Source organism: Mesoplodon mirus (genome assembly GCF_964341445.2).
Source record: "Mesoplodon mirus genome assembly, chromosome: 9".
NCBI classification, from domain to species: domain Eukaryota; kingdom Metazoa; phylum Chordata; class Mammalia; order Artiodactyla; family Ziphiidae; genus Mesoplodon; species Mesoplodon mirus.
The window spans coordinates 34,960,691-35,537,406 of NC_138985.1; the positions used below are offsets into that span (position 1 = coordinate 34,960,691).

At 35.9% G+C, this 576,716-nt stretch overlaps 1 protein-coding gene across 1 annotated transcript; it reads right to left on the bottom strand.

Annotated features, from left to right (window-relative positions):
- Nucleotides 1-21,382: 21,382 nt before the first annotated feature.
- On the bottom strand, nucleotides 21,383-409,101 carry PCLO (piccolo presynaptic cytomatrix protein). Its single transcript, XM_082632322.1, has 25 exons — nucleotides 408,829-409,101; nucleotides 401,495-403,019; nucleotides 381,983-383,377; nucleotides 225,649-226,365; nucleotides 210,257-215,324; nucleotides 207,876-209,893; nucleotides 185,795-187,982; nucleotides 180,246-180,382; nucleotides 174,369-174,459; nucleotides 151,074-151,199; nucleotides 121,999-122,107; nucleotides 121,394-121,461; nucleotides 120,108-120,322; nucleotides 114,064-114,114; nucleotides 110,861-110,985; nucleotides 96,583-96,676; nucleotides 95,283-95,354; nucleotides 93,534-93,714; nucleotides 91,744-91,938; nucleotides 90,381-90,563; nucleotides 74,987-75,128; nucleotides 70,888-70,961; nucleotides 24,384-24,518; nucleotides 23,824-23,969; nucleotides 21,383-21,871 (listed from the first exon to the last, which is right to left on the bottom strand). Exons 1-25 carry the CDS (start codon nucleotides 409,080-409,082, stop codon nucleotides 21,731-21,733), a joined length of 15,450 nt encoding a protein of 5,149 aa, XP_082488448.1. The 5' UTR covers nucleotides 409,083-409,101; the 3' UTR covers nucleotides 21,383-21,730.
- Nucleotides 409,102-576,716: the final 167,615 nt, after the last annotated feature.

Here is a 576,716-nt window from a genome sequence, read left to right on the forward strand (position 1 = left end):
AGGAGGCTGGCCCTCCTTGGTAAGAGCTAATGCTTCTCCAGACAGGAATAGGCTGCAAGACACCAAGCAGGTGCCCTTCTCAACAGTTGCCTCTCCCTGCATCCTGGCTACTAGGCTGATGACTATGATTAAATTCTAGCATCATTTAATGAGAGAAATAATGGGCCTGATAAGGGAGGAATGAGGTTATACACTGAAGAAGCTACAAGTGGTACCCAAGGGACTACCACTGGGATTAGGTTTTGAGGCTGTTTGATCAAGGGGGCCAGAATTAAAAACTGAACAAGAGCAATATATTGACTCGGCAGCATCTTCTTGGAATGTTTGATTTTATACCTGGGTAAGGACCCCAGAAAATGGAACACTCACCGCTAAGAGTGGCTCTTAGAAGCTAAGAATAAGATGGGTCACACTGAGCAAAGTGCAAATGCCTTTGTTGCCTGGCAGGTTGTAGAGGAAAAAGAAGAAGACTCAGGAATGTGGGCCCAGTGGAACTGATGTTGTGTGAGGTCAGAAGACCCATTAGAGGATGCCAGCATTCAGGGGAATCCAGCATTCAGCAGGGCAGTCAGGAATGCATTGGTAGGGGTACCAGCATCCATAAGTTCAGTGACAACTCATCTCGGAGTGACAGGGAAGTCATTAGAAGAAGTGCTCATAGAGCTGGTCTGATCACTATCCATGAGGGTGACAAGCCCTGAAGTAATTGAGTCTAAGTGGCAGTGATTAACTGCCAGAAACAAGGGGCCCATAGGATCGGAGTAGTAGCCAAAGGGGGCTGGACTTGCAGGGAGTTACAGAGATTGTTAATAGAACATGACACCACCACACACAAAATAGACAGGTAGCCACTGAGTGTGCTGTTTGACTTCTACAATCAGAAGCAGCCTAGAATGGAAGAGCAGGAAGCTAAGGGCTATTCTCTCAATAAAAACTCACAATTGTTTGCTCAGTTCTCAAACCTAAAACAGAATTCATGGACTGAAGAGATGACCATGTATCCAGGAGGAGCAAGTCTGTAACACCACAGCAAGTATATGCTGTACTGATTCCCCAGGTCCTTCCCCAAAGAGACTTACAGCCATTTTCTCATGTGACTATATACTGGTGAGAGGGAAATACCCAGAGGATTATTAGACACAGAGTCTGACCTGACAGTGATGCTTGTAGATTTAGTGTATCATCATGACCCCCTAGTTACTCTGGGGATTACAGGAGCCATGGAATAAATGGAATCCTGCTAAAATCTGGCTTAGAGTGGATCCACTGTGTCAATAGATATAACTGATAGTCATTTCTTGGTCTCCAAATACACAATTGGCATGTCACTTGGAAGTTGGGGTATTCCCCATGTAGAGTCCTTGAATTTATTGGAAAGACCAAGTGGAAGACTCCAAAATTATTTCCTCTACTCTCCTCACAGCCAAGATAGTAAATCAAAGCATCTCTGGGGGACAGGAAGGAATATAGAAATTAGCACCACCATTACAGACTTAAAGGATGCATGGCCCTAATGTTCATCATTCTGGCCCTCAGAGAAGATGAATGGATTGTGGAGAGTGACCACTATAAGCTCAGTCAAGTAACGGCTCTGGTCGTAGTTGCTATGTTATATGCAGTATTGCTGCTAAATCTTACTAATAAGGCTTCAAGTGCATGGTATACAGACATGGGTTTTGCGAATGCACTTTTAAAAAATATTTGATCACAAGATCAGGAAAAAGTTGCATTTCTGTGGAATGGACAACAACATTTACTTATGGCTTTCCCCCAGGACTATATTAACTCTCTCACTCCTCTGACATAATTCAGATTTCTTCTGAATATATTATCTGGACAGATTATCACATTATTACACTGATGACATTACATTGATGCTAAGTTAGGCACTATGAAAAACTGGTGGCTATTAAATTGGAGGCCTTGCTAAGACATTTCAGAGAACTGCTATTTCAGTAAAGTTTTTAGGGGTCCAGTGGCCAGGGACATTTGCAATATCCCCTGAAAGGTAAAAGACAAATTGATGTGTCTTACAATTCCTATAATAGGAAAGAAACCACAACACATGGTAGAACATTTGGGGTTCTGGCCAGAACACATTGTGCACATAGAAATGTTATGATGCTTAAGTACAATGATATGGAAGGTTACCAGATTTGAGTAAAATCCCAGAGTAGAAAAGGGTTCTGAAGCTGGTCCAGGCTATGGTACAAGTGGTCCTGCTACTCAGGCCACATAATCTTGTAGGTTCTATATTGTTAGAAGTTTCAGTTGTGGGAAAAGATGGAATCCAAGTTTATGGCAAACCTTAGTGAGAGAATCCTAATGTGTGCTACTGGGCTTCTGAAACAAGGCCATGCCATCTGCAGTGGAGAATTCTACTTCATCAGAGAATCATCTCCTGGCATGATACTTGACAAAGGGGCACCAAGTGACCATGTGTCTGGAACTGCCCATAATGGGTTGAATACTCTTAGGCCCACAACCTCAGAAAGCAGAAGGCTGAGCAGCAGTCCATCATAAGTTAGAAATAGTGCATTTGGGATCAAGTCTAAATGACAACAGAGGGTATAGGCAAGCTGCATGAAAAGGTGGCCCAGACCCCATGTCATTCACAATTGTTGTACTAGAGCCCCTTTGTGGGTAAATTCCCTATGACCAGCTGAAGAAAGAGGAAAAGGCCTAAGCTTAATTTCTAGATGGGTATAAGAATGCAAACTGAAATTGGATAACAGTGGAGAGCAGTATTTCTTGATAATAGTGAAGAGAGAAAACCTTCCCAATGGGTAGAAGTCCAAACGGGGAATCTGATCACCCACTCTTTGTGGAAGGAGAAGTGACCTAAGGGGAGAACATATGTACATTTCTGGACATTTGCTAATGGCCTAGTAGACCGGTCAGGAGCAGGGAAGGAAAAGATTGGAAAATCAGAGACGAGAAGGTCTGGGATAGCTGTGGATGGATATGTGGGAGTTGGCACTGAGTATAATTTTTGAATCATATATTAATGCCTAACAGAAAGTATCCACCAAAGAAGAGGCACTGAACAATGAAGTAGACAAAATGATTTGGCTCAGTTTACATTAGCCACTTTTGTCATTGTCCAGTCTAGAACTGGCATTAGGGACAAATGAATGGAATGACCAGTCACACTACGGGTATTTCTTGATCATGGGCAAAGATTTTTTTTTTTTTATGGGCAAAGGTTAAATGATGTTTATGCTTACTGCTTTGTCTTTTAATTGTCCCCATACGTTTCTATTGTGTTTAAAATCTAGAACCAAGAATTATGATAATTATATAAACAAGTCATGAGGTTTAGAAGAAAATTATCAATACCAGAATTATGTAGCAAGACAGTATTCAACCAGAAGCACAGTAAGTTCCACAGATAGTGAGCCTTACTTTATTTGTTTGTTTGTTTATTTATTTATTTATTGCGGTACATGGGCCTCTCACTGTTGTGGCCTCTCCCTTTGCGGAGCACAGGCTACGGACGCGCAAGCTCAGCGGCCATGGCTCATGGGCCCAGCCACTCCGCGGCTTGTGGGATCTTCCCAGACTGGGGCACGAACCTGTCTCCCCTGCATCGGCAGGTGGACTCTCAACCACTGCACCACCAGGGAAGCCCGAGCCTTACTTTATTGATAACTTATTTAGATTCAGATTTTGACTCAGACTTTGTAGAAAAATCTTGTTTTAAAACATGGCTACTTATAGTGATTTGGTGGTGGGGGGGGAGAAATTACATAAAATGGGAGCAAATGAGTCAGCAGAAAGGTTTTGTTTCAGGAATGCAATTGCATTCTCAATTTTGTTAGATTTGTGGGGTACCATGCGGATTATGTAGTTCAACTCTTTAGTCTGGGGAAATCAGGCCTTGAGAAGGGAGACAGTGTCATAGCACTAATTAGTGGTAAAACTATTGTTAGAATCCAGCTATTCTGACAGTCTATTATTTTTCCACTATGTCATATAGTCTATTGTACTTAGAATAATGTTATTTGAAAATACTGTCATTACCTACATGAAATTCATATTCCTTGAAATAACTGATCTCTTAATTTGTCTTAATGGTGGCCCTGAATAAATCCTGCATTTGCTTTGTTCAAAAGAATTAAAAATGCAATTTGAGGAAATGGTGATAATGCTGAAAAGTATGAAAATTGATAACAGGTAACTTTCTAAATTATGAATTTATACCAGCTGTTTTCTCACATATTTAATAGTGCCATTTTTTAGAAAATGTTAATCAACATATTCTACACCTGGACACTATTCTTTGATTACCATGTACCTTCTTGAGATGAGGTTATAGATTATCCATCCTCAACTCTAAGATTTCATTTAAAATTTAAATTTGCTTTTTATCAGTTTAACGACAATAGCTCACTTTCAGGGTTTTTCCCATTTCCGATTCTAAACTTCAGATTATTTCTGTAGCACTAGCTAATCAGCATTTCACACCGATTTTCTTGAAATTTTTTTTTTCTTTCTCAGGTTCCTCATCAGTGCAAGTATTTTCATCACTCAGGTGATGATTCTGAGATCATAAGGTGACAAAAATTTATCTGAGAATAATTTTCTCCTTCTTCTCTATATATTTTATATATTCAATAGCCTTTTACTGTGAAATATTTGTTATTATGTAAAATGTATTTTGTATGAACACCTTATATTAAATTCATTGACAAAAATATTGAATGACAAGAAATATTCTATTAGAAATTGTAAGAAAAAAGGTCCACTTGTCTAAGATTTGACTGAATGCTAGAATCAGAAAGGAAATAACATAAGGCCAAGAAAGTTTAAGTGATTTTTCCACTCTCCTATTCTCTAAAGTATTGAAACTCGTGAAAATCTTTTACTGTTATACCAACACCATTCTGGCCTCAAAGTCCTTTTTCCCCTTCTCCCTTTCCACACCACACTTTCTGACAAGCCATTACCTTCCTCCTAACCTCACTCCTTATAAAGGCTAAGACGGATGTAACTCTCTGTTCTATCAGTGTTTCTCCTGACTTTCATCCCACCTGGTATTTATTCTTTTTCTTTCAAGAGAAAAGGAAAAGTGTCTGTGTGTATGTAGTATGCATGTGTATGTATGTGTGTGTGTGTGTGTGTGTGTCTGTGTGTATGTTAAGATGGGAGGTGAGTGAGAAATAGGTTAGTGACCAAAATGGCCTTAACATTTCATTCAGCTTTGTCAAACTTTAGACAGGTTTCTTTCTGCCTCTAGACCCCTGACTTCTGTTTCCTTAGAGCTTACTTTAATTTTAATTTCTTAATATAATCTTGATATACAAAAGATATATATTTAATGGATAAGATTCAATGAGTTTGGACATATACAAATGTGGAAACGATCACCACAATCAAGTTAGTAAACATATTCATAGCCTCCAAAACTTTCCTAATGTCTCCCTTTTTAGTGATAAGAACACCTAACATGAGATTTACCCACTTACATTTTTAAGTGCACAATTCAGTATTGTTAACCCTAGGCACTACATTGTACAGCAGATCTCTAGAATTTACTCATCTTGCACAACTGAAACTTTATACCCATGGAAAAACAACTCCCCATGCAAGTGGGTGAACCAAACAAGAAGCATTTGCAATAGTTCAATTGTGAGAGAGAATTAGAAAAACAGAAGGATGCAGTTTTTTTTAATGGCTTGAATTTGAGGGGGAGAGTATAAGAGAAGAAGGTGTCAAGGATGTTGTCCAGTTTCTTGGTATGGTTTGGCCATAGGAACCACTATGAAGTTTTAGAAGGGACATGTTATGGTCAGATATGGATTTTAGATAAGTCACAGGGGATGCATTTGAAGGAGAGGAGGTGGCAAAGCCATTAAGAAGCTACTGTAGAAATCCAAGTAGGAGTTGATAGAGTCTGAATGAGGCATAACTGAATCAAATATTCTAGGCAGCTGTAATTTATTTACTCTGCAAGTCCTAACTACTGTTAAAAGGAAGTAATTCAATAGTGTATGACTTTCTTTTCAAGGTCTAGAGCAGATTTGAGTACTCCCTTTCAAGGGAATATGGGAAGCATTCAAAAGCTCTAATCAGGGCTTCCCTGGTGGCACAGTGGTTGAGAGTCCCCCTGCCGATGCAGGGGACACGGGTTCATGCCCCGGTCTGGGAAGATCCCACATGCCACGGAGCGGCTGGGCCCATGGGCCATGGCCGCTGAGCCTGCGTGTCCAGAGCCTGTGCTCCGCAACGGGAGAGGCCACAACAGTGAGAGGCCCGTGTACCGCAAAAATACAAACAAACAAACAAACAAAAAACCTCTCATCAATAGACAAAAATAGTTCCTTGAATTTAACAGGTAGAACAGAAAATTAAATTCTCCAGCTCAACAGAATAAAGCTGGCTCCCACATTAGAAACTTTTCTTCATTGAAAGCAGAAATGTCATCTGATGAAGGAAAATTGGTCAGTTTTGCTAATAATCGGTTATTGTCTCTGGTTCAGCTATATTTTTTCAAACTTTTAGGTGCAATACTATATATTTTGAAGAAAGTGGTAATCTCTTATTTGTTTTGGAAACATTCTTTGAAGAATAGAGACTAAAATACATTTAGAAATATATTATTTGCAAAATTTTCAATTGATAAGTAAAAGGTAGAATCAGATATTGCCCCACTGGAATCATAACACTTATTTTATAGCAATACCATTATTACCAAAAATCAGAATTTATGACAGTTTATGCAATCTGATCCTGATACTTTATAAACCTCTCTTTTTAGGTCTTCTTTACCATTGTAAGCTTGGGAAATACAGTTTCTCAGTATTTTTGAAATAAGCAATGCATTTTTACAACACTTGTTTACAACATTCCCTTAGCCTAATTCTTAGTCTCTGGTTTCAACTGGTAAATTCTAGTCCCCTTCTAAGACTTTACTCATAGTTCCCTAAAATTTCCCTGATTTTCCCAGGAGGAATTAATTATTCCATCTTACTTAATTTTTTATATTATTCTTTTACCCAATCCAATCGTCATTCACTTTCTTTACTTCCCTCCTTAACAGTTATACCAGGACTTCCCAGGTGGTCCAGTGGTAAAGACTCCACCTTCCAATGCAGGGGACATGGGTGGGCTTGATCCCTGGTCGGGGAACTAAGATCCCGCATGCAGTGGTGCAACTAAGCCCTCGTGCCACAACTACTGAGCTCGTGTGCCTCAACAAGAGGGCCCACTTGCCACAATGAAAGATCCTGTATGCCTCAACAAAGATCCCTCTGCCACAACTAAGACCTGATGCAGCCAAAAAAAAAAAAAAAAAACCAAAACAGTTATACCTTCTATGGTCTGGCAGTGTAAAGGTCCTGAGACCTGTGCTCCCTTGCACATCTGTCTTTTTGTCTAATTCATTTAATTAAAATTTACAGTGTCTGTTCTCTGCTCCTAGAAATAAACCAAGTCAAGGCGGGGGAAAGCCATATGGAAGGAAGATTGGTGTGACTATGTGCTGTCACTAAGCTCCAAAGAGCCTTCAATACAGCACAGAATCCTTCTCTTCCTGTCTACTTGCCCTCCCACTCATTTCCAGGACTATTTTAAACCTTCTTTACTCTTCAAATATCTAACTTTTATTCATTTCCTCTTCACTCAAAGCAAATGACCTCATAGCTCACTGAGAAAAATATAGCCATCAGAAGGAAAGACTCTTAACCTCTTCCTATCAAACTTACAATGTCTACTTCTGTGCTAATGATCTCCCTTTCTTTTTTTGTTTCATTAGGGTAGTAATTTTAAACCTTGGTTCCACATTGATAGTAGCACCTGGGGAGCTTTCAAAAAATACTTCTGCCTGGGCTCAAACACCAGCAATGCTGGTTTAAATAGTTTGGGTTGGAGTTTGGGTATCCATGTTTTTAAAAGCTCCTCATATGATTCTAATGTGTAGTCAAGGCTGGGAATCAAACCTTAGAAAAATTGTTCTTTCTCCTCTTAAAGAGGAGTTGCTGAACAAGTATTAACATTCCATCTTCTCATATCATACACTCAAAATATTTGTTTGTTCTTTATATATAGAGGGAGTGTAGAGAATCACTCCCTCTCAAATTTGTTTTTTCCATTGACACTGCATTTACTCAATCTTCTCTCGTATTAAAAACCAAACCAAAGTGAGGACCTTCAAGATGGCGGAGGAGAAAGACGTGGAGATCACCTTACTCCCCACAAATACATCAAAAATACATCTACATGTGGAACAACTCCTACAGAACACCTACTGAACGCCGGCAGAAGACATCAGACTTCCCAAAGGCAAGAAACTTCCCATGTAACTGGGTAGGGCAAAAGTAAAAAGGCGAAACAGAGACAAAAGAGTAAGGACAGGACCTGCACCTCTGGGAGGGAGCTGTGAAGGAGGAAAGGTTTCCACACTCTAGGAAGCCCCTTCATGGGTGGAGACTGTGGGGGGCAGAGGGGGGAAGTTTCGGAGCCATGGAGGAGAGCACAGCCACAGGGGTGTGGAGGGCAAAGCAGGCAGATTCCCGCACAGAGGATCGGTGCCAACCGGCACTCACCAGCCCGAGAAGCTTGTCTGCTCACCTATCGGGGCGGGTTGGGGCTGGGAGCTGAGGCTCAGGCTTTGGAGGTCAGATCCCAGGGAGAGGACTGGGGTTGGCTGTGTGAACACAGCCTGAAGGGGGCTAGTGCACCACAGCTAGCCAGGAGGGAGTCCAGGAAAAAGTCTGGATCTGCCAAAGAGGCAAGAGACCATTGTTATGGGGTGCACGAGGAGCGGGGATTCAGAGCACCACCTAAATGAGCTCCAGAGATGACGTGAGCCGTGGCTATCAGCACGGACACCAAAGATGGGCATGAAATGCTAAGGCTTCTGCTGCAGCCACCAAGAAATCTGTGTGCAAGCACAGGTCACTATCCCCACCTCCCCTCCCGAGAGCCTGTGCAGGGTCCCGTGATCCAGGGACAACTTCCCCAGGAGAACACACGGCATGCCTCAGGCTGTTGCAATGTCATGCTAGGCTCTGCTGCCACAGGCTTACCCACATTCTGTACCCCTCCCTCTCCCTGGCCCTGAGTGAGCCAGAGCCCCCTAATCAGCTGCTACTTTAAACCCATCCTGCCTGGGTGGGGAACAGATGTTCTCAGGCGACCTACATGCAGAGGTGGGGCCAAATCGAAAGCTGAACCCCAGGAGCTGTGTGAAAAAAGAAGAGAAAGGGAAATCTCTCCCAGCAGCCTCAGGAGCAGCAGATTAAATCTTCACAATCAACTTGATGTACTCTGCACCTGTGGAATACCTGAATAGACAATGAATCATCCCAAAACTGAGGTGGTGGACTTTGGGAGCAACTCTAGGCTTGGGGTTTGTTTTCTGCATCTAATTTGTTCCTAGTTTTATGTTTACCTTAGTTTAGTATTTAGAGCTTATTATCATTGGTAGATTTGTTTATTGATTTGGTTGCATTCTCTCTCTCTCTCTCTCCCTCTCTCTCTCTCTCTCTCTCTCTCTCTCTATATATATATATATATATATATATATATATATATACATATATTTTTTTTTATTCCTTTTTCTCTCTTTGAGAGTGTGTATGTGTATGCTTCTTTGTACGATTTTGTCTGTATAGCTTTGTTTTTACCATTTGTCCTAGGGTTCTGTCTGCCCATTTTTTTATTATAGTTTTTAGCACTTGTTATAATTGGATTTCTTTATTGATTTGGTTGCTCTCTCTCTCTCTCTCTCTTTCACTCTCTCTCTCTATATATGTATATATAGAGAGACAGCTCAAAACAATGAAGAAAATGGTAATAGGAAAATACATATAGATAATTACCTTAAATGAAATGGATCAAATGCTCCAACCAAAAGACATGGACTGGCTGAATGGACACAAAAACAAGACCTGTATATATGCTGTCTAAAAGAGACCCACTTCAGACCTAGGGACACATACAGACTGAAAGTGTGTTGATGGAAAAACATGTTCCATGCAAATGGAAATCAAAAGAAAGTTGAAGTAGCTATTCTCATAACAGACAAAATAGACTTTAAAATAAAGACTACTACAAGAAACAAAGAAGGACACTACATAATGATGAAGGGATCAATCCAAGAAGAAGATATAACAATTGTAAATATTTATGCACCCAAAATAGGAACACCTCAATACATAAGGCAAATGCTAACAGCCACAAAAGGGGAAATTGACAGTAACACAATCATAGTGGGGGACTTTAACACCCCACTCTCAACAATAGAGAGATCATCCAAAAGGAAAATAAATAAGGAAACACAAGCTTTAAATGATACATTAAACAAGATTGACTTAATTGATATTTAAAGGACATTCCATCCCAAAACAACAGAACACACTTTCTTCTCAAGTGCTCATGGAACATTCTCCAGGATAGATCTTATCTTGTGTCACAAATCAAGCCTTGGTAAATTTAAGAAAACTGAAATCATATCAAGTATCTTTTCCTACCAGAATGCTATAAGACCAGATATCAATTACAAGAAAAAAACTGTAAAAAATACAAACACAGGAAGGCTAAGCAATACACTCCTAAATAACCAAGAGATCACTGAAGAAATGTAAGAGGAAAGAAAAAATACCTAGAAACAACTGACAATGAAAACACAATGACCCAAAATCTAAGGAATGCAACAAAAGCAGTTCTAAGAGGGAAGTTTATAGCAATACAATCCTACCTCAAGAAAAAAAAAATCCCAAATAAACGACCTAACCTTACACCTAAAGCAATTAAAGAAAGAGTAATAATAAAAAAAAAAGTTAGCAGAAGGAAAGAAATCATAAAGATGAAATCAGAAATAAATGAAAAAGAAATGAAGGAACTGTAGCAAAGGTCAATAAAATTAAAAGCTGGTTCTTTGAGAAGATAAACAAAATTGATACACCATTAGCCAGACTCATTAAGAAAAAAAGGGAGAAGACTCAAAACAATAGAATTAGAAATGAAAAAGGAGAAGTAACTGACACTGCAGAAATACAAAGGATCATGAAAGATAACTACAAGCAACTATATGCCAATAAAATGGACAACCTCGAAGAAATAGACAAATTCTTAGAAATGCACAAACTTCCAAGACTGAACCAGGAAGAAATAGAAAATATAAACAGACCAATCAGAAGCACTGAAATTGATAGTGTGATTGAAAATTTTCCAACAAAGGAAAGCCCAGGACCAGATGGCTTCACAGGCGAATTCTGTCAAACATTTAGAGAAGAACTAACACCTATCCTTCTCAAAATCTTCCAAAATATAGCAGAGAGTGGAATACTCCCAAACTCATTCTACGAGGCCACAATTACCCTGATACCAAAACCAGACAAAGATGTCACAAAAAAAGAAAACTACAGGCCAATATCTCTGAGGAACAAAGATGCAAAAATCCTCAACAAAATACTATCAAACAAAATCCAACAGCACATTAAAAGGGTCATACACTATGATCAAGTGGGGTTCATCCCAGGAATGCAATGATTCTTCAATATACACAAATCAATCAATGTGATATTAACCAACTGAAGGATAAAAACCATATGATCATCTCAACAGATGCAAAAAAGCTTTTGACAAGATTCAGCACTCACTTATGATAAAAACCCTCCAGAAAGTAGGTATAGAGGGAAATTACTTCAACATAATAAAGGCCATATATGACAAACCCACAGCCAACAACGTTCTCAGTGGTGAAAAACTAAAACCATTTCCTCTAAGATCAGGAACATGACAAGGTTTCCAACTCTCACCACTATAATTCAACATAGTTTTGGAAGTTTTAGCCACAGGAATCCGAGAAGGAAAAGAAATAAAAGGAATTCAAATCAGAAAAGAAGAAGTAAAGCTGTCACTGTTTGCAGATGACATGATACTATACATAGAGAATCTTAAAGATGCTACCAGAAAACTACTAGAGCTAATCAATGAATCTGGTAAAGTAGCAGGATAGAAAATTAATGCACAGAAATCTCTGGCATTCCTATACACTAATGATGAAAAATCTGAAAGAGAAATTAAAGAAACTCTCCCATTTAGCATTGCAACAAAAAGAATAAAATATCTAGGAATAAACCTACCTAAGGAGACAAAAGACCTGTATGCAGAAAACTATGAGACACTGATGAAAGAAAGATGATACAAACGAATGGACAGATATACCATGTTCTTGGATTGGAAGAATCAGCATTGTGAAAATAACTATACTACCAAAAGCAATCTACAGATTCAATGCAATCCCTATCAAACTACCAATGGCATTTTACAAAGAACTAGAACAAAAGATTTCACAATTTGTATGGAAACACAAAAGACCCCGAATAGCTAAAAAAATGTTGAGAAAGAAAAATGGAGCTGGAGGAATCAGGCTCCCAGACTTCAGACTCTATTACAAAGCTACAGCAATCAAGACACTATGGTACTGGCACAAAAACAGAAAGATAGATCAATGGAACAGGATAGAAAGCCAAGAGATAAACCCTCGCACATATGGTCACCTTATCTTTGATAAAGGAGGCAAGAATATACAATGGAGAAAAGACAGCCTCTTCAATAAGTGGTGCTGGGAAAACTGGACAGATACATATAAAAGAATGAAATTAGAACACTCCCTCACTCCATACACAAAAATACACTCGAAATGGATTGAAGACCTAAATGTAAGGCCAGACACTGTAAAACCCTTAGAGGAAAACATAGGCAGAACACTCTATGACATCAATCACAGCAAGATCCTTTTTGACCCACCTCCTAGAGAAATGGAAATAAAAAGAACAATAAACAAATGTGACCTAATGAAACTTAAAAGCATTTGCACAGCAAAGGAAACCATAAACAAGACAAAGAGACAACCCTCAGAATGGGAGAAAATATTTGCAAATGAAGCAACTGACAAAGGATTAATCTCCAAAATTTACAAGCAGCTCATGCAGCTGAATATGAAAACGAACAACCCAATCCAAAAATGGTCAGAAGACCTAAATAGACATTTCTCCAAAGAAGATATACAGATTGCCAACAAACACATGAAAGCATGCTCAACATCATTAATCATTAGCGAAATGCAAATCAAAACTACAATGAGATATCACCTCACACCATTCAGAATGGACATCATCAAAATCTACAAACAACAAATGCTGGAGAGGGTGTGGAGAAAATGGAACCCTCTTGCACTGTTGGTGGGAATGTAAATTAATACAGCCACTGTGGAGAACAGTATGGAGGTTCCTTCAAAAACTAAAAATAGAACTACCATATGACCCAGCAATTCCACTACTGGGCATATACCCTGAGAAACCCATAATTCAAAAAGAGTCATGTACCAAAATGTTCATTGCAGCTCTATTCACAATAGCCAGGACATGGAAGCAACTGAAGTGTCCATCAACAGATGAATGGATAAAGAAGATGTGGCACATATATACAATGGAATATTACTCAGCCATAAAAAGGAACAAAACTGAGTTATTTGTATTGAGGTGGATGAACCTAGAGTCTGTCATGCAGAGTGAAGTAAGTCAGAGAGAAAAACAAATACCATATGCTAATACATATATATGGAATCTTAAAAAAAAAAAAAAGGTCATGAAGAACCTAGGGGCAAGATGGGAATAAAGACGCAGACCTCCTAAAGAAGGTACTTGAGGACACGGGGAGGGGAAAGGGTAAGCTGGGACGAAGTGAGAGAGTGGCATGTACATATATGCAGTATCAAATGTAAAACTGATAGCTAGTGGGAAGCAGCCACATAGCACAGGGAGATCAGCTCGGTGATTTGTGACCAGCTAGAAGGGTGGGATAGGAAAGGTGGGAGGGAGACGCAAGAGGGAGGGGATATGGGGATATACGTATGCATATGGCCAGGAAATCATTATAAAAATTGTTATTGGCCTTAAAATACTAAAAATAGAACCAGCATATGACCCAGCAATTCCAGTACTGGGCATATACCCTGAGAAAACCATAATTCAAAAAGAGTCATGTACCAAAATGTTCATTGCAGCTCTATTTACAAAGCCATGGAAGCAACCTAAGTGTCCATCAACAGATGAATGGATAAAGAGGATGTGGCACATATATACAATGGAATATTACTAAGCCATAAAAAGGAACAAAGTGAGTTATTTGTAGTGAGGTGGATGGACCTAGAGTCTGTTATTCAGAGTGAAGTAAGTCAGAAAGAGAAAAACAAATACCGTATGCTAACACATATATATGGACTCTAAAAAAAAAAAATGTCATGAAGAAGCTAGCGGAAGGATGGGAATAAAGACGCAGACCTACTAAAGAAGGGACTTGAGGACATGGGGAGGGGAAAGGGTAAGCTGGGACGAAGTGAGAGAGTGGCATGGACATATATACACTACCAAATGTAAAACCGATAGCTAGTGGGAAGCAGCCGCATAGCACAGGAAGATCAGCTCGGTGCTTTGTGACCACCTAGAGGGGTGTGATAGCGAAGGTGGGAGGGAAGGAGACGCAAGAAGGAAGAGATATCGGGATATATGTATATGTATAGCTGATTCACTTTGTTATAAAGCAGAAACTAACACACCATTGTAAAGCAATTATACTCCAATAAAGATGTAAAAAAAAAAAAAAAGACAACCCTCAGAATGGGAGAAAATATTTGCAAACGAAGCAAGTGACAAAGGATTAATCTCCAAAATTTACAAGCAGCTCATGCAGCTCAATATCAAAAAAACAAACAACCCAATCCAAAAATGGGCAGAAGACCTAAATAGACATTTCTCCAAAGAAGATATACAGATTGCCAACAAACACATGAAAGGATGCTCAACATCACTAATCATTAGAGAAATGCAAATCAGATTTACGAGGTATCACCTCACACCGGTCAGAATGGCCATCATCAAAAAATCTACAAACAATAAATGCAGGAGAGGGTGTGGAGTAAAGGGAATGCTCCCACACTGTTGGTGGGAATGTAAATTGGTACAGCCACTATGGGGAACAGTACGGAGCTTCCTTAAAAAGCTAAAAATAGAACTACCATATGACCCAGCAATCCCACCACTGGTCATATAACCTGAGAAAACCATAAGTCAAAAAGAGTCATGTACCACAGTGTTCATTGCAGCTCTATTTACAATAGCCAGGACATGGAATCAAACTAAGTTTCCATCGACAGATGAATGGATAAAGATGTGGCATATATATACAATGGAATATTTCTCAGCCATAAAAAGAAATGAAATTGAGATATTTGTAATGAGGTGGAAAGACCTAGAGTCTGTCATACAGAGTGAAGTAAGTCAGAAAGAGAAAAACAAATACCGTAAGCTAACACACATATATGGAATCTTAAAAAAAAAAAAAAAAGGTTCTGCAGAACCTAAGGCAGGACAGGAATAAAGACACAGACGTAGAGAATGGACTTGAGGACACGGGTAGGGGGACGGGTAAGCTGGGACGAAGTGAGAGAGTGGTATGAACTTATATATACTACCAAATGTAAAACAGATAGCTAGTGGGAAACAGTTGCATAGCCCAGGCAGATCAGCTCGGTGCTTTGTGACCACCTAGAGGGGTGGGATAGGGAGGGTGGGAGGGAAACGGAAGAGGGAGGAGATATTGGGATATATGTGTATGTATGGCTGATTCACTTTGTTATAAAGCAGAAACTAACACTCTATTGTAAAGCAATTACACTCTAATAAAGATGTTAAGAAAATTAAAAATTAAAAAAATCCCCACAGAGGCGTTAAAAACAAACTAACAGAAGAACAAACCAAACCAATCTACCAGCGAACGAACCAATCAACCAACCAAAACAGAAAACTTTAGATTTCTCCATCCTACCTGTGGTGAGCAGTTTTCTGTATCAGCTTGGCTAGGCTGTAGCACCCAGTTATTCATCCAAACACGACTGGAGGCATTGCTGGAATGGCCTTTTGTAGAGATATTTAACGTCTCTAAACAGCTGACTTTAAGTAAGTTGATAATCCTCAATGATCTGCGTGGGTGTGGCTGATCTCATCAGCTGAAAGTCCTAAAAACCTTTCAAAAGCTTAGGTTCCAAAATGAAGAAATTCTACCTGTGGACTGCAGGTCCACTTCTGTCCAAGAGTTTTCAGTCTACCCTTGATACAATCCGAAGGTCTAAAAAGAATTAAATATTTGTTGAGTCCATTAAAAAAAAACTGGTTCTGTCCCCATCATTCCACTCAAAACAGGCTACACATGTTCTAATTAACCTTATTTTGCTTAACACTTTTTTCAAGTGGCTACCCAACTGACCCGTGCTTAGAAAGTTCATGCTTTTTTGCAGCTCTGCTTTATCTCCTCTGTTAGATATGGTGTCCATTCCTGTGTGAGTCGGCTGGTCTCACTATTTTATTCAGTTGTTCAATTTATAGATATAAATAGATGTTGGATTTTATCAAATGTTTTCCACCACCTTATGATTTTTATACTTTAATATATTAATGTACTGGATTTCATTAATTCATTTTCCAATATTGAAATAATCTTGTGTAACTGGGATAATTCAACATGGCCATGAGTCTACCACTTTTATACACTGTTCGATTGGGTTTGTTAAATTTTGGCTCTTGGTATTGGCATCTATGTTACACTTGATCTAGCAAAACATTGAGAAGGGATAGCACATTAGATAAAAGTTGCTCAATCAGTTCAATGCATTCCTAAATTTAATTATTTTATAGAGATAAATAGAAAGAAAAATAAAAGTAAAAATTCAAGTTAAGTAGATTTCCTATACAGTTTCAAGGTTAAAGAAATGATATATAACATTCTTGCCACAGAGAGAAAGTTATTGAATAAACTAAGATACATGTAAGTCCACTCGACGATGTACCCACTGGTCCAAGAGGGTAAATTTGAGGATTAATAAGAATAACAATTTCAATGAATTAAAATTTATCAAATATGTTAAAGTTCAATTTCTTGATCTGGGTAGTGGTTATAAGAATGTCTGATATAATAATTTATTAAGTTATACATTTGTTTAATTCTGTTTCTGTAACCGTGCTGTTTAAAACATACTTTTTAAACTGGGTGAGTGAATGTATCCATCATATAATTTCAGAGAAAATGTTCCAGAAAGTTCCATGTCTATATTAAGTATCAATCTATCAAGTTGATAAACACAAGAAGTCGAAGTTGATATTTTCAATATTTATTAGTAAGGCTGAGGCCACAGCCTTTATACAGCACAATTTGCATAAGTTATGAAGATACTTCTTGTATACAATCACAAAACCAAGACATATTTTTACACAGAGTAAAACTCAAGACAGATTTACAAGCATTTTTTATACAAATCTCATGTATTTCAGTTCAATTTATACAACCTTTAGCCCAAGAATTTTTATTGTTCATTAGATTTTCCAGAGAGATTTGGGTAGAACAGAAAAAAGGGCACATTAGCAAATCACCAACACAGCATGCAACATACAGTTAGAAACAAGACATATCTCCAAGTACTCTATTTTTTATCTTGAAATCAATTTTATTAGGTTTTTATTTTTTCAGACAAGAAATTTATTTCCTTTAACATCAGATGTGTTTTTGTTAGGATATCAGCACACACATTAATTGGTAGTGGGAGCACCTGAGCACATCACCAACAAATATACAGACACAATCAAACAAGAATCATATTCACATGCTGAATGCCACAAGGATTTAATATTTCAACTTCGTCTAGGTTACCAAATGTATAGTTATGTACAGGGTAACGAATTAAGAAAATGCTGTCAATCTACGTATCAGATAAGGAATCATTTGATTAAATGCTTTTGATTTAAAGGGTATATCTTTAATAATAACACCATGGAACATACAGAAAACATCAATTGTCATATTCAATGAGATTATCTGTTTCACTCATTCATTCTTGTGTTACATCAAAGGCAAGTTATTATTAAAGAGACAGCTCATAATTATTCATTGAGCTTTCTTTTACTTCCAGCTCCAAGCTCAAAAAGAGGGAAAATCACTCTGTCACACATAGAGTTATAAACACATATATAGCTGTAGTTGGCTGCTTTTGGAATATTAGACATCGTAGCAATGAAAATAAGTTTTTAAAAATATTGTTAGTTATGATTTAAATAATAAAGTAAAAAAATACTATAAACATCTTTATGATATCTTAATGAAATGAAACACTGATCAAATCATTTCTAATAAATTGGGCACAATATAGTATATTATTTCATTTTATTTCACACACCACCAACCTAGCTCACTACCTCTATCACCACGATCATCACAACCATTCCTATAATAAGAATCAATATCAGCTGGTTACCAGCTATAATATTCCCACAATATGACTATCTTAATGTGTGTGATCCACAAAATTAAATCCACTGATATGCTGAAAATACTCATTTACTAGTGTGATTAATTACAGTATGGGCAACATTAAGGAGCAAAGACAATCACTACCCCTTAGTCTTGGATACTCTTCCTTTAAACTGAAGTGATAAATAAAGAGTTCAGAGTCACCAAAAATCTCCTTAACCTTAAGTAAAACAGGGAAACACCAACTTCTTGCTCCTAGTGTTGTCTGTGTCTGTCACGACCATTCTAGATATCCCTGTCTTTTGTAAAAATTCACTCTGTGCTTTTGCTTCACAGCTAAAGGTTTCTTGAGGACCGAATTTTAAACCAAGAAGCAACTTCCGTCTCTGATGACTCAATGAAGTTGTAGGAAAAATTAAGATCCTTTTCAAGGTATAAGTGCTATAGTCGGACTAATCACGTGTTATTTAGAGATTACAAACTTTGTCTCTATTAGGATAAAAAAAGCTAATTCTGGTAAAATAAATGAAATAAAAAGTGGAAAATCATGTGCTGTGATATATACAAGAAGTAAAAAGTAAAAAACACCAAGAGCCCTATTTGCAATTAAAAAAGAAATAGTTTTGTTGTAAGAAGGGTAATCAATATCATTCAGAAGAAATGCATTTGTAGAAGGATCAGTGTTGCATAGAATAATTCCAGTACAACCTAGGTGTTTGGTCAGCTGCAAACTTGGCACACTTATGCTCTCTGAAGGGGGATGCTGGTGCACAAAACGAAGCCCTGTCACTTAACTCTCTGGATTGGCCTGGCCCCATCACCAGTTGTTGGAACAGAGGGGCACCTGTAATGGTAAGACTCCTACTTCTTCAGGTCAAATAGCTACCAAGGTATGACCTTTGTTTTGGTGGCACCTCCTTTTGTGTATCCTAAAAGAAACTGCAGCTGCAATGAAGTAAACTAACTGGTCATAAACCTCTCATCCACACTTGTGGATGTAAGTGGCTGCAGAAGAGGATCCATGGGAGCCAGAGTTTCCTTTTAAGGACAAACAGCAGAGCCTTTTGATGTCAGAAAGAGATCTTCCTGAACCCTTCCCTTCCCCAGTTATAAGTGATGATTATAAGCTTCCTAAAGTGCTAAATTCTGCTGGAAATATCCATAGCAACCATCAGCAGATCTAGTTGTCTCTAAAAATAAAATCCTAGCAATATCAAATCTTTAGCGATCCCCTTGCCACACGTTCATTTTACAGCAATATCAACGATAAATGACATTGCATTTTCGGGGGAGAGGGTCTTAAAAAATAGAGGGAAGAAAAGTGACTTATCTTTCTTAGATTGGCAAGGAGTGAATTTGTATTTCTTTATGAATATAATAAAGATATGTAACTTGGTATTTATTATAAGTTATTTTTAATATCTTAAATTTAATCAATTCCTTTCAGATTTCAAGTATGTTTTTCTTTAAAAATGAGAAGATTCAATATCTGAGCAATATATTTGGAGATGATTTCTCTAATCCCACTAAAACCTCACCTTTGAATAAAGAATCAGTTCTTAAGCTCAGAATTCACAGAGAAGCAATTTAATTAATTTATTTTTGTGGATATGGGAATAGGATAAGATCAGCATAATTTATTTAATTTATGATAACCTGATTTGCAAATCATTTTCATTGAATTTTCTCCCTTTTTTAGGTTAAACAAAAGTTTATATTTTAAAGGAAAAATTAGTTTTGGAGCCAATATACTGCTTTTATCCATGTCAGTGCTTGCTATTGGTTTGGAAGATGCTTTTTCACATATAAAAATTGGGAAATAAAAAACTGCATAATACTTATTCCTCACTTATGTGTATAAAACTATATTTGGAAATGTGCTTTCATCTTCTCTCATAGATCACTTAGTTTGATCATCCCAACATCCCATTAGGAAGGTTAGGAATATATAATTATATTTTCCCACAAATAAGAAAACTGAGGAAAATTAAGTTTAAGTGACACGTGCGAGGTGACACAGTTCGTCAGTGGCAGAACAAAGACCAGAAGCCAGGCTTTTAATCCTAGCCGAGTGCATCTCCTATAAGTCCACGTTACCTCCTTTGTTCACGTTGTTGGTTGATGGGGAAGAGGATGCTTCATTTTAATGACTTAGACGTCATTAAAATGGTCTTTTTATTCCACATTATTAAAATAGCTCAAAGGATATTTTCACCTTAATATAATGTTGATTTTTCACATATTTTCCCAACATTGATGAACTTGATCTCTGTGATACTGTCACTAAAGTAGGAAAATAGAGCACTAAAGAGAACTTGAATTTAGGGTCAGGGTTTTCATTTTACAAGATAATGTACTAAGGGGAAAAAAAGACCATTGTGGAAGAGCAGGAAATGACACCAATTTAATCAATGTCACAGATTAATACGATTTGTTTGCCAGAGGAAGAATTTTCTCTCTGTCCATGTATCATTCAAGAGAAAGAAAATATATGAGATAATACATTTATTTGAAATTCCACAAAGAACACGTTATCATGCTTCCTAGAACATACCAATTTAATCTAGGTCCTTTGCTAATGTAGACTGAAAATGTCTTGGATTAAGGGTAAATTATGGAGGTTTTGATGTTTCAACCAAGGTTCCAAAAGTTTGTGGGGCAATATTCTTTTTTGTTAGCCAGTCATGGCTTTATTTCTAGATAAATGTAATTTCATTTCTACTTAGTATTGTCTTAACTATACTTTATTTCAAGTTTTACTAGTGTGCTTTTACAACATGAATTCTAAAACTGGTGGTGTTCACCCTTGTAACATTTAGACACAGAGAAAACCTGTACAACATGATCTAAAAGCTATAATTTCTACATCCCTGGTTCCCTTTTCCCTGTAAACACAAGCTCCTTACTTCTACTCTGGACACATATTGTAGGTGTATCCTATGTCAGAATCTCAAAACAGTTAGTTGTCTGAGAAGATAAGACGAAGAAGAGACTTTTGAAAACTGAGATTTGTTCCATTAGTTTTTTCCTTTCAACCAAGTTCTTTTGCATAAAGGATTACTTTTGCCTGCATTAGAAAACATTAATCTTTGAGTCTCAGCCTTTAGATAGCTGTAGCTCAACTCTACTCAAAAATTTTTGCATTAAGCAAACAAAATTTCTCTCACTGTTTCTTGACAGCCACAAGAAATCCAAGGTTTGAGAACTTTTTTTCTTGTCTTCAATATATGAACTTTTTCATTTGAGGTTTTTTTTCTATGTTCCACAACAATACTTTTGCAAGCCTTTGAGTTTCTTTTTGCCTTTTGTTCCTCTTCTTATGGTTACCCCTGAAAACATAGCTTAGAACAATAGTATTCGACTATAGTCTTGATTTAAGACTGTTTAAAGGACTTTCTATACCCTGAGCAGACACATTTCTTCAGTGGGCTTGAGTAGGACTGACCAAAAGTTTGTGCCAGTTGACTATTCTTTTTCTGAGATCCACTTTGTCTAGCCAGATACAGGCTTCACCAATCAAGGTCTTTTTCATAAACTTCCCTCCATTGGAAAAAAGTAAAATCTAGAAAAAATAGCCAAAATTATATATATTTGTGTGTATATTTTCAACCTCTTTTATGGACATTTGCTCATCAAAGAAGTAACAGAGACAAGAAAGGGTGAGGGTGAGAGAAATAGCAGGCATACTTGTAGGAGAACTAATAACTAACATGTCCTCAAAAGATCTGCATAATATTAATTAATTTACCTCAGCATTTCCCAAAGGCAAAGACATATCTTGAAGGACAGGAGAATTCTAGATAATATTAGCTAGCTATATAAACCTAGCTAATTCTAACTAGGTTTTTGATTAAACCAATTGAAAGTTTCAAAAAAGAAATTTGCTAGGTGCATGTTTTATTACTTAATGAAATATTAACTCAAATACAGAATTATTTGGGTGGTGAGTACATAAATACGAGTTTACAAGGCAGATAGAACACAACATTGACTTTAAATGCCATTTAATTTACTGGGAATTTTATTATAGGAAGCACTTCCAAAGTGGCTTCTTGTCATATGTAGAGCTTACACTAGTTGAAATTCCACGGGATCTCATACTCAAGAAATTTTTTTCTTTTAGGGATCAGTTGAAAGAAAAGTAGAGAAATTGAGATGGAGATAACCATTAATCTTTGACAATTCTTCTCTCATGCTCTCTCTTTCTTTTCGGAATCTCCTTCAGATAATTCATCTTTATTCCTGACTAAAATTTACTGTTATGTTTCTGACTTCAAAATCTACTTTTCTGTCTCTTTTAGCCTCTGGTTTGGGGATTTCAAATGGCACATTATATGTTTTACTTGGACCCTGCCTTCCTGTTAAGTTTACCACATTTCAGACAAACTCATGTTCTTTCTCCCTATCCATCCCTTCTGTAACTATTCAATCTCTGTGACTGACACATTTGTTCACACAGATTTCAGAGTATCCTTTAACTTTTTTATTCCCTTCAACTCTAATGTCAATTAATCCTCTCAGTGTAGTTTTTGCTTTGCAATATCTCTTACATAGGTCTCTAGTACAGGCCTCTAAGTGCCAGTACCATGGTCTTCTCTTCCCACATTTTTTCATCTCTTCCCTCCCTCCTCCTTTTTCCTCTTTCATTCCATATCTCTATATCTACTAAAGATATACTATGTACAAGCATTGTGCTAGGCTACAAAACAAAGAACAATGAAAATCAAGCCTTGCACTAGAGAAGCTGATAGTATAGAAGCAGTGAGAGGTAAGTACACAAATTGTTGTACAAGACTGCGATTAATGGCCTAATGAGATAAGCAAAACATTATGTGAATAAGGTGTGATAAATTACACCCAGGGTCATTATTAAAGAGCTGAGTTTACATTGAAAGATATGGAAAATTGTGATAGATGGAGAGAGATGGATAAGGGAGTATTGAAGGAGAGGAAAAATATGTGCAAAGACTTAGAGGTTTAACCTGATTTCAAGATTCTGGTGTGACTGGGGTCAAGAGTGAGTGGAAATGTATACAAGGAGATGAAATTAAGTCAATACAATTAGAACTCACCTTAGAGGACTCTGAATGAGTCAGGATAATGATGAATCACTGGAGGGTTTCAATGTAACCTAGCCATTGTTTTTAAAAGATACCTCTGCCAGCAGTGTGATAAAATGAATTAAAGGGTAAGATATTGATGGCAAGTAGGCCAGGTATATTGCTGAGATGACTTGCATAACAAAGATGAGGACCCAAAGAGGATTAGTGTGGCAGTGAGCATGGAAAAAAATCTATGTAAAAGAAACTGAGTAGGTAGAAGAGAGGCAACTTGGTAGCTAAATGGATGGGATGAGTGGGTTGAGGAATTTTAAAGGGCCCCTGGGAAGTTACCTCTAAAAATTAACTTATAAAATATCACATAGTGTATGACTGGCATTTAAATATTGAATAATTAAATGGGAAATAAATACAGTATAAATGAAAATCTAAAAATCAGAACTGTATGAGTTACCTGAAGAGAATGTCCAGCAGGACTTAGGCTGAATCTAAAAGTTTCATTGAATGAAGGCTCTCGATCATGTCTACATACTCTTGTTTTTTTCTTGATCACCTTTTTTTGGGTAGAAACGTTCATCACATATAGTTTCACATATAAATCTGAAAATAAGAATTCAGCTTGTTAAGTGTCCATTAATAATACAATTTTCTGTTGAAAGAGTTATAATCGTATATGGAGAGTTCTCCTACATTTTACACAAAGCCAGTAGCCTGTGAACAATTTGTTTCAGACAACATAGAGTAATTAAAATATACACCAATTTTCTTAGCAACTTAAATGTTTTCTTGTTGTATAATAAATACATCACTCTACATTTGTGTTGAAAAAATCTAATTTTTAACTAGTAAAATATCAACTTGCTCTATATAAGAGAAATTCATTCTTATTTCATATTTTTCAGATATATTTGGTACACAGCCCAAATTTTAATTAGCATTTTCTAGGCTATTTAGGACATTCTCCTAAAGAGTTCCTAGATACATTATATTGTTCATTATCATAAAATTAGATACCTGGTAAGTGATCAGGAGATTTAAATTTGTAGGTGATATTTCTGCATTGGAGGATTTCAACTATGAGTTGTTCCCCATCTGTCTTCATTTCTTTCTTCAGTGCAATCTTGATTTCTCCCATTACCTGAGTTTTAACTGGAACAATTTAATTAAAAAGTTAAGGAATATGTCATGCCATTAATTAAGTGGTTAGTTCAATAATTTACTCATATTTTCATTTATTGAGTGTTTATAAAGTGCTAAACACCTTATCACATCCTGTGGATACACAGATGAATAAAATACAGTCCCAACCCTTAAGGAGAGGAAGGTCTCATGGGGAGACTGATAAATTATACGCTTACAATAAAGTATGTTAAGTATAATGATAAGCAAGTAACAAAAGGGGTATGGAATAAATTCAAGTAGGTAAGTATTACTCAACTGTAGATTTTTAGGCCAAAAGAGGTAATAGATGAGACTACAGGGGACTATAGGAAGACAGTCATACATAAAAATAATAGAATTCTAACATAATATATAGGAAGTATTAAGTCAAGTGAAATGCAAGAAGTTGTTTGCTGACAATTGCTCACTACTTACCAGGCTTGCAAAAGAACATTTGCTAATACAACTAAATGTCATTGTATATTGTATCTACTTCCATTCTACTTTTCTTGTAAAACAAGTAGGCAATAAGAGCATATGGTAATAACATTACACAAGGGAAAATATGAGTGACTGAAATGAATTCAATGTATTTCTTTCTAGTGTTTATCTTGGATCTTTACATTACTGAAGAAGCTATTCATACTAGGTCAAATTCTTTATTGTTTCATCCTTTTCTCTATCGACACATATATTTACCCACTTACCATTCACCAACAAATATTTTATTTTCCACCCTACTCTGTGATAAGCACTCTGTTAGGAAGAATGGATACAATGATAAGCCAACATACACATGCTTATTGGTTTTATGTTTTTTCTGTCTATTGGGAAGAAATCCATCAATGAAATATTTTCGTCAATAAGTGTACAATTAGAAAGAGAGGAAAGGTTCTGAAGTACAAGAGCATGGTTACAAGAAAGCCTAGGAAAGGGCTTCATGAGCTGAAACCAGAAGAATAAGAAAGAATTAACTAGGTGACATGGGCGGGGAAGAACATTATAAATAGAAGGAACAGTGTGTTCACAAAAGGCAACATCATGGGACTGAGGAACTAGATAAATATTCGTGTGATTATAAGATATTGTTAAGTGGTACTATGTTAAGAATTTGAGTTTTACCTTTAGAACAATAGGAATCTATTAAAGGTCTTTAACACGGATGTAGATCATTTGTTCTCAAATGTTTCTGTCTCAGGATTTCTTTATACTCTTAAAAAAATGGTGGTACTCAAAGAACATTAACATTTCTAATTAAAAAGTAGAATTGGATATTTAAAAATTTATTTATTGATTCAGTTAAAATGACAATAATATACATATAAATAAGTATTTTAATGAAAAATAACTGTATTTTCCAAAGCAAAAAAAAAATAGTGAGGAGTGACATTTTATATTTTTCAAATTTCATTAGTGCTTGGCTTAATAGAGGACAGCTGGATTCTCATACCTGTTTCCACATTAAATCCAGGTCAATATGCTGTTTTATTTGAAATATATGACAGTCTCACACAGATATACATATAGTTGGAAAAGGAAGGAGTATTTTAATATCCTTTCAGACAACTGTGGGCCATCTTTGATACTACATTAACAATTGAAAAGTGGTAGTTTCTTTAAGATTAGTGTAAATGTGAAATCTGAAACCATATCAATGAACCTTTGGACTGTTACTTTAAAATATAATTGTCTATCTTGCACCTTGAATGGACCAGTTAACTATGCCTGAATTGGTAACATACTATATTGTTCGTTTTGGAAAATACTGGTTTACTGAGTTATGCAGGTCTTCAAAACATTGACACAATTCATACAATATTAAAGCACATTTGTTAATATCACCATTGACATAAAAAAAGTCTGACTATTGAAAAGCTGACAAGCTCAGGGAGGCAGGTATAAGTTTTGGAAAATTTTATTTTTACTTAAAAGTTGATTTTTATTATTGACAACAACTACTGCCAATTGTTTTTCTCAAAGTGAAAAACTCACTTTGTTAATTTTTGAGAAAATGGCAGCTGAATACAGTCAGCCTTCTGCACCCATGGTTTCTGCATCCATGGATCCAACCAACCGAAGATCAAAATATCAAAAAAAATTTTTCCACAAAGTTCAAAAAAGCGAAGCTTGAATTTGCCACATGCAGGCAACTATTTACATAACATTTACATTGTATTAGGTATTATAAGTAATCTAGAGATGATTTAAAGTATATGGGAGGGGGCTTCCCTGGTGGCGCAGTGGTTGAGAGTCCGCCTGCTGATGCAGGGGATACGGGTTCATGCCCCGGTCCGGGAAGATCCCACATGCCATGGAGTGGCTAGGCCCATGAGCCATGGCTGCTGAGCCTGCATGTCCGGAGCCTGTGCTCTGCAACGGGAGAGGCCACAACAGTGAGAGGCCCGTGTACCGCAAAAAAATAAATAAATAAATAAATAAAATAAAGTATATGGGAGGATGTGCATAGGTTATATGCAAATATTACATCATTTTATATAAGGGACTTTAGTGTAAGCAGATTTTGGTATTTGTGGAGGTTCTTGAGGCTCCTGGAAACAATCTCCCATGGATACCAAGGGCTAACTCTACCAAAGTTGGAATAGGCAGAGTTTATCTGTCAGTCTTCTTTCAAGTAAAAATGATATTTCTTGTAAAAAAAAAAAGGCTGGCTCAGCTTGCAACTCAAAAAAATTGCACTAACATGTTTTCTCAAGTCAACGTTCATATTTTGGTATGCAGCAAAAGTGCTTTGTGTGTAGTTCCCATTTTATCACACAGAATATTCTAGAACATAGACTATTAGAAACACATGTACTTAAGGGTCTAGGTTTAATAACAAGCATTTTAATTTCTTTGTCAAGGATATTAAGTGAAACAGGCAAGTTTTTCATATAAGTGCATGGTGGTAAAAAATAAATAAATACAGTCACTATTAGTACACTTTGGTGCTGCTGCCCTGATTTATGCTAAGTCACCAGCAGTTTTCTGCAGCATTGCTTTTGCATTATCAATGTAAATATCAACATGGTAAAATGGTAAATAATATCTTAGTATACTTAAAAAATAATTTTGACCTGGATGCACTTCAACAGTCTTGGGGACCCATGGGGATTTCTGAACCATGCTTTGAGAATGACTGTTAAAGAATATAGTTGAGTAATCTCCTTGGAAATTAAAGTAACAAAAACATCATGTACAAAATCTATTAGATTGTAGTTATTTAATCATTTCGATTTAATTTTATCACACTTTTGGATATGGGTTTTTAGAATGCATTTCTTCCCTGCATTAATTTTTGCTTTAATTAACTTATATTTTCATGTCTAAATGTACCCTAACATGAGGAAAAATATCTACCAATACCATACTTTGGCCTGCTCTCTTCCTTCTTTCAAAACACTAAGTTCCCCAAATAGGCAAAGTTGTCCTCCATATGTTTGATAAACTGAAACACAGATCTTCTAGACATAGTTAAATCGTGATAATTCAGCAGCCAATGATCACAGATACTTCACAGTAGCTGGGTGTTAGCTTTACCCTTGAGAAATTCAAGAAAATAAAGTGCAAGCCAAAGATTTTTAATACAGCTAAAGTGTCTTTCAAGCAGCAAGCCCATAAGTTTAAGCATAAGGAATTCAAGAATACCATAGAAAAGTTCACTCTCAAGAAATATATGAGAGGATAAATTTCATCACATCAAAGAGATAACTAGAGAGACTTCAGCCAAAGGAGTGATGGTGAATATTTAATACATTTAATTGTAGAACTGAGACTAAAATAAGAGTCAGAATGTAGGCGGGTAGAAGGGCAGCATGTAATTGTCATGTATTCTGATAGAGTATAAAGGATGAAACTGAAAGAGATGGATGACAAAGGGAGAGAAAGGGACAAGTAGAATGAGATTGTTGATTTTTGTATAGGTAAATGGTAGGTGACACAAGTTATACTATTTAAAATTGGCAAGACAGATGGTAAGTGGTAAGTAAGAAGAGCAAACATAATAAAAGATATAAAAAAAGACAATCATTGGAACAAAGATACAAAGCTTTCTTAATTACAAAAGAAATTTTAAAAAAATTAAAGACACCAAACGGAGGAAGAAACACAACAAATCTAACATCATATACACAATAGTTATAAAACAAAATGCAGAGTTATGATCAAACATATCTGTCATATCAATAAACATGAACAGGCTCATTGAGCATATTTTTAAAAAGATATTCAGATTGGCCCATAAAGCAAAGCTTATGAGCTATGCTATGCTAAAACTTAGTTTCGTTTCAAATATTCAGAAATACATAAATTGTAAGCATGCCAGATGTATAGAAACAATAGGAGAGTAGGGGTTGATATCTTATTGTGAGGCTAAATAGAAATAATTCAGTTCAAAATGTAGTAAACAAGACAAAAAAAAGGACATGTTATAAAGTTAAACATCCATAAATCATAATGAAGACACAACAATTATGAATATCTATGCACCACTAAAATAGGTTGAAACTAGAAAATAAGGTGTAAAGATGTAGGAGATGAAAGCCAGAATAAAGAGAATAATAATAAAATACTTTAACACAGTATTTTCAGTACAAGACAGGTGAAGTAGACTAAAATACGTAAAGACAGAATACTGAGACACCATAACCAATACAGCAGATCTCAGGATGTATATATTAAACACTACACACTGATAAGAGAGAAAATATATTTTCCTCAATTAAATATGGAACATGGATCATATTGATTGATTATGTATTGACTTACAAAGTAGACAATGGTAAGTTCTATAAAATGAAGCTAATACATTGTCTGATAACACACACACACACACACACAAAAGCTTTAACGAAACAATTCTTGGCTGAACAGCAAAATACAATGAGAAAATACAGAAGTTCTGAAAAACAATGATAATGAAAACCCTGTCAGAATCGATGAGAATTAAAATAATGATCAGAGGAAAATCACCAGTCTTAAACACCTATATCATTTAAAGCAGTGATCAGAAGAAAGTGCATATATGCATTAATATTCCATCAACAAAATTTTAAAAAATACAATTGATTTAACCTTCCAATTCCAAAAGCTAGAAAAAGAACAACAAAGTAATATAAAAGAAAGTACAAGAAAATAAATAATAAAAATATACAGAGAAATTAATGAGGCAGCATATAGAAAAAATAGAAAAATAGTAGATAAAATTAATGAATCAAAATTCTGGTACTTTGACTAGCATCAATAAAATAGAAAAACCAATAATGAATTTAGTCAATAACATGGGGCCTTAATATTATGATTTACAAATGGCATGTGGCCTTTTAACTATGACACTACTCTCCTCTCAGTGATTTGGTGTAAACATTTTAGTGTCCTGGATATACCCTAATACTATTAGCTCACATTCTGTTTACACATTCTTGACGGGCAGAAACAGCAAACATGTCTAATACATTTATTTGAACTTGTGAGGGACCAGCTAGCTCAGGTTACTGAAAGATTTTAAATAAGTATAAACAAGCCCATTCAAATCAATCTGTTTTATTTTAAAGAGCTTTGCAGGAAAATGAAGAATTTTCCATATAAAAATGAGAAAACAAGACAGATGTTAGAATCTCCTTTCTTTAATACCTATAAAAACTAGGGGAAAAAGTAAAATTTAGGAAAGTATTAGCCAGTAGCAACTAACCAAAGAATAGTCTCCTACCAGAAAATGATGAGTGGTGTGTAGGAATGGAAAGGCAGATTCTGGGAAGGCTCAGCTTAGCAGCATCCCCAACCATACCACGTATCACAAAATTCTGCCAGGAAAAGAGAGATGAATTGCCAAAACCCTGAGAATTATCAAGTCCCCAGCACAGAGAAGTGGATGAACAATGAGCTTAGGCAGCCCCAGAAATGTCATACTAAACCCTTGAGAGTGGCAGCTTTGGCCCATGGCTAGGAAGATCTGAGGGTTTCACTGAAAATAGGAAAAACAACAAGTGCTCCCCATTTACTGGGGATCCAAGGTTAAGGAGGAGCAAAATCCAAATCTGAGAGAGTCTTTTCATTGGAGTAAGACATACCTGGGCTTAGTTAAGTGAATGCTGGCAAAACAAAAGCAAAAACAAAACCAAAAAACATTTAAATCAAATCTCAAGAGAGAGCAAAACGTATTCAATCAGGGAAGCAGATCTATCTGTGAAACAGCTCTATTTCTTTCCTCCAAAGGCATAGAAAATTGGATAGAACTACTACTGCTCCATCTCTCAGACAGTAACTGGGATGGAGGGGAAAAAAGAGTATTCTACCTGATAAGGAGGGAGTCAAGGAAAATACTCCCACTATTTGGAGCCAATAGGAGTTGTGGACAGAATTGATCACACCACTGAACATGATGAAATGAAACAGCAAGACAATTTTTTTCTGGGAAAAATTCACTGTTATGGGTCATATTCCTCTAAAACTCCAACATGCCAAGCATATAAAATTTATTGTTGCTGTTTACCACTTTCTCACTTCAGGAGAAATGTAGAATTAAACACTTGCTAACTAAAGTTCTCAAAGCATCACACTGCCTATTTTTTTTATTGGAAGGTTAAATTCACATGCTTCACAGTGTGATACTTGTGAAGTTCTTGTTAAGTTTTTCCTACTCCAGATTGTTCTTTATTGTTTCTACTAAAGGAGGAGAGGAACATACCTACTGAGGTGGTCTCAAAGGATGCTTGCATTAATTATGAGTTGTTACTATCAATCGTGCTTGCTCTTTCACTGGTTCAGAGTACCCTTGTCATTGGAAACAGATGCATATGGATGGTGACAAAAACCTCTGTTTTCACTCTCTCCACAGGGTGAGGGAGAGTGGTGTGTAGGGGGGTCAGCAACTATAGATCTGCTTGGGCCTCTGAACTGAAGAAGACAATGCACACACAGAGGCCATGTGTGGGTGTTTTGTCATTGTGTTTGGAGTAGAGAGTAAATGGGCAATAAAAATTGCTTTGACCAGCCTCCAGGTCTCTTGGTGTCCCAAAATTTATGTTTTGGTTGTATTAAAATAATAAAAATTAATCCTACTCTAGAGAAGATATTTATCTTACAACATGATACATAGCTATGATTAAGAGTAGAAAGAAGACTGTCTTTTCTCTATTGTATATTCTTGTCCCTTTGTCCAAGATTAATTGACCGTAGGTGTGTGGGTTTATTGCTAGGCTCTCTATTCTGTTGCATTGATCCATATGTCTGTTTCTGTGCCAGTACCAAGCTGTTTTGATTACTGTAACTTTGTAGTATTGTCTGAAGTCTGGGAGGGTTATGTCTCCATCTTTGTTCTTTTTCCTCAGGATTGTTTTGGAATTCTGGGTCTTTTATGGTTCCATGTAAAATTTCAGATTATTTGCTCTAGTTCTGTGAAAAATGTCATGGGTAATTTGATACAGATAGCATTAAATCTGTAGATTGCTTTGGGTAGTACTGCCATTTTAACAATATTAATTCTTCCAATCCACGAGCATGGGATATTTTTCCATTTCCTTAAATCATCTTCAATTTCCTTTATTAATGTTTTAGAGTTCTCAGCATGTAAGTCTTTTGCCTCCTTAGGTTTATTCCTAAGCATTTTTTCTTTTGGATGCAATTTTATTTAATAATTTTTTATTTTTATTTATTTTATTTTTGGCTGTGTTGGGTCTTTGTTGCTGCGTGCAGGTTTTCTCTAGTTGCGGTGAGCAGGGGATACTCTTTGCTGTGGTGCACAAGCTTCTCATTGCGGTGGCTTCTCTTGTTGTGGAGAACAGGATCTAGGTGCACGGACTTCAGTAGTGGTGACACGTGGGCTCAGTAGCTGTGGTGCATGGGCTTAGTTGCTCCACGGCATATGGGATCTTCCTGGACCAGGGCTCGAACCCATGTCCCCTGCATTAGCAGGAGGATTTTTAACTACTGTGCCACCAGGGAAGCCCTTGATGCAATTTTAAAAGGGAGTGTGTTTTTACTTTCTCTTTCTGATATTTCATTGTTACTGTAAAGAAATGCAACAGATTTCTGTATGTTAATCTTGTATCCTGCTACCTTGCTGAATTCATTTATCAGTTCTAGTAGTTTTTGTGTGGAGTGGTGTAGGGAAAGCTTGATAGTCTCATGTAAATCAATGAAGTTAGAACACACCCTCACATCATACACAAAAATAAACTCAAAATGGCTTAAACACTTAAATATAAGACATGACACCATAAATCTACTACAAGAGAACATAGGCAGAACATTCTCTGGCATAAGTAACACCAATGTTTTCTTAGGTCAGTCTCCCAAGGCAAGAGAAATAAAAGCAAAAATAAGCAAATGGGACCTAATCAAACTTACAAGCTTTTGCACAGCAAAGGAAACCATAAACAAAATGAAAAGGCAACCTATGGACTGGGAGAAAATATTTGCAAACAATGTGACCCACATGGGCTTAACTTCCAAAATAAACAAACAACTCATACAACTCAGTAACAACAACAAAACCTCCCAGTCGAAAAATGGGCAGAAGACCTAAGTAGACATTTCTCCAAAGAAGACATACAGATGGCCAATAGGCATATGAAAAGGTGCTCAACATCACTAATTATTTGAGAAATGCAAATCAAAACTACACCAGTCAGACTGGCCATCGTTAAAAAGTCTACAAATAACAAATGCTGGAGAGTGTGTGAAGAAAAGGGAACCTTTCTACACTGTTGGTTGGAGTGTAAATTGGTGCAGCCACTATGGAAAACAGTATGGAATTTCCTCAAAAAACCAAAAATAGAGTTGCCACATGATCCAGCAATACCACTCCTGGACATATATCTGGACAAAGCTATAATTCAAAAAGATACATACACCCCAATGTTCATAGCAGCACTATTTACAATAGCAAAGACATGGAAACAACTTAAATGTCCATCAACAGAAGAATAAAGAAGATGTGATCAATATATGTATATATAACGGAATACTACTCAGCTATAAAAAAGAATGAAATAATGACATTTGCAGCAACGTGGATGGACCTAGAGATTATCATACTAAATGAAGTAAGTCAGAAAGAGAAAGACAAATACCATATGATATCACTTATATGTGGAATCTAAAATATGACACAAATGAACTTATTTATGAAACAGAAACAGACTCACAGACATAGAGAAGAGAATTTTGGTTGCCAGGGAGGGAGAGGGGTGGGAGAGGGGTGCAAACTATTATATATATAAAGGATAAACAATAAGGTCCTACTGTATAGCAAAAGGAACTATATTCAATATCCTGTAGTAAACCATAATGGAAAAGAATACCAAAAAGAATATATGTATGTACAAATATATACATATATATACATATATATTATATATATATATATATACATATATATTATATATATATATAATATATATGTATATATATAATATATATATAACTGAATCACTTTTCTGTACACCGGAAACTAACACAACATTGTATATCAACTATACAATTTAAAAAAAAAAGAATAGAAAGAAGAGGAAGAGATGATGGATATATAGAAGGCATAGTTCAAAAATGAGATGACAAAATAATAGGTGGGGTGAAAATGGGGATAACAGAGCTAAAACACAAATAATCCCACTTGAAAGCTGTTAATGAATTAGAAACATCTGGGAACAAAATTAAATAAGATGGAAATCAGTATTATTGACATAGAGGGAAGAAGGCTTAGGATGATACAGAGAGAAAAATAAAGAAGTTACAGAACAATGACAGATATATTAGAACTGAAAAATATGATCCAATATAACTTATTGCTCAGAAAAAGTAAATTCAAGAGAATAGAAAATAACATCTATTTAAAATGTAAAGATATTTCTCTGAAATAACAGGAGAGTGAATCTCTGGACCAAAAGATCATCCTATACTCACTGAAGTGATAAGTTGGTACACTGATATATCCAGCTTAAGCTACTTCAAGGATACAGAAAACATTCTTTAAAAATCCAGGGGGGGGGGAAGTCCTCTGAAAGAGTACATTTGTGTATAAAAGAAACAGCCTTCCTAAAATGTTTAAAAGACTAACTCAAGGACATAGAGGCTATAGTAATGAGGGAAAGAAAAAGAGAGGAGAGAGAGGGGGAGAGAGGGAGGGAAGAGGGAATGAAGGGAAAATCTGAAGATGAAATCCAGGCCACCAATAAAACAATGGAAGAGGAAAGTGGAAGAAAGTGGAAGAGTGTTGATTTCCTTTAAGCAGAGAGTTAATCAATAAAATTTAAATTTGAAATAGCGCATTAAAAAACATAATTACTCAACCTCTTAATATTTTCAATTTTGTTTCTTAAACTTGGTGAGATCTTTCATAAACTATGGCTGAAATATTTTACATGACTAAAATTGAAATTAAGTTATTCCTTTATTTTTACAACGTTATATTCTTTTTTTGTTAAATTTAAAAACAATATAATTATGTTTTGACAAAGAACAGGACTAATTTAATTCCATTTTAACAAAATTGTGTGTGTCCCTCTCTTTAGCTAGCTGAAGTGCTCCAAGTAAGTGGAACTGTAAAACTGGCTTACTTTTATCTTGCACAGCTTTCTTTTTTCACACTCTCCAGTGCTTTATTCTCCATTAAGATATGCAGTGTTCTTTCCACTTATTTGTTTTCTTAAAAAAGAGTTTACATATATTTTATCTTTGAAAAAATGTGTATGTTGTATCTGTAAGCAACATTTATACACATACCTATATCTATATCTCCAACTACTTTATATTTTTAGTAAAATATATTTTAAGAAAATATTGCAATTACTAGAACACTATCATTATTTCACAAGAAATAAAGTTGGTAAAATCCCCATTTTACAGATGAGAAAATAGTGGCTTGCATGTTTTAAGTAACTTGCCAAATTGTTAAGCATCCTAGGCAGAACTTTACTCTAGATCTTCTTATTTTAAGCACAGGGATCTGTTCTCTCATGAACACTTTATATTTTCTTATGAATAATATTTGTAGAACACTGGCTCATTCATGGAAATATTAATTTAAAAATATTTTTTTAAAATATTATCAGAATGAAAGGATTTTTCAGGGGCGATTTTGCTATTTTATTTTACCCAGACATAGGACTTTAGAAAGCAGGGAAGGCATAGCAAACAATTATTTTAGTTGGTTAAACAACAGGTAGAAGTTATTGTCTACCTTTGTACACTAGATTGATTATATAGGATATTTATATTAAAGAACAAAAAACAGCAATAAACACTTTCTAAAATATTCATAATTATATAAGAGTCTATATGGAATTGAATAGACACACAAAGTAAAAGAAGTGTCTATTGATTAAGAAAAAAAATTTTTGTATTGGTATTTTTAAGACTTAACTGGATGGAGTACAAATTGAGGTTTACGTTTTCCCAAAATTGTAAGCATTATATTGCAACTTGAGCAGCTTTTGCCAATGCAAGACCATTTCCAGCAAAAATCTCTTTAGAGGCAATGTTTAATGAGCTGGAAGTGAATAAAATGTGGAAAAGTAAAGAAGCAAAGAATGTTACTTTATAAAGGAAAGTCTGTGTAAGGAAAAAAAGAGAGCGAATAAAATTCTCAACACTTAGATTTCTTTGCATTTGCCAATTTTCGTTAATAAATACTACATAGCAATGTTGCAGGTCACTGGTGCTAATACAGTCTGAACTGGTTTTAGGTAAGACGCATATTTAGCTCTGACAGTCTATCACCTCATAATTTGTTACCTAGCTCCTATCACTCATTCCAAGTCTAAGAAAAGTCCAATATAGAATTAAGATGGATTAAAAACCAGGAATTCTGGCTTCTAGCCCTGTGAGATGTCAGGCTTGTCATTACATATCTGTTTTCTATTTCCTCATATTGTAAAGTGAAAATATGTAATATGATTATTTATAGACCATTTATAATATCTTTCAACTTTATAGAATAATAAATTTTTAGACATTTTCTGATATTATCTAAATACTATTTAGTCCCGACCCTCTACTAGGCATCTTCTATCCTAGATAATTTTGTCTGTTTACTCAGGTATTCTAAACCTTCTCATTATAGAAAGTCTTAATAATGTGCTAATACCTGTTAATAGCCAAAGTAGTGATGTATATTTCCTCATGTATAGTTGTATTTTCCTTCATTTCAATTATTTTTACTCTATCAGTTTTAGTCTAAGTGATGATTCTCTAAAAAAAAAGCTAACACAACAATGGCAAATTGTTAGCGGAATGTCTAAAATGGTAATTATTCAATAAGCATTCATTCTTTTTTATGTCTCAACATTTGATGCAATGGAAGATCAGTTCTAGAAGTAATTGACAGTTTACACCTAGCAAGCGTATCTATACCATTAGGTCAATTGCTCAATCTATTCAAAGTAAACAAACAAAACGAAAAAATGTCTTGATATATCCATATAAATCAAGACTTTTTAAATAGAAATTTCTTTAATAAAAGGTATTCTTCTACTTCACTGAGCCTTTCAGAGAAAGGAAGTGAGCTAACTATAGCTTATTCTATTCAACAGTCTCTCTATAATTTGCAACCATGTGTATCAACCCTACCCTACAGCCTATAATAAATTTTACCTTCCATGCTGAAATTCTCTCTCTCTCTTCCAAAAGTTCAAAGTGGTACTCACTAATTTGATGGTGGTACTGAATAATTACCTAAAATTGGTACTTCCTTTTTCTTTACACCATGTCCTTGAGTAGCAGGGAAAGCTAGTAGATCTTTTAACAAGTCTGGTAATCTTATCTGTATTGAATTTCATCTCCTAGTATATTGTTGTTTTCTAGCAGCTGTATTCAAGTCATTGATATGTTTTAAACTTGGTTCTCAGAAACATGTTTTCTGGACAAAGGTTCTTACTTTATATGCAGGACTGAATAGAAGGAGTGAAGAATTAGTTTTTAAAGGTTTATCCTAGTAATTTAATGTTTGAAAGGAGGAAGCAAAAATGAAACTAATTTCTTCATTCTATATTGTATTAAATTCTATTCCAAGTACTCTCACTGTAAGATCTCCTGAAGTTGACTCTCCATAAATCAGCTTGCTCATACAATGAGAATGACCCCATGCAGCCAACTCCATTATCTGACTTCTTTGCTACCTTTGTATATAACAGATGACTGTAAATTCTTGGTCCAGCACTTTTTACTAAAACATACCATTAATAAAGTGTTAGAGAATTCCCAAGACAGGATGTGTGAAATGCTTTGTGATTACATATAAATAATTGCTTTATAGGACAATTCAATATATTTGGTTTTCAAAATAAATGAATCCTCATCACAAATATATTTCACAAAATATAATTTTCCACTCTCTAACAGTTTAAGTATATATTCATCTGTAACCAAGTGAATAAATATTACTATAATATTATGGATAAAGAATACAGATTAAATAAAATTTAAAATAACGTATGTATAGCACAGAGAACTGTATATAATATCCTATGGTAAACCATAATGGAAAAGAATATATAAAAAGAAAGTGTATATGTATACACATTATAACTGAGTTATATATCTATATCTATATCTATATCTATATATATATATATAGATATATCTATATATATATATATATGTATAACTGAGTTACTTTGCTTTACAGCAGAAATTAACACAACATGGCAAATAAACAATACTTCAATTAAAAAACAAACAAAAAATAAAATAACATGTAAACGTCAGTCATATCATCTCAATTTTTCCTAAACCATTTGAAATAGACAGAGATATGACTAACTTCACTTTCAAGAAAAGAGACTCTGAAGTTCAGGTTGATTAATCTGCCAAAAGTCACATAGCTAGATTAGATGCTTCCAGCAAGACACACCAAGGTTATTGCCAAAATTTTGATTATCTATTATGTAACAGTGATTATGTGCCAAATTCATGTATATGCTTGTGAGCGTGCCTATGTTGGGGGGAGTAAAGTTCAGGTTTTGTGGGGAAGTTGTGCTGGAAAGACCAGGTACAGACAGGAGCAAATGCTCACCCATTCCCTTTCCAAAGCACTAGTTTGTGATCATATACTTCTTGATTTTCTGCATGTAGGGAATTACAATATACTTGAATGGTATTCACAATGCATTCAATTTCTTAAACAACTCACCTATTCCAGGCACATTATGTATGTAGACTACTACAGCCTTTAAAGAGTAAAGACTGTTCCTTATTTATCCTGGTCTTTTTAGCCCACAGAAAAGACACCTAGAATATATTAGATGTTTAATGAATGAATCTGTAAAACTTTCTCTAATATGTACAGCAAACCTACAAATGAGGTATCGTTTTCATTTAGCTCTTAAGAAAGTGATTGATAAAGCTTGACTTAAAAGCCCATGCTCTTCCCATTAAACTAAGCTGAGACCATAGATCTGGAGATGTTTTGGAATCTTTTTTCAAACCTATGGTTTTCACCCCAAATAAATGCTTTTTGTCAGTTTATTAATTGCATTCTCTGTTTACGTGCATATACAAGCCTCTATTATTCAAAGCCATGGGGAGACATCCTAGTACATGGTCATGTCTCAGGGCTGAATGGAGCCGAAGGAGGAGGCATTTTGTTATGTTTTCATTAAGTTTTTTTTGCAAGGCAGAAGAGTTCTATAAGCTTTCATTAAGGCCCTTATTTGAAATAACCCAGATTCAAGGAGATATTTTATACAATAAGGCAGGCATTTGGGTCTAATATGATTTAAGAGTTTTGTGAAAGTAGGCCAGGCCTGAACATTCTCTCTCTCTTCTTACATAAAGAAAGCCTTTCTTTCTGAGACAAAGCCAGAAACAACATCATTTTAGAAGGAAAAAAATAGATTTTTCTGATTGATCTTCAGTGTTTTGGGAATCTTTTGTCCTTTTGGTACATGATTCTTAGCATTCATGTTGCTGTGACTGAAAATAACCAGAGCTCTTTAAAAAAAAAAAACTTTTAATTAAAGCCTCCCATCCATTATCTTGTATGAGACCTAAAAAAAAAAAAGAACCCCAAACCCCCAAATCCTCCCCAAAACAAAACAACAACCGCTGTTAGAGAATAAAAATTGAAAACCTAAAAGGATCTTACATTTTAAATATTTGCAGTTATGAAATACCCCTCAGATGTCAGGAAAACAAATCCTAAAATGAGTGAAATGGGAGAGCTGGTATGATATAACAAGAGGGCAGTAATGTTCTTTTCCAGAGAAGCGTCAAGTTTAAAAAGACAAGCCTAGCTTCCTGAGTTCACAAGGCATTGACTAGACCTCCCATCTAAACTTCTTGATCTAAAACCAGGAAGATTACCCACCCAGGAGAAGTGATGGGTCTACACATATTCTCTTTTTACAGAGAAACCTTAACATCATCAGGTAATGATTTTAGAAAATAAAATCAGGTAATAGTATAATGTTAGGGAAACTAGAATTTCTTGTGAAAAAATAAAAAAGTTTGTCTCTGTAAGAGTGAAGCTCCCGATCCACTGTAGAATAATCCCCAGTTTCTTACAGGAGCGGATGGTGATCAGGCAGTCAGGCAACCTCTGAATAAACCTGAGAAAACCACCCAAATGAGGGTTAAATAGATTATGAGAGTCATATGTTTCCATTGGACCACTAGGTTACTTATATCATTTTGCTTTCTTTGTGCTTAGATTAATTCTACCACTCTTAACATACAGTACTTTTGATCCTCCTCAGTTTTAACCAATTCTCCAGTTTTTCACTTACTACTAATGCAATATTTGTTCCATTCTATAAAACCATTCCTAAATTCCTCAATACAATTTTTTTTAATTTAACAAATTTAATCAGTTATACATATACATATGTTCCCATATCCCCTCCCTTTTGCATCTCCCTCCCGCCCTCCCTATCCCACCCCTCCAGGCGGCCACAAAGCACCGAGCTGATCTCCCTGTGCTATGCGGCGGCTGGTTCCCACTAGCTATCTACCTTACATTTGGTAGTGTATATATGTCCATGCCGCTCTTTCGCTTTGTCACAGCTTACCCTTCCCCCTCCCCATATCCTCAAGTCCATTCTCTAGTAGGTCTGTGTCTTTATTCCTGTCTTACCCCTATGTTCTTCATGACATTTATTTCTTAAATTCCATATATATGTGTCAGCATACAGTATTTGTCTTTCTCTTTCTGACTTACTTCACTCTGTATGACAGACTCTAGGTCCATCCACCTCATTACAAATAGCCCAATTTCGTTTCTTTTTATGGCTGAGTAATATTCCATTGTATATATGTGCCACATCTTCTTTATCCATTCATCCGATGATGGACACTTAGGTTGTTTCCATCTCCGGGCTATTGTAAATAGGGCTGCTATGAACATTTTGGTACATGACTCTTTTTGAATTATGGTTTTCTCAGGGTATATGCCCAGTAGTGGGATTGCTGGGTCATATGGTAGTTCTATTTGTAGTTTTTTAAGGAACCTCCATACCGTTCTCCATAGTGGCTGTACCAATTCACATTCCCACCAGCAGTGCAAGAGTGTTCCCTTTTCTCCATACCCTCTCCAGCATTTATTGTTTCTAGATTTTTTGATGATGGCCATTCTGACTGGTGTGAGATGATATCTCATTGTAGTTTTGATTTGCATTTCTCTAATGAGTAAGGATGTTGAGCATCCTTTCATGTGTTTGTTAGCAGTCTGTATATCTTCTGTGGAGAAATGTCTATTTAGGTCTTCTGCCCATTTTTGGATTGGGTTGTTTCCTTTTTTGTTATTGAGCTGCATGAGCTGCTTATAAATTTTGGAGATTAATCCTTTGTCACTTGCTTCGTTTGCAAATATTTTCTCCCATTCTGAGGGTTGTCTTTTGGTCTTGTTTATGGTTTCCTTTGCTGTGCAAAAACTTTGAAGTTTCATTAGGTCCCATTTCTTTATCTTTGTTTTTATTTCCATTTCTCTAGGAGGTGGGTCCAAAAGGATCTTGCTGTGATTTATGTCATAGAGTGTTCTGCCTGTTTTCCTCTAAGAGTTTGATAGTTTCTGGCCTTACATTTAGGTCTTTAATACATTTTGAGCTTATTTGTGTGTATGGTGTTAGGGAATGATCTAATCTCATACTTTTACATGTCCCTATCCAGTTTTCCCAGCACCACTTATTGAAGAGGCTGTCCTTTCTCCACTGTACATTCCTGCCTCCTTTATCAAAGATAAGTTGACCATATATGCATGGGTTTATCTCTGGGCATTCTATCCGGTTCCATAGATGTATCTTTCTGTTTTTGTGCCAGTACCACACTGTCTGGATTACTGTAGCTTTGTAGTATAGTCTGAAGTCAGGGAGCCTGATTCCTCCAGCTCCGTTTTTCGTTCTCAAGATTGCTTTGTCTATATGGGGTCTTTTGTGTTTCCATACAAATTGTGAAATTTTTTGTTCTAGTTCTGTGAAAAATGCCAGTGGTAGTTTGATAGGGATTGCATTGAATCTGTAGATTGCTTTGGGTAGTAGAGTCATTTTCATAATGTTGATTCTTCCAATCCAAGAACATGGTACATCTCTCCATCTATTTGTATCATCTTTAATTTCTTTCATCAGTGTCTTATAATTTTCTGCATACAGGTCTTTTGTCTCCTTAGGTAGGTTTATTCCTAGATATTTTATTCTTTTTGTTGCAAAGGTAAATGGGAGTGTTTCCTTGATTTCACTTGCAGATTCTTCATCATTAGTATATAGGAATGCCAGAGATTTCTGTGCATTAATTTTGTATCCTGCTACTTTATCAAATTCATTGATTAGCTCTAGTAGTTTTCTGGTAGCATCTTTAGGATTCTCTATGTATAGTATCATGTCATCTGCAAACAGTGACAGCTTTACTTCTTCTTTTCCAATTTGGATTCCTTTTATTTCCTTTTCTTCTCTGATTGCTGTGGCTAAAACTTCCAAAACTATGTTGAATAAGAGTGGTGAGAGTGGGCAACCTTGTCTTGTTCCTGATCTTAGTGGAAATGGTTTCAGTTTTTCACCATTGAGGACGATGCTGGCTGTGGGTTTGTCATATATGGCCTTTACTATGTTGAGGAAAGTTCCCTCTATGCCTACTATCTGCAGGTTTTTTTCATAAATGGGTGTTGAATTTTGTCAAAAGCTTTCTCTGCATCTGTTGAGATGATCATATGGTTTTTCTCCTTCAATTTGTTAATATGGTGTATCACGATTGATTTGCGTATATTGAAGAATCCTTGCATTCCTGGAATAAACCCCACTTGATCATGGTGTATGATCCTTTTAATGTGCTGTTGGATTCTGTTTGATAGTATTCTGTTGAGGATTTTTGCATCTATGTTCATCAGTGATATTGGCCTGTAGTTTTCTTTCTTTGTGACATCCTTGTCTGGTTTTGGTATCAAGGTGATGGTGGCCTCATAGAATGAGTTTGGGAGTGTTCCTCCCTCTGCCATATTTTGGAAGACTTTGAGAAGGATAGGTGTTAGCTCTTCTCTAAATGCTTGATAGAATTCGCCTGTGAAGCCATCTGGTCCTGGGCTTTTGTTTGTTGGAAGATTTTTTATCACAGTTTCAATTTCAGTGCCTGTGATTGGTCTGTTTATATTTTCTATTTCTTGGCAGGTTGTGCATTTCTAAGAATTTGTCCATTTCTTCCAGGTTGTCCATTTTATTGGCATAGAGTTGCTTGTAGTAATCTCTCATGATCTTTTGTATTTCTGAAGCATCAGTTGATACTTCTCCTTTTTCATTTCTAATTCTATTGATTTGAGTCTTCTCCCTTTTTTTCTTTATGAGTCGGGCTAATGGTTTATCAATTTTGTTTATCTTCTCAAAGAACCAGCTTTTAGTTTTATTGATCTTTGCTATCATTTCCTTCATTTCTTTTTCATTTATTTCCGATCTGATTTTTATGATTTATTTCTTTCTGCTAACTTTGGGATGTTTTTGTTCTTCTTTCTCTAATTGCTTTAGGTGCAAGGTTAGGTTGTTTATTCAAGATGTTTCCTGTTTCTTAAGGTAGGATTGTATTGCTATAAACTTCCCTCTTAGAACTGCTTTTGCTTCATCCCATAAGTTTTGGGTCGTCGTGTCTCCATTGTCATTTGTTTCTAGGTTTTTTTAAATTTCCTTTTTGAATTCTTCAGTGATCACTTCGTTATTAAGTAGTGTATTGTTTAGCCTCCATGTGTTTGTATTTTTTTACAGCTCTTTTCCTGTAATTGATATCTAGTCTCATAGTATTGTGGTCAGAAAAGATACTTGATACAATTTCAATTTTCTTAAATTTACCAAGGCTTGATTTGTGACCCAAGGTATGATCTATTCTGGAGAATGTTCCATGAGCACTTGAGAAAAATGTGTATTCTGTTGTTTTTGGATGGAATGTCCTGTAAATATCAATTAAGTCCATCTTGTTTAATGTATCATTTAAAGCTTGTGTTTCCTTATTTATTTTCATTTTGGATGATCTGTCCATTGGTGAAAGTGGGGTGTTAAAGTCCCCTACTATGATTGTGTTACTGTCGATTTCTCCTTTTATGGCTGTTAGTATTTGCCTTATGTATTGAGGTGCTCCTATGTTGGGTGCATAAATATTTACAATTGTTATATCTTCTTCTTGAATCGATCCCTTGATCATTATGTAGTGTCCTTCTTTGTCTCTTCTAATAGTCTTTATTTTAAAGTCTATTTTGTCTGATATAAGAATTGCTACTCCAGCTTTCTTTTGGTTTCCATTTGCATGGAATATCTTTTTCCATCCCCTTACTTGCAGTCTGTATATGTCTCTAGGTCTGAGGTGGGTCTCTTGTAGACAGCATATATATGGGTCTTGTTTTTGTATCCATTCAGCCAATCTGTGTCTTTTGGTGGGAGCATGTAGTCCATTTACATTTAAGGTAATTATTGATATGTATGTTCCTATTCCCATTTTCTTAATTGTTTTGGGTTCCTTATTGTAGGTATTTTCCTTCTGTTGTGTTTCTTGCCTAGAGAAGTTCTTTTAGCATTTGTTGTTAAGCTGGTTTTGTGGTGCTGAACTCTCTCAGCTTTTGCTTGTCTGTAAAGGTTTTAATTTCTCCATCAAATCTGAATGAGATCCTTGCTGGGTAGAGTAATCTTGGTTGCAGGTTTTTCTCCTTCATCACTTTAATTATGTCCTGCCACTCCCTTCTGGCTTGTAGAGTTTCTGCTGAGAGATCAGCTGTTATCCTGATGGGGATTCCCTTGTGTGTTATTTGTTGTTTTTCCCTTGCTGTTTTTAATATGATCTCTTTGTGTTTAATTTTTGACAGTTTGATTAATATGTGTCTTGGCGTATTTCTCCTTGGATTTATCCTGTATGGGACTCTCTGTGCCTCCTGGACTTGATTAACTATTTGCTTTCCCATATTACGGAAGTTTTCAACTATAAGCTCTTCAAATATTTTCTCAGTCCCTTTCTTTTTCTCTTCTTCTGGAACCCCTATAATTCGAATGTTGGTGCGTTTAATGTTGTCCCAGAGGTCTCTGAGACTGTCCTCTGTTCTTTTCATTCTTTTTTCTTTATTTTGCCCTGCATCAGTTATTTCCACTATTTTATCTTCCACCTCACTTATCCGTTCTTCTGCCTCAGTTATTCTGCTACTGATCCCATCTACAGTATTTTTCATTTCATTTATTGTGTTTTTAATCGATGCTTGATTCATCTTTAGTTCTTCTAGGTCCTGGTTAAATGTTTCTTGCATTTTGTCTATTCTATTTCCAAGATTTTGGATCTTGGAAATAGAATCTTGGATCATCTTTACTATCATTATTCTGAATTCTTTTTCAGGTAGACTGCCTATTTCCTCTTCATTTGTTAGGTCTGGTGGGTTTCTGTCTTGCTCCTTCTCCTGCTGTGTGTTTTTCTGTCTTCTCATTTTGCTTATCTTACTGTGTTTGGGGTCTCCTATTTGCAGGCTGCAGATTCGTAGTTCCTGTTGTTTTTGGTGTCTGTCCCTAGTGGCTAAGGTTGGTTTAGTGGGTTGTGTAGGCTTCCTGGTGGAGGGGACTAGTGCCTGTGTTCTGGTGGATGAGGCTGGATCTTGTCTTTCTGGTGGGCAGGTCCACGTCTGGTGGTGTGTTTTGGGGTGTCTGTGGACTTTTTATGATTTTAGGCAGCCTCTCTGCTAATGGGTGGCGTTGTGTTCCTGTCTTGCTAGTTGCTTGGCATTGGGTGTCCAGCACTGTAGCTTGCTGGTCGTTGAGTGAAGCTGGGTGCTGGTGTTGAGATGGAGATCTCTGGAAGATTTTTGCCGTTTGATATTATGTGGAGCTGGGAGGTCTCTTGTGGACCAGTGTCCTGAAGTTGGCTCTCCCACCTCAGAGGCACAGCACTGACTCCTGGCTCCTCAATTTGGGATGATTTGTTGTCTATTCATGTTTTCCACAGATGCAGGGTACATCAAGTTGATTGTGGAGCTTTAATCCGCTGCTTCTGAGGCTGCTGGGAGAGATTTCCCTTTCTCTTCTTTGTTCCCACAGCTCCTGGGTCTCAGCTTTGGATTTGGCCCCACCTCTGCGTGTAGGTCGCCAGAGGGCGTCTGTTCTTCGCTCAGACAGGACAGGGTTAAAGGAGCAGCCGCTTCGGGGACTCTGGCTCACTCAGGCCAGGTGGGTGGGAGGGGCATGGAGTGCGGGGCGAGCCCGCAGTGGCAGAGGCCGGCGTGACGTTGCACCAGCCCGAGGTGCGCCGTGCGTTCTCCCAGGGAAGCCGTCCCTGGATCCCGGGACCCCGGCATTGACGGGCTGCACAGGCTCCCGGTAGGGCGGCATGGACAGTGACCTGCACTCGCACACAGGCCTCTTGGCGGTGGCAGCAGCAGCCCCAGCATCCCACGCCCGTCTCTGGGCTCTGCGCTTTCAGCCGCAGCTTGCGCCCTTCTGTGGGGCTCCTTTAAGCAGGGCTCTTAATCCCCTCTCCTCGCACACCAGGAAACCAAGAGGGAAGAAATAGTCTCTTGTCTCTTCGGCAGCTCCAGAGTTTTCCCGGACTCCCTCCCGGCTAGCTGTGGCGCATTAGCCCCCTTCAGGCTGAGTTCTCGCCGCCAGCCCCAGTCCCCTCCCTGCACTCTGACCGAAGCCCGAGCCTCAGCTTCCAGCGCCGACTGCCCCGGCAGGTGAGCAGACAAGCCTCTCGGGCTGGTGAGTGCCGGTCGGCACTGATCCTCTGCGTGGGAATCTCTCCGCTTTGACCTTCCCAGGTACGTGGGGAGTTTCTTGCCTTTTGGGAGGTCTGAGGTCTTCTGCCAGCGTTCAGTAGGTGTTCTGTAGGAGTTGTTCCACGTGTAGCTATATTTCTGCTGTATCTGTGAGGAGGAAGGTGATCTCCGTGTCTTACTCTTCTGCCATCTTCCCCGGAAGCGAACCAGAAGATTCTTTTTGTTTCCTTTTCCTCTGTCCTTAGTTGCACTGGCTCACAGGGTGCTGCAAGACGGGGCCCAGCACCTGACGCGAAACGACAGCCTCTCAGTACAATTTTTGCAGCAATCACTTTGTCTTCTTTGTCCTTAATTGCCATGCTAGATAAAAGAGCACACTATAATTCTACCTCAGTTTTGTATTCTCAGCCCACTTGGACTGTATGTGTATATATTTGCCGCTCCAGTTCCCGTCTTCATCAGTCTTACCTGCTTTGCCCCAAGAAGAACACTTGCTTGCACTTCATCACCTGTGTCTCCTTACCTTATATGACTTCTGTGGGGTTTTAGAAATGAAAAACCAGCAGGAGATGTAAGGGTAGGAGGAGAGAGGCTGGGCTATTTTTTGTCTTCTTTGACTCCATCCTCTCTGTCAGCTAGTTTTGCAGTGGCTGTGCCTTGTTACAAAGGCTACCACTCCTGTCTGCGATCTCCTGTACTGTGGCTGTATATCTTGCTGGGTTCTGGAAATAGTTTCCCTCCCCATGCTTCATTAGACCCAGGGTAGGAATGGCTTTTTGTTGTGGCTGGTCCTTAATACGCATCACCTTTCCTTGTTAGTTCCTTTAACCTTCACCACCTTGTAATGGTCATTAAATTCTTTTAAACTACCCCTTTGAATGTGTTATCTGCTTCCCACTAGGGTTTCATGGGACATCCCCTGTTGCATATAAAGTCAGACAGTAATCCAGGGTTGGTTTTGTTTTGTTTGTTTGCTTTTTCTCTATAGGGAGACATTCTCCCAATTCCATCTATGAAACAGTCCCCTTTGATTTGTGGTGCCACTTTGAGTTCCCATATATTCCTGGGTCTATCTCTATGCTTTGTAATCTATGTCATTGTTCCTTTCATCTTGCACAAGTACCAGACTCTTTTGTCTTTATGTTTTAACACCTTGCAGGGTAACCTCACCCTTGTTTCAGTCAGGACAGATTAGATTCTGCTGTAGTAAGAAACACTACCAAAAGAGATTATCATACTAAGTAAAGTAAGTCAGAGGAAGACAAATATCATATAATATCACTTACATGTGGAATCTAAAATATATATATATATATATATATATATATATATATATATATATATATATATACACAAATGAACTTATTTACAAAACAGAAAAAGACTCACAGACATAGAAAACAAACTTATGGTTACCAAAGAGGAAAGGGGTAGGGGAAGGGATAAATTAGGAGTTTGGGATTAACAGATACACACTACTATATATAAAATAGATAACCAACAAGGATGTACTGTATAGCACAGGGAACTATATTCAATATCTTGTGATAACCTATCATGGAAAAAATATGAAAAAGCATATATATATATATATATATATATATATATATATATATATATATATATGTACATATATTCAATTTGCTGTACACCTGAAACTAAAACACTGTAAATCAATACATCAATAAAAAAAGTTAATTAAAAAAAAATGAAGGATTTTATTATCTCACTGTACATATCCAATAAAGGTTGGCAGGGTCTCTGCTCTTTTTAGTCACACCATCTCAGGCTGATGGGTAGTCACAATTTTCCCCCTTGCTGACTGCCATGTCTGGAGGAAAAGAGAACTCTACAAGTCTCACACCAGTAGTTAAATGTTCAGTTCAAAAATGGCACACACCTTGACCATCAATGACTCATTGGCTAGAACTAGTCAAAGGGTCAACTGTGTCACAAAGGAGCCAAACAGTCTGGGAGTCAGAGAAACAAATAATTAGTGAGCAACACTAATGAACACCAAAACTTTCTTTGCTCCTTTTCAAAGTTGACTTGGATGTTGAAAGTTCTCTATTATTTCATATGAATGTTCGAATAATTATATTGAGTTCCTCAAAAATATCTAGCTGGTAATTTCATCAGAATTTTATTAGATTTATATTTTTATATTTAAATTGTTTCACTACAAAGCATGGAATGATTCTACATTTATTCAGATTTCCTTTTATGCCCTTTAATAGAGTCTAAAAGTTGCCATGGATATCTTGGTTATTTTACAAGTTAAACCTAAGATACTGTTTAGTTGTTTTTTTGGGGGTTTTTTTTGGTTTTTTTTGGCGGTACGTGGGCCTCTCACTGTTGTGGCCTCTCCCGTTGTGGAGCACAGGCTCCGGACACGCAGGCTCAGCAGCCATGGCTCATGGGCCCAGCCGCTCCGCGGCATGTGGGATCTTCCCAGACTGGGGCACGAACCCATGTCCCCTGCATCGGCAAGCGGACTCTCAACCACTGTGCCACCAGGGAAGCCCACTGCTTAGTTTTGATATTATGAGTGATGTTATTATTTTTGTTGCTTTGTTGCTATTGTGTATTTATGATTAATTATTGGTGATCTAGAGTAATTCTTATTAGTTCTAACATTTATCTGTTGATTCCATCAGATTTTCTGCATACATACTCAAATTGTATACAAATAATTTGTTTTATTCTTTCCCTTCCAATCACTGTACCTCTTACTCAATTTTCTTTCCCTATATATTAACCGAGACCAATGCTATGTCAAATATTAATAGTAGACATCCTTGTCAATCCTGATCTTAAAATGCATGTGCCAAAATTTCACCTATAAGTAAAATAATTTTTAATATAATCTTTACAAAATTAAGGAAAGGCCCTACCTTTCCTAATTTGCTAGGAACTGTCATCAAAAACAGATGTTTAATGTAAATCAAATGATTTTTCTTCATCCATGTAGTTTAATTTATTATATTAGTGAATATATTAAAATTATGTATTAATCTGTCATAAATATAGTTTTCCAATTTACATTATTACAAACAAAACTAAAATAAACATTTTTTACACAACTCTTCACACATAGATAAAATAATTTAGCTAGAATATAGTAGAATATTTAGGATATGTTGGAATCATTAGCCAATGGTTAATCAAACATAATGCAAAATTTCAAATTTAGTTGTTACTGTCAAATTAGTCTCGAAACAGTTTATACTAACATTTTATGTACTGCTTTTCTATCAGCAGTATAATAATTTTGTCACACTTCTAAAAATTCCGAATTTTTTAAGGACTTTTAGAAAAATCATATATACATATATACATACACACACATACTGAATCCTGATCCATTTCTTTTATATGCATAACAAATATCTACTTTCAGTCTTCATATTGTTTTTGTTTACGTTATAATTTTTGGAACAAAAGTTTTATTTTAATTGCAATGTGGTCAAATTTGTTAGTCTTTTACACTACAGTTTTAGTTTTGTGTTTAAATAGTTTTGTTTTTTTGTTTGTTTGTTTGTTTTTTAACAGTTCTTTCATATTTTGCCATTGGGAAGAAAATCTCTATTTTCTTCTAAAAGTTTTTCACTTTAGATACTCAAAACATCCTCAGTTACTCTTTATTGCTTTTTTACAGTGTGAGGTAGTAGGAATTTATTTTTCTTTGTAGGCAGCCAAATTTCCTTTAATCATTTCTTTATTTGCAATGCAATTTTTGTTATAAATTAAGGTTTCATATACAGGAAAATATTTTCTGGTCCATCTGCTCTGTTTCATTGTTCTACTAGATAATACATGTGTTGTACCACAGTATTTTGTATACTATAACTCTAATTAATCTTGATAATTAGGAATGACCCTACTTTATCATTTTTATTCAAAATTTCTTAGTCTTTAGTTCCTTTACATAAATTTCATGGTCAGCTTTCAAAATTCCACTACAAACTTTTAGTTATTTAATTGAGCTTTCATGGTATTCCCATATTAAGTGGGAAACAATTGCAACCTTTATGATATTAATCTTTATGACATGCTCTATATGCCTATTCATTCAAGCCTTCTTTCTGGAATTTCAACATTATTTTGCAATTTTCTCATAAAAGTGTGAGTATTTTGTTAGATTTATCTCCTGGAATCTTAGACTTTATCTCTACTGTGAATAGTTTCTCTTTTTAAATAATGTTTTTGAAGTGGTCATTATAGGTGACATAAGAAGGCTATTATTTCCTACCTTGATTTTTCTATTTTTTCTGACTCTGATACCATTTCACCAGCTTTATTTTAAATAGTAATTGTGTGATGTATATATTTCCACTTCTTTTTTTTTCAACTCATCTCTGAGACTTTTACTTTAGGTAGATTTTCTGTAAATAGCAGGCAGCTAGATGTGTTTAACTACTTGGATGAAATTTCTCTTTCATTAGGTGATTTTAACACATCAACAAGTTAGAAGTAATTTGGAATTAATTTTACTTTCTGTTTAACTCCTTTTTTAAAAAACTGCACTTTTCTCAATTGTTTTCCTTCTGCCTCCTTAAGGAATGCTTTCATCTGTAAGTAACAGAAAAACTTACTTAGAATGATTAAACAAATAGGGATTCATTTCTTAATATAAAAGAAATCCAGAGATAGGCACAGGTTTGTCATTTCAGTAGTAAGGCAGGCACCCAAGTTCTTTCTTTCTTTCTACTGTGTCATTTTTAGTACTTGTTTTTTTGTCCTTTTTGTCTAATGGTTACAAGATGCATGCTACATATCCAGGCATCACGTCTACCTTCCAGACACAATAATATGGGTGAGAGAAAAGGATTTTACACCACAGGGTTCTCGCAAAAATCAAATGAGCTAACACAGTGCTCAGCATATTTAAACTCTTGACAGATTTAAATTATTTACATTTCCTCTTTACTATAATAGAAATCATTTCTTATTATCCAATTTTTATAAACCCCAAATCATTTTGATCCCCAAGTCCAGGCAGTATATTGTACCCTATCCTTCTGGCAGGAACTTCACACTGATAGCTCCAGAGTGTACCAATCGCTAATTGGCTTAGGTGAACAGTGCCTCCTGGAACTGGGCTTTGCTCATTTTACATACATGAGCAGCACTGACCTCAGGCTTCCTAGTAAATGAAGCATGCAAGATCATTGATACTCCTGATAAATACAAAACACAATTACTATTAAAGTTGAAATTATTAAGTAGAGAATTTAGTAACCTACCTTCAAAGAACAAAAAATAGAATGTTCTATGGACTAATTGCTACTGCTTGCCACCAATTTTGAAAACCTGCTACCAATTTTACTATTTCTGATTGACTGAAGCTAAGCCCTTTTCTAATCAAAAATAGCTATCATTTCCCCAAGTGGTTCAACAGCAAAATAAAAGCCTCCTATATTCTCTCTATACTCAGTTTACACAGTGATACTCTGAATGAGTAGTTAATATTAGATCTCTTTTAAGTCCTCATAAGTCAATCATTTCCCTCAAATGACAAAGATAGTATCTGGTACAAAAGCACTTGGCATTATCGTCCCCCAAATTAGTAAATCAGACTTTCTTTGGTTTCTTTTTTAAAGGTTGAAATTATAGGAAATGGATGAACCATAATTTTAGATTGGCCAAAGTATATTGAGAATATACTAGGCATTGCAAATATCAGCATGTCACTTTAGCTCACAGTAAAATAATCCTTGAAATCAGACTCACATAAAAATGCTTCATCAATAGTGGATTGACATGAGTGAGTTTTCTGATAAAGAAGAGTAAGTTCTTTTTAAATAATCAAAACACCAATAAATATTTTAAAAATTAAATAATCAGCGCTTTTGAAAAGAAAGGCAATGACCTGATTTTTTTTTTTTTTTTTTTGCGGTACGCGGGCCTCTCACCGCCATGGCCTCTCCCGTAGCAGAGCACAGGCTCCGGATGTGCAGGCTCAGCAGCCATGGCTCACGGGCCCAGCCGCCCTGTGGCATGTGGGATCTTCCCGGACCGGGGCACGAACCCGTGTCCCCTGCATTGGCAGGCAGACTCTCAGCCACTGCGCCACCAGGGAAGCCCCTGATAAATCTTTAATTGAAATTTACCCAAATAATATTATCTTTTTAAAAATAAATTTAGTTATTTTATTTTTATTTATTTTTGGCTGCATTGGGTCTTCGTTGCTGCATGCAGGTTTTCTCTAGTTGCGGTGAGTGGGGGCTACTTTTTGTTGCAGTGTGCGGGCTTCTTATTGCGGTGGCTTCTCTTGTTGTGGAGCATGGCTTCAGTAGTTGTGGCACGTGGGCTCAGTAGTTGCAGCTCACGGGCTCTAGAGCACAGGCTCAGTAGTTGTGGCGCACGAGCTTAGTTGCTCCGTGGCATGTGGGATCTCCCCAGACCAGCTCTCGAACCCATGTCACCTGCATTGGCAGGCGGATTCTTAACCACTGCACCACCAGGGAAGCCCTATGTCAGTTTTAAGAGGACTGATAATGCAGTGCATCCAAGATTGTAAATCTATTGTGGTGATATATGTTTAGCCAGAAGAAGCCAAAATAAAAAAGAGAGTAAAATGTTGAATTTCTGGAAATAGTCCCCATGCCACATTTGAAAATGATACACTAAATGAATTATCCATTAATACTTGATGAGCTTTGAAACATTTTTCATGTTATTATAGATATCAAAACACATTTCAGAAATTTATTCTAGCCCTCTGTTCTGTATTTCATTCCAAGCAAAACTCTTCTACTGTTTCTATGTAATAAGTAGTTACAATACTTATTGTTATTATTATTCTTATTAGTTACATTCTTTACCTATTTAAAAAAATTCCCTTTAATACTTAGTAGAAAGTTTTCTAGCATCTATTTAAGAGTTTTTTTTTGTGTGTGTGTGTGTGTGTTCGTTTTGCCACATCCCTGACTGCTCCATTTAGATTCATGGATTTCAGTACATTTTTTAAAGTATACGCAGACATATTCTGACATAAATCTCTTATTTTACCTTTCCATTATCCCTTGTGTTCTTCTACCACTACACTGGGAAGGTCTGCCCCCAAATCCAAATGGGTCTGTTAGGTTGAAAACCACCATATTTCATTTTCTTTGCCACAGTGATTGTTCCAGAGGTGGGCATCTGAGCCACGTAGGAAAAAGCAGAGTCCTTCACTGAGGATATTTGAGACATATTCTCTCTTTCCTTTCAGTCAAGAGCTTAAAAGTGGGTCCCAGAACAGCTGGGAGCTCTGTCCCCAGCCTCATGGAACAGCCTGAGTACAAGGTTAACTTGCAGGGAAAATTGAGAAAAGAGTTGAGAATCTAGAACAGGCTGGAGGCTGGTATTTCCTGAGGCTATTTCCAGCTATGAACTTCTCAGTTATAGCAACCTATAAACATTCTTTTCTTTAAGTTAGTTTGTGTTGTTATCTGTCTTTCAACAGTGAAAGATACTGCCTTATATAGGTATAGTTGAGGAAATATGTTAAAAAAATGCACCCTAGATGTAATGAACAAATAAATGTCAAAATTACTCAATATTGTTTCCTAAAAATTTAAAATACTTTAGGTAGGTTTAATGGAGTATAAATAATATGTAGTAAGCACTCATGTAATGACAGGTCAGCTTAAGAAATAAAACATAAATTCAGATGAAGCCAATTATGGAACCCTTCCCCAACTGCATCCTTCTCCCACATCCCCAAAGTAATCATTATTAGTTTGATGATTATATTTTAATACTATTACTATGTATATATGTATCACCTAAGCACTTCTCACTACACTGGACCCTAAACCTGGTCTGAGACATCATCATCTGTTCCCTGGATAAGTGCAATAAATACCCATCAGTTCTTCCTTCTTCTGTTTTTCTTCCCTGCAGAATAGTCTCAAAAGAGTAGTTGGGATGAACCTTTTAAAACTGAAGTCAGACTGTTGCATTCCTTGGCTCAAAACCCTCCAACAATGTCCCACACCACTTTAAATAGGAGGCAAAGTTCATGCTGTGTTCTCCTAGGCTCCTGTCCCTCCTCTGACCTTCTCACCTCTGCTCTTCCTTGCCACACTAGCCCCCTTTTCATTGGATGTGTGGGGCTCATTTCTCCTTAAAAACATTTTGTTCTGCCTGGACAATTTTCCCCCCAGGTATCCACATGGCTCTCTTTCATCTCCTCCAGTGTTGTCACAACTGTCTCTCAGTGAAGCTTTCCCAGAAAACACTATTCCCAACTTTTTTTTTAACTGCAGGTGCCCAGAATTGAGCTGCTCACACTCCTCAATTCATAGCCCACAAACACTCAATCAGCATTGTCTCTGCCCGGATCCTTCTTTGTTTAGTATTTAATTATCTTTATAGTTTTCCCTTTCATCCCAATAACTTCAACTCATCACCTTCCCAACCACAGCCACCCAATCTTGGTATTTACTACAATCCTTTCAATCCAACTTCCATATATTTGTTCACATGAATATTTACATAATGATGTAGCTATAAAAAATCTAGTATTACTTTGTGTTCATTTATTTTTAATGGAAATAATATTGTGCTATAAATCTCTTTCTTGATTATGACAAATTATATGCCAACAAATTTGACAACCTAGAAGAAATGGACAAGTTTCTAGAAACATACAGCCTAGAAGAGAAATAGAATCTGTAATTAAAAAACTCCCTACAAGCAAAAGTCCAGGACGAGAGGGCTTCACAGGTGAATTCTACCAAACAAGCAAAGTAGAAGTTATATTGATCCTTCTCAAACTCTTCCAAAAAACTGAAGAGGAGGGAACACTCTCAAAGACATTCTATGAAGTCACGATCACCTTGATACCAAAACCAAAGACACCACCAAAAAAGAAAATCATGGACCAATATCTTTAATGAATATAGATGCAAAAATTCTCAACAAAATATTAGCAAACCGAATTGAACAATACATTAAAAAAATCATACACCATGACCAAGTGAGATTCATCTTAAGTTCACAAGGATGGCTAAACATACACAAATCAATGTGATACACCACATAAACAAAAGGAAAGCCAAAAACCACATGATTCTCTCAGTAGATGCAGAAAAAGCATTTGACAAAATTCAACATCCATTCGTGATAAAAACTCTTACCAAAGTGGGTATGGAGGGAACATATCTCAAGATAATAAAAGCTGTTTATGACAAACTCACAGCCAATATAATATTCAACTGTGAAAAGCTGAAAGCCTTCCCACTAAAATCTGGAACAAGACAAGGATGTCCACTCTCATCTCTTCTACTCAACATAGTATTGGAAGTCCTAGCCACAGCGATCAGACAAGAAAAAGAAATAAAATGTATTCAAATTGGAAGGGAACAGGTAAAATTGTCATTTTATGCAGATGATATGATACTATATAAAGAAAACCCTAAAGACTCCACACAAAAACTACCACAACTTGGGCTTCCCTGGTGGTGCAGTGGTTGAGAGTCCGCCTGCCGATGCAGGGGACACGGGTTCATACCCCAGTCCAGGAAGATCCCACATGCTGCGAAGCAGCTGGGCCCGTGAGCCATGGCCGCTGAGCCTGCGAGTCCAGAGCCTGTGCTCCACAACGGGAGAGGCCACAACAGTGAGAGGCCCACATACCACAAAAAAAAACCCCCAAAAAACCAACCAAACAAACAAAAAAAACTACCACAACTTGTAAATGAATTCAGCAAGGTAGCAGGACACAAGATTAACATACAGAAATCAGTTGCATTTCTTTACACCAACAATGAAATATCAGAAAGGGAATGTAAAAAAATAATGCCTTTGAACTTCCCAGGTGGTGCTGTGGTTAAGAATCCGCCTGCCAACACAGGGGACATGGGTTCGAACCCTGGTCCGGGGAAGATCCCACATGTCATGGAGCAACTAAGCCCGCATGCTGCAACTACTGAGCCCATGTGCTGAAACTACTGAAGCCTGCTCGCCTAGAGCCCATGCTCTGCAACAAGAGAAGCCACCACAATGAGAAGCCCATGCACTACAACAAAGACTAGCCCCTGCTTGCTGCAACTAGAGAAAGCCTGCATGCAGCAACAAAGACCCAACGCAGCAAAAGTAAAATATAAATAAATAAGTAAAATTTTTAAAATGCCTTTTAAAATCAGACCCCCTAAAATAAAATACTTAGGAATAAATTTTCTGACATAAGTAATATCAATGTTTTCTTAGGTCAGTCTCCTAAGGCAATATACATAAAAACAAAAGTAAACAAGTGGAACCTAATCAAACTTACAAGCTTTTGCACAGCAAAGGAAACCACAAACAAAATGAAAAGACAACCTACAGAATGGGAGAAAATATTTGCAAATGATGAGACTGACAAGGTCTTAATTTCCAAAATATGCAAACACCCCATACAACTCAACAACAAAAGAACAAACAATCCAATTGAAAAGTGGGCAGAAGAACTAAAGAGACATTTCTCCAAAGAAGAAATACAGATGGCCAACAGGCACATGAAAAGATGCTCAACATCGTTAATTATTAGAGAAATGTAAATCAAAACTACAATAAGGTACCATTTCACATCAGTCAGAATGGCCATCATTAAAAAGTTTACAGGGCTTCCCTGGTGGTGCAGTGGTTGACAGTCCGCCTGCCGATGCAGGGGACACGGGTTCGTGCCCCAATCCCGGAAGATCCCACATGCCGCGGAGCGGCTGGGCCTGTGAGCCATGGCCGCTGGGCCTGCACATCTGGAGCCTGTGCTCCGCAACAGGAGAGGCCACAGCAGTGAGAGGCCTGCATACTGAAACAACAACAACAACAAAAAAGTCTACAAATAACAAATGCTGGAGAGGCTGTGGAGAAAAGGGAACCCTCCTACACTGCTGGTGGGAATGTAAGTTGGTGCAGTCCCTGTGGAAAACAGTACGGAGGTTCCTCAGAAAACTAATGATCCGGCATTTTGGTTTCCATCCTCAGAAAACCATATGATCCAGCAATTCTACTCCTGGGTATATATCCAGATGAAACTCTAACTCAAAAAGAGACATGCACCCCTATGTTCATAGCAGCACTATTCACAATATCCAAGGTATGGAAACAACTTAAATGTACATCAACAGATGAATGGATAGATGTGGTACATATATACAATGGAATACGACTCAGCCATAAAAAAGAATGAAATAATGCCATTTGCAGCAACAAGGATACAACTGGAGATCTGGAGATTATCATACTAAGTGAAGTAAGTCAGAAAGAGAAAAACAAATACCATATGATATCACTTACATGTGGAATCTAAAATATGACATAAATGAACCTATCTATGAAACAGAAACTGAATCACAGACATAGAGAACAGACTAGTGGCTGCCAAGAGGGAGAGGTTTGGTGAAGAGATGGAGTGGGAGGTTGGGGTTAGCAGCTGTAAGCATTTATATATAGAATGGATAAACAACAAGGTCCTACTGTATAGCACAGAGAACTATATTCAGTATCCTATGACAAACCATAATGGAAAAGAATATAAAAAAAAGTAGAATGTATATATAGGTATAACAATCACTTTGCTGTACAGCAGTAATTAGCACAACATTGTAAATCAACTATACTTCAATAAAAAAATCTCTTGTTACTCATTTCCTTCCCACTCAAAGTTATGTTTTTGAAATCTACTGATTTTCTTATATGTAAATCTAAGTCATTTTTTTCTGACAGCTGCATAGTATTCCTTTACCTGCATCTCATGTGATTTATTTATGCATTCTTCAGCAATGGACACATATATTGACTCCAACTTTTCACAGCCCCCCCCCCCCACACACACACAACACACAAACTGTAAAGCATTACTTTACTAATGCCTTTGTAAGTCTTTACATACCAAATAACTTATGTTTCACCAGCAGTATTTAAAGTTTTATTTTTGCCTTTAGCTTAAGAAAGCAATTATTCTTAATTGTCCTTGAGGAAAAAAAAACCTTCAATGATATAAGCTAAGGAATGCTTCCTTGTATCTGTCTAATCCTTCATCTCTTCACCTCAGTCATTTCAGCTCACAGTCTGGTGAGGAGATAGAACTTAACAAGATCATTACAATGCAATGTGGTTAATGCGATGATAGAGGTGCTGAGGGTAAAAAGAGAAGACTTCCTTAACAGAGCCAGTGGGAGTGCTTGCCACAGATAGCTTCTTGGAAGAGGTAAGGTGAGCAGTGGCCTCAAAGGATGAATAGATGTCTTCTGAGATAAAGCCATTTGAGAAGTGGTGATCATATTAAGTAAAGAAAACAGCATGAGCAAACAGCAAACAGCATAAGCAGTTTTGATATAACAGGATATAGAGTGGGAGAGGGAACATGCCAGGAGATAAACTGGAGAAGTAGAAGGAGGGGCTTGTTGTATTAGAACCTTGCTAGAGTCAGGTAGCCAATAGGGGTTCCCAGAAATGTTTTATACAAAGCCAGATTAAACAGTGCCATCAAAGATGATTTTGAAGATGATGATACTATAGGTGAAGAGAACAATTAGGAAACTAGGAAGTTCTCTGGGTGAGCTGTGATGAAAACTTAAAATGGACATGTTTAATATCAGATAGAACAAGATTTCAAATGGTTTTATAAGCTACATATACCTATAATGTAATTGATATTAATCTTAGTTAACGGGCCATAATCATCAACAATGTTAGTTTTCTTTCGAATAGTTGCAGCTACTTTTATAAATTTATTTTTCATGCAATAGCACTGAAACCATTAATGTTAAAAAATCTTGGAAAGTACAATAGGCAAGAGTCAGTTGATATTAGATTATATATCTGTAAATTTTAACCCACACTGTTTAATTAGTTGACTCTGGGTGAATGGTGTCATTGTTCTACGTCTCTGTTTCCATAACTTTAAAATCGAAATAATTATTCTATGTTTATATCCCCTACTGTTTTGTGACAATGAACCGGATAATGTAAAGGCATTTAGAACAAAGTAAAACTATATATCTGTAATATTTATATATCTGTAATATTTTTATGTGTTGTTTTGTTAATTTTCTACAACTATGCTAAGAGAATATTCTTAGTTTATATTCATTCACTACCCTTTGCTATGTTTTAATGTCCTTATCTTGATTCAAAATCCTCTCTCCCATAAATAAATCAGAGCACCAACTCCCAAAGCAAGCAGTTTGGGGACTTCTAGGCAAAGGAGACATTTTCAAACAATATTAAAAACTGCCATTAGAGATATGAATCCCTGAAAGTCTAAAATATTCTGGGCTTAAATTTAGCACCTGCCGATTCTTTGATGTGTGCTTAAGGCTAAGAAACAGTCAAGATCTATTCCAGAAATTTAATTCATTTAATTCATTTTTAGTGGTCAATTAATAACCTCCAATAACCTCCAGTGATGAACTTATCTCACAGTAAAGACCCAGAATTATTTTTTGTTTCAATAATAGACAATTTTTAGGATATGCTTTCAATGTTAAATTCCCAGTGAGTAATCTAGGACTAGAAATCAGTAGCACTGAATTTTAAACTCAGGTCATTTAGTAAAGCATAATAAGGTCTAGAAAAGACATCCTTCATAGAGGGGAGGCATTACTATACAAGGGATCACATCAGATTTATTCTGGAAAGAAGAGTAGTTTGAAATACTGTAATAAATATATGTATCATCTTTTCAAAACAAACTGGAAAATGTAGGACTTGAAAACATCTTTTCTGGTGGAATGCCAAAGGCAGAAAAATAAACCATTTTAGAAAACATGAGTTTAAAAGTCTTGGGGAAAATCAGGTCAGAAGTATTCACTTACATGATATAGGCAATGACTAGGACAATGACCGCTAGCATTTATTGACTCTGTGCCAGCCACAGTGCCAAGCACATTACACTTGTTTTTTCCATCAATCCTTGCAACACACTGATAAGGTAAATACTACTGTTATTCTTACGTTTGTAGACTAGGAATCAGAGACTTAGAGAAATTGAGTAACTTGTCTAATATCATACATATAAACATTATAATGTGCACACTGGCGTATAAAGATACACCATGTCCATGAATAAGAAAATATTTGATGTAATGATGTCAATTCCCTCAAAATTATATTAGAATTTTAATATAATTTCAAGAAATATTCATGTGGAACTTCCTTTGCTTCTCAACAAAGAGAGTTTTAAAGTTTTAAAAAATTATTTATTTTTTAACATCTTCAGTGGAGTATAATTGCTTTACAATGGTGTGTTAGTTTATGCTGTATAACAAAGTGAATCAGCTATACATAAACATATATCCCCATATCTCTTCCCTCTTGCATCTCCCTCCCACCCTCCCTATCCCACCCCTCTAGGTGGTCACAAAGCACCGATCTGATCTCCCTGTGCTATGCGGCTGCTTCCCACTAGCTATTTTACATTTGGTAGTGTATATATGTCCATGCCACTTTCTCACTTCATCCCAGCTTACCCTTCCCCCTCCCTGTGTCCTCAAAGTCCATTCTCTATGTCTGCGTCTTTATTCCTGTCCTGCCCCTAGGTTCTTCAGAAACATTTTTTTGTTTGTTTTTAGATTTCATATATATGTGTTAGCATATGGTATTTATTTTTCTCTTTCTGACTTACTTCACTCTTTATGATAGCCTCTAGGTCTATCCACCTCATTACAAATAACTTAATTTCATTTCTTTTTATGGCTGAATAATATTCCATTGCATATATATACCACATCTTCTTTATCCATTCATCTGTCAATGTCAAGCTGCTTCCATGTACTGGCTATTGTAAATAGAGCTGAAATGAACATTGTGGTACATGACCCTTTTTAAATTATGGTTTTCTCAGGGTATATGCCCAGTAGTGGGATTGCTGGGTCGTTTGGTAGTTCTATTTTTAGTTTTTTAGTTTGTTTGTTTGTTTGTTTTTTGCGGTACACAGGCCTCTCACTCTTATGGCCTCTCCCGCTGTGGAGCACAGGCTCCGGACACGCAGCCTCAACGGCCATGGCTCACGGGCCCAGCTGCTCTGCGGCATGTGGGATCTTCCCGGACTGGGGCATGAACCCGTGTCCCCTGCATTGGCAGGCAGACTCTCAACCACTGCGCCACCAGGGAAGCCCTATTTTTAGTTTTTTGAGTAACCTCCATACTGTTTTCCATAGTGGCTGTTATTAATTTACATTCCCACCAACAGTGCAAGAGGGTTCCCTTTTCTCCATACCCTCTCCAGCATTTATTGCTTGTAGATTTTTGATGATGTCCGCTCTGACTGGTGTGAGATGATATCTCATTGTAGTTTTGATTTACATTTCTCTAATGATTAGCGATGTTGAGCATTCTTTCATGTGTTTGTTGGCAATCTGTGTATCTTCTTTGGAGAAATGTCTCTTTAGATCTTCTGCCCATTTTTGGATTGGGTTGTTTGTTTTTTTGATATTGAGCTGCATGAGCTGCTTGTAAATTTTGAAGAGTAATCCTTTGTCAGTTGCTTCATTTGCAAATATTTTCTCCCATTCTGAGGGCTGTCTTTTCATGTTGTTTATGGTTTCCTTTGCTGTGCAAAAGCTTTTAAGTTTTATTAGGTCCCATTTGTTTGTTTTTGTTTTTATTTCCATTTCTCTATGAGGTGGGTCAAAAACGATCTTGCTGTGATTTATGTCATAGAGTGTTCTGCCTATGTTTTCCTCTAAGAGTTTTATAGTGTCTGGCCTTACTAAAGTTTTTTTTTAATATTAAAAAAATAAATGGGTAACAACAGTCTAATTTAGAAAAAACTGAAAATAAAGTCAGAATAACAATGAGACTGGCACTGACAGACACAAATAGACTGAAATGTCAACAAAATATCCCATAAAGTTCATTACCAGCCATGAATATTCTTGAAAATTTTGAGTATAATTGATACGGTATTTCATATTAGTGAGGAAAGGAAAGCTTATTCAACAAATGTTTCCAGGAAAATTTCTTGACTATTACCTTATCACATGGAATAAGCAAAATTTATTTAAATAATTCGATATTACCTTTCACAGCACAGAAGAGCTAGAAGAAAATAGAAATAATTATGTACCTAATATCTTCTGTGTGTGTAAAGAATATCTAAACAAATGATTAAAGGAGAAATGATAAATAAAGTTACTTATCAATTTGATCCCTCATATTTTTGTATTTAAGTTTAGGGATAAAAGTCAGGGATTTAATTTGTCATTTTAAAAGGACTGGATGCAACCCTTTGTTCACATGTTATGTTACTCACACCCTGGACTGAACAACCGCCCTCTGCACTGTTCATTCTTCTCAGTAACCTCAACAACTTCTAATTCCTAGTAGGCAGCAATGTGCTGGTTAAAAATATGGACTTTAGTATCAGACACAACTGGGTTTGTGTCTTGACTTTGCCCCTAATGACACTAAAATCCTCTGATTTTCAATCTCCCTGTATGACTTGCAGGGAGGAAAAAGTCTATTAGATGTTACTGAGATTTTTCTTGTATTGGTCGTTGGAGCTTGGAAGAGATAATGCTCCTCTTTGCTCCTGGTTCATGTTAAGTGCTCCACAAATGTTACTACCTCACGACTCTGCATAATTGAGACCTATATCCTGAACTCTAGATTCACAGTCCAACTATATAATATGCATTGTTTCTACTTGGATAGCCTATATTTACTTCAATCCTTGAAAAGTCCTAAGAGGGGATTTGAATAAAAAAGAGGCCTACCTTGGCTCTTCCATAGAAAATTCAATACTGTTCAGTATTGATACTGTCTAAATTCCTCACTATCATTTAATAGCTTCGCACTTTCACAGAAGCATTGAAGTCCTTTGTCTGATCTAACTTTGTACAAGTTAGATCCAATTTCTCTACTCTCCCTGGCACGCTTTGCTCCAGTTGCATTGAATTACCTTTCCCCTACATACCCCTAATCCTTTCTTCCATTTGTATCTTTTCTCAGATTGTTCCCTCAGTCTGGAATTTGCCTCTCCCATTGCCACATGTTTAGAGCTTGTCCACCCTCCAAAGCAGTTACCACCTGTTACATCTCTCACAAAAGCATGCCCCCGACTCCTACAGATATAGCAATGCTTTCAAATCCCAAAGCACATAATTTGCTCTCTCACTTATGAATTTTCATCCTAATTCTTCCTTGCATTGTTGTTATTAAAGGTGATAAAATAGTTAACAAGGGATATGGCACAGTCTCCAAGCAATGCCGTTGCTCAATGACTGTACACACTGGTTAAGCATGCATGCCTATTGGTTGATGATGAGACAGGACCACACTAGATAGTAAGCTCCCTCAGATCTGCATATATATTAAAGTGACCTCTGTAGCATCCAATTTTTTAACACAATGTCTTGCACATAATAGACATACTCATATTGATCATTACGCAACTTAAAAAATATAGAAAAGAAAATGATGTATCAGTCAAATTAGGGCAACAAGTTCACAAACAACTAAACATATTCAGTCGACAGAAAACAATTTTACAATATAATGTGCATGGTGGTTGGTTTTTAAAGACAATATGTGTAGGACAAGTAATCAAATGACACAAAAGAATCCACTAATCACATTGTTTTGGACAATATCCTGACCTCAAAATTGAGGTAAAAATCAGATAACATCACAATTCCTTGTTAATTTTAACAACACATCTACAATATAAATAGGTTGTCAATAAATTTTATCTATTGTTAGCTTTAGTAAAACGGAACAAAATACACATACTTTTTAATTTAAAAATTAACTCCTTGAAAGATCATTCTTGACCTCGGTAAAATGAAGAGGATTAGGAAACTACCAAAATGATAAAAGGGGAAGTGATAGAAGACAGAAAAAAGGCATTATGTATTTAATTTGAAAGTTCCTTGGTTTAATTAGAAACAGAGCCTGAAGAAATGGGAATGTCTGGAGTCATCATGAATTTTTCTTCAGGAACAAGAGTGTTAACTATCATCTGAGTTGTGAGAACTCTGCTGGGAGCTCCTGGAGGCCAAGGATTATGCCACATTCCAAACTGCATCCCCAGTGCTAATCCTAGTTCCGTTAGCCACAGCATTTGCTGAGGGACTCTCTGGATGCCCTAGTAACAGTTGCTATTCTGTTCTAATTGGGGGGTCTTCCAGAATGGTTTTGTATTTTTGCCTTTGCAAGCTAATTTTTAAACAACTCAGTTGGACAGGGAAATGAGGAAATTAAATGAGCATTTTACATACAGCACTTGGATATTCCAATCTACAACCCCATAGAGAGATAACTATCATTTACTCCATTTTCTTTTCCCTATTTAAAAAGAGAAAATACTTGGAGAAAAAACTTTTAAAAACCTGTTTTTGTGTATTTATCAAAACAAGACAACAAGATAGAGGACTCCAATCCTGGGGCCTAGATTTTTCTTGGTTTAATTCAGGAAGTCATTTCTGTTGTACACTTGCTTCATGGACTTTGCAAAATATGTCCATTCACATAACAAGGATTCAAACTAATCACTGTTAGAGCTATGTATGAAATATATACCTATATAAAATAGACTTGAGATGCCAGTTAAAATGAGATTGTTGTGGTTATTACAGATTTCCATTATTTCTGCATAAATTGTTACGCCTTTTAAAAAAACAAAACCAAACCATTTCCAATAATATATTAAATCAAATCTTGTTCTCTACCCTAAACCCCTCCGCATCACATCCTCAGGTGATGTGCTTTCACACACTCAAGTATCTGAACACATGTGTGAGTAGACCTTAGCATATTTCTACAGTAGTAGAGGTCTATTTGTTCTGGCCCACTGAAAATTGAAATTGAGTAATTAAATTCAGGCTTCCAAAGATACTTAAGAGAATAAATGATGTATTAGTGTTATTTGTTCTTTAAATGCACGCAGCCAGGCAAATTATGCTTCATACAAAATCACAATCCTAATGCCTGCTGCTAAAGCTTGTGAACACCTGGTTTAGAAGAAAAAATGGGTCAAGTCAGTCACTGTATGTAATATACATGGATATCCACCAGCAAAGAATAACACAATTAGAAACTTTAAAAATGTGGGGAAGAACCAGATCGTCTATTTTGAGGGTATTCAAAGTTTTTAAGGTAAACTGGGAAAACACTTGTCAGATTTGGAAAGTCTAATGGATTTGATCTAAATCTTTAAAGGAAGTGGTCTAGCTCTTCCAAGAAGTGCATATTTCGTCTTGACTAATATCACTCTTTTGGATGGGATTCAAATGGCTCTCTCTTATATCCACTTCTCATTTAATAATAGCTACAATTTAAAGAACGTTAATCACACATCACACATGGTCCTTACTCGCTCTTTACATTGTGCACTTACTTAAACTGTGGGCGTTCAACCATTCATTAGTAGAGATAGCCCACAAGACTATTACTATTTTCCACTACAACTTAGGTCAGAATTCCAGAACTTTTGATTGATCTTATATTCTGACCCACTGAATTAATCTCATGCTAGGATTAAAATTTATGTCACTGCTGTACAGAAGATGTATCATTGTTAGAGAAAATGATTAAGAGGATAGTAGATTTTTAAAAATCAGAACCCAGAAGAAGTAGACTTGCTCAATAAGTAGAATAAGGACACAGCTATTTAGCATTTAAAAAAAAACTCAACGTGCTCAACACAAAATTTCAGTCCCATAAAACATTACTTTTTGCATTCTGTACACAATAATTCCAAAACAAGAATAAAAATTTTATGAAAACAGACTGTCTAAAGATGACTACTTAAAATCTATGATAAAATAAAATCTGGTTTAAAGTATGACCATCCTAGGGCATATCACTGTAGATCAATTTCACTTAGAGTGGACCGAGGTATTCACAAAACAAAGTGCTTAAATGACTAATATGAAAGGTTCAAGATGAAGTGGAACATTGCCATATTTACAATTTCAAGAAAACTGTACTAATCTACAAAGAGACACTATTTTTCTGATGCTATGGAGAAGAATTAAAAAGAGGAAAATTCTGGTCAGAAGAGTATATATTATGTTTAAAAACAAATTGAACTAACTGTTTTGTCTGTTCTTTGTTTTCCCAGGCTGTTTATGTTGACTGACAACAAAGGGAAGTGAAAGCAATCCTCTGGATCACTCAAAACAGATAAAATTTACATCATACATATACCTCAAGTCCAACACAAGGATGAGTCCATATTTCTATGGGGACAAAACAAAATCTTACACTTTAAATTGGTATCTTCTTCTTATCTGCTTAGAACAAATAAATTTCTGTCTGATTCAATAATTTTCTCCCGAACCTCTGCCTATATATTCTTCTTAATGTAAAATTGTTCGTAAAGGATTTTTTAAAAAATATCTTTATTGGAGTATAATTGCTTTACAATGGTGTGTTAGTTTCTGCTGTACAACAAAGTGAATCAGCTATATGTATACATATATCCACATATCCCCTCCCTCGTGAGCCTCCCTCCCACCCTCCTTATCCCACCCCTCTAGGTGGACACAAAGCACTGAGCTGATCTCCCTGTGCTATGTAGCAGCTTCCCACTAGCCATCCATTTTAAATCTGGTAGTGTATATCTGTCAGTGCTACTCTCTCACTTCATCCCAGCTTCCCTCCCCCCACCCCCGTGTCCTCAAGTCTGTCCTCTATGTCTGTGTCTTTATTCCTGCCCTGCCACTAGGTTCATCAGTACCGTTTTTTTAGATTCCATATATATGCGTTAGCATATGGTATTTGTTTTTCTCTTTCTTACTTCACTCTATATGACAGACTCTAGGTCCATCCACCTCATTACAAATAACTCAGTTTTGTTCCTTTTTATGGCTGAGTAATATTCCATTGTATATATGTGCCATATCTTCTTTATCACACTTGTAATAAATGTTTAACATTTACTCTTCTCGCTAGATTGTAAGTTCCATAAGGGCAGTCTGTCTTAATCATTGTATGTAGCACAGTACTTGGCACATAGTATTTGCTCAGTAAATATTTTTGTCTGACCATAGTTTAAAAGAAAACTATGTTGAAATATTATTTTAGATTTCTTTTTAAAATTTGCTAATGATATGAAAATTTTATTACATGAAGAGCATAGTGAAAATGTCTTAATGAAATGATTTATAAAATGAATCTATACCAAGTGTTTTGTCTCCTTATTTAGCTATTTCCTTTGATATGCTCAGTACCAATTTGTTTTGTGTTTTTGTTATACTATTTCAAAGAGGGGACTTTCTAGTGCATTAATTGTAAGTGTGCACACTACATCCTGTGAAACATAATACAGAAAAGCAAAGAAAGGTGAAAATGAAAAAGAATTTTTTCATAGATTTTGAAGACTCAACTAAATAAAAGGAGAAATTTTGTGTTCCATTTTAAAGCTCCTACAAGTATAATGTATATTTACTTGGTATCTAAGTAAAATTTCTTCACTTGGGACTTTAATCATCACAGTACTTCACATAGTACTTCTTTGTTTGTTGTTAGACATGGATGCTTTCTGACTCTGGCACGTGGCTAGGCCTAACTGAGATACCCCTCTCTGTGGTATTCTACTGTTCACAAAGGGGCAGGGACGCTGCTGCAGCCAGGGCACTGCTAGCCCACTGGCAGCCTCTCTGAGGCCAGAATATCCCTGTAGCTGGTCCAGGGTATACCTGATGGATTTTGAAGTATAACTTTCCTAAAAGATTTAATATTTATTGTAGTTTTCTTTTTCATATTATTAGCAATCTCTTAAGTATCTCTTATAGAACTACTCATAACTTCACATAAATGTGTTACTTGTAGATTTGCTTATTGTCAAAATGTCATAAGTAACTCAGTCAAAAATAATTTGTCCAAAATATTGCTGCCAAAAGGGCATGACTCACATTACATTACATATTCCATATGATTCCCATCCACAACTCCCACCCCTCTGCTCAGTAACTAATCTGAGATTAACTGTTGATAAGGGTCAGTTCACTAAAATATAAACACATTGACTCATAAGTTTAAATAAAATATAAAGTAGCCTACGACTGGCTTCTTCTTGGAAAACAAGCATGTTTTGTGTGGGACTGATAGGAAATAAGAAGGCGGCATTAGGATAAACAATTTCTATTCTTTTCAAATGTTAACATCGATACTAAAATAATTTTATTTATAAACTTTAAGGTTAAGAGAAAGATGAAGTTAAGTAGCTAAACTTTTGGGGAAAAGCGCCCATGAATTGCTTCTCTGTATACATGAAGTATAGAATCAGATGAAGATCAATGGCTATTACTTGAATATAAGATTATATTGTTTATTCATTCACTTAAACATTCTTGAAGCAACTTTATGGGCAAGGCTTTCTGCTAAGTGCTGGGACACCAAGATGAATAAATCATAGCTCTGGTCTGAGAGTTGTTCAGCCTTATGAAGGAGACAGGCATAGAAATGGGTAAATTTAAGTCAAAGAACAATGATAACACAAGATGAAAATTATGGTATAAATAGGCACAGATTTTGTGAGTGATAGACAAGTACAGGAGGAGAAAGAGGAAAACCTGAATTCAGGGCATATGTAGTTTGATGCATCTATGGAATTTCCAGGTAAAGTATTGTACCAGCCCTATGCCTGTGTGCCCTTGGACGCATCTTTGGTCTTTCTCGGCCCTGCTTTCAGAAGAGCTGCTCCCTAGCATGTTTTCCAGCCTCCCCTGTTAGTTGGCTTCCAGCTGATTTGATCAGGCCCTGGCAGAGATTGGAGAAGGGGAGGAAGGGAGAAACTGGGATATTTCTCCCCATCCTTGTCTATCTCAATATATATTTCTATCTTTTGTTGTGTCTCTTCCTTACCTCCTGACCTCGGAAGACAGGCTTATCTTGGTTTCAGCTCTCCCTGTCCTCCAGCCTTTAGGGACAGTAGCTTTCTTCTGCTGCCTCCCTACCCCCTGCTGGGTTTATCAGCATCTTCCATGCATATATAATAACTGCCAGCCATAAATGTCCTATTTTTAAAATATGTAAATTTTTAATATGGTTTCTATTTTCTTGGTTGGGCACAAATGCCTGGTGGACATCTGAGTCTGAATTCCACTGAGCTTGGATGGCAATCAACATATAGACAAGAGTTGATGAGTTTATGCAGAAGGACGATGGGTAAAAGGAATGGTGGATTGAGGATGGGACCGTGGGACCATGGCAACAAGTAGAGGAAGCACAGTCTTTGAATGAGTTCAAATAAAAATTTTTAGTAGAACCAGAAATATGTGATGCCTACGTAAGTCCACTAGGAAACTTAAGCATCACTTAGACCCAGCATTTTTCAGATCAGGTTTCTAAAGATAGAAAGATCAGGTCACCAGTCAAGACAAGATTTGAACCTTAAATCTGGGTTTCCTATTTCCCCATCGAATGTCCATGTGGTACCATGCCATTAACCATTCTTTTTAATAGCGTGTGATTTGGCATCATTTTCCTGGATTCAATCACTTGCTCTTACCTTGTGTGATGTTTGCACTTCAGTTTCTTTTCATGTAAAACCAGGTACATTCATAGGTAATTGTACGAATTAAATGAGATAATATGTGAAAAGTACTTAGAATAGTGTTAAGTACTTAGAATAGTTAAATTCTTGAGAGTGTAAGTCATGATGGATACCAGTGTTATCAGATCTGATCAAAACATTAGGAAAAAAAATTTTTAAACGAAGGATAAGTCATTGTGCACCTTAGAGATACTGATTATGTGTGGAAGAAAAGGATTTTTTTTTTGCACTTTGTAATACATTTATAACAGTATTTAATAAAACAAAGTTTAATTTCAAATAAAGTTTTCACTTTAGAAGTTAGTTCAGTCATTATTTTTTTCTGTAAAAAGATTTTTACACCATTAGTTTCTTCTTAGTTCCACATTTTTAAGGCTTGCCATTGTCTTAAATGAGGTTTCATGATTTTCTATTTGTATAGTGTTTTAAACAAAAACATTTTTTTAAATTTCAAGATATTTTTTCCGAGAAAGTCTTCAAGTTTCGTTCTGTAATCCTCACTCTTCTTTTCCTTTAAAATTTATTGTACCCCAAAGTGCTTAAATGTTAAATATGAATGTTAAATGAAGTGACAAAGTCATTCTAATTTAATAGATCATACGGATAATGGTGACTTATTTCCTAGTGCTTTTGGTATTAGTACTTAGAAATTAACATTCATATTAAAACAAAAACAAAGCAAACAGTATAGCATACAGATACAACCAAAATCCAGTGTATTGTAAACTGTAACTTACCTTCAGTGTCTGCTAGTCCTACGCCTACTCCTGGCTGTTTTATAGTCTCTTGCCCATTCTGCCCCATCTTTCCTCTGTTTAAAAAGGAAATAAAAGTTTATATATTCAATTATAATCCTAAATGCAAATGAGGAGTCCAAGTTTGAAAAAATAGAATGACATCATATATTCAGACCTGCAACAAATTACTTGAATGGCAAATGTTGTATGAACACAATAAATCACTCTATATCATGTTAATTTTAAAGTGAAAATTTGTTTATCATTCCTATTTAGTCCAAACATAGAACCTCAAAATTCAGTGTCCTATTCATGGATCATTTATCAAAGACATGACCATCATGAAATCTTCAAATTTTGTTTTAGAATTGTTTTTTTTTCTGCCATTTTTAACTCAAGAAGGAGAAGGGTTTTTTATATCTTCACACTTTGTTATGATGAGTTATATAGATCCTTTGGTGAGAAGGGATATGTTGAATTGAATAATTTATAAATATAATATTGTAATTACATGGATTATTATTTCTTACAGAACTTTCCTGTATTTTAAGCTGTGTGTAGCACATTGGCTTTTGAAGTCATACAGCTTGGTTTCTACTTCTGGCTTTGCTGCTTTATGCTATACATCATGTAAGGTAAATCTTTCAATCTGGTGAAGACTATTTCTTCTTTTGTAATTTAAGGATAGTAACAGGAGCTACCATTTGATTATGGGAAAAACACATGGAAAATGTACGTAAGTGCTTAGCATAGTGTCTGAAACATCATAATATTCAATAAAGTACTAATAGGTAGATATGTACATAACAGCTTTAGAATTCAGCCAAAGGCTGAAAATCATTTTTAATTTCAGCCTTAAACTTCTTGGAAGGCCAAACAGATGAAGAATTCATTATACTCTGAGCACTGTAGGTTCAGAATATTGATAACGTAAGAGCCACACGATTATAGGTCACTTCTTATTTCTTCAGAGAAAAAGCTACATGGCGTACAAAAGATTTGGAAATTGCCTTTATATGTAGTTATATAAGATGTTCTAAAAAGATGGAATAAAAATGCTTAAGTGTTAAAAATGGTGCTTGAACAAAGGAATGTCTTGATACTAGACTTTCTAGACAATAATTCAAACATAGCAGTATTTACTAACAATTCATTCTTACTCTCACAAAAATATTTAGTTTGCGTTACCAGCTGAAAATGTAACCATACTTATTTCTTAAGACTCCAATTAGATCTTACTTGAAAACTGCTCTAAAGATCCTCTCATCATTCTACTGAAATGGTTCTGCACATAATGAAAGAGGAACTGATGTAAATTCAAAATCATTTTATCTTGAAAGCCATTACATTGTTCCAAGACGACAATTCTAGGTCAAAGTTTTAAACACAAATTTTTATTAAGTGATTATGTGAAGGATAATGTGCATGAAGAAATGTTATAAATTATATATATAATTATATATAGTTTGCATCTGTATACAAAAAAGTCTTGATTAAGCAATGCACAAAACTTCAATTTGTGTAATTACTTCAATGAGATTCGAGACAAACAGCTATGATAAATTAAAAAAAATTAACTTTGTCTGCCAGGATTAGACATGGAGAAAGCTTAATAACTTAGTAGCAATCTCACCTTTAGCAGTATACTATACAAGCAGAGTGGGCCAAAACACATCTTGTTACTGAGCCAAACTCAACTGAAAGTGAGGATCGTTTTAGTAGTGCTAATCGAGTAGATGAGAGTACTGAAAAATTACTATTCTATACTTTGCCAAACTTTAACAAAAGAAGTATAGTTTTTAGTAATGGTAATAAAAAATTTTTTTGATAATTTTTATTTGATCTTGAGGGCTATATTTCATATTTTAATGATGCTATTCCACTGCAGTATTTGTTTCTAGTGAAAACTGATTTTAACATTTGGTATTTAGCCAAAATGTGTATTAGGTGCATTTCTAAGATTATACAGAAAACTTGCAGCACTGTGAAGCTAAATGAAGTACAAAGGAAATGTAACTGTGGGTCTTAAAGGATGCAATTTTTCTGAATTCCCAATAAATAATCTTCATCTCAGGACATTCTGACTGCACAGGTTATAATTTATCTTTGTTAAACAATCACCAAATAGTTATTGAACACTTATGCTAGCCCAAGCAAAACTGTGTTAGATACAAAGAGAGACAGAAAAGAACCACCAAATACTGTTTTTTACTTATATCCTGTAATGCTTTAGAAAAGAGAATTTTCTTTGTGCTCATATGGCAAAAACAATAGCCTCCTACGCAGTTTTAAAAGCTTTTGATTTACAAGAGAAACAGGAAAATGGGAAAAAGCAAAACTGAAATGTGGTTTGTGTGTAAAAAAAACCCAATCTACTTCCACTTCAGACATTCAGATATTGAGGAAATAATGTATTTTACGCTCTGAAAGTTGTAACTTTATCATCAGTGTTAGATTATACATTTTGAAAGGTACAGATAAATTGGAAGGATAGTAAGTGATGTGTGGTGCAAAACCTTTACAAATTTATATGATATTCACAGCTTGGAGAGAGAGGAATGTAATGAATTTGTAGAAATTCTCTTCAGTTAAATTGGATCATCAGAGTCTGCGGACTAATGAGATCACACTCCTTTTAGAAATAACTGTCAATAAAAAAAGAACTGATTAAATACAAATAACTCCATTGAATCCACAGCCTAGGTCTCAAAAAAAAAAATAGACAGATAATCGAATAATTAGTCAATTTAAGTAGGAAAAATGTAACCCGAAAATCACAAAATAAACATTTTCACTTTACAAATCCCTTTTCCCCATTATTTTGCTTTTATAAACTTGAGCCATTATCTAAATATTAGAACTATTCTGGGGATCAAAAGGAAAGATTCATAAAAAACCGTGATAGTAAAACAAAGAGAAACAGAAATTCCGCTCCCAGAGATGGTTTCACTTAACGGAGAAAATGAAAAAGACCCCCTAACAAGGGCCCAGACTAGGGATCTTCAAACTCACTTTGCAAAGGGCCAGACAGTGAATGATCTGAATAGTCCCGGTTGTAATTATACAAGTCTGCCCCTAGAGCACAGACAACATTAGACAACACATAAGCAAACTGGTGTGGTCGTGTTCCAATAAAAGTTAATACATGGACACTGAAATTTCAAATTCATGTAATTATCATGTGTCACAAAATGCTATTCTTCTGGGTTTTTGGGAAACATTTAAAAATGCAAAAGCCATTTTTAGTTCTTCACAGACCTTACAAAACCAGGCAGCAGGCTGGACTCACCCTGGGCTAGATCCTGGAGCTCCATGGCCCAATGGTGTTTTTGAAAACTTAGAAAACTAGTTACTGGAGAAAGTCAGGAAGTTTAGATTTTGATATTGGAATAGAGATAACATATTTATCTTGGATTTATCTTGGATGCTGCTAGATTTTGCCACCCATATGACTAAACCCATTCTAACACATTTAAAATACAGTCTGCTTTAGTTTTGCATTTTATTTGCAATATGATTTTCTCGAGGCTTAACGTATTATAAATTAACTTTATTCCAAGAGTATCTATTTGGGGACCTATGCCCTGCTTGTTATTTGTTCTAGAAAATATGGATCCACTTCAAAATCTTCCATTTTAATGGTAGAGGAATTTATAGTTGAAAAGTCTACATGAGTGGCCCAATGTGCTATTTCAAATGTGATATATGAGTTCTTTAAATATGTTTAAATATCTCCTGATTCAAAATCAATTAATCTATGCATTATGCAATTAAAGCATCCATATATTACTGCTGCTGAACTTGATTCAGGCATAGCTAAGTTATTATTATTTTAGCAGTTTTTCTATTAAATACAGAATGCACTGATTAAGTAGTCCTGATGGTGACCAGCATTCATGCTTAGAATTCATTAAGTTAATCCAATCTTTCCTGAACAGTCTATTTTTTACATAGGCATAAACAGTTGAAGTGCTTCAGGGACACTGACTCAGACTTGGATAATTATCTAGTTATTTCCTTTTCAATGTTAAGAAAAGCTTACTCATGAGGCTGTTAACTTTCCAGTGGGGGGGAAAAAAACAAACAAACCACCACTTACATCCTTGGAATAGGAAATAGATTAGTGTCCCCTGCAGTGCTGCTGCTTCCTTCACTGTCCACGCTATACCCACTGCCAAAGCTGCTGCCCGAGGAGCCAGTGGACACGGAGCTTTCTGCAGGCCGGTGATTGGTGGGCTTGGCTGCATGGTGTGGGAAGAGTCAACACCACAGTCAATCAATGAACCTCCCATTGATCTCCGAATGCATACTTATATGTTTTCTTCATTTACGTGTGTAAAGAAACAGCTCTAGCAAGAACTCCACATCTCTTAACCTGCCTTTCATTTTCTTTTCCTTAACCAGTAACTCTCAGTGGCAACAATAAAGCCCTTGATTGTTTTTGTTGGATATAAAAGAAAAAAAATTAACTTCTAGGAATCAACCATCACATTTTTAGACTGAGTTAAATAGTATTATTATTACTTGTGATTTCTTTATAGAGTATTGCAATAACGATATGGCAAACAAATAAGAATTGTGGCTATTTCATGGAGAAAGGAATTTAGGAAAACTTGGGTAGACAGAAATGACAGAATATGTGAAAATTGCTTACTTACTTCCCATATTAATAACGAGTAATTTGTTTTTCTCCTGAGAAGTGAAGATGCAAAATAGAAGACATAATTTCAGGAAATGACTGAAAATCCTGGACTTGTTTGTATGTAGCTCTACCAACTACCTCCAGCAGGTTTTTAAATTTGAAGATATTTGTTTCCCCTTAGGCATGTCCTAGTTTATGACTGGGAATTGTTTTAAATAACCCATAAGTTTGATTTTTTGTATATAAGAATCCATATTCCCATAGAAGAGTTATGAATTTGTGTTATAAATTATGCAGTAAGAGAATGGTAATGTTGTTAGCAGAGTTCTAGATTAGAGATTTGGGAGGAAATTCTGATGCAAAAGGAATGAAAAGAAGGCAAGTGTAGGCGATTGGGATTGACATGTATACACTGATGTGTATAAAATTGATGACTAATGAGAATCTGCAGTATAAAAAAACAAACAAAAAACAACTAATACTAAACTTTCTTTGGGTTATTTGTATGGAAATATGTTCATATAAATGTTTCAGACATTACATAAAATTTCTAAAAATCTTATATGTTCTGGTGTAATGTTATAAATAATAATTCTAGTTATTACTTTAAAATGTATATCTCAGAAATAACTAAAAAAAAAAAGAAGGCAAGTTTTTCCTCTTTTTTTATGGGGGTGGAGATTCTCTAGGCAAATTTTTGAAATTGTCATTTGTCTTCTGCCACGTGGTCAGAGTTTAAGAGCATGAGCTCTGATCACACGGATCTGGTTTTGAATCCCAACTCCTGCTGAAGTTAACTCTAGGTGGTCTCCGTTTCCTCATTTGAAAATAATGGGGTCAGTAAAGCCCCCCTCATAAGACTGTGATTATGAGGAGTGAGATAAAACAGGAACTCACTCTTCTTTGTCTTGTGATTTAATTTGCTGTACCCCCAAGCTCTTCTTCAGGGCTTTATGGTCAATGGCTGTTCTCCACTGAACAGTGCACCTGGTCCCAGACAATGAATTCACCTCGATTCTCTTCTAATTTTAGATGTATTCTAGGCTGCAAAAGTACTTAAGAGTCTCTCTCCTCCATAAATACTCTCCTCCTGTTCACTCAGGAGTTTCTCAAGCAGTTGGACAGATCCACACTGGGTAAAGAGTTGATAATCATTTAATGATCCTAAATGACCAACATTTTTCTTAAGGAAATGTATAAAAACACAATGACAATCCGGTGGAGTTTTAACCAATATACCCAAATAAAGTGAAAAGCATAGATACTGTGAGGGAAATCATCTGAGGGCAGGAAACTCTCCATCAGATTAGCCAGGATCAAGTCTTGCAAAGGCTTTAGCTTTTCCTAATTTCTTCCCTTCTATTTCTGAACTAACAGTTTCTCTAAAGCCACCAGAAATTTTCATACTATCTATTCCAGTGATAGTAGGATTCCTTTCCCAGAATAGAGAAGGAAGAAATGTTTGATAATTAGTCAGTTATATATCAGGTATCTATAAATTGGGAATAGCTAGTTAGAAAAGGGTCTGAATCCTGTTAAATAGCCAGTCACCAGTGAATTAAGAGTAACTCACAGGACTAGATTTCCAGGAAAAGAATAATAGTCATAATATTTGTTTAATATTTTCTTCAACTTATGTAGAAGAAAACCAGCTGACGTATTTAGTGTTAAAGACCTTTTAAAAGGATAAGTTAAAAAATGTAAAGGTAATATGACTGATATAAAATTATGAACATTATAAAGAATATTAAACTGTATAACCAACCACATAATGAGTCAGATAAGTCAACTGATTGTAAACAAGGAAAAGCTATCATACCTTTTGATTGTCATTATATAATACAACCTACTAGATTGTTAATAATTTTTAGTATGATATTGAATGTAAAAATTTAATTTCATCAACTGGAAAATCTCAATATAGCATTTTCAAAGACAAACCTTAATTAATAGACATTAATATTAAAATCAATTTATCTTTACTAATTTAAAACTTTTTTTATTCCAGAGCAATCTCACAATATATAAAAATATCCACATTATAGAAATGATGTCTTCTTATTTACATATCAAAATATCCAATCTTTTCTTTTGCAAACTTTGATTTTACCTGATGCAATTTCTAGTTCTATTCCTCTTCTGGGAAATTTGAGAAATGTGAACAGAATGTAAAACAATATAATAATAGAAAAGGAACAAGGATAGAAATAAATTTAAGGAAAGCCAGTTTTGTCATACTGCCTAGGTGAATAGAAATTTCATTTGGAAAACCTGTGTAAGTGTTGTCAATATTTTAAACGCAAACAAGTAATAGTTTATAAGAAATATTACAAGAAAGAAAAATATAGGGAACATATACATATTTCAGAATAAGTCTAAGTCTACCTTAACATCTTTGCAAAACAAAATTACATGTAATGTTGAATCTAAAGAAATTTTAGGCGGTTAGGTGAATAATTCAAATGAGTCTAGATATTTGGCATTATCTCAAAACATCTGGTGCATGACTGAATTTTTTTTATACTTAACCTGGTATGTAAGCATAGAGATAGATAGCCTGACATTTAGTTAGTTTTTGAAAATGACTTAAACTAAAATGCAGAGTGGATCTTCCCTGTACAGGGCTATATATACATAGCATAAAATGAGATTAAAAATACAGAAATGGTGAGGTTTTGATAAGCTGGTGCTAAGAGTCCAAATATTTTAAAAGTTCTTTTTCAGTTACTTGAAACAACACGTCTATTTGCTAATTTCTTTTAATTGAATCAGCCCCACATAAGAAACCATCAACTCAATTAAACTGAACTGTATTTCTGCAAACTTCTTAGTGAATAAAGTGCTTTTAGGATTTAATGTTGGAGGCCAGATCGTATGCAATTTCAAGACATCTCACGATTTCAGTCAAGTTCTTTAGTTTGCCTCTCGAAGTCCTTTATCATCTGCTTCTTTCCATATGTACCTCCCATAATTTTCCTTTGTATACCCTTCACTGAAGCCCATTCAGACCACTCACTCTGAATCCCTATGGTTTGGCTTTTTTTCTCCTGAGCTCTAGCCAAGCCTCTTCTTTCCAGTTTTGTTATACCCTCCTCTGACCCTGTCACTTTCTCATATCTAAATTATACTCATCCGGAAAGGCTCAGCTCAGATAGAACCTGCTTCATACATTTTCCTCATCTTTACAATCAGAAGTGAACTTCTATACCTAGACTCTCATAGCACATAATTTTTTTCTTTTATGGCAACTGTCACTTTCTATCTTTAATTGTAGTTTTTACATTCATGTGGCTATTGGAAACAGAACCTACCTATGTTTGCTCCATGGTAGCATTCTTAAAAGCTTAATCCTGGGACTATACTTAAGCAATATTTAATAAATTGATAGTAAAATTATAATGATAACATATTAATAATTATTTCCTTTAACCAAACAACTTAAAACATCTGAGTGATTTAGTAAGATTTTTCATTTTTAATCCAGTTCTGTTGATACAAATCAAAAAAATCTCATCAAAGATACCACAATATAGGTTTTTTTTTAATCCCACTTTCTTTGTCAATGCAATTTTGGGTAACCTAGCTTTTTTGGTAGCTTTTAAAATCAGAGATTCAACTTTAATCTGTCATACTGTATATAAAAATGTGATCACTCAACCAGTTGTTCTATTATCGCAATTCCCTCAAAACTGGTTTGACTGAAAGAAATATTTAATGATAATACATGAAACATGGGAGAGCATATACTTGTGAATTCAAAAAATTCTTAACAGACCATGAATATTATATATATATATTTCTAAATTGAAGTGACAAAATAATTTGTATGGTAACATTCCATGGGAGGCACTAGATGGTGCTAATACAGACACTAGTACTTAGGCTGATTGCACCTTTTGGTATACAGACAGGTGGTGAGCTCCGGTTTATATTTCAGTGTAATGTCTCTCTTTCTATGTTCTTGTAGAAAATATTATTTTAAAACATTAAAAATAAATATGACTTTCCATAATTTTATGATTTCAAAATTAACAATTTAAAAATATTGCTTTATTTTTCCAAATCTTGAAATCAGAATTTCAGAAATCATGTATTATGCACCTGTGTATTACATATGAAAATATTTATTTTACATTAGAATTGAGATTTATTTAATAATGAAAAACATTTTTGGAGCCATTTTCTTAAAGAGTTACATTTTGGGGGACCTTCTTTCTTTTTGAATTTTTATTTGTACTATTTACCAACTAGAAAAAAGAATGTATCATATAAATATGTGATGGAAGAAGTCCACTCCTACAAAGAGGGTCCCTATACACTAGAAGAATAAATACTAGCGTGTTGAAGAATTTTGTGACTCAGTTATTGAGGGGGCATTTCAGGTAAACGTATTTATTTTCTGTGAGGCAATTCAATCTGTTTTAAATTATTCATTGACCTCTTCATTTTCTGCGGCTTCTAGGTGGTTAGAAAACATTTTATTACTCCTCTGTGGCTAACCTTAATTAAACCTGGTAGTGTCTCTTTGACTGAACATCTGTCTTCAATTAGTTTGCTCTGTTGATTTTTCCCCTCTACTATATATACATACTTAAAAAATGCAGAACTATCACTGTGCCTATCACACGATGGCAGCACCATGCGCAAAGTCTCAGATCAGAATTGTAGACGATTTTATAATTGTGGAATCATGGAAATTAAAAGCTGGTAAGGACTCTAAAGATAACCTGTTCCAGAACCATCATCTTGCTTATAGAAAAACTAAGCCCTGGAAAGTTTAAGTGACTTGTTCCAGTTCACAAAGCAAAACTGAAAAGTGCTCATCTACTTTTCTATCACATTGAATTGTCTCAAATTAAGAGAGGTTGCCTACCTTAGAATTCAGTGCTTGGAATGTATGAAGCCTCACTTCCATTGGTTTTTTATCTTTGGTCTAGTTCAAAGGTATTTCCAAATATTTCAGGAGTAATTTATTATGTAGGTAACCTGTAATTTCCCAAATTACTTGGTTGATGCAGTATTAATATTATCTTCATAGATACAATGTATAGGATTTTAGGATCAACTGCTTGAAATTAAGAGAAATCAATCAATAATCCTTTTGCTTATTCCAATAGTATAATGATGGAACTGAAATAACTACCTGGCTATTTTAGAAATTATATACTTATAGCATGCTTTTTTTTTTTTTTGGTTCTTTAGCTAGTTTAACTTTAATTTAGCTGGTATTAACTTTAGTGACGTTTTCTACTTTATCTCCTTTACCTTTCACTCTTTCTATTTATCTATCTACCTATTATTTTTGCTGTTGTTTTAGTTGTTATATTTACTAAAGGGATTTTGCAGTTTTATCTCATTTGTTGATTGGATTTGGATGTAGCCCTGAAAAATGTCAACTTTTAGTTTCCACTGTTACCAGCACTGTTGGTAGGTTTCCCCTCGAATTATGTGCAATAACATTTTTAGGTTTTCTACTATCATCCAGGGGTATTAAGAAGGGGTGTTGCATCTTACAAGGACTTTAGAAATTTAGTATACTTTTTTCTGAATTTAATTCAGTATATTCGTTATCCAATTTGGAAAAATTTTAAAGAAGACACTAGAAAAATGGCATAGGTAGCTTCAATACAACTATTTGTAGGAATGTTCACATACCTCCAAATTACAAGTTTTCACAAATAAAAGTATTTAAAATAGACAACTCTGATTTCTACAATATATCAGTCATTTGTAAACCCTTGGGTGGGGTCAGTGAAAGGAAGGATGTCACTGAAATATTTTTTAAATGAAAAATTATTGGTGATTATATTACCTCTCTCCCACGGTCGTTGAGGATGAAATTAACACTAACACTCGGCTTGGTCACTCAGAAAAACTAATTATATATATCAGAAAGTTACAACAAACTTATAAAAATCAAAATATGTCCCTCAAGATATTCCATATTATTCACATAGTAGCTTCTTTCAGAGAGGGAGAGGAAGATGCGATGCTTCTATTTTCTATGTCCTGGGAAATGTGGTAAAGCTTTAAATCATGTCCGCACTCTTCCCTCTCCATCCACATTGGCCTTACAACTGACTTTTTCAAGACGTTTTAATAATCAGTTCAATCTTTTTTGATCTAATGTATCACCATTTTGCAGGTGTCTCCCATTCACTCCCTAGCTTTATGGATAATAGGATCAATGATCACTTTAGGGAACAAAAGTAATAGCATATAACTTCAATACAACACGTATTGGAAATGAGAGTAAAATTAGCTTAATAACATGGTAGAGGATTTTTTTCTTACATAAATACAATATGTGATGGCTCAGTGTACTATAGTTCTTGCATTTATGCTATAATGTTGCCTTTTAAGTGTGTCTTCCTTTCTAAAGGTGTTTTTGGTTCAGAACTTATTTTGGAAGAAGACACTTAAAATAAATACAGTTTAAGTGGGGACCAAAATTTCAGAGTAAATAATGGATAAAAGTTTAATTAAGACATCATAAAGAAAGTAAATTCATTTTATCTTTAATAAGTTTAGTTTATAATTCTCGCTATGTCCAAATAAATAGAATGAACAAAGAGTTTATCAAGGAGACCAAGTTTTGGTTTTGTGCTAAAAAAATGCTAACACAATTAAGATCTTTACCTTTAGCTAACACAATAAAGATCTTTACCTTTAAAAGATTAAGAGTAAGGAGAATTATATTTGAAAGAAAAAAATCTTCAAGATCTACATCAATTTTCAAGGGCAACTCAATTTTTCAATATTTATTTCATTCTCCTTTGAAACTGAAATATTCTCTCTCACAGTTTGCTTGCAAAACAAGTGGTCCTGTTTGAGTGAAAGTAATTATAAAAATAGTTTTGAAAAATGTTCTTACATAATCCTGAAACTGATCACCTAGATCATGAATACTAAGATAATAAGGATGTTATCTTTAAACGGAATCCAAATAATTTGATTTATATAAAAATCCTGTCCAAAGGAGACATTTCCAGTGCAAATACAAATTAATAATAGCATACTGATTTACATGGCTAATGCTACAACAAACACTGGGTATTATTTTTCATATCATTCAAATGTAGTCAGTGGCCATAAAGAGGAATTTAGACAATTATTTGGTAAACATATGTCCAGTCCCATGGAATCCATCTCTAATTAATTTCATTAATATTCCTACCTTCTCCAAATAGATCATTTTCAAACACTTTCTCTCCTCCTATACTTGGTTATATCCCAGTGAACTGTAAAGATTACAAGAGAGAACCAGACCAGAATAACAAAATAATTCTACTTTCAGATATTTCTAAACATGATGGTGTCTGTGCATATAAACTTAAGTCAATGACTAATTGCAACGTTCTACTTCAATTTCAGTTGAAGATAGACAAAACTCATGCTTTTGTCATTCTTCAAATTTTTTCCACATACCTTTAATCGGTTATTTGATAAATATTACTAGGATGGGATATTTATGGGGACAGTGATTTTTGTCTATTGTGTCCACTGCAGAATCATTAACACTTTGAAGAGTTCCTGAAACATACTTACTATTCATTAAAAAAATGTGTGTATGAATGTGAATAAATGATGAGCAACTAATATGGGTAATTCAGATAATATTTTCTGTAAATGATAAATAACATTTTCAGAATTCCCTTTTTAGCTTTAATTATTTAAAAACACAATAAATTATATGTTTGAAATTAAGGATCAAGGATTAGGTAAGAGGTAAGAAACTTAACATTTCCTCAAATTTGAATCAAAGTGATGATCTTCAGTGTTTCTACTGTTATTTATGCCAACAATGAATTTGCAAAGTATAGGACCACTAATATAGATAATCCAATAGAAGATTAAAAAAACAAATAATTTATAAATGTTTCTCCAATAAATTTTATCATCAAAATAAGGACACACAAAAAATGTATTCTATCTTTAAAATACTCCCTTTCATTCTACCTTAGGCTAGGAACAACTTGATTAAAGTTGACAACTTACCAGACAAACTGCAAATGTAAATAATGAATATGGGCATATAATCATAATGTAACGTAAATCATGCCCAATAAAATATTTAAAATAAGAATATAAAATGAAAAATCATGTCAATCTTAAATTATAAATTAACATTAAATAAGAAAAGAAAGTAGGGGTTCCAAAATGCAATCAATACAAGATATAAAAAGCATAGAAAATTTAGAGGCAAATATGATAATTATCTCTTGTAAGAAATTTCTATTTATCCAACCTCATTGACTATTGGAAAAATTATGATTGTACCCAGGTATAGATCAGTGGCTTTTAAATATTTTGGTCTCAAGACCCCTTTTCCAGTCTTAAATATTGTTGAATTTCTTAAAGAACTTCGCTTTATGTGAATTATATCTATCAATATTTATCATATTCAAAATTAAGAAAAAGTTAACATAAGCAGTTGACAAATACATATTCCATTAGCCATCAAAGCAATGATGTCACAACATCTCATGGAAATGTAGGAAAAGTCCACTGCACACTAAGGAAGGAATGAGAGTAAAAAAGACAAATTACATCTTAAGAGTCTTAAGAATTTTTTGACCTTGTAGAGTCCTGAAAAGGTCTCTGGGACACCTAGGGATCAATGGACACACTTTGAGAATCACTGGTCTACATCTACAGTGATGAAAATGAAGTATGAACTGTGAAAATGAAAAAAACAAAACAAAACAATTAGCACCAGCTTTTTTTGACAATCATCTTAAACCAGTATATACATGACAATCATTCTATGGTGTCTTTTATTTTTTATTTTCTGCAGTAAAAAAATCAAGTTCTAATGCCTTACTTGAAAAGATTTATTATTATTATCATCACCCTTTTAATTTCTCTAAGGTTCTTCAGAATTTGTTTCACCCAGAACTTCACAACTCTAGAATTATAAGGTCTGAGTTAAATATTATATGTATCATAAAAATTTGCTTGTCTGTTCTATTTTTGCCTAAAAAAACACACAAAAAACTTTATTACACAGAAATCCAGAGTAAGTAATGAAGTTTAGCAGGCATAAAACAATGCAAATTCTTCCCAAAACGGCTTTTCTCTACACTGTCTCTTCAATTTTCTTGTACATTAATAGTTGGATGGAGCCAAAGTAGTTATTTACTTTAAAAATGTCAGTAGCAATGAGAATGCTTTACAGCAAACTAAAAGTATATATAGAAAGTATATATATATCCATATAGAAAGAAATTTGAATTGTGTAGTATAAAAATTGCATTTTCTCTCTCTTTAGATTCCGACCTCATTTTACCTAAAGAGTCAGATAAAAATATAATGTGACCTGTATGTATAACTGAATCACTTCGCTGTATACCAGAAACTAACACAACATTGTAAATCAACTATACTTCAAAAAAATTTTTTAATAAAAATAAAAGCTATAAGATCTTTGAAAAAAAAATAATGTGACCTATAGAACTTAAAATAATGTGGTTTTTAATTTCAAATGTCTTAATGAGGAAAAGTAGATTTTGCTTCTGTGTTCTTTTAAGAACAAATAAAGTAGAAGTAGAAATTTTATTCCATTGTCTTTCTTATGTTTAAAAATAGGGACCTACCTCCTGACTTTTTCTCTAATTTTTTTTTACTTTTTTTTTTTTTTTTTTGGCCACACTTTGAGGCTTGTGGGATCTTAGTTTCCCAACCAGGGATTGAACCCAGGCCCTTGGCAGTTGAGAGTGTGGAGTCATAACTACTGGACCACCAGGGAATTCCTACCTCCTGATTTTCATCAAGCATTTTCTTCTTAAAATCTTATCTGTTCTTGTTTGATTTGTAATATTAATATTTTGATTAGTTTCTGTTCAAATGATCACTTAATTAATTTTATCTTTCAGTATTTTAAAACACATTGAGGTATAAAGCTATGGTTCTATCTACATTATTTCTCTTTATACATCTGAAAACTGTAATACCCCAATCAAAATATTGCTGAAATGTTTTCATTTGAAATCCGTAAGTTTTTTTTGTCACCTCAATGATTAAAATATATATTTACAGACTCAACAAAGTAATAAAATAAAAAAGGCTATTTTTCACAGTCTGACTCGTTATACATAAAGATTCCTTTCATCCTATCCCATCCCCCTATGTCCCCCTCCCTCCCAAAGATTATCTTGCACAACAGAGAATGGGTGAAATATCATGGTTTTACATAATGTAGTACATTCGGATGAAAAGTGGGAAAAAAATCAAGTAATTCATGGATAGATATCTGCAATTAGGCAATGTTGTTAAGCAGCTACCTATTAGCCTTTGGCATTCTTCCACCTCTCCCCAGGTGGCACTTCACCCAGTTCCAGGATCCTTCCTACCCAGGCGATAACGTTCCCAGCCCCAAGCTCAGATTGTACCCTCTGTCCGTGGTCCCGCACTGTGTCCCCATCAGCCTTCTCATGCTCCACGCTTCTCATTTCTTTCCTCCATCAGCATTTCCTTGCCTGTCTCATTTGCTCTGGGTCCTGCTCTCTGCTGGTAATTTGGTAAATTAACTTTTAAAAAAAAATTTGTTTAAACCTAAAATAAAATAATTTGCAATCAAAAAATAAGTTTAACATTGTTAAAGACATGTCATAAATAGCATTTAAGGGACTTTGACATGTTAAAAATTAGGCCTTTCTCTTCTAGGATCATGTATTAATAGTCCTGCTCAATCACATAGGCCCATAGTCAGATCACGTGACAAAGGCACAGCAATACTGAAGCCAAGTTTGATACTTAGATAGGCCAGCTGGTCTTGCTATTCATATCAGATGAAATGAACATAGAAGTCCTCAGTATGAACCAGTAATTCCTTACGTGGATGGCTTGACACTCATGGCTACTACTAGAAAAGAACAAAAGTATCCATTCATGATACGTCAGTGAATTCACCTTTGGGAAGGAAGGTGCATAAACAAGAGACAGTGTCATATGTTCAGAGCTATATATTTACTGTCTGTGCCTCTGCATGTGCAGCAGAGATATTTCTGGCAATGAACGTTAAATGACTATAGGAAGATTTGAAAATGCATAACCAATCTAAGAAAATATGGAAACTCTTAAAAACCCAAAACTTTAGAAGAACACTTTGATTTTCAGAGACAACAAAGAAATACAACCCTTGCCCCCAGAGAAATAGGCAGAAAACTTTGAAAGCTGAAATCCAATTTGATTCTCTCAGATTTTTGCTGGCTATTTGCTGTGTTCACATCATTACACTTTGTTTTCTTTTTATTTTAAACTATCCAAAGTTTCCTTTTAAAAGCTTTTCTCTGCTGCCTTTCTTTGCACAAACACATTGAAATGAGGAATGTTGTCTGTTTTTATTAACCTCTTACACACATTCCAGAAGACTTCATCTCCAAATGATCTCATTCTGATTTCTTTCCCTTTTGAACCCTCTCCTTTCCAGAAACAGAGAACGCCAAATTCCTTCTGATCAAAAGTGACCATCTGCTTCCGGTCAGAAGAGAATGGACCACTGATCAGCTACTGCCTTTGTAACCAACACTTCTCTCCACTCCCAGTGCCCGCCCTGTTTCCCAACCAGCCACCCATACCACTTGCCCAAGACAGCAGCTCTCACAGAGACATGGCTTAGTCAGAGTTCACCACGGCAATATGGATAGGAAACTCTTCTTTGACAGGTGCCACAAAGGAGCCTTACGGAAAGTGGAGTTTCCAACAGCGGTCTGTGGAAGTAGTTTCAGGACCTTCTCCTACGATTCGGCCACAACAAGGGACCTTCAGTCATAGCTCCTCACATAACTCAGTCAAAGATTCATCTTCTTACTAACCTCTCCAAGCTCTCATCTTACTGCCCAGGGTGGAGGGATACTTCTATCCATCCTATATGAGTGTTTCTAAACTTAAAGCTTACCTAAAATCTCAGCATCAAACAAAAACAGCTCAGGAATTTTAAAATGCCCTTAATATATATATATATATATATATATATATATATATATATATATATATATATATATATATATATATATATATAATGTAATATATTCCATAGCAACTAAATTCATTTTCACGGTTGTAAAAATACTTCAATTTGTTTTAGTTTGGGTATAGATTTAAAAAACAACCTATCTTGAAACTCTTTTCCCTGGTTGGCGTTACCTTCTAAAATAGCCGGGCCTGTAATTCCACCAAACCAACTGGCTTGGAAAAAAACATTTCCAGGGATTTCTAAATACAAATGTAGAGTTGTTTAGGTATCAGGATGATCTAGCACAATCTGTTTAAATCCTGTCCTTCAGGTTCCCTAGCATGCAACTAAACCCTGGAGGGAGAGAAAAAGTTCTTCCTTTCTTACTCCATAATTCTTACCTGACCCATATTTTCTGCTACTTCAAGCAGAAATCTGCTGAAAAGCTCACCAAAATATATATATATATATTCATATATATATATTCATATATATATATATATGAAAAGCTCTTTAGGGGCAATTTCGTCACCCTTGATAGCAATGACTGCAGATGTACACACAGTTTCCTCTACAGAACCTGATTACTGCTGCACTCTGCTTGTGCAGTGGGAGGGTTTTACTTCCCTGGTTTGTGGCAGCTTAATTATCAGCCTTCAGAAAAGAGGATCAAGTAGGTAGACCAAGTCTAAATTGTATTCCGCCATAATTTCTAGCAACCTCTAATCATTTGTAAGGACTGGAGTGTAAACAGCAAATAAGTAAATGACAATTGTTTTTAGTGAAATCAGGAGAGTTTGATTTCAAAGGAGCCAATGTATTTAAAAAACAAAGCCTTATTAGGCACAGTCATAAACAAGGTTTAGATTGCCGATTCTGACAATTTCCAGGTATGCGTTCTTCATCAGTCATGCTGCCACACACACACCCCGACTCTCTGATGGCTCACTCAGAAAACAGAAACGAAAATATCTGCAACGAATCCCTCATCCAAAATGAGAAAATGGGAGATGAAACACTTTGCACAATGTGAAGAACTATTCTAAATGTATGAGAATATCCATTAGAGCATTATTCAAAGAAAGGGAGTTAAATGCATTTTGCTGCAAATTTTAAGACCCACATCTAGGAAAACTAGGACAAAGTATCATAGGAATACTTAAATCATGATAATTAAAAAGAGAGTGAAATAAGAGAAGCATTTGACTACTGTGACATTTACAATTATGAAATATTTGCGGTAAGAAAATAAAGTAAGAAATCAACTGAACTTATTTGATGGAAAAAAGGGTGAGAGGTGGAATTTTAAGTACTGTTGGACAGTACTAGTAAGGCTAACTAGAAAAGGGAAACTGCTTTGGTGATAGTCTATAAACTGGGCTGAGTAAATGCATATTCACAATTATCTTAATATTTAAGCTGTTTCCTTAATTGTCTGCTAATTCAAGGAACACCACAGTGGTTTGGCCTTTGTACTGCCACATCATACATCCTCCGTTGCTCCTAAATATCTGATTAGTTGGGACAAAAGCATATTAAATTTAAAAAATTTCTGAGAATACAGAGAAATGCAATAGGAAAGTACAAGTCTTAATTTTAGTTTGTGGAAAGTACAGAATCATAGAATCAAGTGTTTTAGGGCTGGAAGGGACTTAAGGGGGCAAACACTGCTATCATTTTTTTTAATCCTTTCTTTGATATATGTTTTTCTATTAAAATTAAATTTAAATTTGAATTACAATGAAGATAATTTTATAATCACCCTGGTTTGAGCCCTGTCACTGGCAGTGAGTGGCATTCTTTCTTGGGGAAAATTCCACAAATTGTTGGTGTCAAGTTAGGGACAGATATTAACTTGCTTTCCTTCCTAACAAAGCCATAGAATCAAGTCTAGGTGCCTGTCCAGAGCAAGACTCGTTGGATTTGTCTTCCTCTATCCAGAAAGCTGAGAAGATTGTGAAGTAGATCAGATGTGCAAGAAAGGAAGAGTGGAAGCATTGCCTAGATTAGCCCAAACCCGTTATTTATTTGCATGTTTATGTAAGCTCTGGTACTTTTATTTGGTAATAATTCCCCATCTATCTTATGTTTCCGACATGAAACTTTGTCCTGCAACTCAATATTCTATCATTATAGCTCGCATTAGCAACGAAGCAGTAACTTTAAATTCTCTACTGCAAGGAATCAAATGAGAAAGCAAAAACTGACACACTCATTTTAAGCTGCATCATATAACAATGGCTCAGAACCCAATGGTTTATGAATGAAATAAAGATACTTTATTTAGTACACAGGCACTTGGATATTCACATGCCCAACACATCTGATACACTTGACAACTACGGAAACATGAGTGGAAAAAATGTGTTCGTAGGATCAAGAAAGAACTTTCACCATGTAAAGGTGAATGAGTGCATTAACAATTTTTTCCTTTACTTTCCTCTAAGAATTTCCAAAATCCACTGAATTTTTTAAAAAGTTACACTTGAAATAATATTCAACAAAAACTGATCTACATTCCAACTGGTATGCTAACTCGAATTGTGAGCAGTTTAAACTTTTATCACAGTGCAACATATTTATAGTCATGCTTGAACAGATTATGTTAGTAGCATGCGTTCCATTCTGCAATATGAATACTGTTAATCTATTTCCCAACAAAAGTTAAAAGATGCCCAGTGCATAGAAAAATACAAATCACTGTAGTCAATATATTATGGGACTGATCTTGGGACTTACACAGTGATGATGAAGTCCTGAAATGCCATGCCCACAAAAGCACATTAAAAAGTGGATAAACATACTTTATCAGACAATCTCTAAAAATTAAAAGATGAGGGCTTTAAATTTGGGGATGTTCTTGCTGTGTGCTTTGAATAGCGTCTTTCTGCTCACCTCCTTCTGGCTTGACTGGTCCATCAGACATCACCTTCCTGAGGGCTAGCTGGCTTTGGTCTTGGTTGCCATTAGCTGGTGGAGGCAGATTATCAGACTGAGTTCTTTGAATGGGGAGGACTCCTGCTATGCTGTGTCTGTGCTGCTTCCTGGCATGATAAGACTGACCGCTTTTATGTGCTGCTGTGGTAGTGTGGGTGAAATGGAAACCCAGAGTATATATCCTCAGATGGAACCAGCTTGAATGTTATTCATGCAAACAGAAGTGATCTTTTGCTCTATCGAAGTAAGTTGTGTTTTCAAATGCCAAAATGACACCACATGCACAGCACTAAAGGGGGTTAAAACTGGCTGTTTCTTTGGAAATGATGACTTTGGGAGATGGGGAGAACATTCATCTATCTCCGTTGTTTGGCTGATGCCTCTTGGAATTAACAGTGCCCCTACATTTTTAAAGTCTCTGTACTCACTAAGTTCTTATATAATTCTATCAATTGAAATTACAGCAGTTAAGATGGGTGAATTGTTATGCTTTAATTGATATCTTGGCTTCCAAAGGATTTCCAATGGTTAGAAAAAAGAATAACCCTATAAATTCTCTTGTATCATATACAAAGTGTGATCCAACACAATGGACCCAACTGTGTTTCTTAATGAGATAACATGGCCTCATCGAATATGCTTAGACATACATTAATACTACATACTTTTTTGAGAATATAGGAAACATTATTTTCTTTATAGATTTTTTTTCCCAAAAGACTACAAAGTTTCTCACGTGGAAAGCCTCATTATTTCACATGCACAATTTATTAAAAATTTTAAGCGTAAAATGGTTTTTCCATTTCCCCTAGGTTCTAGAACTTGACTGTTGGTTACATGACTCTTCTGCCTAAAATTTTTTAGCGTTTTTCAGAGGTGAGACTCTCATTGCTAATCTGCTCAAAATGCTTATGTGTGTGCCTTTTATTGGTGTAATGCCTGGAAAACTGGCAGCCACTTGTGCTTATAATTCTTGTATTCTAAAGGATATTTAAGTGCACACAAAAAGGACACACAACATAGTTTTGCCTGCACACATCACAGACACAGCTACCAAATACTATGAGCCAGGTTGGATGGATGGTGGAGACAAAGGAGAAACAGCCAGTTTTTTTTTCGTTCTATGTAAATTAAAACAAAAAAGAACTAAATGAGAGAGAGCATATTTATGTATCGATACTGTTCCTACACAGACAAAGGGACAGAGAACAGAGGGAGCAGGGAATGGACAAAACAAAGCAAATGAGGAAGGACAGCAGGAAAGAAAGGCAACAGATGAACATTAAGCTGCCATGCTGAGGAATTTATTTGCGTCTTTTACTTGGTTGAAGGCGGAGTTGTTGCACGGCGGCTTCGGCAGCGGCTATAGCAGCCCCTGCATCTTCCAAGTGGGTCTGAGTGACGCTGGTTTTGCTTTGACTGCGAGATGGTCCATGAGAGCGGAGATGGCCTTCGGATGAGGATTTCGAGCTACCGGGACTACTATGGGATTTCTCAATGGTGGGAACCTGCATGTCTGGTTACAAAAGGGTAAAACATGAGTTAAATTTGCTTCAGCGTTCCTCCTGTCAAGCTGGGTCTCACACAGTTTGAAACCGTCTAAGATTTAAGTTAATCCTGTTTCTTTTTATGCAACTGCTTACCATACAGCGATGTGATTCAACACTTGGGAGACAATGTTTGGGAGGAAAGGCAAGAGGATGATAATCTTGAGAAGAGAGGTTTGAGAAGAGGAATGAATACATTCTAAGTGGTCTCATATAAATGAATATATTAACTTACAGTTTCACCAAGCAACTCTGCTAATTCTAGTAGGGACCAGGTAAGGAACAATAGGCTGACACTGCCAGCGGAGGAGTTTTTAAGTAAAATTCCTGGAGAAAGGTGTGTGAGTCACTGGGATACATGGAAGTGGGGACTGTATTATATCATCATCTCAGGTGGTTTTAGAGAATGTATATATAAGATCACACATTTACTGTGGTAGTCATAGAGAGAGAGGACTTTATACCAATCATCTTCCAGAATGTTAATTAGTGCAGAGCTGATCTGGCTAAGTGGAATCCAGCAATGATCTATACAACTCATAAGTAATCTATAGCACTTATTGTAGTCAGTGGTTTATTGTATCAACTCAGTGGCCTCCTGGACGTGACCTCAGTTTTTCATCTCCTAGAACACTTGCATTTCCAATCCAAATTGCAAAGAACCACTTTTCAATTTGCTGTACTTCCTGAGAAGAGGGGAAAAGGAAGGAATACTCAGATCCAATATAAAAATTTTTATTTAATATTTATAAATATCTCAGCATATCCTGGAAAGATACTACATGGTTCTCTCATACAGGCAGTTAACTCATTTTATGATGAAGATTACTGTTGTGTTGTAGGATAAGTGGTTAATGAACCTCCCAAAGGAAAAGCTCATTCCAATGGGAAAGCTGTGCATATTGCCAAACCCAATGTATGATGCTGCAATTAAAAAATAATAACAGTAGTTAAAAAAATCATAGAATTAGTTTGAATGCACCACTTAGGAAAGGTTTAAGTAATTTTCAGCACACCAATTGTTTTGATGACATGAGGAAAATGTTTTTGATATAATTAAAAAGCAGAATGCAAAACTGTTTATGTTCATATATTACATATATGATTTATGAGTAAGAATATACATATGAAAAAATAGGGATTTAAACAGAAGAAACATTCATAAATGGTAATGATGATTATGTCTAGTCAATGAACTGTTGAGGATTTTTATGTTTTCTTTATGAAATACCCCAACGTATTTTATAAAGTCATATTAACGTAGATTTGGGGAGCTGAAAAAGACCCAATAGCTCATATAACCCAACCTCCTCTATTTTATAGGTTGAAAAACAGAGAACCAGAGAGGTGAAGATCACAAAGGCATCAACCTAATTATGGGCTGATCTGAGACTAAAGCCCCTTTCTCCTGATTCCATATCCATTACTCTTTGCATGATATTATATTAAATATTTCCCAATATAATACCTTTCAAAAGATATTAAATATACAGGCACTCAAATTCAAGAAGATACTGAGTAAACAAACAGACAAAAGCTTTTTTCTACTTGAAATATCTCCTACCCTTGGATGGGTCAGGGAAGATACCATGGCTTCTGCTTTTGATGACAGACGGCTTTGGGGACTGCTGGCTGCTTTGACTGGAATGGGACTTGCCATGATCAATGCTTTCAGTCTGTTCTTTGAGAGGATACCACCTAGGCGTGTTATCGAGGTGAGATGTGCTAGATAAATCAATCAATACCTGAAAAAAAGTGCAATAAGTGAATAAAATTTATGGATTAAGCTGTAATTCATTTGTTGTTTTTTTTCTGTGATCTGAAACTTATTTAAGGACATAAGTCAAAGGATATAGTATAACCTTTAGGATGATGAGGTCTTCCTCATTTTTCTTCACCCATGATACTGAGAATGTCTTATGCATACCAGATGCTGTATAAACGTTTGGTTAAATCGAACTGTATGACATCTCTGACTATTAATTAAATTATTTGGAGATGATGCAAAAAGGTAGAGTCACAAGTCAATCTCTTTATGAAATAAAGTCTTCTTTTGTTAAATGGACACATGATATTCTTAAACTGGGCTAGTGTTTTTTTGCAGATTGTTTTATTTTAGTTACAAGAGGGACAAAATGAAAAAGAATGGCTAATTTTCGATTACTAACTTATTCCCTCTATTTTAAAACATACTTTACTTCACATTTGAAACAGAGATATTACCAACAGTTTACAATAAGAAAGCGCTGTGTCATGGTTTAATTGGCAACATTTTTTCTTTCTTAGTGGTACATAAACAATGGTGCATTTTACAGTAGTTGGCATCTTATATTTGAGCAGATATTAAAAAATAAAACCACACAATTGATATATGCTTTAGGTTCATGTAAACGAAAAATTATAAGGACTTCAATAAATCAGCTTTTTGAAATAGGACAATAAATCAGATATAACTGTACTCTAGAGTAGTCCTGTCTAAGACCAACATTAGTCCAAGTGGCTATACCACATGGAGCCTGCAGGTGAAGTTCAAATGATCTAGTTTTGATGGGAAAGAGGTACACAGTGTAGGAGCCAAACAAGACCTCATGTCACCTAGACTACTCAACTGTTTTCTATTGCCTCTATAAAAATGATATTGTATTTTCTAAGGTGTTATATATTTTCAGAGATTTATTTTTTTAACATTAATTCATAACTTCTGCTTTAAGCAAAGATAACTAAACAAAATATGTATTTTTGGAATATGACGGATGAAAAATATCACAGAATCTGACCATCTTGCCACATTTCATAATTAGGTTACATTCCTTGTGAATTTATAAAAATTGTTTTTACTGTTTTCTCCTATTTCTAGTTTTGCTTCTTAAAATATTTTGAGATGTTTTGTGGGACACTTAAAAGAAATATGCAAAATGTCACATCAAGTCATTCATACGTGCAATGAGGAATAGCAATTAAATAAACTGAAAATGCATTTGAAAAAAAATCCAGCTCATTTTATAATACAATAAATTTATCTCAAATCTTTTATATAATCATTTGGATTCACAGCATGATTATATAACTTTCTATCAAAACAATTAATATTTCATCTTGCAAATTAATTATAAAGTACATCAAGTGGTAAAGTGAAAATTATTTCTCCAGTTGCTATTCATCTATTCAAAGAGTCATTTGTAAATAAATTCTATCCACCAAAGAATTTTATCCAGAAACAGTTATCTTATACACTTAAGAAATATGCTTTCTATAAAGATTTAATTGATGGTTTATAATGAAGCAAATAAAAAAAAGGAAACCATAGGCTCACCTCACCAAGAAAATCATTGGAAGAAAATCTATCATAATCCCAGACTGTCACCTCCAGTGTTTTCTTCTTGAGCTACAGTTCAAATCAAAATGTCATTAACCTAATTTCTCATCATAAATTTTCATTATATTCATATAATAGACTCATTTATATTTCCATTCCTTGAACTCTTTCCGCTTAGGTAAAAATACTTTAAGTTTATATAAAACTGTATATTTACATTCAATATTATGTAAGCTGTCAATCATTTTGTGGTCCAACCAACTATTTGATCATAAGATACCTCACTATTTTGCAAAAAAAAGGGTGATTTTTACTTATTTCCTGTTATTCTACCCCTGCCCATTATTAAAAGTACCAAGTAGAATCTATATATACTCTTTAAATACATGAAATTCATAGGTTGCAAAAATGTCTAGGTTATTCAAAGTAGTTGGGTTATAGGTTTTTTGTTTCAGTAAATTGCCATAACACATTAGTAGCACTGTCTTATTTCTGCAGGGGAACTTAACTTATTTTAAATTCAAGAACCCAGATTATAATTTATATCCAGCTTCAATTTCATAGTCAAATTAGAAATCTTCCAAAGGATAAATCAGAAACCTCATTTTGAAAGACAACTCATTTGTAAATTGTTTTCATGGATGTCTCCTTCCTATTCTATTTGTATTCTTTTCTCTCTGAATTCATCTTTATAAACCATCAGTTATTTTCTATTATTGATACAACGTTATGACATGAAGATTTTCAGAAACACATTGATGCAATTTTGCTTAGAGTCATCTATTTGTTGTGATAATCCTTTACACTAGTCTTCTTCACACTTTCTTCTGTACAGTTTAGTTGCACAATGCCAGATCCGTAGGAAGCCTCAATTTAGAAAAGAGATGATCCCTAAATTGTTGCCAGGAGGGGTAATTCATTTCAGTGCATCTGAATCTTATTTTTTCTTTGTTTATGAAAGTCAAAATACAGCTAGCTAGAAAACATTTTCCCTCAAAATATGATAGAGCCCACTCTACTGAAATATTTAATTTTGAAATAATCAGTGGAAAATGTCCCACTAGTCTTATTCATTTTGCTTATTTTTTAGCTGTTTTGTCAAAATGTGCACATTTTTTTCACTGTATCTTCGAACTGCACCCAGTTCCTTTGACTGGCTATATTTCTTGCATGTATTTTACTTATTTTTTTTGTTTGTATGGAAAAATGGATATGAATCACAATCTTTCAATAATTCTATAATCACTATTTTTTATATTAGCCTGAATCTGTCATATAGAAAATAATCATTGCATACCTGTTCCATGGAGATACTTTTATAAATTACTGTTTGATTCCACTCAGGATTAAGACTTTTCTGAACATATTTAGTCCTTCTCTTGTACTCAGCACTGAATTGGAAAAAGAGAAAGAATTACCCTGATTATTTACCTTGACCGGTGACTTCATAGTCAACCTGAAGGTCATGCAGACATTTAAAGGTATTTTGTTTTGAATCACTATGTAATCGTCTCATCATCCTCATGTCTTAAACTGTATTTTAAGTTGAATGCACAATGACAATTTAAAAATATTTTGGATGCCTTTAGTTTTATTTTCCCTAAGGTATTTTTTTTTAAAGAAAAGCTTTCAGGTGTTCTAACTAGAATACAATTTTAGAAATCAACCTCTCCTGAATGTGTGAGATAATTACATGAACTATACAGTAACATCAATATCTTCTTGTCCTATAAATAATAATTTGATATTTAACTTTCCAACAGTTTTGCAACTGATCATGTCAGCAAAGCCAAATGGTCTTTCAATTCATTTTTTTCTGTAAAAAGCTGAAATAACTGTACTGACTGAGGAAAGGATGAAAAATGGCTGTTGCTATAGCTGAGATTCCATGAACATTTGTTACCTTATATTTATAGTAGATTTTGGCACTCTTGGTAAAGTAGAATACTTAATCTAGTTATGAAACAATCTTAATTAAATATAAATTCTTGGTTTATGTCAATAGCTTATGTTACAAATGATGAACCAAATCAAAACTTTTCCTCATTCATTATAACTTGGGGCATTTCAGTTTATCCTTGACTCTTCCATACCCTCTGATCACCAGTTAGAAGCTTATATCTTACACGTTTAAGCATAACTTATTTTCAAAATCTATTCTAATTAAGTTTGACAAAACATTTATAACTGGCATCAACCAGTTAATGGGGTTGGAATTATTGCTATTTGCTATGAGCCAATGGTGCCCACATAGACAAAGCGTTTCTCTAACACTCACTGGCTTTTTCTAAATTTTCTGCCTAGAAAAAAAACCTATTTGTTTGGGGTCCATTCACGTGTCTGGACTTCATAAACTGCCTTACCCTAAAGGTACTGCATCCTGACCCTGGATCTGTATTTCTATTCCCAACTGTCGGCAGACTAACTCTTGTTATATTCCTGGTCTCAAGCATTGCCAAATTCTGGAATACCTACTATTGTTCCCCAGATGCTAATTTACTTATTCATTCTAGATAAAACTATTAAGAATCAAGCTCCATTTCACCACTCACTTTTAGAGATGGGTCTACAGCCAAGTATCTTTTTTTCTCCCTCTGGCTTTATTCTCTTTCTTATCAGACATACACAAGGGCAATAGTTTCCAACATTGACTGCATATTAGGATCACTTTGGGATCTGAGTTCCCAGGGTGGTAGGTGGGGCAACTAGCACGGCACCCACATCCCCCTGCCCTTCACCCCCAAGGAGAGTCTTATTTAACAGATCTGGGGTGAGGCTTGAGCATCAGAATTTTAAAAATGATCTAGGTAAATCTAAAGTATTGCCAAGATTGAGAACCACTGAGAACCACTGAGCTCATGTCTCCTAAGACCTCACATTTCAGCCACTGTGAACTGAATCCAATTTAAGAAATGAAGCAGCACTATTCTCATTTGTAACCAACCTATCTGAAAGTACAAAAAAAGACAGTAGGATTTGACAATTTTGTCATTCAGCACAAAGTGCAAATAATTCTGGGGAAATGTATAGGCAATGATTCAAAGACACAGGAACTTTCATAGACTGTGAACAGAAAGTATACATTTGTACATATACTTTTTAGGTAAATTTGTCTATGTCTAGTTAAGTTTATGCACTCAAGTACCCAGAAAATTCCACTTTGACTTAATTCCACTTCTACTTTAGAGAAATTCTCCCACATGTACAAAAGGAATTTGTTAAAGTTCATTGCAACATTGTTTCTAATAGTGTGTTAATAATATAATAAATAAGTACATTATGATGTATTTATTTAATGAAATTTAAGCAGCAGTTAAATTAAATGAAATATACCTTCATTTATCAAGATACATAAATCTTAAAAAAAATCTTGAGCAAATAATTCGCAGAAGAAAACCTATGGTAAGTTATCATGATATAAAGTTAAAATTACATGAAATAATACTGTAAATTATTTATGTCGACTTGTATATATGTATGACAAACATTAATATCATAAGACAGCTTGGGAATTATAGATGTTAAACTCTATTTTGTGGTTATCTCAGGAGGAGAGGGGGATGGTTTCAGAGGACTTCAGGGGTACTTAAAATATATTTTTTATTTTAAAAAATCTGAAGCCAATATAGCAAAATGTTACGATTTGATAAAATTGGATAGCAAGAACACAGGTATTTGTGACAGTATTTTCTATAATTTTCAGTAAGTTTAAAATATTTTATAACAAAATTCAAAACTATTTTAGCAAATTATGTCCCTTTATACTTTATGATTTTCATTCTTTAAATTAATGACATAAGAAGAATGAATATGGGGCCTCCCTGGTGGCGCAGTGGTTGAGAGTCCGCCTGCCGATGCAGGGGACACGGGTTCGTGCCCTGGTCTGGGAGGATCCCACATGCCGCGGAGCGGCTGGGCCCGTGAGCCATGGCCGCTGAGCCTGCGCGTCCGGAGCCTGTGCTCCGCAGCGGGAGGGGCCACAACAGTGAGAGGCCCGTGTAACGCAAAAAAAAAAAAAAAAAGAAGAATGAATATGACCACTTTTAAGTTAATAGCCAACTCTGGTTGCTACTTTAGAATTCATGGCTGTTCCTGTAGTAGGTATACTAAGAAAAAAACACATTGTGTAGTATGAGCTTTAAAGTTTCTGTCTGTTTTAGACTTAATTATCCAAGTGGTGAGACCATGGGAAAAACATATTAGGGATTAAGATTCATAATACAGTGAACAGTGGTAAAATTGTTACTTTTTCAAATTCTGAAAAATTGAATGCACAAAATTTTAAAATAAGATTGAAGATGGAAATTATAATGTCAAATGCAAACTCATGTATTTTTACTAAAATTCTAGATATGTCAGTGTATATTAAAATAGCCTGAACTATTGAAATGTCTTCAAAAAGATGTATTAGTCAACATATTTTAATTTATAATATTAATAATTATATTTCACATACATACTTTAGTCATTTTTTCACCCATATGTAGCAAAATTATTGAATGTCAACTCTGCACCAGGAATTATGCTCTATCAAAATGTATAACTGCAAAACTCTTAATTGTACTGACATACCATTATGTCATGAGAAGCACTTTATAAAGTAAGCACATTGAAATAATAGCAGCTAACATTTATGAAATGCTACTTTTTCACAGGCAGAGTTCTAAGTGCTTTTCATGTGTTACATTATTTAATCCTCAAAGCAACTCTATGTGTCCAGTATTATTTATTATCCTATTTTATAGCTGATAAGAACTGAAGCTCAGAGGAATTTAGGCATGTTGGCAAGGTTGCATAGTTATTAATTCATAGGACCAGGTTTCAAACACAGGGAAACTAATTTCTTGCTCTGAAACATGAGCTATATGAACTCAATTGATTAGGTCCATCATAAAATTTCTTAATTGCATATTTTATTAGCTGAAGTGTCTAGTTTGTCTTCTTTATTTTACAGTCAAAAACTGTACATTTCAAATTAAATGTTTTATATATATAACATAAATTATTTATAGTGTGTGTATATATACACATATCGAAAATGAGGACAGCTTTAGAGTTGCCTAGGGAAATATTGAATGGTATATCCTAAGACTAAGAGAGTGCTGTGGAACAACTAGGGATAATTATTATTAAAATTTACTTTTGCTCATATACACTCACATATAACCCCAATTAGTCCGGAAAAATCTAGATGTTCACTTTACTAGGTTATCTTAATCTTACTAATAAGTTTGAATCTCTAGTTCTCTCAAGACTCAAGGTCTGTGTCCTTTAGGGTTAACGAGGGTAAACACACCTTTCTCCTGATCCTGCCTCTACCAGCACTGGTTGACCTGTGTAAATACCAATGAGATCCCTTTGCAATCTTTTCACACTTGGATTTCCTGACACGCGAGATGGCCACATAAAGCTCTTCCTTCAAGAACCCTAGTTTGATAGCTACCATGTACTGACCATCTTGGGCATGATGTCAATGGGCTGTGTTCCCACTTTACACAATTGAAAACTCCACAGTTCTCATCTCCATATCAAAACCTGTGGATTTACAAGTTGAAGGTGGCCAGGTAAGCAGAGGGATTCTTGAATGTGAGCAGAAATCCAGGCTGAGAAATAAGTGGAGTTCCTTTCCCTTTCTTACCATGTTTGTTAAACACACTGCAGTCCCTCATGGGAAGACTGCAATAATGACATTATTTTAGGACAATTAAGCCATATGTAATAATCAGAGAAGTTTTTTAATAAGGGAAAATAAAAAGTCAATTAATCAAGATGGAACATGGTGCTTATCAAACAAAAATCTAGGGACTTCCTTGGTGGTCCAGTGGTTAAGAATTTGCCTTCCAATGCAGGAGGCAAGGGTTCGATCCCTGGTCGGGGAACTAAGATCCCACATGCCGTGGGGTGCGGCCAAAAACTTAAAAAAAAAAACCTAAACCTTTATTTCCTTAAAGTTTTGACTAATTTCTTTTTTCTTTTTCATTATTGGACAATCATTTTCTCATAGGTAGATATGATTTTAAGGCTGGCAGAAAAAGGTATTTAAAATTCAATTACCCTCTTCTAAACCAGAAGAAAAAAAAGTTCTCTGAGTTTCTCTGTAAAAAAAAAAATTGAGAAAGAAGAATGGAATATAATGGCTTGTTTGTTCTTAACTTTCACAGAATTATCTAAAGTACTGAAGGTCTTCATTTCTTTTGTTTTTTCTTGATTGGAAAAAATACATATAAATTTCTTTATTGAAAAAATATATAATGAGTCCAATAAAGATATGTGTGTGTGTGTGTGTGTGTAGTTTCTTCAAAATTACTCCTCTGAGGATGTTGCCTTTAATTTAGAAAGAAGCACAGAGCATATCCCATTTTATAAGCTCTGTTTCTCTGTGTGCAATAGTGCATTTATGGGCTGTCACTTGATTGTCCTCTGTGCTCCCTGAAGTCTGACACTATGGCTGTGTTCTCAATTCCATCAGAGTCTGGAGCAGTCTGTGCTAAATAAATGGTCTTTGGATGGATCTTTAAAACATGTTTGTACTTCTCTTTTTCCTTTAAAATCTATTTAAATAAAATGGTTTGGCCTTCAAATTGTAAATACGATACCTGAATCTGCTTTACATTCTTTCCAGAAGAAATAGTTTGAGATGCTAACAAAGGTGTTTAGAGAAAGTCCAGCCAGGAATTAGGCTTCCAGCTATCATGATAGTAAAAATCAGCTTCAGTCATGGCAAAATCTCATTAGTGGGAAAAAAATCTGTACTTTGTCCAACAGTGTAATGAGAGAAAACCACAACGAAAGCCTTCAGATATACTCATTTCCATTTCTTAATTATCCGGGGACAAGTTTTGAGTTCATGGACTCCTCAGGCTATTTCCTTGTCTTTCTTTCACCTCATCTCGGCTGACATTTGGGCTGTCAGAGCTTATGAGTATCTTGATTAAAGGATGGCAAGAGGAAATGAAAGGAGACAAGAAAACTGGACCAGTGAAATTCTTTTAGTTAACAGGACATTTAAAAAAAATTTTAAGAATGAAGGATGTATTACACTTATTATTGAAGAAAAGTTGTTTGATTTTCTATATAGTGTTGTTAAATAATTTGGTCTAATGCAGTAGCCCAAGCATTCTGCATTTCCTTTTTGTAGGGATAACAGACCATTGGCTACATGAAGTTTATTATACATATTTCTAGCAATAATAGCAACTGCCATTTATTGAGAGCTTATTACGTGCCAGACATTATGCTTATCATTTTTGGTGCATTCTCCTTGTGTTTCACAAAAACACTGGGAGGGGGGCTATTATGATTCCTAGGTGGAAGAGGAAATAGTTTTAGAGAAACCTCACAACTTCTAAGTGGCAGGGCTGAAATTCAAATCCAAGTTCTTAAGGACTTCGCTCATTGGCCTCGTCAGCCTAACTTACAATGTCAGTACCTCATCAGTATAATTCCTTTCCACATTGACAATTCTCGAAGAGATGATGAAAGTGATTTCAAGATGAAAGATATGATGAGAAAGTGACTCTAGATCTTCTAAATTGTACTCTAATACATCACAGATTATTTCGATCATTATTTACATTTACAGAAAACATATTCTCTTCTAAGTTAAATATAGACAATCATTGTCATTCTGACAATTTCCCCCTGGTTTCTCTGGACAAAAGAGAGGAAGCTTCTGAATAAAGTGACTGACAATGTTTGTTCTAAAATGACACTATCTCTTTGAAACAAAACTCATTTCGCGTATCAGTCTGAGAGATCTGAAGATGAGAGAGCCAGTCATAACAAGCAGCCTTTCTCAGTATCAAATTTTACTGGTTGCCATAATTATGTGATTGCAAAGAAACAGGAAGTTTCCGGGCACCAGAAAGGTTGTAGTGACTAACACTATTCTTTGAGATATTTAAATATTTAAGCCTTTACAAATCAGAAACTGCCTCTTTTGGGCAACAGCTTGTCAGGTTTAGTAAAGATGCTGAATTTTAATGTCACAGACCAAAATCCTGTACCACCAATATTCTGCGTGGGACTAAAATTCCCATCACCCTGTTGCTACAGATGGTACAAGATTCACCTCCCCAATTAAATAACACATTTAATTTATAATGCAATAAGATGTACAAAAAAATGCTTTTGGCTATGTGTTAAGAAATATCCTTAGCTGACAATGTAATGATGCAACATGCTCTAGCAGAAAACAGACAAACCAAGGAGGTTGCTCTTATGCTGTTGCTAACACCCTAGAGCAGGCAGATTATGGCATCCTATATTACACAGCAATAATTTTGTGGTACAGAAGGTATAAAGGCATGAAAATGTTTCAATATCACGTCTAAGTGAGGGTAAAAGACCAGACAGCTATCATCTTTAAGATGACATACACACCTAGTACTGGCCATCCAGAAGATCAGTTAATTCCTTTTGAAAAATGACTAGATTTTTTTGTTTGGTTGTCATAGAAGACTCAGAAGAATCTGAGCCATAATTTTTGCAAGAGAAGCTAAATGAATTTTAGCAGACAAATTATAAATGAAAACTTTAGTTATATCTAATTTCAAAGTGACAGTTCCTTATTCATACCTTTCTATGTTTTTACTCTTTTCTACTTTTCTAGGCTCCAAGGCACATACCTGCTACACATATTTAGTAATGTTGTGGTCAGAATAGTCTGCTATTAGCCTAATTCAACTGATACCAACATGTAGAAAAATAAAAATTATAGCCGAAGTTGAACTGCAGGTGAATGTACTTAAAAGGCAAACAAGAGAACTCTAGACATTTCATTGAAGTGTGACACTGAAAGAGAACCAACTCTACCTTGCATTCTGGACAACCATGACTTGACTGCATTGATTCCAAGAGCGAGAATGAAGGATACAGCAGGAAAGTAGGAAAGACAGGAAGAAAAAAGTTAGGAACAGAAATAAGGAAGAAAATGTGAGAATAAAATCTAGAGGGGCTATGCCATAATATATTAACAACATGAGGCAGAAAATAATCTTAGAACTAAAGTGAAAATAATACCTCACAAGTGTAGTAAATTCCAAGGTCTTGGAATAATAATAATTAGGAGTAATTTAATGAAAGGGCTAGGAATTGAATACGAGTAGCACATTAGCCTGCTTTTTGGTCAAATCCCACCCAAAAGGCATGTTTTGTTTGACAAATGGCATGGGGATAGCTTTAGGTGGGACCTCACTCTTCATTTCACTATAGTTGCGACCCTTTCTCTGTTACCTACTCCAGAATGGACTGACATATTCATGCCACCTGCCTGACCTTTCCAGTTATTCAAGTTTGCAATAGTCTAATTGAAACATATCCTGTAACAAATAAAGGATAACCACTCTCTTATAGTATAAAAGGTGATACTCCAGGATATTAAAGAAGATAGAAAATAAAAGACAGTGCTTTAATTTCATTCATTCATTAGCAAATGCTGATTGGAGATATACCCTTGGCAGTCATTTCCTCTTGTCCCATAATACTGTCATTAAATAACACTGAAGGTCTAATGACCCAAATCAAAGGCAGAATGAAGTTGTCAGTTTGTTATATTCATGTTAAAAAAAATAGTGGTGGGATGAGGGATAAATAAGGAGTTTGAGATTAGTAGATACAAACTACTACATATAAAATAGATAAACAAGGTCATACTGTGTAGCACAGGAAACTATATTCAATATCTTGTAATAAACTATAATGGAAAAGAATATGAAAAAGTATATACATATATATGTATAACTGAATCACTTTGCTGTATACTACAAACTAATGCAACATTATAAATCAACTATACTTCAAAAAAGTAGACAAATTACAGTTATAACTATTACATAAAGATATAAACTAACATAAAATAAAAGCTTCCCTTTCCTGTTCTATATGGCTAGTTGGTAATGTCTGAATTAAATTCATTTCAGCCTGCAGAATTCTCTTTAATATTTCTCGAAGGGCAACTCAGCTGGGAGAAAAACTGTTTCTCAGATTTGTTTTTCTGGCAATGTCTTATTTATTTATTTAACATCTTTACTGGAGTATAATTGCTTTACATTGTTGTGTTAGCTTCTGCTGTATGACAAAGTGAATCAGCTATAGGCATATTTCTATCCCCATATCCCCTCCCACTCGTATCTCCCTCCCACCCTCCCTATCCCACCCCTGTAGCTGGTCACAAGCACCAAGCTGATCTCCCTGGGCTATATGGCTGCTTCCCCTTAGCTATCTATTTTACATTTGGTAGTGTATATACTACTCTCTCACTTCGTCCCAACTTACCCTTCCCCCTCCCCGTGTCCTTAAGTCCATTCTCTACATCTGTGTCTTTATTCCTGTCCTGCCCCTAGGTTCTTCAGACTCATTTTTTTTTTTAGATTCCATATATATGTGTTAGCATACAGTATTTGTTTTCGTCTTTCTGACTTACTTCACTCTGTATGACAGACTCTAAGTCCATCCACCTCACTACAAATAACTCAATCTAGTTTCTTTTTATGGCTGAGTAATATTCCATTGTATACATATGCCACATATTCTTTATCCATTCATCTGTCTATGGACACTTAGGTTGCTTCCATGTCCTGGCTCTTGTAAATGGTGCTGCAATGAATCTTGTGGTGTATGACTCTTTTTGAGTTATGGCTTTCTCAGGGTATATGCCCAGGAGTGGGATTGATGGGTCATATGGTAGTTCTATTTTTAGTTTTTTAAGGAAAGTCCACACCGTTCTCCATGGTAGCTGTATCAATTTGCATTCCCCCGAACAGTGTAGGAGGGTTCCCTTTTCTCCATGCCCCCTCCAGCATTTACTGTTTGTAGATTTTTTGATGATGGCCATTCTGACCAGTGTGAGGTGATACCTCATTGTAGTTTTGATTTGCATTTCTCTAATGATTAGTGATGTTGAGCATTCTTTCATGTGTTTGTTAGCAATCTGTATATCTTCTTTGGAGAAATGTCTACTTAGGTCTTCTGTCCATTTTTGGTTTGGGTTGTTGTTGTTTTTTTTTTTTTTATATTGAGCTGCATGAGCTGCTTGTATCATTTGGAGATTAATCCGTTGTCAGCTGCTTCGTTTGAAAATATTTTCTCCCATTCTGAGGGTTGTCTTTTCATCTTGTTTATGGTTTCCTTTGCTGTGCAAAAGGTTTTAAGTTTCATTAGGCCCCACTTGTTTATTTTTGTTTTTATTTCCATTTCTCTAGGAGGTGGGTCAAAAGGATCTTGCTGTGATTTATGTCACAGAGTGTTCTGCCTATGTTTTCCTCTAAGAGTTTTATAGTGTCTGGCCTTATATTTAGGTCTTTAATCCATTTTGAGTTTATTTTTGTATATGGTTTTAGGGAATGTTCTAATTTTATTCTTTTACATGTAGCTGTCCAGTTTTGCCAGCACCACTTATTGAAGAGGCTGTCTTTTTTCCATTGTATATTCTTGCCTCCTTATCAAAGATAATGTGACAATATGTGCGTGGGTTTATCTCTGGGCTTTCTGTCCTGTTCCATTGAACAATATTTCTGTTTTTGTGACAGAAATATATTGTCTTGATGACTGTAGCTTTGTAGTATAGTCTGAAGTCAGTGACCCTGATTCCACCAGCTCCGTTTTTCTTTCTCAAGATTGCTTTGCCTATTCGGGGTCTTTTGTGTTTCCATACAAATTGTGAAATATTTTGTTCTAGTTCTGTGAAAAATGCCATTGGTAGTTTGACAGGGATTGCACTGAATCTGTAGATTGCTTCGGGTACAACAGTCATTTTCACAATGTTGATTCTTCCAATCCAAGAACATGGTATATCTCTCCATCTGTTTGTATCATCTTTAATTTCTTTCATCAGTGTCTTTTAGTTTTCTGACTACAGGTCTTTTGTCTCCTTAGGTAGGTTTATTCCTAGATATTTAATTTTTTTTGCTGCAGTGGTAAATAGGAGTGTTTCCTTAAATTCTCTTTCATATTTTTCATCATTAGTGTATAGGATTGCAAGAGTTTTCTGTGCATTAACTTTGTATCCTGCAACTTTACCAAATTCACTGGTTAGCTCTAGTAGTTTTCTGGTAGTATCTTTAGGATTCTCTATGTATAGTATCATGTCATCTGCAAACAGTGACAGTTTTACTTCTTCTTTTCCGATTTGGATTCCTTTTATTTCTTTTTCTTCTCTGATTGCTGTGGCTAAAAATTCCAAAACTATGTTGAATAATAGTGGTGAGAGTGGGCAACCTTGCCTTGTTCCTGATCTTAGAGGAAATGGTTTCAATTTTTCACCACTGAGAACAATGTTGGCTGTGGGTTTGTCATATATGGCCTTTATTATGTTGAGGTATTTTCCTCTCTGCCTACTTTCTGGCGAGTTTTTGTCATAAATTTGTGTTGAATTTTGTCAAAAGCTTTTTCTGCATCTATTGAGATTATCATATGTTTTTTTTTTTCCTACAACTGGTTAATATGGTGTATCACATTGACTGATTTGCATATATTGAAGCATCCTTGCATTCCTGGGATAAACCCCACTTGATCATGGTGTACGATCCTTTTAATGTGCTGTTGGATTCTGTTTGATAGTATTTTGTTGAGGATTTTTGAATCTATATTCATCAGTGATATTGGCCTATAGTTTTCTTTTTCTGTGCCATCTTTGTCTGGTTTTGGTATCAGGGTGATGTTGGCCTCATAGAATGAGTTTGGGAGTGTTCCTACCTCTGCTATATTTTGGAAGAGTTTGAGAAGGATAGGTGTTAGCTCTTCTGTAAATGTTTGATAGAATTCGCCTGTGAAGCCATCTGGTCCTGGGCTTTTGTTTGTTGGAAGATTTTTAATCACAGTTTCAATTTCAGTCCTTGTGATTGGTCTGTTCATATTTTCTACTTCTTCCTGGTTCAGACTCAGAAGGCTGTGCTTTTCTAAGAATTTGTCCATCTCTTCCAGGTTGTCCATTTTATTGACATATAGTTGCTTGTAGTAATCTCACATAATCCTTTGTATTTTTGCAGTGTGAGTTGTTACTTCTCCTTTTTCATTTCTAATTCTGTGGATTTGAGTCTTCTCCCTTTTTTTCTTGATGAGTTTGGCTAAAGGTTTCTTAATTTCTTTTATCTTCTCAACGAGCCAGCTTTTAGTTTTACTGATCCTTGCTATTGTTTCCTTCATTTCTTTTTCATTTATTTCTGATTTCATCTTTATGATTTCTTTTCTTCTGCTAACTTTGGCAGCTTTTTGTTCTTCTTTCTCTAATTGCTTTAGGTGTAAGGTTAGGCGGTTTATTTTAGATGTTTCTTGAGGTAGGATTGTATTACTATGAACTTCCCTCTTAGAACTGCTTTTGCTGCATCCCATAGGTTTTGGGTCATCGTGTTTTCATTGTCATTTGTTTCTAGGCATTTTTGGACTTCCTCTTTGATTTCTTCAGTGATCTCTTGGTTATTCAGTAGCATACTGCATAGCCTCCATATGTTTGTATTTTTTTAGTTTTTTCCCTGTAATAGATTTCTAGTTTCATAGCGTTGTGGTCAGAAAAGATACTTGCTATGATTTCAATTTTCTTAAATTTACCAAAGCTTGTTTTATGACCCAAGATACGATCTATCCTGGAGAATGTTCCATGAGCACTAGAGAACAAAGTGTATTCTGTTGTTTCTGGATGGAATGTCCTATAAATATCAATTAAATCCATCTTTTTTAATGTGTCATTTAAAGCTTGTGTTTCCTTATTCATTTTCCTTTTGGATGATCTCTCCATTGGTGAAAGTGGGGTGTTAAAGTCTCCTACTATTGTTGTGTTACTGTCGATTTCCCCTTTTAAGGCTGTTAGCATTTGCCTTATGTACTGAGGTGCTCCTATGTTGGGTGCATAAATATAAATAAGTAAATAAAAGGGAGAAAAAAAGAAAGAAAATAAATAAAATTATTAAAATAAAAAAATAAATACATAATAAAAAAAGAAGAGAGCAACCAAACCAATAAACAAATCCACCAATGATAACAAGCACTAATAACTAAACTAAGATAAACATAAAAATCAGAAACTGGTCAGTTGCATACAGCAAACCCCAAGTCTACAGTTGCTCCCAAAGTCCACTGCCTCAACTTTGGGATGACTCATTGTCTATTCAGGTATTCCACAGATGCCAGGTACATCAAGTTGACTGTGGAGATTTAATTCGCTCCTCCTGAGGCTGCGTGGAGACATTTCCCTTTTTCTTCTCTGTTTGCACAGCTCCTGGTGTTCTGCTTTGGATTTGGCCCCGTCTCTGCATGTAGGTCTCCCTCTGGAGCCTGTTCTTTTGGGAAGTCTGAAGTCTTCTGCCAGCATTCAGTAGGTGTTCTGTAGGAGTTGTTCCACATGTAGATGTATTTTTGATGTACCTGTGGGGAGGAAGGTGATCTCCACATCTTACTTCTCTAGCATCTTGAAGGTCCTCTCCAATGTCTTATTTATTAAAAAAAAGTCTTTATTTTTGAAGGACAGTTTTGCTGGATACAGAATTCTTGTGGACCATCTTTTTCCTTTAGTACACTGACTATGTCATCTCCCTACCTTCTGGGCTCCATGGTTTCTGACTGGCAATGAGTTTTTAATCTTATAGAGGATCTCTTGGATATGATAAGCCACTTCTCTTGCTTCTTTCAAGATGCTCTCTGTGGATTTTGATAGTATGATTACGAAGAGACCTAGTATAAATTTTTTCTTTTTATCCTGATTGGATTTTGTTAAGCTTCTTGGCTGTGCAGATATCTTCCAACAAGTGTGAGAAATCTTTTGCCATTATTTCTTCAGAAATGTTTTCTGCCCTTTCCTCTTTCTCTCCTCTTGGAACTGCCTCTCTGTGTATGTTCGTATATTTTATGATATCCCAGGTTTCTAAAGCATTGTTCCTTTTTCTTCATTCTTTTTTCTTTCTGTACCTTAAAGTAAACAATCTCAATTGACCTGTCTTCATGATTGCTAATTGTGTCTTCTGACTAAATATATTGTTTATCTCATTATGAAGACAGTAGATCCTAAGACTTCTCACCATAAGGAAATTTTTTTTCCTGTCATTTTATTTTACCTGTATGAGGTGATAGATGCTAACTAAAGCTTTATTTTATAATTTTAAAACACCCATTTGAAAATATGCAAATGAATAATAATATATCAAGACAGTTAATGAACATTTAACGTATTGAATAATACACATGTCATATAAAAGAGTAACTGATGAGTCCCTGAACACTGGTTTCACAAATATATTTTGAAAAGTAAACTAATTCTTTAAATCTTCCACAAATAATTCCTGAAATGATTTTACTGTCGACCTGATTGGTCATAGCACAAGTGCTTTCCCGAATTGAAATACTGATGTGTTCTCATCCAGGTATGTTTTGCTACTATCATGGCTCTCCTAAAACCCATTAAGGCTTAATTACAAATTTTTAATTCCACCTTACTTACTAATTGGAAATAAATAAATATGACATGTAGATAAAACTAAGGAAAAGATATTAAACTCTTTAAATTAGAGACCAGAAGACACTATCACTATTTTTTAAACCATAGGGCAATATTTACAATACTAAGAATATAGTACTTGTTTACTTACCCTCGCCCTGGAAGAAGGTACACTTTAACAAAGGGGTCTGAGTAACCATTGTTGTCTCGAGCGACAAGGTTTCTTGCTTGGAGAATATGTATTATGAGATTTCCAAGATCATAGTTGATTTGAAGCTTAAAGGGACAGCAAATATTCCATGAACATTATCTTTTTTGTTTTAAAAAACATATAATACATTATTATTCAGCATTTTACCAGTATTTTAAAAAAGTTCTCATAAGAAGCATCAACTGCTACTTTCATTTTATTTGAAACTGAACAGACCAGTTAATGTCTAATTTAATTGGGAACTCCCAGGCACACATTAATTACTAGTAAATGTGCTGCTCATTCTTTCCACGGTGAAAGTCCTGGCCTGTCAAAAATTCATTTAGGATAATCACACAGTGAATGCTGGCTCCATTTTTAAACTAAATTTCTACTCTTAGGAAAATCAGAAATGTTAACATTCATAAATACAATTGCCAGAATTTTGAAAATAAATTAATTGATGAATTTATTAGAAAATATCTTTTGCATTTCATCAAGTAATTAGCAGTGGGTGGAATCATTATTTAAAGACAAAGATGTTAGTACTGAATTGTAAGAATATTTAAGAATGTGTAGATTTTATCCCTTCCTATATTAAATTATCTGATAAACCTATAGCTATTCTTTCTGTGTGTGCTTTCTTAATAGTGAGGCTAAGATAATGAAATATTGTTCTTTAATTTTAGAAGCTGAAGAGAAAAGAAGAGGCAATGTCTCATAGACGCTTAATGGCTGTTGTAAAATTGTCATTGAATAGTAAAAGACTTATAGTTCAAATTAATATTTGAGAAGCCTGCACAATTCAAAATAATCAAATTAACTAATTTTTCACCGTCAAAAATGAAAGATTCTTTTGGCATCATTTAGAATAAGACAATTCTGTTTGTTGCTGTTTCTGTTTATCAAATAACAGAAGGGAAGGGATCTATATTTTGAAAAAGAAAATCCATAAATAAAAAATGAATGTATTTTTTATAATCATACAAAACAGATATGCTGTTGACAATGGAATAATTTAGATGAGATAGTCTTCATGTTAATAATTAAAATAATTTCCTAATTTCAGAATAATTTTGATCTGGTTCTGTTTTGTGGCAGAAAATGAATCTTTGCTTTCCTCAGTACAGAAAGGCCCAGAGTCTCTCTGACCATCATGGAAGCAATATGAAAAATGAAACAAAGGGCCGTGAAGGAAGAGGAGAAATGAAAAGTTTAGAACTGCAGTAACTGTGCTCTAATGGAGTACTGAAATAGAAGAATTACTCTGCAATTAATTTCACTGAGGTTTATAATGGCTTCCAAATCTTTAAGGAGAAATTCTTCTCCATTTTCTCCTTTCTCTGCTAGCCTGAAAGTCCACTTTTAACTTGTAAGGCAGTAAAATCATTTCTTATTGAAACTGAGATTTGCAGGCTACCCTAAGAGAGTGCTTTCCAAAATGTACTCTGTAAACTTGGTGCCTTAGAGAACACTTAGAGTTGCTTGGAGGTTACATCTGAGAGAGAATGAGATGCCCCCAGTAACCCTCAACCAGAGATATGCCATGCTGGCAATTCACTGTTTGGGTGTTTACATAAGGTTTCATTAAAAGACAAAAGATAAAATGTAAAAAATTGAAATCACTGTCATAAGAAAATATCCAAAAAAAAAAGGAAAAGAAAAGAAAATAACCTGGGTGTTAAGAAGGAAAATTATTAGAGTAAATTTCCACTATTGAATTAAATATTACTACTGAAGGGAAAGGAAAATAAAATAAGGACAAAAAAACCCAACAAGCCAAAAAGAAACAGCATATATTGGCCCATGGGCAAGAAGTTTAAAAAAATGAGCAGAAAGGAGATATTATGAATGAGAACACCTAGCATTTTCTGTGCTGCATGTGAAATGAAGAAAGATCAGGTCTGTTTTTCTAGAAGTGGGAAATAGCAGCGATACAGCAAGATCAAGAACACACAGGTGATCCCGACTCCATCCTGCTGGGTCCTTCTTAGTAAGGTGCCCATGTTCTGCACTCTTTCTCCATTTCCACTCTCATACTGCACTTCTGCTTGAATCAGGGTGTACCTAGGTTAACACTTAATTGATTTCTTTGTCTTTGTGTCCTACCCTTCATAATACTTTCTAGAGGCCAAGGCTCTATGAATTTTCTATCACATATTGCTTTGAATTAGCCTCTCCCTCACTCAAAAATATTTATTTCCTGATCACTCTATTATGTCGTGGCTAACATCCCTTGGCTTCTGTTCAAGGTTCTTTTAATTTAGTCTCAACTTACCTCTATAGTAACATTTTCCTGCAGCAAAGCAGATCTGTTCCTTTCACTACCCTCTGGCAGAAGAATCTTTCCTTGTACCATTTCTTCCAGGAAAACACTCCCCCTTTCTCTATGCTTACCCTCAAATTAGTTCAAATCTGTTACACTTTGTGAAAATGTACTGTAGATGCAACTAAGACTCACTGTTCTCTTTCCCTTATCTGAAATGTACTATCTTCAAATAGTTATTATTTGGTATTGTGTTAATTCTTTCCTCATGATATTTATTATCTACACTAAATTACTTTTTGGTACCATCTAAAGTACAGTTTTTCTAACATTTTTGACTTTGTCCATGTACAATGCAATATAAACACAGAAACACACATACAGAACTAAAAAAGATAGTGATTTATACTATTTTCTTCTATTTTCCTGGTCAAAATCCTCTAAATTGATTTGATAAATTACAGATTGGTTATGACCCCCAGTATGAAAAACACTGCTCTAAAAGAATTGGTCAGCATTTATTTGACAATTATTGATTAGAGGAAGAAAAGAGGACAGCATTAGACTCATGAAACTTAAAGAGGAAGCTTCAAATTTCCAGGAGAATCTGTCATGTTTGAAACATTTTCAACATGTATAAAGTAACCGAGGCATACTACATTGATACTGTTAAGGTATCAGGCAGACTTTGAACTATAGAATTCCGCAGATATCATTAGATTTAATAAAACATGTATTTGTATTAAAATACTTTTCTGTAAAATTGTATTTTTTCATTATACATCTATATACGTTATAAAACAGGAAAGGTTCTAACAATGCTTACAATTTCAATAGACCAGTGGGAAAAAGAGCCACAAAAGATGGTATAGCAATGATCTTTTAAAAACTTTCATACCTGAATTTCCCCCGTAATTGGATGAGAGACAACCTTTGTTGCATCAGTAGGCTGCAATATCAAAACATAGATTAATGGATAAAGCTTTCATAGGATTTACCATTTCAACTTCCTTCTGAATTAATTTCTGTTTGTCAGAGCACCCTGCCTGGAGAACACATTTCATCCATTTGGCTGCTTCAGATTAGGGTGTCTACTTACACTTCTCAATACATGTTTAATTTTATAAATACATAAATCCCTTTTTCATTTTGTGAAGCCTGTTTTGAGGCTATAATTTTATACCTGCAGTAATCTACGTTCAATTCCCTAAGAAATGGAACAATTTTGGTTGAAAGTATTCAATTTAAATATGAACAGATTTTAAATATCTATAAGAGAATGAAAAAGGTTTTGTTTTTATTCAACTGCCTAGGAGCCCAGAAGTTATAAACGTCCATCCTTAAATTCCTTTGTTGGGTTCTCAGCCTATTCCTACTCTCTTCTAGAGTGGAACAGCCAGGCAATCACTTCTTAGTATTTCATACTCCTTTAATTAAAATTCCATCCCAGTCTATATAAGTTCTCATCTCCTTAATAATTTCCTTATGTCAGTAAAGCCTTAAAAACTGTTAGGACTGTGATCTGGTAAAGTGATTCATTCTGCTGATTAAGTGGCTAATTGCTGAATTGTTACATTTCAATAGAATGTACAAATTTGTACCAAAAAAGAGATGCTGTCCCTGACTCTAGATCTATAATGGAATTTCAGGCAACGTGGCATCACTATAGGGAAATATTTACTAAAATGGAGGCAAGCTTGCTACCCTACAAATAAGGTCCTGTCTCCCTATATATACATAATATTGGTTTTATTTTAATAATTAACCAGAAAAGGAGAAATTCATAATACTTAGGTATATATACTTGTTCTGCTACCTTTTCTTTTATAAATTTATGCTAGAAATCAGAGCAATCAAAGAAGACAGCTATATTCCAGGTCTTGTTCTGTGAAATAAGAATAAAAATAATGTAATCATTTTTAAAGTTATAGAGTAAGGGTTAAATTTTCTAAGCCATATATCCTTTATTAGTTCAGCTCTTTTATAAGAAACTACACCCTAGCTGCAAAGGATAAACTGCTAGGTAATGAACCATTATATTTACTTAATAATTATTTTACTGTTTAAATTTTAAGAAAAAGAAACTGAATCTAGAAAAAGGACCACACAACTTCCTGAAACTATTTCTATCTCAATTAACGATGGGGAGTTTCCTAAAACCAGATATCCTTGCATCTCAGTTAGGAACGTTGGGGAATAACTAGAGATAAAAAGTCAAAAATAAGACCAGAAAAAAAAAAAAAGAATAATGATAATGTATTTTGTTTTGATTTATTTTTGACAGTTGTAACTCATTTGACATATGATCGTGCAAACATAACTAGATTCAATACAGAGAATAAATGTATGGACCATCTTTAAATGTTCTGGGGTATGTCAGTGAACTCATAAGAGCACAGAAGGATATTGTAATATCTGTTGTACAGTGGGCAAACTACCAGCTCCAGATAATTACAGTTTAAGATTAGAGACAAGTATTTCTTTTCGATGTTATACTTTTGTGAGGCTGGTTTGTGATGACTGTGGTGCTAAAAAAAAATGTACTGCAAGAAAATCAGTGAGATCAGTGTGGAACAGGAAATGAGAGTGTCAGTGTCCAAACCAATTCCACCATTTGAATAGCTGTGCAGTGCCCATCAGGCACATACCCCACTGATATATAATTTGAATTATTAACAATGAAATAAGTATATTTTAATTTCATTTTATGGGTATTATTTTTTCCAATGGTTACTAAGATGTTAGGGTATAAATACTAGTTGAATTGTTAGGACCTAACTACATAATAAATGAAATTGTTTTAGGTATTTCTTTGGGCGTAAGGGCATCATGAAAAAATTACTGAGATGTTGTATGCCATGACACAAAAGTTTGGGAAAGCAAGAACCTATTTCATTAGAACGCTTAAAACTAGTAAGCACTTAGTACAATTATTTATTTATACCATGACTTGGAAGAAATTATTCAGATTTTAAAGATAAAATGAAGAAAGTCTGATTAGATTTCAGAAATAAAAGACCTTGAGGCAGTAAACTAAAAATTTTGAAGACAAAAATTCATATTGAATTAGTAAGCAAAATAATAAAAATAGTCTTATATACATGACATATAACTTAAACATATATCTAAATAGATGCATATTTTAGTTACATTTACTCAGAAGTAATCACTTAAACTAGAGTATTAATAGATTAATAATTACTTATGAATAATCATTCAAAATGTTTAATAGATGGTGCTCTAAATATCTAAATGTATAATTATGCTATGATTTAAATTTTTAGTTTTAATACATTCCATTACATTAATGTTTTATAATTTAATATATAGTTAGCCTCATACCTAATAAAAATGAAAGAATGTTAAAACTATAATTTTCTAAATTAACTGAAGAACATATACTACATTTGGAAATATTATATTACCTGACTCAGGAACATGTAAGTTTTAGACAACTGCTCAATATTCCTCTAATCTCTCAATATCAATTTTCTTAACTTTGCAGAATTTGGAGAACAAATAAAAGTATTGCTTACTACATGCTGACTGGCCAAGAAATATCATTAAATTTATTCATTCATTCAGCAAAAATGTTTTAAGAAATTCAGTACCAGCTAAATGTTGATGATAAACCCCCCCAAAAGATGAATAGGTAGCAGTACCTTTCTTCAAGAGTGTTAACATCTATTGACTATACATTTCTATATATATATATAAAACTTCAAAAATAACCAGATTTGATTATCATTATTACTACTACTAAGAGTTAAAAAGGAATCTCTATACCATCACTGTCCAGTGGAATATAATGTGAGCCACACAGGTTATTTGAAATATTCTAGTAGTAACATTAAAAATATAAAAATAAATGGGTGAAATTAATTTTTACTGCCATATTTTATTTGATCCAAATCATTGAAAATATTATCATTTCATGATGAAATCAATATAAAAGTTGTAATGAGCTATTTTACATTCTTTTTTTATACTAAGTCTTTGAAATTTGCTGTGTAATTCACTTATACAGCATATCTCAATTAGGACTAGCCACATTTCAGGTGCTCAGCTGTCACACGTGGCTAGCAGCTACTGTCATGGACAGTGCAGCTCTATAACTCTTTATCTTAGCAAAACTTCTATAAAAACTACATAGGCCACATTCCTGGCATAGAAAAGAATGACCACATATCAAAACCTGTTCATATTATTTCCTTGATGTTTGTCCTACAATACCTGTTTTCATCTTCTACTCATTACCAAAAAGTTAACATATTACAAAACAATTAGATTTTCTACCCCCATAATATTACAGAGACTCACAGGTGCCACTGACATTTTAATCTAATTTTAATTTATTCTGTTACGGTCTATGCAAGCTACTCTACCATGTTCTTAGGGAGCTAGAAGAAATAAGAAATGGTTCTTGGTGCTCAATGAGTTTGCAGCCCATTTGGGAGGATAAAATAAGGAGACAAGTAACTATAATCAAGATACAAATTGTCCTAAGAGGTACATAAAGCATCTGGCACTTTGGATGGAGGGAAGGAGGAAGGAAGGCTAACTTCTGACTTAAGGAAGGATGAGAATATGGAAAGACGTTGTGGAGGAAGGCTTCCTGTTATTTTATTTTCACTTATCACTGGCTCTTTATTTTCCACAGATTGTAAAAGTCATGCATGGCATGTAATGTCTTCCAGTTTACAATCATCTAGGCTTCTCCTCTATTTCTTACCCCTATATCCTTTGTACACCTATGTCCTAAGCATACAATTTTCTGTTTCTGAGATTTTCTTCATGTTGCATTCTCTTCTTTGGATGTTGGTTCCTTTCTCCCCTTTACCAAATCAGTTCATTAGCTAAATGCCAGCTTTTCTAACCCCACTCTCCTAAGAGTGCTCTGTGTACTTCTTAATGACCACCAACATTACAGCTTTACTAAATTTGTTTATATATCCTCTTCATCTATACATAGATCAGCACTTTTCAAATTACAAGGGGCACCACACTCACTTGGAGAACTTATTAAAACCCAGGTTGCTTGGTCCCATCCCTGGGGTCTCTGATTCAGAAGGCCTAGGGTGGGATCAACAGTCTGCATTTTTAACAAGTTCCTAGATGATGCTGGTGCTGTTAGACTGGGAGCCTGCTTTAAGAACCACTCATCTACATAGGATACAGGGAAGGATTTTATCCCTCTTTGTATCTTGGGTACCAATTACGACCCGTGACACTGAGGTGGCATCCAAAAATGTCTGTGGAAAGTAGGAATGAGTTTAAAAACCTAATAAATAGAGTACTTATTAGCAAGGCTATTGTAAAGATCTGACAACATTAAGCTGATGGTGATAATCTTCTAAGGAAAACCATTGACCAGGCTCTCTTAGAATGAGCAGGACAGGGTCTTAGACAGAGGTAGGGAAGCTGACATTCCAGGGAGCAGGGCTTCATCTTCGCCAGAATAGTGATTCAATCAGAACATGGTGTCACAGATCAGATAGTTGTAGGGTAGTTTAAGAGGAAGGAAAAGAGACTGGTGAGTGGAGTGACCAGTAGTGAGTGCAATACTGTTGGCCAAAAAAAATAATGCTTAGCTAAAGAAGCTGGCAAGTTCAGAGAACCTAAAAAATGATTAAAGACTTATTAAAAATTTAAAATTCACAGGATTAAGATTCAGGGAATGAAGATAAAAGAAGAGGCAATGGTGCTTTTACATTTGTACTTAATTTTCTGGGAGGATGGTGATGTCAAATGCTGAAATAAAAAATATCTGGATGACAGACGTATAGAACTACAATGTGCTTGGTGTGAAAACTTTGCTAGTCAAGTCTGTCATGTCTTTAGTTCTACTGTGTGGAGATACTGAGAAAGGAATCAGTAATGGTATCAGTGTGTAACTCCAGAGACAGGGGGCCTCCATGAGGTAATTCTTCAAAATTAACACATGTGGTAAATATAGTTGTGTTAAAATTTATTTTGAAATTGAGTCTATCCTTGAACTTATTCCTCATAAAACCGTACTATATTTAGTTTGAAACAAGTCATTTTATGATGCAATGATTAAGATCATCCTACCATTCTTTTTTGCTTCTGAATAAAAGGGTTTTTTAGTGACATCTGCTGCGTTTTTACACTTAGTAGAAAAAACTTTATTTTCCGAAGTCTAGTCAACTTATCCAACCATAGCCTGTCCTTCCTATATATCTCACCACATAAAGAAAAAATCTTATTTGTGGTTAAACAAACAAACAAAAAACCTTTTTAAATGTATTTATCAACCATGAAGAGAGTTTCTCTATTAATAATCAAATCTATGGGGGAAAATCACAAATTGTCTATATTATCATCTGATTTTATAAAGTTAAAAAATTAATTCATGTTTTTTTAAATTCCCCAGTAACTCTAAAATAATAATGTTAGAAACATTGGTTCTAAATGAAGAGCTGCATCAAGAGAAAATTTATTAGTATGGAATTCGGGATAAATTTCAAAATGGCAATACTATATTACTGGCTTTCCTTCTTTCTTGTTGTCCTAAATTATCCTCATTTCTTTGTCCTTTTTACCTTCTACTTAAGTTACAAAATCTACTGTAATGCATATCTTGTGTTTCCAAAAAGATACAAAGATATATTTGATATACAGAGGCTCAGATTTGTGTAACAACAAAGAAAAAGAACATGAAGCATTAGATACATTTTTCAAGTTCCCCATAATAATAACTGCTACAGTATTTTAAGAGATGTAGAAATACATCATTTTGATACATCTTGATCAGTTATAAACTCAGAAATGGAAACATTTTTTGTTTGTTTCAGTAGATCATTAGGAAAGGAGAAATCACATGAAAAACACCTTAGGAAATAATATTGTATTTCCTACCTCCTAGTCTGAATAAGGAGCTAGAAAATAAGTAACTTGGAGGTTGCATTGGACACTTCTCACCTTGCTGCTGCTGTGTTTCTTTTTGCTCACTGAGGGTGACCCTGGTTGCCCAGGGCTGGGAACAGAACTGGATCCTGCTGATGTAGGACCTGAATGAACGTGAGATCCTTTTTCAACGATGGACGACAGAACCAGTGGTGACTGCTGTAGCGAGACCTTCTGGAGCTCTGCAGCCAACTGCTTAGGATCAACCCCTGGGGATTTCGCTTTATCCACTACAACAAAATGAAATGGCTTCACACAGTCTCAGTTTCATAGGTACTTAATACCATGGAACTTACCTAAGTTCTAGATAACAAAGTCATTCAGAACTTAAAAAAGTTTTATAGTTACTTATAAAACAAGCTCAATTAAAAAAATACATGCAATTGTACCTTTATGAATCTATTATTAAAGAAGTCTGGAAGGCTCAGAGAAAAATGAAAGAATACTATATTACAGAGGAAAATGGAGGTTCCTATTATATTTTCATAAAAATGTTTTTAAATGTTTTATATAGAGAATTCTATGCATGATAAAATATTGTTTTACTCACTGGAATTTAATTTGTATGACTGGCTGTTTTTCCTTCTTGAAATCTATTATATCTATTTCTCTAAGTGAGAAATTTCAAAGAACATATTTACATTTACAGATGTATGAAAATTTCTATAGGCCTTGGCCTGTTCTGTTCAGTGCAGTGACCCAGCATCTTAGAAATGCTGACTACAACATAGGAAGTGCCCAATAAATATTTGTTGAACAAAGCTATAGTGATACTTTTAGTCTTATAAGTGATTTAGATTTATAGACTGTATTTGTTATCTAAGAGATAAATCTACTTCATCGTGTAGTTATGAAATTATATGTTGAATTTTATTTATCATAAAAAGCAACCAAAAGGTTTAGGAGTAAGTGTTCCAAAACCAACTGCTAAAAAAGAACCAGTATCATCTAAAAATTATATAGGACCTCAAACAAATGGCTCCATGGATTACTTTCATATAATGAATTTTATTTTAAAGAATTAAAAATATCAACTCTCACAGTAAGAATTTCATATGAATTTCTTTAATGGGTCAAACATGTAAATATGTGTTTTCCTAGAACACTAAAAGTGTAGTTACAATGCTTTTGATTTTCTTTATGATTACATAAATATATAAACATCTGTCTATAAATTTATTTTTGTCTATATCTATGTATATGTCTATATCTGCCTCTACAGCTACATCTGCCTCTACAATTACTCCTCCATTTAAATCTACATCTTTACCCACAGTTGGAAGCAGACTGTTTTCACCTACCAGCTTTTGGTGGTTCATGAAGTTCTAGGTGCTGGGGATTTTCAGAATCTGATAGCATACTGAGGTCCCTAAAAATTAAAACAACAAAAAAAAATTAAGAAAGCAACTGAGGAAGTCTGAGACAAAAGGCCTTTTTCCCCAACTATGCTGAATATATTTTTTCAGTAGGTAAATGAGAAGTGGTTAATGATATAAAGCAATTTCAAAGCATGCTCACCCTTCTAACCAAATCTATATTTGCAATGCTGTTAAAAGTCAGCTGATAAAAATGATTATTTAAGGTGAAATCTTTATGGATTAAATATAAGTTCATTTTGAAATACTGTACACATCCATAAAATCTAAATGGGTTTAGGCTTTCATTTAAATGATGCATGTTTCAATAAAAGCATGAAAGGGGACATAATCAGAAACAAAATTAGCTGGATTCTTTCTATGCTTTAGACTTTGATTCTGAACACAAGAAATCTATAAAACTTGTATTCACTTCATGATCTAATTACAGGAAATCTTGCTGACTGGCAAAGGTTCCACCTTAACAATTTTAAATTAAAAGAGCCATGAATAGCCAAAAAATGGAAACAGAAAGATGGGGAAAAACTCACAGTCTTACACATATTTCTGCTTCCCCACTTTGCTGACTAATGATACTCTGTACTTCTTCATATGTTTTAGAAGTTAAAGGAACTCCATTCCATTCCAATACTTGCATGCCTACAAAGACAAATTCAAGTATAAAATTAAAAAGGTGTGCTGTCTCATCTGGGTCCACAAGGCACAGAACACATTGCTTTGCATTTAAAAACCAACTCAACACACCATTTCAGAGAACATCAGTTCCAAGTTCTCTGGAACATTAATATCAAAATCATATGAAGTTTGATTTCATCAACTTACCTGAACATATAAAATATGTCAAACAGAACATGCAAAATGTTGCTCTTGAAAATCTATTAAATAGTATCAAACACATGCATTTTGTTCACACTGCTTTAAAGAAAATATTCTTGACTGTATGTTGCTTAAACCAATTTTGTGTGGGAAAAAAATAATTGCAACCACCAATATAATTTTTCCACGGGCAACGAGCAGCTAGAAGAGTGTAAACTTCCATTCTATTGTGGAATAGGAGTGGTAGAAAAAAGTCATTAGGATTTTGTTGCGAAGCTCCCTTTAAGAAATTGTTACAGCTTCAACTTTGATCAGATGAAAAAGATTTCCATGGTGTGTGTTTTTCTTCGCTGCATGCAAGACAATCCTGAGTAGAAGCAGCAGAAATGTTATACAGAGGGCAGCGTCATGGATGTGTGTGTGGCCTGTGCAATAGTATGCCCTGTGCTCAGAAGGGCCCCATGCTTGGTTTAATGCTTTGCTACTGCCATCTTGAAATTCTTAACACTGTTTGAACAAAGAGTCCTATATTTTTATTTTGCACTGGGTCCCATAAATCATGTTGCTGGACTGGTTACAGAGCATTTCATATTTCCTCTCTTCCTAGAAAGGTAATTTTCATACAAAAAAGTAGTAACATAATTAATATTTCAATATTTTACACTTGTTTTTTTGTCCATATTATATGAGCTGCCAAATAATTTTGGGAACGTATTTGGCACAAATCACATGGTCCTAATATGTAGCTAAGTGGGCTAGATATAAATTCGATGAAACCATCCTGACTTATAGTGCCCAGATATTTGTGAATGCTACCAGCTTTACCTGAGAAAAAAATACCTGTATGCCATGACTAGGTTATAATTTAAATAAAAAGAAATGCTTGTTGAACAATTAGGTTTTCAATGAGCTTCACAGATGCCAATGTGAAATTCCCTATTACTCACTATTGGCTTCCATGGGAAATTTTCAACATGGCATGACTGAGTCTTTAAAAGTTTTAATGATTTTGATATAAATTGGAAAGCATATTACCAGTTGCAAACAAGTAAGGGAAGTTCTTTTACTATTGGGAAATGGCAAAAGAAGTCCTTAAAAGTGCCCACAATAACACAAACAAGAATGACTTTTCTATAACTTACTCCAAGAAAACTTTACCTTCAGATGGGCCTTAGGTTTATTTCAACAATCCCAGGCTGTTGTACACATAAAATGAGAAAATTACATAAAAGACAGTGATAATACCACTAAAGAAAAATTTAGAGCTGAAAGAGGAAAAGCACACTGAAAAACACACTTTTTCTTAGTCACAAGAAAGAGTACATTTATGAACAGATGATTCTGAATTGAAACAAATTAATAGTGGTATAATTCAGAAATTTCATTGTCACTTTTCTGTAGGAGCAAATTCTATGAAAGGCAATAGCTGCATAATCTTCATGCTTCTTCTGTTGAATTTACCCATTCATTTTTCACATCTTAAAGGGGCAAATTTATAAAACATATTTATCCAGTGAAATGAAAAAATGCTTCTAGTTGTAAACAGGAAAACTATTTAGACACATTAATAAAACTGATGAAAAATACAGATAACTAGGATCTTAACCTAGATATATACCTGAGATTATGAACTACATGATTTGCTCTGTCCTAAGATATACCAGCTGAACTTCTTTTCCCCTTACTCAGTTTCCCACTAGCACTGGGGCAGTACTGCAGTTCAAAAAATTTTGCCAGTTCTTTTATCCTTTTATTTTTGGTTTCAATGGTGAGTATGCGATCTATAGGGAATGTGATTACTTGAACACAGTTCCCTTTCCTCTGCCTCTCCAACTTCCTACAAATCCTACAAGAACCACAGTAAAATAACCAAGTGAATATACAAACTACTTTTAAATTCATAAGATGGTTTTAGTCATTGTGAGAATTAAGTACTGTTAGGTATGTGTCTTCAAATATGATATTTTTGAAAATACTTTAATTGTAAAATCCTATGAACTATTTTAAAATGCATGCAGAAATTGTCTGATCACACTACACAGAAACCAAAGTAGTATTTTATCATTTCAACGATTTGAATGTAAGCATATTCAATCTTAAGGAAACTTTTGACTTTGACTTTGGTTTAGAAATAATTCCCAGAACACAGTGAACACATGAATGGTTTTATCTAATATTTAGCATTATGAGCAAACACATTTTCTTTATGTTTAAATTATATCAACATGTATGTTAACCAGTTGTTCAAGTTTGAGATTGCATAGATGATACTTCAATTATATCCCTAGAAAGTGCCTCTTCTAATAACTTTTAATAGGAAAACTAAGATAATCTGAATTTTTTTGAATGTGCAACAGTCATGATAGAATTTGCTGCTCAAAGTCTTACATCTAATAGGTTAGTAAACACTGAAAAAAGACAACAATCAGGTAATTTTTGAATTCTAAAAACATCAATCACTACAAAACATTCTGAAATGTGTGTTTTTATAACTTCTGGGATTACTGAATTTTGTATGTTTCTCAAATTGGCAAAAGCTATTCTTATCTTTACAATTCAGAATTTCATGTTGTTATTTCTCTGTCTATAATATTTACCATTACTGCAAAAACATCTTCTGTATTAAAATTACTGCATTAACAGTCAAAATCTTATACGTTAATGTATATCCAAACATATATCACACAAAAGCTCATGACTTTTACTGATTTATTCCACAAATATTTATGTGGCAGGCACTACACAATTCATCACCTTTGTGATGATCACCACCTTTGTATCTACTATTTTATGCTGTTATAAAAATTAATAAAAAAGATACTCTACTAGAAAAAGCAGAAGTATTTTGGCAATTAGTAAAATGAAGATTCACAGAGAAGGAAATTCAAAAGTGGTTTAAGTATATGAAGAAAAGCCCAGACTCATTAGAGATTAGAAACTACAAATCAAAGCAGTAATGATGTATTACTTAATGCTCATCATATTGAGGAAAGTTTGAAAGCCAGAAAATACAGCGTGTTGACCAGGATATGGGATTTAGGGGACCTTGACTTCAAGAGAGATTATAATTGCTAGGAGGTTTTTTAGCTTTATCCCCACTCTATGATGTGAGAATACTAAAACTGCTAGGATGAAAAAAACCAACTGCTCATTTACAATTTATAAACATGTAATTATTTTAATGGGAATGCAGACAAATGCAACCACTCTGGAGTGCAATGTGGCAGAATGTCATTAAATTAAGCATATGTACACCCTAGGACCCAGAAATCTTCTTGACTTTCTATTTGTGGGGAGGTGGAAGTATCAGGAAAAATGGACAATGAGAGCTTATTAAATACTCATGATGGAAACACTTAGCAGTTTTAGGAAAGAGACCATACCAGGTGTTAACACCAAAGGGCAGATCCATCTTAAAATCGTCTGCCAAGGGGCTTCCCTGGTAGCTCAGTGGTTGAGAGTCCGCCTGCCGATGCAGGGGACACGGGTTCGTGCCCCGGTTCGGGAAGATCCCACATGCCGCAGAGCGGCTGGGCCCTTGAGCCATGGCCGCTGAGCCTGCGCATCCGGAGCCTGTGCCCCACAACGGGAGAGGCCACAGCAGTGAGAGGCCCGCGTACCACAAAAAAAAAAAAAAAATCATCTGCCAAGTAAAAACAAGTGAGAAACAGGATCGGATCTATAGGGCAATGACATTTATGTTCATTAAAATGATATTCACACAAACTAACATTATATATCATACAAATAAACAACAGACCATTACATAACTTATCATGGTTTTTCATGGAGGGAAGAACAGATAGGAAGAGAAAGTGAGATAAAAGGAAAGAAATGAGTTAATAAATGAATGAATAAACAAGCAAGCAAACAGTCCCCCCTCATACACACACAGAGGAGGGGACCTTATGTGAACCAACCAGGCTGGTGTGCTGTGAAATGAGAATTGGATGCAGCTGGGATAAAAAAAACCCCACAAAACAATTTAAAAATATGCATATAATAAATTATTTATAATTTATTATTTTATCCTTTTTTCCACTGATATTATTAACTATGACTCTAGATTAATTTTCTAAATTTGGACATCCGCTCCCAAGAACCCTCTATAAACTAGCAGCAGTAGGAAAAACTCAGCTGAACTGGTTATCTGCCCTGGCTTTCTAAATAGCAAACAAACCCTGCAAGTGATTTTCAGGAGTCCAATACATTGTCCCCAACAGTTATACTACTTACTCATTCATTTTCAAGTTAGGCAATGTTAATATAAGAGAAATGCATAGGTAGATGGATTTTATTATTTTTCAGAACTACATTTTAAAATATTTTACAATTTTAGCCTATTTATACATTAATATAAAAGAAAGAAGGGTGGAAAAAAAGGGGGAAAAAAAGGAAAGGAAAAAAGAATGGAGGGAGGTAAAGTTAAAAAAAATAGTATTTGGGCTCCCCTGGTGGCACAGTGGTTGAGAGTCTGCCTGCCGATGCAGGGGACACGGGTTTGTGCCCTGGTCCAGGAAGATCCCACATGCCGCAGAGCGGCTGGGCCCGTGAGCCATGGCCACTGAGCCTGCGCGTCCGGAGCCTGTGCTCCGCAACGGGAGAGGCCACAACAGTGAGAGGCCCACGTGCCGCAAAAAAAAAAAAAAAAAAAAAAGTATTTGAATAGTGTCTTGATTATTTACAGATCAAAGGAGATGTCCTCAATTATGATAAGATGTTTAATACTGTACACCTGAAACACTTTAAAAATCAGCAAAGTATGGCTTGCATATATAAATGCTCAAATGAAATTAATTTACATATTACACAATTATCACATTTTGAACATAAAAAATTATCTAGGAAATATCAAAGACTACTGTTGAACTGTCTGAGCTTACCCACAGTTTTTTTTTTTTTTTTCTAGGTCTGAGTCTACTGAAATATTTAGAATTAATGACTTCCACACTTCCAGATGTAAAACAGATATGCCTCCATTCATTAAAAAAATTGTAAAGAAAATAGATTATCACATATTAATGGTCAATAATAAAAGGGTCATTGAAGGAGGATTACATGAATGAAATGTCTTACAAAGGCATGTCAACTAATTCAGAGGCTCATTATAAAGTAAGCAAGATCTGTGTAGAGGTGCTAGTTTTAGTCTTTTGTACAACATACTAGAGAAGTGAAACATGAGGTGACATGACTTTTCTAACATCACACAGTTAGTTGATGGTAATGCAGAAATATGAAGTCCATTTAACTGTCTTTCAGGCCAATGCTAGTGTCAGTAAAGAGGAAAACTCATTCAAATTATGCTAACCAAAACTACATCGTAGCCCACCTGAATATAAACAATGTTCAAATATGTAAAACCTAGCACAAAGAACACATATGTTATCTATAATGACATATTTAACCACAATAAAGAAAGATAATTTAGAAATTATTTCATTATCTATATGACAATATTATTTGAAGATTTGGGCATGCAAAAATTGAAGATCTTATTAAACAAACAGAAAGTTGTTGTGGGATATATCATTTTATGGTGCGTAAACAGTGACCACTAGGAAAGCTGATTGGCTTTCTCATCTCTTTTCTCCACTTCACTCCCAGAAGGGAAACCAATTTCACATTTCTACAGGCACAATGATGGGAAATTATGCTGAGCCCCGCTGGAAGGGAAAATAATGTAGGAAGGATTGTTCAATATCACTAATCATCAGGGAAATGCAAATCAAAAGCACAATGAGACATCATCTCACACCTGTTAGGATGGCTATTATTTAAAAAAAACCCAAACAAACAAACAAAACCCCACAAAAGACAATAAAAGTATTGGTAAGGAAGTGAAGAAATTGGAACTAGTGTACTCTGGTGGTTGCAATGCAAAATGGTGCAACCACTATGGAAAACAGTATGAAGCTTCCTAAAAATTAAAAGTAGAATTATCACATGATCTAGCAATCCCACTTCTGGGTATTTATCCAAAAGAACTGAAATCAGGATCTTAAAGAGATACCAGCGCTCCTATGTTCTCTGCAGTGCTACACACAAGAGCCAAAATGTGGAAATAACCTAAATATACATTAACAGATAAATGGATAAAGAAAATATGGTTTACAAATATTAAGGAATATTATTCAGCCTTTATTGCTCGGGATTCAGGAAATCCTGTAATAGGAGGCATGAATGGACCTTGAAAATATTATGCTAAGTGGAATAAACCAATCACAGGAGGACAAATACTGCTTGATTCCATCTATATGAGGTATCTAAGATAGTCAAACTCATAGAAGCAAAGAATAGAATGGTGGTTGCCAGGGCCCAGGGGAGGGGGAAATGGGGAATTTCTTATTAACTTGTATAAAAGTTCAGTTATACAGGACAAATAAGCTTTAGATATCTGATAAATAACATTGTGCTTTTAATTAACAATAATGTATCTTACACTTAAAAACCTACGAAGAGGGTAGATCTCAATGTTAAAAGTACTAAACAGAATTTTAAAAAGAAAAAAAGAAGAATGTAGGATGAATGAGGGGAAGGGGAGGTAGAGAGTTCTAGGGAGATCTCTCCCAACAATGGTGGCTGGAGGTTGCCAGGGCAGTAGAGAGCAGCATCCTGCTGGCTTATATTACCCAGGGAAGACGGCATTACCTCAAAGAAAAATTTCTGTGCGGTGCCATTAGAAAAGCTGACCGTAGATTTGGTGGCTCAACCTAGGCAGAATTACTCTCGTGAAAATTTGGTCACAGTTTAAAGGAGCCACCCACTGTCAAGGAAGCATGCAGGCTTGGACACTGCTCTCAATGCGGTGTGGGTCAAGGTAAAGAGGCCCAACCCCCAGTGTTCTAGAATGTGTAAGAGCCTCACTGGGAATTTCCTCAGTGCTCATGGGGCAGGCAACATCAAAAAATTGAAGGGTTTCAACTTCTCACCAGTAGATGAAGGGAAGATTGGAACTGATTACATTTGATTTACAGAAAAAGTCATATGTTTGTTACACTCCAGTATAGGTGTTGCAAATTCATGCTTTTTAAACAGAGTTAAAGGTAAATAGGGGAATATATCCATGATTTGTGGGTCCAATTTGAAGAAGATTATTGTGATAGGATTTTGTTTCTAATCACTCCGACCACTGAAATAATCTATTATTCCAGTTCAATATTTCCTGGAAGGATTGGTACAGATACCAAAGTCACACTATGGCTACAGTTTATGGTGTTTAGAATTAGATACGTTATTTGAAACAGGCTACAATAGAATGTGGCTGAATAAGGCAGGAAAGGGGTTATGGGTAGATTAGTAAAATTTTATTGATCCCCCGAAAATAATATAACACGTGGAGATATCCAATGATAGGTTTGTGATGCTATCACCTCATTTAAAATAGGGTGCAGTTCATAAATTTATAAACTTTTCTCAGTTTAATTTCCCTATTTATTTTGTTAAAGTACTCAGAATGGATGTTTTCTATTGACTTTCTAATTAAATGGCATGAACAGATTAATATCATCAAATCTAAAGGATATCATGACCAGCTAACAGTAACAGATTAATCCAAAATGCACTCATGATTATATAGAGATACAGAGTTGGGTTAAATGGACATAGGAAGCTAGGGCAAATGACACAATTGTGCATGAGAAATGCTTGTCTTAACTGGTGCCTCCTCTGCTTTAAGTATCCCTAGCGAACCAGCAAGGATTTTAACTTTAATTATGTTCTTAACCTTTTTTGATACTCATGTGTTCTGTACTATTCCCTTTATAAAGTTATTTAAATGTATCCCACTACTCAGACAATGGAGTTTAACATAAAATATCATCAATTTATACTAGGAAAAGTGTTTCTTAATAAATACAGGAGACATTTGAACCAGTGGCAAAATCATCGTCATCATCATCATCATCTCCACTGATCATATATATAGAAGATACAAATTCCATTTCATAACATTATTTGACAGGCAAAATGCGCAGAGCTTTGCTTTGACTTCTGAGTTGTAACTTTAAATCATGTGCAAAATTGGACAAAAAGGAAACTATGTTTTGAAAAGTAAAGTTATAAAAAGAAATCTCCCAATCAAAATTTAAGAGCAAAAAATTCCAATATACTATTCTAGAGTATAAGAAAATACATGTTTTTTTACAAAGAAGGAGATTTTTTTTAATCATAACCTAAGTACTCATCACTAGAAATATTACAACATGGTCAATTTCTGTGCATAAAAATGTTGTTTTTATATTTTGCTTATTTTCAGCCAGACACTATATAATTATTATGAATGGTATAATCAAAACTAAAAGAGTGAACTTTAAATACATAAATTCTTTCATCATCTGAAGAGTTAATGGATAGAAATAAAACAGAGAAGTCATTTCAAACAATAAAAAAATCAATAACCATTTTATCACCCTAAGAGAAACTTTACAAAAATAAAATGAATTATGTGTTTAGCTACTTCATAAGAAGTGCCAGTATTCTATTAACATCATGAAGAAGAACTAGCAAATAATTCACTTTGGCTGGATAGATGTTCAACACATGACAAATGTTATTTGATGGTAGAATTCTATTCAAAAAGTTCTCACAGTAAACAGAATGTAATTTCAATCTATATATATATATATATATATATATATACACAACATATTACAATTGTTGATTTTTCCATTAATAAACTAGAGTTGTTTAAGAAGACACCTTAACAGCAATATTTGCCAAATAATAGAGAAAAAACTCAGTTATTTTCCCTCCAGCTCTTTAAAATTCACGTAGAGAAATTATTTCCTCTAATTCAGAAGCAAACATGATTAACAGCCACAAAAAATAATGGTAACATATTTTGATGAATTACACAAAACTTTCAGATGTATACCATCTAATTAGAAGAAGTCTTTTTGATTAAAATGAATAAAATTAGATCTATTTCACTTATGTTAATCGTACAAACATGGGACTTCGTTGTTTTTTTTTTTACAAAGTTATTTTGACCACGTTTTCTCATTTTATCTTTACAGCACTTCAGTAAAATAGGTAGGGTAAATGTAACTATTACTGTGTTTACAGATCTGAAATCTGTTTTAGAAATTATACTGAGTGGTAGTTCAAAGAGCCAGGACTCCTGATTCCTCATCTACGTTCAAGAATATTAGCATTCTGAGGGCTTCATTTCTGTTTAGGTTGTATGACTTCTATTAAAGAATGTATATTTATTGTATTAATTAAAATAAGATTTAAGACTTGAATGTTAAATGCTCTGTAGGTTTGTTATATGATGTAGAGATTGAAGTTTTTTAAAAAAATGGTGGAGTACATTTTGGCCTACTAAATTTGAATACTGTGTACAGGAACAAATGAATGAACATATTGAGGTCATTTTCACTGAGCTGAAATGTAATACACATGTTATATTAGTATTTATAGATATATGATATAATATCATTTATCTCCACATCCCCTGTTCCCACCTTGGTCTGAACAGCCACATTTCATGCCTGGATCATTTCTATAGCATCCTAACTGCTCTCCTTCCTATTCTTTACTCCTTCAAACTATTCTCCTTATAGCAGTCAGAGTGATTTTATTTAAACGTCATTCAGCTTGTGTTGGCCCAGTGCCTTCTCATTTGACATTAATAGAAGCTGAAGTCCTCACACTGACCTAGAAGATGTTACCTCTGTTACTTCTGTTACTCTGTTACATCCGTTACTTCTCTGCCGGAAGTTCCTGCTTTCTTCTCTCTCACTCACATCCTCACTCAGTGCCAGCCACGCTGGCCTCCCTGCGGTCTTATTATTCCTGGCACACACCAGGCAGGCTCTTGCTCTGGGCCTGTGCCCTTTTCATTCCTCTGCCTATAATACCAATAACTCCAAGCTCACTCCTTCCTCTCCTTGGAGGCTTTCCTCATTTTTTGCCTTCTTGGTGAGGTCTTCCCTGACATCCCATCTAAAATTTCAACCCTACTCTCCTATTTGGCATATCCACCCTCCTTGTTATCTTTTTCTCCTTAGTACTTATTACCACTTATTATGTGATACTTATAAGTAGGTTTTACTTTCTGTCTCACCTACTGAAATGTATGGTCCATGTTTTCTTCATTCATGTCCCACAGGACCAAGAAAGGTTGCTCTATAGAGCATGTACTTACACACACACACACACACACACACACACGCTAGAACTTAAAAATCTCAAGTACCATATCTGACAGTGACGGGGATCTAGTAAAAACTAGAGAGTAAAAGAAAACAAAAGTAGCCTAACAGGAAAAAAAGCAAATTTATTTTCTTCCACCACTCTCAGTGTAACTTAGTATATATATGAAAAACCTTTAATTTAGTCTGATATGAAAATCTGCCTTCCCACAGAATATTCTTTCTGCTGCAGTCTCATCACTATACCTGGAACATGGCTGTACTCCAATACTATAAATAAGTAAAATATGAACTATGTAAAAAATTAACCAATGAAAGAGATAAAAACCTAAAAAGATCTGTTTCAGTTCCTGGAGAGTTCTTTGCCCTCAGGAGCTTACAGTCTGTTCTTAGACATTACCTGAAAGTTACCTGGGGAGGGGAAGAGGCATATCTGTAACCCACATTTAGCTATGGTACTGGTTCTGACAGAAGCCTGCAGAATCAACCAATGTATTCTGCATTTCTATATTTCTCTTACTGAAAGTAGAAGAAAATATACATTGTCAAAAAAGTTATTAAATAATGGGTTTTCTTTCTGTAAATACATCTTTCTCCTAGTTCTTCAGGTTTATTTTATATTTTTGTTCATTCAGACCCTGACCAAACTTTTCCTCCACAGTGAATATCCTCTATCCACTGCGCTTGTAGGCTGTAACCATCTTGAAAGCAAGGTGGAATTATAGAATGATAGAATTCTAGGATATACCTGTAGAGTAGTTACTGAAATAAACGTCTTGACCTATTTGCATTCTTTATTATTTCCCATATTCCTGATATTCTCTCCTTTACTCCTTCCTAAAACCTTCTTTCTGAACTCCCTTTTTATCACCTCCATCTACCTTGTCAGCATATTACTGCTGCACACCAACAGGTTCTTACAGTTCTGCAGTAAGCACCTCAGTGTTCTCCCCCAATAAGAAACAACATCTCATGCAGGGATGAATTCAAGTATTGTAAGGCCTGAAGCTTATGCAATTTTAAGAAAGTAGAGAAAATTATGAATACAAAATGGATACAAGTGAATATTTTGTTAAAAGGACAAAATAAATCACAACAAATTACAAAAGTTATAAAGTTGACAAATGTCACAAATATCACATATATTTTTTAACTTCCTGGAGCCTTGGAAGGGGCCTGTATAGGTGAGGAAGGAGCCCTGAGACTTTAGGGTCATGATTTATCCATTCTGATTTCATTCCTTCTTTCATCCTATGTAATTAGTCTCACATTCTTAATTCTAGGGCTCACATTTCCATTTTATGTAACATACACAACTTACCATAGCACACATACTACTGTTTTGCTTCCTCTTTCCACACCTTAGACTGTATGATTCTTCTCAAGGTTCAATTTCTCCCCCGCATCCCTTCAATAGTAAAGTGTCTCAAAAGTATGCATTACAGAAGGGTCTTGTGGAGGGCCCCTTACACTTAATGCTGAACACCCAGTGAGTTTCTGTGATTTGTCAACAGCCATAAAAAGGAGTTGATGAGAAAGATCAGTCCACACACTGGGTGCCAGACACCTGACATCTGACACCTACACCACGATTCTATTCACTAACAAGATATGCTTTCAGTGACTTACAGAGCATGAGAGTTACATAAGCAGATATTAATTGTATGTATGTCCATAGACTTTAATCAGAGATGAGATTAACAAACTGTTGATAAGAAGAAAAACTTAGAAGGCTTTTTATAAGACTAGCCCAAAGTATGGTTTTACGGTTAGGAGGTGATATATTTACATGGGACATGACTTAATCACTTCAGGTTTTAAATTTTTAAAAAATTTAGTCAGGCCTAATAAATACCTAAAATGATATTCCATTATAGCAGAATATCTCTAGCAGATCAATGCTCCCTTACAGGAAGACTGAACTTTGTGAGTTAACTGTCATCTATGAAAATAATTTCGTCTATCCTTAAGAAAATAGTTTCTTTAGTTAATCTAGTTCTTTATAGTTAACTACGCATGAAAAATACATCAGCTCCTTTCATACTCACAGTTAACCCCATGAGATAGGTCTTGAAACCTCCTAACTGACACATCAACCCATCCAGGTGAGATAAAAGGAGACTCAGAGAACATAAACAACTTGCCTAACATCATGAGGATGACATTAATTCAGTGTCTTCTGACTTCAAATCTGTGATTTTTCCATTAGGAATATTCCAAATCCCTGCAGTTCAGAGCTCAGAACTGACCATGGGCAATTATCTACGCATGTTCAGATAGAGGGTACGGACTTCAAGCTTAAGTAGCACATACTATTCTTATCATCAAAGATCTCCAAAGTAAGTACCATCTTTTCACTACTCCTGTGAAATACTATATCAAACACTATACTAAATGTTTCTGACACATTATTTGTAAACCTGATAACAATTTTGCAGCCACTATTATTATCCCGATTTCCCAAATGAGAACACCAAAAGTTAAACAACTTATCCAGGCAAAAAGCACCCGAGCTCAATCTAAATCCTGATGTGTCTGACTCTAAAAACATTCTCTTTATATAATGAAGACCTTGAAGCATTGGCTGTTTGAAGATTTGTTGTATCTATTAAAGACAGTTCAGCATCCTTGCTTCCAAAATAACAACTCCAAGTTCATATACACCAAAATGTAGCCTGTTATGGCATACTGATTAGACAAATCCAGAAATTTAAAAACAGAAACAACTGTTAATTATTAATCAGTATCACTTGAACATACATATATATTTTAAGGTATACCACTCTGATAAAAGCAATCAAATTAGGATATGGAGTATTATACATACTAAAAAATGCGTTAAAAAAGGGCAATTATTTCATTTTCTTGATGTCCCTATCAGAAATACTGACTCAAACATAATTTCCTCTGATTAATTTCAAAATAAATGGATAAAGAAGAGAAACATCTTTCTTTGTCCTGGCAATACAGCTAATCATTAATATGTAAGTATGATATCACTGCATCTTAAAAATAGTATATTACAACCTACCAGTCCAGGTACCCACAATTTATATTCTTTCTCTCCAGAAGATAGTTTCCTAAATGTTTTTTAGAAAAATCCTTGTATCAACAAGAAATATGATCTTGTGCCGTGTGTACCTGACACACTATATTGCAGGAATTCTGAGAAATCTCATGCTAATGACCAATCCATACCTGGTAATCCCCCTGGAACAAGAATAAGGAAGCTCACTCATCTGTGTGGTGTGTTTCCTGGTCTCCAGCTTTGATCACTGCCATGCCATCTGTAACATATGCCAAAAAAGCATAAGCAGAAATAGAGACTTTCTTGCCTCGGAACATTATCCTTTAAGTCACACAGGAGTGTGTCCTCTACTGGAATTAGCTCTTCTACCACAGACTTCTTCAGGACAGGGAATTCCAGAGGCGAACTTCTAAAATCAAAACCACCATGCCAAAAACACCTAACCTCACCTCCACTCCAATCACTGATTCTCAAACATAAATCCAACAACATTTTCTTGCCTGAAACCCTGTCAGTTCATCTTTAAGAGGAGCTAACTAGCCCAATCAATATCCCCTACACTGAGACAACTAGAAAGTGAGAATTTGGAAACATCCGTGAACTAGAATTTATGTCACAGGTACATTTCCTCACAGAATAGCATATAGACAAACTACGATAAACTAATTTCTTTACAGGCCTACCTACTGGCCTGGGAGAAGGTAATTTTCCACATAGCTCGGCTAAATCCATAAGCAAACATTGTATATCATTGGTTTTAACTTTTTGCTCTCCTAGTCTATGTTCCTACTGATTCATTAAGAAGCTTATTGAAGCTACATTCAGAGCTTAACACTATATTCCTATCTTAGCTCCAAACAAATATGATTTTATTATCAATAATAAAGACAATTTATCTTCAAAATACTTCAACTAAATTGATTTTCAGCTGGAAAACCTAACAATATAAACAAATACCTGTTTTTGGTTCAATGGCTAAAATGTGTTTAGTTCTTATGGATTCACTGTTCTCTTATGAAAACTGTTGAAATATGAAAGGTATCATGCAGGTAATATATTTCTCAATTATGATGTTACGATACACAATACTAGGGGAAAAACCATTTGGAGAATAAATTCAGAAGTCCAGCGATTAAATAAAGCTTAGAACCAGTGATATGCACATAAAGGATTAGGTTTGGTCCATTATACTTCCTAAACAAACTTTTATTTTATTTATATTTTCTACTCTTCCTTTTCTGGAGATATAAAATTGTTGTAAGTTGATATAAAATGATACAACTTGTTAATAAGTTTAACAATTGCTATGTGTTAATTTTTTTAATGTCCTAATGTACTTTATTGTATTGATTCAAAATACAATGATTAAATCTCTAAGAAGAACAAAGGTCCAGCATTGTGAACCTATGGAAGACTCAAATAGATAAGACGCAATATAAACAAAATTTTTTTCTAAGTTAATCTATCCCTTCAATATAATCACTACCAAATTTCAACAGAGATTTTCCTAAAAACTGACAAGCCGGTTCTAGAATGTATATGCAAGACCAAAGGGTCAAGAATTGTCCCAAGAGGATTTTGAAGAACAGCAGTATCGCAGATTACCTACCATATGTCAGGACTTAAAGTCATCATAATTACAACAGTGTGACACTGATGTAGGGATAGACAAATAGACAAGTAAGCTAGAACAAACATCTCATAAAAGACCCATACATGTACAAAAAAATCAATATATGACAGATGGGGCACTGTAGATCAGTGGGAGCAATGATACACTCTTCAATAAATGGTGCACAGGCAACTGATTATCCATACTGGTGGGGGAGAAAACTAAAATTTCTAGTCAGAGCATGATAGACTAAAAATAACAATTCTATGTCTATAAGGACATTATATAAAGAGTACAATTTCACAATTTTTAGAAGGAAATATAGGCTAATATTTGAAGACTTCAGGGCAAGGAGAATTTCCTAAATAATATAGAACATTTACAAAACTTAATAGAAACAAAATAAGCCAACTATGTTAAAATTTCAACTTAAAAAAAAAAGACACTAAAGAAACAAGCCACATACTGGGAGAAGATATTTACAGCCTACATACTTGACAAACGATTATAACCAGAATACATCAAGATTTTCTAAAATTCAATTTAAAATACACAAACAATCCAAATAAAGAATAAGCAAAAGAACAGGCAAATCACAGATGAGGAAAACCCAAGTGCTAACAAGATTAGTAACATATTATCATACTCAACATTACTGAAAGTAAGGTGAACGAAGAAAACAATGGCCTATCATTTCACATTATACTTGAAAAAGAAAATGTTGAGAAAGAGGAACAAGGATATAAAGGAATAAGAACACTAATTTACTACGGATGAATGTAAAAATAGCGTAACACTTTGGAGAGCAACTTGGAAAAATCAACTACTGTTGAAGAAACCACACAACATTCTCTTATATTGTTTAATAAGATAGTCACTATAACCCAGAAATTGAACTTTTTCTAAATTTTTTTGAACTTTTTTTTTTTTTTTTTCGGTACGAGGGCCTCTCACTGCTGTGGTCTCTCCCGTTGCGGAGCACAGGCTCCGGATGCGCAGGCTCAGCGGCCATGGCTCACGGGCCTAGCCGCTCCGCGGCATGTGGGATCCTCCCGGACTGGGGCACGAACCCGTGTCCCCTGCATCGGCAGGCGGGCTCTCAACCACTGCGCCACCAGGGAAGCCCAATTTTTTTGAACTTTTATTGTAGAAGAAACTTCTGTACATGTGCAAAAGGAGACTAATTCAAAAAATTAATTACAGCATTGTTGGAAATAGTAAAAAAAAAAACTCATATATAACCGAAATAACCAGAGAATGTTTAAATTAAACTGTAGTAGAGACATACAGTAATAGAATTCTGCCCTGACGTGAAAATAAATAACTAGAACTACATGTGTGTATATGTAGCTATGTATACCACTTTAGATAAAACTCATAAACTCTGGAACTAAAAAAAGTGGCAAAAATACATGTACAGTAAACTATCATTTATATAAAATTTCATAACCAAGCAAAATGAATCCTTATAAAGTTTATGAATACATACATAAAACTGTAAAGAAAAGCAAGTGAAGGGTAGTCTCAGATTAAGTCTGGTGGTTTATTTTGGGCGAGTAAGAGAGGTTTGGGAGAGGAGAGGTGACTACAGGAGGCTTTAATTGATTTTTAGGTACTTATCTCTCCTAAAAATATGAAACAAATAGGCAAGATGTTAAGACTTAAAACAATATGGTGAGTACATGGTTGTTTGCCATATTATTCTCTACAGCTTTTTTGTACACTCAAACACTTGTAATGAAAATTACAGGTCAGTGACCAATTAAGTGTTAAACTGCATACATCAAACCATGAATACTGAGACGCTCCCCCTGCCCCACTCCCATCGGGGAAGGCAGAACAGAGATGTGTGATGTTGAGCTGCGCATCCCAATAGATGAGAAACCTTATAAGGCCAATCTTTTAAGGCAGTTTTCCTGATTGTGGAGAAGGCCCAGACCAAGGAAAATCACATCCACTTTCAACAAATTAGCAAACATCAAACCCTGACTTCCTGTGTTTACCGTGTAACGGAGAAGTGCAACCACTGAGTTGCTTCAGTAAAATTTTCCAAGATTGAGAGCAAAACCCACTCACCATTAAAGTGCAAATGAATCAGAAAGAGACGTGTCAGGCAGCAAACATTTCCAGGTAAGACTTGTTATTTTAAGTTTAGATTTTAATTTCTAATTTAAAACTCATCTGTTTTGTGCCTTTCACCCTCTCTCAACCAGACAGCCAACACAAAGATTGGGAGATTCTGGACTGGTGAAGAACCCAGTAGACAACTGTAGATTCTGGGTTCTACTGGCAAAACCAGGATCTAAAAATTGACAGTCAAGATAGCATCGTGAGTCTAACAGAAATACTACCAAGAGTTGTATTAAAGATTTATGTTTTAAGATAAAGTAAATCTGGAAATCATAAATAACGAATTATAGGTGTGAGTTATGTAACAACTGGACTCTAATAATCAGAGGATCTATAGTCATAGAGAGGCCTGGCTTAGCACTTGGCAAAACTTTGGGAGAATTAATAAATAATACAATTAATAAAAGTAAAATCTTAAGTCACATGCACATAGCTTTCAATGATTTCCCACTTTTCGCAATGAAACAAACTGCAAAACTATTATTTCCAAAAAAGATGACGACTTTAATGGCAGTCTCTGAGTTTATAAAATCACAGGTGTAATTTTAGGTTCATTTCAGTTTCCTTTCTTGAATGAGTTTGTATTATATCTATTATTTATTTAGGTGCATGAACTTAAAAATGGCCACATAGATAGGGGGACCGGAGGAAGATGGCGGAAGAGTAAGACGCGGAGATCACCTTCCTCCCCACAGATACATCAGAAATTCATCTACACGTGGAACAACTCCTACAGAACACCTACAGAACGCTGACAGAAGACCTCAGACCCCGCAAAAGGCAAGAAACTCCCCACATACCTGGGTAGGACAAAAGAAACAAGAATAAACGGAGACAAAAGGATAGGGACGGGACCTGCACCAGTGGGAGGGAGCCGTGAAGGAGGAAAGGTTTCCACACACTAGAAGCCCCTTCCCGGGCGGAGACTGCAGGTGGCGGAGGGGGAAAGCTTCGGAGTAGCGGAGGAGAGCACAGTAACAGGGGTGTGGAGGGCAAAGCGGAGAGATTCCGGTACAGAGGATCGGTGCCCTCAGGCACACACCAGCCCGAGAGGCTTGTCTGCTCGGCCCCCGGGGTGGACAGGGCTGGGAGCTGAGGCTCGGGTATATGGTTTCAGTCGGAGCGCAGGGAGAGGACTGGGGCTGGCGGCAGGAAGAGAGCCTGAAGGGGTTAGTGCACCACGGCTAGCCCGGAGGGAGTCCGGGGAAAAAGTCTGGAGCTGCCGAAGAGGCAAGAGACTTTTTCTTCCCTTTTGTTTCCTGGTGCGCGAGGAGAGGGCATTAAGAGAGCTGCTTAAAGAAGCTCCAGAGACGGGCGCGAGCCACGGCTAAAGGCGCGGACCCCGGAGACGGGAGTGGGACGCTGGGGCTGCTGCTGCCGCCGCCACAAGGCCTGTGTGCGAGCGCAGGTCACTGTCCACGCCCCCTTCCGGGGAGCCTGTGCAGCCCGCCACTGCCGGGGTCCCGGGACCCAGGGACGGCTTCCCCGGGAAAGCGCACGGAGCGCCTCGGGCTGGTGCAACGTCACGCTGGCCTCTGCCGCCGCAGGCCCGCCCCGCACTGCGTGCCCCTCCCCCACCATCTGCCTGAGTGAGCCAGAGCCCCCGAATCTGCGGCTCCTTTATACCCGTTCTGTCTGAGCGAAGAACGGACGCCCTCCGGCGACCTACACGCAGAGGCTGGGCTAGGTCCAAGGCTGAGACCCGGGAGCTGTGAGAGCAGAGAAGAGACAGGGAAATCTCTCTGTGCAGCCTCGGAGGCAGCGGATTAAAGCTCCACGGTCCACTTGATGAGCCCTGCGTCTGTGGAGTGCATGAATGGACAGCGAATCATCCTAAATTGAGGCGGTGGACTTTGAGGACAAGATTTAAGACTTTTCCCCCTTTTCCTCTTTTTACAACGAATTCTCCCAAATTAAGGAGGTGGACTTTGAGAGCAAGATTTCAGACTTTTTCCCCTATTCCTCTTTTTACAACGAATTATCCCAAATTGAGGAGGTGGACTTGGAGAGCAAGATTTTCGATTTTTCCCCCTGCTCTCTTTTTGTGAATGTGTATGTGTATGCTTCTGTGTGAGATTTTCTCTGTATAGATTTGCTTCCACCATATGTCCCAGGGTTCTATCTGTCTGTTTTTTTTAATAATTACTTTTTAATTTTAATAACACTACTATATTTTATACTTTATTCTATTTTACTTTACCTGCTCTTTCTTTTTTTCCTACATTCCCTTCCTCCCTCCCTCCCTCCGCCCCTTTCATTCTCTTTCTTTCCTCCTTCCTCCCTCCCTCCTGTCTTTCTTTCCTTCTCTTTTTCTTTCTTTCTTCCTTTCTTTCTTTCCTTCCTCCCTCCCTCCCTTCTTCCTTTCACTCTTTCTTTTTCTTTCCTTCCTCCCTCCCTTCTTCCTTTCACTCTTTCTTTTTCTTTCCTTCCTGCCTCCCTCCCTCCTTTCTTTCTTTCTTTCCATCCTTCCTCCCTCCCTCCCTCCTTTCTTTCTTTCTTCCTTTCTTTCTCTCTCTCTTTCTTTCTTCTACTAATTCTTTCTCCCTACTTTTTCTCCCTTTTATTCTGAGCCGGGTAGATGAAAGGCTCTTGGGGCTGCAGCCAGGAGTCAGTGCTGTGCCTCTGAAGTGGGAGAGCCAACTTCAGGACACGGGTCCACAAGAGACCTCCCAGCTCCACATAATATCAAGCGGCGAAAATCTCCCAGAGACCTCCATCTCAACACCAGCACCCAGCTTCAGTCAACGACCAGCAAGCTACAGTGCTGGTCACCCTATGCCAAGCAACTAGCAAGACAGGAACACAACCCCAACCATTAATAGAGAGGCTGCCTAAAAACATAATAAGGCCACAGGCACCCCGAAACACACCACCAGACGTGGACCTGTCCAGCAGAAAGACAAGATCGAGCCTCAACCACCAGAACACAGGAACTAGTCCCCCCACCAGGAAGCCTACACAGCCTACTGAAAAAACCTTAGCCACTGGGGACAGACACCAAAAACAACGGGAACTACGAATCTGAAGCCTGCAAAAAGGAGACCCCAAACACAGTAAGATAAGCAAAATGAGAAGACAGAAAAACACACAGCAGGTGAAGGAGCAAGATAAAAACCTACCAGACCTAACAAATGAAGAGGTAATAGGCAGTCTACCTGAAAAAGAATTCAGAATAATGATAGTAAAGATGATCCAAGATTCTATTTCCAAGATCCAAAATCTTGGAAATAGAATAGACAAAATGCAAGAAACAGTTAACAAGGACACAGAAGAACTAAAGATGAATCAAGCATCGATTAAAAACACAATAAATGAAATAAAAAATACCCTAGATGGGATCAGTAGCAGAATAACTGAGGCAGAAGACCGGATAAGTGAGGTGGAAGATAAAATAGTGGAAATAACTGCTGCAGAGCAAAATAAAGAAAAAAGAATGAAAAGAACAGAGGACAGTCTCAGAGACCTCTGGGACAACATTAAATGCACCAACATTCGAATTATAGGGGTTCCAGAAGAAGAGAAAAAGAAAGGGACTGAGAAAATATTTGAAGAGATTATAGTTGAAAACCTCCCTAATATGGGAAAGGAAATAGTTAATCAAGTCCAGGAGGCACAGAGAGTCCCATACAGGATAAATCCAAGGAGAAATACGCCAAGACACATATTAATCAAACTGTCAAAAATTAAACACAAAGAAATCATATTAAAAGCAGCAAGGCAAAAACAACAAATAACACACAAGGGAATCCCCATCAGGTTAACAGCTTATCTCTCATCAGAAACTCTACAAGCCAGAAGGGAGTGGCAGGACATAATTAAACTGATGAAGGAGAAAAACCTGCAACCAAGATTACTCTAACCAGCAAGGATCTCATTCAGATTTGATGGAGAAATTAAAACCTTTACAGACAAGCAAAAGCTGAGAGAGTTCAGCACCACCAAACCAGCTTTACAACAAATGCTAAAGGAACTTCTCTAGGAAAGAAACACAGCAGAAGGAATATACCTACAATAACGAACCCAAAGCAATTAAGGAAATGGGAATAGGAACATACATATCAATAATTACCTTAAAAGTAAATGGACTAAATGCTCCCACCAAAAGACACAGATTGGCTGAATGGATACAAAAACAAGACCCATATATATGCTGTCTACAAGAGACCCACCTCAGACCTAGAGAAACATACAGATTGAAAGTAAGGGGATGGAAAAAGATATTCCATGCAAATGGAAACCAAAAGATAGCTGGAGTAGCAATTCTCATATCAGACAAAATAGACTTTAAAATAAAGACTATTAGAAGAGACAAAGAAGGACACTACATAATGATCAAGGGATCGATTCAAGAAAAGATATAACAATTGTAAATATTTATGCACCCAACATAGGAGCACTTCAATACATAAGGCAAATACTAACAGCCATAAAAGGGGAAATCGACAGTAACACAATCATAGTAGGGGACTTTAACACCCCACTTTCACCAATGGACAGATCATCCAAAATGAAAATAAATAAGGAAACACAAGCTTTAAATGATACATTAAACAAGATGGACTTAATTGATATTTACAGTGCATTCCATCCAAAAACAACAGAATACACATTTTTCTCAAGTGCTCATGGAACATTCTCCAGGATAGATCATATCTTGGGTCACAAATCAAGCCTTGGTAAATTTAAGAAAACTGAAATTGTATCAAGTATCTTTTCCGACCACAATGCTATGAGACTAGACATCAATTACAGGAAAAGATCTGTAAAAAATACAAATACATGGAGGCTAAACAATACACTACTCAAAAACGAAGTGATCACTGAAGAAATCAAAGAGGAAATAAAAAAATACCTAGGAACAAATGACAATGGAGACGTGACGACCCAAAACCTATGGGATGAAGCAAAAGCAGTTCTAAGGGGGAAGTTTATAGCAATACAATCCCACCTTAAGAAACAGGAAACATCTCGAGCAAACAACCTGACTCTGCACCTAAAGCAATTAGAGAAAGAAGAACAAAAAACCCCCAAAGGTAGCAGAAGGAAAGAAATCATAAAGATCAGGTCATAAATAAATGAAAAAGAAATGAAGGAAACGATAGCAAAGATCAATAAAACTAAAAGCTGGTTCTTTGAGAAGATAAACAAAATTGACAAACCATTAGCCAGACTCATCAAGAAAAAAAGGGAGAAGACTCAAATCAATAGAATTAGAAAGGAAAAAGGAGAAGTAACAACTGACACTGCAGAAATACAAAAGATCATGAGAGATTACTACAAGAAACTCTATGCCAATAAAATGGACAACCTGGAAGAAATGGACAAATTCTTAGAAATGCACAACCTGCCAAGACTGAATCAGGAAGAAATAGAAAATATGAATAGACCAATCACAAGCACTGAAATTGAAACTGTGATTAAAAATCTTCCAACAAACAAAAGCCCAGGACCAGATGGCTTCACAGGTGAATTCTATCAAACATTTAGAGAAGAGCTAACACCTATCCTTCTCAAACTCTTCCAAAATATAGCAGAGGGAGGAGCACTCCCAAACTCATTCTACGAGGCCACCATCACCTTGATACCAAAACCAGGCAAGGATGTCACAAAGAAAGAAAACTACAGGCCATTATCACTGATGAACATAGATGCAAAAATCCTCAACAAAATACTAGCAAACAGAATCCAACAGCACATTAAAAGGATCATACACCATGATCAAGTGGGGTTTATTCCAGGAATGCAAGGATTCTTCAATATATGCAAATCAATCAATGTGATACACCATATTAACAAATTGAAGGAGAAAAACCATATGATCATCTCAATAGATGCAGAGAAAGCTTTCGACAAAATTCAACACCCATTTATGATAAAAACCCTGCAGAAAGTAGGCATAGAGGGAACTTTCCTCAACATAATAAAGGCCATATACGACAAACCCACAGCCAACATCGTCCTCAATGGTGAAAAACTGAAAGCATTTCCACTAAGATCAGGAACAAGACAAGGCTGCCCACTCTCACCACTCTTATTCAACTTAGTTTTGGAAGTTTTAGCCACAGCAATCAGAGAAGAAAAGGAAATAAAAGGAATCCAAATTGGAAAAGAAGAAGTAAAGCTGTCACTGTTTGCAGATGACATGATACTATACACAGAGAATCCTAAAGATGCTACCAGAACACTACTAGAGCTTATCAATGAATTTGGTAAAGTAGCAGGATACAAAATTAATGCACAGAAATCTCTGGCATTCCTGTACACTAATGATGAAGAATCTGCAAGTGAAATCAAGGAAACACTCCCATTTACCTTTGCAACAAAAAGAATAAAATATCTAGGAATAAACCTACCTAAGGAGACAAAAGACCTGTATGCAGAAAATTATAAGACACTGATGAAAGAAATTAAAGATGATACAAATAGATGGAGAGATGTACCATGTTCTTGGATTGGAAGAATCAACATTATGAAAATGACTCTACTACCCAAAGCAATCTACAGATTCAATGCAATCCCTATCAAACTACCACTGGCATTTTTCACAGAACTAGAACAAAAAATTTCACAATTTGTATGGAAACACAAAAGACCCCATATAGACAAAGCAATCTTGAGAACGAAAAACGGAGCTGGAGGAATCAGGCTCCCTGACTTCAGACTATACTACAAAGCTACAGTAATCCAGACAGTGTGGTACTGGCACAAAAACAGAAAGATACATCTATGGAACCGGATAGAAAGCCCAGAGATAAACCCATGCATATATGGTCAACTTATCTTTGATAAAGGAGGCAGGAATGTACAGTGGAGAAAGGACAGCCTCTTCAATAAGTGGTGCTGGGAAAACTGGATAGGGACATGTAAAAGTATGAGATTAGATCATTCCCTAACACCATACACACAAATAAGCTCAAAATGTATTAAAGACCTAAATGTAAGGCCAGAAACTATCAAACTCTTAGAGGAAAACAGGCAGAACACTCTATGACATAAATCACAGCAAGATCCTTTTGGACCCACCTCCTAGAGAAATGGAAATAAAAACAAAGATAAAGAAATGGGACCTAATGAAACTTCAAAGTTTTTGCACAGCAAAGGAAACCATAAACAAGACCAAAAGACAACCCTCAGAATGGGAGAAAATATTTGCAAACGAAGCAAGTGACAAAGGATTAATCTCCAAAATTTATAAGCAGCTCATGCAGCTCAATAACAAAAAAGGAAACAACCCAATCCAAAAATGGGCAGAAGACCTAAATAGACATTTCTCCACAGAAGATATACAGACTGCTAACAAACACATGAAAGGATGCTCAACATCCTTACTCATTAGAGAAATGCAAATCAAAACTACAATGAGATAGCATCTCACACCAGTCAGAATGGCCATCATCAAGAAATCTAGAAACAATAAATGCTGGAGAGGGTGTGGAGAAAAGGGAACACTCTTGCACTGCTGGTGGGAATGTGAATTGGTACAGCCATTATGGAGAACAGTATGGAGGTTCCTTAAAAAACTAAAAATAGAACTACCATATGACCCAGCAATCCCACTACTAGGCATATACCCTGAGAAAACCATAATTCAAAAAGAGACATGTACCAAAATGTTCATTGCAGCTCTATTCACAATAGCCCGGAGCTGGAAACAACCTAAGTGTCCATCATCGGATGAATGGATAAAGAAGATGTGGCACATATATACAATGGAATATTACTCAGCCATAAAAAGAAACGAAACTGAGCTATTTGTAATGAGGTGGATAGATCTAGAGTCTGTCATACAGAGTGAAGTAAGTCAGAAAGAGAAAGACAAATACCGTATGCTAACACATATATATGGAATTTTTTAAAAAATGTCATGAAGAACCTAGGGGTAAAACAGGAATAAAGACACAGACCTAATTGAGAATGGACTTGAGGATATGGGGAGGGGGAAGGGTAAGCTGTGACAAAGTGAAAGAGAGGCATGGACATATATACACTACCAAACGTAAGGTAGATAGATAGTGGGAAGCAGCCGCAGAGCACAGGGATATTCAGCTCGGTGCTTTGTGACCGCCTGGAGGGGTGGGATGGGGAGGGTGGGAGGGAGGGAGATGCATGAGGGAAGGGATGAGGGAACAGATGTATATGTATGACTGATTCACTTTGTTATAAAGCAGAAACTAATAAAAAAATTACTAACACACACACACACAAAAAAAAGACTTACTATAAAGTTACAATAATGAAGACAGTAGGTTATTGGTGAAAGAATAGACAAACAGACTAATGGAACATAATAAAAGCCCGGATAGTCCCATATAAATATAGTCAACTGATTTTTAAGAAAGGAGCAAAGACAATACAATGGAGAAAAGATAATCTTTTCAACAAATAGTACTAGAACAACTGGGCACCCACACGTGAAAAAATGCATCTAGACACAGACCTTACACACTTCACAAAAATTAACTCAAAATGGATCACATCTAAATGTAAAATACAAATATATAAAACTCCTAGAAGATAACATAGGAGAAAAATCTAGATTATTTTGGGTTTGGTGATGATTTTTTAAAAACAATCCATGAAAGAAAGAATTGATAAGCTGGACTTCATTAAAATTAAAAATTTCTGCTGGGCAGAAGATGCTTTCAAAAGAATGAAAATACAAGCTTCAGACTGAGAAGAAATATTTGCAAAAGACATATCTGATAATGGACTGTCCTCTAAAATATATAAAGAACTCTTATAACTCAACAAGAAAATACACAACTCTTTTAAAAAATGGGCCAAAACCTCAACAGACACCTCACCAATTAAAATATACAGATGGCAAATAAGCATATGAAAGGAAAATTTAAGGGAAATGGAAATGAAATAACAATGAGATACTACTATGTACCTATTAGAATAGCCAAACCCCAAACACTGACAACATCAAAAGCTGGTGAGAATATGGAGCTGCAGGAGCACTCATTCATAGCTGGTGGGGATGTAAAATGGTACAGCCACTTTGCAAGATAGTTTAGTAGTTTCTTACAAAACTAAGCACACTTTTATCATACAATCCAGCAATTGTGTTCCTTGGTACTATCCAAATTAGTTGAAAACTTATGCTCACATAAAAACCTGCAAACATACTGTTTGAGGGAATGTAAAATGGTACAGCTACCATGAAAAAACAGTATGACAGTTCCTCAAGAACTTAAACATAGAATTACCATATAATACAGCAATTCCACTCTGGGTGTATAATCAAAGAATTGAAATTAGGGTCTTGAAGAGATATTTGTACATCCATGTTCACAGCAGCATGATAATAGCTAAAATGTGGAAGCAATCCAAGTGTCCATCAATGAATGAATGGATAAGCAAAATGTGGTATATACATATAATGGAATATTACAGCAGTCAGCCTTAAAAAGGAAGGAAATTCGCAATATACTATACCATGGATGAATCTTGAAGACATTATGCTAAATGAAATAAGCCAGTCACAAAAGGACAAATGCTGTATGATTATACTTATATAAGATACTTCGAGTGGTCAAAATCATAGAGACAGAAAGTAGGATGGTGATTACCAGGAGCTGAGGGGAGGGGAAAAAGGACAGTTATTGTTTAATGGGTAGTTTTGGTTTTACAAGATGAAAAGCATTCTGGAGATGAACGGTGGTAATGGCTGCAAAATATTATGAACGTATTAAATACTGAACTGTACACTTGAAAATGGTTAAGGTGGTAAATTCTATGTTAACTGTATTTTACTACAATAAAAAAATTGGGAAAAAAACCCTAAAAAAAAAAAAGGCCACATAAGCTACCAAATGCAAAGAGCATCACTTCATCACAGAGTGCTTCACTGAAATTGTACATAAAAATCATCCTGATTTGTAGCATTTGCTGATTTTCATGGTGTAAGGACAAAGAAGGGTATGAAATTTTATCTTTAAATTATTCAAGTATCTTTGTCAACTATATCAGGCAAAGTTACTGTTGTAAATTCTATCTTAAAATAAAAATAGCATATTCATTTCTTTCTGAAGTATGCTTTCAGAAAGCAATCGTATCACTCCCATTCTTACAAATAGGCCTCAATTCCTGTATCTTAACTAGACTGCAATACCAACAGAGTAGCATTAGGCATGATAGGATTATAGTCATAGAAAATTCAGAGACCCAGTGTTTGCTCATAATGGTTATTTCTTGATTCATATAGTCTTTTCCTTCATTTAGCTATGTGGCTAAACCTCCAGTTTTCCCTGTTGTGAATATATATATATATATATATATATATATTTTTTGTGTGTGTGGTACGCGGGCCTCTCACTGTTGTGGCCTCTCCCGTTTCAGAGCACAGGCTCTGGACACGCAGGCTCAGCGGCCATGGCTCATGGGCCCAGCTGCTCCGCGGCATGTGGGATCTTCCTGGACGGGGGCATGAACCTGCGTCCCCTGCATCGGCAGGCGGACTCTCAACCACTGCGCCACCAGGGAAGCCCTTTTTTTTTTTTTTTTTTTTTTTTGGAGAATATTTTTAATAATATGCTTTCAGTTATATATGTGGTGATGTCCTGGTAAACTGGCATTCTGAAAATCAACAGGCAAATAAATGGACAAAAAAGGTCTGATTTATAGCATTTGCCTATTTTCATGTTGTAAATACTGTCACCATGGCCAATTCAAGCTAACAACGTGATGGTCCTGAGTGTGAAGTTGGAAAGAGATATTCAAAACATCTCTTAGTGAGTCGGGCAAGCTGCTTCCAGCAGAACACTGTGATGAATAAATATTGCCTCAAATTTGTGTTTATTCGAATTGTCTATCAAAATATCTAGGGATTTTTTTCAGTAGGTTCCAATATATTTAAGACAATGACAGGGAATAATCTTAACATAATTGAGTTTCAAACAATAACAGGCAACATTTTATTAAACGATGAAACGACAGAAAAATGCTTTCTAAATAACATTTAATTTAGGATAAAAATAAAAGGATAGACTGAGGCTGCTTTATGATAAAAATATTCATGTTAAGCAATCTAACTGAAAACTTGTAAACTATATCTATGTTAGGTTTTGGAAATTGCAAATGACCACATCGTCTAATTAATGAGTGAAAATTATCATTGTATATCTTGAGAATCAAGCTGTAACCTTTTACTGAAAGAAACATCATTTTATGGCCCATAAGACACATGTGTAAAGTTCACTACTTTAAAATACTTTATGATGTAATGAGGTAAATAGAATAGTACCTAGCACAGGAGTTGGCAATTTTTTTTCTCGAAAGAGTCAGAGAGAATATATATATTTTAGGCTCTGTAGACCATACAGTCTCTGTTGTGAATGCAGTTCTGCTATTGTAGTGGGAAAACACCCATGTTCAATATGTAAATTAATAATCCTGGCTGTGTTCTAATGAAACAATGTTCACAGAAACAGGCAGCAGATGGATTTGGCTTGTGGGTCATCCATAGTTTGCTGACCTGACTTTAGCATGTACTGAATCATGTGATGTTTTTATGGCTCTGATTTCAATATAATTTTTCCTGGTGTTTATGAAACACTAACCCTTTTAATCAAAGTGTTTTTTTAAATATAATATTGCCCCAGTCAGTAAAAAATCTTGACTAATTACTGTTTCTTAAACAAGATATTCCCATAGCAATCCAACTGCCAAAAGGACAATGCAATTGAATATAAAATGAATATAGCTGTGGACATATCTTCCTTTATATTACTCTACCAAAATATCATAATTAACCATAAGTAGAGTTTTTCCTAGACAGTAAAAGAAAACTTTCATATCAAATTAAGATATATTTAATATGAGCACATTCATTTTAATTTACTCTGAAATCCTTATTCTTACCTTCTACAAGTTTCCCTGTCTGTTCTGCACTTCCCCCAGGAAGAATGTTGGCGATATAAGCTCCAATTTCTCCGCTATGTCCAGGGATTTCTTTACCACCCACAATTCTAATTCCTAATCCATTACCTGTATTGAAAAATTAGCAAATTATTAGAAATAAGTTAAGAAGAAACAACAGCTATCACAAGTTATAAGGTGCACAAAAAATGGGTTCTGGTATCTAGAAGTTAACTACAATATGAATATTGGAACTGGATACCAATATCAAAAGAACAATATTCTGATTTCAATAATAGTTGATAGGAAAGAGAACTTTCTGAGATCTTGGTCAGATCTATAATGATTAATCTGATATTAACAAATAATTTTTATTTTAGCCATATTCATTAATATAATAAAGCTCTGTCCATTCTGATCAGATATTTTATAAAAATTTTGAATGAGGATGTTCCCAGTATAAGAAATTCCACAGCATATAATTCATTTATGAAATCAAGGAGCATTTAACTTACTAAAAGATAGTAACAGCTATCATAAATTGAGAAGACGCAATCTAAACATATAAATGACTGCAACTGATAAAGTAAAAACACGATCATAACTTATGAATTATTATTCACATTTCAGCCTTAACTCATAAACTAATACTGTTTGTGCATTAATATGGCACTTAGTACAGGGACAATAAAAGCATTCTTGATTGATGAGCAACTGAGTAAACTGTTCCTTATTCCACAGAACAGATTTTTCTGTAATTAGCCACATGGAAGCAAGATGGAGAATGATTATTGTGAGAAATCTGAGACAGAAATAAACTGTTGATATTTTATCTTTTTAAAAAATAATCTAAAAATTAGCTAGTGTTTACAGCACCAGATATATTTTTGTTACAAATGTCAAGATTTTTAAATGAAAGCACTAAAAGAAAGCAGAATTCTCCTTTACTGAAGACACAATTATCACTTTAAAATAAACCATTCCATTCAGTGATTGAAGTGCCATTTTCAACTCTTTCAAAATCTCCAAAATTAAAAGCCAGCTCTTTTCCAAATCCTGTTCCCTTCCTACTTAACTCTTCAAAAACCATCCCTGTAGTCAGCATCAACACAGTCCAAACATTCAACAAGTAGTAGCTGAATTATGGAACCCTTCTTCATTTATCTAGTAGGGATATATTTTGGTAAAATACTGTTTCTTATTTCTAGGTGATGTGATACTTCCAAATGAATTTCATCTTTCCTTTTCTTCCTCCCCCCTCCTTCCCTTCCATCTTTCTATCCTTGTTTTTCTCCTTTTCTCCCTCTCTTTCCCTAGTACCCCCACCTCCACCCTTACCCCCCAGGCCTACTTTTACAACAGAGCAAGTGTTCTGAAAAATGATTTAGCCTCAAAACAAAAACAAAAACAAAACCGAAACAAATTAACTGTGTTCTTCTACAAGGGGTTGTCAAGGGTCAGAGTTAAGTAAGATACTAGCTCTCTCTGGCCCCACTTGTGGAGCTTTTCTGTCACAAGTTTCTTGGTTCAGTGTTACTGTTCTTTGTAGAGATTAATTGATGATACAAGCTGAACATAACTGGGTGAATGAAGACTATCATCTACTATATGATTTTTAGTTTCAACTAAGCCTGGATAGAGACAGTTGATTTCTTAGACATTAGTCTTTAAAGACTCACCAGGACTGATTGTACAGTAAGACAATAGATAGATACTAATAAAGGGTAGAAGATGAAGAAAAGTTATTAGCCACTCTTCATTCAATTAGGCTAGCCTAGTTTTTTTTTTAGTGTACTAAGACACTTTAGAAATTACAAAATGAGGACTTAAAAATAGCTGGTCATATTTAAAGGGTTATTCCATGGAATTTATCCAAAACAATAAAACTAGATTCTTAATGTAAGGTTTGGTTTCACTTTCCATGGTTGAATCACTCACAAGTTGTAGTTCATCACTTATTAAAGATTTCATAAAACCCACACAGATACTGAATTTCTAAGTAGTCAGTATAACCATATCAATTTTAAGACATGGTCAGTCTGAGATCCCAAAAAATTATTCATGAGATTTCCTTAGTGTAAAGCCATAGTTTCAAGACCTTGCCTTATATCAAAATCTATCATAATTTATGCTAGACTATAGTGGAGTATATAGAGTGCTTGTGGCATGGGTCCTACTTTTTTTTTAATTTTTAAATTTTACTTATTTTATTTATTTGGTTTTGCCAGGTCTTAGTTGCGGCAGGCGGGCTCCTTAGTTGCGGCTTGCCAGCTCCTTAGTTGTGGCACATGGGCTCCTTAGCTGCAGCAGGGGGGCTTCTTAGTTGCCGCTCAAGAGCTCCTTAGTTGTGGCTTGCCAGCTCCTTCATTGCAGCTAGTGGGCTCCTTATTTGCGGCTCACCAGCTCCTTAGTTGTGGCATGCGAACTCTTAGTTGCAGCATTCATGTGGGATCTAGTTCTCTGAGCAGGGCTCGAACCTTGGCCCCCTGCATTGGGAGCGCAGTCTTAACCACTGTGCCACCAGGAAAGTCCCACTTATTTCTTTTTAAGCTTAAAAATTAGAATATAAATGTAACTCATAAAAATAATTTCAGCACTATATAATATATGGTGCAGCCATATGCTTAGAATCTACAAAGAGAATTGTTATACCTTGTAAAGGTATAGCTAAAAAGTAGAACTTCAAAATCTATTAATTAACATGTGACTATTTTAAAAAATTTGATTATAGTTCCATTCTGTAGATGACATTGTCTTGAGGATTAAGTAGTTGGGTCCTTCGTGTCATTTGATTTTTAGTGACTGAGTACATTCTAAAACCCTGTAGTAAAGGAGGTGTGATAGGAAATTACAATCATATCTATCTTAATAAAGTAGCATGACACAGTAATTATTTAATTTTGTAAAATACAGTTTCATGCTAGTGAATTCAAAACTTTCTAAATATACTTTATAAGCTTCAGTGTCTTTGGTAAAATGGGAGTAATACATAGCCATGAAAATACTATGAGAAATGATATTTGATATACAGTTGACCATTGAACAACATGGGGATTAGGGGTGCTGACCCTCTGTGCAGACAAAAATCCTCATATAACTTATAGAAGCCTTCCGTAGACAAGGTTTGTCTGTATACTCGGTTCCATATCCCTGGATTCAGCCAACCATGGATTGGGTAGTACCGCAGTATTTACTATTGAAAAAATCTGCATATAAGTGGACCCATGCAGTTCAAACTCTTGTTGTTCAAGGGTCAACTGTATATAGAAACTACTCAGGCATATAGTAAATTTTCAAAAATTACTTTTCCTATTGTTGACGTTGCTATGGTGGCTCCCACTGTTTTTCACGTATACAATAAAGTAGCACAGAAATATTAAAAATCTGTGAAAGAAAAAGCAAGGTAGAAAATAACAACCCAGGAAAGATAACATTTTTTGCTTATTTTACAATAGTTGCTTGTATCCTACTTTAGATGTCACAAGTACGAGTTTAATTTACACAATTTCTAAGAATTTAAATCTGGACATTTTGATTTAACGCTTCTATAGTTGTACTTTTTTTTTTTTTTTTTTTTTTTTGCGGTACGTGGGCCTCTCACTGTTGTGGCCTCTCCCGTTGTGGAGCACAGGCTCCGGACGTGCAGGCTCAGCGGCCATGGCTCACGGGCCCAGCCGCTCCGTGGCATGTGGGATCCTCCCGGACCGGGGCACGAAACCGCGTCCCCTGCAACGGCAGGCGGACTCTCAACCACTGCGCCACCAGGGAAGCCCTATAGTTGTACTTTGATATTTTATGTATTGAATGCAGATAAAATGAACAAAGACACTTCTATAAAGATAAAACACCTCAGCTCAAATCTAAAAAGCAGAATGCCAATAAAAGAGTTGATAAACTCAAGAAGCAACATTAATTTTTAACTGAAATGCTTAAATCTAAATGGTCCTTGATAACTGGTATTTATATTAACAGTTTTCAACCTTTACAAATTTTTATCAACATAAACTTATTTTCTTCTCTGCTTCTATTCCATCTAGAAACATTGTTAAAATGCTTCCTCAGTTAGATGCCATGAAAATGCACTGGTCTTGCTCTTGAGTTCACAGTATGGCAGAGTAGAGAGGCCAACAGTTACTATAATGAACATAGGGGCTTTAGGAAAAGAGGTCACAAAGTTAGAGTAATTTCACACCATATAAGCATAAATGTGGTTAAGGAAGTCTCATAGGGAAATCTGAATTTCTGAAATCCATTAAAATATATAGAAAATATTTATAAAAAAGGAGAAGTTCGATCATAAAAGTAACAAAATCACTAAGAAAAAGTATTACTGTATCTTGATAACCTTAGGATGAACCTTAGGATTTAAATGCATTAGTGACCTTTTTTTTTCCTCTTAGAGTCCATATATATGTGTTAGCATATGGTATTTGTTTTTCTCTTTCTGACTTACCTACTAGGGACAAGATGGGAATAAAGACACAGACCTACTAGAGAATGGACTTGAGGACATGGGGAGGGGGAAGGGTAAGCTGTGACAAAGTGAGAGAGTGGCATGGACATATATACACTATCAAACGTAAAATAGATAGCCAGTGGGAAGCTGCCGCATACCACAGGGAGATCAGCTCCGTGCTTTGTGACCACCTAGAGGGGTGGGATAGGGAGGGTGGGAGGGAGGGAGACACAAGAGGGAAGAGATATGGGAACATATGTATATATATAACTGATTCACTTTGTTATAAAGCAGAAACTAACACATCATTGTAAAGCAATTATACTCCAATAAAGATGTTTAATAAATAAATAAATAAATAAATAAATAAATAAATGCATTGGTGTTTTCAAGTGTATGTATTTTATAATTATGGGATCAATATACTATTATGTAGTCACTTCTAAAGTTCTGGTCCAAGATGGCAACTGAACTCACCCTGTCTCATGGATACATTGAAATATACAACTATACATGGAGCAATTCCCACTGGAAAAAATCCAGAAACTAGCTGAGCAACTCCTACACGTGGGGTGAATGAGAAAATACCCACATCAAAACAGGTCCTGGCATACCCTCAACTACTGGGGCTGTTAAGAACAAAGAAGGCAGCTTGTACAATCACAAAGGTTTGATAGACAATCAAGAGTTTGGGCTAGGCGGAATGATAATGTTTATCTCCTACACGAGACCACTCCATCAAGATTGGGAGAGGTGGCTGTTTTATCCAGTGTGCAGAAACCAACACAGAGAGTCAAGGAAAATGAAGAAACAGAGGAATATGTTCCAAATAAAGGAACAAGATAAAAGTCTAGAAACAGACCTTAATGAAATAGAGATAGGTTATTTACTTATAAAAAGTTTAAAATAATGGTCATATAGATTGCTCACCATCTTTATGGTAGGAGAACAATGCATGAAGAAAGCATAAATTTCAACAAACAAAATATAAGGACATACTAAACAGAAATTACAGAGCTGAAGAATACAGTAACTGAACTGCAAAATTCATAGGCCAGTTCAACAGCAGACTAGAGAAGTGAAAGAAAGGATCAGTGAACTTGACAGGGCAGTGAAATCCATCGAAGTAGAGGAGTAAAAAGAAAAAAGCATGAAAAAGAATGAAGGTAGATTAAGGGTCTTAAAGGACACCATCAAAATGAAAAGGCAACCTTTGGAATAGGAGAAAATATTTGCAAATATATTTCTGATAAGGTGTTGATATGAAAGTATATATTAATATATAGAGAATTCATATAACTCAATAACAACAACAACAACAAATAAACAGTCTGATTGAAAAAATGGGCAGAAGAAATGTATAGACATTTTTCCAAAGAAGACATACAAATGGCCAACAGGTACACGAAAAGGTGTTCAAAATCACTATCAGGGAAATACAAATCAAAACCACAGTGAGATGTGACTACACACCTGTTAGAATGGCTTTTACCAAGAAAAAACAACAAGCATTGGTGAGGATGTGGAGAAAAGTGAACGCTTGTGCATCGTTAGTGGGAATGTAAATTGGTAGAGCCACTATGAAAAACAGTACGGTAGTTTCTCAAAAAATTTAAAAAAGAACTACCAAATGATCCACGTATCCCACTTCTAGGTATATATCTGAAGGAAATGAAAACAGGATACTGAAGAGATATCTGTACTCCCATGTTCACTACAGCAATACTCACAGTAGCCAAGAAATGGAAACAATATAAGTATCCATTGATGGATGATTGGAAAAAGATGTGGTACATATATACAATAGAATACCATTCAGCCATGCGAAAGGAAATCCTGCCATTTGGGACAACATGCATGGACCTTGAGGGCATTATGCTCAGGGATATAAGCCAGACAGAGAAGGACAAATACTGCACGGTATCACTTATATATGGGGAAAAAAAGTCAAACTCATAGAAAGAGAGTGGTTGCCAGAGGTTGGGGATGGGGGAAATAGGGAGAAATTGGTAAAAGCGTATACAGTTTTAGCTATAAGTTGGAAAAGGTCGGACTGGTGACTATAGTTGCTAACAGTGTATTTTATTTATTTTTTATTTTTATTTATTTATTTATTTTTTGGCCACACCGTGCAGCACACGGGATCTTAGTTCCCTGACCAGGGATTGAACCCACGCCCCCTGCAGTGAAAGCATGGAATCTTAAATCTGCCAAGAACGTAGAACTTAGTCTCATACACAATGTATTCATAAATCAAATCACCACGATGTACACTTTAAATATCTTATAATTTTATAAGTCCATTATATCTTGACAAAGCTGAAATAAAAAAATTTAAAAATAAGCTGTGCATAAAATAAACATGAGCATACTAAGGAAAAATCTTCACATTTGCATTTAAATTTGCAGTTTAAATCTACTTTAACTTTACATATTTATTAACATGTTACATTAAAAGCTCTGATATTTTAAAGCCTTACAAAAATGTCATTTCTATTATTGAAATAACATGAAAATATTATGATGTTATAATTAGAGCATTAAGTGTTGACAAAACTAAAATACTTGTCTCATTTCAACACTATCATGTTCTACATCTAAGCATCAAGGAAAAGCAAAATTTTTATCAGTGAACATACTCTCTTATGAATAGTAGTCTTTAAATCAATAGAGTTGATTATTCATAATAAAGTTATTACAGGAAGAAGATACACTGTATAGTTTAGTCATGTCATTAGTTGGGCTGAAGAAGAAGAAAGATTGTCTCTATACATATTAATGCTAATGAAGTACTAAGGATAATGAAAAAGTCTCCAAAGGATAGTTCAATTAAATCTATTTTTATAGTTCTCGTTAATTATATTCCTGCATAAGGCTGTGAAAATTTATTTTTACACTCTTGCACTGACTAGTGTTATCAATTATCCAAGTAAATATTTAGGAAAATAAACCAAATTATACTAGAAGTCCATAATCATTTCCTTTGCATGTCTTATCAAATGGTACATTAATTCATTAATACTTGAATATGAAGACCTAAAGAATATTTCACTATTTTTTTTAACTTTACTTACTTTTGCTCATTATAAGAAAATCATTTCTACAAATACAACAAAGTATATCAATTGCCTTATTAGCAATCCATACTTGACTGTTTCCAGAAACATCAAAATGGCAACACCACATTCATGCCAAATACAATCCAACTCTAAGTCTGGGTATGCAAATTACAAACTCATCTATTCCCATTAGCTTTTTCTAATCCAGCCAACTGCTGTATAACATCCTTTTTCCTAGTCTTAAATATGTAAACATACATGAAGAATTTGACGTGAACATCGTATTTCACATTTCCATGAACAAAAGTTCACCACTTGTCTTTTCTATTGTAGTTTGAATAATATTAAGGCAAAAATGTTTCATGGGATTCATAGCATGTATAAAATGCTATTCACACTTACATCATACTGGATGAGATGGGTCCAAATTGGCCTGCCATAAGACTGAAATGGCCATTGGCATGGGAAATAAGGAAGATAAATCATGGATATACATCAAAAGACACTGGTATATTGGATTTGTTGAGCAACACCTTTCAAATGGCAGATGATGTATGTACTGATAAAGTATTTTTACTAAAAGGGCATAGGATTTCCTCTTCCTGAAATGCTTCAGAAATAATTCTCATGAAGAGTAGTTCTCAGGACTTCCACATCATAAATGCACATTTCATTCACACAATAAGATAAGGATTTTTTCTTGGGCCTCCCTGGTGGCGCAGTGGTTGAGAGTCCGCCTGCCGATGCAGGGGATACGGGTTCGTGCCCCGGTCTGGGAGGATCCCATATGCCGCGGAGCGGCTGGGCCCGTGAGCCGTGGCCGCTGGGCCTGCGCATCCGGAGCCTGTGCTCCGCAACGGGAGAGGCCACAACAGTGAGAGGCCCGCATACAGCAAAAAAAAAAAAAGAAAAAAAAAAAAAAGATAAGGATTTTTTCTTTATTTTAGCTTATATAAGTCAATTGCAAAGCTACAAGCATAAAGACAAAATCTGAGGGGTTTGCACGATACTCCTATAAAAGGCAATTAAAATAAATGTATTCCCTGGAAACATCATGCTAATTTTCAAGCAATATTACAAAGCTATAGTAATTGAAACAGTATGGCATTGGCATAAGAACAGACATAAACTAATGGAACAGAAGAGAGAGCCCAGAAATAAACCCAAACATGGTGAATTACAACAAAGGAGCCAAGAATACACAATGGGGAAAGGACAGGCTCTTCAGTGAATGGTGTTGGGGAAGCTGGACAGCTACACACAAAAGAATGAAATTGGACCATTACCTTACACCATACATAAAAATTAACTCAAAATGGATCAGAGAGTTGAATGAAACCACAAAATTCTTGGAAGAAAACTCATGTGGTAAGCTTCTTGATACTGACCTTGGCGATGATTTTTTGGACTGACACCAAAAGCAAAAGGCAACCAAAATCAAAAATAAATAAGTGGGACTACATCAGACTAAAAGGCATCTGTACAACAAAGGAAACCATCAATGAAATGAAAAAGCAACCTACTGAATGGGAGAAAATATTTGCAAATCATATAGTTGATAAGGGGTTAATATCCAAAATATATAAAGAATGCATACAACTCAATAACAAAAATAAAAACAATCTGATTGAAAAATGGGCAGAAGACCTGAATAGACATTTTTCCAAAGAGGACATACAGATGGTCAACAGGTACATGAAAAGGTGCTCAAAATCACTAATCATAAGGGAAATGTAAATCACAATGAGATTTCACCTCACACCTGTTACACTGGCTATCATCAAAGACAAGAAATAACAAGTGCTGGTGAGGGTGTGGAGAAAAGGGAACTCTTGTGCACAGTTGGTGGAAATGTAAATTGGTGCACCATCATGGAAAACAGTACAGAGGTTCCTCATAAAATTAAAAATTAATAAATTAAACATGATACAGCAACGCCATTTCTGGGTATTTATCTGAAGAAAATGAAAACATTAACTTGAATAGATACATGCACCCCCGTGTTCACTTCAGCATTATTTACAATAGCCAAGATATGGAAGCAAACTATATCTTGTCTATTTATAGATGAATGGATAAAGAATGTGTTATATATACACAATGGAATATTATTTAGCCATAAGAAAGAAGGAAATCTTGCCATTTGCGACAACATGGATGGACCTAGAGGGCACTGTACTAAGTGAAGTAAGTCGGACAGAGAAAGACAAATACTACATAGCATTACTTATATGTGGAATCTTAAAAGAAAACAAACAGAAAACCAAAAAAACAAAACAATCAAACTCAGGGATACAGAAAACAGATGGCAGTTGCCAGAGGCAGGGGGTGGGAGGGCATGCAAAATGAGTGAAGGGGGTTAAAGGTACAAATATGCAGCTATAAAATAAATTAAGTCATTGGGATGTAATGTACAGCATGGTGACTATATTAATAACACAATATTACATGTTTGAAAGTTGCTGAGAGAGTAGATCTTAAAAGTTTTTATCACAAGAAAAAAAATTTGTAACTGCATTTGGTGATGGATGTTAATAGAATCAGCGTGATGATTATTTCCCAATATATACAAATACTGAATCATTATGAGGTATACCTGAAAGTAATATAATATTATGTCAACTATATCTAAATAAAAAATTATTCCATTTAGCAGTACTTAGGGTCCAAAATGAACTGATTCTTTGATATGAAAGTGGATGCTATGAAGTGAGAAAATAGGGTCAATTTATAGATATGGCTTTAATACTGACTTGTTAAGATACTGATCTCATTGATGGCAGGCCAGGACTTGGGGTAGGGTCATCTACTACATGTGCTAAAGAAAAACGTTGTACTGGGAGATGCTTATGTAATCCTATGATGTCACTGGAAAGAAAATAGTTTACACTTATTTTACGGTAAAGCTATGATGTGCTTTCCCAAATGATAGTTTTACTTAAAAGATTGTAGGAAGAAAAATAATATCCTAATTCAAAATAGAGTATTAAGTGTTCCTTTTGTACTTCTGAACATAATAGAGATTGTGCAGACATACACTATTGACTCGCAGTGAATTATTTCTGTATAAACCACACCCTTTGAGTCCATGTACCTGTGACTTGTTTCTAACCAATAGGACCTGACAAAGGTGATGTGATAGTCACCACCATGATTATATTATGTAAGATTCCATCTCAGCAGACTAGAATGAATCTTCTGCTAGCCTTGAAAAAGTAAACTGGGATGTGTGAGGGGGACTGAGTGGGCCCCACAGATGCTGAGAGTGGTCCCCAGCTGACAGCCTGCCAGAAAATGGGGAATTTAGTGCCACAACTTGGAGGAACTGAATTCTGCCAACAACCTCGTGACCCTGGAAGAAGATCCCCAAGCTCTAGAACAAAACACAGACTGGCCAACAAACAGATTGCAGCTTTGTGAGATCCTTACCAGGGCACCCAGTCCATGCTTAATTTCTTGAACCATGAAAACTGTGAGATACTAAATGTGTGCTGTTTTAAGCCATTAAACTTGTGGTAACTTGTTATGCATCAATAGAAAATTAATACAAAGATGAAAGCTGTATTCTGAGTCTTCTCTGCACAGAATATACAGGGACCTTATCTTGGTAGCAAAACCTGTGGAACATTTTATGTTTATAGTAGCTACCACAGTGATTTAGCAGCTACAGAGGGTAGGAGATAAAGGGAAAATAGGCCATGAAGAGATAACGTTTTGCCCTTCATAAATGAAGAGGAAGAGATTTGTGTTATCAGTTCTGCAGTGGTGGGGTTACGGTATAATATATGTAGCAAGTGCATGGCATCTAGGCTGCACTAAATATATAACTGAATGAATTATGAATGGATGAAAATTGAAATGCCTAATTTTCCCCAAGCGGGACTGATGCATCAGTGACCGTGATGTTAAAAATAATAGATTCGTATTGTATTCTGTTCTTAGAAAATGTCTATAGAAGTATATTAACTCAATGAATCTTGAAAGAACAAACAAGAAACCCTCTATTTTACAGAAATAAAGTTTTGTGAGGTTACGTGCTCAAGACAACACCTAATATATGGCAATGCTAGAGCGGAGCCCAAACTCTTAGTCCAAATAAATAAGTGGCTTAGTGATGAGTCTCCTGTTGGGTTAGGGCCAGGGAACCTGGTTTGGAATCAGAAAGGGTGGGTTTGGGAGCAGCATATCCACCCCTTCCCTTTCTCATTCAGTTGCAGAGGGGAGAGTGATGAGAGACATCACAATCAGGCCATTAAAAGGAGAAACTACCAAGATATAAAAAATGTTGGGGAGTCAGTATCTCTCAGTCAGTAATGACAAGAGGAAACATTTCTGGCTTAGGCAGTTTGCAGATTATACTGTACCATTTAATCTGAAGCTGTAACTGATTAGTTGGGACAGATTGTGCTCATTTTATCAATATAATTTCCATTTTTCTATTGATGCATAAATGTCTATGACTTGTTTATATCTTTATCAGACATTACAAAGATGAAAGTGTTACTTTTTAAGTATTACAGATTTTATCATTTTTGTATTTTACCATTTGTGTTAAAAAGATGAATGGCATATACATATCTGTTAAATGAATAAGTAGTTAATACTTACATATCTTAGTATACAAATCTACATAGAAGAAAGTATATACAGGCCTGGTACCATAATAATATTATAATTACCACTATTTGGGGGAGTAGTTGAGAAACTGATTTGGAGAGAAAAGTTCTGAATTTGCTGAGTCACTTTAGGGATACTATAAATAAAATCCAGGTGCCCGTATTATTTTTGTGCTACAGGCTAAACCTGTCATCGAAATCAATTTGCTCTTGGTGAAGGAGGTATTCAGTGAAGTTCAACAGCTTCTACTGTCCAGTATATATCAGGGAATATTTTTCACTAAAGAGTTATTTTATAAAATTATTTCGGTTATATTCGTTACTCTATTTAAAAAACTGTTACTACTATCTGTAATGGAGAAGAAACGTTATATGTTGTTAGGTGACCAGGCTAAGAATAAACATTCCACTGAAATTGTGCTTTAAACAAAAAGTGAGCTGCTTTTATTTATTTTCATCTAGTTTTTTACTACATCAGATTTATTGAACTTTTAGTTGTCAGATGCCTCAAAATATATGACTTTGAACCAATGAATTCTATTTGGTGACTCTACTTTGTGCCAATATTATTTTATATTTAATATATTATTTGTTCCTAATCTCTTTGGTATCATCTTCAGGGATAGAAGGAAAAAGAAAGTAACATCTCTAGAGTTTCTCCTATTTGTCTTATACTATTTTTTGTGTTTTTTAATCATCTCTATAACTTTTCATGTTAGTTACTATCTATACCATTTCAGGACAAAGCAGCTGAGACTAAGGAAGGTTAGAAACCTGCCTAGGTTGGCTAGCAAGTAAAAAAGCTAATATTAGAGCCCATTTTCTTCTTGAGTCCCACGTCCTTGTTCTTTCTATATAACTTTGCTCATCGCTCTAATTGTCAAGAAAATATTCTAGAAGATCAGTATAAATCCTTTCTCCTTCAACTGAATCTCATTTCTTATTACCTACTTTCCATGGCCCATTCATATACATTTTTCATTTATATCCTTATATTTAACATTAGCATCACCAATTTATCCTCCTTAACCTGTAGGTTAAACATCTTGAATGTCTTCACCGTGTCCTCACAGAATCAATTATTAATTCCTTTAATTTTGCTTTATTAAGAAAAACAGAAAAATATGTTCATCTATCTCCAGTTAGAAGCATAGCCTATAATGTCACTTCCTTAGCAGGAACACACTTCTACAAGCAATATTTATCTTGATAGATGTCAGGAAAAGTGATGATGTGAATGAGGAACTAGTCCTAACAGTAGATACTTCCTTTGTCACTAAGGAAGTGCACACAAGCTTTCACTAAAATGTACCAGGAAGAAACTGTGATTTTAGAAGAGATTCAGTCCAAATAGTATTTTATTTCTATAGTTGTATAATTTGTTTATTCCTAAAAATAATTTGAGAGGCTTGCAAAAAATTATGTCATACATAATTTGGACTGTTGCTAAGAATGAAAGAGAAAAAGCCATCCTGAATGGGGAGGGAGAAATTTGGGGGTCAAGGCACCTTCACAGAATCTGCTCAGTTTCCTAGAACTTGCAGCAGTTACGATGGAACACACATGTTCCCAAATGGACTGTGACACTTCTTCGTGTTCCACGAGAAACAGAAAATATGACAAAATTGTTTTAACTTTCTAAGACTTGGCCTTAAAAAAAAAAGTTTTCTCACGAAGTGTTCATGTAAATAACATTGGAGGCATGTTAGCGCATGTCAGGTATAATTTATATCAACGGCATGAAGCAGAGTTCACCACATTTTTGCCTCAGTTCCCTTTTATTTTATATACCACATGTGAGGACAGCAGTGCGTTCTCAAATAAAAGTGATCAAACATTTTTATTTGATCACCTGGTGCACCTTATTTGATTATGGTTAAGCTTCTTTCAGAATTCAGCTTTGAAGCAAACAAGACAAAACCATGCTTCAATGATTTCAATGATACCCATACCACCTATCAAATTAAATTCAGATTCTTTACTTGTCTGGTCCACCATGATCTGGCCCTAACTTTGGTTCCTTTTATGTACTCTGTGTTCTATCAAAACAAAACGGAAAAAAAGAAAAAAAAGAAAAACCCAAACAAAAATAATCTGTCTTCCTGCAGTGACAAAGTCATTGAAAAGAAAAAAACAGCACTAATTATGGTCTAAGGTCTAAAATTAAGACTCAGTATTATGTGCTGCCTCATGAACTGGTCAAATTAGCAGGGTCTTAAATGGTCTAACCATAAGATCCCCTCCCTACTCTGGTGGATATAAGGACCCCTAGCCAAACAGCCCTCCTTATCAAGGGGATCAAGTACAATTTCTGCTTATCCCTGAGCAGCTGAGCTTCAGTTTCCTCCAAGTCTAGGAAATTATTCAACCAAGTCAATCATATCTTCCTTCAAGAACCAGGGGCAGTCCAACCTTTTGATACTAAAATGTTGGCCTTCCACAGCTGGTTGTTTACTCTTTTCCTAAGTAAAACCCCCATGTGGCCTATATATTTTAAGGAAATAATGAATATCATGGCTGCAGTTTTTCACTGTAGTATTGTGGTATTGTTTATAATACTGAAAAGGGGAAGACAACACAAATGTCCAACAATTGAGGAATGGTTGATGTAGATGATTAAATATCTACAAACATGATAAAAACAAGTAACTAAATTTATGTTTATGAAGAACTCTTGACGTAACAGGAAAATGTCTTTGTTAGGCAATTTACACTATATTAAAAATATGTATGTAAACTACTTTACAATATACTCCTAACTTTTACTGTGTGTGTACATGGGTATAAACAAGATAAAAAGGAAAGAGAATATAAATTGTCAAATTACGATGGCTTTTATTTTCATCTTTATATTTTTCACTACTACCATAATTTACTGAGGATTGATCAGTCTGTCTATCCATCCATTTGTCCATCCAGCTATCTACACATACATATACCCACACACACACACTCATTTTACGTATACATACAAAGAAGAGAGTTGAAAATGATATATGCATTTAGCCATTTAGCTACTGGTAGCTGAAAGCCAGATGGGAGGTTTGCCTTTTAGATCTCTAAAAGAGGAAAAAGAAACGAAAATCTTCATGAGAAAATGGGGAAAGATGTGTTCTCTATATCCCATTGATAAAATTCTTCGAGCAAATGAAGATATGCAGTACAAAAATTGTACGTGTACAAACATGTACCCGTGGTTTGTGCCATATTTTAATTTTCATTAGACAGTCTCATGTATTCATTGCTTCCTATGTATTAGCTCCACTTCTTCAAGTGGCTTGCAAATTCTTGGAAGCAGAGTGGTCGCCACAGGCTTTTCCTGTATCTGCCTCATAGCTAGGTTAAGGTTGAATCTATATTCAATATGAACTATTTATTTTTTTATAGTGGGCAACTGAAAGATAGGCCTTTGTTTATTGTAACTGTACTTTCTGTAATCCTATATTATTTGAAAAATTTTCAAGTAAATTTAACAGTTAAAAAAGGTGGCTAAATTTTTGTTTCAGTATTTTTATTGACTATGGAACATATTCTATGGAACATGGGGTATTTTTTAAAACTAATTTGCTGATCATATCTTTGAGAAATACTGGGTAAGATATATAGAACTATTCTTACCATCTAGAAGGTTCCATCTAAAGTCTGAATACACATATCTATCTAAGTCACCTCTAAGTTTGTGGATTTTCTCTGTAAACACACATAAATAAGAAAAAAAGGAGGAGAATGATATCAGTATTTGGTGGAAATGGTTATACTTTCAAATTATTTCAGAAGCGAATAGAAAATATGCAAGTACAAAGTAAACAGTATAATTATTTTCATATCTTTTTAACATATTTAAGATTTTCATTTGCTTTCTTAGGATTTTGCATACATAATTTCTTTGGTTGCATACTGGGACAATATAATGACTGACCAAACTATGTAAATAAGGCAATTATCACAAATGTAATCATTTCCATTAAAAAATTATTGAAATATAAACCATAGTGAGTATGAGGGTTTATTTGCTGTGTATATATGTATGCATGTATGTAAACTCCCTATCCTCTTCCAAATACGAAAACATAATTCACTCAATGCCTATTCATTTTGCCAGTGTTTGAGATCTCCATTGATTAACAGGAGGAAGTAGAAAGTCTGACTAGCTATTGTTTGCTTTTAAAGCTATTCTTAAATACTTCTGCTCAGATTTTTAAAATTTTAGGCCAATAAAACTCCTTCCAGTGATTAGTATTAAATGGGAAGAGAGGAAGAAATTCTATAGCAGATGGTACAGTTCCTGCAGTGTTGTCACAACTAGTCACTAATGTTCTTTATGAACAAAGCTGGGATGTCTACTCTCACTGCTCTGTTCCGTATTGTACCACACTTTTAGCAATTGCAATAAGGACAAAAATGAAACTTATCCCCATTGGAATGGAACAAGTAAAACTGTCTTTACTTGCAGATAACATAATCTTGCATGTAGAAAATCCTAAGAACTCCACAAAAAAAACTATTAGAACTAAAAACACTAGCAAGATTATAAGCCAAAAGGTCAATATACAAAAATCAAATATTTCTATAAAAGGGCAATGAATAGTCCAAAATTGAAATTAAGAAAACAACTGCATTCTCAATAGCATCAAGAAGAATAAAATAATTTGGGAGACATTTAGCAAATGAAATGCTAGTTTTGTACACTGAAAACTATAAAACTTTACTGAAAAAAATGAAAGGATATCTCAGTAAATGAAGAGGTATTACATGTTCATGAATTAGAAGATTCAATGTTGGTAAGAGAGCAATTCTCTCCAAATTGATCTATAATTTCAATGCAACCTGTATCATAATCCCAGTAAGTTGATACTAAAAAAATATGGAAGTTAAAAGGATCAAGAATAGCCAAAACTATCTGGAAAAAAAAAAGTTGGAGGACTTCCACTACCAGATTTCAAAACGTAATATAAAGCTATATAGTAAGCAAAAGAGTGTAACAGGCGTGTAGTCAAACAGTACAGAATTGAGAATCTAGAAATAAATTCTTGTATTAATGGTAGATTGATTTTTGACAAAGATACCAAGGCAATTCAATGGGGAACATATTTTTTTAACAAAAGGTGCTTGTACAATTAGATATCCATTAGTGCTTCAAAAAAATGAACCTGGATCTCAGCCTCATACCATACACAAAAACCAGCACAAAATAGGTCATTGACCCGAATGTTTAAAGCTTCTGGTATAAAACAGAAATAATAAGAAAATCGTTTTGACCTTGGGATAGTTCTTAATACATTATCAAGAGCAGCATGGTTCACAAACAAAAAAAATCAATAAACTGAGTTCCATTAAAATGTTAAAACTTTTCTTTAAAACACACCTTTAAGAAAATAAAAAGACAACACACAGATTAGAAGGAAATTTATGCATGCCATGTATCTTATAAAAGACACATCCAAATATATAAAGAACTCTCACAACTCAGTATGAGGACAAACAACCCAAATAAATACGGGCAAAATTTCTTAATAAATACTTCACCAAAGAATACGTATGCTTTGCTTATAAACCTGAAAATATGCTCATTATCATAGGTCATGAGGAAAATTCAAGCTAAAAATAACAATGAGATATCATCCACACTCACCCCAAAAGACAGACATTACCAAGTGTTGACAATGACATGGAGAAAGTGGAATCCTTACACACTGCTGGCGAGAATGCAATATGGTACCTTCATCTTGGAAAATTATTTGGCAGTTTCTTAAATAGTTAAGAAACTTACCATGTAACTCAGCAGTTCCTCTTCTAGGATGCCATACAGAAATATCATATGTCCAAACTAAAACGTGTATGCAAGTATTAAGAAAAGCCAGGCAAAATCCAATGGATAAACAAATATACACAATCTAAACAATGGAATACTTCTTAAGAATAAAAATAGCAAACTTCTGATACATGTTACAAAATGGATAAACCTAAAAAATACGGGAAAGGGAAAGGAGCCAGACACCAAAACTGTAAACTGTGTGATTTAACGTATGTGAAGTGCCCAGAAAGGGTAAACTCAGAGACATAAAGTAAATTTCCTGCCTGTGGCTGGGAGAGGAGTGTTGGAAGTGGCTATTGCTATCAGACCCAAGGGAACTTTTTTGCAATGATCAAAATGTTCTAAAATTGTGGTGATGGTCACACAACTCCATAAATTTATAAAAGTCATTGATTTGCACACATACAACGTGCATATTTATGATATGTAAAGTTGTTGAAATAATAATTTAAAAAGGGCTATCCACAATGGTATTCCTACCAACTCAGATCCAATGAGATCTGTTATATTTATCTCCTGTTTCTAAAAGCTCATGAAGATGGTGGACTAAAGAGGAATAGAAAATGAGCCGCTATTTCCATAGAAGACACTGCTGTCTTTTGAACCTAAACATTTTTAATGCTCTTCACTACTGCACTTCCTAATTAGTCTTTCTAGCCTTGCAGATGGAGCCAGTCTATTGCAGAACTATACATAAGCAAATATCTTTTTTAAAATCAGAAGAATTTCTTTGACTTGTTTCAAACAGCTGTGTTTCTGGAGCCATAAGACGAGTTCTAAATAAAAAAGAGACTCATTTCTTGAGCATTTCATTTCATCTTTTTTTCTGATAATTTCTGTCTAAGAGAAGGGGAAATAACATTTGTTGAGTGTATAGTAAGTATAACATTTTGGGCTAGGTGCACTTGCAATTATGTGAGATAGAGAGAGCTGGTCTTATTTTATGGTTGAGCAAACTTATTCTCAAAATTTAAATAAGTGATAGAGCTGGACTCCAACTCAGGTCTTTCTAATTCTAAAACTCATGACCTGTTTTCTTCATTTTGCTGCCTTCTACTTGTTTGAATAAAGATTTTCAAAACCACTGTATAGTTGTTGATCAACACCTATAAGAGTATCTTTGAAGTTTACGGTAAAAAGTTAAGTATCTATTTCCTTAAAATTATGGGCTACTTAATAGAAGACTATATGCATGTATTTTCCTCTGCATACATCATAAAATACTATAAATAATGGTACATATGTATATGTGTGTACACACTTATACATATATACATACGTCTATGAAAAATAAAGTTTTATAAATTCCCTGGCTTTGTCTCAGTTGTTCCTAAAATTTTACTATAATAATTACTCACATTTAATATTCTCCTACTAAAGTATGAGTAATTTGTAGATCAAGGTCTTTGTTGGATTCATTCTAGTAATACAGCAACCAACACAATGTAAATCACACCATGGGTGTTCTGTCAATAACTATTAATGAATAAAAAAATTTTAATGAATTCAATATAAGTTTAAAAGCAGTTATAAAATATACTTTATTTGTGTAAGTTTTTTATAGGAAGAAATAAAAACTTATTTAGAATTTTTTAAACTTTCTCTATAAAGATCCTTAGAGAAGTATTTCTCAAACATTTTGGTTCCAAGGAGCCATTTATATTTTTTAATATTATTAGGGACCTCAAAAAGCTTTTGTTTATATGGGTTATAATTATGTGTATTCTCTGTATTATAAACTAAAACTGAGAATTTAAAGTATTTATTAATGAATTTAAAGTATTAATAAACTCATTCTATGTTAAAATAAATCACATTTTTAATAAAAATATATTTTAAAACCAAAACATTTATGAGAAAGGTGGCATTGTTTTATATTATTGCAAATCTGCTTGATATTAAGTTAAATAGAAGACAGCTGAATTCTCTTATCTGTTATATACAGTCTATTGTGATGTCACACATCACCTAGAGTCTGTCATACAGAGTGAAGTAAGTCAGAAAGAGAAAGACAAATACCGTATGCTAACACATATATACGGAATTTAAAAAAAAAATGTCATGAAGAACCTAAGGGTAAAACAGGAATAAAGACACAGACCTACTTGAGAATGGACTTGAGGATATGGGGAGGGGGAAGGGTAAGCTGTGACAAAGCGAAAGAGAGGCATGGACATATATACAGTACCAAACGTAAGGTAGATAGATAGTGGGAAGCAGCCGCAGAGCACAGGGAGATCAGCTCGGTGCTTTGTGACCGCCCGGAGGGGTGGGATGGGGAGGGTGGGAGGGAGGGAGATGCATGAGGGAAGGGATGTGGGAACAAATGTATATGTATGACTGATTCACTTTGTTATAAAGCAGAAACTAATTAAAAAAAAAAAAGAAAAAAAATCAATTAATCTCTGAGAAACTCTACTGTATATTCACAGGAAAATAAGAGTGCAAAAGGCAAATGCTACCTTAGTATTACTATGAAAATAATTTTGACCTTGAAAACCCCCTGAAAGAGTCTTGGGTACCATGAGGGTTCCAGGCTCATACTATGACAACCACATAGTAGAAAGAATTATGAAAAAAAACACAACTTTCTAATCCTGTCTACTATTTTGAAATTACTTTTGCTTCCAATAAATAGAAATATATTTTTTCCTTTTCTGTGAGGTATGCTGGTTTCATATAATTCTTATAAAATATTTTAATGCTAGACCCATTTAGAATGGTCTATTAAAATACTAAAAAAGATATATTTTATTTCTACTTTCGATGGGTTTATATAACTAAAATGAAAATTTACTAACGACAATTTCCCCCTCTGTTTAGGAGAGCAGAAATACTACATTTTATTCTTCTCTTCTTCCTTGATTACATCCTTATCTTTTTGACAAAGGCAGTTAAATTATTAGCTTAGATAGCTTTTTCACTATTGATGAAGCTATTGGACACTGCTGTTTTTCTCTAAATGTGAGAGACAAACAGGAATTTAATTTTTTTATTATGAAAAATTTCATACATATAAAAAAGTAGTGACAAGACCGTAATAAACCCCAGTATGGTTGATCTTCCAGCTCCAACAATTAATCAAATCATGGTTAGTTTTGTTCCATCTATTTCTTTACCACTCTCTACACAGATAATTGTGAAGCAAATTCCACACAAGACACTGTTTCCTCTGTAAATATTTTAGTATGCATCTCTAAAAGATATATTCCATTTTTAATGAAAACATTAACATAAAAATGACACTGATAGCTACGAATAACTTTACTGTCACCAAATATTTAGTCACTCAAACTAAGCTTTTGGTAGACCAGCAAATAACAGAGATTAGCCAGGAGTGTAAACGCTCTATGCCAGGGTTTGCCTATTAACCTCAAATTTCTGGAGGCTGTTCGCTAAAAATTGCCGTTTCTGGTTCTAGTCTTGCACATACATGCATTTAAATCCCTTTCAGGTACTTAAGACTTATCTGAAGACAATACAAGTTGCTTCAAAACGTTTACTTTAGAATGAGATCGTGCTACCGGATACATGGAAAATATATTCAGTAGTAACGCAGGGTAAATACAACAAGGAAAATATTTTTATTATTATTTTAGGCAAATATCAAAATAAAAAGGAGCTTGCAGAGAGATAATATAATACACTAGTAAATTTACCGTTCAAAACTATAATCCTCTTTTCTCATTTTGCGAAATCTATATACAGAGGAAACTGAATTTAGTTTTCAGACTAGAATATATATAACAAGAAATCAATAGCTCTTATTTCTGTTATTCTTATATTTTAAAATAAGAATTATTTTTTCTTAATTGTAGTAAAAGAAAAGAAATTAAAAAATTTTCCTAATTGTAGTAAAAGAAAAATTAAAATAAACTGCAAAAGAAAAATGATAAGGTTGAAGGGATAATTACTTTGACATAGTATATTAATAGTAATACAACTAAAAAATAGACATATTGATATAGAGTCCTGATGATTTAGTAAAAATACTTTGAAGATTTTTGTTGTACTCCCTGAAAAAAATAATTTTGGTATTGCTAGAAAGTATTATGTTGTTTTGCTTTATGAGCTGGAGGGAACTGAAATAGTTTGTAGCAGGTAGTTATTTCTACAAAAAGAGTCCCTGCATTTTAAGGCTCACCCCTGGAATGTTCATCAGTACTTAAAATACAGTCTGTATACAATAAAATCTTGAAAGTTTGAATTATCTATCTCTGGCAGAAGAAAAATTACCCAATCTTAAAAGAAAAACAACAATATTAGGCTCTAAATCGATTCATTCTCTATGAAAATAAAGAGAGGACAATTGCTCAAAACAAAACCTGTTCCACATCTACATTCTCTAGGGTCTAAAATCTGCAAGGAACAACAGGAATAACACTGAAGAAATACCTCTTTTTTATTCTCTATCAGTCCTTAAAAAGAAAAACCCTCCAACACATAGGCCATGTTAGATATACCACCTATACATATATCCATATATATTCATGAATATTTTCTGTTGATGTACGTTGTCTATGAAACAAAGAGTGAGAATATAGGGAAATACTTGAGTGAGAATATACGTAATTTTCATATTTTAAAAATTTATTAACTATGAGAAAATTTATACTTCCATCTCACAAATATGAGGACTTTTTGTTTGTAAACTAAATTCAACTTGAGATCTGGATTAGATTCTGAACCAGAAAAAAAAAATTAGCGGGGATACTCAAAATCTGGATAAGGCTTGTAGATATGTCAGTACTATCATATTAATGTTAATTTCTTGTTTTGATCATTTTTTGTGGTTAGATAGATGTTAACATTAGTGAAACTGGGTAAAGGGTGGGCAAAAGAACTGTGTTATTTTCTGGGAGTCCAAAGTATTTCAAAATAACAAGGTTAAAATTTCTGTCATAAGTTTGGTTTACAGAAGAACACAAACAAATAAAAATCAGCAAAATTGATAAACTTCAAATTGATAAGTATAGGGGAATCTATTCTTTAGAAAAATTCAAGTTAGTTTTCTACTTTCTGTGCAAGAATGTTTTATGGTCCTATGACCATATTACTGAACAGTGCAATAATTATGGAGCATTGTAATGTCATGCACATTTTTAAAAATGAAGATAACAGAATGATCTAAATATATATGCCATTTAGTAATGTATCATACTAATGATTATGCCATTATTGTCTTTTATATTTAAATGCACAACCTGCTTATTTTTTGAAATTTTCCAATACACAACTTTTGACATAAAAAGTGCTCTTTTCTAAAGTTTAATGAGTCATCTAAACTGAAATTCAAATACATATCTCAGTGCGACATTAATGAAAAGAACTAGATTATTTGATTTCCTTTACCTGAGACTGTGTGATCCTTGGAGTCTCTTGTTATTTTTATTCTTGCATGAGGAAAGATGTAGTGCACAGTTTTCCCGTTCATCTGTATAATCTAAGACGTACATGTGATAAGGTGAAAAAGCAATGTTAAAGAGACTTAAAAGGCAATTTACAGAATTCACTTTTTTTTCAAAGCACATTGATTCAATCAATGAAAATATATTAGAAGACTCTCAAATGATGACAATTTTAAGCATTTAATACTACACAATGACATTATTGGTTTCCGAGTTTATTATAGTCTTTATGTTTACAACCAGTTTCTCTTGCAAACTGATTTGTTGTGTTTGGAAAATCAATGAGCACATGTAACACCTAAAGGATGCCTGTTACTATGGTAGTGCATAGTAGTGATGACAGTGGATAGAGGAAGTATATGGAAAATTGATATCTGCTGATTTTGTTTTGGACAGCCTAGAAATAGGCACTGTCAATTTTCAGCAATCAAGTGATCCTAAGGGAGAAAAGCCACAGAAGATCCTCATACTCTGCATCTCTATCACTCTACTAGGAATGCATATTTATGTTATTTTGATTTCATTGTGGAATTTTGCTTCTGCTGAGCACATCTACCAGCAGTTTCAATGTATACCTGATGTTGAGACTAATTCTGTATAAATAAATCAAATCTTTGCTCATTCTAATATTTTCTGAAGCCTTCTTTGTATGAAAAGGTGTTACTTCTCATTTACTTCTGATGTTCCTTCGGGTAGAAGAAACAACACTCAAAGTTCCTGTTACAAGTCTGTGATTTCAATTCTCATTACTGAGACTTGAACACGAGAATACTATAGACTGCATTATTGCTGTTTCCACCTGGAAAAATGAGATTTCTGAAACAAAAGTAAATTAGCAAATCCAAACTTATGCTTTATATTTTATGGAATTTGGCTTTCAAAAGAGATTTGTGAAATAATGAAAGAAATAGTAAAATATTTCTATATCTATAATAATAGGATTTTATTCGGATAGAATCTTGTATTTATCACCTCAGGAGAATTTCTGACTATAATTCAAATGAAATAATAGTAAAGAGACATTCAATACTACCAATTTCAGAATACGTTTAAAAAGTGTTTGGGACTACCAAAACAAAATATGAAACAGAATTTAGAACTAAAGGGATCTACATTTTGTGAAGGAAGATTCCTTGTAATACTCTTGTGATATTAATGTGTCTTTGAAAATCCATCAATAAAACTGCTAGACTTCTGGATTTTAAAAGGAAAATGTACTAAAAAAATACAAACTTAAATTATTGCCTTTAGCTTTTATTCTCTTTGGCAAAGAATAAGCTTAATCAGGCCTCTGATGGATATAAAACACTCCCCAGTCAACAGCAGAATCCTGTCTAGTCCAAGAATATTATATGAATTCTGCAAAGTAAAGCTAAAGTATTGTTTGCAAGACTGTAAAAACATTATGGTCAGTATAATCAGTCAATCTTGATAATTTATACTGATGCTAATTTTGTATACTACTGAAAACCTTGTATATATTCATAACAAAAGAGTGTGCATTTCCCTCTTTTCTTCCATACTCTTGCCTCCCATTCTGTCTCTTTCTCTTTCTTACTTTCTTTCCTGGCCTCACTTTCCCTCCCTTCGTCTTTTCTCCTTCATCTACTTTCCTTCTTCCGCTCCTCCTCTCCTTCCTCCCTCCCCTAATCTGTGTTTAAAGATATTTATTTTTTTACTAAAAATCAAACCATGTGCATTGAAAATCCTACAACTATTAGATATAACTCAACTTTACTTTGTTACTGTAGATAATTCATTAAAATTATGGATATTATTTCATTTTACTTCAAATGTCTTCTAATTTCACTTGGCCAAAAATAAACTAAGAAAACACTATTTTGCCTTTTGTTATTCTTTCTAATTCTCCAGTCTAGGGAGAAGTTGATATAATCTGATAGTCCCCCTACTGCCTAGTCTAGAAGAGTAATCAGGTTTCCCAAATGTTTCATCAGTTTTATCAACTAGTCCCTACTGCCTTTCAATATGTATCTATGATGATATTAAGTAGAAGGGATGTTAAGCATCTTCATTTCCATGAATATTGCTTTCAGAGCATCTCATAGGATCTCCTGTAATTTCAGCTTCATGAATTCATTTAATCAATTAAAAACATTAAACTGCCTCAATTTTTGATCAATGTGACCAAGAGTCTGAGGAAAGCAGAAGTATCCATCTCCCACATTTGCACTAGCTGGATATTGGCTTTTTTCTAGCCAACGCAGGCAATTGTTGAGAGAGTTCTCTAGCAGATGAAGTCTAAGGGCAGGTGTTGCTTCTGCCAACTAAGAGTAGGAACAAGGCCAGAGGGCGGGACTGATGTCAAGTAGTGCCTCATACCTCTCCCCAAGAGCCAGGTTTCTGATAGCATAGTCTTTTGATGATTCTGCATTGACAGAACTATCACCTGTATGCCACCCAGAAAAAGGGTTCTTCCTCTTCCCTACCTACAAATATTTCAAGAGAAATTATGTTCACGAACTGGCCCTTCATACTTATGAAGTAACAACTCTTGTGTTAATATATCTTTTATTTATACAGACATTCATGCTTTCTCTCACCTAAATACCTTGTATGACAGATGCAGGGGACAGAGTGCCCTTCTGGGGATCCAAGCCCTGTGTTAGGCACTGCACATATACCATGGTGGATGGAAGAGAGAGCACTTGCTCTCTAAAAGCCCGTAGACCAAGACACAATGCGTGGAGTGCTACTGGAGCACAAAGGAAGAACACCTGTGGGGAGGTGGTGGTGGTAGTGTCAGAGAAGGCTCCTTGCAAGATGAGGCATGTACATGGAGACCTCAGTGATGAATAGGGTTAGCCAAGCGAAGAGAGGAGGGGGAATGTTCAGGAAGAGGAAACAAGACATTCAAAAGCCCAGAAGAAAGAGAAAGAGTGGCTCTTCCAGAGGAGCTCAATGTACCGCAATATAGCAGTTGCATGGGAATTGCACAAGGCATGGGCATTACTGCAGAGTGAAGGCATTTTGTACTAGTAGAGAAATGTTGACCTTTCTAACAACCCTGTGAAGGGTATTAGTCCTATTTATAGATGAAGAGACTGAAAAAAATTTAAAAAAAAAATAAAGAGAAAGGAGTCAGGTGATCTGTTCAATTCACAAAGCAGAGTTGAATTTCTACTGAACAGTGCAGAGGTTAAACATAAATATATATATTTGAAAGGAAACAAATACAGTTTTGCAGATTGGGTTTATTTTTATGGTTTATATGATTTTGACTCTAACTTCAGAAATACTCTTCAATTTCTCTAATGTATGTTTACATTAAATATTTTTAAAGCAGACAAATTAGTGCTTGCATTAGTCAATTTGGTTTTATTACTTCTGCCTCCAGAGCATTTTATGAACATAAATTCTTATTATGCATAAGTTTTCAAATAAAAGCAGCTGGACTTATTGGTACCAAGAGTTCAATATTACCTTTTTTGTGATTAAATATGCAAAGAAGTGACTGAAACAAGAATGCTATTTTGCAATCCTTCTATACCAAAATATAGTTTTGATGAGTTAATGAGGAAGACAGTATTTGAAGATAAATATTAATGCAAAAAAGCATGAATTTTGAACTTTATATAAATGTAATTAAAGCATATGTTGTCTTCAATAAAGCTTTTATTTAGAGAAATCTATAAAGCAAAACAAAGAAATTATTGTCACAAAAGTCAGTATATTTGCTACTTGTTTGGGAGAGGTTGAAAATTACAATCTGCAAAGGGCACTTGGAGGTTTCAGTGGGCAGAAAATCCTCGCTTTTTTGTTTGTGTGGTGGTTATATGGCTGTTCACTTTATAACTAGTTTATAATTCTACATATTTTCAGTTTTGAGTATTGCAGTTTTTTTTTGTTTGTATGTTATATAACAAAATGCAAATGTAAAAAATAACTTTTAGCAAGACAATACACATTATTACATTTACCAGTATATAATTCTAACAAGGACCCTTACATTTTCTATGTTATCAAACATAGAGAGAAATTAATTAAATGATTCTCAAATATAGCCACTCTAATTTTGGTATTATATTGCTCTATAATTATATATTTAAAGATGATGTGCTATGGCTTCAGTGAACCAAAATCATAAATCTGTAGATGTAACAGAAAATTATGAACAAAAAAGTCATTAGGAATATTTATGTTTAATCTACATACAATAAAATAAATTTTAGAAAATATTTTTGGGGATGGGCAGATTATTTTAAAATTATCCTGTATAATATTAGTTGGATAAATTAGTTGGACAAGACTATTCTGATTGGATCCTCAGAAGTTTTGGGAAATAATTGTATGGAAGTTATTATTTTTTTTAGTTCTTCAGTTTTTATAGTTCATCTTATTAGGATTTCTTTAAAGGATCTGTGTTTTCATTAACTTGATCTAGGTTTGTCAGAAATAGTAAACTTCAGAGAAGCAAACAAGATGGGTAAGATATAACAAGTAAGTCATTACAGAGAGATTCCTGTAATAAAAAAAAATTGACAAATTGATTGTTTTAGTAATTGTAGATAACAGGTAAACTGAAATTTTTAAACATGTTCAGAATGATTTTAATCCTTTAACTTTCCCACTTCTGAGCTAGATCTATTCTAGATCTACAATACTTACAATATACAGAGAAGAACAGATTTCTATAAAATATGATAGCATCTAGAAAAACAAAATAAAATTCTGAGAAAACATTCAGAACAATTCTGAAAAATTTAGAACAAAATTCTGAGAAAAGAAAATTCTAATCAGCTGGAAATTTGTCTATGAAAACTGAAACTGGTTAGGAAAAAATCAAATCTAAGACCATAGATAATATCTTTTAGACAGTACTTATACATGTAAAAGTCTTGTTTTCTTTTACACCTTAATGTGACAAACACTGAATTATAGTAAATTCATATGGTTCTTCTGTGTTGTTCAAAATATAGCTGTCATTTACATCAGTGAATCGTTAATCAGACAGGGATGATTTAGGAGTTAATGTACATGATATAAGTAACTATCTCTTTGTGAGTATTTTAATGATCATAATGAATATACAGCCTGCAAAGATCTGATCTGTTAAGGCAACTGATTTAAGGCCACATGGCTTACCAGAGGAATCTCCCTCAGGTTATCCAACTGTTAATCTAGTAAGATCTATCAAAATTCAATTCAAACATCACCACATTTTTTCTAAAGTGAATAAGATAATGAATTATGATATTATATTTATGTAATAGTGAATAGCACCTCTAAGTTTAAGTTTTTCACCTACAAATAGGTATTAATAAAACATACTTTACGAAAGTTGTTCTGAAGATAAAATCCAAAAATGAATGTAAAACAAAAAAACACTTCCACATAATAGACCCTAAAACATCATCCCTTCACCCCCAACTGACGCCTTCCCTGTCCCCAGGTGACTTGGTTTGGTCATCCTCTTATTTGCTTGACACCTGAACATACTGTTATTGGAGAACACTGAAATTACCCAAATCTATTTCACCCAATATTCTGTAAGCTCTTTAGGAGTTTCATGTATTCTCTGTGTATGGCAGTGTTGGGTATGTTGTACAAACTTAATTATCTGTTAGAGGTAAAAAATCGCTTAAATTGCCTTGGTAGAAGCATCATGGTTATGCTGCGATGTCAGTCATGGCTGATGAAGAAAGGTTACTTAGTACTTTAAGATACTGAAAAGAAAAATCATTTGTGAACTGGATTGACAAAAGTCCCATTCATTGCAGGATAAGTGAGACCATTTTAGGATGAAATGAATCTTTTTTTTAAAAAAATAAATCTGAAAGAGATTGCTCAATATAGCACTTACTTGCTCTTGATGTTGACTGAGTGGTCTAGAGTGGACCAACCTTTCTGGCAGTTTTCGATCCAGACCATGTCCATTTTCCAAACGAGACTCCCTGGGTTTGTCAAACCAATCTGTTTCCTCACGACGCAGGTGATAGGCTTTGAAGACCAAGGAAACATCAAACATTGCAACTCTAACAAATACAGATGACAGAGGGCAGCAGATGTTCTGAAGTAGCAACATGCTCCAGGCTTATTAATCATTCATGCATTTCAAGCACAATTCCCAACAGGATCAGAAAAATCATTTCCAATATTATGTTAAAAATTTTGTACCATGGAATAACCTAGAAAAAATAATGTACCACCTGTGAAACTTTTCAAAGCAAAATAAAATTTAAATTTAGATTAGGTGAAAGAAGAAATTTAGACAGTGATTGAATAAATAAATGAACAATGAATATTTCTCAAAGGTCATTCTATTCAACCTCAGTCCATCAGTTCTACCTCCTCACCTCTCCCCACTACCCATCACCAAAATCCAAGGAAAATATATTCCTTGAATACAGAAGATTCTGTTATTTTCCCACTCTCATATCAACCCAGTACCACTATGGCTTTGGACATCAAGTGAGCATTTTTTGAAAACATGACATTTCTATGACATCCATAAATTAACAAAAGCATTTATTTTTAGGAGAATCCCAGGTATCATTGCTAGGAACATGTGTGCCATAATCACCTGGTAGCCTAATACTAAAAATATATCTATTAGCATTTTTCATTAAAAATTAATTATTTTCTGTGGGCTCACATATTTAGGAATTAAAGAGTTGGTTAACTGCTTTTTGTACTTAAAATGTGCCAAAACTTGACATCTTAAAATACTTTTTTGAAAATACAACCATATTTCAGTATATAAATATTATTTAAAAAATTTCATCCCATTCAGTTCTTAGTACTTCCAAGGTCTTTTTCTTATTTAGTGCCCCCAAATCACTGTTTACCTAATATACAGAATTTGACTTTATATAACTTTATTCTTTGTAAAAGGATCCCTAATTAATAGTCTCTGGAAATACATTATTGCTTCCTAAAATGGCAGATGGAGTACCCCTTCTCAGGTGCTCATCCTGAAAGATCTGTTGATGATGCTATCAACCTATGCCTTCTTGAAACTCTAGCTTCTACAATGCCGTACTACTGAGTGTTCCTCTCTAACTCATTACAGTTCTCTTTCTGTCTACATCACTGACTTCTCTTCTATTACTTTCTCCCAAGACTTTTTCCCAGGCAATTTCCATTAGTTCTTTACTGGCAGGGCTGGTAAACCCATAGCATATACAGCATTACTCACCTCTACACCTCCCGTGATCGTGGTCAACGCCACTGATTAACCACAGCACTTTTCCCGAATAAACACAGAATGATAGATGATGTGTCATAATTTAGTCAGTCTTAGATTTGAGGAAATACGATACATACCTGGTTTGTGGTTGCATATGTACTTATCTGATCTCCCCTATTAGACTCTAAGCTGCTTGAGGGTAAGGCTCATGTCTTCTTTTGTTGTTGTTTTTTTTTCTCCCTCAATACTAAAAACAATGCCTTGCAAATGCCGTAATATTCATTAAATATTCAGGAAATGAATGAAACATAGGAAAATTAGTCATCAACTAAAGAAAGCTAAATATCCTAAATTATGATAAGCACATGTTAAAATAAATATTAATTTGTCCCTTGAGTCTCATTAATAGTTACACTATCTTTTCTCACAATCTACTCAATATTTATTATGGTTTTTCATAGTTTTAATTTGACACCAAGTGACTAAATTTATGAAAGAAATATTTAATATAAACTTGATAAGTAAATAGAAAATCTGTTATTTAATCTCTAAAACTTATTAGATTATCAACAAACACACTAACATCATTTTATAGTAATTTTTGTATATCTCTATTACTTATTTCTCATAAAAAATAGTCTATACTGATTTTAATAAATGACTATCTTAGATAATGCACTACATGATTTCACTTGAATATACAACTTTGCTTAATGCATTTAAAATAACAACCCTTTAAAATGTTTCCTTGGTTGTGTCTATACAGATAAGGCTGAATCTCAACCTGATATAAATTTTGTCAATTTATTTCTGATTCTGATGACATACTTTGATTGTCTGTTATGTCTTATAATGACTCTATACATAACCAAGTTAGGATGGCTAGCATGCTTTGCATAGGAATTTATAGATCAATGAAGAAAAACCAGATTAAATAAATATGCTCTATATTGGATTCTGTCTTCATCATTTACAGCAAGTTGGACATAAATGCTAATTGTTTATAACTACAATTGTCTGATCTGCCATGGTAGATCCGAACTTTAAAAACTAAATTTTATAATAATAATAATATTTTCCAAATTAAAGAATTTTGCTGGAGATTAACATCCCCTCGTTTTAAGCCATTGATATTTTCTTTTCTTAAATGTAAAATGCAAGAAAGCTACTTTGGGGTCTAGCATTATTCACATTATTGACTGTAACAATAGTTATACAAACAGCTTACTTCTATTCTGTATGAAATATTCATTGGAAAGTTTTTAAAAGACTGTATATACCGATGCTTTTTTCTTTTTTTACATGGAGTATATTTTGAAAGAACGTTTTCAACAAAATATTTGCGGTTGTAGAAATACAACTTGACTGTTTCTAGTTTAGTTTTTCTCTTAACCATGAATGGATATTAAGTTGTAGACTTCAAGCTGATGGTCATAAATAGTAAGCAATATAAATTACCTACCTATAAATTACCTACCTAGATTATACCTCAAATGAGATTTTTCAAAATTAATTGGAGTTATATAGAATACATCTGAAAAACATCCTGTTGTCTATAACCTAGAGTTTGAGTTCAGAGAAAGCGCAAAAATTTGAAATCAGTTAAATTTGCTTTGTTTACATGCTACTAAATAGCCTGTTGGAATGTTATACTTTTCAAAGTTGTTTTAGTATCATTCAAACACAGATATAGTATATATTTGGTTAATTTTTATTTTAAAAATCCCTAATATTTCATGAGTTTATAATGTCATGAGTTATGTAATTGGGAAGAATATTTTCTATTTTTCTTAATTACCCAAGGAATCCAAGATTTCAAAAGAAAAGCAGACCACTGTTCACCAGAAGAAAAGTGATATGCTTATGAGATATAAACTCAAAGAAAATAGATAACATTTTTAAACATACATCTTTTAAAGATAATCACTACAATTCACACACATAATATTACATATGTAATTCAGTTTGTTATAGTTTTTGTTTGTAGAATTCTATATCAACATGATTTTTATGACTAAATTTCTTGTCTGCTTAATTTAAAAATACATTTTAACTCAATTTGATTTTGTGTAAATTTCATTGTAATTGTTTACTTCTCTGGTGTCATCGTTACATATTTCATAATTTTGTATGCTGCATGATGTCTCATCCAAATTAGTTTAAATAATTTTCTGGAGATTAACATGTTTTTAAGCTGATGATATTTCCAAATACTTGCCAAATTGTATTTGATAAGTATTCTTTGATGTGTCTTGATATTTTATCAAAACAAGTTTTCATAGTCTTTGATGACTATGAGTACACATCATCCAAACATATAAATGAGAAATAAAAATTTGGTTATTTTTACATGGTTGTACGTAAATGACTGCTGTATTTTGGAATATCTAGAAACATCTGTATGGCTGGAACCATGTTGGCAAAACATCTGTGATGAATAAATCAATTTGTCAAATTCTCTCCAGGTATATGTTCATCATGCACACACAGATTTTACGTATTTAGTTATGTGACTGACCTGTTAGTTTTTGTTTTATTTTGCTATTATATGGATACAATTATTGAAGAGCCTTTTTATTCTTCTGCAGCAGCCATTGTATATATATACTTATATACACATATAATGTGTGTTAAATGTGGATTGTGAAAAAATAAAAAAAATAAATGTTTCTGCATTATATAACTTACTTAACTACGTAGATTGATTCAAACAATCGGCTAAATAAAAAAAAACACACAGAGTGTTTTATTTAATTGGCTGGTTATCAATAAAAAATGGTTAATCCAATAGCCTGTAGAGAATAAAACAAATCAGGAAGTGACTAGTCTCTTGGAATTTCACTAGAAAAAGCAGTCTCTCCTCCTTCAGATCCAGTGATTACCTTAGTCCTGATCAAACCTACATTTGAACTTCTAAAATCATATTGGTGTCTAGCTATAGAAGAAAGAAAATCCTTTTCATGAAAACATATTTCCTGTAAGTCCTCAGGGAAAATGTTAGATTTAAAATAAGAGATGTTCATGTTAACTTAGTGCTTTGCAATCTCTAAAGCCATGAAGTAATACATTTTTATGTGACGAGAAGTATTTTATTTTTAGGACTCAAACCACACCTACATTCAAATGTATTCCACAGAGGGGGGAAAAAAAAAGAACCAAGTGTCATGGGTCCTCTTGGCATGGGCAAGACTTCACATCTCTGTACCTGTCCAAACTTGTCTTCTAATTTAGACTTGGTCTAAGTCATTTTCTAAAATCCTTATGCTTCTATATGATTAAACAAAGAAAATTACCATAAACCAGTTTTTAGTTAAGTATGTACTTGCCATAAATCTCTTGTTCAATATGAAAAACTAGTAATGACAATTTAGGGCAAAAAAAATGGAATAATGCAAAAAGCAAAGCCATGGAAAAGGCTAACTGAACACACAAGGAAGGCTTCAGCTCAAATAGCTAAATTCACAAAAGCAGTGTACAAATTTCCAATTTTAAAATCTAAACAATGCTTCATACATATTGACAAGCATGTGGATAATACTGTTATTTACTGTCAAAACCATATTTAGTACTAAGCTTTCTAGTATGTAATGCAAAATGTACAAGCTTGTCAATTATTACATTCATAATGAGAGAGATTAAAATACAAACCTTTTATTTAAGTAGAATTATAAAACTCTACATTATGTTAACATTAGGGACTTATTTGAAAGTTCTCAAAAGGAGAAGATTCTCTGAATTAACGAACACCAATCTCACAAAATGATATAAATAATTTTCTATTACAGAGTCTAGCAGAATAGTACTTAATGGCTCAAAACCTTATTCATTTCACAAACTGAAAGAAACTAATAACTTTAAAAATGCCTTTTAAAAAAATAAAAGAAACATACAATGAAAATATTTCCAACTATAGATTTAAAGGATGACCATATTTTATTGACACAATTGTTTGGTAATGGTTTTGGAAAAGTGGACACCAAACAAATCAAGCAGACAACCAAGAAACAACAGTAAAAGAATAAACTAAAAAGAAATAAAGAAGAGCATGCTACAAAATCTACACACAAGATAAAATTTCCATTTACAAGAAATAAAATTGAAGTAAACATGCAAAAGACGCACCAAGAAAAGTAGAATACGTCCTTGGAGAAGGAAAATTAAACATGCAGAAACACAAGAGTTTGAGTTTTGAGAGTAACAAGGTAGTTTGAGGCCCAATTTACCTTCACTGTCTGACATGGCATGTTGGAAGTCATCCATGATGAAAGCTATGTCACGATCGTAACCTCGTGTCCGTGATTCTTCTCTCATGTGTTGTTGAACTTCAGGCAATGAGTGACTTGATCCAAACTGATCCCTGGTGTCTGCAGATATTGGTGGCAGGGGTCCAGCTGCAGCCCTGGCCATTCCCATTGGCTGGCCAACAGGACTGAGTGGACTTTCCTCTTCAGAATTCTGGGCCACAATTGGTATTCTTCCTCTACTCTGGCTAATCGGCAAACTGGTAGGCTTAGTTCTGCCAGAGGGTGATGCATGACTAAAGGAAACATCTAGAGCTTCCACCTCTTGAGCTTTCAGTCTTAGAGAAGAGCTGGAAGAATCTCTTTTAATTGATAAATCAAGCCCGTAGACAGAGGAAGGTCTGGAAGAAGGTCTGGACCTGCTGCCACTGCTGTATGGCTTATCTGCTTCATCCTGCAGAGCTGACCGTATGGTATTTCCTAATGTGCCCAGCCCTGTGCCAAGAGATGATCCCAAAAATTTGTGTTGGTCTGTAATATTTTTTCTGAGGCCAAAAGTGATATCATCTTGAAGAAGCCTTGCCCTGGAAGAAATGCCACCAATAGATGAACTGCTAGAAGTCATATAGCTCGAATAATCAGGTTCAAGGTCTCTACTTTCTTGAATAGGTGAAAACTTGGACATTTTAGGATCAATTAGTGATTTCTTATGCTTTGACTGCTTTTGATAAAGTATGGCTGCTGGTAGTTGTTTTGCTGCTTGTTTTTCAAGTGTGAGTCTACTAATGCTATACTTTTCAGATTTTGGAAAATGTCTATAGCTAGTATCGGCATGGTAATAATGGGAAAGACCAGCGAGGTGATCTAAGCTCTCTGCCCCTCTACGGAATTCTTGTTTAATCTGATGTTTCAGAAGCTTTAACTCATAAGGATCCTCCATTGGGTCTTCCTCTGCTTTCACATAACTATGCAATCTGGAAGAAGTCTGCAGAGGTGCTAGGAAATCTGTCACTTCTTGAGACCTACGTGTCTCAGTGGTTCGAAGGAGACGGTCTGCTTTTGACAGATCTTTTTCATGAAGGCTAAATGCAGTGCTTAAAGCAGCTGTTCCTTTTGTAATATCTCCAATGTCATCAATTAAGACATAATTTCGTGGAGTATGATGGTCAATATCTGCATAGAAAGAGTCTGCCGATATGCTTGATATTGGGCTGCTTGCCATGCTACTTCTTTCCTCCAATCCTATTCTCAAGTCTAAGCTGTTGTACTTACTACCAAGGTGGGAAACAGCGTATGTATTATCAGTAGAAACAGGCGCTATCATCAGGGGTTGGTTGCGAATCACCTCATAGTTTGAAGTTATCTTGGGCTCCAAATATAACGCAGTTTGCCGGGGCTTTTGTTGTATCACCATCATCTGTGATGGTAACTGATAAGCAGGTTGTGGTGTTGGGGTAGGTTGAGCTTGAGGTGTGAAGGACATCGTTGCCACAGCTTGGAAGGTTGGCTGAGTCTGATAAGGTGAAACTTCCTGATGGTACAGAGTCTGTTGCTGAAAGTGGGATTGTTGGGTGTATGGGGTGGGTGCTTGGGTAGGAAGAGCAGGGGAAGAGTATTGGTATTGGGTATAAGGACTTGTAGGAGGAACTAGCTGAGATTCTGTTTGGGTTTGTGGTGGTATAAACTGGCTGAACTCAGTTTGGGGAGCAGTTCTCGGTCGCTCTATGCCATGCTGACTTTCGATTCGGGTTGGTCTGGTGCTGCTGACCTCACTGTCAGACATGTAATCACGATCCTCAGCTACTCCCTGGAGGTAGGCTCGCTCTCTCTTTTCTCTCTCCTTTAACAACGCCTCTTTCCTCCTGTTAATCCCCATTTCCAGGTACCGTAACTTGGCATCAATCTCCTTCTCTTCCTCATCAAGTTCTGCTTGTTTCTTTCTAAGCTTTGCAGATTCCCTCTCCACAAGATCGAGCTCTCTGTCTATATCCTGGAGAATCTTGGCTCGTGCCATCGTATTGGTTCTGCAGATCCTTCTCCTGGAAACTGTGCCCACGGTGCTGTATGTTGACTGAGTTCCCGTGGAGGTCTCCTCGGGAGGTGGGTTTGGCAGAGTTCTCTTCACTTTTTTCTGGGTGCCAGAGGGTGCCGTGGTTTGAGAACCTTTTGTCTGTAATTAAGTAAACAAAATACAGTACTTTATCATCAAGGAAAAAAAGTAAAAGGTCAAAAAGAACATAATTTACATTTAAATAAAAGTGAGTTCATATATGTTTTAGCTATGAGTGCATAATAAAATTAAAATTCTACACATAATTTCAAGTATTAGTCACAAATGCAGTTAACTGAAAAATAATTTTCCTCTTCTTGGTAAACTGATTATTTATTATTACAACTTTGTAACATTAGAAGTGAATTCTGAAATCAAGCACAGAGTACACTGCTAGGCAAGATTATATTTTAGTTAGACTCTTAGGAGAACTCTTAAAAACTCAATTTCCATCCTATTTAATATACATAATATTACTTACTGAAGGTATGCCCAGAGTATTTGTGTTAACTACCTAAAGTTTAAGTTATATTTGTTGAAGATGGTCATTGTCCTGTTGAATTGTTTGCTTCCATCTTCCCATTCCTACTTTCACGCCCTGAAGTGACTGTAATTCTTATTCCAATCATGAAATGTTTTGAAATGAAATCCTCTCATTCGCTCTCTTTTTTTCCCCAAGAGTTATCTGAACCAACTTCCTATTTAATCTTTCAATATTTTTCTGACTATTTGAATTTTCTATTTTCTTTCAATGCTATTATTCTTTAGTAATTTCAGCTTCTTCTTAATGCTTTAGTAACTTCTACATGAAGCGAAAGGAAATGACTACAATTCAAAAACTCATTAAAATCTTTAAAAAAATCAGATAAAGTTTATCAGTGAGCTGTCAGATATTTTCAATTTTATTTGGTTAATTTGTCACAAACTTGCATTCTAAGAATCACTGGTCTTGAGAATCATAAATTTTAGAATATCAGAACATGAGAGATCATTTTGACTATAATTAAAATAAGCTGATATACTCAAAGTTACCCAACAATGTAGCAGCATATTCACAACTGGATCTCAGGCCTCTGCCTTCTAGTTGCATATTCTTTACTTTTTTCTTCTTACTAATAATACAAAGACCTTAATTCTTCCCTTTTTCCCAATCACCAAAAATTGAGGACCCCAAAATAACAAAAAGAATATGGGAATTATGTCTAATTAATTATATCATATTTGTCCAAGGCCCTGTACTTTTTTTTTTTTTTTTTTTTTTTTTTTTTGCGGTACGCGGGCCTCTCACTGTTGTGGCCTCTCCCATTGCAGAGCACAGGCTCCGGATGCGCAGGCTCAGCGGCCATAGCTCACGGGTCCAGCCACTCCGCAGCATGTGGGATCTTCCCGGACCGGGGCAAGAACCTGTGTCCCCTGCATTGACAGGCGGACTCTCAACCCCTGCGCCACCAGGGAAGCCCAAGACCCTCTACTTTTATTGCCTTTTTACTACTCCCAAATTTGTTACCTTGGTGTTTTTTTATCTGTTTTCTGTTATTTTTCTGCTCCATTTATCAACCTAATTGTTTAATAGAAATCAGAATCAGAAGCACTATCCTACAGATCAATTGAGGTTTATGTGTATTTCTGAAATTTTAAATATCTGAATGCAAATTCACAATGAATAAATGTTGTGAGTTTGTAAAATATGGCAGAGTGATTTTGAAATCGTAGCTTATCCTCACAGAGAAATCTCAAGGAATATGGGGAATTGGAACCACAAAAGCAGCTGTTTGGCATGTTATTTATTCTCTCTCACCCTCAATTATTTTCATCGTATTTAATACTCACAATCAAGTCATAGGGTTGTTATGAAGAACAAATGAGACCTTTGTGTAAAATATTTAGTACTCATTGTAGGCATCCATTAAGTATTATTTCCTTGTAAAATCCCCTTATTTCCACAGAAAACTGTGGAAATTGGTAAATTCATATACCAAATATTTAAAAAAAACTGTTTTTTTGAATAAATGAATGCACATGTTATTATGATTTTTAATAACTGACCATAATAAAATAGTAATAAAATTAAAATTAAAATCTTACAACTACTTAATAATTTTCCAAAATACTAACATATATATGTCTTCTGTTTTTAAAGTTTTTTCACAATAATCTTTTCAGTTCTCTGAATATAATGGAGCTCAATAGGAGGCTGAATTTAATGACTGTTTCTTTTCCTAGACTAGCATTTGGAAGATTTGGTATATGCATTAAGTTTTCAAATTTAAGATGTTCATGTGTACTACATGACTGTGGTTGTGAAATTGTTTGAGAAAGAGTGTTTAAGTGTATTACTCTGAAAGTGTAATAGCATTGCATAATATGAAGACATTTGAAAAGTCTTACGTTAAAAGAATTCTCCTCCCTACCAAAGGAGGTTAAAAACGTGCACGAATTAATGTAACACTAAAAGCTGATCCTAGCAGAGAGAAAACACACAGAACAGAGAAGGTAACAACGGAATGGAGTAAATAGAGAGAATGAAAGAAATTTCTGGGTTGGACACACACATTTTGAAAATTAATTAAAAAAAAACAACTGAAGGCATCCATTAAATGGGTGCATATATTTGTTGAATGAAAGAATGAAGAAATGAAAGGGTAAAAGAAGAACTTGTGATTTTCTGGTGTGTTACTATTTTTAAAAATTCTGAATCAAGAAGTGAATTTCCGAGAATTCACTGTGTGGAATGAGAGGAAACATACGAAAACACAGGAAAGATAAAACTACGAGGATCTGTAAAAAAGACTATAGTATTAAGAGTAATGGTTATAATGAACTGGAAACTGATAGTAGTTCTTACTCTTTATTGCTCACACATTTATGCAATTTCTCTTAACTTTATGTTTACAAGTTTATAGTTCTCACTTGAGGGAGTGTGCTTAGTCATGCTCATTTTTTTGCAGTTTTATAAAATCCTAGGTTAAAGAAACATTCCAGGTATTAGGGATTTCTAATTATCTTTCAGGGTTGCAAATATTTAATGATCCATGACTTATGCTTATTAATATTTTGTGTGCCACGGATGTGAGTCATGGAAACAAGTGACAAAGTTGGTTGGTAGAAGCTAGATACTTACTCAGTTAGTCTAGCTAACTACTCAGTCTCCACAAATCGAAATAGCTTTGCTGTTCTTTCTTGATAACAAAGTTGGAGACTCATCAAGGTCTCAGCTATATTCTTCCCAAATGACAGAAAGTGTAACACTGATTGAAAGCTTAGTGTCTCAGGCCAGACTTAGAGTTTCAATCCTGGCTCTGCCTTTACCAGCTGTGAGACCTTTAGTAAACTGCTTAAACTCCCCGGGCCTCAGTTTTTGTATATGTAGAAGAGGTCAATATTTATTGTTACATTATTGGTTTGGCTAAGGAGTAAATCAGTTAAAACAAGAATCTAGATTAGTTATAATCCAGAGGACAGACAGAAATATAGTAGAGAATTTAAAGTGATGTATTGCCAACTTATAATTTAAAAAGAACAGCCTTTTGAGACAATAAATAACTTCAAAACTGACTATTTAATTCTAATCTAAACAATATAATGTAAAATAAGAGTAGAGAACCCCAAAAGAGAGAACTGAAACATAACCTCTTAAAGATCATCTATATATAATTGCTTAGAAAAGATCAAGAGATGTATAAAAGAAAGTTTATCATCATTAAAGCTGATGTAGTTGGAGGCCATGATTAGAGATGACAACAACAATCTAGAAAAATCTCGGTGTTTAGTAAGATTTTCTTTCCTTGATGACTAGCTTGGTAAAAGTTTTCAGACAGATCTGGTGCTCTTAATCTGAAAAATAATCATACTAAGTAACTGTAAAATATTTTAAAATAGCTGTGCAAATAACAGACCAAGGGAAAAGAACAGAAAGTCCTAAGAATAGAATGGAGGTTGAGGAAGACTGGAAGAATATCTAATTTCAATTGCAATACCTAGGAGGTAACAATGTTAAGAAGCAAACAAGCTCCAGCATAAGTTTTGCTGTCCAAAGGTTTTTTTTTTTTTTTTCATATTTATTGGAGTATAATTGCTTTACAATGTTGTGTTAGTTTCTGCTGTATAACAAAGTGAATCAGCTATATATATACATATAACCCCATATCCCCTCACTCTTGCGTCTCCCTCCCACCCTCCCTATCCCACGCCTCTAGGTGGTCACAAAGCACCGAGCTGATCTCCCTGTGCTATGCGGCTGCTTCCCACTAGCTATCTATTTTACGTTTGGTAGTGTATATATGTCCATGCCACTCTCTCACTTTGTCACAGCTTACCCTTCCCCCTCCCCATATCCTCAAGTCCATTCTCTAGTAGGTCTGTGTCTTTAATCCTGTCTTACCCCTAAATTCTTCATGACATACTTTTTTTTTTCTTAACAAAGTTATTTTAAACAACATTCTCCTTGGGGGAATCCACTTATACCACGTATCTTATAAAGGAAATAAATTTTTCCTTGCTCTGAGGTGTCAGGGTTATTAATAAAAAGAACAATAGCTAAAGTATATGGATACACTATCGTGAGGACTTTAAATATACATATCTGCATTATCTCACTGTTAAAATAATCTAAGCTTAATCTAAGAATGAGAAAAGTTGAACAAGCAAAAATAGATGCTAGACCAAAATTATTAATCGATTGCTATATATAATAAATATGGCAAAATTCAATTTATTTATTTATTCCAGGAGTTTGCTTAGTATAATTCTAAAATGTATTTTTCTGGATAATAAAGGCACAGAGCTAAGAGGTAAGAGACAGAATGAACACAAACCTTATTCTCAAAAAACTCATGAATCAGGAATATTTTTTAGGATGTTTTATGAAGAAACTACCTCAGCCTTTTGCTAAATAGCTCTTGTGTCACTATCAGAGATACTCTTCTAAATCACTGTATCACTAGAGAGACTTTGGAATGTATCTTTCATTTTATAAATATAGAAAGCCATACCTGCTACTGGAAATCAATGTTCATCATGATAATATCTTCAATTTTTAAGTTTGTTCTTTCAATTAAACAGGAATGATTTTTATGAAGTCCCTGTACTTCTAGAAAATGAGAAATGTAGATTCACTTCCAAACAGTATAATTCCACATAGATTTATAGATAAATAAGATACTTTGATACAGATAAATATATAATTTTCTAGAGAAAACATAACCTCTTAAAGATCATCTATATAAAAAGTCAGAAGGTGAATTGAGGAGTATATAAAGAGTGTATTGGGACCCAGAATAAGAAGGATTTACTTTCATCTTGGGCAAGGAAAGATGGATTAAGACATAGCAGAAACCCTTGGTATTGAAGAAGGGACTGGACTGAAATAGGAGAATAGTTTCTATGTGGAGGGAATAGTATAAAATGTAAATTTCCGAGAAACACCCAGGATTATCTGGTTTAACTTCAGCCTGGTGATGCATTAATATCTGTGAGATGGAAACACATACAGAGTGGGGTTCTATGCAAACAGAAAAAGGAAAAATGGAGAAGCAAATAATACAATTTAAATGTAAAATAGATTACATATATATAATTTATATGTAAAATATATACTATATATGTTATAATTAAATATGTATTATATATATAATATATAAAGCCCTTGAAATCTGTATATTAAAATCTCCACTCATTCCTTTTCCTTTTCTTTCTTTCTTTTTTTTTTTTTTTTTTTTTTTTTTTACAGATGGAAAAGGCAACCCGGGTTATTACATAGTGGTCAAATTTACTCCAATACCACGTGAAGTACCAGGACAAACCATCAAACTGTAAATGTGCAATCATTGGCAATGACTTGCAATACAGTGCACTGGGTAGCAAGCACTGTGGCTTCATCAAAGAGAAAACTGTGACAGCCCAATTTAATTTCCTTCAATGATAATGTGGCAGTCCACACAGATAACATAGAAACTGAAAATACAATCTTGCAGGGCTTCAGCAAAACATTTTACATTGTCCCTTGACACAGTCGCCAACAAAGTTTTGGACTTAAGAATGGAAAGTGTTCATATAATTTGCCAGGGACCTGCATGCAGACTATGACTATTCATGGTCCAGCATCAATGTAAGTAACTAAAGTTTCTTAACCTTGGCACTATTGACATTTTTCCCAGATGATTCTATGTTGGGGTTGGGATGGCTGTTTTGTGCATTGTAGGATGTTTAGTGGAAACTCTGGCCTCTACCCACCAGATAACATCAGCATATCCTACCCCAGTCCTGTCAGTCAAAAATGCCACTATGCACTGTCAAATAGCTCTAGGGGGAGAGGGAGGCAAAACAGTCACTGGTTGAAAACAACTGATGTCAGAGGATATACAAGATGATGTCTTCAGAAAGAGATCACTGATCTACTGTCATTTAGCTTACGTATTGATGAAGAGACTGCTAGTATTTGTATGTCACAGTGCCTTAGTCTGAATGGACAAGACAGGGACTTCGATGATGTCTTGAAAAAGAGAGCTCTTGGGATAAAGGGTGAAAGAAAAAGAGATATTACAGGCTATGGTAACAATCTGAGCAACTTAATAAAATGTATTAATTTGTCTTGTTATAAATTTGTTTTATGATCCTAAAATTAATCCCTGTATTTGATAGGATAATTCTTACCTTTTGGATTAACATGAACTAATATGCAGAAGATAGTCAACCAAGTTTTAAAAAACACAGTTTTATTAGAGAACAGGAAGAAAAAAATAGATGCCTACAACTGTAAGAATGTCTCTTCAGTGCAGAAGATTAATCTTTCTAGCTTAACCTCATAAAAATCTTGTGAAATTTTCCACAGCTGCAATAACTATGGAAAAATCAGAGGATAAGGAATTGCCAGTCTGATTGAAAAATTATGTAAATGTTAGATCTTTGTTAAAAGTTGCTTTTTACTCTGAGTTCAAAAGAAGGATCAATGGTGTAATTAAAAAGGGATTACAAACTTAGGGGGAAATGACAGGTATTTAGTTTGAGAAATTAATTACCAGAATCACTAAGGGAGATCAAGTGGATAGCTAACCTCAATTTTAAAATTGAGAAATCCTTGCCAACTTAAAAATAATTTAAGAGAAAAGAATCGAAACAGTAACCATAAAAACCAAAAACACCTATCTGATAGCTCAGTGAAAAAATGTGAGAACATGCTTATTGTTTACTGTACTGACTACTGAGATTATGAGTAAGACATGGTACCTGCCCTTCAATTGTACAGTATGAATACAGAACTGGAGGACAGAAAATGCTCTCAGAGTCATCTGTCTCACCTTACTGGGAGTTCTCCTAATTCAGGGCCTGCATTCACTTTGAATATGAGAGTTAAGTCTTTGTCTTGGTAAGAACACTACTACTCATACATACTATGTGCTCTCTGATATTTTTACTTCTGCTCTGTACCTGGTCATTCCTTCTTTTTAGGATATAAACATTACCTGTCTATAAAGATCTATGCCTCTTAGTATTAGGCAAGTAGATGAAATGTCTAGGATATTTTCCCCTTCAAACAAGACAGCTCTTTAAAATATATGAACATTGGGGCTTCCCTGGTGGCGCAGTGGTTGAGAGTCCACCTGCCGATGCAGGGGACACGGGTTCGTGCCCCAATCCCGGAAGATCCCACATGCCGCGGAGCGGCTGGGCCCGCACGTCCAGAGCCTGTGCTCCGCAACGGGAGAGGCCACAGTAGTGAGAGGCCCACATACCGCAAAAATAAATAAATAAATAAATAAATAAATAAATAAATAAATAAATAAATAAATAAAATATATGAACATTGGTTAGCATACTCCTTTAACTTTGGAAAGTTAGGATGGAGGATGAGGATGAAGCTGTAAGAGAAACACAAGGCTGCAAGCTGGAAAATATGACTACACGTCCTTCCTTTAAAAAGGACTAGAAGCAGAGTTTCACTCTCTGAAATGTCAATGAAAGCATTAATTCACCTTCCAGGGGTCTCTCTACCCCAATATCTACAGTTTCCAGTTTTGAGACAAAAATAGCAGTTGAATATAGAAATATTCAGCATTCTATCCTATACATTGTATCATTAATAATGTGCTCCCAAAATAGACCCATTATTTACCACCATCCCACCCTTGCCGCTACACCCAGCTAAAACATTCCAAACGTTGAGTGCAAGGGCTCAGTAATTTCTATTGCTTTAATATATACAAGAAAAATGAAAGCCAACGGAGGAGTGACGTGTGAAAACGAAATTCTAAATGATACCACTCATGGAAAAATACTTTAAAAACTGATGAAACATCTAGAATCCACTAGGCATTGCAATAAGGCACAGTGCCTGGCACACACAAAATAAAGCCATCAAATTTCTTCAACTAGAGTACTGTGGAATAATTTCATAACTATTTCCATGAATCAAACTCAAAATAAGCAGTATCATCATTGCTATGAAAATATCACCGAATCACTGAAAAAATATAAACACCTTTATCAATAAACAGTCTTGAGTCTCTACAGCTATGGGAGAGAATCTACCATTTGTGAATGTACTTGAAATTGTTAAAGTAGGTCTTTAGTTGTTGTAATATTCTAGTAGCCAGAAAAAGGTGAGAAACTGAATCACAAGACGTTATTAGTCAGAAAATAAAAACAAAGTAACAGAAAATATTTAAAAGTCACACACAAGTTATTTTTCAAAGTCTAGTAGCAGAGGCAAAAATGTTCTCCAATTAATATTGTGAGAGCAGCACTCAATATTTCATCGGGCATCTTTAAGCTTTTCGTTAATGTGCCTCTTGCCCCAGTTGGTCTTGTTTTCTTGCTTAAAGTCACTGCTCTTGGGCTGGCAGCTAAGCAGAAAACTAGTTTCCACCTCACTGGACAGAAGCATCAGAGATGTCAGTCTGTGCAACATGTATTGCCTTCTATTTTCTGGAATGTCCCAAACAGATTAATTACTTTTCTCCTAAAATCTGTGTAAGGTATTTTAGAAAGCCCTCTTAGAAGTTTGTAAGGTGATCATTTTTTATACATATGTATGTGTATGTATTTCTCCCTCCTCCCTTCTACCTTCTATCCCTCCCATCCATCCATCTTTGTTATTTCTAGATTTTACATTTTCATTAGAAAAACACGTTTCTGTGCAAGACTACAGATATATTTCTTCACTGGTGTGTTGCTTCATTCAAAATTACATTTTCTTGAACATTTTCCTAAGAGAAAAGAAAATGCTTAAAGGTACTGATGACCTCCTTTTTCTTTTCCTTTTAATCTCTCAACATCCAGTTATTACTATGTTTAAAATCACTTTTTGTAGTTATTACTTCAAAAATTTATTGGGGCAGCAAAACATATTTTGCCTATAGGATCTTAGCTAAGCAGAAAGAAGGTTTGATAACCAGTGAGTATAAAGAGAAACAAAGAAGTAATTTAAAAGCACTGGCTAACCTAAAGGCTATGAAAACATGATAGCATAAGAATTAAAATCAGATCAGATCACTGGAAAATAAACACAGATACCTCCTATTTTCTCATTTCTATACCATTTAACTTTTACATAGTGCTGCTGGACTAAGAGACGGAATGCTATGAAGAACTATCTAACGTTGATTCCTTCTTCAAGGGCAAAACCATTTACAGTTCTAACATGCTACCACAAGATAATGACTACATCCCTTTACCAGAAAATGTGTTAATGGTTTATACGAGCAATTTGAAGTGGAAAATTAAAGTTAATAAAAATTTCCAAGAACATGAAAACTTATCCCAAAACATAAGTGTATATTAAAAAAGTAAGATACATCTCTTACACCTGCTTTTTTTCCCAGCATGCTGAATATTATAGTATTGCCTGCCTGTGACTTACTTCATTTTGAGAACAAATTACTGATCCACAAAGAGGGATGGTAGTGATTCCAACGCTTCCAAAAAAATCTCCTCATTTGCCTCTCATTGACAATCTCTCATCAGAACAAAAATAATTGTATTCAGAACAAAAATAACTGTATTTCAAATGCTGTAAAATGTAAATCTCTAATTATGCTACAGTTTTGTACATGGAGTATTAGAATGATGATTGATTACTATGTGATATGTTTTCCAGCACTTCAGATCATTAGCAATTTGAGGAATGATTCAATAACTACTTATCTAAAGCCATGAGAAACATCATGATCTTTTAACAGTGGCACAGTTTTTACTAAATTATCTGGAGATAATAAAGATATTTTATGTTTAGACTCTTGAAATGCCTAACCACAAAATCACAGGAATATCTATTATTGTTTTTTGTTCCTTTCTCATTGATTAATAAATCCTCTGGCCTATAAAACCTTGGAACATGACATTAAGATACTTCTGAGCTGCTCTGACCTACATGTGTGCAGTAAATATAGTTCTTTTTCATAAACCTAAATCACATGAATAGCTTCCAACAAGTTAAATTAAATAACAAAATTTCCTTGGCAAGTAGGACCATGGTCCTTCTTCCATATAAACTGGAGAACCATCTGATTCTTTAGAAGACAGTGTTATTAAGAACTGATAAAGGATGGCAATTAAATTAAGTGGCAAGAAATATTTTTTTTGGTCTTCTAAGATGATAAAGCTCATGCACGGACTTATGTAAATACAACAATATTTTTTCTAAATGTATTTTAAGAGGTTAAGTTTTCAATTCTTAATTCTATAAATTTAGTTACATGAGAACAGAGGTATACTTTGATGGGTGATTAGATGATTTTCCAAATGGATAATTAATGAAACCTGAGCTTACTGACTGCAGTGCATTTGAGTGAGCATTTACAGGCATCAGCTCATGCCATAAATGGAAGAACTGGTTGAAAGCGCCGCAAAGCAGCTTTTTCTAAACACAATAACATTGTTTTATTAGAAACATTACTATCATTTTAATACCTATGACACACCGAAGAAATTCATGCACATTTATTAATGTCAAAAGGAGAAATGTCATGATGTCGGGTCTTCATGAAGTATCCTAAAACTCTCTACAATTAGCGCTAATTAGTACTTTAAACAGTGATTTCAGCTCAACCTTCTAAAAAGTAAATGACTAACCCATAAAAGTAGCCTCTATGCCCGGAGACTGAGCTCTGTGATTAGGACTGAGTTTTATCAGAAAAAACACTGGAGACTTGTCTTGTCCCTGTCACGTTAAAATATACTATCTAACAGGTCAGAAATTAAAATATTAAGAATGATTTACTTATGTAGTTAAAATGGTTTATCAGTGAGCCCAAACAATTTTCGTATATATCTTTTTCATTCAGTTGAGGAAGGAGGAGGACAGAGGATGAGTATAATCACTTATAGCTTCAACTCTTCTAATGTTACTGTTTACTCCTTCATAGGGGTTATTTACTGTTCTTCACAAAGTTAAGCTTTTATTTGTCATCTTATAAAATTTTTTCAACCAAAATAAATAGAGATAGCCGTCCTATAATTTAGCTTAAAGATCTCTTACATTGTGTTCAACCATCGCTTTTCTCAACTGTTTTAATTTGAATCTCTAGCAAACTGTTCTTAAGGAGAAAAAAAATAGATAAAAATTCCCTTTGTTGTTTAAAGCTTTAGACTAAGTTATCTCAGTTTATCTAGCCAGTTCATTTCATGCTCAATTTACCTCACTATACTTGTTCTGGTGCTTTCCTAATTCAAGCTCTATGCATAAGTCAAGATACAAAAGAGGACCAAAAAGAAAATCCTGTTAAGTAGAAGAAATTCATTTGCTACAAATGGAATTAATGTTGGGTGGGTAGGAAGGTGCAAAGAACACTGTCCTGGACTTCAGATTTCTCATCTTTAAAATATGGAATAAAATAAATATAAAACCTACAGAAAAGAAATGGTTTGGATCTCTACAAGCAACTGAATTTGAAACTATTTTATTTGTTATATAAAGCTATAAAAGTATTAACTAGCTTATGTATAGATGTATATGTATAGGCATATATGGCCATTACAAACATGTATTTTTATGTTGAACATAGTGATAAGAAAAAGTAAAGCAACTACTGGAATACATTTTGATGCCACTATGTACATTATACCTCAAAACTTTTCCAATTTTTATATCACAATCATTTTCGTTGCTTGTTATTTTATTTCAGTAATAACACATGTGGCAGATTACAGAATCCTAAATAAGTAGTAATTTAAAAAAACATAGACAAATATACAAAAGTGCATGTCTGTTTGTTGGGAGGGGATGTATTTTCGAGAATATGTAGGTAGATTTATGTAGAATCAGTTTTAAACTGCACAACTGTTCAAAACAGGTAGTGTACTGAATTAAGAATATTATGATAAAATACTTAGGAAGCTAATAACTGTTAAATGATGCTCAGTGTTTTTAAATTGGGTCAGTAATAATCAATACTCTATTAATTCAGAACTCCCCTGTGTTAAACTAGTATTTCCTAATATTTAGGGTTACATTTTCAGCAAAGGTCTTTCACTGAACATTAGGAACATACGTCTGTTTCTTATAATTATGTTTATTGGCATAGTTTGAAATGTAGATGTTGAGAAAAATAACACAAATAATCTGATTTTTTCCCCTTCAGTCTGAAAAGGTTTGCTTTGAAATTAATCCTTAGATACTTATTACAATGAAATAGCAAAGGTTAACTACTGAACACTAGATTTATGAGATCAATTCAAAAAATTTCTGGTTTTCACTGACATTTGTCTACATGTATACATTCATTTTGATTTTTATCAGAACCTAATAATAATGACCATAAATTATTTTACTGCCATTTATTTTGAAAAACACTTTAACATACTTCTTATTTTAAAATATAATATTATAATAATATATAATAATATCCAATATTTTAATCATAAAGAAGAAATATGATAAGAAAAGTGTACTAGCAATGAAGTGGGTGTAAAAGCTATAGAAAAAAATGAGGCCTCAGCTATTTAGAAAGCCAGTCGTTAATATATGGATACTTTTTCTCTCCTATATGTAAATACTACCCTTATAAAACAGCTTATTTCATCAAAGTCAGTTTTAATAGACTGGTTTCTTATGTTGCTTTCCAAAGACAGTAATGAAAAACAACCCCTAAAAAATATTATTCTTCAAATCACACTTAGTTATCATGGTCATTATTTCTTAAATCTGTATATTCTGACAGAAATAAAATTGACAGAAATAAAATTTCTCAATTTAGGTTATGGAAATTACTCTCAGAAACAGACATTAAAGGGTTCTAAAAATCTTAAAAATAGCTATCAAAACAGCAATCAGTGAAGCAAAACACGTTCTTGTAAAAAATCAGCTCATGAATACCATCTGCTTTGCAATAGGATCCTGGCTTAAACTCTAGAACAAAAATATTTTAATAAGGAGTTTGTCTATTATTTAAAAAGCTCTAAAATTGTTCAACAAGTCTAAGGGTAGGAAAAACAGTTTAAACACTTGGCAGTTTATGTAATTTTAAGACGAGACAGAGGTGACAACATTTTAAATGTAGCTTATTTTAGTGCACAAAAGTGGCATGTATCATTATTGATAAAACGTGCTATTTCTTTTGATAGAAAAAAATCATTGCTTTTTTTTAAAAGACAGATAAATCTTGGAATGATAAATCTAGTTCCAAACAAATCCTTTGAATTTACACTGCTATTTCTTCCAATGGCTATGACATTCTCTCCTGATTTTGTAGAGAACATGCTACATTAACCTCTTTTTTTTTATATAACATTTTAACAATTTACTTGAGCAAAAATCCACTTGAGTCAGGCAGCATCCAATCTAGCAGATAGAAAGAAGCTCCGAAGAGCTGTACAAAATGAGTTTTACAGGCAGAGGGGAGTGGGAACAAGGAAGTTATACTTTGCAAAAAGAGTGAGTTTAACCTCCTTTCTTGACGTTCATGATCATCTGGGGTCATGATGTAAACAGTTTCATTGTGTAAAAGAAAAAAAAAGAGCATGAGGAACATGTTTTGGTGCTCTGATTTATGAAAGTTTCATAGGTGTGACGCTCGAGGTAATCCACAGACACACACAAAAATACTGGACTGAAATAAATTTGAGAAAGCGTATTGTCATCCATTCAGCAAAAGAAGAAAAACACAGGGGAAAGCAGAAGGAAAAACTGTAACCCTGAACTACACAAGAAGTGTAGTACAGAGAATGAATAAGGTTTTATTTATTTGTTTTGCTTTGCTACTATTTTTTGTTTTAGGTGGGAGCAAGGAATTGGTGAATCACCCCCAAATTAAAAGCAGTTTGGTGGATAAAGTGGTCTGTACACTAATTCATCAAATTAATTTACTGCTATAGAGAACCTACTGTGAACTAGGCATTGTTCTGGGCACTGGGGATATAGCAGTGAATATAATTAACAAAAATCCTCACCCATAAATTCTGGTTGGGGAAGAAAGACAATACATGAAATTATAAAGAAACAGACATAGTACTTTTGATAATAATATGTGATATGGAGAGAAATCAAGAAGGGCATAAGGACAGAGTGTTAGAAAGGTGGGTGGTTTTCATTTGGTCAGTCAATAAAGGCCTTATTACCTAAAAGAATAACTTTAAAATGGTTATAAAGAACAGGAATCTAAAATTTCTAGAGAATCACCATTATATACTTCATAGACCATGAAAGGCACACAGTTACTAGGAGATTTGAAATTTTTTTCTACTAACCCATAAGGTAAAGCTCTTTAATGAGAGTCAGCAAATTTCTGCTGAGGAAATACAGAAACTGCCAAATGTACACCCCCCCACCCCCCACCGTGAGGAAAGGGAATTAACTGGATATCTACAATTGCCAGACTTAGTGATGGGAAGGTTGTGTTCCTTTCATTCAATCATTACAGATGATTTGATCACTCTCCACTAGAGTCCACTAATGTTTAATTATTTGACTTCCATAAAACATTTTAATTGAAGAAGTCCACTGATGAAAGTTAGAAAACAATCTGTGTGCATACCATTTTTTCATTACAAAGCTTATTTCTTTCTGTGCTTTTTCTAAATCATGATGAAAATACATTATTTTCAAGTGGTATCTAAGTAGCAAGCTCAGCCCCATGGGAAGGAATAAATTCTAAATTTACTTTAGTTGTATCTCTTCAGAATTTTCCTGGGGAGCAATCAGAAGAACTCAAGTAAAAACGTGGTAATTTTTTTCCATCTTTACTCAGAGTTAAAATTTTCTAGTTGTAAAAGGAAGGAGACCACAAAATAAAAATGTCTGGTTATATAAAGTTGTCAAAAATAGAATTTGGCTTTGGGGCTGTGACTTTGATACCAGAGTGATAAGGTCTAGAAAAGAGATATAGCTCACCTCTTACAGACACAGGGGAATATTACATAACTCAATAAAATGATCTCTGATAACTCCCTGCACCAGTTATGCCCACTCTGTATTATTTTATGATTTTATGTTAATTAGTGCTAATTTAACCAATTACATCTATGAGATATCTTAGGCCTAAGCATGAACTCAAAGTGTCGGTGAAAGACTAACCAGATGATATAGACTCCTGCCTTGAAATTTGTGTGTCAAAAGTGTAAACACAGTTCCATGATGGAAAAACTCTATCAGAGTTAAAGGATCTCAGATAGTTGGATTCCTATAGAGTAGGAATGGAATAAATTTAAATCTCTGATGTTTAAAATTGCAGAATTAAGACAAATGTTTGGAAACTCCAGGAAGAGAGATTTTACCCATGTGGAAGAACTCTGTAATAATGAAAGCTCTCCAAAAAGCTTGGAAGATAGTTACTAAGAAAAAAATAACTGAGTATGGAAAGAGGGCCAAATGCAGACAAAGCAACAAACCATAAAAACAGTCTACATTTGCCTATGAACAAACAAAAAGGGCAATATAGTGCTTTGATGTGTGTTATGGGTTTAAAAAAAAAAAAAGTTTGTTGGAAGTCCTGATACTTAGTACCTCAGAATGTGAAACTACTCAGACACAGGATCTTTACAGGTAATCAAGTTAAAACAGGTCTTTAGTGTTGACCTAATCAATAGGACGGGTGTCCTTATAAAGAGGGGAACTTTGGACATAGACAGACACACAGAGAGGGAAGACAATGTAAAGAGACACAGGGAGACCACAATTACAAGCCAAGGAACGCCGGAGGCTAGCAGAAGTTAGGAGAGAGACCTGCAATAGCCCTCAGAAAGAACCAACTCTGCTCACAACTTGATTTTGGACTTCTAACCTCTAGAACTGTGACAATACATTTTTGTGGTTTAAGCTACCTAGTTTGCGGTACTTTGTTATGAGAGCCCTAGCAAACAAATACGATACTTGGGCAAGAAGAACAAAATGATCCCAGTGGTGGGAGGTCAAGCATGAACTCTGCCTCATCCTGTACGTTACCACAGTGTCTGGAAAAGAGCAATGAATGGATGAATGAGATAATGAGTGAATGTAAGCACGAATAAGTTAAAAAATGAATAAACCTGATGGGGATTTAAATTGGATTTTTTGGGAGAGCAGAGGAAATGACAAGATAAAAAGACAACAAGCATGGTACTGAATTAGCAAGAAGAATCAGAAAATGTCCCCTAAGCCTCAGAAGAGACTAATAAAGAATAACTGTCAGGTGCTAAGTTTAGCATTTTAACCCTGGCCAGGTTACTGGTTTATTAAAGAACCACGATAAAGGCACTAGCCTACTCTGGGCTTTGCTCCTCATCTGTAAGGTGGTTGGACTAATAGCTAAATGCTATTTAACTTGTGCTCAGTTGTTTCAAATATCTATTCCATAACATCTTACAGGAAAACCCAGATGAACATTTTGGCCAACCCAATACATAAAAATAAACAAAGTGGAACTGACACTTTAAGCAAAGGAGGTATCAGTTTAGATTATCAACAGGACTTGCTAGGATGGGTCTAGATTGTGGCAATGAAAAGGTAAGCAGCCAGAGTCTTTTAATGCATGTCTTAACCCATTGCTTCTATGCTTATAATCCTTCCTTTAATACATTTATTCAATAAATATTGAAGGTCTGCTTTGTGCCAGGTGCTGTTCTAGGCTCTTGGGACTACAGAGGCAAACAAAGTAAGATTCCTGATCTTGTAGAGGTTATGATCTACTGGTGAAGGAAGATGATATTTGATTAAATATATATTAATAAGTAATACACACAAATTTAGAGGGTGCAGGGATTCATGCTGATAGACATTTAGAGAATGAGGTAAGGAGAGCTTCTTTGTGGAAGTGAAATTTAAGCAGAAACCTGTACACAGGAGCAAGCCAGGCAAAGATCTGGGGGAGAGAGAGATCCCACCAGGGGTCCTGGGTGGGGATGAGGTTGGCACATCCAAAGAAAGGCAAGGTCAGGGGTTGGAGCAGAACGAGAAGGGGGGTAAATGTAGGAGTGACCAATGAGGTTGTGAGTCGGGATCACATGGGTCCTTGTTAAGAAATTTCTAATGTATCCTGATGAATCTTTTGAGAATCTACTGGAGAGTGTGTGACAAAATCTGATGTACACTTAGAAAATCACCCTAGGTGCAGTTCGGAGAATAGACTGTAAGGAAGGCAAGGGTGGCGAGGTCCATGGGCTAGGGCACAGAGTAAACAGAAAATGATGCTGGCTTGGTCTAAGCTCCCCACAGCCAAGGGAAGTAATCCAAACTTGAACTCAGCAAATCAGATCCCCTGGGACCTAGCCCTTCCTTATCTTTCCAGTTTCACTTATAATAAGCCCCTTCCTCCTCCTCTTTGCTTTATGTCTGTTCACCAGTCTGAACCTTTGCACATCTGTTTCCTCTATTTAGAATAACCTCCATTTTTCTCTTCATGGTCCAACAGAGATCTCACCTTCCTGTTTTAGAACCTCCTCTTTGAAACATTTCCTGGAACTTCCAGGAAGAGGAGAAGTTACTATAGAATCTCATATAATATAAAACTGATCTTTCATGCTGAATTACAAGTGTTACTATGTCGAACTGGATGGTGTAATTTTTTTTTCAATTTTATTGGTGTGAGAAAATTAATGATATAGAATTTATTGAGCTAAACAAACTCACAACACTATGAATATCACTTAGGTTATTCTTTTCAGTACAACTAACATTTAGTAATTCATGCTTATAATTGAGAAACTCGTTTTAGTTTAAAACACTCAAAGAGTGTTTAGAAATTTGCCAAGAAATAAATTTAAAAATTCACATCTTAGAATCAGAGTATCTAAAGTGCTAAAAACATTGCCTGTATATAAAATGGTCTACCTTGTGTGTGCAATAAAACAGTATTTTTGAGTCTGTATACAATTATTCCATATTAAAGTATGCATTAAGTGTGACCAATTAGAAAAAGGAACTACTGGATTGTGCTCCAAGGCTCAATACACTTAGGATTTTCCAGGCTCAGAGTATTATTTGGTAATTCTGTTCAACTTCTTTTACGATTAGACAGTTAATCAGTATCGTTGGTACAATCAATAATACAACTTATACAACCCACTGTATCTTTCATTTTGTACTTCTAAATCCAAAGTGAATACTGCAAGGAAAAAATACTGACACCTGAATCTCTTCTATCCCAGAGCTCATTTGAATTAAGGGTATAGGGCTATACGTTAAGTAAATGATGAATACACCAAGTGGAAAAGCCTGTTCTTTCTAATGACAGAAGCCTTGAATATAACTTTAAAATACTGTTTAAAAATGTATTTTCAAAGGTTTCCAAGTAACTCTTTGGATGAGTTCATAGGGCACAGCTGTAAAAATAAATACCTATACATTATAGCCGAGTTAAAAATATTTCATGCAATATATTTAATTATAGAAAGTTATACATTAAAACAAATCTCTGTAAACTGAACGAAATCTCAGTGCACCAGTGGTTCCCTGACTTAAAACAGTTATGACCTGTCCCCCACATGAACAGTTACACACTGTTTGAGAAAGTCCACAATAACAAAATGCCCCTACGAAACTAGAAAACTTGTAAATTTTAATTTATTAATATGACTATCAATATGCCTATATACCTAAAAATTGACTTACAGTTACATATAGTGACATATTTTTCAGCCCACAGCCAATGTTCAATGTATATGGGTTGCTGGCAACAGAGTGATATCTCAGAAAAATCTATTTAGATGTTTTGGGGTTTGAAGATCTAGAGTTCAGAAACCAGTGCATTAGGGGCACTCTTAATCTGAACATAAATCTAGTTTTAAATACAACTATCAGATTTATCAATAACCTTCTGAAGAATTATATATTAGGTTTTAAGTAGGATACACCTTCTTTTATACCTGATTATTAACATTTCTTATTTTCAGCTATAGAGATCTTCACGAATGTGTCCAACATACCTATATATGTTCTTTTCCCTTTGAAGCATATTTTAAAATAATTAAACTCTATTATTCAAAGGAACATAAAAAAATATTTTTTCCTCTGTAAGAACTAGGACTAAGGCTTATCTGAGGTAGAATAAGAAAGTTTCCAGAAACAAAATAAGCATGGATGAACTATGAAGATTATTTTACACTTTCTGCTCTAGAAATGCTCTCTCTGGAGCAACAAAGGTTAACATTCTGGAGGAAGGAAGAATAGACTGATTAAATGATCTCCACAGGTCTCCCCACTAAAGAATTCCAGTATCCATGGGTTTAAATGTTTGGTCATCCTTTGCCTTATCTATTTATGTTCAATGCTTATTCCATCATACTTGAATATGAATATTAATTGTACTTACCAAAATCAGTCTACAATTGACACCTGGGAGATTTCAAGATTAGAACAAAATTTCAATCTCATTACATCATAAAATGATAACCTTCTCTCTCATTTTTGTCTCACATAATATGGTCTTTTTTTTGGTATTTCTACATGGATGTATACTTTTCTATCTTTCCCCCAAAATTTCTAATGAAATAGTCCTCACTGAAATTTAGAATTAGGCACCCGGAGCCTTTACTGCCTCCTAAAGTCTGCAAACACACAGTTAGTATCAACTCATCCATTGTCTTCTAACTGAAAAGAAGCACTCTTACCGTGTAGCCCTCGGTATACTGAAAAGGAGCCCTGGAACTTTCGTCTGCTGTTGGACTCAGAGGCTTGGGGTCAGACATGGAGCGTTGCATCATCTTGGCTGTCTTAGGACTTGCTGGGGGAACTTTAGCCATATCGGGGTGCAGTACTTTCTGTGGACTTATATCATCAGGGAGGGGTTTCTCATAAGGTACAAAGGCTGATTCTAAGGCTTTGCCTGGTGAAAGTGGTGAGATGGGTGAATAAAGGACTTTTGGAGATTTGGGTGGGGAAGGAGCCAGCTGTAATGTGGAATCTGCCCGAAGGTGAGATGAATAACCGATCTCTAAAGGTGTTGGGCGTTTCTTGTCTTTGGGTGGAGATGTGGCACCCAGATATTGAGGACTTTGTGTGTCTGAATCTGCTTCTGTTTGACATCCTAAACTGCCCCCTTTGTAAGTCTTTTCTGGTGCTGAAATGTGTTTAATTATTTCTACCTTGGCATCCACGCGTGCCCGTATCGAAGGCGTTCTTATGGTTCCGACTGGTTCAGTTTGCACAGATATCTCTGCTACTGTTTGAACTGCTATACTGGAGACTTTGGAAAGGAGTTTGGCCTTGTCTGCCTCTGTAGTGCTGTCACCGTATTTCCCTACGCGAGCTTTTCTCCTTGATCTAGTAGGCATATCCCATTCATCCTGATCTTCATCATCCGTTTGGACGCTTGTATCGACACTCTTTTTAGTTCTCCTTCTCCTACTCACGTAACTCCTATCCGCTGCATCTTCATCATCAGTTTGTACCCCGCTGTCCACTATCTTTTTAAAGCAGCGGGGATCATCTGCCAGATTTTCCCCCATCTCATCATAGTGGCCACGGACTTTAGCTCCAGAACTTCTCTTTTTGGGTTGCTTCTCCTCTTTTACAACCACGTCTGTCAGAGGTATTTCGGAAACAGTACTCAGGATACCAGGTGGGGCAATGTACTGAGTAACCCCATCCGACTGAACTGTGTACCATCCTTGGCTTTGTGGTATTTCAATCGCCACCACGGCAGAGGCTGTGGTGGTTGTATCTTCGGTCGCCCAAAACTGACCACCACCTTCTGGGGCAGCATACTGACCTTCCAGAATGGCCTGCTCTGTAGTGGTTTGTGGAGAAGCAGTTCCAGAAGGATCATAGTTATACTGGTAGATCTGGCGGATCTTTTGTTCCTCGAGCTGCTGGTGAAGCTGTTGCTGCAGCTGCTGGATCTGCTCCAGCTGCAACTGTTGCTGCGCTAACGTCTCCTGTCTCATGATGAACTGGGCTTGCCGCTCCTCTTCTTGCTGATACAGGAGGTGCTGCTTCATTGACTGCAGCTCCTCCAGCTTTTTTTGAACCATGAGCTTTTCCTGTTCTCGGAACCTTTGAATTTCCTGCCGTTCCCACTCTAATTCCTCAGCAAAACGCTGCTGCTTAATTTTCTCCAGTTCCAAGAGCTCACGCTCCAAGTCCAGTTGCTGTTGTTGCTTATCTTCTTCGGGGACGATTAAAAGTGCACTTTCCTCTCCCACCACTTCAGAAAATACTTCAGACGCTGTGGTTAAAGTGGGAACTGAGTCCATCGTCTCAGCTGTCAGAGTTTCCATAGTGATAGTTTGCAAACTGGCATTGATATCAACACCTGTGACTGCAATGTCTGTTTCAGATGCCCCTGTTGTCAAGAAATATGACCTAGGCATTGGCTGGCTCTGGTGCAGGGCGGATAATGAAGTCACAGTGTCAGTTGTGTGCACACCAGACAAATCCCTCATGGTGTTGCTGAAAATGGAGCCAGGTTGTGTGGTGATAGCAAATGTGGAAGGAATTGGAGTTGCTACTGAAGAATAGACAACACCATTAGATGACCTCAAAACACTCCCCACACCATACTGAGGTCCTGGAGGTGGAGTCATTCTTGCTGTGGAATACTGTGGGGTACTAATCCCAACTCCTGAAATGACTTGTCGTGTTTCTGGATATGGACCTGTAGTCTTGCTTGAATAATCCATTACCTCACCTGAAACACAGGGTAGAGTTACAGTCCAGTTCCCAGAACGAATGATGCGTTTGGGGTTGGAAAGCCCACTCAGTCTTGAAGAACATAATGAACGGGACGGCATGCAAATCCACAGGTTAACCTACCTAGGTGCGGAATAAAAGCAATGTTGAACATGCAGGCACATGCAGGCGACTTTGCGTGGAACAGGTTAAAAAAAAATGAAGAAACAAAAGCACACATGTACTCCAAAATACGTTGCCAAAACATCCAAAGAAAGATGAAAAGTAACAAAATTGGGAAAGGGACATTGTCATCCTGAAATGAGATGAGGAACACCATAATGATATTTCAAGGAAAGGTCTGTTGCTACATCATACTGACCTGTAGTAATTCTCCCTGAAGTTAGATCTACTGCTGCATCAGTTCCTCCAGAATAATCAAAAGCATTCTTACTTTTATAGAAAAAATGTCCAGCTTCTGCTAAATTAGTGTCAGACATGGAAGGTTTCATTCCCCCAATCCCTCTATAACCATATGGCCCTGCTCGATCATACTGATAGTGATCATCCCTATAACCAAAACGATCCTCAGGAAGAGTCGTTGCAGGCTGCTGTGCCGTGCAGCTCCTCCCAAAAGGTAACTTATAAACCACATCACAGCACACAGCTCTTCTTCCTGCAGTCAGATCAACAGGTTTTTCATCATCTATTATTTTGGTCACCACATTTGAAGTAGCTTCATCCATTGTTACAACAGTTCTATGAGACTTTGAGGTACTGAGATCCACTACTTCTCCATCAGTGATGCCCTGTGATGTGGTGCTATCAGTCCAACCGTTTGTGACACCAACAGGAGGTGCAGTCATGGTTTTCGTAAGAGCTGATGTCATTGGGTGTACAGAAGTGGTTAAAGATAAGTTTATTGGTGCTTCCTCCCTAACTGTAGGAAAGGCCTGGCCACTTGGTACCCTGCATGGGGGCTCTACATGCTTTGATGTAGTGAGTTGGAGTGGCATTGCTGTTGTATGTTCTAGACGCACTAGGCTTTCTGTGCCTGTGGTGTAGCTTGCAGTAGCTGTGCACGTGACAACAGTCACTGTCTCGGTGACCAGGGATACTGGAGTCACTCCTGATGAAGTTGCACTGAGATTTATAATAGAGGGCTGGACAGCACTAATTTGTCTCCCATACATTTCACTTACTGTGGTCTGCCTCTTCACATCCATCATGGAAGCAGAAAGATCCATACATTTTTCAGTTACTTTAACTTCTACTTTGGGTACTGTACGCAGATCAATAGCATCACCAACAAGTTGCAACTTAACATTTTCTTTATACTGTTGCTTCTCTAAATGGAGGTGATCTAGAGCAAGAGGCTCTGGAGGAATGGATATAGAGACACTGCTGAGACCAGTACTAGCAATTGTACTTTTGGCTGTTGAAAACTCAGCCTTGGAAACTTCAGCTGGGAAAAACTGTGTAACTGAAGTTGGGGGTTCTTGAAATGAAGATAGTGTTGTGACAGGGATAGCAGAAAATGTCTCCAAAGCTCCTGAGATGTACAGGCTCTGTCGTGAAGAACTTGAAATTTCTGTAGCTGTCATAGGAGGAACTACAGAAAATACTGGCTCCGTGGAAATCAGGTCTTTGGAGGGTGATCCCAAGGGCCAGCTGGTAATAACTTGACTCCCTGAAGAATCTGTTGGAGTCCCAGGTTCAGATGGCAATGTGATAACCACATAAGTTTCCATGAGGGACTTGGAAAATCTTGGCGAGGACTTGTCAGAGTAAGGGGAAAGTGGAGAGGTAGGGGAAGGCAATTTATAATCTGCTGAAGTCACTAAATTTAATGTCATAGTTGAAGTTATAGGTAGACCTGTTGGTTTGGGCTGCGTATCTGTTGGTTTTGCGGTAGTGACTGGAGGTTCAGGAACTGCTGGTTTAGGGGCAACTGGAGGTTTGCTTGGCTCAGGTCTATGTGTAAATACAAGTCCAGATGGAACTGAAGATGGCTTAGGGGGGACAGGAGGAGGTACAGTGGTACATATTTTTGTTATAGGTAACCCATTACTTCCTGGAGCAGCTGTGGTCTCTACTGTAGCAACAGAATCTACTAGAGGTGTAGCTGCAGTAGTCGCAGTCACTGGAGCTGGAACCGTTACCCTTTTTTTAGGATGAATAGTTGGTTTAGGTGAGGTTGGTGGAGGAAGAGGTGGGGGAGGAGGAGGGGGTGGAGGGGGAGGAGGGGGTGGGGGAGGAGGAGGAGGGGGAGGAGGTTGGGCTGATGCGTCCAAAGAAGAACTTCGAAGGAATGGACGAGCTTTAGTTGGAAGACAGGAAATAGAAGGAGTGCCAGATGGCAGCTGAGATGCAGGCTTTGCTGGACCAAAAACGTCTTCAGATAAAAAGCATGTAGTTGAAACCTGCTCCTTCATTGGAAGGGCTGTTAGAGAGGAAGGTGTCTGATCAAACAGAGTTTCAGATAGGCTAATTTTTGTTAGTTCAGCCTCCGACTCCTTCCTTGTATCTCTGTAAGCTTCCAAAACTTCCAGAATAATTCCATCCCCTGTTTCTTTCTTGGCTTTCTTCACTGGGTCTTTTCCAGATACAGATAAGTCAGTGGAAATAGTGTCAGCAATTAGCCCCTCAAGTTTAGTGCCTACAGTTTCTATGAGAGAAGGTTCCATATCAGATAAGGAAATCACAATGTGATCAGCACTAGTTCTACCATCTGGTATGGTAGTCCGATCTAAAGATATGTCTTCTGGATAGTCTATAATGCTGCCTGGGAAATATGTTGATGAAGAAATTTCCTCAGAATCTTCAAATTTAGTTACAATGTCCACTGGCTCAGTATAAACTGTGGTTATGCTATCCAGGGTAGTAATGGGTGAGGAGCTATCTGTGGTACAAACTGAAGAGACAGATGATGTGAGAGAGGGTGTCTCAGAGGGTGGGGCAGATGTAGCACTTTCTGAAGGCTCAGAGTAGGTTAAAATCAGTGACTCATGAGCAATTATCTCTTGAATTTCTCTTGTATAATCAGTCACATATTCATCCTCAATTTCTTCTGTTGAAAAATGTTGGGTTATTTTAACATCTGGGATGGAGAGTGTTGCACTGCTGGTTGAATCTGTAAGAGATACTCCTGAGAGAACACTTGATGTCAAAGATGCATCAGGCACCCTGTCAAAGTCCACAGTAGACTCTGTCATATCATCCCTGATGGGGGGCTGGGTTGGGCTGGATCCAGGTGTTAATTGCATCTGTTGCCTTTTTATGAGTTCTTCATAGGCAGCATCAGCATCTAATAATTGCTTTTCTTCACTGGTAGAAGTTACCATACTACCCAGATCCACAATCTCATGGCTTTCTGGGATGATAAAAGAGCTTGAAACAATGTCTTCTTGAGGCAAAACAGCATGTAAGCTTTCTAGCTCATAAAACTCTTTCTGAAGGTCTGTAATTTTCTGCATGGGATCTTCATAAATCTGTTCTGGAAGTCTTATTTTTTGCTCTCTCCCTCTCTGCTGTAAAAATCCATTTTCTTCTTCTTGCCTCGTGAGCAGACTGCCATCAACGGAACCATTATACGTGTCCTCTACTAAAGATTCATAAATATAATCCTCTATTAACATCCCACCATACAAAGGCTCTTTTTCAAACATTTCGTCTCGTTCACTTGCAGCTGGAAAAGCTGTATATTTCTGGCTTTTATGCATCATTTCTTCATACATCTCCTCAGCGCTTTTTAATGCCTTTTGGCTACCTTCTTTCTGCATAATAGATTGCTCATCTGTCGGTGAGTATAAAGACACAGCTGTGGGCAATTTATAAACTTTTTGTACTTCGATTATCTTTTCTGGGCTTATTTCAAAGCCTTCCGGGTCTGACTCTATGCTAGGTGAATATTCAGAACAAGAAGATCGATGAAGCTCCTCCATTTCTGCAGCCTGACGTAATTCTTCTGTTGGAGATGCATCTTCAATGGGAGAGAGATTACTGGGTGGTGTCTTTGGTCTTTCCCTCCTTCTCTGAGCTCGAAGTTCATCTTTGTCTTTCTTTGATTTCTTACTAGAACTCTTTCTTTGCTGCTGTTCTAATTCCCGTTGCTTTTCTTGCTCCTTCAATAATTCTTCTTCCTCTCTCAATTCTTCTTCCTCTGAAGAATCTTCAATCGTAGGTAAAAGAGGGCCATGCGATCTGTGTCGAGCTTTGCGCTGCTGTTTGCTCTCTCCTTTTTTGTGACTCGGGCTACTGTCGCTGTCCTCATCAAGTGACGAAACTGATGTAGGGGATGTGCCAGGAGTGAAGCTGGAAGCATGAAGACTAGAAGATCCTTCCCCCCTTGACCGATCTTCCGGAGAGTCTGTCAAGCTTTCCATTTCTAATTCTGGCTCTTCATCAAAGTACAAAGCTGTTTTTTTCTGTGATGACTCTGCAGAGTATTTATCTGTGATCGTGCTATTGAGTTCAATCGTTTTGAATCGACGTAGCCCTCCTCCTCCGGAAACTACAAGTTCTTCACTCTCCTGACTTTTAGTTTCTCTGTATTTAAGTTCCGGACTTTCATCAAAGGTCTCATCATCTTCATCATGCCACGAATGGCGTCTCCCTGCATCATCATCAAAGCTTGCACTACTTTTTCGCGTCAGTCGCCTGTGTTTCCCTGCTATTCCTTTTCCCTTCCCTTTGGTTTCTTCCTTCTTCTGGCTTTCAATACTACTACTAATCTCTTTGAGCTGGTTCCTAATGAACTCATCATCTTCAGAACCTGAAGCATCTTCATCAGCACTCATTTCTATGATTTGCTTTCGAATGAAGTCTTCCTCTTCACCTGATCCTTGACTATCTTCATGTTTATATTCATCACTGCTTGATGAACCAACACTAGTTCTCCGTTTTCTTTGTGGAACAGGTGAGTTTTCACTTTCGCTACTGTCTTCAATTGAATCATAAGGCTGTCTTCTTGTAGGCAACTCATCAACAAATTCAGACTTTTCTTCATGGTCCTTTCTGGAAGGGATGTCTTGTTGGCTCTCTTTCTTAACAGTGTCTTCTTCTTCTTGACTTTCTTTAAGCTCCTCTGAAACTGTAGTTTTGGCTAAACTCTGAGTTTTCTGTTGGTCCTTAGGCTGCTCAGGAGAAACCTCGCAGGGTTCTGTTTTCTTTTCTGCTTTTTCTTCAAGTGTACTTGCCTGAGCTTCCAAAATGGATAGGACCATACTTTCTAACTTAGCCAAATCTGAGGGGCTGGATGGGCTGCTTTCTTGTGAAAAGGAGTCCTTTTTGAGTCCCTTGAGCAAATCCTTTTCATCACTGGGAATAAGACTTGGAATTTCACCAAGCGAACTTGATATTCCGTCAGAAGAATATCCTGTGTCACTCAGACCTTGTGGGCTTTTCGGCTGCTGAATACTTGATGTGTCTGATTTGTCATCTTCTTTTTCCTAGCAGGAAGGAAAAGATACAGGAAAACTTAACATGGTTAAACTAATAACATGGCCTCTCCATTACTGTCAAATAACTATTACAAACTGAGGAATAATTATAGGAATTTTTTCAACTATATAACAGTATTTTTTTTTAAATCTGTGAGCACAAAAAATAAAAGTGGTTGATACATATAAAGGTTAGTTTTCATTTAACGTGTTTAATTAAATGTCTATTCTCAATCACAATTGATTTTATTTCATTAATGTTGTATCCTTTTACATCTCAATACCGTTTTTCTTCAAAAACATGATTATCTTTCTTGGTACATTTACTTTGGTAAAGAGTTCAAATGGTTGAAGAAAAATTTTAGTAAGTTTCCATTAACATAATTAATACTTTTGGATTATGAGGACAGGCAAACAAAGAATCAAAGGATGGGCACTGTGCTTGGCTCCAAGTTGCATGGGATGTTGAAAAATTTACTTAACAGAAACAAGCAGGTAACATGGCCACAGTATAATACTCATCTCACCTACCGCAAAGGACTTTTTTTTTTTTTTTTTTGAGAGAGAGATTCGAACAAGGCATTGCCTTTTAAGTACACTTTGGAAGATGTAAAACACTGTATTTTACTTGGTATGACTGTTAATATTATTATTCTGTATCACTTGAAATGAATGTTTAGAAAGCGTAAACTTTGAAGAAGCTATGACATAATTGGTCTGACTCAAGGTTCTAGAAAAAGAGAAATATCCAGTTATTATTTTTCTAGAGTTGTTAAATCACATTTATCTTCAGCATCCCATCTCAAAGAAATTTAATAAATTTCTTATAAATATCTTCGGATTTTAAAATACTTGGAATTTTACCTTCACACAATTTCAAAGTCAGCTCCCTTCAACCAGCACAATAACTAACTTGTGAATGTGAACAGGGGCTTTCCAGGGAGCTGGGACACTTCAGATACATATCACAGTCTTAAACAACTGCTTTCTTTGGGCTGTGATGAGGCCATACCAGCAGTTTGCTTTAAGAATCAGAGAGGCCTTAAGCGAAAGAATGAAACAGAAACTTTTTTGCATAAATCCAAATTAAAAATACCTATGGGCAAAATGAAACCCAAGTGATCCAGTTAGTTTCCATGTTTTACAGATAGTGTCAAAATAACCCCACAGCCCTATGGAATGAAGAGGTTAGAGGAAGAGTTGCAGGAGGACATGCTCTGTCTGACCCTGGCCTATGAGGCCACCTGGATTCTACTAAGTATGTATCTTGAACTAACCATCTTGATATTTTCAGTGGGTGTATGGCCATGGGTTTCTCCTAGCTATCCACAGCTCGAATAAACAGATGTAAGGTTGCACAAAAAATAAATACCACGCAAACACCTCTTTCTTCCTTCTTTCCTGCCTTGTTCCTTCCCTACTTTCTTCTTTCATTCTTTTTTCTTCCTCCTTCCCCTTCCCCTTGTTCTCAAATATAAAAGTTGTTGGGTTGATACTCATTTTACATTCATTTCCATCTCAATATCTGTCTTTATTATGTATGGCTAAGGATGTATCTTGAGCATATAGGGTAAAATGCACATTATATGGTAAAATGCTTTTTGCTGAATTTACAACATGGCAATTCAGAAAGACAGTCTGATACATTCTTTACAACTGTCCTGCAAAAGCAATGAATACTCTTTGGTTTACTAAGAATTAACTTTCCTAGACCATTTCAGATGTCTTTCCAGAAAAGGATTACTTATCTGCTGTTGTGAGACTATAGTAGTTGGGTTGACAAGCACGCAACTAATTGGTTTGTTTCTCTTAAGAGCTACTACACACAAGAAAAAAAACAGGTAAAGCATCGTTTTCATAAAATCTTTCTGGATGGTCACAGTGTAGGGATATTTCCACCTCCTCACATCCCACACAATACCAGCACAATATTTTGAGTCCAGTATGCTTTCTATGCCTTTCCTTGTCTGCCTTCCCACCCTTCACTAAATCACAGTAAAAACCGTAACCACAGGGGTGGGGTACCTAAGCTTCTTGTGGAAAAAAGGTCAAGAAAATGATCTTTCATAACCAAATTTTGATGGTGTCATTTGTGTTCTTTATTTTGAGTCTGCACATATTATAAAACATAACAATGTAATAAAATTATACATATAAGGAGGAAATGCAATTGTGATTACATATAACAATTCACTGAATATAATAAAGAATAAATTATAATTGTATACAATGAACTCTGAAGTTTCTACTGACATTTTACAAAAATAAGACTAGGATCAGACATACACAATGTAACAAAGGAAATTAAGATACACTAGACAGAAGACTCAGACGCATAAACATCAAAATCCCTACCCTACAATCCCCCTCATGTGCCCTTCTGGATGTGTTCATGCTTTCTTTCTTTTCTCAGTGCTATGTTCTACCCACTTCTCCCTCTTGCCACTTTCTTCCTGGTCTCTTTCCTCTCCTCCTCACGGGATTCAATCATCATTTACCTATGATGATGCTGTGATGATTTTTCACCTAAATGACTTCCTCTCCATATTATAAGGTGGCAAAAGTCTGCAAAGATGTTGCCCTACAGGTTTGTGGGTCTAAGATAAAGTGTTTGGAGTGGTTAATAAGGAAATCAAGTTAAGTGACCAAAGGGCATATGGCTGAACTGTTTAGAAGGAATAACTGGTCATGTACTTATTGTACCATGAGATACTGAAAAAATTGAAAATGTCAATTTTTCTCATACTAACTACCATGGGTATAAATTCCCCTGACAGAGGTGAGTAACCTTCTACTTCATTACTGTTAGCTTGTTAACTATCAGATAATATACCAACTAGCCCTTTTACCTCTTTAAGATAGCTACACATTCCTCTTTTCACCTGCTGCTGCTAAAATTAAAAAAAAAAAAAAAAAGCTGTTCTTCATATACAGAGATCAGCATACTGAGGTGTTTATGTGTCCATCCATTTACCCTTTCTGCAGCTCTCCACTCTCATTTGTGAGATATCTGGGTGAAAGTTCTAGTGCAATTTATTCCCATGCAGGTTAACTGGTCTCTCATAGATTTAACATCACAAACCCTTGCTTTATTGAATAACATTCCTTAACGAGGGAATAATTTGATCAAATAAGAAAGAGTAGCTGGCACTGAGAAGAATGTAAAACATAGCGTGTAAGTTGGGTCTGGTTTTCTCTATTCAAACTTCAAATGGATATCTGAAGTACTGTAACTCCAGACGACTATAATCAAAGGATCCATGGGAGGGAGGCTTATAGTCTTTCAAATTTCTAACTCCCTAGGACTAAAAGATTGGCAGTTTTCTCTCAGTTGGCTCAAAAATGTGCAGTTGCATACACATGGAATCTAAAAAAAAAAAGGTTCTGATGAACCTAGGGGCAGGACAGGAATAAACACATAGACGTAGAGAATGGACTTGAGGACACGAGGAGGGGGAAGGGTAAGCTGGGGCGAAGTGAGAGAGTAGCATTGATATATAAACACTACCAAATGTAAAATAGATAGCTAGTGGGAAGCAGCTGCATAGCACAGAGAGATCAGCTCGGTGCTTTGTGACCACCTAGAGGGGTGGGATAGGGAGGGTAGGAGGGAGACACAAGAGATAGGGTATATGGAGATACGCGTATACATATAGCTGATTCACTTTGTTATACGGCAGAAGCTAACACAACATGGTAAAGCAATTATACTCCAATAAAGATGTTAAATTTTAAAAAATATGTGCAGTGGTATGCTTATTTCTGAGAAAAATATTAAGCTATTTAGTAACATATTAAGATTTAATAAAATAGATTCAAATGATTCTTCCCAAAGTACATGCATAGATTACATATATAACACACATATATATATGTGTTTAAATATCACTGAATTTTCTCATTTATGCATTATTTTCTTCATTTGAATAGATAGGAGTTGGAATTAATTATCCATTTAATTTTTTACATGTAGTACAAATACAACCTAGAATGACCTCCAAAATTATTACATAAGAATAAAATTACAGGCCTAGACCCCTTGCATGAGAATTTTGTTTGTCATCTTAGATTGAGGCAGTGAGTGGGAAGCGCCATAATTTAAGCACTTTAAAAAAAAAAAAAGCAACGTTATTTTTCGGGAACACATTTTCCCTGAGGAACACATTTTCCTTGTATTTTCCTAAGTACATTAGCATTCAACTCTATTACACTGACTTTTATTTTTTTGTATATATTGCAGTCTTCTCTATGTACAGAATTATGGTACTTGAGCCTTTCTAGTCTGTATATATGAAACAAATCTTCAAAATTTTCAGAAACTAAGATTCATATTTTTTACTTACTAACCAAAAGCAGAAAGCACAGAATTCTTTTCTTTCCAATATTCCACTGCCATTTATTGACCTGAAGACCAGTCAGAGAGAGGCAGTGATGAATTGAGACCCGCTTGAAACCTTCCCATGGTGTCATATCTTGAGGCCTTCTCTAGTACCAAGACACTTCTGTACTGCCAAGCTTAGTTCTGCCCCTTTCACAGATTTTGAAACTTTTAGCCTTCCATGTTGAAGGAAAACGGAAGGTTTTTAAAAACTAGTATTGGGGTTATGAACTGAATTCTTGGTTAAATATAAGACTGTACAAAGAAAGGAAGCAATATTAAGTTTTTGCCTAATGTCTCCCAAGTCATTTATATTAATGGGCCAAAGTAAAACAACAGATGAATAATCTTTAATCATTTATACAATGTTTGGGTCAAAATGGATTGCTAGTCTGAGTGTTCCAAGCACTGTAAACAAGATTCAATCCATAAATTCACTGGGTCTAGACATAAAAACTGGATAGTCCCACATATGTGGGAATCCTTTTCACTTCAGAAAACCTCATCATTTTCCATCCTATACAATTATGCTGCCTTTAGATACCTTGGCTATATATAACTTGAATACTAACCCCTGGTTCATTTTAACCTTAAATAAAAGTTTATGCTAAAGGATGTTCAATTTTTTTTTTTATCGAGAGCTATAACGTTTCAATGTAATATATCAAATGTAGACAAGCAGTATTCTGTTTAAGTGTATAGGTAGAAAGAGAATTCTGTAGCGACATACAATTTTAAAATATTAAACTAAAAAATGAGAATGTACATTTCAAAATAGTTATTATATTTCAGGATAAATTTTAATTCCATTCAACTAACACATTTTGAAAGACAGGAATGAGTGGAGAGACAAAATGGTGTAGCAATAAAGAAATGTAAACAGTATACTATAACGATATGAATGATGCAAATGACAAATAAATGAATAAATAAAATAATATAAATATATAAACAAAGTAAAAAATCACACAAACTGGAAGCTGCTAAGGGAGATGAATATTTAAAATAATAAAAAGGCAGCATCCTAAAAGTGTCACAGGGAAGAAGCATTCTGTGCAGTGTTTAGGAACCCAGCCTTTAGAAGCAGAACAGGACTATAATCTTAGCTTTGCTGCCTCCCAGCCATGTGATCTTGGGCACAACAAATTTAGTTTCCCCCTCTTTAAAACAGGTATAATATTTACCTCAACAACAAGTGGTGTGGATTAAATGATAATATAACCAGCACAATGCCCAGAACACAGTAAGAGATAAACTGAATATTATTTTGATTTCAAACAAAAAAGTAATCTAAAACTAATCAGCATAGGGTGTTCAGCAGTAGAAGTGACTGCCACCAGGGAGAAGAGTGGCCCAGACGTCCAGGTGGGGTTTTTCTGATAGGATGCAGTGCCAGTGCACAGAGAAGAACTGACTGCAGATCCAGAAGGCAGAAAGCATAAGCCACCTTCGGGAATCGTACAAAGGCATACGCGGCTGGTTTTCTACCTCTCACTCATGGGGAATACTAGGTTGCTTGAAAGTTATAGTGGAGCCATAGTCCAGAGGGCTGAGAAAGCCAAGCTAGCTATTTAGACAGAAGTCTCGGTCGTGGGGTACAGAATCCTGGGCAGGTGTGCAAAATGTAAATATTTGTAGGAAGTATTCAGGACTTTTTTGTATTTTTAAACCCAAATAGAAATTACATTTTACTAATATTTAATAAATAGACTGACATCAGTATTCTTTTACTTCTTATGTCAGTGGGTCAGATGTTCTACGAAGAATCCTGGGAGAAAACTGGGAATTACACTGTAAAAATTTATAGCAAGGGCAGTCACTTTATTGCTCACCTTTATATTGAAGGTTTGGTTGGTTTGGTGGTTTGACTATAATCTTAGCTTTGCTGCTGTCCAGCCATGTGATCTTGGGCACAACAAATTTAGTTTCCCCCTCTTTAAAACAGATATAACCAACCAAACCAACGTTCCTATAATAGGTAAGTGGTAGACAAAATATTATTCTTGCCATAAAATCATGTGTCAAAGTTAACAGTAAGAATGCAAGACATACACAAACACATTAATAAAGAAAACTGACACAAGACTGGCCAAAAAAGTTTGACATTACCAGGAAAACCATTTGATATCTGTCTTACATATGTTATTGCTAATAACAAACCTTGACTAAACACATAATGTGCTTAGGCTATTTATAGCAAGTCATCCTAAGACACTATCACAAACTTCTAGAATTTTTGGCAAATAAATATTCCAGTATTTCACACATTTTCAATGAATTGAAATAAATACTTAAAATCTCCTTTGGAGCTGTCTTATTTAATAGTAAATGACAAAAAAGTCACATAACATTTGGGGAAACTTGATTTTTCTGCCATGGAAACAATACGGTGACAAATCAAACTGCATTTCTTTGTCAGCCAATATTGTTGGAAAGAAAGAAAGAACTGTGGAAGATTTGGGGGGAGAACAAAGTAAGTAGCAAAAGGTTTGGTAATAATAAAATCAAAGTGCAGATATTTCTAACATGCTCAGTTTATAATATTCACTAGTTCTGTTTCAATAATAAAATACTTAAAGGATTACTACTGCGAGCCACCAAATGGCTCAATATTCAGTGAGTTGTTTAAAAAGGTATATATATATTTTTAAATGAAAAAACTGTATATTAAATTCTGAGGAGTGGCTCTTTTAATTGGAATTATTTTTTTAAAAAGATAAAGTTACATAGATAGCAGTGCATGTGAAATTCATTTACTGCATCTGTTACAAGTAAGCCAGTAATGCACAGAGTACCTCAGGATTTTACAGATGTGGTACACATTGTATACTAATGATACCTTTATATTTTGAAGAATATCTTTAATATTTTGTACTGAGATAGAGAATAACTATGAATTTATTTTAACCATAGAGGTTTGCTGATTATCTTATGGGAAATTAAAAAGTTGTAGACTGCGAAGATTTAATTCTTTTTTAACGAAAGTAGAAGAACCCAAAGTTGTTGAATATTTTGGTGATGACACATGATTATTAGTAACATACTGCTTATTATATATTTAGAAAGAAAGTAAACTCTGGTTATCAGCCATATGCTACCTAGCAAGTATTCGGAAAAAAAATAAACACAAGCTGTCTCTTCAAGAGAATTATGATGTGGACACAATCCTTTGAAGATGGATAATTGGAAATCATCATGTAATTATGCTACATAAAATGAAATATCATTTTAAGAAGTTGTCATGTCTGCCTTTTCAGACAAACTTTAAACAGAATACTTCAATCTTTTTATAAACATTGCAGATGAAGAACTGCAGTGGGTTTTAAAGTCATTTGTTAAAAAAACATATTTTACAACACATTTTGTGATAGTTAGCAAGAGGAAATGATTGGTATCACGTTAGATTAACATTTATTTCCACAATTTCCACAAGTTAAAAAAAACAGTTTTCAATTCCAAACTTAGAAAACAGGTAGCAAGATTTGGCAAGTACAACCTTTGATACACTTCTCTCATTTCTTGTATATCCTGTGGATTATCTTTTTTGTTATGGAGCGTCATTAAAACTAAAAGTCAAAATATCAAAATAAACTTAAGCTGAATTTCAAAGAAACTATCATAAAATTTTAGAACAAGATTTTCAAACACTGAAGCACAGTCAATCAAAGCTCTCTCTAAAATGCTATTATTAATCATATTTTACTGTGATCAAGTGTATATACTTAAATAAATACAAAATGGTGATTTTAGCTTATTTCACTGACTTACACAATTCTGTGAATGTTTATATTGCAAATAATGTTAGTAATAGTGCATAGATTTAATTTAGAAATAAATATATATACACATATTGAAGTTGTTAAAAGAAAAAGTAGTGGTAAAAGGAAATGATAAAAAAGTGACACATTTGTAAAATAATATAAAATGTAGTATATTAACAAAACATTTGGATACTTCTTGTTTAGATTATATTTAACAAACAATAGAGAATCATTAGAAATATCTGAGTGATAGAGTTAAATTATCTGAACTCTGGAAAATAATTATCTGATAACTATATACTGGAGAAGGGAAAAAGAGAAGGCTTAGTGACTAGTAATTAGATTACCCAAATCGTTGGTAAAAGGTCACAAAGGCCGTTAGGATACTGTCCTTAGGAATAGGAGCTAAGAGACAGAAAAGAAGTGTGATGCGGAGAGCCTAGGCAGGTAAGAAGAAACCTCAGATTCCCCAGGTTAGTGACTGGGAGGCTAGAGACATGATGAAAGATGGTGTCATCAGAAACAGATAGTCAGAAGCAGAAACTGCTTCTATAGAGGGCTGGATATGATTTGAACACACTGAGTTCCAGTTTACAGTGAGTTTCTGAAGTGGAATGATCTACTCAGTATTTGAAGATGTAGGTCTAACACTCAAGAGGGGCAGAAGGTGCACAAGGAGATTTAGGAAGTGTTCATGTGGCTACCCTAAGAGGAAAGAAGACAGAGTTCAAAGAAGAACCGATCAGAAAAGAGAAAGTAATAGAGATAATCAAAGTGGAACTCATAAGGGGTGATCAGAAAGACAAGAAAAGAACAAAAAGGGAAGAGTCATGAAGCTTCACAAAGAGAGAAATGGTAAAAAGCATCAAGTTCTGCAAGGTGGTCAACTGAGAGAAGCAGCAGGTGGTGGTGGCGGGGTAGCTAGATCCAGCCATTAGAATGGAGAATACACAGGCATCTGCTTTCTCTGACTTAGATAAACTCATATAACAAAGGAAGACCAGGATTTATTTAATGAGTGATGTCTTATATACCAGAGACAGTCTAGTAACCGTGTGTTAAAACTGTAAACAAAATAACAACTGAACCAGGGTTGGGATGGACTAAAAGTTCTAATTAGAATTCTAATATTAAATTTTTAATACCAATGAATCATTTCATTTTCCCACAAGTCATTGCTGCCATCTGTGAATTAAAATTACTCAGCCTGATATAAGATCTCTTGAAGCTCTAAAAAGAGTTCAGAGTTCCTCTAGAAATGGTATTATTGCCTGTGCAAATATAGGTTAAGATGAGGTACCCTTAAAAGTTTCCACTGAAGAAAAAGAAAAAGAAAATATATAAAGAATAATATATATTCCAGATGATGCTTGGATTATAAATAACCCTCTAATATTAAACACACTGAATAAAACGGAACAAAATATATTATACTGATTTCACACTAAATACTAAAATAAACTTTAAAAAAATGTTTCTCCTGAATTTTAGCCAAACTCCTTTTTTAAAATCGCAATTATTTAATCATTTTATGGTTGACCACACCTTAAAAGGCTTTCAAGTGAGAAGAAACTTGAGTCTTGCTTAACCAAGTGGCTAAGTAAACAGAAATTCCAAGACAAACATTGTTTTATGTTAAAGGAGGATACTGATTTTATGTTCACAGTGGAAGGAAAAAAGCAATCATTTAAAATTATAAGAGGGCTTCCCTGGTGGTGCAGTGGGTAGGACTCCACGGTCTCAATGCAGGGGGCCCGGTTTCGATCCCTGGTCAGGGAACAGATCCCACAGGCATGCTGCAACTAAGAGTTCACATAACACAACTAAGGAGCCCACCTGCCGCAACTGAGGAGCCTGCCTGCCACAACTAACACTCAGCACAACCAAATAAATAAATATTAAAAAAATAAATTAAATTAAAAGAAACCCTTCTTTATCACTTCATAGATTTTTATAAATTATTTGATAGGCATAAAAGCTAATAAATGTTATATCTATGCTTTATTTAAATTAGATTAAGCTGTCAGAAAGCTAAAGTTCATCATTTTAGCAAACAACTGTTACATTTTTCTGAAAATGCTATTAATTGAAGGCTTTCACTTACAAAATTACCATTAAGCACTCAGTGTACTTAGGTGGACATTAGTAAATTATAGGTGTAAATCTGCAAAGTTAGGAAAAAAACATAACTTACTGTTTTTTCCTTCCTAGGTTCCATCTGATCAGGCTTTGCCGAGCATGCTGCCTGTGGCTGTTCTTTTATTTTTTGAGTCATCCCTTCATCTTTCGTAGACAAACTCTGAGGTGCGCCAGATGGTAAATCTTCCATCTTGGTCAGTGGTTGTTTCTTTTCTTGCACTGCCTCTGGAGCCACTCTGCCTTCAGGTTTTTCTTCAGCAATCTGTACTTGAGTTTTAAGTAAGTCATATTTCTGTTCCTCCTCTAGAGCTGATGTTTTTGCTCCTGGGGGTAACTTTTTGTCTTCAAGAGCTGGCCTTTTGTCTTTAAGGGTTGGCTTTTCTTCTTCAAGAGGAGGCTTTTTTTCTTCTAGGAGTGGCTTTTTGTCTTCAGGGGTTGGCTTCTTTTCTTGAGGGGCTGAAGTTTTATCTTTCTCTAGTTTACTCTCTTCCTGGATTTGATCTGTGGTTCCCTTAGGGGGAATTTTTTCAACTGAAGGTGTTTCTTTCACTTCTTCTGGAATGATTTTTTCACCTTCGGTTTTTTCTTCTTGTTCCCTCTTTTTCACTTTTACTTGGGCAGGCATTGCTATTTTCTGAGATGGTTGTTCTGTAGGGACAGGCATAGGAGAGGCTTTTGGTCCTGTCTGTGTAGGTGGCATTTTGCCCATGTCTCCAAGCTGTCCTGATATTGCTCTCTGTGTTTGGCAATTTAAACAAAGCCATTCCTGAATCTGCAGATAAAATAGAAATTAAAAGATTAACTATATTATATACATCTGTTTTGGTGCATTTACCAAGGTTAGCACTTGACAATTTCTAGCTGCTTTTCTGTATATGGAGAAGGTGGGTCATTGTTTTCTGGATCAATGAAACGGTGACTTTTAAAGAAGACTGCAAAAAGACTATTTGAAATTTAAAAACAGGAGTCCTTAAAGATCAGCAATTAACTCACCTCATCATAAAAAAAAGAAAAAAATGCATCAAAGATAGACCCAGGGGAATATCAATTTTTGGTTAAAAAAAATCTGAATTTGTTCCAAATACAACTATTTTTAAGCCTCGTGCCTTCAAAATTATGTTTCCATTCAAAAACTATTAAATTTCATAATAATTTTAACAGCCAATTAATCATAAGTTTTTTTTAGGACTTAGCCTATAATATCCTGTCTCTTGACTTGGATCAAATGTAGTTGTATCTACCAGAGCAGAACTTTTACAAAGAACATGTAGAGTTTTCAAGAATCACTTGTGCATAATTCTCCATCTAATTTAAAATCAAAAAATAATATTCTTAATAATAGTCACATTTCTCATGCAATTGTGTCAAGAAGCATTCACAAGTTAAAATTGTTTGATATTCTTTTTCCCCAGAGTTTTCTCAATTGCTAATTAAAACACTTCCTTATACCTCTAAGTGTAATCTATGGGCCACCTGCACCAAATCACCTGCGGTTGTCCCTAGACATGCAAATTCTAGGAACTACACCAAAACAAGTTTATCAGAATCCTGGGATAGGAGACGGAGGATCTGCCTTTTAAATAACCTGTTGGTTAATTTTTTTGCAAACTAAAGACTGAGAACAACCCTCTCATAATACATATAGATGATCACATGGGAAAGAGATTGTTAGACCAATAATATTGCAGAATTCCCCCCTTATTGTTGTATGTTGTGCTTTTTCTTACAGCATACCTATTAAAATGTAAGAAATAAAGACTATACATGTAGCTTCTAATTGTTACCATTTAATGAGTACCTATTCTCTAAAGCGCATGGTTGGAGAGTCATGCAAATAATATCGTGTCCATATGTTGTATTGTCTTCTGAGAAGTTCAATTTCAAACTGCTTTTCATATTGGATCATTCTTTCCAGTAGCACAACTTTAATTATTTAGAGACAAAAATCATTTATTGTTCTAGAATATTATTGGACATCTAACATTCATTTCTTACTTCAGCTTTCCATTTCTTTAAAGACATAAAAAATGTTGCTTAATACTAATGACTGTTTTGCAATCTGTAAGCTGTTATAATTCTTACTTGGTGATCTAAAAGAGTAAAGACCCAAGTCAGTTATTTAATTTCAGTAAAATGTTGTCTATAAAACATTAGTACGTATTACAGGTTCATTTGCTTTTTGTGTTATGATCATCCAATACCAATTCTGTTCTTGATTTCATGTCTAAGCAGCAAAAAAGTGAATTGTGCCTTCTCTGTATAGTAACTTTATACAAAGCCTTGGGAAAGAAATTGATTTGATACCTATGTCAAATTCTAAAAGCTCCAGCCCTTGTGTTGAATAGTCCCTAGAGGGGGTACTTCCATAATACCTACAGAAAAGCAATCTTAACCTGTCCTGTAGTTTTAAAAAAAAAGTTACTTGGTGGGGCCACATCTTAGGATATTTTCATTCAGAGACTGGCATTTTAAAAAACAAAACCAGACACAAATAGCTGTGTCATTATGCTGTTTTGTCACATGGATTCTAAAAACCAAATGCAGGTGTGTGCTATGCATTCCTGTCAGGGCAGGTCTGAATGTAAATAAGTTAGGAAGTTTTTAATATACCAGAAATAAAGGTTTCATCCCACTGGAAATTCTTGTCAATTATAAAAGTGTGATTACTTTATCTGAGTTTTAGGGACAAATTATACTTACAAAGTTGTCGTCTCTTGCTACTTATAGCATATGATGCCACAATGGTACACAGGTCTTGTTAAAAGGAAAATGTGTTGAGACAATAAATGTAGTGATTATTTCAAGGTAGTATACTCATTATTTTCATACATTTGAAAATTTAGGTAAGAGGATAAAGAGTATACTCTATTTAATCTACTATGTCACATAAAACACTCCATTTTCCTGATTTAAAATAATGTTTGATAAACCTACAAGCAGTGATAACCCACCCACTACTAAAAGGCAAACAGAAGGCAACAGCGTCAGTCTAAGAGAAAAAGGACCTTACGCTGAGAGCCTCATTGGCTAGTTCAAATTCGTGTTTTGCTTAAATTCGCATCCTGATTCAGTTAAACGTAGTATCTTTTTTTTTTGACCACACCCTGAAGCTTGTGGGATCTTAGTTCCCCAATGAGAGATGGAACCCAGGCCCCTGTCAGTGAAAGCGTGGAGTCCTAACCACTGGATCGCCAGAGAATTCCCTAAACCTATTACCTTTAATCCTGTAATTATTTTTAACATGATGTTGCTACACTTGGTCTCTTGGTTACATGACTGACTTGCGTTTTGAAGAAGATTATAAGGCCAAGCTTAATTTTTTTTTGACTTTACACTTTGTCACCAAAATTAATTTGGAAACTGATGTTACTATCATGTCAAATAATTATAACAGCATTCACTTATGCATCTATTCTGTATATCCCTAGTCTATTTATAGCTATGGATTACATATACTCTTGGGAAATTATACATGCAAGGCTTATTTGATCAGGAACTCACACTCAAGTAGAAGAAAGAAGACATGGGTTAAAAATAAGTATAATATGCAGGGAAAAAATTAAGGAAGATGGAAAGGATACTATGGATTTAAAAGGGTTAACTGATGAATCCATTTAGAACATAAGGAATTTGATAACTTATAAAGCACACAAGAGTATTTTTTCACCAATTAGAAATGCTGAATTGGTGGTCTCATATGTGTGTCTCTTTCTGCAGCCCTAGAACCAAAATTAGACCACCAACAAATTCAGCAAGTAGAGGAAATTATAAAATCAAAAAGGACTGAAAGGGAAAAAACACTATAGTAGCATCAAAATTTTGTATTTCTTTAAACATATAAAATTAAATTTTGTTTATTAAGAGAAAAGACAGGAAAAGGCAGAGGCTAGGGTAAAATCAAAAGTAGGAATGAGAAAAGTAAAATTGATCCAATTTTGACGAAGTGGAGAAAGTAAAAATGAATTTTCAAGAAAGTTCATTCAGGACAATATAGGCCATCACCATTATCACATCATTATTAATTATAGACACAATTACTAGAAAAATTTTCTTCACAAAAGACAATTTGGGAAATACTCTATAACCACATAAGATGATGTAAAAATCTGTCGTTCACATTTTTTTTTTTGCCTTTTTTATCAAAAATAATCCCAAAGATTTTTGTATCACTGTTCAGGAGCCTAACTTAAGAAGTATTATATTTCTGGGTCCAAAGAAATGTATCTCCACTCTTAGTTCCTCAATAGCCGCAATACTATTAGACACAACATTATTAAATAGTCATAATGTTTCTAGTTCAGCAGCAATCTGGAGAATTAAGCAAGATTTCTTAAATTATATTAAAATTCAATGCATAATATATCACTGCCATATATGACTTTTACTAGCTGAAAACTCTACAATAGTTACAGTTGTGACACATGACTATTCATGTTTTGCCTTAAGGTTAAATATCAAGTGAGTTACAGTTTTATCTTTGAAGCATTTCCTTATAAAGACAGTGAGACAATCATAAAATGAATATATATTATATATAATGTATTATATATTACATATATAAACTGAAGGTATTTCTATTATATTACTGAGTTTATTACATAGAAAAATAGAAAATAGAGATCTTATGGAGGTTTTTTTTAAAAACATACTAGTCATTATTATGGGTGCCCTCAGGCCATTTTCATTTGTTTTTCTGTGTTTTTAAAATATATTTTATTTTCAGTATACTGTAAGTATCTCCTAATGGTATAAACATATTAAAAGTTTACATTTCATCTGTATTATTATTAAATGTTTTAAATAAATTCAGAAGAGTCTATACTATGAGACCAATCACATATTTTAGTACTTTAATGTTAATATCCAGGATATCAAAATTCATCTCCAAGTAGGAACAATTCTGATAAATAAAGTATATAAAAATAACTCCATGTTGATCATAACATATTAGAATATATCTAGTTGCCAGCTAGTACACGTTAATAAAATGCATTTATTTTAACATCAAATCACCAGGGCTTCAAAACAACACTCCAAAAATCCATTAATCTTAAGAGAAGAGTAGGAAATGAAGGCAGTAAAACCCCCAAAAAACGGATGCTGCTGTGCTACTCAGCATTTTTCGATCAATAAGTAATTTTCTTTATATAACATTTCAGCTGTAACTATAGCAACAATACCATTAAAGAAAATCTCAGAACTTCAGGCCCATCTATTTTTTCTAAAAATCTTTTCTGAAGCATGATAATAAGACCTGCAGCAGGTTGAAAATCTGCCATTAGACTTTAAATGGTAGAGAAGTGATGGTCCCAACACCTACATGAGCATTCATATTTGTGTCTGAGAAATCTTAATAGTATCTTAACATGAATTTTCATTAAAAGACCAACTGGACTGATTTGGAAGCTCATATAATTTCCATCAATAGAAGTATTTAAGTAGAGACTGGGTGGCCCCTACTTAAAATTCTGTAAAGGAAAACCAAGCAATCAAGGGGATTGGTTCTATAATACCATTGAGTTTCCTGCCTACCATGAAGCTTTTGAGTCAACAATAAATATTTTACACACATTTTTGTCTGTTTATTTGCTTATCATTCAGAATGTTATTTTTTTTAAGCTAAGAAATAATTACACTAATAATCTGCTTAGGCATCACTGTTTTACTTACTGACAGATTCAAAAACTGGGAAGCAATGTTATCTGCAACTTGTCACTTGTATCTATGCCCCCTATAGTCTTGGCATTAGGGTTGTTCTATTTCTCTAAGGCCCACACACTCTTCAACTTGACATTCTGAAAATCAGATTTTTTGCTTGTTAAATTCCTAAATTTATTTCCTTTTGTAATTTGTAAAAGGGAAAAGGATTGAGTTCACAGTTGATGCACTTTTTTTTTCAGATTACACAACTGTTCAGACTACACAATCAGGATATTAAAAATCTGTGATTATTTATGAGACTACATTTTACAAGTGTATGCAGTAATGTGTTTGTGATACTTCTATTACTGTGTCCCTCCTAAAACTGAATGGGATTATTTTTGTTCCTTTTATAATCATTGAAACAAGAATAACTCATATCCAATATATATAATTGACTGAGGCTCTTCCTTATTTACTTCATATGTAGACTTAAGAATTCTATTAGAATATATTAGAACATTAACGTTGATATGAAAACTAAGAAAAAACCAAGTAGGCAATTTAAACATCAATTTCCAGTGGAGTTAGTGAATGTGAAGGGTAACATATCAATAATGAAACCTAACAGAATATTCGTACTTTTAGGAACCTGCAATGGGGTTATCGTTCTTAGGTCTAAACTGATCATTGGTCATGTCCTTATTCATCTCTTCTTTTACGTTTATTTCTGTAAGACTCCCAAACCCTTATCTATCACATGAAGTCTGTTTCACTCATTTGATATAAATTTCTATATAACCCGTTTCTGCATAATGTAAAACTACATAAACATTTCCATAAATAGCAAGATGCCAACTAAATATACATGCCATCATGTATATTACACCAGGGATTAATATTACTGCATACTGTTGATTGACATTTTTCTATGTCCATTTTTCTTTGAAGAAAATCAGGATCATTTTTTAGTCACTTTCTCATCACAACTAATAAGTATTTTCCTAAACTAAGAAAGTAAACTCTGGGGCTTCCCTGGTGATGCAGTGGTTAAGAATCCGCCTGCCAATGCAGGGGCCACGAGTTCGAGCCCTGGTCTGGGAAGATCCCACATGCCGTGGAGCAACTAAGCCCGTGCGCCACAACTACTGAGTCTGCGCTCTAGAGCCCGTGAGCCACAACTACTGAGCCCGTGTTCCACAACTACTGAAGCCCGCGCGCCTGGAGCTCCTGCTTCACAACAAGAGAAGCCACCGCAGTGAGAGGCCCTCGCACCGAACCACAACAAAGAGTAGCTCCCACTCGCTGCAACTAGAGAAAGCCCGCGTGCAGCAATGAAGACCCAACTCAGCCAAAAATAAATAAATAAATAAAATAAATAAATTTATTAAAAAAAAGAAAGTAAACTCTGATGTTTTAAATACCATTACATAAATAATATATAAATACACACAAGCATTCATTAAAATACCTCTGAATAATTACATTAACACAATTTTGACAGAACTTGTTGAGGAAAATCAGGGGCTTAGTTTTCTTTTGGAAATATAGATACATGAAAATGAATATTTATATTTATGTAAATATGTATATTTATTTGCATGGATGAGAACTAAATAGGGTTCATTTCCCTACAATGTCTTCTTTCCTTCCTTCCTTTCTACCTTCTTTCCTCCCACCCTCTCTCCCTTCCTTCCTCTCGCTCTCTTTCTATCTGGATAGAGGGCAGCAGGAACAGAGAACAGCTCACTAAAACTGTTTTGACTAAGTAATCTACCTGACTTGGGTTCAATCAGAAGCACTACGATAACTGATTGCCTACTAGTGTGTATAAAGGACAACTCCAAGGACACAGATGATTTCTCACTGGTAACCAATGATGCACTAAACTTAAGGGTAATCATAAGTACTTATTATGTTGACTTTAGCTAACTCGGCTCTAAGCAAAAATTGAAGTCTCAAAGGTAAGACATCTGTGGATTCATGACATTTCTATTTGTGATTAATTGTTCTAGTGTACTACACTTTGGGCTGATATTTATATAAGTTTAACATAAAAAATAAGCAACAGTTTAAAAATGTATCATTTATGTTATATGAATATCAACTTCAAGTTTTTATATAATCAGTTCTCATCCCTCTGCTTTTATAGAGTTGTATTTTATTATTTCCCATTACGAGAGGTATATATTTTGCATGTGTGAATAATTACATCAAAGAAAAAATATCTTTCTAGTCTTAGTCACTAGTCAGCACTTCAGGCAATGTGTGACTGAATTTTAAAATAAGATTTATTTTGAAGATTTTAATACACTTCATCACAGAAGATGTTAAAATTACAAACTTATATGCATTTGGAAGACAGATTATTTAAAGCACATTACAGCTGAATAAAATTTACTGAACATTTTACAGGATAAATAAAAACCAATCCCAATTTCAAATTTAAGCATCATTGTGAATATAATATTCAAAGACAGAATAATCTCACAGACTAGGGAGCCTGAAATATATTGGAAAGGGGCTTGCACAACTGGATGACAGAGAATGAATGCAAGGTGACTGGGGAGACTGGCTGGGTGTTCAGCCCTCCTACAATGCAGTAGAACATGGTGCAGTACTGGAGGTTCTTTGTACAGGGAAGAATCAATGTGTTGATTCGGCAAGGTGTAAACTTGTCTAAGCTGAACTATGTTTCCTAGGATTCCCTTCCCTAAACGTTTCCCTTTATAGTTTAGCACTAGAGACCTTTTGTGTGAGATGTGGAGGGCAGAAGTGAAGTAGCAGCCACTTTACTCTTTGGATGCTCAGAAAGTTTGGGTACAATCACCAGGTGCTGTTGAAGTTCATCCATGCTGTTACTTATCGTTTGGCTTGGGGCAGCAGGCAGGCATGCAGCTGTTCTACTTTCCTCTGAATTCTCCTTCAGCCTCTTCATCAGCTTTTAGGCTGGAGGCAGTGAAAACAGACAGGTGTTCTGGTGTGTCCCCATGGGTTCCAGCTTGTCCTTGCTCTCAACTACTCTAAGTTCATCATCCTTCCCTCTACCTGCTCTTTGGACTGCAAGCTCCAGTGGCCTTTCAGCACGTTCCCTGCTCCAACAAATGTGTAAGGACAAATTCCTAAAATAAATCCCTGTTATATACATTCTATACTTGCTAATGGTTTTGCTTTTCTAATTACAGTCGACGTGATACAGTCATGCTGAGTCTGTCGTTATTCAAGATATGATGACTTTTTATCATTAAGGTTGGTGTGCGTTCAAAGTAATTCTGATAGACTATTTCTGATTTTAAGTTGCACGGCAAAGAAAGTACACTTCACTGGAATTCAACAGAAATAGTGACTGTCTTTTGAGTGTCAGTGTAACATGCATAAATGAGTCATTTGAAAGGTTTTAGTTTTTAAAACTGTTATGGTAAAATATTAAAAACAGTCATCAAAAATAATTTGTGACATACACATACAACGAAAAAATTTTAAAGGGTTGAACACCCATGTACCCACTATCCACTTAAGAAACAGAACACTGTCGATAACATTAGAGACAACCAGGTGCCCTCTGCAATACCATCCTAGTCTATACTCACCACCAATAACTGCTATATTAACTGCTGTATTGTTAGACCTCTGTTTTTTGTTGTGGTCTTAACATTATACATATACTTTTAATATACTTTGCTTCTGGACATTTAAAAACTATATATAAATAGTTTTGTGCTATCCTTTCTTTTTTTCTTTTTATTCTTTTCAGTGAACACTATCTTGGTACAAAAATCATCTATGAAGTAAGTGTGGAGCATAAAGAATAACTTTAGGGCTTCCCTGGTGGCACAGTGGTTGAGAGTCCGCCTGCCGATGCAGGGGACACGGGTTCGTGCCCCGGTCCGGGAAGATCCCACATGCCGCGGAGTGGCTGGGCCCGTGAGCCATGGCCGCTGAGCCTGTGCGTCCGGAGCCTGTGCTCTGCAAAGGGAGAGGCCACAGCAGTGAGAGGCCCACGTACCGCAAAAAAAAAAAAAAAAAAAAAAAAAAAGGATCAGGAAGAGTCAATAGACTGAACATTCTTCAAGCAAACCTCCATGATGTTTATTTTGACCAAGCTTTAGAAAAATGTGACCTGAGGCTAATTCAGTATTATACTGTGTCAAGCCCCTGCAGTGTAGTTATTTCACATAGCCCACTTGTTGAGGAGCCATGTGTTTTAATTTTAGCCAGACTGGGGTTCTAAATGATATACTGGTATCATCTTGTGAATGCTACTTGCTGAACAAGGGCATATGTTCAACAGGCAGTGCTGTGTATCTCTTTGGACTTGCTTTCTGTAGTATCTACTATCACAGATTCATAAAACATCTTAACTAAATATTTGATCAAAATTGTCAATGTATGTGGAAATAAACCAACATGAATCCAAAGCTACACTTATTACTAAGTACTAAAAATATTATAAACCAAATAGGGAAAAAAAAGTCCTTCATTTTAAGAATGGATAACAGAAGAAAGTTGATGGCTTTTTACTTATTAAAAATATCTTGTAATATGCCCAGTACAGTTACTTAAAAAATCATTCTGCATTTTAAGCATGTGCCTAAAAATTAGAGATAATAATACTGTTGTCTATCTATTCTCAAGTATACTTTTTACATTTTTGTATGTGTGAATAAAGTCTATTAAGGTTAGAAAAGAGTATTCATTTTATGTACATTTGCAAGAGAAATGGTATCAAATACTTAGTGAATGTCTTCTTATTTTTCATATACTTTTTTATATCACGCCTACTAATACATTATAATTCAGGGCAAGTCATTTTGATGAGATTACATTTTTCTTATAATTACTTAATAAAGTCACAAATTAGGTTGCAACTATATTTAAGAAGGATGAAGGAGGAAAAAAAACCATAAGAACTCTACAATTGAGAGGATCACTGGAATCAGAAAAATAGATTATAGGTTGTTTTTCCTTTTAAATCTGTCATCAAATTTCATCATAACTTACAAAGATTATCGTTTGCACTCTCTACAAATGGCCTTACTCATATACGATTTGTAGTAGCTTTCTTCTCAAATATAGTATACACAAAATAAACTAAAAATATGCTACCATAATTAACAAGATACAGCATTTTTTGTAAGTCCAAATATGTTCCCTCATATTGTCACCTCATACTGTCACCTCAAAAGAAGTGACAAGCCACTTCTTTTCCCATTAAATACTGAACAATATTTGAGTAAGAACAGCTTCACTGGCACAAAGGAGAATGATTTTCTTAACTCTTTCATATTTCAATTATTCATATAAGTCCTATTTTAATTTAGCTGATTTTCACATTTTACTATTAATATTAAAATTTAGATCTAAACCAGGTATTGCTTTTTAAACAAATGTATAACACAAGATGCTGAATAAAATCCACTCAAATGAGTTAAATTAATTTAGAAACAAAATTTAAAGTATATTTAATTTAAAGTTCAAGTTTCTTATGTGTAAAATCGGGCTAGGTTAGTGAAAAACTATGTGTTACTTTTCAAATTTAAAACTTGAATAAACTTCTATAAACACATAATTTAAAGAAATTAATATGGGGATATTCTATCAAATTATTGCAATATTATTTTTGATCACTCAAGAATTTCATTACCTCTAGAAATTTATTTCATTAAATGAACCTGTGATGTTTCATAGAGGCAAATGGAAATTTGCAAGGGCAGAGCAAGTCTTCAACAGTAAAAGTTTTCTTACTTTTATATAATGTATAATCTACCTATCCATATATTGCACCAAAAGAGGTAAGCATACAAAAAAAAAAACCCAACAACAACAACAGAAAGGGGTATTCCATTTTACTTAAATCAAACATATTTTACAACTGATGACTCACAGCAGAGAGTAGGCACATTAAATATATGTAATGTGCTGCCCAGTTTAAACTATCAATCAACTTCAACAGATGAAGATCTGAGGATACAAAATTTTGACTAGGTTTTACAAATAGAATTACAGCAAAGTGGCCAATAGTCTAGGATAGATACTATATAAAGCAAAATCTTCATTTTTCTATATACTACTGACTTGACTTTTAGAAAAATAGTCAACTTTCTCAGTTTCTTCATCTCTGAAGTAGAAATAACAGTACCTATCACCTGAGTCTTTTTGGTTAAGAGATGTAATGCATGCATAGTGTTTTTCAAAGCAACTGGTGATAATATGCCAGATATAATGGTGTGTGCAGAAAAAAACAGTAAAAATTTAGGGTTGAAATATTTGCTTTATATTATTATTTTTTTTTAGTTGCTCCGCAGCATGTGGGATCTTCCCAGACCAGGGCTCGAACCCATGTCCCCTGCATTAGCAGGCAGATTCTGAACCACTGCTCCACCAGGGAAGCCCTGCTTTATATTATTAAGTCTATTATTATATGTCAAGTATTGAACAGAACTCTGCCTAATCAGGTAATACTTTAGAATCAGGTAGTAGCAAATAAAGTACAATTTTAAATAGTGCTCAAGTATGCTATATTATGCAAGAATTTCATAAGAAAAGTTCCTAATTCAAAGAAGGTTGCAGAAATATGTTTTGCATCTAGTAAATTTAAATCTATTAGTTCCAACAAACAATCAGCACTGTTTTATACGTTTATATATTTTATATGTTTAAAGATGAAATTAAAAATGGAGAAAATTAACCTGCCTATTGCTCCCCATGGCCTTAGTCCTTCCCACACACAGACACGTCTGTTCTTCTTAGATATGAAAGATGGGAGTTAAAAGGGGAAAAACAAAGTAAGATGAGGGTAAACTCATTCAGATGTTATATGCTAATGGTAGCTAACATTGTAAACAGTTTTAAAAAACTTGGAGATAGCGCATTATCAATTACATAAAATTAAATTTAGTAGGTATTAATAATATAACTCTAAGCAAAATGAATGGATTCACACACATACACAAACACACACTATTTATACACTGTTTCTCTGTTATTAAATAATTTATACAACATATAGGTTATCCTGGTCTCTTTTTTTTTTTTTTTTTGCGGTACACGGGCCTCTCACTGTTGTGGCCTCTCCCATTGCGGAGCACAGGCTCCGGACGCGCAGACCCAGCGGCCATGGCCCACAGGCCCAGCCGCTCCGCCGCATGTGGGATCCTCCCCTACTGGGGCACGAATCCGCGTCCCCTGCACTGGCAGGTGGACTCTCAACCACTGCGCCACCAGGGAAGCCCTGGTCTCTTATCTTACTACTGTTCTTTGTTTCTCAGAAGTTTGAAGGTTGTTTTTAATTATTAACAATTCTGACAGAAGACTAAAGAAACAGCAGAAATGTCTGTTGATATTTTAAAGGCAGTAAATAAGAATTACTGAAAACTTGGAAAATGGAAGAAAGATGAAAAAAATCACATGAACTTGTTATATCTCATTCCAATCTATTTTTTCTTTTTTTATCCCAATATTCTTCTCTACATTAATACAGTCGACATCATATACTACTCATTTACTTTATCTGTATCTATCAATCATCTATGCAGGAGGAGTTATATATTCATTTGGTACATATATACTTTTTCCTGCTACTTCCACTTAAGCTTATAATATGAGCACATTCAATGCTATTTATTAATATCTTTGCTTACATCGTTAAAAATAGAAATCGTATTCCCCTATGAAAACAAAAATTATTTAACCATTTTCAATTATTACATACTTAAAATATTTCCAGTTTTCACTAAGGAAGCTCTTAAATTGTGTTTCTAGGGCCATCACAAATCTATGTGTAACAATGAGTTGGATGAGTAGGGTTTTCTTATTAGAGCATTTATTTCTCAAGAGGCTGAATTTCTAAAGTACATATAGATCCTCCTAAATGAAAAACTAAAAGCTGGATTATTATTAGCTGCTGTCTGGTGAAGGAGTTGTTTTCTTCTTCTCTGTAGAAAGGTAAAAACTTTTAGGGCAAAAAGCAATCCAATGAGGTACAGAAACTAAAAAAGAAAATCCTTGGATTTCCTGATCAATTACCTCTTATCAAGAAAGGTTCTACCATTTGCTTTAAAGGCAGAAAAATACTAGACTAAAATCAACTCTATTTCAAAATACCTTAGAGAACTTATTTGCTTCTGTGCTTCTAGATCCTTAAGAGGATATAATTTATTCAAATGACAAGATAGCATTCTTAATAAAAGAAGAAAAAGCCAGTGATTTTTAACTGTGATATTTATGTTTTACATATGATTTTGAACAAATACAATTTAAATATATTTAGTTTCTTAAGCCGATCTTAAATCCACTAATACCACAAGTTACTTAAGGTACAACATTTATAAAAATTATCAGATATATATTCTCTGTAGATAGAATGCTGTTATTTTTGAAATATCTTTTTCTTATAGAATTTCCCCTTTCCCTTTATTTCTATCATATGGTTTATCGTGTATTGAGTGCCATGGGGAAGAGGGAGAACATGGCTAAGAGAATTAGTAGTTACCTAGTAGTCTCTGGATTGGTGTTTCCCCAAAGTTCAATCCATTAAGGAGAGTATTATCTGCAACATCATATAGGGAGTACCTCAGATGAGAAAACATTAAAACTTAAGAGTAAAGAATTTCTTTGTGACTATGAAAAGATTTCCTAGCCTTGGATGATAAGAAAGATTAAAGGAAGTTTATGAAGAATAGTGAAAGGAGATGGGGGGAGAGGGGCCCTAAGTTATGCTTTCTAGGAAAACGCCTAAATAGGTAAGCATGAAGAAATCCTTCCCCAGAGAAGCTGTGGGAGTTGAGGGAAAGACCCAGGAAGTCCATGGATTCTTTGTGTAGGAATATAGGACCACTGAGTGTCAGAGCTTAATATGACCCAGAATTACACCAAAGCAGAGAAACATTTCTGTAACTCCTTTATTGATTCCTAAACTAATGGAACCATGGGAAAAGGAAAAGAGATGGCTCACTAAATAGTGTAGACCAAGACCATGGACAAGATGGATTTTTCAATATTTACCTTATAGACACATGACTTGACTATCATACAGGTAATTATATTTAAGGTAACCACCCTGCCATGACTCTTTATAAATCTACTGGATCTTGTACACAGTGGGAGCTAGTCTAGGGGGATTCCAAATTGATTCAGATTAAGTTTTCACCGATTTAATGAATGGGGCTCAAAACAGAACTTGAGTTTGCTTACAGACAAATAAATGAGTGTAAGTTTGTTATGTGCACAAGACAGAAGGTCAACTGTAATTCATAATTACTACAAACAGAAAAGACTTTTTTGCCCTCTATGATGTCTTTAAGAAAGACTTTATTTTGCATAATTGGTGTTATTATTGATTAAATATGCTATCTCCTGAGAGATATCTAAATGTGATTATGCTCTCTGAGAAACATCATTAAGCACTGATATAATTATTATCATATAAACTGAGAAAATATTATTATAAAACACATTATGAAAAGACAACCTACGGAATGGGAGAAAATATTTGGAAACAATGCAATGGACAAGGGCTTGCTTTCCAAAATACACAAACAGCTCATGCAACTCAACAAAAAAACAAACAGCCCAATCGAAAAATGGGCAGAAGACCTAAATAGACATTTCTCCAAAGAAGACATACAGATGGCCAACAGGCACATGAAAAGATGCTCAACATCACTAATTATTAGAGAAATGCAAATCAAAACTACAGTGAGGCACCACCTCACACCAGTCAGAATGGCCATCATTAAAAAGTCTACAAATAACAAATGCTGAAGAGGGTGTGGAGAAAAGGGAGCCCTCCTACACTGATGGTGGGAACATAAGTTGGTGCAGCTACTATGGAAAACAGTAGAGAGGTTCCTCAGTAAAACTAAAAATAGAATTACCATATGATCTAGCAATCCCACTCCTGGGCATATATCTGGACAAAACTCTAATTCAAAAAGATACATGCACCCCTATGTTCATAGCAGCACTATTCACAATAGCCAAGACATGAAAACAACCTAAATGTCCATCAACAGATGAATGGGATAAAGATGATGTGGTACATATGTACAATGGAATACTACTCAGCCATAAAAAAGAATGAAATAATACCATTTGCAGCAACATGGATGGAACCGGGGTTATCATACTAAGTGAAGTATCAGAAAGAGAAAGACAAATACCATATGATATCACTTATATGTGGAATCTAAAATATGATACAAATTAACCTATCTACAAAGCAGAAACAGACACATGGACATAGAGAACAGTCTTGTGGTTACCGGGGGGGTGGGGTGGGTGGGGATAGACTGGAAGTTTGGGGTTAGTAGATGCAAACTATTACATATAGAATGGATGGACTCTAGAAGGTTCTACTGTACAGCACAGGGAACTATATTCAGTGTCCTAGGATAAACCATAATGGGAAAGAACATAAAAATGAATGTATATGTTGTGAGAAAACCATAATTAAAAAAGACACATGTACCCCAATGTTCATAGCAGCACTATTTACAAGAGCCAGGACGTGGAAGCAACCTAAATGTCCATCAACAGAGGAACAGAGGGCTTCCCTGGTGGCGCAGTGGTTGAGGGTCCGCCTGCCGATGCAGGGGACACGGGTTTGTGCCCCGGTCTGGGAAGATCCCACATGCCGTGGAGCGGCTGGGCCCGTGAGCCATGGTTGCTGAGCCTGCGCGTCTGGAGCCTGTGCTCCTCAACAGGAGAGGCCACAACAGTGAGAGGTCCGCGTACCGCAAAACAAACAAAGAAACAAACAAAAAAAAGCCAGAGAAACAGATAAACAAGATGCGGTACATATATACAATGGAATATTACTCAGTCATAAAAAGGAATGAAACTGGGTCATTTGTAGAGACGTGGATGGACCTAGAGAGGGTCATACAGAGTGAAGTAAGTCAGAAAGGGAAAAACAAATATTGTATATTAACGCATATATGTGGAATCTAGAAAAATGGTATAGATGACCTTATTTGCAAAGCAGAAATAGAGACACAGACATAGAGAACAAATGTATGGATACCAAGGGGGAAAGGGGTGGGGTGGGAGGAACTGAGAGATTGGGATTGACATATATACACTATTGATGCTATGTATAAAATAGACAACTGATGGGAACATACTGTACGGCACAGGGAACTCTACTTAATGCATTGTGGTGTCCTAAATGGGAGGAAAATCCAAAAGGGAGGGGATATATGTACATGTATGGCTGATTCATTTTGCTGTGCAGTAGAAACTAACACAACACTGTAAAGCAATTACACTCCAATAAAATTTTTTTTAATGTATATAAAAAACAAAGAAATCTATATATATGTATAACTGAGTCACTTTGCTGTACAGCAGAAATTAATGCAATATTGAAAAGTATACTTCAATTAATAAAAATTTTTAAAAAGTACATTATGATAAAAAAGGCAAATGAAATCAACACTAGAGATACAAATCCATAACGGTAAAACAAATTATAAAATGAAGCATGATGAACTATTTCTAAGTTTTTCAAAAATGATATTCATTAATTTCTTGCTTATTAATTTTAAAATCAGCTAGCACTTGCTAGTAGACCAGTAGTAATGTTTAATCCAAGTTCTCCAAAAAGCAGTCATCTATTTTTGTTTCATTTAATTATTCAATGAACATTTATGAACAATAATGCTCATAAATGCTCATAAAAAGTAATTATGAACAATAATGTTCCAAGAACTCTTACTATACAGTGGGAATAAAATGTGAATTAGACGTGGACTTTTCACCACGTAACTGTGTAACTCAGTTATCTTAATACATCTGTCTGTCTGTCTATCTATCTATCCATATTTTTACCATAACTTTAAAATGCTATGCTTTTATATACATTTGTAATATAAATTTTATACCTTCAGACATTTTAAAATGTGTCATGAAACACTGAAGAGTGTCAATTTAAAATTTAATGTTATGAATTAGCCATAATAATTTATTCATATCTTATTTACTCAAATACTTTATGATATACATTATTAAAACTTTAATGTCCCCTTTCTTTCTTATCCTCACAACATCTCTGATAAACATCAAGAATAAAAGGATTACATTTGTTATTTGGGAAATTTATATTCATGACAATGAACTGATTTTCTTTGAAGAGACTAACTTAGTGGTATAATGGTAGAAGTCATTTTCATTTTGAGAAGTTGATTAGTAGTTTATTCACATGTTTTGGGGCCACCATTCCTTCTCACCACCTATCAGTAACCCTTTCAATCATAACTTGATCACAGCTACATCAATGCTATTATAATTTAATATTTTTCAATAAAATTTTTATTGGAACTATTCAGAGATTTTTCAAGGATACACACTAGGAAAAGAGATACATGCAAATTCTAAACATCTACACACTGCAGGATCATACAGTGGTTTTAAAAGCTTTCTTTGTAGACTATTTTAGCCTTATTCAGTGAAAAGGCTGCTCATTGTCAAAACAAAATATCAGTGCACTACAGTACAACATTATCAAATTGCATGTAACAACTACCAGGGTCCCTTCCCAGGGGGAATAATACATAGAGCAAATGTAAAAATGTTCTCAGTACCAGCACTTGCTTAAATTAGTTTCACAGAGCAATCATTTCAGACCTCTGTCCAATATATTCTTATTGGTATGTTAAACGATCTTATGGCATTATTATGTATAGCTTTGAAATTGCATTTAACATCAAAACCTACTACTGGCTCAAGAGACACAGGACTGTCAGACTCAGGAAGTCAGGCATCATCTCCTGCCTACATCAGAAAACACTTAACTCTCTTATTTCTATTTGCCTAACTGCTTAACATTGGTAAACTGACTGACACCAAGCTCAGCCTCACACCGTAAGAGCTATGTGTCTTACTATGTGTGGCCTTCTTTCCACAGACAGCTACAAAGAGAGATGTAGGCCCATCCTCCTAGTTTCCCTCCAAGATCACAGAGCTCAGTCCTGGAGGGGGAAAGAGATGAAAGGCCACTCTCTGTGTTCCAGCTGCTCTCCATAATTAATATCAAATAAAAGAGTAGTTCGTTAAGAAAGTAGCCTAAACTTCTTCAGAGTTTACTGTGATGTGTTGTAATAGTGGAACACCCTATTTACCTTGGACTTTAAAGTCATCATACTAGATTGATAAACCTAAATGCCTTATAACACTTCCATAAAAACTGATGCCTTACTTTCTGTGAATTCAGAACGAATACTGACATTTATATTACTGCCACTCTTTTAAAGTACATTTCACAAAGGAATTATTTCAGAAATGATTTAAACTTTTTCTGAAGTAGGACAGGAATCATCTAGTCATCTATACTCAATGTGTTGGAGGGGTACTTTAATGATTAAATATACCTAACAGTAACAATACATCTGATAATCAAGATATGTTCTCAGTACTGACTATAAATTTAAGTTCATTGAAGGTGCATTTGATCTTACCACCCAAGGTGAAACTCTATAAAGTGTCATTTCTTCCCCCTCCAATAAATTGTATCTTTAGAATCAAACATGTTCCATCTCAAAAGAAAACTTCCTATATTTGGTTAAGTTTGTTCATGTATCTTACTCAAAGACCAAATTTACATAAAGGGACACAGCAAATGCAATGTATTTCTGTAGAATCTAAAAAAGTAAAAGATCCACCACTGTCTGCTATAAAAACATTGTAAGCCCTCTGAGGGTAGAAACTGTGTCTGTTTATTCACTGTTGTAATAATAGTCTATCAATACCTAGTTACTGAATGATTAATGATACTTTAAAAATAGTTAGTTGTACTTTGAGATTTTATACATTTGTTGCATTTTATATTGAATCTAAGATTACTATTTAAATTACTTCATGCAATGAGTCCAAACTGCCTCTCATTTAAAAATTTTAACATTTAATCTTTTTCCGTAATTTAGGTGTCCTCACTTCAACCTTTACCTCCCAAGTTAGTGAGATATTACTGCATCCACTAACTAGCTTTCCTCAGGCTTAATGCCCATTTATTTTCTTCTTAATAATTTTTTTCTCATTAAAACCAGACACAGTCTATTATCATACCTAATTAGCTTTGAAAGTCTCATTTTATGGCTTCAGTTAATTATTTCACTATTTTTCCTATGACAAAAGAGATGGTTAAAATAATTACTCCAAATCAAACTCCTAACATGTGGTAAAGCCAGAATTGAAATTCAGGGCTTTATAAGAGGCTGCAAAGTCACTCTTCATTCTGGATCTGTTCCCGATTATGAAACAAAAGAATTCAGCTTACAGCCTCAGCTTGATAACTGTGTAGTGAACTCCGAGAAAGGAAAGATCCCACTTCCCTGTGGAAGTGACATATGAGGTGAAAACTAGGTAATGCAAAGGGTGAGGTGGTTAAATTGGGAGATCAGAGTTTGTGGATGGAAGTGATAATGTGTGGGAAACTGAGGCCCGAGGGCATAGGCCTTGTCAGGATTTTAAACGTAATATCAAAAGCACTCAAGAGGCCACCAGAGTGTTTAGCCAGGGAATGACTTGATCACATATCTATTTTCAAAACAGCAGTTTATGTGGGAAGTGGATTGGAGAGAGACAAAAATGGATGAAAGACCGGATTGTAAGAGTCCAGATAAGACCTGGAGGGGGAGGTTTTGGTAGTGGGAGAAGGAGTAAGAAAACTGAAGTTCTTTAAGAAAGTACAACTGATAGATATTAGTGTTTAGCTGAATGTGGGCAGTGAGGAAGAAAAGAAGTGTAAAGATCACTCCCTGATTACTGGCTCAAATTTCTGAGTGGACTATTGGGTCATTTACTATGACTGAAAAATCAGAGAGAAAAAGATATTTGGATAGCCAATGTTTTAAAGGCAGTCTTTAAGATATCAAGTGATGCTGCTGAGGTAACTGGATATATGGGTCTGAAATTCAGAAAAGAGATATGGTACAGAGAAACATATTTGGGAGTTACAGTGACTAAAGGATGTTTTAAGCTATGGAAACTGATGAACTTCAAGGGAAAGGACGTAGAGTGAAAAGACATGTGGAGCCATGGTCCAGCCCTGAAGCTATGTAACATTTGGAAGGCAGGCTGAAAACCAAAATCATCTGATGCCCAACAGCAGAGGCTGAGAAGGAATAGGCAAAGGCATAGGTGGAACAGAGGAGGAAGGTTGTATGTACCAGGGAAACCGAGAAAACAGAGTGAAAGAGGAGTAGTCCTTGCCCTTGGTAGGTTGACAGTACAAATAAACTGGGTAGCCAAAGCATCTCATGGACTAAAATTCATTAGAGACTCTATAGCAAGAACCAACAGTTTTGTTAAACTGGTATAAGAAAGTGCTGGATTGGAGTATGTCACAAAGTGGTAGGGATATGAGGAAATGCAGCCATAAAATACAAATAACTCTTCAAAGAAGTTTGGCTATGACAGGGTGGGTGGAAATAAATCACTGCACAAAGTGAATAGAGTATCATAGGAGAAGCAATATCACACACTTTTCAAGGTCGTAAAATCTAGAAACAGATGGCCTGGGTTTGGATATTAACTCTGCTATTTCCTAGGTGTGTGGTCTTAGGTAAGTTACTTAATCTTTCTGTGCTTTAATTTCTTCATCTTAAAATTAGCAACGAGAACAATGTCATCAGGTTTTGTGAAAAAAAAAGGTTGACATATGTCTAGTACTGAGAATCATGCCTGGTACACAGTAAAAGTGTTTGCTATTGTTTTGTTCAACATGTAAAAATCTTTATTACGTGCAAAGGGCGATTGGAAGAATCTAACACAGGAGGGAAAAAGTTAAATATCTTTATTATTATCACTGAAAGAGAGATCAAAGATGATTCTAATCACCTTATTTTTGCTTAAGAGTAGATTCTATTATTTCATAATGAGCATTTTGTGACTTTTATAATAAAAATACTAAATATTGCTTTAGAAGAAAATGCATAATGTCATGAAAATTGCTCATAATATGCTGGGAAAAGAATAACAGCGATGATTAAAAGATTAATATTTTAATGATTTTATTTTGTTGAAATCATATATATATATATATATATATATATATATATATATATATATATATATATATAGGAAAAACACTAAAATAATACTTGTCAAAATATCAATAGTAGGCCCTACCTCCCGCCCGACCTGAGTGAGCAAGAGTCCCTGAAGCGGCTGCTCCTTTAACCCTGTCCTGTCTGAGCGAACAGACGCCCTCTGGCGACCTACACGCAGAGGCGGGGCCAAATCTAAAGCTGAGACCCAGGAGCTGTGAGAACAAAGAAGAGAAAGGGAAACCTCTCCCAGCAGCCTCAGAAGCAGCGGATTAAAGCTCCACAATCAACTTGATGTACCCTGCATCTGTGAAATACATGAATAGACAACACATCATCCCAAATTGAGGAGCCCGGAGTCAGTGCTGTGCCTCTGAGGTGGGAGAGCCAACTTCAGGACACTGGTCCACAAGAGACCTCCCAGCTCCACATAATATCAAACGGCAAAAATCTTCCAGAGATCTCCATCTCAACACCAGCACCCAGCTTCACTCAACGACCAGCAAGCTACAGTGCTGGACACCCTATGCCAAACAACTAGCAAGACAGGAACACAACGCCACCCATTAGCAGAGAGGTGGCCTAAAATCATAAAAAGTCCGCAGACACCCCAAAACACACCACCAGACGTGGACCTGCCCACCAGAAAGACAAGACCCAGCCTCATCCACCAGAACACAGGCACTAGTCCCCTCCACCAGGAAGCCTACACAACCCACTAAACCAACCTTAGCCACTGGGGACAGACACCAAAAACAACGGGAACTACAAACCGGCAGCCTGCAAAAAGGAGACCCCAAACACAGTAACATAAGCAAAATGAGAAGACAGAAAAACACACAGCAGGAGAAGGAGCAAGATAAAAACCACCAGATCTAACAAATGAAGAGGTAATAGGCAGTCTACCTGAAAAAGAATTCAGAATAATGATGGTAAAGATGATCGAAGATTCTATTTCCCAGATCCAAAATCTTGGAAATAGAATAGACAAAATGCAAGAAACATTTAACCAGGACCTAGAAGAACTAAAGATGAATCAAGCATCGATTAAAAACACAATACATGAAATAAAAAATACTCTAGACGGGATCAATAGCAGAATAACTGAGGCAGAAGAACGGATAAGTGAGGTGGAAGATAAAATAGTGGAAATAACTGATGCAGAGCAAAATAAAGAAAAAAGAATGAAAAGAACAGAGGACAGTCTCAGAGACCTCTGGGACAACATTAAACGCACCAATATTCGAATTATAGGGGTTCCAGAAGAAGAAGAGAAAAAGAAAGGGACTGAGAAAATATTTGAAGAGATTATAGTTGAAAACTTCCCTAATATGGGAAAGGAAATAGTTAATCAAGTCCAGGAGGCACAGAGAGTCCCATACAGAATAAATCCAAGGAGAAATACGCCGACACATATTAATCAAACTGTCAAAAATTAAACACAAAGAAATCATATTAAAAGCAGCAAGGCAAAAACAACAAATAACACACAAGGGAATCCCCATCAGGATAACAGCTGATCTCTCAGCAGAAACTCTACAAGCCAGAAGGGAGTGGCAGGACATAATTAAAGTGATGAAGGAGAGAAACCTGCAACCAAGATTACTCTACCCAGCAAGGAGCTCATTCAGATTTGATGGAGAAATTAAAACGTTTACAGACAAGCAAAAGCTGAGAGAGTTCAGGACCACCAAAGCAGCTTTACAACAAATGCTAAAGGAACTTCTCTAGGCAAGAAACACAACAGAAGGAAAAGACCTACCATAACGAACCCAAAACAATTAAGAAAATGGGAATAGGAACATACATATCGATAATTACCTTAAATGTAAATGGACTACATGCTCCCACCAAAAGATACAGATTGGCTGAATGGATACAAAACCAAGACCCATATATATGCTGTCTACAAGAGACCCACTTCAGACCTAGAGACACATACAGACTGAAAGTAAGGGGATGGAAAAAGATATTCCATGCAAATGGAAATCAAAAGAAAGCTGGAGTAGCAATTCTCATATCAGACAAAATAGACTTTAAAATAAAGACTACTAGAAGAGACAAAGAAGGACACTACCTAATGATCAAGGGATCGATCCAAGAAGAAGATATAACAATTGTAAATATTTATGCACCCAACATAGGAGCACCTCAATACATAAGGCAAATACTAACAGCCATAAAAGGAGAAATCGACAGTAACACAATCATAGTAGGGGACTTTAACACCCCACTTTCACCAATGGACAGATCATCCAAAATGAAAATAAATAAGGAAACACAAGCTTTAAATGATACATTAAACAAGATGGACTTAATTGATATTTATAGGACATTCCATCCAAAAACAACAGAATACACATTTTTCTCAAGTGCTCATGGAACATTCTCCAGGATAGATCATATCTTGGGTCACAAATCAAGCCTTGGTAAATTTAAGAAAATTGAAATTGTATCAAGTATCTTTTCCGACCACAATGCTATGAGACTAGATATCAATTACAGGAAAAGAGCTGTAAAAAATACAAACACATGGAGGCTAAACAATACACTACTTAATAACGAAGTGATCACTGAAGAAATCAAAGAGGAAATTAAAAAATACCTAGAAACAAATGACAATGGAGACACGACGACCCGAAACCTATGGGATGCAGCAAAAGCAGTTCTAAGAGGGAAGTTTATAGCAATACAATCCCACCTTAAGAAACAGGAAACATCTCGAATAAACAACCTAACCTTGCACCTAAAGCAATTAGAGAAAGAAGAACAAAAACATCCCAAAGTTAGCAGAAGGAAAGAAATCATAAAAATCAGATCAGAAATAAATGAAAAAGAAATGAAGGAAACGATAGCAAAGATCAATAAAACTAAAAGCTGGTTCTTTGAGAAGATAAACAAAATTGATAAACCATTAGCCAGACTCATCAAGAAAAAAAGGGAGAAGACTCGAATCAATAGAATTAGAAATGAAAAAGGAGAAGTAACAACTGACACTGCAGAAATACAAAAGATCATGAGAGATTACTATAAGCAACTCTATGCCAATAAAATGGACAACCTGGAAGAAATGGACAAATTCTTAGAAATGCACAACCTGCCGAGACTGAACCAGGAAGAAATAGAAAATATGAACAGACCAATCACAAGCACTGAAATTGAAACTGTGATAAAAAATCTTCCAACAAACAAAAGCCCAGGACCAGATGGCTTCACAGGCGAATTCTATCAAGCATTTAGAGAAGAACTAACACCTATCCTTCTGAAACACTTCCAAAATATAGCAGAGGGAGGAACACTCCCAAACTCATTCTACGAGGCCACCATCACCTTGATACCAAAACCAGACAAGGATGTCACAAAGAAAGAAAACTACAGGCCAATATCACTGATGAACATAGATGCAAAAATCCTCAACAAAATACTAGCAAACAGAATCCAACAGCACATTAAAAGGATCATACACCATGATCAAGTGGGGTTTATTCCAGGAATGCAAGGATTCTTCAATATACGCAAATCAATCAATGTGATACACCATATTAACAAATTGAAGGAGAAAAACCATATGATCATCTCAATAGATGCAGAGAAAGCTTTCGACAAAATTCAACACCCATTTATGATAAAAACCCTGCAGAAAGTAGGCATAGAGGGAACTTTCCTCAACATAATAAAGGCCATATATGACAAACCCACAGCCAGCATCGTCCTCAATGGTGAAAAACTGAAACCATTTCCACTAAGATCAGGAACAAGACAAGGTTGCCCACTATCACCACTCTTATTCAACCTAGTTTTGGAAGTTTTAGCCACAGCAATCAGAGAAGAAAAGGAAATAAAAGGAATCCAAATTGGAAAAGAAGAAGTAAAGCTGTCACTGTTTGCAGATGACATGATACTATACATAGAGAATCCTAAAGATGCTACCAGAAAACTACTAGAGCTAATCAATGAATTTGGTAAAGTTGCAGGATACAAAATTAATGCACAGAAATCTCTGGCATTCCTATATACTAATGATGAAAAATCTGAAAGTGAAATCAAGGAAACACTCCCATTTACCATTGCAACAAAAAGAATAAAATATCTAGGAATAAACCTACCTAAGGAGACAAAAGACTTGTATGCAGAAAATTATAAGACACTGATGAAAGACATTAAAGATGATACAAATAGATGGAGAGATGTACCATGTTCTTGGATTGGAAGAATCAACATTGTGAAAACGACTAAAATACCCAAAGCAATCTACAGATTCAATGCAATCCCTATCAAACTACCACTGGCATTTTTCACAGAACTAGAACAAAAAATTTCACAATTTGTATGGAAGCACAAAAGACCCCGAATAGCCAAAGCAATCTTGAGAACGAAAAATGGAGCTGGAGGAATCAGGCTCCCTGACTTCAGACTATACTACAAAGCTACAGTAATCAAGACAGTATGGTACTGGCACAAAAACAGAAAGATAGATCAATGGAACAGGATAGAAAGCCCAGAGATAAACCCACGGACATATGGTCACCTTATCTTTGATAAAGGAGACAGGAATGTACAGTGGAGAAAGGACAGTCTCTTCAATAAGTGGTGCTGGGAAAACTGGACAGGGACATGTAAAAGTATGAGATTAGATCACTCCCTAACACCATACACAAAAATAAGCTCAAAATGGATTAAAGACCTAAATGTAAGGCCAGAAACTATCAAACTCTTAGAGGAAAACATAGGCAGAACACTCTATGACATAAATCACAGCAAGATCCTTTTTGACCCACCTCCTAGAGAAATGGAAATAAAGACAAAAATAAACACATGGGACCTAATGAAACTTAAAAGCTTTTGCACAGCAAAGGAAACCATAAACAAGACCAAAAGACAACCCTCAGAATGGGAGAAAATATTTGCAAATGAAGCAACTGACAAAGGATTAATCTCCAAAATTTATAAGCAGCTCATGCAGCTCAATATCGAAAAAACAAACAACCCAATCCAAAAATGGGCAGAAGACCTAAATAGACATTTCTCCACAGAAGATATACAGACTGCCAACAAACACATGAAAGGATGCTCAACATCTTTACTCATTAGAGAAATGCAAATCAAAACTACAATGAGATATCATCTCACACCAGTCAGAATGGCCATCATCAAAAAATCTAGAAACAATAAATGCTGGAGAGGGTGTGGAGAAAAGGGAACACTCTTGCACTGCTGGTGGGAATGTGAATTGGTACAGCCGCTATGGAGAACGGTATGGAGGTTCCTTAAAAAACTACAAATAGAACTACCATATGACCCAGCAATCCCACTACTAGGCATATACCCTGAGAAAACCATAATTCAAAAAGAGACATGTACCAAAATGTTCATAGCAGCCCTATTTACAATAGCCCGGAGATGGAAACAACCTAAGTGTCCATCATCGGATGAATGGATAAAGAAGATGTGGCACATATATACAATGGAATGTTACTCAGCCATAAAAAGAAATGAAATTGAGCTATTTGTAATGAGGTGGATAGACCTAGAGTCTGTCATACAGAGTGAAGTAAGTCAGAAAGAGAAAGACAAATACTGTATGCTAACATATATATATATATGGAATTTAAGGAAAAAAATGTCATGAAGAACATAGGGGTAAGACAGGAATAAAGACACAGACCTACTAGAGAATGGACTTGAGGATATGGGGAGGGGGAAGGGTAAGCTGTGACAAAGTGAAAGAGTGGCATGGACATATATACACTGCCAAACGTAAGGTAGATAGCTAGTGGGAAGCAGCCGCATAGCACAGGGAGATCAGCTCGGTGCTTTGTGACCGCCTGGAGGGGTGGGAGGGAGACGCAAAAGGGAGGGGATATGGAAACATATGTATATGTATAACTGATTAAATTTGTTAAAAAAAATATCAATAGTAGTAAATTATGAGTGGTAGGGTTATAGAGTATTTTGATTTTATTTTCGGTGCTCCTGTACCTTTTAAAATTTTTCTACAATTAACATCAATGATATTTTTGTAAGAGGAAAATTCTACTTAAAAAATTAAAGACATTTTTCTCTGTTGACTGAAAGTCTACAAATAGAGCTTGATCAGAACGCAAAGCTACTTAGTTGATATTTGCATCAATCTTGGGCAACTGAGTCACCACCAGCCTTTTCAACCCAAATCCCTGAGGTTTAAGCAAAAATCTTGTTATCTACTTACTGCTGTTCAAGCAATCTTCACAAAATGCAAATCTGGCCAAGGCAAACTCCTACAGTGACTCTCCTTCCTTATGAATAAAATTGCCCATTTGCAAGGTCTGCCACATGCATTCAGAAGTGGAAGATTCACTGAATGTACTTTCTCTCTCAGCGTTTGATGGTTTTTTTTAACATGGTTTATTTACTTAGAGACCATTCCTTTCCTTTCTCACATAGCCAAATTGTGCCTTTCCTTCAAAGCACTGTTTGGTTAGTTAGTGATCTTCTCTTTGTATAGGTCTTATCTAGACTCTCAGCCACTTGGATGCAAGGACAGGCACGTGCACACACACACAATTTTTATATCTATGCATCTAGCTCAAAACATTTTGCTAAGTGAGTTGAATTAATTTGAAGCAAACTGGTTAGTGGACCTAAAGATTCTAAAGCCTCTTTGAAATTCTGATAAAGAAGTTTTATTAGACTTTGAAAAAAACTGTTGAAAAGAACGGCAATCCTATACTTTTCTCATTTATGTCCAAGGAAAAACCTAGAATCAATTTTAAATTAAAAAAATTTAGACAGAAAAGACTAGAGAATTTAGAGTCATAGACCAAATACATTTGGGCCATCACTGCACTTCAGTGGATAATTATACTTAAGCCTTCAATGAAAAGAGTCTTCTCACTACTAACACTGAAGACTAAATTGGGGAATAAGAGTACACCAGATGGGCTTCCCTGGTGGCGCAGACGTTGGGAATCTGCCTGCCGGTGTGGGGGACACGGGTTCGCGCCCTGGTCCAGGGGAATCCCGCATGCCACGGAGCCTCTGGGCCTGTGCGCCACGTCTGCTGAGCCTGCGCTCTGGAGCCCGTGAGCCACAACTACTGAAACCAGTGTGCCTGGAGCCCGTGCTCCGCAATCGGAGAGGCCACCGTGATGAGAGGCCTAAGCACCACAGCAAGGAATGGCCCCCGCTCGCCGCAACCAGAGAAAAGCCCACGTTCAGCAATGAAGACCCAATGCAGCCAAAAATTAAAAAAAAAAAAGACAAACACGATAATGTCACTTATATGTGGAATCAAAAAAAAAAAAAAGTGCACCAGCTGATCTGACCATGGTAAATGGGTAAATAGAATAGCAACCATCTGTTAGGAAAAGCGATTATAGGCTACCTCAGGAGAGTACAAGGTTGAATGCTGTTGGATCCACTCCAAACTGAATTTAAAGCCATTAGCTGGTGGCTCACCTTCTTATATCAGATAATTTTCTCCATAACCCAAGGATAATTATAACCATCATACTCTTTCTGTTATGTTTAAGAAAAAACTGGAAGAATATATCTTTTTTCCTTTGCTTTTATGGTTGTCACTTTTCAAATCTTGAATAATTCTTTTAACAAGCCCACCTGTAACACATAGTAACTGATCAGTAATGATAACTACAACTACAAAGTAAGAAAAGAAATTCTTCCTCCCCACCAAAAAAACAATCTATAAATTGCTTATAAACAGGTAGAGCTGTGTCAACAAAAATTTTCAAGGTACAAACACATACACCATAGACAAGTTTATAAAGGTCACACATATAAGTCAGCTAGATGTCGTGCCCTCATATCAGTCACATGCATAAGATTTCTCCTCAATTCTGGTGAAATCGGTCAAGAGATCTGGCAGGAAACTGCTGTTAGCAAGTGAAAAACCAGTTTAAACTCATTCTAATTGGTCACTTAGATGGTAAATGCACATGAAGTCTTGGATTTATGTATATTTTTGTATCTCCAAAGAGAGAACATTTTGTTATATCCAAAAGAGACACTACATAGTTAAAGCACAATGTAATAAAAACTGTACAATTAACACAGGACAAAACACAAAAATGAAACAGTGAAAATGGAGGGGAAAGGAAAGGAAAACAATAAACTCAAGTTTAGTGGAGTCACAGGGGTTAAGCATAAACCATTTGCCTGAGCTTTCTAGAAGTCAAGACAGAGAAAATGGATTGGCTTGTTAAAGTACTAGGGAGAAAACAACAAAAATTAGCTGAAATTTATGACATACGGTAATCACATTTAGTGTTAATAATTCACATATATTGAGTTATTCACTAATCACAAATAATTCCTTTCTGTATATGAGGAGATTAAAGAATTTGAGTGACTTGCTCAAATGACCATATTCTCAGTCACAGAGTTCTCCAGAGAAACAACCAATGAGAACCAACAGAATGTGTGTGTGTGTGTGTGTCTGTGCGAGAGTGATAGAGAGTAAGAGGGAGAGAGAGAGTGGGGAGAGGGAGGGGAGGGAAAGAGAGAGAGAGATTGACTGATTTGTCTTAAGGAATTGGCTCACACTGTTACAGAAGCTGGCAGGCCAGCAGGCTAGAGACCCAGGGAACAGCTGTTGTTGCTTGAATTCCAAAGTAGCCTAAAGGCAGAATTCTCTCTTCCTTAGGAGACTTTAGTCTTCTTCTCTGATTGGATGAGGACTACCAACATTATACAGAGTAATATGGTTTACTCAGTCTACTGATATTAATGTTAATCTCATCTAAAAATACTTTCACAGTAACATCCAGACCAGTGCTTGATCAAATATCTTGGTACTGTGGTCTAGTCAAGCTAACATATAAAATTAACCATCACATATGTTTAACATGATTTTGAAGCACATGGAACTTCTTGTGTCCCGTGCCATAAAACAGCATTTTATTAATTTTCAATAAGTATATGTTTCAAGCCATTTGCCAATATAATGAGTCAGGATTGAGTAGGTTGATTTCTCAGAGGAGTGATATCCAGATAGATAAATAGATAGATAGATAGATAGATGATAGATAGATAGATGATAGACACGGATGGATGGATAGATAGATGATAGACAGATGATAGATTGATGGATAGATGATAGATAGATAGATAGATATAGATAGATAGACAGATGATAGATGGATAGATGATAGATGGATAGACGGATGGATAGATGATGGATGGATAGATGATAGATAGATGGACAGATGATAGAGAGATGATAGATAGATGGATAGATGATAGAGAGATAGATGGATAGACAGATGATAGATGATAGATGATACATAAATGGATAGACATGATAGATAGATGATGGATAGACAGATGATAGATGGATAGATAGATGATGGATAGACAGATGGATAGATAGATGGATAGATGATAGATAGATGGATAGATAGATAGTCCGTGGAAGACAGTAGAGTGAACTTGATAAGAACATAGGTAGTGGATTCAGACAGATCTTGATTTCAAGTTCCAGGCTCCACTATGTTCTGTGTGAGCTTAAGCAACGTGTAGACTTCTCTAAACCTCAGTTTTTTCATCTGTAAAATGGAACATAATACCTAATTCAAAGAATTGTTGTAGGAGTAAGTGTAGTAATCATTATAAAGCTCTTAATATAGACCTATAACAATTGGTCAAAAACAAGTTGTATTTTTTAACAATAGCAATTCTGATTTGATGATGATGATGATGCCAATTACTGGAAAAATAAGGTTTTACCTCTGCCACAAAAAGAAAACAACCTCTGAAGCAGCTGGGCAAACATACTCTCCTTGACTTTCTATTATAGTTATAAGAGAAAAACAGCCAAATAATGATGCATTCAATAAGCATGAGATAAATGAGGAAAACAAAGGAAACAAGAGGATCAAGCAAACAAAACAGTATTGAAGAGGTGTCAATCCACTGGTCCATGGGTTACTGTCAACCCACTTTTATTTCTACCTGTCTCCAGCATAATGAAAACAAAATTTTCAAAGCCAAACATTTTCAACTAAAGGATACTACTTAATTTTGAGATTATATCCTTCCTACATTTTTGATGTTAACAATATCCACACCATTTAAAATAATGATAGTAGCATTTAGTAAGGTTTTTTTTCTTCTTTTTTCTTTCTATGACTTTAGGTGACAAAATAAAAATCTGACAGATTTACTTCAGACACACTATTTTCTCTTTAATATTCTATCACTATTTCTCTTTAATATTCTCTTTAATATTCTGTGAATTCTAAAAGTCTGGAAACCATGGTTCTAATGTATGTCAGTGGAGTTTTAGGTAAGAAGATTCTGAGATGTGTGATTGCACAAACAGAAATAATCAGAACGCTAGCTATTCTTGTCATGGAAAAGAATACCAATTATTGGAAGGAATATCTATGCATGTTGGAGTGAAAAAAGCATCACTAGCATATACAGACAACCTTCATGACTAATTCACACTCTGTATTACATAACTAAATGCATTAGCAGGTGTGTCAGATTTAAAAAAAAAAAAAGAAGAAGAAGAAGAAAATCAAGCTTGTGCCGAGGATCTTCCTTCATTCTCAAATTGAAAAAGAATGTTGGGAACTGAAACAGATATCTGTTACTGAGTTTCAAACCTCCCAATACTTAGTTGCATTTCCCATGATCCTGTGTGTTGTCTGGGCTCCCTCCTGTGGCTTCCACTCAGGCTGGGGAAGATTGGGCGGGGCAGAACAAGATGTGGCCTCATGAGCATGCCTGCCACATGGTGCCCCTTACAGCAGGGGCCCACTCTCCACACTGTCTTTCATGCTGGCACGTCATGGTAGTCTCAGAGCAGTATTCCAAAAAGGTTCCAAGGCACACATGCTTATCAAGCCTCAGCTTGTATCATCATCATGTTTGCTGGTATACAATTCACCAAAGTAAGTCCCTGGGCCAAGTGAGTACACGAAAACTTGGATTCTGAGTGGTGTGCCTCATGGGGGCATGTTATTGCAATATGCTACAGTGGGGATCCCATGCCCAGATCCTCTATTTTATCCCAATCATACTGTACGGGTGTATTTGAAAACATTATGAATGTATATACTTCTTCTTGGTAAACATAACACTTGATTTTAACTGTACAGAAGTGCAGATAATGAAGGCCTTTATTTAATGCAATTAACAAAGTCCTCCAAAAAGATTTTTTTTTTTTTTTGCAGTACACGGGCCTCTCACTGTTGTAGCCTCTCCCATTGCGTAGCACAGGCTCCGGACGCGCAGGCTCAGCAGCCATGGCTCACGGGCCCAGCCGCTCCACGGCACGTGGGATCCTCCCAGACCCGGGCATGAACCCGTGCCCCCTGCATTGGCAGGCGGACTGTCAACCACTGCGCCACCAGGGAATCTCCCTCCAAAAGGATTTAATTAAGATAACAACATCAACCAGGAGTCTAGGATGGAAAGCAGCTACAGCTTTACAAATGATTTCTTCTATTGAATTTTAAATGGGGTCAGATTTACACTTGACTATACAGTTTAAGAGATATTGATGAGTTAATAATGGATAGAAATTGAAAACCTTAACCTACAGAACACAGTACTTAAAATTAGAATTTTGTGTTTTAAATATAATAATAAAACTTAAAGTAGCTGTAAAACTTGAAGTAATTGAATACATATCACGTACCCTGGTAAAGTTAATAGATATTTTTAAGGCTTACTTTCACAATTTTTTGAAAAAAAGATTTAATTTTATGGATTTAAGAATTATGGATATATCAGATGGAAAAGTAGCATAGGAACAAGTTAAAATATTTACAGCTCCTTTTCTTGTCATGCTGTTTTATAAAATACACTACACAGCAAACCATTAATTTCTCATTGGACCCTGGAAATATAGTAAGATATAATTTAAACAAAGTATTTTATTCTGCTTCCTGAGCATGTTCTTTTCATTTCAATTAGGTACTCCTAAGAAGAGTACCACACAGTTCAATTCCATAGTGTAGAGAAAGAGAGATTGGATGAATCACACTTTATAGATGGATGTTTCTTTTTCTTTTTTTTTTTTTAGAAAATAATGAATAGAACACTTTATTCTAAAAACCTATGGTATACAGTGAAAAGCTTTAAAAAATCTACAGGTTTAAGTATTTAGTCATCAAAGATGAAAAAATAAGAAAAAGAATAATAAGATAAAATAATAAAAAGAAAGAAACCAGAAATTAGAAAAGGAACTATAAAATAAATGAAAAAAAGTTAGAAAAAGTTTAAAAGACAAAATTAATGAAATAGAAAACCATAGCAACAAAGAGAGTAGAAGGATAAATTGATCCAAAAGCTGTTTCTTTGGAAAGAATACTTAAAAAAGTTTGACTAAGGAAAATAGAGCAAGAGAGCAAAAATATACAAGACAAAAGTGAGAAAAGAAATTGAATCACAGATAAAAGAGAACTTAGAAAAAAATATAAGGAAATATTACATGTAATACTATGGCAAATACTTTGAAAATGAGAGGAAAAAAACAAATTAAGCACAAATTACCCAAATTGTCCCAATAAAAAGTGGAAACCTTGACTAGGCCAATTACCACAGAAGAAATTGTAAAGCTGTTTAGAGATGTGTCATTAAGAAACATACAAAACAAGGTGGGTTCACAGCTGAGTTTTATCTAACTTTTAAAGATCAGATAAATAAATCCAATATTATGTGAACTATTCTAGGCCAGAGATAAAGAAATCTTCCCAGTTAAACTTATAAAGTTTGCAAACCTTTAATACCAAAACATGACCAAAAAATTATCAAAGAGGACAATTATACTCTGATATAGATGGATGTTTCTACTAGAGTTACCAGCAGCCCCTATAATATTTATAAGACCATACAGCCTGCTTTCTTCCCCCCTTACTTTTATTACAGTCTTTTCATGTCTTTGCTCAACGCTTAGCTCCTCATTGATCACTACCTATTGAAAACTGCAATCCTCCTTCATGTCTTAGCCTCCACAATCTCCCTTTATGCTGGTCTGCTTTTAATTTTTTCAGTATCACTTGCCACATCTAACAGGTTAGATTTTCCATATTTATTAGATTAATTTATTTATTATCTGTTTACTGCCATAGATTGGAAATGTTTTTGTCTATTGTGTTTGCAGATGTATCCCAAGATCCTTAACCATAGCTTGTCAAGTACTAGGTCCTCAATAATATTTGTTGAAATAATTATGTTGATTCAAATGAGATATACTTCTCCTCCTTAGAAACTTAAGTATTCTCCAAAAATTGTCAAGGCATATGGCAGGAAATTCTCAAAGGAAAAAAGCAAAGAGGTACAATTTCACTGCAAAACAAGCATCAGTGAAAAATCACTATAAAAAATTATAAAACAGGGTAATACATACTGTTGGCAATGAGTTAGTGAGACAACAGTTGAACATATTGCTCTAAGATATGTAAATTGGTATAATATTTATTGGCTGTTTTGTTAATGTAGAGGGCAATGTAGAATTGCAAACTTAAATAGGTAGTCATCATTGAGGAACTGATATTTGAGCAAAGATTTGAAAAGACTTTGTGTAGTAAAAACAAGGAGGGGAAGGAAAGAAGGCTGTAAAATGTGTGTTATTTTTGATATGAAAATTGGATTAATAATGAAAAAAGATGGTATTACCTATTTTGTAGCTGTGAAAAAAATAGAAACAAATTTCTAACAGCAGGAAATTACTTACGCAAATTTGTTCTGTAAATAAGAATACTATGTAGCAATTAAAAGATACTATGATGAGATATCCATTTATTATTACCAAGTGGGAAAAAAAGGCAAGAAAACGTATGTATCAAAATATCTATGGGGAGAGGTCATTCAAGGTAAAACTTAAGAGTGTGGGCCTGTGGATTCATATTGCCTGGGTTTGAATCTCTTTTCCATCACTTATAGAACATGAAATAATGGCAAGTTACTTAACTCTGTAGTATCTCTCTAGCCTTAGTCTACACATCTGTAAAATGAGGGCATAATAGTACCTGTTTTAGAAAGTTATGTTTAGGATTGTGTGATAAAATCTACATAAAGCATACAGCAGAGTGTCTGCGTCACTGAAATGATGAATAAATGTTAGCTACTTTTGTTGTTTTTGTTGTTGTTATATGCTTTATTTGGACATATGTGTGTGAATAAAAAATATGGAATGATATATAATAAAACAATAATTGTGATTATTTTTAAAAGATTGGTGTGCTTGTACTTTTTATGCTTTCTTTCCTTTTTTAAAGCCTATCTGTATATTCCAAGTAATACCTGTTATTTGTGTAATAAATACGTGCACAGGAGCAGACACATACAAACACATACAACATAAGACTATGTAAAACACAGGACCAAACTATGTTTACTGCAGGATTCCCCTGTCCTCTAAAAATATAGATTATATACTAGTAATCTCTCCTCAAAGGACTGAATTATTTTTAATCTCTTAAATTTAAAGGCCTAAATAACCACTTTCAAGGTCAAAATAGTCATTTGAATGACGCTATTCGTTAGAAATGAGCTTATATGAAACAAAAATGGTTCCAGAAGTTTAACTGGCTACATACTATTGGGGCAGGAGTCTAATCTTTTTTGAGTGCTTCCTATATATAAGGCCCTGCATATATTTTGTAATTTGGTGTTTCTACTGTTTAATACCAACATTTAGAGTTTGCTAATATGAATACTTGAAATGGTGAAGAATGTGTAGTCAAGAGAAGGAAAAAAATGTTTTGCATGGGGGAAGTACAGAAAAGAATAATTTCCATAGAAATGTATAGGTTGTCTCAGCACTAGTATTAACAGACGCTGAAAAATTTCAGCAAATATATCTAAATATATCCATTATCACATTAGTATACATAAAGAAAAATCACTGTTTAAAATTGAGATTATCAGAATATATATATACACACACAAACATATTCTGTTAACCTCAACTTTATATATATATAAACATATGTGTGTATATATATGTGAATATATATCTATCCAGATAAGATGCACACTCAAAATAAAATGGCATAAAGGGAATGGGATGGAAAAAAATCTCTATCAAGCAAATATACCATTTGCAGCAACATGGATGGACCTAGGGAATATTATGCTTAGTTAAATAAGTCAAACAGAGAGAGACAAATACTGTATGATATCACTTTATGTGGAATCTAAAAAATGAAACAAATGTATATGGCAAAACAGAAACAGACTCACAGATATGGAAAACAAACTAGTGCTTACCAGGGGTAGAGGAAATGAGGGAGGGGCAAGATAGGGGTATTGGATTAAGAGATACAAACCACTATGTATAAAATAGATAAGCAACAAGGGGCTTCCCTGGTGGCACAGTGGTTGAGAATCCGCCTGCCAACGCAGGGGACACGGGTTCGGGGCTTGGTCCGGAAAGATCCCACATGCCGCGGAGCAACTAGGCCCGTGCGCCACGACAGCTGAGCCTGCGCTCTACAGCCCGGGAGCCACGACTACTGAGACCCATGTGCCTGGAGCCCGTGCTCCACAACAAGAGAACCCACAACAAGAGAAGCCATCGCAATGAGAAGCCCACGCACTGCAACGAAGAGTAGCCCCCACTCACCATAACTAGAGAAAGCCTGCATGCAGCAACGAAGACCCAACACAGCCAAAAATAAATAAATTAATTAATTTTAAAAGATAGATAAGCAACATGGATACACTGTATGGCACAGAGAATTATGATAGCTAATATTTTGTAATAACTTTCAAGGGTGAATAACCTATAAAAATACTGAATCACTATGCTATATACCTGAAACTAATATAATATTGTAAGCCAACTATACTTCAAGAAAAAAAGGAGAGGAGATGGGAAAATTCACAATCATGGTATAGAAATTTTAAATAATTTCTTAGTTACTGATTGCTCAAGCTGACCTAAAAATTAGTAAAACTGAACAAATGTGACCTGATGATCACATATATGATCCTGTACTTAAAAATAAGAAAATTAATATTCTTTAGAAGCAGAATTGGTCATTTATAAAAAGTGGTTAGATGTCAAGATACAAGGCAAATATCAACAAACAGCAATAAACCAACATCATGCAAATGATGTTATTTAACAATACAAAAAATTCAAAATTAATAAAACTCATAATATGAGTCCCTATATAAAGAAGTTAGAACACACATCAATACACACACATACATACACACACACAGGATGTTTCATAGCTAACATTTACATCAATGTATATGTAACATTTTTATTGTATACGTGATTCATATTCAAAGAAAGTATAGCAAAATGCTAATATCTGCATAATTTTAGTAGTGTTTCTTACACTATACAATTTTTAAACTTTTACTACACGTTGCTGTTTTTTATATATTAAGAAAGAGAGGTAAGGAATGAAATAAAAAAGATCTAAAAAAAAGGAGGTATGAAAAGTGGCCACCCAAAAGCATATATGCAATGATTAATTTAAATGTAGAATGAGGCCTTAAAAAGTAACTTGTCACTGGAACTATTCAATCAGAACCTAAATGGTTACTGATCTGTTATATAAAACAGGTTCCTACATTTAGTAAGTAAATGCATTAGGCAGCACTTTAAATTCTTAAGATTTTTATATTTCAAAATCTGACTTTTTTTGTGGGGGAGGCCAGGCTGCACTTTCTTGAGATATTTACATAAAGGCTAAGACAAAAATTCATCTCTTTACCAATTTCTATATCCAGAGATATCCCATACAGAAAAATCACCTTTATCCTGATTCATTTTAGCATATTTTAAAATAGCATTTTTACTGGGTACTGTAAAAGATATTTCAAAATTTCTGAATATAATGGCTACTGGTTCCTTTTTGCCTCTGTTCTTAGCTCCCAGACTAGCAAGTAATGGATCAACCACAGACCTAGAATATTATGTAATACCTGAACATTTTCAGAGATAAATAATTCCACTAGCACCAAATGCAGTCATTGGCACAATGTTTAACAGAAAGATAGAAAGTAATAATTTGAACAAATCATTTTGGTACTGTGAAATTAACACTAGGGAAGGACAACAGCCCGAAGTTGGCGTGCTTTCTCTGCAATTTTTGGGCAGGTTACTTGGCCCATCTGTGACAAAGATTTCCAATTTCTATTTAATTGTTTAATTTCTGATTTCTATTTAATTATGATTTCTATAAACTTTAGATAAATGGTTTAAGTGTAATAGAAAAGAGATAACAGCTTGCTTTTCAAAGAGCATTTTTCATTCTAGGACCTGAAAGCACATAATAAAATCCTTTTCCACTTTTATACTACTTTGAGAGATTAATTAATACAACATTTGATAACGTACAAAGAATATAAAGCTCATATGAAATCGAATGGCTTCTCAGTATAAGCAACTACCTGGAGCTGAAATAATACAGATTTAAGACAAATACTTATTTCTAATGTAAAAATTGGGATTACATTAAAAATTTATGTAAGTTTCTTTATTCTAGGAAAAGAAAAATAGTATTAGGTTACATAATGGTTATATAGGGATTAACTAAGCATGATGTTTAAAAGCACTTTCTAAATACTAGCATCACAAAGTCTTAGGGTTAGAATACAATTTATCATTTACTAAGTATTATCAAGTACTCAATTAAAATTGTTTTCAACAGTACATTAATTTGTAACATGACAAGTCCTAAACACCACTTCCTTTCTTTCTTTTTTTTTTTTTTAACATTTCTAGATTCTATTTCTCACTGTTGAACAAGCTACCTGTTCTCTTTGTGCCTCAACTAGCTCCACATTACGTTGTGGATAAGGTCTGCACCTGTTTTATAGGGTAGTTATTAAGGTTAAAGTAGTAACTGCCATACAATCTTTGCTTATTATTATATGCATTCATTCTATTCTGCATGCCCTTAATTACCAGTGCCCCTTAGGACTCCATTCTAGCACCATTTGAAGAGGCACATCCTTTTCCACTGTTGACTTGAGTTTCAAATCCATATTTAACAACTGTTCTACTTGACATCCACAGTTGACTATTTTTTAGGCATCTCAACTCACCATGCTCCAAACTAAACTCATTATCTTAAACCACATCCCCACCACCAAACTCTTCCCACACTTAGGTATCTCCAAATTCAAACGTAGTGAATAGCACCAACATCCATCCTAGCTGGTTGACAGGCAATTCTACAAAAATGGAAATTATCCTTTCCTTAGCACCAATACTATTTTGGCCATCAAACATGATAATTCTGCCTCCTAAATGTCGATTTACTTGTACTCCCACCACCATCCTTCCTTAGCTCTCACCCCAACTTACTGAAATTACCTCTTTACTTGTCTCCCTACCTCCAGTTTATCACCCATCTGTAGCTCAAACCACCTACCCTTCACATAGTACCTTAGTGATATTTCCAAAGCACTAATATTATCATGTCACTACCTGCCCACAATATAAGAACATGCATCCTCATGTAAAGAATAAATCTCCAAATATTTGGTCCGAGAAATCCTTCAATCATTTGCCCTATATCTTATCTGGCCTCATCTCTTACCACTCTCTCTCACTTCACACTCTGCTTTAGACCCATGCAAACACTTGCCAAACTTCAAACACATCATATTCTCTCTTTCCGATTTCAGCCCTACATGCTCTTCTTTCTGGCTATACCCACTGCCTATGCATTTGGGAGCCTCAGCACACACATGATCTTCTGTGCAACTATCCATGATGTTCCCCTTATTTCTGCATAGTTAATTGTGATCCCTTTTGATCATTAATGGCTTGAGCATAATGCTAACATTAATGTCTTGAGCATAACTGCTCTTATAAAACTGCCGTAATGGTTTATATTCTACTTGTTTTTTCAAGAGAGAACGAAGAATTTGTCTTATAGGTCTTATTTCTTAACACCTAGGACAAGACCTAGCATACTCATAAAGGAATAAAAACATATAAAGATTGGTATGTCCATATATTTAAACACTTTAAGAAAAGTAAATATTTCTTCAAATCTACAACAAAATTTAAATCTTTAAGTTTTACCAGCTATATCTCAGCTTGTATTTTTTTACTATTGTTGTTTTTTATCTTTAATTTCCTGTCATTAGTAACCTCCTCCTAATAGCCTAATTTGCTTTATAACTTTTGTGTTTATCTTTATCTTGTCTCCCCCACACCACCATGTAAAATTTATCCAATTTAAAAACAAACATCTTTAACTTATAAAAATTAACTAGATATATGTTTTATATCCAGTTGTGTACAAGATAAATTTTATATGTTTTTCCTAAAAATCTATAGCTATTATATTCTTGTTTCTATATGACTATTTCTTATATAAAGTTTTTGTTGTTGTTTATTTGTTTAATCTGGTATTTGTTAGACACTTGTCAAATAAATTCTATACAGGGAATAAACATATTCTACTAAGAGCATAAACACCTGAATTGGAGAGTATTTTTATTCTCTATCAATCTTATTATGTGCTTTTATTTTGAGGAACTTACTAAATAGAGCAAGACAAATTCATAGCACAGTGTAAAAGTATGACATAATATTAAAGCTGAAAAACAAAGTCCAAGAGAATTTAAGATATATCTTCTAAACTTAGTTTTAAACTACTGATCCACCTCTTCTAAACTAGACTTCTTAAAACCTAACCACAACTAAATTTTCATCTCACTTTAAACCAGCTAAGAAGCCCAAACAACCAACAAACCAACAGTGGTTGATCTGCACTTTAAAGATCCCTAGATTAGCTTCTCTATCCCTAGATTAGAGATAGTATTGAAATCTACAATGAGAGTTCATTAATGCATTCATACAACAAACACTGAGCGTCTCCTGAGTGACAGATTCCGCCAGGAACTGAGAATCAGAGAAAAGTATATCATAGTCACAATCTCCAAAAACTCACACTTAACAAATTATGGTTTAAAAATTCAAAGGATCAAAGTGTCCAGGCAGGAAACACAAACAATTAAAGCAAATCAGACACAGGAAAAACCACAACATCAGCATAATGATGTTTTATGGATATTTTTAGGGATATAATAGGAAGCGGTACGGGCTCTTGTGAACTGGAGAATATGGGTCCTTAATAAGGAGGGATATCACTATGGAGAGCTTACTAACTGTTACCCTAAGGAATTAGCCCAGAGCTGCCTGAAACACAATTTTCAAAGAGAAGCCAGAAACCCTGATTTTCATATAAAACTCCTTGTGGTTCAAGTATTCATAATTACAACCACTCTAAAAACAAAGCAGAACACGATGGGGACCAGTACAGTACAACTCAAGAAAAAACCCCTGCTGACTGGTTCTGGCCTGTTGGCCACCAGATCCTACCTCTAGGTTAAACTCTAGTTTTATATAATAAAATAAATCTATTTAGTTATGGATATTTTCTTTCAACGTCCCACCAAAATGAATTTTATAACTTACAAGATCATACTGGAGTTGAGCCAAGGCAGAGAAGGTAAGTCCCCTTGTCCACGCTGCCCCACCAGAGAAAGGCTGATGGGTTTCAAATCAGCTGAGTTCAAAGCTCATCCCTCATCCCATGCTTCCCTTCTCTTACTACTGTAGCTTGCTAGTCAGCCTTCTTATACCTCCATCTTCAGTTTGTATAAATTTTAAAGATAGGAAATACAAATAAACATGAATATACCATTTATAATGAGAATAAAAATTAGTAACACATGAAATATTCTATGATGATAATACAGTACATTTTCTGAAGGCGTCTGATATAAACTGAGAACTCAACACACAAATAATACGTTTTACCTCCCAATTTGGCAGTATGTATATACGTGAAGTACTGCAGGATTTAACAATAAATTCTCCTTGGTATACTACTGTATATTATCAGATGATGCCTCATGAAATCAACATGGCTTCTGATATACTATGATCCTGAGGCAAATTTTAGAAACTGGTTTCTCTTCCTCCTTGATAACGTCCACTTACTGTCTTGTCTCTTTATAATAAACCAGTTTGGGGGAAAAAAAACCCCTCTCATACCATATAAAATATTATTACTTGTCATATACATACACTATATATGTGTGTGTGAGTGTATATATATCTTATATTAAAATATGAGTATGAGGGAATAAAGGAACTTCGGTAACATACAAGTCTTCATCGCTTGAGTAATCACTCATATCCCTGGATCTCTCTGTTGCTTATTAGCCCTCTTAATAGTTGTAATCACCAAAAGATGTGAAATTCAGTACAATGTTGGGAGAGAGAACTGGCTTGATACTTATACCTAACCTTAGATTCCAACGATTAGAAGACTTCATTAGGCACTTAAAGGTGAGCTAGAGGCAGAAAGAAAATGTAGCAGAAAAAGATAGTGTTAAAAGATAATTTTCAAAATTTCAAAAAAAATTATTCTCATACAGACGTAAAATGAACACTTATCAAAGATTTTAATTAGCTCTTAATGAATGAGGTAATTAATACATGTTAAAACTGGTTCAAAAGAGAACTCAAAGTACCATACATTTACAGTCAGATAAGAATACTGAAATGAATTTACAAGTGGATACAAAACGGCTGATCATTACTTACAGTGAGAAAATCAACTGACAGGAAACAATTTTTTTTTTCCTATGGACAGGAATTAGGAATTATTTACATTACTATCAGGTTTCAACAACTTAGAGCTCTGTGAAGACGTAAAATGGCCTAATCAAAGGCAAGATAGATATAAACAGATATAGATATATCAGGTATAGATAATTGAGAGGGATGAGCTAGTCAGATTCTACCAAAATTCAGCCTTTTAAGACTTTTCCTTATAATATTCAGGAACATTTGCTAATTTCAGAATTAGGCCAAACACTGGCCCTGAACGAACATTAGCCCTGAAAAATCAGCACCTAACATTATCTCGAACACATTTCCATCTCAATAAAGCGACCAGCTCTAGAAATTTTAGTTAGGTAACTTCAAATTCTCGATTTGACTCACTGAAAACTCATGATCTCAGAAAGAACTTAAAAGAAATGGAATTCCTAAACAGAAGAGACAGAATCAATCTTCACCAGTCTTCACCAATTAATGTAGATATTTCATGCTTTTAAATCAATGTAGTAGAAGTAAAAAATCAGATATCTGAAAATTTGATTCCAGTAGACAAGAAAATTGGCAAAGATAAACTTAAGCACTGAAGTTTAAAACAACAACAAACTCAGGTTAGAATATTTGCTCTGGAATGTATTCTCTATGTGATTACAGGCAGTTTAATCTTCTAACCTCTATATGCCTGATGCTCTTCATTCAAAGTGATTAGACTATCGCTCTCTCATGGTTGTCATCAGGAAAAAATTAAAAGTACATGCACAACAAGACCCAACACAGCAAAAAAAAAAAAAAAAAAAAAAAAAAAAAAAAAAAGTACATGCACAGAAGCCTTGCACAGTATCTACCACAAGGTACATCTATTTACTACTAGGTAAATGACTTTTATGGATGCTTCCTGGAACAGAAGCTGGAAGCTTGATACCAGAGATGTCAGTCTAAATAAGGCAAATCCCTGCCTCAGAAAATTTCACAGTAGGGGATCCTAATATTTTGTCTGGGTTCTAATCAATCCAAATAAAAAAAAAGTTTTTCAAACTTTCTACATGAGGAAACAATAGATGGAAATGAAACTTCTGAGACTATATTCCTAGAGTCTTATAATGGATTTAAAATGGAACAGTGGTGTGAATAAACAAATTTGCAAGGCACTTAATGTTTTTGGAAATATCAGGATAATAATTCCTATAAAAGAATTATTTTAAAATATATATTAGATATTCATAGTATGTTATTAAACATAGTTTGTGAGGGGTTTTATTGCTGTTGTTCCTGTATCCTTTGTCGCATAGCAATTCTTATGACAGTCTTAATATACCATTTTATACCACTAGCCCCTGCAAAGCAGGAGGAAACAATACATGGTTTCATGGAAAACAACCAAATACTTATTGAACATCAATTCTGGGTACAGCTTTATGCTTGGCACTGTGAAGAAAGGCATTAATATTAAACAGTCTCTTAAGAAATTTACTATCTTCCTAGGAAGGCAAGAGACACATAAGAAACAGATGTCAGCAAGTAAAAAAAAAAGTCAGAATGAGTGATATAAATGAGAGGTCAAGTCATGCCTGGAAAGGTCTTCAATTAAATATCTAGCTTGATCTACTGTCAAGTCCAACAGAAATATTTATGAGTTGCTAGGAATTTACAAGAATGATTATTAATTATGCATTTATATATGCACTGAATAGAGAATGCGGGATGATAAAAATGAATTCCCCTCAAGAACTTGGAGCCAAGATGTGAAAGCAACCCGTGTCTATCAACAGATGAATGGATAAAGAAGTTGTGGAATATATATACTAGAATATTACTATACTACTATAATGGAATATTACTCAGTCACAAGCAGAAGGAAATTTTGCCATGTGCAACAACATGGATGGACTTGGAAGGCACTATGCTAAGTGAAATAAGTCAGACAGAGAAAGACAAATACTGCATGATATCACCTGCATGTGGAATCTTAAAAATACAACAAGCTAGTGAATATAACAAAACAAGAAACAGACTCACAGATACTGAGAACAAACTAGTGGTTACCAGTGGGGAGAGGGTGGGGGGAGGGGCAACATAGGGGCAGGGGATTAAGAGGTACAAACTATTATGTATAAAATAAACTACATGGATATATTGTACAACACAGGGAATATAGCCAATATTCTCTAATAGCTATAAATGGAATGTAACTTTCAAAAACTGTGAATCATTATATTGTACACCTGTATATTGTACACTTACATAATACTGCACATCAACTATACTTCAATTAAGAAAGAAGAAATTGGAAATAAGTACAGTTGCCTGCTGTGGTTTAACTATAAAATCAGTACATAATGGATCAATGAATACAGTATTTTCTTTGTGAAGCTCTTAGTGCAAAATTTCCTGAAAGTAACATAAATATAAAAAGAATGTGTGAGTCACAAGGGAGTGGAGGGGAATGGCTGTTTAACACTGGAAATAGAAAAAAAGAATAGCAAAGGCTCAAAATTAACAGTACTCATCTCAGCACCAACTGGGAAGAATCTTGATTCACAGACGGACCAACTTTTTGGTTCCCTGAGGCAAGACTGCACCATTTATGAAGGTGGATGTATCAGGCTACCTCTTCCTAAATTCATTAGATGATCAAATTCTGCAACTAACATCTCTGCTGTCCTAATCTCTTGCTTAAAACAGCAAAGGTTGGATTGCCTTAGACCTTCTCTGGTAGCTTCCCAAATGAGAGTAAGAGAAAAATGCCAGGAAAAGGATGCAAGTGTCCTGCTCCTTTTTAGTAGCATTTCTCACAGTAAGTAATTATAGTAGGGAACATTTTTTGAGCAATTACTATATGCTAGACACCTTCCTAAATGTTTTACATGAATTAACTCTTTAAACCATCACAACCCTATGAGCTATGCCTAGCTACTATCCTCATTTTGCAGACGAGGAAACTGAGGCACAGAGGGGTAATGGTTATTGCTTGAGATCACACAGTATGCCACAGAGATGAGATTCAGAGCCAGGCAATCTGACTCTTAAGTCTTTGATCTTTCTTAAATACTATACTCTACTGCTTCTCATAGTATTTTATTAATCGACATTAAAATTTTTGTGAGCTTGGTGGGCATAAATCAGTATCTCTTAAATCCCCTACCAGTTCTAGACCCCGTGAAGATTAAATTTCTGGGCTCTCAATGCTAGGTCTAGATTAAAAAAAAAATCACATTCTTGGGACTTCCCTGGAAATCCAATGGTTAAGACTCCATGCTTCCACTGCAGGGGGCATGAGTTCAATCCCTGGACCGGGAACTAAGATCCCGCATGCTGCACGGTACAGCCAACAACAACAAAAAAATCATGTTCTTGGGTGGACATTCAGCCCCTTCCATGTGGAAAATGATCTCAACAGGAGTTTCTTTTTATTGATACATTCATCTGCACATATACTCTCCAAAGTTCCACACATTCTTTTTTATTTCTATAAAATGTACATAAAACATAACACTTTGTATCTCTGAAATAAGACTGTATTTTTAAAATAAACAGATTTAGTAGTAAAAATATTGAGATTCATATATAAGATACTGCTTCCTGATATAAACAGATGGTATAGGCAATGATCTATAACAAATTATCATTACAATTTTTTATTGTGAAAATCAGGCTAGATAAAAAATAACATGTTACCCATATATGCACCATTTTGAATTAACTAAATGATGCAGTCATTATCTTTCCATTTCTTTAACACTGAAATATATCACAATCTTCTACCACATTATGAATTAGTTCCTTTTCTTTTCTTTTTTTTTTTTTGAGGCAAGGAATATGACTTTATTCGAAAAGCCCGCAGACCGATAAGAAGGCAGACTAGTATCTCCAAAAAACCATCTTATCGGGGTTCAGATGCCAGTTTCTTTTACAGCACAGAGAGGGGGAGGAGATGAGGAAGTAAAGTAAAAAGGCCATAAGTTTTGCAAATAAGCCCTGGAATGGCCAGCCTTGGCGAGGGCATGTGTTAATTTCTTCTTTTTTGCAGCCATCCACAGGTGGACAGGGTCCGGGTGTTTCCCTGTAGTTCCTTTTTTTTAAAGTTTGTTTTTCCTCCCACAACAATAGAGGTTCTTAAAAAAGATCCAAGAATATAACTCTTTTATTTTACCCCAAAGAACATATGCTTCTTGGCATGGCCAAAAGCCAGGGTTAAAAAAACCTTTCCTTCGCACAATTGTTCATCACAGACTCTATTTTTTGAGATGTCACACATTCTTATGTCTATTTCCTTAAAATAATGCAGAAAACTGGCAATACCCAAGCACCAGCTCCTAATTTGTTTTCACGAAAGTGCACAGCCTGGGTAGAAAATCAAACATCGGGAGGCAGGGGGTTCTCTTCTCACCAGCTCACTGAGTTCCTGGTATAGAAAGGACATGGCACAAGGTTGGACACCCACCATCAGAGGCTCAACAACAGATGGACTGACTAAGAATTAGCACTGCTGCCAAAATCTGGAAATGTCACAATAAAATAAACTAAAACACACAGGTTGAGGAAAAAGGGAAAAAAATATGTGTGAAAATGGGGACCTGAAATTAGAATCAATGTTGAAGGAAGCGCAATTAAACACGTGATTTCAATTGCTGTAAGAAAAACTCAGTTCATGTGTAAATGTTTTAACAGAAGGAATGAAGAGGGCTGCTTAGTTTTTGATAGTTTTAAATGATGGTCATGATTTTCTTCTGTTTATTTAGGAAGCTTATGCTAAGAAGCAAATATAGAAGTCTGGGCCATTACAGAATGTGTCTTTTGATGTTCGCTTCAAAGGAAAGTTATTTTTTGGACAATCGATAGAGTTGAGAAAGGGTAGAAATGTAGAATTGAGTTGACGTTGGAGAAATAGGTCTTTATGCAGGGTCCTGCACACCAGGTACATGAAGTCATTCTTAAACAAGAGAGAAATCACTGCAGTATTCTGAGTAGAAAAATGTTAAGTATGACATCAAGAAGGTAAACATTCAGAAAATGATTCTGAGTGTTATACAGGGTGAGAAGAACGAAGGCTGGGCAGTAGCTTAGCTGAAAAGTACACTAGATAATGGGAAGCTGGGAGAAATTGAATCAACTTTCCTTTCAGGCTGTGGGAAGGATTCAACCAGCAGTCCTAGGACAGAGAGCAGAGTCCAAGATAATTCAGGTGCTTTACCTGATGGCATAAACCATGTTAGGAATAAGTAGTCCTCACTGGAGATGGGCTTCAAGTAGATAAAAAGAGGGAAACACGCTGTATTCCCTTTAGGAAGAAACTTTGGCTCTATGAAGGGCTAAAGGAGAACAAGAAAGGTGAAAATTTGAAGATTCGGAAGAAAAATAGATCTCTAAAAATAATTTATAAAGACTCAGAAAAAATAATTAGAAAACAATTTAGCCATTTTAATACAATGTTAAAAATGCTCTTCATAAAGTAGGAGGGGGAGAATTAGAAATGAAAATATACCTTCTATAAGGTTGTGGAAATGGGTGAGGAAAGGGAGAACGGAAATAAATTAATAATACAGTCACAGGATTAAACTCTGTTTTGATGTTAGAAAAGAACAGTATAAACATTAAGGAAAATGTGGAGAACTTTACCGGAAAAAGAAAGAAAAATGAAGACAGACAATGAAAAGAAACGAAATGAAAGAACTTTAAGTACTCTAGAGAATAAGACTAGAATAACTGGAACAGGAGTAACAATCAGACACATTTCCCAATATCTTTCCAGAGTAGAAAAAGGACCAGATTATGCAGATGGGTTCACTGAATGCCAAGAAAAATCAATGCAAAGAGGTATACCTATATTTCTTATTTTTAAGTTATTATTATAGCATCATTTTCTTGAGGAGTTAATAAAATACATAGTACATTTACAGCCACAAAATCAGATTGCTCTTTTGCATCACTAAATACAAAAACAAAAACAAAAAATTTTACATTTTCAGAGAAAAGAGATATTAAAAAAAACAAACTGTAAAGAACTCAGTTATAGTTCCTATATGATGACAGGAAAATACATTATACCATATATAAAGACTTATGATGTAACATTAACTATAAGATTTTCATGGGGAAAAATACTTGACAACATACTTCAAAAGGCTAAGAAATAAATGCAAAGAAGCACTCTGAAATGGCGATGCTGTATTATGAATGAATTGAATTTACTCTCCATTTATAAGAACCTTTCCTAATGAAACACCTCAAAATGTATAAAATTGTTTATAGCAGTATTATTTATAAAAAAGCTAAATTGTTAGCAAGCTAAGGACTCCACAAACTGTCACACACTGACATAAAATTTATGTAAAAACAAACATCAAAATGTTTATAAAGTATTTTTGGTGCCATAGAAAATGTTTACCACACAACTCTGTTAAGTGAAAAAGATAAAATATAAAGTTGTAAATGTGTGTAGAAAATTAATCTGTACAGAATATCAGAATAAATGTGAGGAATAAAATAAGTAATGTTAAGACTAGTTTCATCATCAGGGGAAACAGTTATGATACACTGCTTTTGTTTAGTTTTGTAAAATAATTTTATGTATTTTCTAAATTTTCTAAAATGTTCTACTATAACCAGAAAAAACTATAGGTATAAAAAATGTTAAACTGTGATATTCTGTTGAAAGAGTTTGTGTATTTTGGTATTTGAGCTGTAATACATGTGACAGAATTACCTAGTTTTAGAATGTGTCTAATATGGGGCATATTAAGAATATTATAAACCCCATTTTAAGTAGGGGTCAAATCATTCTGCAAGTATATACATATTAAATATTAATGAATATTTTAAGAGTAATATTAATTTCCCTTTCATTTTAGGGAGGAGTTAAACTATAGTTTAAGTTAGTGTTTTATTGTTTGCTTTAGTTATTATACAAATGTCTTTGAAACTCAGTTTGGAAGCCTGTACACCAGGAGATAACTGGAGTGCACTTAGTGAAATATTCCACAACTTCAAAGAACTGATGGCAAGTTTAAAACTATTCTATGTTTTAAACTTCACTTTCTTTAGAATTCTATTAGAATACATATTAGAGGGAAACTCCTTTTTGAAAATTTGAGTTAGGCAGAAAATACAACTTTGGAAGGTAAAATAAAGGAGGTGGAAGGAACGAAAAGGGCTGGCACACACAAAGGTAGGGGAGAGTTCCAATTTACTTGTATTTTACAACACCTACTACGGAATTTCAATAAATATTGAAATAAAGTTTCAATAAATATTCCTGAAATCAATGTATTTATATATGAATGAATGAATGAGTAAATCAATAAATGAAAGTATCAATGTAAATTGTGTGAATTGTTAAAAAATCTTAAAGAATTTTCAGTTCCCTCAACATATGTGTGTTTTGCTTAGCTTGTTAACAGTGTAGTTATTTTAGCTTAAGTAGCCCAAATGAATTTTAAATCTTTTAGGGGTGGAGTAAGGCAGGAAGAAGAGCAGAAATAAAGACCTAAGTTTTGTTTCGATTTAAACCTATTTGTGCAAAAGTATGTAAATCTATGTTTTAGTTTCATACACTGCATTTAATCTATTGTAATCAGCTGTCTTCAATCATGAATGTTTAACACGATGATGAGATTGTAAGACAAAAACAAATTAATGTAAAGCTACACATGGAATATCATTGGTTGGCACATTTTTAATAGTCAGATTTGCTTTGCCAGAAGAGTGCAAACAAAGGGCAAGTGTCTGCTGTTAGTAAGTCTTTGAAGTTAACAGAAAGGATGGCATAAAATCTGGATGAATTACAGGAATACACAAAGCTATCATGTAGGAGAACCAGTGTCTCATTTTTACTGTATAAAATAATTTCTAATCTCTAGGCACTATGTGGCCCTTATTACGCTCTATCTCTAAGAAGCAGGGTGTTTTTTCCTTACATATATCCCAAATCACTATTTCTATACAATATATTATGGCTAGAAAACCATTCAGATTTGGAAACAACTGATGAATCAGTAAAAGACACTTAAATACCAGAAAGATGCAATATCTTATTTCAAAAGAGGCAGAGGAAGGAAGCACTTGAGAATGACTCTTAGAGCATTTCAAAGTCACTATCAGTTAAAAAACGCTTAGGAGATGAGTGGCTCTCAGAAGCAAACAGAGATATTCACAGAAAGATGGACAAGATGAAAAGGCAGAGGGCTATGTACCAGATGAAGGAACAAGATAAAACCCCAGAAAAACAACTAAATGAAGTGGAGATAGGCAACCTTCCAGAAAAAGAATTCAGAATAATGATAATGAAGATGATCCAGGACCTCGGAAAAAGAATGGAGGCAAATTTCAAAAATATGCAAGGGGCTTCCCTGGTGGCGCAGTGGTTGAGAGTCCACCTGCCAATGCAGGGGATTCAGGTTCGTGCCCCGGTCCGGGAAGATCCCACATGCCACAGAGCGGCTGGGCCCGTGAGCCATGGTTGCTGAGCCTGCGCGTCCGAGCCTGTGCTCCGCAACGGGAGAGGCCACAACAGTGAGAGGCCTGCGTACCGCAAAAAAAAAAAAAAATTGCAAGAAATGTTTCACAAAGACTTAGAAGAATTAACAAACAAACAGAGATGAACAATACAATAACTGAAATGAAAACGACACTAGAAGGAATCAATAGCAGAATAACTGAGGCAAAAGAACGGATAAGTGACCTGGAAGACAGAATGGTGGAATTCACTGCCACACAACAGAATAAAGAAAAAAGAATGAAAAGAAATGAAGACAGCCTAAGAGACCTCTGGGACAACATTAAACACAACAGTGTTTGCATTATAGGGGTCCCAGAAGGAGAAGAGAGAGAGGAAGGACCAGAGAAAATATTTGAATAGATTATAATCGAAAACTTCCCTAACATGGGAAAGAAAATAGCCACCCAACTCCAGACAAGTCCCATACAAGATAAACCCAAGGAGAAACACGCCAAGACACACAGTAATCAAACTGGCAAAAATTAAAGACAAAGAAAAATTATTGAAAGCAACAAGGGAAAAATGACAAATAGTATACAAGGGAACTGCCATAAGGTTAACAGCTGCTGTCTTAGCAGAAACTCTACAAGCCAGAAGGGAGTGGCATGATATACTTAAAAGTGATGAGAGGGAAGAACCTACAACCAAGATTACTCTACCCTGCGAGGACCTCACTTGGATTCGATGGAGAAATCAAAAGCTTTACAGACAAGCAAAAGCTAAGAGAATTCAGCACCACAAAACCAGCTCTACAGCAAATGCTAAAGGAATTTCTCTAAGTGAGAAACACAAGAGAAGAAAAGGACCTACAAAAACAAACCCAAAACAATTAAGAAAATGGACATAGGAACATACATATCGATAATTACCTTAAACGTGAATGGATGAAATGCTCCAACCAAAAGACACTGCCTTGCTGAACGGATACAAAAACAAGACCCATATATATGTTGTCTACAAGTGACCCACTTCAGACCTAGGGACACATACAGACTCAAAGTGAGGGGATGGAAAAAGATATACCATGCAAATGGAAACCAAAAGAAACCTGGAGTAGCAATACTCATATCAGATAAAATAGACTTAAAAATAAAGAATGTTACAAGAGACAAGGAAGGACACTACATAATGATCAAGGGATCAATCCAAGAAGAAGATATAACAATTATAAATATATATGCACCCAACACAGGAGCACCTCAATATATAAGGCAACTGCTAACAGCTATAAAACAGGAAATCGACAGTAACACAATAATAGTGGGGGACATTAACACCTCACTTACACCAATGGAAAGATCATCCAAAATGAAAATAAATAAGGAAACACAAGCTTTAAATGATACATTAAACCAGATAGATTTAATTGATATTTATAGGACATTCCATCCCAAATCAGCAGATTACACTTTCTTCTCAAGTGCACACGTAACATTCTCCAGGACAGATCACATCTTGGGTCACAAATCAAGCCTCAGTAAATTTAAGAAAACTGAAATCATATCAAGCATCTTTTCTGACCACAACACTATGAGATTAGAAATGACTTACAAGGAAAAAAACGTAAAAAACACAAACACATGGAGGCTAAACAATACGTTACTAAATAACCAAGAGATCCCTGAAGAAATTGAAGAGGAAATCAAAAAATACCTAGAAACAAATGACAATGAAAACACGACGATCCAAAACATATGGGATGCAGCAAAAGCAGAACTAAGAGGGAAGTTTATAGCTATACAAGCCTACCTCAAGAAACCAGAAAAATCTCAAATAAACAATCTAACGTTACACCTAAAGGAACTAGAGAAAAAAGAACAAACAAAACCCAAAGTTAGCAGAAGGAAAGAAATCATACAGATCAGAGCAGAAATAAATGAAATAGAAACAAAGAAAACAATAGCAAAGATCAATAAAACTAAAAGCTGGTTCTTTAAGAAGATACACAAAATTGATAAACCATTAGCCAGACTCATCAAGAAAAAGAGGGAGAGGACTCAAATCAATAAAATTTGAAATGAAAAAGGAGAAGTTACAACAGACACCACAGAAATACAAAGCATCCTAAGAGACTACTACAAGCAACTGTATGCCAATAAAATGGACAACCAGGAAAAAATGGACAAATTCTTAGAAAGGTATAACCTTCCAAGACTGAACCAGGAAGAAATAGAAAATATGAACAGACCAATCACAAGTAATGAAATTGAAACTGTGATTAAAAATCTTTCAACAAACAAAAGTCCAGGACCAGATGGCTTCACAGGTGAATTCTATAAAACATTTAGAGAAGAGCTAACACCCATCCTCCTCAAACTCTCCCAAAAAACTGCAGAGGAAGGAACACTCCCAAACTCATTCTCTGAGGCCATCATCACCCTGACACCAAAACCAAACAAAGATACTACAAAAAAAGAAAATTATAGACCAATATCACTGATGAATATAGATGCAAAAAGCCTCAACAAAATACTAGCCAACAGAATCCAACAACACATTAAAAGGATCATACAGCATGATCAACTGGGATTTATCCCAGGGATGCAAGGATTCTTCAATATATGCAAATCAATCAATGTGATACACCATATTAACAAACTGAAGAAGAAAAACTATATGATCATCTCAATAGATGCAGAAAAAGCTTTTGACAAAATTCAACACCCGCTTATGATAAAAATTCTCCAGAAAGTGGGCATAGAGGGAACCGACCTCAACATAATAAAGGCCATATTCGATAAACCCACAGCAAACATCATTCTCAATGGTGAAAAACTGAAAGCATTGCGTCTAAGATCAGGAACAAGACAAGGATGTCCACTCTCACCACTATTATTCAACATAGTTTTGGAAGTCCTAGCCATGGCAATCATTGAAGAAAAAGAAATACAAATTGGAAAAGAAGAAGTAAAACTGTCACTGTTTGCAGATGACATGATACTATACCTAGAGAACCCTAAAAATACCACCAGAAAACTACTGGAGCTAATCAATGAATCTGGTAAAGTTGCAGGATAAAAAATTAATGCACAGAAATCCCTTGGATTCCTAAACACTAATGATGAAAAATCTGAAAGAGAAATTAAGGAAACACTCCCATTTACCATTGCAACAAAAAGAATAAAATACCTAGGAATAAACCTACCTAGGAAGACAAAAGACCTGTATGCAGAAAACTGTAAGACACTGATGAAAGAAATTAAAGATGATACCAACAGATGGAGAGATATACTGTGTTCTTGGATTGGAAGAATCAATATTGTGAAAATGACTATACTAGTAGCCAAAGCAATCTACAGATTCATGCAATCCCTATCAAATTACCAATGACATTTTTTAAGGAACTAGAACAAAAAATCTTAAATTTTGTATGGAGATACAAAAGACCCCGAATAGCCAAAGCAGTCTTGAGGGACAAAAACGGGGCTGGAGGAATCAGACTCCCTGACTTCAGGCTATATTACAAAGCTACAGTAATCAAGACAATATGGTACTGGCACAAAAACAGAAACATAGGTCAATGGAACAAGATGGAAAGCCCAGGGATAAACCCACACACCTAAGGTCAACTAATCTATGACAAAGGAGGCAAGAATATACAATGGAGAAAAGACAGCCTCTTCGATAAGTGGTGCTGGGAAAACTGGACAGCTACATGTAAAAGAATGAAATTACAACACTCCCCAACACCATACACAAAAATAAACTCAAAATGGGTTAGAGACCTAAATGTAAAGTTGGACACTATAAAACTCTTAGAGGAAAACATAGGAAGAACACTCTTTGACATAAATCACAGCAAGATCTTTTCTGATCCACCTCCTAGAGTAATGGAAATAAAAACAAAAATAAACAAATGGGACTTAATGAAACTTCAAAGCTTTTGCACAGCAAAGGAAACCATAAACAAGATGAAAAGACAACCCTCAGAATGGGAGAAAATATTTGCATATGAATCGATGGACAAAGGATTAATCTCCAAAATATATAAACAGCTCATGCAGCTCAATATAAAAAAAACAAACCCAATCCAAAAATGGGCAGAAGACCTAAATAGACATTTCTCCAAAGAAGACATACAGATGGCCAAGGAGCACATGAAAAGCTACTCAACATCACTAATTATTAGAGAAATGCAAATCAAAACTACAATGAGGTATCACCTCACACCAGTTAGAATGGGCACCATCAGAAAATCTACAAAGGGTGTGGAGAAAAGGGAACCCTCTTGCACTGTTGGTGGGAATGTAAATTGATACAGTCACTATGGAGAACAGTATGGAGGTTCCTTAAAAAACTAAAAATAGAATTACCATATCCAGCAATCCCACTACTGGGCATATACCCAGAGAAAACCATAATTCAAAAAGACACATGCACCCCAATGTTCATTGCAGCACTCTTTACAATAGCCAGGTCATGGAAGCAACCTAAATGTCCATCGACAGACAAATGGATAAAGAAGATGTGGTACATATATACAATGGAATATTACTCAGCCATTAAAGGAACGATATTGGGTCATTTGTTGAGACGTGGACGGATCTAGAGACTGTCATACAGAGTGAAGTTAAGTCAGAAAGAGAAAAACAAATATCGTATATTAACGCATATATGTGGAACCTAGAAAAATGGTACAGATGAACTGGTTTGCAGGGCAGAAATTCAGACACAGATGTAGAGAACAAACGTATGGACACCAAGGGGAGAAAGCCGTGGGTGGTGGTGGTGGTGGTGTGATGAATTGGGCGATTGGGATTGACATGTATACACTGATGTGTATAAAATTGGTGACTAATAAGAATCTGCTGTATAAAAAATAAAATAAAATTCAAAAAAAGGAAGTAAACAGAAAGAATCTAAAAGAGGAAGGGAAATATGATAGTCCTAGTTTCAAGTCTTTTTCATTAGATGAATTAGAACTTTTAAATAAGATCATTCTTAAATAAGATCATTATTTGGTAATGTATCCTATTTAATTATTCACAACCTGGAAAGCAGTAGCATAGCCCTTCATACTAAAATTATTAAATAAATGGCACACATCCAAAGAAGACCTTTAATTTCTCAGATCCAGTTTGATCCCTAAGTGTTTATGTGATTATTTCTTTGAAAGAAGTAAGCATTTTAAAAAATCCATGTTTCGTGTGTTGCTGCATTCTGTTACATCCCACCTTTCATAGAGGTGCAGAATTTGCTACCAGTGGATAACATTTGCTAACAAATGACATGTTGACTGTGACATTGAGAAGAGCTAACAGAGCCAGAAACCACTGGCCAGAGAGTCCTAGATCTAAACTGAATTCAACATTCACTGGCAATGTGATCTTGGACAAGTTATGTAAAGTTTATGGCCCTCAGTTTCTCCATCTATCTAGCAAAGATAAAAATAGCTACTTCTTAAATCAATGTTGAGAATGAAATGAGCAAACATACTGGAAAAACCAAGCACACTATAATATCGTATGAATTCAGTAGATAACCCCCCTCTCTTTTCCTCTCCTTGCTTGCCTCTCCCTTCCTTTCCTTCCCTCTTCCCCATGCATTTCCTTATATACTTACCATACCATAGAAATAAAAACACATTTTGGCATATTTGGAACAAGATTAGCATGCATTAAAACAAGGTAAAATATATTATGATTAAGAATAAGGTGTCAATTTTTAGAATGCTTCACTGTAAGTGCTTTGACATATTTTAGTTTTCCTAAAATAGTATTATATATAAAAGGTAAAATTATAATCTTTAATCACAAAATACGAAGAATAAAATATACTTAGAAGGATCTCTTAAGACTACAAGGAATTGTAGTGTGTATGGTATAAAGTTGTTTATATGGACCCGTAAGCATTCCGGCAAGAGAAATTTATGTAAACTAAAATTTAAAAAATTCTGTATATAATTGTCAATCATATATGCAATGATTTAGCTCAAGAAGCAAAGTGACTTCAAAGGTAGCTGGAAAATAATGGCAGTGTTATAAAAGGTAAAAAAAATATTACAATCTTATTGCTCAGGACCAACAAAGAGTCTTTACTGGAAGCCCATAGCATTGTTTTCAGAATCATCAACAATATCGGTGGAAAATCCTGTGTTCCATAAATATGTAAAAGACATATAGCAGGTAAACAATATATATCTGTTGAATGAATAAAAACAAATCATTCATGTTTCATATATTTGTTATTATAAGATTCCACATTTTCTTTCGAAATAGAAATACCCATTTTTTAGACTCATAGAAACTACTTTAGCCGCAGGTCTTTTTTAAGCCTGCACAGAAAAAAATTCTTTAAATTGGAAAAGGTTATAGCACATTTATTTGCTTTATGTAAGAAACACAACAGCTCACAAGTGCCTCTGGCATGAACAAACTGAAAAGCCTGCATATATGGCTACACATCTTGTCTTATTTGTAAGATAAAGGTATTTTTTTAAACTATATTTTTAATAGATCTTTATTGGAGTTTAATTGCTTCACAAAGGTATTTTTAAGAACGAGATTTCTTATTTGTTCCCCAAGAACTTTTATGAACAAATGCTGAAAACTAGAAAGCTAACTTGAGATCTGACTGTGTCCTTAGACACATGACCCTATTTTTTATTATTTGGTTTGAAGTAAATATCACATGTAAAATGTGTACACCAAATCACAAAATCACACTTTTCAAAAACTGTTACACTAGCTATTTTGACCTGCAAAATTTACTGTCATAAAGCATGTTAATTTTTAAACATGAATTGATGGTATATAAAAAGCTGATCTTAATATATAACAAAGTGAATTTATAATTTCTAAATCTATTCATGTATTGATTTTGAAGGATAATGTAAAAATTATAGCTGCAAGAGCAAAATCAAAAAATTATTCTTTTTTAATAAATTTATTTATTTTATTTATTATTTTTGGCTGCGTTGGGTCTTTGTTGCTGCGCACGGGCTTTCTTTAGTTGCAGCGAGCGGCGGCTACTCTTCGTTGTGGTGTGTGGGCTTCTCGTTGCAGTGGCTTCTCTTGTTGCGGAGCACGGGCTCTAGGTGCGTGGACTTCAGTAGTTGTGGCTCGCGGGCTCTAGAGAGCAGTCTCAGTAGTCGTGGCGCACAGTCTTAGTTGCTCCGCAGCATGTGGGATCTTCCCGGACCAGGGCTTGAACCCGTGTCCCCCGCATTGGCATGTGGATTCTTAACCACTGCGCCACCAGGGAAGCCCAAAAAGTTATTATTCTTAAATGTAAAATATTATAGAGCTATTTACAGTATTATGACTGACAACATGACAATCCAGAAACAATTTGAAATGAACAAGAAGGAAGGGTGGTTAAAACACATTTAGAATTCAATAATATGTTCTACTGGTTTGCTCCATTTAACCACACACCCTCCCACCTGAAACCCTATTCACATAGCCTATTCACAAGCCACATTCTAACTGGGGGTTAAAGTACCATATAATAGGGCATATCTTTGAATTTGAAACTGATCACTACATAAAAGTACTAATTTTAGTTCCCAAATGCTTCAGCAGAAAGATTGTGCCCCTGAGCAGCAAGATAAATGATTAAAGTTACAGCAACAATGTTTTCACTTGGAAAAAAAGAAAAAAAAAAAAGATGTATCTGGGTGCTGTGATTAAGGAAAGCTTAATACTGTTTGGGACCAAACTTTAACAGTTCAGTCAAAAACGAAGTCACCATGTCTTGTGCCAGAGTGGGACAGGTGGGGAGTGAGACGAATAACTCTAACTTCTTCACGCCATTGATAGAGAAACAATGGTGCCTAGGAAGTACCATGGTTTACCAATCTTGAAATTTCAGTAAGCCTTCCTGGAAACTTTATTTTCTGGAATGCTTATCAAACTAAGGACATAGAAAAGCTACCCGTTGAGTAATTCCTGAGAGTTGACTCATCTTAACCATTCTGTCACTACATGATCATTTATTGCCCACTGGCTGTGGGCCAGTCACTATGTGAGGTGTTAATGATACAGACTCAGATAAGAAAGGGCTCCTGCTCAGCTTTAAGAGCCTCACAATTGATGGAGTGAGACTGACATTTAAAACTCTAATACAATTTGATAAGCCCAACAGTTGGGATCTGTACAGGGATCTGTGTATGTAGCAGAGAGTTACAACTAATTAATCTTGTCTGAATATGAAAACAGCTCTACAGAGGATGTACCTTTGATCTGGGTTTTGAATAAATGCTAGGATTTCTTCAAAGGGAGAGGAAAAAAGCTATGTCAGGCATATAAAATGGCATGAGCAAAGGTGTGGGCAAGTGAGACCACCTAGAACTGTCTACAGGCTGTTAGCTGTCTTCTAAAAACAACTGTAAATCAGTCTTTTGCCCTTGATTTATTCCACCTCCATTTCTTTGGCCCTTTTGCTTTTGTGCAATTTACACTGCAGAGAACACAAACAGAAAGAACGCTGCTGCAGGGCTGGGATTAGAATCAGGTAAGTGAAGAACACAATTTGGAGCAAATTTAAAGGGGCAGCAGTACTGGAAAAGCCCAGTAGCCATATAATATTTTTAAAAATCAAAATTAGTGCCCAAAACTCCAGGATGAATAAAATATAAAAACATTAAAGACAATAAAATATAAAAACAATAATGCAAGGTTTTACAACCTTGGATTATTGTACAATGGGAGAAGTGGTTCCAATCAGCCCAAGGGTTCCAGGGGTGCAAGAGCCCCCTCAGGTCTACCTTCAGGCCCTGCAAAGGCTGAGTTTATGAAAACATAATGGCATGCAAACCCACTGGGCAGTGCCGGGCTTTATATGTACACTTACTTCTTTCTTTGTAGAGCTTTTAGTATTTGGTTCAAAAATACTGGAAGATATTTAGGTAAGTGTGGATAGAGGCCCAATTTTTTTTCCTCAGGCCCCCATATGGCTCCAGAAGACACTGCCCTGCGGGAATTGCCATTCCCAGCCCTGCTCTGACTTGCTATATGATCTTGGGGGAGTCACTTAGCTCCTCTGGCTGCAATGTTCATACTTCCTCATAAATCAGGGATAAGAGCAACTACTCTAACAGAGCTATTGTGAGGAAAATACTTTGAAAAGCCTTTGTAAATTGAATCTACAGCTTACACTGTATCAATTTAGCAATCTCTGATCAATTGAAATTCAGACATACATCACAGGCATGTTCCAAACACCTAGTTCATACCACACTATTAGAAACAGGCAACTGTAATCTCCCCTCAGCAGCCTGGGGCTCTGAGCACAAGTGTGTTTTACCACCAGACTGAAAGGACCTAAGGGCCTTTTACTTAAAGAGTCTCTAAGCAGTTAGATCAAAGATCTTGGAACTTTTAAAATTCAGGGCAAAAGCTACCATTTTAAATTTTGTTCCAGGTATTCTCTCTTTTTACCATCTAGCATCCCGGATGCCATGTGGGCACCATGTCATAGCCTCATTGATAAAATACCACATTACAAGGAGAATGAAAATGGTAAAATCAAGATGGAGTCTTTGAACAAATGCAAAGGCATTCTGACCAGTCATCAGAATCAGATCCTAAACATACTTGTAATGTCTTTAAGAATTATCTAACAACTACATAAGGAATAAAAAGCTACACCAAGAAATGAGACTTTAAGGCAACCTCTCTCTCTCTCTCTCTCTCTCTTTCTCTCTCTTGCATACACACGCGCACACACACAAATGCTGGCTCCTATTTCAGACCCACTAGAAAAAGTAAGTCCCCTCAAACAAAGATAATCACTGACATTAAGGAGGCTTAATATCACATTTTATATAATCTTTTCAATAATTCCCCTTCCTTGACTCATTTCCTTTACAGGGCTACCCTTGATATTGTCACTCTTTGCTCTACTACCAGGCTTGCTCTTATTCAGTTAGCTACTTTCTTCAATTCAGCGGCAGGGTTTATGATCTGGATGTGTAAACAGTATGGGATTTTTACCTTGATTTTTCTTACCTACTAAAATTGTGGCATCATCTTAAGACATGCAGGAGAACTGTTTTAACTTCTTCGCTCATGCCCCTTGCACCCACTTGTCTACCAGCCACTCCTATCCCTCTTTCAATCTGCTTCCATTTTCACCACACAGCTCTAACTAGTGTCTTAAGAGTCTTCCTGAGTGTTCCAATTGACAGATTCATTATCCTTTGAGTGCTGGCCATTTCCTCTCCACTCCTTCTTCAACCTCTCTTTTCCTTCTCCTTCTATTGAAAAAGCACAAGGCTCCCTGGCCTCTCTTTTCATCCTGGCTCATCTCTCACTCTCTATTGGCTCCTCTTCTTTCTTTTTTTTAACATTAATGTTCTCCAAGATTTTGTTCTCTTGGTACCTTTTTCCTCTCTATCTTGAGCTCAGACTTCTCCTGAACTCCAGAGACAAATTCTTTTTTATTCGATATAATTTCCTGCAGGTCTACTAGTAACTTCTGATTACTATGCCCACATGAAAACTCTTTTCACTCACAGTGCTACCGTTTTCCACATCACCCAGACATGAAACATGGGCATCTATTTTGACTACTCTTTTTACTTTACGCTCTACTTCCAATAATCTAGAGTCAAATCGTGAAGTTTTAACATCTGTAATACTTCAAATGCCTGAGATGCAGCTGAGTGAAAATGAAGCACAGGGTGAAAGCTAATCAGAAAGATTTGATTAAGAATACCAGGCCAACTCCCCACTACCTATTTGATTTTATCCCCATTACTTACTAACCCAAATATGATAGTTAAGATATTACCTAATAGGTAAAGATTAAACAAAATAGCATTTAGAAAGATGGATACAATATGACACCACTAAACAAATGGTATCATTATTGTTATGCCTTTTCTCTATATGTAACCTATTCTTCAAGTATTATCTAAAGGTTCCTATCTATGTACAAAGGCACCAGTTTTTTCTTATGCTTTGTATATCCTCCATCACATACCACTTAGAGCCTATGCATAATTCAAGGCCCACCTTCAACAGTCCTTCCTCCACGAAGCCTTTGCTGATAAACTACCCTTCCATACTGGTCTAAACTTTCTTGTTTTGGACACATATGATGCTTTGCACTTCACTTTAGCCACTTTTAGCCCTTTATTTTTCAATTTTTGTTTCTTCTATTTACTAGACATCTCTCTCTCCACCATATTTTCAAATTCCTCAAAATATTCCTGCTGCAATGCCATTGCTCACCTAGACTATTATTGATTTTATCACATTCTTTCTCCCTTTATTTGAAGTCATATTTAGTTCATTCCCAGATAAAATGGTAAATTTCTTGGAGAAACAGTATCATATTTATCTTTTTTCTTGTTTTCAGGGCATAGTACATAGCCTTATTTAAGGTGCTAAATAAACTTTTGTTCAATAAGTTTAATCTGAATACTTGTAAATTGAAAATTAGTCCAAGAGAGTTAAGAAAAAAGTCAAAAGTATATCTTACTTGCACTTGTTCCATTCCATGACAGAAAATCAGAATACATTTAAAATAAAATATACTTCTCTTACGTTTTTTCCCTAAGAGCCAACATTTTTTCCTCCAAAACACTTCTGAGAAAAAGAGAACAAGCAGATATAACTTTCCCGTAATGATGCAGGACAATTTTTAGAAGCAAACTACCACTCATCTCCTTACTTGAGCACTGCTTCTCCCTAGCCAAGTCTCTGACATATGACATTTATCAATCTAATCTTTGTGTATATGCTCTATTAAAAATCACTGTTCAATGCAAACCATACTGGGGACTTAATTACATAAATGTGCTACTGTGCTTAGGCAGCATCCACATCTGTGTTTTATTTCTAGTTAATACGTGATAAGAATTTAAAGCCTCTTGCTGAGGTTTCTGTCTCAAACTGCTGATACCATTTGCATTACAGAAAAATGCACTGAATGTTATACCACAAGTGACACCACAATAAAAAATTCTTATCTATCTTATACCCTTGATTACAGTTTTACTTTGAATAAGAAAATGTTTCATACACCTGAGGATAATGTTTCAATTGGTTCCTTGACCAGCTGTAATGAAAATATTTTTCAAATTAAGGGTGTATATCTCTTCCTTTGTAAGGTATATATTTTTTATACGCTGCAATGTTCATTCAGACGCTCTGGCAACAAGACTCTGCAATGTTCAGAGTTGTTTTCTTGTTGTTGTTCTACCACTACCTGCAGGCCCAGGATTCTGAAGTACTAGCCATATCACCTTTGCTTCTGGTCCTGCCTTGTTCCTGTAAATCAATTCCAATAACCTGGCTTCTGCACTCTTTCTTGTGAGACATCCATCAAGGACAATTATTCCAGAATTGGAAAACAGGTAAAATCATTAACTGCATGTTCTTTCAGAGTAGTGCGGGGGTACATCTTTGATTGACTGTCTATTGGCTAGGCTCTTTTATAATTCTGTAGGCCTAGAGGTTATCTTGCAGCAAATTGATATCAATTCAAATGATCCTTGTGTGAGAGTAATGAAAATGATTCAGGTCTACACCAATGTAAATATATGTTGTCCAGGAAAGATGCAATTGGTTTTAGTCTGATAAAAACGATAACTCCAAACATTACAATATATTGTTCTGTAGGGTATCATCCAGTTTTACATCTATTAGAAACATTTCAGCATTCTTGACAGATTATATAAACTCCATTCTCCAAAATCTCCTTTGAACTCAATTTTGACATTTTACCAGTTACCTCATTAATTAATGAATTAAAAAAAAATCTCTGACACGTTTATTTTATGTTACATGAGAGCCATGTTTTTAACTTTTAGAACATTATAATTTAGGAATTGCAAACCTTATATCACAGTTTTAATAATATAAAAATCATCATGTGAGTTAACATCTATTCTGCCCTTACTATGTGACAGACTTATTCTGGGTTTGGTCTCTAGTTCAGTTAATTTTCACTGTAACTCTACAAGGCTATCGCTATTATTATTAAACTGATTTAGAGATGACAAAACTGAGGCATAAGAGGTCTAGCTTGTTAAAGGTTATACATATGTGAAGCCAGAATATTTTTATTTGACTCTGTATATTGCCTTTTATAGCTATGTAGTTTTCAAAATGGATGCCTTCCTACCCAATATACTGTTTTGGGGGCACTGAGGTCCAGTCCTCATTCCTTTCCCTCTGAGACTCACTGCCAACTGCTTCCAAAACTATGTTTAATGTCCAATCTGTGAGGTGACTCTCAAATCTTATAAAACATCTTAGTACAGTGATTCTCAAAGTTTACTAGGCATCAGAACTACCTGGAAGACTTGATAAAATACAAATTATTGAGTCCCATCCCACAAATTTCTGATTCTGTAGGTCTGGGGAGGGGGGGATTTGCAATTCTAAGAAGTTCCCAAGTGATGCTAACACTGCCTGTGTCTGGAGGCCACATTTTGAAAACCACTGCCTTTGTATATACTGCTAAATCTCCTGCAGGATGATTGCCAAGTAATCTGGGTTAGACAATCATCTATTTCTTTTTTTTTAAACATCTTTATTGGAATATAATTGCTTTACAATGGTGTGTTAGTTTCTGCTGTATAACAAAGTGAATTCAGCTATACATATACACATATCCCCATATCCCCTCCCTCTTGTATCTCCCTCCCGCCCCTCTAGGTGTCATAGTCATCTATTTCTTGATCACGATACTTGTATTGTTCACCTGCTCTTCCTGGATCAGTTTCACCTCCCCTCTGCCTCCTTTTGTTACCACAAAACACTTGTCCTCACATGCAATATTGTTCCAACGACATATGTAGACAATCTGAAATGTATCAGGGGGATTACCTGAGCATAGCGATTGAATCTCCTAAAGGCTCCAGTGCACAGCCCTATTTGTCATGCTGCCTTAATATGAATATAGGACAGTTAACATTTTGGTGGTGGGGCGGTGAGCGAGTAGGAAGTTCTCTGAGATACCAACTCTCCATTGTCATATGTCTGCAAATAATTACCCTTGCAACAGCTGCTAATTACATTGCTCCTACTGCCATCACTATTGTAATTGCTTCCACCCTATCCCCTACTGCTTCCTAGCTCCAGGGCTGCTTCTTCATGGCCAAATAACTTTATGGGCACTGTGTCCTTTTTTCAAAGTTACCTCCTGTTCTGGCATTGACTTATGGAGTCAATGCAATATTGCTTAAGCCATAATAAGAAATGAAGAGCAACAGATTTGACATTCAACTCTCTGATGGTGTTCCACTGGGGTTGAAGAAAAGTAAATGGAAAAAATATTTTGAAAAAAAAAAAGAAACACGAAAGTGAAGAAATATTGCTTATTATTTATTGATGAATCAAACCTTTTTTGACAGTTCAGCAAGCCTGTTTGTGATCAAACTATAGCAGGTTGCCAGGCCACATGAAGCCTAATGCACATTATTGACAGTGGCCTGGCTTGCAAATGTGCTTTTAAAACAGCTTTCTTCCATATCATTTTCTTATTAGAAGATTTTCCAATAGCTACCTAGTCTATTCCCACATCATAAGACCAAAGTACATGATGCCAGAAGTGTTAATACATTTAGATAGAAGCTGGCTTGAAAGGTTTGATAGATTCTTACTGAAATATAATTTTCTATTAGAGCCTGTGAGCTACAGAACCAAACTGAATGGACATCAGAAAGAGCACTCTACTTGTTTCTGATGGCTAGCAAGAATGATCATCAACAGGCTTTGGTCAGGAACAGACCAAAGGGAAAGAAGCAGTTACTTTTAAAATCATACTTCTAACTCATAAATAGGATGTTTTAACTTTTATAAATAGGATATCAATTCTAACTTGTTTTATGGCAAAGAAAAAAGAAAAGGCATATCCCGGAGCCCCAGTTTCCTCTGACTTCTTTTATGATACTCCCTCAAAATGAATCATCCAGAAAAATCTAAAGTGAGTGGCAACTATCGAAACGATGCCATACTGTCTACTTCTATTTTAAAACTTAGAACTACCATATGATCAGTAATCCCACTCCTGCGCATATATCCAGAGAAAACCATAATTTGAAAAGATACGTGCACCCCAATGTTCACTGAAGAGCTATTTACAATAGCCAAGACATGAAAGCAATCTAAATGTCCACTGACAGAGGAATGGATAAAGAAGATGTGGTACATGTATACAATGGAATATTACTCAGCCATAAAAAAGAATGAAATAATGTCATTTGCAGCAATATGGATGGACCTAGAGATTATCATACTAGGTGAAGTCAGATAGAGAAAGACAAATATCATAGGATATCACTGACTGGATTTTAAAAATGATATATATGAACTTATTTACAAAACAGAAACAGACTCACAGATTTCAAAAACAAACTTATGGTTACCATAAGGGGAAACGTAGCAGGGGGAGGGATAAATCAGGAGCTTGGCATTAACATACACACACTACTATATATAAAATAGATAACCAACAATGACCAACTGTATAGAACAGGGAATGTACTCAATATTCTGTAATAATCTATATGGGAAAAGCATCTGAGAATGAATATATGTATATGTATAACTGAATCACTTTGCTATACACCCGAAAGTAACACATTATAAATCAACTATACTCCAATAAAAATTTTTAAAAAATAAATAAATAAAATTAAAACTATCCAATAATTCACCACTTAAAAATACCTTTTAATCTATAAACTGTCATGATAATGACTGTTTTTATTGGGACCACTGAGGGATAAAGTGCGTATTAACTACTGCCAAATAATGTTGGTTCTGTACAATTTGCTAGAATGTGGATTAAATTTTGAGTAAACTTCCTGTATTAGTTGAAGTGTATAGGTGTGGGGAAAGGGACTTGTTTTTAATAACAGCTTTATTGATATAATTCACATACCATAAATTCATCCACTTAAAATATACCATTTGACAATTTTCAGTAGATTCACAGATATGTGCAATGATCACCACTATCAAGTTTAGAATATTTTCATCACTTCTAAAAGAAACTCCATACACTTTAGTTATTACCCCCCCATTTTGCCTTTTCCCCTACCCTATCCCCAGTCCTAAGCAGCCCTACTCTCAGCTCAGACTATTTTCCATACATTTTTTATTTGTTTTATTTTTAATTGCTCATTTGTAAAGTTGTCCTAATCTTTCCTAGCTTTTAACTATGTGAAACTCCTTAATAGTTTTCCTTTGAGTTTGTGAGCTCCTCTTCCTATAGCTCTGAATAGTCAATATACTGTGTGAATGCATGGCATGAAACAACTAATTTAAGAGTCTTTTATAAATAAAGTTTGTATTAACTATAAAATAATCACTAATCTACTTCTGTCTCTACAGATTTGACTATGCTGGATTTCACATAAATGAAATCACATATCATGTACTCTTTTGTAACGGGTTTCATTTAGCATAATATTTTCAAGGTTCAGCCATGTTTGAGTATGTTTATTCACTTTTATGGCTGAGCAATCTTCCACTGTATGAATATATCACATTTTGTTTATCCATTCATCCATTGATGGACATTTGGGGTGTTTCTACCTTTTGGCTATTATGAATAGTGCTGCTATAAACTCTACGTTTAACTATATGAAGAACTGTCAGACTATTTTCTAAGCTGGCTGCTTGGTTCCATTTGCACCAGCAATATATTAGGGACTGGTCTTATTTCTCCACATCCTTGCCACCAGTTGTTATTTTCTGACCGATTTTTGTCATCCTAGAAGTAGTATCTCATTGTGGTTTTGATTTGCATTTCCCTGATAATTGAAATTGTCAAGCATGTGTTTATTGGCTATTTGTATATTTTCTTTGGAGAAATGTCTATGTAGATCTTTTGTCCATTTTTAATAGGTTATTTGTATTACTGAGTTTTAAGAGTTCTTTATATTTTCTGGATACAAGTCCCTTTTCAGATATATGTTTTGCAAATGTTTTCTCTAATTCTATGGATTTTTTCATCTTCTTGATAGTGTGATTTGAATCATAGAAGTTTTTTATTTTTATAAATTCCAATTTATTTTCTTTCTTTTGTTGTGTTTTTGACTTCATGCAGATTTACCCCTGTGTTTTCTCCCAAGATTTTTATAGTTTTAGCTCTTACATTTAGGTCTTTGACCCATTTTGAGCTAGTTTTTGTATACAGTGTATAGGCCCAATTTCATTCTTTTGCATGTGAGTATCCAGTTGTCCCAATACTATCTGCCAAAAAGACTATTCTTTCCCTACTGAGTTGTCTTGGCACCTCTGTCAAATATCAGTTGACCACAAACATGTAAATTTATTTCTGGACTCAATTATACTGCATTTATCTATATATCTATCCTATGCAGTACCATACAGTCTTGATAATTGTTGCTTTGTATTAAGCTTTGGAACCAGGAATGTGAATCCTCATATTTTGTTCTTTTCTTTCAAGATTATTTTATCTATTCTGGGTTCCTTGCAATTCCATATAAATTTTAGGATTACCTTGCCCACTTCTATAAAAAAGCCACTGGAATTCTGAGAGGGACTGAATTTAATCAGTAGATCATTTCGCAGAGTATTGCCATCTTAACAATATTAAATCTTCCAACCCATTAACATTAAATGTTCCATTTATTTAGATCTTCTTTAATATCTTACAACATTATTTTGCTGTTTTCAGAGTATAAGTTTGGCATTTCTTTTGTTAAATGTATTCCTAAGTATTTTATTCTTTTTGATGCTATTATAAATAGAATTTTTTTTGATTTCCTATTCGGATTGTTCACTGCAAGTATATAGAAATACAACTGATTTTTGTATATTGATCCTGCAACCTTAGTGAAATCATGTATTCTAATAATTTTTAGTAGATACCTTAGGATTTCTTAAATACAAGATCGTGGTGTTTGAGAATACAGATCATACTTCCCTGTTTCTTAGCAAGTCTCATAAATTTTTGTTAGAAACTGGATCTTTAGAGAATAAATTATAGCAAATCTGAGCAAAAGTCCTCCAGTATCTATTATTATTTACTTGTTTAATGACTGGCTGGATTATTTCAGTGAAGTCGATTCCCCTACCCTTGTCTGCCTGCATTATGAGGTCTCTGATAATGCTCCTCAGGGAGCACTGCCTTGGGAATGCTGACAGTCACCCTGGGAAGACTGCTTCTGACAGGGCTGCCTTTGATGGTCTCTTCCCTGCGATCACAGCAGCTGTTAAACTCCACTAATAGCCAGGGGATTCTTCTATTATTGTCAACAATACCCTGGGGCAGCAATTGTTTCACAGTCTAATCTAATCAACCTCTGGCTCCTTTCAAGGAATAGTTCCCAAGGTCAGTGTTTGAAATTTGTTTTGAGCTCAGGAAAACTCCTCCCAGTAGTCTCTTTCCCTACTTCTCTCCTGCAGACTCCCAGGTCTTCCTGGCTCGCCTTTCTCTGTGCCAGGATCTGGGGTGAGGGCTAGGAGGGCCTCAGTATTCTCAGTAGTGCCCCACCCACGGCAGAGCATCTGTACCAGGAGTCGGGGCTGGTACTAAAAAGGAAGCTATCACCTCTTGGCCATCATGGCCCAGAACTTAGCTTCGATAATAATAGGTAGCTGGAGGCAAGATGAGAAGTGCTGAGGTCCTGCCCCTTCCAGAAAAATAGCCCTCAGACTGGGAAACCAGGGGAAGAGAAAACTGTGTTCTCGGTAATACCAGAACCCAGTGGGGCTTCTCTCTCACTCAGTAGGAAGAGGGGAGGAAGACAGAGGGTCTTGGTTCAAATACCACAGACTCTCAATTCTTATCGAGGGTTAGTGTATCTCTTAATGTTTCCTCATTTGCTGGATGTCCACAGGGCCATTTCCAGAGACTTTAAATGGTTGTTTGTTTTTCATAATTTTCACCAGTTTCACTGAGTAGCAGATCCTCAGAGCTCCACATGCTGTCATGGACAGAAGTGGAACTCCAGGGCCTTTATTTTTAATAAGCTTGAACTGCAACATCTTTTATCAATTGGAGAACCTTTTCTTTTTTTTTTTAAATCAAGTACTAGAATTGTAGGCAGTAACATTACATGGGACAAAATGATAATCATATAGAAAGAGAATTCACTTTCATGTTAGGCCATCAAGAAAAGCTTAGTAGAGCCTAAAACATAGTTAGCATTTAACATTGTGTGTATATGTGTGCACGTGTGTTCTGAATTGTTGGATTAGGTTTAAGCCCTTGGTAGCAAATACATGAACAGATTTGCAGTACACCAAAACTGAGGTAATTTTAAGTTGGATTATAACATGATACCTTTCGTATCAATAATTTCCTTTTCAACATTTTTCTTAAAGCTTTTTGATGTGGACCATTTTTTTTTTTTTAAGTCTTTACTGAATTTGTTACAATATCGCTTCTGTTTTATGTTTTGGTTCTTCGGCCCTGAGGCATGTGGGATCTTAGCTCCCTGAGCAGGGATCAAACCCACACCCCCCTGCATTAGAAGGTCAAGTCCCAATCACTGGACCACCAGGGAAGTCCCTCAACATTTTTTTAAAGTCTCTATGACACTAACAACCTTCTCTCTCTTTAACAAAGATACCTAGTTCTGTGGTTTTCTCTATATTAAATAACTGAAGAACAGGCAGAAATGCATACACTTCAGCACAAGCAAACTACTAGCCAATTTTGTAATTTACTGACTCAGGAAATTATTAGGCCAAAATTCTACTCTTTCAGAGGTAGTCATTAACCTTACCCCTGCGATATAAACTGTATCAATAATATAATCTCCATTAAGGGAGTGAAAAATTAATTATGAACTATATTTTGCTTTCTCCTATGTTTCTTATGTATATATTCAGATAGAAAATTCTGCAATGCTGCACTAATCACATAGTAAATAGAACAGTATTTTTATTCATCGTGAGCTCTCACTTCTCTTACATACTTAAACCTCTTTAAAAAGTTTATATTTTACAGGATAACTAAGTGGTTTTAGACTGAGAATACCGTTTAATCAGGAAATTTAACTTCTCTGAAACATCATAGTTTTTAATGACAATTATGATGGGTGTTTTTCCTTTAAAAATTATTAACTGCTGATTTTATCAGTGCTGCTTTAAGAAATATATCAAAACCACAACTATCGTGATGTTCAATGCACTTTATAAAACATTAAAAAATAAAGTGTTTCTTTTAAAAACCTTAAATGGTTATGAGGCCAATATGAGTTTTATTCAAAAGAAATTAAGATTCAGAAATATCAAAAAATAAGTGTACATGTGAAGTGAACCTGCAATTGCTCACTTCAGAGTAACTGGGAGAGGCCTGCTGTTCCACCTCCTGCCACTACTCCACAGGCTGGTAAAGCCTACACTTGAAAACTGACTTATTTTCAAAGCAGCAAAGCCTACTTTTCAGTTCTGTCTTAAAAACTCTCCCCCGCATGTTAATGCATCAGTTTAACTTTCAGTTATTTGTTATAGGAAAATAATGTATGGTTGATAAAATCCAAAAAACATAACCAAATGACCAACTTCTACAATTCAAACTTCCAAAAAATCTTGTAAAAGCATTATTTTATTTTATTTCCCTAGCAAATATTGACCTATAAAATAAAGCCATTTTAGAAAGGTGGGGATAAAAATGGGGCAGTCAAGGGCATGAAGCTGCAATATAGTATTTATTCAAGTATCTAGTTTATCACTCAAGAATGTTATGACAATATCAAATTCTAGTTTTTGATAACAGTTTTAACTTTAATTCCTAAAATTACCTTTTTTCATGATATAAAAATACTATGGGACTTGGTCTGCATTTATCATTACATACTCCTAAACTGAATCGCAAAGTGTTTCTGAAAAATAACATATGAGGCACCAGCTAGGGCTTCCAAAGACATGTGTTGTTTCATAGGGACAGAAAAGACTAAAAGAGGAACAAAATCTTCTGCTTGAACTCAGATTTTTAATTATTAAAGTCAAATGCATTTTACAGCATAAACACTGATACATTCTGTGGTGCTACAGATGAACTGAAATAGGAGTTGTATTAAAAATGCCTTTTTTTTTGGAAGATGCACCACTAGTCTTCTGGTTGAGAGGTTTTAGGCAAGCTTAGTGGTATTATTTCAAAAATTAATAGACCCATATTACTGCAGTTATATCACATGTAAAGTATGAATACTAACTCCTGTATTTTTCAGCTTCTTTCAGTTCTTGCACACTGATAAAAAAACAGCAGGTGAATCACATTTTAAAATTATTTATTTTTGATAAGATACACAATGTGGTGTTTTGATATATGTATACCCTGTGAAGTAATTAACATAATCAAACTAATTTATATAGACATCACCTCAGGTCATTTTTTCTAATGGTGAGAACACTTATGATCTATTCTTTCAGCAAATTTCCAGTATATAATACATTATTACCTAGAGTCACCATTCTATTCATTAGGTCTCCAATGCACTTATCGTATAACTGAAAATGCGTATCCTTTGATTAATATCTCCGTTTTCCCCCATCCTTCAGCATGTGGTGACCACCACTCTACTATCACTGTGAATTCAATTTTTTTTTTTAGATTCCACATATAAGTAAGATCATGCAATATTTGTCTTCATGGTGTCTGACTTATTATTAGCATAATATCCTCCAGATTCATCCATGTTTTTGCAAATGGCAGGACTTACTTCTTTTTTTAAGGCGAATCTATTCTGTTCACACATACCATATTTTCTTTATCCATTCATCTGTAGATAGATACTTAGGTTGTTTCCATATCTGTAAATAATGCTCCTAATGAATACGGGAGTGCAGGTATCTCTTTGAGATACATATTTCATTTCCTTAGGCTACAATCCCAGAGGTAGTACTGCTAGATCAAATAGTAGTACTATTTTTTTAAAAGAAACCTCCATACTGTTTTGAATAAGGTTATACCAGTTTACATCCTCACCAACAGTACACAAGGGTTCCCTTTTCTTCATATCCTACCCAACACTTATCTTTTAACTTTTTGATAACAGCTTCCCAACAGATATGGGGCAATATCTCCTTGTAGTTTTGCTATGCATTTCCCTGATGATTCATGATGTTGAGCATCTTTTCAAATACCTGTTGGCCATCTGTATGTCTTCTTTGGAAAAATGTCTATTCTGGTCCTTTGCCCATTTTTTAATTGGGTTATATATTTTTTTACTGTTGAGTTATATCAGTTCCTTATAGATTTTGGATTTTAACCCCTTATCAGATATATGGTTTGCAAATATTTTCTCCCATTCCATAGGATGCCTTTTCATTTTGTTGATGGTTTCCTTTGCTGTGCAAAATGTTTTACTTTGATGTAATCACACTTGTTTATTTTTCCTATTGTTGCCTATGCTTTGGTGTTAATGCCAAAAAATCACTGCCAAGGCCACTATCAAGGAGATTTTCCCCTATGTGTTTCCTACTAGGAGTTTTATGGTTTTAGGTCTTACATTCAAGTCTTTAATCCTTTTTGAATTGATGTTTGTGAATGATATAATAGAAGGGTCCAATTACACTCTTTTGCATGTGCCTATCTAGTTTTCCCAGCATCATTAACTGAAGAAACTATCCTTTCCCCACTGTATATTCTTGGTGCTTTCGTCAAAAATCAGTATGTATGGGTTTATTTTTAGGCTCTCTATTCTGTTCCATTAATCAATGTGTCTGGTTTTATACCATTACATACACTTTTGATTACTATAGCTTTGTAATATAGTTTGAAGTCAGGAAGTATGTTGCTTCCAGTTTTATTCTTCTTGCTCAAGATTGCTTTAGCTTTTGTGGTCTCATACAAATTTAAGGACTTTTTTTTTCTATTTCTGTGAAAAATGGCATTGGAATATTGATAGATATTGCCTTTGAATCTGTGGTCTGGTTTGGGTAGAATGGACATTTTAGCAATACTAATTCTTAAAATCCATGAAAACAGGGTATCTTTCTATTTGTGTCTTCTTTGATTTCATTCATCAATGTTTTCTGATTTCCAGTTTTTAGTATATAGATCTTTTACCTCCTTGGTTTAATTTACTCCTAAGTATTTTATTCTTTTTTGTTGCTACTGGAAATTAGACTCTTTCCTTAATGTCCTTTTTTCAGATAGTTCATTGTTAGTGTATGGAAATGTGACAGATGTGAATCACACTGGTATCTCTGCACTGATGAATATATATTGGTTGTTTCTCCAAGACTATTAACCTAAAAATGATTAAAACTTGAATAACTTAAATGAGCTCTTAAAATAATCCCCCATGTCTTTCCCTCTCAAAATATGAGAAAACTAGAGATAAATTTTGCAAGATTTATAGACTTAGGTCTCTTGGTAGGTAATATAATCAAAATATTCACTTCATAAATAAGGAAACTAGACCAGGGTGGGGAAATGACTTAAGACAACAGGGCACCCAAAGCAAAACAGATGACAGAACTGGAAACAACTGTCTCTCTATGTCATACTCTGTCCTTTCAAGCATTATTTCCTTATAGCAGGTAAACCTGACCCTATTGACATTTGGGGCTCGATGATTATTGTAGAAGGGCTGGTTCTGTGCCTTGCAGTACTAACCCTGGCCTCTACCCACTAGATTCAGTAGCATGCATTTCCCAGTTGTGACAATCAAAAATGTCTCCAGACACTGTCACATGCCCCTGGGGGGGCAAATTCTTCCCCAACTTACAACCTCTGTTTTAAAATTAATGAAGCTGAAGTTCTGGAGAAAGCCTTAAGTCAAGGCAAATATACATATATATATACATATATGTATATATATATATATGTATATATATATATATGTGTATATATATATATATATATATATATATATATATGAATTTGATTGCTGGTCCTTTCCATTTTCTTTGACCTTCAGTATATGTAAGCTCCTTGAATACAGAATTATATCTGATTGAGTTTTGCTCCTTTATAGCCCTAGCATATTGAAGTGATACACAGTAAATAAGCTGGTATGAAATGACATTATTTCAAAACTGTCCAAAGGAAAAATGTGTTGGATATTTGATTATATGCACCCTACTGCATTCCAAAAAGCCATAAAAACTGCCAAAAGATTACATTTAAAAGTCATATGGCAACTTCTTACATAAGTATGGAAGTGAGAAATTAATAGAGAACTGAAGTGGTGCTTGTTTCTCTTTCATGCACCATTTGAATTGCCCTGAATTTTCATTTTCATCCCACACATTGGATTTCCTGCATCTATGGAGCCCCCAAAGCTTCTGATAGCAACTTAAAGATTCAGGCTGTGACTGAGGTGAACAGAAGCCTGCCACAGCAAAAATGGCTGCAAATGCTCACAATACAAATCCATTTTTAGCTAAAGGTTTTATTTCCAATTCCAGAAGAGAAACTGAAACCTTGATTTCTTCACACAAAGCAGAAAAGATAGCCTGAAGTCAACTTTACTACTGAATTTTTTTCCTTATATCTTTATATCATGAATATACCTGAAGTGTGCAAGTATAAGAATTTTGAGTAAATAACACAATTATTTCAACTTGAAGGGCTTTGATAACTATAAAATAGAAATCTGAGTAGTTAAATAACTAGCACCTTCCATATAGGAGATGATCAGTAAAATATTAACTAGTTGTTTGAGTGGTTGAAATGAACCACTGAACATAACAAATTTTGAACCTACTGCACATAACAAATTTTGTTGAAGATCATATAATAAAGAAAAACAAGTAAAGATCAGTCTCTATAAAACAGGAGGAACAACTATTTTACTGATTATTTGGAATAAAAAATTGCACAAGTTACATGTATAAAAAGAACAAGAGGTGGTCAAATATTGATATTGCTTCAGCTTCTAAAATAAGAACCTTCACAATACTGTGTGAACTATAATTTCTTGCCTATAAATGGTGGGGATATAGTGGGTAAGGACATTATTTGGCTGATTGAAAGTCAAAGTTTTGGAAGATGTTTCTTTTGTCATTTAATGTAGCTCCAGCGAAAAGCAACAATGAAGGAACAAAATCAATCTTCGTAACCACAGTGTAGGCCAAAAATATTTGTAAAACGACCATATACTCCTATTATCCAATATTTCTTATAAACTGATGGTAGCTTTCAAATCTAACAGCAAAGCAGTTGTTTAATATGATTAGGACATGATGATTCTGAAGCAGATATATGCCTGATGCAATTCTACTTTAATGGCATCGTTTAGCTCCCTGTTGAGCTAATATACCAGTCCAATAGTTCTTAGATCGCTAAATTGTCTACTTTCTTCTCAAGTCCAACCTATATCCTTTTGTAGAGAAAAGATCAGTACTCAAGGAAAGGAAAATAGCAGAAAAGGGGTTGTGTTGTTACATTAGGGATGGACAGAAAAGTGAGATTGGTTTTTCCATGAATTTCAATGCATAAGCGAGTTGCTTATGCATTGCTAATACATAAAATGTGACTTGCTCTTAAAAATCATCTGTCAAAAATTCTACTCATCCTCTATGATCCAGCTAAAATGCCCACTGCTCCAAGGAGGAGACTTCCTTAATCTGCCCTCTGGAACAGATAATACAAATGACTAAGGTTTTTTTCTCTTCAGAACTTGCTATATCTGCATGGATCTTTCTCATGACTTGGAGCATAGTCTGGCTCATACTATAGCTATTTGAGTTTACAGCTTATCACCACTACTAGTTTGTATGTTCTTTAGGTACATCAGTGACTCTAGTTTATATCCTCCAGATTGTCTAACACAAAAATATTCAATCATTATTTAATTTTTTTTTCTTCTACCTAGCCCATAGGCAATGAATCTCCTAGATTCATTGGAGATGATGATCTTTGAGAGATATGTCCTGTGACTCATTCACGGAAATGATGGCTTTATTACAATCGTCCAATACTCCAATAGAGGCAGACCTTCTTCAAGAGGAATACTACCAAGTGGGGATTCTAAGAACCAAAACGTAAATATTATGATACGTAGATACCTGTCTGTATTAGTTTTCTAGGGCTATCGTAACAAAATAACCTAGATTTTGTGGCTTAAACAACAAAAACGTATTTTATCACAGTTATGGAGGACAGAAGTTCAATATCAAGGTGCTGGCAGGTTTGGTTTCTTCTGGGCCTCTCTCCTTGGCCTGCTGATGGCCACCTTCTTGCTGTGTCCTCAAACAGGCCCTCCTCAGTCTGTGCTGTCTTAATCTCTTCTTAAAAGGACACCAGTCATTTGATCCCTTTTAATTTAGTTACTTCTTTTAAAACCTTATCTCTTAATACAGTCACATTCTGGGGTACTAGGGGCTAGGATTTCAACATATGAATCTAAAGGTCGGTTGGGGCACAACTGAGCCCAGAACATGGCCTATTTTAATTTCTAAATTTCTGACTACACCATTGTCACCTTCTTAATATTTCCCCATGTTAAACTCCCGGAATTAATACAGGTATTTATCTTGTATGTTCTCTATATCCTTACCATGTTGCTTTGGATTTTATAAATAAAGAAATGCTAATTTTTAAGTAAGAAACAGCATCTTCCAAGTCATGATAATAATTCTAGCTCTCCAAAACTTTTTCAAGAAGAAGAATCTGAAAGCATTTCATAAACACTGTTATCTAAATAACTTTCAAAATTCCTGAATTAGATTCTTCTGTATTTTTAGATCTTAATATTAAATTTGTCCAGATTTGAAATATAAATCACAGACTATAAAAGCACACACATATTTTCTGAATTATTTCATTCTTATTAATTCTGGCTAAAAAATATTCCTTTTAAGAAAGGAATAAAATTTTATCTATATCCAAGGCCCCAAACACAAATGTGTGCTTATAATTTAGGTTTTGATTGCATGGCTGAGACATCAATTTTTAAACATGAGCACTTAGGCTACCTTTGGCATTTTTACACTCTGTGCTTTAACATGTTGACAAATATGGAACAATAAGAGGATAGATGTGTTTTGTCCAGGGGCAATTATTTCAAAAAGAAGAAGAAAAATCAATATGAGACAATAAACTTGTCCAAGTAGAATTAAAGAAATAAAAATAGCTAGTTATTTTAAACTGTTCCGGCTAGGTACAGTATCTTTATCTGTGCTTTCTTATCTTGCGAGCTACTAAAACTTCACTATGAATATAAATCAAAAGTAAAAATAGGAAACAGCTCAAACTCTAAATACTAAATATGGAAAAGCAGGATAAAGAAAGCTTCCTATTACATAAATCACATTTGTTTACACTTTTTGCCCAATAACATGGCCACCTCTTTGGAAAGAATGACAATGAGTAAAGTGCCTTTATGCGACCATATTTTCAAAACCAAAGAGATTGTGATAGAATTACTTATTATCTACCTACAAATGAATTTATATTTATATGTACAGATATGACATTTGTTAACATCAGAAAACATGTATGATTAAATTTCCAAAGGAGCATAATATACAGTTCCCACCTTAAGTCAAATATAACACATTAGAAATTAAGATATTAAAAATGAGCTGCTTTCTTATAATGTCCAGTGAATATTTGCTGATTTTAAATGTGCTGAAAATATTTTACATTATCATAGTCAACTCGACTTGCATACTGAGTTCAAAATCCATTTCCCTTGGTTTTCATATTAATGACAATAGAGAGATCACTATAAAAAATCCACAACACATATAAACAATTGCTATCTTGCACTTTTTAGCACAAATACTAGCAATTCGCATTTACTGAGGATTTACTATTTCCCAGGTACTATTTTAAATGCTTAAACATGATCATACCTAACCCAAAAAAATCCCTTTAGGAAATATTTCACTCCTTATAAATATGAGAAAATGGGAATTAGTGAATTTAAATAATTTTCTCAATGTCACCTGTGAATAACTACATGTTTCATGATATTAACCCGTTTGTTTGACTTCTAGCCACCTCCCCAAACAACACACACACACACACACACACACACACACACTCACACCCCTCAGCAAACACACCCACAAAAGAAATGTTGCAAGAACTAAATGGAACTCTTGTAGATAATCACAGGAATAGAAGCAATATATTTTATGTGAGGACCAGGCCCAACAACCAAACTTTGTTCCAGAGTCCAGGGTTCACATCTTGTTTCATAGGGTTCTCCCCCCACTACTCTAGCATACACTGATATCTTCCTTTTCTGAACTCTGATAGTTATCTATGACCTAAACCACATATTTCAGCACTGAACTGCATATTGCCTTACTACTTTGATGTCTTAGATGTAATTTTCTTCTGTTCCCACCTTTATTTCAAATCTAAATTTTAGATTGCTATAGGCTTACAGCGATGTGAGATCTATCTATGTTGTCTGTCCATAGGTCTCATAAAAAGGCACTGCACACAGCCTGTTCTTTAATAAACATGTTGCTGGCTTGCTTGAGTTGCTGATCCATAGTGCAGACAGTACTTATAAGGACAGATCAGCTTGGATGCCCTAGAATAAGTTACCTTGCTACCCAGAAGAGGAAACCACCATTAAATCAGATCCTTTCTTTAAGGATCTTCTGCCCAGAAACAAAGTCAGCTACTCCCTTGGATAGCTGGGGTTTTGATCCATGCCCCAGGTCAGACAGAAACCAAACCATCCCTGGAGATATGAGACAATTAAAATATTTTCTTTTTCCCCCACCCCATTTCCCACTAATACTGCAGGCAATTTGGCAAATTTATTTAAAAGCAAAGCAGTATTCCCCAAAGAAGACAGTTAGGTAGCTGATTGGCAGAATATCCTTAGAGGTATAATTATTAGTTTGTGAAACATTCTGAGGTTCTTACTGTCTCCTTTATTTATGATAGCTTTTACATTCTCCACACCCTTCATTCTCATGGCTTAAAGAGCACAGTATTGCAAAACTTCACATACTCCTTTCTGCTTTTTCCAATGACAGATGAGAAAACTATTCTGAAACGACTATAATTCACTTATTTGAACATCTAACATATGCTTCACTTACATTTTAATCATAACACATTTCTTACCTTAAACTTTTACACAGTTGGGGAACTTAAGTATTCTGCATATGGAAGCTCTCAGAACAGGTGGCTTACTCATGGCTGACTGTCCTCCCAAATGACAATAATGTACTCTTTGGTACTTTGATGAAGCTAACTTAGCCACCTGCTGCTGATTTCTCACTATCTTAATTTCACCTGGAGTCATCAAGTTCACCTCTTAAGGAAAAGAAAATGCGAAACTTCCAGCTTGCTCCTGTCACTCTCTAATATTGACGGAATCTGGCAGTGATGACATGAACGATGAAATGTGTGAAAGATAAATCCACTGACCTCACAGAACATGATACAAAGGCACTTTACGGTCTGATAATATGATGCAATAAGTGTCATATAAACAAAATAAGATTAGTTGAGATCTCCTCAGCTTATTGCTAAGAGATGGCACAAAAATTCTGGTCCCCATTCTCTCCTACCTAGCCTGCAAATCAAAGATGATTTTTTTCATATAATCTTTCCCTTAATAACCCACATATAAAGCTTTCCCAAAGCTCAGGCCTTAGTCTTTTGCTTTTCCCAGTCTATGACAGAGAATTACAATTGTTAGTATTACATGGTAGTTGTTGAGGGCTTGAGTTCTAGAATGAGACAATCTGTGTTCAAAACATACTTCCCAGCATCACTACTTAACTCACTGGTAGTTTAACCTTAACTCATCTGTAAAATGGGGATGAATATAACAGAAGACTAACAGTGTATTTTTAAAGAGTAAATATTTTTAAACCATATACAACACTGCCCGGCATTAAAAAAAAACACTGAACAATGTAAGCCATTATTGTTATTAATGATACTATTAATCTGTTTGCTATCATTTCGTGGCGTCTAACACCACTGTGTACTTTCATTCCTTGACCTTAGCTATCGTTTATATACTGTTGACTCCCAAATTAAAATTTCTCTTCTAGAATACTATAAGGGAGTGATTTAAACATAGGCTCTCAACAAAATGTTAGCAAATCACATCCAACAAGTATTTTAAAGAGTTATACACACAACCAAGTAGGATTTATTCTGGTTCAACATTCAAAAGTCTGGTTCAACACTCAAAATCAATGAATGTAATCTATCACATCAACAGACAAAATAAGAAAAATCATATGATCATATGAATAGATCTAGAAAAATAATTTTACAAAATCTAATAGCCATTTATGATAAAAACTCAGCAAACAAGGAACAGAGGGGAACTTCCTCAACGCAATAAAGAACATCTACCAAAAACCTACAACTAACATCATACTTAATGATGGAAAACTCTCTGCCTCCCCCTAAGATCAGGAACAGGGCAAGGATATCACCTCTCACCACTTCTATGCAATATCATACTGGAAATCTTAGCTAATACAATAAGAGAAGAAAAGGAAATAAAAGGTATAGTGATTAGGAAGAAATAAAGCCATATTTTTTAATTGATGACATGATTATCTCTGTAGAAAATCCCAAAGAATAAACAAAAAAACTTGGAACTAAATGATTATAACAAGGTCACAGGATACAAGGCTAATATACAAAAGTCAATTGCTATCCTACATACTAGCAATGAACTTTTAGAATTTGAAGTTTAAAACACAATACCATTTACATTAGCACTCTAAAAAATGAAATACTTAGGTATAAATATAAGAAACATATATAAGATCTACATGAGGAAAAACATAAAACTCTGATGAAGGAAATCAAAAAAAAAGAGGATCTAAATAAATGAGGAGATATTTCAAGTTCATTGATAGGAAGATAATATACCATTGTTAAAATGTCAACTCTTCCCAATTTGATCTACATATTTAACACAATCTCAATCAAAATCCTGAACATTTATTTTCTGAATATTAACAAAATGATTCTAAAGTTTATATGGAATGGCAAATGACCTACTATCGCCAACAGACTATTGAAGAAGAAGAAGAAGAAGAAAAACAAACTTGGAGGACTGTCACTGTACAACATTAAGACTTACTGTAAAGCTATAGTAATCAGAACAGTTTGGTACTGGTGAAAGAACAGACAAATAGATCAAAGGAATGGAATAGAGAGCCCAGAAATAAACCCCTTCAAATACTGACAACTGTTTTTAGACACAGGAGCAAAGGCAATTCAATAGAGAAAGGATAGTATTTTCAACAACTTGTGCTAAAACAGATGAATATCCACATGTAAGAAATGAAGCTAGATTCTGACCTTACACCTTTTACAAAAATTAACTTAAAATGGATCAAAGACCTAAATGTAAAATTCAAAATGATAAAACTCCTAGAAAATAACACAGGAGAAATTTAGGTAATCCTGACTTTGGAGATGACATTTTAGATTCAACACCCAGATTAAGATCCACGAATGAAAAACAATATATCAGTATTGGCCTATCAATTATAACAAATATACCATAGTAATGTAAGATATTAATAATAGGGGAAACCGGGGCAGTTTGGAAAAGGGAGACAGGGGATATGGGAACTCTGCACTTTCTGATAATTTTTTTAAAATCTAAAACTGCTCTAAAAACAGAGTCTATTAATTTAAAAAGAAAATAATAAAATCCAAAACGCTGACAACACCAAATGCTGGTGAGGATGTAAAGCAACAGGAACTCTCATTCATTGTTAATGGGTATGCAAAATGGTACAGTCACTTTGGAAGACAGTTTGGTGCTTTCTTACAAAACTAAATATACTCTTACCATATAACCCAGCAATTACACTCCTTGGTTACTTATCCAAAGGAGTTGAAAACTTATGTCCACACAAAAACTTGCATATAGATGTTTACAGCAACTTTATTCATAATTGCCCAAACGTGGAAGCAACCAAGATGTCCTTTAGTAGATGAATAGATAAACAAACAGTGGTACAGCCAGAGAATGGAATACGTATTACTAAATGCTCAAGAGAAATGAGCCATCAAACCGTGAAAAGACATGGAGGAAACTTAAATGCATGTTACTAAGTGAAGGAAGTCAATGTGAAAAGCCTACAATTATATGATTCTAACTGTAATTCCAACTATACAATTCCAACTATACAATTCCAACTGGAAAAGACAAAACTATGGAGACAGTAAAACGATCAGTGGTTATCTGGAGGTAGGGGTGTCAGGGACTATTTACATGGAGCTCAGAAGATTTTTAGGGCAGTGAAAGTTCTCTTTATGACATCATAATAATTGATACATGTCATCATACGTTTGTTCAAACCCACAGAATGTACAACACCAAGAATAAACTGTAATGCCAACTAAGGGCTTTGGGTAACTCTTAATGTGTCGAGGTAGATTTGATTCTAACAAATGTACCACTCTGGTAGGGGATACTGAAAATGGGGGAGGCCATGGATGTGTGAGGGCAGAAGGTATATGGAAAATTTCTGTACCTCCTCAATTTTTCTGTGAAACTTAAAATGTTCTATAAAAAGAAAGTCTTAATAAAAACAAAACCAACAAATAAGCAAACAAAAAACACAAAGGCTCTAGAGTCGGAAACTTTGAAATTCAATACTATCTCCACTTCTTTCTAGAAATTTGAGCTAAGGTATTACTTCTCTAAGACTACAGTTGCGTCTGTAAAAAGGGAACACTGACAGTCTGACTTAGAATAATATTGATATTTAAGTGACATTTTGCATGCTACATGTTTAGTACTGTGTCTCTAATGGTTTCATTTCAAGCTCATATTTGTAAAATACTGATGTCCCACAGGGATTAAAAAAAATCACCATGACCCCAAATGAAAGTAAGATCATTTCACTGATTTCACAACTGCTCCCCCTATGTCTCTACCTTGTTGAGTGTTAGACAACCTTGAGCCCAACTGTACCAGCTACAAACAGGAATGGTCTTGACTCCTCCCTCTCAACTGGACTCCACATAGATCACTGGTCACCAAATCTTCTCAATTGTACCATGTAATTATAGTTCGACCCTCCTATTTACTTTTCTGTACTAATCATCTCTTATCTAATTTATTACATCATCCTCCAAATTGGAGTCTCTGACTTTAGTTTAACCTTTACACTTCCTATTAATTCTCCATGATCCTGCCTGAGTGATTTTTTTAAAGGCAAATAATGTCCTAGAAATAATTCTCAAGTTGGGTTCACAGTGCTATAAAGAAAATGGTCCGGATGGCATTTTCCCCAGTAAAATGTAGAGGGCCCTTCATGACCTGGTCTTATTACTACCTCTTTGGTCTCTTCTGCCAGCATCACAAATTTACATTCAGTATTCAGTCCTCTTAGCTTGCTTAAAGTTTTCTGTACATTCCCTATTCTTTCATGCCATTTCCTCTTCCTAAGGCACATTTTATCTACTTTTTAATATGAATATTTTCTTTCTTATCCTTTGAGACCCTGATTAATCTTCACCAAATCATTTCCCTGCTCACCCTACTGTGACAAATAATATACCTTCCCTTCTAAATCACTCCTGTAAAATATTACACAACATTTTCCTATTTGTCTTGCAAACTCAATACAAGCATGTTGATATCAAGGATTATACTGAGCTCAAAATTATATTCTAACAACTAGCAAGTCATTAAAACATAAAATGTGCTTATTAAATATTTGTGAATATTGACAGAAATGAATGGGGAAAGGAATGGATGGAGAGAAGGATGGAAGGTAAGATGGTAGTAAGAAGTGATGGAAGGAAGAAGGAATAGAAGAATTAGATCAGATATTATTCAGGTAAGATCACTTAAACAAATAGAAAATAAAACACTTAGTGAGTTTCACAGAAAACAAGAAACTGAGCTAAGTTTTAGAGTTACCTGAATATGTATCGTAGTCTGGGAATTCCTTCTAAATCCACCCAGTCATTTTGAGTCTTCAGTAATTCTTGTTTTCAACCTAATAAGCATTCCCTAAACAATACTATTGTAATATTTTATTTCGTTGAATCTAAGATGGCATCTATATTAAGACTACACTACTTCATGTACCCCGGAGAAAGAAAAATAGTGTCAAATAAACTCTAACCAAATCATAAAATACATCTCCACTTCACAAATGTTAAAATGCAAAAAAATATGCATTGTAGAATCTACGAAAAATAGGTAGATATAAGTGAACACAATTCTCATGGACCATTCACTATGTATCCCAAAAGGAAGAGAAACATTTAGCCATTGCTTGTAACCTTGCGTGTCTGCAAATATCAGTTAGAGAACCACAGGATAATCTTAATTTTGGCTCTAAAATTTTCAGTAGTTGCTGCCAAGAGGGAAACATGATATTTTACACAATTCAGAAGGTTTATAAAATATGAGCAAGTTCAGGTATAACAAATTATTCTAAGCTACTAAGACAAGAGAAAACTTTCTAAAATAGGTAAAATCAATTCTTAGGAGAACTCCTATGCAAAAAGGAAAGCTGCAAAGCCAAGTTCTGGAAATGCTCTCATGTCATACAGCTCACCTTCATATTGCAAATCCAACCAAGCTGCTAGAGATAGTGGTTTCCCCCCCATGTTTTCCTTTTCAAGGAATGGCATAATATATATAGGCCCAAAAGTAACTATAATCTTTCACAAGTACTTTTCTTCAATATTGTAACATTGTTTGAAATATTTAATAAATTAGACATTATTTTAAAACAAACTAAAATAAAACAGATATTAGTTCTACAGTAGGAATCAAAGAATCAACTCAAGCATTAATCCAGATACAAAAGAATCAAATGGCTGAACAAAAATTCTCCCTTGTGGCCAGGAAGCAACATCAAGGTCAAAATTTGCATAACAGCTCATCCACATAAAATCAAAGGTCAGCTGGCTCAAAACTGAGTACAATTCTAATACAAATAATTGGCAGGCAAGTGTGCACTAAGGTAGAAGCATTGCCAATGAGGAGGAATTTCATGCTTGGGCATTAAATTTTGTTCAATCAGTCGACCAACTTCATAGGTACATACATTACCTCAAATGGCATTTAAATGGTCCAACCACAGCATGGTAACGTAAGTGTAAATTGGCAAATCTAAACATTTTAAATTATTTTCAATTGCACTTGCACATTTGATTTTTAAAACACAGTATCCTGACTATTTTTATTTGTTGAAAGAGCCAAATCAGAACCATCCTAGTTGTAAACTCAGTATCTCCACACCTAAAAATCTCCTGAAGGGTTTCAGTATTTACTGCACTGCCATCATAATTTCATAACTACAGGAAAGAGCATGCCTTTGCTAATAAAAATGTTGACCTTTTTCAACACTATTTTCCCCCAGTATTGCAAATAATCCCCAAATGCGTTCAAACCCTAAAGATGGCCACAAAGACTGAGGAATAAATGGGATGCCTTCTTACCCACCGGGCAGTCAGGGAATATGGAGATGAAAGTGGCTAGAGAAGGATTTTAGAATGAGATCCTTAATGGTCTGTGACATTCTGTCAAAATTACTTATTGATTTTAGTTGAGGAGACTCACTACAACCTATATGAAGAAATAAAAAATGATAACCTTCTATTTGGGGGCAACTAAGGGAGCCTTTTGAAAAATCTATTTTAATCTTAAAACATGAGCATAAAATTATTTAGTTGATCTATTTCCCTCAACACTGCATTTCCATTGTGTATGTGGACTTTTTGTGATTGTCTCCATCAGTCAGACACTTTTTGGGTCTGTTTTTGAAAGGCAGGCGTTTGCAAAGCTGTCTAAGTCAATTATTTGCAGAGATGAAGGGTGAAAAAGGCTGTCAGTAGGTATAAATGCTTTTAAAAATTTGTGAGTTTTCTGGAAAACAAGACAGAGTTGACTAAAAGAAAGATGTTGGGGTTAAGTGCTCTCTAAAATATTTTATCTTACTCTTAGTTTTGAGTCTACATAGCAAGGGAAAATTATTCGGTAAAGACATAAAGCTAGTTCAAAGTAAATAAAATATCCCTTTCAAATTTATATTCAGGCCAAATATACAAATGCTACTATACTTTTACAAATCTAGTAGCACTGAAATCTAGTAGAAATCTTGAAGCACTGAAATGCTTCAAGTCATGTGTGAGAAGACATGTAGCTTCTGTTGGGTAGCTATTGTGATTAGCATAAAGAGATATTTTAATACAATAGTTTATAGGCAATGAATTTGGAACCAGTGTGCAACCTAAATTTGGTTTCATAATCTAGGCAGTTTAACAGTATTTTTCAGAATATGGTGCTTCTAAATTAGAATCACTTAGAGTGTTTATTAAAAATGAAACCCAGTCAAAAAATGGGCAGAAGAGCTAAACAGACATTTCTCCAAAGAAGACATACAGATGGCAAACAGGCACAGGAAAAGATGCTCAACGTCGCTAATAATTAGAGAAATGCAAATCAAAACTACAATGAGGTATCATTGTAGTACGCTGGGCATCATCAAAAAGTCTACAAATAATAAACGCTGAACAGGGTGTGGAGAAAAGAGACTCCTTCTACACTGTTGGTGGGAATGTAAATTGGTACAACCACTATGGAAAACAGTATGAAGGTTCCTTAAAAAAAAACAAAAATAGAGTTACCATATGATGCAGCAATCCCACTCCTGGGCATATATCCAGAGAAAACACTAATTCAAAAAGATACATGAACCCAATGTTCACAGCAGCCCTACTTACAACAGGCAAGACATAGAAGCAACCCTAGTGTCCATCAACAGATGAATGGGTAAAGAAGATGTGTACGTACACACACACACACACAGGAATATTACTCGGCCATAAAAAAGAATGAAATATTGCTATTTACAGCAACATGGATGGACCTAGAGATTATCGTAATGAGTGAAGTCAGACAAAGACAAATATTATATGACACCACTTATATGTGGAATCTAAAAAATATTACAAATGAACTTATTTACAAAACAGAAATAGACTCACAGACAGAAAACAAATTTATGGTTCCTAAAGGGGAAGGTGGGGAGGGATAAATTAGGAGTACCATGGGATTAACAGATACACAAAACTATATATAAAATAGATAAACAACAAGAATTTACTGTTGGGAACAGTATTCAGTATCTTGTAATAACTATATTCAGTATACTGTAATAACCTATAATGGAAAAGAATCATTATTCTATAACAGCGCAGGGAACTACATTCACAGGGAACTATAGTCAGTATCTTGTAATAACCTATAATGGAAAACAATCAGAAAATACATATATGTGTATAACTGAATCACTTTTCTGTATACATTAAATTAACTCAATATTGCAAATAAACTATACTTCAATTAAAAAAGTACAAAAAAACATGTAGGTTTCTGAACCTTACACCTCAGATTGAATCTCAAATCATTTTGAAGTACTAGATATTCATAATTTTATTAATCTTGCATTTCCACAATCTAACCCTGAGATCTTTATAAACAATAAAATCTGAGAACCACTGCATTAAAACAAATAGTGTGTGTGCTCCAAGGAAGGTTTCCTCCACATTTCACCGTGAAGAAAGGATCAGTTACTTCTACACTGAAGGGCAGAAAATGAGACTTCTCAAATCTTCAGGTTAAATTCAATTGTACTCAGACATTTTTAGGAAAAAAATATGTATTTTTATATAGAATTGTGCTCAATCAAGTATTAAGTAATTAAAATTAGTCAATAATTATCTACACAGAATAAGGATGATAAATGCGCCTATCCTTACATAGATGTTCAGTCCTGAGTGTTCAGAAAAAAACACCATAAACCCACTGTTACTTTGAGAGTTAACAAAGAAAATACTTACCTCCCACCCACATCTGTATGTGTATGCTGAGACTGTTCTCAACAGCCTTAACATATTTTAATCTCCAAACTTTACAAATTCAAGCTAAATGGAGGTGAAGCCTTTAGAACTACAGAGATTAAGACTGGAAGAAAGCTCAGGGGTCATTAGTCCACTCACTTCATTTTACAAAGTTGAGCACAGATGTTAATATAAGGGAGAGTAAAAAGCCAGAATTTTTTTTTTTTTTTTTTTTTTTTTTTTTGTGGTACGCGGGCCTCTCACTGCTGTGGCCTCTTCCGCTGCGGAGCACAGGCTCCGGACGCACAGGCTCAGTGGCCATGGCTCATGGGCCCAGCCGCTCCACAGCATGTGGGATCCTCCTGGACTGAGGCACGAACCTGTGTCCCCTGCATCGGCAGGCGGACTCTCAACCACTGCGCCACCAGGGAAGCCCAGCCGGAATTCTTGATGTTAACACCATTACTCTTTACTACTGTCTAGACCATACAACCTTCTTACACTGTTGTCTTATAATTTTCTTAAATAATAAAATTTCTTTCAACAGTTTTTAATTGATTTTTTAGGTTACTACAGTCATCTAGCATGTGTTGCAAATTGTGTTTCTCATAAAGTAAATACAGTACAGAAATGTTACGTACATCAACACTCACCAATGTTTATATCATTAAGCCATACAGCCACTTTTAAAACATTCATTCTTTAATCATTAAGGCTTTTTAAAATAATTTTTTTCTTGGGATTCCATACCTATATAACTATCAAGCAACATACTCTACTTGAAAGACAAAATCAGATCTGGAACTTACAAGGGTTGTAATGAAAAGGAAATCCAAATCTTACAATTTTTCTTTATTTTATGATTTCACATAATTAAACTCAAAGTATGATGTATAAATCTCTGAAACAGTAAAGACTTGCAGTGTTTTATATCCACTCTGAAAATTATCTTACACTGAAAAGAATACAGATAGTATGATTCCAAATCTTTTGAATAAAAGACCATTAGCTAATTTGATTTTATAATAACATGAGACTAGAAAACTGAATCCTGAACCTATTGCCACTTCCAAATAGGATAGGACAGAATGAATTAGTGTCTTGGGGAAACAGAAAGTGAGCAGTTTGGGGCTTCTGAGGCTTAACCAGACAAGTTCACTTTAAAGAAGAGAATGGTGAGGCTTGGTAACAGTCTTCATATATATTTAAGGTTCAGGCCTGTTTCATGAAGCTTCAGAACTTAGAACTCTGGATGAAGCTGTAAGAATACAGACCTGAGTCCATTATTTGGAAAAACATTCTCACACCGAGTTGTTTGAAATCAGAGCAGTCTGCCTCATATGTTGTACTGAGGATTTAGGCATCTATTAGGAGTTGTTTGTTGTTTTGTGTCATTTGCCTAAAGTAAGCTCCAAGGAAACAGCAATCTCTGCAACTCAAACTCAAAGTGCAGTATATTCTGAACCACTGTCATGGTACTTAGCTCTGACAATTTCTCAAAAAGTACTAAATCCTTTTGGGAGACAAAAGCCATAAAAGAATCTGAGATACTTCCCTTATAGACAGTCTGTCATCAGCCTAGCATTAAACTACAGACAAAACTAAAACTCTTTTATTTGCTTTGTAGGTAACATTCTCCAGGGCAAGGGTGAAATTCATAAAATATACGAGTATGGATCAATTATATATATATGCTAAAATTTATCAAACACTAAATATGTGTCAGGTGCTGTTCTAAGGACATTACATGAATTAATTCATTTAATCTTCACTAGTACTCTATTATCATTTCCTACGTACAAGTAAAGAAACTGAGAGATGGGGGGAGTTATGTTATATACCCCAATTCATATCATCAGCGAGGGATGGAGTCAAAATTTGAACCTGGCCAATCTGACTCCAGGGCCTGCCCTCTTAACAACTCTGCAATGTCACATCCATGTAGGCAGCCAGGGACTTACCTGGATATTATATGATGGAAATAATGAAATGTTAGCATTTATAAAAGAAGGATTATTAAACATGAACAGTGACAATATTCATATAAGCAAAATTACCATTCCTACCTTAAGAAATAGCAGCCTCCTCCCTGTTTCTAAAAGGATATAAACTATAAATGAGCTCAGATTAGAAAGAACTAAAAAGTACTTTTATTTTGTTATAAGCACAATTATCAATAGTTTTATAAGCTGCATCTTCTTTAAAATTATGAAAATATGTCTGTATGTATATATGTGGATAGATGTATATCTATACACATCTATAGTAGTATATAAATACATAGTACAGGACATGAGAATAATTTTAAAATAAGAAAGGATAAATTAATAAAGGAATGGTTTGGGTAACATACATTGATCGGTACGGAATTCCAGCTTTAAAAGGGAGAAATGTATAGATCACAAAACCATGAGAAACTTTCAAGCTAGCATAAACCAAAGTAACTATCAATTGATTTTTCTTAATTAAAAAAAAATGAGAGTAGGCTTAAAATACAGTCGTGACCTAAAAATATCTAACCAACCTTTAATCCATGTTGCAACAGTAAGCAATTTCCCAAAAGAGATGGATCTGAGATAAGCACTGAATCATGGGATTCATTCATATCAGTGGTTAGGAAGTGAAGAGCTATGCCATCTGAAAGGAATATCAAGATGGAAATCTTGACAAGAGGTCAAAGAGAAGTCAGTGTAGGAAACAGCAATCAAGTTTCCCCCACTAAATGGAAAGTAGAAATGGCAGCAGAATGCTAAGAGATACAGAAAGCCATGTAACAAGATAAAATGAATAAAGGAACATTTAAGTCCTTTAGAAATGTGCTGAGTATAAACTAGCATGTGAGGGGAGGTTAAGAAGATGACAGTAGCATTATCTTCTTGCCCTTTGGAATCTGAAAGAAGTAAAAGTGATCTACAGATGTCTATGGTTTCTAGAAACTTGCAATTAATATTCATTTTCTGTGGCTTAAACCATCTGCACTATGGCTTAAATCATCTTCACTACAGCAAGAAGAGAGGTGCATGGAAATAAAGAACACCTGAATAAACTGCCCTGGTCAAATTATTTTTTAGCTAGTACAACCCAGTGCCTCTAGACTGCAAAGGCAGCAGGTAAACAAATGCCACGTTAAAAATCCAAACTCAAATTTGATAGCTTGATAGGCTTCACTGGTGAAATGGTTGGACTTCAGTCCCCTTTTAAGCCATTCCCCTCCCCTTCCCTCAACCCTGACACACAACCCATGGCCTATCCATGAAGAAGTGTCCCACATGCTCCCAGGGATAAAATCAGGATGCTGCTCCTGCTTGGCTCTGGCTGGTGCTGAGGCTGCTGCTGTGACTGTGCTCCAAGTAACTGCCAGTTGCTCTGCCAGAAATGCCACCTGACCTGCTGCTCATTACTGCTTGCTCTCTGTTACAGCTTCTATCAGGTAAGGGCTGCACACCTGCCCCAGACTGCTGCTCACAGTGCTGCACCTCTGCTTCCAGCCACTGCTCAGCCCTGCCCTCAGTGTGATGACATCACCATTCTACCCTCCATCACAACATTCTCTCTTTTATGATATCAACAGGCAACTCACCCAATCCTCTTAAGTCCAACTTTCTTGGAGGACACCTTTGGAGCATGAGGTGCACAGAGTCACACTATTCTTCCAATTTTACTCAGGTAACTGTTTTTCCTAGGTACGTAAAAGTCACCTATGGCAGGACGGTGAGTACAGGGTGGCTGTGGACAGGTTCAAGAAGAGTGGACTGCCTAAGTGTCCATCGACAGATGAATGGATAAAGAAGATGTGGCACATATATACAGTGGAATATTACTCAGCCATAAAAAGAAACGAAACTGAGTTATTTGTAGTGAGGTGGATGGACCTAGAGTCTGTCATACAGAGTGAAGTAAGTCAGAAAGAGAAAAACAAATACCGTATGCTGACACATATATATGGAATCTAAAAAAAAAAAAAATGGTCATGAAGAACCTAGGGGCAAGACGGGAATAAAGATGCAGACCTACTAGAGAATGGACTTGAGGATACGGGGAGGGGGAAGGGTAAGCTGGCAGAAAGTGAGAGAGTGGCATGGACATATATACACTACTAAAGGTAAAATAGACAGCTAGTGGGAAGCAGCCGCATAGCACAGGGAGATCAGCTCGGTGCTTTGTGACCACCTAGAGTGGTGGGGTAGGGAGGGTGGGAGGGAAGGAGACGCAAGAGGGAAGAGATATGGGAACATATGTATGTGTATAACTGATTCACTTTGTTATAAAGCAGAAACTAACACACTATTGTAAAGCAATTATACTCCAAAAAAGATGTTAAAAAAAAAAAAAGAAGAAGAGTGGACTGAACCTATACTTATTTGCTCCTTTAGTCAAGGTTGTTGAGTCCAGCTCCAAAATGATGCTATCATGATAAATATATATATATTTTTTATGGGCAACACAGTACATCCTGATAATCTGCCTTCTGCTATTGCTGTCAACCACAGACTGCTGGTCCACAGCTTATTATACCAGAATATGTCTAAAATTCAACTTTGGAACATTTTAATTTATTTCTGTAAAGCTTTTTCTGCTTTATTAATTGGGGATTAAATGAGAATATAAATTATAGAATAAAATGAGAATAAGTATATGAGGGGCGTATTAATTTGTTGATGTATAAAAAGTTACCAGAAATTTAGTGGCTTAAAAACAATATGAATGTACCATCTCAGTCTCTGTTGGTCAGAAATAAAGGAAATGACATCACTGGGTCCTCTGCTCAGAATCCTCAAAGGTTGAAATCTAGGTATTGGCTAGACTCTGTTCTTACGTAGAGCTTGGAGATCTCTTCCAAGCTCACTCAGGTTGTTGGCAGGATTCAGTTCCTTGTGCTTATAGGACTGAGGTGCTCAGCTACTAGAGGCCTCTAGCCATATTCTCTGCCATATGGCCCTCTCCAAAACACAGGAGTTTGCCTTTTTAAGGACAACTTGTGAACAGTACCTGTTCCCGTTTCTTGTCTTTCAAAGGTTTACCTTATTAGGTCAGGATAATCTCTATTTTGATTAACTCAAAGTCAATTGATTAAGAAACTAATTACATCTGCAAAATACCTTTTTCCCTATAGCATAACACAATCAAGGGAGTGTTAATCCATCTTATTCACAGGTCCAGCTTGTACTCAAGGGGACAAGATTATACAAGGCATGTGCACCAGGTGGTGGAGATTTTAGGGACCATCTTAAAATTCTTCCTACCACAGGTGAATTGGTATCCTAACTACACATGCTAACCATACATGCAGCTTCCAGTTGTTTATTTTTTTCCCTAGGTACATTTATTTTCTTGCTGAAAATAAAATCCTTTCTGCCTCTGCAGTTAAGCTGTGAATGATATCACCCCACATGCCCCATAAACTAGACACAGTCATAAGCCATTAGCTTTAAAGCTAAGAATAATCCTGAGTCAACTCAGGCTTCACTCTCTAATCATTTGGGTTGAATCTGGGTCTTAGGGTACTTGGAATACATACAAAATGACTTAATCCAATCCTACTCCTGAGAACTTGAGGCTATACTGGCATCAAGGTCATATATTTTAAACATCCAGGATTTTTAATTTGACAGTGAAGAGAAGGCAAAGGACTTTCGTATGACCTTACTCAGGTTATCAGAATCTATATGACATTTGGTGACTAAGAGCCAAACGGCATACAGTTTATGGTTAGCAAAGAAATGTACACCAGGCTTTAAGAAGTATGTCTTTGGATATGCCAAATACAGATCTGGTTTCCTGTAGTTTATCACAAGCCCTATTAAAAGTCTGTCTTAATGAAACTCTTACAAAACACAAATAATTGTATCTGCAGTTGGATCTGATTCCAAAGTTCTGACAGAACTGGGGCCATTATAGAATTCTGAAGAACTACTGCTCCTGCGAAAAAATATTATTTACCTTCACCAATATGCTATGTCATGGGCGAAATAAAAATACTGTGAAATCTAACGCTCAGTGTCTCTCTGGATAAAAGGCAAATTGCATCTAAACCCACATTAAACGGACAGAGAATAGTCAACTGAAACTGAACAAACATGCTGGGTTGAAGTGAAAAAAAAATCAGTGTATTTACCTTTCTTTCATTTTCTTTCATGATAGGATCTCAAAATTGGGTATAAATAACAATTGTGTGTGATAAGTATTCCTTATTTAAATAAAAGCAAAAACAGCTTCACCAAAAGCTGGGGGAAGGTGGAACACCCCACTAGTCCTGCCCATCAACAGCAGACATTCATTGAGAGACTTGTGTGTGTGAGCCTACCTCAAATTTAACACCGCACTACACGGCATCAAATATCTTAAATCCAACTTCCATTTCTCTTGGTTTCAACCAGTGCTACTATCCTGTTTTCTGTTGTTCAAGCTCAAAACTTCGCATTCTCCTTGACGTATCACATCACCCCTGTTCACCATAAGCAACACTGTTGATAGTTTTACTGTAATACTCAACATACAAATCCCTTAATTTTCATTCCCCTGTTGTCAAGATTGCACTAGCTTTCTAACACTGAACTAGATTCCCTGCCTAAAATTACTACTCTTTCCAAACTGTCACATGTACAACTGTTTGATTGACACGCCCAAATACCTAGTAGAAGCTAATGTTTTCTGCATACTGAGTGCCATTTGTCAGATTTTCTTCTAACGACTCTATATGCATTTTGTAAACGTAAACAACCTAGTTGAACCCTCTTTATCTCCATTTTGCAGAGAAAGACTCTTAATAAGTACCAAGGAAGTTTCCTAAGGTAGGTATCTGACTCCAAAGCTACTTCTTATCATCACTACTGTGTTGGCTTCCTTTGTAAATTAACAGCCTGGACCTATGCCCAGTATCCATGAAGCTAAGTCTGAATGCATCAACCTAGAACTCAGATCTGCTCTTCTTAATCCCATCTGTATTCAAATGGATCACTCCCACCATTGACTTTTCCTGTCATTTGGCACGTCATCTTTCCCCACCTATTCAAATGTGATTTATCCTTCAAGTTGATCTCAAGTTCAGCCTCTTCCTTGAAGTAGTCCAGATCATCCAGGGTATTGTCTTATCCCCTCCTTTGAATTTCTTGAACATCTACCTCATTTTTGCACTTGTGTCTTTTTTTTCCCCTGGGGATATTCAACTTATTTGACTGTGCTTTATGACATTTGACTTATTGAGAGAACATAAATTATTTAGGGATACAGATTTTGCCTTATACTCTCTCTTGCCTTCACAGCATATAGAATAATACCTTACATTAGGAAGTGCTTTGCAGATAGCGGGCCCTCATTCAATACAAAATTAGTAAGAAGTTTCCACGGGCAAGCTCCTACAATGAGAATGGAAGGTACAAACAGGTGAATATACATGTTCCCTGAAAGAGTGTCCTTGCTATGAAGCAATTCCTAGTCAAGTTTGTAATTTGTTGTATATTTACAATAACCACAGCATGTACCATAAGAGAGACTCAGGGAAGGCTTAGTCAAATTACGATATTTTGAGTGATGATATGCCATATCATGGGAACAGAAAGAAGAAATATGATTAGGGAAGCACAGGTTATATACTTTAGGAGGAGGAAATAGACTAATCTGACAAAAATATAATAGGAAATATAATGGTGAAAATTAATAAAACAATAGATGGAACAAAGGAAGGAGCACCCTGAATGACAGGCTATGGATTTTGAATTCTCTTTGAATTTCAGCATGTTTCTAAAAAATTATTATTAAATTAAATTAATTAACTAATTAATTTATTTTTTGGCCTGCATTGGGTCTTCATTGTTGCATGCGGGCTTTCTCTAGTTGAGGCGAGCAGGGCCTAGTCTTCATTGCAGTGCGCGGGCCTCTCATTGCGGGGGCTTCTCTTGCTGCAGAGCCCAGGCTCTAGGCGTGTGGGCTTCAGTAGCTGTGGCATGTGGGCTCAGTAGTTGTGGCTCATGGGCTCTAGAGAGCAGGCTCAGTAGCTGTGGTGCACGGGCATAGTTGCTCCATGGCATGTGGGATCTTCTCGGACAAGGGATTAAACCCGTGTCCCTTGCATTGACAGGCAATTCTTAACCACTGTGTCACCAGGAAAAACCTCAGCATGGTTTTGAGTACCAGCTCATAATGAACACAGCACACTGCCATGCACAGTTGCTGTTATGATTAAAGAGAGTGTTTGTAAAACACCTAGCATTGGGCCTGGAAAATCGCAGGTGTTCACCAAAGGATACCTTGCCATTGTTCACTGATCAGAGTTCTCCTTTAAACAGAAAAATCTGCCTTGATTCCACACGATGGGGACAAAAAGGAGGCAATGGGAGCAAACTGTCAGTCAATGTGTCCCTGAAAGGAGAGAGATGCTCTGAGGAGAGTAAGACGCTCTTAGTAAGAGCAGTAAGAAAAGCATACGTTAATTTGTCTTTCCTTGAATGCCATGGGCATTCATGTGTCCTCAGAGAGATGTTAAAAAGAATCAAAATGATTAATTCTAAGTAGTCCTTCCTTTTAAATTCACTTTTTATTTTTCCCCTAAAGTGAAGAAGAAACTTCTGAAGGTGGGAGATGGATCCTTTTGGCACACAGAATATGGCTGCCTTACCCTTTCTAGCATCTCTGGCATTTCATTTCCTTCATTGGAATCATTTTGCATAAATTACCTCTGGGCAATCATCTTTACAAATGCTTGGCTCCAAGAAAGAAATTAAGTGGAAACCAACCATTTTGAGCTATTTGTCTTCCAGTTTCCAGACGCAGACACTTAATCAAGGGCTTGAAGACTTGTTGACTGCTCTCTTCTTCCTGGCCGAAAGGCTTCCTATAGCCACAATCATCTCACTACACGTTCTCTTTGCATTCTACTGAATTTCTATAAATTCTTTTTTACCTAATTCTCTTGCTATAGTTATTCTCATGCTATATTCCTGTGGCTTTTTTCCTAAGTAATTAGCAGAATGAAAACTTACCAAAAAACCCCCAATATTCTAAGAATTTTCAACATAGAATTTGTGGAGTTCTTTTAAACTTTATTTTACTCAAAAGAGAACAAAGAAGGTTATTAATCCATAAATTCTTTTGCTGTTGAAGAAGTTTGCTTCCATTTGGTTCAAGGGTTCTTAAGAAAAGATTTTTCTGAAATGCAACTAAAAATAAGCATAAATGGTGACTATTCCCCAGACTTCAACTGAACACTGAAGTCCAAAAAGAGCACTAAACTTCTCTCCTGTCCCATGAAATATCATTTTCTATTCAACTAAGTTTTATTATGCAAGTATGTTATTTTTAGATAAATATGAAGATAAAATGAAGACAGATAAATTTAGCTATAAGTAAATAACAATTGTAATTATTGCTATTATACAACAGAGAGAAAAATAAAACTAGGAAAGCTTTCATTTGTTTTTCCTGTGCCCCAGATAAATGAACAAATACATGAAAATCAGAACACTAGCAGTTATACATGAATTTTATTGAAAACAGGTCAAAGTTATGATGCAATTTGGTCATGGAAAGCTATCCCTAACAATGGTGAAAAAGGGTGAATTTAATAATCTCCTTGTGTCCCTTCTGCTATCATATGTTCAGCAGACTACAATGGAAGTTCTATTACATTAAATGTATCCTGCCTGCTGTACGCATGTTTCTGGGACAGAACTAATCAAGAGAATGTTGCTTTCGCTCTTGTATTTTCTTCTGAGGATCTCTGGTTCCTTCATGAGTTTCAGTTCTTGTGAGCAAATACAACATTTTAGTTCTTACAGCCTCTCTTCTATGAAAAGCTGTTCCTAACCCAATGACTTCTAGCTCTATATATCAAGAATAAATTGTCGAAACTTCTAAAACCCTTCCAGAGTCACTAGCCAAACCTTGTTAACGCTTGTCTGATTTGTCAAATTTTATGATTTTTTATATTGATGGTACTTATTATATTGATGGTATTACAGTCTAGCCCTCACACCTATCTTTTATCTGCTATGTCTAACATACACTTGTCTCCATTTTTAAGGTCATTTTGTTTCTCCAACTCATAACAGAATTTTAAATACTTGCTCAGTGAAGAAACCATTATACTCCTCATACGTACATGTATGTATGCACATAGGTCTAAAGTACAAATTGAAGACAAAGAAGTCTCAGTACCAAAGACAAGGCCTTTGTCCATCTGTATTTTCACATTCCATTTTAATTTATTTTTATTTCCAAAGTAGTTAAATTAAGGATTATTTTCATACTCTTTTTTTTTAGCATATCAACACCTGTATCTTTAAAATGTTAGGTTTCTAGTGTATTTATATGATTGAAACATCTGTTGAACTTGTTGAACTTGGATTATGACTGATAAATAACCAAATGTACCTCTCTACATTTTCAGTTATACAACATGTGTTCTGTCAAAATGTCACACTAAACTCAGCTCTGAGGCATGTTTGATGAAGCAGAGGGAAAATGGAAATAATCAGGACCTTAGCTATGAAATTGGCGTTGGATCACTGCTCTTCACATACGAGAGAAAGAGTATCCTGTGACTCAGTTTTCTAATCTGTAAAATAACAATGCTATTACCTACTTCATTCAGTTGATATAAGGATTAATGAGATTACTTGTGAACACATACTGACTGGCTTTCCTAGGGCTTCTTTCTCTTGGCTTCTCACTCTTTATTCAGTTTTAGAAACTGTCTCTGAAGTGTTTATCAATTTATATCAAGTCAGTTGGTTGCCTGAGCTATTCCTCAAAATAAATTTCAAAGTAGGGAGTTAATTTTTTTTTCCTTCTCAGCAGGAGTTTCTTTTGTTTTGTTTTCATTTTCTTGTTTGTGTCCATAGGCACGCCTTTTGAACAAGTTACTGAAACATAGAGAAAGAGTAGAGTACCAAGAGGGTTTTTAATCTGAGTCCCCTGGCTGAAGCCAGAGTAAATGCCCTCAGCAGGGGCCCTCTCTCCATGTCAGCTGAGCACTGTCCTGTCAAGAGGTCTGGCTTCCACAGCACCCCACTGTTCAGCCACCAACTTGCTTTGTGTTGGTTACTGAAGATCCATACCTTTCCTTGTTTGACATGTTTTATTTTGTTATGTTGAGTTTTCTTCTCTAAGTAAGATGCACCATCTTTGTACCTTTTCTTCTGTTCTGAGACAATTCAGTAGGAAGTTGGTCTATCACATTTAGGTTAAAGATGCATACAACGAATCCCTCATGTGCAAAGAAAAGTCAAAGGAACCAATAAGCAAGATTTATAAGGAACCCTTCTGGGGTGCACCTTACAGACTTTGTGTTCATATCTGAAACCAAGGAGAATTTCCCCTCAATGTTTTAATGAAATAACTTTTTGTTTACTTTTGCTAACTTTTTTTTTTGTTTTTAAACAGGTAATATGATAAGACATAATATTTTAAAGAGAGGTTTATATAAAAGTTACTGAGAATTCTCTTTGCAGCAGTATTGGATAATGTATCACTCCAGATTTTTCAATTAAAACTGAAATTTAGGGACTTCCCTGGTGGCGCAGTGGTTAAGAATCCGCCTGCCAATGCAGGGGTCACAGGTTCAAACCCTGGTCTAGCAAGATCCCACATGCAGTGGGGCAACTAAGCCCGTGCGCCACAACTACTAAGCCTGCGCTCTAGAGCCCGTGAGCCACAACTACTAAAGCCCACGCACCTAGAGCCCGTGCTCTGCAACAAGAGAAGCCACCGCAATGAGAAGTCCATGCACCGCAACGAAGAATAGGCCCCACTCGCTGCAACTAAAGAAAGCCCAAGCGCAGAAACAAAGACCCAACGCAGCCAAAAATAAACAAATTGAAAAACAAACAATAAAAACTGAAATTTAGCCACGTTTTTAGATACTATCCACATTCAAGCAAAATAAAGATTCCTTCCTAACACTAGGCCCTCTGAGATGAAGAAAATGGTCTGACATCCAAGAGTTGTAGATGACAAATAAACAAGAAAGGAAAGATATTAAAGAGAGCCTGCACTACCTCAAACTATCATAGTGGGATCATAGTTAAAGGGAAAGTGAAGAAAATCACTTTTTTTTTAAATGAAATATGTATCATTTAAGAATTACAAGTTTAAAATCAGTATCAACTTTGTAAAATCAGATTATATACATATATTTACCTATATACATATATCTTTTTGAATCACATAACATGAGTTTAGATTCTAAAACTGCCACTTATAATTTATTCAACTTGTTACTTAACTTTTGTTCTTTAGTTCCTTTATCAAAAACAGGAATACTAATATCTATTTTATAGGATTCTTGGGCAAATTAACAAAATGCTTAGTTCTTAAGCACCTAGTTCAGTGACTGTGACATAGTAAGCTTTAATGAATATATAAATATGCATGGTCATCATCATCACTATCACCACTCCTTATATCCTTAGCTACTCACCAAGTACTCTAAAGATTCTAATATATATATATATATATATATATATATATATCAGTCTGTAGACTGAAGATATGAAACAACCATTGAACTAAAAAGATACCCAAAGGAGAGCAAATGGAGAAGTATATCCACAAGCCCTGTGGTGGTTTTAAAGTATGTCTACCAATTTGTTGATATAACCTGCTCCCCAGCCCAAAAGGTGAAGCTTAATTCCCATCCCCTTGAGTGTGGGCTGGCTTTAGTGATTCACTTCTAAAAACAAGATACAGCAGAAGTAATGAGAAGTCACTTCTAAGATTAGGTTATGAAAACAGCGTGGCTTCCATCTTGGGTGTTCTTTCTGTTGCTCTCTCTTTGATCACTCTTTTTAGGGAAAGCCATATTGGGAGCAGCCCTAAGGAGGATCCTACATGGTGAGGAACTAAAGTCTCCAGATCGCAGTAACATAAGTGAGCCTGGAACTTCAAGCCCCAGTTAACTTTGACTACAACCAAGGCCAACAGCTTGAATACATCTCATTAGAGATCTTGGACAAGAACTACCTCATTCCTACATTCCTGATCCTCAGAAACTATGTGAAATAAATAAATATTTGTTGTTGTAAGTTGTACGTTTAACAGTCAGTTATTATGCAGAAATATTATACACCTAAATAGTGATAGAAACTGATCCAAGGGAATGGTGATAGGATCAGACCAGAAAACAGGTATTCAGGAGTTGTCCTTGACTCAGCCATTTCATCATGGAGCACAGCTTCCTGCCTCTTTACTTATGAATTACTCGACCCAACCTTCTCTATTAAACTCCAATAATATTTGTCATCATCCTACCCATCTCTTGATTATTCGGTTGTACAAAGGCAAGTATCACTATCTATGTTTGAATTAGATTCTACATAAAAGTTCTTAAATCATTTTAAAATATTTCTAAAATGTGACAATAGTTACATCTTTTTGTGCTTACTATTATTTTCTTTCCATGTAAGGACAGTTAAATCTAGTGGTCTTTTGAACATTTAAAAAACGTGTATTTCTTGTACCTGAAACCATATATCAGCTTCAGGAAAGGAAGATTTGGCAACTGTTTCTAAGTGGATCACTCTTCCAGTAATAAAACAAATGGCACATTTCCCAGACTGAAATAATTATTTTAATCTCAATCAATTACTCTCTTTCTTTCTCTCATTCCCCTCTTTCTTTCTTCAGAGAGTTATATTGGACAAAAGAGCTTTCTAATTGAATAGCAATCAAGTGCCACCTATCACTAATTAATACATCAGGAATCTCTTATTGCTTTCCATGGGTGAGAGTGAGAAAGAACAGAAGTGAGAGCTATATATATTTTCTCCACTTAAATTAATTTCCAAAGAAATACATGAAGGCTATAATGGTTGTTTGGTCTTGATATTGGAAAAGGAACAAGTAAAGAAAAAACTTTAAAAGGATATTCACAATAATTACATATACCTGGATTTAGAATACAATCATGCAGTTGGTTGCTTAAGACCCACCTGGAATGTAAGAGGAGACCTATTAAATACCATACACTTCTTACATGGAGAATTATCCATTTGTGGTTGAAACAAATTATTTTATTCAAATTCTTTACTCTAATTTTGTCAATTTTTGTGGATTAATGTAACAGCTTAATATGCACGTTTAAGAGAATCTTTCTCAAAAAGAAAACAATCAACGATTTATCATGGCTCTCTAGATTTGTATAAGTCTATTATAAAGGTTATTTTGTGGTTTTGTTGTTATGGTTTCTATCAAAAGGGCTTAGTATGAAAAACTTATGAGAAAATTCAAATCCATGAGAGAATTTCAACTATGGAAAGCACTTCAACACTTTATGAAGAACAAATATTTCACAATCTAAGCTTGACTACTTAAAATAAAAGTTTCGTAAAACTGCCAGAGCCTAAAAAGTTAGGATCAAAAGTCCCTTTCTTTTTGATTTTTAAAGTAATATTATCCAACATTTCTAGTGTTCCTTTTTCTCTTTTTCCCATCTAAAATAGCCCTCTGGACTCTCTTTTTACTGCACTCCTCACCAAAAATGTTACATTTGTTCCTACATGTATTTTCAATTTACAGGTAAGAAAGTGGGGAAGAAGGTATTGAGAAAAGAGATGAGGATTACAGTCTTCACTTTGACAGCATCTCTGGGACCTTGGCCATATTACTTCATTCTCCTGGAACTCATTTTCTTCAGCTACTAAATTAAGCTTTGTGCCAGTTCTTGTTCAGCTACAATATTTTATAACTCTCAAATCTGATATTCAAATCCTACACATATCCTAAGTTGCAAATTTTCTGGTATTTCACCTTTTCTGTATATTTTCCCACTTGCTGTTGCTTCAAATTCAAATTCATTTAAACTAATGAGAAAGGTCTGCATACAGAGCCATTCTCTGTTTTCCCTGATAAGGACCCCATCATTCTCCACTACCCAGACTTGGAAATCCGTAATTCTTGTCTTAACCACCCCTTCATCTTCAACATCAAATCACTTGCAAAATTCATTCGAGTTTTTCATCTCTATCTCTCTTCAGTCTAGTATCTTTCCATTTCTATTTCCATCAAACTATTTCTGATTTTTATTGCTACTCCCCTAGACAACTACTAAGGTTCCAACTTAGTTTCCCTACCTACAGTGTCCCCACCATCCAGCAACAGACTGGAAATATGACGGGGATGCAGGGATAATACCATTCTAACCTCTGAGCCCCATGGTATATGGGGCAATATTTTAGAATTAAAGATGGTATCGATCAGCCCAAAACTTCTGAATAATCTTGTAAACTGATTTAAACTACATTTATATTAAAATTATAGTTAAACTAAAAGTCATCACAAAACAATATGAAGCAAATATTTTCCCAGATATGTGCCAGATATTATGCTAGATGTTAGGTAAATAGTAATTACTATTTTCTGCATTTGAGAATTCACTGCCTTGTACAGAGGAGACAGAAATACAAACAAAAAGAAATCACAATATAAACCAAACAAAAGCCCACATTGGAGGAGAAATATACTTTATGCCTTGCATTTAGCTTTTCCCCCATTCAACTACCAAGGAAGAACATTTTTAATGCAAAGTAGCTACCCTGTATTTATCTTGTTACTTTGCTGTAAAAATTTAGTGAAACATATTAATTCTAAAATACCCAAGAAGTACATAGTAATACTGAAATACGACTACAGATACTGTGATATTATAACTTCGAAAGCTGAAATTGAGTTTTATTTTTTAAATTACAGTCTTTTAAAAATAATTCAATAATAAAAACGATTTATTGAAATTATGATCATGAAACCAAACTATATGTGGAGGTGACAGATAAAAATAATTTTATTAGTAATGAAAACAAATCCCTTTTAGATATGTTTCTAAACCTTCCACTATTAAATCTCCATACAATCCTGGAGGCACTGGATGTAGAAAGTTAAATTCAGAATATTATTAAATACAAAAGAAACACATTATAATTCTGGATAAATGACCTATGTTTCTTCAATATGTCTAGGTTATCTCTTTATAACTGCAAGAAAACTAGATGGAATTTCAAAATAATTCATTACTAAAATAACTCTATTATATCCGTGTAATATTTCTACGAATACATACAATTTGTTCGTTACTTTTTATTTTAGAGTTCATTCACGGGGGCAGGTGGGGAAGAGACAGAGAGAGAATCTCTAATAGGTATCTTAACACCTAGAGTTGTCAACATTCTGAGAGAATTTCATAGGTAAAACTGACCCTCTATATACACAAAATTTAGTACATCCTAGAATCATGTGGAAAGAAGTTTTGTTAACCAAGAAGTGACTGAATAGACACCGTTCAGATGCATTACTATTGAACTAACTTTAATGAGATGAAATTACCTCTGTAGAAATCTTCTAAGAATTAGGCCCAATTACATGCAAGTAGGCCCACATAGCTGGGTGGACACTTCCAAGATGTAGAATGATGGTCAAAGAACACAACAGTGACCACCGATCTGAGCCACACAGGCAATTTAAAAATTCTAAAAGAGACCTTTTTCATGGGGAAACTTGATGGAGCAACGAGTTATCAATTTTTTTTTATTTAAGTGCTTAATGGTATAGGCCAATGTGGGGAAATTAGACAAACTGTCACTAGGTATTTGAAAATCTTAAAGCAACTAACAAAAGGTGATGCTTCACAAACAAAAATCAGCACCTATTTGGGGTAAAAGGATGTACTTGATCACTCTAAGAACTATCTGAAACACACACTTCCTCCCAATTTGACATATGCCATTTGCATATTCACAGGAAAAAGTCAGGGGACATGTGCAACTAATGAAAGAATAATACTTTCATATCTTATAGCTTTAACTATAACCAAATATCTAGTGAGTTACTTTAATAAGGTGGTGATCACAGAATATTTCCTAAAGAAATGAAAGACAAAAATCTAAGTGCTCCCTAGTAGATAGAATCAATCCAATAAACAGTTGAAGAGGTTGCATCTGAAATGGCTCAGTGATCATGTCACCAAGTTGATATTTTGAGCCCATTAGAGACCCTTACCAAAATTACAGGTATTTAACAAAATATACTTCTTTGGAAAAGAGATTACTAAACAAATCAATATACCATTCATTTTTCCATTAAAACTAAAAAATACTTCAAAAAGACAAGTAAAGGTTGAAAGGTATCATCAAGTGTGAGTGTGAAGTAGTATCAAGAGCTTTTCTGAAATAAAAGCCAGAGTTTTTTTAGAGGCCTCTCCTGTTGCGGAGCACAGGCTCCGGACGTGCAGGCTCATCGGCCATGGCTCATGGGCCCAGCCGCTCCGCAAAAGCCAGAGTTTTAATGGCTACACTCTTTGCTCTCTGTCAGGTACTAACTTGACTGATTTGAGAGAGGAGCCAGTCAGGCTCCGATGCTGTTGGTTCCATTTCTGAGCCTCGATGATACAAGGTCTCCCTTCAATTCTAACAGGTTCCACCTAGTTCAGCTGATCTTTTGTTCCACCCAAAGAAGCCTGAGCTCTAAACTACATTCCACACATTTCTTAATATAAAATGACTGTAGAAAATATAACAAATAGCAAAATCCATGGATGATAAAACATGACAAATGCTGTTTCTGTCAAGAGTAAATTAAATGATATTAAGGACTGATAGAATCCAAGCAGTTTATTACTTTGAAATAATCATTAGATTTTAATGCATTTTTAAACCCTGCATGTCAAAATAGTAAGTCACCATGATTTTCTCTCTGTAACACCAAGTTAAAATCTGGTATATCAAAAGAGAGTATTGGGAAATCATTCTAATACATATGTATGTATGTGTATATGCATATATAAACTTTTGATTGAATTAGGAAATTTTAATAATTATAAACGTTAACACAAAAAAGCCTAATTTATGTCCTGTAAATAAACACATGTAATATATCCAAGGGATTTTTTGGACACATCTTGTATAGTTTACAGGGAGATAAGAGAAGTGAAAAACAGATAGGAAAAGTTGGTTGAAATTTTTTGAATAGAAAACTCCTTTTAACTCTGAATGAATGTATCATAACCATAGTTTTGCTATAAACATTAAAATGTTTATAGGACCTGAATTTTACAAATTAATATCTAGTATAAGATACCACTAAGATTGCATTACTTCAATGTGACTCTCCAGACCACTTCTAAACTAGCTTTTCTCAGACTTCTATAAAACTCATAATTTTCGTAAGTCTTCTATACAATTCGTACTGAAATATCTACAGATCCTTATATCCTTCTGATTTACCCCTGACATGCAGTTGGCTTATCCAAGGAATAATCCTTCAAAAAGTGAATGGTGGAGAAATTTACTTTTTAAAATCTTTATGTAAAATATTTGCATTCCTCCGGTCAAAAAATAAAACAAAACCAAATGAACAAAAAAGTAAATAAAAAACAAAACCCTCTAGTATTTCTTATCCTCTCTTCATCAATGAATAACAATTGGGGAATGTGAATTTCTTATGGTTAAAGAGCTATTTAATAATCAGCTCTCCAATCTGTGTCTAGTCTAGATAAAATATAGTGTAGACTAGAAAAGAGTAGTTTCTCTCAAGATATCTTTATGCACTGTTTCTATATCTAGAACATGACACCCTGCTTTAAACAATTTAAAAGTATAACAATTTTAAAATTAAACGTACATTGACATGTGTGCATGCATGTGTGTGTCATAAGGCTACATGGTTTCAAAAATGTCTAATATTCCTCCTTTTGGACTAAAATATGATTATATTCTGCACATAGGAGGCCATTTTACAGAATCTCATATACAGAATATAACAAAGAAGTAGCATTAACTTTTACATTATAGGGTCCTGCTGACTTTTTTTTTTTTTTTTTTTTTTTTTTCCAGTACGCGGGCCTCTCACTGTTGTGGCCTCTCCCGTTGTGGAGCACAGGCTCCGGACGCGCAGACTCAGCGGCCATGGCTCACAGGCCCAGCCATTCCGCGGTATGTGGGATCTTCCCGGACCGGGGCACGAACCCATGTCCCCTGCATCGGCAGGCGGACTCAACCACTGCGCCACCAGGGAAGCCCCCTGCTGCCTCTTAATAATGGTTGCCACTTCTCCCCAGCTCTGCTACTCTATTGATATCATTTCTCTTGTCCAGCTTGTGTGACTGAAAGAGGTCAGTGGAAGAATGGGCAAAGGCTGTCTCTCAGTCATTAATAATAGGATTCAAGCGGCCCGGAGGAAGATGGCGGAAGAGTAAGACGCGGAGATCACCTTCCTCCCCACAGATACATCAGAAATTCATCTACACGTGGAACAACTCCTACAGAACACCTACTGAACGCTGACAGAAGACCTCAGACCCCCCAAAAGGCAAGAAACTCCCCACATACCTGGGTAGGGCAAAAGAAACAAGAATAAACAGAGACAATAGGATAGGGACGTGACCTGCACCAGTGGGAGGGAGCCGTGAAGGAGGAAAGGTTTCCACACACTACAAGCCCCTTCGCGGGCGGAGACTGCAGGTGTCGGAGGGGGAAAGCTTCGGAGTAGCGGAGGAGAGTACGGCAACAGGGGTGTGGAGGGAAAAGCAGAGAGATTCCGAAACAGAGGATCGGTGCCCTCAGGCACACACCAGCCCAAGACGCTTGTCTGCTTGGCCGCCGGGGCAGGCGGGGCTGGTAGCTGAGGCTCGGGTATCGGCTTTCAGTCGGAGCACAGGAAGAGGACTGGGGCTGGCGGCAGGAAGAGAGCCTGAAGGGGTTAGTGCACCACGGCTAGCCCGGAGGGAGTCCGGGGAAAGGGTCTGGAGCTGCCGAAGAGGCAAGAGACTTTTTTCCCTTTTGTTTCCTGGTGCGCGAGGAGAGGGCATTAAGAGGGCTGCTTGGGGAAGCGCCGGAGACAGGCGCGGACCTCGGAGACAGGCGTGGGACGCTGGGGCTGCTGCTGCCGCCGCCGCCGCAGGGCCTGTGTGCGAGCGCGGGTCACTGTCCGCCCCGCCTTCCGGGGGGCCTGTGCACCCCGCCACTGCCGGGGTTCCGGGACCCGGGGACGGCTTTCCCGGGAAAACGCACGGAGCGCCTCGGGCTGCTGCAACGTCACGCCGGCCTCTGCCGCCGCAGGCCCGCCCCACACTGCGCGCCCCTCCCTCACCTCTGCCCGAGTGAGCCAGAGCCCCCGAATCAGCGGCTCCTTTAAACCCGTCCTGTCTGAGCGAAGAACTGACGCCCTCCGGCGACCTACGCGCAGAGGCGGGGCCAGTTCCAAGGCTGAGACCAGGGAGCTGTGAGAGCAGAGACAGGGAAATCTCTCTGTGCAGCCTCGGAGGCAGCGGATTATAAAGCTCCACGGCCCATTTGATGTGCCCTGCGTCTGTGGAGTGCATAAATGGACAGCGAATCATCCCAAATTGAGGAAGTGGACTTTGAGGACAAGATTTAAGACTTTCCCCCCTTTTCCTCTTTTTACAACGAATTATCCCAAATTAAGGAGGTGAACTTAGAGAGCAAGATTTCAGACTTCTCGCCCTTTTCCTCTTTTTACAACGAATTATCCCAAATTGAGGAGGTGGACTTGGAGAGCAAGATTTTTGATTTTTCCCCCTGCTCTCTTTTTGTGAATGTGTATGTGTAATCTTCTGTGTAAGATTCTCTCTGTATAGCTTTGCTTCCACCATATGTCCCAGGGTTCTATCCGGTTTTTTTCAATAATTACTTTTTAATTTTAATAACGCTACTATATTTCATACTTTATTCTATTTTACTTTACCTGCTCTTTCTTTTTTTCCTACCTTCCCTTCTTCCCTCCCTCCGCTCCTCCTTTCCTTCTTTTTCTTTCCTCCCTCCCTCCCTCCCACCCTTCTTCTTTCCACTTTCTTTTTTTCCTTCCTCCCTCCCTCCCTCCTGTCTTTCTTTCTTTCTTTCCTTCCTCCCTCCCTCCCTTCTTCCATTCACTCTTCCTTTTGCTTTCATTCCTCCCTCCCTCCCGCCTTTCTTTCTTTCCATCCTTCCTCCCTCCCTCCCTTTCTTTCTTTCTTCCTTCCTTTCTTCCCTTGTTCCTTTCTTTCCCTCTCTCTTTCTTTCTTCTACTAATTCTTTCTTTCTACTTTTTCTCCCTGTTATTCTGAGCCGGGTGGATGAAAGGCTCTTCGTGCTGCAGCCAGGAGTCAGTGCTGTGCCTCTGAAGTGGGAGAGCCAACTTCAGGACACGGGTCCAAAAGAGACCTCCCAGCTCCACATAATATCAAGCAGCGAAAATCTCCCAGAGATCTCCACCTCAACACCAGCACCCAGCTGCAGTCAACGACCAGCAAGCTACAGTGCTGGTCACCCTATGCCAAGCAAGTAGCAAGGCAGGAACACAACCCCACCCATTAGCAGAGAGGCTACCTAAAAACATAATAAGGCCACAGGCACCCCAAAACACACCACCAGACGTGGACCTGTCCACCAGAAAGACAAGATCGAGCCTCAACCACCAGAACACAGACATTAGTCCCCCCCACCAGGAAGCCTACACAACCTACTGAAACAACCTTAGCCACTGGGGACAGACACCAAAAACAACGGGAACTACGAATCTGCAGCCTACAAAAAAGGAGACCCCAAACACAGTAACATAAGCAAAATGAGAAGGCAGAAAAAAACACAGCAGGTGAGGGAGCAAGATAAAAACCTACCAGACCTAACAAATGAAGAGGTAATAGGCAGTCTACCTGAAAAAGAATTCAGAATAATGATAGTAAAGCTAATCCAAGATTCTATTTCCAAGATCCAAAATCTTGGAAATAGAATGGACAAAATGCAAGAAACAGTTAACAAGGACCTAGAAGAACTAAAGATGAATCAAGCATCGATTAAAAACACAATACATGAAATAAAAAATACTCTAGATGGGATCAATAGCAGAATAACTGAGGCAGAAGACCGGATAAGTGAGGTGGAAGATAAAATAGTGGAAATAACTGCTGCAGAGCAAAATAAAGAAAAAAGAATGAAAAGAACAGAAGACAGTCTCAGAGACCTCTGGGACAACATTAAACGCACCAACATTCGAATTATAGGGGTTCCAGAAGAAGAAGAGAAAAAGAAAGGGACTGAGAAAATATTTGAAGAGATTATAGTTGAAAACTTCCCTAATATGGGAAAGGAAATAGTTAATCTAGTCCAGGAGGCACAGAGAGTCCCATACAGAATAAATGCAAGGAGAAATATGCCAAGACACATATTAATCAAACTGTCAAAAATTAAACACAAAGAAATCATATTAAAAGCAGCAAGGGAAAAACAACAAATAACACACAAGGGAATCCCCGTCAGGTTAACAGCTGATGTCTCAGCAGAAACTCTACAAGCCAGAAGGGAGTGGCAGGACATAATTAAAGTGATGAAGGAGAGAAACCTGCAACCAAGATTACTCTACCCAGCAAGGAGCTCCTTCAGATTTTTTTTTTTTTTTTTTTTTTTTTTCCGGTATGCAGGCCTCTCACTGTTGTGGCCTCTCCCGTTGCGGAGCACAGGCTCCGGATGCACAGGCCCAGCGGCCATGGCTCACGGGCCCAGCCGCTCCGCGGCATATGGGATCCTCCCAGACCGGGGCACGAACCCGTATCCCCTGCATCGGCAGGCGGACTCTCAACCACTGCGCCACCAGGGAGGCCCGCTCATTCAGATTTGATGGAGAAATTAAAACCTTTACAGACAAGCAAAAGCTGAGAGAGTTCAGCACCACCAGACCAGCTTTACAACAAATGCTAAAGGAACTTCTCTAGGCAAGAAACACAGCAGAAGGAATATACCTACAATAACGAACCCAAAGCAATTAAGAAAATGGGAATAGGAACATACATATCAATAATTACCTTAAATGTAAATGGACTAAATGCTCCCACCAAAAGACACAGAGTGGCTGAATGGATACAAAAACAAGACCCATATATATGCTGTCTACAAGAGACCCACTTCAGACCTAGAGAAACATACAGATTGAAAGTAAGGGGATGGAAAAAGATATTCCACACAAATGGAAATCAAAAGAAAGCTGGAGTAGCAATTCTTATATCAGACAAAACAGACTTTAAAATAAAGACTATTAGAAGAGACAAAGAAGGACACTACATAACGATAAAGGGATCGATCCAAGAAGAAGATATAACAATTGTAAATATTTATGCCCCCAACATAGGAGCACCTCAATACATAAGGCAAATACTAACAGCCATAAAAGGGGAAATCGACAGTAACACAATCATAGTAGGAGACTTTAACACCCCACTTTCACCAATGGACAGATCATCCAAAATGAAAATAAATAAGGAAACACAAGCTTTAAATGATACATTAAACAAGATGGACTTAGTTGATATTTATAGGACATTCCATCCAAAAACAACAGAATACACATTTTTCTCAAGTGCTCATGGAACATTCTCCAGGATAGATCATATCTTGGGTCACAAATCAAGCCTTGGTAAATTTAAGAAAATTGACATTCTATCAAGTATCTTTTCCGACCACAATGCTATGAGACTAGACATCAATTACAGGAAAAGATCTGTAAAAAATACAAACACATGGAGGCTAAACAATACAGTACTCAATAACGAAGTGATCACTGAAGAAATCAAAGAGGAAATTAAAAAATACCTAGAAACAAATGACAATGGAGACACGACAACCCAAAACCTATGGGACGCAGCAAAAGCAGTTCTAAGGGGGAAGTTTATAGCAATACAATCCCACCTTAAGAAACAAGAAACATCTCGAGCAAACAACCTGACCCTGCACCTAAAGCAATTAGAGAAAGAAGAACAAAAAACTCCCAAAGTTAGCAGAAGGAAAGAAATCATAAAGATCAGATCAGAAATAAATGAAAAAGAAATGAAAGAAACTATAGCAAAGATCAACCAAACTAAAAGCTGGTTCTTTGAGAAGATAAACAAAATTGACAAACCATTAGCCAGACTCATCAGGAAAAGAAGGGAGAAGACTCAAATCAATAGAATTAGAAAGGAAAAAGGAGAAGTAACAACTGACATTGCAGAAATACAAAAGATCATGAGAGATTACTACAAGCAACTCTATGCCAATAAAATGGACAACCTGGCAGAAATGGACAAATTCTTAGAAATGCACAACCTGCCAAGACTGACTCAGGAAGAAATAGAAAATATGAATAGACCAATCACAAGCACTGAAATTGAAACTGTGATTAAAAATCTTCCAACAAACAAAAGCCCAGGACCAGATGGCTTCACAGGCGAATTCTATCAAACATTTAGAGAAGAGCTAACACCCATCCTTCTCAAACTCTTCCAAACAATATCAGAGGAAGGAACACTCCCAAACTCATTCTACGAGGCCACCATCACCTTGATACCAAAACCAGGCAAGGATGTCACAAAGAAAGAAAACTACAGGCCAATATCACTGATGAACATAGATGCAAAAATCCTCAACAAAATACTAGCAAACAGAATCCAACAGCACAGTAAAAGGATCATACACCATGATCAAGTGGGGTTTATTCCAGGAATGCAAGGATTCTTCAATATACGCAATCAATGTGATACACCATATTAAAAACTTGAAGGAGAAAAACCATATGATCATCTCAATAGACGCAGAGAAAGCTTTCGACAAAATTCAACACCCATTTATGATAAAAACCCTGCAGAAAGTAGGCATAGAGGGAACTTTCCTCAACATAATAAAGGCCATATATGACAAACCCACAGCCAACATTGTCCTCAATGGTGAAAAACTGAAACCATTTCCACTAAGATCAGGAACAAAACAAGGCTGCCCACTCTCACCACTCTTATTCAACATAGTTTTGGAAGTTCTAGCCACAGCAATCAGAGAAGAAAAGGAAATAAAAGGAATCCAAATTGGAAAAGAAGAAGTAAAGCTGTCACTGTTTGCAGATGATATGATACTATACATAGAGAATCCTAAAGATGCTACCAGAAAACTACTAGAGCTAATCAATGAATTTGGTAAAGTAGCAGGATACAAAATTAATGCACAGAAATCTCTGGCATTCCTGTACACTAATGATGAAAAATCTGAAAATGAAATCAAGAAAGCACTCCCATTTACCATTGCAGCAAAAAGAATAAAATATCTAGGAATAAACCTACCTAAGGAGACAAAAGACCTGTATGCAGAAAATTATAAGACACTGATGAAAGAAATTAAAGATGATACAAATAGATGGAGAGATGTACCATGCTCCTGGATTGGAAGAATCAATATTGTGAAAATGACTCTACTACCCAAAGCAATCTACAGATTCAATGCAATCCCTATCAAACTACCACTGGCATTTTTCACAGAACTAGAACAAAATATTTCAAAATTTGTTTGAAAAAACAAAAGACCCCGAATAGCCAAAGCAATCTTGAGAACAAAAAACGGAGCTGGAGGAATCAGGCTCCCTGACTTCAGACTATACTACAAAGCTACAGTAATCAAGACAGTGTGGTACTGGCATAAAAACAGAAAGATAGATTAATGGAACAGGATAGAAAGCCCAGAGATAAACCCACGCACATATGGTCAACTTATCTTTGATAAAGGAGGCAGGAATGTACAGTGGAGAAAGGACAGCCTCTTCAATAAGTGGTGCTGGGAAAACTGGACAGGGACATGTAAAAGTATGAGATTAGATCATTCCCTAACACCATACACAAAAATAAGCTGAAAATGGATTAAAGACCTAAATGTAAGGCCGGAAACTATCAAACTCTCAGAGGAAAACATAGGCAGAACACTCTATGACATAAATCACAGCAAGATCCTTTTTGACCCACCTCCTAGAGAAATGGAAATCAAAATGAAAATAAACAAATGGGACCTAATGAAACTTCAAAGCTTTTGCACAGCAAAGGAAACCATAAACAAGACCAAAAGACAACCCTCAGAATGGGAGAAAATATTTGCAAATGAAGCAACTGACAAAGGATTAATCTCCAAAATTTATAAACAGCTCATGCAGTTCAATAGCAAAAAAACAAACAACCCAATCCAAAAATGGGCAGAAGACTTAAATAGGCATTTCTCCAAAGAAGATATACAGACTGCCAACAAACACATGAAAGAATGCTCAACATCATTAATCATTAGAGAAATGCAAATCAAAACTATAATGAGATATCATCTCACACCAGCCAGAATGGCCATCATCAAGAAATCTAGAAACAATAAATGCTGGAGAGGTTGTGGAGAAAAGTGAACACTCTTGCACTGCTGGTGGGAATATGAATTGGTACAGCCACTATGGAAAACAGTATGGAGGTTCCTTAAAAAACTACAAATAGAACTACCATATGACCCAGCAATCCCACTACTAGGCATATACCCTGAGAAAACCGTAATTCAAAAAGAGACATGTACCAAAATGTTCATTGCAGCTCTATTCACAATAGCCCGGAGGTGGAAACAACCTAAATGTCCATCATTGGATGAATGGATAAAGAAGATGTGGCACATATATACAATGGAATATTACTCAGCCATAAAAAGAAACGAAACTGAGTTATTTGTAATGAGGTGGATAGACCTAGAGTCTGTCATACAGAGTGAAGTAAGTCAGAAAGAGAAAGACAAATACCGTATGCTAACACATATATATGGAATTTTAAAAAAGAATGTCATGAAGAACCTGGGGGTAAAACGGGAATGAAGACACAGACCTGCTTGAGAATGGACTTGGGGATATGGGGAAGGAGAGGTGTAAGCTGTGACAAAGCGGGGGAGAGGCATGGACATGTATACACTGCCAAACGTGAGGTGGATAGATGGTGGGAAGCGGCCGCAGAGCACAGGGAGATCAGCTCGGTGCTGTGTGACCGCCTGGAGGGGTGGGATGGGGAGGGTGACAGGGAGGGAGATGCATGAGGGAAGGGATGTGGGAACAGATGTATATGTATGACTGATTCACTTTGTTGTAAAGCAGAAACTAATAAAAAAAAAATTTTTTTTTAATAAAAAATAAATAAATAAATAAATAATAGGATTCGATTTCAAAGGGGCCGGTATGAATTTGTGAGTGCTCCCTAACTCTTCCTCTTCAAATCAGCCATCTCCTTCCCTAGACTCATGCCCCACTCCTGTCCATTGTTACTGTTGTTAGGCTTTGTGAGTGGTTTCACCATCAAAAAAATGCAAGTGTGGAGGCTGGTTCCAGATTCAATGCCAAGTTATAAAAACAAAAACAACGAATAACTCTAACTACAGACAAAAATGTGTAAGGATGGGGAGGGCGGGTGGTGGGGGGGGAAGGATCAGGAGTTTGGGGTTAGCAGATGCAAACTATGATATAGAGAATGGATAAACAACAAGGTCCTACTGTAGAGCACAGGGAACTATATTCAATATCCTGTGATAAACCATAATGAAAAGGAATATGAAGAATAAAAAATATAAAATATGTATGCATAACTGAGTCACTTTGCTATACAGCAGAAATTCAACACAACATTGTAAATCAACTACACTTCAATAAAATTTTTAAAAGAAGAAATACTCATTAGCACTTTCCTGGAAAAAACTGCATAAGAAATAGATGCATTTTTTTTTTTTTTAACCAAAAAAGACAACCAAGTCTAGATAAAGTTTCAATCAGATGAAAAACACTTATTTGCTAGCACTGGGAGAAATTCTTCCTTTTTGTTCTGATTTGAGTAGACTCCAGTTCATGGAATCAAATTGTACCTCGATCAGTCTGTCCCACAAATGGATTACTGTTTTTTATATGAAGCCAACATCTGATAAAAAGATTTATCTGAAAGAGATGATAAACAGAAGCTCATGAGATCCACCAGGGGGAAATGTTTGAGGTAGAACAGGTAAGCCTAAAAATACAAGAGCTTTCAAAACTTAATGGGAGAGATCCAAATTCTCTCAGCAATTGATAGAAAAGGAGGACAGGGCAGTCAGAGGTCAAGATCGGGAATGTAACTGCATTTTAAAGGAGTCCATGCAGAGCCATTCCCAGCACTCAGGGTATAGGAAAAGCTCTGCCCCGCCCACCCTCTGAGCTCTTGAGTCTCTCACATGCTTCCTAATAATGGCTACTAAGAGAAATAAATCTTTCATTTCTCAAATATAACCAGATAAATGGACCTATCATTGTTATCCTATAATCAGCAAACATACATTATTAAAACATCAAAATGATGACATTTAGCTAAGAAATTTGCTAGATACAAAAAGCACTCAAGCCTTACTTTCAAGGAGTTATCTTCAAATAGAATTTTAGGTTGGTAGCTCTGAGCCAACTCTTACTTATTCCCCAAATAGCCTAAGTTAACCTTTACTGCCCTATTTTTTTTTTTAACAGAAATTGTGAAGCTGCACCCAAAAAAGGAGAACCATATTTAATGGCACATGAAAATAGACTTTTTTTTTTTTTTTTTTTTTTTTGCAGTTTGTGTAAAATCACCCTATCTGGCCAAATAATTGTCATTCAAAAGATGCTCCAGACTTCCTTGGTGGCGCAGTGGTTGAGAATCCGCCTGCCGATGCAGGGGACGCGGGTTCATGTCCCGGTCCGGGAGGATCCCTCATGCCGCGGAGCGGCTGGGCCCGTGAGCCATGGCCGCTGAAACTGCGCGTCCGGAGCCTGTGCTCCGCAACGGGAGAGGCCACAACAGTGAGAGGCCCGTGTACCACACACACACACACACACACACACACACACAAAAAAAAACACTGCTACAAAGCACACTAAAATGGGATTTGAGAGACCAAAGCAGACATCCTGCCTTGAAACTGACTCATTATAATTTCTTTATAACATACTGGGGAAGTCGTATCTAGAATAACTTGGCCCAAGAAGAGGAAAGAAAATTAGTCTTCCTTGCGTGCTTACCACAGTTGGTTCAAAGATCCTGAAAACATACACTAATAATGATGTAGAGTTCATGCATTCCCCAGCTCAACTATTTACATGAACCAAGCTGCTACATGACTCTCCTTACAGTCCTGCAACAGGTCCAGAAATGTGTGTCACTTTAGGAGAAAAGCGACATGTGGGAGGAATCATGTGTTTCGTAATTTTAGTTTACTTCTCATCTAAATAGTAGGTAAGATTTATCTGATGCTTACTACATGCCAAACACTGCACTAAAATCACTGTTTTATGTCGCAATTTAGGAACTACTGTCAAGTTAATTTTATAGGTGAGGAAACTGAGGCACCTGGAATTTAAATACGTGGTCCAAGATCACATGACTAGTAAAAACTCACTAGGTTTCAAAACCAGGCAGTCTGCCACCACACGCTTACAACATGCCTCAAAGTTGGCTAAACGGTGTAGCATGCTCACTCTCCCTTACTTCAATGATCTTGTGTTCAGATTTCATAGTACCAAGGGCACTAGAATTTGGTAAATACTTGCTGGATACATTGCCACTAACAGGTGTGTTATCATTTTTTGCAGTCTAATATTGGGTTGGCCAAAACGTTTGTTCGGGTTTTTCCACAAGACAGTCGTGAAAACCCCGAATGAACTTCTTGGCCAACCCAATATTTAAAGAATTGTTTCCCTCTAAAAAAAAAAAAAAGACTAAAGGAGAGCCTATCTTCTCAATCAAATGGAAAACACTTCTGTAAAACACTTTAATTCAAGTTTCTTTTCCAATATATGTTATGGATATAATAAATAGACAATTATGCATAATTTTGTAGCACTGTGGCCCAGAGAAAAGTTCAATCAAGTGGTATTAATAATATAATGAATTTTGATATAAATATACTTGTCAAATATGACTTAATGGATAAATGACTCAGATGGTAAAACATGATCTCAAATAATAATGGTATAATTGGTGCCCAGACACACTAAAACTGACCATTGCTACCTGCATACTGATAATTTCTCTACCTATCAAGCACAGGGGAAAAATTCTTCTTATTGAGAATGCAGGTTAAACAATGCCAAGTGCCTTTTGGGGGGAAAAAAAAGCCGTTTCCTAAGATAGAGGCCTATGTTAGTATCTAAGAGCCCATTTTCTTATGATTATTCTGGAGAACAATGATCATAAATACAGCATTATTCTGGCTGTATTTTGGATATTTTTTGATCCTGGCACAACTTGGTCAAAAGGAAATTTGACAACACACAGATTTTCAAATACTTTGATCCAATGAGTCTGCATATAAAAATACAACCTTAGGAAATATTTAACCAAGATATTTAACAGCTATAGGTTCAAGAGTACTCATCAAAATCTTATTTATAATAGTAATAATTTGTGAAGGGTGGAAATTTCTAGTGTGTGTGTATATATATATATGAGAGGGTAAATAAAGTATGTGCATTCACAAAATAGATTATTAAGTAATGGTTAAAATTATATTCCTAGGGCTTCCCTGGTGGTGTACTGGTTAGGAATCCGCCTGCCAATGCAGGGGACACGGGTTCGAGCCCTGGTCTGGGAAGATCCCACATGCCGTGGAGCAACTAAGCCTGTGTGCCACAACTACTGAGCCTGCGCTCTAGAACCTGCGAGGCACGACTACTGAGCCCACGCGCCAAACTACTGAAGCCCACGCACCTAGAGCCCGTGCTCCGCAACAACAGAAGCCACTGCAGTGAGAAGCCAGCGCACTGCAACAAAGACCCAGCACAGCCAAAAATAAATAATAAATAAATAAATAAATTCTTAAAAAAAATTATATTCCTAAAGAGTATTAAACAGCCTAGGGAAATTGCTTATATATAGCTCTTATATGTTAATAAACATAATTTATCTATAGGTTTTAATGGGTGATTCTTATCTTTTTTAATAACTTTTATATTTTTTTCAAATATTCTACTTTTACTATGAAGTTTCACTGCAATGAGAAAAAATTAAATGCTTCTAAATTTATGAGATCCAATAAACATGTAAGAAACAGAATGAGATACATCAAAGATTGATATCTTACAAATTATCTATTACTCTGGAATAATATGCTTGCTTAAATATAGTTCTAAGGTAATTTGTGGCTGCAGAAGACTTAAAAAAAACAAAACAAAAAACCCTAACGTCATCATAACTTTATAAAGAGATTTGTATAGATTCTAGGACATCTTATCCTTAATTGCATTATACATTGATGAACTGATGTAACACTGTATTCTAAACGCTTACTCCAAATATCAGACCAAATATAATTAATAAAATATCATGGGATTAGTTCATATTAAACAAAATGTAATTTCATTAAAGAGTTCCTTTTAAATGTACATAATGAACAACCTCTAAATTTTCTATCATGGACCAACTGCTTTCCTTCATTCTCAAGTTTAGGTTTGAAAATGTACAGTAGTAAAATGCCAGCTGCTACTTTTTCATGAATCACAAACTATGGCTGGCACTTTCAAGGTACATGCCAACAATAGCAGGAGTTCAGGAGGTAAAATGCTGAGGAAAAACAGGAGGATTAAAGAGAGGCATTTCCAACACCAGGCAAGATGACTTGAGGAGTCTGCAGTCATCAAGAAGACTGTGAACTGGGAACTGGATATGGCAGGAAAGCAAACAAACAGCTCCAACAAGTTCTTTTTAAAGTCCCTGAAGCCCCAATAAAGAGCTGGGAGAAAAGATCCTCTTCGCTTTTAACCCCATACCTTGTTCACTCCATTGTTCCAACTCTCGATGTTTCCAGATTTATGTCAGCAGAGGAGTATATTCAAGCACCGGTGGATTAATTCCACCAGCATATTCCACAAGCACTCACTGCCCCTCCCCCCCGCCACTGATTCATCATTTTTCTCCCACACTGAATACAGACCTGGTCATGACTCCTCCCTCTCTCTTACCCTCAGCTTTCATTGGTCAGGACATTCTGCACTTCCTGCCTCATGAATACCTCTCAGGTCCTTTTTCCTCTTTTCCATCACCAATGACCCTGCCTGGGTGGACCCTGCCTGGGTGGTGATGTCCTTACTTACCACAGAGAAAGTATGTTGCCTCCCTCAAAAGGTCTCTCTCCCTACCTTATCTCAATCTCCTCCTGGCTACTCTCCACAATGCTGACAAGACAAGCTATTGAAAAAGCAAAAGTGATCAAAAACCCCTACTGAAAAATCCTTCAATATCACGCCAATTTCTTCAGGATAAAATCAAAATCCTTATTATGGTTTATAAGTCCCTTCAATAGAACTGTATGACACACCAGAAGACCAAGTATGTGTGAGAAAATGAGTCAAGTTCAGCTTTGAGTAAATTGTCTAACAGTCTACAACCAAAATCTGGCAAGAACCTACCATCATTTCAGTATATAGGTAAGTTTTATGTTTTATCGAAAGGCTAATATTACATTTATTTTGGATTACACACTCAGAGTGGAAAGACTTACGGTGCTAAAGCCTTCAGGATTGTCTGATTTCCACTCTGCCATTTTTGAGGCTACTTTTTCTAACTCACCAGCTTTCTCTCTCCACTTCCACACCTTGACAACATTTCTCACGTCTTTCTAAAATACCTGCATATTCTAGAACATATCATGCGCTCTCATGCCCCATCACTTTGTACTTTTTTTCATCTGGGTGAAATGGTGGTCCTTCCCTTTTCTGGGAGAAATATCTATTAACTCATTAAACCCATTTCGGCTGTCACCTCTCCAGAAATGCTCCCTTGGCTCAGGACTCAAACCACACACTATTATAGATAATGCTTCACCCTCATTTTCTGCCATACAATTTTGCTAACCATGACACCTAGTAATTGTCAAACTCTCTGCTCAGTATTTAATACATCCATCTGTCCACTTACTTGAAAGGATTCGACATTGTTCACTACAGCACCCAGTGCAATCGTCACTGGCAGGAACAGACAGAAAGGCAGGACAGGAAGCTTCGGTACTAATGACCTGAGGTCACTGAGGCAGAACCTGGTGTGCCATGGTCCCACAGCACATCAGTCATCTACCCTGGCTTGCCCCAAGGCCCCCCTAGGCTTCCAAATCACCTACCCTCACTTTGTCAGGATTACAGAGTATGGAGACTTCACTCTAAATTCGGTAGTTCTTTCAGTTCATGAATATTCTGTAGTTTGTGCTCATGTAAAACATGCAAATAACTTTCCCAAATTAACAAAGAAAGTAGAAGTCAACAAGTTTAACCTTTACTCATAAAACCATAGATACTAGCTATGCAAACTAATGTGATTTATTGGTTGATGTGTGCTGAAGACATAAAGATTTTAAAATATGTAGAGCTAGAAATCCAGGAAGTAAAAAAGTAAATAAAAGGTGACATTTATTTGTCCCTCCAAAACAACATAAGTTTAATTCCCCTCAAACACAGCATCAATTAGGAAGGTACTAGCATGACAGCATTCCAAAAAGTTCTCCACCAACAATAAACATTCTGCATTCACACAAAATGTCATCAGCTTCAAATCAGGAGTTCTACATAATCTGTGTGAACCAGGCATACTGGTTAAACTCTGTTAATCTCAGCTTCCTCAATATTAAAGGAACTCGCTTCTCATTAAGGTCCTTTCCCAGATCTAAAATCTCATAATTTAATAACACACAAGGCCCTGTGATGGGTACAAAGGAAAGACATGCGTTTCCGGAGGAACCAAGAGAACCTACAAATTGACTATTATTTTCGTTTGTAAGACTAAAACATTCTGAAAGCTATGTTAAAAATTTACATATTTTCTGATAAACTTGAAACTGGAATATTTAGTTATACTTTCAGGGAAATATCCTTTTTTCCAAGTAAATAAATAAAAGTTGTATTAAGCCTGTGCTAAATTCAAAATATTATACCCTCCTATCATTGTCACCCATCTTTCACAGGAGTGAGACTGCAGACAGATTTTAGTTTCTGAGAGAGCAATTTATGTACACAGTACTTTTTTGTTCCAATTAGAGAAACAATCTTTATATAATGTAAGTCGCTTGCCTAAATGATGCTTTAATGAGCAATGAAATATGCTGATTCAATTAACTCATTTTAGTTTCCTAGAAAACAGACTTTTAAAAAAATATATAGAACCTTGCCTCTGAAAAGACTTCAAGTATATGCATATATACATGTAGTCCTCACCACTAAATAATGATAAACAGATTTTAAAAAGAAAGAAAATGTTCATCTTTCTAATGTCAAATCATATCTGAAAGCTTGAAAATAACTTGCCAACTGAATGAACAGAAAACAACACTAATTTCAAAGTATCAAAGGAATGATGAGACAAAAATAGCAATGGAAAATAGAATCATTCTCTCTAGCCAGTTTAAGAAAATGGACTTTTTTCCCTAGTACTGTGCCACTTTTATGAGGGCTTAGGAGAATTACTGAGTAAGAATGGTGTAATCTCACAAGTAAGGACTCAAGTGATTGCAAGAGCTAAAACCTCTAATCAGCTGCCAATCTGTATGAGTTTTCTGCTAAACAGGCTTGGGAAGGAATTGCTCCAAAATTTCTCCTCTTCATTTTTTTCCTCTCTTACTGATACAGATTTTGGATTTGCTTGTAACAAATATTCAATTGATTTTGCATTTTGAAAAACAAGGCCAGAGCTTGAAAGAAAAATGTGTGTTTCGATGACATAAGAAATAAGGCCATTCAATTGTACTACCAAATCCTTTAAAAACATTTTACCAGGAAGATTGTAACCATGTGTCATATTAAAACAAATGCTTTTGGTTCAGTGAAGAAAACAACTTCAAAAAATGTACTTAATTGACAGAATTTTCTACATGCTATAATCAAAAATCACTCGGGAGTTACCACTTGAATTGTAACAGTAAGGAAGTAATATGAAAGTTGTCACTTTCAAATTTCTTTTATTTCTTACTTGTTTGTTAAAAATGTGCCTGTTCCCCACCTGAGTTTAATATGACTACTGAATATTACCTTTGGGTGGGGAAAAAATCAGTGTATTCATTAAAAATTTTTTCACTTAGAAAACTCTGATGCAATATGTGGAAAGCACTAAGTCAGGAATAACTGTGGATGTCCCAGAGTCGGCAGCTGCATCTATAACATGATTTGAGTCGCCACGGGGGCGTCCTGAACAAAATGTCCTCTTCATTATTTGCCATTAAAATCCTGAAAGCTTTTCAGTCTTGAGAGATTCTCAACTAAACTTGAACACACAGGAAGATAAAACACCATAAGCCATTATCCCTAATTCACATATGGCTTGGAGTTGGCAACCACTTAAGATCCAAGACTCATGGGGTGGGGAAAAAAACAGACAATAGGTAAGAGGACAAGGAAAAGCCCAGAAAAAGGGAGGTGGGGCAGCATCAAATATAGAATTTATCTATTTTACCACTCAGCCTGGGGCCAATCCAAAAAGTTAATTCCCAAATTTACTGACAGCATTCAAAGTGAGCCCAGGTCACATTCTCAGGCTAATGTTCTGGATGCTCAAATCCAATCAAATATGGATCTGTTCTCCATTTCTGTAACCTGACATTTCAAGAATGTTATATGAATGGACTCATACAATATGCAACCTTTGGGGACTTTTTTTCCACATAATTCTCTGGAGGTGCATTCAGGTTGTTGTGTGTATCACATTTGGGGTTTTTGGTGGTGGTGTTTTCTGAGTATTCCATGATACGAACGTACCATGGTTTGTTTAGCCATTTACCCATTGAAGGACATCTGGGTTGTTTCCAGTTTTGGGCTATTATGAAAAAATGGTGCTATAAACGTTTGTGTACAGGTATTTGTATGAATATGTCTTCATTTTTTTTGTACTAAGGGCCCAAGAGTGCAACTGTTGGGTTATATAGTAGTTACATGTTTCGGTTTTTTTTATTTTATTTTTTTTACATGTTTAGTTTTTTAAGAAACTGTCAAACATTTTCCAGATGGTATAATTTATTTTTATATATTGCTGAATTCTTTTGCTAATGCATTTGTTAAGCATTTTAGTGTCTATATTAATGAGGTATATTGGTCTGTAATTTTATTTTCTTGTACTGTCTTTGTACTGTTTTGGTATCAGGGTATACTAACTTCACAAAATGAACTGCCAAGCACTCCCTCCTTTTCTATTTTCTGGAGAAGACTGTGTGGAATTGGTGTTAATTCTTCTTCAGGTTCTCCAGAGAAACCATCTGGACTTGGAGATTTCCTGTTTTGGAAATTTCAAAATTACAAAATTCATTTTCCTTAACAGTTACACAGCTATTCAAATTATTTTGTATCAAATGAGTTATGCTAGTTTGTGTTCTTCAAGGAATTAATCTATTCTGTCATTGTGGTCAAGTTTATGTGTATGAAGTTGTTTGTATCATTCCCTTATTATCTTTGTTGATGTCTGCAGGATTTGTATTGATATCCCCTGTTCCACTACTTATATCAACAGTTTGTGTCTTCTCTTTCTTTGTCAGTCAATTTTGATGAACTTTTCAAAGAAACAGGTCTTGGTTTCATTTTCTCTATTTTTTCTATCTTCAATTTCATTGATTTCCATTCTTTTTTCTTTCTTTCCTTATTCTTGTTTTGGGTTTATTTTGCTCTATTATTCTAGGTTCTTGAGGTGTGAGCTTAGATTATTAATCTTATCTCAGACCCACTTGGACTTTTTCTTTTTAATGTATGCATTCAGTGCATTAAATGCCCTTCTCAGGTGAGCTCCACAAATGTTGATATATTTTCATATGAATATGAAAATATTCAGTACCATGTATTTTTTTAATTTTCTTTGAGGCTTCCACTTTGACGCACCCATTATTTAGATGTGTACTGTTCAATTTCAAAGTGTTGGATATTTTTCTTATATCTTCTTGTTACTAGTTGCTAGTTTGTTTCCACGTGGTTTGAGAACACACTCTATATATTTAATTCCTCTAGATTTGTTGACATTTGTTTTATGACCCATGATATGGTATATCTTAGAATATGTTTCCTTGCCATTCGAAAAGAATGTAGATTCTTCTGTATCAGATTCTGGTTATAAAATCCCCAAATAAATCTACTCTCCATAAACAATGTGCACCCTGTCATTAAACGCCAGGGGCTCTATATCACTTCCATCTCAGATACATTTGTTTAAAAAAAGTAATGGTATTGAATGTATCTTAAACTTCCTAACTCTATCCTCTCAGACTTTCTACATTCTTAATACATGAAAAGACTATGATTCACACTTCACAAATTTTAGAGTGCTTTCCTATATAGTAACTAACATGATCCTCACACACACTAGCTCTCTGGAATGCTTGCTGATATGATTGGCATCTCCATTTTTTTTTTTTTTTTTTTTTTTGCTGATGATTAAACTAATACAACTAATGTAAAACAAACATTCTCAACTCTAGGTTCACATTCTGCACTGCAGAAATTTAGCCACTGTTTGACTTAGTATAGGAGAGTGGTTGGATTTAAACCCTGGCTCTGACAATTACTAGTTGAGTGACCTGTACAAGTTAGTTATTAACACTTTAAATCAGTTTTCTCATCTTTAAAATGGGAATAATGATACCATGTACCTCAAAGGGTTGTGTAAGAGTTAAAAGATTTAATACATGTGATGAGCTTAGAGATCAGTGCACAAGGTATACATGCTATGTGTGTCGGCTATGACTGCATATCTCCTATGGTGGAAAAAGAGGGCAAGATTGGCAATGAAATTCAGCATGTCAATATCCTCTAATTTGACTTACACTGTCACTATTTTAAAGGAATAAAAGTAAAGCAGCAAGGTAAATAAAAGTAAACTTAAAAAGGTAAATTCAAAGGTCTGGTTAGTTTTGCTATATATAATATTCTTTTTCATGGATTAAAGTGCTCAACCCTCTGGTTTTTCATCACCATGTTTTATGAACTGTGACCCAGAATACACATGGCTAAATGGACTCGGGTCTAAATAATACATTTCACATTTCTACATTGCAACCCCCTTAAACTGCTTTAGAAAATCGTGGAACAGAGCAATTTGTCCTTGTAAAAAAAAAATATGCTTAAACTTCACTTAACAAAACTTCACGAGCATGATCATTTTTTGACAACTGGTCTTCCACAACAGGAAAAGTTGAACATCTTCACTATACATGCTATGCTCTACAAGATGTGGAAGAGATTCTTCTTTGTTTAACAAATAAAAAATTCTCCAAGACTCTGACTATTCAATGCTTGATGAACATATTTTCCCCCACTCTCAGTCTTTATAATAAATGACACTTAGATTAATATTGTTTGCTGATAAAATCATAATATGAAAAAGATGAAATAAATATTAATAATAGCTCTTCTAGATTGCCTCATAACTCCACATTATTATTAAAGAAACGAATGAAATTATTTGTATAAGTAAATGTAAGCCAGACAGGTTGGGTTTATTCAGCTAAGGGAAGTGTCTCTCCATATACCACATATGGATGTCAAAAACATCATTCTAATTTCAGGGGGGTTATGAACATGCCATGACCTAAACTGTTTAGAGGATCAAAGCTTCTCTGGGTGTTTACTAATTCAACAATTAAGATAATCACAAAAAAGATCATTAATATCCACCCCTGGAAATAATTTCTTTACAAATAGATTTCTAATTTGGGGAAGAAATACCATCCTTTTCGATAAATACTACAGAGTGAACATAGAAGGTACACTCTTTAAGAAGCACCACATACAAACAACCGTATAAATTAGTGCACTGTCAGTAATCAAATCACTAAAATGGAAATTAATTAAGCATGTGCTACACATAAAGCCTTGCATCAGACATCAAGGGAAAGCTAAATTCTCGCCCTCCAAGTTTATAGTCTAGCAAAAGTGATAACCGTACATCATAACAGTGAATCCTAAACTTTATATATCAGTAGAACATCTTTCAATATTAGAATTTTGGATGGCATATATAAAAGAAATAAATAACAGTCCCAAACAATTGCTCCTACTGTTTGCCTTAGCATATGTCCATAAAAGCATCTGCATGTCCTGCGCTCTTCTCTGTGATCATCTTTCTGCATTCTCTTACTAAGTCAGTAACCTACCCTGACCAAGTTCTCTTTTATACTCAGGAGGAAACATTCTCTCATGTTTCAGTAAACATGTCACCTTCCTTTGTTGCTGACTTGATATGCTATGTCTCTTGGGGGACATGGACTATAGGAGATCAGCACAGGAAAAGGCAATGATGAGCTGCGCTAGTCAGCAATCATTGCACAGAAGAAGAGGTATTCAAGTTGGGTCTTGAAGGATAAATAGAATTTACATCCTAAAGAAGGGATTTGTGACATCAAAAAGAATGTGAACAAAGGCCTTGGGATGGCTAAGCACAAGACACATTTGAAGGCCAGGAAGTACATCTGGAAGGTTGGAATGGCAAATGAGATCAGGTGAATAGCTTACAAAAATGCTAAGCACAGAAATTAAATACAAATTTAATAGATTTAACATATCACGCTAAGAAATTTTAACTCTCTTCTACAAAGGAAAGCTACTGAATGTTTACTAGCAATGCTTTGCTCTGAGGGCAGCATGATGAGGGAAGCGTAGGAGGGACAGTAGAGGTGACCAGAGCCAACAAGGTATTAAAGGCAAGGGGAGTGTCCAAGAAAACTGGAGGCGGGAAGGCTCCAAACAAGGATTATGAAAGGAAAAAAATAATTGGATAAAGAAACAACATAGAAGAAGCAAACAATATGTTGCGACTTAAAGTCAAAAGAAATTTGTTTACTTCCTTTTTATTAATATTTATTAATTTTTCTAGCCTTACTGAGGTAGAATTTCTAAATAAAAAATGTGTATATTTAAGGTGTACAATGTGATAACTATATATGGAATCTAAAAAAGTTGAACTCACAGAACCAGAGAGTACAATGGTGGTTACTCTCTTTATGTATAATGCACTTGCAAATCTGCTAGGATTACATACATTTTAGACATATCTTGATTTAAACATAGGTCTAAAAAGTTATGTAGTCTCCATAAAGCACTTCCAAACATTCTTCCTCCTTCTTCTACTATTGTCACTAAATCCATAAACTGGTAGAGAAAATAATACTGTCAACGTGCTAAAGCCATTTTAGGGCAGTTTATTAGAAAGCATACTATCTTTTTCAGGCTACACACTCTAGACTAAAATCTACTACACTTACTATATTAAATAATATTGTTTATTTAATTTATGGTTTTATTTATATATATAAATACATGATATTTAGACTATATGAATTTCTCATATATAACATAACCTTTACACCAAATGAATTATCCTTTAGTTGAGGAACTAAACCCCATGCCTTTGTAACTCTAGCTTTGAGCTTTAGCTCATCATTTGCCAGAGCAAATCCTGCTGCAAGGATAGAAGGCAAGATTAATTACACAGAAGCTTTACCATAACCACGAGAAAAAGTTTCCAGTGTTCTACAGGATTCAAAGAGAACCAGAGAAGGATGTCCTTTCTCATTTGGATGTCTAGAGAGGAGGGCCATATGGGATTAGTACAACTAATCAAAGGAACACAGGCAGATCATTAAATAGGTATCACAGTTGGAGCTCAATTAAGATAATCTTGAGATAAAAGTAACCTTGAGTAAACTTGAGATAAAAGGGCCTTCTTCATTTACAACCATCTATACTCTTCAGATTTCCACTCTGAAGAAGGAAGGAGCACAATAACAGAAGGAAAGATTAAATGTTGGACGAGTTGATCTAAGTTCCTTCTGTTTCCCAATATTATGATTTACGATCAAGATTACTCAATACAATTGTGTTGAGGTTGCACTGTGCAACAGTGGACAACTGACTTAACTCTGCAGTGATGATAATTAATACTAAATAGCTGCAAGTTTTTTAAAAGAATGTCTAGATCTTTCTGAGACATTCTTTTTCTTTGACTGTACAACTAAAATGAATAAAATTATGTTAGTTTAAAAACTCTTTTGCCAAAAAAGAGAGAAAACCTCAGTTTTTATTTTAATCAATCTCTCCATCTCTTCCTTTTTTTTTTTTTTTCTATTTGACTATCCCATACATTACACACTTATATTTCCTGTGGCAAGGAGGCTGAAGGATGTTGACCAGTGTGTACAATGGTGGGCATCCAAAGCAGGTCCCTGAAGTTCAATGCAACTGAACTCTGAAGGTGAGGGATGAGGACAGTGGGGTTGTATTCATACATATGGACATCATGGTGTCGAGGACACTACAGCTGTGGCTTAACAAAGCCCTATGCTTATTTTCGAACCCTTGGTGACACACACAGGTTTCACTTCGGTTTATTTCAACAACATGAATAGAGTGTCTATTCTTTAAAAAAAGAAGTCTACTCCTGTTCTTCCCAGGATTAAAAAAAGAAAAAAGGGGAAAATATCAAGGCTCTTCTCCCTACAGAGTTTATATTCTGGTATGGGAGAGGCTACTGTATGGCAGGATGTAAGAATGTCACTGAAGCAGAATTTAGAAGACAAAAATGTCCGTCAGGTGTAGTTATAGACACCCGGCGAGACAATGATGAAGCTATATTTAGACTTTAACTCTAGACCCAGAAGTTACTTGAGAAACCCTCCTCTCTTCTACTCCACAAGAAAGGCACACATACAATTAAGTTTCATATTTAACATTCTATTACCATTTATTTTAAGTAATAAGCTATCTTTCATAGAGTATGGTGATTTTTGCTTGGTTGTGTGGCCACAAAAGTAGAAAAACAGGAGGAAGATGTGCTTTTCCCTCTTTTATGTAACTGTCAGTGTTTGAGGGAATTAACGGCCTCCTGACCATTGCTAAGAAAATAGAAAGGTTCCATGGAAAGCATCAGACTCTTTTCTAAAATCAGTGATAAGCAAAGTTCCCATCTGGACCAAAAAATCCACGTTTTTATTAAGAACCATCACTGTTCTTCTATTTCTGAGCTGAATGACATCTCTGTTCTAGACGAGCAGAATTCTGCAATGGAGGAAATAAGCGAGGTGTGAGGGTACCTCAGAGATTAAATGTGTGTATGTGCTTAAGGAAGGACTGAGAGCTTCTCAAGAGTGCATGTTACAGAATTAGGTATGTTTCTGCAGTAAATACCAAAGAGTCAATCTTGAAAATGTAACCAAGTCATTGACACAGCACACAGCACTATGAAGGCTCAGAGAGAGAAAAGCTGGTATCTGTGCTTGGTTCAGATGTCACTTCCAAAAAGGAACCTAGAAGTCATCTGTCTCATCACTGGCATTAACCTCATGGTATATTCTGTTACCACACAAGACCCTCAGCGGTATTTTTTCTTATTATAAGATTATAAATTTATGCTCCCATTTAAAATGACATATATATATTAGTCCCACATTTGGGGAGTCATAATGTTCAATAATTTGCTCTCCAGTTAAGAATGAAATTTCTTTTAAATTTTTTTTCATTTTAAATATACCGAAGCCACATTCTACTTTGCTTATTAGCCCTCAAGGAATAAAGGGTAGTTTTATATAACATTATGTAAATATCTATTACTGATGTCTTGACTTTTACATGAGATAGTCTATCTAAAATCTACACATTAAATTCACACAGGACTGATGCATAACCTTAGGAATTAAAGTACATTAGAATGTGAACTAAGTGGCTCTTTTTTAAAGTCTCAGGGAAAAAAAAAAACAACCAGAATCATCCGGCCATTAAAACCACAAATGACACTTGTCATTCTTAATTCTTTGAACTGTGAAATGTGAATAAGACAGTACAAGAAAATGTTTTAGGTGTGCTAAAGCTCAACCAATTTCAGCATGAACTAAAGCAAAAAAATATATAATAACAATAAATAAATGTAATAAAGAAGTAAATAAATAAATCTATTTAGCAGATATTACCTGCTGTGTCTTTGGGTAATAAAGCTACTAGCTATGTACGGTTGTAGATTCTAAAATGCTCTTAGGATCAGACTTGACAATGGAATTATTTACATATTTTATGACCTTGAACAAATAAGAGGCATACATTTACCTACATGATTGAAAAAAATCGTAACTGCAAAAATTTATTAATATTCCAAACCCCATTCATCCACCTACTCAACACAAATTACTTGTGGGATTTGGCTCAAGAATCAAATACTGCATTTTATTTGAATAGTCAGTTTCCGATGTTTTTATATAACTTTCTCCTGCCCCTTTGCCCCACGCTGCAAATACACAGAGTACTCAATTAAGGAAATAATAAAGATAGAGACTTTGGAATTGGAAAGATCTGGGTTTGAATTCTACTTCTGCCATTTTATGATATAAAGCAAGTTAATTAAAAATCTCTGACATTCTACAATTGAAATAGCAATACTCACCTTATACATAATAATTTAAATTATGCCTTGTAAAGCAATTGTCATAAAGCACATAATCAATATACACTGAATACATTTCTTATTGAAAACTATACAGATTTGTTACTTATAAAACTCAGGAATTTTTTATCTCTAGCTAAAATATTAGTTTTGCTTTCATAAATTTAAAAAAATTCTTATTTTTCAGCTCTTTGGTTTGACAGGTTTGGTTTAGCTTAAATTACATCCACTGACAAATCTTTCCTCAACTTAATGGTTTATTTCCTTGATGATTACTTTTGTCATTAAGAAATTCTATGATGTTAGTTACTCCCCACATAAAATGACAATTGTTCATGAGTGTTATGTAATCTTAAATACCCTACTTAAATTTCCTTTGGAACTCTGAATCACAAGACAGAATACATTTGTATACAAATATACCTTTAAATTGAAAACGTAATTATCAATACAAAGGCCACTAACTGGCACACTGTTGATGGATGGTAGTTAACTAGTACATGTGGAAGTGAAGGAAAATTTGAATGATACATGTTTTATTTTTGGCACAAGAACCTGTGACATTTCAATGCAGCAATGGCTGAAATCTGTTGCTTCTAAGAATAAATCTTCTAAACTTAACTTTGCCAATCACGAGGCAATCCTACCTCACACTCCAAAAAATTTCAAGTTTGTTTATTTAGGTATCATCCTTCCCAGAACTAACCTGAAGTCTAACATTTCTTAGCAGACATCTAAGTATTTCACTGATAGAAGATTAAACTCAAATAAACCCACTTTTTTTCTAAGAAGATAATGTCACCAGTTTTTGTGACTCAGAAATAAAAGAACAATGTGATTTTAATCAAACAAACAAGCCGACCTGAAACAGTTCTAAGAACTGAATTCACAACTTTAAGAAGTAGAGGGGAAAGTTTTGTTAGAACAAAACACTGTTATGTGTCTTGTAAATTCAACCTCAACATAGTTCATTATGATTTTTCTAATCATGCAGAATGAATAATTAATTACTTCTGATAGTGCACTGTATAGCAGGCTACTATAATCTAAGTAATGAGTGGGGTGTTTCTTACAGAAGAAAAGATCTGTTATTTCAACAAACCTCAGACATTTATTAATTTGCATACTAAAAAAGGCATGTTTTATTTTCTTAAATATATCATATGTCTTATAAATACAATTATATGGCATTCATAAATTGAATGTCTATTAAAATATACCTTTCCAAGGAATCTGTAAATTGTAAGTATGTTGAAAATTTTTAAAGGTGATAATTAGGAAGATTGATTGGCTATCCTCAGAAACACGTACCAACAGGATCTTTCTAAACATTATAGGTTTATAACACATGGTTCTTCTTTTTTGTTTAACCATTGTTATAAAAGGAATTATTAATTTTGAGAAGATATACTAACTTTAATCTATTCCAATCTATTTTACTAATACAATACATATTAATCAAAATGAAATTTAAAAGGTATTTTTATGTTTGTCTATAAGGTTAGGTTATTTAAAAAATACCTTTTCAAAAGAAGAGAGAAAAAAAAGAGGAAAATATACCAATGGACAAAGATAAAAGTTAAGAGTAAATTCAACTTGGAAACAAACTAAACGTTCACCACGAAGAGAATGTATAAATTATATGGTATATTCAGAAAACATCCATACAATAAGCCAACCTATACAATAGTTAAGATGAATGAACCAAAGATGCATGTATCCTCATGGATTAAAGTTCAAAACAATACTTTATATTGCTTATGATCACATATATGTATAATAAAAATATAAAACCCTGTTTAGGGTTAAAAGATATAGCAAATTTAGGATGGTAGTTTTCTCTGAGAAGTGGGGGATGGTAATGGAATCAAAGAGGAGTATCGAGGGTGCTGTGCCTGGACCCATATGATATCTGCCTAAAGCAAATAAGGTTACATATTAAGATTTGACAAGATTGGATGGGGTGTTCATTATGTTTTTCTCTCTGTATCTGAAATACTACCTAATTTGAAAATTGTTTTTAAAAATCATCGGTTTCAAAGACTATGACAGATTTAGCATAAGCAAGCATTGCAATGTGAAGGAGTATCTAACTTGTATTGAGATGTCTTAAGAGCCCAAGATATAAGAGTTTTGAGAATCACAATCGCGCCAAAAAATAATTTCTCAATGTATTTTCCCCTGGACACGTGCAACAAATGATATTCGCATTCATGCTTTCATGGGCATTCTAGAAACTACTTGTGGTGAAATAAAGCATTACAGTAATTTGCAACTACCACAAATATGAAAGGGAAAGAAATAATCCTTTGCTCACTAGAAATGATAAGGACCAAATTTAGTGCACCTTCTGCTACTCTAGTTAATAACCATACTTCTATTTTGACTCACCAAAGCAGCCTATCAGAAAACATTAGAATGAGGATGTAATTCTAGGGTAAACTTCAATTTGCATTAATTTTCTTGTTTATGACAGTTATTTACAAGTATTAGTCCTCTATGAACTGGAGAGTGCCATCTCATGACACTTTTTTTTTGGCTCTCTCTACTCAACATCACAATCCAGCATTTTCTAACATTCAGAGCCTTTACATAGGCCATCTCTTCTGTTTGAATTGCCCTGCACGCACCTACTCCATTCCCTTGACCCGTCCCACCTCACTGGTCTCAGTTAAAATGATCCAACCTCAAAAAGGCCTTCAGGGAACCACCCTGTTTTAGTTGTATTCATTTATTCACTTTTATTCCTCTCTCTTATAGATTGGAACTGCCATAGCAAGAGGGTGCTTGCCTACTTTATTCACTCGAGTTAGAAGGTGATGCAATGTCTAGCATATCATGAGGGTCCAATAGATACAGCCTGATTACATTTGAAACTCATATTTTTAACATACCTCACAAGTAATTACAAAACCCTGTGTGGTGGGGACTTCTATTGTAAAACATTAGTAATTTACTTCTGCTGTTATTACAAATTTTTCTTAAGACTTATAGAGGTAATAATACCTCAATAAGTGGGTAAAGTGTGTAGAACAATGCTCAGAATATTAAGAAGCTCAATATAAAATTGTGACCAGAAAAACCTTCCAAGATCATCTGCCTACTCCCTCTAATAGCCATCCTTATTTTTTTAAGGAAAACAAAAGCTATTCACACACAAATCATTAGGTATTCCAGTGTTTATGAGACAAACAATTATGAGAGTCTGATAACTGTCTTAATACATCTGTACTTAACATAGAAAAGGAAGCCTGGAAATTTTTTTCAAAATTAGAATCTCAATTAAATGCAAGTCAGTTTCTAACTCTGCCAAACCATAACAAATACTTCATTTTTATGCTCTTTCTTGCTTATCAAACTGTCATAGAAAAAAAATGATAATCCTAAAACTTCAACATAATATTAATTATGTTGTCTTACAAAAGCCAAGACAGACTAAGTCACACAATATTAAGCAACACCAAATGCAAGGAATCCTTCCTCACCATCATTATTTATTATAAAGTCACAAAACAGTTTATTGTATTAAGCTAATGCTTCATGGGCCTTCCCAAAGAGAAATCTCATTTTCTCCAAAGAAGGATATTTGCCTATACTTAGTAAAAATAAAATTATAATCTCAAGAATATCAATGCACTTTAGCACTGATGGATGCCAGAGACTCATCTAAGGGATTGTGGCCTTTGAGCCAAGATTACTTTTTAAAGTTGGTTATTGTTTATTTCATTGAGTGGCACATTTAGAGCCTTATAATTTCAAAGTCTTGTTCACTCAAACACACATTCTAAGAAAATACAGTAACAGTACAGGAAATCTGAAAAAGAAACCACATTCTTCAGTTTCAAATTATCTGTAAATGTCTTAAGCTAGTGTGAGTTTGATGAACATAAAAGATAAGAAATAATAAGAATTAGTTTTGATCATATTATATATGTGCCAGAATACTTTTCTGCTCATCAAAACCCTCATTTCCCTACATTTTTATGACCCTTTTTTTTCATACTTCTACTACAGTAATTACAATGGTCTAACTTTCATTAGCCATTTTATAGGTTTTCCTATTTTACTGAATTATGAGTTTTGTGAGGACAGATGCTATGTCATTGCTTTTTTTCTAAAATCTACCAAAGCATTTAAAATTTCAACTTCATTTTATATGAAACAGTAAAATATGCAAGTAGAAAAGGAAAATATAGGTATGTTTTGTCATTATTATTCAATTTTAATATAACAAATTTAACAAGGTCAACATTTCCAGAAGTATGTCTCAAATAACATATACAAATCCCCAGACATATTCAAGAAAATAAGTATGAGAAAGGTATTAACATCACTTTATGGGATGTACCTTACCACATTCAAAATTCTGAGTATTCCCTACAGTAAGAAAAAATATTTAACTTTATTTTAACCAAGATGATCTAATATATCAAACATCTGTGCTTATTAATAGTGTGATTTATCACTTTACCCAGTTTTTTAAAATCACTTAAAAATTGTCGGAGGATTTTTAGCACACTCTCATACTTGAAGAACTAAACAAAAAGTTAGTAAATATACCTAAATACTTTGAAGACATGCATCAAACAAAGACTCACTGCATTTTAAAAGACAAAAAGAGTAGTCAATATATATATATAGATTTAAGTGATCAATGTGATGTTTTTTTCTTTTTACTCATACTCACAGATCATATACATGTATGTAGCCATGTGCTGCAGTACTGTGGAATTCTGTCTATAAGTGAAGAAATAACAATCTAATATCAACTGTAGCCTGATTTTATTTTTTCAATCTAAGTCAATGTTCCAGAATCCTTCTTTCAGGATTTAGATCCCATCCTGAGTGAATACCACCTGCTATAGTTACGTTAGCCAGTAACTATAACAAATAAAAGTTATCAAGGATTATTTTACAGGTCAAATTCTTAGCCTTTACTCTCTCTGGAAGTACCTTTCTTTTTTCAAGAAAATTCACTACCCTATTTTATGATCATTCAAATGTATTTTACAATACTGAAATCAATTAAATATATTTCTTACCAAAAGCCATCCCACTTAAAAAAAAGAAATAATATAAGCAATACTTAAAAGAAAGAAATTTACTATCTATTAATTGCAAGTGGATGTGGACATTTGCCAGAATTACTAAAGAAGCTGTATTATCATTGGTGTCGCACCTATGCACCTATGACTTATCCTGTCTGTGACCAACGTAACAGGATGAAAACACAGCTAGATGTCAGCAGTTTCACGTCACCACTGTCATGCCTGGTTGAATTTCATTTAGCACCTTCTGGAGTTAAGTGTTGTGAAGAACAAAATTTAATATTCAATCAAGACCAACATGAATCCATTTTGCCCGAGTCTACCCTTCTGTCATTTGTCAAATACACAAAGTACAATAATGTTTCCTTTACTTAGGCTTTAATTGAGATTTTATTGACTTAAGTTATAAATTAATCATAACTAAAATATCTATTAAAAAGTCAATGCTTAGTCACCTTTAAAATTAATAACTTTTAGTTTTTATTTGGATTATTCAAATATATAGATATACCCAGTTGAATTCATTAGAAAACTTATTCATTGGAAGACCAACACAACTCACAAATGAACAAAACTATACATAAATTACATATATCAAAGAACTCAAGTTTCAAATTATAATAGTTTTGAGATATTTTTGGCAAATTAAAAGTAATATAACTTACATAAAGTAAAATATTCCATGTGTGCATGTAGGTGTGTATACATGTGACAAAAAAAAACTCATCTCTAAAAAAATCATTGACTTGAAAAAGGAAGAAGCAAAAGTCACTATTAGCAGTGAAAGTGATGAATTTTCTTTTCCTTTGCTCTTTTTTGTATATTAGATCCTAAGTCCATATTTATTTGGTCATTTTTCACACCACATATGTCAACTTTTATCCTAGCCTATAGCATCCACCTGTATACATATCTTTCTACTTTCTTATCTACCTATCATTCTATCTATCATAAGACATTTATCAGAGAAATGGAAATACGTTCACATGGAAAGTCTAACTATCATTTTAAAAGTTCAATTTCCCACCGTATGTGCTGTAAAAAATTAAATACAATTTTATACTCAAGTTTTATCTTTTAAAAATACTACCCAGGGCCTCCCTGGTGGCGCAGTGGTTGAGAGTCCGCCTGCCGGTGCAGGGGATACGGGTTCGTGCCCCGGTCTGGGAGGATCCCATGTGCCGCGGAGCGGCTGGGCCCGTGAGCCATGGCCGCTGGGCCTGTGCGTCCAGGGCCTGTGCTCCGCAACGGGAGAGGCCACAGCAGTGAGAGGCCCGCGTACAGCAAAAAAAAAAAAAAAAAAAAAAAAAAATACTACCCAAATTCAAATACTTAATCAAGTACACAATTCTGAAACAGACTGTACTCATCCTTAGTCCTTTAATGATTAAAGGCAGAAAGGGGGGCTTCCCTGGTGGCGCAGTGGTTGAGAGTCTGCCTGCTAGTGCGGGGAACACGGGTTCGAGCCCTGGTCTGGGAGGATCCCACATGCCGTGGAGCAGCTGGGCCCGTGAGCCACAACTACTGAGCCTGCGCATCTGGAGCCTGTGCTCCGCAACAAGATAGGCCGCGACAGTGAGAGGCCCATGAACCGCGATGAAGAGTGACCCCCGCTTGCCACAACTAGATAAAGCCCTCGCACAGAAACAAAGACCCAACACAGCAATCAATCAATCAATCAACCAGCCAAGCATCTGAAGCCCTTTAAAAAAAAAAAAAAAGGCAGAAAGAGATAAATGTTCAATATTCTAAGGAGTTATGTTGTTTTTATTGTGCAAAACATATTCTCCCTCATTTTTTTACATGGGGAGAATTGATTAATATACATGACCACTGTTATTAACCAGCCTCCTTCATTAATTCTTACCTGAATCAGGGTTATGTCTGCAAAATGTACTGGACCTAGAAATGTTTGTGGCTACTTGAAACCCCTCTACTATAACTAATATAACTACTTTGAAAGTTTGGACTTAGTACTCTCTGGACTTCTTGCTTTCAGCCCCTTCACTTTATTGTGCCTGTAAATAATAATCACAGATCTAAGTACCTGTCCCAACTCTCAAACTCACAAACCCACATCTATACCCAGACCTTAACCTTGTACCTCACCAGGTTAACTAAACAGGTGTCTGTAAGTCCAGTGGACTTTAAATATGCCCCAAGCAAACCCTGTTTTAATTCTATAACGTTTCCCTCTATTCTTCTTAATTGCCAGCTTTTCCAAAATTATATTTTTTTTTTCTTAGACTGATTCCCCAAAATATCTGCATGGGAGTGTGATGGAGTCAGGGGAGTTGTATATCTCCTACTCTCCATTGCTACTTTCCAACCACTGTTCATTCCCTAACAAACTACTCTCCTCTTTTGAAAGCTCTATTGTTTAGTTACCTTGCCAATGCGAGAATCTCATTTCCATAGACCTTCAACACCTTCTCAATAGCTTTAACCCTAACATACAGCTAGCTCCTTTTTCTCTTTACCTTCTGTGGTCTTGATATTGATGTAGTTGCTCTTTCTAGCTGTCTGGCTTCATATTGAATAAAATATATCAGTTCAAATGACTGTTCTAGCCAATGATTTTGTAGCATGATGCTATAGACAGACTCTCCATTTACTTTAAAAAGATTAAAGACAAAAAATTTAAAGAAAAAATGAAGATAAATCTACCATTCTAATTCATCTATTTTCACTTAAGAATGGTCTTTCCAGCCTTATAAATTATTATAATAAGAGCAAAACCATATTTTAATTAATATTATTTCATAAATACATGATTTCTCCAAATAACAATCAGCTATTATGTCAGTGGTTTCATAACATTCCATCAATTTTGAAAGGCAATCTTGCAGATGAATTCAGATTTCCCAATTTGGAGCCAGATTGAGTTAAAACTCTAATTCTCCAACTTACACTGCAGTGGGAACTTAGTCACTTTTCTGTGCTCAGTATCCCCATCTGTAGAATGAGAACAATCATGCATCCTTATGCAGTTTTGTATATTTGGCTCTTGGAACCTGACACCCAAGTCGGTGCTTAGTAAGTATTTGACTGTATAAATTATAATGTGCCATGTTTTCTTTACATAACCATCTCTATTGCTGGAAATGTAGATCTTTATAGTTTGGGGGTTTTATTTGTTTTTACTACTAAAGAAAATGGTGCAATAAGCCTAGGGCCTTTCTTATCTTAAATCATTTGTCTGGTAAAACCCTAAGGAATATGAACTAGATCCAAAAATATAGATGCTCTTTGGCTCTGAATATGCCTTTTTAAAAAAAGATTTGTAACAATTTATAATACAGCTATTAGGAGATCAATTTTATCACCATACTGTTGGTACTTAATCACTTGTTTTCCTAAAAAAAAAAAATTTCTCTTCCCTTGTATTTCCAAAATGCCCTCTTTTTTCCTTTCTCTCTAATCACTCAATATGCTATGTTTTGCATCCTTTCCTCCTTCCCCACAGATTTTGGCCTTTCCTAGCTCTCCGGCCTCTATGCATTTCTGTGTTCTCTTCTTTGATATTATAATCTAATTTCATGCTCTGACATCTTTTCTATTCTGATGATATCCAAAACAAGATGGTTATCCCTGAAATATCCTCTGAGATCTGGAATTGAGTAATCTAACTACCCTCTGAAATCAACATTCCAGTAAATGCACAAACTTCAATTTTGCTTGACTTTACAATCGCTGCCCCAATGTTCCAGAATGAAAACCATGGAGTCATGTTTACCTTCCACTTCCAAACAGCCGGCTAGTTGCTAAACCCTGTGGTCCATCTCCTCCCCTGGAGGGAATCCTATACTCTAATTTCCAATATAATCTGGTTCATTTAATAAATTAACAATAAGATTACAAAATAAGGTCAAGCATTAAACTGTAAATTCATAAAGACCTCTCATTACTATCCCAAATAGAGAGAACAATGCATTACATTTTTTTTTTTTGGCCGCACCGTGAGGAATGCAGGATCTTAGTTCCCTGAGCAGGGATCGAACCCGTGCCCCCTGCTGTGGAAGGGTGCAGTCTTAACCACTGGACTGCTATGGAACTCCAACTCTTTACTATTTTGGAGGGGAAGGCTTTAAAGGAGAGATGACACCATAAACATCACTTCTGGTATTGCTCTAACTCACTCTCCTTCCAATGGGATCTGAAATAAATTAATTCTGCTTTACATTAAGGTGTCAATGAAGTACCCATGTACAATTAAGTATGCATGTACTATGACAAAATCAATTAAATAGGTGTGTTCTCCTTTACAAAATTTTCTCGCTTTACTAAGTTCAATAATTCAGTTGTTCTGCTAGGCAGAATTCTAAAATTGATCAAGAGGGAGGAGATATGGGGATATATGTATATGTACAGCTGATTCACTTTGTTATAAAGCAGAAACTAACACACTATTGTAAAGCAATTATACTCCAATAAAGATGTTAAAAAAAAAAGAAAAGAAGAATAATAATAAATAAATAAAATGGATCTCACACCCCTAAGATTTCTGCCCTCTGGTATACACACCTTATTTAATTCCCTCCCCTTTAGTATAGGTGGAGACTGTAAATATGATGGGACATCTCTCAATGATTAGTTTACCAATCAGTTGACTTTTGAGTAAATCCAAAGAGATGATATCTAGTCAGGCTCAATCCAACCAGGTGATCCTTTGGAAGAGCCTGGGTCCTTCTTCAAGCCAGAAATTTAAAGTGTGAGATGGATTCCACATGAGGGAAATTCTTTGTTACTGGCTTTGAAGGTAGGGGAGCCCTAAGACAAGGAAGGCCACCAACCAGCAAGAACTAACAGTGGCTCCGGTGGATAGCCAACAAGGAAACAGAGACCTCAGTCCTACAACCACAAAGAACTGAATTCTGCCAACAACCTGAATAAACTTGGAAGCAGGTTCTTCGGCAGAGCCCCCACAAAGGAACACACCCCAACAATATCTTGATTTTAGTCTTGTAAGATCTGCTCTGAGAACCAAACCACACTATACCAAACTTCGGAGCTACAAAACTGTGAGCTAATAAACTGGTACTGTTTTAAGCTACCAAGTTTGTGACAACTTGTTACAAAGCAATAGAAAACTAATACCCATGCAGGAAAAAAAAATCAGTCTTCACTGCACTACTTGAATTTAGAGTAATGTCAGTTTTAAAATGGACTCTATATTTAGCTTTCCTTTAAATGTTATATAATTTTTTTTAAATAGAGAATATAACATCATTTTTATAACTACAAATGATATAATTATTTCTGTGTAACTTAAATAACATTCTATCTGTCAAGAAGTATATTTACAATTTCCCTGAGGGTGACAGAGTGTTTTAATTAGGAAATACACGCTTGTTTTTTAAGAACTAAGATAAATCATTCTAACAATTCTGGCTACTGGGCTTCATTTAGTAAAAAGTCATGATGATATAAAGCCTTCATTTACTTCAAATTCTTTATAAATACAAAAATGTGAACTCATTTAAATGTGAGGAAAGAAAATAAATCTCAGCCCATTGCTGACATGAATTAAGCCATTTAGCCATAATTTTCAGTGAGCATTTCTCATGTCAAGGTATTCTTGTTGGTAATCATTTATAGGCAATTTTCTAAGGCTTTCCAAATATACTCGCTTGAAGAAAATCCATGCTATAACTTCTCCCAATGAAAATCTTTTTGAAATCTTAGAGATGCTTTGCTTCTTTTCATATGTAAAGAATGCATTCATATTAATATGCCACAATCACAGAGAAAAGCTCATTAAATAAGTAAAAATAGAAGCACTGTTGACATAGCAAATAAAAGCACACAGCAATGCATGTATTTTCTTTTAGTCAGGGCGCATTACGTTTTGCATTATATAAAATAACCTGAAATAATCTTTCAAGCTTGCAGTAAAGGCCCGCACTTACTATTTAACATAAAAACACATTTCATTAAGCAGCTTAACTCTTCTTAGAAGTGAAGCTTCACTTAGAAAGGAATCATTTTTATCCTGTCTGTTCAGCAAAAGGTATATCTTGGTACCATAGGCCTTCTAGATCTGCCAACTGTAGCGAGCAAAACTATCGTTTACTGAGCTTCATCAAGTCCAGCGTCATGAACTGTTCCTAAAGCTTAACAGGTATCCACTCTTCTAATCCTCACAACAGCCCCATGAGGTAGGTCCTCTTTGATAGGTGATGAAACCGAGCTACTAAGAGGTGGTATAGGTACCATCTTGACAACGCTGCTATGCTGCCTCTCAATAGATCACCAAACCCATTGTCTCTTTTCCTTGAAACTTAGTTTCATTCGTTTATCCCTCAGCCATAACAGAAGATACAATATCCTTTATGGACTCAATTTTATAATGAGGCTTTATATGCAGAAAGTTCTTCCAAATATGTGGTGTATGTGTCTTCTTTTCACCTTTTGAAATGAGGCATACTGGGAAAAGGTGAGGTAGGAAAGTCGTTAAAAACATTTGCAGCTCACCAGATATGAGTCTGACCAGATCTTAACATTCTGAATCAACATTCCAGTATACCTTATTCAGGTACTGCATCTGTAGTAACCATACAGGACTAATTCACTTGTTGTATAAAGATTTCATGATTGTATGCTGTAAGCCAAGTACCTGGATTTGTGAGTCTACTCTATGCCTTGCATCTAGTGAGGCAGAGAGATAATTTTTTTAAAACATGATAAATTTGTAAATGAAATATTATGTTACAAGGTAGTAAGTGCTCTGGACAAAGAAAAAAGAGAGCAGGGTAAGAAAACATTGCATTATGGGAGGTGCCAGGCAGGTTACAGTAGTAAATAGAGTGGTCTAGGCTGGCCTCATTGAGGTAATACTTAAAGAAATAATTAAAAAGTAGAAAGTTCTTATATTTTCATGTAAAAAAAGCTCATCTTCTTTCTAATACTTCTGTACTTCAAGAACACATGCAAAGATATATATATATATTAGTATGTAAGACTTTTTAAGAGGGCTTTAAAAATACTTGCAGCCAATATAGAACTAAATAACAAAGTTTCATACTACTTCTAACTACAATTATGATGCTATTAACACAAAGCATGACTTTTACTCTACATGTCACTTCCCTAAATTCTGTCTCTCCTTCACTGAACAAACACGTATTGACTACCCACCACCTGCTGGCATTTTGATAGCACCGATGGTGCTCCAGGGGTCACATTCCCATGGGATGACACAACTAAACAGGCAACTGCGAGATATATAAGAGGGCTGACTGGAGTATTAGAACATGAAGCAGGGGGTCAAGGGGAAATGGTATCTGAGATGAATCTCAAAGAATGGATAGGAGATAAAGATGTGGGGAGGTGGAGAACATTGAGGCACGTGCAAAGTACTGAGGCACATGGAGGACTGAAAGTATATTCTTTGCTCATGGCACTGAATATAGTCCTAAGTGAGAAAAGACTAAGGGATTCAGTAGAACATGATAAACAAGGATACTGCAGAAATATTCGGCAACTTGTAGGAGAATGAAATTTGAGAAACTGAGTTTCCCCAAATAAAGTATTCATGGTCTATCGCATTAGCAAAGATGATAAACAAGGGCTCAAACAAGGCTCTCACAGTAAGACTAAGAAGGAGGCGAGGTAGAATTGACAAGAGTTGAAAGCTACTGCTTCCGGGCGAGTGATAGAGAAAGAGAAGTGTGGAATGACCCTCGGGATCTGTGATGCCTTTCAGTCTGACAGGGGACACATGAAGAGGGACACGAGGAAAAAATGACGACTCCAACATGGGGCATATTGAACATGAAGTGTGTGTCATAAACTAATGGAAAATTTCCCTAGATGGTGTCATTTATGTCTCTGGAGGCAAAAGAAAGAATTTTAGGATTAAGAAAATGAAGGTATTAATTAAAATGTATTTAATATTTAAACTACTATTTCTTGAGCAATATGTGTCATGTAGAACACTAGTTCTGCCAAATAAGTAAAAAGACTATGTGGTAAAATATTTTTTTTTTATACTTGGTTCAACAAAGTCCTTTATTAAAAGGCTTCTCATAGAAGTAATATATGCAATTCATATCTTGTGTGTGTGTGTGTGTGTGTGTGTGTGTGTGTGTGTATGTGGTACACGGGCCTCTCACTGTTGTGGCCTCTCCCGTTGTGGAGCACAGGCTCCGGAAGCGCAGGCTCAGCGGCCACGGCTCACGGGCCCAGCCGCTCCGCGGCATGTGGGATCTTCCCAGACTGGGACACGAACTCGTGTCCCCTGCATCGGCAGGTGGACCCTCAACCACTACGCCACCAGGGAAGCCCTGCAATTCATATCTTTAAGAGAGATTAAATATGAAGCATTTGCAAATTTTCTTGAGGGATATGTTTTTAGTGTAGCATCTTGTGGGATGCACATAAAATGCATTTTTGGAAAAAAAACTGTCTTAGAGTATTCAGACAGGTATATTATCAAAATATGTTGTGTTCATCATTTAGTGTATCTCTCTTTACACTGTATTACAATGTCATGAGAAAACTGACTCTAGGTCATTTAGATCCCCATAAATGAGGAAGGCTTTTAAATACAGGATGATTCTTTTTATAAAAGTCACAAAACACATTCAATCTTTTGTTTTCATTGGCTCACCTGACACTCTTCACTTCTATCTATTTAAGTCTTTTAAGTCTATTATTAAGATTTTTGTATACTTAGATAATACTTACATAATTACTTCTGTATGAATGTGACTTTTTTTTAAAGTGGAGAGTAGTTATTTCTCCAGTACTTACTCATGTATTGCAGTATGTTGATGAATTAAACAAGAATGAAAGAATAAATACATGATATATAACAGATGAAAGAAGTCCACAGAGTTTCAAGAAGGCTGAGTAAATAGCAAAAGAAATTAACAGGCATTCGGGTATGCCATTTACTCAATGAAAAAGCATACTGTTTACTGAGTGCTTTAATTAGCTTTCCTTTGGAAGTGTGGCTCAGGTAGACAGGTTTTATTTTTAGCAGGTGCAAAAGAAAACTGCTTGTGATGGTACTCTGAGCTGATGAGAGCAGTGACAGTGTGTGGTATGTTGAAAAAAAAAATCATTCTAGGGCTTCCCTGGTGGCGCAGTGGTTGAGAGTCCGCCTGCCGATGCAGGGGACACGGGTTTGTGCCCCGGTCCGGGAAGATCCCACATGCCGCGGAGCGGCTGGGCCCGTGAGCCATGGCCGCTGAGCCTGCGCGTCCGGAGCCTGTGCTCCACAACGGGAGAGGCCACAACAGTGAGAGACCCGTGTACCGAAAAAAAAAAAAAAATCATTCTACTTATAAAGTTATGGAATCGTGAGATAAACGGGGTGACAATGTATAACTGTTATACATGTTTACAGTTATAAATGTATAACTGACATGCTTAAAAGGTAATGTAAGTGAATACAAATCTAATTTAAGGATTTAAAAACAAGATAAACTCACAACCATCATTTACCTATATACTTATTAGCTGTTAAAACAGTCTTCTCATAGACTTAAAAAAAAAAAAAAAACAACTAAAAGTGCTTTAAAAGAATATCCCTTCTTTCTGTGGATTCCCAGATTGGTAAATTAAAATGACATGTCTTCCCATATCTGACTGTCCATTTTTTTCGCATGAAATTTTAAAAAATACAAAAGAGAAGCAAAATGTACTTAAATCCAAGTTTAAGAATTCCACACATAGACATATGAGGTTATTTTTATTCCAATGGTTAATTCCATGTGCAAGGCATATTTTGGTTTCTCCTGATCATGTTTCTATTTGACACTATACATTTTTTAAATTGGTAGATGTGATTCACAGTTCTGTATGCTAACACACAACACTGCACGTATGTTATCTCCCCAAATTAAACCTCATGGTATTTTTAAGTCCTAATTTCTTCCCAGGGAAATTTTTAATTTTAGCTCTAAAATATATACATATGCATATATATATATACACACACACACACACATCTAATTGTATATATACAGATATACACATAAATAAAATTTGCCAATGTTAAGAAATATTAAAACATTATTTCAATTATTGACATGAGTATCTGTTGTTACATTTCCCTCCTAGACTAAGACAGATCTACAGTAAGTTGTATAAAATGACCAAGTAAATTACATTATCAATAGTATAGACTGTTATAATTAGACCAAAACATTATTTTACTATGTGATTAGATTGATTTTTATAATTTAATAAAAAAGTAATCTCAGAGTCATGCCACAACTCCGTGTAGTGAAAATGCCACTGAATTTACTTTCAAATCATATTAACATTATGTTAATATGGGGGGGTTATGTAACCCACATATAATAGGGCAAGAAAATATTAATATATACATTAGATTTTGGAGCATGTGTTTTCTGCTAAAGCAATGCTTGTTTGAATACAAGATTAAGTTGTTTGTTTCACAAATTTTTCTCTTGTTTCTTTTGTTCACGAACAAGTCAAGGAAGGAAGTTTTAAAAGAAGATGCAGAAAACAAACAATGAAAAGGGTATTTTTATTTAGTACTTCAGCAACCACTATCTGACCCCAACCTTAAGCATATCATTTCAGTTCCCTGAGCCCATTTTCTTCATCTTTAAAGTAGGAGTTTTGAGAAGTAGCCTTTATTCATGAGTTTCATGGAGCTGGATCAGAGGCAGGTCCAAGAATAAGAGAGGGTGCCAAATGGGCAGCTTCCAGCCCTTAGTCACACAGATGAAGTTGGCCTCAACCAGCACACTTCCACATTTATCAGCTTTCTACACTTGGTCTCTATATTCAACATCATTGGAAGGAACAGTTCATAATATTTTAAGCTTTAAAACCCCTCGATTATTAATACCTTTGGGAAAGACAATCCTCAATAGGTCTCTCCTGTACCTACACATCTTACGGGGTTTGCCAACAATGCAAGACCCTGGCTGCTCTTCACCTTGGCCATTTCTCAAACTTCTGTGTGGAACAGGCAACAACCTTAGGGATGAGGCAATGTCTCCCTCTGGGACAAAGAGCAGACTAACTTACTGCTTGCTATAAAAGAGGTGGATTCCACAAGCTCAGTGCTCCTCACCTGTGACTGAAACCTACGTGTGCAGCATCAATCTAGGCCCATATCTCACGTGACCCACATGAGAGTGGGGGACAAGGGGAACTGATGCAAATATGCTGATGTTCATGCTGCCTCCTGTGGTGTGAGTAATAAAGTTCTTTGTGTCCGACCCAGGAATCTCATGTCTACTATTGGCATCCATGAAACTGTAACAAGTTAATTTATTAGTTTATAAGTAGAATAAGGTAAAGCTAAATCCTGGGAAGGACAATGCCCTATTACTAGACTCTTGCTAAGGTGTTCATGGATATTTAATATCTTTAAATATTAAAACTAGACTAATAAAAAATAGTAAGGTGCTGACACTCTGAACTAGATATATAACTAACAGTACAAATGAAAGAATCTAGAAAAGAAAACTGTCTTAATAGAAATTTATTACATGAAGAAAGTGGCAATAAGAACCAGAGGGAAAATGATGTATTACTTAATAAATAACATGGAGATAAGTGGCTATACATTTTGAATATATAAAGTTAGGCCCTTCACCTCACATCATACCAAAAAAAATCAATTACAGATAAATAAGTGATCGGAAGTGAAAAATAAAACTACAGATGTTTAGGAGTAAATGTGGAAGGCTATTTTTATAATAAAAATGTGAAAAGGCCTTCTTTAGCAAAATAAGCAATCAAGGAAACATTAGACGATTTGATTGCATAGAAGTTTTTTTAAAAACCTCATGTACAGAAGAAAATTTCATAAAGAAAGTTAAAAACAAGTGATCAACAGGGAAAATCATTTCAAGATAAGATGACAAAGACTTAAATTCTCTAAAATATTTTAAGAAATATACAACATATGCACATGAAAATATGGCCAATGCGTACAAATGGGCAACTTAAAAAAACAAGAGAAATACAAGTAGTTGATAAGCTCTTGATTTTGATAAATATATAATGTTTACTCTCAAAACAGGCAGGGAAATTTAACATTATGCAACAATACGATTTAACTTCTGACTCTTGAAATTGATAAATATGAACTACTATCCAGTGTGGGAGACTAGAGACACTAATAGTTTGTTGGCAGGACTATAATTACTACCCTTTAAAAAAAAAGTAATATGGAAACTCTGTCAAACATCATTTGTCTTAACCTTGCCCACCCATTTTAAGGAATTTATCTCACATTATCAAGATACAATGGAAAAATATATGTGTTGATGTTTTACTGTAACTCTGTTTGTACAGTAACAGGAACTCGAAATATCTTCAACATCTCAGTTTTCATGAGGAGAATGTGCATCACTATTGAGATACTGCACAGCTATTTCCCTCATAAGTAGAATGAGGCAAGTCAGTGAAAATTCACTTGTCCAATGCATAAAATTTTGTGAAAAAAAGAATTCAATGAAAATTAGTAAGAAAACATGTTCATTTCAAAATAAATACATTATTTTTAAAAACAACTAGACTTTTTGAAAAATCTCAAATCCTTTCCTTTACATTTCACTGTTGGTATAACCATTATAGAAATAAACAAAAAGCAAAGGGGAAAAAAAAGACATCTAAATAGATACTAAAGCATTAACATGAAGTGCAAGGGCAAGAGGAAGCTATTCATGTTTCTTCAGACACTTTGGTACTCTACGGATTGTTATAAGGAATACTGCTTTCGTAATACAAATTATTAGAACAGAATTTTAAAAGAAAATAAATTGCCAACAAGAGAAGGAAGGAAGAAAGCAGTGGATGCACCAGATGACATATTCAAATTCTAACATTCTGTATTGCTGAGACTTCTGAAAGGAAGTGACCCAAAAACTGATGATATTCACCCAAAGCCACAGGGAAAATAGAAACAGACCCAAAAGTTCTGAAAAGAAATAACAGAGGAAACATTTGGAAACAGAGGAGTTAGTAGAAAAGAGAACAGATCCTGACCTAAAGGTTGGTATGGCCACAGTACACTAATCAATAGTACAGATATCTCTTACTGATGATTAGCAGGGCCTAGAACATTGATCTTCAGGCCAGGCTGGGTCAGGCCAGGCTGGGTCAGGCCAGGCATCAGTATTTTACTTCCAGAAGATGAAAGCCCTGAGAACTATCTGCTCAGTAGAGCATGCAAAGAGAACCAGCTATCCTGTGTCACATGAGGAAATTAAGCTCTGGAAGAGCTAATCAGAGTACAGCAAATATAGTAATAGTCTTTTTTTTTGTATCAAGAGAAAGAAATATATCCTACACAGCAATATACCGCAGTACATGCATATGCAACTGCAAAGCGACATGTGAAAAGGCAGTCGTAACCTCGATATTTAAGGAAGAAAAGCCTTACACAGTAGTAACCAACATAAAATTATCAGTGAGATACTTTACAGTTTTCATACTAAGTTTTTGAAATCCAATGTGTTTTTCACACTTTCAGTAATTTTAATTTGAGCCAGCCACGGTGCTCATTAGCTACGTTTGTCCAGTGACTATCTTATCAGACAAAGCATCCCTAGAACAACAGTAGCATGTATGCAAAGTTGGTCAAAATAAAAACTGATAAAACTACTGTGGAGAACCAGTTTAAGATAAATATAACCTATGTTTCAGCAATCCCACTCCTGGGAATGTAACAAAGGAGGCCATAAAAAAATGTTGGTAGAAGCAAAGATTAACCACCACCACTATCACCAATGGAACAATTAGATGTTCATCATTTTCATGGAGTAAAGTCTTTGCATGCATTGGCAGGAATATAATAGTATTTCTTATAGTGGGAGCAACTATGTTTTATGCCCTCGGGTGTGCTATATATGAAAGGAGGGACATTATTTCATCATTCAGCCATATGCTTTCACCTAAATAAATGTTGACCAGTTGGTAGGCTTATCTGGAAAGAAAAGGATGATGCTGGCCTCTACGTTTCTGAAGCTCTCAATCTGCACGTGATTCTAAATTCAGCCATATAACACAGCCACCATTATTCTGTAGGCCCCAAATGTTACCTGGTTTTGACGCACATATTAGCAAATTTGTTGATATTAAAGTCCTAGTAATTACCATTGACACAACTTATAGGTAAGCGAGGAAAGAAGAAGTGACATTTGTTATCCAGTTCCCCAGGTTACTTAAACATGGTCCAGGAGATAGAGCACTGGCTCAGCCTCTGAATGGTATCTCTGTGGCTTGGTAACTAACTCTCTGATACTCTTTTCCTGATCTCTAGAGCAGCTGTAAAACCTACCCCACACAGTTGTTGTGAGAAAATGACTGACACAATGCATTTCACATAGGCCTAGTCAAATACCAGTTTACTCTTTCCCACAATGTCTGCACAATGTTTTGTCTGGATCATAATTAGAATCATCTTTTTACATTTAATATCTAAATAAAAGTTCTGGTAATCAAAGAAATACAAACCAAAGGAACCATATTATAGCACTTTTACACTTCCAAATTAACCAATTTCATTTTAAATAATATTCAAATTTGGAGAGTCTGCATTAAGAAAGGAATCACGTATGCTAGTGGCAATGTCAATGACTATCACATCTCCAAAGAGAATTTGATACTTCAGGGTCCTTGTTCTTTGATTCAGTAACCTTAGTAGTAAGCTTTCCTTGAGAAACAGTTAAAACTATCAATATTTACATCCAGAAATGTTCATCTTATTTATAGTGAAAAAATGAAGACATCCTAAATCCCTAATACCAGGAGAATGTGTATGAAAAAACATACAACCATAGAATTGAATAATATGTAATCATTTTATATAATATTTAAGAAATGTTTAATCACATGGGAAAACGGTATATAATCATGTCACTACTGGGATATAGAACTACCACATAGAGTAAAATATTAAATACGTAAAAATGCATAGAAAAAGAGACTAGTGAAGAAACTACTTTTTTAAAAATTTGTTTAAACAAAATATCTCTTCTTTAAACCCACATTTGGATTTTTGTTCAACTAAATATCACTTAATAAAAAGTTAACATCAAATTTCTCCTAAAGATTAATAAGTAAAAATTTTGTTTCTACCAACTTATCAATTTTCTTATGTCAGTCAAAAAGTGTCATCAGGTATCCCTCTTTGCCATGCATGCCAGAAATTTTTAAACAGAATGTAGATCTCCATCATGGAATTCATTAAAAACGGATTATTGGTAGAATTATTTTCTCCTTATTGATTTTTGATCACTCTGTCTTTAATTGCTCATATATGTGTGTATGCATACTCTTAAATGCTTGTTAGTAACACATATATTTCTTCAAGTATTAAGTAATGGTTTTTAAAGTTAAAGCAAGATATTCTGTGTTTACTGAACTACGAAATGCAGCACATCCCCACCAGGCCTTCCTTAAGGGTCTGAGAGAAAATGCAGAAGCCACCTTGACTAGAGAGTAAAGATCTGAAGGGAACTCAGTTACACCACTGGGTCTTAATTGGCTCAAAAGGCCCATTTGTTGCCTGGTGACAAATATATGCTAACTATTCGAACATCATCTAGGCCATGAATAATTATCTTACTAAGGAAGCAGAACTATGACTCTAGGACTTCCTGAAGCATGAGGAAATATAATTTTAAATCATACTTTCATAGCAAAAATTTACTTTCCAAAAGGTAGTACAAACAATAAAATAAATACCCATGATGAGTAATTTTGACTCCTTTTTGTACTTGAATTGAGTCAGAATGATTAAAATTCACTAGGTAAATTGATTGCCAATTTAGGCTGTTCTTCTCAGCACGCCTCCAAATTCTCTAAGACTAGAAAGCCTTGCAATCACGTTTAAAACTCCTTCAAAGACAAAATATTTCCTGATTTGGCAGAAATTAAAGCCTAAAAAAAAATGTTCCTTGCTATCAGAGGTTAATGGATTATAGTACCATTTATACAAACTGGGCATAAAACAGTTAAACCGTAAGGCTTAGGCTGAAGCCTGGCGACACCCCAGGACCCTGCAGGCAGTCTTGGCACTCTTCAAGTGCTGTGGGAGATGCTGAGTAGGAGATACAGGAAACAACCTTAGAGACAGGTGTGTTTAATGAATGGGCGGGGGAAGGAGGATAGTGTCTATAGCTCCCAACCCATGACAAACTAGGACCAGCTCTTCTCACCCACAGAGCAGGACAGAAAAAGGGGAGGGAAGAGAGACACCAGCAGGAAAAGACATCCTGCCTCACAGTGATGAGAGTAGTAGAAGCAGAGGCTTATAATAGAGTTACATGTGCTTTATCAGAAAAATAAATGGAAATACATAGTTGAATCCTTTCTTGAGGAACACCATTACTCTGCATTACAGGCGAAAGTCTGAGTATTTTCAGAATGTGCTCTTTTCAACTGGAATGAAAGTACAGTGCCAGCGCAGCAGAAAATCTTGGATCACAAGAAAAATAACATAAGCAGAACGAAGAAATCATAGAAATAAAACAAGAATCAAGGAGGAAATACTTTCTAACCACTCAAAATGAGGAGAGATCAGTAAGTAGTATAAACGCCAGGACAACACCACAAGTTAAGCATATACATAGAATTCACAATTTCCTGGATATACACGGACATGTACGCGCGCACACACACGCAAACACAGGGTGGCTTTTGCTTCAACAAATCCCTTCTGCCAGTCCTCTAAAGTCTTCTAGGTAAAATAGTAGGAACTACGGCGACAGGGATTAACTCCACTGACCCTCAATCACTCCCTTGATGCCAGGTCAGCTAATGGACTTTATTTACCTAGAGACCAGAGGGCATTAAGGCCTTAGACCAGCTAAAAACTTCACTGTGATTAACACAGTCAAGTGGAACCAAGAACATGAGTCGACTGCTCCTGTTACATCAAAATTTTTTCTCCTCTGAAATACGATCTTCCAGATTCAAAGAAATGACCACAGAAAAAAAACAATCTGAACAATGACAGATCATCTAAATCCCACTGATCATACTTAAAATAAGACTTCCCCTAAACCATTTGAAAACTTAAAACCACTTATATTTTCAAACTATTTAAATTCCACACACATCCTAGATAATTCTCTGCTTGATTCAAGAAATCTCCTTTCCAAATTACCACTTCTGAAATATAATTTACCAACACACAGAAAATCAAAGATTTTGTTGAAGGTTTACTGTCCCTCTGCCCAAGGACTCTCATTTCACACCTCGAAACACTGACAGAATTCTAATAATCGTTATGGCCCAAATGTGTACATATACATATGTGCACACACACACGCACACACACACACGTTATAGCCCTTTTTTCAGCGTGCACAAAAGGCACTTTAAATGCAGACATTACGGTTTTGTTTTTAGCGGTGCAGTTTGTTTTCTAACTATTTAAACTAACTGCATGGTGTTGATACCATAGGCTCCTCATTAAAGGGTACAATTTTTAGAATCTATGAAATTAATACAACTGTCCTAGGAAAACCGAAATTTTCCTCTTCATAATTACACAACAGAAAACAACTCTTTTAAAAATATGGAATACACTTAAGGTTGTTTTGCTTTTACAATGAATCCTGAATACTGTAAGTAATAAATACAGTCGTTACCACTCATGAAGTGCTGAGAGAAACCAAATTTTATCTACTTTTCAAATGGGTTGTGGTTGACATTATTCATCACAGTTAGAGAGGATAAGAATCAGCTCAAGTCTATAAACATGGCAAAGCAACTGAATATCTTTCAAAAGTAAAAAATAAAAATATTTTATAACTTATTATTTTTAAAAAAATTTAACTCAAAAACACTACCAAGAGTCTCAAAGCTTCTTTTGTATAATTGCTAAAAATCTGTTCCATTTTTTTTTCCATCCCAATGAATTTCAAAATCAAGGAGAGGAGAATAAAATAATCCTTAAGTATTTTTGATTTGTATAAAAACAATGAACAATGATCTAAATTCAATCCCAAAGTGTTTACTAAAACATCACTGTTACTTATCTAAGACAGCAGCATCATTCAACCTCTCAGTCTCTCAATATCCAAATATTCTAATAGCCCTAACACACGACTAATGCTTATAGATTCATTCTTCTATAACTGTATTAGGTAGAAAATTGCCATCTGCTTTTCAGTCATTTACACTGTATAAAAAGTGTTTTGGTCACCCCATTAAAAAAAAAATCCTTCACATTAGTCACTGAAATCCATATAACTTCTTTTTCTTTCCACAGTTCCTAATAAAGTGCTCTATTTTATTTATGCCAGATAACAGTTCAAACAGAATTATTAAAAGTCTAGACATTATAAGTTTGAACCAGTATTTTCTAGCAGACAATATTATTAACTTACTCAAAGCTCTTAACTTTTGTCAGATAACAGATCTCATGTTGTTTATAGATTTGCAATCAATCAAGCTTCTTTTTTTAAGGTATGAAAGAGACTGGAAGGATTAGAGATACTGGGAATAGTAAATTACAACTCTTATTTGGTGTTTTTAGGTGAAAATCAAATAGTGCTCCAAAGCTATAGGTTGTTAATTCATATAAAGGATGGGATAATTGTTATTTTAAGTTGTCAGCTTATTTCATCATCTTACTTCTGGTACTTTAAGCCAGAAAAGTCTAAATTATGTTAACTTTTAATAAGAAAGTAAGCCTATAATAAGTAATTGAAACTTCTTCAAAGATACCAGTATCAATTTTTCTTTACTAAAAATGTATTTTTTGCTCAGAAACTCGGCCACCAAAATATTTCAGAATAAACACGATATACTCACATTCGTATGTAATACAAATACTGCTTACCTCAGTCAAGTGTGGTGTAGGGTTAAATCCACAGAGATTACACACTTGTTTCTTGCATTCAGTGCAAGTGTTGAAGTTAGGAGGATCCTTAGAACCTATGTTGAGTTTAGTTTTGCAGAGAGGACAGGCTGATTCTGGTTTGGGGGTTTCCTCCAGTTTGGGGGGAAGAACAGCCTTTTGAGGCTCAACTGTTGAAGGTTTGCTGTCCTTAGTAGGCAGAGGCTTCTTTTCTGTTTCTGTTCTTTTTACTGTTGAAACTTGTTCAGCTTTGGGCTCTAATTTTTCAGCTACTAGAGCTTTGGTTTCCTTTTTCACAGGTATAACCTTTGCAGGTGCAGGTGGTGCTGTGGATTTGGGTGGCCCCTGAGAAGTAGGTGGCTGCGAAGGAGGGACTTGTTTTGTCGGGGCCACTGGCCCACCCTGTGCATGAGACCCAGGCTGGCCTGCTGTGGAGATTAGATTTGATGCCTGGCTGAAAATGGATGCTCCAAACCCAAAGAGTTTCCCAGTCACTGTTTCTTGAGGAGTTGTGGGCTGTGATTTAGGGACATCAGAAATACTTCCCAGATTCAGACTAAAACGTCTCGACTGCTCCTGAGGTTTCGGGGGCTGTGGAGATGGGGGGGCAGTTTGGCCAGTGGAAGGTCGTGGACCTTGGGGTGTTGGTGCCCCTTTTGGCATAGGCTTGGCATCTGGCTTAGGACTCATTCTGGTTTGTGCTTTCTTTGGTTCGTCCCTCTTCTGAATTGAATCAACTTGTTTTTGACCTTTGGTCTCTGAACTAGGCCCAGGATGTGAAATAAGTTTTGAATCTGATGCAGGTCGAGGTATGACTTTAGAATCGAATGAGGTGACTTTTTCTCCTGTTGGTGGAAAACTCTGTGAGGGTTTGGCAGAGTCTGGTTTTAGAGAAGGAATTGCTTTCTCTTGATCCTGTGATGGTACTTTGGAGCTTGGAACGTCCGGTTTTGCTACTGTTGACAATGAAGACACAATGTCTGTGGCTGGCTTTCCTGTCTTGGGCTGCTTTGGTTTATCATCAGCCACGGAGACCTTGGCCTGTTCAGATGGGACGGAAGGCTCTTTGGGAGGGGCTGGCTTGGAGGAGGACTCTGCCACAGGAGGCTGCTGGGCTGTGACTGGGAGGGAGCCATGAAGGGTTGGCTGTTTCACTAGTGGTGGGGGCTTTTTAGACTCAGGGGCCTTTGAGACATCCTGTTTGGGTGTAGTATCTTTCTTTGGAGAAATCTGCTGTGATTGTGGGGTTGGCTTGCTCACTGCTGATGTAGGAACAGGGGCAGTCTTCGGTTTGGGCTGGGGTGATGATGGAACTGGAGCCAGGTCACCTCCTAGAGCTCTCTGCATCTGACAGTTTAAACAGAGCCACTCTTTAATCTAGAAATAATATAAATAATATAAAACAACAGTCAGTGAGATAATAACAATGTAGAAACAAAAACATTTTTAAAACTGCATGGTACCTTTTGAAACTATGTCTCTTATTATGCAAAACATAAAATATACATCAAATAATTTTACTTAATTTCTATTAAAATATTAAAATGTTAGGTACATTACAATATAACTAATGAACTTCGGAGCCTTAAGCACTGAAAACAAAATAAAAATCAGCACAGAATTGTATTTTTCTTCTAATGTTAGTTTTGTTATTCTTTGCCTTTGCAAAACAAAATACTCAGTTTGATTACTCCCAGAAATAGAAAACCATGTATGATAAAAGAAAATTAATTATAACATATTAGATTCCAGAATCAGTTACGTTAGATATTTTCTCTATTGATGGCTCATAAACGATTTTTAGTTATATAACCCAGAGTATGCTTGTCAAATTATTAACACATTGCTAATTTCTTAAATTAGCAAGAGCATCACTTCCCCCTCCAAGGTGATAGAATCCAATGTGAGAAAACAAAAAACTTATAGTAGCCACTGTAGGTTAGAAAGAGAACATTCTCTGTTAAGAAAATAAATGAAAAATAATGGCACACCCTCAAATTATCATAGATAGCATGATCTAACAGAGAAAACATTGCTTCCATTTCCTTTTCATTACTGGAAAGAGCAATATAAGTATGCAATATACTTATATGACTGGTGAGATATATATGTGAGATACACATCGTATATGTATCATGTATAGGCGTAAATGCATCTGTTCTTTTCATATCACCTTCATTGTTAAAAGGAGATGTTGAATTTGGTACTACCATATTTTAGAATTTAACGGTACCTATGTTTAAAATTTATCTTTTCTTATTCCAAAATAATGTATGCTCATTATACAAAACTTGAAATATTACGAAAGTAATTTTGAAGGGCAAATTCATGATCTAATCTTTTACTCCCAAAGTAACCAATGTTACCAGTTTAGCACTGAAGTTCTGTGTTCAGAAATCTACACAGTAAAAAACTAAATATATGGAGCATAAGTACAAGAAAAGTTTTCTACAGTACAAAATTGCAAAGTATTAGGCTGGCAAACAACATACTCTCTATTTGAAACAATTCCCTTTTGAAAAGAAACCAAACTAGTCATTTCTAAACTTTTAAAAACTTCTTTTTTCACTTGACATTTTACGCTGTTAAACTTTAATGAAAAAAACTCTACTGTATCTTTTTCTTAATCATTAAAATGGCTTTAAAAAAAGCCACTGAAATCATTTAAACTCAGGTAACAGTATAACAGGGCTTATTTTGCAATCTCATGGAAAGCAAACTTTTGTTTTTAGAAGGTTGAAGGAAGATTTTAAACTCTAACTGACAAGTTATATTTCTGTTTAAAAATCTGAATCAAAAAGCAAAATGAAAACATGTGTTACATATGGGTGGGAGGTACTTGGTTGTTCATTACATTTGTTTTCAACATGAGTATTGAGTACTTATGTATTTGCTATATTGTCTTTACCTTTCTGTATGTTTGAGGCATTTCACAAATAAGTAACTTTTTAAACATAAAGATATTTGAATCCCAAAACATAATCAAGCAACTGTTACCTATGTAAGTAACACGACTAAAGGTGAGCTTGAGAAACTCATTCCACTTTGTCCCCTTCTTGATGGAAGGAAATTTCTCCATAAACGTACCCCTACGCATTCAACCATCTCCCTCCCCTACTGCCAATGTCAATTCTGCTACTCTACTATTTATTTTTTCTCATTTGTTTTCTTCCAGTCTTAAATGATACCACGTGACCTCATAATCACGCAGCCAGACAAGATGAAAGAAAATATAATTAAAAGCATAATTCTTTACTTATATTTTATCAATGATTTTTTTCTATAAATTATTATATGAGAGCTATACCCACATTAACCACTTTAAACTACAAACTTCTGGGGCTAGTGTCTGTCATTGTATTAATTGCTCTTATTCTTTCTTAAATGGCAGAGCCAAAGAAGATGCAAAATGTATTCACCTGTTTCTTTCTTTATTCAAGTATTTATTGACTAACTTCTACTTAGCACATACCACTGAACAAAAGAGACAAAAATCTCTGTCCTCATGGAGACTATATTATAGAAGTATCAGATAAGAAACAGGTTAAAGCATAATGTAATTTCAAGATAATCACAGATATATAATAAGTATCTGATGGAGATACTGTGATGAGTCCTTTTATCCTTTCTTCCTGCAAGTTCTCCCTCAAACAAGCCCCCCGCCCCGCCAATTTCTTTGGATGCATTTGGTCTTATCAGCAAAATTTTAAGTCTCTTTGCCATGTGAACATTGGAGCTTCATGCATAGCTGGCCAGTAGGTCTTTACTCCATCTTTGGACCACTGCAAAATTAGGACACTACCATGGCATATCTAATGTATGATTTACTTCAATAGTGGGTCACACATACTATACTGTCCTCAAACCAAAATCAAATGTTTCCTTGTAGTTTATAAATGTATGTGACTATGTCTCCCAATAAGCAGACAAGAGAGAGTTAGGAAAAGACAGGTGGAAAACACAGGTCACTGCTTCTTCATAAGGATACAATTCTACTTTTCTCTTAATACACCCTTTTTTCGAACAGACTCCACTGACCCATCTTTTGTCCTTCTCATGACCCCATTTTCTTCACTCTGATAAGCAACACATAAAAGACAACTGATCCCTCAATGTTCCTCCTCACTGTGAGAATACAGGTTAAAATCATTGTCTATAGCTTTCACAATATGAAAAGCATTTTATCCTCTTAGGATTTTTCAGAAAGAGGCTCTTTTTTATTTAATTCTGGCCAAATCTGTTGAAAACAGAAATGAGTTTTATCTCAGAACTTAATCTATTACTGAACACAGCAGCGTTTCCAAGTCCCTGACTGAGCTGAAAACAAAAACAAAAAAATCTTTCCTATACATTAAGAAATTGAAAAAGTCCATAGCCCGCCCTGACATTAGTATCATGAACCACCATCTACTTTTTCACAATGCACTGAGGGAGAGTTAAGTAGTAGTAATAGCACCTTTGCCCTCTCACTCATCCGAGTTAAAAATCCCAGTGTATCTTTACTGCATTTTCAGTTATTTCTAAAGTGTGTCTGCATGGCTTGTGAAAGGTAATTCCCCATTCATTTGTTCACATTTCCAAAGCCACTGTCCCTCATTTGTCCCTTGTCATTTCTCAAATACCTCATACCTCCACCAAATATAACCTGTTTAAAACAAACCACCACAGAAGGGGTTGACTCTACTTCTCTTCAAACCTCAATACCTCTCCAATAACTGTGAAATAAAGTTAATTTTTGCAAGAAATTCAGAATATATAATTTTGTTCCTGTTCTCATGTTAGCACTTCCATAAGTCTGCTACCTCCAGGGCTGTATTTCCCAAAAGACTGTAAGCAACAAACGATAAAGACTTCCTGGCATAGTCTGACGCTTTAATCATTATATATGTTCACGAATATTTTTTGAGCTGGTTTGAATTAAATAAACTAATTTAAAATGTTTATGCTCTTCAAGCTACAACATTTCTGTGTGTACTCTGTTAATCCCCACTGTTTACCTAGCCTAAATGACAGGCTTCCACCTTCATTTTCTGGTTGCACGCCGTTCTCCCTATACTATACTTTTGCCCATGGATCATATATACTCATTTTGACTTGAACTGAAGGAACACCCCATACTTACCCCACCTGCTAACCATACATATTTTCACTGCTTGGAGACAATTACTGTCTTGTTTAACTTCTAAAATTAAATGTTTATCTCTAACTATGAGCAGAGGTGAACCTGAATTTACAACCATCATTGCCTCAGACACCTGCTGCCCGTTCCATTTGGTATCCATATCTACAACAAAGCTGGTTCTCCTAGTTCTGCATGATTGGGTCTTCATTTCACTATAGCTATGAGTGTGGATCTTAGAAGACTTTAGTCCTTATCCCTTATTCCCTATGCCAAAGGAGTCAGACAATAGCCAAGGCCAAGCCTAATTCAGAAGAAGCCTTTCACCAATATTTCATAAACAACTTCCCAGGTGCCCTGACATGAGTAGCACTCGTTCCTCTAATCATCCACATCCATTTGATAAACAATGGGAGAAATTCAAGAAACAATACCAGGGGAGCCTACAACTGTATCAGTATTTCCAAAGCCACGGTTCCTTATCTGGCCCTCGATGAGTGCTTTTTTCCTTTCTTCCTGCAAGTTCCTCCTCAACTCTCGCCCTCCCCACTTCTTCGGATGCTTTTGGTCTTATCAGTAAAATTTTAAGTCTCTGTGCAATGTTAACTCTGGAGCTTACCTTCAACATACAAGCAGTAAAATGAAAGAATCTGTGTTAGATAAATATGTCATGCCTTAACTATTCATAAATTCTAGATTTTATATAACAAATAAGGAAAAATAGTCATCTTTTCCTTCCCCCACCTATAGCCTTACTTACAGCAAATGAATACATGGAATTCATGATCTGGAGACACAAGTGTTTAATGAGCTACTCTAATCCAATTAGCTCTATAGAAAGAAGCAAAAAAAAGGCATAAAATTGTTCATTCAGTCTTCTGACAATATGCTACATAAATGGGGAAAAGAGAGTAGTCAGCCAGGATTTCTGCTCATTCTGAGGTCACTGTGTATTCTAATGTGGACCTGCTTATAATTACTAACACAGCTCCCTGTTTAATCCAACTCCCCCGGCTCCCTTTTATGTTATGTATCAGAGCCGAGTCATGTGAAATATAGTAATACAACTTCACTGGCTAAGGCTTTTGCTGGATAATCATAAATGTCTTACTAAATGTTTCAAGACATACCACTTGAAAGTTTAATTGTGAATTCCACACAGAGTTTCAATTATTGGTGCCACTATCCAAAAAGTACTGAAAAATTAGATTCTGATTTTTAAGAGTATGTCTTTAATAATAATTCAAGATAATTAACTCAATACATCTAACAAATAAGATGAGTTGGCAAACATTGGGGTTCCAGAATTAAAGTATATTCCTGCTTGGAACTATTCTTCATCTATTAGCTTCAAAAGATAATGGAAGCTTCTCAAAACAAAAGTGTCCAGAAGGCATAATGACTAACATCCACCCTTCAGTGTGCTCCAAACTGGACATTTTAAACACAAAATCTACATAAGATTTATACTCGAATCTCTGTTCAACAACATAGCATAGTAGGGGGAATAATGGAACATCTAAAGAACAAACACAATATTAGGAATTCATATGTGCTGGTGTTCATACCATTCACATTAGCTACTGAATACATTTTCTTCAGTCATACACTCACCCTGCCCTTGTACTAAAATCTGTTGGGTTCTTACTTCTTGATGCATCACAACTAAACTTTTCTGCAAACCACGATACCTAAATGTACCATTTACTCCATCAAGGCAGTGTTCTCATTCTCTCTTACCTGAGTCACGATTCGAAATCCAATTTGTACTCCTCTTCCATTTACCTAAATGCTTCCTATGCTTTACACGATGACCCCTCTCCTTTACCACTTACTATTCCATTCTCCATTAAGGTCTGCCCCTTCTCAACTATTCCTACTATCGTTTGAAGCACAGCATTTAGACTCAAATAGATATTGCTTTATAAATATTTTTCCAATTATTTCCTCTCTTTTCCTATCCTCACATGGACTCTTAAAAAGAGCAATCACGGGCTTCCCTGGTGGAGCAGTGGTTGAGGGTCCGCCTGCCGATGCAGGGGACACGGGCTCGTGCCCCGGTCCGGGAAGATCCCGCATGCCGCGGAGCGGCTGGGCCCATGAGCCATGGCTGCTGAGCCTGCGCTTCCGGAGCCTGTGCTCCGCAACGAGAGAGGCCGCGGCGGTGAGGGGCCCGCGTACCGCAAAAAAAAAAAAAAAAAAGAGCAATCACTTCTTATGATTACTCTTACCTCTGTATTAGATACCAAGTAAATTTTAGATTATTTATTGATGAATTATTCTAAACTTGTTTCCTACTTCTCATCAAATTATCTCTATCTATGTATTATTCTTATTCATATTATTTTGAATGCCACAGAGAATATAATTAAATAATATATATCAGATAATAACATATAATATTATAAAGAGAAACCCAAGCTGAAGTTTGATAACAGATTATGCTTTCTGCTATTCAAGGAATGCCCAACCCACATGACCTCCTCCACAAAGGCAGCTACTAGCTGACAGCAGTTTGGCTGCAGATGGCTCACTGCAGTTGACATCTGTATGCATATTAATGCACAATTTATTTTGGATAAAAACTAGACACTAGCATTCCTCAGAACTGTGATGACATGCTCAGCGACTTGATGAAACAGTTTTATTTAAGACAATCCATCCAGAATTTGAATGGATACCTTCTGAAACTGTGTGGATTACAATTTCTGCTGCATAACTCAGAAACCATTAACAAACCTTGTGAAATGTAACCTAAATCTGCACTTTTTTCTTCATAAAGCATAGTAATGTTCACCAAAGGCTAGAAACAACATTTGTAAATCTTCACAAAATAGGGTCAAATGATAAAAGCATATCTGAATATGTGTCAGTGCAGTCCAACCAAAAAAATTGCCACTTTAATCAATTTACAAAATAATTACAGTACAAAGACATGAAAATATTATTTGTATTTTACTACAGCAACACAGAAGACCCTAAATCAGTAAACTGAACTTACATATATATTAACACTTCTGACTGCCTCTCACATGGTGAATTCAAACTTTTAGATCTCAAATGAATAACACGCCTTGAGCTATCACACAATTTTGTAGCCTGCGATCCAACAGTTTCAATTAGGCAATGTTTGTGCAATTATTTAAACAACTTATTGATTGTCCTATTATTTCACTTACAAGTGAAAAAAATTACATTAGTGAAAAGACTCAAAGGGCTCATAAACTTTGTGAACTCATTATATATGCTGAAATTTAAATATCTTTAATTTGATCAGATAGTAATTGGAATTAAGACAATTAATCACTTGTATGTTAACTTGGAAAGGAAAGAAATGTTTTTAAAAATACATACATAAGGGACTTCCCTGGCGGTCCACTGGTTAAGACTGTGTTCCCACTGCACGGAGCTTGTGTAAAAATACAGTTTCATAAGGGATTTTAGCCTCTTTCAGCTTTCTGTGAATGGGAGCCGCCTATAATTTATTCAAATCTTAAATAGTTTTACGTATGTGCATTTTCAAGAATGTATTTAAGGAAAATCTGACTTTAAAATTACACTTAATCAGCTTTATTTTCACCTTTTTTTCACAAATCCTAGCCACATTTTTCATTACCATTGATTTCCTTCTGACCATTTTTTTAAATCCTTCCTCTTTCAAGTTAAAAAACACACAGATCTACATATTAACATTTTTCCCAACAAATACAATTATAGTTACATGTTCACATGATGAAGCCTGCCACTGACTTCTTTGAATTCTTTTACCCAAGTAGAAATCTGATCCGAAGGTTTGTTTGATGAATTCTACTGAAGTTTGATTTTCCTGAATAAATGACAGAAATGTCTTATTTGTTTTGCCAACTGATTTAAAAATCTTTATTTTTGATTAGATAGAAGAAAAGAATAGAAAGGTAGTTTATTGTTTTATATTCAGGTAAGAATGTATCTCATCTATGTGGTGTTTATTTTCTATTTTACAAACAAGATTCCATCTGCATTTGCTACTGACTCTCCCTCTAAACTATTCTTAACAGTGAGAAAAGTTATCAACTTCATTATCTCTATTTTCAAAATCTAACAGAGTGGCTGGCTCATAGTAGGAGCTCGTGGCTTTCTAAAAAACAAAAATGAGCTCAGCAATATAAATAAGGCTTTGGTTTGAGCAAGAGTTAGTAGAAAGGTATAAAGTCAGTGCTCTTAGACCTCAATTTTTTACACTAAATTTCAAAAACAAACTCCTGCCAAGAAGGTTAATTTCTTTTTTTTTAATTTAAGTATAGTTGATTTACAATGTTGTGTTAGTTTCAGGTGTTCAGCAAACTGATTGAGATATATTGATATAGATACATATTAGATATACATATATGTATACACACATATATTTTTTTCAGATTCTTTTCTATTATAAGTTATTACAAGATATTAAATACAGTTCCCTGTGCTATACAGTAGGTCCTTGTTGTTTATCTATTTTATATATAGTAGTGTGCACCTGTTAACCCCGAATTCTCAATTTATCCCTCTCCCCACCTTTCCCTTTCGGTAATCATAAGCATGTTCTCTATGTCTGTGAGTCTCTAGAAGGTTGATTTCTTGTAACTTTAAGAAAATGTAAAATTCTCTCTCTCTCTCTCTCTCTCTCTCTCTCTCACACACACACACACACACACACACACACACAGTCTTTCTGTAACCTAGAAATGACTGGTTTAAAAACAAATGTGCTCTCCTATTTTAAAAAGTTGCTAGCTTCTTGTATGGGATTCATTGCTAAGTAATTCTGTGACCTTGCAAATTCTTACCCTCGGTTTCTCAGTGACAAACGGAGTTAACAATGATGGCACCATCCCTACTTATTAGAATTTTTATACAGATTAATAATAAATACAAATATTTATTCATGTCAATTTCAAAGCACTTCCACTTATACTCCCAAATGTAATTTTTAGTATATGACAAGTCTCACAAATAAGGAAAATAAATACTCAGAAAAATTAAAATGACCTGACCGAATTACAGTAAGAGTGAAGTAAGAAGACAGGCAAGAAACATTGTTTATCGTGAAGTTATTGCTTCTCTATCAAAGGTAACTAGAACTACTGTTGATTGGATTCAGAGGAATATCAGCAAGACTATTTATGTGTAAAGGGCAGAGCTAGGACTACAACCCAGATCTTTATATAACTTACTGATGCTTTTGATATTGGCATTACTTTAAGGAAGATATATAAACTTCTAATAGATTATTTACATCTTTGTCTTCAACGTAGTACTTTTGAAATGTTTGTAAATAAGAGCCCAGTTTTACCTAAGCTAATTAAGATATGGAACACGGGAGAGTGTTTGGTATGTGTGATTTCTCAAGGGATGTGAACAATGAGCAAGTTAACCCATCACTGTATTAAGTTTACTGATCCAGTAAATGATTCTGTTAGTTGTGGGTATCTGCTTTCACAGCAGAACATCTGTTCTTACTAAGCTATGCAGATCATCAGACTAGCTGCAATAATATGTAGCAACACTCAGTAGACATTACAAAAAGCTGGATATGCAGAAAGACACCTGAAACATCTAGTTATTTAAAAGCTGAAAGTGGAAAAAAGCTTTGGTTCTAATGATTAAACTTATGGGTAGAGCATGAGGAATATATATTTATTTTATATGTGCAACATCCAAGTAATGAGGAAAATTCTTCAAATTAGACCTCATGGAAAATGAGTTAAACAAACATGGCGTTCATGAACACATTTAAGTAATAAGGATTTTTAAGTGATTACTTCTAGTCCTCTAAATTCATGAGAAAATTATTTTAAATAAATAAATAAATTTTGTTATACTCAGGGTATTTTTGTTTTAAATACTATGAAGGATACCTAAGGATTATTAGAGAATAACAAAACAAACAAAAACAAAACAAACCCAGAATATTCTTTGTCTTCTAAAAACTTTATGTTTAGAATCAAGGGACTTTATTTCTCTTTACTGGTTTCATATAAAAATGGTGCCAGTTAAAGTATACATGCCTCTGACAAGCAAAGAACAAATGAAAAAACTAACCAAATTTGGCATTACAGGCATAAGGCATTTCAAAGCATTACTATTACCTAGAACCAAAAATTCCTGGCATTTCACCAAGTAGAATGCCAAAGCTAAAGATGTGAAAATCGAGACTCTAATTTACCCATTCCTTCATATCATATAAATTGTTTAATCAATCATGTAATGAATGAGAATTTTTTAAATTACTCAAGTGTTAATTATAAGATGAATTTCCAAATACTGTATGCTAACACATATATATGGAATCTAAAAAAAAAAAAAAAAATGGCTCTGATGAACCTAGGGGCAGAACAGGAATAATGACACAGATGTAGAGAATGGACTTGAGGACATGGGGAGGGGGAAGGATAAGCTACGACGAAGTGAGAGAGTGGCATGGACACATATACACTACCAAATGTAAAATAGATAGCTAGTGGGAAGCAGCCATATAGCACAGGGAGATCAGCTCGGTGCTTTGTGACCACCTAGAGGGGTGGGATAGGGAGGGTGGGAGGGAGACCCAAGAGGGAGGAGATATGGGGATATATGTATATGTATGGCTGATTCACTGTTATACAGCAGAAACTAACACACCATTGTAAAGCAATTATACTCCAATAAAGATGTTTAAAAAATAATAATAATAATAAAGCGAAGGAAAATTTTTAAGAAACAAAAACAAACAAGCAAAAAAAAAAAAAATAAGACGAATTTCCAAGGTTAAAAAAATAGCACAAAAAGGTTTGACATTAAAAGTAAAAGCCTCTCTCTCAGGCACCAAGCTTGCATCTTCAGAATCAATCAGTGTTAACTTTTGCTGTGACTTTTTCTAGTGGCTGCCATTATAACATCAAATAATAAGTTTTGATTTATAAATTTAAGATACTATGTATTTTCTCCTTCTATAAAAGCAACATTTTTTCAAAAAACAACCTTATATTATTATGTTTTAGGGTTGTCTTAAGCAATATCCAAGAAATGATATTTGATGTATTAAATATTTTAACACACAGTTAAATAATGTATAACTTTTTCAGCTTGATTTGTGTACCATCTAATATCATCTCACATTCCACTACTATTATGCAATCACATTTTGGAAAAAAATGACATAATGTCTTTTTAGTTTTCTTCATTTCGGGGGCATAATCAACTACTCCATCCCACTCTTTTCATTTTCCATTTTAATAGAGGAACTCCTACAGTGATTGTGATATATACATACATAAACCTACATACACATTTATACATGTATACATACACTTATAGAGTGCCAATGATTTTTATGGACCCTTAAGTGTGAAAAAAAATTCTTAAGCTGCCCTCACACTCCCTCTTGATCTCTTGCCTGGATAGAGGATTCATCTAATCACAATCTCTATAAATTTAAAGAAATTGGTCCCTCTTGGCTGTCTTCTGTGTTGACACCTGCCTGATTTCTCATCTTTTTGTAGATGCTAATTTTTTTCTCTGTGGACGTCTTCCAATTTTTCTCCTTACCCTTGGAAATCAGACTATTTTACCAGGATGTATCTATGAGATGTTTTACTAATCTTGCTTGATCCATTGGTGGATCAAAACCTGAAGACTTACATTTTCTTTCTTCTAGAGCTTGACTCCATAGCCTTGACTCATTTCTTTCTGGAACTCCTATTAGAGCTCTTAGATATAATTTCCATGATTTTTAATATCTCTCTTAAAGCCCCAGAACTCCCAGAGTCCCAAGGGAGCCCCAGAATTTCAGATGACCACACCCCCAAAATGTCTACAACTCCATGGACAAGAGTTTAGAAAGAGCTCCCTATGCTGGAGTAAAATGCTCATTCCCCAGCCTCCACATCACCACAGGAAGGAGTAAAGAGGGGCATCTCAGAATTGTGCACATTCCTGGGTACATCCCACTCTTTCCTTTCTTAGCCCCCCTCGAGCTCCCAGCCTCAGAACTATACAAATTAGACCTTTAGTCACCACTAAAAGTTCCAGATTCCTGAGTCATCCCTCAACTCCCAGACTCCAATCCCCCAATTAGAGGGAGTGAGGGGACCCTACCACCACATCACCAACCCTCCCTTGGCCTGTGCTATAACCTTCTACTTCATTTTTCTCCATAACACTTATTACCATCTGTCACACTATACGTTTTATTTATTTGCCACTCTTACTAGAATACACGTCGCACGAGGGAAGAATTTTTGGCTACTTTGTTCACTTTTACAACTAGGACAGTCCAGAAACATGCCTGAAACATAGTAGGTGCTCAGTTAAATAGCTGGATAATTTGCTCTACAAGCTGGGAAAATTCTGGGTCTTGCTTTTCCAGAACATCAACCAGGCCCATTTTTACCCTCAATCAGCCCGCTGAAATTATTGATGAAATACCCTCTCTTAAGTATTTCTCAGGAATAATAAGAATTTTATAAGTTCTTTATAATTCCTGAATGAACTCCTTCCTGTGAGGTCAGGTGTTTTGTTTTGTCTTTCACTAGTTTATCTATGTCCTTCATGTGGTATTATTGCTAAAATGTCAAGTGAGTCTCTTCAAACCATTCATTTACAGTGAATGTCTCCATTATTTAGAATGGGTAATCAACAGAGGTTTTTCTGTATTTCTGGACAGTTCTGCTTCCGCATTAGTCCTCTTCTTTGAATGAGAGGACGTAGGATGGCAGAGGGTGAGTGTCCAAAGTAAGAACAGCTTTACTAGGAGGGTAACAGATTTAGTAAATTTGACTCCTTTAGTGTTTTGTTTGTTTCCTCCTTTAAATCACTCTGTTGTGGGAGAGAAGCATTACTTCTCATTTTCTTTTGAAAGCCCTACTTTTCTAATGAGGGCCCTTCCTCAGGCAGTTCATCCCTTCATTTGGAGAATTCTTTGGATTTAGCCTAAGCAGAAGAAAATAAAGCCTCTTCCTACCCACTGTCTTCCACTAGAGATTAGGAAAGAGTCCACTTGTCCTGCTTGTTCCTCCTGTAGTTCTGTAATTTATTACTTGATCACTACCTACAACCCACTGTTGTCTGTATTTGTGGATGCTAAGCTCAGAGCTTCACTGAGGCTCCATCAGGAAGCCACCTGATAGTGGTTTCTTTAGCTCTGTTTCTGTCACCACCTTTCCATTTACTTTCTATCTTCTAGGAATTCTTCAACCTGCCAATTTATGGTATTGGTGGTCTTTCCCGAACTACTACACTTTTTTTTAATGAGTACTTTTTATTATTGTTTTTATTTATTCATTTATTTTTTAACTGAGGTACACAGAACTACTATACTTTCAATCTTTTAAAACTGGGACCTCTAGAGAGGAGGTGAACGCATATGTGCTCAGTCCTCCTTTTTAAAAAGAACCGTATTGCTGTCTCTGCTTAGAATTTGGGTGACAAATCACCTTTGTGCTATAACAGCAAGCAACTAAAAAGAGAATATTCCTTTTTCTAAAAGTTCTTTCTGCTACTCCATCATCAGGAATGTCTTACTGGCTTTCTTTCTCCACAGGTTCCAGCCTCGTGACATTTGGCATATCTCTACTCTTTTCTTAACAGATTTTTCCCCCTCAGTTTCTCCTCCTAGAAGTAGCAGGCTGATCCACCTAAAAGAGGTGGTCAGTTAAGTCATTTTGCCAACCTGAAAAATTTCAGTCATTTTTTGTTTGTTCTTTAATAAGTTGAGAGAGTGTATATGGAAGTCTAAGTGTGTTTGTTTTTTATTTTTATTTTTTAGCTCCTGAGAGATGGCCATGTTTTTGTTAAATAAAACATCTAGTTTCAGCCAAGATTAATATATGGGCCATCATGATCGAAATAATATGAGGAAAAAGAAAAAAATACCCAACTAAATCCAGTTTTATCACTAACATTTGGTTCGTTATTAACAGTCTAAAAAATGACAAGTCATTTCATATATTACAAAATTTCCTAAGAACCAGGAGAATTATCACACATTAGGAATAAGTCTTTAAATCTCTCCTTAAACCTACCTGGTCCCAGCCTAGACATCGAAGAGATAAAGTAAATCAACAACAACAAGAACAACAACAAGAAACACTGTAGTTACTAACTGTAAAGCAAATGTTCAGTTTCTGTGTCAGAAAGCAAACCCAAAGAGTGAACCTGTGTTGCTGAGATTAACTCCATTAATGGACTAGCAAGAAGAGATACAGCTATAAAGTCTAGGCTTGGAGCCAGTGGATTCTTAAAGTTTATCTGAACAGCACACATCTTGACAACTACCAGAGAGGACACTTAAACATCATCCCCTTCACACAAATATTTGGGTTATCTAAGCTATGAGTGTGTTTGTGTGTATATGTATGTGTACATGTGTGTATATGTGTGTCAGGTGGGCAGAGGTGGGAGAGAGCTGGCAAATTTAATTAAGGAAGTAAAAGTCCCCTTTCCTAAAGCTTGTGTCTGGGTGTTGATACCTCTTCAGTCCTTCTCCTCAGACCTAGTAGTCATTTAAGAGCCAGGATGTTCAAAGCAAATATAGTCATAATTCTGCTTTGGTAACAAAAATATATCAGAGAAATTCTCCTGATCTTTTCAAGGAGTGATACAAGAGACCAGGATTTTATTTTTATTTTTATTTTTACCCAATAGGCTGTAAAAGTAATAATATAGAGAATAACCTGCATATAAACTCAAACTTGAAAATAATAAATTCATGTAAATTAAAGTAGTATAGAATGTCTAGTCTCTGGTGCTGTCCTGCATGGTAAAACTGTTTATTCAATCTGAGTATTTTTGGACAATTTGACCCATAAGATTACATTTTTCCTTATGGGAAAAAAATGAGAATTAAAATGAAATGTTACAATTAATACTGTAGATCAAATGGCTCTTGATTGCTATCTCAGAACCCAACAACTTATGATATTGTATCTATGTAGAAAACAATTTGAGAGTAAGCTGTCAAAGTCAACTCTGTTTAAAATATTAACATTATCTATGACACATCATATTACAACTTCAAAAAACTTCGTATATTGAAAAATACCTTATCATACAAATGTTCAGCTAATCCTCCTAAAAACCCAAAGTGTTTAACAGAGAACATGTTATTTCCATTGTTTATATGGTATCACTGTTACAGAAAATGTAAATGACTTGCCCAAGCTCATCTCGTTAATAACGGGGATGCTTTTTTTTTAGCCATTGAGACCCTCTACCTGCCCCCACATTCCCAACTCCTGTCAAGTGTGTCCAAATTCTTATCATTCTTCACATTCCCAGCTCAAATACTTCTATTTCCATGAAGATAGTTGTCATACCCCCCAAAGATAGTGATGACTTCTTCGTTTGATCTCATAGCACTTTCTCTCTTCTTACCACGAGTAAATGGATTTGGAATCAGAAGATTTAGCTTGGGTTCTGGTTATTTACTATCAGGATGATCCTAACATAGTAAACACTTGAACACCAATTTTTTCCCAACAGAGAAAACAGAATACATGACCACAGAATTATTTGGAAATTTAATTTTGAAAAAACAAATAAGAAGGAACTATGTGAACTGTAAAGACCTATACAAAGTTACTTTTCGTACATATGTATTTTTTCCTTTCTTATTTACAACTTTTATTTCTCCAGTTTTCTGGTAGAAGGAAGACTCCATAGCTAACACATACTTGATTCTATCAAAATACTTGATGGTGCTTCGCAACTTGGCATTTGATACACATTTGTAAAATGAATGAAGGATTGAAGGTATGATTACAATAAACAAGGTAAGTTTCATAAAGCAGAATGCTCACTGCTACCGACTAAATGTGGAAGACCTAAATCTGACTTAAACTTTTCTCCAATCTCATTGCGCATTTCTTTGCCACCACTTCAGGCAACCTAGATTTATGCCTGATTCCCTAAATATACCCTGTATTATTCTGGCTCTAGGTCTTAGGCTAAATCATTACCCCCTTTCATGTTCTTTATCTGTTGAAATAATATCCATCACTAAATACCTAGCACAAATGCCATTTTCTCCATGAAGCTTTCCTTATCTCACCCACTGGAAATGGCACTTCCTACTTGGAAGTTCATAATGTTTGCTCATGTCTCTCACAGCTTTTATCATTTGACCACATATTTCCTTGTGTGTGTATGATCTAACCTAGTACATTTGGATCATGTTAAGATCAGCATTATGTTTTACTTATCTTTATAGTCTACCAAACGTGTAGTAAAATGTCTTCCACATTGTAGGTACTCAAATAATATACGTGGCTTGAAGGTCCAACTACAGGTTTCTGCCTTATAAATTGCCACAAAAACATGACAAACATTTTATAAAAAGATCATCTACTGTTTGAAGTCATTATTACTACACATTCCTATCAAGATGGTATACTATGGACAGAAACACATCTTTATCAGAATTTATATATACACACACACACACACACACAATATGGAATATTACTCAGCTGTAAGAAAGAATGAAATTTTGCCATTTGCAACAACATGGATGGACTTGGAGGGCACTATGCTAAGTGAAATAAGTCAGACAAAGAAAGGCAAATACTGTATGATATTACTTATACATGGAATCTAAAAAATACAAGAAACTAGGGACTACAACAAAAAAGAAGCAGACACACAAATGTAGAGAACAAACTAGTGGTTACCAGTTGGGAGAAAAAAGGGGAAAGGGGCAGCATCTGGGTAAGGGATTAAGAGGTACAAAACTATAAAATATGCCACAAGGATATATTGTACAACATGGGGAATATAGCAAATATTTTATAATAACTATAAATGGAATATAACCTTTAAAAATTGTGAATCACTATTGTACACTTGTAACATATAATTTTATACCTCAACTATACTTCAATGAAAAAATTAAAAGATAAAAAAAGAATGTGGAAAAAAGTTTAAGATATGAAAAAAAGCTACAAATATATAAACCAACTATTTATAATCTGATTTCCTCCATAACTTAAATGTTCTTATTAATTGCAATTTTATCATTAAAGTATGGCTTATCTAAAAAGTTAAAGTACTCAATATGACTTTTGGTAAAAAGAGTAAAAGATACTTCAGCAAAAAACCAGAGGTTGACATATTTTAAATGGACATCATTTTCAACTTTCATCACAGTAAGTATCCAAACTAACATAACAGCTACCAATAATTATCACTGTTGTTTTTATCAGAACATAGATTTCATTTATAACAAGGGTACACAAGTCTCCTCTCTCACGGATATTTAAATGACATAATCCTTCATTGCCTGCTGCCTTCATTCCTCTTGTGCATTATGTGCACATAATGCACACAAAGCCCACTAACAGCTGTTCTCTAGATGGACTTCTGTGCCTTCTCATCGGGTAGGGGCTATTGCATTTCTTTTAAAAATGTATTCTTTCAAACCCTAAGCCCTTTTATTCTCACTTATTTTATATTATTGTACCATCTTCACTGTATTATTTCTTAACTCCAGAGAATTTCTAAGTTCTGCAGTTTTATGTTTTCTGTCCCTTCCCCCTGAACGTCCCCAAATCTCTACCTATTAAAATGCTATTTTATTCAGGGACTTTAAGCACTGAGTTGACATTAACTGACCTGCTGAGAATAACTTTTCTATCCTGAATCAGAGTAAACAACCTTGAACTCATTTGTGTCACAACTGGCCCCTTCATGATTCAGTCTGCCAGGAAGGCTTACCCAAAGACTTGGAGTTATAAACTGTGATCCTTCTAAGAAGACACCCATAAAGTTGAACCTGTTCTAATGACTCCATTTTTTTGAAGTGACTTACGCTGTTATGAATGACTCTCAACTAATGAGGGAAGCATGCTCTCATAGTGTATAGCAAAATCACTGGCAGGAAAAGGGGATGTGCAGTTTGAAAGAATGTATTCAATTTCGTATCAAAATTGTATTTAGAATCTGAAAACACTGTCCACTTTTTTTCCCAGCATAAATAGGATCCCATTTAAGAATATCATATCAAGAGTATCATGGTAGGTAGGAGCATGAATTTAAAAGTTAATGTAAAAATTAATATAATGTAATAATAGTGTGGATTTTACCCATAGAATGCAATGAGTAAAAGCTCAGCATCTATCAATCAATTCATACTTCCTTTATGTGCCAAATTTATCAGAAATTGTAGCAATATTTTGGAGAAATATTATTGGAGAAAATGTTGAAAAACTCTAATTTACATTTGGCAGAGAAGAAAAAGAGGAAAGTAGGAAGGAAGGAGGGAAAGAAGAAAAGAACCAGAGAAAAACAGTGCTATCCTATTGTAACAGCAATAAACTAAGCACCATTTGTGTAAGATGATGATATGGTTTAAGAGCATGAACATAACGAAAAAATGCACTTACCTTGGTTAAATGAGGATTGGGGTTAAAACCACAGAGGCTACAAACAGTGGTTTGACACTCAGTGCATGTGTTAAAATTGGCCTTTTCTGGAACATGCAACAGAAGTTCAGTGGTATTGCAAAGAGGACAGATGGTTTTTGGGAGGCCTTGTACTGGAGTCTGTGCTGCAGATGGAAAAGTTTGTGGCTGCAGAGGTTTCCCTGTTTGGCTTCCTGGTTTTGTAGATTGTTGAGGAGGGGGCTTTGCTGGGCCAGGCTGCTGAGGAGGGGGCTTCATTGGGCCAGGCTGTTGAGCTGGAGTCTTGCCTGGCCCAGCCTGCTGGACCTGAGGCTTCCCTGGCCCAACCTGCTGAGCTGCAGTCTTTGCAGGCCCAGGTGGCTGAGCTGGAGACTGTGGTCCAGGTTGGTGAGCCGGGGATTTCGCTGTCCCCAGCTGTTGGGCCGTGGGCTTTGCTGGCCCTGGTGGCTGAGCTGGAGTCTTTGCAGGCCCAGGAGGCTGAGCCGGAGTCTTTGCAGGCCCAGGAGGCTGAGCCGGAGTCTTTGCAGGCCCAGGAGGCTGAGCTGGAGTCTTTGCAGGCCCAGGAGGCTGAGCTGGAGACTTTGCAGGCCCAGGAGGCTGAGCTGGAGTCTTTGCAGGCCCAGGAGGCTGAGCTGGAGACTTTGGCCCAGGTTGCTGAGCTGCAGGCTTTGCTGTTCCTGGTGGCTGGGCCGGGGGCTTTGGGGTCCCTGGCTGTTGAGCTAGGGCCTTCGTTGGCCCTGGCTGCTGAGCTGAGGGCTTTTCAGGCCCAGGCTGTGGTGTGGAAAGTTTTCCAGGTCCAGGCTGCTGGGCTGGAGGCTTTCCAGGACTTACTTGGTGAATAGGAGGCTTGGATGGGCTTTGCAGTGAGGGTTTAACTGACTCTCCCCTTCCTGTATCTGTCTGTTTAGTCTGAGGCCTGGCTGCATCTCTCTGAAGTGGCAATTTTGCCTGGTCTGTCTGAGGAGCCTGGGTGAGGCCCTGAGTTGGCTTTCCTGTTTCTGGAGGTTGTGATTTAATTTTTTCTGGCTGCTGAGGAGATACTGATTTGGGAGAACCGTCCTGCTGAAGCAGGGCCCTCACAGGTCCTGGCTGCTTAGGAACTGGCTTGGGTGACTGTTGTTGTGATGGAGGCTTTGTGATTCCTTCAGGTTTTCCTTGTTCCTTCTGAGATATTTTTTGTTTCTTGGAGGCTTCTTCCTGGGAGGCATCAGGGTCTGATATCAAATCAAAAGGACTGAATTTATTTACAACAGAGGAGACAGCACTTAAAGGATTAACCTCTGAGAGGAAGCCAGTCATCATACTAGACTTGTGCTCTTCCTTAAAATCAGTTCTGGATTTCGATTCTTTCAAGCTAATAGTGGAAGGACTCCTTCCAGGCAATTTCTGCTCTGACCTCAGAGTATCTGTAGTTCTACTTTTACTGAGACCAGGCTGAACTGGACGCCCAGGGTCCGGCGGTTTTCCTGGTTGCTTTGGAGATTGACTACTATCCAACTCTTGTTTCCTAGAAGAATGAAACAAAAAGAAGTGAAAATAATGGAAACTATCACAATTCAAAATAATATTTAAAACCTATTACTTTCTTACATCTTCAAAATTATGAATGTATAAATATAACTAAAATCCATTTTTGCAGCATCCTACAAATAATCATAAAATTTTTAATGTCTTTGTTACTTTCTTTACATGGATACAGATTTTCAACACGGAAGTGAAGAGGAAGGGGAAAAAACCCCATACTTGCTACTATAAGTAATGAACTATTAAGATATCTAGTTAGAAAGTATTTATAATAAAAATAATTTACATTTACTTAATAGAATCTAGCCATACTTTAAACCTATTTAAACATATTAACTCAACAGATCAATGCAAAGCCATGTTCCAGTACTTTTATGCTCACAGAATGTATCCTTTTTAACCAAAAGTTATAGTCAAGGAATGTCAGCCTCCCAAATACTAGCACACTAAGAAGTGAAAATATTCCGTTTTAAATGAGACTGCTGCAACTGTTTTTTGTTCTGTTTTTTACTTAATATTAGAATTTACATTAGCTACATAAGACATACAACATGACATCACAGGATCTGGTAAAGGAGGTTTTTCAGGGACTCTGAAAAAGCTGACCATCTATTCAAGTTTTGACAGAATACCTGTCAAAAAAGGTAATATCCATGAAATACTGTCCTTATTAAACTTTATAGAATAAGAATTCCTACTTTAATTAGAAAATTCTGAGAAACAATTTGCTTGTGGAAGAACAGTGTTATATCATTCAATTATTTTTCCAATAGCATTCTTAATCTGAGATCTCTCTATGTAACAATATGATGCTTAAAGTATCTTGAGACATACATAGCCTGATGTACAAATAGCAACAATCTGGTTGTGACCCCACTTTTGAAAAGTTACTTTCCTCAAAGAAAGAAAAAACATAATGATCTCTTTACTTAATGTTTTCTACAACACTTACTATTACCATTGTTAATTAGACATTATTATTGACAATGACTTAAAAATGCAACAAGTAATTAATTTGCAAGATTTCTTTTAACTCATAGACAAATACACAAGATGGATATTTTTAAAATAGTTTTGGAAACATCAATTTTAAATGACTATGGCTCAAAAATTAAAATACTTGTTTCTCATATACACTTTTATCAAGTACGTTAAATTTTAAACAAGCTATTTTTTACTGATAAAATTGCAACTAATAAGAACATGCTGCATTAGAATTATGGGGTAAATCAAATTATAAGTATTTTGTTTGATATATGTAACATTAATTTTGGAAAAGATTTCTTTTTAGTTAAAAGAAAAAGAGATAAACAGAGTGATTCAGTAGTACTTAAAATATGAGATGATCACAATAAAGTTCTATAGGTTTTAATTTGTTTTAATAAAATTTACCTGCTAATGGACCAGACTATAACTTTTTCATTTCAGGTCATCTGGTACTTATTATGAATTAAGTTTTTAAACTTCCCCTAATGATACAGAAATTTGAGTATAGATCAAGATGTAAGGCATAGTAGGAAGAAACACAGAAGTATTACTTCTAAAGAGCAAAGGGTCAGAAAGAAAATAATCTATAAATGGCAATGTATGCCACAAAATGATTTTCTAATAAAAGATGAATAAATAGAATTCTTGGTTCTGGCAATTTCCTCCAGGAAAAAAGGTTACAAAAACTTTAGATACTACCATGTCCCTGAAGCCTGTACTTAAATAAGGAACTAAAATTATTATCCTAATTGATTCCAACAGTTCTAAGATATCTTTTAAAACACACTGCTACATATTTCCATTGGGGAAAATAATTTTGAATGTTTCCTTATAGGCCTCATTATGTGCTCCCTTCCATATGAAGGCAAAAGAACCATAGTAAACAACCCCAAATAGATTATTTCAAAAAGTTCCACTGTTTAAATAGTCACATTATTCCAGAAATGTTCCATATTCAATTAATAAAGTTTACCATTCCCTTGAGGGGCAGATGCTTAGGGACTATCCTATAAGTGTTTAGGCATTTTATTAAAGAAATCTATATTTAAACGAGTACCCAAAAAATCTATTCTTAACTGTGCTCTCTTGAAAATACTATTAAACTTAATCACTGTTTTTGTAATATTTCACTTAATCCAACATATGTACAAAACGAATAAATTTTGTGAATACCAAATATTTGTGATAACAATAAACACCAAAAGTTAAAGGAAGCTACTTGCATTAGAAACTATAACTGCATGTACTTCCTATGAATATTAAGTTATATTATATTATAGAATCCCCCTATGAGAAAATACCCATACAGCTATAAAGACTACAATTTAAACTTAGTTTTAGTTGCTATAATTATGTAAATAAACATGGAGATCTGGGAGTGAAAAATAGAAAGACAATCATTAAGAGAAGATACAGGCTTAATACCAAACAAAAATATAAAGATGTCTTAGCTAACTATGTCTTTTGAGGAATTTCTGTTTGGTATGACAGTTCTGTTAAAAAGAAGAATGACCAAAATGCAATCTGTGTTTTCTGCACTAGACTATGAATTCCTAGGGAGAGATATGTTTCACTCATTTTTTCATCACTAGAACCAAACCTGGTAACTAGCAGATGAGTATTAATGTTTGATGAATGAATGAATGAATAACAGTGAGTGAACAAATGAATGAACACATCAGGTCTTTGTTTCCCTCTAGATTAATGTCTCTTGAATTCTTTTCACTTTAAACTCTTCCACAGGTCTTGTGAGATATAAATGGAAACATTCCATATTCATTTTGGCTTGCTGCTCTAGGAAGAAAAACAGTTGTGGAGGTGTCTACCCAGCAGCGGAGGCCTAAAGGAATGCTAAGAAAATAACTGATTCAGTCAGAATTGTTACTAAATATTCTACTAATCAGAAGTGTTTTCCAGTAAAGCTCTTCTCATATGACACATCTGTAGGTGTAAATAGAATGAGTAGAAGACGTAATAAAATTGCATTTCCCTGGATCGACAATAAATCGAAAATCCAGAAGCATTTCATTTGTAAGCTCTAACTTCTAGCTTCTAACTACTCAAGTCTTATACACTTCCCCTTTCACTTTACTATTGTCATCCTCAGATTAGAATTTTTCTTTCACAGGTTAACAGAAAAAAAATGTTTCAGCAGCAAGCGAGATAAACATGCATTCAAGACTAAGAATATAAAAGCAGTTGGAATACTAAAATATTTTAAAATGTAACACAACAAGCAATGACACTTGACAGTGTTAAGTCATAAAATTTTATAATAGAAATATAAGCATCTTTAGGAATGTCCGTTCGTTTGTATATTGCAGAGGATACCAAGACTTAAACAGGCTAAGAAATTAATTCAAGGTTATAAAACTAGTTAGTCGCAGAAATCTGGTATCCTAACTCCTGGTGGGCAGGAAGGGGAGGCACGATATCCAGTACATTGCACTGACTTCTCCATATGTAAAAGAGTATAGATACATCCAAATAACTCATAACAGTGAATAATTCAATATACAACTTGTCTGCAGCCATCACTGCCAGTGCCATTCACTGCTGATACTGATATTACTACTCATTATATGTATAGGGTTCCTTCAAATTAAAATCCAAGCAAAAATGTTCCGGTCAAATTTTAATTAATCCTTACTATGGCTCTACAAGATGGGTAAGGTAAGTATTACTGCCTTATTTAGAAGCAAGGAAACTTAGGCACATATGGTTGAGAAGCATATATAATTCACTATGAGTCAGTTAAAATTAATAAGGTCTCTGGGCTCTCAACCCTTATTTCTTTAAATAAATAAAAATCAAAGCCCACCCTGTCTAATTCGCACCACATAATCTCCTAAAACTTGAAATGATTTGGATATACTTTCTTATATATACTTAAATTAATATGTGTTTATTTGGTTATCACAAATGGGGATAATAACTTTCCAAAATTAAAGACATTTATAGAAATCTCTCAGTAAAATATAAGCAGGTTGCCAAATTCAGACACGTTTATATATTTCAATGAAGCTTTCATCAGTAACTGTTTAGGACGCAGACTACCTATTGATAAGAATTCTACCGTAACAAAAACATCAACAGAGAGCTTTAAAAGTATGCTATCTGATACAAATACTGCCCAAAACACCATACTTTCATAGGCTGAAATAATATTTTTTATCCGCCCTCTGAATACAAGGAAGAAATTTAGGAATCAAAGCTCACACTCTTCTTGGTATTCGTAACCAGCATGCTAAACCTGTTGCTTGTGCCTCTTAGGAAAAATTGTAGAAGAGTTGGCATACATTTCTAAAAGGTTAATAAAAGTATTGTACCTCATTATTACCCTAGAAAAATCTAGTATATGAACATTCAAAATTTTTTCTAAATCAGGTTTTAAACAGTAGAGAAAATAGTACATATCATAAGCTGTAATCTTAAGGGAATACTTAAGAAAGGCTTTATACCAAAGAAATAGCCCTATATATTACTAGTTTAAAAACACAGAAAAATATATTCAATATAAAAAAGCTAGTCTTTAGTAGTAGTGTTGGTTCCCCTTCAAGAAAACAGGGTTTTTGCCTGATATAGTTTACACATTTATGTGGAAAATATTGCCACTATCCACAAAACAGTTTACATTTTTACTGTATTAGTTACCTGACAAAATTATATGTATATACTTATATTATAGCTCCTAAGTGTTTTTATTTTATGAAGTACAGGATAAGAGCCTACACCTATATCCATATCTTTCATATTTCCAGTATCTCTAATGAAAATTGTTAGGTTATCATAAAGTAGGAGTGATTTCAGAACCACGGACAGAGGAATGTCCTGTCTCTGAACAAGCTATGAGGGTGCAAAGTTAAAGGGTTTGTTTACAATAATAAAGGCAGGGCAGGCACAGTGATTATACCCTCTCAGTACTCTAATTAGAAAACAACTAATTTATTGGGATGGAGGAATACAGAGAGCTAGAGGGAAAAATGAATACGTTAATATTATAGATTAGCTCTTAATTACCTGTCCAAGTTGCTATTTGTTTTGTCTTTAAAAGTATGTACTGGAAACTAATTTGAAGGTAACACAAATTCACATGTTCTTCCGTAAACTGTAAGACGCTTTTTCGTATAAAAGAGCGGTGGTTTAAAAAATAGCATATGCTAATTCATAAATACACGTACAGCACCTGCACTGTTGTGACCAAACCATCTGTTTAATGCCACACATATTTTAGGGTTTCTCCCTGAATATAAAAGGTGTATTTATTCTATACCTTCTACCTAAACAGCTCCTGTTCTCCTCTGGGGCGTAGGGTGGGAAGGAAAGACAAATCACCTCCAGGGGAATTAAAGGTATCGTTACAGAAATATTTAGATATCATTCACAGAGAGAAAGACCCCGAAATGACTGGGGAGGTTTAAACAGAAACAGGTAAACACCCAGCTCTCTCCATTTCCTAACACGTCCGTTTTGTATTAATGGAAGACTTCCAGATTAGTAAAACACTGGAGGGCGTCTCTCCACGCCACCCTACAGAGAAAAGGTTCCAAAAGGCCAGAAATCACAATCTAAAATCACAGTTCAAAGAATGCAACCCTTGACTATCCCATCAGAAACTCTATAAGGCATCTTTTTTATCCTGCCCAACAGAAAGCTTATGTTCTCTTTACCACCACCCCATTAGGGAGAATAAAATGAACGGAAGCGACATATATGTACTGCCGTGCTGGCACATACGGGCTGGCACATATGTGCACGGGAAGCTGTACATATATGCCCGGACATATACATCATGCTGTGCGTGCCTGTGCATGGAAGGCGGCTCCGCAGAGGCCGGAGGAATGCTTCCCTTGGGCAGCCCCTGCGCCCTTGACATGACAGCAGCGATCTGTCTCCTCTCCTCTTCGCTCAGCTGGCTCAGATCCGCCTCCATGCCGGCCGGAGTCACGGTGTGCAAGGGGCTCCCCGCCCCGCCAGACCCTCCTCCGGCCGCCGCCGCTGCTGCCGCCGCCAGCCCTTCGGGGAGCCCTTCCCCTTCCAAGCTCGCCTCGTTGCCCATGGCTTAGGGAAACTCAGGGCCACCGCACTCCCTCCTTGTGCTGCCTCCCCGCCGGGAAGCCCGTGGCCGGAGGAGCAACCGGAGACGGGGGCCGCCGCCGGGCGTGCAGACGGCGAAGACCCTGAACACCAGGCAGAGATTAGTCCCTCTTGCAGGTGATGACCGAGGCCAGTGCCTCCTCCATGTTGGACAACGCCAGGCAACCTTTGCGGAAGACAACTCCCGACGCCGCCTCAGCGCCCCAAGCCGGGGAAAAGCAGATCTGAGCGGTGCCAGCCGGGCGCCGTCTGCCCCTCCCACCGTGCCCCGCCTCCTCGCCGGCGCCCTCGCAGTGCGCATGCCCCTCTTGGAACAGGTGATGCCTGCGCCCGCACCCATCCCACTCTGCGTCGCTCTGTATCCTTCCTCGCTCTCAGCACCGACTTAAAGGAGCCCAGCGAGAGCACAGCTAAAAAGCAGAACGAAACAGCCGACGTTTCTTTCAGGCATATTTCAGGATGCCTCAACCCTAGTTTTAGCGGACTACATTCAAGGGGACCGGGAAGGGGGCTTGAGGGGAGGTGTCTGTTTCCATTCCATCTTTGACTCATGGGATTTGTAGTTTTTTTTCTTTTCCTTTTTTTTTTTTTTTTTTAAAGGAGAATTTTAAAAGATCCTAGGAATGTTTTCAGGTAACTGGAGATTAATAGAGAAGCCAGATACCTTTGGGACAAATTTCCCCAAAGGAAATAAAACTGGCCGTTTTCATTTAGAATTTTGCCATAACAGTTATTTTAGAATCTTAGATACAGTGTAAGTAAGAAGGTAAGGTTTTTGAATGCTTACCGCTGTGTTGTTACCTAAAGGGACTACGCAAAAGTAAAGATTTGGAGAAATTGCGGATAGGATACTGTATTCCAGACTGTCGAATATTAAAATGTTACAATAGTGTGAACTTTTAAGACGTGTGTTCAACCTTTTTTGTACAACTGTGGGCCCAGAAAGAAAAATTAATTTGTGTAGAGTCACACAGCTGACTAGCAGCAGAGGTATAACTAATACTCACTCTTTCAGACCCACCCACCAACATATACTCTTTTCTTGCTCCTGCGCTCTTTAGAAGGGAGTGTTTTCGTTCAGCACTGGATCTGCAGCCCCAATTTTGCTACCCACCTTTCCTAACAAGGTGGACTTAATGTCCCAATTGTTGAAATTAAAGAAAATCAAAAGGTAACAACTGGGAATGAAAGAATAAATCAAACAGAAATGAATGAGTTGCTCAGAAAGTAAGTTTCCTAGGTTTTGTAATAATTATTATAATAGTCTGTTATTGTGCATTACACTTGTATCAAAACTAAATAATGGCACAGTTGTAACAGTTTGTACTAAATTTACTGCTTTGGAAGATGGCTAGTCGGCAGATGAACTATTATTACTGGCTGAGTTCCTAGAAAAAACTTTGATTCTCTTGTAAGATGCTGAGATGTGACTTCTAAGTCAAAACTGCAAAGAGTTACTCATTTAAATAAAGAAGAGAATGCTCACACTTCATACAAACAAATCAAGCTGAGGCAACCTGACAGTCCAGTGGCCACAGATGGGGGCAAATACACTGCTGTCATACCTCCTGGAAAGGAGTTTGCTTCAAAAAAGTAGATAATTAGGTACACAATTCTGAATCATAATGCCTTCTCTGACAAAATGAGTAACTGCTTCATGGCTCAGGCTACCCTCGGAATAAGTAACACTCTAGTTGAAGGTGAGGAAGGAGATGATTCACATGCTGGCTCTTTTCTAATAGTATGCTCAAGTTTTGTGAGAATAAAATATATTGATGTACTCAGATTTCACAAACCACAAGCTTAAAAAACTGGTAAGATAAATACCCTTTCAAACTCTAGCCTCAGAATAATATCAAAAATGAGAAAATACATTGTTAACTCTATATTCTCTGCCATTGTACATGGAAAGGAGCTTGTCAAGTAGTAAGAAATAAAAAGTGATAGTCAACATGCAAAGTAATGTTGACAGGCTTAACAAAAAGCAGTAATTCGTAAAATGGGAATGTTATAACCCATTGTGTAAATATGTACATTTACTTTCTCCTTCCCTCCTCTCTCCCAGGAGCAAACATCATCAGAAAAGACGAAAATAGAACGTGTGGTGGGAAGAGTAAATGAACTGTGAAAACAAGAGATGTGATGGCGACACTGGGAAACTTATTGCTTGTTGACTCTTTTTTTTAAAAGGATTTTGCCTTTGGGACCTTTATAACTATTGAGTTTGAAGTAACATTTCTTTTTTTAATCCTTTATTTGGGCTTAGTTGCTTGTACTGGGGAGGTGTTTCTGACTTAAAGAGAAATGCTAGAGCAGAGTCCAGGTGCATTCCTTTTGTGTGAATTCTCAGAATTCTAAGGGGATGAGGATGAGAAGTTAAAGGCTAGGATAACTTTATGGAATTTCTCTTTGTTTACTCAGAAAAATATCGTAATTACTTTCATTCTGCAAATTAACTAACGGTACTAGATTCAAAATCTTTATTGCTTCCTGTTCATTATATAGTTAATAATCATCTATTTGAATTTCGATTTAACTTAAGCTGATAGTTCAGCTCCCATTCACTCAGCTTGATAGGTAGGTAATGAAATGAATCAATTTCTGAAAACCTCCACTCATATACTGTTACGTCTTTCTAACATTTCTCAACTCTAGAAAACGACATCTTTTTTCTTTTAATTCTGGTCTCACTTAGATTAGAACCAATCTAAATGTGATAGTTAACAACTAAACATAACTAGGTCATGATTCCTTGGAATGGGGTGGCCCAGTCTACCCAAGTCCTTACAGATACCATTCAATGGGGATAAAATCAAACAGACCACCTCATATGTGGTCATATGTGCAATACTTGAATAAATTAAGGACTGCAAGAATTGAAGTTAGAATAGTCTTCATCAAATATCGAAAAATGTGTAGTCTCACTAGTTTTTAAAAACCTACAATTAAATAAACTTCATATAATTTAATGTAGCCTATTTAATTAAAATAATAGCATATGTTTATTAAATGCTAGCAGGCATAATGTGAATACTTAATTATTTATTAAATGCCTATTATGTCCCTATTAAGACCTTTATAATAACGCTAGTGAGTGTTTTGCAAGCTAAATTCAAGAGTAAAAACAGATTCAACCTTTCTGGAAAATAATTTCGCAGTACTGATCAAGAGCCTTAAAAAGATTCATAACCTGTGATACCCTTTTGGAAACCAGTCCTGAAGAGATCATTTGAGTTACAAAAATGATTTTGTGAAAAAAAGTTCACTGCACTATTATTTACAACAGCAATAAAGTAAAACAGTCATTACTCCTCAGAGAAGTAAAATCTGGTACAACTAGATGATAGTATTTTATGAAGATATTTATTTAAAATAATGCTTTTAAAGAGTTAATTATAACATGGGGAAAATTTCTCAAAGTATATACATAGGGTAAATTTTCATAAAGTTAAATACTTAAATGTGCAAAAAAATGAAACCACTAAAATGCACAGAAAAAGTAAAAGAGGAAGCAAGGCAATGAACAAAATCCATATATATTTAATGACAAGACCATAGGTAATCTTCCTTTTTCTTAGAATTTACTATATTTTCCAAATTTTCCAAAATGAATTTGTAGGTTTTTTGTAATGGTGAAACAGCACTAGTGATTATTACTAATCATTTTTTTTAACAGCAAAAATAACACAACCCGTTCAGCTAGGGAATCAAAATGTGAACATCTTTTTGTAACAAATGCCTCTGAAGAAGCTGAAGAAAATGATGCAGTGTATATCCTAACAGTGAATTCATATGACGTGATGAGTGCTAAAACTCAAACAATTCTTGTACTTTCTATATTTAAAAGTCCATGCATTCCTAGTGTATGTGTGGATGTATATATTCATGTTTGTATAAGTATACTGAACATGACATATTTTTATATAGACACATATCTTTTTTTAATGTTCCCTCTCTAACAGAAGGTAAGAGAGGATTGTTAATTTACTGGAGGAGGAACCTGCAGTGGCTTAAGGTCCAACCTCATTTTTTGCTGTGGTTGAGCTGTTTCTCAATTGCTCCTCTCAGCCATTTTTGTGAGCTCTGCTTTCAAATGAGATTTGCAGCTAGAGTGAAGAAAATTCAAGTGAGAGTACAGGTGATTATGAACTGGCTTCTCAATTTTGAGAGAAAAAAAACATGAAAAGTCTTTTAGAGAAAAGTTTGATAAATATATTTTTGAATTCTGACATCTGGAATATCAGGCAGTTTCCTTCCCTTTATACTGTTTCCCAAACTAAATCTGTAATTTAAAATAAAAGAGAAAGTTGCTTGTATTAAAATATGTTCTTATAGGTGTGGAGAAAAGGGAACCCTCCTACACTGTTCGTGGGAATGTAACTTAGTATGACCACCATGGAGAACAGTATGGAGGTTCCTTAAAAAACTAAAATAGAAGTACCATATGATCCAACAATCCCACTCCTGGGCATATATCTGGATAAAACCATAATCCAAAAGCATATATGCACCCCAATGTTCATAGCAGCACTATTTACAACAGCCAAGATATGGAAGCAACCTAAATGTCCGTCGACAGAGGAATGGATAAAGAAGATGTGGTACATATACACAATGGAATATTACTCAGCCATAAAATGAATGAAATAATGCCATTTGCAGCAACATGGATGGACCTAGAGATAATCATACTAAGTGAAGTAAGTCAGACAAAGACAAATATCATATGATATCATTTCTATGTGGAATCTAAAAAAAAGATACAAATGAACTTATTTACAAAACAGAAATAGAGTCAGAGATGTAGGAAACAAACTTATGGTTACCGGGGGAAAAGGTGGGGGGGGATAAAGGGGGGGGATAAATTGGGAGATTGGGATTGACATATATACCCTACTATATACAAAATAGATAACTAATAAGGACCTACTGTACAGCACAGGGAACTCAATATTCTGTGATGACCTACATGGGAAAAAAAATCTAAAAAAGAGTGGATATATGTGTATGTATAACTGATTCACTTTGCTGTACAGCAGAAACTAATACAACATTGTAAATCAACTATACTCCAATAAAAATTTAAAAAATAAAAATAAATGTTGCTGAAAAAAATGTTCCTATAGACATAAAATGTGTAAAATACTAAGAATAAAATTAGTTTCTATGTCATTTTACAGTATTACTTTGTAAATTGAAAATTATTAATAAGTCATGAGGTTATAACAGATTATTCAGCATTATTTATTCACCCATTTTATAAATAGGCTTTTAGAATTCAGAGCCTACTCTTTGGAAAACCTGGATGAGTGTGCATATCTTTACTTCATGATTTTTGGAATGGCAATGTGTTACTTTAAATCCTTGCTCTGCCATCTTACACCTACTTTGGGGTTAGTAAGTCACTGACTTTTCCAGAACTTGAGGTTCCTTTCTCTATTGTGAAAATAGAGAAGATTGTATATTACCTCTCAGGGTTCTTGTGATAATGAGATATGAGAAAAAGATGTAAATGCACTTGTAAACTGGGATGCATAGTAGGACAGCTGTGATAGATTGTTGCCATACTGGTCCTCAATGAATCACAAGTCCATGTATTCACAGCCCTTTACAGTGGGACTGCCACACTTCCCATCAGAGATAGGGTCTGTTTCCTCACCCCCTGACTGGAAATGAACCCCTGCCTTATTTTTACCAAAAGAATGTGGTGGGGGAAAGAAAAAAAAAAAAAGAATGTGGTGGGAGTGGCATGTAACTTCCCAGGTTAGCCTTCCAATCTGGCCCTCTTCATACCAGGAGACCTCTGTGCTCAGAATAGCCCCGACTCCATGAAGAGAGAAGCCCAGCTGCCGCAGCCTCCAGCGATCTCATCTGAGGTCTTACGAGCCAGCTACAGGTCTCACCCTGCCAGCTACAGTCACCTCAGTGAACCAGCTGAAACCAGCAAAACTGCCCAATCAACCCAAGCATCGTAAGACAAAATGATAACAGTTATTATAATAATTATTACCTTAAGTCACTACGTTTTGGGGATTTTATTTAAAGTACTTAACTGATCATTCAGTTTTTATACATTATGATTATGTATAATCTCTCAAAGTTCCCTTTTCACTCTTTGAATTCTAGTGACTTTTTACCCATTTACTGTCCAGTTGGACTTGAGCTATTTGTTCAAAATTTTCAAATACCACCCTTCTAAAGTATCAATGGGAAAGAGCCCAATTATACCAAATACTTACATGCTTGTGTTGTGAAAGTCTACAACAATAAAATATATGGGAAGATTTTTAACTACGTAATGCTGTCCAAATATAAAGTTATATGAAAAAAGTGGAAAACTTATTCATGAGAATTTTTCTGAGGGAGACCAATTTGAGAAACTGGTGGGAGGGGAGGACACTCAAGGTCCCAGTCAAGACAGTGGCTAGATGACAGATGTGCAGACTCCTAGATGCAACACTTGGGATCAGAGGTTCAAAAATATTTTTAGGATTTATAAAGTTAATATGATACATAAACTATGCATCTTATAACTGTGCCTTTAATATATATCCAGGAAGACCTATTAATATTCACATTAACTTTTAAAGGATTCAGGATCACATCAACTAGAGGATACTTAGTTTTACCTAGCGGGATGATAGACTGGAGTTCAGACATTTTGGAAGAGAAGATAGGGCTTATGTGAATTGCTCTGCAGAATAAAGAGAGAGCAATTTGAGTTGGTTGAGCAGCATCCACTGGAAGACAAAAGTAGAGAAACGTGTAAGGGAAGGAGGGGACCCGATGCCACTTATTTTGTGGAAAGGGGAAATGGAAATGTTCTCACTGGACTAGCTTTGTCTCTCACATGCAAATTACAGGAAAGTCCACATTACTAAGGCATCTGTACATGGATTCTTTGAGAGGTGAGGGGTGGCACAGAGATGCAAACTTTATATCCAAGCTGATAAACATTAAAACTATAGGTGCTATACAATAGCTATTGTATAATTACTGTATAAAATTATTGTATAATTTTATATTATTATACAATAATTTATACTGTATAATAAAATACTATTTTACTATTGTATAATTTTTTTCCAAATCCATGTGTAGTTCTAAAGAATTTCATAATTTCCTTTGTATTTGTATATGGGAATACCTTGCAATTAGTGGAATATGATACATAAATAGGTGAATCTGTTTAGTAAACATGCTAAGGTTCATTATTTTTCCAGTTATAACTTCTAGATCAATTATAACAAAAAATAAGGAAGTTGATTATTTTTTATTACATGATTAAATTAAGGGAGTTTGTCATTATTGATTTGGATACATTTGTAAAACTTGAGTGATGTACCTCTGGTGAAACCTTGTGAAACATGACCTCTACATATTGCTAAACTAAGACTTCTAAATAGAACACTACTATCTCTAAAAATATATATACACACACATATATATATGCAGTAAGATATCATATGCACACACACGTGAAGGAGCTGAAGAACAAAGGACATGTGACCTCTGTGTTTCAGTCATTATTATCATATATGCTAAAGTGCAAGGTTTATTATGGTTTGCAGAGAGCCCCATAATTTTCCCATGTGCTCATTCCAAACTAATGGGAGAAAACTTTGGAAAGTTTTGCTCTTGTCTGTATGCAAGCAGAAAAAGAAGAGATAAATTTCAATAAGGATATATAAAGAGTAATTGGAAAAAAATACAAATTATTCACACAACAACGGTTCACAGCCCTGAGAGGATCTTACATAGACATTTTGAGAAAGATCAATAGCTAGGCCTCATCTTAGGCAAATTAAATCAGAATCTTGAGGAAGGGGGTGGCATTCGTATTTTTGAAAGCTCCCCAGATGATTGTAATATACAGCCTGAGTTGAGAACTACTTCTTTGAAAGGATAGTGGATTTTAATGTCAGAATTACAAGACTGAAAACAAGAAAGAGGCACTTGGGAATCAGTGTAGACTTTTCTTTGAAGCTCCAGCCAAAGGCATCTGCAACATAGTTGCCATCATCAGAAATGAATTTTGAAAAAAAAGGTAAAAAAAAGACACAGATTTACTCTGTTCAAAATGGTGGTGTATGCATTTGGAATATGGTGTACAATTCTGGCCACTGCATTTTGCAAAATGTGTAATACAGTTAAGAAAGGTACAGCAAATTAAAGAAAAAGCAATATCAATCACTTCAATCTAGATGTTTGAAGGGGGAATCTAGAAAGATTGGGGCCTCCTACTGAATAATATGAATTTGAAATATTCACCAAAATCTGGTAAACTAAAACTAAGGGGCTTTTTAGATACATAGAAAAGACATGCTTAAGAAAAAAAAATAATAGGGTACAGTACATTTATGGATTTTTTTTACATCTCAAATTAGGATGAAGGATGCAAACTCTTCACCAACATCAGTTTTCTCCCCTTTTGGGCAAGTAGCTAAGCCACAGTTACCAATTTCTCTTGCAGTTTTATGTGGCCTCGTGACCCAGCTGCACCTAATGAAAATGTGCTCCTTCCAGGCCTAGCCCAAAGGAATTCTGGTGTTCAGCCTCCTGTGGTTGGTGGGGATGGAGACAACATGTCCACTCTAGTGGGTCCATGGATTGAAGATGACAGAGTCATTGGGTAGGTTCCATCAGGAGGGTTCCCTGGATGACCATGTGTGGAATTCTGCATTCCCCTACTGATACCACTTTCCTTGGACAGTTTTGTAAATGAGGGGGCCAATATATGTATTATATTTGAACCATAATATATTTGTTTTTTGGGTGTTTTTGTTAAAGTAGTCAGCATTATCTTAACTAATCCGAGATAGCAAGAGGTAATTCTATACAGGAGAAACTAACATTAATAAAATACATCCCCTCCTTACCCATTCCACATCAGTGATCCTGGTTCCATTTTTCTTTTGGAATAGCAGGATGGGTAAACCTGGGTGCCTCACTGACCCCTGAAAATGCCACGCTCACCTCTTCTCCAGCTTTTGTTCTTTCTTAATCTGGCAAAATTGTCCCCTCACCTCTATCCATCTATGCATTTCTCGAGGCCAAGCTCAAGGCCCATAATAAGAACTTTTCCTATTCTGAAGCTGCTATTGTTCTCCATTGTTATTTGAAAATCTTATTATCCATTTGACATTTATTTACATATGTTCTTGCTTTATTTGATTAACTGTTTCAGAACTGAGTTCTTAGAATAAATCAAAAGTGTTTTGGTTTCTCTTGCAGTCCTATCAGTATCAAGTGCACACAGTGCTCAAACCAACAGACATAAATGCATTACTTAGTGAGGAGTCTTCAGGTTAAAAACACGAATAATGCAAAAAACACATTAGGTTATTTTGCAGAGGACATCTACAAGGGGGGGGGAGTAAGGAAATGCTTTCACTGAGATAAAAGAATCCTCTTCTGTAAAGGTACAATTTTTAACCCATAAATAATATATTTAGTATATTACTAAGGTAGTCTCTTCAGTATTTTATCTATTTTTGCCTCAGCTAATCCTTCTGACAGTCTTGTCATTTAACTACTGTTTTGTCCATTTTATAAGAAAACAGAGATTCAAGAAAGTTATTTAAATTTCTTAAGGTCACTTAACCAATAAATAACAAGAGAGAATTCAAACCTAACTCAACCTGAATCTTATAACTACTGCTTTCTTCACTTATATTAAAATACCTTCCATTTCTAACTGGAAAAGACAGTCACTGCTAAAGAGTCTATATGAGGTGGTACGTCTTGTGGCCACTTTCAGAACTTGGCTAATACATTAAGTATATTAGAGGTACATGTATTTTAACATGCTAATCAAAAATGATAATAATAATTGAAAAATGGCATATAGTACTTTAATTGTTTAAGAAATATCCCATGTAGACAGAGAGAGGGGAAAAAATATTTCAGAAAGAAGCAATAGGGCTTCCCTGGTGGCACACTGTTTAAGAATCCGCTTGCCAATGCAGGGGACACGAGTTCGAGCCCTGGTCTGGGAAGATCCCACATGTCGTGGAGCAACTAAGCCCCTGCACCACAACTACTGAGCCTGCGCTCTAGAGCCCGCGATCCACAACTACTGAGCCCGCATGACACAACTACTGAAGCCCGCGCACCTAGAGCCTGTGCTCCGCAACAAGAAGCCACCACAATGAGAAGCCCACGCACCACAATGAAAAGTAGCTCCCACTCGCCACAACTAGAGAAAGCCATGCACAGCAACAAAGACCCAACGCAGCCAAAAATAAACGAATAAAATAAATTAAAAAACAAGAAGTAATAAAACTTTCTCATGATTTTCTAGGATAATTTAATTTAAAAAGTTGTCTTCATCATTATCAATTTATCATGTTTTATTTGCATTTAATGCTAGATGTCTTGCCACAAATCACAAGGTACGAATTTTTTTGTTCACCATTTCAGGAGCCATTTGGAGAATTTATTTCCAACGAAGTTCTAGATTGGCTAGCTTAATTATTGATGAGCAAGCAGAGGGTGGAAAGGATTTTATACAATTCTGCCTGAGGCTTCCCAAGTCTTCCCCCATTTGACTTAGTACTAATATTAAAAAAAAAAAAAAATCAGTGTCTGCTATTGGTGGATGGTCCACAATCTGCCTGTAATAATAACTTCACGTTTTCTAATGGCCTTCACTGCAGGGATCTCCAGCTTTTGAAACCCGACAGACATAAAATACTGCAATAACCATCACAGGTCTGTTTTACAAATGGTTAAACTGCAGAACTGAATCAATGAGCCAGTCTCCAGCTTAATTCTTGAGTCATTTATACTTGCCACTAGAGAAGTTTAATTTTTCACACATTTTGTTATCATCATCCATCTCATAAGACCAAAGACATACCAATCACAAATTCAAAATTTGAGCTCTTCAAAGAAAAAAAGTAATTGTATCAATCTAATAAATGACACTGCAAGATAATCGTGGTCTTCTATTGATTTCTTTGCCATTCTTGGCAGGAAATTGTGGTCATTTTTAATTACAGATAGTAAAAGACTCCAACAGAAACTGCTAGAGAGATTTTCCACAAGTAAAGGCTCCTCCTGAAGAGAACAATATAGTTTCTTTCTAGTCATTTTGTGGGTGTCATTCCATTCTCAAATGCATCCTGAAAAAAGATGAACTATCTGGCACCAGAAACAAGGTCATACCTTGCAGCCCATCAATTTGCTTTAGGTGTCCAAGAAGTCCTTCTTGGAATCATCTCTTTCCTGCTTGCCTGCCTTAATGGCTAGTGATGACCTCCTGGCTTTGCTCAGTGGGGCAGGCTGCCTTCATTCAGTAACCAGTTTGAGAACCTACTATATGCTGATGCTAGAAATATAGTGTGATACAAAGGATTCAAATCAGCTTTCCTGGTTCCTGTGCTTAAAAAGTGTATAATGTAGTGGGGCGGAAACATACTTTTAAAAGTATTTACAGATTGCTTATTTTCAAAAATGGCAAGCCAGCTTATTTGGACAAGTCCTCCTGTTGAAAAAAAACTGAGTTGGTCAAAATACGTTTAGAAGAAGCTTAAGATGCATCACAGAGCTGATAATACAGCGAAGTATTACCAGTCCCAAACTGAAGGGACGTAGAAACCCGTAAGCTGCTTTTGTGCTGATCACATTTGCTGATTCAGAAAAATGTCAGCTTTCCTTTCTACAGCCTTGTAGAGTGATGAAGACTGAAATAAAAGCCCAGAGTCTGCAAATGGTGAAGAGACTGACATGAGATCCTCCCAATAAGCTGGAACACTAAAGTGCTACAGGGCATGGTGAACTAGAAGGGGAATCACTTCTCTCTTTCAATTGCTTAAGTTACGTAGGAAAACTCAAGTCTCAAATTTTACGTTTCCAATATTAAAGTGGACTGTAAGTACCACTAGGTGGGAGGCAAAAGCACATGAAGGTCTTATCTGGAGGAAGGTACTTTCACCCTAGACTTCTAAAAATTTCTGCTCTTTCTGGGAGCGAGGAAGTCAGATGCTGAGATTTAAGGTTGTTTCAGGGGAGCTAGTGAAATGTAGCTCAAGATTGAAGTAGCTTATGAGGAGAATGGCAAAGGAAACTAAAAAAGAGTAAAATTAAACAAAACCCTGAGGAGTTGCCCACCTGATCCTTGCGCCAGAGATTGAAACAATTGTCTGTGATCTTTCTGGGCAAAGTGTGCTCCTTGGACCTTCTACATCAGTTCCGCCTAAGAGCTTGTGGAAAAACAGACTCTCAAGCCTGACTCCAGACCTACTGAATCAGAATCAGCACTTTAACAAAATGCCCAGGTGATTCATATGCACATTAGAATTTGAAATAATGAATGAAATAAATTTGACATAATGAAAATGATGAAGCATGAAAGGAGAAGGAGTGACGGGACCGTAGATGCTGTGTATTTGATTTTAAAGCCCATGTAGTTTCTTAATTTAGGCACCTGGAGAGATGGCTAAGTTGTGCTTCAACATGCTTTCAAATTGGCACAACAAATTAAAAAAAATAATAATTTAACTATGTTTTCAAAATCAAAAATATTTATGCTACCTTGGTAAACTTCAATGTTACATGAAGCATGAAGATGTGCTATTAAAATCTTTCACAACTTTTTTTGTTTTACCATCTATTCTTTCTTTGGCAACACTGTGTTATAATTTGTTAGTAAAATATTCATTATCACGTGTAGAGCCAATATGAAAACAAATTAAATGAAAAACAAACAAAAGATGGGAAGTGAACAAATCCTTAAATTCATCGTGAGAATTGAGTTTTTGGCAAGAAGATATGGGAAGCTTTAGGAGCCCTTATCCAAGTATAGGTCAGGATAAGATGGTGACCACATGCCCATTTCCTCTATCAGTAGTGACTATGACAAGCCAACTACTGCAAGACTGAGTGTGGCCCAGAGACGTTTTGCCTTCCTCACACAGTGATTTTTTAAGTGCTATTTCTTCTTTAATTGGGATATTTCCCATTTCAAAGTTCAGATTTCTCGCTTTCATGTTAAAAGGAAACTGACAGCACTGACTTGGTTCCTACTTGGCAACAATCAACTGTAGCAGGGTAGCAGTTTCTCCTTCAGACCTGCTCCTACCTGAATCCTTGGTTGATATTCCCTGTCTGCTTCCTGTAGACATTTTGTATTTGACAATTCTACAGTTCCTACTTCTTACCAAGAGAGGAAATAATCTTTCTACCAATTAAAGATAACTAGCTAGGGCTTATGAAATTCCTAACTGATTTTAAATGTGGCAATTGAACTACAATTTTAAAAGATGAGGCATGAGACCTGCATTACATTATAGATCTCAGCCACATTTTCTCCTTTGCATCTCCACTGATTCCTTCACTGATTTTCCTTTGAGCACATTGGTTTGTGTGCCTGACAGGTTGAACTTCCTCTGTACCTGCATGTGTCAGACTTGCAATTAACGATCATGTAGGTAGAATAACAGTGATAGCAAAATGAAAGAGAAGAGTCATCCTCCTAACTTAGTGTCTGGAGGGTTTTTCTGTAATTAACCTCTTCCTTTAGCCGCAAAGAATGTTTCCCTTCCAAAATAATCAATGTCATACATGAACTCCCTTTCCAAATAACTCTTCTTATGTCTAAAAATCCTTTTGAGGTCAAAAATTAACACTGGCTGTCTTCTTTTATAAACCCTTGTCTCTGGAGTTCATCAATTCTCTAGGACTTACTAACTTTTGGGAGAAGTTAGCAATATTTGAAAATCCCTTATAGATAATTTGAAAAATTAGCATGCCATATATCTGGCCATAAATTTGAAATTAAAATAAAATTCTATTTAATCTTTAAGTCCCATAATACATTTTTAACTTGCTTCAGAAAAAATCTGGCCCAAGCCAGAAATATGTGAGTCACTTGAGACACCTTCCTTTCCTGAAGGTCATTAAATTATATACTCCAAAAACTCTAGAAAAAAATATGCCCCTCCTGACTTATTATCCCCTTGTCCCCTATATGAACTTTTTCCCTTCTAAGATGTCTCATATTAAGCCTTTTCTTTTCTGGCGCTCTGACATCCCCTGGTCTTATGTTCTTACCCCCATCCCAGTCTATCCAAATCCCACCCAAACTTCATGGACCTTCTCAAATGCATATCCTTCATGAAACCATCCCTGATTACTATATGACTTTCTGAGTCAATCCTTTGGCATATATCATGTGCCAGATTAAAATATTATTCATCTTATTAAGTAAACATGTTTTAATCCCTTTAGTAGTATGTTTGTGAAAGAAATGGACTGTATCCCATTTTTTTATCCACTAAATTTCTTTCCATAAAACTCTATAAATACATATTGACAGTCTAGTTCTGAGATCTAATATCTTAAATCAAAGATCTTACACCATGAAACTTTCTCTAAATAGGAAACTTTTCTAATCAGCAGACAAACATACTTCTATTCCTAGTATGTTTTTAAAAATATCCTTCTCTTGACCTCATATCTCCCACTAGCCTTAGTCCATTTCTGTTCCCCTTTGTAGCTGAACTGATGGTCTCATCCAGTATTCATAGATTTAAATGTCCAGCCCATATGATACCTAACAGTTAAATCAAACTTAACATGTTCAAAATAAATACTGATCTCCACCCATGACCTAAGACACTACTCCTGCCATTTCCCACAACTCATGTAACAGTAACTATATCTTTCTAGCATTAAGGTCAGATGTCTTTTTCTCTTGCATCCAGTATCCAATCCAATGGCAAATCCTATTGTCTCCAGCCTCAAAATTTATCTGGAATCCAAACACTTATCACCTCCCACACTGCTACTATGATTACTCAATCATTTCCTGCTTGGATTATTTCAATAGCATCTATCTGCTCAGCCAGCTTTCACCCTTGCCCAGCTTAAGTCTATTCTCTACACATGTGGTCAGAATGCTGCTATCAGATCATGTCACTTCTCTAACTCAAACACATCCAGTGTCTTCCCATCTCAATCAAAAGAAAGGCCAAAGAATTTGCAAGGACCTACAAAGCCATATGCCATTTTAAGCCAATTCCCTTTATCCCCTAGTCCTCTCCCCTCTACCTGTATCCTTCCAGCCACATTGGCCAACTTGTTTCTCAAACCTACCAGCTATGCTTATGCCACAGGGCCTTTGCACTTACCACTCCCACTGCTTGGTACAGTCTTCCTTACTAGGTCCACAAAACTTCCTGCCGTTAGGTATTTGCTCCTTAGTTGTTTGCTCCAGTGTAACCTTTTCAGTGAGACCTTACATGAACAGTCTCTTTAAAATGGCAATCTCTACTCACCTTAGCACTATTTATTATCCTCCATTACTTACCCATATCTGATATACTGAATATTTTACTTATCTATTTTGTCTTACCAACCAGAATGCATACTTCATTAGAGCAGGGGTTTTCTTTATCTGTTCCATTTGTTGATTTATCCCTAATGCCCAGAACAGTGGCTGGCACGTAATAGTTATTCAATAAATATTTTCTGAATTAAGAATGGTTGAATGAATGACCAGCATATTAACATTATCTACTGTAAAACTAGATTATAGGTGAAATGCAATTATAATACATTTATCCTGGTAAATTCAGAGGAAAGTTCTCATGCTGTCTTTGGATGATACAAACCACATTTTTGGACTTAGATACCATATACACAGTTAGGTTCTTATAGTTTTTCTCTACCCTCTACTGTTTCCTACTCACCTCTGTGATGGACAAAGCATAAAAATGATCCTCAGGCATTATAGATTCAGCATGCTCCAAATTTCATCATATTCACTCAAACTTACTCATTCTGTCATGCTACCTAACTCACTAAATGGCAACACTTCTTGCCCAGGCCGGATATGTAGCAGTTTTCCTTGAATCTTCCCTCATCTGGTATAAGCAATCTCAGCACTCCAATAATATTACTCAGCCATAAAAAAAGGATGAAATAATAGCATTTGCAGCAACGTGTATGGACCTGGAGATGATCATACTAAGTGAAGTAAGTCAGACAGAGAGGACAAATATACCAGTTATATGTGGAATCTAAAAAAAAAAAAAAAAAAAAAAAGATGCAAGTGAACTTATTTACAAAAGAGAAACAGAGTCACAGACATAGAAAACAAACTTATGGTTACCAAAGGGGATAGCGGGGTGTGGGGTAGGGATAAATTAGGAGTTTGGGATTAACAGGTACACACTACTATAAATAAAATAGATGAACAAGGACTATAGCACAGGGAACTATATTCAATATCTTCAATAACTATATATTGAGTATAGTTATAGGTAATAACTTATAATGGAAAAGAATCTGAAAAATAATAGACATATATGTGTACATGTGTATATATATTTTTTATATATTTATATTTATATATATATATATATATCTGAATCACCTTGCTGTACACCTGAAACTAACTCAACATTTAACTCAACTATACTTCAATAAAAAAAGGAAAAAAAATGAATTGCAGGGGTATCCCAGCCTTTTCCTTCTCTTTCTAAGAAACTACAGCAAGGTAGTTTTTGAGAGACAAATTTGTGGGGATTTTTTTTGTTTGTTTTTCTCTGCTCTTTTACACCAAGCAGGAGAGTAGACCTGTAGTGTTTTCTTGGCACAGGAATTTTCAGCATGCAAGTAGAAGCTGAGTATTTACAGGGACAAAAGGAGTGAAAGAGTATGAGGGAGAAAAATGAGAGAGAGAAGATTAAGACATTAGAACAAGTAGTTGTATTCGGTACATGGCTCTCCCAGGAAGGCTCTGTCCTAAGCACACTGGTGTTTAGACCTTCCAAAGAGCTACACTCTTCCATTAATACCTGGGAGCTGGAAAGTCTCCAGACTCAAAAGAATGCAGACTATAATAATGGTACTCTTTTTTTTTTTTAATAATGGTACTCTAAATGACACCAAGTTGACCAATGACCAGTGACCTACCTTGTTGTCACAGAAGGTCTTGAAGATCTCGAATGGTAGCAAACACATGGAGCCCTGAATATCCCACCCACTCAGCAGAATGGAGGCTCTATCAACTTTAGTTTTTTTTAAATTTTTATTTTGTACTGGAGTATAGTTGATTAATGATGATGTGTTAGTTACAGGTATACGGCAAAGTGACATGTACACACTACTATATTTAAAATAGACAACCAACAAGGACCTACTGTATAGCACAAAGAACTCAGCTCAATATCCTGTAATAACCTAAATGGGAAAACAATTTGAAAAAGAATGGATACTTGTATGGGTATAACTGAATCACTTTGCTCTATGAGCTTTAAATTCATACCCATGTTATTTCAGCATTTGTAGGCTAAGACTTATTTGATTTAATCAATTGTTTCTCTCTGTGTCTCTCTATGAAACAAAGCCACCAGTATGACTATCATTTCAGATAAGGACTTTTCTGAACACCAAAGGAAAAAAAACAGGCTCTAAAGCTCCAGAACTGCAACTTTTCATCATGCCTTTTAACCTTGGGAGAGTACAGTCTCTTTTTTCTTCTCTCATTTCCCCATTATTAAATAACATTCAATAAGTAAAACTGTCCACTGACACAAAACAGACTTCTGTACAAAACAGCATCAACTGATTTAGGGTCACAATCTTCCCAAGAACCTAAAATCTTAGAAAAGCAATGAATTAGAGAGACTAGGAGCTGGCAGCCTTGCAGAGGTGATGGATAAGGAGGGGAAATGATGAACTTAAGCAAATGAATCTTGACTGCAGCATATTAATGAAGCCATTTTGACTAAGGGACCTTTTTAATGCAGACTAAAACAGAAAATTATAACTACTTTTATTACCCAAAATTAGGAAAAGAAGATATCCTCAACCTTTACCCCTCACTTCCTCCCACTTCTATGGATTAACTGGAAAGCAGACAGTGTGAAGAACAGACAGGGTGGGGGAAAGGTACTAACAGGTACACAAATTGTACTTAACTAAGAGTCAAATACAATTTGACTCTTATGGTTTGCATCAAAAAGAATAAAATACCTAGGAATAAACCTACCTAAGGAGGTAAAACACCTATACTCGGAAAACTATAAGATGCCGATGAAAGAAACTGAAGACAACACAAACAGCTGGAAAGATATACCGTGTTTTTGGATTACAAGAATATTGTTAAAATGACAATACTACCCAAGGCAATCTACAGATTCAATACAATCCCTATCAAAATACCAATGGCATTTTTCACAGAACTAGAACAAATAATTTTAAAATTTGTACAGAAACACAAAAGGCCTCAAAAAGCCAAAATAATCTTGAGAAAGAAGAACTGAAAGTATCACATATCCTGACTTTGGACTATACTACAAAACTACAGTAATCAAAACAGTATGGTACTGGCACAAAAACAGACATAGATCAACGGAACAGAATAGAGAGCCCAGAAATAAACCCACACACTTACTGTCAATTAATATATGACAAAGGAGTCAAGAATATAAAGTCTCTTCAATAAGTGGACAGCTACATGTAAAAGAATGAAATTAGAACACTCCCTAACACCATACACAAAAATAAATGCAAAATGGATTACAGACCTAAATGTAAGACCAGATACCATAAAATTCCTTTAGGAAAAAATAGGCAAAACATTCTCTGACATAAATCACAGCAGTAGTTTTTTGGATCTGTCTCCTAAAATAAAGGAAATAAAAGCAAAAATAAACAAATGGGATCTAATTAAACTTAAAAGGTTTTGCACAGCAAAGGAAACCATCAACAAAACAAAAAGATAACCTACTGAATGGGAGTAAATATTTGCAAATGATATGACCAATAAGGGATTAACATCCAACATATATAAACAGCTCATACAACCCAACATCAAAAGCAAACAACCCAATTAAGAAATGGGCAGGAGAACCAAATAGATATTTTTCCAGAGAGGAAATGTAGATGGCCAACAGGCACATGAAAAGATGCTCAACTTTGCTAATCATCAGGGAAATGCAAATCAAAACCACAATGCCTGTCAGAATAGCTATCATCAAAAAGAACACAAATAACAAACGTTGGTGAGGATGTGGAGAAAGACAATCCTTTGCACTGTTGGTGGGCATGTAAATTGGTGCAGCCACTGTGGAAAACAGTATGGAGGCTTCTCAAAGAACTAAAAATAGAACTACCATATGACCAAGCAATTCCACTCTTGGGTATATAGCCAAAAAAACCAAAAACACCTATTTGAAAAGATACAGGCACCCCAATGTTCATAGCAGCATTATTTACAAGAGCCAGGGCGTGGAAGCAACCTAAATGTCCATCGACAGATGAATGGGTAAAGAAGACGTGGTATATATATATGTGTGTGTGTGTGTGTATAGATATATATATATATATAATATATACACATTTTATACATAAAATATACACACACAATGGAATACTACTCAGCTATTAAAAAAAATGAAAATTTGCCATTTGCAAAAACATGGATGGACTTGGAGGGCATTATGCTAAGTAGAATGTCAGAGAAAGATAAATATTGTATGTTATCACTCATATATTGAATCTAAAAAATACAACAAACTAGCGACTGTAACAAAAAAGAAGATTCACAGATATAGTGAACAAACTAGTGGTTACCAGTGGGGAAAGGGAAGGAGGAGGGGCAAAATAGAGGTAGGAAATTGAGAGGTACAAACTATTACGTATAAAATAAGCTATAAGGATATATTGGGTAACACGGGGAATATAGCCAATATTTTATAATAACTATAAATAGAGTATATATAACCTTTAAAATTTGTGAATCACTATATTGTACACCTTTAACTTATATAACATGGTACAGCAACTATACTTCAATAAAAAAGAATAAAAGAAAGATTCCTATAGTTAACATATTCTCTCACCACTAAAGATCGTCATTCTTAAGCAAGGTACAAATTGTCAACAACCTTTTTTATATTAAATAATCTACTTTTCAGATTCTTCTTTCTCAAAACTGTTTTTACTAATTTCAATTTATAAACAACACTGCATGTTTATTTATGCCATTAAGATTTTTTTAAATTTGAAACTCTGAAAGGCAGACATCCCTCCCACTTTTAGGTTTCCTGATTACACTGACTTTGAATGATTAGAAACAAATATAGGACCCTGAAAGGGGTAGGGTTGCAAAAAGGGCTCTTTGGGTCTTTTGATGAGTGTTGGTCAGTTATTTTGCAGACTATCCTCAGTTTTAGTTTGACCTTTTCTCATGAGTAGATTTGGGCCATACATTTTTGGCAAGAATGCCACAGAAATGATGTGGCTTTCGCAATGCCCTCTTGTTCTGAGATCCAGACTGTGTAGAAAATTCCCAACAAATATCTTCCATTTTAGTGGCTAAAAGACTCTCCTTGGTTTTCTTCCTTAACCAGTCTGTGCCTTATTCTTTTCTCTGTAAAATTTAGATACCAATTATGCCTTCCTCATACATCTGCTGTGATGATTAAACAAGGTTATATTCATAAGATATGCAGGACAGTATACAGAGTAAACTCTAAATAAACAGTAGCTGTTATTAATATTCATTAATAAAATACTAATAGTTAACATTATTATGCATCCACTGTGTTTTTATTATTTAACCTATTTAAACCACTAAACAACTCCATCAAATAGAAATTCACCACTAAAGTACTGCAGGAATGATGCAAGCAAGATCTATCAATGGATGCTAAATTTAGTGGATAAAAGTTTGAGAAGAAACAGAATATTTGCTTAGCCTCAATGTGTCTCCCCCATGGTATTTATTAATTACAAAGAGGAAAAACAGTAACGTTACAATGGAGAAACCCAGCAGATACCACTGTAACTAAATAAATGATCAAGTTAACGTCATATAACTGATCAACATCATGTACTGCCTAATATGATGCAGTGAAAAGAGCAATCATTTGTGGCACTCTATCCAAAAGGGATAACCTCAATCTAGCTATGAGAAAACATGACATCTATCTGTATTGACTGACATTTTGCAAAATACCTGACCAATGCTCTTCAAACGTATCAAGGTCATAAAAGACAAGGAAAAAATGAAAACTTGTTACAGGCTGGAGGAAATTCAGGAAACATGGAAACTAAATGCAGTGTAGGATCCTAGATGGATGTTGAACCAGGAAATGAACAATAGTGGAAAAACTGGTAAAATCTGTAGTTTAGTTAATAATATTGTACCAATGCTAATTTCTTAGTTTTAATACATACAGTGGTTTTGTAAGACGTAAACATTTGAAGCTGAGTGAAGAGCATAAGAACTCTCTATTACCTTTTTGACTTACCTGTAAGTCTAAAATTCTTTCAAAATTTAAAAAAAGATTGAAAAAATCCAGTAGATACTACCATGATGAGGTATGAAAGATGAGGATGAAGGTATGAAGTTACAGAAAAGTACATTGAGTTCACATGGTTAGCAAGTGTAAGAGATGACATTTTAATCCAGTCATTTGGAGTATAACGTCTGTACTATTTTATACCGCCTCTCAGTAACATAGATATACAATGATACATAATGATAAATTGGGAAGATTTTAAAACCCACTTAGGGGCTAAACAAATGGTAAAAAAAAAAAAAAAGTTTATTTTTATACTTTATGATTTTTTCATTGTGTTAGAAATGTCTATTAAAGAGGTCTAGCTCAAAGAGATCTATGTAAAATTACAGCCTCTACCTCCACTCCTAGCAATTCCACTCTTTTTCCCCCACTTTTCTTTTTCCTCTTAACACTTATCTCCAATACACACACACATACAAACTCATTAATTTCACTTCTCTTCATCTCTATACTTTAGAATATGAGCTCTATGAAGGCACGGATTTTTGTCTACTTTATCCCTAGTTCCTTGGTTATAGTACACAGTCAATTTCCTAGATAAATAAATGAAGGAAGGAAGAGTCCCCACCCTCACAGGGAGGCAAGGATTCCAACTGAAAGAGAGAAGACCTCACTGGGAAGATGGTATTTAAGCAAAGATCTGAAGGAGGTGAGGGAGAAAGCCAGGCATATAACTGAAGAAAGAGAATCGGGGTCAGGAAAAGCAAATTGAAAAATCCTGCGTTAGCAGGCTGCCTTGCTTGTTCCAGAGCAGCAAGAAAGAGGCCAGTGTCATTATATCAGACAGAGCGAGTGGTGGAGGAAGTGAGAGATGCAGTGAGGAAGACAGACAGTGGGGACTGCAGACACAGAGGAGCTGCCAGAGTGCAAGGACTTTCCTCTGGGTGAGATGGGAATCTAGTAGACGGTTGTGAGCAAAGGAGGGATATTATCTGACTTAAATTTTTACAAGATCACATTCCCTGCTGTGGAGAGATTCTAGTGAGCAAACATGGAAGCAAGGAGACCAGTTAGAAGCTACTCCAAAACCTATGCAAAATATTGTGGTGCATGGACCTGTTTGGAAGCAGAAGTGGTAAGCAGTGGTGCCCATAGTGTCTACATACAGTTTCCACATATAGTCAGTGCTCAAAGTGTTCCTCTTCTGTAACAATCTTCTCCGATGTCCCAGAAAAAAACTCTGACTCTCAAGGCAGTTCTGAAACCTCTCCTTTTATTGCCTCTATCCTAGAATATGTCTTCTGCTGATTCCCTCCTTAAACAATCATGTCTCTTTCCCTGTGACTCCAATCCAGAGAAATGACCTTCACTTTTTTTTTCCTTTCCACATCTTCCATCTAAATTTTCTGCATATGCTAAAGACCTAACCCAGATGCCTACTTTCTCAGGAAAACATGCCTTTCCCATCCTTAAAACGATTTTATTCCCATCTCCAGAAACTTTAAAGAAACAATTTCTGTTTCAACTCTTTGACAGTCCTCACGTGACTACCATTGTGGTAGTTGTGCTGTAGAAGGTATAAAAGAAGAATAAACACACTAGCAAACATTAAAACATTTTCTCAGTGTAAAACCTTTTTCAACAAAATCCTGCATGCACTCCCCTCTGCTCCTCCCACCCATATTCCCACAGGAGCATTCCTTTATTATCCTTGATTGTGGCTCTGTTGTAGATATAATAACATGTAGCCTATAGAGCATGACTTATGAATCCAAAACAATCTTGTTTTACAGGTGAGTAAGCAGGAGCATGCAGTCCCTGGGGATAAGGGGTTTGGGTGGAGCCAAAACTCATGGAAAAGATTACTGACAGTGTTTGCCAAGTTATTCATAAACATGGCATCTCAGGAATGAAAGCATCAGTAAAGTACATAGTCAAAGTCCTCCCCCAGTGGAGCTCTTGGTGCTGAGAATTGTTACTCAGAAGTAAACATACGATTAGCAAGAAACTTACCGATCTTGTCAGATGCCAGAAAGTAAACAAAGAGGAAAATGAGGAAGAGTAACTAGAGGAAGCAATATTGGATGGAACAGCATGGGAAGAGGTCTCTCAAGAAGTGATATTTGAGCTGAATCCCAAAGGTTGAATCGGTGAAGACCCAAGGAAAAAGTATTCGTTGAAGAAAAAATATCTAAGTCTAAAGATAAGAAAATAACCAAGAGTCTGATTGGAATAAGCAATATAAAAATGGGCAAGCTGGTATGACTAGAAAGGAGGCTGTGAGAGTGAGTCTGAGATGAGGTAGTGAGAAGTAGGTAGAAGCCTGATCATACAGGGCTCTTTAGGCCAAGGCAAAAAAATTGGATTTTATTCCAAGAGCAATGGGAAGTCATTAGAGGCTATTAATTATAAGAGTAACATGGTCTGATTTCCATTTTTAAAAGGTCATTGGGGAAGTGGTGTGAAGAATCATTTCAAAAATATCAAGAGTAGAGGTTTTTTTTTCATCTTTTTATTTCCAATTCCTTGTAGTATACTGGCCGGAGAATGAGTTACAATGAACTTGGGGTAAAAACACAATTATTGGGAGCTTATAGGCAAGCAAGGGGAGAAAGCTAGGATGAGCCATGTGGTAATAGATTACAGTTGAAGACACCAGTAAGAACGTATGTTAAGCTTAATATAGATACAGCTACATACACACAGAATTACTTACAGATATATATATACATAGGTAGAATACACATATATCTCATTTCTCTGTCAGAAGAGAGAGCTTAGAAATAACAACATTCCAGTGCACTTAGCACACCTAGCACTAAGTTCTTAGTTTCGTAGGCCATTGTTCAATAAAAGGAACCAGAGATCCTTGGAAAAATGACCTAGTCTAGGGCTGAGACAGGGCACATACAAGTTGAGTCTAAGCATCTTGAAGTATCAGAAAGAAAGTACTAAAAAAGGAAGGAAAGAAGGGAGGGAGGGAGGGAGGGAGGGAGGGAGGGAAGGAAGGAAGGAAGGAAGGCAGGCCAGAATAATGGGAAAGGTCAAAAGGACACAGGAACCAACTGAAAGAGCTTCCAATGGCCACAGATGGAATAATTTGAACAAAATAAATAAATAACGTAGCATTGGGTTATAACCTGAAGTATAAAATAAAAATCCATGAGTCCATACTTACTGATATACTTGAATGAAAAATTGAATAAATAAGTGGGGGAGAAGTGACTCATCTCTCATGCTGAAGAATTCCAAACACTTTATGTAGATACTCCTTGCCAAGAAGATGGAGCATAACTCCACTCCTTATGTGTGGGCTGCACACACTTCCTTCCCAAGAGTACAATGTAGAAAGGGGATAAAATAAGTAGAGTGGAGAAACCTGATAAATTACATCTCAGCTATGTGTTCAAGGTCAACATTAACAATGGTAAGTTATATTGAGCACATGTACACTTGATATGATGTGATGAAAATGATACTTTATCTCTTCAGTCTTCCTCCCCAAACTCTCAATCTAATCATGAGAAAAATATTGGGCAAATCCCAGTTGAGGGTCATTGTTGACAAAATAGAGACCATTACTCCTTGAAACTCTCAAGGTCATCAAAAACATGGAAAACTGGAGAAACTGGCACAGCCAAGAGGAGCATAAGGATGCTTAATACTAATGTTATTTGGTATCCTGGATTGGATCTTGGAACAGAAAAAGGGCATTAAGTAAAAACAAAGAAAATCTGAGTAACTAAAGTATAGGCTTTGGTTAATAACAATGTATTAATATTGGTTCTTTGTGACCAATATGCCACACTAATATAAGGTTTATGAGAGGAAAGTGGTTGTGAGGTAAACAGGCTCTCTTTGTACTACCTTCATGACTTTTCTGTCATCTAAAGCTATTCTAAAATTAAGAAGTTTATTTAAAAAATCAAACTAACAAAATGTACTATCTACCAGGTGAGCTGGTTTTGCCAACTAGACACAGCCTGTCTTTAAGGATCTTCAATAAGTTTAGGTCAGCCTTATAGGTAGGATAGGAAGGCTGGTTAAAAAAAAATAACTTCACCAACTGAAGGGTTGGCTTAAGGAGCTGACCATGACCCCTGCCTTGAAGGTCTGCTCTGTACTCTGTTGTTTCAGATCAGGAGGCAAATAGAAACAGCTCTGGGCTCTGCAAATTTTGTGTGATTTTGCTCATGGTATCCCTGACACCTACAATCACGCCTGGCACATAGTAAGTAAACCATCAGTAATTACATGGTGAATCCTTGAATATGGGAAGTCGAAGAGCATAATGGGTATGAACATATACTGGATTTGGTTCTACATTTTCCACTTAATAGTTGTACCATTATTTGCTACGTTTCTTATTCTCCTTTGGCTCAAGCAATATAATGCACCCATTTTGACTCAGTTGTTTTATCTGTTAAATAGATACAATTTTAGTGGTTAATCTAGTTATTATGAAAATTAGATAGCATAACACATGTAAAACAATTAGTGTCTGGAGCATAGGAAGTGAGGAAAAAATAATAGTAGCATAAAAGTTCAACCAATAGAGAAATGAATTGTCCTAAGAATTATAATATATTCTCTCTCTCATTTCTGTCTCCTAGTTTAAGAAAGAGAAATGCCTTGTGTTAAAGTAAGGTAAAAAGCCCAGATTAGGGGCCTCCCTGGTGGCGCAGTGGTTGAGAGTCCGCCTGCCGATGCAGGGGATACGGGTTCGTGCCCCGGTCTGGGAGGATCCCATATGCCGCGGAGCGGCTGGGCGCGTGAGCCATGGCCGCTGGGCCTGTGCATCCGGAGCCTGTGCTCCGCAACGGGAGAGGCCACAACAGTGAGAGGCCCGCATACCGCAAAAAGAAAAAAAAAAAAAAAAGCCCAGATTATTTTCCAGACTGCCATTATCTGATGGGAGAGTCCTGTGAAGACTCACCCCTTTCAGACCCATGGGATTCCAAAATAGAAGAGCACTGAACAGTTGGACAACCATCTAGACTGTGTGGCCCTGGCATACAGAGCAAAAGAGGAACAAAGGACTGAAGGGTATGGTGAAGGAAGATTGTCGCCACCATTAGATCCTGACACTCATAATTTTGAGGCCCCCAAAGCAGTAAGTTTCTGGGGAAGGGAAGATGGGGCAGTAGATCAGAAAGGCTGCTTTGGAATTCCCATCTTCTCAAGTGGATTCTGCATTAACAGTCTGGGTCTGTGTATGACTCACTCAAAGACTATTTAAAACACAAACCGTAGGATGGCATCACCCTCACCTGTCCCAGTTTTTGGCATCCCTAACGAAACTACAGGGCTCAGACTTCAAAACACAGTAGAAAGTCAAAGTCCTCTGTATGAGAAAAACTGGGAAAGAAATCAGGATGCAGGATGTCAGTGGTGTTATTTCTTAATATAAAATCAATAATTTAGTGATATTTGACAGGGAAATATAGCTTGCCTTTTATAAAGGCTATATAGGAATGACTGCATTAAGATATTCTGCTTCACTGAGATCTACCTGGGACAACTTTTTTGTTCTGAATTATCTTTGTAGAAAACTGCTAAATTTTGAACTCATTTTATGAAGCGTATTTTCAAACCTAATGGTTGTGAGACTTGGACTCTGTACCCTGAGAAATTAGAGTCACCTTCTTTGGAAAATTATAGTCAAGGCACCAAAGAATACTGTTCTGGGAGAGTTTAGAAGCTGCCCTGTTTGGAGAAAATAACCTTTTGAGATATTTAGAACTTCTATGACTTCTTTTACCTGAAAATTCTTTCAGAGTTTAAATATTAAAGCAAAGCTGAAGAAATGTTACAACTGAACCCTGCCTCCATCTTTTTCCCCTTATATTGTAGGAAGGCATTTTTAACTATTTTTTTGACATAAATCACAGCCAGTCCTACAAGTCAACAGGAAAGAAAGGGGCTGTTTATATGGGTACAATTTGAGGGACATTTTCCACAGCACATCCCCTTGTACCTGGACTTTATGCTGCAACATTTCACCTTTCAGTATCATTTTAATGCAACTGGTTTTTGTGTCTGTGAATTGCTACCAATAAAATGTCTAAATCTTGACTGAGCTGGAGAAGCATGCTTATACATTAGCAGTTATTAATATATCTATCTATCTATTAATATATCTATTGATTAACCATTTCTAAGTATAAAACCAAGGTCCATATAAGGGAAGAAAATGTGAGAGAAACCTGGAGAAGGAGAAGTAAATGCCCAGGACTCGTGAAGAACTGGGAATCCAGGGAACAGTAGAATAAACCAGAACTGTGGAGAAGAAAGTCAGTAAAACCATCATAGTGATTCCGGTAACACTCTAGGATATTCCCCTACCACTTCCTTTAGAGCATCTGAATCATCATGTTCTTAGAAACAGAATTTTAGGAAATTAGAACTTATCTGCTCATTCTTTTCACGTGGTATGATATCTTAGAAAAGACCTTAAGGAAAAAAGGTGAGTTTTTGGAGGTTCAATTCACCCATTATATTTAAAAATGTATGCCACACTTCCAAATGTAAAATAGATAGCTAGTGGGAAGCAGCCGCATAGCACAGGGAGATCAGCTCGGTGCTCTGTGACTGCCTAGAGGGGTGGGATAGGGAGGGTGGGAGGGAGACGCAAGAGGGAGGGGATATGGGGATATATGTATACATACAGCTGATTCACTGTTACACAGCAGAAACTAACACACCATTGTAAAGCAATTATACTCCCATAAAGATGCTAAAAAAAAATGTACGCCAATGGCTCAGTGGCCCATATGTTAGCGTTTATTGCTAAAAATAAGGGATACATCAAGGCTTGTGCTACAGGTAAAGGATAAAATATAATCTTATTTATTTCTGAAGTCAAATATTAACAAATAAAATATAAAAAATAAATTATACAACTTTTCACTTCTATGATGAAAACTTTTCTGAGAGACTGGTTAATAAGTAAATTAGTGATTCAGTTAAAATTTTGTAGTTGTGGGCTTCCCTGGAGGCGCGGTGGTTGAGAGTCCGCCTGCCAATGCAGGGGACACGGGTTCGTGCCCCGGTCCGGGAAGATCCCACATGCCGCGGAGTGGCTGGGCCCGTGAGCCATGGCCGCTGAGCCTGCGTGTCCGGAGCCTGTGCTCCGCAACGGGAGAGGCCACAACAGTGAGAGGCCCGCGTACCGCAAAAAAAAAAAAAAAAAAAAAAAATTGTAGTTGTGATTTTCAATGTGACTTTTTCATTACTGACTGAACAAACAATTTAAAAAGCTTTATAATTATCTGAATGTATATTAGGGGAATAATTATTTTTCTCATGGAATACATTCAGTACAAGCAGGTAAAACTGTGATACATTGGTCCAGCTAATCTCCCTATATTCTCCTCGGAACAAATGAATGCATTCTCTCTCTCAATACTATATATGAATTGTGAAATAAGTTATATTTTAATGTAAAATACATGTTTGTTTTATCCAAATAAAATTTCTCTAGAATATAATGTTTTATAAAATGAACTTAGAATACATGATTACTCTTCCTGTTAGTAAGGAAATCTGCTCCATAAATAGATAATCCTATATAATTATAAAGTTTATACATATCACATTCAGTGAGTACCAAATACAGCATAATTAACCTTTTAAATGTATGTTTTCCAAAAGCATATAGTTACTTAAACATGGCTATAGAAATATTCATTATTCCTTTACTTAAGTATATAATAGAAATGTAGTTAAATTAGACTGAAAAGTGAACAAGGATGTTAACAAATAATATGTTTGTTTGGGGTTTATAAGCAGATGATAGGTTTACTTTTTAGAACTGTACGTTGCAAGTAATACCCGAGTTAGAAGTCTGATTTTCTGATTGTTTACAGTCATATTTCAAACCAGTTTGAATGCAGCTCTAGATTAAGTGACTGCATTTTATCTTGTGGATTTTAGTAACTGCTGCATAATTTGTGTCATTTCCCTTGCCTAGAGCTTAGGGAAATTTTCAGTATTTTTATGTCATACATTTATTTACAAGTAGAAAAAATAATTAAAAGAAGAAATGAACTTATATACAAAACAGAAATAGACCCACAGACATAGAAAACAAACTTATGGTTACCAAAGGGGAAAGAGGGGAGGCAGGGGATAAATATGGAGGATGCAATTAACATACACACACTACTATAAATAGGATAGATAACCAACAAGAACCTACTGTATAGCACAGGGAACTCTGCTCAATATTTTGTAATAACCTATAAGGGAAAAGAATCTGAAAAGAATATATATATATATATATATATATATATATATATATATATATATAATATATATATATACACACACACATATATATCTGAATCAGTTTGCTGCACACCTGAAACTAACACAACATTGTGAGTCAACTGTACTTCAATAAAAATAAAATATAAAACATTCCCTTAAAAAATAAAATAGATAAACAACAAGGACCTACTGTATAGCACAGGGAACTATATTTACTATCTTGTAATAACCTACAATGAAGAATCTGAAAAAGAATATATATATATATATATATATATATATATACATGTCTAACTTAATCACTTTTCTGTACACCTGCAACTAACATATTGTAAATTAACTATACTTCAATAAAAAAATGGTTAATAAATAAAAGAAGAGATAAAAATCAAAATAGAAGGAAAAATAGTTTTATGTGGCCACAGTTTACTGTGATTCATTCTGCACTCAGAAAGCCACTCCTTATATGTTTGGGGATACATTATCCTGCTGGGAATCATGGCGCAAGGTGGGAAAGTAGCAGCAACAGAGAGGCAGTATAACCTCGGACTTCAACACAAAGGTTCAAAACTTAGCTGTGCTCTGTAGCCTGTGCAATTCTCTGAGTAGTAGTAATAGCCAACCCACCTAGGGCATTAAGGGCAGGACACCCGCTGTTCTAACCACTATGTCATTTAAGCTTCACTAGAGACTTATTCTATGGATTAGGAAATTGAGGTTACTTTGCTTCTCCATGTCCACTTGAGTAGTGGAATTAAGAGCTGATCTTAGGTGGTCCATCTCCAGAGCCCACGCTCTTAACCACAAATCTATACCTTTAAACCACAAACCTATACCTTTACACCCATACAAAATGATGGCATGGGTGAGTATAACTGTACACTCTGCCTACTGTCATAATATAATAAATTCAAGTATGGCTAAATGGATGTCAAAAACCTTTCTCTTATTAAGTTTTAGGTAAGTGTTGACAATTGCTAAGCTGGTGACAGAGTAGCAATAGTGTCTGGAATCATAAAATGAAGTTTCAGAGATTATCTTGTTTTTATTAAATTTAGATTTCCAAATCAGATAAATCAGGCCTAATCTTGAAGGGGAAGAAACTTCCCAGGACCACTATGTTAAATTAAGTAAACTAATTTTGAAATATCAACCCCATTTGGTAGTGCATAGAATTTTGACTTTTGAAAAAGACTTAAGGAATATTTAGCATGCAATGAAGGATTCAAAAAATATTTATCCAAATTACCAAATTCAAAAATCAGTTTTAGGTCCTGATTGGCACTGACAACAATGTTCTAGCTCAGAATTACGTGGCTGATAGCCTGGTAGTGCCCCCGTGATGCTGAACTCCTATCTTCTCGACTCACATGTAATACTGGTTGTTATTTAAATGTTAAATATCCCTGGCTTCCACCCTAGAGGACAGCTTGGTGAAACACAGAGGGCAGTGACCCTAGACTTAGTCGTTAGACTCAGTTTGCACACCTTTGCGTAAGTCACTAACCCTTGCTGAGCCTCTGCATTAACAACTATAAAGTGTTTTCTTTAAAGAAAGAGGCTGTTAGCACCTTGATATTCCAGGAACTATGCAAGGCAGCTTTGATTTGGGTCCTTAATGTGTGGAGAGAAATTGACAATCTCAAGTACTGAGAAGCTTACACTGTTTTGGTGAAAGTATGTGGTGAGGCGAGGTTGGGGAAGGATCAACAATGAACTAGAGGTCAATGGCCTGGCTGTATGTCTAAAAACAAATCGCATGTGACATGTTATATTTTTAAGTCAACAGATAATATTTGGTTGTCCAAAGTCCAGAACTGAATGATACCTGAACTGAATAATCTCTAGATCTCTGATTAAAATATTTGCACCAATGTTTCCGTGTTGTGCAGCTTAGTGAATTCTTCTTTGTATTTCCTCATTACTTTCACAAACCATTCTTTCTTTATAAGACTGCTGCTACTTTAAAATTTTCTTTGCATATTTATAATCTCCATAGAGAGCAGCCACATCTAGACATTGATTTTTAAGAAAACACTGTACTAGCCAGAGAGAAAATATAGCTTTTCAAAGTTGTATTGACATTAACTTGCCTGCCTTTGAGGAGCTGCTCTGAAAAATGACATGAGACTCTAAATTGCATATAAAATTCAGTTATACTACATATAATTTCCTTAAACTTGATTAGAAGTATCATTTGTTAAGCAAGTAGTATTTCTTCTATTGCTTTCTACTACTTTGTTACTTTTCCGTAAGAATTTTGAAAGTAATTCATGAGAAAGAGAACACACAGGCAAAGATTTTCTAAAGAAAATAAAAATAATAATTTGGCCATGAAAAAGAAAATTATATTCTTAAAAATGACTTCTATGCTTTTAAAAAACTCACACATATAGCTCCAAATTTGGATAACTAGGAAAATTGTTCACACGCTAGAAATTATTTCCTTTCAGTCAGTTTCCAGATTGTTGCCCTTCATTTAACAGCTCCCCCACTAGGTTAGTGCTACTGCTATTTTGAATGGGGGAGCCAGCTGTTAGTTGAGCTAAGGCACCATGACGGTCTTTAATAAACAGAAGCACATCCCCCATTAACATAAACATTTGCTGTTAATTTAGGGATATCTAAGACCTACAGGTAAAATAAACAGTTTTGACTGTCAACAAACAAAAACAAATAGGATGAATTTTAGAGACACAATAGCTAATGTAACTAGATTACTGAACTAGTTGTCTCAGGTGCCAATAACAGAATATCCACATGTCTTGAATAAGTTACTGTTAAACCTTTCATCTGCTAAACCAACCATAAAATTGCTCCCTTCCTCTCAAATGACAGCATTGATTTATGGTGATATATGAGCTCAACTGGGGAGATAAATGCTCCTAGGAATAAATATACTTTGACCTACATGGGCAAAATAAAACTTTGAATTAAAAATGAAATGGGGGCTTCCCTGGTGGCGCAGTGGTTAAGAGTCCGCCTGCTGATGCAGGGGACACGGGTTTGTGCCCCGGTCCGGGAAGATCCCACATGCCGCAGAGCGGCTGGGCCTGTGAGCCATGGCCACTGAGCCTGCGCGTCCGGAGCCTGTGCTCCGCAACAGGAGAGGCCACAACAGTGAGAGGCCCGTGTACCACAAAAAAAAAAAAAAAAAAGGTGAAATGAAAAATATTTTTATTTTTACCATATGAGCTTTCCATTGTGTATCCTTATTTAGCTAGTCAAAGTGTCCTATACATAACTGTGTTTCAAACTTTTGTAGAAAAATAATTTTAGGGGAAAGGACAGATAAAGATGCATACAAACTCAAATTTTAGACTTATTATTCTTTACCTTTCAATTTTTAGTAAGATTTATAAAAACATTTTATGGAATTTTGGCAGATAGCTCAGATCCAGGGCTGGTTACATGAGAATTCAGCCTGTACTGTCACAGAGAGCTCTGTGTTAGAAGGACCCCGTTCTTGGCTTAATCAATGCTTCGTTGTTATAATCTCAAAATTCTTTGAACATGTGAACAAGGTGCCTCACATTTTCTTCTCGCACTGGGCCGTGCAAATTATGTAGCCGGTACTGATCAGATGTTCATTACATCTGTGATTATAATATTGCCTGGATTAGTAAAAGAATTGTAATCAATTTAAAGATTGTGAAAAACCACCTATTAGGTTGTTTGTCAGCCCCCTTACCAGGAGAACTGCCCACTCAAGACTGGGCACTGTGAATCACATTGCTGCTTTGCAACACTGACCAAAGCTAATTGTTCTCTCCTCTCATTTTCCCTAGATTTGACTGTCACAGTTAGACAGTTCCTGGGATTACATGTGATATCCCAGGAACTGTCTAATTAATTCTCTTTTAGCTTAACCAAGCCTATGCAGATTTCAGTGAAATTCAACCAGATGAGATTTAACCAATATGCACATCATTAAATAGGAATTTGATTAAAGTAAATCATGAAAACTCATTAAATACAGTATAATGCAATATTGAGAAGAATGAGGTGGAGTTATGAATAATGCCAGAAAAGACACAACGTGTCAGGTTTTTGGTTTTTATTTTTTTAAACAATTTGCAAAAGAAATTGAAGCTGCTGTTAGACAACTTCTCCCTTCTGTTGTATTTTTTTAAATACATTTAAATGCGAATAGACTTTGGAAGATACATTTTCAAACTGTTAACAGAGATGGTTACAGGAGGTGGATATACATATTGTATATATAAAATAGGGACTGCCTATAGGAGAATTTCTATTTCTACAGGACAAATTTTTGCTTTATTTAAATAGTTTTACCAAAATGTGTCTTTTTTAATTAGAGAAAACTTAAGAATGATATTCCTAACAAAATAAATGCCTACATTAATATGAATTCCCTTGTTGAGGAAATCCATCCACATCTTAGAAAATATTTGCTTGTTTTCTAAATAAATATTTTAACTCTAGTAGAGTTAGTGAACTATTGCAATCATCTATACAAATGTTTCCCTCTAGATCATTTTAATTAACCTGTTCTTTCATATTTATGAAAATTAATTCATCTGTTTGAGATTATTAAATATAAGGCTCTTTAAGATTCAAATATACATCACAGTCAACAAAAATCACTTAAGTAACCCCATGCAGTGATTAAATATAAAAATGTAGTCCTCATCCTCAAAAAACTCAGTTTAGAGAACCAGACAGACAACAAGAAGGACATATTTTTAATTCACATTATAAAACAGATGAATAACCTCCTGGAAATTGTTAGAAGTTAGATGGCAGAGCCAACTCCCTGTTTTTATCTCTTCCTGGCCCTAAGTAAGACTTTCTTCTAAGAGTATCAATATAAGGGATTGACTGACTAGGAAGCAAGATAAAGAAAGAATTCTGTGCTGGAGATACAGTTTGAGAAATTATTTTGTTAATCTCAAAATGTTGAGTCTAAATATAATGATGATCTAACAAATAAGATCCATGAAACTTGCCATTCTAAATGATCTTTAGTAATAAATTATATTTACCTAAGAAATTACCATTAGTGGTAAAGTTACTACCCATATCAGCATGTGCATTTTGTTATGCTGTTAACTTTTTTTTTTTTTTTTTTTTTTTGCGGTACGCAGGCCTGTCACTGTTGTGGCCTCTCCTGTTGTGGAGCACAGGCTCTGGACACACAGGCTCAGCGGCCATGGCTCATGAGCCCAGCTGCTCCACGGCATGTGGGATCCTCCCGGACCGGGGCACGAACCCGTGCCCCTGTATCGGCAGGCAGACTCTCAACCACTGCGCCACCAGGGAAGCCCTGCTGTTAATATTTTGATCAATTTGACCATGAAACAGTCAACTGCCCAAATTTTTAGAGTATTCTCATCATCATTTGCAGACCCTCTTTGCCATGTTTTCCAAAAAACCCATTTCACGATTGAAAATTACCATTTATCATCATTTGCCAAACTCAAGTATATGAATTGTCACTAGTGGAGAGTAAACCCTATAGAGTCATGCTCCACTTAACCATGCTCAGAAATAATCTGTTAAGGTGTTGTTCCAGAAAATTATGAAGTTATGAACTGAAGTTATGATGCTCATGCTGGAAAATACGGGAAACCTCCCATGACAAGAATAGACTTTGCTAACATGACTAATTAAGTTGAGTCCTGCCAGCGTGTCTCAAATTTTTAGGAAAATGGAAAACTAAAATGAATTCGAAAGTATCGATTTTCACTTCTTATATCAAACCTTATATATCTGAGTAAATTGGTAATCCCACAAGGATTTTGCACACCACACATACGCACACACACACTACACACATCACAATAGGACATAAAATGAAGCAAGAGTAAAAATATTTTTGTATACAATTAAACTTGATTCTTATTTCCAAACTTGAAGACAATTTTCAAATCTGTCTCTCTCGATACGCTTTGTTATGAGCTGAATTGTGTTTCACCCCCCACGGAAAAGTTATATGTTGAAGTCCTAACCGCTAGTACCACAAAATGTGAGCGTATTTGGACATAAGGAGGTAATTAAGGTAAAATGAGGTCATATGGGTGAGCCCTAATCAGGTATGACTGGTGTCCTTGTTAAAAAAAAAGATTAGGATCCAGGCATACACACAGAGGGAAGACCGAGTGCAGATACCAGAAGAAGACAGCAATCTACAGGTCAAGGAAATTGGGCCTTAGAAGAAACCAACCTTTCCAACACCTTGATCTCAGACTTCTAGACTCCAGAATTTTGAGAAAATAAGTGTCTGCTGTTTAAGCCACCAAGTCTGCAGTACTTTGTTACAGTAGTTCTAGCCAATTAATACAAGCTTCAACAGTGCTGCTGAAAAATACAATATTGTGAATATATTTTGATGCCAGTTGTACTCAGGAGCAAAAGCAGACTCTTAAAACAAGAAAGATAAAAGCTTAATAATAATTAATTGAAGTGTATTGTATTGAATACAAGGATAATTCAACATAATTATCCTCTACCATGACAAGCCTTCTGCACAGCGACCCAACCAGCACATTACCTCAGTCACATCTTTACTGTGACAAATGCTTCCTTCAAAGAAGGTTCTGAAGGCCAGTTACCGAGGTCTCAATATTAAAAATTAAACGTGAAGCCTTAAATATTTTAAAGTTTTTAAAAGAATAGGATGGGGGCTTCCCTGGTGGCGCAGTGGTTGAGAGTCCGCCTGCCGATGCAGGGGACACGGGTTCGTTCCCCGGTCCAGGAAGATCCCACATGCCGCGGAGGGGCTGGGCCCGTGAGCCATGGCTGCTGAGCCTGCGTGTCCTGAGCCTGTGTTCCACAACGGGAGAGGCCACAGCAGTGAGAGGCTCATGTACCACAAAAAAAAAAAAAAAAAAAAAGAATAGGGTGGCAAGTATTTAGCAAATGTTGGCTGTCAAATTTAATATGCACTTAATTTGGTTATAATTTGGGATACTGATGAATGAATTGATTATCCTGAAGGCTTGCCATGGTGCAGGATAATTGTAGAACTGGGAGAATTATGGGCTACAGCTTGTTGGATATTATATTTATGAAGACCTGAGACCTAAATACTAGATGAGGAAACATGTTTTTCTCAAAAAATTCACACGATTTACCAAGAAAGAGAAGAGATATCCTCTGTGATTGTATTCTTTTTACATCTGCACAGCACAAGTTTTTGAATCATATGTCCAGAAATGATCATATATCTATTCTCATCTCTTATGTCTCACAATTAAAATACTCTAGAAACATGCAAATTTTTTGTGTTTCAATATTTTTATGCAGTTTTTTTCAAATATCAAGAGCTAACCTCTTAGTAGGCCAAGAAAAAGTTCTTGATTCTTTCTCCATGGTTTCAGATCAAATTCCTCCAAGTTATTAAAATGGGTATTTTAAACTTCATAGACTTTTTTGTTACAGTCTATTAAGATTTTTCGTTGTCCTTGGTTGAGAACTCTCATGTAATAAATCCTTTTATAATGCATTATTTCTTTTACATAAAATTGAAGCCTCTATAACAACCTGCAGCTATTCTACCAAAGAGACATTTTTTATAGTCCTTAATAAAGTTTACTTTGTCAGTTATATAACCCATTACAATCTTCTATCAAATTGTATCATGTGTTACTAAGTTAGAGAATTTAAACTTAACAGGTAAAATAATTACTTCAACTTTATGGCTGAGATTGTATTCAATAGCTTTTCTGTAACTGTGTGGGCTAAGGAAACTCAACCACAGTCAGTCCCCATTTGCTTCCCACATATGTGTGGTAATAAATTCACATGTTAGGAAAAAGCATTTCTGTCTAGGTATGGGAAACAAAGGTTAGAAAATTGTTAATCAATCACATTTTTCTAATGGCCTTAAAGTAGCCACCAAATTGCCAGAGTTAAGTGAGTCAGAAGTCTAAAACATCACTTCCATTAAATTCCCTTTTTTGGCCAGCTGCTCTAGCATATTATGAAATAAATCAGCAATGGACAGAAGAGGGAAGAGGCTGTAAATATTCAGCCAAGTAAATACAAACAGAAAACAACATTTCTTATTGGCTGGTGCTTCCCCCAAATAAGAGAAAGTAAGAAAGGAAAACGACAGGTGAGAAAATCAGGAGTGGTATAGCTCAGAGAACCTGTTGCAAGGCAGCTACCTGCTGATGTGACAGCCTCCAGCAACCACACCCTAACTTTCATCAAGGCCAAGCGTCCACTGGACAGCTCCTGGCCACTGACTGGACAGAACACTGGTATAGAGCCGGTCCGTTTCTACCTGAACCAAGGACTCCTCCAATGGGCAACCAGTGCTCAAAGACTCTTCAAATTCCTGGGCAAGACTTTCTCAGGCTCCACTGAAGTAGGAAGCCTTTCCTCCCCAATCCTCCTTCTTTCCCTTTTCTGTCATGGATGTCCAGGGTCAGGCATCAGGGACACAGCCATCTGAGGGATCTCCACACCTCCCTCCACTCCCTACCCTCTTTATCCTTTACATGCATTTCCCCTGTAAATCACTTGCATATCTAGACCCACCTTGGTATCTGCTTCTCAGAGGCCCCAAGGTGACGCAGAAAGTAAGCTCCATGAAAGAAAAGAACCTGTTTTTCCTTTAAGAAAAATAACTATATACCTTAACTATTTTGACTCCTTGCCACCTAAGGTCAATGAGGAAAATCTATAATTTGAAAAACTGTTTGACTTTAATGACAGAATAAATTAAAAAACAATTTTTTTTCAGGGTTTCTTCCTTTTAACCTGCCCTCCTTCCCTTCTTTCAGTTTTTTAAACAAAAACTGAAACTTGGCAAGGAATTTCATACAAAATTTTGTTCTCTTTAATGTAGATTTTAAAACTTGCAAAAAAATTTTTTGTAGTGTTCTTTGTAATGTCAATTATGGTGATAATTTTGGTAGACTATTTATAAGTGGACACACAACCAACCAAAGTAAGGTTGCTACTACCAGTGTCATTTAATGAAACCCATCACTATAGGGTAACAACTAACATGCATGCATTCTTAAAGACATCTGTAGGAAGATTCCACTCATGACTTTCTATTGGCATGATAATACATGGTAAAACAACGCTACTCAGGGTCATGTTATTATTTATCAGTGCTCCATACACATATTCTTCAGATAGATAAGACCAAATTTTGCCCATCACATCAGCTGAAGCATATTAAAACTCTCTCTTGTATAAGTACACCTGCTCTGTTATATTTTAAGTTAATAAAAACAACATAATATTAATTATTAGGGTATTCACAATAAGCTACAGCATTATTTGAATGATTATATGGAGGTATAGAAAATTCCACTATCTACCTATCTTACTCATATGAGTGACTTTCAGACTACAGCCACACCACCACAAAGATAAAATAATTACATGTAAGAACAAAAGTATGGAATATAGAAGGAGAGTACTAATTAGCATCATTGTAATTATATTCTCTTCTGACCAGAAAACAAAAGGCATGAAGACTGGTCCTTGGCAAAACTTTGAGATTGTTTTTATTTTGTGGTTGCTTTGTTCTACTACAAAAAGGTGTTAAAAATAATCAACATTCTATTTGTTCACTTTAATTTCAATGTCAAGAAACCTCTAATTCTTATCAATGTTTCCATTCTAATCTCCAACTCTTGTCCAACAGTGACTCGGTGTAACTGATCCATTTGCTACTCCTCAAACCCACTTTTTCTTTCCTGTCTCTATGCTTTGTTTATATCACATTCTCTATCTAGAGGCCTGGAAGACCTAATGAAATCACCTACCTTTCACATCCAGAGCAACCTAACTTTCTGATGATCACAGATAAAAGAGATCAGCCTTCACAGTTAACACGACCACTTTTGTTTTGGAAATTTGTGTCTTCCTAAAGTTACGGCTCTTTAGAAATAACTGTTAAGTTCCTCTAATAATCACTCACTCTTTTCTAACCACTGCTTCTTAACTATCATGTTATCTCCATTTTTGGACTTACCTTTTGACATACAGTAGTACCTACTTGAGCAAGTCTTTAAGAGAAGTTCTAAACATGGTAGGTATAACGTCAGCATCCTTAGACATCTAAAAATATACTTATTTTCCTTCATATATTAATGATAATTTTCCTGGATAATAAATTCTAGGTTCTCTCCCACCTTTTTTAGGACTTTGAAAATATACTTCAGTTTCTGCTTGTATTCATTATTAAAGATGAGCTGTCTGAAGTCCACCTATTTTTTATCCTTTTAAAAAAGAAAAATTGTAGATGCCTTTCTGTATCCTTGGGGTTGTAACAGTTTTTGCAGGGTCTGTATAAGTGCTAGTCTTTTCTCAGTTATGCTGCTCAATCTACAGAGCTCCTTTAAGTATGAAAAAGTATGCTTTTCTTCAAAGCAAGGAAAGATTCTTTTCTTATGTCTTTGATTTTTTTTCCTACTCCTACTTTTTGATCTATTTCCATCTGTAACTCTCTTTAGGAAGCTGTGGAAAGGTTTTGTTTTCTTTAGGAATGTCTGGGGCATTTTTTGACTCTACCTATCAGGTTACTTATTAGCTCTACAGTCATTTAACTTTTAATAATTAGCCCTTTAATTTTTTTTTTAACTTTTCAATCTATTTTTAATATTCCCCAAACTTTTTGTTCTTCTCTGGTTGTTTCTTTTTTTGGAAGCCTGGTCTTCTTTTCAGAATCAGTATCCTCGGGACTTCCCTGGTGACGCAGTGGTTAAGAATCCACCTGCCAATGCAGGGGACGTGGGCTCAAGCCCTGGTCTGGGAAGATCCCACATGCCGCAGAGCAACTAAGCCCGCATGCCGCAACTACTGAGCTCGTGTGCTGCAACTACTGAAGCCCACGCACCTAGAGCCCGTGCTCTACAACAAGAGAAGTCACTGCAGTGAGAAGCCCACGCACCGCAATGAAGAGTAGCCGCCGCCGCTCGCCACAACTAGAGGAAGCCCGCACGCAGCAACGAAGACCCAATGCAGCCAAAAATAAACAAAATTTTAAAAAAAGAATCAGCATCCTCTATAATCCCTCCGAGGACACTAGTCAAAATTTCTTTCCTTTGTTCCCTAAATTATCTGTTCTCTTCCGTGTCATTTGTTCTGATTGTCTATATTTGGTCTTCCTATTTCATGCTGTTAATTTCTCTAAATTGTGCTGATTCTTGGTTTTCTATACATACTATTAGGTAGCCAGCAAAGGTTTCCCCTGCAGTTGTATAGAATCTCTCTGTCACACAAGTATCTTTCTCAGTGGTAAGGCTGATAAAACTCAGATATGTTACATCCAGACTTTGCTCTTTCTCTGCAGCACAAATCCTCCCGAATTTTCCCTGGACATTTCCCAGGATGGGCCTAAACAGTCCCTGCATGACTCTATCTGTAAGTACAGTGCTGATTAATTCATTTGCACATGCTTTCTCTTTCTAATGCTATATGCATAGAGCTCTTAACTACTTGATTAAACTCCCACTCTGCCCTCTCTTTCATTTTATAGCCATCAGAATATAAACACGTACAGTTTTCCTCTCCTTATTTTCTCAATTTCTCCCCCAGCAGAATGGACTAATCAATCTGTACCCACTGTATCTTACTGATCAATCTGTACCCACTCTCCTGAACTCATTGCCTTCCTACATTCTGTTTCTACTAACTAACCTGATTTCCTCTCCCTTCAAACATTAGATTTCACCCCGCTCTATTAATCAACTCTGATCACTCACCAGTCTTCACTGTCAGCTATCTGTGTCCTTGTGTTGCTCACTGTGAGGATGGCTCAAGTATCTGCCAGAAATCAAAGATGGCAGGGGCGGAGCTCTCTTGTTAAGTGTAGTTCAGTGGTGCTCTTGTCTAGACAGAGAATCCATTTCCCTGGACTTGGAGCCTCCTGCTTTAGCTACTGCATTGACTAGAGAGGAACACACACTCATCGACCTCATATCCCACAAACAACATTTTCTCCATGTCTTCATCCACCACTTCACTTTCCTTAGCTTCTCTTTCCATCAGCTTTTTTTTTTTTTTTGCATCTTTGATATCTTTGAATTCCAATCTATAATGGGAGGCAAGCACCATTTGCTGCTGCCGTGTAAGGAAGGCTGCGAATTTGCGGAGGAGAGTGGAAAGGAAATGAGAGGAGGTGGGAGGGCCTTTTGTGTGTGTGTGTGTGTGTGTGTGTGGTACGCGGGCCTCTCACTGTTGTGGCCTCTCCCGTTGCGGAGCACAGGCTCCGGACGTGCAGGCTCAGGGGCCATGGCTCACGGGCCCAGCCGCACTGCGGCATGTGGGATCTTCCCGGACCGGGACACGAACCCACGTTCTGTTCATCGGCAGGCGGACTCTCAACCACTGCACCACCAGGGAAGCCCGAGAGGGCCTTTTTGACTCTGGGTAACAGAGACCATAAATTGCAAGTATTAAAACATTGATTTTGTTTTGCCCTGAAAACATGTTCCCTTACAGCCTTCCAAGGGCAAGTCCTAATCAGATAGTGTATTATTTAAAAAGGAACAGACAGGGACCACCTAGAACCAAAAGGTCATTGGTCAGGTCAGCTTTGAATCCTGAGGCTGAATTTCCTCACTGGTTTAGTTTGGCAGTGGTTATCAGTGCCAAAACTACTTATAGAGAAATAAGTCTCTAAATGACTTTAATATTAAAAATATTATATTCAAGCCTGGAGAATTCAGATTATGGTTTTTAGTCCATTCTGCTGAAAGATTACTATGACTCATGTGGTAGGTGATCCAGGAGGCCTATCTTCTAGGACACTAGCAGGATATGAGACAAAGGAAAGAAAGGAGAAAATTTAACATTTCTTTTAAAATTCACTTTGTCTGCCACAGACTTAAATATTTATTTCTACTGCATCACACATATGCACACATACTATCACAATCTCTCATCATAAGTAAGTTATAGTTTTTACATTTAGATAATCTAGATTTATTTAAATACCACTATACTGCTTTATATAAATCACGTGAGTTATCACTCCGAATTTTTCTCTCACAAACTGTATATAATCTTATGTCTCAAATATTTTTTGCAAGTTGAGTTCTCCACAAAGCAGACTTTGAGAGAAAATTGAACATATAGGATTTTTATTAGGGGTGTTTGTGGTCAATATCTGTAGAAGAGAGGAGAGGGGAGCAGGGTTGGGCAGCTACAAACTTAGCTGACCCCTCAGGGAGGGAGATTTGGCACTAGAATTGTCCTCCAAAGTTGTATTTTGCTTATTAAAAATGCAAAATCGAAAAATGGGCAGAAGACCTAAATAGACATTTCTTCAAAGAAGACATACAGATGGCCAACACACACATAAAATGATGCTCAACATCACTAATTATTAGACAAATGCTACATTCAAAACTACAGTGAGGTATTAACTCACACAGGTCAGAATGGCCATCATCAATAAGTCTACAAACAACTGCTGGAGATGGTGTGGAGAAAAAGGAGCTTTCCTACACTGCTAGTGGGAATGTAAATTGGTACAGCCACTATGGAGAACAGTATGGAGATTCCTTTAAAAAACTAAAAGTAGAGCTACCATATGATCCAGCAATCCTACTCCTGGGCATATATCCAGAGAAAACCATACTTCAAAGACATAAAATGCACCCTAGTGTTCATTGCTGCACTATTTACAACAACCAAGACATGGAAACCACCTAAATGTACACCTACAGTGGAATGGATAAAGAAGATATGGTACATATATACAATGCAATATTACTTAGCAATAAAAAAGAACGATATAATGCCATTTGCAAGCAACATGGATGGATCTAGAGATTATCATACTAAGTGAAGTAAGTCAGACAAAGAAAGACAAATATATCATTTATATGTGGAATCTAAAAAAATGATACATATGAACTTATTTACAAACCAGAAACAGATTCACAGATCTAGAAAACACCCTTATGGTTACCAAAGGGGAAAGATGGGGGAGGGATAAATTAGGAGGTTGGGATTAACATGCACACACTACTACATATAAAATAGATAATCATTCAAGGACCTATTGTATATCACAAGGAACTCTACTCAATACTCTGTAATAACATGTATGGGAAAACAATCTGAAAAAGAAATTATGTGTATATGTGTGTGTGTATATATATATATATATATATACACACACACACATATATAACTAAATCACTTTGCTGTATACCTGAAACACAATGCTGTAAATAAAATGTACTCCAATATAAAGTTTAAAAATAAATAAATAAAAAGAAAGTATGCCAAAATATTAAATGTTTAAAAATAGTAGTATTATGAATCACTTTAATACATTTATGATTGCAATAAATTATAATTTTTAAAGTTCTATGATAGGTAGCTGTTAATTTTATATTTAGACCTATTATCTCATAATAATTTATAATGGAATATAATCTGCAAAGGTATTGAATCACTATGCTGTACACCTGAAACACAATACTGTAAATCAACTCTATTTCAATTTTAAAAAGTGAAATATGGAACAAAGAGCTTTTCTTTATGAAGCAGATATGATAACAGTATCAACCAAGAAGCATATCACTTATTCCTCTATGGAACTTCAGGTAATGTACTAATATCCTTTTAGTGTGCTTTTAAAGGACTCAACACTAATCTGTATAGTTTTCATGCCAACTTCTCTTAGATAGCTTTACATACATGGAAAAGCAAAGTCATGTTTCATTATCTAAGTTGAGCACTCTGAAAAACTTTGCTGTTCTTAATGAAAATTTTATTGATTCAATTTGATATTTTAATTAAGAACAAAGGTCAAGATGAGCATTATTCTGCTTTGGGAAAGAAGAGTCATTGAAATACTTGGGGAAAAAAGTCAAAATTCTTCTCTTAATAGTAAAAAATTACAGGTAAGAACAGAAAAAGACAATCAGATATTTGAGTGTTCAAGCTGGATACTGACATTATAAAAAAAATCTAAAATATAAGCTATTTCTTTTGGGGATGGATCAAGATAGAACCAGAGTGTGGGAATTTCTAAACCCTTATGAGTTGTGGTCCCTCTATAGGCTGACATCAAGAGGCCCCCTTCTGTACTACTTACCCACTTCTAGAGGGGCAGTGGTAAAAATTGCTAAAGGAACTCTCATACATTATATCGAAAAACTGATGATAAAAAAATCCTTATTTCTTTTCAAAAGGCATAATATTAATTTCTAAACTAAAGAAAGACCTTAAATTCTCATTTTTTAATTTAAGGAAGCTTAAAATACTGAACTATGTTTGATGCTGTATTATAAATATTTCTCAAGAAGAAATGAACTATGGTACAAATAATAAATGTAGATTACTTGACTAGGAAGCTTCATTTCCAAAATCATCTGAGAAAGAAATTGCTTTATATTTAAGTTCTTACACAGCCTCTCACTGTAGGAGAATTCTTCCCATTTCTTTACTTTAAAGTGCTGTTTGAGAATGATATCTTAGCCAGCAATGACCTTGATGTATTTTGAATGTTTACTGAGGACATCTGGTGGATTAAGTGAAATAGTGAGAGAGCGAGGTTTATCATGGATGTAGTAATTTTAAGAGGTGTAACTTCACATTGCTAGTGATGGATATCATTATTTTTAAAAGTCCTTTTAAAGATACTTTCTAAAGCCACATATTAAATAGTATGTTCTGGAGGTATCAATACACAACCGCAAGAAACGATGTTAAAAACAAAACCCAAGCTACCCTAAAGTTATGTGAATCAGTAATTGGGTTGGTATAAAATTTCCAATGATTAGCATCCTAGGCTGATTCAAAAAGTGCTGAATTTAAACAATTTAGGCAGCCAGAAGTACCAGCAGTAGGTTCTTAGAAATTGTTAGATGAGTTCAAAAGTGACTCTAGTCATTTTAAAGGTATCAATGTCAAAGCTATGTGTGAAGACTTTAAAATAGTTTCATAAGGTGTGGGAATAGAAATAATGTTCTTTGAAATGCGTTGCATATGGGATTTTGAATACATTTGTAAAAGTGAAAAAACAATTTTATCTAGATCCACAAGAAATTATAACATTTTTGGGACAGTCCAATTAGACAATGTGTTATTAACTTATATCTGGTGTCATTTTATAAATGAACATACATAATATTTAAAATTAGGTGAACAAAATTAACAGGCAAGTAATTTTTAAAGTCTTTTTTAACTTTAAATTTCAGCTACACTTTCCCTTGATGTAAAATAGCTCTTATACATAGCCATATTTCTCTGTGAAAACAATTATTATGTATAAATGATAAATTACCTTTAAAAGGTTGTATAATTTAGGTAAATTACTCCATTCTTGAGTGCAAAAATTAATTTCTACCATAAAACTGATTAGCTTGTTCATTACAGCTCTATTTACAATAGCCAGGACATAGAAACAGCCTAAGGTTCCATCGACAGATGAATGGATAAAGAAGATGTGGCACATATATACAATGGAATATTACTCAGCCATAAAAAGAAACGAAATTGAGTTATTTGTAGTGAGGTGGATGGACCTAGAGTCTGTCATACAGAGTGAAGTCAGTCAGAAAGAGAAAAACAAATACTGTATGTTAACACATATATATGGAATCTAAAAAACAAAACCAAAAAAATGGTAATGAAGAACCTAGGGGCAAGATGGCAATAAAGATGGAGACGTAGAGAATGGACATGAGGATGTGGGGAGGGAGAAGGGTAAGCTAGGACGAAGTGAGAGAGTGGCATGGACATATTTACACTACCAAACGTAAAACAGATAGCTAGTGGGAAGCAGCCGCAGAGCACAGGGAGATCAGCTCGGTGCTTTGTGACCACCTAGAGGGGTGGGATAGGGAGGGTGGGAGGGAGACGCAAGAGGGAGGAGATATGGGGATATATGTATATGTATAGCTGATTCACTTTGTTATAAAGCAGAAACTAACACACCATTGTAAAGCAATTATACTCCAATAAAGATGTTTTAAAAAAACTGATTAGCTTAAGAGGATTTTTTTAAAAAACAATAGTATGTTTTTAAAGTGAAGGAAGAGTAATACATTTTATGATCATAGCATAACTTGCACCTTTAAGCTAAAATATTCAAATCCCCAGATACAAGTCCTTTTCTGATTCTCATAAGTCATAACTTCTTGTTGGACTTCTACAAAAGATATGTGCAATTTAAGATATGTGAGATTTTTTTTTTCAGATACCAATTACAAATGAGACATCATATAATTCCACACTATTGTTAATTTTGAAAAATCAGATAATTGAGAACATGGAGCATAACCTGTCGAATCATATGTTATCTCTTTTAAACCAGTCCATAGAAAATAGACTCTCAGCGTGGAGTATTTCTGGGAACGAGATCAGAGAGCACTTAGCTGGCTGAAATTCTGCATCTTTACACAGATAATTTTGAGCCTAAAGAATTATTTTTATATGTCCCTCTCTTAAGTCAGGGGCTGGCTTCACATCCCTGAAGATATTTCATAGACTATAAGGTGTTCTGATTATCACCGAGGAGACACTGGCTTATATGATCTCATCACATAATATATGAGAGGGTTCAAGAAACATTGCTTTTCTTCCACCTGTTTCAGAATTGTGGCTTCTTACAAAGGTCGATTATTGGGCCCCATCTCAGACCAGAAACTAGAGGCAGATATGTAATTTTAAAGTTCCTGGAATCATCCTATGCATTCTGATACATGAACTCCATCAATCAAAAGAATGACATAGTGACCTAATTTACACAGGAGTCTTTAATAATAGATAAACCTACGCTGATCCCTGTGGAGAGGAGTATGAGATAGGTCATTTTGAAACAAGACATCTACATAGATATGCTATGTGTCAGTTTATTTTGGCATGAGTTGTTTAAAAATGAAGGATGTATTTTAGCATTCTGATTAGGCAAAAGGAAGGAAAGTGTAGCAGATTATTGCAGCAGTGGACCACAGATAATATCATTAGGCTTCCAGAAGGAAAGCCAGAAAAGGAAAAGACTGATTACGAGAAAAAATACTGAAATCATTAACAAGACCTGGTAGATGATACCTTGAATGCCAAGGACCTGAGGGAACTGTCTTGGAAAGTGCACAAGATATGATATGACTGTCCCAGGAAGGCAACACACTTCTGGGATAGAATGTGACAGCTTGGAAGATACCATATTTCTTGGAAATTTATTGGTGAAGGGACAAAAAGAGGTTAAATGTAAATAAAGTTCTCAAACAAATAATACAAAAAATCAGAAGAGAAAGAAACATAATAAAAGGCACGATGTATTGTAAAGAAAATGCCCTATAACAATAGAAGAAGAAAATGAACCCAGGAACTAAGTAAGTCACATAGGTTGTCACAACAACTCACCCACAGGATGACCAAATGTTTTTGTATAGAAAAATACAACACAGTTCAAACAAACAGGAAACAACTTCAACAGCATCTGTTCAAAGTTACTAGTAAATATATATATATAATATTTACTGTCTATGCTATATAATTTAATATTTTATTTAGATTATTTATAAAATATTTTATTTATATATGTTATATAATTATATATGATTCAAATTTTTCAGCAGATGAAAACACACAGATACACATGCACACACAAACTTATATGACAATGCATGGGATCTAGAAATTTATTAGCCAAGATCATTATGAAGAACAAATTTAAGGAATTTTACTACATGAGATCAAAGCATATACATAATGTAGTATCTAAAGAGAAACAGATCTATGGAACAGAATAGAGTTCAGAAAGAGATGTACACATATGTTATCCCCTGATTTATAACAATGTTACCACTGTAAACACTTGGTGAAAAGATGGTCTTTTCAATAAAAGGAACTGAGTCAACTGGATATCTGAATGGAAAAAAAAAAATCAATCTTGACCCCTACCTTACACCATACCAAAAATAAAAAATAAAATAAATCGCATAGCTTACATGTGGAGGGAAAAGACATTAATCATTTAAAGAAAAATAGAGAATATGTGCATGACTTTAGGGAAGAGAAAGATGTCTCAAACAGGAGACAGAAAGCACAAACCATAAAATGATTGATAAACTGAACCTCATAAATATTAAGAAATTCTGTTCACCAGAAACATTATCAAGAGGGTGAAAATATTCCAAATACTCCTACCTGACAAGGGTTCATATTTAGATTTAAAGAACTCCTACAAATGAATAAGAAAAGCAGCAGTCCAGTAACAATAATAATAATAAACAGTTAAAAGACATGAACAGTCGCTTCACAAAAGCTACTATCTGAATGGTCAATAAGCACATAAAGTACTACTCATTAGGAGCATAAGTTAAAGCCAAAGTGTGATACCACCAAGCATTGAGTAGAATGGATGAAATAGGATAGAAATATGTATATGAATGTTCATAGAAGCACTGTTTATAATTGTAAAAAATATTTTTTAAAATGAACTCTTCTTCAGGAGAATAGGAAAAACTGTACTTTATTCATCCAATAGATTATTATAAGGCAATTAAAATAACTGAACTAGTTCAACATGTATCAACACGTATACGTCATAACATTTGGTGGTGATGGTAGGAATCCAGGTGCAAAATTGTGTATACCACTTGAAATAATGTATCTGTTTTATGATTACATGCATGTAGTATAAAACATACATACATATTGGAATTTAAAAAAAACTTTGGGGAATGGAAGGAGGGAAACCGATGGGAAAAGAGTCTTTAGCTGCATCTATAATGACTTATTTCTAAAAAAGGAATTAAAGAAGAAAACTATAAAGAAAACACTGAAAACATTAATATCTGCTTAATTTTAGAGGTTGGTGCATCAATACATTGTTTACATTGTTTTATGTACTCATCATTTACGTTTGAATTTTTCATGGTGGTTAATTGTCAAACTAAGAAATAATTATTGACAGAAAAACATTAAAAAGGACTGTCAACTATTTTAAGAAATATTTGAAATTTGTCTTTTACCTAACCGAGAAATAAGATTTTACTGAAATGAAGTAAATTACAGTGAAAACTATGGTGAATTGTGGCGAAGAGACACACACTCAGTAAGTGCCCAAGATAAGTAGACATTTTAAGAGCCAATGTTCTGGTGAGAATGAAATACTAGTTTGAAGGGAACTGTATGTTCTGGACAAGACAGTGAGATACCACAAAGAGACAAACCCCCAAATGTGACATCAACATTCATCATATGAACAGGATTTTTGAAAATGGCCATATTCCTGAAACTATTCCAGAGATGTGTACATTAAGTCAAAATCCAGTGTCATCACTTTGAGATTTTACTATTTTGAATTTTTAAAACTAAACAGCATTTTAAGAGAAAATTAAATTTCTAGTCCTCAGTACTCCTGCCTTAACGACTGCAAGGGACACTATTTCCATTGTATCCTATGAAAATATTACATGTATTACATGTACATGTGGTGGTCCTGGAGTTCTGCTATAACCCATTTTATGGGGTAGTCATTTTTCCTTGAGATATTGTCCCACTACGAAATTATCTTTCAAAATAGCTGACATCTTTGGTTCTTAACATTGGCTGCACATTTGAATTCTCTAGGGAAATATATATATATATATATATATATATATATATATATATATATATGTTTCAGAAATCTTTGTTTAAACATTAAGATATAATTGACATATAACATTGTATAAGTTTAAGGTGTACAGGTGTTGAGTTGATAAATTCATGTATTGCAATATGGTTACCACCCAAGTGGTAGCTAATACCTCAGTTGTGTCACATGATTATCATTTCCTTTTTATGGTGAGAACATTGAAGATCTAGTCTCTTAGCAACTCTGAAGTATATAATGCAATATTGTTAACTATAATCACATGCTGTGCATTAGATCTCCAGGATTTATTCATCTTCTAATTGCAAGTTTGTACCTTTTGACCAACATCTCCCAAATCCCACCCCCCAGCCCCAGCCCCTGATAACCACCATTTTACTCTCTGTCTCTAGGAGTTCGGCTCTTTTAGTTTATACACATAAATTTATACTACACAGTATTTGTTTTTCTCTAGTTGGCTTATTTCACTCAGCATATGCTTTCAAGTTCTACTCAAGTTGTCACAAATGACAGGATTTCCTTCTTTCTCATGGCTGAATAATATTCCACTGTGCATATATACACAACATCTTCTTTATCCATTCATCCATTGATAGACACCTAGGTTGTTTTCATATCTTGGCTATTGTGAGTAATGCTGCGCTGAACATGGGAATGCAGATCTCTTCAATATTCTGTTTTCATTTTCTTTGAAATCCTATATAGAGGTAGGATTGCTGGATCATATGATATGTCCAGGTCACACACCAGACCAGTTAAATCAGGGTCTGTGGTTGTGAGTTACAGGTATCAGTATCTTTTGAAGTTCACTAGATTTGTCCAAGGTACAGACTACTTTTAGGGACTGACCTGAGAAATGACTTGGTCCTATTACTGAGTTTGTGCTTTCAGCTACTGACTGAAGTTCTTCATACATTTGGCTTTCCCTTTTTTATAGCAACTGTTCCAAATAAATGAGAAAACAAACAACAACAACAAATATATATATATCTTCAGGACTTGCTCAAATGTCTGCTCCTGGGGCAGTGTTCACATCTCCCTGAGGTTTGTTTATGTGCATGTGTGTGCTCACATGCTCCCAAGCTCTCCTCTGTGTGTGGCACTCCCTGTACTGTAGAGGAGTTGACGGGCTTTTCTATTTTCTCCACTAGATCAAACAATTTACAGTAATGTGCCTAAATCATTGTTGTATCACCTAGCACACAGTAAATACCCAATAAATATTTGTTGAGAGAATGAATAATCCAATGTAGGAGGTATTATTATTTTATTACCTTTTTATAAAATTGATGTATCCTTCATTTCAGAAATCCATTAGTATAAGGACGCTGAATTATTTGTTTGTTTTGTATTTTAAAATAATGCAATTTCCTTCTACTACCTCCTGGTATTAAGAATTTGGATTTTTTTTTTTCTGGGCTAAGCACCTGTAACATCTACTGGAGCACCACTGGTTAAATGTGGCCAAGTGTCTCCACATGTTTATCTTATCTCCCTCCCGAGGAACTCACCACCGTACATCTCCAGAATTTTTGTCATCTTGCAAAACTCTGTACTCATTAAACAGTGACTCCCCATGACCCCCTCCCCACAACCCCTAGAGATTACTGTTCTACTTTTTTTACTTTCCTTTTTCCCCCTTACACTAGTGGAATCTTATTCAGCATTTAAAAAGAAGGAGGTTTTCAATTTGGTTTATTTTTCTTATATTCATCCATGCACAGTTTTAGTGGTTACACGATTTTACAAAGACTCTTACCAAAAAGCAGCTCTTCCTACCCTACACTATTTTATCCTCCCAGAGGCAGCTACTTTCAACTATTCGCTGTTTCTATCTTATCATCCTTATCATTCAATCAGATATCAAGATCCCTTGTTTTTTATTTTTCAGTTTTAAGCATTGTGTATTTACTTTTAACAATGGAACATCAAAACTTAGATCATTTTCATAATGTCCCCCACAACCACTACACACTTGCATACACCATATAAACTCAGTAATACGCCCACTGCAAATATTCAACCAACCCACACATCCTCCCAACAGAATTATAGCATAATTGTGGGTACACCAGTATTTAGCATTTATATTATTATGACAATAAATGCCTTTATTTGATAAGTTACTGTTTCTTTCAAATTATTATTATTTGAGGGTTTGGTCTCTATTTCATGTTAGGTAATTTTCTAAAATGTTCAGTGACTTTTGGCTGCCTACTCATAATTAAGAGTTGTACGTTAGAATGCTGAGTGGAAGCTTTGTATACATGGACAGATTTGTCAAATATGACTTTATTGTAGAATATGCCTGGATTATATTGGGGGATACCACAAATTTCAGTATCTTTAAATGTTTTCTGTTAGACTTTCTGGAGAATAATTCTCACATCTCCTGTTTAGAGTGTGTAAACCTAGTTTCCAAGGCTCTGGGATCCAAGAAATGGACAGAGCTGGAAGACTAATCATCAGGAAAAGCTGTTCAATCTCATTAATCAACAGGGGAAAGAAAATTAAAATTACGACCATGTGTATCAGGTAGTAGCATGTGTTGGTGAAGATGAGAAGCCACTGAAACTCTCATGAGTGCTGAGGGGAGCATGAATTTGCACAGCCACGTTACAGAACAGTTTAGTAACATCTACTAGAGCAGAATATATGCATATACTATGATTTGGCAATCCCACTCCTTAGTATATACTCAAAGGTGTGTATATGTTCATATATATTTCAATTAATATTATATATGCAAGAATCTTACAAACATAATGTTCAGTGAAAGAAACTAGGACAAGAAAAATTATATACTAATTCCATTTATGTAAAGTACAGAAACAGGCAAAGCTAATCTGTGTTGTTAGAAGTCAGAATAATGGTCCCTCTCAAGAGAGGATAGGAACTAGCTGAGAGCACAAGGTGGAGATTCTGAGGAACTAGTGATGTTCTGAATGCTTTGTTTTGTTTTCAGTGTTACTTACTTAAGCGTAATCAATGACAAAAACAAGTTCTCGCTCTCCCAGGCAAAGACTGATTGTCCGATAGCAGTGGTTTCATGGAGCCACCAGAACTGGTTTGAAACTTGCTGAACTGATCAGAAACTCACCTCAGTGAATGTGCTTTTATAATCAGTGACAACCCTGCTGCCTTCCTGACAGGCAGTTCGTCAGGAATGGATTCTCTGCAATAAGAACGCCTCTGACTGACAACACATCAGTTAAAAATCTCACCTGGGTGAACACTACAGCTAACATTAACTCAGCCTCTACAAAGTGTCAATACCAGAATTCCACACTTCCACCCAACTTTGTATATAAGATCATCATCTGCTCTGCTCAGAGACACTGCATCTAATATAATTCTCCTTCACAAAAATAAACAAAAAATTCAACGATCTTTTTATTTTAGATACTGAGTGGTGGTCTTATCATCCTTTGATTACAGATTATGAACATTTATTTTACTGCATGCTTATGACAGGTGTACCTTTGCTGTATGTATAGCGATTACAATAAAATGTTTTTTCAAACATTTTTCTACCTCTGACTAAGATGAAGGGATGGGGACCAGATTTCCTCTATCGCCTTAAATAACCAAAAAGCAGACCAGATATATGAGTCACTAGGTTTCAAGACACTGGACATGAGTCAGTGAAGGACAGCGCTTTTAGAAGAGGGAAACAACTGATCCCTAGGACTGCCTTCACCTACTGCCTTGAGACACCGGAAAGGGAAGAAAAACCCAGGTGGATACTGATGGACTCTCTGATTTGAGGAGACATAGTTAACAGTCACCATGTTTTTAAAGCACCCAGAAAATCCTGGCGGGTATCATCCAGGAACCAAAGTTCCAATTGCTCTATAAACGCTCATATTGTACTTAGGCTTTCCCCAATTTGTTCTTCTTGACAAGTCACTTCAGTTTCTCTTCTGCAATAAAGGGGATAATAATAGCAACTACCACGTGGGGATGCTTAAGAGTAAATGAAATAAAAGGGATAAAATGCACAGAATACAGCCTGGTTAACAAAATTTTTGTCAGTGCAAGCTCTTACTATTAGTACTTCTTAACCAGGTAGCGATCGGGGAATGACAGAGCTCCCATGTCTAGACAGAAACCAGGGTTAGCCACGGACATTAGATTGCTGTCACAATCCACTGGGAAAGACATTGAGATTATCTGACGGACATCAGGCAGTATAGATGTATAATTGGGAGATTCCCACTTTAGTGGTAATATGACATAATGACTTGCTAAAATGTGTTCTGTACAAACTCAGATTATCTTTGATTTACTCTCAAAATTCTTCATGGAAATAATATTCGTGACACACTAAGTGTAAATCTTTTCTAGTATGACATCTGAAATAACATTTGTTTGTTTGTTTGTTTTCTTAAAGTGTAACATATCCTCAATATTCTCAATCATGGCAGAGTACTTATTAATGTAAAGAACAGAACCAAGCATGGAGCCAAGATAGACTTTAATGTTCATCTCTCCCCAAGAGATGGCTAGATAGCTGCTTAATATACTTTAGCCTGGTACTGTTAACACTTATCAACTATCAGAGTTTCAATTTCATGCTGGATGTAATTCCTTGCTTCAACATAAGGAGTTCTCTTTTATAATTACACTAATATATAATCTTCAGTTCTCCTAATGTCTAAAGGTTCCTGAAAGATTCCCTTGAAATCATTTTTGACAAAGTCAAGAAATTTTAAAGAGAATAATGTGACAATCACAGGAAAAGTTTAAAAAGTGTGTATCTGCATATTTATATTTTTGCAGGTAAAATTATATATGAAACTAATTCATTTTAAAGGTACATTTCTGTTTGCTGGAGCCATTGCTATGTCCTGGAGTGTGACCCACTGTAATTGTTTAGATTTCATAAATTCAATTAACAAAAAATCCTGAAGACTATACACCATCCCAGAAGTACTCATCCTAAAACATAGTAAGTCTGTTTAAAGAAAGTGCTAGTGTCTGGGTTCAATACAGATGCTTGCTTGCTAAATGTATTTGTATTTTGGGGTCTCAGAGGGAAACAGGGTAAAGCCATTGACAGAAAACTATGGTTAAAGAAGCAAAGCCAAAGACGTCAGCACAATGAGGAACTGTTTCATTTATACTAAATGGATAGAGGTCCCTCTGTGTAATGGAGTAAAATGTATTTATTTTCACTTCTTTTCTACTCACCTCTTCTTCTAACCATGTAATTTGGCTTCTGCCTCAGTCACTGTAATTAAACTTGTGTCACATAGTCACTGACAGCCTCCCTATTGCTTTTGTTTATAATCTGTCTCAGCATTGTCTGTGCTCTTCTCAGGATGGCGTCTTCTTTAGAACACATGACCCTATACTGTCTTGACAAATTCTATTTTATTAATCCTTCTATTTCATTGACAAGTCTTCGCCCCTTTCTACATCCTTTTCTCCAACTACATACACCATATACTTCTGCCTCAGAAGTTCCTTAAGTATAACAGTGCTTAAAAGAGTGAATTCTGATCTGCTGCTCCAGTTCTATTCCCAACATTTCCAACACTGTATATTCAAATCCATTCCTATTTCTCTCTATTGAAAAAAAAAAAGTTTTAATTTTCCTACCATTTCTGTCATCCATGCTTGAAAGTACATATTGTACTTTTACTCATCATTCTCATTCTCGTTAATATTTATTCAATCACAAAGTCCTGCAAGTTTATATAAAATATGCCTCTTGTGTCTACTTCATCCTCTTCACTCCCACTGGACTGATCTGAATCTGGATAATTTTCTAGACCTAAATGTTAAGCACTTTCCTAGCTACATTCCTTGTGCTAGCCTCCCTTGCAGCCAGTGTTTGTTAGGAAAACAGTTCTCCATGAGTATTTCCACATTTCTGCAGTCTGGGCTTTCTAAGTAGAGTACTGACAGCCTGGGTGAGAGGATGACTGAATAGTAAACAAGTCTTGGAAGTTAAAGCTAATGAATTGCTCTGGAAAGATCTAAAGGCATGTCTCCCAAAGCCATCTGCTTACATGGTAAGGGTAACACTCACAGATGCTTTTTCCCCTCCCTCAAAGGCTTTTGCTCACCTCCAGGGCAGCAGTGTCCTCCCATTCCTTGTAGAGGATTTGTTACATTATAGCTGTAGAGAATGAAAGTCTCTCCCACCTTCTCTACTCTCCCTCCTCCCCGCCTCTTTCCTTCTCTCTCGTATTTTCTCCCTTCCTCCTTCACTCTGTCTCTCTCTCAGCCTTCTTACAGAAGGGCCAAGCCTCAGAATTTGGGGGTGATGTAAACCACACTGATGCACAGATGACATCAGATGCCGATTGCTCTGTGTGTGAGGAACTGGGGTGTGGCACTGCAAAGATGCTCTGTGAGTAAAGGTTCTGCTTCCTGATCAACAGGTCTCATGTTTCCTTTTAGGACTAATTAATTAAACCAAGAAACAAACTTAACATCTTGAACAATATTACAAAACGGATATTGCTTAAACAATCATTGTAGCCAATTATTTCTTTGCACAAAATATTTGGGGGACTTTTTCTTTCTTTTTTTTTTGGCTACTGGGCTTTCAAAATCCTTATTGTTCCCCAATATCATCATATACTATAGTCTTCTCTGTTTCACAAACACATCACGTTTATTGCTGCTTCTGGAGAATGTGAAACTTTCTCTTTAGTATTTGTATTGTAATAATAAGATACCCTTATGAGTAAAGAGATTTGGATCCATAACTTATATGATAGGCCAGGATAAACACATCAGAGAATTACATGTAAATAATTACGTGATAAATATAAGAAAAATATGTGAGACTTTTATGTAACCTTGCAATTGGCAAAATTTGCCCAACTATGATGCAAAATCTAGAAGCATAAAAATTTCAAAAACATGGAAAAGACACCATAAGCAAAGTAAAAAGGTAAATGAGAAACTGCATAAAAATTTTGACACTTAAAAACAAAGGTTTAGGGGGGATTTGAGAAGATGGCGGAAGAGTAAGACGCGGAGATCACCTTCCTCCCCACAGATACACCAGAAATACATCTACACGTGGAACAACTCCTACAGAACACCTACTGAACGCTGGCAGAAGACCTCAGACCTCCCAATAGGCAAGAAACTCACCACATACCTGGGTAGGGTAAAAGGAAAAAAGAAAAAACAGAGACAAAAGAATAGGGAAGGGACCTGCACCAGTGTGAGGGAGCCGTGAAGGAGGAAAGGTTTCCACACACGAGGAAGCCCCTTCGTGGGCGGAGACTGCGGGAGGCGGAGGGGGAAGCTTTGGAGCCACGGAGGAGAGCACAGCAACAGGGGTGCGGAGGGCAAAGCGGAGAGATTCCCGCACAGAGGACCGGTGCCGACCCGCACTCACCAGCCCGAGAGGCTTGTCTGCTCACCCGCCGGGGCGGGCGGGACTGGGAGCTGAGGCTCGGGCTTCAGGCTAAGCGCAGGGAGGGGAGAGGACTGGGGTTGGCGGCGTGAACACAGCCTGAAGGGGGCTAGTGTGCCTCGGCTAGCTGGGAGGGAGTCCGGGGAAAAGTCTGGACCTGCCGAAGAGGAAAGGGACTTTTTCTTACCTCTTTGTTTCCTGGTGCGCGAGGAGAGGGGATTAAGAGCGCTGCTTAAAGGAGCTCCAGAGACGGGCGCGAGCCGAGGCTAAAAGCGCGGACCCCAGAGACGGGCCTGAGACGCTCAGGCCGCTGCTGCCGCCACCAAGAAGCCTGTGTGCGAGCACAGGTCACTCTCCACACCTCCCTTCCGGGGAGCCTGTGCAGCCCGTCACTGCCGGGGTCCCGGTATCCAGGGGCAACTTCCCCGGGAGAACGCACAGCGCGCCTCAGGCTGGTGCAACGTCACGCCGCCCTCTGCCGCTGCAGACTCGCCCCGCACTCCGTGCCCCTCCCTCCCCATGGCCTGAGTGAGCCAGAGCCCGCTAATCAGCTGCTCCTTTAACCCCGTCCTGTCGGAGCGAAGAACAGACGCCCTCAGGCAACCTACACGCAGAGGCGGGGCCAAATCCAAAGCTGAGCCCCCGGAGCTGTGCGAACAGGGAAAAGAAAGGGAAATTTCTCCCAGGAGCCTCAGGAGCAGCAGATTAAATCTCCACAATCAACTTGATGTACCGTGCATCTGTGGAATACCTGAATAGAGAACGGATCATCCCAAATTGAGGAGGTGGACTTTGGGAGCAAGATAGATTATTTTTTCCCCTTTTCCTCTTTTTGTGAGTGTGTATGTGTATGCTTCTGTGTGAGATGTTCTCTATGTAGCTTTGCTTTCACCATTTGTCCTAGGGTTCTGTCCGTCCGTTTTTTTTTTGTTTTGTTTTGTTTTTCTTTTACTTTTTAAATTTTTTTCTTAATAATTTTTTTATTATTTTAATAACTTTATTTTATTTAATCCTCTTTCTTTCATTCTTTCTTTCTATTTTTCCCTCTTTTATTCTGAGCCGTGTGGATGAAAGGCTCTTGGTGCTCCAGCCAGGAGTCATTGCTGTGCCTCTGACATGGGAGAGCCAACTTCAGGACACTGGTCCACAAGAGACCTCCCAGCTCCACGTAATATCAAACGGTGAAAATCTCAGAGGTCTCCATCTCAACGCCAAGACCCAGCTCCACTCAACGACCACTAAGCTACAGTGCAGGACAGCCTATGCCAAACAACTAGCAAGGAAGGAACACAACCCCATCCATTAGCAGAGAGGCTGCCTAAAATCATAATAAGGCCTCAGACACTGCCAAAACCCACCACCAGACGTGGACCTGCCCACCAGAAAGACAAGATCCAGCCTCATCCACCAGAACACAGGCACTAGTCCCCTCTACCAGGAAGCCTACACAACCCACTGAACCAAACTTAGCCACTGGGGACAGACACCAAAAACAATGGGAGTTACGAACCTGCAGCCTGCAAAAAGGAGACCGCAAACAGTAAGATAAGCAAAATGAGAAGACAGAAAAACACACAGCAGATGAAGGAGCAAGATGAAAACCCACCAGACCTAACAAATGAAGAGGAAATAGGCAGTCTCCCTGAAAAAGAATTCAGAATAATGATAGTAAAGATGATCCAAAATCTTGGAAACAGAATAGAGAAAATGCAAGAAACAGTTAACAAGGACCTAGAAGAACTAAAGATGAAACAAGCAATGATGAACAACACAATAAATGAAATTAAAAATACTCTAGAAGGGATCAATAGCAGAATAACTGAGGCAGAAGAACGGATAAGTGACCTGGAAGATAAAGTAGTAGAAATAACTACTGCAGAGCAGAATAAAGAAAAAAGAATGAAAAGAACTGAGGACAGTCTCAGAGACCTCTGGGACAACACTGAACACACCAACATTCGAATTATAAGGGTCCCAGAAGAAGAAGAGAAAAAGAAAGGGACTGAGAAAATATTTGAAGAGATTATAGTTGAAAACTTCCCTAATATGGGAAAGAAAATAGTTAATCAAGTCCAGGAAGCACAGAGAGTCCCATACAGGATAAATCCAAGGAGAAACACGCCAAGACACATATTAATCAAACTATCAAAAATTAAATACAAAGAAAACATATTAAAAGCAGCAAGGGAAAAACAACAAATAGCACACAAGGGAATCCCCATAAGGTTAACAGCTGAACTTTCAGCAGAAACTCTGCAAGGCAGAAGGGAGTGGCAGGACATATTCAAAGTGATGAAGGAGAAAAGCCTACAACCAAGACTGCTCTACCCAGCAAGGATCTCATTCAGATTTGATGGAGAAATTAAAACGTTTACAGACAAGCAAAAGCTGAGAGAGTTCAGCACCACCAAACCAGCTTTACAACAAATGCTAAAGGAACTTCTCTAGGCAAGAAACACATGAGAAGGAAAAGACCGACAATAACAAACCTAAAACAATTAAGAAAATGGGAATAGAAACATACATACTGATAATTACCTTAAATGTAAATAGATTAAATGCTCCCACTAAAAGACACAGACTGGCTGAATGGCCACAAAAATAAGACCCGTATATATGCTGTCTACAAGAGACCCACTTCAGACCTAGGGACACATACAGACTGAAAGTGAGGGGATGGTAAAAGATATTCCATGCAAATGGAAACCAAAAGAAAGCTGGAGTAGCAATTCTCATGTCAGACAAAAGAGACTTTAAAATAAAGACTATTACAAGAGACAAAGAAGGACACTACATAATGATCAAGGGATCGATCCAAGAAGAAGATATAACAATTGTAAATATTTATGCCCCCAACATAGGAGCACCTCAATACATAAGGCAAATACTAACAGCCATAAAAGGGGAAATCGACAGTAACACATTCATAATAGGGGACTTTGACACCCCACTTTCAGCAATGGACAGATCATCCAAAATGAAAATAAATAAGGAAACACAAGCTTTAAATCATACATTAAACAAGATGGACTTAGTTGATATTTATAGGACATTCTATCCAAAAACAACAGAATACACATTTTTCTCAAGTGCTCATGGAACATTCTCCAGGATAGATCATATCTTGGGTCACAAATCAAGCCTTGGTAAATTTAAGAAAACTGAAATTGTATCAAGTATCTTTTTCTGACCACAATGCTATGAGACTAGATATCAATTACAGGAAAAGATCTATAAAAAATACAAACACATGGAGGCTAAACAATATACTACTTAATAACGAAGTGAACACTGAAGAAATCAAAGAGGAAATAAGAAAATACCTAGAAAAAATTACATTGGAGACACGACGACCCAAAACCTATGGGATGCAGCAAAAACAGGTCTAAGAGGGAAGTTTATAGCAATACACTCCTACCTTAAGAAACAGGAAACATCTCGAGTAAACAACTTAACCTTGCACCTAAAGCAATTAGAGAAAGAAGAACAAAAAATCCCCAAAGTTAGCAGAAGGAAAGAAATCATAAAGATCAGATCAGAAATAAATGAAAAAGAAATGAACGAAATGATAGCAATGATTAATAAAACTAAAAGCTGGTTCTTTGAGAAGATAAAAAAAAAATTGATAAACCATTAGCCAGACTCATCAAGAAAAAAAGGGGGGCTTCCCTGGAGGTGCAGTGGTTGAGAGTCCGCCTGCCGATGCAGGGGACATGGGTTCGCGCCCCGGTCCAGAAGGATCCCACATGCTGCGAAGTGGCTGGGCCCGTGAGCCATGGCCACTGAGCCTGCGCGTCCGGAGCCTGTGCACTGCAACGGGAGAGGCCCCAGCAATGAGAGGCCTGTGTACGGCAAAGAAAAAAAAGGAAAAAGAAAAAAAAAGGGAGAAGACTCAAATCAATAGAATTAGAAATGAAAAAGGAGAAGTAACTGACACTGCAGAAATACAAAGGATCATGAAAGATTACTACAAGCAACTCTATGCCAATAAAATGGACAAACTGGAAGAAATGGACAAATTCTTAGAAATGCACAACCTGCCAAGACTGAATCAGGAAGAAATAGAAAATATGAACAGACCAATCACAAGCACTGAAATTTAAACTGTGATCAAAAATCTTCCAACAAACAAAAGCCCAGGACCAGATGGCTTCACAGGCGAATTCTATCAAACATTTAGAGAAGAGCTAACACCTATCCTTCTCAAACTCTTCCAAAATATAGCAGAGGGAGGAACACTCCCAAACTCATTCTATGAGGCCACCATCACCCTGATACCAAAACCAGAAAAAGATGTCACAAAATAAGAAAACTACAAGCCAATATCAGTGATGAACATAGATGTAAAAATCCTCAACAAAATACTAGCAAACAGAATCCAGCAGCACATTAAAAGGATCATACACCATGATCAAGTGGGGTTTATTCCAGGAATGCAAGGATTCTTCAATATATGCAAATCAATCAATGTGATACACCATATTAACAAATTGAAAGAGAAAAACCATATGATCATCTCAACAGATGCAGAGAAAGCTTTCAACAAAATTCAACACCCATTTATGATAAAAAAAAAAAACCCTGCAGAAAGTAGGCATAGAGGGAACTTTCATCAAGATAATATTGGCCATATATGACAAACCCACAGCCAACATCGTCCTCAATGGTGAAAAACTGAAACCATTTCCACTAAGATCAGGAACAAGACAAGGTTGCCCACTATCACCACTATTATTCAACATAGTTTTGGAAGTTTTAGCCACAGCAATCAGAGAAGAAAAAGAAATAAAAGGAATCCAAATCAGAAAAGAAGAAGTAAAGCTGTCACTCTTTGCAGATGACATGATACTATACATAGAGAATCCTAAAGATGCTACCAGAAAACTACTAGAGCTGATCAATGAATTTGGTAAAGTAGCAGGATACAAAATTAATGCACAGAAATCTCTGGCATTCCTAAACACTAATGATGAAAAATCTGAATGTGAAATTAAGAAAGCACTCCCATTTACCATTGCAGCAAAAAGAATAAAATATCTAGGAATAAACCTACCTAAGGAGACAAAAGACCTGTATGCAGAAAATTATAAGACACTGATGAAAGAAATTAAAGATGATACAAATAGATGGAGACATGTACCATGTTCTTGGATTGGAAGAATCAACATTGTGAAAATGACTCTACTACCCAAAGCAACCTACAGAGTCAATGCAATCCCTATCAAACTACCAATAGCATCTTTCACAGAACTAGAACAAAAAATTTCACAATTTGTATGGAAACACAAGAGACCCAGAATAGCCAAAGCAATCTTGAGCAAGAAAAATGGAGCTGGAGGAATCAGGCTCCCTGACTTCAGACTATACTACAAAGCTACAGTAATCAAGACAGTATGGTACTGGCACAAAAACAGAAATATAGATCAATTGTACAGGATAGAAAGCCCAGAGGTAAACCCATGCACATATAGTCACCTTATCTTTGATAAAGTAGGCAAGAATATACAGTGGAGAAAAGACAGCCTCTTCAATAAATGGTGCTGGGGAAACTGGACAGGTACAAATAAAAGTATGAGATTAGAACACTCCCTAACACCATACACAAAAATAAGCTCAAAATGGATTAAAGACCTAAATGTAAGGCCAGAAACTATCAAACTCTTAGAGGAAAACATAGGCAGAACACTCTATGACATAAATCACAGAAAGATCCTTTTTGACCCACCTCCTAGAGAAATGGAAATAAAGACAAAAATAAACACATGGGACCTAATGAAACTTCAAAGCTTTTGCACAGCAAAGGAAACCATAAACAAGACCAAAAGACAACCCTCAGAATGGGAGAAAATATTTGCAAATGAAGCAACTGACAAAGGATTAATCTCCAAAATTTACAAGCAGCTCATGCAGCTCAATAACAAAAAAACAAACAACCCAGTCCAAAAATGGGCAGAAGACCTAAATAGATGTTTCTCCAAAGAAGATATACAGGTTGCCATCAAACACATGAAAGAATGCTCAACATCATTAATCATTAGAGAAATGAAAATCAAAACTACAATGAGATATCTCACACTGGTCAGAATGGCCATCATCAAAAAATCTAGAAACAATAAATGCTGGAGAGGGTGTGGAGAAAAGGGAACACTCTTGCACTGCTGGTGGGAATGTAAATTGATACAGCCACTATGGAGAAGAGGATGGAGGTTCCTTAAAAAACTACAAATAGAACTACCATACGACCCAGCAATCCCACTACTGGGCATATACCCTGAGAAAACCATAATACAAAAAGAGTCATGTACCAAAATACTCACTGCAGGGCTATTTACAATAGCCCAGAGATGGAAACAACCTAAGTGTCCATAATCGGATGAATGGATAAAGAAGATGTGGCACATATATACAATGGAATATTACTCAGCCATAAAAAGAAGCGAAATTGAGTTATTTGTCATGGACCTAGGATGGACCTAGAGTCTGTCATATAGAGTGAAGTAAGTCAGAAAGAGAAAAACAAATACCGTATGCTAACACATATATATGGAATCTAAGAAAAAAAAAGGTCATGAAGAACCTAGGGGTAAGACAAGAATGGAGACGCAGACCTACTAGAGAATGGACTTGAGGATATGGGGAGGGGGAAGGGTAGGCTGTGACAAAGTGAGAGAGTGGCATGGACATATATACACTACCAAACGTAGAATAGATAGATAATGGGAAGCAGCCGCATAGCACAGGGAGATCAGCTCGGTGCTTTGTTACCACCTGGAGGGGTGGGATGGGGAGGGTGGGAGGGAGGGAGATGCAAGAGGGAAGAGATATGGGAACATGTGTATATGTATAACTGATTCAGTTTGTTATAAAGCAGAAACAAACACACCATTGTAACTAACACCATCTCCAATAAAGATGTTAAAAAAAAAAAAAAGGCCAGTATGGCATGGGAAACTCTTCACTCCAGGTTTACTTAATCTGGCAAACCAGTTCTCTAATACTCTAGATGTGACCTCCAAGGTAGACAGTCAAAATTCTTAGTCTTCAGCTCCAGTAAATGAAGATCCCTAAACAAAACCAAAAACCTACTTTCTGCCATTATTGCAAAGATTCAGGACATTGGAAAAGAGACTGTTAGAAATTTAAGTGCTTTCGACACCTTCTGCCATCTAAGTAGCCTTTCCAACATCCTCCCAATTCTTAATGATGGGCTCTGAGGGACTACAAGGGCTCTTCCAATTCCTCCCTATTAATCAGCTTGGGAAAACTTTTTTTTTTTTTTCAGATTGGGGGCAAATCTCTTCCAGTCCAAACTGACATTGGCACTTTATTCTCGGTCCTCAACCCCACTATGATAAAACAGTCCCTGCCTTCGAGTTTTAAAACAGTTCAGATAGTGTGGGTCTCTAATGAACATCAAGAGATTCCTGTCTCTGAACATATTCCCTTTTGTTTAGGCCCTTTGAGAGCTACCCACCCTTTTCTCCTTATCCATTTATTAGGCTGAGACTTCTTAGAGAAGTATCATGACAGAATTTCTTTCTCCCAAAACGGGGAAGTAATTCTAGAAATTGACAGTAGTCATCAAAGTAGCTCACCAGGTGAATTAAATTACTGTCTGAAATACTTTATTTGTTTGGTCTCTGGTGGTACTAAAATAGATTCTGAGAACACTGATTATTTGTCCCTATTGAATCGGTCACCAGTCTCCTTACTGGCAAAACCTCCAACTGATGATGGCAAAATTCACAGCCCATTCCCCATTAAAATTCAAATAGATCTCTCAAAATCTCTTCCTGGAATTAATCAATACCTTAGGAGTAAAGAAGCCCTTCAAGGCATAAAGCCCATAATAGAAGATTACAAGGCTTCATTATGCCTTGCACTAGTCTCTATAACACTCCAATTTTATTGGTGAGAAAACTGAGGGTGGAGGTCTGTTCAGGACCTCTGAGCAATAAACAACATTATTATCCCTAAACATTCTGTTGTTCCTAACATCCATTCCCACAGGAAACAAATTCTTTACTGTAACTGATTCATGCAGTGCATTCTTTAGTATTCCAGTTGATGAAGGTAGCCAATATCTTTTTGCCTTTAATTGGGAAGAAAAACAATTCTTCCGAACAGTAATTCCTGAGGGTTTCACTGAGAGTCCTTCTTTTTTCTCAAAAATCCTGAAGGATAAGGTGGATGATGTAAAGTTCCCCAGAGGTTCTATTGATATTGTTGCAATATATGGATGATTTACTTCTTTGCTCTCCTTCTCAAGCCTTCTCACAGAAAGACAGCATCCACTCACTAAAGCTTTTAGACTTAAAGGGACATAAGGTTGCCAAAGAAGAAGTATAGTTTGCATAAACCCAGGTTTGATATTTAAGGCATCTGATATTAGAACAAGGGCTATACCTAGGTGCAGTTAGGCTTCATGGTGTTCTAAGTTTCCCAAAACCCAAAGCTAAGTACCAACTGTGAAGTTTTTCTCAGGCTAGTTATTTATTTCTGAAATTGGATCCCACATTTCTCTTATGCCCAAACCTCTATATGTTTTACTAAACAGTAACAACCCCTACCAATTTTATGGGAAGAACCGGACAACATAGCCTTCCGGGCCTTAAAGCAAAGTTTGATGACCCCACCTGCCCTTGAGGATCCCAATTATCAGATTTCCTTTTTCCTTATTGTACATAAAAAGGAAAGGAATGCCCTTGAGTACTCACCCCAAATCACAGGGACCTACATCAACCCATAGGGTATTACAGTCAGCAACCTGACCCTGTGGCCCAAGGACACATCCGTTGCCTTAGAGAAACTACAGCCACTGTCTTTTTGCTTAACGCCACTGAGAAAATCATGGGATCTCCTTTAACCATTTTTATACCTCATGCAATAGAGTCTTTCCTAAATTCTTGTCATACTCAACATTTCTCAGCCAGCTGCCATCATCATCAGTTGACTCCTTTTGTCAACTGCTCCTTATATAACTCTTTTAAGTTGTAATAACCTCAACCCAGCTACTCTTCTCCCCTCCATCACCAACAAAGTCCCTCACAACTGCTTAAAAGTGGCAGACCACCTCGTGACTCCCGGTAATGATCTACAGGAAATTCTGTTTGGTATCGCTGACTTCTCATGGTTCACTGATGGCTCTTATTTAAAAGATGACAATGGCAAACGCTGTGCTGGGTATGCTATTACAACTCCTTTTGATGTTGTTGAGGCAGCATATTTACCAATGGCTACTTCAGCCTTAAATGGACATAAGGTCTCTCAGATGATAATTTAGAAAAAACTGGCTAGAAAGGCCCAACAATTGGCCTTAGAAAAGGTAAAACAAGCTTGGAAATTCAACCGTTGTTTGATAAGAAGAGAAAGCTCTGGTTCAGACCAAATAACAACCCAGTCCTACAAGAGACTCTAAAATTCTTTCTCCTCACCACAGTACATGCATTAAACCATTGGTATACTGACAAAATAATAGCCTTCATGAATCGATATTGGTGGGCAAACACTAACAAGGCCACAGGAATTGCCTACCTCACAGATGCCTTGTTCTGTTTGTCCAAAGTACAATCCAGAGAAGCCTGTTCATACTGCTCCCAGACATTTTAAACTGCCTAATGGACTATTCAAGGTCTGACAAATGGATTTCATACATCCCCTCATCTAATGGTTGTATGTTTTAGTCAGGTCTACGTCTTCACACTGGACTGAAGCCTTCCCTTGAAGACAGGCTACTACCTGTTCTGTGGCTAAAGTCCTTTTAGAAAAGTTTGTCCATACCGGGAGAATTTCTCTCAAACTTCATAGTGATCAAGGTACCCATTTTACTGGCCAGGTGCTTTGACAAGTCTGTGTCATTTGTCTGGATTTACAACACTTTCACTATGCTTACCACCCTCAATCCTCTAATTTAGTTGAACACACTAATGGCATTATTAAGGCTCCACTGGCAAAATTTGTAGAGACCATCCAAATACCTTGACCAAAAGCAATGCTATTCATCCTTTTAAATCTCAGATCCACCCCTTTTGGAACTCAAATTCTCACCATTCAAGATAATCACAGGACACCAAATGCACTTGGCTCCTGCTTCTTTTTTTTTTTTTTTTTTTTTTTTGCTGTACACGGGCCTCTCACTGTTGTGGCCTCTCCCGTTGCAGAGCACAGGCTCCAGACGCCCAGGCTCAGTGGCCATGGCTCACAGGCCCAGCCGCTCCACGGCATGTGGAATCTTCCCAGACCGGGGCACGAACCCGTGTCCCCTGCATCGGCAGGTGGACTCTCAACCACTGTGCCACCAGGGAAGCCCTGGCTCCTGCTTCTTTTGACCCACAAGTGATGAAAGGAGATATAAGCCAATATTTCAAAGGCCTAATTGCTCCTATTGAAAATAACCACGATTTGGTAGAACATTTTTTTCACTGTATGCCTTTGGGAAACTAAGACCTTAAGTATCACGCCTTGCAACCTGGAGAGTTCATCTACAAGAAAAGACATCTCCAGAAGAACCCTCTTCAATCTTGCTGGAAAGCCCTCTATCAAGTACTGCTCACCAACCCTTGTGATACCAAACTCCAAGGAATAGACTCATGGATTCCCATGACACACGTAAAGAAATTGCTAAACACTGACTGGAACTGCACCTCATCTGATGACCTAAAAGTAAAGACATTCTGGAATCAAAGCAGATGAAATTTGATGAGACAGACTTCTCAAGAAGATATCCAGACCAGACCTGATGGAAGTTTGTTGCCAAACCTTTGTTCATGACATAATGCATCAGATCGTCTGCAATGTCTATGTTCTTAATAATATACGAACTTTAGATAAAAATTGCCTGAGAGTTCTCGCACCCACCCCTCCTTGTCACTTGAATGTGATGTTAATAGGTGTCCAATCTGTGTACTTTCCCTCTGATATGAGACATTACACCCAAGTCTTTTCTGGCATTGAGGGACAAAAACTGCTGCAACTAGAAAACCTGACTCTTGATCAGCTATGCTTTCAGAGAAAGATCTTGATCCAAATGGGAAAATATAAAAAAATAATACATAGAAACCCCAGTTAAATAGGGGTGGGAGACCAAAACGGGAAGCTCTTTCCCCTGGTGACAATGGCAGAGCCTAACAGAAAGAAGAAAGACTCCTCTTCTTTCCTGGGAAGGACTCAGCCAATGAAAAGCCATGGATTCTTTGTTTACTCAGCCCTCTCCACTTCTTTCCCTCTGTATAAAAGCTTTCTCACTCCCTTGTTCTGGGAGGACTTGCAAGTGGCTTGCCATGATTGTAGCCCCTGAAACTGCAATTCTCTGCTGATCTCAAATATGTCCATCTTTGATGGAGAAATACCTGGCAGTCTATTTATTTCAAGTCAACAATATATTCTTACATGAAACCAGAAAGACAATCTTGAGTTTTATTTCTTTCAATCCTTTTTTGTATATTTTCCAGAATTATCCTTTACTGAACAGTAACTTCTTTTTTCAGACAGCTCAAATGTATCATTCTATTCACCCCTACAATTTACATGTAGTTAAGGCCTTTTTTGATCATCATATTTCTTACATAAATATCTTACTCCCTAAAAATAAAGGCTCAAAGTCTTGTACTAAGAGTTACCACTTGGTTAAACAGGATTCCACTGAAGCTAACAGGAGACCACTAAGAAGACTCATAGGATCCAAAGTGAAATGTAGCTACGGTTTGCTGTAGGTAAAGAATATAACAGAACAATATTGAAGTAAGGATATGCGTCATAGCAAAGGTTCAGGCATAAGCTTTAATTGTTTCCCTTCTGCAATGGCATACTGGATGCATTTTCTTTCTTGCCATCAGGAACCACTGGTGTGTATATAAAACATCTCAAAACCAGGTAGGCCAAATGGAATCTTGGCTAGACTCTCTTATACACTATTGGTTATGTAAGAACATTCTTGCTACATAAGAAACCCCAAAGGCATAATCCTTTGGGTCTTACTGTGACTATATATAAATCATCAATCTCTGTTATCGATAGATAATGTTAACAAATTGGTATAAATCATCCTGAAACTCCTTGGATCATGGTTACGATCAATATCATTAATATTATGGTTGTGTTTCTTATTTCAATAAAACAGATCAGGCTAATTCTTGACTTGCTTGAATTAACCCTCACAGCACTGTCAACCTTCCTGATTTACAGGCATGGTCTTGTTATGACAAAATAATCACTCTAGTTTTACAACAATCACTTAACATACACCATTGCATAATTAGATCGAGTCTGTAAACCATTAAAATCACACATATTCCAAATATTTGTCATAATCAGCAAGAACCTGGTATGGATTTAAACAGAGAACTGAGCCATCCAATAATACCAGCACAAGTTTTCTCATTTTTTGGTATTAACTTTATAAATTTTTTGCCATTTTGATTTATATATCCCTGTATTCTAGGGTACAGAACTATAGTCAGTCTATGACTAATCACATCTACATCTTTTTCAGGCCAATTCTCCTTCATAAGGATACCATCCTGAGGGAGATTTAATTCAGTCTCCCAAAACATTTGATCTTTAACATTAGCATTAACATACGTTTTATTAAGTTCCACAATATTATCTTTACACCTGATCTTTGTAGTCTACTATATAGGAGTACCATGTCATATTCTGAATATATGATTATAATATAAATCAAATCCTTCCAACAAAATTTACCTTTTCTAATATACAATATATTATTTCTGACAAAAGACAGATGCCATGTGCTACGGACTAATTGTATCTCCCCAAATCAGTATGTTGAAGTCCTAATCTCTACTACCTCAGAATATAATGTATCTGGGGTTAGGACTTTAAATAGGTGACTATGTTAAAATAAGTCATTTTGGTGGGTCCTAATCCAATCTGACTGGTGCCCTTATAAGAGGAAATTTGAACACACAGAGATGCACATGCATAGATGAAAGACCATATGAGAACACAGCCAGACTTCCAATTGCAAGCCAAGGAGAAAGGCCTCAGGAGATACTGAAACAGTTCACAGCTTGATCTTGGAATTACAGTTTCTAGAACTGTGAGAAATTGAATTTAACTGTTTAAGCCATCCAGTCTGTTGTATTTTGTTATGACTGCCCTAGCAAACGAATACACCATGTCTGTTATTTTAGGATCCCAAAAATCTTGAGGACATAGCCAAATTCCTTTTCTTAGGTTACATGGTTGGACAGACACTGATTCTATGATACTCACTTTTTCATTTGCACATTTTATCCATACTATTACATCTGTACCGTTCCACTGTTATATCCAATTATACATCCATTCAAAGAAGAGGCCACCACTGTATATGTTTTTTGTCATGCGTTTCAACATTTATCCAGATTTTACGCTTTGCTTCTTACACAGTAATTGTGTTCATCTACATCACAAGGGAGAGACGGACAATTGCTCTTCTCTGGATATAAATGATGATAGGCCCTTCCCTTAATCCATCCCAGTAAACTAGGAGCATCTCTGTGACCATTACAATTGTAATGTAATGTAATGTAATGTAACTAGGACCATTACAATTCTGATCGCCAATTCTCAGTAGGTTGGGGGTTTTCCCCATACCACCAAGCAATTCTCTGATACCAGTTGGGTATTCTATAATTCAATTCTGACATTATCTGTGAGAAGATAACATCAGATCCCACAGGTGCAGGGTTTAGTCCTACAAGAGTTCCCCCACCAACCCCACTTTCAGATGTCGATTATAAGTCCAGGTTAGGGGCTTCCCTGGTGGCGCAGTGGTTGGGGGTCCGTCTGCCGGTGCGGGGGACACGGGTTCGTGCCCCGGTCCGGGGGGATCCCGCATGCCACGGAGCGGCTGGGCCCGTGAGTCATGGCCACTGGGCCTGCGCGTCCGGAGCCTGTGCTCCGCAACAGGAGAGGCCACAACAGTGAGAGGCCCGCGTACTGCAAAAAAAAAAAAAAAAAAAAAAAAAAAAAGTCCAGGTTGTCACCTGTGCGTCTGACCTATCAACTATATGTCAGAGGTTCCATGACCCCCAGCTTGGGTTTGGGTTTGATTTATTTGCTAGAGGAGCTCACAAAACTCAGAGGAACATTTTACTTACTAGATTACTGGTTTATTATAAAAGTATACAGCTCAGGAACAGCCATATGGAGGGAGAAAAGGCACAGAGTTTCTATGCCTTCGCAAAGAGCACCACTTTTTCCAAACTCCATGTGTTCACCAACCCAGATGCTCTCCAAACCTCGTACTTTTGGGTTTTTATGAGGTTTAATTACATAGGAGTGATTGATTAAAGCTTTGGTGACTAAACTCAATCTCCACTCCCTTTCCCCTCCCTGGAGGTTGGGATGAGGGTGGGTGAGACTGAAAGTCCTAAACCTTTAGTTACATGATTGATGCTCCTGGCAACCAGCCCCCATACTTAGACGACATTCCCAAAGTCACCTTATTAACATAAAAAAGACACAATTATTGCTCTCATCCCTTAGGGAATCCCAGGTGTTTTAGGAGCTCTACGCCAGGGATGGGACAAAGACCAAATACTTATTATAGATATTTATTCTATTAAATCACAATAGAACAACCATCCTCTAAAAGGGAGCAACTAATTGTGGATCAAGTTAAACCCAAACACTTCCCTGTACTCAGAAGTGTTTAAATCCAAAGACAAATCATTTTGTTCTAAAATTCTAAGGAGCCCTTTTATTTAATTTATTTTTTATTTTTTTAAATTTTTTTATTATCACACATATTTTATTTCCTTTGACAAAGGGTAACATACATGTTACTTATTTCACTTAATAATATACCCTGGAAATCGAGCAACATCAGTTTACAGAGATCTCCCTCATTCTTTTGTGGCTGCACAGTACTCCATTGTGTGGACATACTATAGTTTATTCGGCCAGTCCCTATAGGTGGGAATTTCAGTTGTTTACAGAATTTTGCTAATACAGATAATACTGAACTAGTAGCTTTGTGCATATGTTTTTTCATGTTTCTAAGTGTGTATTTTGGGGTAAATTCTCAGAAGTGAATTGTTGAGTCAAAGTCTAAATTCACGTGTACTTTTGTTAAATATTGCCAAATTCTATAGTTTGTTTCGAAGTGTGCTCCCTCCAGCAATGTATGAGGGTGTCTGTTTCCCCACAGCTTTGTCAACAGGATGTTGTCAAGTTTTAAAATTTCTACCTATCTAAATGGTGGAAAATGGTATCTCAGTGTAGTTTTAATTTGCATTTCTCTTTTTTATAAGTGAAGTTGAGTATTTTTTCTTATGTTTAAGGGCCATTTTTGTATATTTTGTGTGTGTGTATTTTCTGTTTATATCCTTTTTAAGGGGCGGGTTCATCAGAGTGCTGCTTGTAACGGTCTACAAAGTGAGTTATTGCTTCTGTATTTCTCCTCAAGTTCATACCTTTTTTTCCCTTCTGTTATCAACTTTCCCCACTTTAACTACTATTTTAGTTATAAGCAGTCTCATAGGCATAGTTGATTTATCAAACGTAGTTTCTCAAGATTTTTTGGTTGGAGCTCCACCTGCCTGAAAGGACAAAGCTCAATGGAAAGATATAAACTTACTTCTGCTTTGAACTGTGCTGAAAGAAATAGCCATGGAACAGAATTTTTAGCCAACTTGCTATCACTTTGAAGTTTTTCTTAATCCATTTTGATAGCTCCTGATGTTCAGGTTCTACTATTTCCAGATTCTACTGGAAAGTTTTATTGCAGTAACTGATTCTAAAACGTTTGTTAGGCTACCATGCAGTGTCAATAGTTCATTTCAGTCCCCTTTGCAAAATCATCATTTTTATACCTAAATAATTATGGTTTAGCCATATTTTTAGTTAACAGTGAGTCAGTAGTCTTATGAATCCCAGTTTTGAAACTAGCTGTGCTAACAAGACTGTACTCAACCACTAAAGAAGAGGTGACATGACAATGTTTACAAGTCTACAGTTTATCACAAGAAAATGATATAATACAGCAACATCTTTAACATAAGGATATGCATCACAACTAATCTCACAGCAACAAATCTAGAGAAGCCAAGCTCCAGTCTAGAAATATAAGCTCCGACTGTCTTCCTTCATAAAGACCACTCTGGATGCACTTTCTCTCTTAGATCAGGAATCACTGGTATGTGTACCAAACACCTCAGAACCAGGAAGCCCAAACGGAGCCTCAACCAGAGTTTCTTATACCCTGCTGGTCCTATAGGTATTCCTATTATATAACCAGTTTCAATGACAGAGCCCTCAAGGTGTCTCACTGTGACCAGTTGCAAATCACCATTCTCACTTATCAATAAATAATACTGACTAGCCGATATAAACTACCCCTAAATTTTCAAGACCCATGATTATAAAGCAAATCTATTAACCAGTATGATTTATGCTTTGACCAGGCATCAGTGCCTGGTACATTCTTATTTCAGTAAAACATCTCAGGTTAATTTCAATCCTGCTAGAATTAACCATCAAGTCCAATTGTCATTAGTATCTTCTTCTAATATTTCAATCTAATGGTTCTTAACTCTAAATCTATTTGATCACCCTGCAAACATTCTTGACATACAAGATACAGTGAGAAGCTTAATTAACAAAAGCTATATTGACAATAATAATTTAGGTATTGGTATGTATGTATAAAATTTCAAAAATGCTCTCTTCACCCTACGATGCCCATTTCTTATTGTGTGGGTTTTATCATCTCACTCATTATGAAGATACAGAGCCTTTCCATTAGTACTTTATCATTAATAGAGCAAAGCCTATTTGGCTTTAAACTTGTTGCTCTACTGTTGGGAGGTCTATTTTCTATTCTTCTCATCTATGATGACAAGGCATTTGCTGTCTGTCTTCAACTACTTTGCCTGAAATATTTACCATGAACCCTAATAAAACAACAAGATCTACTCCCTGATCTCCCTTTCTATTCCAACAAGGAATATATTTATTTCTACCCTTCAACCAATATCCAGTCCATAAGAACCATTTCACCTGTGAAGTATGCCTGTTTATTATCAGGTTACAAAGGTACACTTAAAAAACATTTTAAAAACTGAACAAAACAGATGGTCTTCATCACGTAGTCTCATTTTTAATACTCTAATAGTCAATTTCAGTTTACTCTTCTATGCATTTCCTCCTGTTCTAATCTATATTGTTTACCAATCACTGAACTAGTAAGTGTGGCAACCAAAGCCAGGCAATCTAATTGGCCAGGCTTGAGGCGTGTGACTGCCCCTCTACTGTGATGTTCAAACTACAGGAAATGGTTATCCACTATTTGCAAAGATATATTCCGTTATCAAAAAATAGGAAAAGAAAACCATGCTGGGCAGCAAAAAACATAGTTGCCATGGCTCCCTATATATAGTGAAATTGTAGTAGAGAGGATGTAGAAGTAGGAAATGAGACATGTTCACAGCAGGAATTTGCTCAAATAAGTATGTTTTGTGTTTTTAATTTTTAATCCTCTAAGCACTAGCCTGAAACAGTAATTTTCTAGGTTTGGTTTAATCTTCTTCTGAATTCATTTCCAAAGGTATTATGTCTTTTAAGCTTATTACCCAAAAAATAAAAAATCCTAAAATAAAAATTTAACTTTTTTGGTAAATTAGAAGAACAACACAAGTGCAAGTCATGCCCTGAATCATAGGTATCACCTCCTGCTCAGCCGTCATTAACTCCCTACCAAGTAAAGACAATAGTGTGCAAGCTTAATGGAAAGAGATTCTGTGATGGGGATGGAGGTGTGCGAGGAAGAAAATGGTATGTTATTTCACTATTCAGAATACATTTTTTTTCTTTTACCAACTTTTCTTGTGAGTCACTGAAGGATCTGACATGAATTAAAACATGTTAAATCTATTATAATATGGTCTCTAATGAGTCTTATTGTTTAAGAAGATGAATACTTGAATACAGTCGTTAGGACTTACAACAAAGAGAGGAAGCAAGAAACAAAAAGTATAAGTTTTAAAAGGCTTACAGTCCATTGATAGTGTGTGATACAAAGACCCTTGGACAACACAGGTTTGAACTGTGTGGGTCCAACTTATGCACATATTTTTTTCAGTGTATATGTACTACAGTACTGTATGATCTGTGGTTGGTCGAATCAATGCAGAAGCACAGATACGAAAGGCTGACTGTAAAGTTATAAGTGCATTTTCAACTGTGTGAAGGTCAGCACTTCTAAACCCTGTGTTGTTCAAGGGTCAACTGTATATATTTTACAGTAGCTCTACTAATATGAGAGCTCTACTAATATTTTTATAATACCGACTTTACAAATAGAGGATGATAAATCTAATTTGCTTCCAGATTAATACTTCCAAAGAGTCCCTGGCTAGTCATGAGACTAAAAGATGCTTGAACTTAACAGCTGTTTAGTAGACTTTAAAGAGGCTTGACTAGGTACTTAAGTATATTTGTATCATAATTAGCAAAAAATTATCTATAAAATATTAATTAAATGAGTTGTTTTTTCATTTCTTATAAAAGATTTCTTAAATCAAGTTGAAGGAACGTGGGAAAGAGACTGTGGTTTGTGCTACATCAAATCCTTTGGCCTCTTAAGGAGAACATATATTTTACACTAAATTTTTAAAATAAATATAATACAAACCTATTCATTATTTATTTAATAAGTGAAAATTTTAAAGTTCATATTCATTTAAAATAGTCAACCAAATATCTAAGTTCTTGTATGATTGAGGTATATGTATACTTACATATATGTACACATGTACATATGCATATGCAAATTTATATAATCTCATAAAATTCTTAGCTATAACTAATGAATTTAAATAATATTTGTTGCATTTTTTTCTTAAAATTTTAAATATTAAAATTTTTTATAAAACTTTATAAAAATATTTGCTATTACATTTTAATGAAAGATGACATGGGTAATATTATGATCAATATATAGTCTACTGTTTACAGGAAACTGAATTATTACAACTAAACAGTATAATGCATTGTATCTTTGCCTCTTAATTGCTTATCATTCATGCATTCATAATAAACATCCTCTGAAGGAGACTGAAAAGATGGAAATTCAGATTAAAAAGAACTAATATAAACAAAGCCCAATAAATATATTTAACCATTTTAAACTTTTAATGTCAATTTTGCCAGTATGAATAAGATCATTTAAAAATACATTATAATAATTTAAAAGCAATTTAAAATTTTGATATTGACAACCCTTCCAGATCATTCATATTCATACTTATTATCAATATCGGAAAATATTTACTAGAATGTACAACTCACAAGATGATACAAAAATGTTTTTAATATATAAATGGGGAACATACTCAATTCTCATTGATTTTCTCCATTTTCTTTCCTTGTAACTTTTTACTTTGCCCCTTCTACCTGGAATACCCTAACCTCCCTGTTATGGGCTGAATTTTGTCCCCCCACCCCCAAATCCATATGTTGAAACCCTAACTCCAGTACTTCAGAATGTAACTATATTAAAAGATAAGGTCTTTGAAGAGGTAATTTAGTCAAAATGAAGCCAATAGGGTGGCACCCTAATCAAGTACGACTGGTATCCTTATATGGAAGAGGAAGAGACACCAAGGAAGCTGACATGAGGAAAGGTCATGTGATGACACAGCAAGAAGGCAGCCATCTGCAAGCCAGAGACAGAGTCCTAAGAAGAAACCAGACCAGCTGACATCTTGATCTTGTACTTTTAGTCTCTAGAACTGTGAGAAAATAAATTCATTGTTTAAGCTACACAGTCTGTGTTATTTTATTATGACTGCCCTAGCAAAATAATATACTTGCTTTCCCCCATCGCAATATTTCCAAGTTCTATCAATCTAGCAAGAGCCTTTGAAAGGCTACCTGTTCCACAACATCTTTTTTCTTCCTATCCTATTCCTAACCTCCCCTATCCAATGGCAGTAATCACCCCATATTCTTAATTCACGAAATATACCTGTCACTTTAACTTCTACTGATAAACATCCCTTTGAAAGCATGTTCATCTAGGAATCCCTCAAAATGCTTAAAATATTTTCTTGATCCATCAGATCATGTTGAATGAACAAATGGAGAGATACATGATGGCAGCATAAACGGAGAGCAGTATCAAAGGAAGAGTTTCTAGAGATAAAAGACATCCACGATCATAGAGGTTGAAGGTGTGAAATGATTTCAAGATGGATAAAAGCCTAGATGTTGTTCCTGTTTAATGGCTTCGATTTTAGTGGATTTACTTTCACCTCAGAGGGTGACGGTAAAGCTAGGAATTTGAAGGGAGTTTTGAAAAAGCACTCAAGAGAATGTTAAAGAAAATGAATAGCAGACAATTGAAAGGATTGTTGAGCAATAATGAAGACATAGTTTTTGTTAGTAATGTTAAAAAATACATGATGCTGACAGGAATGGTCAAGTAACAATATTGAGTGAACTTCTGTAAACAAATTGATAAACTTAGCAAATTGTTTTACAGAAACTATTAGCACACCACTCCTTGGCGGTAAAAATAGAACTCTATATAGTTAAAATAAGGGGTTTTGGAAAGCCAGACATTCAGAACCTGGAATCCTGGCTTCAAGAAAAGCCAGACCCATGTATTTTGCTGCAGCTATGGGCTTGAGCAGCTTAAAGGGCCCTGGGTACTTACTGACTGGAGAAAGGAAAAAAAGCACACAGTTCATGGGAGGGATGGAAGGTGGAAATAACTTAATTTTTTGAAGAATCCCCTCCATTGCAGATTATCTAAAAGGGTTAATCTCAACTTGGAGTTTCACTTTATCCCAGCAGCATCTGAATATGAGGAATAAATAATTTAAGTAATAAGAGAAGCTGAAAGTAAGAAAGGACTATTTATAAATATCAGCATTGAGGTTTAATTCTATAATATCTCTTGCCTTTTCTGGCAGGGTAGGGAGTGATTAGCTTTAGAGAAATAAATGCACAAGAGGCAAATGAGGCCTGCAGAACTCCACCCACAAAAAGGAATTAAACTGAGCGGCCCTTTAATGGATGAGGTCAGTGTAAATATTGTGACAGACCAGTGGGGGATGATGTGAGGGGTGTCAGAGGTTAGGTGTCATGGAATATTGCAAAGCATGCACTTTAAGAAAGTTAAATTCTGGTTTTAAAACTGCTGCCTTCATTTCCTTATACTTCTATATGCTTCTCTGAGTGGGAAAAAGGTAGAGTTGGAATAGTGGTTGTAAAAACATGACCCTAGCCTTCTCAGGGTCGCAAGGTTCTCCTTTTCTAAACTTGTATCTGTGTGAGGCTAAATTTTTTTTTATGATACTGCAAATGTACAACATATTACAACACACTGAATGCAGAAGCAGGTATCAGTACTCAACTATCTTCTATTAAGTTGGCTTTAAAATGATTTGCACAGATGTAAATAAGAGCATTCTTCTGTTTTGGGGGAAAACATTTTTTTTCCACCAATATATGTCATTTCACTTAACATGTAATGAGTTTATTACTGTGATTTTTAAGTAAATTAATATATACGCTTTTAAATTCCAGGTTGTAATTTCTAATATGGTAAATATCAAAAGATGTAACTTACATAAGCAAAAATCCCTTCAAGTCCATAATAAATTTTTCGAGTGTAAAAGTGTCCAAGACCCAAGTATAAGAACTCCAATCTATTCCTCTATGAATCACACATATCTTGTAGTCTATTATATCTATGAGAAAATAGTAATCTGGGTTTATCCAGGGGAGCATGTCATCCGCCATGAGCATCAAGGAGAAAAATGACACTTTTTCTCTAGGCTGGTGGGTTCTAATGAGGCAACTACCAAAAGCCTGCCCCTACCAATCCCTTGAAGAAAATTTCATTTGAGTTCATATCTGTCTGTTATTTGCGCATGTTTGCCTTCCAAGAAGGAATAAAAATTCTTCTGGTGAAAGATAAATATAATGACTTACTTTAATCACCATATTTCTTCCCTCATCTCCTTTTCCCACTGAGAATACTCCTTAGTGTAGTACAAAGCACTAAGAATCCTTTGTTAATTAAAACAAAATCAACACCATACTGGGAAAGTATCTATAGAAGCTATCTAGAGACTATAAACCTGATAGCTGGAGAAAAAGAACTGAACCTCAAAAGATTATGTAAATAGTGTAAAAATAGAGTTAGAAGGGTCACCTACATCTACATATCTATGTATATCTATATCTGTATCTTTATCCATCCTGATAGTGAGAAAGACATGGGTAATGGATAAATTGAAAACTTAAAACATTTAAAGTGTTGACACAGAAATTTTGTTAACCCATGTCTTTCTGTTTTTACTAATGAAAAGCATTGCACAATACTTTAGAACATATAGAAACAACCAAGGCATGAGATTTAAAATTTTTTTCTTAAGTAGTGAGATATGCATTAGCAAATGCATTACCTTTCAATCTTTTTATAAGCAGATTTTTAAAAAATCAGCTCACATTTAGGATTTTTCACCAAACACTATGTCTATTAATGTCACAGGAGAAAAACACAGACTAAAGAACTCTGTCAAATAGTCTACTTCTGTTGTGCTAACATTATATATGTATATACACACACACCCATAGCCCCCAGGAGAATCTAGCAGTTATCTTGACCTCTACTTCTTGATTAATGAATCATCCATTGTTAATCTTCAAACATAAAAGTCCAAACCCACAGCCTTTTTTAAAGCTTACAAATGGTTTCTCAAAATAATTTAGAAAGCCTTTAATAAATCAAAACAATGAGATTATAGACATGAAACTATACTTATTAGTAGCTTTTCAAAAAAGGTCCTGGAGGAAAGCAGACTATGAATACCTCAAGAAGTTGTAAGTCCCTGGTGTGTTTAAGGAGCATATACTATGGCAAAATTCATCTGCAGCCTTCTTATGAAGGAAAGAAAATGACCAGAAAAAAAGTCCTTAAAGGAGTAATTATTTTCTATTATCTGATTCAAATTGATCCTTTGACAAAAGTCTTAGAAGGATATTTTCTCTATTATCTGTCTTTTCTTACTAATACCAGAACCCAAATTGTGTGACAATTTACTAGGTGAATTTTGCTTAATTAAAAATCTACAAGTGATTTTTATCTATATCTAAGTATTCTTTCCCAACTATGTGTGAGCCACCTTGCAGCCTTTGACACAACTTTCCTCTTTGCCTGTAATAATAATAATCACCATCCTTGTGACCATATACACTTCCCAAGTTAAATATCAAAGTCACCAACAGTATCATACAGAACAAAGACCTGTGTATGTCAATTCTTACAATAAGAATCAAAGTGACACACTTATTTCCCTAAAGATTTACTGGCAACAATAGTTCCTATATTTTAAACATTGCTAAATGTAAAATATGTTCTTCATTACATTTTGGTTCACAATTCATTAGTAATTACATGGAATGATTTCAAACTTTGTAATGAAGGAAAATATCAATATAGCAATAATTGACACTACGGTTGTTTATGTTTTAGGCACTTTCTAAGTATATCTAAAAAGGCAAAATGCTACTCATCTGGTATCAGTCTATGATTTGAAAACAGATGACTTTTTTCTCTTCCACTGCCAGAGACGTTACCAGGAGAGGAAGTTTAATGCACAATATTGGGACATTAAATTGTATTCTATGTTCACTGTTTTAAACATTTTGAAGAAATGTTAATTATTGTTGTTTCATTTGATTTTTTCTTCCTCCATTCCAAGAAGGTAGCCAGACTTTCTGTGGAGTTGAAAATAGAAGCTTGGGAAGACAACCTTTTTATAAGAGCTTAAACTCACTGTCTGCATAAAAAGCTTCCATCTCTCAAAAAAGCTTCAAGTCACTAGAAGTTTAGACTAGCTAACAGGTGCCTAGTATGTGTTTGGGGATCCCTGAGACTCTTGTAGGGGTCTTCAAGGTTATAACAATTTCTTATTATTAATTACATGGCAGGTGGATATCATTATGTTAACAGCTACTAGAATGTGTGCTTGCATGTTGTTATGCTCTAAAATTTTCTCAGTTTTAGTTTCTAATAGGGTATATATCAATAGGATAGAACCCACATAAACAGAGTTCTTCTGATATCCTCAATAACTTTTTAGGAGAGTCAAGGGAAAAAAGTTTAACAACTGCAACACTAGTTAATCTGAAAGGGTAGGGATAAAATTGGACTGCCTTCTTCGGAGTAAGAGGGGTCATGGTGAGAGAGACGAAGTAAGTTTTCCACACTTGGGAAATAGCAGAGATTAGCTTGACCCAATTCCCTTGCAAGGTCTCTGGGTGGTGGCAGGATCTCAGAAGGCTGAACACTAAGCTGAAAGCATTCTACTTATGTCATGTTTTAGGCACTGTAGCTTGGGAAGAATATAGTTGAATTGCCTGTCTTCATGGAAATAGATGACCACGAGTAATTAGAATATCAGGCACAACCATGATGTACTGAAGTATAAAAAGTTTTCTCTCTTCCAGGCAGAGTATGCAGTCATTTGTTTGTCCAGTAACCTCATATATCTTTGGGAAAATTTCTTTGGTTTGTCTACTCTTGATATGAGGAAGATTCCATGTTCTTGGTCCTCATTATAGAAGTCAGATTTCCCCTCTTCTTGTACCTTGGTTTAAACAGGAGGTAGGCCTGAGACTAAGGACTGACAACCCACATCCTCTCTCGTGAGACTGTAAATCCTGAGCTGGTGACACGGGGATGGAAAGAATGTTTGGAGACTATTCATCATAGTGACTCTTGTGGCAGCAGCAGCGATAAAAGATGTCCTGGCTGCTATGCTTCCTGCCTCTTTCTTTCTAGGACTCCCTGAATTCCTGGCCATCTTGAGTCTGCTGCCCTGGACCCTTTCCAATAAATTTCTCTGTGCTTAAGTCAGCCAGAAATCTCCCCATAACATTACATCCCTAAGGAGATAGAAGACCATTCCCACTCGAACAAACACACAAACACTAACTCCCAAACCACTGTGACTAAATATCTCTCATGCTCATAGAGATGAGGACATGGAGCTAGACTAAATTTAATTTTTAAAATAATAAAATACCATGATCCGTTAAGTTAAAAAGACAGGAAGCATTCACTAATTTATAGTAATTTGATATTTACTGTCAACAATTAGCGGCCTCTATAAAATTATCACTTCTGGCTTCAGTTTCATCTATTCAACAATCCTTTTCTGACGTGAACATGTAGATGATAGAATCCAGAATCAGAGACATATAACAAGGTGCCTGGAAAAGTAATTTTTTGACCAAATAAGAAAGATGCCAGTTAAAATTTGGCAGCCATTTTATATGCTCCTGAGTGGAATGAGCAAAGTAACTGAAGAGAGATTTTCTATTACTGCAATAAAATCAGATTTAAGTGGTCCTTACTATATAAATGCAATACCAAGGGAAAGAACTTTTTGGTTTACATATTGACAAAGCATCTGTTTCCAATAATCTTTGATATGCTTAGTGGATTTTAGATAGCACATGGCCTAGTGTGAAGTAGAAGCACTACGTAGTGATCAACAGAACAAGCCTTGGAGTCAGACTGCTGGTGAATTTGGATTCCACCACATATTTGCTATATGTACTACTTTGGGCAATTTTCTTAATTCTTCAACTCTCAGTTTCTTTATCTATAATATAGGGATATAATAGTACATACCTCATAGGGTTATTGTGAAGATTAAAAGAAGATATACATATCTAAATAAAGAGGTTAAGAAAGCTGTTTAAGGAGCCTGTTTAACATCCCTAAACATTCCCTTTGCAGTTCACCAATTATTAGGGCCTTTTGAATATTTTGTGATGGGCCTGACTGAGGTTCACCAATAGAGGAAGGGGACCACTATCTCCAAATGTGAACTTATAGAAAGTAAAGAGGAGCCTACTGGGTAACACAAATGGAGTAATCATTAATTTAGTCAAAGAAAAAATTCAAGAGCCATAAAATTCTAAGATTTTTTTCTTCTATTCCAGGTTTGAATTACATTCGCTGAAAAGGATCCAACTGAATCCTTATCAGAATTAAGATAATTATTCAACAAGAAAGCTGACTGAGCAGGAAATAGTTTGCATTGAAGTTGGTAAAATTTTCTTGAGATTTAGTAAGGACTAAATACACATTTTTTTGGAAGTTTGAGCCATTCTGTTCAAAACAAATTTTCTGCTGTTTTTATGTAGAGAATGATCGGAATGATTCATGAAGAAGCAGTTTAAAAAGAACAAAAGGGGGAAAAAAGAAATGTCTTTGCTAAGCTGGTTAAGTAGTAAATTTTAAAAGTAAAAGCAAAAAAAAAAATGGCCTCTAAAATAAAGGAAATGTGTAGACTTCAGAATGTTGGAGTTAGATAATTCTCAAATTCAGTGACTTACTAAAACAAAAGTAGTATAAAATGTAAGTTTTATATTAAATAGGAAAAATAAACTTTAGTGATTTAAGGGCTAGCAAATATAAATGTTATGTTCATATGTTTTATCTTCGATACTGTCCTAGTAATTTTCTCTTTCAAAAAGAAAAATAAGGAATTAAAATGCCACTAGAGATTGATACTATGTATTTTAATGTCTTTGTATTTCAATAGAATTTGATAAAATGAAGAAGATATACTGAGATTTTCAGTATTTTTCAATTTATTTCCAACAACAGAATTAATGCAGTAATACACTCAGTACTCTAAAGGCAATCTTTGGAAAGTTCTGTTTCCAAATGAAATAACATAGTCTAAACAGAACATCCTTCAGCCAGAACAACCAAAAATATGCATGTAAACAAAAAAATCATGTATCCATTAGATGCACCTAAGAACAATAAGCACAAAGAAACCCAAAGGAACTAAATCTTACTGACAGATAAGTCCTGTTTGGGCCAGCAGAGATCTGTGGCCACTATTTGTCACTGGGTCTAGGTGAGCAGAGGACTGGACCTGCTACAGGTATAGGAACTCTGCTTGATTAAAGTGAATCCAGAGGAACTTTTCACAGCCACATGGCCATTCTAAATGATGAGCCTAAGTAAGAGTCCTAGCTGAAGAGCTAGATCTCTTCTCACTGCTTCTAATTCTCCTGTATGGGACTCTTCCTGAGTTTGCAACAGTGTGGGTGCAACAGAATTTGGGGTCTTGGGTAGAAAGAAGACACATAACCTGAGGTTTCTCCAATTCTTCAATTTTCTACTGGAGCAAGGGGCCTCTCGTATAGATAGGACACATAGTCTTTAACAACTTTTGAAACAGGAGGTAAAACAAAACTAACTACAGCAGTAACACTGCTCCAATTCAGCTTAACTACTGATTGGATTGAGTCAAAAATGTTTAGTCAGTCATACTACCTTCCTCGAATATTTCACCTCTGGGGTGAAAATAATATTTACTTCCATTTCTATGGGTCTTTGAAACACAATGTCCAGAAAATAATGAATCATTATGAGATAAAATAAGAGGGAGAAACTGTGATCAATAATCAGGGGGGAAAGAAAAAAATAAAACAAGAAACAAGTTTTAAAAAGGATCCAGAATTCGGCATTAACAGGTAAAGATTTTTTATGTCAATATTTTAAAGAAATTATAGCATAAAAGAGGTAAATAAAACCACATGTAAAGATTGAAAGGAAAACATGAGGACAATGTCTCACCAAATCAAGAATACCAATCAAGAGATAGGAATTACTAAAAAAAAGACCCAAATAAAAATTACAGAACTGAAAAGTAATAATTGATATGAAAATTTCATTAAAAAGGCTTACCAGCATATTTGAGCAGGTAGAAGAAAGAATCAATGACTTGAAGATAGGACAGTTGAAGTTATCCAGTCTGAGGAGTAGAAAGAACAAAGAAGGAAGAAATATGGACAGAGCCTAAAAGCTCTTGGGAGATCATCACGTATACCAACAGACATATAAGGGTATTCCCAGAAGGAGAGAAGAGCAAAGGGGCAGAAAGACTATTTGAAGAAATAATGGCTGAAAACTTCCAAAATTAGATTCAAAATATTAATATACACATTCAAGAAGCTCAACAAACTGCGAGTAGGATAAAATCAAAGACATCTGCACTGAGAAATGTTATAATCACACTGTTGAAAACCAAAGACAAGAAATCTTGAAAGCAGCAAAAGATAAACAACTCAGCAGATGTTAATCTTATTGAGATTTGTACAAGCTATCTCATCAGAAACCCGGGAGATCAGAAGAAACTGGGATGACATAGTTCAAGTGTTAAAAGAAAAAGAAAAAAGAAAAATTGTTAATGAAGAATTCTATATCCTGCAAAACCATCCTTCAAAAATGAAGGAGAAATTAAGATATTCTCAGATAAACAAAAACAGAGCTCATTACCAGCATACCTGTGCTGCAAGAAATGCTAAATACTGTCCTTTAGACTGAAATGAAGGAATCTGAATCCACAAAAATAAATAGAGATTACAGATATAGGCAACTATACAGGTAAATATAAAAGTCAGTATAATTGTATTTATTACTGTAACTTCTCTTTTTAGAAAAGTAGATTCCATATAGTTTAAAAGAAAACTGTAAAGACAATAAGTATAAATCCTTGTGAATGGTCACACAATATATAAAGATGTAATTTATAACAATAACAACATAAGGAGAGGTCAGATTTAAATAAGAATAAAGTTTTCATATGCTACTGAAACTAAGTTGGCATTTATTTGAAGTAAATTTTTACAAATTCAGATGTTAATCGTAATCCCCAAGATAATCACTAAGAAAATAAGTCAAATATATATAGCAAAAGAAACAACCAGGGAATTAAAAGGATATATTAGAAAATATCTATTTAACCCTAAAGGAAACGGTAGTGCAAGTATTGAGGAAAAAAAGATACAAGACATAGAGAGATTGAATAGCAAAGTGGTGGAAGCCCTTATCAGTAATTACATTAAATATAAATAGATTTACCTCTCCAATTAAAATCGATATTGGCAGAATCAATTTTTTAAAAGATCTACTTATATGCTGTCTAAAAGAAACTCATTTTAGATAGAAAGACAAATAAGTTGAAAGTGAAAGAATGGAAATAAATTATACCACACAAACAGGAACGAAAAAAAGAGCTCAAGTGACTATGCTAACATCAGACAAAATAGACTTTCAGACAAAAATTGTAGTTACATGTCAATTATCTCTCAGTAAAATTGGAACAGAGTATTAAAAAGGACAAGGAGGGACAATTATAATAATAAAAAGTGACCTCATCAAGAAGGTTTAACAATTATAAACATATAGTCACCTAACAACAGAACACCAAAATACATGGAACAAAAACTGACAGAAATAAAGGAAGAATTTAACAGTGATAACTGGGGACTTCAATACTCCACTTTTGATAATGGATAGAACTAAACAGAGATGATCACAGAAATATGACTTGAACAATGCTATAAACCAACTAGATCAAAAGCCATATACATTCACAGCAGAATACACATTCTTCTTAAGTGCACAGGAAATATTTTCTAGGATAGACCAAATGTTAGGTCACAAAAAAAGTCTCAATACAGTTTTTAAAAAATTTAAGTGACTCAAAACATCTTCTCTGACCACATGAAATGAAATTAAAAATCAATAATAGAAGGAAATCTGGAAAATTCTGACACATGAAAATCAAATAAATCAGTCAACCAGTGGACCAAAGAAGAAATCACAATGAATTAGAAAATACTTTGAGATTAATAAATATAAAAACACAGCATGCCAGAACTTATGAGGTGCAGTGTAAGGAAAGGACATTTATAGAAGTAAATATCTATATTAAAAAAGAAGAGAGATCTCAAATCAATAACCTAAACTTCTGCCTTAAGGAAGTAGAAAAAAATGAGCAAACCAAAGTCAAATAAAACAGGAAGAAGGAGATAATAAAGATTAGAGTGGAGATAAAAACAGCTTTGCCTCTCTAAAAGTGGCCCAGTAGCAGCGACATCAGAGGCACTTTTCCCATGACTAATACTGATGTATACTCCTAGCCTTCAGATTTTTGATCTACAAGATTAAGTATAATGTAATATCTATTTTATATAATGTCTATATGTAATTATATATAATGTAATATGATGCTAAGAATAACATAATACCAAAAAGGAAACAGGACTCCTCAAATATAGTTGATTCTCAAAATTATAAAAACAGCAGTTTAGGTTAGCAGCTTTTGTTGCCAAAAAGCAAAAATGCCTTTGAGGTTATCTGGGCCAGTGATAGAGGGCAAAGGGGTCAACTTAAAATTGACCAGCAGCCAAACTGTGAATATATAATGTTTAAAAAAATTTGGAATTTTTGTGGAGGGGCAACAAATAGTAACATTTTTCCCTTTCAAGTTAAAAAAATAATAATAACCATAAGGGTCAATCTGCTGGAGCTCAAATGTTCACTGTCATTTTTAACAATGAATCCCATCAGAAAATGTGGTATTGGATATACAGCCCAATATATTGGCTAATTCTCTCCCTAAATTAGTCTGTGCACCCTGCCCCAGCTGGTTCAGCAGAGAGCCTGCCCTGCATGTTTATGCAAGGCATCCTGCCTTCTGACTGCCTCTGAAGCAGAGAGAAGCTGTAACAGTAACAACTCCACCCCATCACTCAAAGAACACCCTGTCAACAAGCTTACAACTTTTTTCTTAGTATCAATTCATTTTCCATGAGACAGCGAGATGAATCAAAAAGGAACAGTAGGCTTACACGCGCTATGAAATACATAACTTCACAAAACATTGGTTTTATACTTTTAAACAATATAAATTCCATATTAAGAATATAAGACAACACACACACCTGGCATAAACTTTTAACAGCATGGAAAAAATAAAAGGAAAAAATTCTCCCCTGTATCACAGTGCTTCAGTGCATTTCCCTAGAGAAAACCACTGTGTTTTCTTATATTTTTTTTCAGAAGGATTTGATAGCTATTTAAAAGTGTGTATATATATATATATTTTTTTCTTTGAACACAAATGGGAGAGTACTTATAATTACTTATACTTATAAGTACTTATAAAACACTGTACTTATAATTCTTCATCTTGCATTTTCATTTTATGATAAATGTTGGGGATATTTTCATATCAGTACATGTAAATCTATCTTTTTCTTTTTAATAGTTGCAAAGTATTCCAGTGGATGAATGTATTATACATTTAGTGTACTACTGATGATTGTTTTAATTATTAAAAGTCCCTTATTATTACAATAAAAGCTGCAATAAAAGCTTTTGTCCTATAGATTCTTTCTGTAAAATGGATGAATATTTCTCCCCCCAGCATCCTTGGCATTATTTTGTATCACTAAATATTTCATCTTTTGACAATTCACTGCTCAAAAATAGCTCATAGATAATTCTATTTGCTTTTCTTTATTTATGAGTGATGGTGAATAACTTTTCATATGGTTAGAATCTATTTTTTATTAACTCTACATTCATCTCCTCTGTCCACTTTCCTATTGCCTTTTTGAAAGTCCATGGTTCAAAATAATTAAATAGGGCTTCATATTCCAACTTTGAAGCTTACTGTAACATGCAAGATACTACAGAGCTTGTGATATATTCCGGCTCTCAGAGACAGGTCTCAAAGCAGTAGCTTAGATTTTTTTCCAAGTCATTACTAAAATTAATACATTAACAATTTAGGTGAGATCAGATGACTTTCCTCCAGCATCATTTATAGATGTAAGAAGTCTTGAGACATACCAACAAAAAATGTTGTTAAATTTAAAATGGCTTGTCAAGGACATTTGCCATAAATAAATGTCACATTTTCTATAAAATGTAGCATGGTATCATGATTCGTGTCTATTTAGTCAGCACCAATCCATGTGGCTTGAGATTAAGCAGACGCTACAAATTGCCAATTGCAGAAATGCATGGTTTGTAAGTTTTCCAGCCAAAAATCAAGAAAATTTTCTTCTGCATGGTGATTACTGAAGATGTTCATGACTGATTATGGCCCTTCAGGGAGTCTATAAAACAAGACTTGGAATATCATCGTAAGATCTTGAAAAGATAAATAGGTAACCACTAATAGAAGAATATTATTACAAGATAGACTTGTTTACAAGAGGAAATTGGGTGCATTAGCTCAATGCATTTTCAAAAAATCTAAAGCATGTTGTCAGAGCAGCTATTTTCTGTATTTTTAATATTTAGAATGATCAAGATATTGAGTAAGCTCATGTTTCAAACAAGTTATGATGTTTATAATTCCCTTTGCAGCAGAGACAATCTTAAACAATGTTCTATAATCCGCAGCAACTCAGTTACTGTCTTGATACTAAGGGCTTATTTTGGGAGAACAATCTGTAGATTACTCAGTAAATCATCCTGTGAAAGTCTATGAAGACTGCCCAACTTCTACTTTGTGTCTTTCTGGATTTGATTTCTTAACTGTTTCTTCAATAAAAGCTACAATAATTATTCATAAATGTAATAAATTAAGCAAAACAGTTATTAAATATAAAAAGAATAAGGAAGCTTTTTTAAAATGGCATGAAAGAAAATTTTCTGAAATTATGAGTGACTGATTACCTTCATAGAACCAGTTACATTAAAAAATAATCTTACTCATTTAAGGAATATTTATGGTTTGATTACTATGTACCAAGCAATGCTTTATATGCTAGGGTATGGCAATGAACAAAATGGAGAAACACTCCTAACTCATGGAATTTCCATTCAGTTAAGCAAAGAGAAAAATAAAGGAAATCTGAACAGAAAGAAATATTCAATGGGATGACTGTTAAAAAGAAATAACAATTTCTGCCAACATCTTGTTCTAGAGCTTTTTAAGATAAGAATTGATCTTCAGAGCTAGAAAGCAACTCAAGATTCTGAAGCATCTAAAAAAAATAAGACCACATTATATTAAATATGTTATAGTTGGCAAAATCAGGTTACTTTTTTTTTTTTTTTTTTTTTTGCAGTACACGGGCCTCTCACTGCTGTGGCCTCTCCTGTTGCGGAGCACAGGCTTCGGACATGCAGGCCCAGTATCCATGGCTCACGGGCCCAGCCACTCCGTGGCATGTGGGATCTTCCCAGACCGGGGCACGAACCCGTGTCCCCTGCATTGGCAGGTGGACTATCAACCACTGCGCCACCAGGGAAGCCCCAGGTTACTATTTTGAGTCTGATTTATTTTCTAAATTTAGTACATCTTTACATTGTCACTACATATAGACCTGTATGATTCTTTGTAAATTGACATTAAAATTAAAAACTGCATTCCATAAAATGTCCCTAATTGCCTAGTTCACCTGACACTCAACATCAGGAACCCCTGTTGTTCCTGGTTTCATATGTATCCTTCCTGAGGCTGTTATATATATATTCAAGCAAATAAATTGTTATCCTCCTCATTTTTATGCAAAAAATAAAAACACATACTTACTATTCTGTGAATTTTTAAGTTTTCTTTACAACACAGGTGGACATCTTTCCACATCAGTATATAAAGAGATCCTTCAATTTTTATAACTGCACAAGATTTCTTTTTATGGATGCACCATGTTTGTGTCTTTTATCTTTCCCCGATATTTTATATACAACCATTAAAATCACTCTAAGTAAAAAACACTGGAGCATTTTTAGTGGTATTTTTATTGTAATTACTTAAAATATTCTATTTTATTTTTACTTCCATCATATTTTAATCTGGAAGGAACAAAATGTGACTATTAAGTTTAAACATATTAATGTTATTTTAGGAAATAAAGTTTGGATTTGTTGCTTGCAACTAATTTTTTTTTTATAAAAATAACTACACTGCGCTACTCTTTAAAACAATCTGAAAAAGAGGGGGATTCAATCCACTTGGGGAATAACTGGAAAAAAATTTGATTGGCAGGAGAGAAAACAGGACTAGGTTAAAATAGGCCAGATCGAATGTTGGGGGCTGGATAGAGAACGATCTATAACCTCTATGACATAAAGAAAATAAACGTAATGGGGAGTTGTTCTACCATAAAAATTCTCTCTTGAAAAATAGATACTTATACACCACTGAAGTAAAATTTGTATGATAACAAGTTCTCTTAATGCAAAGAGAACACAAGAACATAAAAGCCCATGGGTAAAAGAAGGATGACAAGGTATGAAAGAAGAGGAGCATCTGGTAGAAATAAGTATGTATTTGTTGCATGCCTTTGCCTTTCCTCCCTTTGCCCCTACTTATAAGGAGCCAGGTTTCCTTTGGGGGAAGTGTCATTTACACTCATTTGTCATTTACACCACATTTACCTAATGGTGTGGCGGCCATGTAGTTGGATGTAAGACTGAATTCAATCTTGATTCTGGGAAGAGAGTAATTTTCTTACTGAAAAAAATTTTTCTGGTTACCCAACCCCAAGTAATCAGCAAAGAACTGGAGACTTTGGCCAGGAATACCGTACTAAGAACATTTATCTCCCCCTAAACGATAGCCACGTTGCCACCATGAAATATGCCTCCTGTGGTTGAAGACAGCGCACAGAAGTGCACATCTCAAGAGAAACACCACGAGTTGACACTATAGCACTGTTCAAACCATGGCTGCTCATCATACTTTCTTTGGAACTTTTAGGTATATAAACCAAAAAATGCCCCTTAATATTTCAGTAAGTTTGGTTTGTGTTTTCTATTTCTTTCAGGTGGAAGTATCCTCACTGATATAAATGAGGGGACGGGGAGAAGAGGGGGATGGTAGGCAGAGGAGCTGAAAGTTAAACTCGGTCTATAGTTTATATTTGTTTATTTAGAAATTCTCTTGAATTTCTCTGTATAATTGTCCTGGAAAAGGGACAGGTAAACAGAGCTGGTTCTATATCAGGCTTCTGAATCTATATCTGTATTTATATCTATTCATACCTCTGGTCTCCTTCCCTAGTTTTCTCTCAATGCTGGTGTTCCTATGCCTTCGGTTCTTTATCTTATTTCAGTTGTATATTTGTATCATGACAAAGATATCCCTATAATCTTTCTTAATTTACACCCTGTCAGATTACGTTACCTTCCTATTAACGCTGTTCACTTTCTAGTCTCAAAGTATTATTTGAAAGTATGCAGTTATTAAACCCATACTGTAATTACTAACTAGTTCAGGGATACTATGGATGGAATCAGGAAAAAAAAATCACTGAATAGTAACATTTAAGCTGTATTTCTATCTTCTGCTAGTCAGTGAGAATCTAAAACATTAGTCATAAAAATAGCTATGTAATAATATAGCCCAAGTACTGGTGAGCAGAGAGAATGTTGAATATCTGAACCAAACGCCCAGGACCATTCTCAAAGTTTTCTAGACTTGTGATGTCAAACCAAAAAATGATATGAATTCGGAATCTGCCAGAGCCACTGAGGAAAAGAGCCTCACAATCTCAACTAGAAACGACTGCCATAGGTTCTTGAGAGTTATGAAAGAAAAGTTGCTTTCTAACTAGCTTATCCCTCAGATATTTATAAACAAATAACAACATCAAGCATTTTACCAAGAGGTAAACAGAGACTTTGAAAAATGCAGGCAGAAAGTGACAATTGTACTCTACAATATTTATTACCAAGCAATTATATTCTACATTTGTCAGCAAGTATGTACACAAGGTGCTATTCTTTGGATGACAATGACCTTACCTAACAAGAAGCAGGGCAAAATACATCACAGCGTGCCTGATACTATTCCTGTATATACTTCTTTTATCCATGTTTGTAATTATTAATACTGCCCTTTCACTTTTAAATATTTTCTGTTTTGGAAGATGTCATATGGTCACCCTACTTATGGGGTGTGTAATCATGTATAAACATAAGGAAGGCTAATAAGGGTAAAGATGAGTACTCTGTTAATATATATAGCAAAAATAATCATCCCCTTGTAATCAAAACATCTGCAAATAGATTATGCAACTAGGGAGTTTACTGACAATTGGAAAACTTCATCTTCCAATTTTTCCTCCAGAAAAGTATTCTTTCCTAATATACGTTAAAGTACAAATTTTCTGAGTTAAAATAGTCAACTAGTTCTTGATCATGTCAATCACACAAGTAGAGCATTTGCAGTGCTCCAGATTCCAGAAAGGAGGACAGGAGAAGATAGGGAGATAGGGAAGGAGGGAGGGAAAGATGAATAACAGCTTATAATCCAATGGATTTTCTTATTACATTAAGCATTTTTTCTTTGTGATGAATAATAAAATAATGAACGTGCAAGAGGTAAGTCAGAAGTGAGAAGACATCCTCCAGAAATATGTTTATTAATTCAACATTTATACTCACTTGTAAAGTGCCTAGCAATCTTACCTCATTTTATTCAACTTTATTCTGCTTTATTAAACTGAATAAGCAGCAAGTGGATTTTCCTTTTAGTCTCATGACTCAGATGCTGTCCTTAGCATCCCCAAATGTACATCCTGAAGACCTCAACCAAAACTCTGAGGCCACACATAAAGTGAAGACAGATGTCTTCACAAAAGTAGCCTCCTATGGAAATGGTACTGCAGCTTTGTGTCTTTATGTGTAACCAGCAACAAAATCCACTTATACAAATTGAAAATTTATGAATAGCACATTGTACTCCAGGCCCTGGATTTTATGTGATTTACAGCTTTGGATTTTTAAGCTGAAGGTTTTAAAATCTGTTTTATTTGTTAAACATATTTCTCCTGTTAATCTACATTACAAAGAACACTCTCATACGTAGAGCTGTTAATATATCCTTCTCATTTTATTTCCCCTCATTTGCTTGTATATAAACAAAAGTAGGATAGAGAACTATTAAACGGCAGTGCTGCTTGGATGCCTGAGTGACTGGGAGATGCTAGGCTCTAAGGACGTTGCTAGGAAGCTGCTCTCACTATAAAATAGCCGATCCTCGCAGCCAATCAGATCAAGAGCCCTGCGTGGGATGACTAGGGGATTTTGAGCTCTTTACTCCACATTATTGCTGAGGATCATTCTCCTAGCTACATTTCCTTCAACTGATTAAAATGCATATACTTCTCTTACCATCTTATCCTGTCATATGGCTTTACAGTACATGGCTGAGAAACTGTCACATAGAATCACAGAAGGGATGACTTCAGTAAGGGTGAAAATTCATCTCACATTTTCCTTATGATTTTTAGCTTGCTTTTAGAATGGGGTTTTCTCAGAATCCATTCCCAAGAGGTTTTTTGTTTGTTTTTTGACCTCTCACCCAGGAAAGGTGATTGTAGTTGAGTCAAAATTCAATTTAAGCCCTGGTGCTGCTACCAGTGTGAAGTTGGTGAGTCTTATGAGTTGCTCTCTCCCCCTTCCCTCATCCTGGTGATGGTAAGGATTTGTGTACACCTTACCTCAACCACTCATTCTCAGAGTTAAGCAAGATTTCACAGGAAAAAGAATTCTGAAAGGCTTAGAGACTGAAAAATGGAAGATAGCATGATAAAGTTTTGTATTTTTCTTTTAGTTATTGCCCTCTAGGTTATAACACTGTTGAGTAGAATTTTCTGCAGTGATCAAAGGAGCACTTGAAATGTGGTGTGAGTGAGGAATCGTTTCATTTTTGTTTACTTTTAATTAATTTTAATTTAAATGGGCACATCTTGCTAGTGGTTGGCATAAACAGACAGCACAGCTCTAAGGCATTAAATAGTTTTTATTATTTATTGCCTTCTAAGACTGTTTTTAAACACTTGCAAATTATCAACCACTCACCTAATAATGCAGGTTAGTCTAGAGGATATAAGAATTAATGAGACCTAGATTTCTAGCCTTCTCTAGGGTAGGCCATCTTAGAAATAAAGATTATCTTTAAAACATTTCAGATTAAGAACGGAACTTGTTAGCGACTATATTGTTAATAACTATATTTTACAACTATATTGTTAACAGAAAATCTCTTTACATGTGACTCTCACTATGACAATGTATATACTGATATATACACATACAGTCTCTCTCTATATAGCATATTCTGTCAGGTTCAGGGATTTTACTGTGGAATGGTTCATTAGGGAATCAGAATGCTTGGTATAAAGTCTTGACAATGATACTTTTCTTGGTCAATTTACTCTTTTCTTCAAACACCTTCAGTAACTTTCTGTAAGCAACAGAATAACATCCCAAAGCTTTAGCATAAATTTTGAAGCCTCTTCCTCCTCACAATAAGCAATTCACCTCCATCTCTGCTTTTTCACATGTTCTACAAGTAATTATTGAGAACCTACTATATACAAGACCATTTGCTAGGTGCTTCAAGTACACTAATGAAAATATAGTGTCTTCCTCTGGTGGTGATTCCATTTTAGTAGGAAATATCAATCAAAATAATTACTATATTATTTCATGCCTAATATTAAATTGGGATTTTATGAAACAAAAGTAAAAGATGGGATTGGAGATCTCATTTGGGTCTGGTTTGTGAGTGTCCCAGAAAGCCTTCCCTATGGAACTTAGAGTTAATCCTAAAGGTTGGCAGCAATTAGTCAGGGTAGAGCATTCCGAATGGGAAAAAGAGCATGACTGTGCTATGGAGTTATCTTGGCCTTTCTTCTCCTCCTCCACATGCTGAAACACTATTTGTTTGTCTAACTTACATAGGACCACTTTTGGAAAGCGATCCTATCCCAGAACCCCCATCACAATGAACCTTGCTCTGACACAGAACACATCACAGCCTGACACATTATAATTGCTTGTATTTATGTCAGTCTCCCATTTACACCTTGAATACCTCCACAGAAATTGTCTTCATCCTTACATCCTCTAGTATTAATTTTTTTGTGAGGCCCTGAATAAATTTGAGAGATATAAGAATGAATAACTTCAGTGCCCTTCCCTTTAAAAGTTCAAATTAGAAAGGGAAGGGAGATATGGAACTTAATCTTTGTTATTCTCTTTGATCCTTGCTATAATAGGGACCTGCCAAAAATGTAATGCAGTAATGAATAAGTTTTTTGTAGGTAGGTATAGAGAGAAAAGTAGCATGTACCCCAATAAGTATCTTGTATATGCTGCCAAAATTTAGTCCAGGAGAGCTACTGGAATAAAGATTGGTAAAAACAGCCAGAATATAGTGAGACAGAGGTAAAAAAATAATAATAATGATAAGAGTAGATCAATCATTCTGTGGAAATAAATTAACTGTCAATATACTATGTCCATCAAAAAGAGCCCTGAACTGTTGCTAACGAAGTCTGTAGCATGGGCAATCACTAACCTGAGCATGTTTCCTCTTCCATAACATGCAGAGCTTGTATGGATTTGAGTAGTGTTTTCTAAAGGGTCTTCCGTATAGCTTCCAAAAATGTTAATGCTAAAAAGTCATTTGTGGAATCTCTAGATTAAATAAAATTCTGTAAGTTTCTTAGACTAGGACTTTCCATAATCTATCAAGGTTAATGTGCAAAGTAGCTCACTAGAGAGGTCCATTAAATGCCTTTCTCAAATCTATTTGAAACATAAAGCCTGTGCATCATTTATGTATAAAATTACAACTTAAGACAAGAGACGTAAAGGAAAAAGAACAGAGGAGACTTCCCCCGTAGTCCAGTGGTAAAGAATCTGCCTTCCAATGCAGGAGACATGGGTTCGATCCCTGGTCGGGGAAATAAGATCCCACATGCCATGGCGCAACTAAGCCCGTGCGCTGCAACTACTGAGCTCGCGAGCCACCAACTACAGAGCCCATGCGCCCTGGAGCCCGCGCGACACAACTAGAGAGAAGCCCACGCCCCGCAAAGAAAAGATCCCACATGCCTCAAACAAAGATCCCGCGTGCTGCAACTAAGACCTGATGCAACCAAAATAAAATAAAATAAAATAAGGACGGGGGCTATGAAATGGGATAAGCTACTATAGATTATACATTAAGTGGCTTGGGAATACCTCTGTGAGATCAGAATTGTGACATGAGGATGAAAAGAAATCATGTAGAGGAAGGTGACAAGCATTTCATCAATAGATGCAGTATGTACAGATGCCCTAATGGTGAAAAATTACTTGATTCATTCATTTTAGGTGCTAAAAAGTCACAGTGGATTAAGCATATGAAGCAAGGGAGAGGGTCAGAAAAAGCAAAGAGGCAGAGGTGGGTGGAGGCCTCTAAAATGGCCCTGCTGTGCTGACAGTTAATCAGTGCACTTCTTCCTTCATTGAGAAGCTCTAGGTAAAAAAAGGCGAGCTGATCAGTGTGTTTAATAACATGATTGATCTTTTTCCATCTGCCGTAAGTACATTATGTCACGGCAAAACCGAAACAACAGTTCATAATCCGTGTACTAAGAGTAACTCCAGGAGGCAGAAGTTAATTCTGAGCACAATGGAAAGCCATGGAGGATCTTTAAGCAAAAAAGTGATAGTCCTTCTGCAAAAATGCACCGAGAATATGATGAAAACCAGAGATGGTTGTTTCTGTCCATTGCTTAGCTTTGCGTATCTAAAATGTAATGATACCTGATTCTATTGCCTCGTCTGACCCTGTACTTAAGTCCAGTGAGGAAGAAAATGGGAGGAAGGGCTTCTCCTTTCGGCAGTTTCAATGCCCCTGCACATTAGGGGCAGGACAGGAATAAAGATGCAGACGTAGAGGAAGGACTTGAGGACACGGGGAAGGGGAAGCTGGGACGAAGTGAGAGAGTGGCATGGACTTATATATACACTACCAAATGTAAAATAGATAGCTAGTGGGAAGCAGCTGCATATAGCACAGGGAGATCAGCTCGGTGCTTTGTGACCACCTAGAGGGGTGGGGTAGGGAGGGTGGGAGGGAGATGCAAGAGGGAGGAGATATGGGGATATATGTACACGAATACCTGATTCACTTTGTTATACAGCAGAAGCTAATACAACATGGTAAAGCAATTATACTCCAATAAAGATGTTAAAAATATATATATAGAAAAAAGGAAAAAAAAGTAGGTACACACTGCTCAAAATGGCCACTTTAGTACTCCTATTCTTTCATCTTTCCCTTTCATTTTTGTCCTGTCGCTGTTCTAACCAAAAGTGGAGTGAATAAATGACCTGTCTGGGGAGAAACTATTATATTGATGATCACACTATTCTTTCTCTTGTTTATTCCACATTAAAATTATTCTCCCTTGGTTTCCATACATTTGTCCTCTACGTCTGTGTCTCTATTTGTGCTTTGTAAATAGGGGAAAGAGGGGTGGTGGGATGAACTGGGAGATTGGGATTGACAAATAAACAATATTGATACTATGTAGAACATAGATAACTAATGAGGACCTACTGTATAGCACAGGGAACGCTACTCAGTGCTCTGTGGTGTCCTAAATGGGAAGGAAATCCAAAAAAGAGGGGGTATATGTATGCAAATAGCTGATTCACTTTGTTGTACAGTAGAAACTAACACAACATTGTAAAGCAACTATACTCCAATAAAAATTAAAAAAAAATATTCTCAAGAATGGATTTTAATTCTCTTTCTTTTGACACAAATTTTAAGTTTGGAAAATTGTTTTTCCTTCTGTCTGGCCATCCTGTCTTACTTTCCAATACCACGGAAGCAAAGTATGAGTGCTCAAGGGCTATACGGCTTTCCCTTGAATGATGTAAAATTTCTTTCCTGAGGAAGAATAGCCCATTTAGAACTGCATGCAGTGCCACCTCGTGACAAAGAAGGTAATTCTTTTTAGTGAATAGAGCATCTGCACGTTGCAATCTAATGCTTTGCATAATTCACACCAAAAGGTAGAGGTTTTATAAAGTCAGCAGGCAGTGAGAAACAAATATGAGTATCTTGATGTTTTCCAGCTATTTTTGCTATGCAAATGTGATGATAGAAACTAAAAACAATAAACCCTTGGATTATTCAGTTTTAAGAATCTTCTTTGAAATGGTATATCCTGTTTGTACTAAAAAATACGTTAGGTCGATGCAAAGGTAAGCCAGAGGTTACATGATGGGCTTAAATATTTAGCATCTCCCTAGGGTAAAACCTTCTAAGTAACCAATCAAAATTATCTTATACTGGAGAGAGTGAAGCTGATGACACTTTTCCAAAAGCCCTCCTCTATCAGCAAGTTAAGAAATTACCTTCTGGATTTTCAGTACATAATTCATAGCTAGCACACAATTATTCTCAAGTAAACATACACATTACTTTATGGAATAGAGGCAATTCCTACAGGTATGCTTTTGAACACCAAGTTCTGATTTAATTGTTATCACGCGCCTTGCTCCACCTGGCACTTTTCTCTGGAAAACAGTCTACAAGCACAGTAAACGTTTGAACTCTATAGAAGATAAATAGTTTCTTTTAAAATGGTGAAAACCAGTTTTTTCCTAAATATTATTGAAAATATGCATTATGTGACACATTGTATTTTAGATTTTGCTCTCCTAATTACAAAGTTCTCAAGTGCTTATTTAAGAATTCAGCTTGTTTTGGCCTCCTGCAAAGAACTAGCTGGGAAAGGATCACACTCTCAGTTTAGTGAGTAGACTCAAGGAGCAAGACTACAGTTTATTCAAAATGTTGACCACAGAAGCCAGGAACAATCACAGAATTTTTCCTTTTTTTTAATTTTCTAATGAAGTAAAATACGTCTTTGATTAAGTAAACTGCTGGCATTCTAAAGAACAATTAAATGTTAATGATTTTAGAGATTTTTACTAAAGAATGCTTGAGTAGGCTAAAACTCTGAAAGAGACACCAGAGGAAACTGCAGGAATAACATGGGGTTTTTAAAAGGGAATTTAATATTGAACAACCTTAATATCAAGAAAAAGATGTAAATTAATGTAGATCTACCACAATCATTCCCTATAAGTCACTTGGACTCTACTTTGTCTAGACTCCGAAAAAGTGACACATGCATTAAAAAGTTCCTTAATTTCTACTCCAACTCTATTTGTGGAATGGAATTTTCCTATACAAATAAATGTGGGCTCTGCTACAGGAATTGAACAAAAGAGCTCATTTTTCTAAAGAACTGCTTACTTATGAAGTCTTTTGATAACTCAGACATCTGGACAGCTGTGTTTAATCTGTACTTAGTTTCACTACTTGAATTCAAATTTCCTATAAAAATTCAAAATGTTAAGCATGGATACTCAATTTCATCTTTAAACAATTCAATATTTTAAAGCGTCAGCTAATGTAGACACAAGAATGAGACCTGAGCATAATTCCCAGGATTGCTGGAGGCACTACCCTAGCTCCTATGGAGAAGAAACATGAAGATGGCATTTGTAACTGTTAACTAGCTACTGAAAGTTACTGCCTAAGCCACAGCTTCAAAGGAGAGGAGAAGCATCAAACCAATGGGAAAAACTACAGAAGCTTGGAACGGAAAAATCCTCTTGTACTAACATTTCTGTATCATGTAATTTTTAAAGAACAGCAAAGCATAAATCCCCCAAAATCTGCTAGAAAGCAATCATCAGGAGAGAGCTTGCTTCCCCTCTGCGCTCTCCACCATGAAAGGACACAAGAAGTTGGCAGAATGTAACCTCCATGAGGGTACTCACCAGAACCCGACCGTGCTGGCACCCCAGTCTCAGATTTCTGGCCTCCAGCACTGTGAGAAATAAATTTATGTTGTTTATAAGCCACTCATCCTACGGTAATTTGTTATAGCAGTCTGAACGAACTAAGACAATACCCAGCTGTTTTCACCAAAAGCAACACAACAACAACAAAACACCCTAACTGAATTACACTGCATGTTGTAAGCACTCTAAATGAATTCAGAACAGATATTGCGGGACTTAAAAAACAACATAAACTCTTAGAGTTTCCCCTAAACTTAACACGCTTCCCTTACCGCCGAAGCTTTCTCCAAGATCGTTCCTCTAGAATGCCTCCCAGCGTCCCTTTATTCCCTTCAGCTGATCAAGTTCTACATTGCTTGAGACGTCAGCATAAATAACAAATGACTTTCTTGCCCACCTCAAATCAATCAGCCAATCAGCTATTGAGCACCCCTTTTACGTATATCCGTAAAGAGTGTCCTCACTCCAGCAAAACACACATCACCTGTGTTTCTCATTACAGCAAAAAAGGCAAGGGCTCTGCTGTTTTACTCTTCCAATACCGGCACCTACCAGAATATTGAATAAATAAATCCTGAAGTAGCCAACCTCACCTAACCTAAGGCCACATCTGAAAGATGCCAAAAGTAACAATAGATTGAAGCTGCTACATCACTGGTGAAAAATTGAAAGCTTATTTATGTGATGATTGGTTCAGTTATCCATCAATTCGATTCAGCTGTTATGCCAGACTAAGACTTTTGGGATTGGCATGCTTATGCATTAGTGTACTTTCATTTATTCTTATCTTCACAGATATTTACTGAGTTTGTATGTGCCAGGCACTGTGCAAACTGCAGCGTGTATAATACTTAACAAAACAGACATAGTCCCCTGTTCTTAGAATAAGTGCATGAACCATTTTGCTATTGTGTATTCACCTGACCTGAGTTTGAAAAAGTCCAGATAAAAAGTAGGAAAGGGTAACAGAACTAAGGAAGTCCAGAAAGCTAGCTGTCACATTTTAGTAGTATGTGAACACTTGAGAAGAAGTACTATGAAGTTAGAAAAGCTATCTTGAATCAAATTTCCTTTTAAACGTTTAGGAAAACTAAAAATAAGAAAGCATAAATACCTAATCCCAAACGTAGTTGTAACAGGAAAAATAGAATAAAAACCAGGATAGCATTTCTACAAATAATAAAAACACACCAGAAGATACGCCCACAAAGAGAACAAAATGAGCTAGAAGATATTTGGAAAATGATTAAAAACATGAGGAAAAAACATTAAAAATAATTTTAAAAACTCAGAAATGAGTTGATAAAATGCAGGGAAGACAGAAATTTTAAAAATTCAAACATTAAAACTAAAACTGTAAGAAAAATAATAATGAACAAATACAACAAATAATGTCTTCAGGTAGAAATAAAAGGTAAAGATAGAAAATTTTTATTTTAAAAAAGAATGAAAACAGATTAAAAGGGATAAAACAGTAATATGTATGTATATATTTTTTGTGTATATATATATATATGAATACAGAAATCCCTAAAGGCAGAAACAAAAGGAAAGAAAACCAAGCTACTATTAAAATCTGTAATTCAAGGAAGCATTTCTTTTTTTTTTTTTTTTTTTTTTTTTTTGCGGTACGCGGGCCTCTCACTGTTGTGGCCCCTCCCGTTGCGGAGCACAGGCTCCGGACGCGCAGGCCCAGCGGCCATGGCTCACGGGCCCAGCCGCTCCGCGGCATGTGGGATCTTCCCAGACCGGGACGTGAACCCGCGTCCCCTGCATCGGCAGGCGGACTCTCAACCACTGCGCCACCAGGGAAGCCCAAGGAAGCATTTCTGAATTTAAAAAAATTTTGAAACTACTTAATGAAAGAATGCACTGCATACTTAAGAATAATTTAAGTGAACAACACCAAGACATAGTCAATAAAATTACTGAATATCAAAAAAATAAAAAATTATTTTAAGTGTCAAAAGAGCCCTTTGCTCTTGCAAAAAGAGCAAGTGACTCATAAAGGAAATAAAATTAGCTTGTCATCAGACTTTTCAACAGCAACTCTTTATAGCAGAAGAGAGAGGAATAAGATATTTAAGATACTGAAGGAAAGAAAATGTGGACAAAAGACTTTATATCTAGCAAAACTGACTTTATTATAAAGGGCACAGGTAAATTTTATCATCATGCAAGAACTCAAGAAATATTTTTTTCAAGAATCCCCCTGAGAAATTCACTAGAGAAAAATTTTCGTTTAAAACAAGTAGAGAGGCACTTCCCCTGGTGGTGCAGTGGTTAAGAATCCACCTGCCAATGCAGGGGACACGGATTCGAGCCCTCGTCCGGGAAGATCCCACATGCAGTGAAGACCCAACGCAGTCAAAAATAAATAAATAATAAATAAATAAATTTATTAAAAAAACCCAAAACAACTAGTGAGTCACCTACATAAAAAGTGGTGGTAAGTTTTAAACATACAGTAACTTGTAACATCAAGATGAAACTAGTATTAAAAGAGGAGTGTAGTAATGGCTATATGGTTTGAAAATATATACAAACTATTTTTAATGGTCAGAGAATATGTAAGGTATTTTATTAAACTTTTAAAAATTAACATTTTCAGTAAGCTTATCAGTGGTTGTATATTAGTGTTGCCATAGTTGTACTACGTTGTACGCATCCTTGTATGTATACTGCCACACACATACTGAAATAGTTGTGTGTGTAATATATTATAAAGCAGTGAGTGATTATAGGAAACTCTAATTCCTTTCATCAAATGTGTCTTTGAAAACTAGAATTCGGGTTGAAAGAATGGAGATAGATACAGATGTAAATAAGATGGAAATTAAGTAAAAGTCTTGGAGTCCCGAATTTGAATTAGAAATATTAGTATAAACTCATGAGGTTTGTTATTCTTAATATTACATATTACATATGTGTGTGTATATATACCCCCAGATTCCTATCTTGGCTATTCAACCAAATACTTATCTAGATATTCATGTGAAGGGATTTGCAGGTGTAATTAAAGTCCAAAAGTTACGGAGAGTACCTTAGTTAGCCGACCTAATCACTTGAGTACATTAAAAGCACAGAGATTTCTCCTGCTGCTTGTATAAGAGGTCGGAGAATCAAAACACAAGAGATATGCATACCAAGTCATCACATTGTACACTTTAAATGTCTTTCAATTTCATTTGTCATTGATACCTCAATGAAGCTGGAAAAAAGGAAGCAAACAAACCAAAACTCCACAAAACACATGGTAGATTTAGCATGCCATTCCTTACGTGAAGTTGGAGAAAGGATCATGTGAAAAGGACCTGAAGGAGGCCCCTAGGAGCTGTGAGTGACCACCAGTCAGGAGCCAGCAAGAAAATGGGATTTCAGTCCTGCAGCCTGACGGAACAAGATCTTTGGAAAATCTGAATAAGCCTGAAATCAGATTCTTTCCTTGAGTCTCCAGGTAAGAAGGCAGCTCATCCAACATTTTTATTTCAGCCTTGTTAGACTCTAAGCAGAGAATCGTATAGAGCTGGACTTTGGAACTACACAAGTGTGAGATAATAAATACAGATTTTGTTTTAAGACTTGAAATTCGTGATCATTTGTTACTCAACAATAGAAAACATACAATCTCAGGACATTCTCTTATAGTAGAGAGCAAGAAAGCCATCGGACCACAAGGATAACATCAGAAAGACTCAGGAGCCATTTTCAAGAAACCTCACTGGACAAAGATGAGACAACTTGAGCTTTAAAAATAATAATAATTGAAGTGGATAAATCCAGCATATATATTTAAACCCATGTTTAAATCTATGTGGTCATCATAATATAAAACAACTGGCCACATATGGAGGAGGATAGGGAAATTTTTTATCTTGAAAACTGATACATAAAAGAGAAACCTAGCATTTACATCTCTAAGTAAAGAAGAGATGAGGGAAGGAGTCCTTTATAGAGGTTTCCCAGCTAATAAATTATAAGGAAATGATAACTTTAGAATATCATCATTTTGTTACCTCTTAATGGATCTTTGCATTGAGTATCAACATCTGCTATCATGAAAAAGAGACAATCAGACATAGTGTTCCTGATTAAAGAATATAACACCACTTGTACTCTTCTCAAAGGGATATAATCTCAGTCGAATCATGTCTCTGGATCCAGCTGCCAATTATGAGGAAATACAGGGGACTCATCAACATCTTAAACTGGATGATGAGTTTTCAATTTGTAAAATCTAGTCTGTGAGAAATTCTAAGGTTAATTGGCCCAGTTTCTTCAGCAGATAAATTGTAAGAAAATGAATGGAGTGGGAAACTGAAATTGAAAAAGAATAAAGCGGCATATGAAATTTGCAACATGGTCAACAATAATGTCTAGGAAGCACACTAGAGTGATAAAACTGTACAATAAGGCAAGGAAGTGGTCGCTATAAAACCCAGGTTAGTGGTTTCTTTTGTGGGGAGGAGTTCCTTGTGATTGTGTTGGACCACAAGGGCAGGCTTGCTGGCAAAATTTTATTTCTTGACCTGTTTGTAATTACAAGGATGTTTGCTTTATAATCATTCATTAACCTTTATACTGACTTGTTTTCTTGGTAGCATTTTCTGTCTATATGTTTTATTTTATAACAAAATGATTTTAAAAGACCCTGCCTGGCATCTGTTTCATTTTCACCTGAGTATATGTGTTGTTATTATCACCATGCGTGTTGCTGCATTTGGGTTGTTTGTGTCACATCCCTTTGGATTATAATTAAGAAAATACATGGTATTTCCTGCGTGCATCTGAGCTGTGCAGTATTGTTAATTACTTCAATTTTAGATTTCTTGCTGAAGCTGATAAAATTTTACTCACCTGTCTTTTCCACCTTAAGTCATATTTATTAAACATAGGGTATTTTCATGACTATGGAGCTTTCTTAAACAAGATGTCACCTCATACCACCTGTTCCCGCCCTCCCAGATTTCTCTGAGAAAAACAACCAAGATAACTTGAAACTCCTCCAACCTCACTGCTTTCCTCTGCGATTAAGCTAGTTTTCTAAAGTTGTGTCCAATCTATGAACCAAATCCCCAGGCCTGGCTGCAAATTTTAGCCTGAGAAGTAGGGCATCCCCAAATTCCTCTGCGACACATCCCACCCATTCCGACTAGCATACTCATAGCTTCCTTGAAGGAGATTCATTGCAAGGATTCTCAGCCCTGATTGTTCATTAAAACCAACTGAAGGAACTGTGAGAAAATATCCTCGGGTCCTGCCTCAGACCAATTAAATCCGAATTTCTGTGGGTGGTAATATGTGTTTTTTCAAAGCTCCCCGGGAGGTTTTAATATGCAGTTAGGAATGTGAACTACAAAACTACTTATTTGTAAGAAAGTTTAATACACCTAATTCTTTTGTGAACGGAACCATAAATTAGGTTTTTTTTTTTTTTTTTTTTTTGGCTGTGTTGGGTCTTCGTTGCTGCGTGTGGGCTTTCTCTAGTTGCGGCGAGCAGGGGCTACTCTGTTGTGGTGCGAGGGCTTCTCACTGTGGTGGCTTCTCTTGTTGTGGAGCATGGGCTCTAGGCATGCGGGCTTCAGTAGTTGTGGCACTCTGGCCCCAGAGCTCACGTGCTTCAGTAGTTATTGTGTGCGGGCTCAGTAGTTGTGGTGCACGGGCTTAGTTGCTCCGCAGCATGTGGGATCTCCCTGGACCAGGGATTGAACCCGTGTCCCCTGAAGTGGCAGGCGGATTCTCAACCACTGCGCCACCAGAGAAGTCCCAAATCAGTTTTAAAAAGAAAAAATTCTTCTATAAGTTATCTGTGTGTGCTAACATTTGCCTATTTGTTACTCTTAAAGACATTTTTAATATGCTAGTATATGTTAAGATGACAGGGGAAAATGATAAAATGAGACAGAAGTATTAATTGTATTGTGTCAGAATTAAGTTTGAATTACTGCCAGATCAGAAGAGCCTCTGGAGTACTTATATCTTTTATAACAACACAGTTCAATTTATACATTCTAAGCTACTATGAAGGTTTTAAAAATGATTCTATTTTCAATTGTATTATACATCTATGGTCATAGTAACTGATTAGCACTGTGAAATAGGAATAATGTATTCAAGTAATACATTTTTCTCTGTGTGTGTGTTGTTTGTTATTTGAAGCAGTGGCACGAGAGGAGAACAGTTTAATTCAGAATGCCGACCAGCCAGGCAAATTACATCTCTCCATGGTGATCGGAGATAAATAAATTGAGTACAGGTTGGACCATTTAAGATGCTTTCAGTTGCGGATACCACATTTCTGATTAAACATGGCCATTAGAAGTTTAATATATGACATAAGAAATCCAGAGTAGATGGTTCTAGATGTGATTCAGTCATGTTGGGCCCCTGGCCTGCTTTCTCTTAACATTTGTTTGATGTCTAGAAGATGCTTGCCAAAGCATTAAGCACCATAACTTGCACAAAATAATCAAAGGAGGAAGAGAAAGAGGGTCTCTTTACACTTGTCTTTCCACCATAGAAGAAGGTCTCCAGAAGAATTCTCAGTTCCCCTTATCCAAATCAGGTTGAAAGTACAGCAAATGAATCTTTGGCATTTTCAGCTTTTAATAAGGGGGAGGGGTAACTTCTGCCAGCCAGGAATTAAGGTGGTTAGAAATAGCATTCAGTAGGCAAACGGTAGAATCTGGAGCAATAATTCTTTGTCCAAAATACAGACCTTTAGTAGTCAAACTGTATGCATGGAGTAAACAATTTTCTTCATGATGTAAAAATAAAAGGAGCAAAATTTAAACTAATCAAAGCATGCAGTGTGATGAGTCTCTCTGTCTATATACACCAGTATTTCTCAAACTTCACATACATAAAAATACATGGGGCCCTTGTTAATTGCTCAAGCCTGAAAGATACTAGGGTGGAGCTTAGTGCAGAGTTGAGCTCAGTCAAGGACAAGAGCCAGATGGCTGTTTGTCCTGAGCCTATACTTTGGGAAATAGTCTACACTAACAGCTATTAATAATCCCCAAATACTTAATCCTGACTTTTTTGCCACTGTTTCAAGTAGTTGAAAATCTCCAGAACCACGTTTATACCAACCCAGTAGCATTTATGAAACAGCCTCTGAAGTGGATTTTACTTGTTGCTCGACCTTGCACATAATTAATTAACCCGCCTCATCACAGAGACTCAGTCATCCTATTAAGCTAAATCTCTGAAGTTGGCCACAGGCCCCTGAGTGTTTCTGATCTAATGCCCTCCCACTATAAACAGAAAATGTCCACTGCTTCACTCTCTCACTAGTTTTAATTAATTAAAAACTCCCAAGTCATCAGGAAGCCATATGCTCAGCATGCCACCGTAACAGCACAACTTATGAAATTACCCTCTTCCCTGGGCAAGTTAATTCACCACATTGCTAAATTATTTCCTGTTTTTGTTTCCAATGCCAAACATTTTTTTTCATCCCCACTCTGCCTGATGTAGGATGTCTTAAAAGTCTCAAATCCTTTTTATTTAATAGCATAATCCATGAAACATAGCCAATCGCTTTTTATAGTAAAAGAAATACAATTTTCTCACAAAGGCCAAATAAAATTACATCATTGACTTACCAAGCAATTTGGTAAACATGCCATAAATAAGTTCAATCCCTTTCTGGTATCACGTCTTACCCACAGCGCTATCTCCATTCTTTTCTTTTTTCTTTTTTTGTGGTACGCGGGCCTCTCACTGTTGTGGCCTCTCCCGTTGCGGAGCACAGGCTCCGGACGCGCAGGCTCAAAGGCCATGGCTCACGGGCCCAGCCGCTCTGCGGCATGTGGGATCTTCCCGGACCGGGGCAAGAACCCATGTCCCCTGCCTCGGCAGGCGGACTCTCAACCACTGCGCCACCAGGGAAGCCCTCTCCATTATTTTTATTTCAATGTCAGCTGCTTTGCATATGCTATTCACCCATTATTCAGCCGGTTGTAAATGTAAATAAAAATAAATAATGTCCCTCACTCCCAAAAAAGAGAAAAACGCTAAGAAAACTCGATTTAATTTCATTATGTAACCCCATAAAGAAGACTTTATATGCATTCTAGTGAACACATAACTGGTTCCACTCTGCCCTATGCCAGTAGCTACAGTAGCACTTCGAGCCCTATGCTGTTTCTAGATCTCATCTCCTATGACTGGTGCTAGTAAGTGTGAGAACAGCAACTGCCATCTTTCCCCTTGGCAGCAACTGCCATCTTTCCCCTTGGCACTTGCATGTATAGCACATTGCCCGCCACCCAGATATGCACTCAGCAAGCCATTCCCTCCTACCTTTTCTTCCACAGTGCAAAGATTTTATATATCAGAGGACATATTATAAATATTACTGCCTCACCTCTTTTTAGCTCTACTCTGACTCATACAAAGTAATCATTTTACAGAAATAATCCCATATTAAGACGAAAGTTGAATTTTGTCTGATTGATTTTATTTATTGCTGAATTATGCAATTTGATTGACTGTCCACAAACCAAGTCCCTTAGGTTAACTCAGTAATAAGTCCCAAATTGCAAAGTTCAAGTGAACTTTTAGTTTTGAAGAGTCTTGCATTTATCATCAGAGGGTTTTTCTAAATATCATTATTCAGATTTAAATTTAATATTCCCACTTGGCTGCTGACCAAGAAATGGAAGCTACTGCTCATCTATGAGAATGCTATTATTCTCTGTCAGAGTTTTTCAAATATCTGCCAGTGCGTTTCATAGACCACTCACAGAATGTTCAATGGTGGGAAAGAAAAAAAAAAGGTTAAACTGTCATATGTGTGAAATTCATTTCGGTTAGGCAAAAACTAAAGACTTTGAAAAACTTCAGGACTTCTTTGCTAAAAATATAGGAATGTGCATTTTGAAATTCTAATGTGGGTGTGAGTACGTAAGTGTGCAAGCATAATATTCTAATAGGCTATATATCAGATTATTTGACTGGGAATTGTATTTCCTTCTATTCTACTTCAAAAAATCATTTTCAGCTATTCTGTAAAAAAAAAAAATTAAAAAGTATTCTTTGCTACGAAAACGTGGTTTGAGAAGAAACAATCGTCCCCAGGCTGGGTGTAAGCGGGTTCTTCTCAGCCGTGAGCGCGTGAGTACGCAGCACAGAGAACTGGATACTTGCTGTTAATAATCCAGGGGTGTCCGGATTGCAAGCGAGGTGGGAGCTGTTCACACTAGGAAAGGTAGGCTCTTTTGATCTGGAGCTGTTCACACTAGGAAAGGTAGGCTCTTTTGATCTAGACAACCTCAGGAAGCTTAAACGAGGCAGAAATTTGGAGGCTGCTAGGATGCCCAAAGCATTGTTCAGGAGGGGAGAGGCTAAGAAAGAGAATGTCTATGCATTGAATACAGGGAATTCCAATCACATGGGGGTTTTGTGATGTTGAGGAAAACAGTTTCAATCTGGAGCCATATGGTCTATAAGAGACTAGGAGTTTATTTTCTCCAGAGGAGAGGTCTCAAGGAAAAACATCTCTCTTAGTCTTGTAGATAACCACTGAGGACTAAAGAAACAGGAGAGCTATTGCCACTTGAAACATTTGGAACTGTGACTTGGTAATTTACTGCCTCTGTATGCACAGAATTTGTCATTGAGGTTCCTTTTATACCACAGTTTCTCCAAGTATGATTCTGAGACTACCTATTCCAGAATCACTTTTTAGGAGAACTTTTAGAAAATACCTATTCCTCACCCAGAACTATGAAATGAAAAGCTCTGAGAGTAGTCATGCAAGTTTGCATTAAATAACAAGTGACTGTGTGCTTACTAAAGTTTGTAAAGAGTTACGTGATATTGGAATGACAGGTTTCGAATCCCTGAAGTTGCTCAATGCACGTACCGGTTTGTAACGATGTGTGTGTGTATGCTAGGGGTGGGGCAATGGACAGAGGTAGGAAGAATGTTCAGGCTTGAAGGAACCTGATCATCTGGGGCTTGGTTACGGAAATGACCATCATCTCCAGGGCGGAGAGTGTGGCAATCAGGGCAATTGAGAGGAGGTATATGAACAAGCACTGGTGACTCTGAGATGTTTCATGTTTATGGGTGATTGATGGCTGTGGTGCACTACGTAAGTCCCTCCCTCTGTGAAATGTCCTGTTATGCTGGATAGTTTTCAAAAACTGTTATGAGAAACAAACTAGATAGACTGAAGCATATAATATAAAACATGTATTTAAATTTGACCAATGAAATGATGATAAAATAATTATAAAAAAACGGTATTTTTAGGGGTGTGGTGTCCTTTTACAGCCCAAACATCTCAGGATTCATTATTTTGGAAAGTTGTTATCACCACCTATCACACTCCAACCAATATATGAGTTTAACTTAACAAGCTGTAGCCATCAGTGAAACAATCTGAACATTTTGTTTATCTAATTCTTATCTTCAGTGCTCATTAGTCTTGGAACTCTCACTTCAGAAAGACAAACACCCTCTAACTACAGATAATATACAGCAAAGTCTTTCTACTCTATTAAAATTTGCCACCAACTTTGAGCTTATCTATTAAAGAGAATGTCTGGGAGCCAAAGGTGTAACTGGGGGGAGGAGATCACTTTTGATACGTCCCTGATTTCACAGAGCATGGTGATATTTTTCCATTTTAAAGTTAACATTTTAATAAAGAGATAACCAGCCTTTAAAATAAAGGGTTTTACTGTCTAGTTTATATTGCTCATTACCCTTCATCATACTTCTTAGAAGATTTTTAAAACTGGGGGAAAAAAAACCCATAGGTTTTAAATACAGCTACATAAACAGCAAGTACTTACTTATCAATATGTGTTATTTCCATTTCCTCCCTCCTTCCCTCTTTCTCACTTTCTTTCTTCCTTTCCAAAATTTTATATTCTAGTATTACTTCCAAATGGATCAATAATAAAAAGGTATAAATTGGAAGAATGAAAATGATCCTCTCACTCCCCATTACTCAGTTCCCCTTTCTGGAGGAAACAACATATGTATTTTAAAATTATTTCCAGAGAAATCTTTTTATGTTATTATATATATATATATATATGTAATATATATAAACAAAAATACAAAATACATATTATATATATTTTTCCTCTTTATTACACAAAAGGTTTTGTATGCTATTCTGAATCTTAGGTGGCATTTTAAAATCAACTCATTCTTCTGCCAAATATAAGCAAATACTTAAATGAATTTTTTAAAAAACAGTTTAATTCTAGAATAAGCATACATTATAAAGTTGATAAGTAAAATGTAACATGTAGAAGAGTATTGTGTCATAAAATAAATTTCACTGGTTTTCCCATATTTCTTAGATGGTGATAATCCCTGTTCCTAACTTGCTTTGATTCGTGACAATTTTTAACAGGAATGCTCAAATTTATGAAAACTCCTTCTGAATGTGAGTTTAAAAATGAAATTCTGGATAATATACTTACTCTATTTCTATATCAAAATTATCTTTTCTCTGCCTCCTGTTGGTCAGGCTTCTCTTGGAGCTAATAATTTAAGAATATGTCAATTGACCTGAGCCATTTTACAGAAGAAAAGACTAAAACCATTTTTGTTTTTTATAAAATAGGCCCAAGATATTCTTTCATATCATTCAAGGAGTTTAAGATTTCTCTCAGACTGAAAGCTTAAACTTTTTCTATTTCTCTTTTTAATACACAGTAGATGATCCAACAAGTACAGGTGAAGAGTAAATTTATGGTCATCTTCTTTTAGAAGAAACATTTGAATTTTAAAATCGTGACAGAATATTAATCTAAAAAAAAGACATGACACTTCGCTTTATGGAAAGAAAAAAACCTGGTTCCTACGCAAATATCATGGTAACTCATCATATCTACTTTTATCTGGTTATTTTTTCTTGTCTAACAAAGGGAATTTTGCTAGCTCAGCAGAAATCTCTCCCATTCCCTACAACAAATCTCTACATCTACTTGAGCCTATATTTATCTTCTATCACAACTATAAAAGCGTTCTCACTCCTATCAAATGGGAATCTCTCCGGATGCCTCTGGATCCCTTCCAACTCCTCTGCTATCTACTCTGCCCTACATCATCAGACTCGCCCTCTCCACTGGATTAGCCATTCAGGATACTCTCATTTTTAAGACTGCACATAACCACCTCCCCGCTACAAAAATAAAATACCATCGACTCCATATCCCAATGCAGCAATCACTCAGTTTTTCTTCTTTCCCTTAGAGCATAACTTGGTGCCCGACTTTACTCTCTGAATCTGGTTTCACTCCTTCCCCAGGAAAAATTTCTCCAGAACAACTGCTTTCTTTCTGTTCTTGAGTTCACCAAGACTTTGTCCTGTAGTGCCTTGCCCTCTTCTTAAAATGTTCATTCTTCAGCTGTTTCCAAAGTCTTATCTTTAGGATCTTTTCTCAGAGATTTGAGTATCTTATGTAAATAAGGTGCATCTCCTACTCCAGTTATCTGCGACATATATTCTTCCTGTGCCACCGGCACGACCAACCTCCAACTCTTAAATGTATGTGTTTTCTTATTTGCTTATGTTTATGTCTTTCCTTCTAGAATGTAAACTCATGAGGGTAAGTGTCTTGCACATACTAATCACCCTTGATAAACACCTAATGAATAAGGAAATTGCTGATCTAGGTCCTAGATGCTGTGAGTGTAGATAAAGCCATAATCTTCCTTCCCCAATAACTCTTTGTATAAACTAACATGCACACCCAATGACTATATGATATCTGGGGCAACATGAAGGAGAGTCATTTACAACCAGTGGAGAAAGTGATAGCTCTAGTTTCTATTCTCTTTGGTCCCGTGAACTGAACTTAAGCATCTGTGGCTAGTGGAGAGAAGCCCAGCAATAAATAGAACCAGAGTTAGGTATTTTTGCTTTTTGTTCACTTGTTTTCTTGATTTTTTTTGAGTCATGGGAAGCATACAGGTAAGAAGTGGTCAGAATTTAGCAGAAAAAAATGTGAACTCATCTAGAACTAAAAAGAACTGGTTCAGGTTCCTGGAGACAAAAGTATACTTATGACTGGAGGGAAAAAAAAAAGACAACCTTGGTACCTCGAGGTCTGAAGAACATCTGAAATGAGTCACAGAAAGGCAGTAGTAACTGAACATTATCCAGTGGCTTTGCAGGCAGATAAGCAGATGAGTGAGAGACAGAATGGGAAAGCAAAACTGGGGTGGATATTGCAGAGTGATCACAGTTGACAGACTGATTTTGAAAACATATGAGAAGTCCTTTAAACAACTCTTGGAAACAATGGGCAGGCACTTTGAGTGGAACTAATTTCCAGCAATCAGACTAGTAAGGGTTAAAGTTGACATAATTTATTCATTAAAATTAAATATGAATGTATATGTTTAAGTGTATGTATATATACTGTGACCTAAAATCTCAGAATGAAAAGTCTAGGACATCTGGGATACCCTGGTGAGGCTTACACCTGAGGACTGGTTTTCATCTTGGAGCATCCTGACCATTTTCCTTGCCATTTTTTTTTTTTTTTTAATATATAGCTAACGTTTATTATGCTTTTATTTATTTATTTATTTATTTTAATTAATTAATTTATTTATGGCTGTGTTGAGTCCTCGTTTCTGCGTGAGGGCTTTCCCCAGCTGCGGCAAGCGGGGGCCACTCTTCATCGCGGTGCACGGGCCTCTCACTATCGCGGCCTCTTGTTGCGGAGCACAGGCTCCAGACGCGCAGGCTCAGTAATTGTGGCTCACGGGCCTAGTTACTCCGCGGCATGCGGGATCTTCCCAGACCAGGGCTCGAACCCGTGTCCCCTGCATTAGCAGGCAGATTCTCAACCACTGCGCCACCAGGGAAGCCCTTCCTTGCCATTTTTTAGTGTGTGTTGTGCCATCAGTTTCTTTGCCCAATATGTCACTGTTTTAGTATCACTTTTCTGGGAAAGATTGTATTTTAAGGTTATCAGCGGGCCAAAGACCAGCTGAAAGCAAAATTGCTGAAACTGCAGAATTTGTTATATATGTGTATGCCTCACGAAAACTCTGTGAGGAAGCTTGCCCTTCTACCTGCAGATCATTGCCTTTCTGCTGTGCCTGACACAGATCTCAATAGAAGCATCTTTCCATGTTAAATTTTCTGAATATCCAGCAGACAATAACAGATTAAAACTCATTAGAATCTACATATAGCTTCCTAAATCTAATTTTGTGGTATTTCTGCTTATTTCAAGAGTGATTTGAATGTTTATTACTATTTTAATATGCTCTAAATAAATAGCATGATGGCGTTTTTTTGAGAAATAACCGAGAACCTGAGAGTAACAGCAAAGTTAGAAGAAAAGATAGATATGTATAAATCTAAACTTCAAATTCCTCCAGAGGTTGGAATAATTATAGTTTGAAATATATAACTTTTATGATATAGATTAGAGATAAAGTACACGGAACTAAGTAAACATAATGTACTCACAATACATAATTGTGACCAAAAGATTAGCTTTCTGGTGCAGTACATAGAATAAAACTAATCCATATTAAGAAAAAATCCGTATTCACAATTCAAGAGCAGTGCCTCCATCTCAATAATGATGTAGAAAAGAGACTGACCAGCTACTCTGACTAAACAACAAACAAATTTGGAAAAATGCTCACAGGTAAGGTTTTAATTTCCACTGGTTTTGTAAAGGTATATTACAGTCTAGGATTAACTGGCCCTTTACTTAGAAGAAATTTAAAGTATAAGATTCTCAAAAGAAGAAAGTTCTGATGCTTCCAGTAAGATTTTTTTTTTAAGAACTATTAAGAGGAAGTAAAGGAGATGTACTATCAGATACAGTGAGTTAAGAAGAAAATCAGGGGGCCTCCTACCTCTCCTCATTTAAAGTTTTGTTTTCAACAGTATGGTTGACAAGAGGTCCTGAAAACACCTAAAAAAAAAAAAAAAAGGATAAAACAAAAAGAGACCCTAAGGGGTTGTTAGTGGTAAGAGTGTATACTATTTCTAACACTGAGTGGTGGGCTTGAGGGACTATTTCCTTCACTATTACATTTTATTTCAAATAAACTTATGTTTATATGTGTGTGTATATATATATATATATATATATATATATTTCCCACATTTTTATGTGTAACAATTATTTTATAATAGTAAAGAAAAAATCAGGAAACAAAATTTCACTTATGTATTATAATCATAACTATTTATAAACAGCAATAAAAATCTTGAGTCTAGAAGGAAACTAGAGAGAAAAGTACCAAAATAGTAATAGTGACTGATTTTCATTAGCAGGAATATATGTGATTGCTTTTCCTCCTTTTAAAACTGTTTTGTAGTTTTAAATTTTCTATAGCGAGTACCTTTTCATACAACTTTTACTTATTTCATTAATAGAAATAAAAATAAGAAAAAAGGGAAACATATGTTCATATAAAAATGGAAATGAACACTATGTCTATACAAAAACCTTACATACTTGTTTATAGCAGCTTTATTTGTAATAGTTAAAAGCTGGAAACAGCCTAGATGTCCTTCCATGGGTAAATGATTAAACAAACCATGTTATACCCATGCAGTCGATACTACACCACAATAAAAAGAAACAAACTAATGATGTACCAGCACTCTGGATGTCTCTCAAGTTCATTATAGTGAGTGGAAAAAGCCAATCTAAAAAGTGTTATATACTGTATGGTTCCCCTTTGTATAACATTCTCAAAATAACAAAATTATATAGGGATGGAGAACACAGTAGTGGTTAGGAATGGCAGTGGGGAGAAGGGTGAATGTGACCACACTATAAGGGATAGCATGAAGGAGATCTTTGTGATGATGGAATGGTTCTGTGTGTTGGTCGTGGCATTAGTCACATGAATCTACAACCCATGTGATAACATGTTATAGAACTATTTGCACTTACTGTATCAGTGTTCACTTCCTGAGTCTGATACTATACTATAGTTATATAAAAGATGAAATTGGGGAAAGTGGGTGAGGGGTACATGAGAACTCTCTGTACTCTCTTTGTAATTTCTTGTGAATCTATAGTTATTTCAAAATTAAAATTTGAAATTTTTTCTGTAGTTTCAAATTTTCTATAGTATTTCTTTTATAATGAATAAAGTTTTATTTATTTTATTATTTAAGAAGAGGAGTAGCATGTAGAAACATTTTACAGACATTACCTTTCTTCCTTACTTCCTACTCTGGTTGTGACTCAACACAAGTGAAATAAAAGTTAATTGAAAAATCCAACATGGTATTATCAAATTGAAATATAATGTTGCATTCAAGACTAAAATTTTGTTAAAACCCTAGGTGAAGATAAAATAAACTTGCTTTGGGGCAGAGTGCTAAATGCAGGAGTTACAGTGGTAAGTAACACAGATTTGGTCCCTGATCTCAAGAAGATTACACAGTAGTGAGGGGACAGAAAGTGAAAGGAAAAATTGAAATTAAATGAATGCTTGAAGATATTGGTCCATCTATGAAGGAAACAGAGAACTGACATAACAAATAACAGTGGAGTCTTAATTTATGAAGGTTGGTCAGGCAGGGAAGGCCTCTCTGGGGAGATATTTAAGCTGAGACTTGAAGTAGTTGGCCACACTTTAATTAAGAAGCTCTCTAGAACATTAAAAAGAATTCTGGCTTTGCAGAATGTGGCTTCGCAACAATCTCGAGCACATATATATTTGACACATATTTCTACCAGATGCTGTTCTAGCCCCCTCCTGGCACACAAATGTACTTAATGTGTGTCACATAAATTCCTGAGTATTGATTCCATTGGTAGCACATCACAACCAAGTCCTTTGCAGACAGGGAAACATAATGAATAAACAAGCAAACAAAAAGAATTTAAAATAGGACCTCTATTTCAGCCACAAAATTGAAATATAGAATTTAAAAGTATTTAAAATAATGTTCTCACAGAATTGTTTTCGTTTATGTTTTTATGTAAACTCTTTGTCAGCTTTATTATTCTTTCAACAGAATTCCATTCCTCTATCTTCTGGTCTCATACTTCAAATATTCCCTTGTAAAGAAAGACATAATACTTTCTAATGTTGTGCCACTTTTAGTGGATTTCAGTCTGCCTAATTCAAAAACAATGTGTAATGCTTCCAGGGGACACTATTTAAAACTTAAAATATAGTCCAATAATATTAGTAAAATTAATTTTATACTGTGTTCACTGTGAGAAAAGTTATATGCCAGGTTGGCTGGGTTCCTCTCTGTCCCCTCCACACAGTCATCATTTGTGGCTGCTTCTGAGTCATCTGGTCCTAGTTCTAGAATCTAGACTGATGATAAATCACTGGGGCTCAAAAATGTTGCTCACTCAGCTTCTGACTTAAAGTGATGAGGATTTTTGCGGCTCGGCTTTAATGCCAACGCTTAAAAATAATGGGTCCTGGGCTTCCCTGGTGGCGCAGTGGTTGGGAGTCCGCCTGCCGATGAAGGGGACACGTGTTCGTGCCCCGGTCCGGGAAGATCCCACATGCCGCGGAGCGGCTGGGCCCGTGAGCCATGGTTGCTGAGCCTGCACATCCGGAGCCTGTGCTCCGCAATGGCAGAGGCCACAACAGCGAGAGGCCCGCGTACCGCAAATAAATAAATAAATAAATAAATTAATTAATTAATGGGTCCTTGTTCTTCCTGTTGCTACTGAATATTTTTCTTAGTTTTACAGAAATTCTCAGTGAGAAATACAGACCTATTGTGCAGCTCTGTTTAACAGCTGGAAGGGCAGAAGCCGATTAAACTTCAATAAATCTCGAAATACTCTACCAACAGTAATAACCTGACAAGTATTCATAATAGAATTACAAGCCTTGTTACCTTGGAGGGCTTAGCTAATGAAGGGATTAGCACGTTCTGGAGTTTCATTTCACAGCATAGTAAGCCTGCCACCCAGACACCACCACTTCTCCATCATCAAACACAGTGAAAATGCACATAAAAGTGTTAGATGGGGGAAATGGAGAGAGCTTAGAAAAAGTGGTTAGGCTAGGGGTATTCGTCTCAATTTTGAATTCTTCAGTCTGTTGTGGCCAGCACTATTTCTTTACTCTTGAATTTTTAAAGACCTGTGTGATTTTCACTAGGTTATAAAAATGTGGAAGAGCTTACTCTAAGGATTACTCTAAAAGCATAAGCACTTCAGAGGAAATTCCTAATAAAACATAGAAGCAAAAACGAATGAGAAACTCAAGAGAAACATAGAAATAAGATAGAGTAAAAGAACCATTAAGTGGTACTCAGATATATTATTTAAACCATAGAGCAATGACTGTTTGTATACATTTTTTTCATGTACAAAAGTTTTGCTTAACCATAGTGCATATTTGTGTCAAGAAGAACCAAAAAGGAAAGAGAAGAAAGGCATGAGTATTGGCAGCATCCTTCCTAGTGTGAGACTATAAATTCTAAAATTAACTATTTTCATATAATATGAATCTATGCATTCCTGAGTGATATGCATTATCACAGTCTGCTCAAACAATAATAGAGTATATAAGGATTTTATAATGTCTGCTCAATATCATCATTTTTCCAAGGGTAGCTGTTTTAGCAGTAATTTTTAAAACAAAAAATCTAGAAAAAAAATTTTTTTAATCTAGAAAAAAAAGGAAAATTAATTTTTATTTATTTTAATCTCCTAGATGACTTATAGGCTACTGAGCAATCAGAGTAAAATCTCTCTCTTTCTCTAAGGCATTTAACAGAGTACACTTTTAAAGAAAAACTATTGATCTATTGAAGTCACATTAGTGCAGACAAAATACTGTCTTTTCTAACTTTCCTGCTTCACAGCCAATTAATGACTGGTTATGGTCAATTATAGAATACAGTATAGTAGTACAAACACACTGGGAGATGAAAAGTGTGTTTGTGTTGGTGTGTATGTGTGTGCAATTCTCTTCTACAGTTTTTATATTCTTTGAGAGAAAGTACAATTTAAAGCCCACTGACTAAAGATCACAGGGAACCCACCTATAGCTTAAAAAAAAAAGTTTATTGACTTACTGCCAGGATGAGATACATATCATAGGAATCGGGCATTACAGTATCCCTGATAGGGTTTGGACTTGTGCTAGATGACTCTAAGGAGGGATAAGGGCTAATTTTGGATGGGACGCTATCAAGAATTAGGGACAATTCAGCAATTCAGTGTCTTATTTATGTTTATAATGTGGGAGTGTGAAGAGGGAAAGGAGACATCATTGATAAAAAGGCAGCAATTACTCAGAAGGAAAGATGGTTAGTCATTTTGTGCCTGGAAAGTGGCCCTGGTTATATTCTTCTAAACACATTATGTTCTATTGTCCTTGCCCCTGTCTTTTTAGAACCATTGTTGATATTCTCTTAGGTATATCATCATCTCAACAATTACCATGTTACACAACAAGGCTTTATTTTATCATAGTACTTGTCTATCTCCTCCATGAGTCACAAGATTGTAAAAAGAAATATACTAACAATTACAGGTTATATAAATGGTTTTTCAAAAGAGGAACTAAGTAAGATGTTTCTTAATATTAAAGCAAACCCTCTAAATGCATTGGTTGTACCAAACTATGAGAAAGAGTTAAAATATTTTTTCTAACCCCATTTTGCCAACCCGAAGAAAATCATTTACTTTTCTAAGATTCATTGTTCCATTTGAGAAAATTGGGATGATTAATCCACTTAGTCATACTTAAGTGGTTAAAATAAAGAATCAAAGACATAAAGGATCAATACATCAGTGATGTTACTTATTGAAATAATAATAAGCATTTATATGTTGTTCTAAGTACTTTACATATGTTAATATGTTCTAAGTACTTTTCATATATTAACCCACTTAATATGGATAATATTTTTTTTCCAATGAGAGGCTAAGTAACTTGCAAGATCACACAGCTAAGTGACAGACATACTGTTCAGATCAATGTTGCCGTCTCCAGAGTCCTTGCTTGTAGAGGATACAGATAAATGGAGTTCACCTTACAAATAGTGTTAAAGGTACTTGTGTCTGGGGCTTCTGTCTATGTGATTCATTTCTAGTGATGGATATGGTGCTGCAGTCATAAAGTTGGCCTTAGTTTTTAGGGTATAGAGAAATCTCCAGCTATTTGCTCAGACTCAGCAACAAAACTTAAACTTAAGTCTATGAATCAAATAACAGTTTCCTTTATATATTAATAGTCACAGAGTTGCAAAATTTGTTATAGCTCTTCAGTATATAAATAGAGTAAAAAACTAAATTTGTTTATTTTTTCTAATGCTTTCTCTCCACAATCTTTTCTACTCAGCCAACTCTACCTTATTATTTGAACAGAATTTTATAGATTTTTTTGTATGTGTGCTGCCGAAGTGAACACAGATTTTTCTTATAATTACATTTTCTTTAAGAAAATTAGAATCCCAAATATTATAACCCATGACAAGCATAATAGGAATTTAATTGTTCTCTCATCCTCATAAAATAACCCAACATATTTTAAAAAATAAAGAAAATTGGAATAATATGGTGCTATTCCATAACGAATGATTACTGAACACCCAAGATGTGTTGCAGAACTTGTTCTAGATTCAGGAGAGTCACTAAAGTACGCACAAACCTCACATGCTCACATATTGGGTTTGGAGAAAGAAGGAGAAAGGAAGAGGTGGAGGAACAGAATGGTATTCCTAGTGTACTTGACACTGGGCGGGGTGGGGGGAGGTGGGCAGATTTTTTAGAACCCCCATTTTATGATAAAATTATTTTCAGTAACAATCATGACACAAAATTAATAAAATAATGGCTAGAAAAAAAGACAGGTGGTAAACATTTTCTTTTATTGAAATATATGTGTGTATAAAACTATGTCATAATTAGACAAATAAATAATATCACAGTACAAAAAGGGAAAATAGAGTACTAGATTAATACTGCTTAATTACACTAATGCTTTTTTTATAAAATGGGGAAGAGTTACACGTATATATTGGTCTGTTGTAGTGATGAATAATAACAGTATGGTTTAATAATGAAAGAGAGCAGCAATTTAAAAAATCAGATTTTAATTTTAAAGATATTATTCAAATTTAATAAAATATTTCACTACTGAACTAAAACTTGCATTACTCAAAAAAAATATTACATCTTGCAACTTGCGCTCTTTCATTGTTTTAATTATATATTAAAAATAACCAAGTGGTCACATAGAATGGCAGAATTGAATTGACTCAAGTTTTTTCCTGCATTTTTACAATAACTCTGCTGTTCACTGTTTTGGATCTGGTTCTTAAATGTAGAAATATACACTATCAACTGGGGATGGAGACAGAAATTACAACCAAAGCTAACTTGAATGATTCTAAACCATTATAATCTTACTCTCCAGATAAGCATGTATAGTTGAGTCCACATATATATAACTGGCAGTTCTCCAAATAAGCCACCATATAAAACATTTTTGAAAAGATGAGTAATAAAACTGTGTTAATCTGGACTTTAAAACTGAACAGTAACCACCACCATTGTTTAGAGCTGAGGCCAACAAAAGCTTTTATCAGAGAAGAAAAATTTGTAACTTTTTTAGAATCTATCAACTTTTTAAGAATTGCTGGTGCATTATGACATTAAAAGTAAGACTAACTTTTAGCTGGTTTTGTTATAGATTTTGGATTACAATGCACACCCTTCTTGCTTGCACCTAGGCAGACTGCTCTCCTATCTTGGCCTTTGGTAAGCCACAGGAGAGAGAGAAAGAAAGAAGATATAATAAAAAAAATAATTTTAATTAGTCTATTCTGATGGGCTGAAATCACAGATCAAAATAAATGCTTTTTATTCAAATTGAATCTGAAAGAAATCTGAATTTTAAAATTAATTTAAATTAGTTTATATTTGTGATAAATTAAAATTCCTAATTGAAATGGAAAAGCATCTAAGGGATTTAAATTTAATTTAAAATCTAACAGCCAATTTCATTTAAATTATTTTAATTTAAATTAAATTAAAATTCAGAAGCATCTTGAAATGAATCAGAATTAACCATAACATTCACCTCATATATGAAATGCTGAAATTTTTATTTCTATCAAGTTATAATCAGGCTATGCTGACTTGCTAGCAGTTTGCAGAATGGTTTGACACAAAAGGTTAAAACAGCCTAAAATAGGTAACAAAAGTAAATATGGTTGGCAAAAATTATTATAATGGGTCATATGACTAATGCCTCAAATCACATTTATATTAGCTTCAAATATGAAATTGTGGATTGTAGAGAGGATCAGAAAATAATATAAACTGAATCTTTCTATTGAAATGATAAAAATCTGATCGTTTATGATAGAATATATTTTTCAATGTCTCAGGGTGGCTGTCCCTCTGCTGGCTGAACCTTGCCCACCTCTGGAGTGGTATGAGGGTCCATGAACTTCTAAATGCTCCTGGTGCAACCCCCTAGGTCCATACTATCTGCTTCATTACTGGAAACTTCTTGAGAGAGAAGTTTGACAAGGAAGTTGCAGTTAGAACCTATCATTTGCACCTTTTTAAGAGATCATCAAGAAAATTCCATCGAGTCCTATATCCCTGTTTATGTCAGTCACTACCAGCCCCATATAGCTCCAATTCCTCATACCTTTTGCTATTCTCTCTGAATTTATGGTCATAAACAAAACTCCCAAATGGTCAACCTCTTTTCTGATCCAGAGCACCTTCTTGTTCCAAAAGACTCCCAGTCCATGGGGCTAAACATGTTTGGAAGACTATCTGGAGACTAACTGGAGACCTCTCCTTGCATTTACTGGCCAGGGGTCAGGAATGTTAAATGGACTGGATACATCAAGTCCTGCAGAAGATTTGTCCTTCCTGATAGGCCAAAGGTCCATACTGAGGAACACTGTGGGAGTTCACAGTCAGTAAAAACCCTGTTTTCCAAGCATCCCTCTCATCTGGTTGTTGTCTTGCTTCTTAATGCTGTTTTGTTTGTTTCACTCCCAGGACCACTGGGGGATTTGGTTTCATTCTTGTTCCTCCTTACTACTCCCTGCTAATTATTCCCTACTCCCACCTTAAAAATAAGTTACATATATGCTACATTCTACCCCACTCATCTCTTCATTTTTATATTTTTCAATATATGTTCCATTACATAGATTAGCAAGATTCACTCACTTTTTCTTTACACTTTTCTTTCTAAATGAATTTTAAAATCAGTTATCTTACTGGTTATAGTAGTTTAAATAATTTTTCAACGGACACAAATGTTTCTAAGTAAACAATCCTATTGTATTCAAGCAATTAAATTTTTCTTTTCAAAAACATATAGATTATTTTTCCTTCTCAACTGGTGGAACTGACTTGAATCTTTATAATATTGTTAAATTATAGCCAATATAGCAGCTGTTTGGTTTGTTCATGACTTTAGAAGGAATTATTCTAGTAGGTGTTATTTTGATGGTGATTTTGTAGACAGTTTTTCTTTACCAGTTTAGGACATTATCTGTTATCATTAACTTGCTAAAAGGCTCATATAAGAAATGAATGCTAAATTTGGCCAATTCAAATTGACCCCTCCTGAAACCAATATCCAACCCTAGATCTATAACATGAAAGTAAATTCTACTATGTGCCCCATAACATCCTCTTGCCTTCCTCAGAGGCAGCTAACCACTCTCCTAAATCCTGTGTTCATCATGTTTTTGCCTAAACACACACACACCCACACTTGAACAGTATTTTATTAAAATTGTTTTAAATTATATAAAAAGTCTTTATACTGAATGTAATCTGTGGCCCACTTCTTGTGCGCAAATACAATCTAACCATGTTGCTGCAGGTAACCATGGTTGTTTGTTTCCTATATATAATATTTCATAGTATAAATATATCATTTTCCCCCTCTTTTTCTGTCTGTGGTAGGTTCCAGTTTTCTGCTACTATTAACAGTATTGCTGTGCTCATTTCTGAAGATACTTTGTAGTGCAAATGTCCAGGAGTTTCTCTTAAGTATGTATCTAGGAGTAGAATTACTGGGTCTTAAGTTATGTTCAATTTTACAAGTCAAAACCAAATAGTTTTCCAATTTACACTGTTACCAGCTATATTTGAGATATTCTTTCAGCCCACACCATCTCTAATAGTATCATAAGACTTCTTAATATTTGCCAAATGAGTGTAAATGGTATTTAATTTTGATGACGTGTTACTATTATTTGATAATTTATGATCTGTTTTCTTCTACTAGAAGGTAATGTTTATAAAGCTAGGTACTTCGACTTCCTTATTGTTTTATCTCCAGAACCTATGATAGTCTCTGGTACATAGACAGGCTCAAATAAAAAATTCATTAAATAAATTGACATAAAATTATGCATAACTGATTATAAAATTGCTCTTTGGTAACATTTATACATGAGAAAATATACATATAATTGAGACATATATTAAATTTCTAAAAATAAGTATTATGAAAGTAATCACAGTTCACTTTTTCAACTTTATATTGATCTGCACGTGTGTGTGTGTGTATATATATATATGTATGCATATAGTTATCCTATTTACTAAACCTTTGTGCATTTTTCTGAACAGAAAAACTATGAGATCATTTAAATTAAAAACACTGAGTGACACCGCTAAGATTTAGAGGAAATTTTCCCACTAATAGAGCCTCAAAGGTATTTAAAACACAAAAACACAAACACACACACACATATTACATCAATAAGGAAGGTTTTAGTTTATGGTTGGTGTGCCAAAGACCTAGAAGAGCTGCCACTCATTAACACAAATTATTTTAATATCTTCTTACATAATTATTTAAAGTCATCTCTAAGTTTTATAGCACCCATTTACCATTTTGACCATAAGTTTGTGTTGAAAACTGTTCATTGTTTATCAGAACTCTTATAATTTTTCAGTTCCTGATTTATAAATTTTGATTCATTTAATACAGAATGAATGTTGTTAAATCAATTTTAGTGAGATTTAAATACAGATTCTCTAGGACAATAATTCTCAAATATGATTTGGAGAAATGTGAAGGTCTCTCAAGCCCTTTCACGGGTCTCACAAGCTCCTCTCTTGTCCAACTGTATACCTATCTGAGGCCAGGTTTTTTTCATATACTTTACTTAAAGTAACATATTGCAACAGATTGAATGCTGAAGCAGATATGAGAATTTGTCTTCTACAAGCCAGGCTTTAAAAAGATTTGCAAAAATATAAAGGGGTGCCACTCTTCTTACTATTATCTGTTTTTGAAAATACAATTATTTCCATAAAAACATAATTTGTTAATTTTAATGGGTTTATTGTTATTTTAACATAAATATTTTTTTAAAAAGAAATGAGTGGTAAATTTGACTAATTCAGTCATCTTTAAGGTGATATATTTTTCTCTCCTTTTCACTATTAATGTGACCAATTACATTAATAGAAGTCCTATTGTTTAATGTTTATTCATTGAGATATTATCTTTACATTACTCTGGGATAAAGTCTAATTTGCCCTCTTTTAATTCTTTTCATAACCTGTTTGATTTGTTTTACTGGTATCTTACTTAGAATACAGGCAGTTTAATTTATATTGATGATCTCTCCTTACTTAGGCGGCAGGTGGACGAAGGGCAAAGGAAATGCAGCGAGGAACGTGGGGAATCTGCTCACCCTCTCCGGCCACATCTAAACTGTGCTGTTACCTTTGAGGAGAGGACAGCTGCCCAATCCCTGGTACATGAGCTCTGCCAGATATTTTCTCCGACTCAGAATTCCTTTTCTTAAATTATTGTCCTGAAAGATTTGAATGGGAGAGCTGAGGTGTGACCTCAGAGATGGGGAAGGAATTTGTTCTAAGGTCAGGCTCCCCTTCTCTCTTCTCACGGTGCTGAGCACAGGCCATCCTCACAGACGTGCACATTCTTTGCCTAAGGAAGACCCCACCCCTTAGGCACAAGCTTACTGTCTGATTAGGCTCTGATTAAATAACAATAATGTTCCCCCTTCCCTCCGGCGTTGGCACTCGGGGAACGAATTTCCCGGAAACTATCCAGTGATTTAACAACTTTTGCTAAGGAAGGAAAATAATCGAGTTGCGGGGGAGGGGGGAGGATGGAGTGTTACTTTAAAAGGTGGCTGCAGAGTGAAAGAGTGGCATGGACATATATACACTACCAAACGTCAAATAGATAGCTAGTGGGAAGCAGCCACGTAGCACAGGGAGATCAGCTCCGTGCTTCGTGACCACCTGGATGGGTGGGATAGGGAGGGTGGGAGGGAGGGAGGGAGACGCAAGAGGGAGGAGATATGGGAACATATGCATATGTATAACTGATTCACTTTGTTATAAAGCAGAAACTATCACACCATTGTAAAGCAGTTATACTCCAATAAAGATATAAAAAAAAAAAAAAAAGGTGGCTGCAGTTTGAGAGTTTAGTAAGAGGCAATGAACAATCCTCTTAGGGAGAGAACTGTGCTGGTGTTGTTCATGCATGGCCAGTCCTTGCAAAGAGCCAACAGGAAGAAAAATATTAGCCAAGAATAGTTAAATTGCTCTGTATAATAACATATTTGAAATTTTTAAACTGGCAGATTGAGACAAAGGATTTCATGGTGAAGGGAGGCTGTCTTAAGAGAGGATTTTGAGGGGCTTCCCTGGTGACTCAGTGGTTGAGAGTCCCCATGCCGATGCAGGGGACACGAGTTCGGGCCCCGGTCCAGGCAGATCCCACATGCTGTGGAGCGGCTGCTGGCCCGTGAGCCATGGCCGCTGGGCCTGTGCGTCCGGAGCCTGTGCTCCGCAACGGGAGAGGCCACAACAGTGAGAGGCCCGCGTACCGCAAAAAAAAAAAAAAAAAAAAAAAAAGAGAGGATTTTGAATAAGGAGTTGGCAAGAGCAGAACCCCCAAGGGAAGGTGCAAATGTCAGGGAGAATGATACAGATGATGGGTGATACATTTCTTCTTTAGGGAAAGACAAAATGACCTTTAAATTATTAGGTCAAATGTGAGTTCTAAATTGTTTCCAAGGCTGGGCTCTAACCAGTGTCTTATTACCCAAAGGAAAGGCTAAGAATGTGTGTAGAGCAATCTTCAAGAAATACATTCAAAAAACATAATTTTAAAGAACTTAGTATTTGTTATTTTTCAAAATCTTCAAGTAAGATTACTTCTGGAAAAATATACAAGAAAAAGATAATGGGGGTGCATCTGGGCAACAGGATTGTGGTCTGGGATATGGAGTGTTAAGAATACTTCCTCATATTAAATCTTTGTTCATCTTAATTATAAGTTGATACCTACACTTGTCTTATCTATTCAAAACCAAAATGATTTAAAATCAAAATCATGTATTTGTTTTATTTTTTCCCTTATTTTAAAATGCCTGGAAGGAGACTGCAGTATACATTTTCATGTTTAGAACACTAAATTATCCTTAATCCCCTAGAATAAGAGGCTGTTCCACACAAGAGCTTTGTGTTAATGGTATGTTGGGGAATTAAAGGGAAGTGGTGGTGGTTAGGCACGGGGCAAAGTATTATAAAAATAGGATAGATGTCTCACAAAACAGAACCAGAAATGGGAACTTATAATGCATAAAGAAAAAGCAAGGGGTTGGAATAAGAGATAACCAAGGAAATAAAAAAAAATCCCTCAGGAAAACTCAAAATCTCTGACAGTTTTGTGGATTTACTTCACTCCCAGTAATCGAACTTGGGCCAGTTTATTATGCTATCAAAGGATGATCCATAAGGCTGAGTGACTGTGAGACATTTGGGTTGTATTTGTTTTTCAGTCACTTTAAAATTTTGCTTTACTCTTTTATGCATGTACACCATTTTGTTCATGCCTCTAATTTCTGGCTGCCAGATTGAACAAGAAATTGTAATAAATATGTTCTAACCAGAACAGAGCACAATGGACACGTTATGCCTTTGATCTAAACATTACATTTTTCCTGTTCCTGATATATGCTATATCTAACATCCTGTAACACGTGTAGCGTAGTTCTCTTACTTTGGTTTCACAAGGAACTCATACTATTAACTCATGTTAAATATTTGATCTACTACTGGGACCATGTCTTTTTTATCTGAATTTCTGGTAGTAAGATTGCTTTAACCTGATACTTGTGCGGAACTGCATTTCTACATAAATGGGAAAGTATTTATTTAACCCTCTTCCATACTCTCTTGTTTATTATTACTCTGTAGGAGTCAATTTCTGGATCTTGTTACCCACCTACCTCAAAGGGTTGGTACAAAAATTAAATATTAAATGTAAACCATTCAAATCAATGCATGGCATATAACAAAGGCTCAATAAAACTGTTATTATTATTATTCCTTTCTCCATTTTCTCAGAAAAAAATTTAAGGCAGACTACAAATTTATCAGATGACTTGTTTTCAGTAGCAGAACACTTCTAGCGGATGTCGGTGTGCTTGAAATCTGCTAGTATGACTATAGCCTGCTCCTGTGATAGTCACATATAATCTGCATCGAACCTAGACTCCTGTTACTCCATAGACCATCACATTGGCACTATCCAGGAAACTGTTAGAATTGCAGAATCTCAGACCGCATCCCAGAGCTACTGAGTCAGAATCTCACCTTAAAAAGTCCCCAGGTGACTCACATGCACACTGAAGTTTGGAAAGCACTGCTCTAGAGATTTTATTCGTGACATTATGCAAAATGGAGTCCTTTTATCTTTTACCATTTAACCTTGAGGCTGAAGTTGTTTGCATCATTTTCCTTTAAGTGCAGGTGATATCTTTTGTTTGTGGCTTCATCTATTGAGTCACACATGTTCTCCAAGACTTGGTTACTTCTTTCAGAAACTGTAATATGCATGCAGTCTATGAAAGTTCATTGCCTTTTTGCTTCTTGTCTTCATGCATGGTATACGATCTGTGTCACTGTACAGTTTTTATTTATTTAAGCTACTACAAAACTATTGAATTATTTGTAAACTTAAGTTTAAAAAATGTTTGATGAGTTATTTATTTCCTGGGAATAAGTTTAAACCAGCATAATCCTGATAAATATTTAGGCTGGGGCTCTTTTAATATTTAAGAAAAATATGAGGAATGTGTAATCCCTGATGTGGACATGAGAATATCTTCTCTTTTTGCTTTCCCATATTTCTGTGTGTTTCATGTTGAAAACTCATCTGGAATGCCTGACACAAACACTGTGGCCAAGGGGATACAAAATACATAAGCTGAAATTCTGAAATTTTCTATAAGACTGATACATAAGATGCTTCAACACCGTTACTCTACTGTCAGTCTTGAGGCCTGTGGTCTAGGTTCACAAGGTCTTTGTTTTGACTGAGCTGCCCTTGCCTCTGAGGTCCTCTCATTTCCCAAGCACTGGGTGGGACTGAAGTAGAGGTATTGACACTTCCCACCTCTCCCCCAGGTCCCACAAACCTGTGTAATACTTAGGTCACTCTAATTTGCTCCGCCAGCCTTTTAACACAATTATAGCGCTGGCTGATTATCTGAAAGATGAGGATGTAATGGCCCACACTGACAGACACAGGCCCTGGGAGCATCAAAACCCATTCGCTGAGCTGAAGAATACTCAAGCCTTAAGAGCACAAAGACCTGGCTATCTTTTGGGAGTAGAGAGTTGGAGCAAACACCTTGTATTCCTGACTGAGGAGTTTACAAAAATACTGAAAAGCAGAGCTCAAGGCAATTTCGTCATTATCTTTCTTCATTAAATTCTCAGTAAATAACCCAGCAACAATAATCTAGTATTTGGTTGTTATGGGCAACATGATTCTCTATTTTATGTTTTTCTTCCTTATTTGGGAAAAAATTACCCTCATGTATTACATAATAATTCCCTATTTCATAGTATGATGCCTTGAACTACAGAGGAAGAGAATTTAAATATCTTTCAGAGTGCATCATAAAAAAGGATTACCGAAAAAATCCATGAAAAATATTTCTTCAGTTTTTTTAATATGAATGTATAAGCCAACATTACTTCCATTGTCCTCAGCACTTTTGCCAGTAAAAGCATATGACACGAAGTGATAGCATTTGATAAGATAGGTTCTAACATGTTTTGCACATTTCTAAATGGGTGCAAGAAAGTTGTACATATATTTCCCAGTAGTGTTTCACAAAAAGAACTCTGAAGGATGACATATATTAAATTATCAGTCTTCTCTAAAATTAAGATAAAAGTGAAAGAAAAGCAAATAACATTCTTTCCTTTATTTCGGAATAGTCCACTTTTTCTTAACATACTAATGTACGTAAAGTCCATGCTGTTTAAATTCCAGTACATTCTACACCAATCTTTAACCTCCCAGACATGGTATAGACAACTCGACTACACTTTGAATCACACTCTTTTCCAAGCATTTGTTCTCCATCTGGATGATTCCTCACCCTTACACCTACTCACCACAAGTGTACATTGGAACAATATTTCTATGTCCTATTCAAATGTTTGCTTTGAAGTGTTCTGTTGTTCCAAAAGATACTTTTAAGTATTTTATTAAAGCTTTATGTATAAGCCATGCTTTATTTCTTCTGCTACGTTTAAGTTCATTCAAGACGGGCTACATATGTGATCCCAAATATAAACATAGGGTACCTAAAATCGTTCCCTATTCTATTAATTAGTGCCAGAGGAGGAAACAGATGGAGCACTCAAAGGTTTTAAGTGAAGGTTAACTTCAGGAATTATCTACAGAGGTGTAGGCAGAGTTCTAGGAGTACAAACCAACAAAGGTAAAGTACCAAGGACTACTCACAGGCAGGAATTTGGGGAGCTGTTACCATTCTTTGAAAAGGGAAAGAAAAAGCATGGAGTTCCCAGAACCCAGTGAGAACTGGAACTATGGAACAGGGGCCACCTGATTTAATACATTCTCATATATGAACACAGCCCATGCCAAACCTCAATGAGGCAGTGAGAGAAAGAGGAGAAATAATGTACCAAAATCATTCTCTCCTTCTAACCTCTGGTTTTTTTTTTTTTTTTTTGCTGGTGTCTTTATTGTCTTCTAAAGAGAGGAAAATTTAGCAAGTAAGATATCAAGGGTAATAGTAATTGGTTCCCAGACCCAATTATTCGTGTTATGGGGAACCATAATAATTTGCTGCTAGTTTAACTACATCCTGTAAATCAACAATCCACAGGATAGAATTCCATGGCTGGGGCCATTACTGAGACTCCAGTAGGAAACTCTACGGTTCTATGGCTTAGATGTCTTAAGGTAATGGAGTGCATAGTAAAGATAGAGATACCATAGTCTGATGTCACTGTTGAATTTAAAGAAATTTAAAGAAATGTAAATTAAGATCCTTGATATGTTATGGAGGACAACCTGGTGATGACTGAGGCATTATAGAAATCCTTAAATAATAGTGCTAGTAGAAATATTTCAGTCAAGAAAGGGAAATTTGCATGCAGCATGCATATATATACATTCCTGTGACATTAAATTCCTGCCCCCTCTTTGATGAAAATGGTCTATGTAATAAACCTGACACTGAGTAGCTGTGGGCCACCTGGGAAATGGTGCCTTATCAGGGACCTAGCATTAGCCTTTACTCAAGTGAAGTTGGGCAATCAGTAGTAGTGGTGGCCAGATGAGCCTTGGGGAGGGGGCATGTCCTTGGCCGTCCAGCTAAAGCATGGTCTTCGGTGCTCCCTCCATGGCCATTATTCTCATTGATGCCAGAGAGACCAATTGCGTGATGAAATCTCCTGCATCTCCAGTTTACAGAGATCAGATAACACAGAGAGCTTTTCTGAATGCCAGAGTTCCTCTCACTATATGAATTCTAAATGCCTTGGTAAAGGGAGGGTTCTGAGTCCTCCTAGTGGAAATAGTTAGGGTGTAGCTGAACAAGCTGTAGAAATGGATCCAATCCATCAGTCCTAACACCCTGAGGATTATACTACTTCTTCTACTGTAACTAGGACGTTCCATCCCAACATACTGTAGCCACACCTATGTTCAGGTTTCAAGTACATAGTAGACGTTTACAGCCAATCTTAGATGGCCCTTAGTCCAAACTTTAATTCTGGATGGACATGTCCATGTTAATAAATTTAGCCTGATCTAACTTACACTTCATTCTCCTTGATCTTACATCCTCAGGATACATTCCTATACATGCTCCCCAACCCTCTACAGGGATACAGGTTGGCAGGATGTTGCATCTTTAGTGTATTCACTTTCTCTTTCTGTAGGAAAGCTGATTCTTACCTTTCTGGACTATGCTGAAATCCAACCCTTGGAATATGCCTCAAGAGAATAAAAAGTATCTGAATATGTGTGTGTCAGGGAAGGGGGAGGCTGCTACTAAGAGTCATTCTCTGCGGACAATTTCTTTTGTTTTTTTTCTGTTTTTTTTTAAAATTTATTTTTATTGAAGTATAATTGGCTCACAATTCTACATTAGTTTCAGGTGTACAACATGGTAATTTGATATTTCTATGGAATACACTCCAAAGTTATTGACTATATTAAATAAAACTCTAAAATATTAAATAAGACTATAAAATACTGACTATATTCTCTGTGTTATACATTACATCCTTGTAAATTATTATTTTACACCTAGTAGTTTGTTCCTCAGCCCCTTCACCTATTTTGCTCATCTCCCCACCCTTCTCCCCTCTGGTAAACCTTAGTTTGTTCTCTGTATCTGTGAGTCCATTTCTGTTTTCTTATATTTGTTTTGTTTTTTAGATTCCACACATAAATGAAAACATACAGTATTTGTCTTGCTCTGTCTGACTTCCTTTAAGTAGTAATGGAAGGGTTTGGGGTTTTTTTGTTTTGTTTTGTTTTTTGCATTGGAAGGCCAGTTTCCTCAGATACTTGTAGAAGGACAGCTTTCACTGGCAAAGAAGCTTCAAGCAAAGTTGAAACTTTCAATACTCAGCAGCAGCTAAATCTATCCCAACGTTCTCATCACATGTCTCAAGAGTCTCAGTCATTAACTAGTACTTAACACAAGGGAAACTAGTGCCCATATGTTAGTGCAGTGGTTCTCAAGCTTTTTGTCTCAAGGTCCCTTTATCTTTTGAAAAGTTATTGATAATCCCAATGAAAGTTTAGTACATGGAATATATCTTTGGATATTTAATATTTCAAATTAAAACAGAAAATTGGGAACTTCCGGGGAAGATGGCGGAAGAGTAAGACGCGGAGATCACCTTCCTCCCCACAGATACACCAGAAATACAGCTACACGTGGAACAACTCCTACAGAACACCTACTGAACGCTAGCAGAAGACCTCAGACCTCCCAAAAGGCAAGAAACTCCCCACGTACCTGGGTAGGGTAAAGCGGAGAGATTCCCACACAGAGGATCGGTGCCAACCGGCACTCACCAGCCCGAGAGGCTTGTCTGCTCGCCCGCCGGGGCGGTCGGCGCTGGGAGCTGAGGCTCGGGCTTCGGTCGGAGCGCAGGGAGAGGACTGGGGCTGGCGGCGTGAACACAGCCTGAAGGGGCTAATGTGCCATAGCTAGCCGGGAGGGAGTCCGGGAAAAAGTCTGGACCTTCCGAAGAGGCAGGAGACTTTTTCTTCCCTCTTTGTTTCCTGGTGCGCGAGGAGGGGGGATTAAGAGCACTGCTTAAAGGAGCTCCAGAGTGAGCCGCGGCTGAAAGCGCAGACCCCAGAGACGGGCGTGGGACGCTGGGGCTGCTGCTGCCGCCGCCAAGAAGCCTGTGTGCGAGCGCAGGTCGCTGTCCGTGGCCCCCTTCCGGGGAGCCTGTACAGCCCGTCGCTGCCGGGGTCCCGGAATCCAGGGACGGCTTCCCTGGGGGAGCGCACGGCTCGCCACGGGCTGGTGCGACTTCACGCTGGCCTCTGCCGCTGCGGGCTCACACCGCACTCCGTGCCCCTCCCTCCCTCCCGGCCTGAGTGAGCCAGAGTCCCCAAAGCGGCTGCTCCTTTAACCCTGTCCTGTCTGAGTGAGGAACAGACGCCCTCCGGCGACCTACATGGAGAGGCGGGGCCAAATCCAAAGCTGAGCCCCGGGAGCTGTGAGAACAAAGAAGAGAAAGGGAAATCTCTCCCAGCAGCCTCAGAAGCAGCGGATTAAAGCTCCACAATCAACTTGATGTACCCTGCATCTGTGGAATACATGAATAGACAAAGAATCATCCCAAATTGAGGAGCCAGGAGTCAGTGCTGTGCCTCTGAGGTGGGAGAGCCAACTTCAGGACACTGGTCCAAAAGAGACCTCCCAGCTCCACGTAATATCAAACGGCGAAAATCTTCCAGAGATCTCCATCTCAACACCAGCACCCAGCTTCACTCAACGACCAGCAAGCTACAGTGCTGGACACCCTATGCCAAACAACTAGCAAGACAGGAACACAACGCCACCCATTAGCAGAGAGGCTGCCTAAAATCATAAAAAGTCCACAGACACCCAAAAACACACCACCAGACGTGGACCTGCCCACCAGAAAGACAAGATCCGGCCTCATCCACCAGAACACAGGCACTAGTCCCCTCCACCAGGAAGCCTACACAACCCACTGATCCAACCTTAGCTGCTGGGCACAGACACCAAAAACAATGGGAACTACGAACCTGCAGCCTGCAAAAAGGAGACCCCAAACACAGTAACATAAGCAAAATGAGAAGACAGAAAAACACACAGCAGGAGAAGGAGCAAGATAAAAACCCACCAGACCTAACAAATGAAGAGGAAATAAGCAGTCTACCTGAAAAAGAATTCAGAATAATGATAGTAAAGATGATCCAAAATCTTGTAAATAGAATAGGCAAAATGCAAGAAACAGTTAACAAGGACATAGAAGAATTAAAGATGAATCAAGCAATGATTAAAAACACAATAAATGAAATGAAAAATACTCTACATGGGATCAATAGCAGAATAACTAAGGCAGAAGAATGGATAAGTGACGTGGAAGATAAAATAGTGGAAATAACTACTGCAGAGCAGAAGAAAGAAAAAAGAATGAAAAGAACTGAGGACAGTCTCAGAGACCTCTGGGACAACATTAAATGCACCAACATTCGAATTATAGGGGTTCCAGAAGAAGAAGAGAAAAAGAAAGGGACTGAGAAAATATTTGAAGAGATTATAGTTGAAAACTTCCCTAATATGGGAAAGGAAATAGTCAAGTCCAGGAGGCACAGAAAGTCCCATACAGGATAAATCCAAGGAGAAATACACCAAGACACATATTAATCAAACTGTCAAAAATTAAATACAAAGAAAACATATTAAAAGCAGCAAGGGAAAAACAACAAGTAACACACAAGGGAATCCCCATAAGGTTAACAGCTGATCTTTCAGCAAAAACTCTTCAAGCCAGAAGGGACTGGCAGGACATATTTAAAGTGATGAAGGAGAAAAACCTGCAACCAAGATTACTCTACCCAGCAAGGAGCTCATTCAGATTTGATGGAGAAATTAAAATGTTTACAGACAAGCAAAAGCTGAGAGAGTTCAGCACCAGCGAACCAACTTTACAACAGATGCTAAAGGAACTTCTCTAGGCAAGAAACACAACAGAAGGAAAAGACCTACAATAACGAACCCAAAACAATTAAGAAAATGGGAATAGGATCATACATATCGATAACTAACTTAAATGTAAATGGACTAAATGCTCCCACCAAAAGACACAGATTGGCTGAATGGATACAAAAACAAGACCCATATATATGCTGTCTACAAGAGACCCACTTCAGACCTAGAGACACATACAGACTGAAAGTAAGGGGATGGAAAACGATATTCCATGCAAATGGAAACCAAAAGAAAGCTGGAGTAGCAATTCTCATGTCAGACAAAAGAGACTTTAAAATAAAGACTACTAGAAAAGACAAAGAAGGACACTACATATTGATCAAGGGATCGATCCAAGAAGAAGATATAACAAATGTAAATATTTATGCACCCAACATAGGAGCACCTCAATACATAAGGCAAATACTAACAGCCATAAAAGGGGAAATCGACAGTAACACATTCATAGTAGGGGACTTTAACACCCCACTTTCACCAATGGACAGATCATCCAAAATGAAAATAAATAAGGAAACACAAGCTTTAAATGATACATTAAACAAGATGGACTTAATTGATATTTATAGGACATTCTATCCAAAAACAACAGAATACACATTTTTCTCAAGTGCTCATGGAACATTCTCCAGAATAGATCATATCTTGGGTCACAATTCAAGTCTTGGTAAATTTAAGAAAATTGAAATTGTATCAAGTATCTTTTCCGACCACAATGCTATGAGACTAGATATCAATTACAGGAAAAGATCTATAAAAAATACAAACACATGGAGGCTGAACAATACACTACTTAATAACAAAGTGATCACTGAAGAAATCAAAGAGGAAATTAAAAAATACCTAGAAACGAATGACAATGGAGACACGACGACCCAAAACCTATGGGATGCAGCAAAAGCACTTCTAAGAGGGAAGTTTATAGCAATACAATCCCACCTTAAGAAACAGGAAACATCTCGAATAAACAACCTAACCTTGCACCTAAAGTAATTAGAGAGAGAAGAACAAAAACACCCCAAAGTTAGCAGAAGGAAAGAAATCATAAAAAGCAGATCAGAAATAAATGAAAAAGAAATGAAGGAAACAGTAGCAAAGATCAATAAAACTGAAAGCTGGTTCTTTGAGAAGATAAACAAAATTGATAAACCATTAGCCCGACTCATCAAGAAAAATAGGGAGAAGACTCAAATCAATAGAATTAGAAATGAAAAAGGAGAAGCAACAACTGACACTGCAGAAGTACAAAAGATCATGAGAGATTACTACAAGCAACTCTATGCCAATAAAATGGACAACCTGGCAGAAATGGACAAATTCTTAGAAATGCACAACCTGCCAAGACTGAATCAGGAAGAAATAGAAAATATGAACAGACCAATCACAAGCACTGAAATTGAAACTGTAATAAAAAATCTTCCAACAAACAAAAGCCCAGGACCAGATGGCTTCACAGGCGAATTCTATCGAGCATTTAGAGAAGAGCTAACACCTATCCTTCTCAAACTCTTCCAAAATATAGCAGAGGGAGGAACACTCCCAAACTCATTCTATGAGGCCACCATCACCTTGATGCCAAAACCAGACAAGGATGTCACAAAGAAAGAAAACTACAGGCCAATATCACTGATGAACATAGATGCAAAATCCTCAACAGAATACTAGCAAACAGAATCCAACAGCACATTAAAAGGATCATACACCATGATCAAGTGGGGTTTATTCCAGGAATGCAAGGATTCTTCAATATACACAAATCAATCAACGTGATACACCATATTAACAAATTGAAGGAGAAAAACCATATGATCATCTCAATAGATGCAGAGAAAGTTTTCGACAAAATTCAACACCCATTTATGATAAAAACCCTGCAGAAAGTAGGCATAGAGGGAACTTTCCTCAACATAATAAAGGCCATATATGACAAACCCACAGCTAACATCATCCTCAATGGTGAAAAACAAACCATTTCCACTAAGATCAGGAACAAGACAAGGTTGCCCACTCTCACCACTCTTATTCAACATAATTTTGGAAGTTTTAGCCACAGCAATCAGAGAAGAAAAAGAAATAAAAGGAATCCAAATTGGAAAAGAAGGAGTAAAGCTGTCACTGTTTGCAGATGACATGATACTATACATAGAGAATCCTAAAGATGCTACCAGAAAACTACTAGAGCTAATCAATGAACTTGGTAAAGTAGCAGGATACAAAATTAATGCACAGAAATCTCTGGCATTCCTATACACTGATGATGAAAAATCTGAAAGTGAAATCAAGAAAACACTCCCATTTACCAGTGCAACAAAAAGAATAAAATATCTAGGAATAAACCTACCTAAGGAGACAAAAGACCTGTATGCAGAAAATTATAAGACACTGATGAAAGAAATTAAAGATGATACAAATAGATGGAGAGGTATACCACGTTCTTGGATTGGAAGCATCAACATTGTGAAAATGACTCTACTACCCAAAGCAATCTACAGATTCAATGCAATCTCTATCAAACTACCACTGGCATTTTTCACAGAACTAGAACAAAAAATTTCACAATTTGTATGGAAACACAAGAGACCCAGAATAGCCAAAGCAATCTTGAGAAAGAAAAATGGAGCTGGAGGAATCAGGCTCCCTGACTTCAGACTATACTACAAAGCTACAGTAATCAAGACACTATGGTACTGGCACAATAACAGAAAGATAGATCAATGGAACAGGATAGAAAGCCCAGAGATAAACCCATGCACATATGGTCACCTTATCTTTGATAAAGGAGGCAAGACTATACAGTGGAGAAAAGACAGCCTCTTCAATAAGTGGTGCTAGGAAAACTGGTCAGGGACATGTAAAAGTATGAGATTAGATCATTCCCTAACACCATACACAAAAATAAGCTCAAAATGGATTAAAGACCTAAATGTAAGGCCAGACACTATCAAACTCTTAGAGGAAAACATAGGCAGAACACTCTATGACATAAATCACAGCAAGATCCGTTTTGACCCACCTCCTAGAGAAATGGAAATAAAGACAAAAGTAAATACATGGGACCTAATGAAACTTCAAAGCTTTTGCACAGCAAAGGAAACCATAAACAAGACCAAAAGACAACCCTTAGAATGGGAGAAAATATTTGTAAATGAAGCAACTGACAAAGGAGTAATCTCCAAAATTTATAAGCAGCTCATGCAGCTCAATAACAAAAAAAACGAACAACCCAATCCAAAAATGGGCAGAAGACCTAAATAGACATTTCTCCACAGAAGATATACAGACTGCCAACAAACACATGAAAGGATGTTCAACATCATTAATCATTAGAGAAATGCAAATCAAAACTACAATGAGATATCATCTCACACCAGTCAGAATGGCCATCATCAAAAAATCTAGAAACAATAAATGCTGGAGAGGGTGTGGAAAAAAGGGAACACTCTTGCACTGCTGGTGGGAATGTGAATTGGTACAGCCACTATGGAGAACAGTATGGAGGTTCCTTAAAAAACTACAAATAGAACTACCATATGACCCAGCAATCCCACTACTGGGCATATACCCTGAGAAAACCATAATTCAAAAAGAGTCATGTACCAAAATGTTCATAGCAGCCCTATTTACAATAGCCCGGAGATGGAAACAACCTAAGTGTCCATCATCGGATGAATGGATAAAGAAGATGTGGCTCATATATACAATGGAATATTACTCAGCCATAAAAAGAACGAAATTGAGCTATTTGTAATGAGGTGGCTGGACCTAAAGTCTGTCATACAGAGTGAAGTAAGTTAGAAAGAGAAAGACAAATACTGTATGCTGACACATATATATGGAATTTAAGAAAAAAAAAAGGTCATGAAGAACATAGGGGTAAGACAGGAATAAAGACACAGACCTACTTGAGAATGGACTTGAGGATATGGGGGGGGAGGGTAAGCTGTGACTAAGTGAAAGAGAGGCATGGACAGATATACACTACCAAATGTAAGGTAGATAGCTAGTGGGAAGCAGCCGCATAGCACAGGGAGATCACCTCGGTGCTCTGTGACCACATGGAGGGGTGGGATAGGGAGGGTGGGAGGGAGATGCAAGAGGGAGGGGATATGGGAACATATGTATATGTATAACTGATTCACTTTGTTATAAAGCAGAAACTAACACACCATTGTTAAGCAATTATACTCCAGTAAAGATGTTAAAAAAAAAAAAAAGAGGGAAGAGATATGGGGATATATGTATATGTATAGCTGGTTCACTCTGTTATAAAGCAGAAACTAACACACTATTGTTAAGCAATTATACTCCAGTAAAGATGTAAAAAAAAAAGGGGGGGAAGAGATATGGGGATATATGTATATGTATAGCTGATTCAGCAGAAACTAACACACCATTGTAAAGCAATTATGCTCCAATAAAGATATTTTAAAAAATAAATAAAGAAAACAGAAAATTGTCAGAGATGAGAATATACCAATACACATAGAGGGAAAACTTTATTTCACCTCCTGTAGCTTCTACTAGATTCCACTGAAGACTTAGAGAATTGGAATTATAAGGCAAATACCATCATTGTTTTATTGTGAAAATAGTTTTGACCCATAAAATCAGGTTTGGGGACAGAATCTTCAAACCTGTCTGTCCTGGAGTCATACAAATTACACAATTCTTGGTCACCAGAGAGTTCTGATTTTCTACCTGTGCTTTGAATTGGAAGGCCAAAGTTCTAATCATATATTTTTCTTTTTGTAATATTCCCAGTATAACAAGAAATCCAACTCCCCTTATTTTTGCAATCACTTTTGGCATGGCAACTAAGTGCCGAAACCTCTTGAACTTACAGCAACACCTTGCTGTACAGCACTCTGCTCCTTGATTAATTAAGTAATTTTTTTTTTTTTTTTTTTTTTTTTTTTTTTTTGCTGTACGCGGGCCTCTCACTGCTGTGGCCTCTCCCGTTGCGGAGCACAGGCTCCGGACACACAGGCTCCGCGGCCATGGCTCGCGGGCCCAGCCGCTCCGCGGCATGTGGGATCTTCCGGGATCGGGGCACGAACCCGTGTCCCCTGCATCGGCAGGCGGACTCTCAACCACTGCGCCACCAGGGAAGCCCCTTAATTAAGTAATTTTGATGCTCACTGCATACTATAGATGACCGGTGTTCCCTCCAAGCGTTCATTAAATATATGATCCAACCAATACCAGATTCTCAAGTATGGGGCTTGTTTCCTGGGGCCACTGCTGATACTGCATTAAGCAGCATCCTGGTTAGAAGATGAAAGGTATACACAAAACTGTTTAACTGGAGAGAATTCAATTAAGCGATTATTTTCAGATGTGTGAAGGGTTAAGGAACAATTGGTAGGCAAGAACCCACTATCACTTCTAGACTTGAAGTGATGAGAGCAAGTAGAGCTGCGCTCTGGAAGAAGGACCACAGGACAGGATCTGGGTCTGCTGAGGGACTTTCAGCATCACAGCAAGGTGGACACAAGGAAGGAAAATAAGTGCTCTCAATGTCTCAGCCTCTAGCTTCTGCCTTTTTTGTTGCCTATCATTGTCTGAACCCAACTGGAAGCCAGACAGCACAGAGGAGCCTCTGTGTCAAACTGTAGAGAATAAGAATAGTAGGCACAGCTCAAATCTTCTCTTGATATATGAGAAGTTTAAAGTATAACAGGTCTGAAATTTTACATGGCAAAATAGTATTTTTTAAAATTAAAGATCCATGGTGAACATAAAAGTCTTCATAACTGTAAATACAAAAGGAGCAAGGTCCTTCAAGTATGATTTTCATTTTCCAGCGATATTTTTATGTATGGTAAACTACACAAATAGTCCAATAATGACAACAGAAAAAACCCATGAGAACTCAAGAATATTTAAATTAAAAATGAGTATCATATAGCAAACATAGCAGAGATAATGTATCATGTGATTGCACTATGAATGGTGACTTCCTTGCTTATGGTAGAAGAAATGGTTCAATATGATCTATTTCATGATGGGACTGATAAAAGCTTTTAGAATGAAAATACTAGATACATTTTTAGGTCTTTAAGTGTTTCAATATGTTTAAGTCTACCAAATAACAGATTTCTAAGTCATGTATCTTGTAAATTAATTTTTTCAAAAAGCTAGAATAATTTTCAGTATTTCACTCACTATGACTGGTTATCTACTGATAGAACACGATGCCTCTAATTCCTTTCTCTGTGCTTCAATCTGTAATTATAATTTGCACACTTTCTGAGTGCAAAAAGGCAGCAGAGGTACAAATTCACAAAAGGGATCTAAGTGTCATAAAATACTTGGAGAGGGCTGGTTATTCAGGGAGCAAAAACTGTCCTAGCTATTATGATACTAGATTTTCAATATTTTCAATATTCAATATTTCAGTAGCTGGCTGTGCTAGAAATAGCTCTCCCAAGAGGCACCCACCTCACCGTTTTTGCTTTCTGTATGTGATGAGTGCAGAGTAAATCAATACGTCAATAGAGGGAGAGAGAAATGTTTTACTTCCTCAGGATGAACAACTTTGTCAGCATGACTGTGAGTTTTGACTGAAGTGCGAATTTATTTTTGAATACTTGTCAGAAGTAGGTATCTGCTCTAAATATAATATGCGATCAGGGGCCGAGTTTGTCAGGGCCCAGTGTGTTGGATCCTTGGGGAGAGCATGTGCCCAGTTGCTTTCCATGGGCACAGTGGCACTAACAACAATTGAAGACACCTTGCAAGACTAGTAAGTCAAGTGAATGTTCCTGAGCAGGTGGGCAGGGGAGGGGAGACGTTGAGAAAATACGGGGAAGTAATTGTTGAGAGATAAGGGGACCTTGAAAAGGATTCTAAGAGGTAACATCTAATGTGTACACCATTAAGGGTCTAAATTGACTACAGGTGAGAGGCCATTGAGCCATTGGAATTTTCTTTAAATGAAATGCAAAACAGACTTTTAAATCAGAACTCATTATCCTCCCAACTCTCCCTCCCCTTCTCTCCCTTATGCAGTGGAGCTTTATATAGGATACCTCCTTTCCTGCAGTCCTATTTGACTACCCACCATTGATTGGAAAAGTCAATGCTGGGTAGACACCTTCCAGGTACAGTCTCAACTACAAATGTCCACCAGAACTGCCTTGGATGGTTTTCCCCAATAGTGAGGTCGTGAGAGAGCCTGGGCTGCTCATTGTATTATCTTGTTTCTTAATAGTTTTCTCAGGAAACATCCTTTAAATTCTTAGAATCTTGTTTTTTTGGATTCTGCCCTATCTTCAGGCCTTGCTTTTCTTTGAAACCCCCTGGCAACATCCATTTTCTACAGAATACAGTCCTTTGCCACCTTGGCCCCAACTGATATTTTTTCAATCTCAAGTCTAGTTTTTACGTATACATTCTATTCCAACTACACCAAATTATTAAAGAAATTTGAGTAAAATATAAACTTTGATTTTTTTATTCTTTTACTTTTGCATAAGTTTTCCTCAGATTTCCTGGCATACTCACACTGATCCAGTTATTTAGATGTCACCACCATAGTTTTTTCAGAAAAAATCCACATAAATGGCATATAATTTATGCAATATCTGTGTATACTATGTCCATGTCTATCTGTATACATACTATGCACATTGCAACTATGATTGTTGGTCTATCCCTAGGATAGACTAGCATCCAGGAGGAAGAACACTATTTATTTTACAAAATACTTTCCAAAGTGCCTGGTCCATACCAAATGCTCTCTAAAAATACATTTATAAATAGTTATTACTCAAATTCTGCTAGCTTGTTTAACTAAATATATGTACCTGTATTTTAATCCATTAATAAATGGGTATTAATAATGTGTTATCCAGACTGCTAATGCTGGATTAGAAAGTTAGAAAGTGAAAACTAACTCTTACTTGGAGGAGCAGGTGTCTGAAGCCCAGAAACCTTAAATACGACGTTTAGATTCAGAAAACTCCAGATGCTTACAGGCTTCATTCTTACAAATCTTCACCCAATCCTCCACTGATATATAGAAAGAGGGGCCACAAGAGATGCATTTCACGGTAACCAGGCAGAGAACAAAAATCAATACATTTTAGTGACCAGCATTTGAAGTTCAACCCAACTTCCCTACCACACACGTTCTTTCTTGGAGAGATGTAACAGCGATCCATCCTGTTACATTTTCCCATTGTAAAACCTCATAGCATGGTGGAAAGGAATATTTGAACCAGACTCTCTATACTAGGGGTGAGACTTATGAATTTCATTCCTCTGCCACAAAATGGCCACTGTGGTTAAAAATAAAGTCAATATTTATGCCACATGAAGTTAGAGGTCATCCTGACTCATTTTACTGCCCTTACCAGACTTCTGGAAGACATGACCCTCCAGACCAGTGTTAAGGCAGCAGGCAGACTGTGATGGTGTAGTTCAAGTGTGTGGGTGGAAACAGTATCAGCAACATTCACAGCTACAGAAAGTCATATGCATTCACAAGGTTTCCTAACAAATTAGACCCCTTGATTCTGGTTTGCAAAAGGCTGTAAAGAGGACAAAAGAATGTCATGTTATAATATTCTAACCCTCCATTTTCAAATGCTCAAATCTGTATGGAAAATATCAAAAATTTTTAACGGGGGGATTAAAAATCTGTTTCATGATAGGCCAGATTCCGTATTTAAAAAGAAAGACTGGGCTTCCTTGGTGGCGCAGTGGTTGAGAGTCTGCCTTCCGATGCAGGGGACACGGGTTCGTGCCCCGGCCCAGGAAGATCCCACATGCCGCGGAGCGGCTGGGCCCGTGGGCCATGGCCGCTGAGCCTGCGCGTCCAGAGCCTGTGCTCCGCAATGGGAGAGGCCACAACAGTGAGAGGCCAGTGTAATACCCGCCCCCCAAAAAAAGAAAGAAAGACTGTTTTAAATAGTTTACAGAGTATAATTTATAATTAGATTAAATTAGATTATAAATTAATCATCTAGTTAATTAGTCTATGGAGGAGTCAGCTCTTTTCCTTGGAAAAAAATACATTCTATGTATGAAATAAAAATCCCTTAAGACCATCACAGCATGGGGAGAGGGTTTGGGAGTGGATGAACAATCATTATTTAAAGATAATTTACTTCATTGGGTACCCAAAGACGAGTAAAGTTTACCTTCACACATATTAAGTGTGGCAGCCGTGAGAATGGTCCAGTCAGATCTCCTACTGCAGAGAAGATATTTGACTGGTAGCCCTAGCTCTTGTCTGAGTTTTTTTACCATCCTGTTTTCCCCATCATCTCATTTCCAGTGGGCGGCTCTCAACCAATGGCTAAGAAAGACCCAGTCCTCTAAGAATGCAGAATGTTTTTGATGTAATTTTGGCTCGAAGATTCCCTTCAACCTGGATGAAACTTTCTTGAAACTATTTGCAACCTGAGACTCGGCCTACACAACCCTCCTTCCTTACCTCTATTCTTCCCTGGGCTCAGCGTTTCCTCACCTTTTCCGTCTCTTTTCCCATTTCCTCTTTTCCCAATATATCTCTTGTACCTAATTCTCTCTTGACTTCCTCATCTCAGACGACCTGAACTACTGCATTAAGTGATTTTACCCCTGCCTGACTGAGATCTTTTGTATTAACTACATTTCTTCCAGTAAAAAATATATACATTCTCTAGTCTTCGGGTTTAAAACTTAACATACATAAAGAATGTTCTTTTTTAAAAACAAACATGATTTAAGCCCTGTATCGGGAGGTCCCATGGTTGTCCCCCCAAAAAAGATATGTTCATACCCTAACCCCCATAACCTGCGACTGTGGCCTTATTTTGGAAAGTTTATCGTTTCTTTTTTTTTTTTTTCCCCCAGATGTAATTACACTCAGGATCTTGAAATGAGATAACACCTGATTATGTGGGTGGGCCCTAAATTTAATTCCTTATAAGAGATAGAAGAGAGTACACAGACACAGAAGCCAGAGGCAGAAATTGGAGTTATGTAGCCAATATCAAGGCACATCTGGATCCACCAGAAGCTAGAAGAGGAAAGGAAAGATTTTCCCCTAGAAACTTTGGAGGGAGTGCAGCCTCACAGATACCTTGATTTAGACTTCTGGTCTGGAGAACTATGACAGAATACATATCTGTTATTTTAAGCCACGAAATTCAAGTTTGTGGTAATATTTTTTACTTTAGCCTAGGAACTTATACACCCTGCCAAAACAGAACAGGAGATGATCAGCATTTTATCTCCTCTGAATACTTAAGAGATAGCTGGAGAGTAAAGTGAAATAGAGCATAAACCTCATAGCAAAACCTGACAAAAACATCAAAAAGGAAGGAAAATTACAAGCAAATATCACTCATGAACACACTGAAAAATCCACAACAAAATGTTAACAGTCAGTCCAGAATCTATCAAATGATTATACATCATCAGAAAGCAGGGTTTACCTCAAGAATGCAAGTGTATCATTTTGCAATATATACGAATAGCAAATCATGTTGTACACCTGATGTATAATGTTATACATCAATTATACCTCAATAAAAAAGAAAGCAATGCAAGTCTGGTTCAACATTTAAAAATGAATTGTTTATTGACCACACTTACAAATTAAAAAAGAAATTCCATATGACCAACTCAACAGATGAAGAACATTTGACCCAAATAAATGGAGAAATATGCCATTTTCATGGACTTAAAGAGTCAATATTACTAAGATGTTAGTTCTCCACAATTTGGCCTATATATTCAACAAAATATCAATTCATGTGGGGAAATTTTGACTGGTTAATTCTAAAATTTATGTGGAAATGCCAAGGACACAGCAAAAATAATCTCGAAAAGATTACTATACTTACAGTGGCTGATTTTACTTATTCTCTTTGATTTTAATCCTCACTACACAGATAAAATGTAGAGTTGATGTGTAATTGTCATTAAAAAAAAGAGAAATGAATCGAGGGAACAGAAAGTAGACCATGACTAGATCCAAATATATATATATATATGTGTGTGTGTATATATATATATATATATATATATATATATATATATATATATATATATATATATATATTTACTTGTGTTCAACAAAAGCACCAAGGTAACTTAATGAGATAGAGATGATCTTTTCAGCAATAGTGTTACAATGACTGGATAATTGTAGAGATCAAAATGAAAATTAACTCCTATGTCACACCTATGAAAAATTAACTTGAGATGGATTATAGACCTCAGTGTAAAAATTATAACCACAAAGCTTCTGGAACAAAATATGGGGGAATATATTTTCAGACACAGAGGATGTGAAAAAGTTTTGACTGGGCACAAAAACACTAAGAATAAAATCATAAATTGGGCTTCATCAAAATTAATAACTTCTGCTCTTCAAATGACATGATTAAAAAATGAAAAGTCAAGTCACAGACTGGAAGAAGTAATTTAGAAGACACTTATCTGAGAAAAGACTTGCATCCAGCACGTATTAAAGGGAAAAAACAAAACACCCCTTTACTCAATAAAATAAAAACAAGCTAATAAAGATGGGCAAAATTTTGAAAAGACACTTTACTGAGCAGTATATACAAATGACCAAGTGCATGAGAATATTCTCAGCATCCATAAACATGAGGGAAATGCAAATTCAAGCCACCATGAGATATTATTATGTCTCCTAATTTGTAAAAGGCTAACAAATTTTAATTGTTGGCAAGGCCATTAAGCAGGTGGAATTGTCATACTTTGCTGGTGAGAGTGTAAAATGATACTACCACTTTAGAAAAGTAGTTTCTAAAATGTTAAACATAGAGCTACTCTTGACCCAACAATTCCACTCCTAGGATATTCACCATGAGAAATCAAAACACTTGATCACAAAAAGTCTTGTATAAGAATGTTCCCTCATAATAGGCCAAACTGGAAAGAACTCAAAAATTAAATAAATAAATAAATTTTGATATATTCTTGAAAATGGATTACTATTTGGCTATAAAAAGGATTGAACTACAGTTGTCCCTCAGTATCTTCAGGGAATTGGTTCCAGAACCTGCCATCAGTTCCAAATTCCCAGGATGCTCAAGTTCCAGAGTGGGACCTCTGTATCTGCAATTCCTCAATCACAGATTGAACCAACTGCGGATCCTGTAGTACTGTTTTTATTGAAAAAAATCCACATACTAATGAACCACACATTTCAAACCCATGTTGTTCAAGGGTCAACTATATTTATCACTATCCCAGGTTGGTTGAATCCCAGAATGCAGAACTGGGGATAGGAGGGCTGGCGGTAAAGTTATACTCGGATCTTCCACTGTATCCAGATTGGCATCCCTACCTTAAGTTGCTACACAGTTGTTCAACTGTATAACAACATAGATGAATTTTAAAAACAATTTTTTCAGTGAAAGAAACCAGTTACAAGAGAGCACATACCATATAATTCCATTTATTTCAAGTTTAGAATAGGTTAAATTAACTATAGTGACTTAGATCATTCACTGATATAATTAAAGGGTAGATTGGGGAGAAGTGACTAGAAGGGGACATTTGACAACTTTCTGGAGTAGTTTTATCTTAATTTGAACAGTTGTTACACCATGTGTAATTCATAAATGTTTCTTAAACAGAAGGACACTTAAAATCTGTGTATATTGTAGGATATAATTTTACCTGATTCAAAAAAGGATTAAAAGTGGTAAGAAGCAATTTTTCAAACATCAGATATGTTTGAGATATTAAGTAGAAAATAATGCTAAAATTAAGGCAAAGAGAAATCAAAGTAGGATACATTTTTAAATGGGTAAATTAAAAAAATGCATCCTTAATATGAAATCACATGGGCTCATAAAGCATAGAGTACATTTTTGCCTCAAGTTTTCTAACTGGTAGTGAGAAATGGGAAACGATTATTTAATGATTTTCAGTGTCTGATCAAAGAGCATCACCTGGAGAGCTTCACAAAAACCACAAATTCTTAGGACCTGTAGCCTCCGTATTCTGATTCAGCAGATCTGGGAAAAGGCTTGAGACTGGATTTTGAAAATTTTCTTTGGTGATTGTTATCTTAGTTTGGAATTGCTGAGTTACATAATTCATGGAAACACTAAGATAAATCAACTATTCAGGAAAAGCTCAGCAATTCCTGATACTACAAATAAAAACTAACTTCTTCTGTCAGTCCTCACAAGGAGGATCCTGCTGAACAAAATATGTCCTCAATAATATCCTTAGAATAAAATCAGAAACAAGTTTTATAAAGGTGCTTCCTAAGACAAATCCTCACACAGGACCTCAGCGTAAGTCAAAGTCATGATGCCAAATATAATTCAGTAACTACAGTTCTACATGATGGTCAATGGATAAACCTCAAATGTGTAACTCTCGCTGCTTTAGATTAACCCAGGAGCAGACATTAGGCCATCTAGACAAACAGAGATTGCAGATTTTTCAGGCAGTTATTCATGAAGTTTTTATTCTCATCAACTTTTATTTATTTATTTATTTATTTATTTATTTATGGCTGTGTTGGGTCTTCATTGCTACACACAGGCTTTCTCTAGTTGTGGCTAGCAGGCTCTAGAGCGCAGGCTCAGTAGTTGCAGCACACGGGCTTAGTTGCTCCACGGCATGTGGGATCTTCCCGGACCAGGGCACAAACCTGTGTCCCCTGCATTGGCAGGCAGATTCTTAACCACTGCGACATCAGGGAAGTCCCAACTTTTATATTTTTAAGACCAAAGTCTTTAACAAGTACCTGAATCATAGCTATTCTGTATTGCCATTTTTTCTTCTTCTTCTTTTTTTTTTTTTTTGGCGGTACACGGGACTCTCACTGTTGTGGCCTCTCCCATTGCGGAGCACAGGCTCCAGACACGCAGGCTCAGCGGCCATGGCTCATGGGTCCAGCCGCTCCGTGGCATGTGGGATCTTCCTGGACCGGGGCACGAACCCGTGTCCCCTGCATTGGTAGGCGGACTCTCAACCACTGCGCCACCAGGGAAGCCCTGTATTGCCATTTAAGTACCAGTCCATACAATTTAAATGGTCTGTTAATATTAGTTGATATAATCTAGTGACAATTAAGGAACTTAATCTAAATTTAAGATCCGCTGTAGTGAATTTCAATCAGAAATCAGACAAATGATCAACTTATTTTTTAGAATTTGTAATTTTGCCATTAAAAAGCAGTTGTTTTGTGAATCATCCTTTCAGAGACAGGCCTCTGCCTCTGAACATTCATTTTTCTAATCAGCTTCTCTAATTAAGGGTCTTTAATGTTTGTAAATGATAATAATGATGATGAAGATTGCACTAAAACCTTCATAAAATACTTTAAGAAAGTGGGAAGCAACCAAACATTTGAAATGGAAACAGATTTTGGAAGAACAGAGATTTTGATATATCAAATAGCAGACTGTATTTTCATATCGAGAAACTCTATTTGCTTTTTGTGTACAGAATTATAAATCCAGGGACTTACTAATCAAGAATTCAAAGGATTCAAAGAGGCAAAGAAAATCTAACTTATTAATGGCACTCTATTCATCCTTATCCTCCATCAACTTGCTTAATTGGTCCCAGTGTATCATCTATAAAAGAAATTTAACTAAATCAAAGCCCAACTAATGATTTTCGAGAAGGTGTCACTTACACTAAAATTATGACCAACAAGATAATATACATAGAATGATCATATGTGCATCCAATTCTGGTGGGAATACTAGAAAAACACAGAAAAGAAGCACGTGAATGAAGGACAAGTGATAGCCTCTGTCAAAGACAATTAGGCTTTCAGGTTTTAATATCTACCAATAGGTTATAATCTGCTTTTTCTTGTCCCTTAGATCAGATATTTAAATTTACTGCTGTATTTAAAATCTGTATGCTGATTTTCTCTTCATTAAATACTAAGTTGCCACTTGGATGAAAGAGAAAAATATGGTGGTTTATTTAATACTCCATATTTGTGTTATTATTCCTCCTCAAAATGATAACTGCAGACTACACAAACTGGAAATAGCTCTACCATAAAAGAATCAAACAATTTAATGGATGTAACTTTTGCCAGATATTTCTCTTAATTATACCCTTCAGGAATATGAATGTATCTGTTAGGTCTGTTCAATGGCCATGAAAAAGCAGAGAAATGAAAAGCTTTGAGTATCAACAACAAACACAACAAGGATTCTGTGATACATATATCGAGGCCTAAACTGTGTATATCTCACACAAAAATATAAATTCAAACATGAAAATCTGTATTTACCCATTTTTCAGATACAGACACAAAAAATGCAATTATCTTATGTCTTTTGAAAGGAGATACCGTCAAGTAGCTTACTTTCCTCAAATTTAAAGTATCTGTGTTTATAGATACTTAAACTTTAAAGAATATAAAATAGGCAAAAGTATAGAATTGACAGTGGAATGATGGTCACCAGATGATGGGGGGAAGGAGGTAAGGGGAGTTGTTGTTCAATGATAGAAAGTTATAGTTACATAAGTTCCAAAGACCTGCTGTAGGACACAGTGCCTGTAGTTAACAATAAGGTACTGTGTATTTAAATTTTTGTTAAGAGAGTAGATCTCATGAAGTGTCCTTATACTACAAAAAACAAAAATAAAAACCAAAGGGATGCAAGGAAACTCTTGGAGGTGACGGATGTATTACTATCACCACAATCCAGGTAATTAACGAATTTAAACTTATGTCCAAATACACTCAATTGTACACATTAAGTATATGCAATTTTTTGGCCTATCAATTAAACCTTAAAAACGTTGGAAGGAAAAAATAGAATGTCTTGTTGGCTGAGCAATTAAGGAAGAGACATCTTAGAAGTTTAAATATCCTAGTAAGTCTAGTCAACCAATAAAGCCTGAAGAGTCCATTGACTACGAATAGTTTTCAACATTCTAACAAATTCTCTTCATTCTAACAAACTGCAGACACCACAGCCTGACAGTCATGTCTTCACAATATCTAGATTTCTTGCTTTTTTCCTGATTGATGCTGTGCTAAAGTAAGTTTTCCTGTCTTAGGGCTATTCTCTTTCAAGTTAAAAAGTTACATTTATAAGCTGCAAATGATGTTTCATATGAGAAAATTATCTTCTCAAAGACTTATCAACATGAGCCCTGGCCACGCACTTCAACATTAAGTACTGTAAACTCAGACTGTGTCTGGTAGATTATAAACAGAGCTACAATTATTTCCGGAAGATAAAGAAAAAGCAGCCAGAGGAAGAGAGATTTTATATTAAAGTACCACCCAGTAAACTATATTACATTCACTTACAGCCCTGGAACTAACTTCTTAAAAAATAACTTTAAAAAAACAACCCTGCTGAATTAATAGGATTACTTCCCACTTATAATACCACGTAACAGAAATATGTGACTTTGCACCATTATGTATACCTAAGTTCATTCTTCGCATTTTTTAATCCTTTACATGTATGGATCTAAGTTCAGTTTTTTTCTCCCTATGCTGGACTAAACTAAACTGCTTTTTCTATTTATTTTTGTTCCTAGGATTAATAGTGTTACTATCTACCCACTTACCTCAGTGAGAAACTTCAGTGTCGTGTTTAGTTCTAGCTGTCCTCATGCTGAAATTCAATCAGACACTAAATCCTGTGGACTGTGCATGGATCCACTGCTACAGCCTCATTGCAGGCCCTGATCACCTCTGCCCTACTCTACTGCTTGGGCCTTTTATTGCCCATCTTTCTTTACTGTGATCCAACCACCAGAGTTACTAACATAGTAATCCTGCTGTCTTTCCACATTTGACAAAATAAAGTGCAGTCTCCTTGGTATCACATTTAAAGCCCTTCTTACATCTTCTCTCTGATCAGCTACTTTTCTTGTCTCACTCCTATTACTCCTGCACGTCTGGTGTGTCCCACACACAGTGAGTGCACTGCTGTTGGAACCAGCTGGACTTAAAAAAAATCCAACACCTTGATTTCTGTACTTAGTAGATTACTTGCTTATTTATATCCTTGTCTTTCCCAACAGAATGTGGATCCTTCGAGTTTAGAGACCCGTCTTGATATTTTTGTTATCCAATTAGTACAATGCCTGGTACAAAATTGGTTCAAAGTGCTTATGTTTGCCTAATACTAACACAGTCTCAAAATAAAGTTTCATTATTGACTTTTTCCCTCTTTATAACAATCTATTTCACTCTGATCAAGTGAGGAATTACAGCAATGAGGGATAACAAGTAAAAAACTAGCTTGGGTGATGCTTTGCAGACTGGTGGGTGTTGGGTAGAAACTATAGAGTTTAATTGTGGGCTCTGGAGTCAAACTCCCTGACTTTGAACCTTAACTCTGTAATATACCATTATTTGACTTGAGCAAGTTACTTTGGACCATCAACACCTCATTTTGTTCTTTAATCGGGGCCCATTCAACACTTTGGAAATACCTCTTATGTACCAGCTCCTATTCTGAGCTGTGGACAGAATAGTGAAGGAGCCAGACAAATTGCGTGCCCTTTTGGGTTTTATTTTCTAGTAATTATCTCAAAGATTGGTCATGAGAATTAAGTGACAGAGTGGATATAAAGCACTTAGCACAGTGCCAGGCACCTAGCAAAAGCTAAATAAATGTTATTATTGCTATTATCATTAGTGGTAGTGGCATCATCATCATTATTATTATTATTATTCTTTTTTTGTGTGTGTGGTACACGGGCCTCTCACTGTTGTGGCCTCTCCCGTTGCGGAGCACAGGCTCCGGACGCACAGGCTCAGCGGCCATGGCTCACGGGCCCAGCCACTCCGCGGCACCTGGGATCTTCCCGGACCGGGGCACGAACCCGTGTCCGCTGCATCGGCAGGCAGACTCTCAACCACTGCGCCACCAAGGAAGCCCCATCATTATTTTTAATTGACAGGCGTAGATACCTCAATGCTAATGTGTCACTCATCCCCACGATCCCTATTTCTGGGTTTAATCATGTCCCCCTTTTTGCAGGTGGCTCAGCCCACTGTCTCTTTCCTAAAACCTAGGTTTTATTAGCATTAGTGATAGAAACATGAGACGCTCTTGACAGAGACAGGAGAATTATTCAGAATAATATTCCCTGATATTCCACGCATCTGTTTTTTCTGCTTTGCCTTCCTCGGTGCTCCTGTGAACTTCTTGGTTCCAATTTGCAACGCCTTATGGCCTAGTGTTTTGCCTTGTCCTTCACTTTATGTCCTGTTTCTCACGTGCCTGCTGTCATTCTCACATCTGGTCCTGGTCCCAGGTATCTATGGCACCTAAGTTTTGTTCCTGCCTTGTTCTCCTGCAGTTTGATTACTTGTGAGTTTAGCCCAATAATAATAACCTAGTTGTTGATTACCAACCAGCCTAATAGCTTCATCCTGGATCTCATGACTCTAGATGTTTTAATCCTACACTCTACCATTTTAATAGTAACACTAATTGAAAGTTACTGTTGTGTATAGAATAACACAAGTAATCATGATGGCATCAGTTTCAGGTAGGTACTGTTACTATGTCCTTTTGCAGATAAGGAAACTAAGGTACAGAAAGCTTAGACAATATGCCAAAGTTTGATAGTTACTAAGCTACAGAGCTGGGGTTTGAATCCATTCAGTCTGGCTATAGAGTCTGTGTTCTAAGCCACCACGAAATAATGCTTTTCACCAGACCTGAGGATGAGGCACAGAGTTTCACAGCCTGGATCTTACATGAAGTTCAAGTGGGTTGCTTTCTGTCAACTGGCTGTTTAAAAAACATGTGTGGTCAATATTTGTCATTTTAAGTCATCCAGCATCCGTTTCTACTTCCCACTCGCACCCCAAGATTTTCCTGGGAAATTATGTTTTTCACAGCATGTGTAGCCTCAGAAGGAAAATGAATTAGGGTTAGGACACTGTGCTGTCTCCTTCAGAAGCTTAAGGGTACCAGGAGTCTCTTTCATCATTTATTTTGCTTCATTCATATTAATAGGCATGCCCAGCTGACCTATGCTCCCCCAGATTCTGAGACTTTGAAATTTAAGTAAAATGTCACAAATGGAGAAAAAAACAAACAAAAACAAACTTTGTTCACTTATTTACTTGTTTCAGGAGTGGTGCCTGAACTAGACTATCCAGTGGTTCTTGCTTTGGAGACTTTCTCTAAGTGAAAAGTTCTTTTCCTTTCAAGCTTGTTTTCTAGCTCTCCCTTCAGTCCTGAGTGCCTCCATAGCCTTCTAATCAATTCACTTTCAACTTAAATTACACACAGCTGGTTTCTGTTGCTTTCCAACTGTTATATATGGTAGGTAGAGAATAATTAGTAATCCTAGGACTGCCATTTTTCTGGAAGAAGTGTTTTTCATCTGCTAATAGCTTTGTCCTCCCTTACTTAGATTCCTGGCATTGACTGCTTCAAAACACCACATGACCATTTTGAAAGATTAATAATCTAGGTCAAAATATGATGCCACATGAGAGGAAAAAAAAGTAACGTGGAAAAAAAAAGTAAAATATTTATTAACTGGTATTTCAGACACTAATCCTAAAAGAGAGAGAGAGAGAAGGGAAGCAAGGAAGAAAGGGAGGGAGGAAGAAAGGGCCTCCATGATTATTTGGAAAAAAATAATCCTGTTTCAGGCAGCCTCCAACAGAAAATTCAGCAGAATTCAACTAAGATACAGCATGTCAGACTTAGATGTATGTATGTGTTGAAAAGTGGGTGTTAAAATGGATTTCACTTCTGCAATGTGAACTCCAAATTCCAAACTTGGAAGGCAAACTAGAAATCTAATTTGATTAGAAAATCTCTCTCTACAGAATGCATCAGGGTAAAAGCCTCAGTGCTCAGACAGACCAGCCTCCCTCATGACCTCTCTCAAAACACCTGTGAGCACTTGGGACTGCATTATTCAAGTTAAATACTAAGTGGTCACGATCACTGAATGGGACTCTTACACTCTATGATGAAAGAGCAAAATTAGACCATACAGGGAGGAGCCAACTCCCTTGTACCAGGTACTGCACTGGGTGATTTGCGTACGTGTTCTCATTTATGCAATCCTAGGGGGCTGGTAGTACAGTCTACCCATTAAATATACAGAAACAGAGCTTAGGGTAGTAAAATAACTTTCTGAAGTTCCCCTACCTAGTGGGTCACCAAGATGTGTATGTATGTGTATGTTATGTTTATAATTTGATTAGTCTTTGGGTGTCTTAAAAGTTAATTATAGGGCTTCCCTGGTAGCGCAGTGGTTGACAGTCCGCCTGCCGATGCAGGGGACACGGGTTCGTGCCCCAGTCCGGGAAGATCCCACATGCCATGGAGTGGCTGGGCCCGTGAGCCATGGCCGCTGAGCCTGCGTGTCCGGAGCCTGTGCTCCGCAGCGGGAGAGGCCGCGGCAGTGAGAGCCCCGCGTACCGCAAAAAAAAAAAAAAAAAGTTAATTATAATTGCCATTGGAAGTGATCGTGTTCATACACACTGTGTTGATGCCACAATAAAAAAGATTTCCCACCACGATCAACCTCATCTCTGGAGTTGTTCTGATTCAACTGTTAACAAAGCCCTTACTTCCTTTTGTTGTACTCATTTATTTCACTTCACTCTCAAAATCTTGGTTGAGAAAAAAAAGATGCCTATGGTCACGAGTCTAATCTGCCCTCCTTTGACTCAGCCATCCTCATTTTCTTTCTCTTTCCTATTTCTCTCCACCATCTTACTTCATAGCTAAAACCTTTACTTTTACAAATTCCAAGGAAATAGGAATTTGTATCAGTTATCTCTTGCTGTGTAATAATTCACCCCAAAATGTAGGAGTTTAACCCATATTTGTGAACTCACAGTTTGGGTGAAGGATCCAGCACAACTTAGGTGGTTCCTCTGACTCAGGGTCTGTCACAGGCTGCAGTGATGGTGTTGTCCAAGGCTGTAATCATCTCAAGGTTGAACTGGGACAGGAGCCACCCCCAACCTCTCACACACAGTTGTTGGCAGGATTCAGTTCCCCGTGGAATAATTCACTGACTGTAGTCTCCAGGCTGCCCTCAGTCCCTTATTACTTGCGCATCTCCAAAGGGCAGCTCACTATGGCTGCTGGACTCAGCAGAGTATGCGGGCGAGAGATCAAGAGAGGGAGGACCGCCATTTTCCATAACCTAATCTTGGGCGTGGCATCACTTTTGCTGTATTCTCTTCTTTAGAAGCAAGTCACTAAAGGAGTGGTTGCACAAGGGTGTCATTTCCAGGAGGCAGGGGTCACTGGGAGCCATTTAGAAGCAGCCTACCACACCATCACGGAACTGTCACAAACTCCCTCCTGCCTGGTAACAGGCTCACTCGCCAGCCACGCCAATACCTCAGACCTGCTGCAGAAAGCCCTCTACCCCCGCTACTTATAACTGGGGCTGTTCACAGGTTTATTTAATAGCTCTTTTAAATAGCTTTGAAGAGGAGGCATAAGAGTGAATTAGCACTAATTAGTATTTCTCTGTGAACTATTGCCTTATAGTCTTGCTTTCTTAAAGGCACCTTCGAGTAAAGGTAGCATTGGGTTCCTAAAGAATTTCCCTCACTTAGACCCAGGCTTTCAAGGGAAAGATTTGGACCTAATGATGCAACCTAAGTCTTAGGATAACATACAGAGTTTATGTCACAATTACTTACAAGGTAAGTTGTAATAATAGATGAAAGGCCGTTCTTTTATCCAACAAATTAGAGCTTAAATCATTAAAGGATGATTGATTACATAACATAAGAATGTTAGGGACAGAACTATGAAAAGATGTTGTTTATCTTGTTATAAATTCCTTCAGGGGATATAGAGCATCTCACTTATGTCTGCAGCCCCACACTCAGTGTCCTCTGTTCTCCCTTCCCCCAGACCACGTTGGGCATTTAGGCAATGCTTGTTAAGTGCATGGGTAAATATTTTATATTTTATAATGCAATACAGTTATGAATTTTAATATTTATGCAATCTACTAACCAAAAGTAAAATAATTCTTACCATCATCACTTGCATTCAAGCGAGATCTGTTTTTATAAATTTCTCAGAGTAACATTTTAAATAAGTCTATGTGGCAACTAGTACAGTCTTACACTGTGGAACACAGACCAAGACATAAAAAAGATTTCTTTCGTGAGTTTATGCGTTTAGACTCTAAAATATTGAAAAGTACATCCAGGGACCTATGTTCTGAAGCTCTAATCACAGAAATTCAAACATGGGGTTTTGAATGTAATAAACTTAACCTAACATGAACTGTATATGAATATAACTTTCATTTAATAGTTTGAGTATTCTGATTTGTGGAAAATTTAAGTTGAACCATAGATATTGTTGCTTTTATAGGTCACAAATGATCAAATGCAAATAATTTCATTAAGCAGTCTGTGTCCAGGGAGCAAAAGAATAACACTGGACAACTAAAGGGAAAATTCTTCAAAATAACTAAAAGAAAGAGAGGAATCATTCCCCCTCATTATTCAATAAGTATATTTACATCTATGTGCAAAACACTAATCTCAGGTAAATACAAATGTAAGTAGGACACAGAACACTCTGAGAAACTGAATTTAATAAAGAATGTAAAAATTATTGACATAGAGTAACTATATTTTGAGGCATATTATGGCATAGTATGCTTAGTCTCATCAAGAAAGCACAACCAAATTCCTACAGCTCAGAGAAGAGAGAAATCACATGTGCTGGGAGCCACATGTGAAGCCAGAGAAGCTTTTTATCTCATAGAAATCTACAGGACCATAAATTGTGTTAATTTCAGTTTCGTAAAAAAAACAGAACACTTCAACCCATTCTTATCTAGATCAGCAGTCAGCATCCTTTCAGTAGAAGGAGAAAGTTCAGCCCTCAGAATCCTCCTTCTCCACTAAGAGACTTTAACAGATTTCTCATGCTGCCACTTAAGTCTTTATCTAGGAGAAGGATGCTGGTGAATTTCACAGAGCTGAGTCACAAGCGAGTTCTGCAAAGCAACTCCTCCTATCTGACAGTCACGAGGCACCCTTCTGGCACCAGTTTCTGGTTCATGCCCTTTCTATTATGATAACTGGAAAAATAAGCGGCTCATCACAGAGCCTACTCACTCGAAAAATTCACAGCCAGACCCACTGATTAAATCACATTGAAATGAGGGCTTCTCTTGTTCCTGTGCTCATGTCATTCCAGGTTTTCTTTCTATTTCAAATTTAAATGATCTCTAAACGGGAAAAAAAAGTGGTATAATATATTTAGAAGAGGTGTATGAAAATTTCTATTTGAAAACTTTAAGAGAAAATTTTCAAAGGAGAGGAAAATGATCCTAAAACTGGATTTGACATGATTTTGATTAAGAAACATCACCCGGGTTTATAACTAATGAAATGATAGGTTAGGCTCAGATATTTTTAGAAACTGCACACAGCTTTAATCTCAGAAACATCTATTGAACTTTGATTATACTGTGCATGTATTTTCTTCTCGTCATTGCCTTTCCAGGGTCAGGAATAGTAGCACTCTGACTAAAACTGCATTACTGCTGTGCCATATCAAGTCAACTGCTCACAGATGGTGGATTATTACCCAATGGCTTTAAGGCTGATTCCATGCAACACTGAGAGGTAAAGATTAGTTGTTCACAGCTCCTCATATGAGCCATAAATGTTGAGGGAGCATAGTGGGTAGGTTAAACCAGTGCTGTGAAGTCAGTTTCACTGGATTTGAATACCAGCTTTACCACTTCCTATGACCTTGGGCAAATCCCTGAACCTTGCTAAACCAGAGTCCTCATCTGTAGAACCACTGATAAAGAGCTTCTGACAGCACTCTTCACACAACCTCCTTTGCTGGGGAGAAGGCCTCATCTACCAAATCTCCTAGGAAAATTGAATTTCTTTGTATCTACTCTTCTGCCATTTTCTACGTGACAACTCCTGAAGAAACAATTTGCCTGGACAAAGAGTTAAAATATCAGAAGACTCTAGTTTTCTTTCTCTTCTAGGTATCCTATGAACATTAACAATGTTTGGATTAAAATGCTTAGAGGAAGAGCTACATTCATCTGGCTGGAATATAAAAGAGGTGTCTTGTTTCAGGTCAAATATCATTTCAAAAACATGGCTGTCTGCTTGCCCTACTGCTGAACACTGACACTGAAAGGCAATATTAACATTCCAAAGCCAATTAATTTTCTAAAAGAAACCATCAATCAAGCTCAGTGAAAAAGAGGAGGAGATGTCTCTGCTGGATGTATTTATGCTAATATGACACTGGGCAGAAAAAGCACTGTGACCGGAGAAACTGTGAGAGTCATCCTGGTATCAGTGTAAGTTAGGGCTTGACTATGTTTCATGACAACCTTCATTTGATTGGTGCTATTATTTTTGGCATAGCAACCTTAAGTTTTTTTAATCAAAATTTACTTCAAAGCCTTCAAAAGCACTTTGTTAATAAGGACATAACTAGGTGTAAAAATAAAACCTCAGGGGCTTCCCTGGTGGCGCAGTGGTTGAGAGTCCGCCTGCCGATGCAGGGGACGCGGGTTCGTGCCCCGGTCCGGGAAGATCCCACATGCCGCGGAGCGGCTGGGCCCATGAGCCATGGCCACTGAGCCTGTGCGTCTGGAGCCTGTGCTCCGCAACGGGAGAGGCCACAGCAGTGAGAGGCCTGTGTACCGCAAAAAATAAATAAAATAAAACCTCAAAGCAGAGACCTAAGTAAAAGTTTATTGCTTTCTTACATAAAAGCTCGAAGATCTAGGACTGATGGGGTGGTCTTGCTCTTCTAGACATGAATTCCAAGGCATCAGATACAATGTTCACTATTTTCTGCCAGCACAAAAACAAGAGAAAGGACAAAAACTTCCTTTGTAAGGGATTTTCCCCACTAATTGCAGATATAATTCATTTGATTTGAGTGTAGTTATATGTCTCTACCTAGCTGCAAGGGAGTTTAGGTTTGTGGCTATGTGTCCAGGTGTAAGTGAAAGGATTCTATTATAATGAGGAAGAAGGAGAATGGTAGTTGCGGTTGATCAGCAATCTCTAGCACTGGCTCTTTCCCCAGTGAAAAGCAAAAGTTTAACTTCTACTGCATCCATATCTGCTTTGCTAAATAAATGCTCCAGAAACCATTCTGGCTGCAATGGTTACAATGAATTATTTGCAGTATCTTGAATTCATTTTGCCCTTTGCACTTTTGCTATCTTTTTCCTGTATCTCATTTCTCTCTCAAAACCCCATCTATTTTTCTTTTAAGAGTTGGGGAAGGGCTTCCCTGGTGGCGCAGTGGTTGAGAGTCTGCCTGCCGATGCAGGGGACACGGCTTCGTGCCGCAGTCCAGGAAGGTCCCACATGCCGCGGAGTGGCTAGGCCCGCGAGCCATGGCTGCTGAGCCTGCTTGTCCAGAGCCCGCAATGGGAGAGGCCACAATAGTGAGAGGCCCGCGAACCGCAAAAAAAAAAAAAAAAAAAAAAAAAAAAGATTTGGGGAAGATTACATGGATGTGAAATAATCCATGACCTTGGCATAATGGAACCAGTAGAGAAGAGTAGTAAGCCAAATGGAGACCTGCTTACTAGAGCAAAGATTGCCACCATGAGGGCAGGCAGGCAATCCAACTGGTTACATAAAGCTCAGGATCATCAGCATTACTAGGACATAGCTATAGGAGAGTTCAACGTTGTAGCTGTTGTCCAATTAAAAAACAAGACAGTGTGCTCAGTAGCAGTGTATGATTTGTTCTTAAGTGGTGAGCCCTGATAGATTATTAGGGGCAAAGTGTAAAGGGTCTAACACTGGGATAAAGAGGACATCAGATGCCTACAACAGGTCAGGCAGTTCCAGTAACTGGCTGAAGCATGAGGCATGATAAGTGAGCAGGAATTAGGATATAGGAGGTGGATCAGAAGCCCAGGGATTTGGACTGGATGTATAGGGAATGGAGAGCAAAGACATAAACTTCAAGGTATAAGGGACCAGAAGGACTGAGAATTTCCTGAGTCCCTTTTATGTCCTTGCACTCCAGAGCTGGTCCTCTCACCTCATCCCTCTAAGGGATAACATCTAAGCTGGCCTTATCCCTTAGATCTTCCTTTCCATTTCAATGGCTACTAATCCACAAAAGGAATCACTTCTGCCTTTTTAGAGGACAACGATTTTTGAGAAACATTTTTCCCTGACAGTTCTTGAGAGTAGCTGATTTAGGCTGACTTCTTTTGCTAAAGGCTACAAATTGCCACTGTTTCTTCCTGAGACAGAACGTTCCTTCAGCACTTTCTAATACTCAGTATTTTCAAATAGAAATTTATGCCACAATGTTCTGAATGATTTTTCCACATTGGTTATACAGATAACTAGCACTTAACCCTAACTCAGAGGATTTTTGGTATGATTGAAAGTAAAAGAGAATCGGAGGGTGAAATGGTGGGAGACAGAGGGAGAGAGACAGAGAAAAAGAGAGAAACAACTTATTATGTACAAGGGAAGCCCTGTAAGACTATCAGCAGATTTTTCAGCAGAAACTTTGTAGGCCAGAAGAGAGTAGCACGACATACTCGAAGTGCTAAAAAAAAATATTCCATCCAATAATACTCTGCCTGGCAAAGCTGTCATTCAGAATTGAAGGAGAGGGAGTTTTCCAGAAAAGTAAAAACTAAGGGAGTTCATCACCACTAAACCTGCCTTACAAGAAATGTTAAAAGGACTTCTTTAATGAAAAGAAAGGGCATTAATTGGTAACTAGGAAACATATAAAAGAATAAATCTCATGGGAAAGGTAAATCTATAGTAAAGGTAGGGGATTAAGCATGCATAAATCTAGTATAAAGATTAAAAGACAAAAGTGGTAAAAATAACTAAGATTACAATAAGTAGTTAAGGGACACACATGTAAAATGAAACATGGCAGGGGGAGAGTAAAGATGTTAAGATATAGAATGGGATCAAATTTAACTTGTTATTAACTTAAAACAGACTGTTACAGATATAAGGTATTATATGTAAGCCTCGTGATAACCACAGACCAAAAATCTACAGTAAATACACAAAAGATGACAAGAAAGAAGTATAAGTATACCACTAAAGTCAACAAACCACAAAGGAAGAGAGCAAGAGAAAAAGAAACAGAGAGGAACTACAAAAATAGCTAGTAAACAACAAAATGGCAATAAGTACATACTTATTAATGATTACTTTAAATCTAAATGGACTAAATTCTATAATCAAAAGACACAGAGTGCTTAAAGGGATTTAAAAAACAAGAAGCATGTATATGCTGCCTACATGAGACTCACTGTAGATGTAAGAAGAGACAGACTGAAAATGAAGGGATGGAAAAGGATATTCAATTCAAATAGAAACCAAAAGAAAGCTGGAATAGCCATAACTATATCACACAAAATAGACTTTAAAACAAGACTGTAATAAAAGACAAAGATGAGTGTTACATAGATATGAAGCAGTCATTTCAACAAGAGGATATAACATTTGAAAATATTTATGCACCCAACATAGGAGCACCTAAATATTTAAAGTAAATATGTAAAGTAAATATTAACAGAACTAAAGGGAAAAATAGTAGGTGATTTTACTACCCCACTTATATCAATGGATAGATCATCCAGACAGAAAATCAGTGAAGAAGCGTCAGCCTTAAATGACATGTTAGACAAATGTACATAACAGATATATATAGAACACTCCATCCAAAAGCAATAGATACACATTCTACTCAAGTGCACATGGAACGTTTCCCAGGATAAGATTATATTTTAGGCCACAAAACAAGTCAATAAATTTAAGGGAACTGAAATCATAGCAAGAATATATTCTGACCACAATGGTATGAAACAAGTAATTAATTACATGAAGAAAACTGGAAAATTCACAAATGTATGGAGAGTAAATAACATGCTACTGAACAACCAGTGGGTCAAAGAAAAAATCAAAGGGAAATCAAAAAATACCTTGAGACAAACAAAAATGGAAATATACCAAAATCTGTGGGATATAGCAAAAGCACTTCTATGACAAAAGTTCATGGCAATAAATGCCTACCTCAAGAAACAATAAAAGTTTCAAATAAACAACCTAACTTTACACCTCAAGGAACTGAAAAAAGAACAATGCACAAAGTGAGTAGAAGAAAGGAAATAACAAAGATTGGAGCAGAAATAAATGAAACAGAAACTAAAAAGACAATAGAAAAGATCAATAAAGCCAAGAGCTGGTTCTGTGAAAAGATACACAAAATTGACAAACCTTTACCTAGACTCACCAAGAAAAAAAAGAGGATTCAAATAAATAAAATCAGAAATGAAATAAATGATATTACAACTGATACCACAGAAGTACAAAGAATCATAAGAGACCATTATGAATAATTATACACCAAAAAGTTGGCCAACCTAGAAAAAAATGGATACATTTCTAGAAATGTATAACCTACCAAGACCGAACCATGATGAAATAGAAAATATGAACAGATTACTAGTAAGAAGACAGAATCAGTAATCAAAAAAGTGGATTGATAAAGATGTGGTATACACACATACACACACACACTCACACACGCACACACACGCACACACAATGGAATATTACTCAGCCATAAAAAAGAATGAAATAATGCCATTTGTAGCAACATGGATGGATGTAGAGATTATCATACTAAGTGAAGCAAGTCAGACAGAGAAAGACAAATATTACATGATATTACTTACATGTGGAATCTAAAAATTAGTACAAATGAACTTATTTACAAAACAGAAACAGACTCAGAGACATAGAAAACAAACTTGTGGTTACCAAAGGGGAAGGGGGGAGGGATAAATTAGGAGTATGAGATTAACAGATACAGACTACCATATATAAAATATCATATAAACAACAAGGATTTATTGTATGCACAGGGAACTATATTCAATATCTTTTAATAAACTGTAATGGAAAAGAATCAAAAAGAATATATATATATATATATATATATATATATATATATATATATATATATCGAATCACTTTGCTGTACACAATATTGTAAATCAATGACACTTCAATTAAAAAAAAACTCCCAACAAAGTCCAAGACTAGAAGGCTTCACTGGTAAATTCTACCCAACATTCAAAGAATTAATAGCAATCCTTCTCAAACTATTCCAAAAATGAGAAGAGGAGGGTACTTTTCCAAACTCATTTTATGAGGCCAGCATTACTCTCGTATCAAAATCAGACAAGGACACCATAAGAAAAGAAAATTACAGGCCAACATTTCTGATAAACATAGATGCAAAAATCCTCAGCAAAATATTAGAAAACCGAATTCAATCATAACGTTGAAAGGATCATACACCATGATCAAATGGAATTTATTCCAGAAATACAAGGATGGTCCAACTTTTGTAAACCTGTCAATGTGATATACCACACTAACAAAATGAAGATTAAAAATCATATGATCAGCTCAATAGATGCAGAAAAAGCATGTGACATAATTCAATATTTATGATAAAACCTCTCAGTAAAGTGGGTATACAGACAGAAGTTTTGAATCATATTAAAATGTTGACTTTACATATTATATGCATATATATGTTTATATATCTGCTTAAAAATCAACTGTTTTGATTCATTTAAGAAAAAAATAGATGAGCTTTTTTGTGTGTGTATTCCCACTGTTCTGCTAAGAACAAAATACGTGTTTGTAGGACCTATGAAATATGAATTGTGTAATTCTGGTGGATTCTACATATGAGTTAAATGAATATATATATATATATATATATATATATATATATATATATATATATATATATATATGAACAAAAAAAACACCCATGGTGCATAGGCTGCATCTAGGCCACAGATCCCATATGGGGGAACTGACCTGATTTTAAGAAAGTGGGACAGAGGGTAGTAACAAAATTCCTACTTCTGTGAGGATCTGTTCACAGACTGAGGCAGGTCTAGACCTGCAGGTGGTTGACTTCATTAGAGCTTCCTTTATGAAGGTAGGGAAGTCTTGAACATGAAATAAAAATGAGTGGGTTTTAGTCATGTCATTAGCATTTATTTTGATTATTCATACTGTAATGTAAACATACACTTACTAGTTAGAGATTAATTCTGGGAGAGCTTTATGGAGAACACATGCCTTGAAAACAGCTCTGAAAAAGATAAGTTTCAACATCTTAAGACATAAAAGAATACCTGTGATAGGAATATTTTTGAAAAATTAAAGTATATGTTCTAATTTCCCCCATTGCAGTCTTCTGCCTCCCAGTACAAGCCAGTTATGGCTCCAAGGCAGACAAGGGGGTTATGTGAGCTCTTTAGTTTGATGACAGGCTTTAAAACAAGCCATTATAAAGAGACAAGATGGATAATTCCTTTGGTCCCTGTGGCAGCCAAGAAAGTACACTGCTCAGAACTCCCTGTAAGAGAGAACCAGCTGCAAAGATGATGGCTGATGAACCCTAGCTGAAGCCCAGTCCCAGGGCAATTCGATGACTGAGTGTAGCAAGGACACTCAGATCTGGTCATTCCTTCCCAATGGGGAACTACCAATTGGGCTGCCTACCACCTCCTCAGAGTTACATCACATTCAGAGATTCTTCATCCCAAATATTCCTTCCTTCCCCTATCTCCTTCCATAGGTGTCAGACCTGTATAATATTCTTAAAGTATTCACCTGGCTACTTCTCCTCTCTCTCACCTTTATTTTTCACAGGAATTGCCTCCAAAGATTCTCTTGCATTTCTAATTCCATCCTGGTGTCTGTTTCCCAGAGGACCTGAACTGACTCAGCTCCAACTGAATTTGTCAAGTGCTAGATGTGAAGGGACATCTGAGATCTTCTTCCATAGTGTAGGAGAGCTACTCCTATCCACTATGATGTCCTAGCATTAGGCAGTGATGACAAAGAAGAAGGATGTTATGTAGGGTAAGAAAAAGAAAAGTTCATCCTTCCTGGTCTGGAGAAGTGTGGACAGGAGTGAGAGGTAGGAGAGGCTAAGTGTGCAGAATGTATATGAACCTTCTGTTGGGAGAGGCATGCTGCCAGGGGACAGAAGACCTCCTGCATGTTCTTGCTAAATGTGGCAAGTATTCAAAGCCTTGACTTTTCTTACCTGCATCATTTCTCAGGGTGGGA

Coding starts and splice junctions, on each gene's coding strand:
- PCLO (XM_082632322.1), bottom strand. CDS start 409,082: ATGGGCAACGAGGCGAGCTTGGAAGGGGAAGGGCTCCCCGAAGGGCTG. Junction 122,108..151,073: donor GACAGGGAAACTTGTAGAAG/GTAAGAATAAGG, acceptor TTGTCTTTGTAG/GCATGCAAGTATTGGAATGG. Junction 24,519..70,887: donor AGGACTAGCAGACACTGAAG/GTAAGTTACAGT, acceptor AAATTGTTCCAG/TTAAAACTCAGGTAATGGGA.